This window comes from Elgaria multicarinata, chromosome 3 (assembly GCF_023053635.1).
Source record: "Elgaria multicarinata webbii isolate HBS135686 ecotype San Diego chromosome 3, rElgMul1.1.pri, whole genome shotgun sequence".
NCBI classification, from domain to species: domain Eukaryota; kingdom Metazoa; phylum Chordata; class Lepidosauria; order Squamata; family Anguidae; genus Elgaria; species Elgaria multicarinata.
In genome coordinates this window covers 159,777,879-160,345,523 of record NC_086173.1, presented here as the reverse complement: position 1 = coordinate 160,345,523, position 567,645 = coordinate 159,777,879, and the positions used below count along the sequence as shown (strand labels likewise).

General features: G+C 46.6%; 15 protein-coding genes and 1 pseudogene across 17 annotated transcripts; 7 read left to right on the top strand and 9 right to left on the bottom strand.

Annotated features, from left to right (window-relative positions):
* Nucleotides 1–5,170: 5,170 nt before the first annotated feature.
* Nucleotides 5,171–16,637, bottom strand: LOC134396126 (zinc finger protein 585A-like). 2 transcript variants are annotated; one of them, XM_063122491.1, is made up of 3 exons: nucleotides 15,796–16,637; nucleotides 11,166–11,295; nucleotides 5,171–8,074 (listed from the first exon to the last, which is right to left on the bottom strand). In XM_063122491.1, the coding sequence occupies exons 1-3, from the start codon at nucleotides 16,621–16,623 to the stop codon at nucleotides 5,637–5,639; spliced, it is 3,396 nt and encodes a 1,131-aa protein (XP_062978561.1). In that variant the 5' UTR covers nucleotides 16,624–16,637; the 3' UTR covers nucleotides 5,171–5,636. The 2 variants fall into 2 exon arrangements, with proteins under 2 accessions (XP_062978561.1, XP_062978562.1); XM_063122492.1 differs by having other exon boundaries at nucleotides 5,171–8,071.
* Nucleotides 16,638–42,976: 26,339 nt separating this feature from the next.
* Nucleotides 42,977–58,298, top strand: LOC134396176 (zinc finger and SCAN domain-containing protein 31-like). The gene is made up of 4 exons (XM_063122581.1): nucleotides 42,977–43,088; nucleotides 51,437–52,334; nucleotides 53,855–53,981; nucleotides 56,143–58,298. Exons 2-4 carry the CDS (start codon nucleotides 51,549–51,551, stop codon nucleotides 57,198–57,200), a joined length of 1,971 nt encoding a protein of 656 aa, XP_062978651.1. The 5' UTR covers nucleotides 42,977–43,088; nucleotides 51,437–51,548; the 3' UTR covers nucleotides 57,201–58,298.
* An 11,691-nt stretch (nucleotides 58,299–69,989) lies between these two features.
* On the top strand, nucleotides 69,990–111,229 carry LOC134395669 (zinc finger protein 271-like). Its single transcript, XM_063121831.1, has 6 exons — nucleotides 69,990–70,023; nucleotides 95,132–96,125; nucleotides 100,704–100,778; nucleotides 103,940–104,759; nucleotides 107,060–107,186; nucleotides 109,821–111,229. Exons 2-6 carry the CDS (start codon nucleotides 95,200–95,202, stop codon nucleotides 111,125–111,127), a joined length of 3,255 nt encoding a protein of 1,084 aa, XP_062977901.1. The 5' UTR covers nucleotides 69,990–70,023; nucleotides 95,132–95,199; the 3' UTR covers nucleotides 111,128–111,229.
* On the top strand, nucleotides 77,745–79,001 carry LOC134396238 (zinc finger protein OZF-like). Its single transcript, XM_063122659.1, has one exon. The coding sequence runs from the start codon at nucleotides 77,798–77,800 to the stop codon at nucleotides 78,971–78,973; it is 1,176 nt and encodes a 391-aa protein (XP_062978729.1). The 5' UTR covers nucleotides 77,745–77,797; the 3' UTR covers nucleotides 78,974–79,001.
* An 8,325-nt stretch (nucleotides 111,230–119,554) lies between the features above and the next one.
* On the bottom strand, nucleotides 119,555–126,620 carry LOC134395668 (zinc finger protein 845-like; annotated as a pseudogene).
* Nucleotides 126,621–136,961: 10,341 nt separating this feature from the next.
* On the bottom strand, nucleotides 136,962–313,127 carry LOC134396123 (uncharacterized). The gene is given in 19 exon segments (XM_063122484.1): nucleotides 136,962–138,748; nucleotides 146,509–147,768; nucleotides 166,859–168,677; nucleotides 183,714–183,889; nucleotides 183,892–185,621; nucleotides 204,025–204,563; nucleotides 204,717–205,788; nucleotides 225,101–226,536; nucleotides 230,497–231,791; nucleotides 247,850–247,924; nucleotides 247,927–249,360; nucleotides 259,294–259,545; nucleotides 260,173–262,270; nucleotides 270,388–271,556; nucleotides 273,597–274,127; nucleotides 292,575–292,826; nucleotides 293,439–295,661; nucleotides 308,059–309,249; nucleotides 312,909–313,127. Coding segments are annotated over 19 exon segments (20,352 nt in total). The 5' UTR covers nucleotides 312,922–313,127.
* A 4,132-nt stretch (nucleotides 313,128–317,259) lies between these two features.
* On the top strand, nucleotides 317,260–361,215 carry LOC134396263 (zinc finger and SCAN domain-containing protein 2-like). The gene is made up of 6 exons (XM_063122684.1): nucleotides 317,260–317,346; nucleotides 319,286–320,247; nucleotides 323,012–323,120; nucleotides 326,507–327,355; nucleotides 341,657–342,176; nucleotides 360,723–361,215. Exons 2-6 carry the CDS (start codon nucleotides 319,438–319,440, stop codon nucleotides 361,174–361,176), a joined length of 2,742 nt encoding a protein of 913 aa, XP_062978754.1. The 5' UTR covers nucleotides 317,260–317,346; nucleotides 319,286–319,437; the 3' UTR covers nucleotides 361,177–361,215.
* Nucleotides 361,216–370,546: 9,331 nt separating this feature from the next.
* On the bottom strand, nucleotides 370,547–404,511 carry LOC134395667 (uncharacterized). The gene is made up of 7 exons (XM_063121830.1): nucleotides 404,453–404,511; nucleotides 402,322–403,234; nucleotides 398,939–399,068; nucleotides 393,266–394,607; nucleotides 377,962–378,796; nucleotides 373,987–374,101; nucleotides 370,547–371,614 (listed from the first exon to the last, which is right to left on the bottom strand). The coding sequence occupies exons 2-7, from the start codon at nucleotides 403,096–403,098 to the stop codon at nucleotides 370,962–370,964; spliced, it is 3,852 nt and encodes a 1,283-aa protein (XP_062977900.1). The 5' UTR covers nucleotides 403,099–403,234; nucleotides 404,453–404,511; the 3' UTR covers nucleotides 370,547–370,961.
* A 5,618-nt stretch (nucleotides 404,512–410,129) lies between these two features.
* On the bottom strand, nucleotides 410,130–415,343 carry LOC134396253 (zinc finger protein 250-like). The gene is made up of 3 exons (XM_063122675.1): nucleotides 415,276–415,343; nucleotides 412,924–413,034; nucleotides 410,130–410,892 (listed from the first exon to the last, which is right to left on the bottom strand). Exons 1-3 carry the CDS (start codon nucleotides 415,340–415,342, stop codon nucleotides 410,282–410,284), a joined length of 789 nt encoding a protein of 262 aa, XP_062978745.1. The 5' UTR covers nucleotide 415,343; the 3' UTR covers nucleotides 410,130–410,281.
* A 7,940-nt stretch (nucleotides 415,344–423,283) lies between these two features.
* LOC134395666 (zinc finger protein ZFP2-like) lies at nucleotides 423,284–433,039 on the top strand. The gene is made up of 3 exons (XM_063121829.1): nucleotides 423,284–424,060; nucleotides 429,336–429,462; nucleotides 431,547–433,039. The coding sequence occupies exons 1-3, from the start codon at nucleotides 423,284–423,286 to the stop codon at nucleotides 433,037–433,039; spliced, it is 2,397 nt and encodes a 798-aa protein (XP_062977899.1).
* Nucleotides 433,040–440,670: 7,631 nt separating this feature from the next.
* LOC134396151 (zinc finger protein 436-like) lies at nucleotides 440,671–460,673 on the bottom strand. 2 transcript variants are annotated; one of them, XM_063122540.1, is made up of 7 exons: nucleotides 460,606–460,673; nucleotides 455,622–456,259; nucleotides 453,972–454,098; nucleotides 450,414–450,469; nucleotides 445,944–446,070; nucleotides 444,012–444,155; nucleotides 440,671–442,958 (listed from the first exon to the last, which is right to left on the bottom strand). In XM_063122540.1, exons 2-7 carry the CDS (start codon nucleotides 456,102–456,104, stop codon nucleotides 441,676–441,678), a joined length of 2,220 nt encoding a protein of 739 aa, XP_062978610.1. In that variant the 5' UTR covers nucleotides 456,105–456,259; nucleotides 460,606–460,673; the 3' UTR covers nucleotides 440,671–441,675. The 2 variants fall into 2 exon arrangements, with proteins under 2 accessions (XP_062978610.1, XP_062978611.1); XM_063122541.1 differs by having other exon boundaries at nucleotides 444,012–444,152.
* A 6,650-nt stretch (nucleotides 460,674–467,323) lies between these two features.
* LOC134395665 (uncharacterized) lies at nucleotides 467,324–504,922 on the bottom strand. The gene is made up of 8 exons (XM_063121827.1): nucleotides 504,158–504,922; nucleotides 498,217–498,343; nucleotides 494,020–494,852; nucleotides 482,833–482,892; nucleotides 482,197–482,445; nucleotides 474,274–475,101; nucleotides 470,095–470,197; nucleotides 467,324–468,576 (listed from the first exon to the last, which is right to left on the bottom strand). The coding sequence occupies exons 1-8, from the start codon at nucleotides 504,920–504,922 to the stop codon at nucleotides 467,726–467,728; spliced, it is 3,816 nt and encodes a 1,271-aa protein (XP_062977897.1). The 3' UTR covers nucleotides 467,324–467,725.
* Nucleotides 504,923–512,354: 7,432 nt separating this feature from the next.
* On the top strand, nucleotides 512,355–541,704 carry LOC134396266 (zinc finger protein 271-like). Its single transcript, XM_063122687.1, has 5 exons — nucleotides 512,355–512,432; nucleotides 513,733–514,780; nucleotides 516,343–516,472; nucleotides 519,335–520,601; nucleotides 539,812–541,704. Exons 2-5 carry the CDS (start codon nucleotides 513,869–513,871, stop codon nucleotides 540,446–540,448), a joined length of 2,946 nt encoding a protein of 981 aa, XP_062978757.1. The 5' UTR covers nucleotides 512,355–512,432; nucleotides 513,733–513,868; the 3' UTR covers nucleotides 540,449–541,704.
* Nucleotides 541,705–548,703: 6,999 nt separating this feature from the next.
* On the bottom strand, nucleotides 548,704–550,162 carry LOC134395664 (zinc finger protein 3-like). Its single transcript, XM_063121826.1, has 2 exons — nucleotides 549,485–550,162; nucleotides 548,704–548,730 (listed from the first exon to the last, which is right to left on the bottom strand). Exons 1-2 carry the CDS (start codon nucleotides 550,073–550,075, stop codon nucleotides 548,704–548,706), a joined length of 618 nt encoding a protein of 205 aa, XP_062977896.1. The 5' UTR covers nucleotides 550,076–550,162.
* A 265-nt stretch (nucleotides 550,163–550,427) lies between these two features.
* LOC134395663 (zinc finger protein 621-like) lies at nucleotides 550,428–557,876 on the bottom strand. Its single transcript, XM_063121825.1, has 4 exons — nucleotides 557,794–557,876; nucleotides 554,796–554,925; nucleotides 552,897–553,083; nucleotides 550,428–550,443 (listed from the first exon to the last, which is right to left on the bottom strand). The coding sequence occupies exons 1-4, from the start codon at nucleotides 557,863–557,865 to the stop codon at nucleotides 550,428–550,430; spliced, it is 405 nt and encodes a 134-aa protein (XP_062977895.1). The 5' UTR covers nucleotides 557,866–557,876.
* A 3,392-nt stretch (nucleotides 557,877–561,268) lies between these two features.
* Nucleotides 561,269–566,979, top strand: LOC134396242 (zinc finger protein 501-like). The gene is made up of 3 exons (XM_063122662.1): nucleotides 561,269–561,319; nucleotides 563,460–563,582; nucleotides 565,848–566,979. Exons 2-3 carry the CDS (start codon nucleotides 563,486–563,488, stop codon nucleotides 566,882–566,884), a joined length of 1,134 nt encoding a protein of 377 aa, XP_062978732.1. The 5' UTR covers nucleotides 561,269–561,319; nucleotides 563,460–563,485; the 3' UTR covers nucleotides 566,885–566,979.
* Nucleotides 566,980–567,645: the final 666 nt, after the last annotated feature.

The following is a 567,645-nucleotide window of genomic DNA, read 5'->3' as shown; positions in this document are numbered from 1 at the left end:
AATTTCACCAGGTTCCCCATATATACAAATGACACCTGCTGAAATTCCCTTTTCAATACAACTGTTAAAGATACAGGAGCCCTGTCCTCCTTTTCATGTGGTCACCCTACGTGACCCCCACCAGTATGTGTTTACAAATCTCGGTATACGTGCGATGCTATGGGATGGAGATCTAACACTGCGACCTTTACACAGGGGTGATCAACTTGTAGCCCTTCAATTCTTTTGGCCTGCAACTCTCCTGACCCCTCACCATTGGATATTCTTGCTAGGGGTGATGGGAGTTGTAGGTCAAAACATCGGGAAGACTACATTTACCCAACGTCACGCTTACCAGCCTGTGGTGCCCTTGCTCCAAGTTTGCACCTGCCTCTTACTTACCTGCCAGGGCCCGAACCAGCTTTGAAAGGGGAAATTCAAAACCAGACAAAACGGCAAATGTTTATGGTTCAAGAATTTCCCTTGATAAGATTATCAATTATTATAATATATTAGAAATTTTGGCAGTTATTCAAGAGGCAGCTGGACAACCATCTGTCAGGTATGTTTTAGGGTGGATTCCTGCATTGAGCAGGGGGTTGGACTCGATGGCCTTGTAGGCCCCTTCCAACTCTACTATTCTATGATTCTATGAATTCTTATTATCCAGGGCAAAATATATAAAGTATTTGGAATTTGACTCATTAAAAGCAACCTCCGGGGTCTGCTAATCTGTTTTTATTGACAATATGATGGGGATCAGGACCGCCATTAAAATCCTCCAATCCCTGAGCAGCAGCTGAAGCAAAACACCCAAGCAAAGCTATTGACACTGACACTTGTTTGAGCTTCCTTGCCATTGGACAGTATCCAATGCAGGCGCTGCACTAGTGTGAATGACCACTAGTGCAACGGGAAACTAGCACTGGCTACGGTAATTGGAAACTAGTGTGAAATGACTGCTTCTGAAGTGGTCATTTCTATTGGATAGCAGGAGCGTGTTCAGAGGAGGGCAACCAGGATGATCAGGGGTCTGGAAACAAAGCCCTATGAAGAGAGACTGAAAGAACTGGGCATGTTTAGCCTGGAGAAGAGAAGGCTGAGGGGAGACATGAGAGTACTCGTCAAATACTTAAAACGTTGTCACACAGAGGAGGGCCAGGATCTCTTCTTGATCATCCTGGAGTGCAGAATCATGGGCTGATGTCAAGCCAGATTCCAGCTGGACATCAGGAAAAACTTCCTGACTGTTAGAGCAGTACGACAATGGAACCAGCTACCTAGGGAGGTTGTGGTCTCTCCCTCACTAGAGGCCTTCAAGAGGCAGCTGGACAACCATCTGTCAGGGATGCTTTAGGGTGGATTCCTGCACTGAGCAGGGGGTTGGACTCAATGGCCTTATAGGCCCCTTCCAACTCTACTAGTCTATGATTTTTTGAACTCTGCAAGCTTCCAGACACTAGAGGGCAATAGAGAATGGCCTGTAGCTTGATCAGTTCCTATTTCCTGCTCCCTCCCCTTAACCCTTCCTTCTTCTCTCCTGCCTCTGCAACAAGGCCTAAGATATGGAAGCAAATAACCATATCTTTGGCCTTTACGCACCCAGCTTGAGGGTGTGTTTGTAATAAAATAGTATTACACAGCTTTCTCTGATAATATGTATAAAAGCTCTAAGAATGTGGAGAGCAATCCTGTTTTATTTATTCATTTATGTACCACGCAATAGCCAAAACTCTCTGGGTGTTTCACAATATATATATATATATATATATATATATATATATATATATATATATTTATTACATTTATATATCGCCTTTTTTTCTTCTAAAGAACCGAAGGCGGCATCCATGAGCCTCGTCCTCTCCGTTTTATCCTTACAACAACCCTGTGAGGTAAGTTGGACTGAGAGCCTGTGACTGGCCTAAAGTTACCCAGGGAGGTTCCATGGCCGAGTGGGGACTAGAACCTGGATCTTGCAACTCCCAGGCCAACACTCTAACCACTACATCACACTGGCTCCCAATTGGCCACTATACAGAGTCCAAGTTCCCCCTGCCTCGCAGTTGGCACGGAGAAAACCATGCTGGCAACCTAAGACGAAAGGGACATGGGGCACACCAGTGAGAGGTAGCCTCCTTTCCTCCCTGACGACTCAGCTAGATGGGCAAAAAACCCGTCTAGCAAAAACAGAGGAGCATGGAGGTGAAGATTGCCTCTTCCGCGCATCCCACTCTGCTTTGGATGGCCATAAGCCTCCAAGTTCGGTTGACTCGTTCTGACCTTGAAAGTTGCCCCCTCAATGCTGTTGCAGGCGCTGATGGTCAAGTAAATGAAGGTTTCCTGACACAGCGGTAGGTAAGCTATATTGTACGAAACACAGGACACTACTGGAAACTGCCCGGTCACAATAGAATCATTTTTGTTAAAGGAGATATATGGGTATAAATATTCATCTCCACGAAGGTAGTTATTCCAGTACTTCTCCCAAGCCTTAAAATAAAGAAAGGAAAGGAACCTCTCGTGCAAGCACTGAGTCATTACTGACTCTTGGAGGGACGCCAGCTTTCGCTGACGTTTCCTTGGCAGGCCTTATAGCGGGGTGGTTTGCCGTTGCCTTCCCCGGCCGTTATTACCTTTCCCCCAGCTAACTGGGTACTCATTTTACCGACCTTGGGAGGATGGAAGGCTGAGTCGACCCGAGCTGGCTGCCTGAAACCAGCTTCCGCTGGGATCGAACTCAGGCCATGGGGAGAGTTTCAGCTGCAGAAACTGCTGCTTTACCGCTCTGCGCCACACGGGGGTCCATTATTTCTGGCAATGTTAAAGGAAGCACCCAGACCGATGTCAAATGTAGCAGAAGCCACCTGCTGCATGACAGGAAAGCAGAGTTTGTCAAAAATTGACGGGGGTCTTGTGTGGGTGAGGGGAGAACTACACAGGAAGGTAAAATAAATAAAAGTGAATTGGAAAATTATGCATCACTGCTACCTATTAATTTTAAATGTATGGTGAGGGAGAGAGAGAATGCTTCAGACACCACCCACAAAAAGGCACGGTTTCTGTGGAGGCAAATCTGCACACCCAAATCTTCCTTCTGTACTTGATAAGGATGTTCAGTTTCACTGTTATGTTCTTTTGACCCGACTGTTTTAGTCTGAGCGGCCTACTGAGGCGAGCAGATCCTGAACGCCTTGGATTGAAAACAGGCTTGCAAGAGAAAATCTTGGGCTGTCTGGGACTCTAGGTAGTTCTATTATTATTATTATTATTATTTAGAATATTTATATACCGCTCCCCATTGAAAAATTTCGGAGCGGTGTACAAGGTAAAATGAAAATAAAACAGAATAAAACAGTTTAAAAAACTGAAAAAGAAGCAAAAAACAGAAATCCAAGGCTGCATGTTAAAGAAAGGCTTCTTGGAATAAAGATGTTTTCAGGAGGCGCCGAAAGGAGTACAAGGTCGGAGCCTGCCTGACCTCCAGAGGCAGGGAGTTCCACAGGAGGGGGGCCACCACGCTGAAGGCTCTTCCCCTGGTGGACTCCAATCGGAGGATGGATCTAGGTGGAACCACCAGGAGCAGGCCCTCGGAGGACCTCAGGGACCGGGCAGGTTGGTAAGGGAGAAGGCGCTCTCTCAGGTATCCTGGTCCCAAGTTGTTTAGGGCTTTGTACACAAGTACAAGAACCTTCAACATGGCCCGGTAGCGAATAGGCAGCCAGTTCAGTTCCCTCAGCAGAGGAGTTACATGCTGGAAAGGGGCAGCTCCAGACAACAGCCGAGCTGCAGCATTCTGCACTAGCTCCAGCTTCCGGAGCAGCTTCAAGGGCAGCCCCACATAGAGCGCGTTGCAGTAATCCAATCTTGAGGTTACCAATGCTTGTACCACCGTGGTCAAGCTATCCCTGTCCAGGAGAGGCCGTAGTTGGCGAACCAACCGAAGATGGTAAAAGTTCTAGTCATGTTCCTCCTTTTCTTATGGTCATCCTAATGTAACTCTACACTGTACTTGCATTGAATATGCAAGAATACTTGTGAGTCAAACTGTTTTCCTTTCCTTCACTGAAAAAGAACGTGGTCTCCTTTTGTTATTCTAAGATCAGTTGTGTGCCTGTGGGACTGGCAAACGCTCATTCTCTTTTGCTGTTTGTTTTGTTTTTCCCCCTCTGAGAAAATCCCATCAAGGCCAGGGCACCAAAGACAGAGGAACCGAGAACTACCCATCATCAACTGTTGCAACTAAAAGATCTACGCGCCTCCCATAAAACAACTATCAGAAACTTTCACTATCTAGTCATTAATCAGCAGCTCATTTGTGACTTGCTTCTGAAAACGATTTTCTAAAGATGTGGGATATTTGGTCAAGAGAAAGTCCACTTCATCAGCATATACTTAACATATTATCTTAAAAACAAACAAATGGGAAAAGCTCTCTATCAGTAAGCAATTTCTCAAGACACGGAAGCGTTCTCTTTCTGGGTAGATTCTATGACATCTACCAGATAATACTGGAATGCTTTCTGTTAGGTGTTTCAATCCCCTGGTGATGACTGACAGCTGAAACTTTAGCCAGAATCTATGACTTTTATATGGCTTCTCTCCTGTGTAGATTTTCTGATGTTTTTTTTTTTAAAAAAAAAACAATCTAAGAAAGTCTCTTTTTTCATATGGACTTTCTGCAGGTTACAGATTTTAATTGTCGCAGAAGATTTCCTCCGGAGTTCAGCAGGAGGTCCCAGACTCGATGCTTCGTAGTCAAATTATGGAACTCACTACCACAAGATATGGCCACCAATGGCTACTAGTCCTCGTGGCTCTTTGCTATAGTGTCAGAGGCAGTATGCCTAGGTACACCAGTTGCTGGGGAACATGGACGAGAGAGTGCTGTTGCACTCCCATCCTCCCCGTGGGTTTCCCGTGGGCAGCTGGTTTGTCACTATGTGAACTTCATAGGACTAAATGGACCCTCGGTTTGATCCAGCAGGGCTTTTATATCCAGTTTTAAAAGCATCAGATAGCAAATGATGTGAAACGCCCAAGCCCAGAAAGCTGTTGCTAGAATAGTCAATACTAGTCCAAATGGACAAATAGATAGAAGCCGGACTTCCTATGTTCCCACCTGTGCGGGAGTCAGACCCTGCTCCTGTCAAATTGTTAAAACACGTTGGCCAAAGCAGACCGTCACAAGGAGGAAAGTTAGCATGTGCGACCCGGAAGCTCTTACAAAGGTCAAGAAGTACCTCACGACCCACTCTGGCCTATTATTGTTAAGAGACATCCTTGGCGGCTTCCCTGCAGTTCTCTCTTTTGGGCAAAGCTAGGTGATGGCACTCAGAGTGAACCCCTTGACCCTCCTCAGGTCCTAGGTTCAGAAGCTGTTGCGGGTTCGAGTTCTGATTGTGGGTTTGGAACATACAGAAAGATCTGCACTGGTATGTCAAAGCGTTTTCCTTCAAGGTTTCCTCAACAGATTCTCTGATGAGCAGCAAATTCTTAAGTTATCATGACAGAAGCTCTCGGAGCAGCGGTGCGATGTTTTGTCATAGACGGTTCCCCCTACCCCACACCAGCTAACAAAATGCAATTCATTGCTGAAGTCTGTACACTTCAACAGCCTTCCAATAGTGTGCGAGCACATACAGGATCTTGTTTATTTATGTGTGGATTCTCTGGTGCTTAATAAGATTCTCATCTGAACAGAAGCTTTTCCCACAGTCTGAACATTTATAGGGGTTCTGCCCTGAGTGAATCCTCTGATGCCTAATAAGGTTTGAACTCTGGCTGAACCCTTTCCCACAGTCCAAGCATTTATAAGGCCTTTCCCCTGTGTGGCTTCTCTGATGTATCACAAGCTGAGACTTGGTGACAAATGATTTTCCGCAGTCCGAGCATTGGAAAGGGTTTCCGTTAATGTGGATTCTCTGATGCTTAAGAAGCTTCATGCGAGAACTAAAACTTTCCCTACAGTCTGAACATGGAAACGACTTCTCTCCCCTGTGAGTTCTTTGATGGACTGTCAGGTGGGAACTCTGACTGAAACATTTCCCACAGGCCACGCATTTGTAGGGTCTCTCTCCTGTATGGATTCTTTGATGGATGATAAAGTACGATTTGGAAATGAAAGATTTCCCACAATCCAAGCATTTATTGTTATTCTTATTACTATTACTATTGTTATTGTTATTCTTATTATGTGGTTTCTTTGCTGTGTGGATTCTCTTGTGGGAAAGAAGTTTAGAGCGCACTCGAAAGCTTTCCCCACATTCAGAGCACTGGAACGGCTTCTTTCCAACATGAGTTCTTTGATGGACATTAAGATGTGATCTCTGACTAAAGCTTTTCCCACAGGCCAAACATTTGTACGGCCTTTCTCCTGTGTGCATTCTTTCATGTATGATAAGATAAGACTTGAAATTGAAGGTTTTACTGCAGTAGGAACACTTATGGTTTTTTTTAACTTCATGAATTCGCTTGTGTGCAATAAGGCGAGACCTCACCCGGAAACTTTTCCCACAGTCTGAACACTGAAACGGCTTTTTCCCTGTGTGGGTTCTTTCATGAGCAGTAAGGTGTGAGCTCTGCGTGAAGCTTTTCCCACAGGCCAAGCATTTGTATGGTCTCTCTCCTGTGTGAATTCTCTGGTGGATGATAAGGTATGATTTGGCAAAGAAGGACTTCCCACAGTATGAACACTTATGTGGTTTCTTTGCTGCGTGGATTCTCTTGTGAGCAATAAGGTGAGAATGCACTTTGAAGCTTTTCCCACAATCAGAACATATATACAGGCTCTCCCCTGTGTGGATGCTTTGATGCTTCAGAAGTTTCCTGCTAGAATTAAAACTTTGCCCACAGTCAGAACACTGGAACAGCTTTACACTGGTATGTGTTCGTTTGTGGACATTAAGGTGTGAACTTTGGCTGAAACCTTTCCCACAGGTCAAGCATTTATATGGTCTTTCTCCAGTGTGAATTCTCTGATGGATGATAAGGTAGGATTTGGTGAAGAAGGATTTCCCACAGTATGAGCACTTATGTGGTTTTTTGGCTGTGTGGTTCCTCCTATGAGCAATAAGGTGCGAGTTCACCCTGAAGGTTTTCCCACACTCGGAGCATTTATAGCGGTTTTCTCCTGTGTGGATTCTTTGATGTTGGATAAGTTTGAACCTGGAACGAAAGCTTTCTCCACAGTCAGAACACTGGAATGATTTTACCCTTTTGTGGGTTCGCTGATGGACATTAAGGTGAGCATTCTGGCTGAAGGTTTTCCCACAATCCAAGCATTTGTAGGGTCTCTCTCCAGTGTGAATTCGTTGATGTATAATGAGGTGCGATGCAGCAAGGAAAGATTTCCCACAGTCCGAACATTTATGCGATTTCTTCCTGGCATGGATCCGCTTATGGGCAATAAAGTGAGAGTGCACCTTGAAGCTTTTCCCACAAGCTAAGCATTTATACGAGCTCTCTTTTACATGGATGCTCTGATGTTTGGTAAGGTTGGTGCTGGAACAAAAGCTTTTCCCACAGTCAGAGCACTGGAATGGCTTCACTCCTGTGTGGATTCTTTGATGGACGGTAAGGTTAGAACGCTGGGCAAAAGTTTTCCCGCAGGCCAAGCATTTAAACGGCTTCTCTCCAGTGTGTATTCTCTGATGAATAATAAGGTGTGCTTTGGCAATAAAGGATTTCCCACAGTCTGGGCATCTGTGTGGCTTCCTTTCTCCATGGTTTCCTTTATGGGAAATGAAGTGAGAGATCACCTTGAAGCTTTTCCTGCTGTCAGAGCATTTATATGTGTCACTTCTCTCTTGTTTAATAAGACTGGACCTGTTCCTGAAGCTCCACCCACCAACCTTGCATGTGTCTTTTGTCTTAGCTTTGTGGATTCTCTGTTGTCCTCCAGCTCTATCAAGGGGTTCATCACCCTCCCAAAGTACGGATGTTTCTGCTCTCTCTGGAAGGTTATTTCCTTTCTTTTCTCTGCCTTGCTTGTTTTCTTGTCTCCCTCCCTTTGGTGTCCTGTTTTGCTGTGCTCGATCAAAACCTTCCAACTCAGACATCACCTCCTCATCGGCTCTCATCCATCCTTCACCTGCTGGAACAAAGATGACACTTTAAGTGCTGTGACATACTTGTCCCAGAAGCTACCACTGAACAAATGAAGCAGTTAACAAGTAATCTAGTACAACAAAGAAGCATTCAGACAGAGTATAAAATACTATTACCCTGCAAACATTAGCTATGGAACAAAATGGACTAAAGGCTAGCACCTCTTAGCTTGTTTCAACTTCAACCAGTCAAAAACAACAAAGAAAAACACACCTACCTCATTGACATGGCAATACTTAATGACAAAAATGTTGCAGAAAACGAAGAGGAAAAAAGAGGAAAATATACACCACTGGCTATGTAAATTAAAGAACTATGGCAACAGGAAAAAGTTACAATTATTCTGTTAGTCACATCAGTCACCAGCATCACATCAAAAAAAAATTAATATTTTTTTCTTTTTTACAGAAAACCTTCAGAAATTAGGCCTACCAAAATACATGCACGCCAACATCCAGAAAGCAGTCATACTTAAAATATATTCAATAGTCAGGAAATTTCTGAATCAGTAGAAGACAGCATGACTTGGCAAAGCTCATCATGTTCATCTAGAAAAACTACCACAAGCAAGAAAAGAGAGATAGATGATGATGATATTGATATTAATAATAATAATAATAGCAAGCCTGTTAATTTTTAAAACTTTTTTTTAAGAAGGATGAACAATTATCAACAATTATTACAAAATATACATTGTGCCAATTATATCAAACAAATTGGAGAGGAACGTCTATGGGTCCCTCCCTGCCCCCACACTGCCAACATGCACACACATCCATTCAGTCAAACAACCAGGCATCCCATCCAGACGTTATCACGTCAATATACTCACCCACTGCCAACACACACACACACACTCAGGATCACCCACTCCAAAACACACGCACACACATCCATTCAATCAAACAACCAGGCACCCCATGTACCCATATACACTCACACACATACACACCTCTTATCTTACCTTATCTTCTTCTCTGGGAGGCGCAGGGAGGGGAGGCATGGGAAACGCGTCCTCCTAGGCCCTCCCCCGCGGATGCCAGCCAAGGAGAAGGCTAGATCGGCACTGGGAGGGGCTGGTGGACGCATTCCCAGAAGTCCGGGAACGCATCCTTCTAGGCCCACCCAGTGCCGACCTGGGCCTTCTCCTTGGCTTTCCCCGGTAAATTGGGCCCCAGCCCTGGTTGCCCCGGAGAAGCCTCATTTTTATGGAGGTCTCCAGGGTTTTCCGGGTCATCTGGTCACCCTACCCCACCTACTTAGCTGGGGGGGGTAAGTTAGTTAGGATTTTCCAGTCTGGGGTCTCTGTTCATTCTGGGGAAGGGCCCGTGCAGCTTGGGACCCTGAAGGCTGGCATGGATCGGACCTCTATACTGTCAGGTATTAGGTAGCCCCCAATGATTGGGTCTCCCCATCCCTTCTTGCAAAGATGGAATGCCATACCTGGGTTGGTTAACCATTCCCAAATACAGGAAGGCATTCACTCTAGCAAGATTTAACGTCCTCCCCTCCAAGTTGCTGGAGGGCAGATATAAGAAAATTCCATCCAAAAATAGATACTGCCCATGCAATAACATCGAGGTGGAATCCATTCTGCATGTGCTCTTCCATTGCAATTTTTACCAACAGGCAAGAAAATACCTATTATGTCCTATTATGCAAAGTTTCCCTGGACGCTCCCCTGAGTCACTCCTGATTAGTCTACTTCAGGGCCCCAGTAAATCTACCACTGAGCAGGTAGCCAAATTCCTGAATTTGGCCATCCGCACTAGATCTCTTATGGATGTCTGATTGTGCTTAAATCCACAGATTAGCAATTTTATTATCTATATATCCCTCCCTTTTTTCACTATGCTAGGCTCCAATAACCTAATTCTATTCTCCTTTTCAAAAACCAAAAAATAACAATCTAGTATCTTTAGTGGTTTTGTAACCCTCCCTCTTCTTTCTTTATCCCTACTTTGTATTGTTTTATATAATGGTGTATCTTCTTGTTTTATATTGGTCTGTTGACTGTAAATAAAGAAATACAATACAGGATTTGTTGTTTTTCTTCGTGTTGCTCTGGGTCAACGGCTTGCTGTGGTATTGCTTTTATTAGGGATGCGCTCCGCTTCTAATCGGACCGGCGAATTAGAAGCAAAGCGGGGTTAAAGCGGAGGCGAAGAGGATTGGGGGGTCGGCGGAGCGTGGCAAAGAGGATCGAGGTGAAGGCGGATCCTTCGCCTCGATCCAGAGCTCCACAAGAAAGGTAAGTGGGGTTTACCGGGACCTGCCGCTGTCGCTGTCGCCCATGCGGCGACAGCGGCAGGGCCCGGTAAACCCCCCTCCCTCCTCTCCCTTACCTGCGTCCGTCCGCGGTCCCTCGGCTTCTTCAATTGAGCCCGCGGCTCAACCAGGAAGTCTAGGCCATACTTGTGGCCTAGACTTCCTGGTTGAGCCACGGGCTCAATTGAAGAAGCCGAGGGACTGCGGACAGACGCAGGTAAGGCCCCCCTCCCCCTTTGTCCCTTACCGGGCTGTGCAGGTAAGGGAGAGGAGGGAGGGGGGCCTTACCTGGTGCCACTCCCCTCCACTGCGGAGCTCCGATTCAGTTCGTTGAAGAAAAGGGGGTACTTATTTCAAAAATGAGAAGAAATAGAAACAGAACAAGCCCTATGAAGAGAGACTGAAAGAACTGGGCATGTTTAGCCTGGAGAAGAGAAGGCTGAGGGGAGACATTATAGCACTCTTCAAATACTTAAAAGGTTGTCACACAGAGGAGGGCCAGGATCTCTTCTCGATCCTCCCAGAGTGCAGGACACGGAATAACGGGCTCAAGTTAAAGGAAGCCAGATTCCAGCTGGACGTCAGGAAAAACTTCCTGACTGTTAGAGCAGTACGACAATGGAATCAGTTCCCTAGGGAGGTTGTGGGCTCTCCCACACTAGAGGCCTTCAAGAGGCAGCTGGACAAGCATCTGTCGGGGATGCTTTAGGGTGGATTCTTGCATTGAGCAGGGGGTTGGACTCGATGGCCTTGTAGGCCCCTTCCAACTCTGCTATTCTAGGATTCTATGACTCTAAGGTTACGCTTACCCAGGGAGCTGGCGTCTCCACCATCAACCTCACTGTCGGCCTCTCTGGAACCCTGCCTCCGTTCACCACTCAGCGGAGACTCTTCTTCCTCGGAGAAATCCAGCGCTACCTCCTCGATGGGTCCAAGCTCCTGAAAGTAAAGGGTAGGGTTCAGAAGTGGAGTCGGCAGCTCTTCGGGAAAGAGAAGCGGGTTGTGCCGAACATCGGATGGCCTTGACAGCAACTTCAGACACAGAGGGTGAGTTCGCACGTGATGCTAAGCCATGGTTTATACCAGGGGTCCTAATAACATTATCAACTTTTGAACGAGTGTTATATAGACACAACTTGCAAGTGGATAAATATACGTATATTTGGTCTGCTTTTCTTGAAACCTTTGTATAATTCTCTCCCTTCCCCCCCCCCTTTTTTTCCTGGTTCATACAATGGAAGTGATGATAATTCTATATACACAATGTATGGGTGGGTTCCCCCCCCCCCCCCGGTTTCCCTGATGTATTTTCTGTTTTGTTGTTGACAGCCACAATAAAAAAAGTTTAATTTTTTAATATATATATGGGTCTTCAGTGTGGCACCGGTGGGAGCCATACCACCTGTGGGCACCTCCAATGTGGCACACCTTGGGGTTAATTGGCCTTTAAAATGCATCTATCAATTTTAATTTATTTAATTAATTCTCCACATTTGTGAAGCTCGCAATATCATTTTCAGTCACTAGGGGCAGACTTGCCTAACCAGCACAGAGTTTGAAAGGGGGGGAGGGATGAGTAGGCCGAAGGACGTTTTTCAGCTGCCCCCTCTACCCTGCTATGCGGCAGCCCCACCCCAAACAGGGGAATGGAGTAGACAGCCCCTTCTCTCAGGGGGCTACAGGGGTGCATCTGGCAGGGGCCATACTATTTTGGGCTGCATTAATAAAAGTATGAGCCTCGTGTGGCGCAGAGCGGTAAAGCAGCAGTTTCTGCAGCTGAAACTCTCCCCACGGCCTGAGTTCGATCCCAGCGGAAGCTGGTTTCAGGCAGCCAGCTCGGGTCGACTCAGCCTTCCATCCTCCCGAGGTCGGTAAAATGAGTACCCAGCTAGCTGGGTGAAAGGTAATAATGGCCGGGGAAGGCAACGGCAAACCACCCCGCTATAAGGCCTGCCAAGAAAACATCAGCGAAAGCTGGCGTCCCTCCAAGAGTCAGTAATGACTCAGTGCTTGCACGAGAGGTTCCTTTCCTTTCCTTTCCTTTCCTTTCCTAATAGAAGTATAGCTTCCAAATCGCGTGAGGTACTGGTTCCTCTCTGTTCGACCCCAGTTAGGCCTCTAGAGTATTGCGTCCAGTTCTGGGCTCCACAATTCAAGAAGGACGCAGACCTGGAGTGTGTTCAGAGGAGGGCAACCAGGATGATCAAGGGTCTGGAAACAAAGCCCTATGAGAGAACTGGGCATGTTTAGCCTGGAGAAGAGAAGATTGAGAGGAGACATGATAGCACTCTTCAAATACTTAAGAGGTTGTCCCACAGAGGAGGGCCAGGATCTCATTTCGATCCTCCCAGAGTGCAGGACATGAAATAACGGGCTCAAGTGACAGGAAGCCAGTTTCCGGCTGGACATCAGGAAAAACTTCCTGACTGTTAGAGCAGGATGGCAATGGAACCAGTTACCTAGGGAGGTCGTGGGCTCTCCCACACTAGAGGCCTTCAAGAGGCAGCTGGACAGCCATCTGTCAGGGATGCTTTAAGAGGGATTCCTGCATTGAGCAGGGGGGTGGACTCGATGGCCTTATAGGCCCCTTCCAACTCTACTATTCTATGATTCTGTGATTCATCCCCAGGGGTGCCAGTGGGTTTGGCTTCACTCAGATGGGGCAGGCACAACGTGTCCAATTCAGACAGCTAGAAAGTTTACTTGAAGGCTCCACTCTATAAAACTAACCAACCTGTATGAAACCGGGTCCGTTTCACTAATTATTAATAAAAAATAAAAGAAGAGTCAGTCACTTGCTTTCCATTATGCCTGAACACCAATACCTGACGGGGCGCCTCTCCTGACATGAACCTACCTGTATATTATACTCAGTATCTAAGGTCCTTCTCTAGGTGCCTCCTGTGAGAGAGGCTCAGAAAGCCACAACAAGAGAGAGGCGTCTTCTCGGTGGTGACCCCCCTCCAGTTATAAAATGATCTCTGTGAGGAGGCCCACCTGGTGCCAACGTTGTTATCTTTTTGGCACCAGTGAAGACTTTTCCCTTTGGGGGGGCTTTTGCCAATATATGATGTATTTTAATCAACTCCTAGATTTGTCTTATGGTTATGGCTGATTACACAAAGATGTTTTTAGATATATGTTGCCTCTGTGTATACTGTATGTGTGTTTTTATATTATTATTATTATTTGTAACATTTATATACCACTGAATATAATAGAATCTCTCAGTGATTCACAACACATAAATGGCTTTTGAACTTTGCATACTGTATTTTTAACGGTTTTGAATCTTTGTAAATTGCTCAGAGAGCTTCAGCTATACGGCGGTATGTTGTTCTTGACGATAATAATAATAATAATAATAATAATAATAATAATAATAGGATTGGTGGGCATTACTGTCAAGGGAGAAGATTTATTTATGTTATTAAAAAAAATTGTATCCCGCCTAGAGATGTGAAGGCCCAGAAAAAACTCAGAAAACCAGTTTTTTTCCGAAGCTTTTTTTGTCCCCCCCCCAAATTGAAAATCAATGAAGAAAAAATGGATTATAGATAAAATGTTTAAGACAAGATGTTCATATATTTACTTCTCCAAATGATTTCTAAAAACTATGTACAGTATCAGATTATTACAATTTCTGTGCACTGAGGACAAGCAAGTCCGAGGTTGCAAACTGAGGCTACAACTCTCAAGCGCAAGAGCAAGATGCATTTCTGCCTCTAGGGGGCAGCACTGCCATTGAAGCAGAGGCTGAAACTGATAGCGATAGGTATAGCTCAGAAAATGAGTCTGATTAAATTTCATGCATATCCATTGAATCTTGGTTCCCCTCTCCCTTTTTCTCAGTTCTTTCCATGGGAATGGGTGCTTTATGTCTGCTTGACACTGTGGAAGACTAGCAGAGACAAAAATAATTTTCTTTGTTACTAATGTTAATGTTTTCTTCTGTTTGTTTTTTAAATGTTTTTTTGCCTGCTCCTCATAAACGGGCAAAACCAAAGAGTTTCCTTACAGTTTAGGTGTTCCTTACAGTTCAGAAGCTTGTAGCTCAATTTGTTAACCCCCCCCCCAAAAAAGGTAAAAATTTAAAAAAGTAAATTCAATTTGCTTGAATACATTGTAGTTTTTATATACCAAATGTGATGATTTTATGCCACACCAACTTGTACATCATTACATTTTATGTTCCTCAAGTAACAAAATGACTTTCAATCTGTAAAAAGTGCTAATATTGCAAAAAAAAAATCTATTTTTCCCAAAAATCCAGTTTCCCCTTGGAAAAAAATGGGTTTTTTTCCCCATGGCTTCAAAATTTACGGAAATGTTACATCTCTAATCCTACCCTATATCATTCGGATCTCAGGGTGGCATACAGATAAAATCAAACAGTATAAAACAATAAAATAATGTACACAGCTAAAAGCGTATTAAATCATTAACAAGCTAAATTCGGTAGAAAATTTAAAAGCAATTAAACCAATTAAAGCTATGTGTAACTTCTGAGAGTGCCTTGGACTGCAAGAAGATCAAACCAGTCCATACTCCAGGAAATAAAGCCAGACTGCTCACTTGAGGGAATGGTAGTAAAGGCAAAACTGAAGTACTTTGGCCACATAATGAGAAGACAGGATACCCTGGAGAAGATGCTGATGCTAGGGAAAGTGGAAGGCAAAAGGAAGAGGGGCCGACCAAGGGCAAGATGGAGGGATGATATTCTGGAGGTGACGGACTTGACCTTGGGGGAGCTGGGGGTGGCGAAGGCCGACAGAAAGCTCTGGCGTGGGCTGGTCCATGAAGTCACGAAGAGTCGGAAGCGACTGAACGAATAAACAACAACAACAACTTTAGCCCTCAAAGTTTTTTGATAAAAAGCCATGTTTTAACTGAGCGCCGAAACATAGCCAGCAGCGGCGCCAGTTGGGCCTCCAACGGGAGGGCATTCCATAACTGAGGGGCCACCACAGAGAAAGCCCTCTCCGATGTCCCACCATAATGTACCTCTCGCGTTAGTCATGCAGTGGCTCTCAACCTTCCTAATGCCGCGACCCTTTAATACAGTTCCTCATGTTGTGGTGACCCCCAACCATAAAATTATTTTCGTTCTTCTCTACACGATCCATTGTCATGGGATGGTTTGCTAATGAAAATAATACATAACAATAGCTTTAATAATACAAAAGATGATACTTGACATAGTTCAGTCAATACAGTTCCCTAAGACCATCGGAAATATGTGTTTTCCGACGGTCTTAGGCGACCCCTGTGAAAGGGGCGTTAGTGGGATGCAGAAAAGGGCTCCTCCCACAGATCTCAAATCTCGGGCAGGCATATATAGGGAGAGGCGCTCCCTCAAGTATCGAGGTCCCAAGCCATAACGTGACTTACGGAGTCTTACCGTGACAAATGGTAACCTCTCTCTTGTTGCTTTCTCACCTGTTCTTCCCAGCTCTCGTCCGGTCGCTGCCTCTGCAGGAAATCCTCGGCCAGGGCCACCGCTTGGAAACAGGTTTCTGGGCCATGTTCCCTGACCCAGCTCTGCATTTCTGAGGGCAGGATGGCCAAGAACTGTTCCAGGATCAACAACTCCAGGATCTGCTCCTTGCTGTGCCGGTCCACTTTCAGCCATCGGTGGCAAAGCTTCTGTAGCCGGCTGAAGACGCCCCTCGGTCCCTCGGCCTCCTGGTAGCAGAACCGCCGGAAGTTCTGGCGCTGCCTCTCCCTGCTAATGGCATCCCCGCGCAAGATGGCCGCCTTCACTTTGTCGTAGTCCACCCTGTCTCTGGTATCGAGGTTGCTGAAAATCTGCTCGGCTTCCCCGTTGAGGGCCGGCAGGAGACGGGCCATCCAGTCCTCTCGCGGCCACCGGCAGGCCTCGGCCACTTGCTCGAAGGAGGCCAGGAAGGCCTTGGTGTCGTCCCACGGGGTGGATTCCTCTAGCAGCTGTGGGGTCTCCCATTCTGAGTGGGGGTACTCCAAAGTCTTCAAAAACTCCTGCCACTGGGTTTCCCAACGCTGAAGCAGCCCTTCGTCGGCTTCATGTTCCCCAGGAGGTCTTTGCAAGAAATCCCGGATCCTCCCGGCCTGCGTGCTATGAGGGGCTTCCTCCAATCCCTCCCCTGACGTGGAATCTGACGGGTCCTCTTCCTCCATTTTAATCCGCCCATGGACCCCTTGCTCCAGCTCGGCGTGAAACCGCAGGCCGAAGCCTGACTGCGCCCCGTCCTTGGCGGCCATTTTGTCCCAGGCCCAGAATGGCCTCATCCGAGGTAGCCCTGGCTCTGCGCTCGGAGACGTCTCACTTTCTTACCAAACGTTGGAACAAATGTCCAGTCTTTAGCTTGGGGCGTTACGTTTGCAAAACAATTTTCTCTGTGGGTTGATGGATCGTCAGTCAGTGGACGAATGAACAGTTAAGCGGAAACTCTAGCAAACGCAGGGCTTCTCCCTGTGAGGGAAAGAGACAAACATAACATAACTTCCAATCAGATGTTATTTCGTTCTTATTGAAGGATTTTTATGTGTGCGTGTTTTATTTAACTTTTTTTTTAAAAAAAATCAATATTCTTTTACTTCATGAGCTCTAATATTTCAGGGATAGCTGTTATTTTATCTGTATTTCACTGTTAGTCCCATTGAGCACTGTTTTTAATGGAAAGGCAAGATATAAACTTAAAAATAAACGAAATTCCAAGCATGAGCAAGAAAATCTCGTCTCCTGAGTTTCTCTGAAGAAATTAAAGATGTCCGTGTTTGCATTTTCCCCTAGCTAACTTTTAATCTCTATTTTTTGCCAGAAAAATCTACAGACACCCTCGCAAAAGGCAGCCAGGGCCGCCTTGGGTTCCTTGGATTTTTTTGTACGCTGTCTTGGGTTCCTTGGAGGGAAAAAGGCGGGATATAAATGCAATAATAATAATAAAAATTATGATGATGTTATGCAAGTGGCTGGAATAGGAAGAAATGTTCTCCTTAATGCAGTGTGTGTGTGTGGAGAAATGGTTTTCTGATGAGAGCCATATTCCCTCATGGTTAATTTGGCTATTGGGCAGTATAGAAATATAATAAATGAAAATATGTCAGTTGGGGGGCTGTGCATGTCAGCGATAGGAAGGCCAAAGCCAGCAGTGAGCATGGCCAGAGCCAAAAGTGGGTGAACCATCCTTTTTCTCTTTCCCTTTCTGCCACCTCCTTTTCTCTCTCTTTATGTCAGGAGTCTCCCAACCTTTTTGGACCTCTGGGGACATTTAGGAATTTGAGAAACAGCTGCAGGCACCACCACAAAATGGCTCCTATGGAGGATGTAGCTAAACATATAATGCAAACTGTGCAGACAGAAAACATTCAGAAATGGGGCCTACCAAAATACACCTATCCGGAAAGCAGACATAATACATCTTCAATAGAAAATTCATGAATCAGTAAAAGACAGCATGACTTGGCAAAACTGTAAGTGAGAAAAGAGAGATGATGATGATAAAACCCTGCAACCAACCAGACATAACAGTTATAGACAAAAAAGAAAAACACATCTACCTCATTGACATAGCAATACCTAATGACAAAAATGTTGCAGAAATGGAAGAGAAAAAGAGAGCAAAATATACACCACTGGCTACCAAAGTTAAACAATATGGCAACAGGAAGAGGTCACATTTTCTTTCCGTCAGTCACATCAGTCACCAGCATCACATCAAAAAACTCTACAGAAAACCTTCAGAAAACAGACCTACCAAAATACATCCACACCAACACCCAGAAAGCAGTCATACTTAAAACATGCTCAATAGCCAGGAAATCTCTGAATCTGTAAAAGACAGCATGACTTGGCAAAGCCTGTCATGTCCGTCTAGAAAAACTGCCACAAGGGAAAAAGCGAGATAATAATAATAATAATGACAGCCTACCTAGTCAAAAGCAAGCTAAAGTAGGGTGACCCTATGAAAAGGAGGACAGGGCTCCTGTACCTTTAACAGTTGTATTGAAAAGGGAATTTCAGCAGGTGTCATTTGTATATATGGGGATTCTGGGGAAATTTCCTCTTCATCACAACAGTTAAAGCTGCCCTCTTTTAAATCTGGTCACTCTAGTATAGCTCCTGCAGCTTTAACTGTTGTGATGAAGAGGGGATCTCACCAGGTTCTCCATATATACAAATGACACCTGCTGAAATTTCCTTTTCTGTGCAACTGTTAAAGATACAGGAGCCCTGTCCTCCTTTTCATAGGGTCATCCTAGCTAAAGAGGTGCAGGGGAGAGAAATAGGCCTGGTTCAGACAACACGCTACACCAGCCTTCCTCAACCTGGGGTGCTCCAGATGTGTTGGACTGCACCTCCCAGAATGCCCCAGCCAGCAGCTGGCTGGGGCATTCTGGGAGTTGTAGTCCAACACATCTGGAGCGCCCCAGGTTGAGGAAGGCTGCGCTAAACCATGCTGCTTAACCACAAAATGGTTAACGGAAATGCATTCCATTACCATTTTGTGGTTAAGCAGCATGGTTTAGCGTGTTGTCTGAACCAGGCCACTGCAAGGCTAGGAAGGAGGGCGAAATAGCAAGGCAATGGTGCAGAGGGGAAAGAAAGAGCAAGACTAAGAGCAGAGGGAAACAGTAAACTTTAAAGGGAAGAAGGTAGGGTGACCCTATGAAAAGGAGGACAGGGCTCCTGTATCTTTAACAGTTGCATAGAAAAGGGAATTTCAGCAGGTGTCATTTGTATATAGGGAGAACCTGGTGAAATTCCCTCTTCATCACCACAGTTAAAGCTGCAGGTGTTATACTAGAGTGGCCAAATTTAAAAGAGGGGGCAGGGCACCTGCAGCTTTAACTGTTCTGATGAAGGGGGAATTTCACCAGGTTCTCCATATATACAAATGACACCTGCTGAAATTCCCTTTTCAATACAACTGTTAAAGATACAGGAGCCCGGTCCTCCTTTTCATAGGGCCACCCTAAAGAAGGAAGAGCAAGGCTAGAGGGTGACAGGGAGGGGGGAACAGCAAAGCAAAATGCTTAACCAGCATGGTTTAGTGTGTTGTCTGAACTGGACCAATATAGCTTAGTGTGTCGTGTGAACCATCACTTAGCATGTCATGTGAACTATTCCTAACCATGGTGGCTACAGAACCACAGTTTAAGCATGCTTACTAACCATTTGCTGCAAAAGGGTTAGCGGACTAACCATGGCTTAGCATGGCCCTGTATCCTTTTCTTTATTTATTTTAATTTTTTTTTACAGTTTTTGTTCCCTAGGTAAGCTGTCTTGGAAGAGCTTTGCCTACATATATTTAAAATAAATGAGAATGTCAGGCCCAGGCTCCCCATCTGGCCCTCCCAGCAAGCCCCGCCCCTTTCTGCTAGCCCCGCCCCTTTCCCCAACTACCAATCGGTTGATGGTCTCCCAGCTTTTGTGCAATTTGCCTGCATCCATTCAAAAAGGCTGAAATGCCTTTCCTTAGTTACTGGTAGCAAGAGTTTTAAGTTTAAAATGTGCTGGAATTTTAAGTATTTTGGCTCCGCCCACTCCTGGAATGAGGCCCTTGAACACTTTCCCGAAAAGTAGGTGCTAAAGTAGGTGCTGTATCCTTGATTTAGTCTAGCATCCTCCTTTCTTGCAGTGACTAGGGTGACCATATGGAAAGGAGGACAAGGCTCCTGTATCTTTAACAGTTGCATAGAAATACTTTTGTAAGCCGCCGTGAGAGCCTTTTTTGGCTGAATGGCGGCATAAAAAATGCTTAAATAAATAAAATAAATAAATAAATAAATAAATAGAAAAAGGAATATTAGCAGGTGTCCTTTGTATGCATGCAGCACCTGGTGAAATTCCCTCTACATCACAACAGTTAAAGCTGCAGGAGCCCTATCCTCCTTTTCTCATATGGTCACCCTAGCAGTGACCAGACAGGTACCCACAAGAAGTCCATGGTCAGAACCTGAAGGCCCACTATGTCCCATAGCTACTGATATCAAGGTATATTATGCATAGGGTGACCATATGAAAACGAGGACAGGGCTCCTGTATCTTTAACAGTTGCATAGAAAAGGGAATTTCAGCAGGTGTCATTTGTATATATGGGGAACCTGGTGAATTTCCTCTTCATCACTACAGTTAAAGCTGCAGGAGCTATACTAGAGTGACCAGATTTAAAAGAGGGCAGGGCACCTGCAGCTTTAACGGTTGTGACGAAGAGGGAATTTCACCAGGTTCTCCATATATACAAATGACACTTGCTGAAATTCCATTTTCTATGTAACTGTTAAAGATACAGGAGCCCTGTCCTCCTTTTCATATGGTCACTCTAATTATGCATGAACAAGGAAGTGCCATAAAGTCATCAACTCAGCTAGCACCAGCCCTTTTCTCAGTGCTTTTTTTTAAAAAAAATCTGGCTTAGTGGTGACAATATGGAAAGCAGAACAGGGCTCCTGTATCTGTAACAGTTGTGCAGAAAAGGGAATTTCAGCAGGTGTTATTTGTATGAATGCAGCACCTAGTGAAATTCCCTCTTCATCCAACAGTTAAAGCTGCAGGAGCCCTGCCTTCTTTTGTATCTGGTTATGCTAGGCAGGGCTCCTGCAGCTTTAACTGTTGGGTGCTGCATGCATACAAATGACACTTGCTGAAATTCCCTTTTCTATAAAACTGTTAAAGATACAGGAGCCCTGTCCTCCTTTTCATAGGGTCACCCTAGCTTTAAAGCCATCTAAACCAGTGGCCGCCATCACCACTACATCCTTTACCCAAGACTTAATTAAGAATTCCTTAATTGGTCTAATACAATGGTTTTCTCCCTTGTATTATTTGTTGTTGTCAATTTGTTTTGGTTCCCTGGCCAGATTAAGAACATAAGAATTGCCATGCTGGATCAGACCAAGGATCCATCTAGTCCAGCACTCTGTTCACACAGGGGCCAAACAGCTGTCAGCCAGGGACCAACAAAGCAGGACACAATGCAACAGCACCCTCCCACCCATGTTCCCCAGCAACTGGTGTGTATAGGCTTAGTGCCTCTGATATTGGAGGTAGCACGTAGCTGTCATGACTGATAGCCTTCTCCTCCAGGAATTTATCCAACCCTGCTTTTCAAGCCTTCCAAAATGGTGGCCATCACCACATCATGTGGTACTGAGTTCCATAGTTTAACTATGCACTGTGTGAAGAAGTCCTTCCTTTGATCTGCCCTGAATCTCCCACCCATCAGCTTCATGGGATGACCCCTTTGAGTTCTAGTATTTTGAGAGAGGGAGAAAAATGTCTCCCTGTCCACATTCATAGAATCATAGAATAGCAGAGTTGGAAGGGGCCTACAAGGCCATCGAGTCCAACCCCCTGCTCAATGCAGGAATCTACCCTAAAGCATCCCTGACAGATGGTTGTCCAGCTGCCTCTTGAAGGCCTCCAGTGTGGGAGAGCCCACAACCTCCCTAGGTAACTGATTCCATTGTCGCACTGCTCTAACAGTCAGGAAGTTTTTCCTGATGTCCAGCTGGAATCTGGCTTCCTTTAACTTGAGCCCGTTATTCCGTGTCCTGCATTCTGGGAGGATCGAGAAGAGATCCTGGCCCTCCTCTGTGTGACAACCTTTTAAGTATTTGAAGAGTGCTATCATGTCTCCCCTCAATCTTCTCTTCTGCAGGCTAAACATGCCCAGTTCTTTCAGTCTCTCTTCATAGGGCTTTGTTTCCAGACCCCTGATCATCCTGGTTGTCCTCCTCTGAACACGCTCCAGCTTGTCTGCGTCCTTCTTGAATTGTGGAGCCCAGAACTGGACAAATACCAGGCATTGCATCCACACCAGGCATAATTTTGTACATCTCTATCAGCCTTCCCCCCCCCCCCCCAAGTTAAGCAATCCCAGCTATTGTGACCTTCCCTCATAGGGCAGATGCTCCAACCCCTTCATCGTTTTAGTTGCCCCTTTCTGCACTTTTCCCAGCCTTTCGCAGCAGAAATCCAGCACGGAATGCTCTCCCGCCATCACTGCCTCTATGGTGGGAAAAGCTTCTCCTGTTGGATTTCTGCCTGTCTTCCAGCTGTTAAAGGCACAGAATTCCCCAGGAAGGAGGAGACTGGCTCCTATCTGTGCTTTTCTCCATTGCAATACTCACCATCATTTCTGGCACACAAGTCTCACCTCTCAGTTTGGACCTTTCCTCCATTCATCTTCTTCTAAAGGGAATTCAAACAGGAAGGAACTTTGACTATTTTTTTTCCCCCTTAGCACACGCACGTTCTCCTTTCATCTTCCCGGGCCCCTCTAGGAAGTGGAGCTTTTTCGCTTTAACCCTTTGAGAACCAAGACGAAGAGTTGCTTCTGTCTGGGAGTTTGAATTCTCCTTCGACTCATCGCTGTTTCCACGGCGGATGGAAATTGCCCACAGATAAAGGGGAAACAAACCGGGCTGCAGAAGTGAAAATGGTGAATCTAGTTTTGTGCATCAGGATGGAAAAGAAAACGGACAATATTGAAATGGAAATATAAATCTGTGGTGTGACCATACTTAGAATGCTGTGTTGGGTGACCCTATGAAAAGGAGGACAGGGCTCCTGTATCTTTAACAGTTGCACAGAAAAGGGAATTTCAGAAAGTGTCATTTGTATATATGGGGAACCTGGTGAAATTTCCTCTTCATCACCACAGTTAAAGCTGCAGGAGTTATACTAGAGTGACCAGATTTAAAAGAGAGCAGGGCACCTGCACCTTTAACTGTTGTGATGAAGAGGGAATTTCACCAGGTTTCCCATATATACAAATGACACCTGCTGAAATTCCCTTTTCTATGCAACTGTTAAAGATACAGGAGCCCTGTCCTCCTTTTCATATGGTCACCCTAATACTGTGTACAGTTCTGGTCACTACATCTCAAAAAGGCTACTGTGGAGTTGGGAAAAGGGCAACCAACGTGAACCGCCCAGAGAGCTTCGGCTATTGGGCGGTATAAAAATGTAATAAATAAATAAATAAATGGAAGGACTTCTTCACACAGCACATAGTTAAACTATGGAACTCGCTACCACAAGATGTGGTCATGGCCACCAATTTGGATGCCTTTAAAAGGGGGATTAGACAAAATCACAGAAGCTAAGGCTTTCCATTGCTACAAGTCCTGATGGCTATGTGTTACCTCTTAGGGTGACCATATGAAAAGGAGACAGGGTTCCTGTATCTTTAACAGTTGCATAGAAAAGGGAATTTCAGCAGGTGTCATTTGTATATACGGAGAACCAGGTGAAATTCCCTCTTCATTACAACAGTTAAAGCTGCAAGAGCCCTGCTCTCTTTTGTATCTGGTCAAGAGGGCAGGGCTCCTGCAGCTTTGACTGCTGTGATGCAGAGGGAATTTCAGCAGGTGCTGCATGCATAACAATGACACCTGCTGAAATTCCTTTTTCAATACAACTGTTAAAAACACAAGAACCCTGTCCTCCATTTATTTATTTATTCATATATTACATTTTTATACCGCCCAATAGCCGAAGCTCTCTGGGCGGTTCACAAAAATTAAAACCACAATAAAACACCCAACAGGTTGAAAGCATAATTACGAAATACAGTATAAAAAGCGCAACCAGGATAAAACCACACAGCAAAATTGATATAAGATTAAAATACGGAGTTAAAACAATAAAATTTAAATTTAAGTTAAAATTAAGTGTTAAAATACTGAGTGAATAAAAAGGTCTTCAGCTGGCGACGAAAGCAGTACAGTGTAGGCGCCAGGCGGACCTCTCTGGGGAGCTTGTTCCACAACTGGGGTGCCACAGCGGAGAAAGCCCTGCTCCTAGTAGCCACCTGCCTCACTTCCTTTGGCAGGGGCTCATGGAGAAGGGCCCCTGTAGATGATCTTAAGGTCCGGGCAGGTACATATGGGAGGAGGCGTTCCTTCAAATAACCTGGCCCCAAACCGTTTAGGGCTTTAAATGTTAATACCAGCACTTTGAATTGGGCCCAGACCTGGACTGGCAGCCAATGAAGTTGTAAAAGGACTGGCGTAATGTGATCTCGCCGGCCAGTCCCTGTTAGTAAACGGGCTGCCCTATTTTGTACCAGCTGAAGCTTCCGTTCCGTTTTCAAAGGCAGCCCCACGTATAACGCATTGCAGTAATCCAAGCGAGAGGTTATCAGAGCATGGATATGTTGGGTTATTGTGCCAGAACTTTTCTCTCTCTGGAACTCTGTTTGTGCTCAGAAACAAACACACATCACGCAGGTCTTACACAGCAGAGCTGGTTTATTTCCTTCAGGCTTCTGTGCAGTTCAATTCAGATCAGTTCAGATCAGCACACTGAGGCATACACAGAGAGCAGTGATCAGAGAGCAGTGATCAGTAAGCAGTGATCAGTTCCATTTTACAAAGTGAGAAACTATATACACATCTTACACAATTCTTATCTACATTACATACAGCTGTGATGAGGCTAACTTAGAATCTTGGCAAGGTTCCCAGAACAGCCTCTATCTCAAGGTAATTGCCCACAGATACTTTCTCTGTTTAACCCTGAGATAGCCATACACACACAATTTTAATGACTAAGCAAGTATTTCTTTTCATATACTTAACAGTCCTCCTCTTGCGCATGTTGTTTAAATTGTGTTACAATCTGAGACCCAGCTTTAAAAGCATCTCTTTGTGTTTTACCATTGATACTGGTTTCCTCTGACATTGCTTCATGCCAGCCCTGAGCTTCTGTAGGTTCCATTTCCTGAATTTCCTCAAATGAAGTAGGTTCATAGGCTACTAGTAAAGCTCTATGAGAAACCTGTTTGCTTTGGTATTCATCTGAGTAACGAATTGGAGCTTTGCGTTCCCTTTCTGATCGTCTTGGCATAGTTACAGGCATAGTTTCCTCCTTTACAGTTTCTTCCCCCTCCCTCTCTTGCTGAGATTGTTCAGGAATTTCTTCTGTTTCTACAGCTTTCTGTTCTACAGGCAAACTTACATACTGTTTTGTTTCCTGCATTTGTTCATGAAAAACTACATCTCTGCTCACAATTACACTTTTGTGATATGGAGACCACAAACGATAGCCTTTTGTTTGTGTATCATATCCCAACAGTTTACATTCGAAACCTCTTTGAGCTAGCTTTCCTGGTCTGTTTTCTTTCTGAACATGAGCAAAACATTTACTTCCAAAAACCCTTATATGTGACACTCTAGGTTTTCTTTTGTAAAACATTTCATATGGGGTTTTTTCATGTACAGAGTGGTAAAGCCTGTTTAACAAATAATTTGAGGTGGACAAAGCTTCTGCCCAGAACAGGTTAGACAATCCTGACTCTTTCAATAGAGCTCTTAACATGTTCTGCAAGGTTCTGTTTTTCCTTTCTGCAACTCCATTTTGAAATGGTGAATATGGAGCAGTAAGGTCATGTTGTATACCTTCATCACTGAGGAATTTTTTAAATTGGTTGCTGAGAAATTCACCTCCCCGGTCCGTTCTTAGATTAGCTATAGGTTCTTTAAATCTATTTTTACTCCACTTAACAAAGGCTTTAAACTTTCCAAAAGTTTCACTCTTCTGTTTTAACACATATACAAATCCAAATCTACTGTAATCATCAACAATAGACAAGAAAAATCTGTTTCCTCCTTGACTTGTCTCAAAAGGACCTGCAAGATCTGCATGAATTAATTCAAAAATTCTTTTTGTTGTTCTCTCACTATGTTTTGGAATGTTTGACTTATGACACTTGGTTTCACTGCATACATTACATTCTACATAGTTAGAACATGGTTTGATTTTCACCCCTTCACACAATTCTGGAATCTTAGAAATTGTTTTATAGTTAGCATGACCAAACCTTTTATGAGTTAAATGGATACACTCTTGGTGTGGTTTGCAATTGGCTATTGTTTTTGTTGTGACTTTGCTGGCTACAACTTCATTTTCTGTACAAGTATTAATCACATACAAAGAATCTTTCATTATTCCCTGCACACACACCTTGTTTCCCTGTTTTATAGTACAATTTTCTTCAGTAAAACAAACCTCATACCCTATTTCTGTTAACTGAAACACATTTAGAAGGTTTGTTTCTAATTCTGGTACATATAAAACACTTTGTAGTTCAACTCCCAGACAATCAAAATATACATTACCCACACCACAAATCTGGATTTTTGTTCCATTTGCAAGGGTAACACACTTTTGCTCTGAAGTAGAAGTTTCCAAGGTTACAAATGAAAGTTTGTCTTTTGCCATACTTATTGAAGCCCCAGAGTCCAAAAACCAAGGATTCATTGTCTCTTTGACTCTTGCTAGAAGACACTTCTTTGTTGATTCAGCTTCATTCATGTTGTTTTCTTCTCTCCACTTTGCTGTCAACAGCTTTTTCTTCTTGTTGTTGCAATCCCGCCGTAAATGTTCTGTGGAACCACAATTAAAGCATTTCCTTGCCTTTAATGCAGCCACCACATCAGAAGATTTATGGCTTTGTTGAAATTCAGCCACAGGATGTTTAAGGCTCTGTTGTTTTGAAGCTTGTCTTCTTTCATAGGTTTCCAGTAGTTTTCCAGCTACATACTCGAGGGTTAAATTTTTCTCCTCTTGACTTTCCATCATGGTGACAACCACGTCGTACGATGAATCAAGACTTGACAAAATCACGTAGACTTGGTGTATAGTTGTAAACTCCATCCCTCGTGCCCTGAGTTGATTGAAGATTTCTCTCATGCTTTTCAAATGGTTTGACATAGACTCCCCTGGTTTTAGCTTCATTCCATACAGCTTCCGGGTTAGAATTATTTTACTGCCCGCTGTTTCTCTTTGATATACAGCTTGTAGCGCATTCCAGCACTCTTTTGATGTATTCAAAAACTGAATGAAGGAAATTTGAGAGTCTTCCACAGCTAATGCAATAACTGCCATTGCTTTTGCATCGTCCTTAAACCATTTAGCATTCTGTGGATCTGCTCTATCTGGTGGATCCTCTGTGACTACATACCACAGTTCAGCCTGAATCAGATACATTTGCATTTTGTAAGACCATAATGCATAGTTAGAGTCATTCAGCTTTTCTAACAATTGATGCAAACCAGACATATTAGCTCCTGCCATTCCCTCTGCTTTAGGAATTTGTATCTCACCGTCCTCCTGCTCAGAGTCCTCCTCAGAGTCAGCCAACTGAGATTTTTCCTCACTTTGCAGCACTGGCTTTAGCTTGATGTCTTCCTCCATCAACAGTCTTCTTTTTTTTAGCAGACTCCTGGTTCTAGTTCTGATACTGCACCGTTCCCACCAAGTTCTGGTTCTTCTGCCTGGGTTAGGCTGGCGTAGGCTTCCTGGACTGGACTGGGCTGGGCTGCCTGGACTGGGCCCATAACCTTTGTTGGGTTATTGTGCCAGAACTTTTCTCTCTCTGGAACTCTGTTTGTGCTCAGAAACAAACACACATCACGCAGGTCTTACACAGCAGAGCTGGTTTATTTCCTTCAGGCTTCTGTGCAGTTCAATTCAGATCAGTTCAGATCAGCACACTGAGGCATACACAGAGAGCAGTGATCAGAGAGCAGTGATCAGTAAGCAGTGATCAGTTCCATTTTACAAAGTGAGAAACTATATACACATCTTACACAATTCTTATCTACATTACATACAGCTGTGATGAGGCTAACTTAGAATCTTGGCAAGGTTCCCAGAACAGCCTCTATCTCAAGGTAATTGCCCACAGATACTTTCTCTGTTTAACCCTGAGATAGCCATACACACACAATTTTAATGACTAAGCAAGTATTTCTTTTCATATACTTAACAGGATAACTGTAGCTAGGCTATCTCTGTCCAGATAAGGGCGTAGTTGGTATATCAACCTAAGCTGATAAAAGTTGCTCTTTGCCACTGAGTTCACCTGTGCCTCAAGTGACAGTTCTGGATCCAAGAGCACCCCCAAACTACGGACCCGATCCTTTAGGGAGAGTGCAACCCTGTCCAGGACAGGGCAAACATCACCTTTTCATATGGTCAGGGATGCTTTAGGGTGGATTCCTGCATTGAGCAGGGGGTTGGACTCGATGGCCTTAGAAGCCCCTTCCAACTCTACTATTCTATGATTCTATGACCAGGGACACACAAGCAGGACATGGTGCAACAGCACCCTCCAACCCACATTCCCCAGCAACTGGTGTATATAGGCTTATTGCCTCAGATACTGGAGGTAGCACATGGACGTCAGGACTAGTAGCCATTGATAGCCTTCTCCTCCAAGAATTTATCCAACCCCCTTTTAAAGCCATCCTAACTGGTGGCCATCACCACATCTTGTGGTAGTGAGTTCCAAAGTTTAACTATGGAAGAAGTTCTTCCTTTTATCTGTCCAGAATCTCCCACCAATCAGCTTCATGGGACGACTCCTTGGGGTTCTAGCATTATGGGAGAGGGAGAAAAATGTCTCCCTACCCACATTCATGGTTTCCATCCATTTGGCCACTGTGTCAACAGAATGCTGGACTAGACATGTCCTTGGTGCATATGAACATTGACAGGTGTATGATCCAGCCAAAGTAAAGCCGTTTTAAAGCCTACTGGATTTCAGTTGACTACGTGGCAGCACCTGGGGAGATTCCCTCTTCATCACAATAGTGAAAGCTGCAGGAGCCCTGCCCTCTTTTGTAACTGGTCACACTAGGCAGGGCTCCTGCAGCTTTCACTGTTATGATGAAGAGGGAATCTCCCCAGCTGCTGCATGCCTACAAATGACGCCTGCTGAAATTACCTTTTCTATGCAACTGTTAAAGATACAGGAGCCCTGTCCTCCTTTTCATACGGTCCTATCATCTTATGAATCATAGGATCATAGAATAGTAGAGTTGGAAGGGATCTATGAGGCCATCAAGTCCAACCCCCTGCTCAATGTAAGAATCCACCTTAAAGCATCCCTGACAGGTGGTTGTCCAGCTGCCTCTTGAAGGCCTCTAGGGTGGGAGTCATATTGACATTAAGGCCAAAATAAAAAGATTTATTTATTTTTAAAAACATTTGTATCCTGCCCTATATCACGAGGATCTCAGGGTGGCGTACACATAAAATGGAGATGCCCCCGACTTCGAGGCCCCAGCGACATCACTACAACTAATCTGTACAGCACCATGTACATTGATGGTGCTATATTAATAATAATAACTTAGCCACCGGGTGAGACGAGGCTCGCTTTAGCGACATTTTGCAGCCAGGAGTGGCAGGTTTGATGAAGGAGCCTCTTTCCGCCCAAGGTCAAATTCCATTTCTGTAAACTGTCAGGGCTGGGAGGCGGGAGGCAGAGACACAATCGGGGGGGGCGGGGGGGGGGCAAAGCAAAACAGGCGAGGCCCAAGGCAACCTGGTCAGGGACAAAAATACAAAAATAAAATACCAGCATATTTTAGCTTCAGGCTCATAATGGCAGCAACTAAGCCTTAGGAGAGGCAGTGCAACCTCTGGGTCTATGACCTAGTTGGAATGAGGCTGCTCTCCCTGAACAATTCCAGGCAGGTCAGGTAGATCCCGTTTTTTATTCATTAGCTCAGCTGGATGTACATCAAAGTTGCCAGAACTGATTCATTGTTGTCTCCGCTTAGAGGGATGTTTGGAGTCCCAGAAAAGGGCTCGTCCCCACCTGGGCCGTTCTCTGGACTATGGTCTGAGAGACGAGTGCCAAGTGCCACCCGAGAAATTGGTGATGGGGCCTAAACCCCTGCAGCTTGGTGGGGCACAGGCTCATCTCTCAGCCCAGGAGAAGGACCACCAGCACCAGCCCCACTTGTGTTTGCATCGTGGGCAATTGGGACACCCTGTTGCAGTGCTGTTTCTTTAAAGAAGGTTTCTTTACTCTGGGTTTAGGATTGAGGCCTACAACAACCCAACGCCAAGCGAAGCCTGCTTCCTCTCTGCTGCCCTGCAAGACAAAAAGACGCTCTCCTCTTGTCCCAGGTTCAGACTTCTCTCGGATTCATTTCCTCCTGCCCCCTCAGGCCTTGTAGAACAAAAGGGTTGCCCATTTTGGAATTAATCTCAGTGTGTGCGTGCAGGATGGTGTGTGAAGGAATCCTCAATCTCTTTTACTCGGATACACTGACTTGTGAGGGTTCCTGCAGGTCATTTAGACTGACCCCGAACACATAACACTAGGAGTGTCTTCTCAGACCTCCTCACAGGATTCCCAGGAGTGGCAGGTCCAGGTCTGATGAGGGGGTCCAGTGTGGTGGTAGGGAGCCTCTTTCAGCCCAAGGCCAAATTCAATTTCGGTAAACTCTCAGGGGGAGGGGGAGACATAATCCGGGGGAGGGGGCAAAGCATAAAGGCCGAAGCCAAAAGGGGCAGGGACAAAAATACAAAAAATACCAGCATGTTTTACTTAAGACTCTTGCTGGCACTATCTAACCCTTCAGAGGGGCATTTCAGCCTTTTAGAATGGCGGAGAAATTGCACAAAAAGCAGGAAACCACCAAAAGATTATGAGTGGGGCGAGCGGGGGGTGGGGCTAAGAGAAGGGGGTGTGGCCATGTGGAGAGGACCAGGTTGGCACTCCTGAAAGGCCAGATTTGCCCCCAACGTCCTGAATTTCCCCACCCCTAAGCTAATGGGACCCTTCCTGTTTTGGTGCATTCTCCCTGATGTACCTGTGTGACATAGCATCACTCTGGGGCATTGTGGGTATTTTTAAATGGTGGTTCAATGCTACTTTATATGTGTGTGTGTGTGTGTGGTGAGCAGATATCAGGGCTGCAGTGGACCCCGGCAACTGGTCAGTGGCCGCCGGCATCAGGCCTCCTTCCAGCTTTGGCTTCTGACCTTTTGTGACTTCAATCAGTGGGTAAAGAGGCCTTGCTAACTGGTCCACTGCCAGCTTCTTGGGAGGGCAACCTCAGGACTTCTGAGGTGATGGCATCATAGAATCATAGAATAGCAGAGTTAGAAGGGGCCTTCAAGGCCATTGAGTCCAACCCCCTGCTCACTGCAGGAATCCACCCTAAAGCATCCCTGACAGATGGTTGTCCAGCTGCCTCTTGAAGGCCTCTAGTATGGGAGAGCCCACAACCTCCCTAGGTAACTGGTTCCATTGTCATACTGCTCTAACAGTCAGGAAGTTTTTCCTGATGTCCAGCTGGAATCTGGCTTCCTTTATCTTGAGCCCGTTATTCCGTGTCCTGCACTCTGGGAGGATCGAGAAGAGATCCTGGCCCTCCCCTGTGTGGGACAACCTTTTAAGTATTTGAAGAGTGCTCTCATGTCTCCCCTCAATCTTGTCTTCTCCAGGCTAAACATGCCCAGTTCTTTCAGTCTCTCTCATCAAGAGCCCGTTTGGCCTAGTGGTCAGAGTGTTGGGCTGGGACACAGGAGGCCTGGGTTCAAGACCCCACACAGCCATGAAGCTGACTGGGTGTCTTTGGGGCAGTCGGTGATTCTCAGCCTAATCTACTTCATAAGGTTGTTGTTGTGAGGATAAAACCGCCTTGTGTTTGTGGCAGGGAAAAAAGCCAGATAGAAATGTAATAAATAAGGCTTAGTCTGTGTTTGAGGTGGGCTCATTGCAGTCAACTTTTGCAGCCCTGGCAGGTTACCCTGTTTGTGACGTCACGGTAGTGGCTCAGCCCAGGGCTGGGGAGGATGTGCTCACTTGGTGGCAGCTTCAGAAGAAAACAGCCTCAGGGTCTCACAGGTCTCACGCAAGTAGCAATAGCCACAAGTCAGCTGGGTGCATCTGCCTCTGTCGCCATGAGCGAGACATTAGAAGAGTTGGAGAAAGGTGTGTGTGCAAGGGGAGAGAGAGAGAGAAAGAGGGAGACTTGAACAAACAAATCACCCAAGATGAGGTATGAGGGATAGGGTGTGTTGCATTTACTCCCAGAAAAAGTGGGTTTATTTATGGGGAAAGTTGGTTTATTTGCTTATGGAAAGCTGTTTATTTCAACGGCTTAGGATCAGTCTATCTTAAGGAGCAGCTTCTCCCATATGTTCCCGCCTGACTCTTAGGATCATCTTTGGGGGCTCTTTTCTGGGTGACGCCTCACTCCAGGGTGGGATGGATAACTCTGCCCCTCAGGCCAGTAGAGGCTGGTGGCTCCGATTTTAGGGGGGGGCTGTGAATCCATTCTGGGAGTCAGTCCGAACTTTGAAGGAGCTCTCCAAGGTGCTGGTCTAAATTGGGGATGGGGTTCAGCCCCTTGGGAGAGCTCGTTAACTATTCTGGTTGATTCGGACTGGAAACCAAAAATGGATTCACAGCCCCATCAAAATTGGAGCCACCAGCCTCCACTGCTTTCCTCCCCTGGCTTCAGACTCCTTGGACTGCAAAGCTCTGTGTTGGTTAGGAAAATCTGCCATCCAGTAGCTGAAGATACCCAACCAGTAGGACACAGTGAAATTAATGAAAATGGATTGATGCATTTTCACGAGCCTCGTGTGGCGCAGAGCGGTAAAGCAGCAGTTTCTGCAGCTGAAACTCTCCCCACGGCCTGAGTTCGATCCCAGCGGAAGCTGGTTTCAGGCAGCCGGCGCGGGTCGACTCAGCCTTCCATCCTCCTGAGGTCAGTAAAATGAGTCCCCAGTTAGCTGGGGGAAAGGTAATAACGGCCGGGGAAGGCAACGGCAAACCACCCCGCTATAAGGCCTGCCAAGAAAACGTCAGCGAAAGCTGGCGTCCCTCCAAGAGTCAGTAATGACTCAGTGCTTGCACAAGAGGTTCCTTTCCTTTCCTTCATTATTACAAGCAGGACTGGCATCTCTTTATCTCACTAAAAGAGAGACTGCTTTCCTTTCCCAGAGGGAATGTCTTTAAAATATTGCCATATATGGTCTTTGTGATCAGCACCCAGGAGAGTTTGAGGTGACTACACAATAGTCCCATTCAGGGAGAAATCTCGTAAGTGAGGATAGGACTGCAGCCTGAATAGGAGAATATAGGCAGAGGCACACAGGACAACGTTGTCATCTCTTTTTCCTTTCCAGTGTTTCTGGAAACCTGACTTCTGGAGACCCTTGACTGCTCCTTCCCCACATCCCAGGCTGATGCCCAAAACTCGCCCATGGGAACTCCATCTCGACTCTTTATGGAAGGAAAGCAACGCCAAGCGCCTCCCTCCCTCCCTCCAAGAAAGACCAGGGACGACGATTCTCAAACTCAACCCCAGGATCCTCAGATGCTTGTCTTCGGGTTCCTTGCTCTATGCACCTGTCAAGATTTTGCCTGTGATTTCAATATACCTCCTCTCACTGTAGATGGCGGGATGAAGAAGAAGGACCCTAGGATTTCTGCCCTTTTAAGGAGGATTCCTCAAAGCTGTTCCACTGTTCCGGGGATGCAGAAGCCAGGGCCATTGACAAGAGCCCTGCCACACATCATGGGAGCCCGGAAGGCAAAGGATGCCAGACGAGGAGACTGCCACCCCGCCCATCATCCCCGCTGCCTCCAGCGTCTGGCTCTCCCCATCCATGCAGACCACTTTGCCTGGGTCTCCTGCCGAGCCAGGACAGCTTGTTCCAGCCCAGACGGAAGGGGTGAGAGCTCTCACAGCTGAGCACCAGGTTTTATTGGCTCCAAAGCAGGCTTTGAGGCCTCAAATGGGCCAGCTTCAAACAGGAAAACTGAACATTCAAAACCAACGGTAGGCTAGCGGAGCTGCAAATGTTGCCCCTGACCCATCCTGGGGAAGACATCACGTTAGTTCCCCAGAGAAGGGGGGTGGATGTCTAGGCAACACCCTATTTCCGGAGCCAGAGCCCTCTCTTGAGTCGCTGTACGGCCTTCCTTGCTGAGACGATACAGGTGTTTGAGGGATCCTCGGAAGGCGGAAACAGACAATTCCTGCATCTGCTGTTTCACCGAGGGACGAGTTCCACCTTAGCGTATGCCAGGGATTTTCTGGCTCTAAGCTCTAGATTGGATTGAGGCTGCCCTCCTTGATCAATTCCAGGTGGGTCTGTTAGATCCTCTTTCAGATGAATTCGCTCAGCCGGACATACCTACAAGGTTGCCAGACCTGATTCATGGTTGTCTCCGCACAGAGGGATGTTTTGGAGTCCCAGAAAATGCTCGTCCCCCCTGGGGGGGGTGTTCTCTGGACGACGGGGCTGAAGCGCCAAGTGCCTGTGGCCCCCGAGAAATTGGTGACGGGGCCTAAACCTACATTATATGCTTTTAGACGCCAGGTGAAGACCTTTTTATTCTCCCAGTATTTTAACAGTCTATAAATAAATTTTAACTTGGTGTTTTAAATTTGTAAATTTGCATTGCTGCTGTTTTTATCTGGTTGAGCTTTTATATTGTATTTTGTACTATGGTTTTATACTGTTGTTTTATACTTTGAATGTTTTAATTTTTGTGAACCGCCCAGAGAGCTCCGGCTATTGGGCGGTATAGAAATGTAATAAATAAATAAATAAACCCATGCAGCGTCGTGGGACACAGGCTCGTCTTCCATCTGCCAGCTCCACTTGTGTTTGGACCGTGGCCAATTGGGACACTCTGCTGCAGTGCGTCCAGGGAAAACCTCAGGATGATGGGAAAATCCATGGGATCCACTGTGATGCGCCCCACAGCAGTTTGCCCTACATCACAGAGGCCCCAACCTGCCAACAAAAGCCCCACCTTTGCTAACCGGTCCGTTTGCCTCTCCAGCAAGGACGTATTTTGCTGTTCCCAAAGCCTCTCCTGTCCTTCTTGAAGCCATTGATGGACGCCCAGTGACATCCTACATGAAACCCAGAATTTAGGGACTGAGATCCTGAACTGTGGGCAATAGTTGTCCTTTAAGGAGGTCACTGCCACGACACAGGCTCTGAACACCAGACCCGGCCGCAGCTACTCCCTGCTCAAGCCAAGCACCACCGCTTGATACGCCTGAGGCAAGGGATAAAAACCACCTTCCTCCAAACTATGTGGAGAAAGGGGTTAAATGGAGAAGGATTTCAATAAATAAAATAATTCACTGTGAGTTATATCTGCTGAGGTGAATGATTGTCAGAGTGGGTGTTAAATGTGTAAACTTAAGATGATAAATGCCAAACAGACACGTGGGATTTTTGTGGTAGTTTTAAAACAAACAATCAAAATTTATTTTTAAAAGTTCACAAGCTTTGTTTCAACTAACAACATTTAAAAACCTTTTTGAAACCTTTCATACAATCCGGTCACTCATTCACATTCGCGCTTTCCTTTTTCTCACACAATCACTCTTGAACTTTCTTTATTATCAGTATTGATTGATATACATCCACTACGTGCACACCACACTCTAAAGACACCACGCACTACACTGACTCTCAAATTTCCCAGAACTTAAGTACCATAAACACAGAGAGCACTACAGACTCTAAGAGGACCTAACAAGTCTCCCACAATCCCCTCAATCCTTCCCTTATATATGACTCCTCCCCCTCCCAAGACATTCTAACTCCGCCCACTCAGGCCAACATTCTAAAAACCACAGACTTACAAACCGCAGACATACCTTTGGGAACTAACTTGTGGGGTGTAACGCCACAGTCACCTCGTGCCATTTCCCAGTTGTATTGGGGCAAGACTCCCTGTCTTGCTCAACACAATCCTTTCATCCATCAGAGTGTGATCAGTTTCTCCGGTTCAGATCAGCCTACTGTTGAAATACCTGCTGCCAGGGTCACGTGATCCAGCCAGCAGCCACGGTCTCCCCTGAGTCAGAACCGCAACTTCCCAACCAGTGTGCTCACCGTTAAGACATATTCAGGCCAATGGAAGAAGGAAGCCGGCCCCTCTTCACTCCTCTGCCTGCCCCGTTGAGCTTGTCCCAAGACTCTGCATCCCTGTCAGAGCAACACAAACTGGCAGCCCTCCGGGAAGTAGGGGACAAATCTAAATCACGGCTTCCTTTGACCTTCCGCCTCACCTGCAGGGGTACCTGTTTGATTCAACAAAAGACAAGTGGGGAATCACGATTGTGCAACAACTGAACGATGGGAAAGGTTATGGACGAGGAGGGAGACTCCATGCATGTCCAGGCACATCAACTCATCCAGAAATTTCCAGGTGACACAAAATTGGGTGGGACGGCCAATACCCTGTAAGACAGAAGCCAGCTTCAAAGTGATCTGGGTGGGCTGGAGCGCTGGGCTGGGAACAACAGGATGAAATTTAACAGGGATAAATGCCAAGTTCTACATTTAGGAAATAGAAACCAAACGCACAGTTGCAAGATGGGGGATACTTGGCTCAGCAATACTACAAGCGAGAAGGATCTTGGAATTGTTGTAGATCACAAGCTAAATGTGAGCCAATAGCGTGATGTGGCTGCAAGAAAGGCAAATGCTATTTTGGGATGCATTAATAGAAGTATAGCTTCCAAATTGTGCGAGGTACTGGCTCCCCTCTATTCGGCCCTGGTTAGGCCTCATCTCGAGTATTGCATCCACTTCTGGGCTCCACAATTCAAGAAGGATGCAGAGAAGCTGGAGTGTGTTCAGAGGAGGGCAAAAAGGATGATCAGGGGCCTGGAAACAAAGCCCTATGTGGAGAGACTGAAAGAACTGGGCATGTTTAGCCTGGAGAAGAGAAGATTGAGGGGAGACATGACAGCACTCATCAAGGACTTGAAAGGTTGTCCCACAGAGGAGGGCCAGGATCTCTTCTCGATCCTCCCAGAGTGCAGGACACGGAATAATGGGCTCAAGTGACAGGAAGCCAGTTTCCGGCTGGACATCAGGAAAAACGTCCTGACTGTTAGAGCAGTATGACAATGGAACCAATGACCTAGGGAGGTTGTGGGCTCTCCCACACTGGAGGCATTCAAGAGACAGCTGGACAACCATCTGTCAGGGATGCTTTAGGGTGGATTTCTGCATTGAGCAGGGGGTTGCTCTATGGCCTTATAGGCCCCTTCCAATTCTATTATGGTATGATTCTTTAAAATTTCACAAATGACATCAGTCAAAGTCTGGACCAAGTCAGGTGAAATGGGTCTGCCTAGAGATGAGGAAGCCATCTTGTCCCCTAGATTTGAGGCTCCAGAGGACCCTGCAAATGACTCGGATTAAGACAGACCACACATAACATCAACTCAGGGGGCGTCCTGAGCACCTCCTTTTCTCCCTCCATCTTCTCCTGTTCCTCAGCCACCAAGAGCACAGGACTACGGAACCTGACAGCGGCTTCCTTGAGGCCGATGTGGACTGCAGACCTTGGCCTGAACAGCAGCTCCTCCTGGGAGAAACATCCCATCAGATGGTCATGCACTGGGCTCTCCAAGGTCCTGCCCTGCCTCCAGCCTTCCCTGATGTGGATTTGATGTGCGCACCGCTTCGCCTGGGCCTGGCACCGAGTGAGGAAACCCATCCCTAGCGCCTCGGGGGGGGGGGAGCACTCACAGCCAACGCCCCTCCCTTGGCCCAGTTCAAGGGAACTTATCCATCCTCCCCCCTCGTCTCTGCCTCCATGTGGCCCAACGAAAAGGTGCCTGGACTTGGCATTGGGTGAGCCTGCAAGGGGAGGCAGGGAAAAGAGGCCAAGGGACCCCAGGAAAGGTTGCCTCACCTCAAACTGTAAACCCTCCCCCTTATTCAGAGGGGGTTTAGCCCCACACCTGGCAGAAGCCCGACCCCATCCCGGGACATCCCACAGCGAGGCATCGCCTGATGGGGGTCATGGGACTCCCCTATGAATTTGTCCATTTAGCCCCTGCCCTACATGTGGGGCTCTGGAAGCAATGAGATACAGGGGTTAGGGGTGTCCATCACCGGGAAAGCCGGCCCTTTTGGGCTTGCCGGATTTCCACGGCACGCCCGACTTGGCTTGCTTTTGCGACCCGAGCCGTGCAGTTTCCCCGACTTCCGGGGGCTTTTTACGCATTTGTTTGGTCTTTGCTGAAATTGTGCAAATAGGGATTTGCATACATTTCGCCTGTAAATTATGCAGATTTGCATAATTTACAGCCAAATTTGGGCAAAAAAGGATTTTAATGTAAAATTCCACCAGCCGGCCCGGCTCATTGCGCACTGAGTGGGGCCAGTTGGTGGAAGACGAAACGGAGTCCGTGGGGCTGAGCTGACAAAAGCTTGTGTAGCTCCACCCCCAACATGGATTCCCCAGACATCCCTAACAGGGGATCGGGCTTAGGCAGGAGGAGTCGACATAGCAGTCAGGGGACAAAACACAGTCAGGCACTCACATGCGTTACACTGTCTGGAAGCAGAGTGACAGGGGAGAGGGCTTCCATCACAGGGCAAGATTTGGGAGGTAAGGTAGCCTAGCTACAGTTATCCATGCTCTGATAACCTCTCGCTTGGATTACTGCAATGCGTTATACGTGGGGCTGCCTTTGAAAACGGTCCGGAAGCTTCAGCTGGTACAAAACAGGGCAGCCCGTTTACTAACAGGGACTGGCTGGCGAGATCACATTACGCCAGTCCTTTTACAACTTCATTGGCTGCCAGTCCAGGTCCGGGCCCGATTCAAAGTGCTGGTATTGACATTTAAAGCCCTAAACGGTTTGGGGCCAGGTTATTTGAAGGAACGCCTCCTCCCATATGTACGTACCCGGACCTTAAGATCATCTACAGGGGCCCTTCTCCGTGAGCCCCTGCCAAAGGAAGTGAGGCAGGTGGCTACTAGGAGCAGGGCCTTCTCCGCTGTGGCACCCCGGCTGTGGAACGAGCTCCCCAGAGAGGTCCGCCTGGTGCCTACACTGTACTGCTTTCGTCGCCAGCTGAAGACCTTTTTATTCACTCAGTATTTTAACACTTAATTTTAACTTAAATTTAAATTTTATTGTTTTAACTCTGTATTTTAATCTTATATCAATTTTGCTGTGTGGTTTTATCCTGGTTGCGCTTTTTATACTGTATTTCGTAATTATGCTTTCAACCTGTTGGGTGTTTTATTGTGGTTTTAATTTTTGTGAACCGCCCAGAGAGCTTCGGCTATTGGGCGGTATAAAAATGTAATAAATAAATAAATAAGGTAGCAAGGTGGGATCTTTTCCAACCCCATCCCAAGAAGGCCCGGTTTCACAAGTCCTGTCCTTGAATGGAGGGTTTACCTGATGGGATCACGTGACTCTTCGATGAACTCTTCATGCTATGGTGGCTGAAGAGGTAGAGGTGGCATGATGAGTTTGTAGACAGGTCACATGACCTCATCGGGTGATCCCTTTCTCCAGGGTAGGACCTCTGGGCATGGGCTTGGAAATGGCCCCTATGGGGTCGCTTCCATTCCCCCTCATGTGCAGCAGGGGTCTCCACCCCCATCCTGTTGGTCCATGGAGGTAGGATGCCTTCATCTAGGAGTCCCATGACCCCCATCCAGTGATCCCTCCTTCCGGGGCAGGGCTCCAGAAGCAGGACTTCCAGGGATGGGATTGGACTTCCGGCAGAGGCGAAGTTAACCACCTCACCCATTAAAATAAGGCGCAGGGCTTCCAGTTTGATGCGACGTAGCCTTTTCCACTCCTCTGGCGCATGTTGTGCCCAGGGCTGGTGTGGGGGATAAGACCTCTCTCTGCCACATTGCAGGCTCACTGAGCCACGGAGATGGTGACCTGATGAGGCACCTTATGGGTACTGTAGTCCTGCCCCAGTACCCGAGACCCAGTGGAGGGTGGAGCCTCTGGCATGCGGACTCCCATCTTGCCCTGAGCGGAGAAGAAACAGAAACAGCTTCTCCAAGTCAAGGAGTTGTTTGTCTTTTTTGGATTTATTCCATCATTTCATTGTTTTAATAATTTCAGGAAAACTGCTTTGTGAGGTCAATCTATAAAGCGACTAATAAAAACCTTTTCATAAATCAATATCCAGTTGTTCGTTGCGTGAATGATGTTACGGCTTTTTTGGCCCTCAGATTGAGAGTTTCTGGAAGGCCACCGTAGCTGCAATAAGGCCAATGACTGGTTTTTCTCCCCAAAGTAATCCCACATTTGCTAACTGCAACCCTGTGGGGTGGGGTTAATCGTGGGACCTCAGTTCATACAGTAGTGAGATGGCCGAGGGAGGAAATTGCTGACCCCAAACTCTGTTGAGAGGACCTTCAACAGAGGACTGTCCTCTGACAGTCCTTGAAACAGAGGACTGTCTTCGGCAAAATGGGACACCTGGTCAGCCTAGCCCTCGGCTCTGCAACATGGTGTGTGTTGCTGCCAATGTGGTCACAGATACCTCTCTTGGTTTCCACCAGGCCACCTGATTTTTTATTTTATTTCATTTCATTTCATAAGATTACAGTGTTTTTGTTTTTTAAAGTAAGAGGTTTTGTTTTAGCTCTGCCAGTTTGCGTTCTGGTTACTGAGTGTTTTGTGGCAAGCCATGCCTAGCAGCCATTTTATGATGGACGGCACCCTTGTTTGCAGCCATTTTGTGAGAGAGCACGTGACACTCTCTCAAAATCCAAAAGCTGCAGGAGCTGGTCACACTCAGCAGGGCTCCTGCAGCTTTCACTGTGGTGATGAAGAGGGAATTTCAGCAGGTGTCATTTGTATGCATGCAGCGCCTGGTGAAATCCATTTTTCAGCACAACAGTTAAACCTGCAGGAGCCTTGCCCTCTTCTGTATCTGGTCACGGTAGGCAGGGCTCCTGCAGCTTTAACGGTTGTGATGAAGAGGGAATTTCACTAGGTGCTGCATACATAGAAATGTCACCTGCTGAAATCCCCTTTTCTGTGCAACAGATACAGGAGCCGTGTCCTCCTTTTCATATGGTCACTCTACCCATATCTTAGAGGAAGAACAGAGGAACATAAGAACATAAGAAGAGCCATGCTGGATCAGACCAAGGGTCCATCTAGTCCAGCACTCTGTTCACACAGTGGCCAACCAGCCATCGGCCAGGGATGAACAAGCAAGACATGATGCAACAGCACCCTCCCACCCATGTTCCCCAGCAACTGGTGCACACAGGCTTACTGCCTCGAATACTGGAAGTGGCACACAACCATCAGGGCTACTAGGAAGAAGATCTCTGACACTCTATTTGATATGTGATCTGCCAATGTGACTGCCCAGTCCCTTTTCATCACCCCACAATGGCCCAGGACACAAGAGCCGCTGCTTAGGACCAATTGTCTGGGCAAACTTCCAGACTGTTAGAGCAATACAAAAATGGAACCAGTTACCTAGGGAGGTTGTGGGCTTTAGGGTGACCATATGAAAAGGAGGACAGGGCTCCTGTATCTTTAACAGTTGCACTGAAAAAGGAATTTCAGCAGGTGTCATTTGTATATATGGGGAACCTGGTGAAATTTCCTCTTCATCACAACAGTTAAAGTTGCAGGTGCCCTGCCCTCTTCTAAATCTGGTCACTCTATTATAGCTCCTGCACCTTTAACTGCTGTCATGAAGAGGAAATTTCACCAGCTTCTCCATATACACAAATGATACCTGCTGAAATTCCCCTTTCTATACAACTGTTAAAGATACAGGAGCCCTGTCCTCCTTTTCGTATGGTCACCCTACTTCTCCCACCCTAGAGGCCTTCAAGAGGCCGCTGGACAACCATCTGTCAGGGATGCTTTAGTGTAGATTCCTGCATTGAGCAGGGGGTTGGACTCGATGGCCTTGTAGGCCCCTTCCAACTCTGCCAGTCTATGATTCTATGATCTCTGCAGAGTCAGGGACACTCCAAGAAAGCAAGGTGACAGCGGTGCAAATTCGGACTCTGAACTTAATGAAAATAACGAGTGGACTATGGAAGGGAAGGTGGTTGTCTCTCCTCTCATTCGAAAGGTTGGTGCCTTCATTCTGCACTCCCTATTAGTCTGCCAAGGGAGTGAGTCTTGAGATCTTCCAGCAACTGCAAAACTAATGAATTCAGAGGGGAGAAGCAGGCTTGTGTTAAGGCAGATGATGGCAAGTGGGGCAGGTCTAAAAATCCGGGGGCAGCTCAGAAGATCCAGGGTCCCGCACACAGGTGGCCCTCCATTAGGGTGACCCTATGGAAAGGAGGACAGGGCTCCTGCATCTTTAACAGTTGCATAGAAAAGGGAATTTCAGCAGGTGTCATTTGTATGCATGCAGCACCTGGTGAAATTCCCTCTTCATCACAACTGTTAAAGCTGCAGGAGCCCTGCCTACCGTGACCAGATAAGAAGAGGGCAAGGCTCCTGCAGGTTTAACTGTTGTGCTGAAGAGGGGATTTCACCAGGCGCTGCATGCATACAAATGACACCTGCTGAAATTCCCTTTTCAATATAACTGTTAAAAGATACAGGAGCCTTGTCCTCCTTTCCATATGGTCACCCTACACACTAAGGCTGATGGGAACTGGAGTCCTACAACATGTGGAGAATGCTGCCTTGTAGCCTCCCCCATAACTCTTACCCTGATCTGGAGGAAGATTCCCTCCCCGGCGGCCATTAAACTTCTTCCTAAGCTTAAATAACAGCCCGAGCCTTCTTCAACAAGCTCTGGGGAAGGTAAGGGGTTAAACAAGCTTCCTCCCCGCCCTCAGGAGAAGCGAGGGGGGCGTCGCTCTAGCCCACAGTACTCATTGGAAAAGAGCCACAGATTCATGGCCGAGTGAACCACCGAGCAGCGCTGGCGGCTAGAGCGTCCCCCCTCCCAGTCGTTTCATCCTTTCAAAGGGAAATGGGATTCCTAGAGCGACCCTCCGGAAGGAAGGCAGGCGGGGACGCGAGAAGGAAAGGAAGTGACGCATATAAGGCCCTTCTCTTCCTCTTTTCCTCCCCCTCCTCCATGCCTCTGTGGATGCTTTGCTCTCTGCGCCGCAGGACTTGAACCCGGTGCTGCGGCAGAGGGCGAGGAAGGACCTTCGGGGCTCCAGGGAGGGCATCGGGTGAGTTAAGAAGCACCTGGGGCGGGAGCAGGGCGCAGGCCTCGCCCCCTCCCCCAAAAGGGGCCGGAGTGGGGAGCCATTTCAGGGCCGCGGGCCGCATCCCCACGTGGGGGAAGTGGGCCGTGGGTCGGTGGGGGGACCTTTATTCTCCCTCCCATTCATTTCGTTCCTCCCTCCCCCAGCTATTTATTCCGTCTTAAGGCAGCGCTGGGGACCGTGTGGCCCTTCAGAGGGTTGGACTCCAACTCCCATCATCCCCTGACATTAGCCCTGCCGGCCGGGGTTGATGGGATGTCGGACTCCGGCCACATCTCGAAGCTGGTTTCCCACCGCTGTTTTGAGGCTGCTTTCCCCAACTCTAGATTGCAGGCCCCTTCATCGCTTACCGTTGGCTGGGGCTGATGGGACTTGTAGTCCAGGACAGCTGTATTATAGCAGAGGGAGAAAAACGCCTCCCTAATCCCCATTATCCACCTAGTAAGGATGTCTTCGGAAGAGACCTGAGAAGCCACCCAGATAGGAAGAGGAAACTGTTGACTAAAGTGTAGCAAGAGCGCAGAATGAGACTACAGTGCTTTTTTGGGGGGGAGGGGACTTGTAAAATGGTTTTATCAAGCAGAAAACTTACTCAGAGAGGCCACGATGCCACAAATCTCACACAGCCACGTCCTCAAAGGCCACCTGAAAGAAGAAACGTGGTCTGTGAAGTCAGGGGGAGACATTCATTTAAAACCCTAAAAGGCAGCATAAAAATAATGTTAAATCTCTCTTCTGATGGGGAAGCATTCTTTAAATAAGATTTAAATAATGTTAAATCTCTCTTCTAAATTCCCCAAATATGTGGGCATTTACACAAACAGATGCAGCCTCTATATGCCCACCTACCTCTATGCCAGCCTTCCTCAACCTGGGGCGCTCCAGATGTGTTGGACTGCATCTCCCACCTGGCTGGGGCATTCTGGGAGTTCTAGTCCAACACATCTGGAGCGCCCCAGGTTGAGAAAGGCTGCGAATCCTGATGCACCCAAGAAGCAGAACAGAAGCACTGTAAATTGGATCTTGTGCATTTGAACGGGTTTAAAAACTTGTTAGGTGAACTAGTGTTACTTCATTTATGGATTTTTATGCTGCCTTTCCTTTCGAGACAAATGTTTTGACAAGGCAGCTTATAGTCAGTATAAAAACATTTTTTAAGATAAATCCAGTATTTAATTAAAAACAACAACACCTAAAACAGCAGCATAAAACGATTTCTAATCCAGAGCAACAATCCAAGTAAGCTAGTTGTAAAAACCTTTCCTTGAATAGGAACAAAGTTAAGCCCTTCTTTCTAGGCAGAATGAATATAATATATTGTAATACATCCTATTATATAATCTCTAAAACCAGTCCGGGCCTTTTTAAGGGTTAATATTTCTTTCACTGGCTTGAGGTACATGTATTGTATTCTAACCTTTCTTTGTAAGCTCTCTTTAGCCAAGCTAACTCCGTATCAAAATATTACAATTTCCTGCCCAGATCTAGGTGGTTTTAAAGGGGAAGTCGTGGTGGATACCCAGGAGGAAATAACAGAGCGTCATGCAGCCTGCCCTACCTCAACGAGAGGTCCATGAGCATGCTAAATTGTCTCATGTGGTGGACAAACTGAAAAGAGAGAATATTGATTTATTTATATAATTACATTTATAGCCTGCCTTTTTTCCTCCAAGAAACCCAAGGTGACGTACATAATCCTCTCTCTCTCTCTCTCCTTCCATTTTGTCCTCACAACAATAACCCTGTGAGGTAGGCTGGGTTGAGTGTCTGACTGGCCCAAAGTCACCTAGTGGGTTTTCATGGCCCAGTGAGGACTAGAACCCAGATCTCCCAACTCCCAGTCCAACACTCTCACCACTACACCACACTGGCTCTCAGTATGTGTAATTTGTGAGTGGGGGCAGAGGGAAGAGAGATAATCAAAGAGTAACCTAGGCATCGCTGAATAGAAAAGGACACGAAGATTAAAAAGTAATAATTTCGCACTTCCTTGAGTTGCTTCTGTCTGTTTTCTAAACCAGGTTTCCCCAGCCTGATGCACTCCAGATGTGTTGGAATACAACCTCCATCAGCCAGTCTAATATATCTGAAGGACATGGGGTTGTAGAAGGCTGTTTGAAACCATCTACAAAACATATGTATTCTTTAAGGCACTATCCTATGCATGTTTAGACAGAAAAAAAGTCCTACAACTTGTAGCAGTTCCCAGCCAACATGGTTGGCTCAGGAATGCTGGGAGTTCATAAAATCATAGAATAGTAGAGTTGAAAGAGGCCTATAAGGCTATTCAGTCCACCCACCTGCTCAATGCAGGCTGTCCAGCTGCCTCTTAAAGGCCTCCAGTGTGGGAGAAGAGCCCACTACCTCCCTAGGTCATTGGTTCCATTGTCCTACTGCTCTGTCAGGATGTTTTTCCTGATGTCTAGCCGGAATCTGGCTTCCTGTCCCTTGAGCCCATTAGTCTGTGTCCTGCACTGTGGGTTGATCAAGAAGAGATCCTGGCCCTCCTCTGTGTGACAACCTTTCCAGGACTTGAAGAGTGCTCTCATGTCTCCCCTCAGTCTCCTCTTCTCCAAGCGAAACATGCCCATTTCTTTCAGTCTCTCTTCATAGGGCTTTGTTTCCAGACTCCTGATCATCCTCCTTGCCTTCCTCTAAACATGCTCCAGCTTGTCTGCGTCCTTCTTGAATTGTGGAGCCCAGAACTGGACGCAATACTCTAGATGAGGCCTAACCAGTGTAAAATAGAGGGGATCATAGAATCATAGAATAGCAGTTGGAAGGGACCTACAAGGCCATCAAGTCCAACCCCCTGCTCAATGCAGGAATCCACCCTAAAGCATCCCTGACAGATGGTTGTCCAGCTGCCTCTTGAAGGTCTCCAGTGTGGGAGAGCCCACAACCTCCCTAGGTAACTACTTCCATTGTCATACTGCTCTAACATTCAGGAAGTTTTTCCTGACATCCAGCTAGAATCTGGCTTCCTGTCACTTGAGCCCATTATTCTGTGTCGAGAAGAGATCCTGGCCCTCCTCTGTGTGACAACCTTTCAAGTATTTGAAGGACCCCCTAATCTGTAAATGACCCCCTAATCTCCCAGAGCAATTTTTTTGGGGTGGGTGGGTGGGGGTATGCTGCATTCATTCTGCCACTGGCAGAGAGACGCACCAGAATACTGGGATCGCTATATGTGATGCCGCTACAAAACCTTCATGTTCAGGGCCAATGTACCACTTAAGACCAATTACAAGTGAGGGGAGACAAGCAATAGGAAAAAAATGTGTTTTTCATTACTTATTTATTGCCAGCCCTTCAATTCAGTGTTTAGAATCATAAAGTAGGAAGTGACCCAAGAGGTCCAATCCCCCATTTTTGCAGAAATCTACAGCTTCACGATCCCTGTTGGGTGTCCATCCAACCTGTGCTTTAAAATGTTCTAATACGCTATCTCTCATAATCCTAGAACCCAAAGGTCATCCCAGGAAGCTCATTGGTAGGAGATTCAGGACAGATGATGAATATAATAATAATAATTTATTACCCGCTTCTCCCTCTGGATCGAAGCAGGGAACAACACTAAATAAAATATAATACATAAAATTAGTTAGAAGAGCATATAAAACCAATGCAATATAAAAATCATCACAGCATCTTAAAATTCTTAAATTTAAAATTCATCTGGGTAGGCCTGCCAGAAGAGACTAGTCTTTACGGCTGTCTTAAACTCAGAGAGAGCATTAAGCTGGCGAATCTCTTCCAGCAGGCCGTTCCACAGTCTGGAGGCGGCAGAAGAAAAGGTCCTCCGGGTAACAGTTGCCAGCCTAGTTGTGGCTGACTGGAGTAAATTAGAATTAGTTAAAAGGAAGGACTTCTTCACACTGGGCAGAGTTAAATTATGGAAATTGCTTCCACAAGATGTAGTCATGGCCACCAATTTGGATGGCATTAGAATCATAGAATAGCAGAGTTGGAAGGGGCCTACAAGGCCATCGAGTCCAACCCCCTGCTCAATGCAGGAATCCACCCTAAAGCATCCCTGACAGATGGCAGTCCAGCTGCCTCTTGAAGGCCTCTAGTGTGGGAGAGCCCACAACCTCCCTAGGTAACTGATTCCACCGTCGCACTGCTCTAACAGTCAGGAAGTTTTTCCTGATGTCCAGCCGGAATCTGGCTTCCTTTAACTTGAGCCCGTTATTCCGTGTCCTGCACTCTGGGAGGATCGAGAAGAGATCCTGGCCCTTCTCTGTGTGACAACCTTTGAAGTATTTGAAGAGTGCTATCATGTCTCCCCTCAATCTTCTCTTCTCCAGGTTAAACATGCCCAGTTCTTTCAGTCTCTCTTCATAGGGCTTTGTTTCCAGACCCCTGATCATCCTGGTTGCCCTCCTCTGAACACGCTCCAGCTTGTCTGCATCCTTCTTGAATTGTGGAGCCCAGAACTGGACGCAATACTCTAGTTGAGGCCTAACCTGGTTGGATCAATTCCCAGGGAAGGAGGCAATCAATGGCTACTAGCCCTGATGGCTAAGTGTAACCTTCAGTAAGAGGCAGTAAGCCTGTATACACTAGTTGCTGGGGAACATGGGTGGGTGGGTAGTATTGCACTCATGTCCTGCTTGTAGCTTTCCCATTGGGGCAGCTGGTTGGCTCCTGTGTGGACAGAATGCTGAACTGGAATGAACTTCGGTCTGATCCAGCAGGGCTCTTATGTTCTTAACAGCTTGTACTGTCTGGAAACGCTTCCTAATGCTTAATCTACGGTAAATGATTTTTTTCCTTGTAGTTTGAACTTGCTGGTTTGGGTCGTCCCCTCTGGAGCAAGAGTAGACAACCCGGTGCCTGGCAGATATTTTTGGACTATGGGAAGAATCCAATGGGCTGCTCCCCTGCCCACTCATTCTTTTCCGCCCTGCCAATTCTGTTACGCGAGCGCCCCCGCTGCTTGCACAACGGCGATTTAGCGCTTCCAGGGTGGACCGAAACAAATGCAAACGCTCATTTCTGAAAGAAGTCTGGTTAGTGGAGTTCAAATCATAGAAGAGTAGAGTTGGAAGATGCCTCTAAGGCCATTGAGTCCAATCCCTGGCTCAATGCAGGAATCCACCTTAAAGCATCCCTGACAGATGGTTGTCCAGCAGCCTCTTGAAGGCCTCTAGGGTGGCAGAGCCCACAACCTCCCTAGGTCATTGGTTCCATTGTCGTACTTCTCTAACAGTCAGGAAGTTTTTCCTGATGTCCAGCTGGAATCTGGCTTCCTGTCACTTGAGCCCATTATTCCGAGTCCTGCACTCTGGGAGGATCGAGAAGAGATCCTGGCCCTCCTCTGTGTGACAACCTTTCAAGTACTTGAAGAGTGCTTTGTTTCCAGACCCCTGATCATCCTGGTTGCCCTACCCTGAACCCCCTCCAGCTTGTCTGCATCCTTCTTTGAAGTGTGGTGCCCAGATGAGGCCTAACCAGGGCCGAATAGAGAGGAACCAGGACCTCACGTGATTTGGAAGCTATACTTCTATTAATGCATCCCAAAATAGCATTTGCTCTTTTTTTGCAGCCACATCACCCTGTTGGCTCATATTCAGCTTGTGATCTACAACATTGCCAAGATCCTTCTCGTTTGTAGTATTGCTGAGCCGAGTCTCCCCCATCTTGCAACTGTGCCTTTGGTTTCTTTTTCCTAGGTGTAAAACTTGGCATTTATCCCTATTAAACTTCATTCTGTTGTTTTCAGCCCAGCACTCCAGCCTATCAAGATCACTTTGAAGTTTGCTTCTGTCTTCCAGGGTATTAGCCATCCCACCCAATTTTGTGTCATCTGCAGATTTGATAAGGGAGCTCCACCAACCGGCCTCCTACCAGAAATGATCATTTCCACTCATTTGGGGGCCTCCCCTAGGAAGCGCTAAATCTCGCTTGTGTAAGCTTACGCAAGGGAATTGGCGGGTTGGAAAGGCATCAGCAGGGGCCTAAGCACCCTGTTAGATTCCACCCTATAACTCCCAGTACCCCTGATTATTGGCTGTACCGGCCCAGAATGAATGAATGAATGAAATCTTTATTGCTGAAAGCAATTTGTTGTTTATTCGTTCAGTCGCTTCCAACTCTTTGTGACTTCATGGACCAGCCCACGCCAGAGCTTTCTGTCGGCCGTTGCCACTCCTAGCTCCCCCAAGGTCAAGTCTGTCACCTCCAGAATATCATCCCTCCATCTTGCCCTCGGTCGGCCCCTCTTCCTTTTGCCTTCCACTTTCCCTAGCATCAGCCTCTTCTCCAGGGTGTCCTGTCTTCTCATTATGTGGCCAAAGTACTTCAGTTTTGCCTTTAATACCATTCCCTCAAGTGAGCAGTCTGGCTTTATTTCCTAGCTCCCCCAAGGTCAAGTCCGTCACCTCCAGAATATCATCCCTCCATCTTGCCCTCGGTCGGCCCCTCTTCCTTTTGCCTTCCACTTTCCCTAGCATCAGAAAGCCATGACAATTTGACAGAATAAAAACAAGTAAAAAGATAAGCTGAAATAAATAAGTTGAATAGGTTAAAACGGATAATATAAAGCAAAATTAAAATAATGAACACAATTGGAATATAAAGATACAAATCACATTAACATACATTAAGAACTTGTGAGTGGAGAACTGGATCAGTACATATATCAGAACAAAATCTCCAGTTCTCCATTATGAAACTTGTTGGGAGACTTGGGTGGTTAAGTGTTGCAGTATAGAACATTTGGCAGGCACCCCATTCCCTACTTCAACATCTGGAACAACATTAAAGAAATGTTCTTCATTTTACATGACATCCCGCCAAAGGTGTTTTTTTCTTCAAGAGATATACGCACAGCTTTTCGAAGTGCAAAGCCACGCACCAAATATAACCTGAGCATTGAAGCACCAACGTGGAAACTCTCCAACAATAATAATAAACAAAGAGCAGGGGAAATGATGTCATTTCCAGCCAGCCATTTTGCCAGAAGATCCACACGCTGGCCCTGTTCAGATAACACCCTGAACCATGATGGTTAAGCATTTTGAGCGCAATGTTAACGGCTTAGCGTGCCGTGTGAACCATGACTTAACATGCAACCAGGATGATCAGGGGTCTGGAAACAAAGCCCTGTGAAGAGAGACTGAAAGAACTGGGCATGTTTAGCCTGGAGAAGAGAAGATTGAGGGGAGATATGAGAGCACTCTTCAAATACTTAAAAGGTTGTCACACAGAGGAGGGCCAGGATCTCTTCTCGATCCTCCCAGAGTGCAGGACACGGAATAACGGGCTCAAGTTAAAGGAAGCCAGATTCCAGCTGGACATCAGGAAAAACTTCCTGACTGTTAGAGCAGTACGACAATGGAATCAGTTACCTAGGGAGGTTGTGGGCTCTCCCACACTGGAGGCCTTCAAGAGGCAGCTGGACAACCATCTGTCAGGGATGCTTTAGGGTGGATTCCTGCATTGAGCAGGCGGTTGGACTCGATGGCCTTGTAGGCCCCTTCCAACTCTGCTATTCTATGATGGCTACATAACCATGGTTTAAACACACTTCCTAACCACCTGCTGAAAAGGGATTAGTGGCCTAACCATGACTTAGTGTGTTTGTTTATTTACTGCATTTCTATACCGCCCAATAGCCGAAGCTGTCTGGGCGGTTCACAAAAATTAAAACCGTTCAAAGTATAAAACAACAGTGTAAAACCGTGATGTACAATATAAAAGCACAACCAATGAACAATCCCATTGTAACCACTAAGCCGCCTCTCTTAATTAAAAGCAGCTTCAAATGAATTAAAATCTTTTAGCGCCTGCCTGAAAGAAAATTGAGAGGGATCTTATCCTATATTTCAGGGACGGAGTTTATATATGTTGGTCTGTATGCATTTGCATGCTGCTGGTTCGGATTGTGGTTATTAAACCTGGAATCATGGCTTAATGTGACATCTGAATGGTGCCATATATGTTGACTAGCTCTTTAGAAACTCATCTGTACATTGAACCATTTGGTGTGCTGAACGTGAGCACAGAACCTGAGCCATCTCTATATTTATTTATTACTATTGCATTTATTTTCCGCCTTTTTTCCTCCAAGGGACTCAAGGCGGCGTACATAATCCTCCTCCTTTCCATTCTATCCTCACAACAACCACCCTGTGAGGTAGGCTGGGCTGAGAGTCCATGACTGGCCCAAAGTCACCCAGTGGGTTTCCATGGCCGAGTGGGGACTAGAACCCGGATCTCCCGACTCCCAGTCCGACACTCTAGCCACTACGCTACATTGGCTCTCTTTGATTTCCCTTCATACCTTCACTTTGATTCCCTTTCAGGCCAAAGCATCCACATACGAGACATTCTCAGAACCCGCAGTCCGTGTCACCAAGAGAAGCACATTGTCTGTGTCCAGTAGCATCTCCCAGGACCTTGGCCTTCAGAGCAACGATGGAAACAGAGCCCAGGAACGAAGCCGTCAGGAGCCTCCCGTTGGATGCTGTGCCGGAGATTAGAGTGAAGGCAGAAGTGCAGGACCTGGAAGAATCCGAACCCAGGACGAGTCCCAGGGCAAGTCCTCTAGTTGTCCACTCTGAAACGATGACTGAAACATCGGGAGGAGCCACTCCGGAACCCATCAAACGGGAGCCGGAGGACCAGCCGCCGGAGTGCTTGGAGGACCGGGAGCCGCCGTTTCTGAAGGCCGAACGCTCTCCTCCCTCTGAGGAAAAGGACGCGCAGCGGGTGGAGGCCGGAGCGAGCGACGATTCCGAGGGCCATTTGTCTCCCGGCGAGGAAGCGTCGGACGTGGAATTGCCCACTGCGGAAGACCGGGTGAGCCAGCTGCTGTCCGCCATTGGTAGGGAAACCATCAAGAACGCATTGGCCAAGGACAAGGAGGACTTCATGGAGGTGGTGGAGGAGCCGGCGGACGAGGGCGTCCCCGCCGTGGAGATCGAGCGCCAGTGCTTCCGGCAGTTCTGCTACCAGGACGCCGAGGGGCCCCGGGAGGTCTGTGGCATGCTCTGGAAACTCTGCCATCGGTGGCTCCAGCCCGAGAAGAAGACCAAAGACCAGATCCTGGAGCTGGTGATCCTGGAGCAGTTCCTGGCCATCCTGCCCGAGGAGATGCAGGGCTGGGTCCGGGACGGGCGTCCGGAGACTTGCTTCCAGGCGGTCGGCTTGGCCGAGGAGTTCCTGGCGAGGCCGGACAGCAATGTGCCCCGGAAACGACCGGTGAGAGAGAACGCGGTCCTGCGAGGCGCCAAGACAATTATGGAAGGGAGCCTAACCGCCAGGGTTAAGGCGGGTAGGGTCATCTGGGCACCCCAGGCAGGCCAGATCGGGCTGGAGGATCAGTGCCCCTGGTGTAAACAACAGGGTGGATGAAAATCAATGATATTTTTTTTAAAAAAAAATCGGATTATTTTTTTTAATAAAAATGCTTTTTGAGGAAATATCTATCTAAAGATAATTTTCTATTTGATACTTTATAGTCCAAAGGTTATTCATCACGAAATAAGGATTAGTTTTTAATTATGTAGCATGAGGCTGTTTAAATTTTTTGGTAAATGAATTCCATTAATCCATTCACAACGTCGTGCTCTTCCAGAGGTTTCTGTGAGGTTATTTTCCTCCTTCCAATAAAGTACAGCAGAAAAGTTGTCCAAACATGAATGATTAACCTATTAAATTGGAGATAGTGCACCTCGCAATAATTTCATAATTATCTATCCCACACTATCTCTCCCACACTAGAGGCCTTCAAGAGGCAGCTGGACAAGCATCTGTCAGGGATGCTTTAGGGTGGATTCCTGCATTGAGCAGGGGGTTGGACTCGATGGCCTTAAGAGGCCCCTTCCAACTCTGCTATTCTAGGATTCTATAAGTGTGGTTGGGGATACCGTCAATAAAGTAAAATTCAACAGTCCTTTGATTGAGTTGTGTACATAGGAAGGAATTGGGTACCATACTGTACTTTGCCTGAGGCAGTAAAATGCCTTGGATTTGCCCAGAGGTACCACCATAGACCTATACCTAGGGAGGTTGTGGGCTCTCCCACACTAGAGGCCTTCAAGAGGCAGCTGGACAAGCATCTGTCAGGGATGCTTTAGGGTGAATTCCTGCATTGAGCAAGGGGTTGGACTCGATGGCCTTGTAGGCCCCTTCCAACTCTGCTATTCTATGATTCTATCTCTGATGTGTTTCTAATAGTATAACCAAGTCAGTGTTTTTTTCATATATAACTGTAAAACTAATCTGAAAAGTTGCTATTCTAAAAACGAAACCTTCATCTGGTTGGAAATATTAAGATTATACCAGCAAGAAGGAGTCTTTGGTAACTCTTGAGTTGTGTAAAATATAGCGAGGAAGAGTGCACTTTTTTGGGGGTGGGGTGGGGGGGGAGTCACATGATTAAATCGAGTCTCCCTGAGCAGTGATTCAAATCAAATCCACCCTGGTAAACAATATTGAACTAGATCAGCCTTCCTCAACCTGGGGCGCTCCAGAAGTGTTGGACTACAACTCCCAGAATGCCCCAGCCAGCTCTGCTGGCTGGGGCATTCTGGGAGATGCAGTCCAACACATCTGGAGCGCCCCAGGTTGAGGAAGGCTGAACTAGATGGACTTGGTCTTGTGCAGCATCCTATATGGAAGGGTTGAGCTATAAAGGCTTTGGTTGGCATCACAAAGGCGAAAGCCCAAGTCGTGTCTCACCCTCTTCTTTTGTCGCTCCATCCTGCCTGCCGCTTTAGGTCCTGTGGCCGTTCAAGGAGACGGCTGGCGTTTTCCCCGGGCCGCCGAGGGCTCCGTCGGCTTCCAACCCCTGGACGCTGTTCAGAGAGAACAAGGAAGACGCCGCCACCAACGTCCCCTTGCTGGGTAAGTATTTCTCGGTCGGACGCGTGGCCTGTGTCCCCTTATCCTCCTTATGGAGAGTTGTATTGGCAGATAGAAGCTAGTCTTTGCTGCCGTGGGGTTGATGGCTTGACCTGGGCAGTGGGGGAAACCCCACAGAGAAGGGAGGGGGAGGGGAGGTGCGGAAGGGGGAGAATGGGGGTGAATGTTCCAGGGCTGGTGCCAGACTGTTTTGCGCCCTAGGCAGGTGAGCTGCTTTCACCCACCACCCACCCCAACGTACCTAGGTGCAGGGCGCCATCTCGCCCGCCCAGCCGAAGGGAAGCCAGGACACTGGGGTGGGGTTGGGGTGGCTTCGGAACGGCGTGCCCAGCCGGAAGCCGCTCTGGGAGACTGACTTCCGGGCACGCCGTTCCAAAGCCAGCCGGCCTTCCCCCCCCCCCCCCCTCCAGCGTTCTGGCTTCGCTTCGGCTGGGCGCCCACCAAGCCAAAGCCAGGACGCTGGAGGGGGGCGCTGGCGTGGTTTCACTTCAGCTGGGTGGGCGCCCAGCCGAAGCGAAGCCAGGGTGCTGGGGCAGGTGGGCAGCTTCGGAACGGCGTGCCTGGAAGCCGCCCTCTCAGAGCCACTGTGGGAGAACAGCTTCTGGGTGCAGCGTTTGGCGCCTCCCCTTACCTTGGCGCTCTAGGCAGCCGCCTGAGTGGCCTCTATGGTAACACCGGCCCTTGGTGGTTCCTCCTGGACCGATGGTCCGATTGGAGTCCTGCCGGGAGTTGGTTAATGCCCAGGGTATTCTCAAACCTGGAGTTGTTGGCCCAGGCCTGCTCCATAGTGATACTGGTCCCTTGCTCTCTCCCAGTTACTGCAAGGTTGGGAAATACGGCCACTGCGTAACGTGTTTAATGTCAACAGCATGCACCAGGAATGGGACAGGAAATACACGCTGCTGGGTCTAGTTGCAGACAGGATGTGGTCGTGGCCAGAGGGTCAAGCGGCAATCCTGGGAAACGGAGGCTTTCGAAAGGGATGTATAACTTTGGATGAAGCCTCTGCTTTGCACGGAGGAGGTTCCGGGTTCATAGAATCATAGAATAGCAGAGTTGGAAGGGGCCCACAAGGCCATCGAGTCCAACCCCCTGCTCAATGCAGGAATCCACCCTAAAGCATCCCAGACAGATGGTTGTCCAGCTGCCTCTTGAAGGCCTCTAGCGTGGGAGAGCCCACAACCTCCCAGGTAACTGGTTTTGTTGTCGTACCGCTCTAACAGTCGGGAAGTTTTTCCTGATGTCCAGCTGGAATCTGGCTTCCTGTCACTTGAGCCCGTTATTCCGTGTCCCGCACTCTGGGAGGATCAAGAAGAGATCCTGGCCCTCTTCTGTGGGGCAACTTTTCAAGAACTTTAAGAGTGCTCTCATGTCTCCCCTCCATCTTCTCTTCTCCAGGCTAAACATGCCCAGTTCTTTCAGTCTCTCTTCATAGGGCTTTGTTTCCAGACCCCTGATCATCCTGGTTGTCCTCCTCTGAACACGCTCCAGCTTGTCTGCGTCCTTCTTGAATTGTGGAGCCCAGAACTGGATGCAATACTCTAGATGAGGGCTAACCAGGGCCCTGCCGTCCCCACATAAAAAAGCACTCGGGTGTCAGGGCTGGGGTAACACTCTGCCTAAAGCCTTAGAGCACCGTTGCTTGGAAGAGACCAAGCACCGGTCCAATTCTGTTCAAAGCTGATTCACCAGAGTTGCCAAATAAAGCATTGCAGCAAGGCCAAGGGTCCAAAATACGGCCTGCCCGGAGGCCCATCACACGTCTGGGATTCACCAGACGCGCGCCTCTGCTTCCCCCCTCCCTTTCCACCGTTGGTTGGGTGGCTTACCGGCTTTTCTGCCATTTTCCTCCCCATTCTAAATGCTCCCTCCAGAAGTCACTTCCGTGAGCTAAAAGCAGTGGGTATTGCTGGCCCCGCCCAGTTGACTTTGGTCCCGCCCACTGCTGGGAAAGCCGCCCCCGACAGCTTCTCCAGAATGGAGTTCGGCCCTTAAACTAGAAGAGGCTCAACACGCCCACCCTGGTTTGCGTCAATGTGGCGAAGACTCCGTTGTTGCGTTTTTGGTTATCAGTTCCAGGCCTTCCTTTCTCCCTGGTGAAGGCCGTTCCGCCGTTGTAAGGATTCTCTCCTTATTCCAGCAGGTGACGGGAGGCCGTTTTGGAAAGAGAAGGCTCTGCCAGTCAACTCCGGGGGAGTGGGAAACCCGTGGATGCTGCCCAGACGAGCGGAGCCGAACATTTCCCAGTATCGTGGTCTGGGAGAAGCTTCCGAGAACCAGCAGGAAACTTCCTCCGGGAACGAAGGAGGGGAATCCACCCAGCCGGAGAATCCGTACACGTGCTGGGATTGCGGGGAGAAGTTCACCGGTCTGGATGTCCTGATTGCACATCAGAGCACCCACACGGGAGAGAAGCCCTTCATCTGCGGGGAGTGTGGGCTGAGCTTCAACCAGCGGTCGCATCTGACCACGCACGAGAAGTCCCATACACAGGTGAAGCCTTTCTCTTGCCCCGAGTGCGGGCAGAGCTTCAGCAAGAAAAACGGGCTGGTGGCCCACCAGAAGATCCACACGGGGGAGAAGCCGCACCACTGCCAGGAATGCGGGCAGAGCTTCTTGCACAGGTTCGACCTCATTCGACACCAGAGAATCCACACGGGGGAGAAGCCGCACGAGTGCCCCGACTGCGGCAAGGGCTTCCGGAGCATGTCGGCTTTCCACGTCCACCGGAGGATCCACACGGACGAGAAGCCATACCCGTGCTCGGCCTGCGGGAAGAGCTTCCGCCATCGCACGAACCTCATCGTGCACGAGAGGATCCACACCGGCGAGAAGCCGTACAAATGCACCGAGTGCGAGAAGAGCTTCGGCGACGCGTCGTCCCTCCGGAAACACCGGAGGGCTCACACGGGAGAGAGGCCCTACGTGTGCCTGGAGTGCGGGAAAACGTTTTCGCAAAACGCCGGCCTGGTCCAGCACGAGCGGATCCATACAGGGGTGCGCCCGTACCAGTGCTCCCTCTGTCCCAAAAACTTCCGGGATAAATCAGCCTACTCCGCGCACCAGAGGACCCACACCAAGGAGACTCCGTTCCATTGCACGGTCTGCGGCAAAAGTTTCGGCCATCGCTCGAACCTTCTTAAACACGAGAGAATACACACCGGGCAGAAGCGGTACAATCCGGCGAAAGCTTTGTCATAACGTGGAAAGAAACCAAATCTCCCGACACACCAGAGAATGCCTTCGAAAGAGAAGGTGCAGCCTGCTTCTTATCCCACTCTTAACAAAAACCCTGTCATTTTTGTTTCCCTCCCCACCCACCCCCCGGGAAGGAAAATGATCAACTTTCCTGATTTCTGATTAGTTCCGCAATGGTTATGTCAAATTTATTAATTGCTGGAACAAAACTGTAATCCTTTCTGCTGGGTGGGGGTGTATTGATCTTACAAAGGTTAATATGACCGATCGGCTTTATTAGCTCCATTTCTTCCCCTTTTCTTTTTTCTTTTCATTTTATTGGGATTCTTTCGATTTTATTATATTTTCCGTGAACGGATGTAACGAGTGACGCCGTTCACATTTGAATGCACGTAGGCTATAAACAGTGGAATGTGTATGTTCTGTTCAGTGCCGCCATGACTTCCGGGAGCTGTCCCTGTGGTGACACTTAACATACAGGAGACTTTTTTTGTTGTTCTTCATCGCCCAATCAAAAAACACTCCGCGCCCCCTGAGCCATATGCAGTACATGACACGCTGCGTTTTTTTTTGGGGGGGGGAATCTAAGATGGCTGCCACCCGTCGCAGAATGGCGCCCAGCGGCTCAGGCCCACAGTAAGGTGCTTTGCCTGCTGGGTAAACGTACACATCCGGTGGGTGGAGGTGTCACTGCTGGTGGTGGCAATGGTGGGGTACAGGGTAGTCTCATTGGGCGCTGAGTGGAGGCCCCCAGAAGCACCCCTGAAAGTCTAAACTGAGCCTTGCCTCCTTCATCACCTGCCCATGTGAGAGGTACACCTCACACCCCAAGCCAGCTCCTGATTGGTGGGCTTCCTTTCACCCCTCCCACGGCACAAGGGAAAGGCGGATAGGTTCTCTCTAAGGTTTGGTCTTCAGCTCGATATTCCTGGAGACCCCCCATGCCTTAGGGGTCAAGTTATTATGGAATTAGCTTATAGTGGCTCAGTATCAGCTATGTAGAAGTTCCTTTTGTTTAGCTATTCTTTTATATTGTACCTTGCTTTTTATTTCTCTCTGAACCTCTTTCCTCCAAGTTTAATAAAGTCTTTCTAAATTGGACCATGGAGTCAGCTGCTTACTGGAAAGGGACGGAGAAGGAATTGCACCCACGCTGGCTCGAGGGGCTTGGATTCACGCTACTGGCATTTGAGCCGGGGTTGAAATTCTCTGCAGACGCCGTCTGGGTGGTCCACGGACAGGTTTCGGGGCAGCGGAGAACAGCCAAACTCAGCCCTGTGCTCCGTTTCGTTCAGTTCATTTCTGACGATGGAGATTCAGGGCATTTGGATCCCAGCCGGATTACCGAACAGACTAATATTTATTTATTTATTTATTTATTTATTTATTTATTACATTTCTATACCGCTCAATAGCCGAAGCTCTCTGGGCGGTTCACAAAAATTAAAAACATTCAAAGTATAAAACAACAGTATAAAACCATACTATAAAATACAATATAAAAGCTCAACCAGATAAAAACAGCAGCAATGCAAAATTGCAAATTTAAAACACCGAGTTAAAATTTATTTATAGACTGTTAAAATGCTGGGAGAATAAAAAGGTCTTCACCTGGCGTCTGAATGCATATAATGTAGGTGCCAAGCGAACGTCCTTAGAGAGCTCATTCCACAGCCGGGGTGCCACAGCAGAGAAGGCCCTGCTCCTGGTAGCCACCTGCCTCACTTCCTTTGTCAGGGGCTCGCGGAGAAGGACCCCTGAGGATGATCTTAGGGTCCGGGCAGGTACATATGGGTGGAGGCGTTCCTTCAGATAGCCTGGCCTCAAGCCGTTTAGGGCTCTGGCACCCAGTTTGTGATTTTAGTCATTTACAATATTTATATACCGCTCCCCATTCAGAATTTCGGAGTGGTGGACCAAATAAAATAGAATAAAAACACATTAAAGGTACAATTTTGAAAGTGCAAAGTGAACCGCGGCTGGTCATCAAGGGGAGGCTTCCTGGAACGATGACGTTTTCAGGAGGCACCGGAAGGAATTCAAGTTGGCGCCTGCCTGACGTCCAGAAGCAGGGAATTCCACAGGAGGGGGGCCACCACCCTGAAGGCTCTTCCCCTGGTGGACTCCCATTGGAGAGTGGGTCCATGTGGAACCGCCAGGAGCATTCCCTCGGATGACCTCAGTGACAGGCCAGGTTGATGGGGGGGTAGATAGACTATCCTATTTTCATAATACAGTGCTGGTGCGGTCTACGAATTATTCCCTTAAAATGGCTTAGTTAAAACGGTTGCTTTCTGTGGCCTGCAATTTTTCTAACGTGATGCCAGCGCAGAAGAAAAAATAGTTACAGTAATGAGGTATGTGTGTGCTTCTCGGGGGGGGGGGGGGTGTCTGCCAAGCCACTGGTTAATTTTCCAGTAGTCAGGAGGTGAGCAAGTGTGAGAACAGCTGATCTAAGGGGAAGTAAGGAGAAACATGCTCTGAATTGTTGTTTATTCGTTCAGTCGCTTCCGACTCTTCCTGACTTCATGGACCAGCCCACGCCAGAGCTTTCTGTCGGCTGTTGCCACCCCTAGCTCCCCCAAGGTCAAGTCCGTCACCTCCAGAATATCATCCATCCATCTTGCCCTTGGTCGGCCCCTCTTCCTTTTGCCTTCCACTTTCCCTAGCATCAGCCTCTTCTCCAGGGTATCCTGTCTTCTCTTTATGTGGCCAAAGTACTTCAGTTTTGCATTTATTTATTTATTTATTTATTTATTTATTTATTTATTTATTTATTTATTACACTTCTATACCGCTCCCATAGCCAGGGCTCTATGGGCGGTTTATAGAAATTCTAAAATTGAGGTAAAAACAAGTATACAAAATTTAAAACTCTAAAACACAGAACATACACACATAAAGCATTAAAAACCGATTAAAGTATCATTTCCTCAAGTTAGCAGTCTGGCTTTATTTCCTGGAGTATGGACTGGTTTGATCTTCTTGCAGTCCAAGTCACTCTCAGGATTTTCCTCCAACACCACAGTTCAAAAGCATCTATCTTCCTTCGCTCAGCCTTCCTTATGGTCCAGCTCTCGCAGCCATAGGTTACTACGGGGAATACCATTGCTTTAACTATGCAGACCTTTGTTGTCAGCGTGGTGTCTCTGCTCTTAACTATTTTATCAAGATTTGTCATTGCTCTCCTCCCAAGAAGTAAACGTCTTCTGATTGCCTGGCTGCAGTCAGCGTCTGCAGTAATCTTTGCGCCCAGAAATACAAAGTCTGTCACTGCCTCCACGTTTTCTCCCTCTATTGGCCAGTTAAAGATATTTAAATTGCTTTTTGTGACTTTTTTAAAAATGTATTTATTACATAAATATTTATTTATTTTATTACATTTCTATACCGCCCAATAGCCGAAGCTCTCTGGGCGGTTCACAAAAATATTAATATTACAAAAATATTAATATTACATAAATACATTATTAATAAATGTATTTATTACATTTCTATACTGCCCCATAGCTGAAGCTCTCTGGGCGGTTTACAAAATTCTGAAGTTTCATAGGCCCCATTCAGATGACATCGTTAATCATGCTGGTTAAGGGGTTTTGGTTAAGCACCAGGGTTAACGGTGTCATCTGATGTGCGTTTTCCTTAACCGGGTGCCTCCGCTAACCCCGTTGTTGGCCAGCTTCACGAACCCTGTTCTACAGCAGGCTAAGTAGCACTAACTTCGGTTTAAGGTGTCGTCTGACATGCTGAAATCATTGAACTAGCAGTATAGTGTAGCTGGCGGCTGCCTCTTCTCCCAGTTTAAAATGCGTCGTTTCTGGGTGGCAGATTTTCAGAAGGAAGGACCGTTCCATGTAGGCCTGCTTTGCAAGGGCGTTGTACGTCCTTCACACTTAAGAAGAAGGAATTGCACCCACACTTACGAACATAGAATCATAGAATAGCAGAGTTGGAAGGGGCCTACAAGGCCATCGAGTCCAACCCCCTGCTCAATGCAGGAATCCACCCTAAAGCATCCCTGACAGATGGTTGTCCAGCTGCCTCTTGAAGGCCTCTAGTGTGGGAGAGCCCACAACCTCACCAGGCAATTGATTCCATTGTCGTACTGCTCTAACAGTCAGGAAGTTTTTCCTGATGTCCAGCTGGAATCTGGCTTCCTTTAACTTGAGCCCGTTAGTCCGTGTCCTGCACTCTGGGAGGATCGAGAAGAGATCCTGGCCCTCCTCTGTGTGACAACCTTTTAAGTATTTCAAGAGTGCTCTCATGTCTCCCCTCAATTTTCTCTTCTCCAGGCTAAACATGCCCTGTTGTTTCAGTCTCTCTTCACAGGGCTTTGTTTCCAGACCCCTTCTGCGCCACCAGTCTGTACTCTTCTTTTGTAGCCATAAGAAGTCCCATGCTGGATCAGACCAAGGGTCCATCTAGTCCAGCACTCTGTCCACACAGTGGCCAACCAGCCATCGGCCAGGGATGAACAAGCAGGACATGGTGCAACAGCACCCTCCCACCCATGTTCCCCAACAACTGGTGCACACAGGCTTATTGCCTCGAATACTGGAGATGGCACACAACCATCAGGGCTAGTAGCCATGGATAGCCTTCGCCTCAAGGAACTTATCCAACCCCCTTTTGAAGCCATCCAGATTGGCGGCCGTCACTACATCTTGTGGCAGTGAGTTCCATAACTTAACTATGTGCTGTGTGAAGAAGTCCTTCCTTTGATTTGTCCTGGATCTCCCCCCCCCCCCCAATCAGCTTCATGGGATTGACCCTGGGTTCTAGTATTTTGAGAGAGGGAGAAAAATGTCTCCCTCTCCACATTCTCCACTCCATGCATCATTTTGTACACCTCTATCATGTCTCCCCTCAGCCTCCTTTAAATAATAATAATAATAATAATAATAATAATAATAATAATAATAATGATTATGATGATGATGATGATGTAACCTTCCCTCATAGGGGAGATGCTCCAGCCCCTTGATCATTTTAGTTGCCCTTGTCTGCACTTTTTCCAGCTCTATAATATCCCTTTTTTAGGTGTGGGGACCAGAACTGTTGTAGCCTGACTCTTCAATTGCGACGCCGCGTGGTGCAAAGGATTCCCTCCTTGCGAGTAAAATTAAATTAAATTAAAACTTCACAACGGCAAAGGCATTTCACAGCGATGGCTGTGAACCGGGTGGTGGTGCTGAAAAGGCGGCTCACCAGAGGGCCACATTTTGAACCGCCCAGAGAGCTCCGGCTATTGGGCGGTATAGAAATGTAATAAATAAATAAAGAAAGAACGGATTCCAAGAAATAGAAATACATTCCTCACTGCCGCCGCCGTTTCTCTTGACCTCTCACTGTAATCCCTGAACAATTCCGAACTAGAGCAGGGCATGAAGAACGTGGGGCCAACCTGCTGGTGTTGGACTGCAAGGCCCTTCATCCCTCCCCATTGGCAGTGCTGGTGGGAGTTGCAGTCCACCAACGTGGGGAGGAAAGCATGTTCGTCATCCCTGATCTCTTTCTCAAGTGACATGTTAATTTCGGAACAGTAATCTCCTGCACCTTTCCTGATGATCATCACCTTGGCATCACTGTATGTATGCCAAGGGGATGATTGAGCAGGGGGGGTTGGACTCTATGGCCTTGTGGGCCCCTTCCAACTCTGCTATTCTATGATTCTATGTATGTATGTAATTACATTTCCATATTGCCCAATAGCAGAAGCTTTCTGGGCGGTTCGCAACAATTAAAACCACAAAGCCTGCCGTAAACCGCAGTATAAAACGTAAAAGAGATATAGAAGAGCTATTGGGAGATATAGAAATGCAATGAATAAATAAAAGCTTAAAACTGCAGTATCAAAGTTACAAGCTGAAGTAAAAACATAGCCAGTGTCAATGTACAATACAATTAACAGTGGTAAAACAGCACAGCTGTATGCACAATTACATCCACAACACAGAGAACCCAGCCCTGCCCAACCAGGAAACCTGGGAATTGTAGTTGTGGAAGTGAAGATGGGTGGTTTTCTTTGCAACATGACAACTTTCCGCAGCCCAGGTGTGTTGGACTGCAATCCCCATAATCCCCAGCCAGTATGGCCATTCCAGCGCAGACAACCCTGTGTTCTAGCTGTCCCCGTCCCCGCTGGGCCTGGTGGTGGCTAGATGTGTTGGACTGCAATCCCCATAATCCCCAGCCAGTATGGCCATTCCAGCGCAGACAACCCTGTGTTCTAGCTGTCCCCGTCACCCCTGGGCCTGGTGGTGGCTAGATGCGTTGGACTGCAATCCCCATAATCCTCAGCCAGTATGGACATTCCAGTGCAGACATCCCTGTGTTCTAGCTGTACCCCCGCCCCCCGGGCCTGGTGCTGGCGAGATGCGTTGGACTGCAATCCCCATAATCCCCAGCCAGTATGGCCATTCCAGCGCAGGCATCCCTGTGTTCTAGCTGTGTCCCACCGCGGGCTGGTACTGGCTAGATGTGTTGGACTGCAAACCCCATCACCTCCATTGGCCATGGTGGCTGGGGATGATGGGAGTTGTAGTCCCAGCACATCTGGACGCCTCCAGGCTGGGGAGGGCGGGTCGAGCACACGGTGGGGGTGGGGGTGGGGGCTGTGCTGTTGCTGGAAGCGCACGTCCTCTTCTCCCCACGGCCTGCCTTTGTTCCTTGCATTTTGGGTGGGTGGGTGCGTGCGTGGGTTGCAAGCGGCCAGGGGGAAGCCCAGAGAGACGATTCCTAGACGGACCTGTCTGTGAATGTGGGGCGGGGGCCGTCGGTCACTTCCTGCTCCCGCCTCTCTTTTGGGGGTGGGCTGGAGGAGCCGGGGAAGCGGTCCTGGATGCCCCGCGGCGCGTCTTCGGAGCTTGGCAAGACCCAGGCGAGGGTGAGAGGATGGCGAGAGGGTCCTGCGGCCCCTTCAAACGGCTATTTGGGCAGAGGTTTCCTTGGAGCCGCCCAAACCTGGCATAAGATGAATGGCTAAGCTCAGACTGGCAGATTGATATATATATATATATATATATATATATATATAGGGTGACCCTATGAAAAGGAGGACAGGGCTCCTGTATCTTTAACAGTTGTATTGAAAAGGGAATTTCAGCAGGTGCCATTTGTATATATGGGGAACCTGGTGGAATTTCCTCTTCCTCACAACAGTTAAAGCTGCCCTCTTCTAAATCTGGTCACTCTAGTATAGCTCCTGCACCTTTAACTGTGGTGATGAAGAGGGAATTTCACCAGGTTCTCCATATATACAAATGTTACCTGCTAAAATTCCCTTTTCTATGCAACTGTTAAAGATACAGGAGCCCTATATACACATGCTGAAGGGGGTGGTTGGTTCATGTGGTGGGTAGAGCTGAAGGATGCTGTGTTGTCAGAAGGAACGCACATGCAAAAAATCCAGATGCTGGTGACAGCAGGGCCAGTGCCAAACTATATTGCTAGGGTGACCCTATGAAAAGGAGGACAGGGCTCCTGTATCTTTAACAGTTGCATAGAAAAGGGAATTTCAGCAGGTGTCATTTGTATGCATGCAGCACCTGGTGAAATTCCCCTCTTCACCACAGTGAAAGCTGCAGGAGCTATACTAGAGTGAACAGATTTAAAAGAGGGCAGGGCACCTGCAGTTTTCACTGTGGTGATGAAGAGGGAATTTCACCAGGTTCTCCATATATACAAATGATACCTCCTGAAATTCCCTTTTTAATACAACTGTTAAAGATACAGGAACCCTGTCCTCCTTTTATTATTATTTATTTAGAATATTTATATACTGCTCCCCATTGAAAAATTTCGGAGCGGTGTACAAGTTAAAATGAAAATGAAAACAGAATAAAAATAAAACTTAAAAGAAGCAAATACAGAGATTCAAGGTTGCATATTAAGGAAAGGCTTCCTGGAATAAAGATGTTTTCAGGAGGCGCCGAAAGGAGTACAAGGTTGGCACCTGCCTGACCTCCAGAGGCAGGGAGTTCCATAGGAGGGGGGCCACCACGCTGAAGGCTCTTCCCCTGGTGGATTCCAATCGGAGGATGGATCTAGGTGGAACCACCAGGAACATGACCTCGGATGACCTCAGGGACCGGGCAGGTTGGTAGGGGAGAAGGCGCTCTCTCCGGTATTCTGGTCCCAAGTTGTTTATTTTCATAGGGTCACCCTAATTTTGCGCCCTAGGCAAGGTGAGCTACTTGCGCACGCACACACACACACACCCCAAAAATTGCCAACTTCAATTCAGCTGTTCAAGAAGAGTTTCTGAACTATTATATTTTCCTTTTATTCTGTTTTCTTCTTAAAACAGCTAATTTGTATGAAGCTGTGACCCTCTGAGGTCTGCGCCCTGGGCAGCTGCCTAGTGGGCCTAACGGTAGCGCCGGCCCTGGCTGATGGGTGCCTTGACGGTTGCCGTTGTCAAAAGCTTCGGTGCTGATTGCAGACGCTGGGAGTTGATTCTCATATGTAGTACCAAAGAAACCCACCAGCCGCTGCAGAGGCCGGATGACAGCTTTCGGGAAGATACCTGTCTTAATCTGTTGCGGTTTGCGTCTTGATTCGTGCCTTTATGGGTTTCCCACAGGCAGGTGCTCGGCTACTGTGTGACCAGAGCGCTGGACTACACAGACCCTGCGTCTGATCCAGCTCATAAGAACGTAAGAAGAGCCCTGCTGGATCAGACCAAGACAGGATCTACACTACTGCTTTAAAACGGTTTATAACAGTAGTGACCACTGTGGAGGACCAGGACATGCTCCATATGTTATATACTGCTCCTGACTGTTAGAGCAGTACGACAATGGAATCAGTTGCCTGGTGAGGTTGTGGCCTTTCCCACACTAGAGGCCTTCAAGTGGCAGCTGGACAACCATCTGTCAGGGATGCTTTAGGGTGGATTCCTGCATTGAGCAGGGGGTTGGACTCCATGGCCTTGTAGGCCCCTTCCAACCCTGCTATTCTATGATTCTATATACAGTTTTCAAAGTGTCATATCCTGCTTGGTGTACATCAGGCCCAAAGGTCTGTCGAGTCCAGCACTCTGGTCACACAGTGGCCAACCAGCTGTTGACCGAGGAACCTACGAGCAGGGCATGGGTGCAACAGCCCCCTCATGCCCATGTTCCCCAGTAACTGGTATGTATAGATGCACTGCCTCTGATACTGGAGGTAGCACATAGCCATCAGGACTAACAGCCCTCCTCCTCCAGGAATTTATCCAACCCCCCTTCTAAAGCCATCCAAGTTGGTGGCCATCAACACATCTTGTGGTAGCAAATTCCATCGTTTAATTCTGCACTGTGTGAAGAAGTCCTTTCTTTTATCATAACATTAAAAAGAGCCCTGCTGGATCAGACCAAGGGTCCGTCTAGTCCAGCACTCTGTTCACACAGTGGCCAACCAGCCATCGGCCAGGGATGAACAAGCAGGACAGGGTGCAACAGCATCCTCCCTATTTATATATTATATATAAGAAAAGGAATTGAGAACAAAATGGGCAGTATCGTACTGCCCTTTTACAAATCGATGGTGCAACCACACTTAGAATACTGTGTACAGTTCTGGTCACCACACCTGAAAAAGGATATTATGGAGCTGGAAGAAGTGCAGAAAAGGGCAATTAAAATGATTAAGGGGTTGGAGCATTTCCCCTACGAGGGAAGGTTACATCAACTGGGATTGTTTAGTTCGGAAAAAAGGAGGCTGAGGGGAGACATGATAGAGGTGTACAAAATGATGCATGGAGTGGAGAATGTGGAGAGGGAGACCTTTTTCTCCCTCTCTCAAAATACTAGAACCTCAAGGGGTCATCCCATGAAACTGATTGGTAGGAGATACAGGACAAATCAAAGGAAGTTCTTCTTCACACAGCACATAGTTAAATTATGGAACTCACTGCCACAAGATGTAGTGATGGCCACCAATCTGGATGGTTTCAAAAGGGGGTTGGATAAATTCCTGGAGGTGAAGGCTATCCATGGCTACTAGCCCTGATGGTTGCGTGCTATCTCCAGTATTCGAGGCAGTAAGCCTGTGTGCACCAGTTGCTGGGGAACATGGGTGGGAGGTGCTGTTGCAGCATGTCCTGCTTGTTCATCCCTGGCCGATGGCTGGTTGGCCACTGTGTGGACAGAGTGCTGGACTAGACGGACCCTCGGTCTGATCCAGCAGGGCCCTTCTTAGGTTCTTATATCTTTCAAAGATGCATTAGCTGCATTACACCACCAGCAATTGGACGAATGAGACAATCCCTTATTAAAGAGGTGTTGTGGTCTCCCATAGACAGGAAACAAATGTTCTTGCTGAATAATGTCCACCTAAGATACATAAATGTGACAGGTAGATGCTGAAGTGGCAATCTGCTACTGTAGTTAGGTATTTTGTGGTCGTACTCAAAGCAGCTTCTCAAATTGAGAAATGTGTCTTTGGGTCCAAAAAGGTGGGCGACCCTTGGACTAGATTAACCTGAAGGGGGCACGGCTGGCTGGCTGGCAGAACAGCAGCACTCCAAACTAAGGTTTCGTTGCAAGGCCCACTTGTTCTTTCTGAATCTATAATATTATCCCTCTTTTCCTAAAACAGACACTCTACCCTTCTGCTACTATCGAAATTTGAACTCTGGATAGCATTTGCATCTCGATTCACTCTTTCGGTGGGATGCTCAGCTAGCCAATTCAGGTCCGTTTTGGACGGAGAACTAAAATGGCGGCAGAATGCAGAGAGGCACCCAAGTTCGGCCTCAGCTCGGAGACTGCGGCGGAGCTGGGAGTGAAGATAGAGGTGCTGGACCCGGGGGAATCCGAACCGGGGAAGGTCCCTCACGTCCCCCAGCCTGGGAGTCTGAGGGAATTCTGGGAAGGAACCGCTCCGGAGCATGTGAAACGGGAGCCTGAGGAATGCTGGGAGGCCCAGTGGCAGCAGTTCCTGAAGGCGGTGCACCCTCCGCCCTCTGAACGAGGAAACCCGGCTCTACGGAGGTTTGGACTGAGGGAGCTTTGTGAAGTGGATTCGTCTCCCCCTGAGGGAACGTCTGACACCAGCCCATGGCCTAGGGGACAGGGGACGGCCCCACTCCTGCCCGGCCTTAGCAGAGGAGTCCAGGAAGCCTGTAGAAGCCCGTTGACCAAAGAGGAGGCCAGTTCCAGGACAGTCAAGGAAGAAGGCCCAGAAGCGGAGTGTGTCCGCCAACGCTTCCGGCAGTTCCGCTACCAGGAGGCTGAGGGACCCCGAGAGGTTTGCAGCCGACTCCGGGCACTTTGTCGCCGGTGGCTGCAGCCGGAGAAACGCTCGAAAGAGCAGATGGTGGAGCTGCTGGTCCTGGAGCAGTTTCTGGCCGTCCTGCCGCCCCAAATGCAGAGCCGGGTTACGGAGGGGAGCCCGGAGTCTTGCGGTCAAGCGGTGGCCATGGCGGAGGAGTTCCTGCTGCAGCAACAGCGAGAGGAAGACGGGCGGGAAGAGCAGGTACGAATTTTCCAACCTTATTTTGTAATGTTTGATTATTCAATCTGAATTATGCTTTCCAAAATTATATTTTTATTAGGGTGACCGTATGAAAAGGAGGTCGGGGCTCCTGTATGGCCCTGGTAGGGTGACCCTATGGAAAGGAGGACAGGGCTCCTGTGTCTTTAACAGTTGTATTGAAAAGGGGATTTCAGCAGGTGTCATTTGTATATATGGAGAACCTGGGAAAGTCGCTCTTCATCACAGCAGTTAAAGCTGCAGGTGCCCTGCCCTCTTTTAAATCTGGTCACGATATAGCCGCAGTATAGCTCCTGCTGCTTTAACTGTTGTGATGAAGAGGGAATTTCGCCAGGTGCTGCATGCATACAAATGACACCTGCTGAAATTCCCCTTTTTCTATGCAACTGTTAAAGATACAGGAGCCCTGTCCCCCTTTTCATAGGGTCACCCTAATTTTTATAATATATATTTTATAACATAGTTTTTTTGGGCCGTCTTTAAGGGTAAAACCCTCTCAAGGCAGTTCACAACATAAAAACCATACCAATGTATACGAACAGGCAAATAAATGTACATTAAAATATTATGAATCTCTATCAAAACACATGTAAGGAATTTTAAAGATTTCCCCCTCATGCTGTTTATCTGAAGCAGCACGGTGATCTCAATTTGGTGGCCTGTCTTTCTCCTCTGATTCCCTTGAGCGAAAGGAGAAACCGTTCCTGATTGTCTAAATCCTACAGTCAGAAAGTGAATTCATTGAAGATAGTGCTGCCTTTAAAGGCACAGGAGCAGGGGGAGATAAAGAACTTGGCAACCTCGCCTCTAACCACATTCTCTTGCTGCTTGCATCCTGCCTTAATGTGATTTCCATGAAATTATCTCTTTCTGTTGGCCTCTTATGACATGGAGATAAGCATTTTTACCTGCTAATAGTTGCAGATTGTGCTGCCTTTAAAGGCACAGGAGCAGGGGGAAATAAAGAAGTTGGCAACCTCGCCTCTAATCACATTCTCTTGCTGCTTGCATCCTGCCTTAATGTGATTTCCATGAAATTATCTCTTTCTGTTGGCCTCTTATGACATGGAGATAAGCATTTTTACATGCTAATAGTTGCAGATTGTGCTACCTTTAAAGGCACAGGAGCAGGGGGAGACAAAGAAGTTGGCAACCTCGCCTCTAACCACATTGTCCTACTATTTGAATCTGCCCTGAATGTGATTCTCAGTGTTTTTCCAGGTGCCAGGGGCATTCAAGGATGGAAGTCTCTGTTCTTTAGAGGCAGGTAAGGCTCCACCTGACACCTGGCAGACGCTGCTCTTTCGGGAGGTCAAGCAGGAGCAGGACAGAGACGCCACCTATGAGGGTAAGGATTCTTTGCACCCCGATGCTGTCCAAAATTACCGAGACGGGGGTGGGGAACCCTCTCTTCTCTCCTTAAAGCCAGCATATAGTATGCAAAAAAGAAAGTGAAATGTGTTAATGGTCTTGATTTGCATCATTTCCGTTTTTTTAAATGATTTTTATCATTCCTGCTAATAGTGAGCACTGACGAAAGTGGAACCAAAATAAGGTCTCTTAAAAACCAACGGAGAGGTGTGAGTAAGCTCAAGAGAGGGAGGGATGTGGAAACAGAGGGGGAAAAGCACAGCGAAAAGTCTATGAGGAAAAGAAGAGCCTAGCTCTGGTGCTATAAGATATGAAAGGAGGTTTTCTTTATTTTCCTTATCCAAACCGGGGGAAAAAATCCCCAAAACTTTCAACTAAACTTGTACAAATGTTGAGTGTTTGTACAAGTTAAGTTGAAAGTTTTTGGAATTTCTTCATTTTGGATAAGGAAAATACAGAAAACCTCCTTTCATATCTTATAGCACCAGAGCTAGCCTCTTCTTTTCCTCAGAGTGGGAGGGAACCAGAGAGTTTGATTGTGTATATAATCAATTTCAATTTCAGCAGTTTCTGCAGCCGAAACTCTCCCCACGGCCTGAGTTCAATCCCAGCAGAAGCTGGTTTCAGGCAGGCGGCTCGGGTCGACTCAGCCTTCCATCCTCCCGAGGTCGGTAAAATCAGTACCCAGTTAGCTGGGGGAAAGGTAATCACGGCCAAGGAAGGCAACGGCAAACCACCCCGCTATAAGGCCTGCCAAGAAAACGTCAGCGAAAGCTGGCGTCCCTCCAAGAGTCAGTAATGACTCAGTGCTTCCACGAGAGGTTACTTTCCTTTCCTATTTCAGCCAAATCAAATTTTAACTTGGTGTTTTCAATTTGTAATTTTGCATTGCTGCTGTTTTTATCTGGCTGAGCTTTTATATTGTATTTTATATTATGGTTTTATACGGTTGTTTCATACTTTGAATGGTTTTAATTTTTGTGAACCGCCCAGAGAGCTCCGGCTATTGGGCGGTATAGAAATGTAATAAATAAAATAAATAAAAAAATAAACAAACAAACGCCAGAGAACAATTTGAGGAAGATTGAGCATGCTCAGTAGACACGGAATGTTCAATGTCAGCTGGAAAATGAAAACAGGAAACTGGGTGCGAGGGAAGAGACGGAATGGGCAACCAGAGGGGGAGCATGGCTGGCTTTGCTGGCGAGCACATCAAGTGGTGCAGCAAGGGAATTTTAGGTCCTGGACTGTATAATCCTCTTGGGCTTCCTTTAGACAACCGGGTGTAATTCCTTCAGTTGTGAAGCACCCAAGTAACATTGGTCTTCTCCCCATTTCCTGTTTCCCGCATTATTATTATTATTATTATTATTATTATTATTATTATTATTATTTATTTATTTATATAGCACCATCAATGTACATGGTGCTGTACAGAGTAAAACAGTAAATAGCAAGACCCTGCCGCATAGGCTTACAGTCTAATAAAATCATAGTAAAACAATAAGGAGGGGAAGAGAATGCAAACAGGCACAGGGTAGGGTAAGCAGGCACAGGGTAGGGTAAAACTAACAGTAGAAAGTAACAGTAGAAGTCTGCACAACATCAAGTTTTAAAAGCTTTAGGAAAAAGAAAAGTTTTTAGCTGAGCTTTAAAAGCTGCGAATGAACTTGTAGTTCTCAAATGTTCTGGAAGAGCGTTCCAGGCATAAGGGGCAGCAGAAGAAAATGGACGGAGCCGAGCAAAGGAAGTAGAGGCCCTTGGGCAGGCGAGAAACATGGCATCAGAGGAGCGAAGAGCACGAGCGGGGCAATAGTGTGAGATGAGAGAGGAGAGATAGGAAGGAGCTAGACCGTGAAAAGCTTTGAAGGTTAACAGGAGAAGTTTATTATTATTATTATTATTATTAATAATAATAATAATAATTTATATAGCACCATCAGTGTACACGGTGCTGTACAGTAGGGTGACCCTATGAAAAGGAGGATAGGGCTCCTGTATCTTTAACAGTTGCATAGAGAAGGGAATTTCAGCAGGTGACATTATTTATTTATTTATTTATTTAGCACCAACAATGTACTTGGTGCTGTACAAAATATACAAATAAAGCAGACATTCATTTCTATTATATGGAGAACCTGGTGAAATTCCCTCTTCATCACAACAGTTAAAGCTGCCCTCTTTTAAATCTGGTCACTCTAGCTTTAACTGCTGTGACGAAGAGGGAATTTCACCAGGTTCTCCATATATACAAATGACACCTGCTGAAATTCCCTTTTTTTATGCAAAGATACCGGAGCCCTGTCCTCCTTTTCATAGGGTCGCCCTATATAAGGGGAAGGAAATGCACCAGACAGGCACAGGAGAGAGTAAAACTAACAGTATAAAAGTAAGGTCAAAATCAAGTTCTAAACGCTTTAGAAAAAAAGGTTTTCAGCTGAGCTTGAACTCGTGGTCCGCAAATGCTCTGAAAGAGAATTCCAGGCGTAAGGGGCAGCGAGAGAAAATGGACAAAGCCAAGCAAGAGTAGTGGAGACCCTTGGGAGGGTAAGAAACGTGGCATTTGATGAGCGGAGAGCATGAACAGGGCAATAGTGTGAGATGAGAGAAGAAAAATAGGAAGGAGCTAGACCGTGACAGGCTTTGAAGGTCAACAGGAGAAGTTTATATTGGATTCTGAGGTGAACTGGAAGCCAACGAAGAGATTTACAAGTGCTTCTACATTCCTGATACGTTAGAGCAAAAAAAAAAAGAAAATGGTTTGAATATCGATTCTCTTCTTCAGGCCGAAGCATCTCCACACGAGACAGTCCCGGACTCTGCAGCCTGTGCCACCAAGGAATGCGGGTTAGCCAGGCAGGAGTGTCTCCGAGGACCAATTCAGAGCACGCCGTGGTGGTAGGCGCAGGGACGGCAGCAGAGCATGCGAGTGAAGTGGTCGTGGGTCTGCCGCTGGATGTTGTGCCGGAGGATGGAGTGAAGACGGAGGCGCCGGACGCAACAGAATCCGAACCCTGGAAGGGCTCCCTGGATATCCGCGTTGGGGGGGTGACGGTATCCCGTGAAAGAGCTGCGTTGGAGCACATTAAACAGGAACCAGAGCGCATGCTGCAGGAGTGCCCGGAAGCCCAGGGTCAGACGTTCCCAAAGCTCAAAAGGCCTCTTCCCTCTGGTCCGAGGGACGATTCTCAGGCTGATCTATCTCCCCGTAAGGAAATGTCAGACACCGGACTGCAGCCTGGACGAGACCCGTTGACCCAATTCTTGCCTAGCGTCAGCAGAGAAACCCATCAGTGTGTCAACGACGTTTTGGCCAAAGAGAAAGTAGACGGGTGGGAAATGAAGGAGGAGCCTCCGGAGGAGGGGTCCGCCGGCCCGGACGTAGAGTGCCAGGGCTTCCGGCGGTTCTGCTACCAGGACGCCGAGGGCCCCCGCAAGGTCTGCGGAGTCCTCTGGAAACTCTGCCATCGGTGGCTGCTCCCGGAGGAGAAGACCAAAGACCAGATCCTGGAGCTGGTGATCCTGGAGCAGTTCCTGGCCATCCTGCCCACGGAGATGCAGAGCTGGGTCAGGGCCGGGCGTCCGGAGACTTGCTTCCAGGCGGTCGGCCTCGCCGAGGAGTTCCTGGTGAAGCAGCAGGACAACAAGCCCCCAGAATGCCAGGTGAGACAGAACTCAGTCTGAATGCTCAAGACAATAATGTAGGGTGACCATATGGAAAGGAGGACCGGGCTCCTGTATCTTTCACAGTTGCCTAGAAAAGGGAATTTCAGCAGGTGTCGTTTGTATATATGGAGAACCTGGTGAAATTCCTTCTTTATCACAACAGTTAAAGCTGCAGGTGCCCTGCCCTCTTTTAAATCTGGTCACAGTATAACTCCTGCAGCTTTAACTGTGGTGATGAAGAGGGAATTTCACCAGGTGTGACATGCATACGAATGACATTTGCTGAAATTCCCTTTTCTATGCAACTGTTAAAGATACAAGCGCCCTGTCCTCCTTTTCATATCGTCATCCTAAATAATGGGAGCGGCCTAACCGCCAGTGGTGGATTTTCTTAATTTAGATTCTTGTACGTTTGTTAGAATGGTGGCTGTGCTTAGAAATGAGAGCCAGTGCGGTGCAGTGGCTAAAGTGTTGGACTGGGAGTCGGGAGATCCGGGTTTTAGTCACCACTCAGCCACCCTAGAGGCCTTCAAGAGGCAGCTGGACAGCCATCTGTCAGGGATGTTTTAAGGTGGATTCCTGCAATGAGCAGGGGGATGGACTTGATGGCCTTATAGGCCCCTTCCAACTCTAAATACATTTATTTTATTTTATTTATTTATTGCGTTCGTATACTGCCCCGTAGCCAAAGCTCTCAGGGCGGTTCACATAAGATAAGGTATGGGGCTGTTTCCACAACATTAAAGCTGCAGGAGCCCTGCCCTCTTTCGTTTCTGCTCACACTTGCAGCTTTAACTGTTGTGTTGAAGAGGGAATTTCACCAGGTGCTGCATGCCTACAAGTGACACCTGCTGAAATTCCCTTTTCAACACAACTGTTAAAGATAAAGGAGAACCTAAATGGTCACCCTAACCATCGGCCATGCTGGCTGGGGATGATGGGAGTTGATATCCCAGTCGTTTCTCACCAGCTCTTTTGTGGTTGCTGTTGGATCCTGACTGCTATTTCAGGCTCTGTTGTTGTTGGATCCTTACTGCCGCTTCAGGTTCTGTGGCTGTTCAAGGAAGAAGCTGATGATTCTCCGAAGGCCGAGGGGGGCATGTCGGATTCCAGCGAATGGCCACCCTTCGGAGAGACGAAGCGGGAGGGCGACGCCCCCGTCCCTTTTCAAGGTAAGGATTCCTTTGCCTGGATGCTCTGAATTCCTCGACAGGGTTCTGTAAGCACATGCAGATTGGTCTCCGCTCCCAAGGAGTTTATGGTCTGGAATAGGCAGTGTGGGGTTAAATAGGGAGGTGGAAATGTAGGCAAATGCTGTATGTGGGGAGTCCCCTAGACTAGGGTGACCCTATGGAAAAGAGGACTGGGCTCCTGTATCTCTAACAGTTGAATAGAAAAGGGAATTTCAGCAGGTGTCATTTGTAGGCATGCAAGCAGCTGGTGAAATTCCCTCTTCGTCACAACAGTCAAAGCTGCAGGAACCCTGCCCTCTTTTGTATCTGATCAAGAAGGCAGGGCTCCTGCAGCTTTACCTGTTGTGATGAAGAGGGAATTTCATCAGGTGCTGCATATAGAGAAAAGACACCTTCTGAAATTCCCTTTTCTGTAAAACTGTTAAAAGATACAGGAGCCCTGTCCTCCTTTGCATGTGGTCACCCTACCCTAGACTAGGCTTCCTCAACTTGGCGCCTTCCAGATGTATTGGACTGCAACTCCCATAATTCTTAGTCAGTGCGGTCGGTGGTGAGGTATTTTGGGAGTTGTAGGCCAAAGATCCGGAAGGCCGCAAGTTGGCATTCTCTTCCCCTCCTTATTGTTTTATTATGATTTTATTAGAATGTAAGCCTATGCGGCAGGGTCTTGCTATTTACTGTTTTACTCTGTACAGCACCATGTACCTTGATGGTGCTATATAAATAAATAATAATAATAATAATAAAAGTTGTCCCCTGGCCTTGGCACACAGTTCTGATCAATTGTAGATTAGGCAGCTTGATTGCCTGAATCTGTTTAACTGGTTCAGACTTCCAGATGTTTTGGACTACAATTCCCATGATCCTTGACCTTTGACCATGCTGCCTGGGGCTGATGGGAGCTGTAGTCAGGAACAGCTAGAGGGCGCCGGCTTGCGGAAGGTAGCATTGAACATTCAAGTTGCAGTCCTGTGTGACACTTACCTGGGAGTAAGGCCCATTGAAACGAGTGGGGGCTTACCTCTGTAGCCAGGTATAGGATGACAATGTTAAGTGAAGTGTTTAGGTACCGTATTTCTTCGATTCTAAGACGCCATCGATTCTAAGGCGCACCCCATTTTTAGAGATGTTAATTTGGGGGGAAAAGGCCATCTTAGAATCAAAGAAATACTTCCCTCACCGCCCAGCCAACCTCCTCCCCCCCCCCCGCGCTTTCTTCTAATGGTTGTGTCCTTTTCTTTTTTCCCTCTGCGCGGGAAGAAGGGGGGGCGTTGAAACAAAGAGTAAACTTAACTCTCCAGTCCCGCTCTTTACTTGTCTCTGCACCAGGGGACGACGACACGAGAGTAAGTCCCATGGAAATCGATGGGACTTACGAATAAATTTGCCTAACAAAAAACCAGGCGCTTACCCAACCAGCTCCTCGCTCGCTCGCATGGCTCGAGGCTGCTGCAGGAGCTTCCTCTTTTCCTCTTACCGTATTGCTTCGATTCTAAGACGCAGTCCATTTTTAGAGCTCTTTATTTAGGGAAAAAAGTGCGTCTTAGAATCGAAGAAATACGGTAAATACAGCTTTTCTTTTTCGCTCTTCCCTGGTATATACTCTGCTTCTTTTTTTAAATTTATTTGCCATATTGCTATGGTGCCTGGTAACATTCCCAGGGCAGTTTTACAGTATCCATAAGTTATTAAAATACAGCAATCAGCCATAAAACAGCAGATTTATTTATTTATTTATTTATTTATTTATTTATTACATTTCTATACCGCCCAATAGCCAGAGCTCTCTGGGCGGTTCACAAAAAATGAAAAACATTCAAAGTATAAAACAACAGTATAAAACCATACTACAAAATACAATATAAAAGCTCAACCAGATAAAAACAGCAGCAATGCGAAATTACAAATTTAAAACACCAAGATAAAATTTATTTATAGACTGTTAAAATGCTGGGAAAATAAAAAGGTCTTCACCTGGCGTCTAAAAGCATATAATGTAGGTGCCAAGCGAACCTCCTTAGGGAGCTCATTCCACAGCCGGGGTGCCACAGCAGAGAAGGCCCTCCTCCTGGTAGCCACCTGCCTCACTTCCTTTGGCAGGGCCTCGCGGAGAAGGACCCCTGAGGATGATTGACCTTATGGTCCGGGCAGGTACCTATGGGAGGAGGCGTTCCTTCAGATAGCCTGGCCCCAAGCCGTTTAGGGCTTTAAATGTTAATACCAGCACTTTGAATCAGGCCTGGACCTGGACTGGCAGCCAATGAAGCTGGAAAAGGACTGGCGTGATGTGGTCTCGTCAGCCAGTCCCTGTTAGTAAACAGGCTGCCCTGTTTTGTACCAGCTGAAGCTTCCGGACCATTTTCAAAGGCAGCCCCACGTATAACGCATTGCAGTAATCCAAATGAGAGGTTATCAGAGCATGGATAACTGTAGCTAGGCTATCTCTGTCCAGATAAGGGCGCAGTTGGTATATCAGCCTAAGCTGATAAAAGGTGCTCTTATCTAACATCTTTAGATGTTAACAGAATTTAAAAGACTTTAGGAAATAAAAGGCCTGGGAAAATAAATGTGTTTACCTGGTGCTCAAATGACCACGAAGTGAGGTGTCAGGTGAGCCTCTCTGGGGAGAACATTCCACAGCTGGGATGCCATCACCCAAAAGACCCTCCCCTTAGTAGCCAGCGGCTGTACCTCAATTGGTAGAAGCACCTGGAGAAGGACCTGGAGATGATCTTTATCTCCAGACGAATCTGATCCAAGCCCTCCTTTCTTCCTGGTGAAGGGAAATTTCTCATTGCCAAAATTCTTTCCTTTACTCCAGCAGCTGACAAGAGAGCATTCTGGAAGGAGAAGAATCTCCCAGTAGATTCCGAGGGAGTAGAATTACACTGGATGCCACCAGGAAGAGAACAGTCCATTTCCCAGTATCAAGATCTGGGATTAACTACTGAGAACCAGCAAGAAGCTTCCGGTAATGAAGGAGGCGAATCTGTTCATTTTCCACCAGGTTTTGAGCAGCTCCGTGCGGTGCCAGTCCCGCAAAGAATCCTCAAGGGTGAGACGTGCACACAGTGTGGGAAATCCTTCCGATGCAAGGCTGAGCTTGTTGAACATCAGAGAATGCATTCGGGAGAGAAACCGTACACGTGCTCGGACTGTGGGAAGAGCTTCTGCAGGAGGAACGTTCTGGTGGCGCATCAGAGGATCCACACCGGAGAGAAACCGTTTAATTGCCCAGATTGTGGTAAATGCTTCAACCAGCGGTCGCATCTTACTGCTCACGAGAGAACCCACACACAAGAGAAGCCCTTTGCTTGCCCAGATTGCGGGCAAAGCTTTAGCAGGAGAACAGGGCTTGTGGCTCATCAGAGGATACACACAGGGGAGAAGCCCTATCACTGCCCAGACTGTGGGAAAAGCTTCCGGCAGAGGTTCGACCTTATTCGACACCAGAGAATCCACACGGGGGAGAAGCCGCACGAGTGCCCAGACTGCAGAAAAAGCTTCAGGAACAAGTCGGCGTTCCTCGTGCACAGGAGGATCCACACAGAGGAGAAGCCGTACCCGTGCTCGGGCTGCGGGAAGAGCTTCCGCCATCGCACGAACCTTCTGGCACATGAAAGAATACACACGGGGGAGAAGCCGTACAAGTGTGGCGAATGCGGGAAGAGCTTTGGCGACGGGTCATCCCTGATGAAACACAAGCGAGCCCACACAGGGGAGAAGCCATACAAATGCTCGGAGTGTGGGAAAGGTTTTTCTCAAAACGCCGGCTTGGTCCAGCACGAGAAGATCCATACGGGCGAGAAGCCCTACCGATGCCCCGACTGCCCCAAAAGCTTCCGGGACAAATCAGCTTTTGTCGTCCACCAAAGAACCCACACGAGGGAGAAGCCGTACCGTTGCGCGGGCTGCGACAAAAGCTTCGGCCATCGCTCGAACCTCCTGAAGCACGAAAGGATCCACACCGGGGAGAAACCATACAAATGCTTGGAATGCGGGAAGAGCTTCACGCAGAAGCCAAATCTTCTCGTTCACGAGAGAACCCACTTGAAAGGGAAAGCATAGATTTGCTCCAAGGGTAGGTTGTGATATCAGGGATCTTCCAAGTCCTTGCTGTGCGTACAAGGCGGAGCACAGCGCTTCAAAACACTCTCGGGAGATGCAGCATCGCTTTGCATTTTCATGCCGTTCCCGAACGACGAAGAGAAAGCGTTTGGGGAGTTTTATTCGTGGCATCAAATATTAGTGTCTGAGAAGGGCTTCGGGCCGGGACAGAGTCTCCTTTCACACAAAGTGACCATCTCTGTGAATTTCCTTCGGTATCGTTCAGTCATAAGGCCCGCACAGATCAAATCCAACTTTTCCTCACCTGGTGCCCTCTGGAGGTCTTGTACTACACCTCCCACCATCCCCAGCCAGCATCCCCGTTGGCCATGAGATGCCTGGGAATGACGAGTGTTGTAGTCTGACACAACTGAGGGATTGTCTTGAAGAAGGGTTTGCCCCGGGGTGGATTCGCTAGTAGTGGCAGGTCATCTACATGACGCAGCCGCCATTTCGAAGCCATCCTGGGGCAAACCCGAGAAACTCCGCTGAAAAGAAGTCGGGCACTTACCCTGAATTTTTTGGCGTGTCACAGCCGATGGCGCCCCCTGATTGGTTAACGTTTGGTTGGCAGGGAAAAGAGGCACCACTGAACAGATGAAGAATAAGAGATTAGCTCTGGTGCTGTTTAGTTTAGTTAAAAACTTTAATACCGTATTTCTTCAATTCTAAGACGCACTTTTTTCCCCATATAAACATCTCTAAAAACGGGGTGCGTCTTAGAATCGCGGGTGCGATTATTATTCTTAGAATCAAAGCTTTTTTTACTGTTGGTGGTACTGAAATTAGTGCGCGTCTTACAATCGATGGCGTCTTACAGTCAAAGAAATACGGTACTACTTGTCCGTATGCAAAATGCTCGACGTTTCGGATTAGTTGTAATCCTTCCTCAGGAGCTACAGTGAATGAAATTAATTCAGATTAAAATGTTGTTGTTTATTCGTTCAGTCGCTTCCGACTCTTCGTGACTTCATGGACCAGCCCACGCCAGAGCTTTCTGTCGGCCGTCGCCACCTCCAGCTCCCCCAAGGTCAAGTCTGTCACCTCCAGAATATCATCCCTCCATCTTGCCCTCGGTCGGCCCCTCTTCCTTTTGCCTTCCACTTTCCCTAGCATCAGCCTCTTCTCCAGGGTATCCTGTCTTCTCATTATGTGGCCAAAGTACTTCAGTTTTGCCTTTCATACCATTCCCTCAAGTGAGCAGTCTGGCTTTATTTCCTGGAGTATGGACTGGTTTGATCTTCTTGCAGTCCGAGGCACTCTCAGCATTTTCCTCCAACACCACAGTTCAAAAGCATCTATCTTCCTTTGCTCAGCTTTCCTTATGGTCCAGCTCTCGCAGCCATAGGTTACTACGGGGAATACCGTTGCTTTAACTATGCGGACCTTTGTTGTCAGTGTGGTGTCTCTGCTCTTAACTATTTTATCAAGATTTGTCATTGCTCTCCTCCCAAGAAGTAAACGTCTTCTGATTTCCTGGCCACAGTCAGCGTCTGCAGTAATCTTTGCGCCCAGAAATACAAAGTTTGCGCAACACCCTTCAAATCTTGATTATATAAGCAACAAACCTCTGTTTAAAAGTTTGGATTGATAAAGGTGTTGCGCTCCACGTCTGTTTGTTTGTTTTTCAAATATATTTTCATTAATATTTTAATATGTATTAATTTCATTCATTGTAGCTCCTGAGGAAGGATTACAACTAATCCGAAACGTCGAGCATTTTGCATACGGACAAGAATGATTAAAGATTTTAACTAAACTCAACAGCGCCAGAACTAGTCTCTTATTCTTCAGCTGCTCCCTGATTGGTTGCCATCAGCTGGACAGGGAAGGGGGCGGACCTCCTGGAGCTCAGCAGAGCCCTGTGCATCCCTGTAAATAAAAAAAATTAAAAGGGTGGGGGAGGAGAGGAACGGGGCCTATTCCTCCCCGGTTTTTTTTTTAATTATCTGTATCTGCGAAGTTGCGCAGATACAGATTTTTTTAAAAAAAAAATTGGGGTGAGGAAGGAACGGGCAGCCAGAGGAAGGTCAGAGGGAGGAGAGGTGGTTCAGGCATAGTGCATCCTTCTCTTTGTTCCCTCTGGCTGCCTCGTTCCTGTCCCATCCCTCCTGGCGTTCAGCGTGGTGGCAACTCCGCGCTTGCGTTCCTTCCCGTGCAGATGCCAGGAAGGAGTGCAAATGCAGGAGCCAGAGGCCTCGCGCTGCCGTCAAGACGGGGGCCTGGTCTAAGAACAGAAGAAGAGCCCTGCTGGAGCAGAGCTAAAGTCTATCCAATTCAGGGGTGTTGAGCCTCAGATCCACGGGCCAAATCCCAGTCCGGCCCACATGGCCGTATCTCCTTCCCCTGGCCGCATCCCCCTTTTCCCTTTGGTGGATTCCTAGCTTTTGAAGTTTTTTCCCCTCCCATTTTCCTCTTCCTCTTCTTGGTTCTCCTCACGGCCAGTAGAAGCCACGTTTTGCTTTCCTTTGCACAACTTAACGTTGAGTCTTAGAATTTGGACTGCCTGTGGTAGAAAGTTGTTTTCATCTAAGGACGAAACCGAGCGGAAACGAGAACCCTGCACGTAAGCGCTTGTAATGTGGGGGAGATTGGACCTTGTTTAGCATCAGAGCATCCCCAGAGAAGCAACACTTACAACAGTATTTGTGACAACGGCCGGCGTATCATTTGTGGGAGGAGGGCGGAGGGAAGAGAAGCGATCAGATCAATGTGTGCATTGCAGAAGAGAAAAGGACGTGAAGTTATTAAAAACTACCAAACCAATTCATGGTTCTTTTGTTGCCTCCTTTGTCTGTTTTCTCATGCAGCCTTCCCCAATCTGATGTCCTCCAGATGTGTTGGAATACAACCCCCATCATTCCCAGCCAGTCTAACACAGGCAAATGCTATTTTGGGCTTCATTAATAGAAGTATAGCTTCCAAATCACGTGAGGTCCTGGTTCCTCTCTATTCAGCCCTGGTTAGGCCTCATCTAGAGTATTGCCTCAAGTTCTGGGCTCAACAATTCAAGAAGGACACAGACAAGCTGGAGCATGTTCAGAGGAGAGCAACCAGGATGATCAGGGGTCTGGAAACAAAGCCCTATGAAGAGAGACTGAAAGAACTGGGCATGTTTAGCCTGGAGAAGAGAAGATTGAGGGGAGACATGATAACACTCTTCAAATACTTGAAAGGTTGTCACACAGAGGAGGGCCAGGATCTTTTCTCGATCATCCCAGAGTGCAGGACACGGAACAATGGGCTCTAATTACAGGAAGCCAGATTCCGGCTGAACATCAGGAAAAACTTCCTGACTGTTAGAGCAGTACGACAATGGAACCAGTTACCTAGGGAGATTGTGGGCTCTCCCACACTAGAGGCCTTCAAGAGGCAGTTGGACAACCATCTGTCAGGGATGCTTTAGGGTGGATTCCTGCATTGAGCAGGGGGTTGGACTCGATGGCCTTGTAGGCCCCTTCCAACTGTGCTATTCTATGATTCTATGATCTGGAGGGCATCCAGTTGGGGAAGCCTATTGTAAACCATCCACAAAACTTTTGTGCTCTTTCCGGCACAATCCTATGCATGTTTAGGCGGGGGGGGGGGGGGGGGGAGTCCTACAACTCCCAGCATGCCCCAGCCAAAATGCTGGGAGTGGAAGGACTTTTTTTCCCTATCTAAACATGCATAGGATTGTTCCTTTAATTGTGTTGTTGACTTTGACATTTCCCAAGCTGTAAGCTGTCTTCGAACCATCCTGTAATATAATACGATTGTGAGCTTTTTTTGGTATCCCTTTGCAAATGGCTTTGGGATTTGTTCAGGGACAAGCAGTGTACGAATGAGGTGGTTCTGACTGAAACCCGGAGCAGATTCACGGCCCCACTGACATCGGAGCCACCACTGAGTACTATTGTGGGCGCTCCAGGACAAATCGAGCTAACTTTATGCTGAATCAGACCTCTCTTACTGCCAGTCACTAAGCCTAAGGAGAGGCATTTCAATCAGTGGGGGCCGGTGACTCCGATGGCAGTCAGGTGTTTGTTTATTTTATTTATTTATTTATTTATTTATTTATTTTATTACATTTATATACTGCCCCACAGCCGAAGCTCTCTGGGCGGTTTACAACAATCCAGTCTGAATCCAGTCTGGGTTTCAGTCAGAATAAAGGAGCTATTCAAGGTGCAGAAGGACCTTGGACAGCTCCTTTAGAGTTCTGACTGAAACCCGGACCGGATTCAACACCCCACTGACGTCGGTGCCCCCAGCCCCCATTGGTTCCACCACTGTAATTCTGTAATCTGCGACTATTAATGGCGTTCTGTCTAGTTTCACGCTAAGTGTGATTTTGAAACTCGGTATCATAGAATAGGAGAGTTGGAAGGGGCCCGTAAGTCCATCCCCCTGCTCAATGCAGGAATCCACCTTAACGCATCCCTGACAGGTGGTTGTCCAGCTGCCTCTTGAAGGCCTCTAGTGTAGGATAGCCCACCACCTCCCTAGGTCATTGGCTCCATTGTCGTGCTGCTCTAACAGGAAGTTTTTCCTGATATCCAGCTGGAATCTGGCTTTCTGTCACATGAGCCTGTTATTCCGTGTCCTGCACTCTGGGAGGATCAAGAAGAGATCCTGGTCCTATTTGAAGAGTGCTCTCATGTCTCCCCTCGGTCTTCTCTTCTCCAGACTAAACATGCCCACTTCTTTCACTCTCTCCTCATAGGGCTTTGTTTCCACACCCCTGATCCTCCTCGTCCTTAGCCCTGGCTTGACACTCTTAACCGCTACATCTCAAGTCAACAACCCCTCCCACACCTTCCTTGCCAATCATTCACTTTGCATCAGTAGAGGTGTGGTTGGGCATCCGCTGAGGAGCCACAACACAGCAGGGACCCACTGACTAGCACCTCTTGGAGCTAATTTATTTTTTATTTATTAATAATGGAATAATGGGCTCAAGTTAAAGGAAGCCAGATTCCAGCTGGACACCAGGAAAAACTTCCTGACTGTTAGAACAGTATGACAATGGAATCAGTGACCTAGGGAGGTTGTGGGCTCTCCCACACTAGAGGCCTTCAAGAGGCAGCTGGACAACCCTCTGTCAGGGATGCTTTAGGGTGGATTCCTGCATTCAGCAGGGGGTTGGACTCGATGGCCTTGTAGGCCCCTTCCAGCTCTGCTATTCTATGATTCTATGATCAAGGGTCTGGAAACAAAGCCCTATGAAGAGAGACTGAAAGAACTGGACATGTTTAGCCTGGAGAAGAAGAGATTGAGGGGAGACAGGAAAGCACTCTTCAAATACTTGAAAGGTTGTCCCACAGAGGAGGGCCAGGATCTCTTCTCGATCCTCCCAGAGTGCAGGACACGGAATCATGGGCTCAAGTGACAGGAAACCAGATTCCAGCTGGACATCAGGAAAAACTTCCTGACTGTTAGAGCAGTACAACAATGGAATCAGTTACCTAGGAAGTTTGTGGGCTCTCCCACCCTAGAGGCCTTCAAGAGGCAGCTGGACAACCACCTGTCAGGGATGCTTTAGGGTGGATTCCTGCATTGAGCAGGGGGTTGGACTCGATGGCTTTGTAGGCCCCTTCCAACTCTGCTATTCTATGATTCTATTACATTTATATACTGCCCCATAGCCCAAGCACTCTGGGCGGTTTACAAGGATTACAAAGGCTCCCCTTCACCAGGGCAACCTGCTTCTTCACCCGCCTCTCATTCTGGCCCAGACAACGGTGGTGGTGAGAAGGAGGAGCAGGAGATGTTGCAGCCTCCTTTCCCGTTGGCTCTCTGCCTGCCAAGCCAGCAAGTGAAAGCCGTGAGGAGGAGGAGGGTGACCATATGGAAAAGAGGACGGGGCTCCTGTATCTTTAACAGTTGCACAGAAAAGGGAATTTCAGCTGGTGTCATTTGTGTATATGGAGAACCTGGTGAGATTCCCTCTTCATCACAACAGTGAAAGCTAAAGGAGCCCTGCCCTCTTTTGTATCTGGTCACTCTAGAATAGCTTCTGCAGCTTTAACTGTGGTGATGGAAGAGGGGATTCCACCAGGTGCTGCATGCCTACAAATGACACCTGCCGAAATTCCCTTTTTTAATACAACTGTTAAAGTATGAGGAAAGTAAGAGGGCAACAAAGTGAAGATAAATTTGAGGGGGGGTATGTTGGAAATTTATTAAATATGTGAATAAAGAAGAAGGTGGGAGAAGACCCCCACTGGCATACTTAGAAATATGGAAAGCATAGGTGGAAGGATGCCCTAAGTTGAATTGTATTGAATGGAATTTAAATGAAATCAAATTAAGTAATCAATGTTAAATATTTTATACCCAGGCTTGAATATATATATATATATATATATATATATATATATATATATACGCTCTGAATGTTCATATGTGACACGTTAGTTGATCCTTGTTAGAAGAATCACACAATAATAAATACATTTTTTAATAATAATAATAATAATAATAATAATAATAATAATAATAATAATACTGTTAAAGATACAGGAGCCCTGTCCTCTTTTCCATATGGTCACCCTAAGCAAGAGCAGCTGGTGACAATGGTGGTGAGAAGGGAGACTCGCTGAAGGAGGGGCCCCATGAAGGGTGTCTTCCCCAAGGGCCCTCAGAAACCTGGAGCTCTAGTCCTGGGATGCAATCGAAATCCATAACACAGCGGTCTGAATTTGCTTTCCTTCCCCCCCTCCTCCTCCCTCCCAATCCCCTTTCCTTTTGTGTCGTGTCTTTTAGATTGTAAGCCTGTGGGCAGGGACTGTCAAGAAATACTTTTGTAAGTCACCGTGGCCAAAGCTAGACCTAAGGTTTATCCTGGGATCATCCAGGGTTCGCCCCTGCCTGAGCACTGGATCCACTGTGTGTCACTTAGAGGAACAGGTTTGACCCCTGGACGATCCAGGGATAAACCATAGGTCTAGCTATGGCCCTTGAGAGCCTTTTTTGGCTGAATGGCGGCATAAAAATGCTTAAACAAATAAAATAAATAAATAAATCCTGCATTGTTCTCCCAGGAACTCTGGGAATTGTAGTTCTGAGGTGGCGATAGAGCTTTGCCACTTGCGGGTCATAGAATCACAGAATAGCAGAGTTGGAAGGGGCCCACAAGGCCATCGAGTCCAACCCCCTGCTCAAAGCAGGAATCCACCCTAAAGCATCCCTGACAGATGGTCTTTTGTGACAACGCCCGAACCCCTCTCTGGTCCGCTTTCTCCCAGGAATCCTGGGAATTGTAGTTCCGGAGGCCAAAATGAGAGCTTTGCAATATAACAACTTTCCCCAGCCTGGTACCCTACAGATGTGTTGGACTGCAACTCCCATAATTCCCAGCCAACAGGGCCATTGGCCATAGAATCCTGGGAACTGTAGTTCGTGGGGGTGGGGGTGAAGATGGGAGGTTTGCAAGCACCCCACACCCCATTTCTTATTGTGGGCTGAAGAGCCCCGTTTTTCGCCTTCTCCCAGCCCCTGCCTCTGTCTCTCACAGGACCTGAGCAGGGTCCTAAGGATGCTCCTGGTTTGCGGGGTGGGGTTGGGTGGGGGTGAGTTTCTAGCTAAGGGGGAAGCTAACTGAGTGGATTCCTAGACAGACCTGCCTGGGGATGGGATTTTGGGGGCGAGAGGGGGGGGAGAGGTTAAGCCTGGAGTCATTTCCTGCTCCGCCCCTCCTGGGGAAAAATATAAGGGGAGGGAGGAGGTAGCGGGTTTTGAATTTCTCAGGTGCATCTTCGAGAGTGGCAGGAAAGATCCCCTTGTTTGGGGGCAGCAGCAGGAGCAGGTGAGTGACAAGGGAGCAGGGTGGCTGGAAAGGGCTGCACAGAGAGAAAGAAAGGAGCAAAAGCGGGTGTCCTGCTTGTGGATTTCCCGTGGGCAGCTGGTTGGCCCCTGTGTGAACAGAATGCTGAACTAGATGGAGCCTTGGACTGATCCAGCATCAGGGCTCTTCTTGTGTTTTATTTATTTATTATTGTATTTATATCCCGCTTTTTTTCCTCCAAGGAACCCAAGGCGGCGCACATAATCCTCCATCTCTCCATTTTCTCCTCACAACAACAACCCTGCGAGGTAGGCTGGGCTGAGAGTCTGTGACTGGCCCAAAGTCACCCGGTGGGTTTCCACGGCCGAGTGGGGACTAGAACCCAGATCTCCCGACTCCCAGTCCGACACTAGCCACTACACCACACTTTTTTTATTTAACATTCTGCCATATAGCTCTGATGACAACTTCCAGAGGGGTAGCTGCCCCAGTCCACGTTCAGCCACGAAGCTCACTGAGTGAGCTCAGCCTAACAGGGTTAAGAATGTCAGAAGAGCCCTGCTGGATCATAGAATCATAGAATAGTAGAGTTGGAAGGGGCCTCTAAGGCTATCCAGTCCAACCCCCCACTCAGTGCAGGAATCCACCCTAAAGCATCCCTGACAGATGCTTGTCCAGCTGCCTCTTGAAGGCCTCCAGTGTGGGAGAGCCCACAACCTCCCTAGGTAACGGGTTCCATTGTCGTACTGCTCTAACAGTCAGGAACTTTTTCCTGATGTCCAGCCGGAATCTGTCTTCCTGTAATTTGAGGACTGGTCCATCCAGTCCAGCATCTGGTCACACAGTGGCCAATCCGCTGTCAACCAGGCACCCACAAACAGGACCTGAGTGCAACAGCACCTTCCCACCCATGTTCCCCAGCAACTAGTATATATAGGCTTACTGCCTCTGATACTGGAGGTTGTGCTTAGCCATCAGCATCAATTCCTGGCTTCTCCTCCAGGAATTTATCCAACCCCCTTTTAAAGCCATCCAAACCAGTGGCCATCCCCACATCTTCGGGTGGTGAATTCCATAGTTTACTATGCCCCATGTGAAGAAGTCCTTCCTTTGATCTGGAGAAAAGGAGCACAACTCTTTGGAGGAAAGGTGGACGATAAATGGAAATGTGAATGAAGAAATAAACAGCCATACTAATCTGTAGCAGTTTGCATCTGATGAAGCGGACTCTAGGAATATACTGTCAGGTCGGGGTCTTCCGATTCAACAATTTTACTGTTTTCTACACTAAAAGACAAAACTTAAACAAAACAATACTACTTATAAAAACACATATACAAAACATACAAGGCCATAGTACATTTAAGGCAGTCTTCATGTCAGACATATATAAGCTATCTGTTCTTACTAGTTAGCGTGACCATATGGAAAGGAGGACAGGGCTCCTGAATCTTTAACAGTTGTATTGAAAAGGGAATTTCAGCAGGTGTCATTTGTATAGATGGGGAACCTGGGGAAATTTCCTCTTCATCATAACTGTTAAAGCTGCAGGTGCCCTGCCCTCTTTTAAATCTGGTCACTCTAGTATAGTTCCTGCAGCTTTAACAGTTGTGATGAAGAGGGAATTTCACCAGGTTCTCCATATATACAAATGACACCAGCTGAAATCGGGCCCAGACCTGGACTGGCAGCCAATGAAGCTGGAAAAGGACTGGCGTAATGTGGTCTCATCGGCCAGTCCCTGTTAGTAAACAGGCTGCCCTGTTTTGTACCAGCTGAAGTTTCCGGACCATTTTCAAAGGCAGCCCCACGTATAACGCATTGCAGTAATCCAAATGAGAGGTTATCAGAGCATGGATAACTGTAGCTAGGCTATCTCTGTCCAGATAAGGGCGTAGTTGGTATATCAGCCTAAGCTGATAAAAGGTGCTCTTTGCCACTGAGTTCACCTGTGCCTCAAGTAACAGTTCTGGATTCAAGAGCACCCTCAAACTACGAACCTGATCCTTTAGGGAGAGTGCAGCCCTGTCCAGGACAGGGTAAATATCACCTCATCTGCAGCCACAAAAATGTAAGCAACTATTTATTCATTTATTCAGTCATTCTATAATAAATTGTTCACAGGCTGACTTACACAAATACTGAAAAATAGAACACAACACTGCAATTAAATCCACATATGTAAGATCAGCATCAAAAGTAGGGTGACCCTATGAAAAAGAGGACAGGGCTTCTGCATCTTTAACAGTTGTATTGAAAAGGGAATTTCAGCAGGTGTCATTTGTAGGCATGCAGAACCTGGACAAATCCCCTCTTCACCACCACAGTTAAAGCTGCAGGAGCCCTGCCCTCTTTTGTATCTAGTCACGCTAGTATACCTAGTGCAGCTTTAACTGTAGTGATAAAGAGGGGATTTTTACCAGGTGCTGCATGCATGGAAATGACACCAGCAACCAGGGTGGATAAAAATCAATGATATTTTTAAAAAATATTTAAATTGGATTTTTAAAAATAAAATGCTTTTTGAGGAAAAATCTATCTCAAGATAATTTTCTATTTTAGATGCATTATAGTCCAAAGGATATTCATAATGAAATAAGGATTAATGTTTAATTATGTAGCAGGAGGCTGTATGCAATGTTTAAATTTTGGGTTAAATGAATTCCATTCATCCATTCACAGTTTCATGCTCTTCCAGAGGTTTCTGTAAGATTATTGGGCAATTTTTCTATCTAGAAGATCTGATCACAGTTGCTTGGTTTTACAGTTCTCAAAACTGTGAATTTGTGTCTGCAGAGATCACAATCCCATTGTTCCTTTGCAAATCTATGCACACAGAACAAAACCCTTACCTCTTCAGTGCTAAGTTTCAAAAAATTCAATGAATAGAGTGCACTTTTGAGGGGGGGGAAGTCACATGATTAAATCGAGTCTTTCTGAGTAGTGATTTAAATCAAGTACTGGAAAGGTTGTCACACAGAGGAGGGCCAGGATCTCTTCTCGATCATCCCAGAGTGCAGGACGCAGAATAATGGGCTCCAATTGCAGGAAGCCCGATTCCAGCTGGAAGTCAGGAAAAACTTCCTGGTGGTTAGAGCAGCACGACAATAGAACCAATGACCTGGGGAGGTCGTGGGTTCTCTCTCCCACACTAGAGGCCTTCAAGAGGCAGCTGGACAGCCATCTTTCAGGGATGCTTTAAGGCACTGAGCAGGGGGTTGGACTCGATGGCCTTATAGGCCGCTTCCAACTCTACGATTCTATGATTCGAATCCAGAACACCTGGAGGGCTCAAGTTTGGGCAGGCTGTTGTATGTTAATAGTAAACTCAGTTCCCTGAATGTCAGTCTTTTATGCAGCTAAAACAGCACCATCCAAATCCCTAGGCTCGGGGAAGTTTGGGAGGAAGAAACCCCAAAACTTTGGGAGCAGGGGAACTCAAAATATCTCCTTGAGGACTAAGCATGTTGAGTAGAACATTGTTGAGGTGGGAGGAAAGCAGAAGGCCGGCATGGAATAGAGTATCCTGGAAGAGGGCATGTCTTGCTGGAATGCTGAACAGGACATTGCCAAACTTGGTTGGTCTCTCTTGTTTTCAAATATTATCCTTCCTTTCCTCAGGCAGACACTCCACTCCTCTGCTACTATCACAATTTGAAATCTGGAGGGCCTGGCATTTGTCTCTTGACCCGCTGTTTCAGTGGGACACTCAGCCCGTCAACTGAGGGCCACCTTGGCCGGAGAACTAAAATGGCGGCAGAATGCGGCGAGGCACCCAAGTTTGGCCTCAACTCGGAGACTGCGGCGGAGCTGGGAGTGAAGATAGAGATGCTGGACCCGGGGGAATCCGAACCAGGGAAGGACACTGGGAAATTACCTCACGTCCCCCAGCCTGGGAGTCTGAGGGAATTCTGGGAAGGAACCGCTCCGGAGCATGTGAAACGGGAGCCTAAGGTGGGTCTGGAGGAATGCTGGGAGGCCCAGTGGCAGCAGTTCCTGAAAGCGGTGCAGCTTCCGCCCTCTGAACGAGAAAACCCGGCGCTACGGAGGTTTGGACTGAGGGAGCTTTGTGAAGTGGATTCGTCTCCCCCTGAGGGAACGTCTGACACCAGCCCATGGCCTAGGGGACAGGGGACGGCCCCACTCCTGTCCGGCCTTAGCAGAGGAGTCCAGGAAGCCTGTAGAAGCCCGTTGGCCAAAGAGGAGGCCAGTTCCAGGACAGTCAAGGAAGAAGGCCCAGAAGCGGAGTGTGTCCGCCAACGCTTCCGGCAGTTCCGCTACCAGGAGGCCGAGGGACCCCGAGAGGTTTGCAGCCGACTCCGGGCACTTTGTCGCCGGTGGCTGCAGCCGGAGAAACGCTCGAAAGAGCAGATGGTGGAGCTGCTGGTGCTGGAGCAGTTTCTGGCCGTCCTGCCGCCCCAAATGCAGAGCCGGGTCACGGAGGGGAGCCCGGAGTCTTGCGGTCAAGCGGTGGCCCTGGCGGAGGAGTTCCTGCTGCAGCAACAGCGAGAGGAAGACGGGCGGGAAGAGCAAGTGAGTGTATATATAGATCAATTCTCCAACAGTTAGCAATTTAATAATGAGGAAAAAAGGGGAAAAGTAACAACTAGAGCTCCCGTAGGGAAATTAATTGAGGGTACACTCATGGATAAATAATTATAGCATGTATTAAGTACAAGTCATAGAATCAACAGTAAGTGTAAAATATATATTGGCTCATTTAAAGGCATCTCTCCACAGGTTACCATGTGTTCCTGCTGGTTTTGTTATAGTTCTGGAGCTTTCAAAACATATACAGCTATATAGTCACCTGGTTCACACATAACGCTAACCCATGTGGTTAACCCATGGTTTGTTGCCCTACTTTGTCTGGCAGATGATTGAACAAAGGCGGTGTGTGTTTCTCAATCCCTGGGTTGTTTGTTTCTCTCCTCCTTTGCCCGCTGTCTCTCGCTCTCCGCATCCCAAATGCTTCTGTGGCGTTGTAGTAGGGTGACCCTATGGAAAGGAGGACCGGGCTCCTGTATCTTTAACAGCTGTATTGGAAAGGGAATTTCAGCAGGTGTCCTTTGTATATATGGGGAAGGAAAGGAAAGGAACCTCTCGTGCAAGCACTTGAGTCATTGCTGACTCCTAGAGGGACGCCTGCTTTCGCTGACGTTTTCTTGGCCGACTTTGTAGTGGGGTGGTTTGCCATTGCCTTCCCCAGTCGCAGTTACCTTTCCCCCAGCTAGCTGGGCACTCATTTTACGGACCTCGGAAGGATGGAAGGCTGAGTCGACCTGAGCCGGCTGCCTGAGAACCAGCTTCCGCTGGGATCGAACTCAGGCCGTGGGGAGAGTTTCAGCTGCAGTAACTGCCGCTTACCACTCATGAGGCTCTTATATATGGGGAACCTGGTGAAATTTATATATAAGGGGAACCTGGTGAAATTCCCCCTTCATCACAACAGTTAAAGCTGCAGGTGCCCTGCCCTCTTTTAAATCTGGTCACTCTAGTATAGCTCCTTGCAGCTTTCACTGTTGTGATGAACAGGAAATTTCCCCAGGTTCCCCATATATACAAATGACACATGCTGAAATTCCCTTTTCTATGCAACTGTTAAAGGAGACCTGTCCTCCTTTTCATATGGTCACCCTAGATAAATTAACATTGTTAAATGCTCTACAGATGGGTTTCTCACGTCTCCCCTGTTGGTGCTTGTATATTTTGACTTTTAATCTCTCAATTTTAACTCTCTTTTACAGTGGTGGTGGTTAACTGTATTTTATTGTTCATTTATTTAGGGTGACCCTATGAAAAGGAGGACAGGGCTCCTGTATCTTTAACAGTTGCATAGAAAAGGGAATGTCAGCAGGTGTCATTTGTATGCATGTCGCACCTGGTGAAATTTCCTCTTCATCTCAACAGGAGCTATACTGCAGCTATACTATGACCAGAGTTAAAAGAGGGCAGGGCACCTGCAGCTTTAACTGTTGTGATGAAGAGGAAATTTCCCCAGGTTCTCCATATATACAAACGACACCTGCTGAAATTCCCTTTTCTATGCAACTATTAAAGATACAGGAGCCCTGCCCTCCTCTTCATTTGATCACCCTAGTTGTAGTGTTGAGCTTGCAGAGTGGCTGTGGTGTTTGGACTTCTCTTTCCTGCTACCTCTGGTGTGGTGAAGCAACCCAGGAATAATCCACAGTTCTGGGTTCACAGCCCAACAACAAAGCATTTTGCCTTTTTGTACAGAAGATAAACTGTATTTTGCATTTTGTCTACTTGTAAGTGAATGTAACATACTGTCAATTTTCCTTGTTTGAATATAGATTTGTAACACTACACGGTGTACATTTACAGAGCCTTGTGTATATTTCCAATGAACCTTTTTGCAAGCACACTTGTAACCATATGTGTATAATTAACAAACCTGTGTATGCTTATGCCTGGGCAACTATTTTTTGTAACTCTTGTGTAGAACTTGATTTTGTTCTGACTTTTATACTGCCTGTTTGGTGCATTCTCTTCCCTTCCTTATTGTTTTATTATGATTTTATTAGAATGTAAGCCTATGCGGCAGGTTCTTGCTATTTATTGTGTTACTCTGTACAGCACCATGTACATTGATGGTGCTATATAAATAAATAAATAATAAAGCATGGGTTCTTTGTCTGGGTTGTTTGCGGTTAACAAACCATGGTTTGTTAGCATGGCTGGATTCAGACAACACAACAACCCATATCATGGCTTAGTGTGATGTGCGCATCCGGCCTACATTTATATGAAATTATCTATTTCTGCTGGTCTTTTATGGCATAGAGATAAGCATTTTTACTTATAGAGATAAGCATTACTTATAGAGATAAGCATAGAGATAAGCATTTTTACTTTTATGGCATAGAGATAAGCATTTTTATGGCATAGAGATAAGCATTGTGCTGCCTTTAAAGGCACAGGTGAGCTGGCAACTTTACCAGTAACCACATTCTTATGTTTGCATTCTGTCCTGTATGTGTTTCTGGATGTTTTTCCAGGTGATGGAGGCATTCACGGCAGGGGCTGCTAGTTCTGTAGAGGCAGGCAAGGCTCCGCCTGACACCTGGCAGACGATGCTTTTTCGAGAGGTCAAACAAGAGCAGAACAGAGACGCCACCTATGAGGGTAAGGATTCTTTGCACCCCAATACGATCCAAAATTATGAAGATGGAAGGGAGAAATCATCTCTGTGGCGTGGGCACGGAGTCAAGGCCTTCAAATACTTGAAAGGTTGTCACACAGAGGAGGGCCAGGATCTCTTCTCAATCCTCCCAGCATGCAGGACACGGAATAACAGGCTCAAGTTAAAGGAAGCCAGATTCCAGCTGGACATCAGGAAAAACTTCCTGACTGTTAGAGCAGTACGACAATGGAACCAGTGACCTAGGGAGGTTGTGGGCTCTCCCACCCTAGAGGCCTTCAAGAGGCAGCTGGACAACCATCTGTCAGGGATGCTTTAAGATGGATTCCTGCATTGAGCAGGGGGTTGGACTCGATGGCCTTATAGGCCCCTTCCAACACTACTATTCTATGATTCTATGATTCTATATGCCATGGCTTCGATTTGGCTTGTGTGATGCCCACGCCGGCTATTTGTTTATGAAGCATCAAGGGCCAGCTCTGTGACAAATGTCTCATCTGTTTGAGTCCTATTTATTTATCTATTTATTTATTGCATTTTCATACCGCCCAATAGCTGAAGCTCTCTGGGCGGTTTACAAAAGTTAAAACCATAGAAACCATTCAAAATATAAAACAAACCGTATAAAAGCATGATATAAAATACAATATAAAAACACAGCCAGGATAAACTCAAACAGCAATGCAGAAATTAATACTGGTTTAAAATACAAATTCAAAACAGCAAAGTTAATATTACTTTGATAGACTGTTAAAATGATAAGAAAATGAAAAGGTCTTCACCTGGCATCTAAAAGAGTATAATGTAGGTGCCAAGCGAACCTCCTTAGGGAGCTCATTCCACAGCCGGGGTGCCACAGCAGAGAAGGCCCTCCTCCTGGTAGCCACCTGCCTCACTTCCTTTGGCAGGGGCTTACGGAGAAGGACCCCTGAGGATGACCTTAGGGTCTGGGCAGGTACATATGGGTGGAGGAGTTCCTTCAGATAGCCTTGCCACAAGCCGTTCAGGGCTTTAAATGTTAATACCAGTCTGGTTGGCTGCTGTGGTAAACAGAATGCTGGACTAGATGGGCCTTTGGTCTGATCCAGCACAGCTCTTTGTAATGTTCTTAACCTGTTCCAGAGCTCCCATTTTTCCCTGGGTCATCAAAGCGCTTACCTTTTCGATTTTCCGTTTATCCAAATAGGCAGCGGGAGGTGCGGCGAGGAGAAGACAAGCCAGCCGGAAAATTCCGGAGAATTGCAGCCATATTGGATGGTGTCTGAAAGCACCGAGCCAAACGTTCCCCGCTGTTCCGAGCTGGGAGGTGTTTCTGGGGGCCGGAAGGGAAGCAGCTCTCCGGACCGGGCCGAGGATGCTCCCGTGCGTTGCCAGCAGGGCTACGTGCCGCTCGACGGACGACTCACCCAGCCAAGGATCGCCAAGAGCGGGAGGGAGAAGACGTGCGCCGAATGCGGGAAAACCTTTCGGTGGAGAGCTGAGCTGGTGGCCCACGAGCGGGCGCACACCGGGGAGAAGCCGTACGAATGCCTGGACTGCGGCCGGAGCTTCAGCTACAAATCCCGCTTGATCGCCCATAAGAAAATGCACACGGGCGAGAAGCCGTACAAGTGCGCGGACTGCGGGAAAAGCTTCAGTCGGCAGCCCCACCTGATCGCGCACGAGAGGGTCCACACGGGAGAGAAGCCCTACGCTTGCTCCGAGTGCGGGAGGAGCTTCAGCGACCGTTCGAATCTGAACACCCACAAGCGGACCCACACCGGGGAGAAACCCTACCGGTGCGCGCACTGCGGGAAAAGCTTCAGCCAGAGCTCGACCTGCATGAAACACGAGAGAATCCACACGGGCGAGAAGCCGTACAAGTGCGCCGTGTGCAGCAAGAGCTTCTGCCAGCGGTCGCAGCTGATCAACCACGAGAGGATCCACACGGGCGAGAAGCCGTACAAGTGCGCCGTCTGCGGGAAAGAGTTTAGCCGGAGGACGGACCTCGTCACTCACCAGAGAAGACACACGGGCGAGAAGCCGTATAAATGCGTGGAGTGCGGGCGGAGCTTCAGTGCGGGATCAAGCCTCAATGAACACAAGAGATCCCACACCGGGGAGAAAGCGCATCGGTGTTCGCGCTGCGGCAGACGTTTTGCTCACCTTTCGGACTGTGTGAAGCACGAAAGAAACCACGCGCAAGAATAAGTGTACTAGTGAACCGAGTGAGACAGACGCTTTCGTTGAAAGAAAAGCTCTGTTATCAGCATTCATCAGAATTCTGCAGCCCTGCATAACTGATGCGTACCGTTTCTCTCCCTTTGCATCATTCATTCTGCTTTTTCCCACTCACTCCTCTGACCCCACGGAGCCCTATTCAGCGTTTCCTCTGGCTTCTGAGATTTTGGCAAGCGTTGCTCACTTGCTTCCAAACCTGTCTTCGCATCCATAAGGACTAGAAACCTTATTATTCTAAAAAAAATGACATCCGAGATTCTCAGGAAGCAGGCTTCTGCAGCTGGTACCAAATCAGAAATGAGGGAGAATTTGGGCTGCGTGTAATATGTTGCATGTCTGTTCTGTCAGAGCGCAGAACAGCAACATAACATATACACAGATTCTCTCACGTTTCTTATCTATCATTTATAATAATAAAAGAGACTGTCTGTCTGTAGCTGTGAGCATAAAACCTAGTTACCTGAACCTAGATGTACATACTAAGGGGACCCTAGGGTTTGCACCTTGTAGTTGTTCTGTTTTTAAAATGCATTAATTAATTTTAATTAATTTAAATGTGTCTGTGTAGTTTAACCCTGCAGTAACATCTTCAGTCACTAGGTGGTAGGCTTCCTAACCAGCACATAGCCTTGCAGTTCATACAATTTGAAGCCAGGGAAGAAGATTATTATTATTACTATTATTACTATTATTATTATTATTATTATTATTATTATCATCATCATCATCATCATCATCATCATCATCATAATCATCTTACATTGTTATTAATACATATATATTCCGCCTTCCCCCCCCTCTTGTCAGGAACGCAAAGTGGCTAACATGGTCCTCTATCATATCCTCACAAGAACCCTGTGAGGTACGTTGGGCTGAGAGTCTGCGACTGGCCCAAAGTCACCCAGTGAGCTTCCATGGCTGAGTGGGGACTAGAACTGGATCTCCCAAGTCACAGCCCAACACTCTAACCGCTACACCACACTGGCTCTCTTAGTAGGCTGAGTACGAATTATAAGGTTTCTCTGTCCCCTGCCTACTGTAGGAAGCCTCCCCCAGAGGAGAAATAGAGTGGACAGACCCCTCCCTTGGGAGAGATAGTATTAGGGTGACCATATGAAAAGGAGGACAGGGCTCCTGTATCTTTAACAGTTGCATAGAAAAGGGAATTTCAGCAGGTGTCATTTATAGGCATGCAGCACCTGGTGAAATTTCCTCTTTATCACAACAGTTAAAGCTGCAAGAGTTATACTGTGACCAGATTTAAAAGAGGGCAGGGCACCTACAGCTTTAACTCTTGTGATGAAGAGGAAATTTCACCAGATTCTCCATATATACAAATGTCACCTGCTGAAATTCCCTTTTCAGTACCACTGTTAAAGATACAGGAGCCCTGTCCTCCTTTTCATATGGTCACCCTACCAAAATAGCAATTGCTATTTTGGGCTGCATTAATAGAAGTGTAGCTTCCAATAAGTGTGAGATACTGGTTCCCCTCTATTCGACCCTGGTTAGGCCTCATCTTGAGTATTGCATCCAGTTCTGGGCTCCACAATTCAAGAAGGACGCAGACAAGCTGGAGCGTCTTCAGAGGAGGGCAACCAGGATGATCAGGGGTCTGGAAACGAAGCCCTATGAAGAGAGACTGAAAGAACTGGGCATGTTGAGCTTGGAGAAGAGAAAATTAAGGGGAGACATGACAGCACTCTTCAAATACTTAAAAGGTTGTCACACAGAGGAGGGCCAGGATCTCTTCTCGATCCTCCCAGAGTGCAGGACACGGAATAATGGGCTCAAGTTCCAGGAAGCCAGATTACAGCTGGACATCAGGAAAAACTTCCTGGCTGTTCAAGCAGTACAACAATGGAACCAGTTACCTAGGGAGGTTGTGGGCTCTCCCACACTAGAGGCGTTCAAGAGGCAGCTGGACAACCATCTGTCAGGTGTGCATTCCTGCATTGAGTGGCGGGATGGATTTGATGGACTTATAGCCCCCTTCCAACTCTACTATTCTATGATTCTAAGTTGGTAGGAGATTTTTATTTTGGCAAGGAGCATAGGGAAGCCACTCTGTGTAGCTTCAAAGGCTGAACACTCAGTCCTTCAGAAATAGATTCTTATATTATTATACAAAGTTTTCTCACAATGGCCACCAAAGGCTGGGAAGTCTGGCCTCCTGCCCAAGGCATGCTGGGAGATCTGCCCAACACATGCTGAGAGTTGTAGGCATGAGCCTGTTTTTTTTATTAAATTCTTTAAAAATACTTAAAACCCCAAAATTCATGTTTTTAGATTTTTCTGTTACATTTTACCACCAGACCTATCAGCGTGCCAAATTTCAAATTTCTAACTGATCTGGGAGTGTGCAAACATTTCCGGACATACGAACTTTCACACAGACTTTCAGCTTTATAGGTAGAGATTTATTTGCCACACTTTTGTCCCGCCTTTCAAACAATTGTCTCTCAGAGTGGCTTACTTCAATAAGAGAGTGGAAGGCCTTGTCATCAGGCTTACAAACTAAAAAAAGACAAGTGACTCAAGGAAAGGGGGAGTGGAGGGAGAAGGAAGAGGAGGGCGATCAGTTTTTTTAAGGCCTTAAATGCACTTTGGGCCAGGTTGATCTTCCCTTGCTGGTTGTTCCTGCTGAAATTGGGCGCTTTTTTCTTTGGCTGATAGAGTGGGGCAGAGTATTCTTTCTCCTTCCTTCTGCAGTCCCAGATCAGTAGGCGAGTTATACCTGCTCCTTCTCCAGCCAATGGATGGGGCAGGTGAGTCTCCCCTTGGCTGGATGTTATTCCCAGGAAGCAGGAATAACTCAGCTTTATTCAGTTTTATCATTCCCAACGTTATCTCTCTCTTCCTCCAAACAGACGCCCCTCATGACAACCCTGCGAGGTTGGTTAGGTTGAGAGCTGGAGGCTTTCTGAAGGTCGCCTGATAAGGTCTGAACCAAAGCCGACATTCTAGTCCAGCCTTCCCCAGGCCAGTAAGCTTCAGATGTGGTGGACAACATGTCCCATCATCAGCCATTTAGAAGCACTGGGTACAGGTCATAGGAGGAATACTTCTGTGCTCTTCTGCATTTGGTGTATTGGGCCCAGTTCTGGGCACCACAATTTAAGAATGTAAGAAGTGCCATGCTGGATCAGACCAAGGGTCCATCTAGTCCAGCACTGTGTTATTTATTTATTTATTACATTTCTATACCACCCAATAGCCGAAGCTCTCTGGGCGGTTCACAAAAATTAAAACCATAATAAAACAACCAACAGGTTAAAAGCACAACATGTTCACACAGGGGCCAAACAGCTGTCGACCAGGGACGGACAAAGGACAACACAGTGCAACAGCACCCTCCCACCCATGTTCCCCAGCAAGTGGTGCACACAGGCTTACTGCCTCGGATACTGTAGGTAGCACATAACCATCAGGGCTAGCAGCCATTGATAGCCTTCTCCTCCAAGAATTTATCCAGCCTCCTTTTAAAGCCATCCAAATAGGTGGACATCACAGCATCTTGTGGTAGTGAATTCCATAATTTAACTATGCGCTGTGTGAAGAAATCCTTTTATCTGTCCTGAATCTCTCACCTAATGTAAGTAAAATTGCACCCTAAGATAGTAATAGATATTAAGAACGTAAGAAATGCCATGCTGGATCAGACTGAGGGTCCATCTAGTCCAGCACTCTGTTCACACAGTGGCCAAGCAGCCATCGGCCAAGACCAACAAGGCAGGACATGGTGCAACAGCACCCTCCCACCCATGTTCCCCAACTAATGGTGCACACAGGCTTACTGCCTTTACACAGCCACCAGGGCTAGTAGCCATTGATAGCCTTGTCCTCCAGGAATTTATCCAACCCCCCTTTCAAAGCCATCCAAACCGTTGGCCATCACTACATCTTGTGGTAGGGAGTTCCGTATTATAAAAACCTTATGTTTGAAACAGAATGATGATTAGCTAGAGGGAATTATATCACTAGGAAAAGCGCGCTCAAAGAATTGTCACTGGTAAATATACAGCCAGTGTATATGGCTTTATTTATTTATTTGGTGTACCCTGACTTCCTACCAAAAATGGCACTCAAGGCGGCTTACAATCAGTAATTAAAGTTGATCAAAACAATAATAAAGACAAAGACACATAATTAAAAATACACAGCAGTAACTGAGTTAAGTTAAAACAGCCTCCAACCCAACAGATGCGCTATTTATTTATATAGCACCATCAGTGTACATGGTGCTGCACAGAGTAAAACAATAACATAGCAAAACCCTGCTGCCCTACACCAGGTGTTTCGGACTTCAACTCCTATCAGCCCCAACCAGCACAGCCAATGACCAGAATTGTGAGGTTTGTAGCCAAAAACATCTGGACGAAAGCCACAAGTTGTGAGCTCAGCTAGGGCATCGCCTTTATGTTGAGCAGTCCAAGGGTTAAACTCATCGAGTCCTGGTTCCTAGAGGGTACTGGGCGTGAACGAGGAGGAACGGGAGCGTCGTTTCCGCTTCCGCTTCCGCTTGACTATTGTGGGAGGAAAAATGGCGTCTCGTTTTCCTTGGGAACCTCCTCAGAGCGAAGTTTTTTGGCAAGATTTCCAAGAAGAGCCCGGTGAGTTTAAATAAGTAATAAATAATAACAACAGCAATAATAATAATAAAATAATAATAATGATGATGATGATTAATGAGAGAGCGTGTGGAACTCACTACCACAAGATTTTATTTGTATATTTTGTACAGCACCAAGTACATTGTTGGTGCTATATAAATAATAATAATAATAATAATAATAATAATAATAATAATAATAATAATAATAATAGTGATGGCCACCAATCTGGATGGCTTTAAAAGGGGGGTTGGATAAATATGTGGAGGCAAAGGCTATCCATGGCTACTAGCCCTGATGGTTGTGCGCTATCTACAGTATTGGGAGGCAATAAGCCTGCGTGCACCAGTTGCTGGGGAACATGGGTGGGAGGGTGCTGTTGCACCATGTCCTGCTTCGGATAGAGCAGGGTCAAGCAAAAGACGGGAACTATCACAATGCCCAATGGAATAAAGACAGGAAGTCTCGGCATTTGCAAAACTGCGTAGTTTAATCCCAAGGAGTAGCCCTGTGTGTTCAGGCTTTCTTCAGGAGTCAGTATTCGTAAAAAAAAATAATGCCTGCAGAGATCTCTGAAAAGATAGCCTTCAAGATGAATGCTGCCACATCAGCATTGTGAGATGTTGTCTCTTTATTGTTTTGCTTTGGAGCATCCTTCCTGGTGACCCTGACTTGACCTCCTCCAGATGTGGGCTACCATGCCTATCATCCCCATCCATCCATCTGGATGGGTTTGGTGAGTGTTGTAGTCTAGAGTGCTCTAGGTTGGTGGAGACTGCTTTAGAGTCAGGGTGGTGTCAATGGTTACAATAGGGATAGGTAACATAGAATCATAGAACAGCAGAGTTGGAAGGGGCCTACAAGGCCATCGAGTCCAACCCCCTGCTCAATGCAGGAATCCACCCTAAAGCATCCCTGACAGAGGGTTGTCCAGCTGCCTCTTGAAGGCCTCCAGGGTGGGAGAGCCCACAACATCCCTAGGTAACTGATTCCATTGTCGTACTGCTCTAACAGTCAGGAAGTTTTTCCTGATGCCCAGCCGGAATCTGGCTTCCTTTAACTTGAGCCCATGATTCCTTGTCCTGCACTCTGGGATGTTCGAGAAGAGATCCTGGCCCTCCTCTGTGTGACAGCCTTTCCAGTATTTGAAGAGTGCTGTCATGTCTCCCCTCAATCTCCTCTTCTCCAGGCTAAACATGCCCAGTTATTTCAGTCTCTCTTCATAGGGCTTTGTTTCCAGACCCCTGATCATCCTGGCTGCCCTCCTCTGACCACGCTCCAGCTTGTCTGCGTCCTTGTAAGCCCTCCAGATGTTTTGGTCTACATCTCCCATCAATCCTCACCATTGGTTATGCTGGCTGGGGCTGCTGGGAGTTTGTAGATGCAAAGCTATTATTATTATTATTATTATTATTATTATTATTGTTATTATTATTATTATTATTATTATTATTATTATTATTCCCTTTTGTTGTTTAACCTATAGCTATATAGCTTTGATAATAATGATAATGTTAATGATGATGCAAATGAGTGGAAGTGATGACTGTATGAATGTATTGGTGAACAAGGTTTGTAAATAAATTGAAATTATAAATATTAGCAAGGATAGATGCTGCTGTTATTTATTATTAGTAGTATTATTATTATTATATAGCACTCTTCAAATACTTAAAAGGTTGTCACACAGAGAAGGGCCAGGACCTCTTCTCGATCCTCCCATAGTGCAGGACATGGAATAACGGGCTCAAGTTAAAGGAAGCCAGATTCCAGCTGGACATTAGGAAAAACTTCCTGACTGTTAGAGCAGTATGACAATAGAATCAGTTGCCTGGTGAGGTTGTGGGCTCTCCCACCCTAGAGGCCTTCAAGAGGCAGCTGGACAACCATCTGTCAGGGATGCTTTAGGGTGGATTCCTGCATTGAGCAGGGGGTTGGACTTGATGGCCTTGTAGGCCCCTTCCAGCTCTGCTATTCTATATTATTATTATTATTATTATTATTATTATTATTATTATTATTATTTCTTCTTCACATATGTGGTGTTTTACAGAATATAAGGAGCCAGAACCCTGCCCCAAAGAGTTTACGATCAACAATTTGAATAGAGGAAACAACAGAGGATGAGAAGGGAGAAGGAGTCAGAGGTAAACAGGACAAGGCAATGCAAATAATTTAGGTTATTATGGCTTAGTTACAGTGAGATATTGGGGGATGAACGTAGCGGTTAGGGCAAGATGATGCAATTGATTTTGGTTATTAGGCTTAGTTATAGTGGGATATTGGGAGAGGGACTTAGGCATTAGGGTGGCTTTTGAGGAGGGGTTTGAAGGAAGAGAGAGACAGAGATGCCCTGGGAGATAGTTCCAGGTTTAAAGGCTGGCAAAGGAAATGGGCTGAGCAGGGTAGATTTGATTTAAATCGATTTGATTTAAATCATGATTTAAATCACAATTTAAATCACTACTCAGAAAGACTCGATTTAATCATGTGACACACACACCCAAAGTGCACTCTATTCATTGAATTTTTTGAAACTTCACACTTAAGGGGTTGGTTCTGTGTACATAGATTTGCAAAAGCACAATGGGGTTGTGATCTCTGCAGACACAAATTCACCGTTTTGAGAACTGTAAAACCAAGCAGTTGTGATCCTATCTTCTAGATAGAAAAATTGCCCCATAATCTTACAGAAACCTCTGAAAGAGCATGACATCGTGAATGGATGAATGGAATTCATTTACCCAAAAATTTAAACATTGCATGAATATACAGCCTCATGCTACATAATTAAAACCTAATCCTTATTTCATGATGCATAACCTTTGGACTATAATGTATCTTAAATAGAAAACTATCTTTAGGTAGATTTTTCCTCAAAAAGCATTTTATTAAAAAAAAATCTGATTTAAATCAAAAATCTGATTTTTTGGATTTATTTTTTTTAAAAAAAATCATTGATTTTTATCCACCCTGGGGCTGAGTCATTTAAGGGAGCAGGAGACGTTTGAATGGCTGAGGGCAGTGAGATTGGGAAGGTGGCAGCCATGGGCAGGAATGTATCCTGGCACTGGTGGAGTGGAAGGAAGGGAGAATGAAAAAGCAACAGACCTGCAGCTTCCTTCTACTGACGGTGAATCTCTCCCCCCCCCCTCGTGCAGCAGGAACACTAGCATAGGTTGTGCTCTGCCCTGGGCGAGAATGAAAATGGAGAAAAGAGATGATTTTGCTCCAGGTGTCGAATTGAAGCCTGTACCCAAAGGAATGAAAACAGAAGAAGAGGATCCGGCCAGTTACGAACCAGGGAAAGGAGCAGGAAACGGTGCTGACCTCATCTGGGCTGAGAGCACCAGAGGATTCTGGGAAAGAGCGGTATTGCCCCAAGTTAAGCTGGAACCCAGCGAAGGGCTGCAGCAACGTTGGGAAACCCAGTGGCAGGGGTTCTTGAAGAAGCTGGAGCCCACCCACGCAGGACAGAGTGCGCCGCAAACAGTGCAGGCCGTGCCCTTTGAGAGTAGCAAGGATTTCCTGCCCTGCTCTGAGACAGTTGCAGACCCCAGCCAGCCGCCTCTGGAGAAGTTCCAATTACAAGCCTGCCCAGGAGTCAGCAATCTCTTGACCAAAGACGAGGCAGATGGTGGGGGAGTGAAGGAAGAGACCCTGGGGGAGGAGGAGGAAGAGAAGGCTGTTGCTACGGATGTGCAGTGCCAGCGCTTCAGGGAATACCGCTACCCGTTTGCCAAGGGGCCCCAAGAGGCTTGCAGCCGACTCCGGGAACTTTGCCTTCGGTGGCTGAAGCCGGAGAAGCGAACGAAGGAGCAGATCCTGGAGCTGGTGGTCCTGGAGCAGTTCCTGGCTGTCCTGCCCTCGGAGATGCAGAACTGGGTCAGGGAAGGCAGCCCGGAGACCTGTTCCCAGGCAGTGGCCCTGGCACAGGACTTCCTTCTGAGGCAGCGAGAGAGCGAGAGCCAGGAATTGCAGGTGAGAGACGTGGAATCTGCTAGGGAGACGGAGGTGGAGTGAGGGTAAGGAAAGTAAAGGTGCATGTGCACTTCTTAGCAGGAGTGCTCCTATTTAGAGTTTCAGCCAGCCGGGTCTTACGCCAGAATACTCCATTCTGTTCCTCACCACCAATCCCAGTTTTCCAGGTTTTTCTTTTCCAACTGCTGTTGAGGTTCTGTAGCTGCTGAGCGTGCTCAGTCCTTGTGAGACCTTTTTGGGGCAGGGGCTTTGAAACCAGGCGTTATTTGTACTTCTCCAAATCTCAAGGCTCCACCCACCCACTTCCCGAGCAGGCTGATGCCTCCCTCTTGTTTCTCAGCGGTCTCTTTTGGCCTCCATTTCTGTTGGCACTCGGCATCTACGTTTGCTATTGGAGGGAGTGTCGGAATGGAAGGCGGCTGTAGGCAAGGAGGACATCAGTGGCGATGCCCGTGTGTTGCACACAGGAGGCTCCCAATTCAGGTTCCTCACATCTCCAGAGAAGGGCTGTTGCCTTCTTGGCCTGCTTGTAGTCCTTTCAGGGGCATATGGCTGACCACAGTTGGCTAATGCCAAACAAAAAGTCAAGGAGATATATATATGTCGTGTGCTATAGCTGCTGAAGCATCCCCAAGGAGTCAAAACCAAGGAAAGTTCCTAGGCCAATCCACAAAGTTTTATTGCAAACAATTTACACTTCTGTAAAACAAACCAGGCACCTTTATGGGAAAATCTCCCCTAGGCAATCCAACCAAGGATTGTGACTGAGGCGCGGGACCTGGGTGTTATTCTTGACCAGTCCCTAACTATGTCATCACAGATGGGGGCCGTGGTTCGGAGTTGCTTTTATCAACTCCATGTGCTCCGCCAAGTTCGCCCCTTTCTGTCAGAGGCTGATCTTACCACCGCAGTCCAGGCCCTGGTTCTTTCCAGACTGGGCTATTGCAACTTGTTGTATACAGGGCTTCCCTTGAAACAAATCCAATGCCTACAGGCTGTACAAAATGCAGCAGCCAGGTTGGTCAAGGGGCTCCCGAAGTGGTCTTCTATCACTTTGGTGCTTCAAGAGCTCCAGTGGCTGCCGGTGGCTGCTAGGGTGCGCTACAAGGTTTTGTTGACCATGTGTAAAGCCCTGCATTGCTTGGGACCTGGATACCTGAGCACTCGCCTTTCTCCTGTGTCTCACCATTGGCAGACTCGCTCTCAGGAGCAGGGTGCCCTGATGGCCCCCCGCTACAAATTGGAATGTGCCGGGGCCAGGGCTTTTTCAGTGGCTGGTCCCCGGTTATGGGACAATGTGCCACTGGAGATTAGACAGGCTCCCACTTTCAATTGCTTCAAACGCCTTTGTAAGGCGTTTTTATTTTCACAAGAGCCTGGGGAGGGGGTGGTTTAAATTGGGGGTCGAGGGCTTTTAATGGTTTGAGGGTGAGGATTTTAATGGAATTGTTTTAACGTGGGTTGAGGGTTTTAATGGAATAGTTTTATATGTTATTGTAAAGCGCCTTGATGCCAGAAATGGTGAGGCGGCGCTATAAAAATGCTTTAAATAAATAAATAAAATAAGGCAACACTATGCAAACTAAGCAAAACAATTGACCTTTCAAAGGAAAGAAAAGGAGCTTCAAACGTCCAAAGCTTCAAGGTGGAAGAGGGACAGACCTCTCCAACTGTCTCTTTGTTGCTAATCTCGCTGAACGTTTTAACTTCCGGGCGATTCCTAGCATCAAGTAATGTTTTGGAATGTTCACCCCCACCCCCCGAAGTGGACTCCCTGTCTCCTGAGAGCATAGGATCTGGCCTTGAGGAGACAGACTCTGGGAGGGGCATATTCGCAGCTGGAGGCTCTCCTGTGTGAACTTCCTCCCCCACTCGCTCGGCATCGTTCTGAATCAGAATCTGTTTCTGATTGATTACCTGGGTCGCCTGCTCCCAACACCGGAGAAGTAGGGGCATACATGACAATATATACATACTGAGTCAAGCTGAGCGGTTCCATCACATAATCTGTCGGGGATGTTTTAGGGTGGATTCCTGCATTGAGCAGGGGGTTGGACTCGATGGCCTTGTAGGCCCCTTCCAACTCTGCTATTCTATGATTCTATGATTCTATGTATCTTAAATAGAAAACTATTTTTAGATAGATTTTTCCTGAAAAAGCATTTCATCAAAAAATCCGATTTAAATCAAAAAATTTGATTTTTTATTTTTTTTTTAAAAAAAAAATCATTGATTTTTATCCACCCTGCTTGTATCTCACCACCCTTGTCCACTAAATGATATCCCTGCTGAAATTTCAGGTTCCCAGGGCGTTGACGGAGGAAGCGCTTAGTTTAGCAGAGGCGAAGGGGTCTCCGCTAGACGGCTGGCAGAGGTTGATCATCCAGGAGGTCAAACAGGAGGCCGATGGAGATGCCACCTCGGTAGGTAAGGATTCTTTGTGAGGAAGCTCGATGAAGGTTCAGAGCATCCGACGGAGGCCTTGGGATCGCTTGCACACGCATGGCGTGCATTTGTATTCTGAACTCACTAATCGCAACTTTCGGAAACATCCCCCATTTGAATACGTGTGAAAGCAAAAAAAATAAATCCCCCCCTTTGCCCAGCCTTGCAAATTGCACCCCTTGGTCAATCACCTTTGGCGAGTCAGAATTGTCTCCAGGCGAGGGACCATTACAGCAATTGGCTCTTTCCTTCTTTAGGATCAGAAATCGCTATTGGAGCCATGTAAAGCTTTCTGGACGCTAGAAACGTTTTCTTGCTGCTGCTGCCTTCCTCTCTCCTTCCTTCCCAAACCGCAAACGGTGTCAAGGTTTCCTTTTCTGCTTGACCAGGGAATTATTCATATTAGGACTGGGGCTCTCTCCCGCTTGAAGAAATCTTAGCTGATTGGTCAACTAAAACTCACAGAATTTCATGTATCAATTTAAATTGGCATAAATCTGTCTCCTGATTTTCCCACCCCCTGCTGCCCAGGTCACAGCAGCTAGCCCAGTACTAAAGGGAGGGGCAGGGGGACACAGCAAAGCTAGAGATGATTTTCCTGACAGTGAACAGCTACTGCAAAAAAGAGAGAGAGAGAGAGAGAGAGAGAGACAGAGTCTGGCCTGCTTGCATTGGCTGCCTGTACATTTCCGAGCCGAATTCAAGGTGCTGGTTTTAACCTATAAAGCCTTACACGGCTCGGGACCACAATACCTGACGGAACGCCTCTCCCGACATGAACCTACCCGTACACTGCGCTCAACATCTACGGTCCTCCTCCAAATGCCTACTCCGAGGGAAGCTCGGAGGACGGCAACAAGGGAGAGGGCCTTTTCAGTGGTGGCCCCCCAATTGTGGAATGTTCTCCCCAACGAGACTCGCCTGGCGCCAACGTTATCTTTTCGGCGCCAGGTCAAGACTTTTCTCTTCTCCCAGGCATTTTAACAGCATTTAACAACATAGGCTAAGTTTTTTCGGGTTTTTTTAAAGGTCCCCAGAACTGTTGTTTTTTAAGTGGATACTGTTTTTTATACTGTCGTTTTTATATTTTTGATGGTTTTAAATTTTGTATACATTTTAATGTTCACTGTTTTTAACTTTTGTGAACTGCCCAGAGAGCTTCGGCGATGGGGCGGTATATAAATTTAATAAATAAATAAATAAATGAGGTGATTGGGAACCCCCAGTGACCTTGGGCCTTGCAGTGAAGGATGCTTTAGACGACAGCCCCAGTATCGTAGCAGCCTTCATTTCAGAAGAGGCATTCCTTCCCTTCCATATCGGGCGGGCGGGTTGTTTTCAGATTTGAGACTTGCCACCTACAGCTGTCCTATTTGTACTAACAATAAAAAATATCTGCTTCCCTATTGATCAGGGCACATTTTAAATCATTTTAAAAATATGGATTCTGTCTTTATACCAGCCTTGCCTTGCCTGGCGTCCTCCAGAAGTTTTGGACTACATGTCCTGTCAGCCCAAACCAGAATGACCAGTGGATGCTGGGAGTCGTAGTCCAAAGACATCTTAAGGGCACCCAGTGGGGGAAGGCTGATATATACCAATAGCGATCTCAGTTCAAGACTGTGGCCTGGAAAGGTGGCAAAGAAACGGATTAAAGTAAGAAATACGTTCTCTGGGCGCTGCTCCTTAGGTAGCTAAAGTGGCAGCATCCAGACACGTGAGGGACGGAGGCAGGCAGGCAGGAATCAGCAGGCTTGAGGGAGGTTTGCAGAAATACAACAAATATCTAGGGGGGAAATACCTTCCCCCAAATAAACCTTCCAGAAAAATACCTCCCGCCAAATAAACCTTCAAGAAAAATACCTTGCCCCAAATAAACCTTCCAGAAAATACCTTCCCCCAAATAAAACTCCCAGAAAAACACCTCCCGCCAAATAAACCTTCCAGAAAAATACCTCACCCCAAATAAACCTTCCAGAAAATACCTTCCCCCAAATAAACCTCCCAGAAAAATACCTCCCGCCAAATAAACCTTCCAGAAAAATACCTCGCCCCAAATAAACCTCCCTGAAAATACCTTCCCCAAATAAACCTCCCAGAAAAATACCTCCCGCCAAATAAACCTTCCAGAAAAATACCTCGCCCCAAATAAACGTTCCAGAAAATACCTTCCCCCAAATAAACCTCCCAGAAAAACACCTCCCGCCAAATAAACCTTCCAGAAAAATAAACCTCCCAGAAAAATACCTCCCGCCAAATAAACCTTCCAGAAAAATACCTCGCCCCAAATAAACCTCCTAGAAAAATGCCTCCCCCCCCCCAAATAAACCTCCCAGGAGAATACCTCCCCTCATTAAATCTCCTAGAAAAATACTTCCCCCCAAATAAATCACCCAGAAAAATACCTCGCCCCAAATAAATCTCCCAGAAACAACCCAGTGAGGACTGAGAATTCCTAGTGGCCATGGGGTGGCGGATGGAATACAGGAGAGATGGAACGGAGTTTCCTGGGAAGTGCACGGCTGGCTGGAAGCCTGAACGTGAGCATCCACACTGCAACTTTTCGTTGCAGGTCCCACATGTCTAATCTAATTAGTACTTTCCCCCTTGTTCCAGCAGGCAGCGATACGAAATCATGCAAAGTGGGTCAGAATCTAGAGTCTAGAGAACATGAACCGTTTGGAATGTCGCCCAGAAGAGCCAAACAGGATGTTTCCTGCTGCCCGAATCAAAGAGAAGCTTCTGCGAGCCAGCAGGGCAACATCACAGAGAATGAAAGCGGGAAATTCATTAACGGTCAGGGCCAATACGAGGAAGTCGAGAAGCCCAAAGTCCTCAACGGCTGGCAAGAAAACCAGGGCATCGAGTGCGGCAAAGTCTTCGTGAAAAGACCCAGCGTGAAAAAGAAACAGTGTAAGTGCCCGGATTGCGGGCAAAGCTTTAACAACCGCTCGGTCCTCATTAACCACCAGAAAATCCACACGGGCGAGAAGACCTACGCCTGCCCTGACTGTGGGAAGAGCTTCAGCGACCACTCGCACCTTATTAGACACCAGAGAATCCACACGGGCGAGAAGCCCTACGCCTGCCCCGACTGCGGGAAGAGCTTCTGCCAGCAGTCGCAACTCGTGAGACATGAGCGGATCCACACAGGGGAGAAGCCCTACGAGTGCCCGGATTGCGGGAAAAGCTTCAACCGGACCTCGCACCTAGTCCTGCACAGGAGGACGCACACAGGGGAGAAGCCGTACACCTGCGCGGACTGCGGGAAGAGCTTCTGCAGGAGCAACATCCTGGCCATCCACCAGAGGACCCACACGGGCGAGAAGCCCTACGCCTGCCCCGATTGCGGGAAGAGCTTCCGCCAGCAGTCACAGCTCGTGAGCCACGAGAAGACCCACACGGGGGAGAAGCCCTACACTTGCCCGGACTGCGGAAAAAGCTTCAACCGCACCTCGCACCTGGTCTTGCACAGAAGGACGCACACGGGGGAGAAGCCGTACACCTGCGCGGACTGCGGGAAGAGCTTCTGCAGGAACAACGTCCTGGCCATCCACCAGAGGACCCACACGGGCGAGAAGCCCTATGCCTGCCCCGACTGCGGGAAGAGCTTCAGCGACCGCTCGCACCTCATTAGACACCAGAGAATCCACACGGGCGAGAAGCCCTACGCCTGCCCCGACTGCGGGAAGAGCTTCAGCGACACGTCGAGTTTCATCGTGCACAAGAGGACCCATACGGGGGAGAAGCCCTTCGAGTGCCCCGACTGCGGGAAGAGCTTCAACGGCACCTCGGCGCTCGTCCGGCACAAGAGGATCCACGCGGTCAAGAGGCCCTACGCGTGCCCCGACTGCGGGAAGAGCTTTAACAACCTCTCCAATTACAATAAGCATCAGACGCTCCACGGTGAAGCCATTTGCTAGAAATTTTTTTTTAAAGGAATAGGAAAGGAAAGGAACCTCTCGTGAAAGCACTGAGTCATTACTGACTCTTGGAGGGACACCAGCTTTCGCTGACGTTTTCTTGGCAGGCCTTATAGCGGGGTGGTTTGCCGTTGCCTTCCCCGGCCGTTATTACCTTTCCCCCAGCTAACTGGGTACTCCTTTTACCGACCTCGGGAGGATGGAAGGCTGAGTCGACCTGAGCCGGCTGCCTGAAACCAGCTTCCGCTGGGATCGAACTCAGGCCGTGGGGAGAGTTTCGGCTACAGAAACTGCTGCTTTACTGCTCTGCGCCACACGAGACTTTTTTAAAAAAGGACTAGGAGTAATACTTTCGTCATGGCGCTTCCGCACGTACAAGCCCGTATTTTTCAATGGGGAGCGGTATATAAATATTCTTAATAAATAAATAAATAAATAATGCGCCCCGTGCATCCCTGATGTACTGCCATCCATGCGTTGCGCGGATTGTACGAAAAAGGAGCACGTGTGCAGTTGTGTGCACATACATGTGCTGTGTGAGCTGAAGCTCTGGTTGCTCCCGAGTCCTGGCCGTGTGGAAACCCTCCCGAACCTGACCTCTTTCAGTCCAAGGGCCTCATCCAGTTTCGGGATATGACGGGTCCTCCTCCGTCCGTGCTTTCCTCCTCCGAATCCTGTTGAGTTTGGTGTATCTCCCAAGCCTTTGCACGATGTGGGAAGACAACGCCCATTGACTATTATTATTATTATTATTATTATTTATTTATATAGCGCCATCAATGTACATGGTGCTGTACAGAGTAAAACAATAAAATAGCAAGACCCTGCCGCATAGGCTTACATTCTAATAAAATCATAATAAAACAATAAGGAGGGGAAGAGAATGCACCAAACAGGCACAGGGGTGAGTAAAACTAACAGTATAAAAGTCAGAACAAAATCAAGTTTTAAAAGCTTTAGACAAAAGAAAAGTTTTTAGCTGAGCTTTAAAAGCTGCGATTGAACTTGTAGTTCTCAAATGTTCTGGAAGAGCGTTCCAGGCATAAGGGGCAGCGGAAGAAAATGGACGAAGCCGAGCAAGGGAAGGAGAGACCCTTGGGCAGGTGAGAAACATGGCATCAGAGGAGCGAAGAGCACGAGCTGGGCAGTAGTGTGAGATGAGAGAGGTTGTGATTGCATTTATTTCCCCGCTGGAAACTGTTGCTTGATGCTAAAGGGCATCCTCTTTCCCTAGAAGCCTCGACCACCGCTGGCAACATTCCCGAATTATACCACTTTCGCCTCAGGTTTGGGGCTTATCTTGGAAGCCCTTTTGATCAGCAGTTTCCCACAAACTCAGCTAATCGTATTCATCTTGTTCACGTTTCCCAATCAGTTTCTCCAAATCCTTCGGCCTCTGCTGCACATTTTTTCTGGTAACCTTTCCTTCCTTCAGACCTTTGGGTAGGGTGACCATATTTTGGAAACCAAAAAAGGAGGACAACATGGTCGCCATGTTAAAATTATTTTTTAAAAAATAATTTTAAAACCTCAAACTTAAAAAAAAATAATCCTAAAACTCAATGGATGGACAGATCTTTTTCAAACTTAGCATAGCTAAAGTCCTTGTTAAGAGCAATCATGTGCCATTTCATCTCTTCATCTTTAAAAATAACATTTTTTTTAAAAAAAAAAAATCCTCAAATTTTAAAAAATTCCTAAAAATTAATGGATGAACAGATCTGTTTCAAATTTGGTATGGCTAAAGCTCTACCTAAAAGCTATCATGGTGCCAACTTCCAGCTCTTTATCTTTAAAAACGACGATTTTAAAAATAATAATTTTAAAACCTCAATTTTTAAAACATTCCTAAAACATCAATGGGTGAACGGATCTGTTTCAAATTTGGTATAACTAAAGCCCTTCCTAAGAGTTACCATCGTGCCAAGTTTCATGTCTTTATCTTAAAAAATGACGGAGTTATAAGCATTTTTGTTAATTCCCATTAGAGCTGCTCTTTGGAAAAAATCTGGACTTCCCCTCCCCCTCCCGGATTTGTTATCAAAAACCCGGACAAATCTGTGCAAATCCGGTCATATGGTCACCCTACCTTTGGGAGCCTTTTGCCCAATAAAGTGGGGGGGGCATTATATGATTTTTCATATAACTGCCATCTTCACCCTGTGGGGAAGAAGATGCGAGGGAGACTGGAGCAGGCAGGGACCATCAGAGCCTGCTTCAGTTGGACCCCCCCCCCCCCAGGGCTAACATCTTCACCTTGTGGGGAAGAAGGAGCTGTTGGTTTGCCCCCCGATTGGGAGATGAGAGGACGGAGCAGGGCCTTCCCACCAGCCTAAGCAGTCTCCTTAATTTCTTTTTATTTTCTTCCTCTTCCCTCCCCATCCACTTTTCCTTGTGTGTCATGTCTTTTTTAGAATGTAAGCCTGAGGGTAGGGACTGTCTTCTTTACTGATACATTGTAAGCCGCTCCGTGAGCCTTTTGGCTGAGGTGCGGGATAAAAATACTCTGAATAAATAAAATAAAATAAAAATAAATATACTCCCCTCAGTGATGCCAAAGATACGTTTAACGGTATCACAAAACCACTTTCGCCCCCCATTCAGCCTTCTGCAATCGCTGGTGTTCTTTCAGTTCAGGAAAGATTACATGGATGTCTATGTAGGTTTTTTGTATTTTGCAGTACAGCCGTAACACAATTATTCCCCCTCCCCCTTTTATTGTGAATTTAACAAAATAGAACAGAAAATAAATTGTGGAAAAGTGTAGGGGTTATTGTTGTTCCTCTCTGGCACACATTCAGTATTGGCAGACCATGCTGAGATGTGCTGAGGACAATGATAAAGATAGGCCTTGCTAAGGAACATCTTGGCACTGGCTCACCATGCCTTGGAATGTGCTGACGCAAGAGCCACAGAATACAATACAGTCTTGAAGGCACCATGATCACACATTTCCTTAACCCTTATATGGTATATTCATGCTCAACACGCACTAACAAGCACCTTCTGTGCACGAGGTAATCCTGCATTAACATGCTGTACTTAACAACCAATCATAGCTTGTATACAAGAAATGTAACCACTTAGTTCTTAATAAAAACCAAGACGGGGCTGCCTGTTTGGGATGCCTCATCTTCATGCAGTTGGACTCCTTGCCAGTTATTTACCACAGAAAAGAATAAAGAAAAAAAAAAGAATAAACATTACATACATAGGAATGTTTATTTTTATTATTTAAAGCATTTTTATAGCGCCGCCTCACCGTTTCTGGCATCGAGGCGCTTTACAATAACATATAAAACAATTCCATTAAAACCCTCAACCCACATTAAGACAATTCCATTAAAACCCTCACCCTCAAACCATTAAAATTTCATCATTTTTTGTCATCATTTCTTCCCCATCAGATACACCATTCATTAAAAAAGGGGCTGAGAGTTATGCATGGATTTCAAGAATAATAATAAATATTTTCTATTCCAATCCCATCCTAAACTGTGGGTATATTTATTTACTGATACAATTAATGTCACGCATAGCATGGTAACAATAAGCCATAGGGTAGGATGCATTAGTAAGATTACCTTGAGAACAGCGAGAATATCGTTCTAATGATGTTCTGGTCACATTTCTACCATTTGTGCTTGCAGCCCCTTTATTTATTTATTTATTTATTTATTTATTTATTTATTTATTTATTGCATTTATATCCCCCCCTTTCCCCCCTCAAGGAACCCTAGGCGCTGTACTTAATCTTCCTCCTCTCCATTTTATCCTCACAACAACAACCCTGTGAGGTAGGTTGGGCTGAGAGTCTGGGGATCGAAGTTCTAGAGTCCAACATTATTTCTTACCCGCCTCTCCCTCTGGATCGAGGTAGGGAACGACACTGAATAGAAAAATAGAAACTACGTAAAACTAATTAAAACATTTAAAGTAATACATTATGAAAAGCAGCAAATTATTAAAAAGGCATCTTAAAATTCAACTGGGTAGGCCTGCCGGAAGAGATCCTGGCCCTCCTCTGTGGGACAACTTTTAAAGTCTTTGAAGAGTGCTCTCATGTCTCCCCTCAGTCTCCTCTTCTCCAGGCTCGACATGCCCAGTTCTTTCAGTCTCTCCTCATAAGGCTTTTTTTCCAGACCCAACAACAGCCCTGTGAGGTAGATTATGCGGAGAATCACCGACTGCCCCAAAGCCCACCCAGTCAGCTTCATGGCTGAGTGGGGTCTTGAACCCAGGCCTCCTGTGTCCCAGCGCAACACTCTAACCACTAGGCCACACTGGCTTTTCTCGATGCCATCACCTCAGAAGTCCTGAGGTTGCCCTCCCAAGAAGCTGGCAGTGGACCAGTTAGCAAGGCCTCTTTACCCACTGACTGAGGTCACAATAGGACACAAGCCAAAGCTGGAAGGAGGCCTGGTCCTGGCGCCCACAGGCCAGTTGCCGGGGTCCACTGCAGCCCTGATATCTGCTCACCACACACACAAACATATAAAGTAGCATTGAGACACCATTTAAAAATACCCACAATGCCCCAGAGTGATGCTATGTCACACAGGTACATCAGGGAGAATGCACCGAAACAGGAAGGGTCCCATTAGCTTAGGGGTGGGGAAATTCAGGACGTTGGGGGCAAATCTGGCCTTTCAAGAGTGCCAACCTGGTCCTCTCCACATGGCCACGCCCCCTTCTCTTAGCCCCACCCCCCGCTCGCCCCACTCATAATCTTTTGGTGGTTTCCTGCTTTTTGTGCAATTTCTCCGCCATTCTAAAAGGCTGAAATGCCCCTCTGAAGGGTTAGATAGTGCCAGCAAGAGTCTTAAGTAAAACATGCTGGTATTTTTTGTATTTTTGTCCCTGCCCCTTTTGGCTTCGGCCTTTATGCTTTGCCCCCTCCCCTGGATTATGTCTCCCCCTCCCCCTGAGAGTTTACCGAAATTGAATTTGGCCTTGGGCTGAAAGAGGCTCCCTACCACCACACTGGACCCCCTCATCAGACCTGGACCTGCCACTCCTGGGAATCCTGTGAGGAGGTCTGAGAAGACACTCCTAGTGTTATGTGTTCGGGGTCAGTCTAAATGACCTGCAGGAACCCTCACAAGTCAGTGTATCCGAGTAAAAGAGATTGAGGATTCCTTCACACACCACCCTGCACGCACACACTGTGATTAATTCCAAAATGGGTAACCCTTTTGTTCTACAAGGCCTGAGGGGGCAGGAGGAAATGAATCCGAGAGAAGTCTGAACCTGGGACAAGAGGAGAGCGTCTTTTTGTCTTGCAGGGCAGTGGAGAGGAAGCAGGCTTCGCTTGGCGTTGGGTTGTTGTAGGCCTCAATCCTAAACCCAGAGTAAAGAAACCTTCTTTAAAGAAACAGCACTGCAACAGTGTGTCCCAATTGCCCACGATGCAAACACAAGTGGAGCTGGTGCTGGTGGTCCTTCTCCTGGGCTGAGAGATGAGCCTTTGTCCCGCCAAGCTGCAGGGGTTTAGGCCCCATCACCAATTTCTCAGGTGGCACTTGGCACTCGTCTCTCCGTACCATAGTCCAGAGAACAGCCCAGGTGGGGACGAGCCCTTTTCTGGGACTCCAAACATCCCTCTAAGCGGAGACAACAATGAATCAGTTCTGGCAACTTTGATGTTGAGCTAATTAATAAAAAACGGGATCTACCTGGCCTGCCTGGAATTGTTCAGGGAGAGCAGCCACATTCCAACCTAGGTCATAGACCCAGACCCAGAAAGCCCGGGCATGCTCTAAGACAGAACCCGTCCCTCGGTCAAGAGATCACACGCCGGAGTTGCCCATTTCCTTCTTCCCAGGATCCCTCAAATGCATCATCTCAGCAAGGAAGGCCATGCAGATACTCAGGAGAGGGCTCTGTCTCGGAGAAGAGGCTCAGAAAGAGAGACGCTCGGAGTCTGTCCATCGTAAAGTCTTTAGGGTGCAGCTCCATTAGGGTGGCCCTATGGAAAGGAGGACCAGGCTCCTGTGTCTTTAACAGTTGTATTGAAAAGGGAATTTCTGCAGGTGTCATTTGTATATATGGGGAACCTGGTGAAATTCCCTCTTAATCACACCAGTTAAAGCTGCAGGAGCCCTTTGCTGTTTATTTGTTCAGTCGCTTCCGACTCTTCGTGACTTCATGGACCAGCCCACGCCAGAGCTTTCTGTCGGCTGTCGCCACCCGTAGCTCCCCCAAGGTCAAGTCTGTCCCCTCCAGAATATCATCCCTCCATCTTGCCCTCGGTCGGCCCCTCTTCCTTTTGCCTTCCACTTTCCCCAGCATCAGCCTCTTCTCCAGGGTCTCCTGTCTTCTCATTACGTGGCCAAAGTACTTCAGTTTTGCCTTTACTACCATTCCCTCCAGTGAGCAGTCTGGCTTTATTTCCTGGAGCATGGACTGGTTTGATCTTCTTGCAGTCCAAGGCACTCTCAGCATTTTCCTCCAACACCACAGTTCAAAAGCATCTATCTTCCTTCGCTCAGCCTTCCTTATGGTCCAGCTCTCTAGTATCGCTCCTGCACCTTTAACGGTTGTGATGAAGAGGGAATTTCACCAGGTTCTCCATATATACAAATTTGTATTGCGCTTCCCCAATACAAATAAGACCGGTGAGAGCGGGCATTCTTGTCTTGTTCCTCAGGCAAGTTGTATTTTTTCTGTAACTCCATCGTTCACTACTACTGAAGCTAAATTTTGTGAATATAATTGTTCAATTAGACCTTTAAATCTTTCTCCAAATCCCATCTTTTCTATTATCATCTTTAGTGCTAGCCAACTCACACAATCGAACGCTTTAAATATGTCTAAAGCTATTATTCCTGCTTTTATCTTTCTCGTTTTTTATCTCCTGTGTTATGTTTAGATCTGTTTCTCGAAAGGTGACTACCTGGGAACCCCATGTACATTGATGCTGCGACCTTGATGAAACTAAGCGGGGTCTAGGCCTGGTCAGTTTCTCGAAAGGTGACTACCTGGGAACCCCGTGTTCATTGATTCCTGCATTGAGCAGGGGGTTGGACTCGATGGTCTTGTAGGCCCCTTCCAACTCTATGATTCTATGAGATGTTACCCAATAAAGGAATTCTGTTTTGCCTGGCTTTCTGCACAGAGAAGGTGATTCTTTGCATCTCTGGAATTCCCTCCTCTCAATTGCCAGCTAAAACCATCCCCATAGGGACTGGACGTGGCTGAGGGAGACCCAGGTGTTGTAAGAACATAGAACTTTTAAGCCGGCCCGAAAGATCTGATCCTGGGCTGTCAGACATGGATTATCACTGACTATTGAGTCAAATCACTATGAGTGGGGGATAAAAAGCAGGAAATAAGTTTTAAGAATCAAATGGGACTGACACAGCCCTGTGTGGTTTTCACAGCTTGCACGCAGCGGAGCGTTACAAGGAACTCATGCAGCAACTGAGGGAATGGAAGCAACCCAAAGCAAAGGGAAGCATATTTTAGGAAAACGATCCTAGTTATTCATACTCACATCCAGGCACCATGTGGGGTGGGGGGTGAGCAGCCCAAGCCCCAGAGCCGGTGGGGGACTACGGAGAGGGTCCCCTCTGCTGGCAGATGTGACGCCTCTCCGCTGCTCTTGTGAACTGGACCAGTTCTGATACTGGGAGTCTTCTGGGTCCCAACCCTGGCGGCTCCAGAGCGGATGCTGCCTGGCCTTGCGCTTCCCCTGCCTTTCTCCCAAGTCCGGTGCGAGACTATTTTGAGCCCTAGGCAAGGTGAGCTACTTTCACCACCACCCAAAATGTTTTTTGCAAACTTGCTTGCGACAACGAGCAAACTGAGACCCCCGCCTCTCGTGTCGCCCCCATGCTGACGAGCATGAGGGCGACACGAGGCAACGGCTGGTGCACCGCCTTCGCTCGCGGGCGCTCTGGGAGAGCGGCTTCCAGGCGCGCCGTTCCAAAGCCAACCCCTGCCCCCAGCATCTTGGCTTCAAAGCCAGCACCAGGCCGGAAGCCGCTCCTGGCTTCGAAGCCAGGACACTGGGGTTGGGGTGGGTGGGTAGGCAGCTTTGGAATGGCGAGCCCGGAAGCCACCCTTTCAGAGCCGCTGTGGGGGAGTGGCTTCTGGGCATGCCGTTTGACGCCCCCTTACTTTGGCGCTCTAGGCCACCGCCTGAGCTGCCTCTAAAGCAGCGCTGGCCCTGCTTGCTCCTGCCTGGGGTCCTGTGGAATTGTGGTAGGTGAATTGCATGCTGGGAGTTGTAGTAGAGGCAGGGAGGGGAGCTGGGAGGGAGAGGAAGAGGACGTTGGAGTTGGGAAGATTGGAGCCAATGTTGGTTGGAGTCTCAGTTTTAGTGCAGGCTAAGAATAAAGTAGCATTTCAGAAGCTGTCTCTGGCATCTCAAGATGCTTGCAATGCAACAGTTCCTCGCATCCCCCCTTCCCCAAGGGCCCTTCCTCATCCCAGGTTTCGGTCGCTCCCTCTGCTGAGTTTCCCCAACGTCGACTCCATCTTCCCTTTCAGCTCAAGCAGCTGCAGGGAGAGGAAGCAACTCACAGAAGAGCCTCTGATCACAACACCCCTGCAGAGGAGGTGGGCACGGTCCCTGGGGCGGAGTTCTCAGCCGGGGAAGAAAGACCAGACACCCCACCTCCTCCCCCAAAATAAAGACCCAGCTTGTTCTGCCAGGAAACTGAATGTCAGAGGACAGATGTGGCCTTACGGGCTCTTCTCCCTTTGCACAAGATTAACCGAATATTTCAGTATTTCTTCTTCTTCTTCTTCTTCTTCTTCTTCTTCTTCTTCTTCTTCTTCTTCTTCTTCTTCTTCTTCTTCTTCTTGGGCTACTACCTGGAATGACAGTGTTGAACTACAAATTGGACATGGCCCTGGGAATTAAAGGTAAGAAATCTACAAAAGAAGCTGCTGAAATATTCAGCATCTGGAGGAAAGGAAGGCACTTTTGGACTGGACCACTGAAAAGTTGCAAGCAAGAAATCTGTGTTTTCTTTGGACTTCAAAGGACTCATTGGTGCGTTCATTTGTATTGGATATCTGTGACACGTTTGCATAATGTAATGCTTATTAAAAGCATATTTGTTCAAGTTCTACCTTTGCAGGTTTTAGACTGATGAAGCCCCAGAGGACTCACACGAGGAGAACTCAGCATATACGGATGGCAACGAAAGGCAACAAAACCCATCTTTTTCATGTTGAGATTCCTAGGGAGCAGAGGCTGGTGGCTCTGGTTCTGGTGGGCCTCTGAATCCATTCCAGGCTTCAGTCCGATATAAAATGAAAAGCTGAAAACTACAACCAAAAAGAAAAAGAGAGGGAAAAAAGCCTAGCAGCAATTGAGGGATTTAAAATACAATAAGAGATTTAAGACAACAGAAGTTACATGCATTATCATAGGAATAGTCACAATATGAATCTTTATGTATTTATTTGCCATATTGGTCTAAAACAAATTCCAGAGTGGTGCACATAGGAATAAAACAGTAAAAAGAAAGACGATACAAAACAGTAAATTGAATTTTGTTGAATTTAAAACAAATGAACAATATCAACAGTGGCTGGTCAGTTGAGGAAGGCTTCCTGGAAAAGAGTCCTTTTCAGAGGAGGCAGAAGCAGCCTAGTGTTGCCACCTGCCTAACCACAAGGGGCAGGGAGTTCCAAAGGGAAGGGGCCACCACACTGAAGGCTCTTCTCCCGCTGGACTCCAATCGGGACAAAGGTCCACGTGGAGCCACCGGGAGCCGGCCCTCCAATGACCTCAGTCCCTGGGGCAGGGTGAGAGGAGAGAAGGCGCTTTCTCATGGATCCCGATCCCAAACTGTTTAGGGCTTTGTACGCTACCCTCTTAAACCAGGCCCTGTACCCGATACGGAGCCAGTACAGTCCCTTCAGCAAAGGAGTCACATGCCGAAAAGGAGCAGCCCCAGACAGCTGCTGCGTTCTGCACTGGCTCCAGCGTCCGGAGCAGCCTTAAGGGCAGCCCCAGATGGAGCGCATTGCAGTCATCCAGCCTTGAGGTTCGTAGCGCCTGCACCTCTGTGGCCATGCCATCCCTGTCCCGGACAGCGTGCTTTAGTCAGCTCTTTATCGTTCAATGTGGGCGGTGTGGACGAAACCGAGTCCACTTCTGCTCAAACCTGGAAACCAATTGATCATTTTCCTAATCAGGCAGGAGCATCAGAGAAGGCTTCTGGCTCAGCCCATTCACATATTTCTCGCAGTGATCAGCTGGGTGGGTTTGCCACCCTTCCAGGCATAATTCGCACAACGTTCTGAGGAACTTGCAAGATGGGGCCAAGAGACGAGGCCTTTGGGGCTACTGATTCCACCGCTTGTAACAAAAAAGAGCCGCTTCGCTTGCACAGACTGCACGCGCCTGTCCAGGAGAAAAGACACCTCTGCGGTGCAGCTCCACCACTTCCTCCTGATCGCCCTCCAAGGTCTTTGGGAATCTGGAAATGACCACAGCGCAGGACACCATACGACACACAGAAGGCCAAAATAACTCCTCTGCCCGGCATTAACAGCTCTCATTTCCCAACACACTGGTGGCTCAGTGAAGCTGAGAAGCCCTCGACAGATCTGTTAGGCTGAACGCGGCATGGATATTTGTTTTGAATTCAAGGTCTTTCCTCCTGGGCTTGCTTCTTTTAAAAGAAATGGATGTCCTCCATTTGAAGATCTTCCTTCTTTCTGGAAACTGCTGGGATTGAAAAAATACTTCCTGTGTCTGTTCCTTGATGTGATTTCAGGTACTTATAACGTTGCAAGTTCTTCCAGTATGCTAAGAAATGCATTTAAAGGATTTCTCCCTATAGTGGATTCTTTGATGCTGTTTAACGTTTCTACGGTGAATGAAGCTCCTCTTGCACTCTTAGCATTTATAAGGTTTCTCACCAGTGTGAATACTTCGATGTCTTCTAAAGGTTGTATGGTCATTGAAGCTCTTTCCGCATTCTAAACATTTATGGGCTTCTTGCCTGTGTGGATCCTGTGATGGGTGTTAAGGGTTGAGCTCTGATTGAAACTCTTCCCACACTCTAGGCATTTATAGGGCTTCTCACCAGTGTGGATCCTGTGATGGGTGTCAAAGTCTGAATTCCGACTGAAACTCTTCCTACACTCTAGGCATTTATAGGGCTTCTCACCAGTGTGGCTCCTGTGATGATATTTAAGGCTATTTCTATAAGTGTAACTCTTCCCACACTCTAAGCATTTATAAGGCTTCTCCCCTGTGTGGATCCTGTGATGGGTGTCAAAGTCTGAATTCCGACTGAAACTCTTCCTACACTCTAGGCATTTATAGGGCTTCTCACCAGTGTGGCTCCTGTGATGATATTTAAGGCCATTTCTATAAGTGTAACTCTTCCCACACTCTAAGCATTTATAAGGCTTCTCCCCTGTGTGGATCCTGTGATGGGTGTCAAAGTCTGAATTCCGACTGAAACTCTTCCTACACTCTAGGCATTTATAGGGCTTCTCACCAGTGTGGCTCCTGTGATGATATTTAAGGCCATTTCTATAAGTGTAACTCTTCCCACACTCTAAGCATTTATAAGGCTTCTCCCCTGTGTGGATCCTGTGATGGGTGTCAAAGTCTGAATTCCGACTGAAACTCTTCCTACACTCTAGGCATTTATAGGGCTTCTCACCAGTGTGGCTCCTGTGATGATATTTAAGGCTATTTCTATAAGTGTAACTCTTCCCACACTCTAAGCATTTATAAGGCTTCTCCCCTGTGTGGATCCTGTGATGGGTGTCAAAGTCTGAATTCCGACTGAAACTCTTCCCACACTCTGAGCATTTATAAGGCTTCTCGCCTGTGTGGATCCTGTGATGGGCGTTAAGGGTTGAGCTGTGACTGAAACTCTTCCCACACTCTAGGCATTTATAGGGCTTCTCACCAGTGTGGCTCCTGTGATGATATTTAAGGCTATTTCTATAACTGAAACTCTTCCCACACTCTAAGCATTTATAAGGCTTCTCCCCTGTGTGGATCCTGTGATGGGTGTCAAAGTCTGAATTCCGACTGAAACTCTTCCCACACTCTGAGCATTTATAAGGCTTCTCTCCTGTGTGGATCCTGTGATGGGTGTCAAGGGCTGAACTCTGACTGAAACTCTTCCCACACTCTGAGCATTTATAAGGCTTCTCTCCTGTGTGGATCCTGTGATGAGTGTTAAGGTCTGAACTCCGACTGAAACTCTTCCCACAATCTGAGCATTTATAAGGCTTCTCTCCTGTGTGGATCCTGTGATGAGTGTTAAGGTCTGAACTATGACTGAAACTCTTCCCACATTCTAAGCATTTATAGGGCTTCTCGCCTGTGTGGATCCTATGATGGGTGTCAAGGGCTGAACTCTGACGGAAACTCTTCCTACACTCTGAGCATTTATAAGGCTTCTCTCCTGTGTGGATCCTGTGATGGGTGTTAAGGGCTGAACTCTGACTGAAACTCTTCCCACACTCTGAGCATTTATAAGGCTTCTCTCCTGTGTGGATCATGTGATGGGTGTTAAGGGCTGAACTCTGACTGAAACTCTTCCCACACTCTGAGCATTTATAGGGCTTCTCTCCTGTGTGGATCCTGTGATGAGTGTTAAGGGCTGAACTCTGACGGAAACTCTTCCCACATTCTGAGCATTCATAGAGCTTCATGCCTTTGTGAATTCTTTCATGCAGCCTCCCATCAGCTGAAAGAAGAAACCCAAGAGATGGTTATTTCAATTATCAGAGGAGCCGATGATAATCAAGAGAACTGAAAACTAGTGTGGCCCACAAATTCATTTTTTTTAATGTTTACAGGTGGCCTTTTAGGACATAGTGGCCTGGTCTGCACATCATGCAGCAACTCTGGGTAACCCTGAGCATTCTGGTGTGTTCAAGCCTCATTGCGGAAGGAGCAAGAACAAAGCCCTGGTGATGAGTGTGGCTAGTGGGAGGAGGGGAGAGATCCAAGCTGGGAACAGGGAGACCTTTGGGAGAAGGCAGAAAGAGAGAGAGAGACATGTTCCTTCTGACCCTTCGCTTGAATAAACTCATCGTGAAGGCCAGACAGCAGTGCAACATTCATTTTATAATGGAGGTCTGGTTAAAGAAAAGAAATTCACAACCTAGCTGAGCAAGGCGGTCTACAAGGATACGGGGCGGAGAATGTGGAGAGGGAGACATTTTTCTCCCTCTCCCACAGTAATAGAACCCAAATGGGGTCCTGTCAAGGAGCTGATGGGTGGGATGGGTGTGAAATTCAGGACAGATCAAAGGAAGGACTTCGGCTCACAGCACAGAGTCAAACTCTGGAATTCACCAGCACAAGATGTGGTGTTGGCCACTGCCATGACACAGGCTCTGAACACCAGACCCGGCCGAGGCTACTCCCTGCTCAAGCCAAGCACCACTGCTTGATACGCCTGAGGCAAGGGATAAAGCCCACCTTCCTCTAAACTATGTGGAAAAAGGGGTTTAAAATGGAGAATGGATTTTAATATATATATAATAATGCTCTGTGAGTTATATCTGCTTAGGTGAATGATTGTCAGAGTGGGTGCTGAATGTGTAAACTTAAGATGATAAACGCCAAACAGATACGTGGGATTTTTGTGGTAGTTTTAAAACAAACAATCAAAATTTATTTTTAAAAGTTCATAAGCTTTGTTTCAAATAACAACATTTCAAAACCTTTTTGAAACCTTCCATACAATCCTGTCACTCTCACATTCGCGCTTTCCTTTTTCTCACACAATCACTCTTGAACTTTCTTTATTATCAGTATTGATTAATATACATCCACTACGTGCACACCACACTCTAAAGAAACCACTCACTACACTGACTCTCAAATTTCCCAGAACTTAAGTACCATAAACACAGAGAGCACTACAGACTCTAAGAGTCCCTAACAAGTCTCCCACAATCCCCTCAATCCTTCCCTTATATATGACTCCTCCCCCTCCCAAGACATTCTAACTCCGCCCACTCAGGCCAACATTCTACAAACCACAGACTTACAAACCGCAGACATACCTTTGGGAATTGACTTGTGGGGTGTAACGCCACAGCCACCGACTGGGATGGCCTGAAGAGGCTGTTGGAGCATTTCCTGGAGGGGAAGGCTATCGAGGGCTACCAGTTTTGAAGGCTAAGTCCAATCTCCAGGATCAGAGGCAGGAAGCCTTTTGAAACCGGTTGCTGGGGAACATGGGCGGGAGAGTGCTCTTGCACCATGTCCTGGTTGTGGGTCCCTGATCGACAGCTCTTTGGCCACTGTGTGAACAGAGTGCTGGACTAGATGGACCCTGGGTCCGATCCAGAATCAGGCCCCTTCTTACGTTCTTCTGATCTAATGGTTAACCGTTTCTACCGCTGCTGAGAAAACCAAGAGGTCTTTCTGGCGTAGGTTTTCTGACCAAGACTCATTTCATCACAAACCCAGGAAGGAATCTGGGATCTAAACTGACTGTTTCCTCCAAGACCCTTCCTGGCATTGAGGCCCCTGCCTTCTCCATGGCTCGGCCCAAAAGGAGTCCAGCGACTGGGAGGTTACTGAACCACCTCCCAAAGGGTCCCTCGGTCCCAGGCTCATATCTGCTGATGCCTCTGCTTCTTCGGCCACCCCAAGGAATGGACCTTCCCCCTTTCTTTCCTGCCAGGAGAGGAGATCCCAGCTGGGAACAGGGAGGTCTTTGGGAGAAGGCAGAAAGGGAGACGTTCATTCTGTTCATTTTCTTTTATTCTCACAGACATATTTCTAAACACTCTTTGTTTGCATATTCCTTCCCAGCTCTGTTGCCCTATTTGTTCCTTCAAGTCAGTTTCCCAAACCATCTTGCCAGTACTTCTGTCTCCCCCTTTTCAATTTCTTTTTGAGAAAAGGTGACTACCTGGGAACCACATGTACATTGATGCTGCAACTTTGATGAAACTAAGCGGGGTCTAGGCCTGGTCAGTTTCTCGAAGGGGGACTACCTGGGAACCCCATGTTCATTGATTCCTGCATTGAGCAGGGGGTTGGACTCGATAGTCTTGTAGGCCCCTTCCAACTCTATGATTCTATGAGATGTTACCCAATAAAGGAATTCTGTTTTGCCTGGCTTTCTGCACAGAGAAGGTGGTTCTTTGCATCTCTGGAATTCCCTCCTCTCAATTGCCAGCTAAAAGCATCCCCTTAAGGACTGGACGCGGCTGAGGGAGACCCAGGTGTTGTAAGAACATAGAACTTTAAAGCCGGCCGAAAGATCTGATCCTGGACTGTCAGACATGGATTATCGCTGACTCCCAATGGCCAGTCATTGAGTCAAATCACTATGAGTGGGGGATAAAAAGCAGGAAATAACTTTTAAGAATCAAATGGGACTGACACAGCCCTGTGTGGTTTTCACAGCTTGCACGCAGTGCAGCGTTACAAGGAACTCATCCAGCAACTGAGGGAATGGAAGCAACTCGAAGCAAAGAGAAGCATATTTTAGGAAAGCAATCCTAGTTATTCATACTCACATCCAGGCACCATGTGGGGTGGGGGGTGAGCAGCCCAAGCTCCAGAGCCGGTGGGGGACTATGGAGAGGGTCCCCTTTGCTGGCAGATGTGACGCCTCTCCGCCGCTCTTGTGAACTGGACCAGTTCTGATCCTGGGAGTCTTCTGGGTCCCAACCTTGGCGGCTCCATAGCGAAGCGCTTCCCTGCGGAGGATGCTGCCTGGCCTTGCGCTTCCCCTGCCTTTCTCCCAGGGACGGTGCCAGACTCTTTTGCGCCCTAGGCAAGGTGAGCTACTTTCACCACCACCCAATTTTTTTTTGCCAACTTGCTTGCGAAAGCGAGCAAACTGAGACCCCTGCCCCTCCCTCGTGTCACCCCCATCCTGACGAGCATGAGGGCGACACGAGGCAACGGGGTGGGCAGGCGGCTTTGGAATGGCGAGCCCGGAAGCCGCCCTCTCAGAGCCGCTGTGAGAGAGTGGCTTCCAAGCGAGCCGTTCGGCGCCCCATTACTTTGGTGCTCTAGGCCACCGCCTGAGCTGCCTCTATGGCAGCGCCGGCCCTGCTTGCTCCTGCCTGGGGTCCTGTGGAATTGTGGTAGGTAAATTGCATGCTGGGAGTTGTAGTAGAGGCAGGGAGGGGATCTGGGAGGGAGAGGAAGAGGACGGTGGAATCGGGAAGATTGGAGACAGTGTTGGTTGGAGTCTCAGTTTTAGTGTAGGCTAAGAATAAAGTAGCATTTCAGAAGCTGTCTCTGGCATCTCAAGATGCTTGCAATGCAACAGTTCCCTGCATCCCCCCTTCCCCAAGGGCCCTTCGTCATCCCAGGTTTCGGTCGCTCCCTCTACTGTGTTTCCACGACGTCGACTCCATCTTCCCTATCAGCTCAAGCAGCTGCAGGGAGAGGAAGCAACTCACAGAAGAGCCTCTGATCACAACACCCCTGCAGAGGAGGTGGGCACGGTCCCTGGGGCCAACTTCTCACCCGGGGAAGAAAGACCAGACACCCCACCTCCTCCCCCAAAATAAAGACCCAGCTTGTTCTGCCAGGAAGCTGAATGTCAGAGGACAGATGTGACCTTACGGGCTCTTCTCCCTTTGCACAAGATTAACCGAATATTTCAGTATTTCTTTTATTATTATTATTATTATTATTATTATTATTATTATTATTATTGGGCTACTACTGGAATGACAGTGTTGAGCTACGAAATGGAGATGGCCCTGGGAATTAAGGGTAAGAAATCTACAAAAGGAGCTGGTGAAATGTTCAGCATCTGGAGGAAAGGAAGGCACTTTGGGACTGGACCACTGAAAAGTTGCAAGCAAGAAATCCGCGTTTTGTTTGGACTTCGAAGGACTCATTGGTGCGTTCATTTGTATTGGATATCTGTGACGCGTTTGCATAATGTAATGCTTATTAAAAGCATATTTGTTCAAGTTCTCTCTTTGCAGGTTTTAGACTGATGAAGCCCCGGAGGACTCACACGAGGAGAACTCAGCATATACTGATGGCAACGAAAGGCAACAAAACCCATCTTTTTCATGTTGAGATTCCTGGGGAGCAGAGGCTGGTGGCTCTGGTTCCGGTGGGCCTCTGAATCCATTCCAGGCTTCAGTCCGATATAAAATGAACTAGCTTAAAATTGCAATATAAAAGCTGAAAACTACAACCAAAATGAAAAAGAGAGGAAAAACAGCCTAGCAGGGGACGTACTAAACCGAAGGACACCGAATGGCCATTGAAATGCATTGTGTCATTCTGAATGGCCATAGGAAATCATTGAAGGAGTTTAGGGTTCATCTACATATTAAAATACCTAAAGGAGTTAAACATTTAGTTTTCATAGAAAACCACACAGAATCAAAATACAAACCAACAAAGTGGTTTTGGGGAACAATTCCTATGACCCCCAACACAGTGGTTTCTAGGGATCATCTCCAAACGTAAAAAGAAGACAGAATACAATAAAGAGAAGGTGACTGCCGTTTCATACAATGCTTCATAGGCACCAGTTTTAAAAGACCAAAATAAGTGGAGGAGGGGTTGCCAAAAACTGTCACAGATTATTTCCATGTTTACAAATGCCCCCCCACACACACACACACCGGCACCCTCTCCTCACAACAGGCTTACATTTCATAGTGGGCATACATGGGAATGATACCACAAGCCCCTTAAGAATCAGATGAAGCTGAAAATGCTTACGGAGGTGGAAATTAGAAACCCAAGCATCCTAAGACTCTGTGCTTGATACATGTTGCATTGGACTTGCCCCCAACTTGCGCATAGCCATAATACGGGGTGTCATTCAGAATGGCCATAGGAAAGCATTAGGTTGTCACAAGCAGGCACACAGAAAAGAGGGGGAGCCCCAAAACGCTAATGGAGATTTGAACTAAACCCAAAAAATCCTAAGAGTTTCTACTGGAGACATGCTCCACCAGAAAGAACCCCACATTGTGCATGGGCACATAAGGTTCCATCAGAATGGCCATAGGAAAGCATTGGACAGTCACACAGCCCCAGAAATCAGGGGGAGCCCCAAAATTCTCATAGACATTTGTAATGAGACCCTAAGCATCCTAAGACTTTTTGCTGCAGGCGTGCTCCATTGCAATGGCCCCTACGCTGCTCACGGGCACATGAGGTTTCTTCAAAATGGCCATAGGAAAACAATGGGTCTATCTGGAAGCCCCAGAAAATCAGGGGGAGCCCCGAAATTCTCGTAGCGGCTTGTAATAACACACTAAGCCTGCTAAGAGTTTTTGCTACAGGTGTGCTCCATTGCAATGGCCCCTACACTGCACATGGGCACATGAGGTTTCTTCAGAATGGCCATAGGAAAACAATGGGTCTATCTGGAAGCCCCCAAAAATCAGGGGGAGCCCCAAAATTCTCATAGATGTTTGTAATGAGTCCCTAAGCATGCTAAGAGTTTTTCACAAATTTTTCACAAATTTTTCACCAAGAAGCAATCAGAAGGTAAAAGCATTGATTCCTATGTCACTGCCTTGCGCACACTAGCTGCAACTTGCAATTTTGGAAATTACCACATGACATTCTGATTAACAAACTAGCTAAAAGTGGGCTAGATGGAACAACTATTAGGTGGATCCACAGTTGGCTACAGAATCGGACTCAAAGAGTACTTATCAATGGAACCTTCTCAAACTGGGGAGAGGCAACGAGTGGGGTGCCGCAGGGCTCAGTCCTGGGCCCAGTGCTCTTCAACATTTTTATTAATGATTTGGACGAGGAGGTGCAGGGAACGCTGATCAAATTTGCAGGTGACACAAAATTGGGTGGGATAGCTAATAGCCTGGAAGACAGAAACAAACTTCAAAGTGATCTTGATAGGCTGGAGTGCTGGGCTGAAAACAACAGAATGAAATTTAATAGGGATAAATGCCAAGTTCTACATTTAGGGAATAGAAACCAAATGCACAGTTACAAGATGGGGGACACTTGGCTCAGCAATACTACAAACGAGAAGGATCTTGGAATTGTTGTAGATCACAAGCTGAATATGAGTCAACAGTGCGATATGGCTGCAAGAAAGGCAAATGCTATTTTGGGCTGCATTAATAGAAGTATAGCTTCCAAATCACGTGAGGTACCGGTTCGGCCCTGGTTAGGCCTCATCTAGAGTATTGCGTCCAGTTCTGGGCTCCACAATTCAAGAAGGACGCAGACAAGCTGGAGCGTGTTCAGAAGAGGGCAACCAGGATGATCAGGGGTCTAGAAACAAAGCCCTATGAAGAGAAGAAGAAATTTAACGGGTTCTTTGATTAGGGATAGGATAGTCTGTGGCACTTGGGACCACTCTCTGCGAGAGCGACTTCTCAGAGAAGCTGATCTCAAACTAGATCGATGCTTAGACATGGGGCGTGCAGCAGATGCCTCACGAGAAAGAGTGAAGGCCCTCGGAGGTCCTGCACATTCTGAAATACATGCACTGAGTCAAAAGTTGAAGAAGAAAGCAATTACCCTACACTCCAGTGTGAGATGCATTTACTGTGGGAGGCAGCATGAGAGAGTAAAGGAAAAGTGTCCGGCATTAGGACAGCGCTGCAGGGAATGTGGCAAACTGAATCACTTCAGCAGTATGTGCAAAAGCAAAAGGAAGCCCACTAGAGACACAGACTTGTCGAGGAAGGCGGTGGCAAATCAGACAGTAGTGATGACATAATGTCCCTCTCCCTAAGTCTACAAAAAAGTCAGGTGCGGGCTGTTGCATCACAAAGGAAAAGAACCCCATCACAAGCTGCAGTCTATGCAACAATGCTAGTGGGACAACAGCCAGTGCGTTTCCAGCTAGATAGTGGGGCCTCTTGCAATGTGATCCCACAAAGTGAATTGGAACCCAACACACCTATCAAACAGAGCAGATGCACATTAATTATGTACAATGACAGCACAATGCAGCCTATAGGAAAATGCAACATTATACTAACTAACCCCCAAAATGAGAAGAAGTACCAGCTGACTTTTGTGGTTGTGGAAGGAGACAAGCATAAACCCTTGTTGGGGTACACTGCTATAAAGGCCATGGATCTGATCAAGGTTCAGCACCAGAATTTTATAGCTCCAGTTGAGGAAGCAAGAAGGGCTCACCCAAGGACAATGGAGAGAATTTTAAAATCATATGGGGATGTTTTCAGGGGTGAAGGTTGTCTGGAAGGTGAGCTGCGACTTGAGGTAGACACAGCAGTGGAACCAGTATGCCTACCACGAAGAAAACTGCCTGCTGCCCTTTACCATCCAGTATGAGAGCAACTTGAAAAATTGCAAAGCAGAGGCATCATAGCACCAGTAGAAACTAATACTTCCTGGGTAAGCACCATGCTAGTGATAAAAAAGCCATCAGGCAAACTTCGCATTTGCATTGACCCAAAGCCACTGAACCGAGCACTGAAGAGATGTCACTACCCACTACCAACAATAGACGACGTGTTGCCTGAACTTTCAAAAGCTCGAATCTTTACAGTCTGTGATGTAAAGAATGGATTTTGGCATGTTAGATTGGATGAGGAATCCAGTATGCTTACTACTTTTGCAACACCCTTTGGTCGATTCAGATGGCTTCGAATGCCAATGGGAATCAGTCCAGCTCCCGAACTGTTTCAGAGGAGACTGTCCCAGGCACTGGAAGGACTTCCTGGGGTGAAAATAATAGCAGATGATATACTCATAGTAGGTGAAGGGTCTAATGACTCAGAAGCTGAGCAGGACCATGCTAAGAAATTAAAAGCCTTTCTACAGCGATGCAAAGAAAAAAAATTAAACTGAATGCTGAAAAGATGCGACTGAAACAGAAAGAGGTGACATATATTGGACATGTCCTAACAGCAGAGGGACTGAAAGCAGACCCCCGCAAGATTGAGGCAATCCGAGACATGCCAGCCCCAGTAGATGTAAAAGCAGTGCAACGCATCATTGGAATGATCAATTTTCTAGCCAAGTTTTGCCCTCATTTGGCTACAGTTGCAGAACCAATGCGACAACTTACTAGGCCGGATGTAGAATGGGAATGGGGAACTCCCCAACAGCAAGCATTTGATTTGGTGAAACAAATGATTACCAATGCTCCAGTATTGCAATATTATCAGCCAGGACAACCGCTAACACTACAGTGTGATGCATCTGAGAAAGGCCTCGGGGCAGTCCTCTTACAGGACCATCCAATTGCTTATGCAAGCAGAGCACTATCACAGACTGAGCAGGGTTATGCCCAGATAGAGAAAGAGCTCTTAGCAGTGGTTTTTGGAGTGGAGCGATTCCATCAATATACCTATGGACAAGCAGTCAGAGTGATATCAGACCACAAACCACTTGAGACAATAGTAACAAAACCTCTTCTGAGTGCTCCAAAAAGATTACAGCGCATGCTCATGCGCCTACAGCGCTATGATGTTGAGATCAAATACTGCCCAGGTCAATTACTGGTGTTAGCAGATACCCTTAGCAGAGCCTATATACCCAACAGCAGTGACTTTGGAGGAGACCCAGACATTGAATCCATCAACATGTTGCACTATCTCCCAATTTCAACAACTAAGTGCAATGAAATTAAAGAAGCCACTGAAAAAGATATCCAGCTACAGGCAGTCAAAGAAGCAATTATGAAAGGATGGCCTGAGGACAAGAGTCAGGTACTATCAGGAGCAGAACCATATTTCCTAATCAAAGATGAGCTCAGTGTACAGGATGGGATTGTCTTTCGAGGACAGAGAGCAGTTGTTCCAGCTTCCTTGCGCAAGGAAGTCATGCAAAAAATACATTCATCACACCTGGGTATTGACAGCTGTCTTAGGAGGGCCAGAGAGTGTGTTTATTGGCCAGGAATGAACTCACAACTTCGATCCTTGATAGAGGGATGTGAGACATGCCGATCATGCGATAACAGACAACAGAAAGAGACTCTTCTACCACATGAGTTACCCATCAGACCATGGAAAAAGATTGGAATTGACTTGTTTACTTACAGGGAGAAGCAGTATCTAGTTACAGTGGATTATTACTCTAATTTCTGGGAGGTTGATGCTCTTTCAGACACAAGAAGCAAGGCAGTCATTGCTAAACTGAAGGCGCATTTTGCAAGATATGGCATCCCTGACACAGTATTTTCAGACAATGGACCTCAGTTTGCATCGGAGGATTTTCATTCATTTGCAAAGAACTGGGAGTTTGATCACTACACATCCTCTCCAGCATACCCACAAAGTAATGGCAAGGTGGAATCTGCTGTTAAAACAGCTAAAAACTTGCTACATAAAGCAGTGTTATCAGGCTCTGATCTAAGAGTTTTTGCTGCAGGTGTGCTCCATTGGAATGGCTCCTATGCTGCGCATGGGCACCTGAGGTTTCTTCAGAATGGCCATAGGAAAACAATGCGCTTCTCTGGCAGCCCCAGAAACTCAGGGAGAGCCCCGAAATTCTCATAGACGTTTGTAATGAGACCCTAAGCATCCTAAGAGTTTTTGCTGCAGGCATGCTCCATTGCAATGGCCCCTTCGCTGTGCACGGGCACATGAGGTTTCTTCAGAATGGCCATAGGAAAACAATGGGCCTATCTGGAAGCCCCAGAAAATCAGGGGGAGCCCTGAAATTCTCATAGACGTTTGTAATGAGACCCTAAGCATCCTAAGAGATTTTGCTGAAGGCGTACTCCATTGGAATGGCCCCTACGTTGCGCACGGGCACATGAGGTTTCTTCAGAATGGCCATAGGAAAACAATGGGCCTATCTGGAAGCCCCAGAAAATCAGGGGGAGCCCCGAAATTCTCATAGACGTTTGTAATGAGACCCTAAGCATCCTAAGAGTTTTTGCTGCAGGTGTGCTCCATTGGAATGGCTCCTATGCTGCGCATGGGCACCTGAGGTTTCTTCGGAATGGCCATAGGAAAACAATGCGCTTCTCTGACAGCCCCAGAAACTCAGGGGGAGCCCCGAAATTCTCATAGACGTTTGTAATGAGACCCTAAGCATCCTAAGAGTTTTTGCTGCAGGCATGCTCCATTGCAATGGCCCCTTCGCTATGCACGGGCACCTGAGGTTTCTTCGGAATGGCCATAGGAAAACAATGCGCTTCTCTGACAGCCCCAGAAAATCAGGGGGAGCCCCGAAATTCTCATAGACGTTTGTAATGCGACCCTAAGCATCCTAAGAGATTTTGCTGCAGGCATGCTCCATTGGAATGGCTCCTACGCTGCGCACGGGCACGTGAGAATTTCGGGTCTCCCCCTGATTTTCTGGGGCTGCCAGATAGGCCCATTGTTTTCCTATGGCCATTCTGAAGAAACCTCATGTGCCCGTGCGCAGCGTTGGGGCCATTGCATTGGAGCACGCCTGCAGCAAAAAGTCTTAGGATGCTTAGGGTCTCATTACAAATGTCTATGAGAATTTTGGGGCTCCCCCTGATTTCTGGGGCTGTGTGACTGTCCAATGCTTTCCTATGGCCATTCTGAAGAAACCTTATGTGCCCATGCACAATGTGGGGTTCTTTCTGGTGGAGCATGTCTCCAGTAGAAACTCTTAGGATTTTGGGGGTTTAGTTCAAATCTCCCTGAGCATTTTGGGGCTCCCCCACTTTTCTGTGTGCCTGCTTGTGACAACCTAATGCTTTCCTATGGCCATTTTGAATGACACCCCGCATTATGGCTATGCGCAAGTTGGGGGCATGTCCAATGCAACATGTATCAAGCACAGAGTCTTAGGATGCTTGGGTTTCTAAATTCCACCTCCGTAAGCATTTTCAGCTTCATCTGATTCTTAAGGAGCTTGTGGTATCATTCCCATGTATTCCTATGCCCACTTTGAAATGTAAGCCTGTTGTGAGGAGAGGGTGCCGGTGTGTGTGTGTGGGGGGGCATTTGTAAACATGGAAATAATCTGTGACAGTTTTTGGCAACCCCTCCTCCACTTATTTTGGTCTTTTAAAACTGGTGCCTATGAAGCATTGTATGAAACGGCAGTCACCTTCTCTTTATTGTATTCTGTCTTCTTTTTACGTTTGGAGATGATCCCTAGAAACCACTGTTTTGGGGGTCATAGGAATTGTTCCCCAAAACCACTTTGTTGGTTTGTATTTTGATTCTGTGTGGTTTTCTATGAAAACTAAATGTTTAACTCCTTTAGGTATTTTAATATGTAGATGATCCCTAAACTCCTTCAATGATTTCCTATGGCCATTCAGAATGACACAATGCATTTCAATGGCCATTTGGTGTCCTTCGGTTTAGTACGTCCCGCCTAGCAGCAATAGAGGGATTTAAAATACAATAAGAGATTTAAGACAACAGAAGTCTTAGGAGTAGTCACAATATGAATTTTTATGTATTTATTTGCCATATTGGTCTAAAACAAATTCCAGAGTGGTGCACATAGGAATAAAACAGTAAAAAGAAAGAAGATACAAAACAGAAAATTGAATTGTGTTGAATTTAAAACAAATGAACAATATCAACAGTGGCTGGTCAGTTGAGGAAGGCTTCCTGGAAAAGAGTCCTTTTCAGAGGAGGCAGAAGCAGCCTAGTGTTGCCACCTGCCTAACCACAAGGGGCAGGGAGTTCCAAAGGGAAGGGGCCACCACACTGAAGGCTCTTCTCCCGCTGGACTCCAATCAGGACAAAGGTCCACGTGGAGCCACCAGGAGCCGGCCCTCCAATGACCTCAGTCCCTGGGGCAGGGTGAGAGGAGAGAAGGCGCTTTCTCATGGATCCCGATCCCAAACTGTTTAGGGCTTTGTACGCTACCCTCTTAAACCAGGCCCTGTACCCGATACGGAGACAATACAGTCCCTTCAGCACAGGAGTCACATGCCGAAAAGGAGCAGCCCCAGCCAGCTGCTGCGTTCTGCACTGGCTCCAGCGTCCGGAGCAGCCTTAAGGGCAGCCCCAGATGGAGCGCATTGCAGTCATCCAGCCTTGAGGTTCGTAGCGCCTGCACCTCTGTGGCCATGCCATCCCTGTCCCGGACAGGGTGCTTTAGTCAGCTCTTTATCGTTCAATGTGGGCGGTGTGGACGAAACCGAGTCCACTTCTGCTCAAACCTGGAAACCAATTGATCATTTTCCTAATCAGGCTGGAGCATCAGAGAAGGCTTCTGGCTCAGCACATTCACATATTTCTTGCGGTGATCAGCTGGGTGGGTTTGCCGCCCTTCCAGGCATATTTCGCACAACGTTCTCAGGAACTTGCAAGATGGGGCCAAGAGACAAGGCCTTTGGGGCTACTGATTCCACCGCTTGTAACAAAAAAGAGCCGCTTCGCTTGCACAGACTGCACGCGCCTGTCCAGGAGAAAAGACACCTCTGCGGTGTAGCTCCACCACTTCCTCCTGATCGCCCTCCAAGGTCTTTGGGAATCTGGAAATGACCACAGCGCAGAACACCATACGACACGCAGAAGGCCAAAATAACTCCTCTGCCCGGCCCTTAACAGCTCTCATTTCCCAACACACTGGTGGCTCAGTGAAGCTGAGAAGCCCTCGACAGATCTGTTAGGCTGAACGCAGCATGGATATTTGTTTTGAATTCAAGGTCTTTCCTCCTGGGCTTGCTTCTTTTAAAAGAAATGGCTGTCCTCCATTTGAAGATCTTCCTTATTTCCGGAAACTGCTGGGATTGAAAAAATACTTCCTGTGTCTGTTCCTTGATGTGATTTTAGGTACTTATAAAGTTGCAAGTTCTTCCAGTACGCTAAGAAATGCATTTAAATGATTTCTCCCTATAGTGGATTCTTTGATGCTGTTTAACGTTTCTACGGTGAATGAAGCTCTTCTTGCACTCTAAGCATTTATAAGGCTTCTCACCAGTGTGAATACTTCGATGTCTTCTAAAGGTTGTATGGTCATTGAAGCTCTTTCAGCATTCTAAACATTTATGGGCTTCTTGCCTGTGTGGATCTTGTGATGGGTGTAAAGGGTTGAGCTGTACCTGAAACTCTTCCTACACTCTAGGCATTTATAGGGCTTCTCGCCTGTGTGGATCCTGTGATGGGTGTCAAGGCCTGAACTCTGACTGAAACTCTTCCCACACTCTAAGCATTTATAAGGCTTCTCGCCTGTGTGGATACTGTGATGGGTGTCAAGGCCTGAACTATGACGGAAACTCTTCCCACACTCTAGGCATTTATAGGGCTTCTCACCAGTGTGGCTCCTGTGATGATATTTAAGGCTATTTCTATAACTGAAACTCTTCCCACACTCTAAGCATTTATAAGGCTTCTCTCCTGTGTGGATCCTGTGATGGGTGTCAAGACCTGAACTCTGAGGGAAACTCTTCCCACACTCTAGGCATTTATAGGGCTTCTCACCAGTGTGGCTTCTGTGATGATATTTAAGGCTATTTCTATAACTGAAACTCTTCCCACACTCTAAACATTTATAAGGCTTCTCCCCTGTGTGGATCCTGTGATGCCCTTTAAGGCTATTTCTATAACTGAAACTCTTCCCACACTCTAAGCATTGATAAGGCTTCTCTCCTGCGTGGATCCTGTGATGGGTGTTAAGTTCTGAACTGTGAATGAAACTCTTCCCACACTCTAAGCATTTATAGGGCTTCTCTCCTACGTGGATCCTGTGATGATTTTTAATGCTATTTTTATCATTGAAACTCTTCCCACACTCTAAGCATTTATAAGTCTTCTCTCCTGTGTGGATCCTGTGATGAGTGTTAAATTCTGAAATCTGACTGAAACTCTTCCCACACTCTAAGCATTTATAAGGCTTCTCTCCTGTGTGGATCCTGTGATGAGTGTTAAGGTCTGAACTCTGACTGAAACTCTTCCCGCACTCTAAGCATTTATAGGGCTTCTCTCCTGTGTGGATCCTGTTATGCCTTTTTAGGCTATTTCTATAACTGAAACTCTTCCCACACTCTGAGCATTTATAAGGCTTCTCCCCTGTGTGGATCCTGTGATGGGCCTCAAGGCCTGAACTCTGACTGAAACTCTTCCCACACTCTAAGCATTTATAGGGCTTCTCTCCTGTGTGGATCCTGTGATGGGTGTTAAGGTCTGAACTCTGACTGAAACTCTTCCCACACTCTGAGCATTTATAGGGCTTCTCACCAGTGTGGATCCTGTGATGTTTTTTAACACTATCTCTAGAACTGAAACTCTTCCCACATTCTAAGCATTTATAGGGCTTCTCTCCGGTGTGGATCCTGCGATGGGTGTTAAGGTCTGAACTCTTACTGAAACTCTTCCCACACTCTGAGCATTTATAGGGCTTCTCTCCTGTGTGGATCCTGCGATGGGTGTTAAGGTCTGAACTCTTACTGAAACTCTTTCCACACTCTGAGCATTTATAAGGCTTCTCCCCTGTGTGGATCCTGTGATGGGTGTTAAGGTCTGAACTCTGACTGAAACTCTTTCCACACTCTGAGCATTTATAAGGCTTCTCTCCTGTGTGGATCCTGTGATGATTTTTAAGGCTATTTCTATCTATGAAACTCTTCCCACACTCTAAGCATTTATAGGGTTTCTCTCCTGTGTGGATCCTGTGATGGGTGTTAAGGGCTGAACTCTGACTGAAACTCTTCCCACACTCTAAGCATTTATAGAGCTTCTCTCCTGTGTGGATCCTGTGATGGGCATCAAGGCTTGAGCTCCGACTAAAACTCTTCCCGCACTCTAAGCATTCATAGGGCTTCATGCCTTTGTGAATTCTTTCATGCAGCCTCCCATCAGCTGAAAGAAGAAACCCAAGAGATGGTTATTTCAATTATCAGAGGAGCCCATGATAATCAAGAGAACTGAAAACTAGTGTGGCCCACAAATTCATTTTTTTTAATGTTTACAGGTGGCCTTTTAGGACATAGTGGCCTGGTCTGCACATCATGCAGCAACTCTGGGTAACCCTGAGCATTCTGGTGTGTTCAAGCCTCATTGTGGAAGGAGCAAGAACAAAGCCCTGTTGATGAGTGTGGCTAGTGGGAGGAGGGGAGAGATCCAAGCTGGGAACAGGGAGGCCGTTGGGAGAAGGCAGAAAGAGAGAGAGAGAGAGAGATGTTCCTTCTGACCCTTCGCTTGAATAAACTCATCGTGAAGGCCAGACAGCAGTGCGACATTCATTTTATAATGGAGGTTTGGTTAAAGAAAAGTAATTCACAACCTAGCTGAGCAAGGCGGTCTACAAGGATACGGGGTGGAGAATGTGGAGAGGGAGACATTTTTCTCCCTCTCCCACAGTAATAGAACCCAAATGGGGTCCTGTCAAGGAGCTGATGGGTGGGATGGGTGTGAAATTCAGGACAGATCAAAGGAAGGACTTCGGCTCACATCACAGAGTCAAACTCTGGAATTCACCAGCACAAGATGTGGTGTTGGCCACTGCCATGACACAGGCTCTGAACACCAGACCCGGCCGAGGCTACTCCCTGCTCAAGCCAAGCACCACTGCTTGATACGTCTGAGGCAAGGGATAAAGCCCACCTTCCTCCAAACTATGTGGAGAAAGGGGTTTAAAATGGAGAAGGATTTAATATATATAATAATGCGCTGTGAGTTATATCTGCTTAGGTGAATGATCGTCAGAGTGGGTGCTGAATGTGTAAACTTAAGATGATAAACACCAAACAGACACATGGGATTTTTGTGGTAGTTTTAAAATAAACAATCAAAATTTATTTTTAAAAGTTCATAAGCTTTGTTTCAAATAACAACATTTAAAAACCTTTTTGAAACCTTCCATACAATCCGGTCACTCTCACATTCGCGCTTTCCTTTTTCTCACACAATCACTCTTGAACTTTCTTTATTATCAGTATTGATTAATATACATCCACTACGTGCACACCACACTCTAAAGAAACCACTCACTACACTGACTCTCAAATTTCCCAGAACTTAAGTACCATAAATACAGAGAGCACTAAAGACTCTAAGAGTCCCTAACAAGTCTCCCACAATCCCCTCAGTCCTTCCCTTATATATGACTCCTCCCCCTCCCAAGACATTCTAACTCCGCCCACTCAGGCCAACATTCTACAAACCACAGACTTACAAACCGCAGACATACCTTTGGGAATTGACTTGTGGGGTGTAACGCCACAGCCACCGACTGGGATGGCCTGAAGAGGCTGTTGGAGCATTTCCTGGAGGGGAAGGCTATCGAGGGCTACCAGTTTTGAAGGCTAAGTCCAATCTCCAGGATCAGAGGCAGGAAGCCTTTTGAAACCGGTTGCTGGGGAACATGGGCGGGAGAGTGCTCTTGCACCATGTCCTGGTTGTGGGTCCCTGATCGACAGCTCTTTGGCCACTGTGTGAACAGAGTGCTGGACTAGATGGACCCTGGGTCCGATCCAGAATCAGGCCCCTTCTTACGTTCTTCTGATCTAATGGTTAACCGTTTCTACCGCTGCTGAGAAAACCAAGAGGTCTTTCTGGCGTAGGTTTTCTGACCAAGACTCATTTCATCACAAACCCAGGAAGGAATCTGGGATCTAAACTGACCGTTTCCTCCAAGACCCTTCCTGGCGTTGAGGCCCCTGCCTTCTCCATGGCTCGGCCCAAAAGGAGTCCAGTGACTGGGAGGTTACTGAAACACCTCCCAAAGGGTCCCTCGGGCCCAGGCTCATATCTGCTGATGCCTCTGCTTCTTCGGCCACCCCAAGGAATGGACCTTCCCCCTTTCTTTCCTGCCAGGAGAGGAGATCCCAGCTGGGAACAGGGAGGTCTTTGGGAGAAGGCAGAAAGGGAGACGTTCATTCTGTCCCTTTGCTCTGTCCCAAACATCCAGAGCATCTGAAGCCCCTCCTGTCTACAGCAGCCCAAAACAGGGTCAGAAGAAGGAGGCCATCCTCACAATGCAGGTGAACACCACTGTTAATCTGGTGCTAAAAGGGTTAAATTATGCTGCAAGAAGAAGGCTACATCAAGTGAAATATCGATGATCTGATCTGGAATGGGGTAGCTTGAGTGAGGGTTTTGGGAAGATTTACAAGTCCCCCTGAAAGATCCCAGACTCATACCTGAAATACCCCCAGAGGTATATTCCAGACCCTTGAGTCATGGATCTGAAAACCTTGAAGTTAATTCCATGCTAATTAATGTTATACCATTAATTAAGACTCTAGCTAAGACTTGCAGGACTGTCTTTGAAGAAAGGGGGGGAAACTCACCCACAGTGGACTTTTACAAATGGCTTCGTAGAGCACGTTCAAGGCCACAGTGAGCTGAATGAGAGAGCTGAGCATGCTCAGATGTCCACTAGGAGGGGGGAAACCTGTTTCGAGATCTTGTGCACCTGCTGATAAGAGAAGGTCCTCACTCGAAGTTGGGCATGGAAAGTCATAATACTAAGCAAACGTGACACTTGGGAGGAGGTGTTTGGGCGGATATGACCAAATATGTCTGAAGAAGAACACGAGCTCAAAGAAGATGTCCTATACGCCAATCAAGATAGGACGCCCCAATGGCAGCCATGTTTCCTAGGTCCCCATGAGTATAACACGTGAGACGTTGGGGAGGGGGAGACACCTAACTTCCGATTGGTGAATGGGTGGTCTAAGCACGTGTTCGTGCCAATGGTGATTTGGAGATGGTGGTCTCCTCACTCGTGGACCCCCACCTTAGGGCCAGAACAAGTGTATAAAAGCACAGGTAGCAGAGCTGGAAGGCAGAGTTTTTAAAATTATTTTATTTTTTGGAATTTGGTTATTTGCTTTTCAACTTCACCTCGGACATTTGGAGTGATGCAGTTGAGTAATTAAGAATTTCTTTATGCCGATAGACTTTGGGACTTAGAATATTTCCCTGGAAGTTTAGATTCTGGGACTTGGACTTATTTTCTGCAGCTGGAACTTGAAATTATTTCCAAGTCTTAGAAGTTCTCTGACTTCTGCTTTTCCTCTTCACATGCCCAGAGGAATTTAGTAATGCTTCAGTATAGCTTTTAGATTCAAATAGTGTGCAAGAGGAAGAACAGGGAGGGTTAACTGCTATGTTTTAGTATAGTAGAAAGTGTTTTATTTTAGCTTTAAACCACAAGTAACAAACAGAAGCGGATAAGGAGGAGTCATCACAATGCTAGAAGCTTATTAGCTAAGTTTGTAATACCTGCTTTGGCAACAATCTTGTATTTGCATTTCATTCTCTTTTCTTGTAACCAGAGAGAGATTGTATAGTATATAACCACCATGCCAATGGTTTTGCAATTTTTACAATAGATTCTACTTTACAATCACGTCTGCGGTGACGCTTGTCGGCTGGGATTAAATGTTTGTCTGTTTGGATCAGCACTGGTTACCCACTGGGCTGTTTCGGACCCATTTGGTGTAGGTTCTGAGGTTAAAAAGGACCGAATATACAACTATGACACGGGGGTAACTGGAGATAGCAGGGGAGGGGGGAGCCCGGGGGTTCCTCCCAATCCTAAGGTGCTCAGACCCAAAGCTTCCTCTGGATCACAACCAGAGAAGGGCGAAGAGGACAGAGCTGTGACCCACAGCCTTGAGGTTTTTTGTTTTTTTAATATAGATTTGTTGGAGGAAGGGGCCCTTGCAAATTTTAGAATCAGTTTCTGGTGCTTCAGGGCCCTGCATATTTAAAACTCATTTTTAAAATTCAGTTTCTGCTGTTGGAGAGCTTGCATAGTTTTAGAAATCACCACCTGCATGCAGCGTTACAAGGACCTCATTCAGCAACCAAGGGAAGGGAAGCAACCCGAAGCAAAGGGAGGCATATTTTAGGAAAGCGATCCTAGTTATTCATACTCACATCCAGGCACCATGTGGGGTGGGGGGTGAGCAGCCCAAGCCGGTGGGGGACTATGGAGACGGTCCCCTTTGCTGGTGGATGTGACGCCTCTCCGCCGCTCTTGTGAACCGGACCAGTTCTGATCCTGGGAGTCTTCTGGGTCCCACCCTGGGGGGCTCCAGAGCCGAAGCACTACCCCTGCGGAGGAGGCTGCCTGGCCTTGCGCTTCCCCTGGCTTGCTCCTGCCTGGGTTCCTGTGGAATTGTGGTAGGTGTATTGCATGCTGGGAGTTGTAGTAGAGGCATGGAGGGGAGCTGGGAGGGAGAGGAAGTGGAGGGTGGAGTCTGGCCGATGGGAGCCAGTGTTTGCTGGAGTCTCAGTTTTAGTGTGGGCTGAGAAGAAAGTAGCATTTCACTTTTCAGAAGCTGTCTTTGGCATCTCAAGATGCTTGCAATGCAACAGTTCCTCGCATCCCCCCTTCCCCAAGGGCTCCTCTCACCCCTGGGCTTGGTCGGTCCCTCTGCTGAGTGTTCCCCAACGTCGTCTCAGTCTCCTGTATCAAATCAAGCAGCCGCAGGGAGAGGAAGCAACTCACAGAAGAGCCTCTGCTCACAACATCCCTGCAGAGGAGATGGGCAGGGTCCCTGGGGCAGAGTCCTCGCACAGGCGAGAAAGAACAGACCCCACCTCCTCCTCCTCCTCCTCCAAAATAAAGACCCAGCTTGTTCTGCCAGGATGCTGAAAGTCAGAGGACGGATGTGACATTACGGGCTCTTCTCTCTTTGTAGAAGATAATTTGAGCTGCTTTTTGTGTGCAGGAGAATTTCAAATGGGGAATCAGTTTTGCATCTTTCAGATTATATTATTATTATTATTATTATTATTATTATTATTATTATTATTATTATTATCATTATTATTATTGTGCTACTACCTGGAACGACAGTGTTGACCATATGAAGCCCCTCCTGTATAGCAGACCAAATCGGGGTCAGAAGAAGGAGGCCATCCTCACAACGCAGGTGAACACCACGACACAGGGGGAAACTGGAGACAGTGGTGGGAGGGGCTGTCAGGGGGTTCTTCCTACTCCTAAGAAGCTCAGACCCAAAGCTTCCTCTGGCTCACAACCAGAAACAGTCGAAAAGGGCAGAGCTGTGCCCCACAGCCTTGAGGTGTTTGGTTTTCTTAAAACATAGATTTATTGGAGGAGGGGGGTCCTTGAATCTTTTAAAATCTACTTCTGGTGCTTCAGGGCCTTCCATATTTAATAAAATCTTTTTTGAAATTCAGTTTCTGCTGTTGAAGAGCTAACATAGTTGTAACCATCAATTGATTGAGGAGTTGTTCCTTGCATAATTAAATAAAATACTTTCCCAGTAAGGTTGGGTCCTTGCCTGTTTTGAGAAATCAATTTGTGGTGCGGTGAAGAGTTCCTTTTCTCACAATTCAATCATTCATCATGCTATAATAATGCCTTGTGTAGGCCAAGCATAAGGTCAGGAAACACATGCAAGCATTGGAGACCCCCAGGTCTCTTTGTGACCCTTCGAGAAACTGACCAGGCCAAGACCCACTTAGCTTCATCAAGGTTGCAGCATCATCCTGCAACCTTGATGAAACTAAGCGGGGTCTAGGCCTGATCAGTTTCTCGAAAGGTGACTACCTGGGAACCCCGTGTTCATTGATTCCTGCATTGAGCAGGGGGTTGGACTCGATGGCCTTGTAGGCCCCTTCCAACTGTATGATTCTATGAGAAGATGTTAAACAATTCTTTTTTAAAAAATATATATATATTATTTAATACTTCAACGTACTTCAATACAATAAAAACAATACTACATAATACATAAATTATTAGATAACATTTAATAACATATATTCTAGCTTATTCTATTAACATAATCGTACTTAACATAAATTTCTTTCCTCTGAAGCTGGCATCCGACAAGTTAACAAGGCCTCTTAACCCACAGACTGCTGTCAAAATAGGCCAGCAGCCAAAGCTGGAAGGAGGCCTGGTGTTAACCGATGGCATCCTTGGCCAGTTGCCGGGGCCCACAGCTGTGATGATATCTGCCCCCCCCCCCACAATTATCATTGGGACGCCATTTAAAAATACCCACAATGCCCCAGAGTGATGCTATGTCACAGAGACATCTTAGGGAATGCCACCAAAACAGGAAGAGCCCCACTAGCTTAGGGGTGGGAAAATTCAGGCCAGGAAGAGAGAATCTGGCCAACCCAGAGAGCCAATCCCTGGCCCAGTCCACATGGCTGTGCCCCCTTCGAGGAGAACTCAGCATATACTGATGGCAACGAAAGGCAACAAAACCCATGTTTTTCATGTTGAGATTCCTGGGGAGCAGAGGCTGGTGGCTCTGGTTCCGGCGGGCCTCTGAATCCATTCCAGGCTTCAGTCCGATATAAAATGAACTAGCTTAAAATTGCAATATAAACGCTGAAAACTACAACCAAAAAAGAAAAAGAGAAAAAAAAAAGCCTAGCAGCAATTGAGGGATTTAAAATACAATAAGAGATTTAAGACAACAGAAGTTACATGCATTATCATAGGAATAGTCACAATATGAATCTTTATGTATTTATTTGCCATATTGGTCTAAAACAAATTCCAGAGTGGTGCACATAGGAATAAAACAGTAAAAAGAAAGAAGATACAAAACAGAAAATTGAATTTTGTTGAATTTAAAACAAACGAACAATATCAACAGTGGCTGGTCAGTTGAGGAAGGCTTCCTGGAAAAGAGTCCTTTTCAGAGGAGGCAGAAGCAGCCTCGTGTTGCCACCTGCCTAACCACAAGGGGCAGGGAGTTCCAAAGGGAAGGGGCCACCACACTGAAGGCTCTTCTCCCGCTGGACTCTAATCGGGACAAAGGTCCACGTAGAGCCACCGGGAGACGGCCCTCCAATGACCTCAGTCCCTGGGGCAGGGTGAGAGGAGAGAAGGCGCTTTCTCATGGATCCCGATCCCAAACTGTTTAGGGCTTTGTACGCTACCCTCTTAAACCAGGCCCTGTACCCGATACGGAGCCAGTACAGTCCCTTCAGCACAGGAGTCACATGCCGAAAAGGAGCAGCCCCAGACTGCACGCGCCTGTCCAGGAGAAAGGACACCTCTGCGGTGCAGCTCCACCAGTCTCCTGATCGCCCTCCAAGGTCTTTGGGAATCTGGAAATGACCACAGCGCAGGACACCATACGACACGCAGAAGGCCAAAATAACTCCTCTGTCCGGCCTTTAACAGCTCTCATTTCCAAACACACTGGTGGCTCAGTGAAGCTGAGAAGCCCTCGACAGATCTGTTAGGCTGAACGCGGCATGGATATTTGTTTTTAATTCAAGGTCTTTCCTCCTGGGCTTGCTTCTTTTAAATGAAATGGCTGTCCTCCATTTAAAGATCTTCCTTCTTTCCGGAAACTGCTGGGATTGAAAAAAATCCTTTCTGTGTTTGTTCCTTGATGTGATTTCAGGTACTTAGAATGTTGGAAGTTCTTCCAGTACGCTAAGAAATGCATTTAAAGGATTTCTCCCTATAGTGGATTCTTTGATGCTGTTTAACGTTTCTACAGTGAATGAAGGTCTTCTTGCACTCTAAGCATTTATAAGGCTTCTCACCAGTGTGAATACTTCGATGTCTTCTAAAGGTTGTATGGTCATTGAAGCTCTTTCTGCATTCTAAACATTTATGGGCTTCTCGCCTGTGTGGATCCTGTGATGATTTTTAAGGCTATTTCTATAACTGAAACTCTTCCCACACTCTAAGCATGTATAGGGCTTCTCTCCTGTGTGGATCCTGTGATGGGTGTCAAGGCCTGAACTCTGACTGAAACTCTTCCCACACTCTGAGCATTTATAAGGCTTCTCGCCTGTGTGGATCCTGTGATGGGTGTCAAGGGCTGAACTCCGACTGAAACTCTTCCCACACTCTGAGCATTTATAAGGCTTCTCTCCTGTGTGGATCCTGTGATGAGTGTTAAGGTCTGAACTCCGACTGAAACTCTTCCCACAATCTGAGCATTTATAAGGCTTCTCTCCTGTGTGGATCCTGTGATGAGTGTTAAGGTCTGAACTATGACTGAAACTCTTCCCACATTCTAAGCATTTATAGGGCTTTTCACCAGTGTGGATCCAGTGATGATTTTTAAGACTATTTCTATAACTGAAACTCTTCCCACACAATAAGCATTTATAGGGCTCCTCTCCTGTGTGGATCCTGTGATGGGTGTCAAGGCTTGAACTCTGACTGAAACTTTTCCCACATTCTAAGCATTTATAGGGCTTCTCGCCTGTGTGGATCCTGTGATGATTTTTAAGACTATTTCTGTCATTGAAACTCTTCCCACACTCAAAGCATTTATAGGGCTTCTCTCCTGTGTGGATCCTGTGATGATTTTTAAGGCTATTTCTATAATTGAAACTCTTCCCACACTCTAAGCATTTATAAGGCTTCTCTCCTGTGTGGATCCTGTGATGAGTGTTAAGGGCTGAACTCTGACTGAAACTCTTCCCACACTCTAAGCATTGATAAGGCTTCCCTCCTGTGTGGATCCTGTGATGAGTGTTACAGCATGATCTCTGACTGAAACTCTTCCCACACTCTGAGCATTTATAAGGCTTCTCTCCTGTGTGGATCCTGTGATGAGTGTTAAGGTCTGAACACTGACTGAAACTCTTCCCACACTCTAAACATTGATAAGGCTTCTCTCCTGTGTGGATCCTGTGATGGGTGTTAAGGGCTGAACTCTGACTGAAACTCTTCCCACACTCTAAACATTGATAAGGCTTCTCTCCTGTGTGGATCCTGTGATGAGTGTTAAGGGCTGAACTATGACTGAAACTCTTCCCACACTCTAAACATTGATAAGGCTTCTCTCCTGTGTGGATCCTCTGATGGGCATCAAGTCTTGAGCTCCGACTAAAACTCTTCCCGCACTCGAAGCATTCATAGGGCTTCATGCCTTTGTGAATTCTTTCATGCAGCCTCCCATCAGCTGAAAGAAGAAACCCAAGAGATGGTTATTTCAATTATCAGAGGAGCCAATGATAATCAAGAGAACTGAAAACTAGTGTGGCCCACAAATTCATTTTTTTAATGTTTACAGGTGGCCTTTTAGGACATAGTGGCCTGGTCTGCACATCATGCAGCAACTCTGGGTAACCCTGAACATTCTGGTGTGTTCAAGCCTCATTGCGGAAGGAGCAAGAACAAAGCCCTGGCAATGAGTGTGGCTAGTGGGAGGAGGGTAGAGATCCAAGCTGGGAACAGGGAGGCCGTTGGGAGAAGGCAGAAAGAGAGAGAGAGGGAGAGAGATTCCTTCTGACCCTTCGCTTGAATAAACTCATCGTGAAGGCCAGACAGCAGTGCAACATTCATTTTATAATGGAGGTTTGGTTAAAGAAAAGTAATTCACAACCTAGCTGAGCAAGGCGGTCTACAAGGATACGGGGTGGAGAATGTGGAGAGGGAGACATTTTTCTCCCTCTCCCACAGTAATAGAACCCAAATGGGATCCTGTCAAGGAGCTGATGGCTGGGATGAGTGTGAAATTCAGGACAGATCAAAGGAAGGACTTTGGCTCACAGCACAGAGTCAAACTCTGGAATTCACCAGCACAAGATGTGGTCTTGGCCACCGACTGGGATGGCCTGAAGAGGCTGTTGGAGCATTTCCTGGTGGGGAAGGCAATCGAGGGCTACCAGTTTTGAAGGCTAAGTCCAATCACCAGGATCAGAGGCAGGAAGCCTTTTGAAACCGGTTGCTGGGGAACATGGGTGGGAGGGTGCTGTTGCACCATGTCCTGGTTTTGGGTCCCTGATCGACAGCTCTTTGGCCACTGTGTGAACAGAGTGCTGGACTAGATGGACCCTGGGTCCGATCCAGAATCAGGCCCCTTCTTACGTTCTTCTGATCTAATGGTTAACCGTTTCTACTGCTGCTGAGAAAACCAAGAGATCTTTCTGGCGTAGGTTTTCTGACCAAGACTCATTTCATCACAAACTCAGGAAGGAATCTTGGATCTAAACTGACCGCTTCCTCCAAGACCCTTCCTGGCGTTGAGGCCCCTGCCTTCTCCATGGCTCGGCCCAAAAGGAGTTCAGCGACTGGGAACCATCTCCCAAAGGGTCCCAGGCTCATATCTGCTGATGCCTCTGCTTCTTCGGCCACCCCAAGGGATGGACCTTCCCCCTTTCTTTCCTGCCAGGAGAGGAGATCCCAGCTGGGAACAGGGAGGTCTTTGGGAGAAGGCAGAAAGGGAGACGTTCATTCTGTCCCTTTGCTCTGTCCCAAACATCCAGAGCATCTGAAGCCCCTCCTGTCTACAGCAGCCCAAAACAGGGTCAGAAGAAGGAGGCCATCCTCACAATGCAGGTGAACACCACTGTTAATCTGGTGCTAAAAGGGTTAAATTATGCTGCAAGAAGAAGGCTACATCAAGTGAAATATCAATGATCTGATCTGGAATGGGGTAACTTGAGTGAGGGTTTTGAGAAGATTTACAAGTTCCCTTGAAAGACCGCAGACTCATATCTGAAATACCCCCAGAGGTATATTCCAGACCCTTGAGCCACGGATCTGAAAACCTTGAAGTTAATTCCATGCTAATTAATGTTATACCATTAATTAAGACTCTAGCTAAGACTTGCAGGACTGTCTTTGAAGAAAGGGGGGGAAACCCACAGTGGACTTTTACAAACGGCTTCGTAGAGCACGTTCAAGGCCACAGTGAGCTTAATGAGAGAGCTGAGCATGCTCAGATGTCCACTAGGAGGGGGGAAAACCAGTTTCGAGATCTTGTGCACCTGCTGATAAGAGAAGGTCCTCACTCGAAGTTGGGCGTGGAAAGTCATAATACTAAGCAAACGTGACACTTGGGAGGAGGTGTTTGGGCGGATATGACCAAATATGTCTGAAGAAGAACACGAGCTCAAAGAAGATGTGCTATACGCCAATCAAGATACGACGCCCCAATGACAGCCATGTTTCCTAGGTCCCCATGAGTATAACACGTGAGACATTGGGGAGGGGGGACACCTAACTTCCGCTTGGTGAATGGGTGGTCTCAGCACGTGTTCGTGCCAATTGTGATTGGGAGATGGTGGTCTCCTCACTCGTGGACCCCCACCTTAGGGCCAGAACAAGTGTATAAAAGCACAGGTAGCAGAGCTGGAAGGCAGAGATTTTAAAATTATTTTATTTTTTGGAATTTGGTATTTGCTTTTCAACTTCACCTTGGACATTTGGAGTGATGCAGTTGAGTAATTATGAATTTCTTTATGGCGATAGACTTTGGGACTTAGAATATTTCCCTGAAAGTTTAGATTTTGGGACTTGGACTTATTTTAAGCAGCTGGAACTTGAAATTATTTCCAAGTCTTAGAAGTTCTCTGACTTCTGCTTTTCCTCTTCACATGCCCAGAGGAATTTAGCAATGCTTCAGTATAGCTTTTAGGTTCAAATAGTGTGCAAGAGGAAGAACAGGGATGGTTAACTGCTATGTTTTAGTATAGTAGAAAGTGTTTAATTTTAGCTTTAAACCACAAGTAACAAACAAAAGCGGATAAGGAGGAGTCATCACAATGCTAGAAGCTTATTAGCTAAGTTTGTAATACCTGCTTTGGCAACAATCTTGTATTTGCATTTCATTCTCTTTTCTTGTAACCAGAGAGAGATTGTATAGTATATAACCACCATGCCAATGGTTTTGCAATTTTTACAATAGATTCTAACTATGGTGTTGGAGGAAAATTCTGAGAGTGCCTTGGACTGCCAGAAGATCAAACCAGTCCATACTCCAGGAAATAAAGCCAGACTGCTCACTGGAGGGAATGGTATTAAAGGCAAAACTGAAGTACTTTGGCCACATAATGAGAAGACCGGATACCCTGGAGAAGAGGCTGATGCTAGGGAAAGTGGAAGGCAAAAGGAAGAGGGGCCGACCAAGGGCGAGATGGATGGATGATATTCTGGAGGTGATGGACTTGACCTTGGGGAGTTAGGGGTGGCAACAGCCAACAGAAAGCTCTGGCGTGGGCTGGTCCATGAAGTCACGAAGAGTTGGAAGTGACTGAACGAATAAACAACAACAACAACAACAACTACTTTACAATCACGTCTGCGGTGACGCTTGTCGGCTGGGATTAAATGTTTGTCTGTTTGGATCAGCACTGGTTACCCACTGGGGTGTTTCGGACCCATTTGGTGTAGGTTCTGAGCTTAAAAAGGACCGAATATACAACCAAGACACAGGGTAACTGGAGATAGCAGGGGAGGGGGGAGCCCGGGGGTTCCTCCCAATCCTAAGGTGCTCAGACCCAAAGCTTCCTCTGGATCACAACCAGAGAAGGGCGAAGAGGGCAGAGCTGTGACCCACAGCCTTGAGGTTTTTTTGTTTTTTTAATATAGATTTATTGGAGGAAGGGGCCCTTGCAAATTTGAGAATCAGTTTCTGGTGCTTCAGGGCCCTGCATATTTAAAACTCATTTTTAAAATTCAGTTCCTGATGTTGGAGAGCTTGCATAGTTTTAGAAAACACCACCTGCATGCAGCGTTACAAGGACCTCATTCAGCAACCAAGGGAATGGAAGCAACCCGAAGCAAAGGGAGGCATATTTTAGGAAAGCGATCCTAGTTATTCATACTCACATCCAGGCACCATGTGGGGTGGGGGGTGAGCAGCCCAAGCCGGTGGGGGCCGGTGGGGGACTATGGAGAGGGTCCCCTTTGCTGGCGGATGTGACGCCTCTCCGCCGCTCTTGTGAACTGGACCAGTTCTGATCCTGGGAGTCTTCTGGGTCCCACCCTGGGCAGCTCCAGAGCCGAAGCACTACCCCTGCGGAGGAGGCTGCCTGGCCTTGCGCTTCCCCTGGCTTGCTCCTGCCTGGGTTCCTGTGGAATTGTGGCAGGTGTATTGCATGCTGGGAGTTGTAGTAGAGGCATGGAGGGGAGCTGGGAGGGAGAGGAAGTGGAGGGTGGAGTCTCGCAGATGTGAGCCAGTGTTTGCTGGAGTCTCAGTTTTAGTGTGGGCTGAGAAGAAAGTAGCATTTCACTTTTCAGAAGCTGTCTGTGGCATCTCAAGATGCTTGCAATGCAACAGTTCCTCGCATCCCCCCTTCCCCAAGGGCTCCTCTCACCCCTGGGCTTGGTCGGTCCCTCTGCTGAGTGTTCCCCAATGTCGTCTCAGTCTCCCATATCAAATCAAGGAGCCACAGGGAGAGGAAGCAACTCACAGAAGAGCCTCTGCTCACAACATCCCTGCAGAGGAGATGGGCAGGGTCCCTGGGGCAGAGTCCTCGCACAGGCGAGAAAGAACAGACTCCACCTCCTCCTCCTCCAAAATAAAGACCCAGCTTGTTCTGCCAGGATGCTGAAAGTCAGAGGACGGATGTGACATTATGGGCTCTTCTCTCCTTGTAGAAGATAATTTGAGCTGATTTTTGTGTGCAGGAGAATTTCAAATGGGGAATCAGTTTTGCATCTTTCTTCTTCTTCTTCTTCTTCTTCTTCTTCTTCTTCTTCTTCTTCTTATTATTATTATTATTATTAGGCTGCTATCTGGAACGACAGTGTTGACCATATGAAGCCTTCCCCTCCTTATTGTTTTAATATGATTTTATCAGAATATAAGCCTATGCGGCAGGGTCTTGCTATTTACTGTTTTACTCTGTACAGCACCATGTGCATTGATGGTGCTATATAAATAAATAATAATAATAATAATATAGCAGACCAAATCAGGGTCAGAAGAAGGAGGCCGTCCTCACAACGCAGGTGAACACCACGACACAGGGGGAAACTGGAGACAGTGGTGGGAGGGGCTGTCAGGGGGTTCTTCCTACTCCTAAGAAGCTCAGACCCAAAGCTTCCTCTGGCTCACAACCAGAAACAGTCGAAAAGGGCAGAGCTGTGCCCCACAGCCTTGAGGTGTTTGGTTTTCTTAAAATATAGATTTATTGGAGGAGGGGGGTGCCACGACACAGGCTCTGAACACCAGACCTCACGTCTGCCACCACTTCTTATGGGGCGACACAGGCTCTGAACAACAGACCTGGCCACAGCTACTCCCTGCTCAAGCCAAGCACCAACACTTGATACGCCTGAGGCAAGGGATAAAGCCCACCTTCCTCCAAACTATGTGGAGAAAGGGGTTTAAAATGGAGAATGGATTTTAATATATATATAATAATGCGCTGTGAGTTATATCTGCTGAGGTGAATGATTGTCAGAGTGGGTGCCGAATGTGTAAACTTAAGATGATAAATGCCAAACAGACACGTGGGATTTTTGTGGTAGTTTTAAAACAAACAATCAAAATTTATTTTTAAAAGTTCATAAGCTTTGTTTCAAATAACAACATTTCAAAACCTTTTTGAAACCTCCCATACAATCCTGTCACTCTCACATTCGCGCTTTCCTTTTTCTCACACAATCACTCTTGAACTTTCTTTATTATCAGTATTGATTGATATACATCCACTACGTGCACACCACACCCTAAAGACACCACTCACTACACTGACTCTCAAATTTCCCAGAACTTAAGTACCATAAATACAGAGAGCACTAAAGACTCTAAGAGTCCCTAACAAGTCTCCCTGAAAAGCTTTCCTGAAAAGAACAAGAACTCTCAATCCCCTCAGTCCTTCCCTTATATATGACTCCTCCCCCTCCTCAGACATTCTAACTCCGCCCACTCAGGCCAACATTCTAAAAACCACAGACTTACACACTGCCGACATACATTTGGAATTGACTTGTGGGGTGTAACGTCACATATTCCCCCCCTTTTTAAAAAAAACCCGAGTATGGGGCTGGTTTAATACCTGGACCTGTACATAGGGGTTGGGGAAATAAAATGGTTAAACATTTATATATACAATTAATAGCAATAACAATATATATACATATACAAACATTTTGGAAAATCAAACTAGGTATAAGAACCACATTTTTATTAGTCCACTTTTTGGCTCCAATTTTTAAAGTCCAGGAGCATCACAATGTCCACAACAAAGTCTCACTTTACTGGTGAACTGGACGATTCTTGGCGAGACAGTCCGTCCGCAGTGATGTTCTCCCGACCTGCTACATGCTGGATCTCCGCGTTGAAGCTCCGGATCCGCCACGACCACTGCTGCAAAAGTTGGTTGTGGCTTTCCATGGGTTGCAGCCACAACAGCGCCCGATGACCCGCTTGCCAGATGAACCACCATCTCCACACGCACGGCTCGACCCTGTCCACAGCCCAAAGGATGACCAGACACTTCTCTTGGACAGCAGAACAGCTTCTCTCTCTCTCTCTCTCTCTCTCAACTTTCTGCTGGAGTAGGCCACGGGATGGATCACATCGGTCCCTGTCTGCCACAGTTCTGCTCTATTTCTGACCTCTAAAGCGTCTGAGGCCAGAATACACTTTTCTTTGACGGTTTCTAAAATTCTCCTATTCATTCCATCAGCAGACGACTTAATAGGGGAATGGGCTCCAGTCTTATTTTGAATAATGTAAGGTCCCTCCCAGCTTTCCCTCATAATACTTAAGAGACCATGTACATTCCTCCCTAGCATCAGCTCAAAGGGGGATAATTCAGTGGAGTCCTGGGGTACTTCATGACAATCAAAGAGAAAGTAGGGCAATTCTTTGTCCCAGTCAAAGGGATGGTCTGCCACATAGCTCTTAATCATCTGCCCATTTGTTTGGGGGTGGAAAGCAGTGGCTGTTATATGTTTGACACCACAACACCTCCACAAACATCTTGTTACATCCCAGAGAAAAGCTGAGTCTTGATCCCTCAAAATTTTATGGAGGAAACCCCAGCAACAAAAGATTTTTAATAGGGCTTTTGCTACTGACAAGGCATCAACATTTTGAAGGGCTTCAGCATTCGGGAACCTTGTGGCAAAGTCTATTATGGTCACTTGAAACATTTTTCTTGTCTGTGTAGGTCTAGGGAAGGGTCCTACCAGGTCCAGTCTTATTTTTAAAAAGGGTTGGTTGGTAAGTGGTAGGGGAATTAGGGGAACCTTGACCTTGTCCTTACTTTTCCCCACCCTCTGGTAACTCTCACAGGACTTGTAAAACTCTGTGCCTTCCCTAAAAATATTAGGCAAGTAATAATTAGTCATCAACCTTTTCCGGGTTTTTCCTATCCCCATGTGGCCTGCCAAAAAGGAGTCGTGAGCTAATTTCAGCAACTGGTCCCTATATGGTTTTGGTACCACAAGCTGCTTTTCAGCCCCCCAACTTCCTTGTTTTTTCTTGGGCAACCACGTTCGGTATAGGAGTCCCCGATCCCAGAAAACCTGCTCTTTCTGAGTGTCATTAAAAGAGGTTTCTTGTGCCTCAGCTTTGGATCTTAAAACTTTCAAGCTGGGATCATTTCCTGTGTGTAAAGCAAACGTGGTATCAGTTTTTGCAACATTGTTTCCTGGCACAGCAGTTCCTTCAGCTGGGTCGCTAGGCAACTGCAGAGGCATGTCCTCAGCCTCTCCAGATTCACTACAATTGTCTGACAAGCCCTCCACTGCTGCTTGTGAGCGTGTAATAATAAAAACTTTTCTACCTTCTAACCCCATGATATCCGTACCTAGGATTAGAGGTTCTTCCTGACAGGAATTAACACCTAAAATACATTTCCCTGTGACTCCCCTCCATGTAACTTCCATCTCAGCCACAGGAATTTCAATCATAGGCCCTGTCACAGGTTTGATGTTAATTTTTCTGTGAGGAATAATCTCCTCCCTCATCACCAGATCTGCTCTAATCAGAGATAAACAAGCTCCAGTATCTAGAACAGCTTTATGCTTTTTTCCATTTATTAAAACATTTTCCCACACCAATGTGTAACACTGGGAACTTTGGGGATGTTCAGCATCTTTATTTATATCCACTCTCCTTACTGAGGTACTTTTCTCTTCCCTCAGCCTGGGACATTGTGGTCTAATATGCCCTACCAACCCACAATGATGGCATGTGAGGTCTGTATTTCCAAACATAGGTTTGGTGGTGTTTCCCGCCTTTTCCGTTGGCAACTGATTTTTATTTACTTCAGCCTCCTTTTTACCCCCATTAGGTTTATACCCTGGTTTAATATTATTTGCTGTTCCAACTCAGCTCTCTTCAACTTTATTCTTTCCAATTCAAGTTTTTCCTGCTGTTTTATCTTTTCTAATTCAATTTGTCTATTAGCCTCCTGCTGTTTTATCTTTTCTAATTCAAGTTGTCTATCAGCTTCTCGTTGTTCTCTATTAGCTTCTTGTTGTTCTCTTTGTTGTTTTGTTTTCTCCATTTCTACCTGAATGTATTGAGGAGACATTTCTACAGGCACTTGCCTCAGAGGATTTACCTCAGTTTCACCTGCAGCATGAACTCTGTAATTTTCTATAAGAGCCCATTTCATTTCATCAACTGACTTTCCTTCAGTTGGCAAATTTAAACGCTTACATCTGTCTGAAAGGGCATCTTTCTTCAACACTAAGATATCCATTTTTATCAGACAGAGACTTAACCTTAATAAATAAAATGGTACTGGGAGTTTTCAATTGAGATCAGGAGTGGTAAACTTGATATTTTATAATACGTATCTCACCACAGACAAAAATATCCTGTCAGAGAATTGTATCAGCGCAACCTCTGACTTAGGTAATATGTAACTTTCACAGCTAAGGACCTCCGAGGTGCTTTACAGTAACCACCCTCTGTCCTGTACACAAATAAAATTCTTTTTGACTTCTGTCACCATAAATGAACAGAGTCTACTTCGGATCCCACCGCTGCCACCACCTATTATGCCACGACACAGGCTCTGAACACCAGACCCGGCCGAGGCTACTCCCTGCTCAACCCAAGCACCACCACTTGGTATGTCTGAGGCAAGGGATAAAGCCCACCTTCCTCCAAACTATGTGGAGAAAGGGGTTTAAAATGGAGAATGGATTTTAATATATATAATAATGTGCTGTGAGTTATATCTGCTTAGGTGAATGATTGTCAGAGTGGGTGCTGAATGTGTAAACTTAAGATGATAAACGCCAAACAGACACGTGGGATTTTTGTGGTAGTTTTAAAACAAACAATCAAAATTTATTTTTAAAAGTTCATAAGCTTTGTTTCAAATAACATTTAAAAACCTTTTTGAAACCTCCCATACAATCCTGTCACTCATTCACATTTGCACTTTCCTTTTTCTCACACAATCACTCTTGAACTTTATTATCAGTATTAATATACTTCCACTACATGCACACCACACCCTAAAGACACCACTCACTACACTGACTCTCAAATTTCCCAGAACTTAAGTACCATAAACACAGAGAGCACTAGACTCTAAGAGTACCTAACAAATCTCCCTGAAAAGCTTTCCTGAAAAGAACAAGAACAAGAACTCTCAATCCCCTCAGTCCTTCCCTTATATATCACTCCTCCCCCTCCCAAGACATTCTAACTCCGCCCACTCAGGCCAACATTCTACAAACCACAGACTTACACACTGCTGACATACATTTGGAATTGACTTGTGGGGTGTAACGCCACAGGGGGGTCCTTGAATCTTTTAGAATCAGCTTCTGGTGCTTCAGGGCCTTCCACATTTAATAAAATCTTTTTTAAAATTCAGTTTCTGCTGTTGAAGAGCTAACATAGTTGTAACCATCAATTGATTCAGGAGTTGTTCCTTGCATAACTAAATAAAATCCTTTCCTGGTAAGGTTGGGTCCTTGCCTGTTTTGAGAAATCAATTTGTGGTGCGGTGAAGAGTTCCTTTTCTCACAATTCAATAATTCATCATTCTATAATAATGCCTTGTGTAGGCCAAGCATAAGGTCAGGAAACACATGCAAGCATTGGAGACCCCCAGGTATCTTTGTGACCCTTCGAGAAACTGACCAGGTCTAGACCCACTTAGCTTCATCAAGGTTGCAGCATCATGCTGCAACCTTGATGAAACAAAGCGGGGTCTAGGCCTGGTCAGTTTCTCGAAAGGTGACTACCTGGGAACCCCATGTTCATTGATTCCTGCTTTGAGCAGAGGGTTGGACTCGATGGCCTTGTAGGCCCCTTCCAACTCTATGATTCTATGAGAAGATGTTACCCAATTCTTTTTTTAAAAAATTATTTAATACTTAACATACATCAATACAATAAAAACAATACTACATAATACATAATTTTTTAGATAACATTTGATAACGTATATTCTAGCTTATTCTATTAACATAGTCATACTTAACATAAGTTTCTTTCCTCTGAAGCTGACAAGTTAACAAGGCCTCTTAACCCACAGACTGCTGTCAAAATAGGCCAGGAGCCAAAGCTGGAAGGAGGCCTGGTGTTAACCGATGGCATCCTTGGCCAGTTGCCGGGGCCCACAGCTGTGATGATATCTGCCCCCCCCCCAATCATCATTGGGACGCCATTTAAAAATACCCACAATGCCCCAGAGTGATGCTATGTCACAGAGACATCTTAGGGAATGCCACCAAAACAGGAAGAGCCCCACTAGCTTAGGGGTGGGAAAATTCAGGCCAGGTAAAGAGAATCTGGCCAACCCAGAGAGCCGATCCCTGGCCCTGTCCACATGGTCGTACCCCCTTCTCCTGACACCACCACCCCCTTTTCACCACACACGATCATTTGGTGGTTTCCCGCCTTTTTGTGCAAATGTCATGCTTTCTAAAAGGTTTCAATGCCTCTCCTAAGGCTTAGTTGCTGCCATTATGTAGGGTGACCATATGAAAAGTAGGACAGGGCTCCTGTATCTTTAACAGTTACATAGAAAAGGGAATTTCAGCAGGTGTCATTTGTATATATGGAGAACCTGGTGAAATTTCCTCTTCATCACTACAGTTAAAGCTGCAGGAGCTAAACTAGAGTGACCAAATTTAAAAGAGGGCAGGGCACATGCAGCTTTAACTGTGGTGATGAAGAGGAAATTTCTCCAGGTTCTCCATATATACAAATGACACCTGCTGAAATTCCATTTTCTATGTAACTGTTAAAGATACAGGAGCCCTGTCCTCCTTTTCACATTTGGTCACCCTACATTATGAGCCCGAAGCTTAAATATGCTGGAATTTTATTTTTGTATTTTTGTTCCTGACCCGGTTGCCTTGGGCCTGGCCTGTTTTGCTTTGACCCTTCCCCCAGATTGTGTCTCCCCTCCCCATGGAACACAGTGGGGCTTCTTTCCATGTCAGCATGCATGGGGCTGCGTCTGAATTGTCACACGGATCGTGCACCTCTGCTCCATTCACATCCATGCAGATAAGTTGAGATTTTACCACTCTTAGGGCGGAATTCTAAGCATGTTTAGACAGGGGAAAGAAGTCCTACAACTCCCAGCATTCCCTATACAACATGGCTGGGGAATGCTGGGAATTGTAGTCTCCCTCCCCCCCCCAGATTAAACATGCGTGGGATTGCGCCTTTCCTAGTGCAAAATCAGCTGAGGTCCCAAATCAACCCGGAAACCGGACATGCGTGACTAAAACCGTTCTATCTCTATGGGCCAATAGTCGCTCTCAGTGTTAGACCGGAAGTTTCGGCTCTTGGCTGTCTATCATAGAGACAGAAAAAGTTAAGAGTGATATATGGGCTAAATTGATGGTTTCAATGTCCTTCTTTTTCCTCCTCTTCCTTTACTTCCTTAATTATTTATTTATTAGGTTTATTTATTTATTATGTTTCAGTAATAATAATAATAATAACAACAACAACAACAACACAATACTACACTTATTTCTTACCTGCCTCTCCCTCTGGATCGAGGCAGGGAACAAGATTAAATACAATATATTACATAAAACTAGTTAAAAGAGCATATAAAACTAATGCAATATTAAAATAGGGTGACCCTATGAAAAGGAGTTTTGCCTTTAATACCATTCCCTCAAGTGAGCAGTCTGGCTTTATTTCCTGGAGTATGGACTGGTTTGATCTTCTTGCAGTCCGCGGCACTCTCAGCATTTTCCTCCAACGCCACAGTTCAAAAGCATCTATCTTCCTTCACTCAGCCTTCCTTATGGTCCAGCTCTCGCAGCCATAGGTTACTACGGGGAACACCATTGCTTTAACTATGCGGACCTTTGTTGTCAGCGTGGTGTCTCTGCTCTTAACTATTTTATCAAGATTTGTCATTGCTCTCCTCCCAAGAAGTAAACGTCTTCTGATTGCCTGGCTGCAGTCAGCGTCTGCAGTAATCTTTGTGCCCAGAAACACAAAGTCTGTCACTGCCTTCACGTTTTCTCCCTCTATTTGCCAGTTATCAATCAAGCTGGTTGCCATAATCTTGGGGTTTTTGAGGTTTAGCTGCAACCCAGCTTTTGCACTTTCTTCTTTCACCTTTGTCATAAGGCTCCTCAGCTCCTCCTCGCTTTCAGCCATCAAAGTGGTGTCATCTGCATATCTGAGATTGTTAATGTTTCTTCCTGCGATTTTAACTCCAGCCTTGGATTCGTCAAGCCCAGGACGTCGCATGATGTGTTCTGCCTACAAGTTGAATAGGTAAGGTGGGAGTATACAACCCTGCCGCACTCCTTTCCCAATCTTAAACCAGTCTGTTGTTCCATGGTCTGTTCTTACCTTTGCTACTTGTTCGTTATACAGATTCCTCAGGAGGCAGACAAGATGACTTGGAATCCCCATACCACCAAGAACTTGCCACAGTTTGTTATGATCCACACAGTCAAATTCTTTAGAATAGTCAATAAAACAGAAATAGATGTTTTTCTGGAACTCCCTGGCTTTCTCCATTATCCAGCGGATATTGGCAATTTGGTCTCTAGTTCCTCTGCCTTTTCTAAACCCAGCTTGTACATCTGGCAATTCTCGCTCCGTGAATTGCTGGAGTCTACCTTGCAGGATCTTGAGCATTACCTTACTGGCATGTGAAATAAGTGCCACTGTACGATAGTTGGAACATTCTTTAGTGTTTCCCTTTTTTGGTATGGGGATATAAGTTTCCAGTCTGATGGCCATTCTTGTGTTTTCCAAATTTCCTGCTATATGGCATGCATCACCTTGACAGCATCATCTTGCAATATTTTAAACAGTTCAGCTGGGATACCGTCGTCTCCTGCTGCCTTGTTATTGGCAATGCTTCTTAAGGCCCATTCAACCTCACTCTTCAAGATGCCTGGCTCTAACTTACTGATCACACCGTCTGACCTATCCCCAATATTATTATCCTTCCTATACAGATCTTCCGTATATTCTTGCCACCTTTTCTTGATCTCTTCTGATTCTGTTAGGTCCTTGCCATCTTTGTTTTTGATCATACCCATTTTTGCCTGGAATTTACCTCCGACGTTTCTGGAAGAGGTCTCTTGTCCTTCCTATTCTATTGTCTTCTTCCACTTGTTTAAAAATAATTCCTTATCTCTTCTGGCTAACCTCTGGAATTTTGCATTTAATTGGGCCTATCTCGCCCTATCACTGTTGCCTTTTGCTTTCCTTCTTTCTTGGGCTACTTCCAGTGTCTCAGCAGACAGCCATCTTGCCTTCCTGGTTTTCTTTTTCTTTGGGACGTTTTTTGTTGCCAACTCTTGGACAATGTTGCAAACTTCTGTCCATAGTTCTTCCAGGACCCTATCTACTAAATCTAGTCCCTTAAATCTGTTCTTCACTTCCACTGCATATTCATTAGGAATATTAGTGAGCTCATATCTAACTGATCTGTGGGTCTTCCCTATTCTCTTTAGTTTGATTCTAAATTGTGCAATAAGAAGTTCGTGATCTGAACTACAGTCAGGTCCAGGTCTTGTTTTTACCGTCTGTATAGATGTCTGCCACCTTTGGCTGCAAAGGATGTAGTCAATCTGATTTCAGTGTCGGCCATCTGGTGAAGTCCATGTATAAAGCCGTCTTTTCAGTTGTTGGAAGATAGTGTTTGTTATGCACAGTGAGTTGTCCTTGCAAAATTCTATCAGCCTATGTCCCGCTTCATTTTGTTCTCCTAGACCATGCTTACCTGTAATTCCAGATGCCATTTGACTCCCCACCTTAGCGTTCCAGTCTCCTGTAACGAAAATAACATCTCTTTTTGGTGTATTATCCAGTAGGTGCAGATCCTCATAGAACTGATCTACTTCTGCTTCTTCAGCATCTGTGGTTGGGGCATATATTTGGATCACTGTGATGTTAAATGACTTACCCTGAATTCGAATTGAGATCATTCTATCATTTTTTGGATTGTATCCAAGCACTGCTTTAGCCATTATTAATTATGAAGGCTACTCCATTTCTTCTGTGATCCTCTTGTCCACAGTAGTAGATCTGGTGGTGATCTGATGTGAAGTGGCCCATTCCAGTCCATTTCAGTTCACTGACACTCAATATATCTATATTTAATCTTCACATCTCACCAATAACCACTTCCAATTTGCCCGGGCTCATAGATCTGACATTCCAGGTTCCTATGGTGTGTTGCTCTTTAGAACATCGGGTTAGTTTATCATTAATAGCAATATCCCAAATTTCTTTATACCAATCTTCTATATGATAACCCCCTTGAACCTTCCAATTCCTAGATATCATTAACCTTGCTGCTGTTAACAAATTCGTTATCAATTCTTTTGTCTCTTTACTACAATTTAATTCTCCATATAATGATAACGATGCCACTATAGGTGTCTCTTCAATCTCCATTCCTAAAATTTCTTTTATCTCATTAAACACCATTTTCCATAATTTTTGTACAAATTCACATTCCCACCACATATGTAAATATGCTCCTTTTTTTGACAACCCCTCCAGCAATTTGCTGAATTCAGCTTATTTATTTTATTTAATCTCACCGGGGTTAGATACCACCTCCATACAATCTTATAATAATTTTCTTTTATTCTCACAGACATATTTCTCAACACTCTTTGTTTGCATATTCCTTCCCAGCTCTGTTGCCCTATTTGTTCCTTCAAGTCAGTTTCCCAAACCATCTTGCCAGTACTTCTGTCTCCCCCTTTTCAATTTCTTTTTGAGAAAAGGTGACTACCTGGGAACCACATGTACATTGATGCTGCAACCTTGATGAAACTAAGCGGGGTCTAGGCCTGGTCAGTTTCTCGAACGGGGACTACCTGGGAACCCCGTGTTCATTGATTCCTGCATTGAGCAGGGGGTTGGACTCGATGGTCTTGTAGGCCCCTTCCAACTCTATGATTCTATGAGATGTTACCCAATAAAGGAATTCTGTTTTGCCTGGCTTTCTGCACAGAGAAGGTGGTTCTTTGCATCCCTGGAATTACCTCCTCTCAGTTGCCAGCTAAAAGCATCCCCTTAAGGACTGGACGCAGCTGAGGGAGGCCCAGGTGTTGTAAGAACATAGAACTTTTAAGCCGGCCAAAAGATCTGATCCTGGGCTGTCAGACATGGATTATCGCTGACTCCCAATGGCCAGTCATTGAGTCAAATCACTATGAGTGGGGGATAAAAAGCAGGAAATAACTTTTAAGAATCAAATGGGACTGACACAGCCCTGTGTGGTTTTCACAGCTTGCACGCAGTGCAGCATTACAAGGAACTCATCCACCAACTGAGGGAACGGAAGCAACCTGAAGCAAAGAGAAGCATATTTTAGGAAAGCAATCCTAGTTATTCATACTCACATCCAGGCACCATGTGGGGAGGGGGGTGAGCAGTCCAAGCCCCTGGGCTGGTGGGGGACTATGGAGAGGGTCCCCTTTGCTGGCGGATGTGACGCCTCTCCGCTGTTCTTGTGAACTGGACCAGTTCTGATCCTGGGAGTCTTCTGGGTCCCAACCTAGGCGGCTCCAGAGCGGAGCGCTTCCCTGCGGAGGAGGCTTCCTGGCCTTGCGCTTCCCCTGCCTTTCTCCCAGGTCCAGTGCCAGACTAATTTGCGCCCTAGGCAAGGTGAGCTACTTTCACCACCACCCAATTATTTTTTTTGGCAACTTGCTTGCGACAGCGAGCAAACGGAGACCCCTGCCCCTCCCTCGTGTCGCCCCCATGCTGACGAGCATGAGGGCAACACGAGGCAATGGCACGGGCACCGCCTTCGCTCGCGGGCGCTCTGGGAGAGCGGCTTCCGCGCGCACCGTTCCAAAGCCAACCCCTACCCCCAGCATCTTGGCTTCGAAGACAGCACCCGGCCGGAAGCCGCTCCTGGCTTCGAAGCCAGGACACTGGGGTTGGGAGGGTGGGCAGGCGGCTTTGGAATGGCGAGCCTGGAAGCCGCCCTCTCAGAGCCGCTGTGGGAGAGTGGCTTCCTGGCGTGCAGCGCCAGCCCTGCTTGCTCCTGCCTGGGGTCCTGTGGAATTGTGGTAGGTGAATTGCATGCTGGGAGTTGTAGTAGAGGCAGGGAGGGGAGCTGGGAGGGAGAGGAAGAGGATGGTCGGGAAGATTGGAGCCAGTGTTGGTTGGAGTCTCGGTTTTAGTGTAGGCTGAGAATAAAGTAGCATTTCAGAAGCTGTCTCTGGCATCTCAAGATGCTTGCAATGCAACAGTTCCTCGCATCCCCCCTTCCCCAAGGGCCCTTCCTCATCCCAGGTTTTGGTCGCTCCCTCTGCTGAGTTTCCCCGACGTCGACTCCATCTTCCCTTTCAGCTCAAGCAGCTGCAGGGAGAGGAAGCAACTCACAGAAGAGCCTCTGATCACAACACCCCTGCAGAGGAGGTGGGCATGGTCCCTGGGGTGGAGTTCTCACCCGGGGAAGAAAGACCAGACACCCCACCTCCTCCACCAAAATAAAGACCCAGCTTGTTCTGCCAGGAAGCTGAATGTCAGAGGACAGAGGCTCTTCTCCCTTTGCACAAGATTAACTGAATATTTCAGTATTTCTTATATTACTTCTTCTTCCTCTTCTTCTTCTTCTTCTTCTTCTTCTTCTTATTATTATTATTATTATTATTATTATTATTATTGGGCTACTACCTGGAATGACAGTGTTGAACTACAAATTGGAGATGGCCCTGGGAATTAAAGGTAAGAAATCTACAAAAGAAGCTGCTGAAATGTTCAGCATCTGGAGGAAAGGAAGGCACTTTGGGACTGGACCACTGAAAAGTTGCAAGCAAGAAATCCGTGTTTTGTTTTGACTTCAAAGGACTCATTGGTGCGTTCATTTGTATTGGATATCTGTGACGCGTTTGCATAATGTAATGCTTATTAAAAGCATATTTGTTCAAGTTCTCTCTTTGCAGGTTTTAGACTGATGAAGCCCCGGAGGACTCACATGAGGAAAACTCAGCATATACTGATGGCAACGAAAGGCAACAAAACCCATCTTTTTCATGTTGAGATTCCAGGGGAGCAGAGGCTGGTGGCTCTGGTTCCGGCGGGCCTCTGAATCCATTCTAGGCTTCAGTCCAATATAAAATGAACTAGCTTAAAATTGCAATATAAAAGCTGAAAAATACAACCAAAAAGAAAAAGAGAAAAAAAAAGCCTAGCAGCAATTGAGGGATTTAAAATACAATAAGAGATTTAAGACAACAGAAGTTACATGCATTATCATAGGAATAGTCACAATATGAATCTTTATGTATTTATTTGCCATGTTGGTCTAAAACAAATTCCAGAGTGGTGCAAATAGGAATAAAACAGTAAAAAGAAAGACGATACAAAACAGTAAATTGAATTTTGTTGAATTTAAAACAAACGAACAATATCAACAGTGGCTGGTCAGTTGAGGAAGGCTTCCTGGAAAAGAGTCCTTTTCAGAGGAGGCAGAAGCAGCCTAGTGTTGCCACCTGCCTAACCACAAGGGGCAGGGAGTTCCAAAGGGAAGGGGCCACCACACTGAAGGCTCTTCTCCCGCTGGACTCCAATCGGGACAAAGGTCCACGCAGAGCCACCGGGAGCCGGCCCTCCAATGACCTCAGTCCCAGGGCAGGGTGAGAGGAGAGAAGGCGCTTTCTCATGGATCCCGATCCCAAACTGTTTAGGGCTTTGTACGCTACCCTCTTAAACCAGGGCCTGTACCCGATACAGAGCCAGTACAGTCCCTTCAGCACAGGAGTCACATGCCGAAAAGGAGCAGCCCCAGACAGCTGCTGCGTTCTGCACTGGCTCCAGCGTCCGGAGCAGCCTTAAGGGCAGCCCCAGATGGAGCGCATTGCAGTCATCCAGCCTTGAGGTTCGTAGCGCCTGCACCTCTGTGGCCATGCCATCCCTGTCCCGGACAGGGTGCTTTAGTCAGCTCTTTATCGTTCAATGTGGGCGGTGTGGACGAAACCGAGTCCACTTCTGCTCAAACCTGGAAACCAATTGATCATTTTCCTAATCAGGCAGGAGCATCAGAGAAGGCTTCTGGCTCAGCCCATTCACATATTTCTTGCGGTGATCAGTAGGGTGGGTTTGCCACCCTTCCAGGCATAATTCGCACAACGTTCTCAGGAAGTTGCAAGATGGGGCCAAGAGACGAGGCCTTTGGGGCTACTGATTCCACCGCTTGTAACAAAAAAGAGCAGCTTCGCTTGCACAGACTGCACGCGCCTGTCCAGGAGAAAGGACACCTCTGCGGTGCAGCTCCACCAGTCTCCTGATCGCCCTCCAAGGTCTTTGGGAATCTGGAAATGACCACAGCGCAGGACACCATACGACACACAGAAGGCCAAAATAACTCCTCTGCCCGGCATTAACAGCTCTCATTTCCCAACACACTGGTGGCTCAGTGAAGCTGAGAAGCCCTCAACAGATCTGTTAGGCTGAACGCGGCATGGATATTTGTTTTGAATTCAAGGTCTTTCCTCCTGGGCTTGCTTCTTTTAAAAGAAATGGCTGTCCTCCATTTGAAGATCTTCCTTCTTTCTGGAAACTGCTGGGATTGAAAAAATACTTCCTGTGTCTGTTCCTTGATGTGATTTCAGGTACTTATAACGTTGCAAGTTCTTCCAGTACGCTAAGAAATGCATTTAAAGGATTTCTCCCTATAGTGGATTCTTTGATGCTGTTTAACGTTTCTACGGTGAATGAAGCTCCTCTTGCACTCTAAGCATTTATAAGGTTTCTCACCAGTGTGAATACTTCGATGTCTTCAAAGGTTGTATGGTCATTGAAACACTTTCAGCATTATAAACATTTATGGGCTTCTCGCCTGTGTGGATCTTGTGATGGGTGTTAAGGTTTGAGCTGTACCTGAAACTCTTCCCACACTCTAGGCATTTATAAGGCTTCTCGCCTGTGTGGATCCTGTGATGGGCATCAAGACTTGAGCTCTGACGAAAACTCTTCCCACACTCTAAGCATTTATAAGGCTTCTCACCAGTGTGAATACTTCGATGTCTTCTAAAGGTTGTAGGGTCATTGAAGCTCTTCCCGCACTCTAGGCATTTATAAGGCTTCTCTCCTGTGTGGATCCTGTGATGTTTTTTAACGCTATCTCTAGAACTGAAACTCTTCCCACACTCTAAGCATGTATAGGGCTTCTCTCCTGTGTGGATCCTGTGATGGGCGTCAAGGCTTGAACTCTGACTGAAACTCTTCCCACACTCTAAGCATTTATAAGGCTTCTCTCCTGTGTGGATCCTGTGATGGGTGTCAAGGTGTGAGCTCCGACTGAAACTCTTCCCACACTCTAAGCATTTATAAGGCTTCTCTCCTGTGTGGATCCTGTGATGGGTGTCAAGGCCTGAACTCTGACTGAAACTCTTCCCACACTCGAAGCATTTATAGGGCTTCTCACCAGTGTGGCTCCTGTGGTGATATTTAAGGCTATTTCTATTACTGAAACTCTTCCCACACTCTAGGCATTTATAAGGCTTCTCTCCTGTGTGGATCCTGTGATGATTTTTAAGGCTATTTCTATCATTGAAACTCTTCCCACACACTAAGCATTTATAAGTCTTCTCTCCTGTGTGGATCCTGTGATGGGTGTTAAGATCTGAACTCTGACTGAAACTCTTCCCACACTCTAAGCATTTATAGGGCTTCTCTCTTGTGTGGTTCCTGTGATGTTTTTTAACGCTATCTCTAGAACTGAAACTCTTCCCACACTCTAAGCATGTATAGGGCTTCTCTCCTGTGTGGATCCTGTGATGGGTGTTAAGGTCTGAACTCTGACTGAAACTCTTCCCACACTCTGAGCATTTATAAGGCTTCTCCCCTGTGTGGATCCTGTGATGGGTGTTAAGGTCAGAACTCTGACTGAAATTCTTCCCACACTCTAAGCATTTATAGGGCTTCTCTCCTGTGTGGATCCTGTGATGAGTGTTAAGGGCTGAACTCCGACTGAAACTCTTCCCACACTCTGAGCATTTATAAGGCTTCTCCCCTGTGTGGATCATGTGATGAGTGTTAAGGTTTGAACTCTGACTGAAACTCTTCCCACACTCTGAGCATTTATAAGGCTTTGCCCCTGTGTGGATCCTGTGATGGGTGTTAAGGCTATTTCTATAACTGAAACTCTTCCCACACTCTGAGCATTTATAGAGCTTCTTCCCTGTGTGGATCCTGTGATGTCTTTTAAGGCTATTTCTATAATTGAAACTCTTCCCACACTCTGAGCATTTATAAGGCTTCTCCCCTGTGTGGATCCTGTGATGTCTTTGAAGGCTCTTTCTATAATTGAAACTCTTCCCACATTCTAAGCATTTATAGGGCTTCTCTCCTGTGTGGATCCTGTGATGGGTGTTAAGGTCTGAACTCTGACTGAAACTCTTCCCACATTCTAAGCATTTATAGGGCTTCTCTCCTGTGTGGATCCTGTGATGGGTGTTAAGGTGTGAATTCTGACTGAAACTCTTCCCGCACTCTAAGCATTTATAGGGCTTCTCACCAGTGTGGATCCTGTGATGTCTTTTAAGGCTCTTTCTATAATTGAAACACTTCCCACACTCTAAACATTGATAAGGCTTCTCTCCTGTGTGGATCCTGTGATGGGCATCAAGACTTGAGCTCCGTCTAAAACTCTTCCCGTAGTCCAAGCGTTCATAGGGCTTCATGCCTTTGTGAATTCTTTCATGCAGCCTCCCATCAGCTGAAAGAAGACACCCAAGAGATGGTTATTTCATTTATCAGAGGAGCCAATGATAATCAAGAGAACTGAAAACTAGTGTGGCCCACAAATTCATTTTTTTTATAATGTTTACAGGTGGCCTTTTAGGACATAGTGGCCTGGTCTCCACATCATGCAGCAACTCTGGGTAACCCTGAGCATTCTGGTGTGTTCAAGCCTCATTGCGGATGGAGCAAGAACAAAGCCCTGGTGATGAGTGTGGCTAGTGGGAGGAGGGGAGAGATCCAAGCTGGGAACAGGGAGGCCTTTGGGAAAAGGCAGAAAGAGAGGGAGAGAGACGTTCCTTCTGTTAGCATAACCACCTCCATTTTCTAAAAGAAGCTGCATAGTATCCATTATACACTAGGCGAAATGTCACGTACCAGGGCGTCTTCAAGGGTGTCTTCAGGTCTCTTTCTTATCTAAACATAAACAAGAACCCTGGCTCCAGTTTTATTCCAAGTGCTGTTGTGTCAAAGTTAACTCTCTGTAATTCACTGTCAGGCCAAAGGTATTGTTTACAGAACTGTTTAGCATAATTAGCTATGCCCCAGTGTTATGTTCTGATTGGTTAATGCTGCTACTGGGCCCTGCCCCTTGAAAGCTCAAATACTGTACCATATTCCCTATGTCTTTTGTCTGATTGCTCCCTTTGAAGAGACCAGGCCTTGATTACTAATCAATAAAGCGCTTTTGAACCCTCTGTCACTGGAATGGTGGAGTCGTGCTTAAGGGCTGTTTGGATTTCGTCCTTGGGTGAGAAGAACATTGATCTAACAAATGGTGCCGTGACTCGGATCTACCCCATGTCGGATTCATGCCTGCCAGTGGAATGGAGAGCCTAGATTGAGGAAGCGATCGCCAAGAGAGATTTCTCTTGCCTCTAGTAGGTTGAATCATGCACTGTGCAGACATGGAGACCAAATTGACGGGACCATTCGAGCCAAGGTTACAAAACTGACTCCACCCCGACAGATGGAAGGGAACAGGCAACAACAATTTGCAATCAGATGTGATTAGAAAGGGCGAAGACGGGAGACGGCTATTTGGTGAGTGAAACCTTTAATCCCTAGGACCCTGACACGGGAAATGGAGGGAGTGGGTGTTCACAATTGACCTCAGAAATGGGAAGCTTATAGTCTGTATTGGAAAAGAGTCCCTGAGCCCATTGTTTGTTGTCTTTGGGAAAGCTTTCATTGAAATTGTGAGTTTGAAACTGTAACAGTGTAACAATGAGTTAAAAATGTTTGTGACTGTGAACGGATGTCTTTTTAATGTTAGATTGCCCCCTTGTGGATCTTTTGAACTTGATCCAAAGTTAATTTCAGCTGTGTCATTGGAATCAATTTGCAAACATAGAAATGTAATTAAGTAAATGTACCTCTCAAAGGATCGCCCTTTAGTGTTGGAATGTGAATTACAGAAAAGTTGGTGTTGTGTTAAAGTGAAAGAAAAAAGAATTGTCAGTTTGTGTTTTCCACCCGGCCCAAGTGAAAGAAATTTAATGTTTTTGTTTCCCTCCTACGGATCCCCCTTCGCCTCCTCCTCCCTAGTGTTTGTTGCTTCTCCTATGCTTAGCAGCTACAGATAAGCAGAAAGAATGTCCAGTGAAAGTAGTCCAAAGATTTTGAAGACTTTGTGTATTTTGTCTTTCACAAACCTCAGATAATTAGAAAATGTAGAACCCTTCACGGAAGAAATGTCTTCCATAGCTTTGAAGATTCACTGCCTGAGTTAAAAAGCTCAAGAAAATGTATAAAGTGGAGAGGAGAGAGAGAGAGAGAGAGAGAGAAGGCTGTGCAGAAGAGATAGTTTGAAAGACTTTTAAAAAGGTTGTTTTGGTTGTTTTGAAAAGATGTTGAAGTGAAGTTGAAAAAGGAAAGTGTTTGAAGGTTAGTGTACGTGGCATGGTTTTTGACCGGAAGGAAAAGGAGGGTGAAAGAGCCCTGCCTTGAAAAAGTTAGTGAATGGACAATCTTGCGCCCTTTGCTGACGAAAATTGGAAATACTGAATTGCTATATTTTTGTGTGTGTTTTGAATGTTGTGTTCTGAAAATTGCCCAGTGGCTCTTTTTTTTGGGCAGAGATATTCTAACTAAGTTGTAGGCCCAAATTTCCTTTGGCCTAATAGAACTTTCGAAATGCTTTGAGCCCTGAGCCTGAGCCCTAAATGCAACTACAACTGAAGCCTAAAAGCACCCCTGTGTTCTTGCATTAGTATCCTTTGAAATTAGAAGTCAGAAGAAGAATACAGCTATTGCTTTTTAAAAATGGACTTGTGAAATGATTAAAGCAATTAAAAACTCCAGCTTGCATTACTGTGTTTGCACTACCAGCCTCAAGTGTGCTGTGCCAAAAACGTGGCACAGACCAGTGGAGTACAGTAGAAGAAGCTGACACCTGAACCCTGCCTGCCAGTCCAGATATGAGATCAACCTCCTCGTGGACCCAAGGCTCGCCTCATTGAATCCTGCCACGTTGATACCTGAACTACAAAGAAGAAGTTCCAGAGCATGAATGCCTTGAAGTCTTGCAACTTGGCACCAAACCTCGCCCAGACCTATATGATGACCTCGAGTTGTTTACTGATGGATCCAGCTACAATTGTACAACAAGCAGCTGAACTCGTAGTATGCACAGAAGCCCTGATGCTTGTTTCAGGCAAAAGACTATATTTACAGATTCAAAATATCACATGGACAGATTTGGAAAGAAAGAAGATTTGTGACTGCCCATGGAGCAGTGACCCATGGAGAATTAACAGTTGATCTGTTAGAAGCCCTGATGTTGCCAAAAGAATTGGCTAATTTGTCTACAAACAAGCTGCCATGATTGGAGCTAGCCCATTTCTCAGTATTTGAATCCACCTTATGAAAAAGAAGACTTGGAATTAGCACAATAACTCAAGTTTTCAAGAACCCAGAAAGATGGGATTTGTTACCCCTGATGTGCCAAGAATCATCATGACCTCCCTGTTTAAAGATCAGGTGTTTAAAGACCTCACAAGATGGGCATTGATCAGCCTCTTCAATGACTGAAAGACTTTTTGAGAACCATGATCAATAAATGCTCAGTGAATTGTTTTTACTGGCCTCATTTGTAAATGCATCAAAAGAAAAGCCCCTGCAGACATGGACTTGTTATCCTTTTTTTAAAGAATCCAGATTGACTTTGTTGAAATGTAAAAGTTTTTTTGAACACCTACTTGTTTTTGTTCAGGTTTTCTTGCCTGAAACCATAGAATCAGATCTAAAAAGCTATTTTACTTCTTAGGTAGTGTAGAATATGGCACTTTTGTCCTAAAATTAGGCTGGCATCTCATGAAGATTCCAGTTGGGTAGGCAGATAGAGTTAATAGGGCCCTGAAACAAACCCTAGCAAAAATTAAATTAGAAATTTCCTTGAAATGGGTGGATGTATTTCCTATTGCATTGTTAAAGTCAGAAAAGGTCTTAAATTGTTTCATTTTGAACTAATGTTTGGCTTTTCCCCTCAGTTTTTAGTGGGAGAACAAGAAAAAAATTAAATAGGAATTGGGGAATGTTTTATTCCAAGAATATGTAATTGCCCTGTAGTTTTCTCTTTTTCAGCTCCATCGTTATGCTTCATCATCAGAGATTGTTCCAGCCTGCCTGTTTAAAAGTAGGACCCCAGAAGTGAAAAAGTCCTTACTGCATTGTACTTGTAAGTCATTCTGCTGTGAAATTATTAGAGACAGATAAATGGACACATTGTTCTAAAATAAAGCCTCCCCTGGCCCCGCGTGCCAGAAGGACACAGGCAAAGCAAAGGTCATCTGCCTTCTGGTGCACCGGAAGCCACCAGCAACACAGGCGAAGAAACCAGCACGGAGCAACCTAAGTACTCAGCCCAACATTTAAAGGACACTAAAGTTAAATTTGATAAGTAAAACTAATGAGCTTACATGTGTGTGAAGATTGTGTAGCTGTAATTTTGATAATTCTTACTTTAGTAGTTCCAAGTGTTTCTTTAATTGCCATAGCAAATGTTTTTAAGAAAGGATTTGTGCCTTTTACCACTCATAAGTGACTTGGCTTCGTTCCACAATTGCCAAATGTTCTTTGCAAACGCTTATCTTCCTGCCTTGCAAAAGCTTGTGATCACCACACAAGCCAAAATATAAGATAATTAAAGGTTCAGAATTGTGTACACATATTATGATTCTACCCAAGGACTTTTAGAGCATAGATTAGTTGTAAATGAAAGTTAACAAAGAATCATAGAATAGCAGAATTGGAAGGGGCCTACAAGGCCATCGAGTCCAACCCCCTGCTCATTGCAGGAATCCACCCTAAAGCATCCCTGACAGTTGGTTGTCCAGCTGCCTCTTGAAGGCCTCTGGTGTGGGAGACCCCACAACCTCCCTAGGTAACTGATTCCACTGTCGCACTGCTCTAACAGTTAGGAAGTATTTCCTGATGTCCAGCCGGAATCTGGCTTCTTTTAACTTGAGCCCGTTATTCCGTGTCTTGCATTCTGAGAAGAGATCCTGGCCCTCCTCTGTGTGACAACCTTTTAAGTATTCGAAGAGTGCTATCATGTCTTCCCCCAATCTTCTCTTCTCCAGGCTAAACATGCCCAGTTCTTTCAGTCTCTCTTCATAGGGCTTTGTTTCTAGACCTCTGATCATCCTCGTTGCCCTCTTCTGAACACACTCCAGCTTGTCTGCGTCCTTCTTGAATTGTGGAGTCCAGAACTGGACACAATACTTTAGGTGAGGCCTAACCAGGGCTGAATAGAGAGGAACCAGTACCTCACGTGATTTGGAAGCTATACTTCTATTAATGCAGCCCAAAATAGCATTTGCCTTTCTTGCAGCCATATTGCACTATTGGCTCATATTCAGCTTGTGATCTACAACAATTCCAAGGTCTTTCTCGTTTGTAGTATTGCTGAGCCAAGTGTCCCCCATCTTGTAACTGTGCATTTGGTTTCTATTCCCTAAATGTAGAACTTGGCATTTATCCCTATTAAATTTCATTCTGTTGTTTTCAGCCCAGCGCTCCAGCCTATCAAGATCACTTTGAAGTTTGTTTCTGTCTTCCAGAGTATTAGCTATCCTACCCAATTTTGTGTCATCTGCAAATTTGATCAGCGTTCCCTATACCTCCTCGTCCAAATCATTAATAAAAATGTTGAAGAGCACTAGGACTGAGCCCTGCGGCACCCCACTCGTTGCCTCTCCCCAGTTTGAGAAGGTTCCATTGATAAGTACTCATTATTATTATTATTATTATTATTATTATTTATTTATATAGCACCATCAATGTACATGGTGCTGTACAGATAACACAGTAAATAGCAAGACCCTGCCGCATAGGCTTACAATCTAATAAGTTGTAGTAAACAATAAAGAGGGAAGGAGAATGCAAACAGGCACAGGGAAGTGTAAACAGGCACCGGGTAGGGTGAAGCTAACAGTATAAAGTCAGAACAAATTCAATATTTGAAGGCTATAGGGAAAAGAAAAGTTTTTAGCTGAGTTTTAAAAGCAGTGATTTGAGTCCGATTCTGTAGCCAACTGTGGATCCACCTAATAGTTGTTCCATCTAGCCCATTTTTAGCTAGTTTGTTAATCAGAATGTCATGTGGTACTTTGTCAAAAGCTTTGCTGAAGTCAAATACTGAATACTGCTGAATGCTGAATACTGTGACGTCCACAGTATTCCCACAGTCCACAAGGGAGGTTATCCTATCAAAAAAAAAAAAATGAGATCAAATTAGTCTGACAGGATTTGTTCCTGACAAATCCATGTTGGCTTCTAGTAATCACTGCATTGATTTCAAGGTGTTTACAGATTGACTTCTTTATAATCTGCTCCAGAATTTTCCCAGGGATGGATGTCAGACTGACTGGTCTGTAGTTCCCAGGTTCCTCCTTTTTGCCCTTTCTGAAGTTAGGGACAACATTAGCCCTCCTCCAGTCGTCCGGCACCTCACCTGTCTTCCATGATTTTGCAAAGATAATAGACAAGGGTTCTGAGAGTTCTTCTGCTAGCTCCTTCATTACTCTTAGATACAGTTCATCGGGCCCTGGAGATTTAAACTCATTCAAGGAAATTAGGTGTTCTTTGACCATTTCTTTATCAATCTCAAACTGCAATCCTGCCCCCTCAACTTCTGCTTCACTTTTTCCAGGGGGGGGTCATAGACCCGCTTTTAGGAGAAGACCGAGGCAAAGTAGGAATTGAGCACTTCAGCCTTTTCTTTATCGTCTGTTATCAATTTGCCTTCCTCATTAAGCAGTTGAACCACCCACTGATGATCTATTTAGATGGCTCACTAGTTAGTTATCCAATATGGAGTAGTTAAAAGAGGGATTTCTTGCATTGTATTTTGTTCCATTGTAATGATTTTGTTTATCCTTGCTTTTTGCCTTCCCTGTATTTTGTCTTTTGTGAAAAATCTTGCAAAATCTGTAATCCACCAGCAAATGTATTTGCATTGTGAAGCCTTAGCCACAGATGATCTAAAAGAAGCTAGCAAGCTTAAGTTTTGTATTGCTTTAAGGGGGGAAACGTTAGCATAACCACCTCCATTTTCTAAAAGAAGCTGTATAGTATCCATTATACACCAGGCGAAATGTCACGTACCAGGGCGTCTTCAAGGGTGTCTTCATGTCTCTTTCTTATCTAAACATAAACAAGAACCCTGGCTCCAGTTTTATTCCAAGTGCTGTTGTGTCAAAGTTAACTCTCTGTAATTCACTGTCAGGCCAAAGGTATTGTTTACAGAACTGTTTAGCATAATTAGCTATGCCCCAGTGTTATGTTCTGATTGGTTAATCCTGCAACTGGGCCCTGCCCCTTGAAAGCTCAAATACTGTACCATATTCCCTATGTCTTTTGTCTGATTGCTCCCTTTGAAGAGACCAGGCCTTGATTACTAATCAATAAAGCGCTTTTGAACCCTCTGTCGCTGGAATGGTGGAGTCGTGCTTAAGGGCTGTTTGGATTTCGTCCTTGGGTGAAAAGAACATTGATCTAACAATTCTGTCCCTTCCCTTGAATAAACTCATCGTGAAGGCCAGACAGCAGTGCAACATTCATTTTATAATGGAGGTTTGGTTAAAGAAAAGTAATTCACAACCTAGCTGAGCAAGGCGGTCTACAAGGATACGGGGTGGAGAATGTGGAGAGGGAGACATTTTTCTCCCCCTCCCACAGTAATAGAACCCAAATGGGGTCCTGTCAAGGAGCTGATGGGTGTGAAATTCAGGACAGATCAAAGGAAGGACTTCGGCTCACAGCACAGAGTCAAACTCTGGAATTCACCAGCACAAGATGTGGTGTTGGCCACCGACTGGGATGGCCTGAAGAGGCTGTTGGAGCATTTCCTGGAGGGGAAGGCTATCGAGGGCTACCAGTTTTGAAGGCTAAGTCCAATCACCAGGATCAGAGGCAGGAAGCCTTTTGCTGGGGAACATGGGCGGGAGAGTGTGGTTGCACCATGTCCTGGTTGTGGGTCCCTGATCGACAGCTCTTTGGCCACTGTGTGAACAGAGTGCTGGACTAGATGGACCCTGGGTCCGATCCAGAATCAGGCCCCTTCTTACGTTCTTCTGATCTAATGGTTAACCGTTTCTACCGCTGCTGAGAAAACCAAGAGGTCTTTCTGGCGTAGGTTTTCCGACCAAGACTCATTTCATCACAAACCCAGGAAGGAATCTGGGATCTAAACTGACCGTTTCCTCCAAGACCCTTTCTGGCGTTGAGGCCCCTGCCTTCTCCATGGCTCGGCCCAAAAGGAGTCCAGCGATGGGGAGGTTACTGAACCACCTCCCAAAGGGTCCCTCGGTCCCAGGCTCATATCTGCTGATGCCTCTGCTTCTTCGGCCACCCCAAGGGATGGACCTTCCTCCTTTCTTTCCTGCCAGGAGAGGAGATCCCAGCTGGGAACAGGGAGGTCTTTGGGAGAAGGCAGAAAGGGAGAGGTTCATTCTGTCCCTTTGCTCTGTCCCAAACATCCAGAGCATCTGAAGCCCCTCCTGTCTATAGCAGCCCAAAACAGGGTCAGAAGAAGGAGGCCACCCTCACAATGCAGGTGAACACCACTGTTAATCTGGTGTTAAAAGGGTTAAATTATGCTGCAAGAAGAAGGCTACATCAAGTGAAATATTGATGATCTGATCTGGAATGGGGTAGCTTGAGTGAGGGTTTTGGGAAGATTTACAAGTCCCCCTGAAAGACCCCAGACTCATATCTGAAATACCCCCAGAGGTATATTCCAGACCCTTGAGCCACGGATCTGAAAACCTTGAAGTTAATTCCATGCTAATTAATGTTATACCATTAATTAAGACTCTAGCTAAGACTTGCAGGACTGTCTTTGAAGAAAGGGGGGGAAACCCACAGTGGACTTTTACAAACAGTTTCGTAGAGCACGTTCAAGGCCACAGTGAGCTGAATGAGAGAGCTGAGCATGCTCAGATGTCCACAAGGAGGGGGAAAAACCTGTTTCGAGATCTTGTGCACCTGCTGATAAGAGAAGGTCCTCACTCGAAGTTGGACGTGGAAAGTCATAATACTAAGCAAATGTGACACTTGGGAGGAGGTGTTTGGGCGGATATGACCAAATATGTCTGAAGAAGAACATGAGCTCAAAGAAGATGTGCTATACGCCAGTCAAGATACGACGCCCCAATGGCAGCCATGTTTCCGAGGTCCCCATGAGTATAACACGTGAGACATTGGGGAGGGGGAGACACCTAACTTCCGATTGGTGAATGGGTGGTCTCAGCACGTGTTCGTGCCAATTGTGATTGGGAGATGGTGGTCTCCTCACTCGTGGACCCCCACCTTAGGGCCAGAACAAGTGTATAAAAGCACAGGTAGCAGAGCTGGAAGGCAGAATTTTTAATTTTTTTTTTTTTTTTTGGAATTTGGTTTATTTATTTATTTATTTATTTATTTATTACATTTCTATACCGCCCAATAGCCGGAGCTCTCTGGGCGGTTATTTGCTTTTCAACTTCACCTTGGACATTTGGAGTGATGCAGTTGAGTAATTATGAATTTCTTTATGCCGATAGACTTTGGGACTTGGAATATTTCCCTGGAAGTTTAGATTCTGGGACTTGGACTTATTTTCTGCAGCTGGAACTTGAAATTATTTCCAAGTCTTAGAAGTTCTCTGACTTCTGCTTTTCCTCTTCACATGCCCAGAGGAATTTAGCAATGCTTCAGTATAGCTTTTAGATTCAAATAGTGTGCAAGAGGAAGAACAGGGAGGGTTAACTGCTATGTTTTAGTATAGTAGAAGGTGTTTTAGTTTAGCTTGAAACCACAAGTAACAAACAGAAGCGGATAAGGAGGAGTCATCACAATGCTAGAAGCTTATTAGCTAAGTTTGTAATACCTGCTTTGGCAACAATCTTGTATTTGCATTTCATTCTCTTTTCTTGTAACCAGAGAGAGATTGTATAGTATATAACCACCATGCCAATGGTTTTGCAAGTTTTACAATAGATTCTACTTTACAATCACGTCTGCGGTGACGCTTGTCGGCTGGGATGAAATGTTTGTCTGTTTGGATCAGCACTGGTTACCCACTGGGCTGTTTTGGACCCATTTGGTGTAGGTTCTGAGGTTAAAAAGGACCGAATATTCAACCAAGACACGGGGGGGGGGGGGTGTAACTGGAGATAGCGGGGGAGGGGAGAGCCCGGGGGTTCCTCCCAATCCTAAGGTGCTCAGACCCAAAGCTTCCTCTGGATCACAACCAGAGATGGGCGAAGAGGACAGAGCTGTGACCCACAGCCTTGAGGTTTTTTGGTTTTTTAATATAGATTTATTGGAGAAAGGGGCCCTTGCAAATTTAAGAATCAGTTTCTGGTGCTTCAGGGCCCTGCATATTTAAAACTCATTTTTAAAATTCAGTTTCTGATGTTGGAGAGCTTGCATAGTTTTAGAAAACACCACCTGCATGCAGTGTTATAAGGACCTCATTCAGCAACCAAGGGAATGGAAGCAACCCGAAGCAAAGGGAGGCATATTTTAGGAAAGCGATCCTAGTTATTCATACTCACATCCAGGCACCACGTGGGGTGGGGGGGTGAGCAGCCCAAGCCGGTGGGGGCCGGTTGGGGACTACGGAGAGGGTCCCCTTTGCTGGCAGATGTGACGCCTCTCCGCCGCTCTTGTGAACTGGACCAGTTCTGATCCTGGGAGTCTTCTGGGTCCCACCCTGGGCGGCTCCAGAGCCGAAGCACTAGCCCTGCGGAGGATGCTGCCTGGCCTTGCGCTTCCCCTGGCTTGCTCCTGCCTGAGTTCCTGTGGAATTGGGGGAGCTAGGGGTGGCGACAGCTGACAGAAAGCTCTGGCGTGGGCTGGTCCATGAAGTCACGAAGTCCGAAACGACTGAACGAATAAACAACAACAACGTTGCATGCTGGGAGTTGTAGTAGAGGCTCCAGAGCGGAAGCACTACCCCTGCGGAGGAGGCTGCCTAGCCTTGCGCTTCCCCTGGCTTCCCCTGGCTTGCCTGGGTTCCTGTGGAATTGTGGTAGGTGTATTGCATGCTGGGAGTTGTAGTAGAGGCATGGAGGGGAGCTGGGAGGGAGAGGAAGTGGAGGGTGGAGTCTGGCAGATGTGAGCCAGTGTTTGCTGGAGTCTCAGTTTTAGTGTGGGCTGAGAAGAAAGTAGCATTTCACTTTTCAGAAGCTGTCTGTGGCATCTCAAGATGCTTGCAATGCAACAGTTCCTCGCATCCCCCCTTCCCCAAGGGCTCCTCTCATCCCAGGGCTTGGTCGGTCCCTCTGCTGAGTGTTCCCCAACGTCATCTCGGTCTCCTGTATCAAATCAAGCAGCCGCAGGGAGAGGAAGCAACTCACAGAGGAGCCTCCGCTCACAACATCCCTGCAGAGGAGATGGGCAGTGTCCCTGGGGCAGAGTCCTCGCACAGGCGAGAAAGAACAGACCCCCCCCTCCTCCTCCAAAATAAAGACCCAGCTTGTTCTGCCAGAATGCTGAAAGTCAGAGGACGGATGTGACATTACGGTCTCTTCTCTCTTTGTAGAAGATAATTTGAGCTGATTTTTGTGTGCAGGAGAATTTCAAATGGGGAATCAGTTTTGCATCTTTCAGATTATTATTATTATTATTATTATTATTATTATTATTATTATTATTATTATTATTATTATTATTATTGGGCTACTATCTGGAACGACAGTGTTGACCATATGAAGCCCCTCCTGTATAGCAGCCCAAATCAGGGTCAGAAGAAGGAGGCCGTCCTCACAACGCAGGTGAACACCACGACACAGGGGGAAACTGGAGACAGTGGTGGGAGGGGCAGTCAGGGGGTTCTTCCTACTCCTAAGAAGCTCAGACCCAAAGCTTCCTCTGGATCACAAGCAGAAAAAGTCGAAAAGGGCAGAGCTGTGCCCCACAGCCTTGAGGTGTTTGCTTTTCTTAAAACATAGATTTATTGGAGGAGGGGGTGGGTCCTTGAATCTTTTAGAATCAACTTCTGGTGCTTCAGGGCCTTCCATATTTAATAAAATCTTTTTTAAAATTCAGTTTCTGCTGTTGAAGAGCTAACATAGTTGTAACCATCAATTGATTGAGGAGTTGTTCCTTGCATAATTAAATAAAATCCTTTCCTGGTAAGGTTGGGTCCTTGCCTGTTTTGAGAAATCAATTTCTGGTGCGGTGAAGAGTTCCTCTTTCTCACAATTCAATAATTCATCATGCTATAAAAATGCCTTGTGTAGGCCAAGCATAAGGTCAGGAAACACATGCAAGCATTGGAGACCCCCAGGTCTCTTCGTCACCCTTCGAGAAACTAACTTCATCAAGGTTGCAGCATGATGCTGCAACCTCGATGAAACTAAGCGGGGTCTAGGCCTGATCAGTTTCTCGAAAGGTGACTACCTGGGAACCCCATGTTCATTGATTCCTGTATTGAGCAGGGGGTTGGACTCGATGACCTTGTAGGCCCCTTCCAACTCTATGATTCAATGAGAAGATGTTAAACAATTCTTATATATATATATATTTAATACTTCAACATACATCAATACAATAAAAACAATACTACATAATACATAAATTATCAGATAACATTTGATAACATATATTCTAGCTTATTATAATAACATAATCATACTTAACATAAATTACTTTCCTCTGAAGCTGGCTTCCGACAAGTTAACAAGGCCTCTTGACCCACAGACTGCTGTCAAAATAGGCCAGGAGCCAAAGCTGGAAGGAGGCCTGGTGTTAACCGATGGCATCCTTGGCCAGTTGCCGGGGCCCACAGCTGTGATGATATCTGCCCCCTCCCACACACACACATCATTGGGACGCCATTTAGAAATACCCACAATGCCCCAGAGTGATGCTATGTCACAGAGACATCTTGGGGAATGTCAGCAAAACAGGAAGGGCCCCACTACCTTAAGAGGTGGGAAAATTCAGGCCAGGTAGAGAGAATCTGGCCAACCCAGAGAGCCAATCCCTGGCCCTGTCCACATGGCTGTGCCCCCTTCTCCTGGCACCACCACCCCTTTTCACCACACACGATCATTTGGTGGTTTTCCGCCTTTTTGTGCAAACGTCATGCTATTCTAAAAGGTTTCAATGCTTTAGACTGTTAGTTATACTGTTAGTTTTACCCGTCCTGTGCCTGTTTCCATTATCTTCCCCTCCTTATTCCTTTACTATGATTCTATTAGAATGTAAGCCTATGCGGCAGGGTCTTGCTATTTACTGTTTTACTCTGTACAGCACCATGTGCACTGATGGTGCTATATAAATAAATTATAAATTAATTATAATAGTTGCTGCCATTATGAGCCTGAAGCTAAAATATGCTGGAATTTTATTTTTGTATTTTTGTCCCTGACCAGGTTGCCTTGGGCCTGGCCTGTTTTGCTTTGACCCCTCTCCCAGGTTGTGTCTCCCCTCCCCACGGAACACAGTGGGGCTTCTTTCCATGTCAGCATGCATGGGGCTGCGTCTGAATCGTCACACTGACCGTGCACCTCTGCTCCATTCACTTCCATGCAGACAAGTTGAGATTTTACCACTTAGGGCGGAATTCTAAGCATGTTTAGACAGGGAAAGAAGTCCTACAACTCCCAGCATTCCCTATACAACATGTCTGGGGAATGCTGGGATTTGTAGTATTCTCCCCCCCCCCCCGGTTTAAACATGCGTGGGATTGCACCTTTCCTAGTGCAAAATCAGCTGAGGACCCAAATCAACCCAGAAACCGAAGGGACATGCGTGATTGTAACCGTTCTATCTCTAAGTTTCGGCTCTTGAGTGTCTAACATAGAGACAGAAAAAGTTAAGAGTGATATATGGGCTAAATTGATGGTTTCAATGTACTTCCTTTTCCTCCTCCTCCTTTACCTCCTTTATTATTTATTTATTAGATTTATTTACTTATTACTTTCAATAATAATAATAATAATAATAATAATAATACATTTATTTATTACCTGCCTCTCCCTCTCCTTTTTCTTCTATTTTTATCAGTCTAAGGGTTCATTTATTTTTATTTATTTATTATATTTTTATTGTTTCCTTTTTTAAAAAAAATATTATTTAATACTTCAATATACATCAATACAATAAAAACAATACTACATAATACATAAATCATTAGCTAACATTTGATAACATATATTCTAGCTTATTCTATTAACATAATCATACTTAACATGCACCCCCCACCACGGGATCTTATTCCTGTTTCCAAAATCTCATTGCTTCTTCTGGAGGTGCTTTCCCACTCCCCTTAGATAATACAAATTCTAGGAACTGTTTCCATATTCCCTCAAAATCATTCGTTTTTATCATTCCTCGTCTAACTTTTATATTACATCTTAGTTTATCATTAATAGCAACATCCCATATTTATACCAATCTTCTACGTGATATTCCCCTTGAACCTTCCAGTTCCTAGATATCATTAATCTTGCTGCTGTTCACAAATTCGTTATCAATTCTTTTGTCTCTTTACTACAATTTAATTCTCCATATAATGATAACAATGCCACTATAGGTGTCTCTTCAATCAATCTCCATTCCTAAAATTTATTTTATCTCATTAAACACCATTTTCCATAATTTTTGTACAAATTCACGTTCCCACCACATATGTAAATACGTTCCTTTTTTTTTTTTACAACCTCTCCAGCAATTTGCTGAATTCAACTTATTTATTTCATTTAATCTCACCGGGGTTAGATACCACCTCCATACAATCTTATAATAATTTTCTTTTATCCTCACAGACATATTTCTCAACACTCTTTGTTTGCATATTCCTTCCCAGCTCTGTTGCCCTATTTGTTCCTTCAAGTCAGTTTCCCAAACTATCTTGCCAGTACTTTCTGTCTCCCCTTTTTCAACTAATATTCTATATATTTCACTCGTTAACCCTTTTATTAATTTATTTTCCCTTTTCTCATTTTCTTTTTTTAAGATCAGCTCCTCAAATTTCACAGTCGCTCTACACTCTCCATTATCCTTTAACCATTTCTTCGTCCGTTGTTCTAATTGGAAATAATTTAACCATGTTAAATTTCTCTCTTTTAGACTGATGAAGCCCCGGAGGACTCACACGAGGAGAACTCAGCATATACTGATGGCAACGAAAGGCAACAAAACCCATCTTTTTCATGTTGAGATTCCTGGGGAGCAGAGGCTGGTGGCTCTGGTTCCGGTGGGCCTCTGAATCCATCCAGGCTTCAGTCCAATATAAAATGAACTAGCTTAAAATTGCAATATAAAAGCTGAAAACTACAACCAAAAAGAAAAAGAAAGAAAAAGCCTAGCAGCAATACAGGGATTTAAAATACAATAAGAGATTTAAGACAACAGAAGTTACATGCATTATCATATGAATAGTCACAATATGAATCTTTATGTATTTATTTGCCATATCCAATGTTGGAAGTTCTTCCAATACGCTAAGAAATGCATTTAAAGGATTTCTCCCTATAGTGGATTCTTTGATGCTGTTTAAAGTTTCTACGGTGAATAAAGCTCTTCTTGCACTCTAAGCATTTATAAGGCTTCTCACCAGTGTGAATACTTCGATGTCTTCTAAAGGTTGTATGGTCATTGAAGCTCTTTCTGCATTCTAAACATTTATGGGCTTCTCGCCTGTGTGGATCTTGTGATGGGTGTCAAGGTTTGTGCTGTACCTGAAACTCTTCCCACATTCTAAGCATTTATAAGGGTTCTCTCCTGTGTGGATCCTGTGATGTCTTTTAAGGTTATTTCTATAACTGAAACTCTTCCCACACTCTAAGCATTTATAAGGCTTCTCGCCTGTGTGGATCCTGTGATGGGTGTTAAGGTCTGAACTCTGACTGAAACTCTTCCCACACTCTGAGCATTTATAAGGCTTCTCCCCTGTGTGGATCCTGTGATGAGTGTTAAGGTCTGAACTCTGACTGAAACTCTTCCCACACTCTAAGCATTTATAGGGCTTCTCCCCTGTGTGGATCATGTGATGAGTGTTAAGGTCTGAACTCTGACTGAAACTCTTCCCACACTCTAAGCATTTATAGGGCTTCTCTCCTGTGTGGATCCTGTGATGGGCATCAAGACTTGAGCTCCGACGAAAACTCTTCCCACACTCTGAGCATTTATACGGCTTCTCCCCTGTGTGGATCCTGTGATGATTGTTAAGGTCTGAACTCTGACTGAAACTCTTCCCACAGTCTGAGCATTTATAAGGCTTCTCCCCGGTGTGGATTCTGTGATGCCTTTTAAGGCTATTTCTAGAATTGAAACTCTTCCCACATTCTAAGCATTTATAGGGCTTCTCCCCTGTGTGGATCCTGTGATGAGTGTTAAGGTCTGAACTCTGACTGAAACTCTTCCCACACTCTAAGCATTTATAGGGCTTCTCCCCTGTGTGGATCATGTGATGAGTGTTAAGGTATGAACTCTGACTGAAACTCTTCCCACACTCTAAGCATTTATAGGGCTTCTCTCCTGTGTGGATCCTGTGATGGGCATCAAGACTTGAGCTCCGACGAAAACTCTTCCCACACTCTGAGCATTTATAAGGCTTCTCCCCTGTGTGGATCCTGTGATGATTGTTAAGGTCTGAACTCTGACTGAAACTCTTCCCACAGTCTGAGCATTTATAAGGCTTCTCCCCGGTGTGGATTCTATGATGTCTTTTAAGGCTGTTTCTATAACTGAAACTCTTCCCACACTCTAAGCATTTATAAGGCTTCTCTCCTGTGTGGATCCTGTGATGGGTGTCAAGGTCTGAACTCTGACTGAAACTCTTCCCACACTCTGAGCATTTATAAGGCTTCTTCCCTGTGTGGATCCTGTGATGGGTGTCAAGGCTTGAGAAGTAAATAAAACTCTTCCCACACTCTAAGCATTTATAAGGCTTCTCACCAGTGTGGATCCTGTGATGTCTTTTAAGGCTATTTCTATAATTGAAACTCTTCCCACACTCTAAGCATTTATAAGGCTTCTCGCCTGTGTAGATCCTGTGATGGACGTTAAGGTCTGAACTCTGACTGAAACTCTTCCCACACTCTGAGCATTTATAGGGCTTCTCGCCTGTGTGGATCCTGTGATGGGTCTCAAAGCCTGAACTCTGACAGAAACTCTTCCCACACTCTGAGCATTTATAAGGCTTCTCCCCTGTGTGGATCTTTTGATGGCTGTCAAGGTTTGAGCTGTACCTGAAACTCTTCCCACACTCTAAGCATTTATAGGGCTTCTCACCAGTGTGGATCCTGTGATGTCTTTTAAGGATATTTCTAAAATTGAAACTCTTCCCACACTCTAAACATTGATAAGGCTTCTCTCCTGTGTGGATCCTGTGATGGGCATCAAGTCTTGAGCTCCGACTAAAATTCTTCCCGTACTCTAAGCGTTCATAGGGCTTCATGCCTTTGTGAATTCTTTCATGCAGCCTCCCATCAGCTGAAAGAAGAAACCAAAGAGATGGTTATTTCAATTATCAGATGAGCCGGTGATAATCAAGAGAACTGAAAACTAGTGTGGCCCACAAATTCATTTTTTTTTAATGTTTACAGGTGGCCTTTTAGGACATAGTGGCCTGGTCTGCACATCATGCAGCAACTCTGGGTAACCCTGAGCATTCTGGTGTGTTCTAGCCTCATTGCGGAAGGAGCAAGAACAAAGCCCTGGTGATGAGTGTGGCTAGTGGGAGGAGGGGAGAGATCCAAGCTGGGAACAGGGAGGCCGCTGGGAGAAGGCAGAAAGAGAGAGAGAGAGAGAGATACACGTTCCTTCTGACCCTTCGCTTGAATAAACTCATCGTGAAGGCCAGACAGCAGTGCAACATTCATTTTATATTGGAGGTCTGGTTAAAGAAAAGTAATTCACAACCTAGCTGAGCAAGGCGGTCTACAAGGATACGGGGTGGAGAATGTGGAGAGGGAGACATTTTTCTCCCTCTCCCACAGTAATAGAACCCAAATGGGGTCCTGTCAAGGAGCTGATGGGTGGGATGGGTGTGAAATTCAGGACAGATCAAAGGAAGGACTTCGGCTCACAGCACAGAGTCAAACTCTGGAATTCAACAGCACAAGATGTGGTGTTGGCCACCGACTGGATGGCCTGAAGAGGCTGTTGGAGCATTTCCTGGAGGGGAAGGCTATCGAGGGCTACCAGTTTTGAAGGCTAAGTCCAATCACCAGGGTCAGAGGCAGGAAGCCTTTTGAAACTGGTTGCTGGGGAACATGGGCGGGAGGGTGCTGTTGCACCATGTCCTGGTTGTGTGTCCCTGATCGACAGTTCTTTGGCCACTGTGTGAACAGAGTGCTGGACTAGATGGACCCTGGGAGAAGGCAGAAAGGGAGAGGTTCATTCTGTCCCTTTGCTCTGTCCCAAACATCCAGAGCATCTGAAGCCCCTCCTGTCTACAGCAGCCCAAAACAGGGTCAGAAGAAGGAGGCCATCCTCACAACGCAGGTGAACACCACTGTTAATCTGGTGCTAAAAGGGTTAAATTATGCTGCAAGAAGAAGGCTACATCAAGTGAAATATCGATGATCTGATCTGGAATGGGGTAGCTTGAGTGAGGGTTTTGGGAAGATTTACAAGTCCCCCTGAAAGACCCCAGACTCATATCTGAAATACCCCCAGAGGTATATTCCAGACCCTTGAGCCACATATCTGAAAACCTTGAAGTTAATTCCATGCTAATTAATGTTATACCATTAATTAAGACTCTAGCTAAGACTTGCAGGACTGTCTTTGAGGAAAGCGGGGGAAACCCACAGTGGACTTTTACAAAGGGCTTCGTAGAGCACGTTCAAGGCCACAGTGAGCTGAATGAGAGAGCTGAGCATGCTCAGATGTCCGCTAGGAGGGGGGGAAACCTGTTTCGAGATCTTGTGCACCTGCTGATAAGAGAAGGTCCTCACTCGAAGTTGGGCGTGGAAAGTCATAATACTAAGCAAACGTGACACTTGGGAGGAGGTGTTTGGGCGGATATAACCAAATATGTCTGAAGAAGAACACGAGCTCAAAGAAGATGTCCTATACGCCAATCAAGTTACGACGGCCCAATGGCAGCCATGTTTCCGAGGTCCCCATGAGTATAACACGTGAGACATTGGGGAGGGGGAGACACCTAACTTCTGATTGGTGAATGGGTGGTCTAAGCACGTGTTCGTGCCAATGGTGATTGGGAGATGGTGGTCTCCTCACTCGTGGACCCCCACCTTAGGGCCAGAACAAGTGTATAAAATCACAGGTAGCAGAGCTGGAAGGCAGAATTTTTAAAAATATTTTATTTTTTTTAATTTGGTTATTTGCTTTTCAACTTCACCTCGGACATTTGGAGTGATGCAGTTGAGTAATTATGAATTTCTTTATGCCGATAGACTTTGGGACTTAGAATATTTCCCAGAAAGTTTAGATTCTGGGACTTGGACTTATTTTCTGCAGCTGGAACTTGAAATTATTTCCAAGTCTTAGAAGTTCTCTGACTTCTGCTTTTCCTCTTCACATGCCCAGAGGAATTTAGTAATGCTTCAGTATAGCTTTTAGATTCAAATAGTGTGCAAGAGGAAGAACAGGGAGGGTTAACTGCTATGTTTAAGTATAGTAGAAAGTGTTTTAGTTTAGCTTTAAACCACAAGTAACAAACAGAAGCGGATAAGGAGGAGTCATCACAATGCTAGAAGCTTATTAGCTAAGTTTGTAATACCTGCTTTGGCAACAATCTTGTATTTGCATTTCATTCTCTTTTCTTGTAACCAGAGAGAGATTGTATAGTATATAACCACCATGCCAATGGTTTTGCAAGTTTTACAATAGATTCTACTTTACAATCACGTCTGCGGTGACGCTTGTCGGCTGGGATTAAATGTTTGTCTGTTTGGATCAGCACTGGTTACCCACTGGGGTGTTTCGGACCCATTTGGTGTAGGTTCTGAGGTTAAAAAGGACCGAATATACAACCAAGACACAGGGGGTAACTGGAGATAGCGGGGGAGGGGAGAGCCCCGGGGGTTCCTCCCAATCCTAAGGTGCTCAGACCCAAAGCTTCCTCTGGATCACAACCAGAGAAGGGCGAAGAGGACAGAGCTGTGACCCACAGCCTTGAGGTTTTTTAGTTTTTTAATATAGATTTGTTGGAGGAAGGGGCCCTTGCAAATTTTAGAATCAGTTTCTGGTGCTTCAGGGCCCTGCATATTTAAAACTCATTTTAAAATTCAGTTTCTGATGTTGGAGAGCTTGCATAGTTTTAGAAATCACCACCTGCATGCAGCGTTACAAGGACCTCATTCAGCAACCAAGGGAATGGAAGCAAAGGGGGGCATATTTTAGGAAAGCGATCCTAGTTATTCATACTCACATCCAGGCACCACGTGGGGAGGGGGGTGAGCAGCCCAAGCCGGTGGGGGCCGGTGGGGGACTATGGAGAGGGTCCCCTTTGCTGGCGGATGTGACGCCTCTCCGCCGCTCTTGTGAACTGGACCAGTTCTGATCCTGGGAGTCTTCTGGGTCCCACCCTGGGCGGCTCCAGAGCCGAAGCACTACCCCTGCGGAGGATGCTGCCTGGCCTTGCACTTCCCCTGGCTTGCTCCTGCCTGGGTTCCTGTGGAATTGTGGCAGGTGTATTGCATGCTGGGAGTTGTAGTAGAGGCATGGAGGGGAGCTGGGAGGGAGAGGAAGTGGAGGGTGGAGTCTCGCAGATGTGAGCCAGTGTTTGCTGGAGTCTCAGTTTTAGTGTGGGCTGAGAAGAAAGTAGCATTTCACTTTTCAGAAGCTGTCTGTGGCATCTCAGGATGCTTGCAATGCAACAGTTCCTCGCATCCCCCCTTCCCCAAGGGCTCCTCTCACCCCTGGGCTTGGTCGGTCCCTCTGCTGAGTGTTCCCCAACGTCGTCTCGGTCTCCTGTATCAAATCAACAGCCGCAGGGAGAGGAAGCAACTCACAGAAGAGCCTCTGCTCACAACATCCCTGCAGAGGAGATGGGCAGGGTCCCTGGGGCAGAGTCCTCGCACAGGCGAGAAAGAACAGACCCCACCTCCTCCTCCTCCTCCTCCAAAATAAAGACCCAGCTTGTTCTGCCAGGATGCTGAAAGTCAGAGGACGGATGTGACAGTATGGGCTCTTCTCTCTTTGTAGAAGATAATTTGAACTGATTTTTGTGTGCAGGAGAATTTCAAATGGGGAATCAGTTTTGCATCTTTCTTCTTCTTCTTCTTCTTCTTCTTCTTCTTCTTCTTCTTCTTCTTATTATTATTATTATTATTATTAGGCTACTATCTGGAATGACAGTGTTGACCATATGAAGCCTTCCCCTCCTTATTGTTTTAATATGATTTTATCAGAATATAAGCCTATGCGGCAGGGTCTTGCTATTTACTGTTTTACTCTGTACAGCACCATGTACACTGATGGTGCTATATAAATAAATAATAATAATAATAATATAGCAGCCCAAATCAGGGTCAGAAGAAGGAGGCCGTCCTCACAATGCAGGTGAACACCACGACACAGGGGGAAACTGGAGACAGTGGTGGAAGGGGCAGTCAGGGGGTTCTTCCTACTCCTAAGAAGCTCAGACCCAAGGCTTCCTCTGGATCATGACCAGAAACAGTCGAAAAGGGCAGAGCTGTGCCCCACAGCCTTGAGGTGTTTGGTTTTCTTAAAATATAGATTTATTGGAGGAGGGGGGGTGCCACGACACAGGCTCTGAACACCAGACCCGGCCGAGGCTACTCCCTGCTCAACCCAAGCACCACCACTTGGTATGTCTGAGGCAAGGGATAAAGCCCACCTTCCTCCAAACTATGTGGAGAAAGGGGTTTAAAATGGAGAATGGATTTTAATATAGATATAATAATGCGCTGTGAGTTATATCTGCTGAGGTGAATGATTGTCAGAGTGGGTGCTGAATGTGTAAACTTAAGATGATAAACGCCAAACAGACACGTGGGATTTTTGTGGTAGTTTTAAAAACAAAACAATCAAAATTTATTTTTAAAAGTTCATAAGCTTTGTTTCAAATAACTTTTCAAAACCTTTTTGAAACCTTCCATACAATCCTGTCACTCTCACATTCGCGCTTTCCTTTTTCTCACACAATCACTCTTGAACTTTCTTTATTATCAGTATTGATTGATATACATCCACTACGTGTACACCACACCCTAAAGACACCACTCACTACACTGACTCTCAAATTTCCCAGAACTTAAGTACCATAAATACAGAGAGCGCTAAAGACTCTTAAGAGTACCTAATAAGTCTCCCTGAAAAGCTTTCCTGAAAAGAACAAGAACTCTCAATCCCCTCAGTCCTTCCCTTATATATGACTCCTCCCCCTCCTCAGACATTCTAACTCCGCCCACTCAGGCCAACATTCTAAAAACCACAGACTTACACACTGCCGACATACATTTGGAATTGACTTGTGGGGTGTAACGTCACATATTCCCCCCCTTTTTTAAAAAAACCCGAGTATGGGGCTGGTTTAATACCTGGACCTGTACATAGGGGTTGGGGAAATAAAATGGTTAAACATTTATATATACAATTAATAGCAATAACAATATATATACATATACAAACATTTTGGAAAATCAAACTAGGTATAAGAACCACATTTTTATTAGTCCACTTTTTGGCTCCAATTTTTAAAGTCCAGGAGCATCACAATGTCCACAATAAAGTCTCACTTTACTGGTGAACTGGACGATTCTTGGCGAGACAGTCCGTCCGCAGTGATGTTCTCCCGACCTGCTACATGCTGGATCTCCGCGTTGAAGCTCCGGATCCGCCACGACCACTGCTGCAAAAGTTGGTTGTGGCTTTCCATGGGTTGCAGCCACAACAGCGCCCGATGACCCGCTTGCCAGATGAACCACCATCTCCACACGCACGGCTCGACCCTGTCCACAGCCCAAAGGATGGCCAGACACTTCTCTTGGACAGCAGAACAGCTTCTCTCTCTCTCTCTCTCTCAACTTTCTGCTGGAGTAGGCCACGGGATGGATCACATCGGTCCCTGTCTGCCACAGTTCTGCTCTATTTCTGACCTCTAAAGCGTCTGAGGCCAGAATACACTTTTCTTTGACGGTTTCTAAAATTCTCCTATTCATTCCATCAGCAGACGACTTAATAGGGGAATGGGCTCCAGTCTTATTTTGAATAATGTAAGGTCCCTCCCAGCTTTCCCTCATAATACTTAAGAGACCATGTACATTCCTCCCTAGCATCAGCTCAAAGGGGGATAATTCAGTGGAGTCCTGGGGTACTTCATGACAATCAAAGAGAAAGTAGGGCAATTCTTTGTCCCAGTCAAAGGGATGGTCTGCCACATAGCTCTTAATCATCTGCCCATTTGTTTGGGGGTGGAAAGCAGTGGCTGTTATATGTTTGACACCACAACACCTCCACAAACATCTTGTTACATCCCAGCGAAAAGCTGAGTCTTGATCCCTCAAAATTTTATGGAGGAAACCCCAGCAACAAAAGTTTTTAATAGGGCTTTTGCTACTGACAAGGCATCAACATTTTGAAGGGCTTCAGCATTCGGGAACCGTGTGGCAAAGTCTATTATGGTCACTTGAAACATTTTTCTTGTCTGTGTAGGTCTAGGGAAGGGTCCTACCAGGTCCAGTCTTATTTTTAAAAAGGGTTGGTTGGTAAGTGGTAGGGGTATTAGGGGAACCTTGACCTTGTCCTTACTTTTCCCCACCCTCTGGTAACTCTCACAGGACTTGTAAAACTCTGTGCCTTCCCTAAAAATATTAGGCAAGTAATAATTAGTCATCAACCTTTTCCGGGTTTTTCCTATCCCCATGTGGCCTTCCAAAAAGGAGTCATGAGCTAATTTCAGCAACTGGTCCCTATATGGTTTTGGTACCACAAGCTGCTTTTCAGCCCCCCAACTTCCTTGTTTTTTCTTGGGCAACCACGTTCGGTATAGGAAAACCACGTTCGGTATAGGAAAACCCGATCCCAGAAAACCTGCTCTTTCTGAGTGTCATTAAAAGAGGTTTCTTGTGCCTCAGCTTTGGATCTTAAAACTTCCAAGCTGGGATCATTTCCTGTGTGTAAAGCAAACGTGGTATCAGTTTTTGCAACATTGTTTCCTGGCACAGCAGTTCCTTCAGCTGGGTCGCTAGGCAACTGCAGAGGCATGTCCTCAGCCTCTCCAGATTCGCTACAATTGTCTGACAAGCCCTCCACTGCTGCTTGTGAGCGTGTAATAATAAAAACTTTTGTACCTTCTAACCCCATGATATCCGTACCTAGGATTAGAGGTTCTTCCTGACAGGAATTAACACCTAAAATACATTTCCCTGTGACTCCCCTCCATGTAACTTCCATCTCAGCCACAGGAATTTCAATCATAGGCCCTGTCACAGGTTTGATGTTAATTTTTCTGTGAGGAATAATCTCCTCCCTCATCACCAGATCTGCTCTAATCAGAGATAAACAAGCTCCAGTATCTAGAACAGCTTTATGCTTTTTTCCATTTATTAAAACATTTTCCCACACCAATGTGTAACACTGGGAACTTTGGGGATGTTCAGCATCTTTATTTATATCCACTCTCCTTACTGAGGTACTTTTCTCTTCCCTCAGCCTGGGACATTGTGGTCTAATATGCCCCACCAACCCACAATGATGGCATGTGAGGTCTGTATTTCCAAACATAGGTTTGGTGGTGTTTCCCGCCTTTTCCGTTGGCAACTGATTTTTATTTACTTCAGCCTCCTTTTTACCCCCATTAGGTTTATACCCTGGTTTAATATTATTTGCTGTTCCAACTCAGCTCTCTTCAACTTTATTCTTTCCAATTCAAGTTTTTCCTGCTGTTTTATCTTTTCTAATTCAATTTGTCTATTAGCCTCCTGCTGTTTTATCTTTTCTAATTCAAGTTGTCTATCAGCTTCTCGTTGTTCTCTATTAGCTTCTTGTTGTTCTCTTTGTTGTTTTATTTTCTCCATTTCTACCTGAATGTATTGAGGAGACAGTTCTACAGGCACTTGCCTCAGAGGAGTTACCTCAGTTTCACCTGCAGCATGAACTCTGTAATATTCTATAAGAGCCCATTTCATTTCATCAACTGACTTTCCTTCAGTTGGCAAATTTAAACGCTTACATCTGTCTGAAAGGGCATCTTTCTTCAACGCTAAGATATCCATTTTTATCAGACAGAGACTTAACCTTAATAAATAAAATGGTATTGGGAGTTTTCAATTGAGATCATGAGTGGTAAACTTGGTATTTTATAATACGTATCTCACCACAGACAAAAAAATCCTGTCAGAGAATTGTATCAGCGCAACCTCTGACTTAGGTAATATGTAACTTTCACAGCTAAGGACCTCCAAGGTGCTTTACAGTAACCACCCTCTGTCCTGTACACAAATAAAATCCTTTTTGACTTCTGTCACTATAAATGAACAGAGTCTACTTCGGATCCCACCGCTGCCACCACTTCTTATGGGGCAACACAGGCTCTGAACACCAGACCCGGCCGAGGCTGCTCCCTGCTCAACCCAAGCACCACCACTTGGTATGTCTGAGGCAAGGGATAAAGCCCACCTTCCTCCAAACTATGTGGAGAAAGGGGTTTAAAATGGAGAATGGATTTTAATATATATAATAATGTGCTGTGAGTTATATCTGCTTAGGTGAATGATTGTCAGAGTGGGTGCTGAATGTGTAAACTTAAGATGATAAACGCCAAACAGACACGTGGGATTTTTGTGGTAGTTTTAAAACAAACAATCAAAATTTATTTTTAAAAGTTCATAAGCTTTGTTTCAAATAACAACATTTAAAAACCTTTTTGAAACCTCCCATACAATCCTGTCACACATTCACATTTGCACTTTCCTTTTTCTCACACAATCACTCTTGAACTTTCTTTATTATCAGTATTGATTAATATACTTCCACTACATGCACACCACACCCTAAAGACACCACTCACTACACTGACTCTCAAATTTCCCAGAACTTAAGTACCATAAACACAGAGAGCACTACAGACTCTAAGAGTACCTAACAAGTCTCCCTGAAAAGTTCTCCTGAAAAGATCTCTCAATCCCCTCAGTCCTTCCCTTATATATCACTCCTCCCCCTCCCAAGACATTCTAACTCCGCCCACTCAGGCCAACATTCTACAAACCACAGACTTACACACTGCCGACATACATTTGGAATTGACTTGTGGGGTGTAACGCCACAGGGGGGGTCCTTGAATCTTTTAGAATCAGCTTCTGGTGCTTCAGGGCCTTCCACATTTAATAAAATCTTTTTTAAAATTCAGTTTCTGCTGTTGAAGAGCTAACATAGTTGTAACCATCAATTGATTCAGGAGTTGTTCCTTGCATAACTAAATAAAATCCTTTCCTGGTAAGGTTGGGTCCTTGCCTGTTTTGAGAAATCAATTTGTGGTGCGGTGAAGAGTTCCTTTTCTCACAATTCAATAATTCATCATTCTATAATAATGCCTTGGGTAGGCCAAGCATAAGGTCAGGAAACACATGCAAGCATTGGAGACCCCCAGGTATCTTTGTGACCCTTCGAGAAACTGACCAGGTCTAGACCCACTTAGCTTCATCAAGGTTGCAGCATCATGCTGCAACCTTGATGAAACAAAGCGGGGTCTAGGCCTGGTCAGTTTCTCGAAAGGTGACTACCTGGGAACCTCGTGTTCATTGATTCCTGCATTGAGCAGGGGATTGGACTCGATGGCCTAGTGGGCCCCTTTCAACTCTATGATTCTATGAGAAGATGTTACCCAATTCTTTTTTTAAAAAATTATTTAATACTTAACATACATCAATACAATAAAAACAATACTACATAATACATAATTTTTTAGATAACATTTGATAACGTATATTCTAGCTTATTCTATTAACATAGTCATACTTAACATAAGTTTCTTTCCTCTGAAGCTGACAAGTTAACAAGGCCTCTTGACCCACAGACTGCTGTCAAAAATAGGCCAGGAGCCAAAGCTGGAAGGAGGCCTGGTGTTAACCGATGGCATCCTTGGCCAGTTGCCGGGGCCCACAGCTGTGATGATATCTGCCCCCCCCCACACACACATCATTGGGACGCCATTTAAAAATACCCACAATGCCCCAGAGTGATGCTATGTCACAGAGACATCTTGGGGAATGCCACCAAAACAGGAAGAGCTCCACTACCTTAAGAGGTGGGAAAATTCAGGCCAGGTAGAGAGAATCTGGCCAACCCAGAGAGCCAATCCCTGGCCCAGTCCACATGGCTGTGCCCCCTTCTCCTGACACCCCCCTCCCCTTTTCACCACACACGATCATTTGGTGGTTTCCCGCCTTTTTGTGCAAATGTCATGCTTTCTAAAAGGTTTCAATGCCTCTCCTAAGGCTTAGTTGCTGCCATTATGTAGGGTGACCATATGAAAAGTAGGACAGGGCTCCTGTATCTTTAACAGTTACATAGAAAAGGGAATTTCAGCAGGTGTCATTTGTATATATGGAGAACCTGGTGAAATTTCCTCTTCATCACTACAGTTAAAGCTGCAGGAGCTATACTAGAGTGACCAAATTTAAAAGAGGGCAGGGCACCTGCAGCTTTAACCGTGGTGATGAAGTGGAAATTTCACCAGGTTCTCCAGATATACAAACAACACCTGCTGAAATTCCATTTTCTATGTAACTGTTAAAGATACAGGAGCCCTGTCCTCCTTTTCACATTTGGTCACCCTATATTATGAGCCCGAAGCTTAAATATGCTGGAATTTTATTTTTGTATTTTTGTTCCTGACCCGGTTGCCTTGGGCCTGGCCTGTTTTGCTTTGACCCTTCCCCCAGATTGTGTCTCCCCTCCCCACGGAACACAGTGGGGCTTCTTTCCATGTCAGCATGCATGGGGCTGCATCTGAATCGTCACACGGATTGTGCACCTCTGCTCCATTCACTTCCATGCAGACAGGTTGAGATTTTACCACTCTTAGGGCGGAATTCTAAGCATGTTTAGACAGGGAAAGAAGTCCTACAACTCCCAGCATTCCCTATACAACATGGCTGGGGAATGCTGGGAATTGTAGTCTCCCTCCCCCCCCCCCGTTTTAAACATGCGTGGGATTGCGCCTTTCCTAGTGCAAAATCAGCTGAGGTCCCAAATCAACCCGGAAACCGAAGGGACATGCGTGACTAAAACCATTGTATCTCTATGGGCCAATAGTCGCTCTCAGTGTTAGACCAGAAGTTTCGGCTCTTGGCTGTCTATCATAGAGACAGAAAAAGTTAAGAGTGATATATGGGCTAAATTGATGGTTTCAATGTCCTTCTTTTTCCTCCTCTTCCTTTACTTCCTTAATTATTTATTTATTAGGTTTATTTATTTATTATGTTTCAGTAATAACAACAACAACAACAACAACAACAACAACAACAACACAATACTACACTTATTTCTTACCTGCCTCTCCCTCTGGATCGAGGCAGGGAACAAGATTAAATACAATATATTACATAAAACTAGTTAAAAGAGCATATAAAACTAATGCAATGTTAAAATAGGGTGACCCTATGAAAAGGAGTTTTGCCTTTAATACCATTCCCTCCAGTGAGCAGTCTGGCTTTATTTCCTGGAGTATGGACTGGTTTGATCTTCTGGCAGTCCAAGGCACTCTCAGCATTTTCCTCCAACACCACAGTTCAAAAGCATCTATCTTCCTTCGCTCAGCTTTCCTTATGGTCCAGCTCTCGCAGCCATAGGTTACTACGGGGAATACCATTGCTTTAACTATGCGGACCTTTGTTGTCAGCGTGGTGTCTCTGCTCTTAACTATTTTATCAAGATTTGTCATTGCTCTCCTCCCAAGAAGTAAACGTCTTCTGATTTCCTGGCTGCAGTCAGCGTCTGCAGTAATCTTTGTGCCCAGAAACACAAAGTCTGTCACTGCCTCCACGTTTTCTCCCTCTATTTGCCAGTTATCAATCAAGCTGGTTGCCATAATCTTGGGGTTTTTGAGGTTTAACTGCAACCCAGCTTTTGCACTTTCTTCTTTCACCTTCGTCATAAGGCTCCTCAGCTCCTCCTCGCTTTCAGCCATCAAAGTGGTGTCATCTGCATATCTGAGGTTGTTAATGTTTCTTCCTGCAATTTTAACTCCAGCCTTGGATTCGTCAAGCCCAGGACGTCGCATGATGTGTTCTGCCTACAAGTTGAATAGGTAAGGTGGGAGTATACAACCCTGCCGCACTCCTTTCCCAATCTTAAACCAGTCTGTTGTTCCATGGTCTGTTCTTACCGTTGCTACTTGTTCGTTATACAGATTCCTCAGGAGGCAGACAAGATGACTTGGTATCCCCATACCACCAAGAACTTGCCACAGTTTGTTATGATCCACACAGTCAAATTTTTTAGAATAGTCAATAAAACAGAAATAGATGTTTTTCTGGAACTCCCTGGCTTTCTCCATTATCCAGCGGATAGTGGCAATTTGGTCTCTAGTTCCTCTGCCTTTTCTAAACCCAGCTTGTACATCTGGCAATTCTCGCTCCATGAATTGCTGGAGTCTACCTTGCAGGATCTTGAGCATTACCTTGCTGGCATGTGAAATAAGTGCCACTGTCCGATAGTTTGAACATTCTTTAGTGTTTCCCTTTTTTGGTATGGGGATATAAGTTGATTTTTTCCAGTCTGATGGCCATTCTTGTGTTTTCCAAATTTCCTGCTATATGGCATGCATCACCTTGACAGCATCATCTTGCAATATTTTAAACAGTTCAGCTGGGATACCGTCGTCTCCTGCTGCCTTGTTATTAGCAATGCTTCTAAAGGCCCATTCAACCTCACTCTTCAGGATGCCTGGCTCTAATTCACTGACCACACCGTCTGACCTATCCCCAATATTATTATCCTTCCTATACAGATCTTCCGTATATTCTTGCCACCTTTTCTTGATCTCTTCTGATTCTGTTAGGTCCTTGCCATCTTTGTTTTTGATCATACCCATTTTTGCCTGGAATTTACCTCTGACGTTTCTGGAAGAGGTCTCTTGTCCTTCCTATTCTATTGTCTTCTTCCACTTGTTTAAAAATAATTCCTTATCTCTTCTGGCTAACCTCTGGAATTTTGCATTTCATTGGGCATATCTCCCCCTATCACTGTTGCCTTTTGCTTTCCTTCTTTTTTGGGCTACTTCCAGTGTCTCAGCAGACAGCCATCTTGCCTTCCTGGTTTTCTTTTTCTTTGGGACGTTTTTTGTTGCCACCTCTTGGACAATGTTGCAAACTTCTGTCCATAGTTCTTCCAGGACCCTATCTACTAAATCTAGTCCCTTAAATCTGTTCTTCACTTCCACTGCATATTCATTAGGAATATTAGTGAGCTCATATCTAACTGATCTGTGGGTCTTCCCTATTCTCTTTAGTTTGATTCTAAATTGTGCAATAAGAAGTTCGTGATCTGAACTACAGTCAGGTCCAGGTCTTGTTTTTACCGTCTGTATAGATGTCTGCCACCTTTGGCTGCAAAGGATGTAGTCAATCTGATTTCAGTGTCGGCCATCTGGTGAAGTCCATGTATAAAGCCGTCTTTTCAGTTGTTGGAAGATAGTGTTTGTTATGCACAGTGAGTTGTCCTGGCAAAATTCTATCAGCCTATGTCCCGCTTCATTTTGTTCTCCTAGACCATGCTTACCTGTAATTCCAGATGCCATTTGACTCCCCACCTTAGCGTTCCAGTCTCCTGTAACGAAAATAACATCTCTTTTTGGTGTATTATCCAGTAGGTGCTGCAGATCCTCATAGAACTGATCTACTTCTGCTTCTTCAGCATCTGTGGTTGGGGCATATATTTGGATCACTGTGATGTTAAATGACTTACCCTGAATTCGAATTGAGATCATTCTATCATTTTTTGGATTGTATCCAAGCACTGCTTTAGCCATTATTAATTATGAAGGCTACTCCATTTCTTCTGTGATCCTCTTGTCCACAGTAGTAGATCTGGTGGTGATCTGATGTGAAGTGGCCCATTCCAGTCCATTTCAGTTCACTGACACCCAATATATCTATATTTAATCTTGACATCTCACCAATAACCACTTCCAATTTGCCCGGGCTTATAGATCTTACATTCCAGGTTCCTATGGTGTGTTGATCTTTAGAACATCGGGTTAGTTTATCATTAATAGCAATATCCCAAATTTCTTTATACCAATCTTCTATATGATAATCCCCTTGAACCTTCCAATTCCTAGATATCATTAACCTTGCTGCTGTTAACAAATTCGTTATCAATTCTTTTGTCTCTTTACTACAATTTAATTCTCCATATAATGATAACGATGCCACTATAGGTGTCTCTTCAATCTCCATTCCTAAAATTTCTTTTATCTCATTAAACACCATTTTCCATAATTTTTGTACAAATTCACATTCCCACCACATATGTAAATATGCTCCTTTTTTTTTGACAACCCCTCCAGCAATTTGCTGAATTCAACTTATTTATTTTATTTAATCTCACCGGGGTTAGATACCACCTCCATACAATCTTATAATAATTTTCTTTTATTCTCACAGACATATTTCTCAACACTCTTTGTTTCCATATTCCTTCCCAGCTCTGTTGCCATATTTGTTCCTTCAAGTCAGTTTCCCAAACCATCTTGCCAGTACTTCTGTCTCCCCCTTTTCAATTTCTTTTTGAGAAAAGGTGACTACCTGGGAACCACATGTACATTGATGCTGCAACCTTGATGAAACTAAGCGGGGTCTAGGCCTGGTCAGTTTCTCGAACGGGGACTACCTGGGAACCCCGTGTTCATTGATTCCTGCATTGAGCAGGGGGTTGGACTCGATAGTCTTGTAGGCCCCTTCCAACTCTATGATTCTATGAGATGTTACCCAATAAAGGAATTCTGTTTTGCCTGGCTTTCTGCACAGAGAAGGTGCTTCTTTGCATCTCTGGAATTCCCTCCTCTCAGTTGCCAGCTAAAAGCATCCCCTTAAGGACTGGACGCGGCTGAGGGAGGCCCAGGTGTTGTAAGAACATAGAACTTTTAAGCCGGCCAAAAGATCTGATCCTGGGCTGTCAGACATGGATTATCGCTGACTCCCAATGGCCAGTCATTGAGTCAAATCACTATGAGTGGGGGATAAAAAGCAGGAAATAACTTTTAAGAATCAAATGGGACTGACACAGCCCTGTGTGGTTTTCACAGCTTGCACGCAGTGCAGCATTACAAGGAACTCATCCACCAACTGAGGGAACGGAAGCAACCTGAAGCAAAGAGAAGCATATTTTAGGAAAGCAATCCTAGTTATTCATACTCACATCCAGGCACCATGTGGGGAGGGGGGTGAGCAGTCCAAGCCCCTGGGCTGGTGGGGGACTATGGAGAGGGTCCCCTTTGCTGGCGGATGTGACGCCTCTCCGCTGTTCTTGTGAACTGGACCAGTTCTGATCCTGGGAGTCTTCTGGGTCCCAACCTAGGTGGCTCCAGAGCGGAGCGCTTCCCTGCGGAGGAGGCTTCCTGGCCTTGCGCTTCCCCTGCCTTTCTCCCAGGTCCAGTGCCAGACTAATTTGCGCCCTAGGCAAGGTGAGCTACTTTCACCACCACCCAATTTTTTTTTTTGGCAACTTGCTTGCGACAGCGAGCAAACGGAGACCCCTGCCCCTCCCTCGTGTCGCCCCCATGCTGACGAGCATGAGGGCAACACGAGGCAATGGCACGGGCACCGCCTTCGCTCGCGGGCGCTCTGGGAGAGCGGCTTCCGCGCGCACCGTTCCAAAGCCAACCCCTACCCCCAGCATCTTGGCTTCGAAGACAGCACCCGGCCGGAAGCCGCTCCTGGCTTCGAAGCCAGGACACTGGGGTTGGGGGGGTGGGCAGGCGGCTTTGGAATGGCGAGCCTGGAAGCCGCCCTCTCAGAGCCGCTGTGGGAGAGTGGCTTCCTGGCGTGCAGCGCCAGCCCTGCTTGCTCCGACCTGGGGTCCTGTAGAATTGTGGTAGGTGAATTGCATGCTGGGAGTTGTAGTAGAGGCAGGGAGGGGAGCTGGGAGGGAGAGGAAGAGGATGGTCGGGAAGATTGGAGCCAGTGTTGGTTGGAGTCTCGGTTTTAGTGTAGGCTGAGAATAAAGTAGCATTTCAGAAGCTGTCTCTGGCATTTCAAGATGCTTGCAATGCAACAGTTCCTCGCATCCCCCCTTCCCCAAGGGCCCTTCCTCATCCCAGGTTTTGGTCGCTCCCTCTGCTGAGTTTCCCCGACGTCGACTCCATCTTCCCTTTCAGCTCAAGCAGCTGCAGGGAGAGGAAGCAACTCGCAGAAGAGCCTCTGATCACAACACCCCTGCAGAGGAGGTGGGCACGGTCCCTGGGGCGGAGTTCTCACCCGGGGAAGAAAGACCAGACACCCCACCTCCTCCACCAAAATAAAGACCCAGCTTGTTCTGCCAGGAAGCTGAATGTCAGAGGACAGAGGCTCTTCTCCCTTTGCACAAGATTAACTGAATATTTCAGTACTTCTTATATTACTTATTATTATTATTATTATTATTATTATTATTATTATTATTGGGCTACTACCTGGAATGACAGTGTTGAACTACAAATTGGAGATGGCCCTGGGAATTAAAGGTAAGAAATCTACAAAAGAAGCTGCTGAAATGTTCAGCATCTGGAGGAAAGGAAGGCACTTTGGGACTGGACCACTGAAAAGTTGCAAGCAAGAAATCCGTGTTTTGTTTTGACTTCAAAGGACTCATTGGTGCGTTCATTTGTATTGGATATCTGTGACGCGTTTGCATAATGTAATGCTTATTAAAAGCATATTTGTTCAAGTTCTCTCTTTGCAGGTTTTAGACTGATGAAGCCCCGGAGGACTCACATGAGGAAAACTCAGCATATACTGATGGCAACGAAAGGCAACAAAACCCATCTTTTTCATGTTGAGATTCCTGGGGAGCAGAGGCTGGTGGCTCTGGTTCCGGTGGGCCTCTGAATCCATTCCAGGCTTCAGTCCGATATAAAATGAACTAGCTTAAAATTGCAATATAAAAGCTGAAAGCTACAACCAAAAAGAAAAAGAGAAAAAAAAAGCCTAGCAGCAATTGAGGGATTTAAAATACAATAAGAGATTTAAGACAACAGAAGTTACATGCATTATCATAGGAATAGTCACAATATTAATCTTTATGTATTTATTTGCCATGTTGGTCTAAAACAAATTCCAGAGTGGTGCACATAGGAATAAAACAGTAAAAAGAAAGAAGATACAAAACAGTAAATTGAATTTTGTTGAATTTAAAACAAACGAACAATATCAACAGTGGCTGGTCAGTTGAGGAAGGCTTCCTGGAAAAGAGTCCTTTTCAGAGGAGGCAGAAGCAGCCTAGTGTTGCCACCTGCCTAACCACAAGGGGCAGGGAGTTCCAAAGGGAAGGGGCCACCACACTGAAGGCTCTTCTCCCGCTGGACTCCAATCGGGACAAAGGTCCACGCAGAGCCACCGGGAGCCGGCCCTCCAATGACCTCAGTCCCAGGGCAGGGTGAAAGTAGAGAAGGCGCTTTCTCATGGATCCCGATCCCAAACTGTTTAGGGCTTTGTACGCTACCCTCTTAAACCAGGCCCTGTACCCGATACGGAGCCAGTACAGTCCCTTCAGCACAGGAGTCACATGCCGAAAAGGAGCAGCCCCAGACAGCTGCTGCGTTCTGCACTGTCTCCAGCGTCCGGAGCACCCTTAAGGGCAGACCCAGATGGAGCGCATTGCAGTCATCCAGCCTTGAGGTTCGTAGCGCCTGCACCTCTGTGGCCATGCCATCCCTGTCCCGGACAGGGTGCTTTAGTCAGCTCTTTATCGTTCAATGTGGGCGGTGTGGACGAAACCGAGTCCACTTCTGCTCAAACCTGGAAACCAATTGATCATTTTCCTAATCAGGCAGGAGCATCAGAGAAGGCTTCTGGCTCAGCACATTCACATATTTCTTGCGGTAATCAGCAGGGTGGGTTTGCTACCCTTCCAGGCATATTTCGCACAACGTTCTCAGGAACTTGCAAGATGGGGCCAAGAGACGAGGCCTTTGGGGCTACTGATTCCACCGCTTGTAACAAAAAAGAGCCGCTTCGCTTGCACAGACTGCACGCGCCTGTCCAGGAGAAAAGACACCTCTGCGGTGCAGCTCCACCACTCTCCTCCTGATCGCCCTCCAAGGTCTTTGGGAATCTGGAAATGACCACAGCGCAGGACACCATACGACACACAGAAGGCCAAAATAACTCCTCTGCCCGGCCCTTAACAGCTCTCATTTCCCAACACACTGGTGGCTCAGTGAAGCTGAGAAGCCCTCGACAGATCTGTTAGGCTGAACGCGGCATGGATATTTGTTTTTAATTCAAGGTCTTTCCTGCTGGGCTTGCTTCTTTTAAATGAAATGGCTGTCCTCCATTTGAAGATCTTCCTTCTTTCCGGAAACTGCTGGGATTGAAAAAAATACTTCCTGTGTCTCTTCCTTGATGTGATTTCAGGTACTTATAATGTTGGAAGTTCTTCCAGTATGCTAAGAAATGCATTTAAAGGATTTCTCCCTATAGTGGATTCTTTGATGCTGTTTAAAGTTTCTACGGTGAATGAAGCTCTTCTTGCACTCTAAGCATTTATAAGGCTTCTCACCAGTGTGAATACTTCGATGTCTTCAAAGGTTGTATGGTCATTGAAACACTTTCAGCATTATAAACATTTATGGGCTTCTCGCCTGTGTGGATCTTGTGATGGGTGTTAAGGTTTGAGCTGTACCTGAAACTCTTCCCACACTCTAAGCATTTATAAGGCTTCTCTCCTGTGTGGATCCTGTGATGGGCATCAAGACTTGAGCTCTGACGAAAACTCTTCCCACACTCTAAGCATTTATAAGGCTTCTCACCAGTGTGAATACTTCGATGTCTTCTAAAGGTTGTAGGGTCATTGAAGCTCTTCCCGCACTCTAGGCATTTATAAGGCTTCTCTCCTGTGTGGATCCTGTGATGTTTTTTAACGCTATCTCTAGAACTGAAACTCTTCCCACACTCTAAGCATGTATAGGGCTTCTCTCCTGTGTGGATCCTGTGATGGGCGTCAAGGCTTGAACTCTGACTGAAACTCTTCCCACACTCTAAGCATTTATAAGGCTTCTCTCCTGTGTGGATCCTGTGATGGGTGTCAAGGTGTGAGCTCCGACTGAAACTCTTCCCACACTCTAAGCATTTATAAGGCTTCTCTCCTGTGTGGATCCTGTGATGGGTGTCAAGGCCTGAACTCTGACTGAAACTCTTCCCACACTCGAAGCATTTATAGGGCTTCTCACCAGTGTGGCTCCTGTGGTGATATTTAAGGCTATTTCTATTACTGAAACTCTTCCCACACTCTAGGCATTTATAAGGCTTCTCTCCTGTGTGGATCCTGTGATGATTTTTAAGGCTATTTCTATCATTGAAACTCTTCCCACACACTAAGCATTTATAAGTCTTCTCTCCTGTGTGGATCCTGTGATGGGTGTTAAGATCTGAACTCTGACTGAAACTCTTCCCACACTCTAAGCATTTATAGGGCTTCTCTCCTGTGTGGTTCCTGTGATGTTTTTTAACGCTATCTCTAGAACTGAAACTCTTCCCACACTCCAAGCATGTATAGGGCTTCTCTCCTGTGTGGATCCTGTGATGGGTGTTAAGGTCTGAACTCTGACTGAAACTCTTCCCACACTCTGAGCATTTATAAGGCTTCTCCCCTGTGTGGATCCTGTGATGGATGTTAAGGTCAGAACTCTGACTGAAATTCTTCCCACACTCTAAGCATTTATAGGGCTTCTCTCCTGTGTGGATCCTGTGATGAGTGTTAAGGGCTGAACTCCGACTGAAACTCTTCCCACACTCTGAGCATTTATAAGGCTTCTCCCCTGTGTGGATCATGTGATGAGTGTTAAGGTTTGAACTCTGACTGAAACTCTTCCCACACTCTGAGCATTTATAAGGCTTTGCCCCTGTGTGGATCCTGTGATGGGTGTTAAGGCTATTTCTATAATTGAAACTCTTCCCACACTCTGAGCATTTATAGAGCTTCTTCCCTGTGTGGATCCTGTGATGTCTTTTAAGGCTGTTTCTATAATTGAAACTCTTCCCACACTCTGAGCATTTATAAGGCTTCTCCCCTGTGTGGATCCTGTGATGTCTTTGAAGGCTCTTTCTATAATTGAAACTCTTCCCACATTCTAAGCATTTATAGGGCTTCTCTCCTGTGTGGATCCTGTGATGGGTGTTAAGGTCTGAACTCTGACTGAAACTCTTCCCACATTCTAAGCATTTATAGGGCTTCTCTCCTGTGTGAATCCTGTGATGGGTGTTAAGGTGTGAATTCTGACTGAAACTCTTCCCGCACTCTAAGCATTTATAGGGCTTCTCACCAGTGTGGATCCTGTGATGTCTTTTAAGGCTCTTTCTATAATTGAAACACTTCCCACACTCTAAACATTGATAAGGCTTCTCTCCTGTGTGGATCCTGTGATGGGCATCAAGACTTGAGCTCCGTCTAAAACTCTTCCCGTAGTCCAAGCGTTCATAGGGCTTCATGCCTTTGTGAATTCTTTCATGCAGCCTCCCATCAGCTGAAAGAAGACACCCAAGAGATGGTTATTTCATTTATCAGAGGAGCCAATGATAATCAAGAGAACTGAAAACTAGTGTGGCCCACAAATTCATTTTTTTTTAATGTTTACAGGTGGCCTTTTAGGACATAGTGGCCTGGTCTCCACATCATGCAGCAACTCTGGGTAACCCTGAGCATTCTGGTGTGTTCAAGCCTCATTGCGGATGGAGCAAGAACAAAGCCCTGGTGATGAGTGTGGCTAGTGGGAGGAGGGGAGAGATCCAAGCTGGGAACAGGGAGGCCTTTGGGAAAAGGCAGAAAGAGAGGGAGAGAGACGTTCCTTCTGTTAGCATAACCACCTCCATTTTCTAAAAGAAGCTGTATAGTATCCATTATACACTAGGCGAAATGTCACGTACCAGGGCGTCTTCAAGGGTGTCTTCAGGTCTCTTTTTTATCTAAACATAAACAAGAACCCTGGCTCCAGTTTTATTCCAAGTGCTGTTGTGTCAAAGTTAACTCTCTGTAATTCACTGTCAGGCCAAAGGTATTGTTTACAGAACTGTTTAGCATAATTAGCTATGCCCCAGTGTTATGTTCTGATTGGTTAATGCTGCTACTGGGCCCTGCCCCTTGAAAGCTCAAATACTGTACCATATTCCCTATGTCTTTTGTCTGATTGCTCCCTTTGAAGAGACCAGGCCTTGATTACTAATCAATAAAGCGCTTTTGAACCCTCTGTCACTGGAATGGTGGAGTCGTGCTTAAGGGCTGTTTGGATTTCGTCCTTGGGTGAGAAGAACATTGATCTAACAAATGGTGCCGTGACTCGGATCTACCCCATGTCGGATTCATGCCTGCCAGTGGAAGGGAGAGCCTAGATTGAGGAAGCGATCGCCAAGAGAGATTTCTCTTGCCTCTAGTAGGTTGAATCATGCACTGTGCAGACATGGAGACCAAATTGACGGGACCATTCGAGCCAAGGTTACAAAACCGACTCCACCCCGACAGATGGAAGGGAACAGGCAACAACAATTTGCAATCAGACGTGATTAGAAAGGGCGAAGACGGGAGACGGCTATTTGGTGAGTGAAACCTTTAATCCCTAGGACCCTGACACGGGAAATGGAGGGAGTGGGTGTTCACAATTGACCTCAGAAATGGGAAGCTTATAGTCTGTATTGGAAAAGAGTCCCTGAGCCCATTGTTTGTTGTCTTTGGGAAAGCTTTCATTGAAATTGTGAGTTTGAAACTGTAACAGTGTAACAATGAGTTAAAAATGTTTGTGACTGTGAACGGATGTCTTTTTAATGTTAGATTGCCCCCTTGTGGATCTTTTGAACTTGATCCAAAGTTAATTTCAGCTGTGTCATTGGAATCAATTTGCAAACATAGAAATGTAATTAAGTAAATGTACCTCTCAAAGGATCGCCCTTTAGTGTTGGAATGTGAATTACAGAAAAGTTGGTGTTGTGTTAAAGTGAAAGAAAAAAGAATTGTCAGTTTGTGTTTTCCACCCGGCCCAAGTGAAAGAAATTTAATGTTTTTGTTTCCCTCCTACGGATCCCCCTTCGCCTCCTCCTCCCTAGTGTTTGTTGCTTCTCCTATGCTTAGCAGCTACAGATAAGCAGAAAGAATGTCCAGTGAAAGTAGTCCAAAGATTTTGAAGACTTTGTGTATTTTGTCTTTCACAAACCTCAGATAATTAGAAAATGTAGAACCCCACTTTCACGGAAGAAATGTCTTCCATAGCTTTGAAGATTCACTGCCTGAGTTAAAAAGCTCAAGAAAATGTATAAAGTGGAGAGGAGAGAGAGAGAGAGAGAGAGAGAAGGCTGTGCAGAAGAGATAGTTTGAAAGACTTTTAAAAAGGTTGTTTTGGTTGTTTTGAAAAGATGTTGAAGTGAAGTTGAAAAAGGAAAGTGTTTGAAGGTTAGTGTACGTGGCATGGTTTTTGACCGGAAGGAAAAGGAGGGTGAAAGAGCCCTGCCTTGAAAAAGTTAGTGAATGGACAATCTTGCGCCCTTTGCTGACGAAAATTGGAAATACTGAATTGCTATATTTTTGTGTGTGTTTTGAATGTTGTGTTCTGAAAATTGCCCAGTGGCTCTTTTTTTTGGGCAGAGATATTCTAACTAAGTTGTAGGCCCAAATTTCCTTTGGCCTAATAGAACTTTCGAAATGCTTTGAGCCCTGAGCCTGAGCCCTAAATGCAACTACAATTGAAGCCTAAAAGCACCCCTGTGTTCTTGCATTAGTATCCTTTGAAATTAGAAGTCAGAAGAAGAATACAGCTATTGCTTTTTAAAAATGGACTTGTGAAATGATTAAAGCAATTAAAAACTCCAGCTTGCATTACTGTGTTTGCACTACCAGCCTCAAGTGTGCTGTGCCAAAAACGTGGCACAGACCAGTGGAGTACAGTAGAAGAAGCTGACACCTGAACCCTGCCTGCCAGTCCAGATATGAGATCAACCTCCTCGTGGACCCAAGGCTCGCCTCATTGAATCCTGCCACGTTGATACCTGAACTACAAAGAAGAAGTTCCAGAGCATGAATGCCTTGAAGTCTTGCAACTTGGCACCAAACCTCGCCCAGACCTATATGATGACCTCGAGTTGTTTACTGATGGATCCAGCTACAATTGTACAACAAGCAGCTGAACTCGTAGTATGCACAGAAGCCCTGATGCTTGTTTCAGGCAAAAGACTATATTTACAGATTCAAAATATCACATGGACAGATTTGGAAAGAAAGAAGATTTGTGACTGCCCATGGAGCAGTGACCCATGGAGAATTAACAGTTGATCTGTTAGAAGCCCTGATGTTGCCAAAAGAATTGGCTAATTTGTCTACAAACAAGCTGCCATGATTGGAGCTAGCCCATTTCTCAGTATTTGAGGAGGAGCTAGAAAAGTAAGCCAGATTCCCAGGGAGCGAGCGAACAGGAAGAGCAAACAGGAGTTTGGCAGGGGAGGCCAAGGGGGAGGCCTCTAAATAATAATAATAATAAAAATAAATAAATAAATAAAATAAAAATAAAAAAGAGGTGGGGGAAAAAAGAAAAGCATAAAGAGAAAAAAAAAACCCCACAAAACCACCACCAAACAAAAGCAAAAAAACCCCAAAAGATTACTTTCCCTTAAGACATCCTCATATAGTTGTGTACCTTCAGAGAGGACACAACAAAGCAAAGGCAATTCTACTATAATCAAAAAGGAAAAAAACAAAAGCAGAAATCGACATTATGGATGGAAAGGAGTCCCTAGAGGTAGTGACCTGCAAAGGGTGTGCAATGTTCGTGTTTCTGCCTGAGCTCAACATGGCGTACACCTGCAACAAGTGCAAGCTGGTGGCACTTTTGGAAGAAAAAGTGAGAGGACTTGAGCAGCGAGTGTCCACCCTCCAAGGAATAAGAGAAGTCGAGGAGTTCTTAGACCGAACGGTGGAACTGCAACAGCAACAAGAAGCACATGAGATTGAAGAACAACAGCCAGCTGAAGCAGAAGTGGAGTATGCTGAGGGGAGGAAAGCCAATGAAGAGGAAACTCCCTGGAAAAGAGTGACAGTTAGAAGAGGAATTAGAGGGCGTTCTGCACCGGTGGAGCCATTGCAGTTAAGCAACCGCTTTCAGCTTCTGGAGAATGAGACTGAAGGACAGTTTGCAGAGGAAGAAGTACAGGAGGCACCATGCAACAGTGACCAAGAGACAGAAGGTAGGTCAACCAAGAAGAAGCGAAGAGTAGTCGTTGTGGGAGACTCCCTGCTGCGTGGGATTGAAACCCAAGTATGTCGTGAAGACCCATGGACTCGCCAGGTGTGCTGTCTCCCTGGAGCACAGATTAGAGATGTGACTGAAGGGTTACCGAAGCTCATAAAGCCCACGGACACATACCCCTTTCTTCTCATCCATGTGGGAACAAATGATGTCGCCAAGCAGAGCTACAAAGAAATCATTTCAGACTTTGAAGTTCTGGGAAGGAAACTGAAGAACTTTGGGGCCCAGGTAGTTTTCTCATCCATCCTCCCGGTTCTTGGAAGAGGATTAGAAAGGGAAAGAAAAATACTCCGGATGAACGACTGGCTTCAAAAGTGGTGCCGTTGTGAGAGTTTTGGATTCTGGGACCACGGGCTACGCTACTTGGAACATGGACTGCTGGCAAGGGATGGGTTGCACCTCACAAGGGCTGGAAAGAATGAGTTCGGCCACAGCATGAAGAACTTCATCAGGAGGGCTTTAAACTGAATCTTGCGGGGGTGGGAGACGTAAATTTTGAGGCAACAATGGATGAAGGCCAATGCACCACAGTACAGAGAACAGCTCCAACAGAGTCCCAAAATAGTGTCTGCAACAAGGTAGGAACAAAGCCAGACTATAAAACACATGGTCTTCGATGTCTATATACTAACGCCCAGAGCATGGGAAACAAACAGAATGAACTTGAACTCTTATTACATGAAGGCAAATACGACTTGATAGGTATAACTGAAACTTGGTGGGATGACTCCCATGACTGGAATATAGCAATTGAAGGATATAACTTGTTCAAAAAGAACAGAAGAAATAGAAAGGGAGGTGGAGTTGTACTATATGTTAAAAATACCTATCCCTGCACAGAAATACAGGCGGATGAGATTGGGAGCCCCGTCGAGAGCGTCTGGATTAAAATAAATGGGGCTAGGAATAAAAAGAATATGATAATCGGAGTCTACTACCGACCACCCAATCAAGGAGAAGACGAGGACGAAACTTTTGAGAAACAAATTGCCAGTGTTTCAAGGAAGTGTGATGTAGTAGTGATGGGGGACTTCAATTACCCTGATATCTGTTGGGAGACCATTACTGCCAAAAGCGGCCCTTCCAAGAAATTCCTGACATGTATGGGTGATAACTTTCTCCTACAGAAAGTGGTGGAAGGAACTAGAGGGTCAGCAATCCTTGACTTGTTATTGACCAATAGGGATGACTTAGTGGATAAAGTGGCAGTTACGGGAACTCTGGGGGAAAGTGACCACGTCATACTTGAATTCTTGATTATGAAGGAGACAAAAGTCGAGCGTAGCCATACACGTACTCTGGATTTTAGGAAAGCTGATTTTAATAAACTCAGAACTATAATAACTAAGGTCCCGTGGCAAGGGAGCCTAAAAAGAAAAGGAGTGCAGGATGGGTGGGAGTATCTAAAAAATGAAATTTTAAAGGCACAGTTACAAACAATTCCAACAAGGAGAAAAGATAGAAGACAACAGAGGAAACCAATGTGGCTCCACAAAAAGCTTATTGATGAACTGAAAACAAAAAGGGATACATATAGGAAGTGGAAGGAAGGCCAGGCTACAAAAGAAGAGTACAGACAAGTGGCGCAGAAGTGCCGAAATGGCGTCAGGAAGGCTAAAGCTGTGAATGAGCTGAGATTAGCGAGGGATGCTAAAAGCAATAAAAAGGCTTTCTTCATATACGTGAGTAGTAAAAGACAGAGGAAAGAAATGGTGGTTCAACTGCTTAATGAGGATGGCAAATTGATAACAGACGACAAACAAAAGGCTGAAGTGCTCAATTCCTACTTTGCCTCGGTCTTCTCCCAAAAGCGGATCTATGACCCCCCTGGAAAAAGTGAAGCAGAAGTTGAGGGGGCAGGATTGCAGTTTGAGATTGATAAACAAATGGTCAAAGAACACCTCATTTCCTTGAATGAGTTCAAATCCCCAGGGCCCGATGAACTGCATCCAAGAGTAATGAAGGAGCTAGCGGAAGAACTCTCAGAACCTTTGTCTATTATCTTTGCAAAATCATGGAAGACGGGTGAGGTGCCGGACGACTGGAGGAGGGCTAACGTTGTCCCTATCTTCAAAAAGGGCAAAAAGGAGGAACCTGGGAACTACAGACCAGTCAGCCTGACATCCATCCCTGGGAAAATTCTGGAGCAGATTATAAAGAAGTCAATCTGTAAACACCTTGAAATCAATGCAGTGATTACTAGAAGCCAACATGGATTTGTCAGGAACAAATCCTGTCAGACTAATTTGATCTCATTTTTTGATAGGATAACCTCCCTTGTGGACTGTGGGAATGCTGTGGATGTCATATATCTTGACTTCAGCAAAGCTTTTGACAAAGTACCACATGACATTCTGATTAACAAACTAGCTAAAAGTGGGCTAGATGGAACAACTATTAGGTGGATCCACAGTTGGCTACAGAATCGGACTCAAAGAGTACTTATCAATGGAACCTTCTCAAACTGGGGAGAGGCAACGAGTGGGGTGCCGCAGGGCTCAGTCCTGGGCCCAGTGCTCTTCAACATTTTTATTAATGATTTGGACGAGGAGGTGCAGGGAACGCTGATCAAATTTGCAGATGACACAAAATTGGGTGGGATAGCTAATACTCTGGAAGACAGAAACAAACTTCAAAGTGATCTTGATAGGCTGGAGTGCTGGGCTGAAAACAACAGAATGAAATTTAATAGGGATAAATGCCAAGTTCTACATTTAGGGAATAGAAACCAAATGCACAGTTACAAGATGGGGGACACTTGGCTCAGCAATACTACAAATGAGAAAGATCTTGGAATTGTTGTAGATCACAAGCTGAATATGAGCCAACAGTGCGATATGGCTGCAAGAAAGGCAAATGCTATTTTGGGCTGCATTAATAGAAGTATAGCTTCCAAATCACGTGAGGTACTGGTTCCTCTCTATTCGGCCCTGGTTAGGCCTCATCTAGAGTATTGCGTCCAGTTCTGGGCTCCACAATTCAAGAAGGACGCAGACAAGCTGGAGCGTGTTCAGAAGAGGGCAACCAGGATGATCAGAGGTCTAGAAACAAAGCCCTATGAAGAGAGACTGAAAGAACTGGGCATGTTTAGCCTGGAGAAGAGAAGATTGAGGGGAGACATGATAGCACTCTTCAAATACTTAAAAGGTTGTCACACAGAGGAGGGCCAGGATCTCTTCTCGATTCTCCCAGAGTGCAGGACACGGAATAACGGGCTCAAGTTAAAGGAAGCCAGATTCCGGCTGGACATCAGGAAAAACTTCCTGACTGTTAGAGCAGTGCGACAGTGGAATCAGCTACCTAGGGAGGTTGTGGGCTCTCCCACACTAGAGGCATTCAAGAGGCAGCTGGACAACCATCTGTCAGGGATGCTTTAGGGTGGATTCCTGCATTGAGCAGGGGGTTGGACTCGATGGCCTTGTAGGCCCCTTCCAACTCTGCTATTCTATGATTCTATGATTCTATGAATCCACCTTATGAAAAAGAAGACTTGGAATTAGCACAATAACTCAAGTTTTCAAGAACCCAGAAAGATGGGATTTGTTACCCCTGATGTGCCAAGAATCATCATGACCTCCCTGTTTAAAGATCAGGTGTTTAAAGACCTCACAAGATGGGCATTGATCAGCCTCTTCAATGACTGAAAGACTTTTTGAGAACCATGCTCAATAAATGCTCAGTGAATTGTTTTTACTGGCTTCATTTGTAAATGTATCAAAAGAAAAGCCCCTGCAGACATGGACTTGTTATCCTTTTTTTAAAGAATTCAGATTGACTTTGTTGAAATGTAAAAGTTTTTTTGAACACCTACTTGTTTTTGTTCAGGTTTTCTTGCCTGAAACCATAGAAACAGATCTAAAAAGCTATTTTACTTCTTAGGTAGTGTAGAATATGGCACTTTTGTCCTAAAATTAGGCTGGCATCTCATGAAGATTCCAGTCTGGTAGGCAGATAGAGTTAATAGGACCCTGAAACAAACCCTAGCAAAAATTAAATTAGAAATTTCCTTGAAATGGGTGGATGTATTTCCTATTGCATTGTTAAAGTCAGAAAAGGTCTTAAATTGTTTCATTTTGAACTAATGTTTGGCTTTTCCCCTCAGTTTTTAGTGGGGGAACAAGAAAAAAAATAAATAGGAATTGGGGAATGTTTTATTCCAAGAATATGTAATTGCCCTGTAGTTTTCTCTTTTTCAGCTCCATCGTTATGCTTCATCGTCAGAGATTGTTCCAGCCTGCCTGTTTAAAAGTAGGACCCCAGAAGTGAAAAAGTCCTTACTGCATTGTACTTGTAAGTAATTCTGCTGTGAAATTATTAGAGACAGATAAATGGACACATTGTTCTAAAATAAAGCCTCCCCTGGCCCCGCGTGCCAGAAGGACACAGGCAAAGCAAAGGTCATCTGACTTCTGGTGCACCGGAAGCCACCAGCAACACAGGCGAAGAAACCAGCACGGAGCAACCTAAGTACTCAGCCCAACATTTAAAGGACACTAAAGTTAAATTTGATAAGTAAAACTAATGAGCTTACATGTGTGTGAAGATTGTGTAGCTGTAATTTTGATAATTCTTACTTTAGTAGTTCCAAGTGTTTCTTTAATTGCCATAGCAAATGTTTTTAAGAAAGGATTTGTGCCTTTTACCACTCATAAGTGACTTGGCTTCGTTCCACAATTGCCAAATGTTCTTTGCAAACGCTTATCTTCCTGCCTTGCAAAAGCTTGTGATCACCACACAAGCCAAAATATAAGATAGTTAAAGGTTCAGAATTGTGTACACATATTATGATTCTACCCAAGGACTTTTAGAGCATACGTTAGTTGTAAATGAAAGTTAACAAAGGATCATAGAATAGCAGAGTTGGAAGGGGCCTACAAGGCCATTGAGTCCAACCCCCTGCTCATTGCAGGAATCCACCCTAAAGCATCCCTGACGGTTGGTTGTCCAGCTGCCTCTTGAATGCCTCTGGTGTGGGAGACCCCACAACCTCCCTAGGTAACTGATTCCACTGTCGCACTGCTCTAACAGTTAGGAAGTTTTTCCTGATGTCCAGCTGGAATCTGGCTTCTTTTAACTTGAGCCCGTTATTCCGTGTCTTGCATTCTGAGAAGAGATCCTGGCCCTCCTCTGTGTGACAACCTTTTAAGTATTTGAAGAGTGCTATCATGTCTTCCCCCAATCTTCTCTTCTCCAGGCTAAACATGCCCAGTTCTTTCAGTCTCTCTTCATAGGGCTTTGTTTCTAGACCTCTGATCATCCTGGTTGCCCTCTTCTGAACACGCTCCAGCTTGTCTGCGTCCTTCTTGAATTGTGGAGTCCAGAACTGGACACAATACTCTAGGTGAGGCCTAACCAGGGCTGAATAGAGAGGAACCAGTACCTCACGTGATTTGGAAGCTATACTTCTATTAATGCAGCCCAAAATAGCATTTGCCTTTCTTGCAGCCATATTGCACTATTGGCTCATATTCAGCTTGTGATCTACAACAATTCCAAGGTCTTTCTCGTTTGTAGTATTGCTGAGCCAAGTGTCCCCCATCTTGTAACTGTGCCTTTGGTTTCTATTCCCTAAATGTAGAACTTGGCATTTATCCCTATTAAATTTCATTCTGTTGTTTTCAGCCCAGCGCTCCAGCCTATCAAGATCACTTTGAAGTTTGTTTCTGTCTTCCAGAGTATTAGCTATCCTACCCAATTTTGTGTCATCTGCAAATTTGATCAGCGTTCCCTATACCTCCTCGTCCAAATCATTAATAAAAATGTTGAAGAGCACTAGGGCTGAGCCCTGCGGCACCCCACTCGTTGCCTCTCCCCAGTTTGAGAAGGTTCCATTGATAAGTACTCTTTGAGTCCGATTCTGTAGCCAACTGTGGATCCACCTAATAGTTGTTCCATCTAGCCCATTTTTAGCTAGTTTGTTAATCAGAATGTCATGTGGTACTTTGTCAAAAGCTTTGCTGAAGTCAAATACTGAATACTGCTGAATGCTGAATACTGTGATGTCCACAGTATTCCCACAGTCCACAAGGGAGGTTATCCTATAAAAAAAAAAAAATGAGATCAAATTAGTCTGACAGGATTTGTTCCTGACAAATCCATGTTGGCTTCTAGTAATCACTGCATTGATTTCAAGGTGTTTACAGATTGACTTCTTTATAGTCTGCTCCAGAATTTTCCCAGGGATGGATGTCAGACTGACTGGTCTGTAGTTCCCAGGTTCCTCCTTTTTGCCCTTTTTGAAGTTAGGGACAACGTTAGCCCTCCTCCAGTCGTCCGGCACCTCACCTGTCTTCCATGATTTTGCAAAGATAATAGACAAGGGTTCTGAGAGTTCTTCTGCTAGCTCCTTCATTACTCTTAGATACAGTTCATCGGGCCCTGGAGATTTAAACTCATTCAAGGAAATTAGGTGTTCCTTGACCATTTCTTTATCAACCTCAAACTGCAGTCCTGCCCCCTCAACTTCTGCTTCACTTTTTCCAGGGGGGGGGGTCATAGACCCGCTTTTAGGAGAAGACCGAGGCAAAGTAGGAATTGAGCACTTCAGCCTTTTCTTTATCGTCTGTTATCAATTTGCCTTCCTCATTAAGCAGTTGAACCACCCACTGATGATCTATTTAGATGGCTCACTAGTTAATTATCCAATATGGAGTAGTTAAAAGAGGGATTTCTTGCATTGTATTTTGTTCCATTGTAATGATTTTGTTTATCCTTGCTTTTTGCCTTCCCTGTATTTTGTCTTTTGTGAAAAATCTTGCAAAATCTGTAATCCACCAGCAAATGTATTTGCATTGTGAAGCCTTAGCCACAGATGATCTAAAAGAAGCTAGCAAGCTTAAGTTTTGTATTGCTTTAAGGGGGGAAACGTTAGCATAACCACCTCCATTTTCTAAAAGAAGCTGTATAGTATCCATTATACACCAGGCGAAATGTCACGTACCAGGGCGTCTTCAAGGGTGTCTTCATGTCTCTTTCTTATCTAAACATAAACAAGAACCCTAGCTCCAGTTTTATTCCAAGTGCTGTTGTGTCAAAGTTAACTCTCTGTAATTCACTGTCAGGCCAAAGGTATTGTTTACAGAACTGTTTAACATAATTAGCTATGCCCCAGTGTTATGTTCTGATTGGTTAATGCTGCTACTGGGCCCTGCCCCTTGAAAGCTCAAATACTGTACCATGTTCCCTATGTCTTTTGTCTGATTGCTCCCTTTGAAGAGACCAGGCCTTGATTACTAATCAATAAAGCGCTTTTGAACCCTCTGTCGCTGGAATGGTGGAGTCGTGCTTAAGGGCTGTTTGGATTTCGTCCTTGGGTGAAAAGAACATTGATCTAACACTTCTGACCCTTCGCTTGAATAAACTCATCGTGAAGGCCAGACAGCAGTGCAACATTCATTTTATAATGGAGGTCTGGTTAAAGAAAAGTAATTCACAACCTAGCTGAGCAAGGCGGTCTACAAGGATACGGGGTGGAGAATGTGGAGAGGGAGACATTTTTCTCCCTCTCCCACCGTAATAGAACCCAAATGGGGTCCTGTCAAGGAGCTGATGGGTGGGATGGGTGTGAAATTCAGGACAGTTCAAAGGAAGGACTTCGGCTCACAGCACAGAGTCAAACTCTGGAATTCACCAGCACAAGATGTGGTGTTGGCCACCGACTGGGATGGCCTGAAGAGGCTGTTGGAGCATTTCCTGGAGGGGAAGGCTATCGAGGGCTACCAGTTTTGAAGGCTAAGTCCAATCACCAGGGTCAGAGGCAGGAAGCCTTTTGAAACCAGTTGCTGGGGAACATGGGCGGGAGGGTGCTGTTGCACCATGTCCTGGTTGTGTGTCCCTGATCGACAGCTCTTTGGCCACTGTGTGAACAGAGTGCTGGACTAGATGGACCCTGGGTCCGATCCAGAATCAGGCCCCTTCTTACGTTCTTCTAACCATTTCTACCGCTGCTGAGAAAACCAAGAGGTCTTTCTGGCGTAGGTTTTCCGACCAAGACTCATTTCATCACAAACCCAGGAAGGAATCTGGGATGTAAACTGACCGTTTCCTCCAAGACCCTTCCTGGCGTTGAGGCCCCTGCCTTCTCCATGGCTCGGCCCAAAAGGAGTCCAGCGACTGGGAGGTTACTGAACCACGTCCCAAAGGGTCCCTCGGTCCCAGGCTCATATCTGCTGATGCCTCTGCTTCTTCGGCCAAACAAGGAATGGACCTTCCCCCTTTCTTTCCTGCCAGGAGAGGAGATCCCAGCTGGGAACAGGGAGGTCTTTGGGAGAAGGCAGAAAGGGAGACGTTCATTCTGTCCCTTTGCTCTGTCCCAAACATCCAGAGCATCTGAAGCCCCTCCTGTCTACAGCAGCCCAAAACAGGGTCAGAAGAAGGAGGCCACCCTCACAATGCAGGTGAACACCACTGTTAATCTGGTGTTAAAAGGGTTAAATTATGCTGCAAGAAGAAGGCTACATCAAGTGAAATATTGATGATCTGATCTGGAATGGGGTAGCTTGAGTGAGGGTTTTGGGAAGATTTACAAGTCCCCCTGAAAGACCCCAGACTCATATCTGAAATACCCCCAGAGGTATATTCCAGACCCTTGAGCCACGGATCTGAAAACCTTGAAGTTAATTCCATGCTAATTAATGTTATACCATTAATTAAGACTCTAGCTAAGACTTGCAGGACTGTCTTTGAAGAAAGGGGGGGAAACCCACAGTGGACTTTTACAAACAGTTTCGTAGAGCACGTTCAAGGCCACAGTGAGCTGAATGAGAGAGCTGAGCATGCTCAGATGTCCACAAGGAGGGGGAAAAACCTGTTTCGAGATCTTGTGCACCTGCTGATAAGAGAAGGTCCTCACTCGAAGTTGGACGTGGAAAGTCATAATACTAAGCAAATGTGACACTTGGGAGGAGGTGTTTGGGCGGATATGACCAAATATGTCTGAAGAAGAACATGAGCTCAAAGAAGATGTGCTATACGCCAGTCAAGATACGACGCCCCAATGGCAGCCATGTTTCCGAGGTCCCCATGAGTATAACACGTGAGACATTGGGGAGGGGGAGACACCTAACTTCCGATTGGTGAATGGGTGGTCTCAGCACGTGTTCGTGCCAATTGTGATTGGGAGATGGTGGTCTCCTCACTCGTGGACCCCCACCTTAGGGCCAGAACAAGTGTATAAAAGCACAGGTAGCAGAGCTGGAAGGCAGAGTTTTTTATTTTATTTTATTTTTATTTTTTTTTGGAATTTGGTTTATTTATTTATTACATTTCTATACCGCCCAATAGCCGGAGCTCTCTGGGCGGTTATTTGCTTTTCAACTTCACCTTGGACATTTGGAGTGATGCAGTTGAGTAATTATGAATTTCTTTATGCCAATAGACTTTGGGACTTGGAATATTTCCCTGGAAGTTTAGATTCTGGGACTTGGACTTATTTTCTGCAGCTGGAACTTGAAATTATTTCCAAGTCTTAGAAGTTCTCTGACTTCTGCTTTTCCTTTTCACATGCCCAGAGGAATTTAGTAATGCTTCAGTATAGCTTTTAGATTCAAATAGTGTGCAAGAGGAAGAACAGGGAGGGTTAACGGCTATGCTTTAGTATAGTAGAAGGTGTTTTAGTTTAGCTTGAAACCACAAGTAACAAACAGAAGCGGATAAGGAGGAGTCATCACAATGCTAGAAGCTTATTAGCTAAGTTTGTAATACCTGCTTTGGCAACAATCTTGTATTTGCATTTCATTCTCTTTTCTTGTAACCAGAGAGAGAGATTGTATAGTATATAACCACCATGCCAATGGTTTTGCAAGTTTTACAATAGATTCTACTTTACAATCACGTCTGCGGTGACGCTTGTCGGCTGGGATTAAATGTTTGTCTGTTTGGATCAGCACTGGTTACCCACTGGGGTGTTTCGGACCCATTTGGTGTAGGTTCTGAGGTTAAAAAGGACCGAATATACAACCATGACACGGGGGGTAACTGGAGATAGCAGGGGAGGGGGGAGCCCGGGGGTTCCTCCCAATCCTAAGGTGCTCAGACCCAAAGCTTCCTCTGGATCACAACCAGAGAAGGGCGAAGAGGACAGAGCTGTGACCCACAGCCTTGAGGTTTTTTGGTTTTTTAATATAGATTTTTTGGAGGAAGGGGCCCTTGCAAATTTTAGAATCAGTTTCTGGTGCTTCAGGGCCCTGCATATTTAAAACTCATTTTTAAAATTCAGTTTCTGATGTTGGAGAGCTGCATAGTTTTAGAAAACACCGCCTGCATGCAGCGTTACAAGGACCTCATTCAGCAACCAAGGGAATGGAAGCAAAGGGAGGCATATTTTAGGAAAACGATCCTAGTTATTCATACTCACATGCAGGCACCACGTGGGGAGGGGGGTGAGCAGCCCAAGCCGGTGGGGGCCGGTGGGGGACTATGGAGACGGTCCCCTTTGCTCACGGATATGACGCCTCTCCGCCGCTCTTGTGAACCGGTCCAGTTCTGATCCTGGGAGTCTTCTGGGTCCCACCCTGGGCGGCTCCAGAGCCGAAGCACTAACCCTGCGGAGGAGGCTGCCTGGCCTTGCGCTTCCCCTGGCTTGCTCCTGCCTGAGTTCCTGTGGAATTGGGGGAGCTAGGGGTGGCGACAGCTGACAGAAAGCTCTGGCGTGGGCTGGTCCATGAAGTCACGAAGTCAGAAACGACTGAACGAATAAACAACAACAACGTTGCATGCTGGGAGTTGTAGTAGAGGCTCCAGAGCGGAAGCACTACCCCTGCGGAGGAGGCTGCCTAGCCTTGCGCTTCCCCTGGCTTGCTCCTGCCTGGGTTCCTGTGGAATTGTGGTAGGTGTATTGCATGCTGGGAGTTGTAGTAGAGGCATGGAGGGGAGCTGGGAGGGAGAGGAAGTGGAGGGTGGAGTCTGGCAGATGGGAGCCAGTGTTTGCTGGTGTCTCAGTTTTAGTGTGGGCTGAGAAGAAAGAAACATTTCAGAAGCTGTCTGTGGCATCTCAAGATGCTTGCAATGCAACAGTTCCTCGCATCCCCCCTTCCCCAAGGGCTCCTCTCATCCCAGGGCTTGGTCGGTCCCTCTGCTGAGTGTTCCCCAACGTCGTCTCGGTCTCCTGTATCAAATCAAGCAGCCGCAGGGAGAGGAAGCAACTCACAGAAGAGCCTCTGCTCACAACATCCCTGCAGAGGAGATGGGCAGGGTCCCTGGGGCAGAGTCCTCGCACAGGCGAGAAAGAACAGACCCCTCCTCCTCCTCCAAAATAAAGACCCAGCTTGTTCTGCCAGGATGCTGAAAGTCAGAGGACGGATGTGACATTACGGGCTCTTCTCTCTTTGTAGAAGATAATTTGAGCTGATTTTTGTGTGCAGGAGAATTTCAAATGGGGAATCAGTTTTGCATCTTTCAGATTATTATTATTATTATTATTATTATTATTATTATTATTATTATTACTGGGCTACTATCTGGAACGACAGTGTTGACCATATGAAGCCCCTCCTGTGTAGCAGCCCAAATCAGGGTCAGAAGAAGGAGGCCGTCCTCACAACGCAGGTGAACACCACGACACAGGGGGAAACTGGAGACAGTGGTGGGAGGGGCAGTCAGGGGGTTCTTCCTACTCCTAAGAAGCTCAGACCCAAAGCTTCCTCTGGATCACAAGCAGAAAAAGTCGAAAAGGGCAGAGCTGTGCCCCACAGCCTTGAGGTGTTTGCTTTTCTTAAAACATAGATTTATTGGAGGAGGGGGTGGGTCCTTGAATCTTTTAGAATCAACTTCTGGTGCTTCAGGGCCTTCCATATTTAATAAAATCTTTTTTAAAATTCAGTTTCTGCTGTTGAAGAGCTAACATAATTGTAACCATCAATTGATTGAGGAGTTGTTCCTTGCATAATTAAATAAAATCCTTTCCTGGTAAGGTTGGGTCCTTGCCTGTTTTGAGAAATCAATTTCTGGTGCGGTGAAGAGTTCCTCTTTCTCACAATTCAATAATTCATCATGCTATAATAATGCCTTGTGTAGGCCAAGCATAAGGTCAGGAAACACATGCAAGCATTGGAGACCCCCAGGTCTCTTCGTCACCCTTCGAGAAACTAACTTCATCAAGGTTGCAGCATGATGCTGCAACCTCGATGAAACTAAGCGGGGTCTAGGCCTGATCAGTTTCTCGAAAGGTGACTACCTGGGAACCCCATGTTCATTGATTCCTGTATTGAGCAGGGGGTTGGACTCGATGACCTTGTAGGCCCCTTCCAACTCTATGATTCAATGAGAAGATGTTACCCAATTCTTATATATATATATATTTAATACTTCAACATACATCAATACAATAAAAACAATACTACATAATACATAAATTATCAGATAACATTTGATAACATATATTCTAGCTTATTATAATAACATAATCATACTTAACATAAATTACTTTCCTCTGAAGCTGGCTTCCGACAAGTTAACAAGGCCTCTTGACCCACAGACTGCTGTCAAAATAGGCCAGGAGCCGAAGCTGGAAGGAGGCCTGGTGTTAACCGATGGCATCCTTGGCCAGTTGCCAGGGCCCACAGCTGTGATGATATCTGCCCCCTCCCACACACACACATCATTGGGACGCCATTTAGAAATACCCACAATGCCCCAGAGTGATGCTATGTCACAGAGACATCTTGGGGAATGTCAGCAAAACAGGAAGGGCCCCACTACCTTAAGAGGTGGGAAAATTCAGGCCAGGTAGAGAGAATCTGGCCAACCCAGAGAGCCAATCCCTGGCCTTGTCCACATGGCTGTGCCCCCTTCTCCTGGCACCACCACCCCTTTTCACCACACACGATCATTTGGTGGTTTTCCGCCTTTTTGTGCAAACGTCATGCTATTCTAAAAGGTTTCAATGCTTTAGACTGTTAGTTATACTGTTAGTTTTACCCTACCCTGTGCCTGTTTACCCTACCCAGTGCCTGTTTCCATTATCTTCCCCTCCTTATTCCTTTACTATGATTCTATTAGAATGTAAGCCTATGCGGCAGGGTCTTGCTATTTACTGTTTTACTCTGTACAGCACCATGTGCATTGATGGTGCTATATAAATAAATTATAAATTATAATAGTTGCTGCCATTATGAGCCTGAAGCTAAAGTATGCTGGAATTTTATTTTTGTATTTTTGTCCCTGACCAGGTTGCCTTGGGCCTGGCCTGTTTTGCTTTGACCCCTCTCCCAGGTTGTGTCTCCCCTCCCCACGGAACACAGTGGGGCTTCTTTCCATGTCAGCATGCATGGGGCTGCGTCTGAATCGTCACACTGACCGTGCACCTCTGCTCCATTCACTTCCATGCAGACAAGTTGAGATTTTACCACTTAGGGCGGAATTCTAAGCATGTTTAGACAGGGAAAGAAGTCCTACAACTCCCAGCATTCCCTATACAACATGTCTGGGGAATGCTGGGATTTGTAGGATTCTCCCCCCCCCCCCCCCCGGTTTAAACATGCGTGGGATTGCACCTTTCCTAGTGCAAAATCAGCTGAGGACCCAAATCAACCCAGAAACTGAAGGGACATGCGTGACTAAAACCGTTCTATCTCTAAGTTTCGGCTCTTGAGTGTCTAACATAGAGACAGAAAAAGTTAAGAGTGATATATGGGCTAAATTGATGGTTTCAATGTACTTCCTTTTCCTCCTCCTCCTTTACCTCCTTTATTATTTATTTATTAGATTTATTTACTTATTACTTTCAATAATAATAATAATAATAATAATAATACATTTATTTATTACCTGCCTCTCCCTCTCCTTTTTCTTCTATTTTTATCAGTCTAAGGGTTCATTTATTTTTATTTATTTATTATATTTTTATTGTTTCCTTTTTTTAAAAAAAATATTATTTAATACTTCAATATACATCAATACAATAAAAACAATACTACATAATACATAAATCATTAGCTAACATTTGATAACATATTTTCTAGCTTATTCTATTAACATAATCATACTTAACATGCACCCCCCACCACGGGATCTTATTCCTGTTTCCAAAATCTCATTGCTTCTTCTGGAGGTGCTTTCCCACTCCCCTTAGATAATACAAATTCTAGGAACTGTTTCCATATTCCCTCAAAATCATTCGTTTTTATCATTCCTCGTCTAACTTTTATATTACATCTTAGTTTATCATTAATAGCAACATCCCATATTTATACCAATCTTCTACGTGATATTCCCCTTGAACCTTCCAGTTCCTAGATATCATTAATCTTGCTGCTGTTCACAAATTCGTTATCAATTCTTTTGTCTCTTTACTACAATTTAATTCTCCATATAATGATAACAATGCCACTATAGGTGTCTCTTCAATCAATCTCCATTCCTAAAATTTATTTTATCTCATTAAACACCATTTTCCATAATTTTTGTACAAATTCACGTTCCCACCACATATGTAAATACGTTCCTTTTTTTTTTTACAACCTCTCCAGCAATTTGCTGAATTCAACTTATTTATTTCATTTAATCTCACCGGGGTTAGATACCACCTCCATACAATCTTATAATAATTTTCTTTTATCCTCACAGACATATTTCTCAACACTCTTTGTTTGCATATTCCTTCCCAGCTCTGTTGCCCTATTTGTTCCTTCAAGTCAGTTTCCCAAACTATCTTGCCAGTACTTTCTGTCTCCCCTTTTTCAACTAATATTCTATATATTTCACTCGTTAACCCTTTTATTAATTTATTTTCCCTTTTCTCATTTTCTTTTTTTAAGATCAGCTCCACAAATTTCACAGTCGCTCTACACTCTCCATTATCCTTTAACCATTTCTTCGTCCGTTGTTCTAATTGGAAATAATTTAACCATGTTAAATTTCTCTCTTTTAGACTGATGAAGCCCCGGAGGACTCACACGAGGAGAACTCAGCATATACGGATGGCAACGAAAGGCAACAAAACCCATCTTTTTCATGTTGAGATTCCTGGGGAGCAGAGGCTGGTGGCTCTGGTTCCGGTGGGCCTCTGAATCCATCCAGGCTTCAGTCCAATATAAAATGAACTAGCTTAAAATTGCAATATAAAAGCTGAAAACTACAACCAAAAAGAAAAAGAAAGAAAAAGCCTAGCAGCAATACAGGGATTTAAAATACAATAAGAGATTTAAGACAACAGAAGTTACATGCATTATCATAGGAATAGTCACAATATGAATCTTTATGTATTTATTTGCCATATCCAATGTTGGAAGTTCTTCCAATACGCTAAGAAATGCATTTAAAGGATTTCTCCCTATAGTGGATTCTTTGATGCTGTTTAAAGTTTCTACGGTGAATAAAGCTCTTCTTGCACTCTAAACATTTATAAGGCTTCTCACCAGTTTGAATACTTCGATGTCTTCTAAAGGTTGTATGGTCATTGAAGCTCTTTCTGCATTCTAAACATTTATGGGCTTCTCCCCTGTGTGGATCTTGTGATGGGTGTCAAGGTTTGTGCTGTACCTGAAACTCTTCCCACATTCTAAGCATTTATAAGGGTTCTCTCCTGTGTGGATCCTGTGATGTCTTTTAAGGTTATTTCTATAACTGAAACTCTTCCCACACTCTAAGCATTTATAAGGCTTCTCGCCTGTGTGGATCCTGTGATGGGTGTTAAGGTCTGAACTCTGACTGAAACTCTTCCCACACTCTGAGCATTTATAAGGCTTCTCCCCTGTGTGGATCCTGTGATGAGTGTTAAGGTCTGAACTCTGACTGAAACTCTTCCCACACTCTAAGCATTTATGGGGCTTCTCCCCTGTGTGGATGCTGTGATGAGTGTTAAGGTCTGAACTCTGACTGAAACTCTTCCCACACTCTAAGCATTTATAGGGCTTCTCTCCTGTGTGGATCCTGTGATGGGCATCAAGACTTGAGCTCCAACGAAAACTCTTCCCACACTCTGAGCATTTATACGGCTTCTCCCCTGTGTGGATCCTGTGATGATTGTTAAGGTCTGAACTCTGACTGAAACTCTTCCCACAGTCTGAGCATTTATAAGGCTTCTCCCCGGTGTGGATTCTGTGATGCCTTTTAAGGCTATTTCTAGAATTGAAACTCTTCCCACATTCTAAGCATTTATAGGGCTTCTCCCCTGTGTGGATCCTGTGATGAGTGTTAAGGTCTGAACTCTGACTGAAACTCTTCCCACACTCTAAGCATTTATAGGGCTTCTCCCCTGTGTGGATCATGTGATGAGTGTTAAGGTATGAACTCTGACTGAAACACTTCCCACACTCTAAGCATTTATAGGGCTTCTCTCCTGTGTGGATCCTGTGATGGGCATCAAGACTTGAGCTCCGACGAAAACTCTTCCCACACTCTGAGCATTTATAAGGCTTCTCCCCTGTGTGGATCCTGTGATGATTGTTAAGGTCTGAACTCTGACTGAAACTCTTCCCACAGTCTGAGCATTTATAAGGCTTCTCCCCGGTGTGGATTCTATGATGTCTTTTAAGGCTATTTCTATAATTGAAACTCTTCCCACACTCTAAGCATTTATAAGGCTTCTCGCCTGTGTAGATCCTGTGATGGATGTTAAGGTCTGAACTCTGACTGAAACTCTTCCCACACTCTGAGCATTTATAGGCCTTCTCGCCTGTGTGGATCCTGTGATGGGTCTCAAAGCCTGAACTCTGACAGAAACTCTTCCCACACTCTGAGCATTTATAAGGCTTCTCCCCTGTGTGGATCTTTTGATGGCTGTCAAGGTTTAAGCTGTAACTGAAACTCTTCCCACACTCTAAGCATTTATAGGGCTTCTCACCAGTGTGGATCCTGTGATGTCTTTTAAGGCTATTTCCAAAATTGAAACTCTTCCCACACTCTAAACATTGATAAGGCTTCTCTCCTGTGTGGATCCTGTGATGGGCATCAAGACTTGAGCTCCGACTAAAACTCTTCCCGTACTCTAAGCGTTCATAGGGCTTCATGCCTTTGTGAATTCTTTCATGCAGCCTCCCATCAGCTGAAAGAAGAAACCAAAGAGATGGTTATTTCAATTATCAGATGAGCCGGTGATAATCAAGAGAACTGAAAACTAGTGTGGCCCACAAATTCATTTTTTTTTAATGTTTACAGGTGGCCTTTTAGGACATAGTGGCCTGGTCTGCACATCATGCAGCAACTCTGGGTAACCCTGAGCATTCTGGTGTGTTCTAGCCTCATTGCGGAAGGAGCAAGAACAAAGCCCTGGCAATGAGTGTGGCTAGTGGGAGGAGGGGAGAGATCCAAGCTGGGAACAGGGAGGCCGTTGGGAGAAGGCAGAAAGAGAGAGAGAGAGAGAGATACACGTTCCTTCTGACCCTTCGCTTGAATAAACTCATCGTGAAGGCCAGACAGCAGTGCAACATTCATTTTATAATGGAGGTCTGGTTAAAGAAAAGTAATTCACAACCTAGCTGAGCAAGGCGGTCTACAAGGATACGGGGCGGAGAATGTGGAGAGGGAGACATTTTTCTCCCTCTCCCACAGTAATAGAACCCAAATGGGGTCCTGTCAAGGAGCTGATGGGTGGGATGGGTGTGAAATTCAGGACAGATCAAAGGAAGGACTTTGGCTCACAGCACAGAGTCAAACTCTGGAATTCAACAGCACAAGATGTGGTGTTGGCCACCGACTGGATGGCCTGAAGAGGCTGTTGGAGCATTTCCTGGAGGGGAAGGCTATCGAGGGCTACCAGTTTTGAAGGCTAAGTCCAATCTCCAGGATCAGAGGCAGGAAGCCTTTTGCTGGGGAACATGGGCGGGAGAGTGTGGTTGCACCATGTCCTGGTTGTGGGTCCCTGATAGACAGCTCTTTGGCCACTGTGTGAACAGAGTGCTGGAGTAGATGGACCCTGGGTCCGATCCAGAATCAGGCCCCTTCTTACGTTCTTCTGATCTAATGGTTAACCGTTTCTACTGCTGCTGAGAAAACCAAGAGATCTTTCTGGCGTAGGTTTTCTGACCAAGACTCATTTCATCACAAACCCAGGAAGGAATCTAGGATCTAAACTGACCGTTTCCTCCAAGACCCTTCCTGGCATTGAGGCCCCTTCCAAAGCCAACCCCTACCCCCAGCATCTTGGCTTCGAAGCCAGCACCCGGCCGGAAGCCGCTCCTGGCTTCGAAGCCAGGACACTGGGGTTGGGGGGGTGGGCAGGCGGCTTTGGAATGGCGAGCCCTGAAGCCGCCCTCTCAGAGCCACTGTGGGGGAGTGGCTTCTGGGCGTGCCGTTCAGCACCCCCTTTACTTTGGCGCTCTAGGCCACCGCCTGAGCTGCCTCTAAAGCAGCGCTGGCCCTGCTTGCTCCTGCCTGGGGTCCTGTGGAATTGTGGTAGGTGAATTGCATGCTGGGGGTTGCAGTAGAGGCAGGGAGGGGAGCTGGGAGGGAGAGGAAGAGGACAGTGGAGTCGGGAAGATTGGAGCCAGTGTTGGTTGGAGTCTCAGTTTTAGTGCAGGCTGAGAATAAAGTAGCATTTCAGAAGCTGTCTCTGGCATCTCAAGATGCTTGCAATGCAACAGTTCCTCGCATCCCCCCTTCCCCAAGGGCCCTTCCTCATCCCAGGTTTCGGTCGCTCCCTCTGCTGAGTTTCCCAGACGTCGACTCCATCTTCCCTTTCAGCTCAAGCAGCTGCAGGGAGAGGAAGCAACTCACAGAAGAGCCTCTGATCACAACACCCCTGCAGAGGAGGTGGGCACGGTCCCTGGGGCAGAGTTCTCAGCCGGGGAAGAAAGACCAGACACCCCACCTCCTCCCCCAAAATAAAGACCCAGCTTGTTCTGCCAGGAAGCTGAATGTCAGAGGACAGATGTGGCCTTACGGGCTCTTCTCCCTTTGCACACGATTAACCAAATATTTCAGTATTTCTTATAATAATAATAATAATAATAATAATAATAATAATAATAATAATAATTGGGCTACTACTGGAACGACAGTGTTGAGCTACGAAATGGAGATGGCCCTGGGAATTAAAGGTAAGAAATCTACAAAAGAAGATGCTGAAATGTTCAGCATCTGGAGGAAAGGAAGGCACTTTGGGACTGGACCACTGAAAAGTTGCAAGGAAGAAATCCGTGTTTTGTTTGGACTTCGAAGGACTCATTGGTGCGTTCATTTGTATTGGATATCTGTGACACGTTTGCATAATGTAATGCTTATTAAAAGCATATTTGTTCAAGTTCTCTCTTTGCAGGTTTTAGACTGATGAAGCCCCAGAGGACTCACACGAGGAAAACTCAGCATATACTGATGGCAACGAAAGGCAACAAAACCCATCTTTTTCATGTTGAGATTCCAGGGGAGCAGAGGCTGGTGGCTCTGGTTCCGGTGGGCCTCTGAATCCATTCCAGGCTTCAGTCCGATATAAAATGAACTAGCTTAAAATTGCAATATAAAAGCTGAAAACTACAACCAAAAAGAAAAAGAGTGAAAAAAGCCTAGCAGCAATAGAGGGATTTAAAATACAATAAGAGATTTAAGACAACAGAAGTTATATGCATTATCATAGGAATAGTCACAATATGAATCTTTATGTATTTATTTGCCATATTGATCTAAAACAAATTCCAGAGTGGTGCACATAGGAATAAAACAGTAAAAAGAAAGAAGATACAAAACAGAAAATTGAATTTTGTTGAATTTAAAACAAACAAACAATATCAACAGTGGCTGGTCAGTTGAGGAAGGCTTCCTGGAAAAGAGTCCTTTTCAGAGGAGGCAGAAGCAGCCTAGTGTTGCCACCTGCCTAACCACAAGGGGCAGGGAGTTCCAAAGGGAAGGGGCCACCACACTGAAGGCTCTTCTCCCGCTGGACTCCAATCGGGACAAAGGTCCACGTGGAGCCACCAGGAGACGACCCTCCAATGACCTCAGTCCCTGGGGCAGGGTGAGAGGAGAGAAGGCGCTTTCTCATGGATCCTGATCCCAAACTGTTTAGGGCTTTGTACGCTACCCTCTTAAACCAGGCCCTGTACCCGATACGGAGCCAATACAGTCCCTTCAGCAAAGGAGTCACATGCCGAAAAGGAGCAGCCCCAGACAGCTGCTGCGTTCTGCACTGGCTCCAGCGTCCGGAGCAGCCTTAAGGGCAGCCCCAGATGGAGCGCATTGCAGTCATCCAGCCTTGAGGTTCGTAGCGCCTGCACCTCTGTGGCCATGCCATCCCTGTCCCAGGCAGGGTGCTTTAGTCAGCTCTTTATCGTTCAATGTGGGCGGTGTGGACGAAACCGAGTCCACTTCTGCTCAAACCTGGAAACCAATTGATCATTTTCCTAATCAGGCAGGAGCATCAGAGAAGGCTTCTGGCTCAGCCCATTCACATATTTCTTGCGGTAATCAGCAGGGTGGGTTTGCTACCCTTCCAGGCATATTTCGTACAACGTTCTGAGGAACTTGCAAGATGGGGCCAAGAGACGAGGCCTTTGGGGCTACTGATTCCACCGCTTGTAACAAAACAGAGCAGCTTCGCTTGCACAGACTGCACGCGCCTGTCCAGGAGAAAAGACACCTCTGCGGTGCAGCTCCACCAGTCTCCTCCTGATCGCCCTCCAAGGTCTTTCCTCCTGGGCTTGCTTCTTTTAAAAGAAATGGCTGTCCTCCATTTGAAGATCTTCCTTCTTTCTGGAAACTGCTGGGATTGAAAAAAAATCCTTCCTGTGTCTGTTCCTTGATGTGATTTCAGGTACTTATAATGTTGCAAGTTCTTCCAGTACGCTAAAAAATTCATTTAAAGGATTTCTCCCTATAGTGGATTCTTTGATGCTGTTTAAAGTTTCTACGCTGAATGAAGCTCTTCTTGCACTCTAAGCATTTATAAGGCTTCTCACCAGTGTGATTACTTCGATGTCTTCTAAAGGTTGTATGGTCATTGAAGCTCTTTCAGCATTCTAAACATTTATGGGCTTCTCGCCTGTGTGGATCCTGTGATGGGTGTTAAGGTTTGAGCTGTACCTGAAACTCTTCCCACACTCTAAGCATTTGTAAGGCTTCTCCCCTGCATGGATCATGTGATGTCTTTTAAGGCTGTTTCTATAACTGAAACTCTTCCCACACTCTAAGCATTTATAAGGCTTCTTGCCAGCATGGATCATGTGATGTCTTTTAAGGCTATTTCTATAACTGAAACTCTTCCCACACTCTAAGCATTTATAGGGCTTCTCCCCTGTGTGGATCCTGTGATGGGCATCAAGACTTGAGCTCCGACTAAAACTCTTCCCACACTCTGAGCATTTATAGGGCTTCTCTCCTGTGTGGATCCTGTGATGGGCATCAAGACTTGAGCTCCGACTAAAACTCTTCCCACACTCTGAGCAATTATAAGTCTTCTCCCCTGTGTGGATCCTGTGATGGGTGTTAAGGTCTGAACTCTGACTGAAACTCTTCCCACACTCTGAGCATTTATAAGGCTTCTCCCCTGTGTGGATCCTGTGATGAGTGTTAAGGTCTGAACTCTGACTGAAACTCTTCCCACACTCTAAGCATTTATAGGACTTCTCTCCTGTGTGGATCGTGTGATGCCTTTTAAGGCTATTTCTAGAATTGAAACTCTTCCCACACTCTAAGCATTTATAGGGCTTCTCCCCTGTGTGGATCCTGTGATGAGTGTTAAGGTATGAACTCTGACTGAAACTCTTCCCACACTCTGAGCATTTATAAGGCTTCTCCCCTGTGTGGATCCTGTGATGGGTGTTAAGGTCTGAACTCTGACTGAAACTCTTCCCACACTCTGAACATTTATAAGGCTTCTCCCCTGTGTGGATCCTGTGATGAGTGTTAAGGTCTGAACTCTGACTGAAACTCTTCCCACACTCTAAGCATTTATAGGACTTCTCTCCTGTGTGGATCGTGTGATGCCTTTTAAGGCTATTTCTAGAACTGAAACTCTTCCCACATTCTAAGCATTTATGGGGCTTCTCCCCTGTGTGGGTCATGTGATGAGTGTTAAGGTCTGAACTCTGACTGAAACTCTTCCCACACTCTGAGCATTTATAAGGCTTCTCCCCTGTGTGGATCCTGTGATGATTGTTAAGGCTATTTCTAAAATTGAAACTCTTCCCACACTCTAAACATTGATAAGGCTTCTCTCCTGTGTGGATCCTGTGATGGGCATCAAGTCTTGAGCTCCGACTAAAACTCTTCCCGCACTCGAAGCATTCATAGGGCTTCATGCCTTTGTGAATTCTTTCATGCAGCCTCCCATCAGCTGAAAGAAGAAACCCAAGAGATGGTTATTTCAATTATCAGAGGAGCCGATGATAATCAAGAGAACTGAAAACTAGTGTGGCCCACAAATTCATTTTTTTTAATGTTTACAGGTGGCCTTTTAGGACATAGTGGCCTGGTCTGCACATCATGCAGCAACTCTGGGTAACCCTGAGCATTCTGGTGTGTTGTAGCCTCATTGCGGAAGGAGCAAGAACAAAGCCCTGGTGATGAGTGTGGCTAGTGGGAGGAGAGGAGAGATCCAAGCTGGGAACAGGGAGGCCTTTGGGAGAAGGCAGAAAGAGAGAGAGAGTTGGGATGGGTGTGAAATTCGGGACAGATCAAAGGAAGGACTTCGGCTCACAGCACAGAGTCAAACTCTGGAATTCACCAGCACAAGATGTGGTGTTGGCCACCGACTGGGATGGCCTGAAGAAGCTGTTGGAGCATTTCCTGGAGGGGAAGGCTTTCGAGGGCTACCAGTTTTGAAGGCTAAGTCCAATCACCAGGATCAGAGGCAGGAAGCCTTTTGCTGGGGAACATGGGCGGGAGAGTGTGGTTGCACCATGTCCTGGTTGTGGACTAGATGGACCCTGGGTCCGATCCAGAATCAGGCCCCTTCTTACGTTCTTACGTTCTTCTAACCATTTCTACCGCTGCTGAGAAAACCAAGAGGTCTTTCTGGCGTAGGTTTTCTGATCAAGACTCATTTCATCACAAACCCAGGAAGGAATCTGGGATCTAAACTGACCGTTTCCTCCAAGACCCTTCCTGCCATTGAGGCCCCTGCCTTCTCCATGGCTCGGCCCAAAAGGAGTCCAGCGACTGGGAGGTTACTGAACCATCTCCCAAAGGGTCCCTCGGGCCCAGGCTCATATCTGCTGATGCCTCTGCTTCTTCGGCCACCCCAAGGAATGGACCTTCCCCCTTTCTTTCCTGCCAGGAGAGGAGATCCCAGCTGGGAACAGGGAGGTCTTTGGGAGAAGGCAGAAAGGGAGACATTCATTCTGTCCCTTTGCTCTGTCCCAAACATCCAGAGCATCTGAAGCCCCTCCTGTCTACAGCAGCCCAAAACAGGGTCAGAAGAAGGAGGCCATCCTCACAATGCAGGTGAACCCCACTGTTAATCTGGTGCTAAAAGGGTTAAATTATGCTGCAAGAAGAAGGCTACATCAAGTGAAATATCAATGATCTGATCTGGAATGGGGTAGCTTGAGTGAGGGTTTTGGGAAGATTTACAAGTCCCCCTGAAAGACCCCAGACTCATATCTGAAATACCCCCAGAGGTATATTCCAGACCCTTGAGCCATGGATCTGAAAACCTTGAAGTTAATTCCATGCTAATTAATGTTATACCATTAATTAAGACTCTAGCTAAGACTTGCAGGACTGTCTTTGAAGAAAGGGGGGGAAACCCACAGTGGACTTTTACAAACGGCTTCGTAGAGCACGTTCAAGGCCACAGTGAGCTGAATGAGAGAGCTGAGCATGCTCAGATGTCCACTAGGAGGGGGGAAAACCTGTTTTGAGATCTTGTACACCTGCTGATAAGAGAATGTCCTCACTCGAAGTTGGGCGTGGAAAGTCATAATACTAAGCAAACGTGACACTTGGGAGGAGGTGTTTGGGCGGATATGACCAAATATGTCTGAAGAAGAACACGAGCTCAAAGAAGATGTCCTATACGCCAATCAAGATAGGACGCCCCAATGGCAGCCATGTTTCCTAGGTCCCCATGAGTATAACACGTGAGACGTTGGGGAGGGGGAGACACCTAACTTCCGATTGGTGAATGGGTGGTCTCAGCACGTGTTCGTGCCAATGGTGATTGGGAGATGGTGGTCTCCTCACTCGTGGACCCCCACCTTAGGGCCAGAACAAGTGTATAAAAGCACAGGTAGCAGAGCTGGAAGGCAGAATTTTTAAAATTATTTTATTTTTGGGAATTTGGTTATTTGCTTTTCAACTTCACCTCGGACATTTGGAGTGATGCCGTTGAGTAATTATGAATTTCTTTATGCCGATAGACTTTGGGACTTAGAATATTTCCCTAAAAGTTTAGATTCTTCTTCGTGGTCTCTGTGCATCACACATATGGGCTCGGCGCCTGCGCGAAGCCCCGCTTCGGGAATTTTCTATAGCTAAAAGGCATTTTGGGCGGGAAACCCTCCCCCTTCCACTGCGCATGTGCAGGAGGGTTCCCGCCCAGAATCCCCAGTTCTTCTTCGACCGTCTTGCAGACAGCCTCGTCGAGAACAACGCTCCTCAAATAACAACTATAGCTAAGACTTACCTTAATTTTTCTACTTACTTTTCCTCATAGATTCTCTTCCTCTTCTGTATTCTACCTTTTTATCCTAAAATTTTTTTTAAAAAATCTTTATTCCTCAACTATCTTATTCTCGCTTTCTCCTTCCTCAATCAAATTCTGGACCGCATGGTCCCCAAGGCCCATTTAAAAAGTTTACCCATTGTGGTACGAAACTACCTCCAGCGGATGGCCACAACCATTGTGTTATCTGCCTGGGGGAAGGCCACAAAGTGGATCCTGTACCCATTGCCAAGCCTTTTCAAAGCTTACAAGGCGGCATAGAGCAGATAAATTGCGGGCAGAGCTGTGGGAAAGGGCGCTTGCATCGGTTGATAAACCGGCAATGGCTTCGGACCAACAGCCAATAGCGCATCCAGCTCCTGTCGAGCCACCGAGGATTCAGGCTGACAGACCCCGCCAGGAAACCCCTGCAACGCCAGGGCGATCCCTGACTGCCTCATTAGCAAAAAAGCTAACGAAAAAGGCACATACATCGATGTCCACGGACGTGGTGAAACAAAAAAGAACTAAGTTGGCCAAAACTCACAACCGTCACAAAACCCGACCATCGACGGCCGCAACATCAAAGCAAACATTGACCGCTTCGATAATCGAGACAGGCTCGACTCCCGTCCCTGCCTTGATATCAACGATCGCTCCAATGCCGCCTCCATCACTATCGGAGGGCGAAATCAGAGAGAGCGAATCCCACCAAAGTAGAGAACCAACACGCTCTACAAGGGGATCAATTAGGGGCTCTCCTCAAGGAAGCCCACCTGACCATATTCAGCAGTACGATGATCGAAGACCGATCACACCGCTCGATCGTCGAACACAATATCGACGCTCACCGGACTCCGTTCGCTCGATCGATGATCAATATCGAGACAACCAACGCTATGTTGATACAAGGCGATACCGATCTAGATCTCCTGTAAGAGAATACGACGATCGATCAATATACTCTCTCCCACCAAGACCAAGCTCTTATTATAGAGATTGGTATGATGACCGCGACCGATATCAACGAAGAAGCAGGTCATCACCTCCTCGATATCGACAACCACCTTCTGCAACAATATCGGCACCGGAGCAGGTTACTGAGATGGCACCAGTACCAATACCGATTACGACAGTCGTACCAACGAGCCAAGATCCACAAACGACACTCTCCATTGCAGAGCAAGTTACGGATATGCAAACTGTACGAATACCGTCATCCCCTGAGGAACCAAACGACTATGGTTCAGACTCAGCTTCTGTTGTCTCACCAAATCCGTCGATCCCATCGCCGGATTCGATGGTGGAGGCACAAGGATTAGTTTCGCCGTCTGAAGGACTGGCTCATTTTTCAGACCTGATTCAGAGAATGGCACAAGCACTGGGCATAGAGACCAGGCAGACCTTAGAAAGGCTAGTCGATCCGGTTTTTGAAGCAGTTTACCTTTCTACCTACTCTAACCCGAGCAGTAAAAGAATCATGGAAAGACCCAGTGACGTTGCAGCCGTCGTCAAAACGGCTGGATAACATGTATAGGGTACTCAATAAGGATGCGGAATTCCTTTTTACACATCCTCAGCCGAATTCCATTATTGTAGAGTCGGCGCAAGGTCGATCTCAAAGGTTGCATTCAGTGCCAGTAGACAGGGAAGGTCGACGCCTCGATTTAATGGGCAGAAAATTTTATTCTACTGCAGCGCTAAGCCTTAAAATAGCAAATTACCAGGCTACGATGTCCCGGTATCAGTTATTTTTGTGGGAGAAAGTGATGTCCTTATGTAACAACTTAGGGGATGACCAAAGAGAACTAGCAAGAGTTTTCCATGATGAAGCCACCAGAATGGCAAGACAACAAATAGCCACAGCTAAGCATCAAGCCGATTGTGGCACAAGGACGATGATTGGAGCAGTCACACTAAGAAGACATGCGTGGCTCAGATCTACCGGTCTATCACAAGAGGCTAGGTCACGAATCGAAAGCCTACCTTTCGATGGTACTGGCCTCTTTAACTCCACAACCGACGAAACCATGGACAATGTTCAAAAGGCTAGAGTAACAGCACGTAAAATGGGACTAGGCCCATCTCAACACCAGCAGCAACAGTTAAGACCAAGGAGATGGTTTAAGCAACCTGGATACTCTTCCGCAAGATACCAGCCGGAAAGACAACCCTATAGACAACAATTCCAACCTCGACAGGGGAAGAAGCAATTTCCATCCGCGAAACCCAATTTTCAGCATCGTAAGCCCGAGTACCCCCAAACCCGGCGTTTTTGACTGTAATTTCCGCACTACAACCACACTCCTCGGCGACCGTCTCTCGACCTCAAGGGCAACATGGAATCGGATAACTTCAGACAAATGGGTGCTATCCACCATAGATCATGGCTACAACAAGATAGAAGTCGATTCCCTCCCACCCTTGGGAGTCCTGAGATCAACTACACCATCGTCACCGCTCCTGCAAAAGGGTCCGCTCACTCATAAAAAAGGGAGCAATAATATCAGTACCAAAACATCTAGTAATGGAAGGATTTTATTCCAGATACCTCATTCTCCTGGAAGCCGATGGAGGCATCAGACCCACTTTGGATCTATGCAACGTAAATACCTTTATAACACCAAAGAAGTTTCGTATGGTCTCGCTCCCAACGATCCTACCACTTCTCACAAGGAAATCATGGTTTGCCCCCATCGACCTCAAGGACGCATACTTAAAACAAGCCCTCCAGCAACACATAACCTATGTTCGGAACTCGATGATAGAGCTAGACCTATTAATAAATATCGAAAAGTCTATCCTCACACCAACCAAGACCATAAAGCTCATAGGTGCAATCTGGGATTCTCGGACCACCAGAGCGTTTCTACCAATACAAAGGGCAATTGTTATCCAAATGCTAGCGATCAATCTCTCCAAACAGAAGACCGTTACCGCATATACAGTCCAAAGACCTTTAGGGTTGATGGCTCCAACCACCACGGTTGTTTAGTTCGCAAAACTCAAGATGCGACACTTGTAACTCTGGTTCACCAGGGTATTCAACCCATTACAAAATGCCAAACGCACTGTTCTTCCCTTACCATCAACAATAATAAAATCCCTACAATGGTGGACAAGCCAATACAATCTGCTGAAAGGCGTTCCTTTCCAACCTTCAATACCAACCAAGTCAATAACAACAAATGTTTTGACGACAGGATGGGGAGCTCATCTCGACTCCCTAGGAGTACAAGGCACTTGGTCGGTGAAGGAGAGAAAACACCACATCAATTATCTCGAGTCCAAAAAGCCCTAAAGGCATTCGAATTCATGATATGCAACCACTATATTCAAGTGACGTCAGACAGCACAACAGTTGTTCTTGACATCAACAAACAGGGGGGTACAAAGCCTTTATCTCTAGCAAAACTCACCATACACATATGGGAATGGTGTGTTCGACGACGGCTGTTCCTGACTGCAGTTCACATAGCCGGTCTATCCAACACGCTGGCAGACAATCTCAGCAGGCACTCGTCGATAACCCACAAATGGTGCATTCATCCTCAAGTGGTCAAGGAACTGTTTCACCATTGGGGACAGCCAAACATAGATCTATTTGCAACAGAGAACAACACAGTGTGTCACCAAATTTGCAGCAGAGCAGGAATAGGAAGGAAATTGTTGGGAGATGTATTTCTCCAACAATGGAACACTCACCTCTTGTACATGTTTCCTCCACTCCCCCTGATAACGAGAATCCTTGCCAAGATTATTCACGACAATGCGAACTGCATAATTCTAACCCCCTGGTGGCCCGGACAGAATTGGTTTACAACCCTTCTCAACAGGTCACAGGGTCGCTTCCGACGTCTACCAATGAGGCGAGACCTCCTGTGCCAGGATCAAGGCCGGATATGTCATCCGGACCTCGACACCCTTCACATGACAGCGTGGAGGCTGATTCCCCAGTAGAGGATAAAGACCTGGCTGCTAAGATCCAAAAGGTTTTAGATGCAGCACTAAAACTGTCAACAAGGCGGAACTATAACAGAAAGTGGTCCGAACATGAGTTTTCACCTACAAGTTGTTCTATTAATCGCATCCTGTCCTTTTTATTAATGTTGGTTGACAGGGGTTTAAAAGTTTCCTCTTTATTTATTTATTTTATTTATTTATCATACTTATACCCCGCTCCTCAGCCAAAAAAGGCTCTCAGAGCGGCTTACACTTCGCAAAAAAGACAGTCCCTGCCCTCAGGCTTACAATCTAATAAAGACATGACACACAAGGAACAGGAGTTCAGGAGGGAGGGAGGGAGGAGAGAGAAAGAGAGAGTCCAACAGGAGCAGGCCATGATGTTTCTTCTGCCTGCTCCAGTCCCCTTGCTCTTTAAAGGTGTACTTGGCATCTATATCCATGTTTCATGACCGTGTGGACGGTCTTACTGTTTTTTCCCATCCTATGGTTAAGCGGTTTTTGAAAGGGTTACTAAATTTTCATCCACCAGTAAGAACATTCTCACCTTCCTGGAGCCTATCAGTGGTCCTACATGCACTCTCAAATAAACCATTTGAACCTTTGGCAACTACTGACCTGCGCCTCTTGACTTTGAAGGTGGTTTTCTTGGTAGCTATCACGTCAGCAAGACGTGCTAGTGAACTATGTGCGTTAAGGATAGATGAACCCATATGTGTGACTGCACAGATGACCACTCGAAGAACCACAGTTACAGGTAAGCAACCTGTCCTTCTGGAACTTGGACTTATTTTCTGCAGCTGGAACCTGAAATTATTTCCAAGTCTTAGAAGTTCTCTGACTTCTGCTTTTCCTCTTCACATGCCCAGAGGAATTTAGTAATGCTTCAGTATAGCTTTTAGATTCAAACAGTGTGCAAGAGGAAGAACAGGGAGGGTTAACGGCTATGTTTTAGTATAGTAGAAAGTGTTTTAGTTTAGCTTTAAACCACAAGTAACAAACAGAAGCGGATAAGGAGGAGTCATCACAATGCTAGAAGCTTATTAGCTAAGTTTGTAATACCTGCTTTGGCAACAATCTTGTATTTGCATTTCATTCTCTTTTCTTGTAACCAGAGAGAGATTGTATAGTATATAACCACCATGCCAATGGTTTTGCAATTTTTACAATAGATTCTACTTTACAATCACGTCTGCGGTGACGCTTGTCGGCTGGGATTAAATGTTTGTCTGTTTGGATCAGCACTGGTTACCCACTGGGGTGTTTCGGACCCATTTGGTGTAGGTTCTGAGGTTAAAAAGGACCGAATATACAACCATGACATGGGGGTAACTGGAGATAGCGGGGGAGGGGGGAGCCCGGGGGTTCCTCCCAATCCTAAGGTGCTCAGACCCAAAGCTTCCTCTGGATCACAACCAGAGATGGGCGAAGAGGTCAGAGCTGTGACCCACAGCCTTGAGGTTTTTTGGTTTTTTAATATAGATTTATTGGAGGAAGGGGCCCTTGCAAATTTGAGAATCAGTTGCTGGTGCTTCAGGGCCCTGCATATTTAAAACTCATTTTTAAAATTCAGTTTCTGATGTTGGAGAGCTTGCATAGTTTTAGAAAACACCACCTGCATGCAGCGTTACAAGGACCTCATTCAGCAACCAAGGGAATGGAAGCAACCCGAAGCAAAGGGAGGCATATTTTAGGAAAACGATCCTAGTTATTCATACTCACATCCAGGCACCATGTGGGGTGGGGGGTGAGCAGCCCAAGCCGGTGGGGGCCAGTGGGGGACTATGGAGAGGGTCCCCTTTGCTGGCGGATGTGACGCCTCTCCGCCGCTCTTGTGAACTGGACCAGTTCTGATCCTGGGAGTCTTCTGGGTCCCACCCTGGGCGGCTCCAGAGCCGAAGCACTAACCCTGCGGAGGAGGCTGCCTAGCCTTGCGCTTCCCCTGGCTTGCTCCTGCCTGGGTTCCTGTGGAATTGTGGTAGGTGTATTGCATGCTGGGAGTTGTAGTAGAGGCATGGAGGGGAGCTGGGAGGGAGAGGAAGTGGAGGGTGGAGTCTGGCCGATGGGAGCCAATGTTTGCTGGAGTCTCAGTTTTAGTGTGGGCTGAGAAGAAAGTAGCATTTCAGTAGGGTGACCGTATGAAAAGGAGGACAGGGCTCCTGTATCTTTAACTGTAATGTAGAAAAGGGAATTTCAGCAAGTGTCAATTGAAGAGGGTGGAATTCTCTCTTCATCAACACAGTGAAAGCTGCAGAAGCCCTGCCCTCTTTTGTATCTGGCCATTCTACTATAGCTAGTGTAGCTTTAACTGTTGTGATGAAGAGGGCATTTCACCCACTTCAATTGACACCTGTTGCAATTCCCTTTTCTACATTACTAAATCAAGCAGCCGCAGGGAGAGGAAGCAACTCACAGAAGAGCCTCTGCTCACAACACCCCTGCAGAGGAGATGGGCAGGGTCCCTGGGGCAGAGTCCTCGCACAGGCGAGAAAGAACAGACCCCACCTTCTCCTCCTCCTCCAAAATAAAGACCCAGCTTGTTCTGCCAGGATGCTGAAAGTCAGAGGACGGATGTGACATTACCGGCTCTTCTCTCCTTGTAGAAGATAATTTGAGCTGATTTTTGTGTGCAGGAGAATTTCAAAGGGGGAATCAGTTTTGCATCTTTCAGATTATATTATTATTATAATCATTATTATTATTATTGTGCTACTATCTGGAACGACAGTGTTGACCATATGAAGCCCCTCCTGTGTAGCAGCCCAGATCAGGGTCAGAAGAAGGAGGCCGTCCTCACAACGCAGGTGAACACCACGACACAGGGGGAAACTGGAGACAGTGGTGGGAGGGGCAGTCAGGGGGTTCTTCCTACTCCTAAGAAGCTCAGACCCAAAGCTTCCTCTGGATCACAACCAGAAACAGTCGAAAAGGGCAGAGCTGTGCCCCACAGCCTTGAGGTGTTTGCTTTTCTTAAAACATAGATTTATTGGAGGAGGGGGGGTCCTTGAATCTTTTAGAATCAACTTCTGGTGCTTCAGGGCCTTCCATATTTAATAAAATCTTTTTTAAAATTCAGTTTCTGCTGTTGAAGAGCTAACATAGTTGTAACCATCAATTGATTCAGGAGTTGTTCCTTGCATAACTAAATAAAATCCTTTCCTGGTAAGGTTGGGTCCTTGCCTGTTTTGAGAAATCAATTTGTGGTGCGGTGAAGAGTTCCTTTTCTCACAATTCAATAATTCATCATGCTATAATAATGCCTTGTGTAGGCCAAGCATAAGGCCAGGAAACACATGCAAGCATTGGAGACCCCCAGGTCTCTTTGTGACCCTTCGAGAAACTGACCAGGCCTAGACCCACTTAGCTTCATCAAGGTTGCAGCATCATGCTGCAACCTTGATGAAACTAAGCAGGGTCTAGGCCTGATCAGTTTCTCGAAGGGTGACTACCTGGGAACCCCATGTTCATTGATTCCTGCATTGAGCAGAGGGTTGGACTCGATGGCCTTGTAGGCCCCTTCCAACTCTATGATTCTATGAGAAGATGTTAAACAATTCTTTTTTAAAATATATATATATATATTATTTAATACTTCAACATACTTCAATGCAATAAAAACAATAATAGGGCTCGTAGCCTTGGCTTTATATTTGACACCTCGCTCTCCTTTATAATTTATTAATTATTTATTAATTAAATATAATTAATAAATTAATTATATTTATTAATACATAAATTATCAGATAACATTTGATAACATATATTCTAGCTTATTCTATTAACATAATCATACTTAACATAAATTTCTTTCCTCTGACGCTGGCATCCGACAAGTTAACAAGGCCTCTTGACCCACAGACTGCTGTCAAAATAGGCCAGGAGCCAAAGCTGGAAGGAGGCCTGGTGTTAACCGATGGCATCCTTGGCCTGTTGCCAGGGCCCACAGCTGTGATGATATCTGCCCCCCCCCACACACACACACATCATTGGGACGCCATTTAAAAATACCCACAATGCCCCAGAGTGATGCTATGTCACAGCGACATCTTGGGGAATGCCACCAAAACAGGAAGGGCCCCACTAGCTTAGGGGTGGGAAAATTCAGGCCAGGTAGAGAGAATCTGGCCAACCCAGAGAGCCCATCCCTGGCCCTGTCCACATAGCCGTGCCCCCTTCGCCTAGCACCACCACCCCCTTTTCACCATACGCGATAATTTGGTGGTTTCCTGCCTTTTGTGCAAATGTCATGCTATTCTAAAAGGTTTCAATGCCTCTCCTAAGGCTTAGTTGCTGCCATTATGAGCCTGAAGCTAAAATATGCTGGAATTTTATTTTTGTATTTTTGTCCCTGACCCGGTTGCCTTGGGCCTGGCCTGTTTTGCTTTGACCCTTCCCCCAGATTGTGTCTCCGCCTCCCCACGGAATGCAGTGGGGCTTCTTTCCGTGTCAGCATGCATGGGGATGCGTCTGAATCATCACACGGACTGTGCACCTCTGCTCCATTCACTTCCATGCAGACAGGTTGAGATTTTACCACTCTTAGGGCGGAATTCTAAGCATGTTTAGACAGGGGAAAGAAGTCCTACAACTCCCAGCATTCCCTATACAACATGGCTGGGGAATGCTGGGATTTGTAGGATTTCACCACCACCACCACCCGTTTTAAACATGTGTGGGATTGCGCCTTTCCTAGTGCAAAATCAGCTGAGGTCCCAAATCAACCCGGAAACCGAAGGGACATGCGTGACTAAAACCGTTCTATCTCTATGGGCCAATAGTCGCTCGCAGTGTTGGACCGGAAGTTTCGGCTCTTGGCTGTCTATCATAGAGACAAAAAAAGTTAAGAGTGATATATTTTTTTATTAAGTTTCCTTTTTAAAAATATATATATTATTTAATACTTCAACATACATCAATACAATAAAAACAATACTACATAATACATAAATCATTAGATAACATTTGATAACATATGTTCTAGTTTATTCTATTAACATAATCATACTTAACATAAAAGTGCACCCCCCACCACGGGATCTTATTCCTGTTTCCAAAATCTCATTGCTTCTTCTGGAGGTGCTTTCCCACTCCCCTTAGATAATACAAATTCTAGGAACTGTTTTCATATTCCCTCAAAATCATTTGTTTTATCATTCCTCGTCTAACTTTTATATTACATCTTAGTTTATCATTAATAGTAGTATCCCATATTTCTTTATACCAATCTTCTACATGATAATCCCCTGGAACCTTCCAGTTCCAGTTCATTAACCTTGCTGCTGTTAACAAATTCGTTATAAATTCTTTTGTCTCTTTACTACAATTTAATTCTCCATATAATGATAGCAATGCCACTATAGGTGTCTCTTCAATCTCCATTCCTAAAATTTCTTTTATCTCATTAAACACCATTTTCCATAATTTTTGTACAAATTCACATTCCCACCACATATGTAAATACGTTCCCTTTTTTTTTTTGACAACCTCTCCAGCAATTTGCTGAATTCAACTTATTTATTTTATTTAATCTCACCGGGGTTAGATACCACCTCCATACAATCTTATAATAATTTTCTTTTATCCTCACAGACATATTTCTCAACACTCTTTGTTTCCATATTCCTTCCCAGCTCTGTTGCCCTATTTGTTCCTTCAAGTCAGTTTCCCAAACCATCTTGCCAGTACTTTCTTTTTCTAACAGTTTCCCCCCTTTTTAAAAGCATTTTAAAACTCAAGCTGATTTCACATAAGTTCTTTCAAAATCTTCTATGGCTAAAGCTTCATAATGCATATACATCTGGATTACAGACTTTACAAGATTCTTCATAAGGGACAACAAACAGGGGAGACAAAAGGCTAAAATGAGCAAAATCATGACAATAAGACATATTGCAATAAATCTTTCTTTTAACCATCCAAGATTTGGTAACCAACTAGTAAGCCATCTAAACAGGTCATAAGTAGGAGGTTTTCTTGTTTCATGAAAGACTTGTACTGCTTGCTTTATTTTCTTTACATCAGTTTCAATTCTGCTTTCTTCATTTACATAAAAACAACAAGATTCATTAATTATGGCGCGCACACTTCTTTGTTGGGCTAATAATAAGTTCAAAGCTATACAATTCTGCAGAACTACATTGCTGAGGGAAGAAACTTCAGTTTGCAAATTCTCTATAGCATCCAGTGTACTATTAAAGGCCTTTTCTAATTCTGCTATTCTTAGCCAAGGAAACATCCATCCGGAGGTAGAATGAAATCCAGTGTTGCGTCTAGCTAAAGGGTTAGCAGATCTTTGGACAACTCTATGTGCAAAGCTACTAAGATTGGTCAGAAGTAAGGTTTTTAACAATGTGTAGATTTGGCACAGCGAATGCTACAGTACATCTTATTTTCTCTAATTTTTCACAGACCTAACAATCTTTGGCTTGTGCTGCCGTTACAAGCTTCTGAAGGGCAGGGAGGTGAGGGTGGTTAAGGGGATTTGCATAGAGTGCTTGGCCATTGTAGGGCCAAGTAAGGCTAAAAAGCAGCTTGGCTGCTTCATCGTCGTTTGAAACTTAACATGGCAAAGACTGAATTGCTTGTTTTTCCTCCTAAACCTTCTCCTCATCTCTCATTCTCTCTTACTGTCAATGATGTTACGCTTACTCCGGTCAAGGAAGCTCGTAGCCTTGGCTTTATCTTCGACTCCTCGCTCTCCTTTATTCCTCATATTGAAGCAGTAGCTAAATCTTGTCGATTTTTCCTGTATAATATTGCCAGGATTCGATCATTTTTGTCTGTCTCTTCTGCCAAGACGCTTGTTCATGCGCTGGTTATTTCATGGTTGGACTACTGCAACCTTCTTCTCTCTGGCCTTCCTTCTTCTCACATCAGTCCGTTGGTTTCTGTTCACCACTCTGCCGCAAAGATCATCTTCTTGGCTCGCTGCTCTGACCATGTTACTCCGCTTCTGAAATCTCTTCATTGGCTTCCAATTCACTTCAGAATCCAATATAAACTTCTCCTGTTAACCTTCAAAGCTTTTCACGGTCTTGCTCCTTCCTCTCTCCTCTCTCATCTCACACTATTGCCCCGCTCGTGCTCTTCGCTCCTCTGATGCCATGTTTCTCGCCTGCCCGAGGGCCTCTACTTCCTTTGCTCGGCTTCGTCCATTTTCTTCTGCTGCCCCTTACACTTGGAACGCTCTTCCAGAACATTTGAGAACTACAAGTTCAATCGCAGCTTTTAAAGCTCAACTAAAAACTTTTCTTTTTCCTAAAGCTTTTAAAACTTGATGTTGTGCAGACTTCTACTGTTACTTTCTACTGTTAGTTTTACCCTACCCTGTGCCTGCTTACCCTACCCTGTACCTGTTTGCATTCTCTTCCCCTCCTTATTGTTTTACTATGATTTTATTAGATTGTAAGCCTATGCAGCAGGGTCTTGCTATTTACTGTTTTACTCTGTACAGCACCATGTACATTGATGGCGCTATATAAATAAATATTAATAATAATAATAATAATAATAATACATAATTTATTAGATAACATTCGATAACATATATTCTAGCTTATTCTATTAACATAATCGTACTTAACATAAATTTCTTTCCTCTGAAGCTGACAAGTGAACAAGGCCTCTTGACCCACAGACTGCTGTCAAAATAGGCCAGGAGCCGAAGCTGGAAGGAGGCCTGGTGTTAACCGATGGCATCCTTGGCCAGTTGCCGGGGCCCACAGCTGTGATGATATCTGCCCCCCCCCCAATCATCATTGGGACGCCATTTAAAAATACCCACAATGCCCCAGAGTTATGCTATGTCACAGAGACATCTTGGGGAATGCCAGCAAAACAGGAAGGGCCCCACTACCTTAAGAGGTGGGAAAATTCAGGCCAGGTAGAGAGAATCTGGCCAACCCAGAGAGCCAATCCCTGGCCCAGTCCACATGGCTGTGCCCCCTTCGAGGAGAACTCAGCATATAAACGAGGAGAACACAGCATATACTGATGGCAACGAAAGGCAACAAAACCCATCTTTTTCATGTTGAGATTCCTGGGGAGCAGAGGCTGGTGGCTCTGGTTCTGGCGGGCCTCTGAATCCATCCAGGCTTCAGTCCGATATAAAATGAACTAGCTTAAAATTGCAATATAAAAGCTGAAAACTACAACCAAAAAGAAAAAGATAAAAAAAGCCTAGCAGCAATAGAGGGATTTAAAATACAATAAGAGATTTAAGACAACAGAAGTTACATGCATTATCATAGGAATAGTCACAATATGAATCTTTATGTATTTATTTGCCATATTGGTCTAAAACAAATTCCAGAGTGGTGCACATAGGAATAAAACAGTAAAAAGAAAGAAGATACAAAACAGTAAATTGAATTTTGTTGAATTTAAAACAAACAAACAATATCAACAGTGGCTGGTCAGTTGAGGAAGGCTTCCTGGAAAAGAGTCCTTTTCAGAGGAGGCAGAAGCAGCCTAGTGTTGCTACCTGCCTAACCACAAGGGGCAGGGAGTTCCAAAGGGAAGGGGCCACCACACTGAAGGCTCTTCTCCCGCTGGACTCCAATCGGGACAAAGGTCCACGTGGAGCCACCGGGAGCCGGCCCTCCAATGACTTCAGTCCCTGGGGCAGGGTGAGAGGAGAGAAGGCGCTTTCTCATGGATCCTGATCCCAAACTGTTTAGGGCTTTGTACGCTACCCTCTTAAACCAGGCCCTGTACCCGATACGGAGCCAGTACAGTCCCTTCAGCACAGGAGTCACATGCCGAAAAGGAGCAGCCCCAGACAGCTGCTGCGTTCTGCACTGGCTCCAGCGTCCGGAGCACCCTTAAGGGCAGACCCAGATGGAGCGCATTGCAGTCATCCAGCCTTGAGGTTCGTAGCGCCTGCACCTCTGTGGCCATGCCATCCCTGTCCCGGACAGGGTGCTTTAGTCAGCTCTTTATCGTTCAATGTGGGCGGTGTGGACGAAACCGAGTCCACTTCTGCTCAAACCTGGAAACCAATTGATCATTTTCCTAATCAGGCAGGAGCATCAGAGAAGGCTTCTGGCTCAGCACATTCACATATTTCTTGCGGTGATCAGCAGGGTGGGTTTGCTGCCCTTCCAGGCATATTTCGCACAACGTTCTCAGGAACTTGCAAGATGGGGCCAAGAGACGAGGCCTTTGGGGCTACTGATTCCACCGCTTGTAACAAAAAAGAGCAGCTTCGCTTGCACAGACTGCACGCGCCTGTCCAGGAGAAAAGACACCTCTGCGGTGTAGCTCCACCACTCTCCTCCTGATCGCCCTCCAAGGTCTTTGGGAATCTGGAAATGACCACAGCGCAGGACACCATACGACACACAGAAGGCCAAAATAACTCCTCTGCCCGGCCCTTAACAGCTCTCATTTCCAAACACACTAGTGGCTCAGTGAAGCTGAGAAGCCCTCGACAGATCTGTTAGGCTGAACGCGGCATGGATATTTGTTTTGAATTCAAGGTCTTTCCTCCTGGGCTTGCTTCTTTTAAAAGAAATGGCTGTCCTCCATTTGAAGATCTTCCTTCTTTCCGGAAACTGCTGGGATTGAAAAAAATCCTTCCTGTGCCTGTTCCTTGATGTGATTTCAGGTACTTATAATGTTGCAAGTTCTTCCAGTACACTAAGGAATGCATTTAAAGGATTTCTCCCTATAGTGGATTCTTTGATGCTGTTTAACGTTTCTACGGTGAATGAAGCTCTTCTTGCACTCTAAGCATTTATAAGGCTTCTCACCAGTGTGAATACTTCGATGTCTTCTAAAGGTTGTATGGTCATTGAAGCTCTTTCAGCATTCTAAACATTTATGGGCTTCTCGCCTGTGTGGATCCTGTGATGATTTTTAAGGCTACTTCTATAACTGAAACTCTTCCCACACTCTAAGCATGTATAGGGCTTCTCTCCTGTGTGGATCCTGTGATGGGTGTCAAGGCTTGAACTCTGACTGAAACTCTTCCCACACTCTAAGCATTTATAGGGCTTCTCGCCTGTGTGGATCCTGTGATGAGTGTTAAGGACTGAACTGTGACTGAAACTTTTCCCACATTCTAAGCATTTATAGGGCTTCTCACCAGTGTGGATCCAGTGATGATTTTTAAGACTATTTCTATAACTGAAACTCTTCCCACACTCTAAGCATTTATAAGGCTTCTCTCCTGTGTGGATCCTGTGATGGGTGTCAAGGCTTGAACTCCGACTGAAACTCTTCCCACACTCTGAGCATTTATAGGGCTTCTCGCCTGTGTGGATCCTGTGATGATTTTTAAGACTATTTCTATCATTGAAACTCTTCCCACACTCTAAGCATTTATAGGGCTTCTCTCCTGTGTGGATCCTGTGATGAGTGTTAAGGATATTTCTATAACTGAAACTCTTCCCACACTCTAAGCATTTATAAGGCTTCTCTCCTGTGTGGATCCTGTGATGAGTGTTAAGGGCTGAACTCTGACAGAAACTCTTCCCACACTCTAAGCATTTATAAGGCTTCCCTCCTGCGTGGATCCGGTGATGAGTGTTACAGTATGATCTCTGACTGAAACTCTTCCCACACTCTGAGCATTTATAAGGCTTCTCTCCTGTGTGGATCCTGTGATGAGTGTTAAGGTCTGAACTCTGACTGAAACTCTTCCCACACTCTAGGCATTTATAGGGCTTCTCTCCTGTGTGGATCCTGTGATGAGTGTTACAGTATGATCTCTGACTGAAACTCTTCCCCCACTCTAAACATTGATAAGGCTTCTCTCCTGTGTGGATCCTGTGATGGGTGTTAAGGGCTGAACTATGACTGAAACTCTTCCCACACTCTAGACATTTATAGGGCTTCTCTCCTGTGTGGATCCTGTGATGAGTGTTACAGTATGATCTCTGACTGAAACTCTTCCCACACTCTAAACATTGATAAGGCTTCTCTCCTGTGTGGATCCTGTGATGGGTGTTAAGGGCTGAACTATGACTGAAACTCTTCCCACACTCTAAACATTGATAAGGCTTCTCTCCTTTGTGGATCCTGTGATGGGTGTTAAGAGCTGAACTATGACGGAAACTCTTCCCACACTCTAGGCATTTATAGGGCTTCTCTCCTGTGTGGATCCTGTGATGGGTGTTAAGAGCTGAACTATGACGGAAACTCTTCCCACACTCTAAACATTGATAAGGCTTCTCTCCTGTGTGGATCCTGTGATGGGCATCAAGTCTTGAGCTCCGACTAAAACTCTTCCCGCATTCGAAGCATTCATAGGGCTTCATGCCTTTGTGAATTCTTTCATGCAGCCTCCCATCAGCTGAAAGAAGAAACCCAAGAGATGGTTATTTCAATTATCAGAGGAGCCAATGATAATCAAGAGAACTGAAAACTAGTGTGGCCCACAAATTCATTTTTTTAATGTTTACAGGTGGCCTTTTAGGACATAGTGGCCTGGTCTGCACATCATGCAGCAACTCTGGGTAACCCTGAACATTCTGGTGTGTTCAAGCCTCATTGCGGAAGGAGCAAGAACAAAGCCCTGGCAATGAGTGTGGCTAGTGGGAGGAGGGGAGAGATCCAAGCTGGGAACAGGGAGGCCGTTGTGAGAAGGCAGAAAGAGAGAGAGAGGGAGAGAGATTCCTTCTGACCCTTCGCTTGAATAAACTCATCGTGAAGGCCAGACAGCAGTGCAACATTCATTTTATAATGGAGGTTTGGTTAAAGAAAAGTAATTCACAACCTAGCTGAGCAAGGCGGTCTACAAGGATACGGGGTGGAGAATGTGGAGAGGGAGACATTTTTCTCCCTCTCCCACAGTAATAGAACCCAAATGGGATCCTGTCAAGGAGCTGATGGCTGGGATGGGTGTGAAATTCAGGACAGATCAAAGTAAGGACTTCGGCTCACAGCACAGAGTGAAACTCTGGAATTCACCAGCACAAGATGTGGTCTTGGCCACCGACTGGGATGGCCTGAAGAGGGTGTTGGAGCATTTCCTGGAGGGGAAGGCTATCGAGGGCTACCAGTTTTGAAGGCTAAGTCCAATCACCAGGATCAGAGGCAGGAAGCCTTTTGAAACCGGTTGCTGGGGAACATGGGCGGGAGGGTGCTGTTGCACCATGTCCTGGTTGTGGGTCCCTGATCGACAGCTCTTTGGCCACTGTGTGAACAGAGTGCTGGACTAGATGGACCCTGGGTCCGATCCAGAATCAGGCCCCTTCTTACGTTCTTCTAACCATTTCTACCGCTGTTGAGAAAACCAAGAGGTCTTTCTGGTGTAGGTTTTCTGACCAAGACTCATTTCATCACAAACTCAGGAAGGAATCTTGGATCTAAACTGACCGCTTCCTCCAAGACCCTTCCTGGCGTTGAGGCCCCTGCCTTCTCCATGGCTCGGCCCAAAAGGAGTTCAGCGACTGGGAACCATCTCCCAAAGGGTCCCAGGCTCATATCTGCTGATGCCTCTGCTTCTTCGGCCACCCCAAGGGATGGACCTTCCCCCTTTCTTTCCTGCCAGGAGAGGAGATCCCAGCTGGGAACAGGGAGGTCTTTGGGAGAAGGCAGAAAGGGAGACGTTCATTCTGTTCTTTTGCTCTGTCCCAAACATCCAGAGCATCTGAAGCCCCTCCTGTCTACAGCAGCCCAAAACAGGGTCAGAAGAAGGAGGCCATCCTCACAATGCAGGTGAACACCACTGTTAATCTGGTGCTAAAAGGGTTAAATTATGCTGCAAGAAGAAGGCTACATCAAGTGAAATATCAATGATCTGATCTGGAATGGGGTAGCTTGAGTGAGGGTTTTGGGAAGATTTACAAGTCCCCCTGAAAGACCCCAGACTCATATCTGAAATACCCCCAGAGGTATATTCCAGACCCTTGAGCCACGGATCTGAAAACCTTGAAGTTAATTCCATGCTAATTAATGTTATACCATTAATTAAGACTCTAGCTAAGACTTGCAGGACTGTCTTTGAAGAAAGGGGGGGAAACCCACAGTGGACTTTTACAAACGGCTTCGTAGAGCACGTTCAAGGCCACAGTGAGCTGAATGAGAGAGCTGAGCATGCTCAGATGTCCACTAGGAGGGGGAAAAACCTTTTTCGAGATCTTGTGCACCTGCTGATAAGAGAAGGTCCTCACTCGAAGTTGGGCGTGGAAAGTCATAATACTAAGCAAATGTGACACTTGGGAGGAGGTGTTTGGGCGGATATGACCAAATATGCCTGAAGAAGAACACGTGCTCAAAGAAGATGTCCTATACGCCAATCAAGATAGGACGCCCCAATGGCAGCCATGTTTCCTAGGTCCCCATGAGTATAACACGTGAGACATTGGGGAGGGGGAGACACCTAACTTCTGATTGGTGAATGGGTGGTCTAAGTACGTGTTCGCGCCAATTGTGATTGGGAGATGGTGGTCTCCTCACTCGTGGACCCCCACCTTAGGACCAGAACAAGTGTATAAAAGCACAGGTAGCAGAGCTGGAAGGCAGAATTTTTAAAATTATTTTATTTTTTGGAATTTGGTTATTTGCTTTTCAACTTCACCTCGGACATTTGGAGTGATGCAGTTGAGTAATTATGAATTTCTTTATGCCGATAGACTTTGGGACTTGGAATATTTCCCTGGAAGTTTAGATTCTGGGACTTGGACTTATTTTCTGCAGCTGGAACTTGAAATTATTTCCAAGTCTTAGAAGTTCTCTGACTTCTGCTTTTGCTCTTCACATGCCCAGAGGAATTTAGCAATGCTTCAGTATAGCTTTTAGATTCAAATAGTGTGCAAGAGGAAGAACAGGGAGGGTTAACGGCTATGTTTTAGTATAGTAGAAGGTGTTTTAGTTTAGCTTGAAACCACAAGTAACAAACAGAAGCGGATAAGGAGGAGTCATCACAATGCTAGAAGCTTATTAGCTAAGTTTGTAATACCTGCTTTGGCAACAATCTTGTATTTGCATTTTATTCTCTTTTCTTGTAACCAGAGAGAGATTGTATAGTATATAACCACCATGCCAATGGTTTTGCAATTTTTACAATAGATTCTACTTTACAATCACGTCTGCGGTGACGCTTGTCGGCTGGGATGAAATGTTTGTCTGTTTGGATCAGCACTGGTTACCCACTGGGGTGTTTCGGACCCATTTGGTGTCGGTTCTGAGGTTAAAAAGGACCGAAAATACAAGCATGACACAGGGGGTAACTGGAGATAGCAGGGGAGTGGGGAGCCCAGGGGTTCCTCCCAATCCTAAGGTGCTCAGACCCAAAGCTTCCTCTGGATCACAACCAGACATGGGCGAAGAGAACAGAGCTGTGACCCACAGCCTTGAGGTTTTTTGTTTTTTTAATATAGATTTATTGGAGGAAGGGGCCCTTGCAAATTTGAGAATCAGTTTCTGGTGCTTCAGGGCCCTGCATATTTAAAACTCATTTTTAAAATTCAGTTTCTGATGTTGGAGAGCTTGCATAGTTTTAGAAATCACCACCTGCATGCAGCGTTACAAGGACCTCATTCAGCAACCAAGGGAATGGAAGCAACCCGAAGCAAAGGGAGGCATATTTTAGGAAAGCGATCCTAGTTATTCATACTCACATCCAGGCACCATGTGGGGTGGGGGGTGAGCAGCCCAAGCCGGTGGGGGACTATGGAGAGGGTCCCCTTTGCTGGCGGATGTGACGCCTCTCCGCCGCTCTTGTGAACTGGACCAGTTCTGATCCTGGGAGTCTTCTGGGTCCCACCCTGGGCGGCTCCAGAGCCGAAGCACTACCCCTGCGGAGGAGGCTGCCTGGCCTTGCGCTTCCCCTGGCTTGCTCCTGCCTGGGTTCCTGTGGAATTGTGGTAGGTGTATTGCATGCTGGGAGTTGTAGTAGAGGCATGGAGGGGAGCTGGGAGGGAGAGGAAGTGGAGGGTGGAGTCTGGCAGATGGGAGCCAGTGTTTGCTGGAGTCTCAGTTTTAGTGTGGGCTGAGAAGAAAGTAGCATTTCAGCAGCTGTCTCTGGCATCTCAAGATGCTTGCAATGCAACAGTTCCTCGCATCCCCCCTTCCCCAAGGGCTCCTCTCACCCCTGGGCTTGGTCGGTCCCTCTGCTGAGTGTTCCCCAAACTCGTCTCGGTCTCCTGTATCAAATCAAGGAGCCGCAGGGAGAGGAAGCAACTCACAGAAGAGCCTCTGCTCACAACATCCCTGCAGAGGAGATGGGCAGGCTCCCTGGGGCAGAGTCCTCGCACAGGCGAGAAAGAACAGACCCCACCTCCTCCTCCTCCTCCTCCTCCAAAATAAAGACCCAGCTTGTTCTGCCAGGATGCTGAAAGTCAGAGGACGGATGTGACATTACGGGCTCTTCTCTCTTTGTAGAAGATAATTTGAGCTGTTTTTTTTCTGCAGGAGAATTTCAAATGGGGAATCAGTTTTGCATCTTTCAGATTATTATTATTATTATTATTATTATTATTATTATTATTATTATTATTATTATTATTATTATTATTATTGTGCTACTATCTGGAACGACAGTGTTGACCATATGAAGCCCCTCCTGTATAGCAGCCCAAATCAGGGTCGGAAGAAGGAGGCCGTCCTCACAACGCAGGTGAACACCACGACACAGGGGGAAACTGGAGACAGTGGTGGGAGGGGCAGTCAGGGGGTTCTTCCTACTCCTAAGAAGCTCAGACCCAAAGCTTCCTCTGGATCACATGCTGCAACCTTGATGAAACTAATCGGGGTCTAGGCCTGGTCAGTTTCTCGAAAGGTGACTACCTAGATGTTAGACAAAGGTTCTTTTGCCTAGGGGCGAGATCTAATAAGCCCCAAAGCACGAATCTACTTTCACAACGACAGAGGGTTCAAAAAGCGCTTTATTGATTTAAATCAAGATCTGAGCTCTAAAAGGCGAGTGGTCAGACCAAGAAAACGAAAGTTAAGTACCTTTATATAGTTAGTGTCTGGGCTTTGCCCAGTGACAGTGTTAGCCAATCAGAACATAAAGTTTAGCATAACAGTTATCTTGCTCTGTATTCTTTTCGTCTTATAACAATCAACACTGTTCCTTTGTTCCACATCAACAACGACCTTCCAGGCCGGAGCTAGGAGTAACAGTTTTTGTTAGATAAAGGGGGGAACAAGCTGACACCTATGGATAGACGTGACTTCTCGCTTGCTGTGAAATGGCTGCAATTCTACTTCCTTTCTGAAATGGCTTCACTTTGGCTGACATGGCTTTCTTTTTCTAACACCCCCATTTCTTTGTATAATCTCTAAAAATATATATTTTCTGATTTCCAATCTGTATCTTCTCTCTTTCTATCCTCCAACCAACTTAAATCTCCTAATCCTATCATACTTTCGACCACATGTCTCAACCTATTAGCTACGTAATATAATTTTAAGTTTGGGAGCCCTAGCCCTCCTTTTTTTGCATTACATACCAACTTTTTAAATTTAATCTCGCTTTCCTATCAACATTACAAAAATTATTTAATATACTTTGCCAACTTTTTAATTTTCTCTGATATTCTTATTGGTAACATTCTAAATAAAACATTTACCTTTGGTAAAATCCTCATTTTTATTAGGGCTATTCTTCCAAACCAAGATAAATTTATCCGTTTATATTTTTCTAGTTTGCTCATAACTTCTTTTTTCAAATTATCAAAATTTTCTTTTTCTAAATCTTCTAAATTCTCTGTAAGTTTGATTCCCAAATATTTTATTATTTCTTTAACTTTCATATTCTTCTCTTTACTCTCCCAATCTCTTCCCTCCCTTTTACTATAATTAAATAACATCATCTCTGATTTTGTCCACTTTATTTTTAATCCCGTCACTTCCTCAAACTCCCTCAGATGATGTTTTATTCTATCTATTTTCTCCAATGGATTCTTAATTGTCAATACTGTATCATCTGCAAACATATTTATTTTTATTTTTTCAGTACATCCTACTCCCTCAATATCATCATCATCTCTTATCACGTTCGCCAATAGTTCTATAACCGATACAAATAAGACCGGTGAGAGCGGGCATCCTTGTCTTGTTCCTCGGGCAAGTTGTAACTCCATCGTTTACTACTACTGAAGCTAAATTTTGTGAATATAATTGTTCAATTAGACCTTTAAATCTTTCTCCAAATCCCATCTTTTCTATTATCATCTTTAGTGCTAGCCAACTCACACAATCGAACGCTTTAAATATGTCTAAAGCTATTATTCCTGCTTTTATCTTTCTCTTTTTTTATCTCCTGTGTTATGTTTAGATGAGTTTCTCGAAAGGTGACTACTTGGGAACCCCGTGTTCATTGATTCCTGCATTGAGCAGGGCGTTGGAGTAGATGGTCTTGTAGGCCCCTTCCAACTCTATGATTCTATGAGGAGATGTTACCCAATTCTGCAGTCAGGAATCGGTTCCAATAAAGGAATTATGTTTTGCCTGGCTTTTTGCACAGAGAAGGTGGTTCTTTGCATCTCTGGAATTCCCTCCTCTCAATTGCCAGCTAAAAGCATCCCCTTAAGGACCGGATGTGGCTGAGGGAGGCCCAGGTGTTGTAAGAACACAGAACTTTTAAGACGGCCGAAAGATCTGATCCTGGGCTGTCAGACATGGATTATCGCTGACTCCCAATGGCCAGTCATTGAGTCAAATCACTATGAGTGGGGGATAAAAAGCAGGAAATAACTTTTAAGAATCAAATGGGACTGACACAGCCCTGTGTGGTTTTCACAGCTTGCACACAGCGCAACATTACAAGGAACTCATCCAGCAACTGAGGGAATGGAAGCAACCCGAAGCAAAGGGAGGCATATTTTAGGAAAGCAATCCTAGATATTCATACTCACATCCAGGCACCACGTGGGGTGGGGGATGAGCAGCCCAAGCCGGTGGGGGCCGGTGGGGGACTACGGAGATTGTCCCCTTTGCTGGCAGATGTGAAGCCTCTCCACCGCTCTTGTGAACTGGACCAGTTCTGATCCTTGGAGTCTTCTGGGTCCCAACCCTGGTGGCTCCAGAGCGAAGCGCTTCCCTGCAGAGGATGCTGCCTGGCCTTGCGCTTCCCCTGCCTTTCTCCCAGGGACGGTGCCAGACTATTTTGCATCCTAGGCAAGGTGAGCTACTTTCACCACCACCCAATTTTTTTTTTTACGAACTTGCTTGCGACAGCGAGCAAACTGAGACCCCTGCCCCTCCCTCGTGTCACCCCCATGCTGACGAGCATGAGGGCGACACGAGGCAACGGCCGGGCCACCGCCTTCGCTCACTGGCGCTCTGGGAGAGCGGCTTCCGGGCGTGCCGTTCCAAAGCCAACCAGCCGAAAGCCACTCCTGGCTTCGAAGCCAGGACACTGGGGTTCGGTGGGCGGCTTTGGAATGGCGGCCCCGGAAGTTGCCCTCTCAGAGCCGCTGTGGGGGAGTGGCTTCTGGGCGTGCCGTTCAGCGCCCCCCTTACTTTGGCACTCTAGGCCACCACCTGAGCTGCCTCTATGGAAGCGCCGGCCCTGCTTGCTCCTGCCTGGGGTCCTGTGGAATTGTGGTAGGTGAATTGCATGCTGGGAGTTGTAGTAGAGGCAGAGAGGGGAGCTGGGAGGGAGAGGAAGAGGACGGTGGAGTCGGGAAGATTGGAGCCAGTGTTGGTTGGAGTCTCAGTTTTAGTGTAGGCTGAGAATAAAGTAGCATTTCAGAAGCTGTCTCTGGCATCTCAAGATGCTTGCAATGCAACAGTTCCTCGCATCCCCCCTTCCCCAAGGGCCCTTCCTCATCCCAGGTTTCGGTCGCTCCCTCTGCTGAGTTTCCCAGACGTCGACTCCATCTTCCCTTTCAGCTCAAGCAGCTGCAGGGAGAGGAAGCAACTCACAGAAGAGCCTCTGATCACAACACCCCTGCAGAGGAGGTGGGCACGGTCCCTGGGGCGGAGTTCTCCCCCTTGGAAGAAAGACCAGACACCCCACCTCCTCCCTCAAAATAAAGACCCAGCTTGTTCTGCCAGGAAGCTGAATGTCAGAGGACAGATGTGGCCTTACGGGCTCTTCTCCCTTTGCACAAGATTAACCGAATATTTCAGAATTTCTTATAATTATTATTATTATTATTATTATTATTATTATTATTGGGCTACTCCCTGGAATGACAGTGTTGAACTACAAATTGGAGATGGCCCTGGGAATTAAAGGTAAGAAATCTACAAAAGGAGCTGCTGAAATGTTCAGCATCTGGAGGAAAGGAAGGCACTTTGGGACTGGACCACTGAAAAGTTAAAAGGAAGAAATCCGTGTTTTGTTTGGACTTTGAAGGACTCATTGGTGCGTTCATTTATATTGGATATCTGTGACACGTTTGCATAATGTAATGCTTATTAAAACCATATTTGTTCAAGTTCTATCTTTGCAGGTTTTAGACTGATGAAGCCCCGGAGGACTCACACGAGGAGAACTCAGCATATACTGATGGCAACAAAAGGCAACAAAACCCATCTTTTTCATGTTGAGATTCCTGGGGAGCAGAGGCTGGTGGCTCTGGTTCCGGTGGGCCTCTGAATCCATCCAGGCTTCAGTCCGATATAAAATGAACTAGCGTAAAATTGCACTATAAAAGCTGAAAACTACAACCAAAATGAAAAAGAGAGGAAAAAAAGCCTAGCAGCAATAGAGGGATTTAAAATACAGTAAGAGATTTAAGACAACAGAAGTTACATGCATTATCATAGGAATAGTCACAATATGAATCTTTATGTATTTATTTGCCATATTGGTCTAAAACAAATTCCAGAGTGGTGCACATAGGAATAAATCAGTAAAAAGAAAGAAGATACAAAACAGAAAATTGAATTTTGTTGAATTTAAAACAAACGAACAATATCAACAGTGGCTGGTCAGTTGAGGAAGGCTTCCTGGAAAAGAGTCCTTTTCAGAGGAGGCAGAAGCAGCCTAGTGTTGCCACCACCCTAACCACAAGAGGCAGGGAGCTCCAAAGGGAAGGGGCCACCACACTGAAGGCTCTTCTCCCGCTGGACTCCAATCGGGACAAAGGTCCACGTGGAGCCACCGGGAGCCGGCCCTCCAATGACCTCAGTCCCTGGGGCAGGGTGAGAGGAGAGAAGGCGCTTTCTCATGGATCCCAATCCCAAACTGTTTAGGGCTTTGTACGCTACCCTCTTAAACCAGGCCCTGTACCCGATACGGAGCCAGTACAGTCCCTTCAGCACAGGAGTCACATGCCGAAAAGGAGCAGCCCCAGATGGAGCGCATTGCAGTCATCCAGCCTTGAGGTTCGTAACACCTGCACCTCTGTGGCCATGCCATCCGTGTCCCGGGCAGGGTGCTTTAGTCAGCTCTTTATCGTTCAATGTGGGCGGTGTGGACGAAACCGAGTCCACTTCTGCTCAAACCTGGAAACCAATTGATCATTTTCCTAATCAGGCAGGAGCATCAGAGAAGGCTTCTGGCTCAGCACATTCACATATTTCTTGCGGTGATCAGCAGGGTGGGTTTGTTACCCTTCCAGGCATAATTCGCACAACGTTCTCAGGAACTTGCAAGATGGGGCAAGAGACGAGGCCTTTGGGGCTACTGATTCCACCGCTTGTAACAAAAAAGAGCAGCTTCGCTTGCACAGACTGCACGCGCCTGTCCAGGAGAAAAGACACCTCTGCGGTGCAGCTCCACCACTCTCCTCCTGATCGCCCTCCAAGGTCTTTGGGAATCTGGAAATGACCACAGCGCAGGACACCATACGACACACAGAAGGCCAAAATAACTCCTCTGCCCGGCCCTTAACAGCTCTCATTTCCCAACACACTGGTGGCTCAGTGAAGCTGAGAAGCCCTCGACAGATCTGTTACGCTGAACGCGGCATGGATATTTGTTTTTAATTCAAGGTCTTTCCTCCTGGGCTTGCTTCTTTTAAAAGAAATGGCTGTCCTCCATTTGAAGATCTTCCTTCTTTCCGGAAACTGCTGGGATTGAAAAAATACTTCCTGTGTCTGTTCCTTGATGTGATTTTAGGTACTTATAATGTTGGAAGTTCTTCCAGTACGCTAAGAAATGCATTTAAAGGATTTCTCCCTATAGTGGATTCTTTGATGCTGTTTAAAGTTTCTACGGTGAATGAAGCTCTTCTTGCACTCTAAGCATTTATAAAGCTTCTCACCAGTGTGAATACTTCGATGTCTTCTAAAGGTTGTACGGTCATTGAAGCTCTTTCAGCATTCTAAACATTTATGGGCTTCTCGCCTGTGTGGATCCTGTGATGGGTGTTAAGGGTTGAGCTGTACCCGAAACTCTTCCCACACTCTAAGCATTTATAAGGCTTCTCCCCTGCATGGATCATGTGATGTCTTTTAAGGCTGTTTCTATAACTGAAACTCTTCCCACACTCTAGGCATTTATAAGGCTTCTCTCCAGTGTGGATCCTGCGATGAGTGTTAAGGGCTGAACTCTGACTGAAACTCTTCCCACACTCTAGGCATTTATGGGGCTTCTCCCCTGTGTTAGGGTAGGTTGACCGTATGAAAAGGAGGACAGGGCTCCTGTATCTTTAACAGTAATATAGAAAAGGGAATTTCAGCAGGTATCAGTTGAAGAGGGTGAAATTCCCTCTTCATCACAACAGTTAAAGCTACACTAGCTATAGCAGAATGGCCAGATACAAAAGAGGGCAGGGCTTCTGCAGCTTTAACTGTTGTGATGAAGAGGGAATTTCACCTCCTTCAATGGACATCTGCTGAAATTCCCTTTTCGACATTACTGTTAAAGATACAGGAGCCCTGTCCTCCTTTTCATAGGGTCACCCTAGTTAGGGTGACCCTATGAAAAGGAGGACAGGGCTCCTGTATATTTAACAGTTGCATTGAAAAGGGAATTTCAGCAGGTGTCATTTGTATGCATGAAGCACCTGCTGACATTCCCTCTTCATCACAACTGTTAAAGCTGCAGGAGATATACTAGAATGACCAGATTTAAAAGAGGGCAGGGCACCTGCAACTTCAACTGGTGTGATAAAGAGGAAACTCCCCCAGGTTCTCCATATATTCAAATGACACCTGCAGAAATTCCCATTTCTATACAACTGTTAAAGATACAGGAGCGCTGTCCTACTTTTTATATGGTCACCCTACCCTGTGTGGATCCTGTGATGAGTGTTAAGGTCTGAACTCTGACTGAAACTCTTCCCACACTATAAGCATTTATAGGGCTTCTCTCATGTGTGGATCGTGTGATGACTTTTAAGGCTATTTCTAGAATTAAAACTCTTCCCACATTATAAGCATTTATAGGGCTTCTCTCCTGTGTGGATCCTGTGATGGGCATCAAGATTTGAGCTCCGACGAAAACTCTTCTCACACTCTGAGCATTTATAAGGCTTCTCCCCTGTGTGGATCCTGTGATGGGTGTTAAGGTCTGAACTCTGACTGAAACTCTTCCCACACTCTGAGCATTTATAAGGCTTCTCCCCGGTGTGGATTCTGTGATGTCTTTTAAGGCTGTTTCTATAACTGAAACTCTTCCCACACTCTAAGCACTTATAAGGCTTCTCTCCTGTGTGGATCATGTGATGGGTGTCAAGGCCTGAACTCTGACTGAAACTCTTCCCACACTCTGAGCATTTATAAGGCTTCTCTCCTGTGTGGATCCTGTGATGGGTGTAAAGGCTTGAACTCTTACTGAAACTCTTCCCACACTCTGAGCATTTATAAGGCTTCTCCCCTGTGTGGATCCTGTGATGGGTGTCAAGGCTTGAGAAGTAAATGAAACTCTTCCCACACTCTGAGCATTTATAAGGCTTCTCGCCTGTGTGGATCCTGTGATGGGCGTTAAGGTTTGAACTCTCACTGAAACTCTTCCCACACTCTGAGCATTTATAGGGCTTCTCCCCTGTGTGGATCCTGTAATGAGTGTTAAGTTCTGAACTCTGACTGAAACTCTTCCCACACTCTAAGCATTTATAGGGCTTCTCACCAGTGTGGATCCTGTGATGGGTCTCAAGGCCTGAACTCTGACTGAAACTCTTCCCACACTCTGAGCATTTATAAGGCTTCTCCCCTGTGTGGATCTTTTGATGGTTGTCAAGGTTTGAGCTGTACCTGAAACTCTTCCCACACTCTAAGCATTTATAGGGCTTCTCACCAGTGTGGATCCTGTGATGGGTCTCAAGGCCTGAACTCTGACTGAAACTCTTCCCACACTCTGAGCATTTATAAGGCTTCTCGCCTGTGTGGATCCTGTGATGGGTCTCAAGGCCTGAACTCTGACTGAAACTCTTCCCACACTCTAAGCATTTATAGGGCTTCTCACCAGTGTGGATCCTGTGATGTCTTTTAAGGCTATTTCTATAACTGAAACTCTTCCCACACTCTAAGCATTTATAAGGCTTCTCGCCTGTGTGGATCCTGTGATGGGCGTTAAGGTTCGAACTCTGACAGAAACTCTTCCCACACTCTGAGCATTTATAAGGCTTCTCCCCCGTGTGGATCTTTTGATGCTTGTCAAGGTTTAAGCTGTACCTGAAATTCTTCCCACACTCTAAGCATTTATAGGGCTTCTCACCAGTGTGGATCCTGTGATGGGCCTCAAGGCCTGAACTCTGACTGAAACTCTTCCCACACTCTGAGCATTTATAAGGCTTCTCCCCTGTGTGGATCTTTTGATGGTTGTCAAGGTTTGAGCTGTACCTGAAACTCTTCCCACACTCTAAGCATTTATAGGGCTTCTCACCAGTGTGGATCCTGTGATGGGTCTCAAGGCCTGAACTCTGACTGAAACTCTTCCCACACTCTAAGCATTTATAGGGCTTCTCACCAGTGTGGATCCTGTGATGTCTTTTAAGGTTATTTCTATAATTGAAACTCTTCCCACACTCTAAGCATTTATAAGGCTTCTCGCCTGTGTGGATCCTGTGATGGGCGTTAAGGTCCGAACTCCGACAGAAACTCTTCCCACACTCTGAGCATTTATAAGGCTTCTCCCCTGTGTGGATCTTTTGATGGTTGTCAAGGTTTAAGCTGTACATGAAACTCTTCCCACACTCTAAGCATTTATAGGGCTTCTCACCAGTGTGGATCCTGTGATGGGTCTCAAGGCCTGAACTCTGACTGAAACTCTTCCCACACTCTGAGCATTTATAAGGCTTCTCACCAGTGTGGATCCTGTGATGTCTTTTAAGGCAATTTCTAAAATTGAAACTCTTCCCACACTCTAAACATTGATAAGGCTTCTCTTCTGTGTGGATCCTGTGATGGGCATCAAGTCTTGAGCTCCGACTAAAACTCTTCCCGTACTCTAAGCATTCATAGGGCTTCATGCCTTTGTGAATTCTTTCATGCAGCCTCCCATCAGCTGAAAGAAGAAACCCAAGAGATGGTTATTTCAATTATCAGAGGAGCCGGTGATAATCAAGAGAACTGAAAACTAGTGTGGCCCACAAATTCATTTTTTTTAATTTTTACAGGTGGCCTTTTAGGACATAGTGGCCATGTCTGCACATCATGCAGCAATTCTGGGTAACCCTGAGCATTCTGGTGTGTTGTAGCCTCATTGCGGAAGGAGCAAGAACAAAGCCCTGGTGATGAGTGTGGCTAGTGGGAGGAGGGGAGAGATCCAAGCTGGGAACAGGGAGGCCGTTGGGAGAAGGCAGAAAGAGAGAGAGAGAGAGAGACGTTCCTTCTGACCCTTCGCTTGAATAAACTCATCGTGAAGGCCAGACAGCAGTGCAACATTCATGTTATAATGGAGGTCTGGTTAAAGAAAAGTAATTCACAACCTAGCTGAGCAAGGCGGTCTACAAGGATACGGGGTGGAGAATGTGGAGAGGGAGACATTTTTCTCCCCCTCCCACAGTAATAGAACCCAAATGGGGTCCTGTCAAGGAGCTGATGGGTGTGAAATTCGGGACAGTTCAAAGGAAGGACTTCGGCTCACAGCACAGAGTCAAACTCTGGAATTCACCAGCACAAGATGTGGTGTTGGCCACTGACTGAGATGGCCTGAAGAGGCTGTTGGAGCATTTCCTGGAGGGGAAGGCTATCGAGGGCTACCAGTTTTGAAGGCTAAGTCCAATCACCAGGATCAGAGGCAGGAAGCCTTTTGAAACCGGTTGCTGGGGAACATGGGCGGGAGGGTGCTGTTGCACCATGTCCTGGTTGTGGGTCCCTGATCGACAGCTCTTTGGCCACTGTGTGAACAGAGTGCTGGACTAGATGGACCCTGGGTCCGATCCAGAATCAGGCCCCTTCTTACGTTCTTCTAACCATTTCTACCGCTGCTGAGAAAACCAAGAGGTCTTTCTGGTGTAGGTTTTCTGACCAAGACTCATTTCATCACAAACTCAGGAAGGAATCTGGGATCTAAACTGACCGCTTCCTCCAAGACCCTTCCTGGCGTTGAGGCCCCTGCCTTCTCCATGGCTCGGCCCAAAAGGAGTTCAGCGACTGGGGGGTTACTGAACCACCTCCCAAAGGGTCCCTCGGTCCCAGGCTCATATCTGCTGATGCCTCTGCTTCTTCGGCCACCCCAAGGAATGGACCTTCCCCCTTTCTTTCCTGCCAGGAGAGGAGATACCAGCTGGGAACAGGGAGGTCTTTGGGAGAAGGCAGAAAGGGAGACGTTCATTCTGTCCCTTTGCTCTGTCCCAAACATCCAGAGCATCTGAAGCCCCTCCTGTCTACAGCAGCCCAAAACAGGGTCAGAAGATGGAGGCCATCCTCACAATGCAGGTGAACACCACTGTTAATCTGGTGCTAAAAGGGTTAAATTATGCTGCAAGAAGAAGGCTGAATGAGAGAGCTGAGCATGCTCAGATATCCACTAGGAGGGGGAAAAACCTTTTTTGAGATCTTGTGCACCTGCTGATAAGAGAAGGTCCTCACTAGAAGTTGGGCTTGGAAAGTCATAATACTAAGCAAACGTGACACTTGGAAGGAGGTGTTTGGGCGGATATGACCAAATATGTCTGAAGAACACGAGGTCAAAGAAGATGTCCTATACACCAATCAAGATAGGACACCCCAATGGCAGCCATGTTTCCTAGGTCCCCATGAGTATAACACGTGAGACGTTGGGGAGGGGGAGACACCTAACTTCCGATTGGTGAATGGGTGGTCTAAGCACGTGTTCGTGCCAATGGTGATTGGGAGATGGTGGTCTCCTCACTCTTGGACCCCCACCTTAGGGCCAGAACAAGTGTATAAAAGCACAGGGAGCAGAGCTGGAAGGCAGAATTTTTAAAATTATTTTATTTTTGGGAATTTGGTTATTTGCTTTTCAACTTCACCTTGGACATTTGGAGTGATGCAGTTGAGTAATTATGAATTTCTTTATGCCGATAGACTTTGGGACTTAGAATATTTCCCTGAAAGTTTCGATTCTGGGACTTGGACTTATTTTCTGCAGCTGGAACTTGAAATTATTTCCAAGTCTTAGAAGTTCTCTGACTTCTGCTTTTCCTCTTCACATGCCCAGAGGAATTTAGTAATGCTTCAGTATAGCTTTTAGATTCAAATAGTGTGCAAGAGGAAGAACAGGGAGGGTTAACTGCTATGTTTTAGTATTATTATTATTATTATTATTATTATTATTATTATTGTTGTAGGAAGTATTTTAGTTTAGCTTTAAACCACAAGTAACAAACAGAAGCGGATAAGGAGGAGTCATCACAATGCTAGAAGCTTATTAGCTAAGTTTGTAATACCTGCTTTGGCAACAATCTTGTATTTGCATTTCATTCTCTTTTCTTGTAACCAGAGAGAGAGATTGTATAGTATATAACCACCATGCCAATTGTTTTGCAAGTTTTACAATAGATTCTACTTTACAATCACGTCTGCGGTGACGCTTGTCGGCTGGGATTAAATGTTTGTCTGTTTGGATCAGCACTGGTTACCCACTGGGGTGTTTCGGACCCATTTGGTGTAGGTTCTGAGCTTAAAAAGGACCGAATATACAACCATGACACAGGGTAACTGGAGATAGCGGGGGAGGGGGGAGCCCGGGGGTTCCTCCCAATCCTAAGGTGCTCAGACCCAAAGCTTCCTCTGGATCACAACCAGAGAAGGGTGAAGAGGGCAGAGCTGTGACCCACAGCCTTGAGGTTTTTTAGTTTTTTAATATAGATTTATTGGAGGAAGGGGCCCTTGCACATTTTAGAATCAGTTTCTGGTGCGTCAGGGCCCTGCATATTTAAAACTCATTTTTAAAATTCAGTTTCTGATGTTGGAGAGCTTGCATAGTTTTAGAAAACACCACCTGCATGCAGCGTTACAAGGACCTCATTCAGCAACCAAGGGAAGGGAAGCAACCCGAAGCAAAGGGAGGCATATTTTAGGAAAGCGATCCTAGTTATTCATACTCACATCCAGGCACCATGTGGGGAGGGGGGTGAGCAGCCCAAGCCGGTGGGGGCCGGTGGGGGACTATGGAGAGGGTCCCCTTTGCTGGCGGATGTGACGCCTCTTCGCCGCTCTTGTGAACCGGCCCAGTTCTGATCCTGGGAGTCTTCTGGGTCCCACCCTGGGCGGCTCCAGAGCCGAAGCACTACCCCTGCGGAGGAGGCTGCCTGGCCTTGCGCTTCCCCTGGCTTGCTCCTGCCTGGGTTCCTGTGGAATTGTGGTAGGTGTATTGCATGCTGGGAGTTGTAGTAGAGGCATGGAGGGGAGCTGGGAGGGAGAGGAAGTGGAGGGTGGAGTCTGGCCGATGGGAGCCAGTGTTTGCTGGAGTCTCAGTTTTAGTGTGGGCTGAGAAGAAAGTAGCATTTCAGTAGGGTGACCGTATGAAAAGGAGGACAGGACTCCTGTATCTTTAACTGTAATGTAGAAAAGGGAATTTTAGCAAGTGTCAATTGAAGAGGGTGGAATTCCCTCTTCATCACAACAGTTAAAGCTGCAGAAGCCCTGCCCTCTTTTGTATCTGGCCACTCTACTATAGCTAGTGTAGCTTTAACTGTTGTGATGAAGAGGGCATTTCACCCACTTCAATTGACACCTGCTGCAATTCCCTTTTCTACATTACCATTAAAGATCAGGAGCCCTGTCCTCCTTTTCATGTGGTCAGCCTAGAAAATTTCAGAAGCTGTCTCTGGCATCTGAAGATGCTTGCAATGCAACAGTTCCTCGCATCCCCCCTTCCCCAAGGGCTCCTCTCACCCCTGGGCTTGGTCGGTCCCTCTGCTGAGTGTTCCCCAACGTCGTCTCGGTCTCCTGTATCAAATCAAGCAGCCGCAGGGAGAGGAAGCAACTCACAGAAGAGCCTCTGCTCACTACATCCCTGCAGAGGAGATGGGCAGGGTCCCTGGGGCAGAGTCCTCGCACAGGCGAGAAAGAACAGACCCCCCCTCCTCCTCCTCCTCCAAAATAAAGACCCAGCTTGTTCTGCCAGGATGCTGAAAGTCAGAGGACGGATGTGACATACCGGCTCTTCTCTCTTTGTAGAAGATAATTTGAGCTGATTTTTGTGCGCAGGAGAATTTCAAATGGGGAATCAGTTTTGCATCTTTCACATTATTTTATTATTATTATTATTATTATTGGGCTACTATCTGGAACGACAGTGTTGACCATATGAAGCCCCTCCTGTATAGCAGCCCAAATCAGGGTCAGAAGAAGGAGGCCGTCCTCACAACGCAGGTGAACACCACGACACAGGGGGAAACTGGAGACAGCGGTGGGAGGGGCAGTCAGGGGGTTCTTCCTACTCCTAAGAAGCTCAGACCCAAAGCTTCCTCTGGATCACAACCAGAAACAGTCAAGAAGGGCAGAGCTGTGCCTCACAACCTTGAGGTGTTTGGTTTTCTTAAAACAGATTTATTGGAGGAGGGGGGGTCCCTGAATCTTTTAAAATCTACTTCTGGTGCTTCAGGGCCTTCCATATTTAATAAAATCTTTTTTGAAATTCAGTTTCTGCTGTTGAAGAGCTAACATAGTTGTAACCATCAATTGATACAGGAGTAGTTCCTTGCATAATTAAATAAAATCCTTTCCTGGTAAGGTTGGGTCCTTGCCTGTTTTGAGAAATCAATTTGTGGTGCGGTGAAGAGTTCCTCTTTCTCACAATTCAATAATTCATCATGCTATAATAATGCCTTGTGTAGGCCAAGCATAAGGTCAGGAAACACATGCAAGCATTGGAGACCCCCAGGTCTCTTCGTCACCCTTCGAGAAACTGACCAGGCCAAGACCCCCCTTAGTTTCATCAAGGTTGCATCAGATGCTGCAACCTTGATGAAACTAAGCAGGGTCTAGGCCTGATCAGTTTCTCGAAGGGTGACTGTATCAATAGGTAGAACTAAGTGAGACACACAGGAAGTTAGATGGAAGAAGAAGTCAGGGACAGACTTTGATTGAAGGAATACTCGCCCAATCAGGAGGTGACACGGCAGTCAGTGACTCAGCACTCAGGAGTCAGTCAGGGCTGGAGAGAAGTTAGTTAGAAGCTATGTTTGTTTGAGGCAATAAAATTTTTATTTTTATATAATACTGCATTCCTCATTTGCAACAAACCTATCTTTGAAACAGTGACTACCTGCAAACCCCGTGTTCATTGATTCCTGCATTGAGCAGGGGGTTGGACTCGATGGCCTTGTAGGCCCCTTCCAACTCTATGATTCTATGAGAAGATGTTAAACAATTCTTTTTTTAAAAAAAATTATTTAATACTTCAACATACATCCATACAATAAAAACAATACTACATAATACATAATTTATTAGATAACATTTAATGACATATATTCTAGCTTATTCTATTAACATAATCATACTTAACATGCACCCCCCACCACGGGATCTTATTCCTGTTTCCAAAATCTCATTGCTTCTTCTGGAGGTGCTTTCCCACTCCCCTTAGATAATACAAATTCTAGGAACTGTTTCCATATTCCCCCAAAATCATTCGTTTTTATCATTCCTCGTCTAACTTTTATATTACATCTTAGTTTATCATTAATAGCAACATCCCATATTTCTTTATACCAATCTTCTATATGATAATCCCCTTGAACCTTCCAGTTCCTAGATATCATTAATCTCGCTGCTGTTAACAAATTCGTTATCAATTCTTTTGTCCCTTGATTACAATTTAATTCTCCATATAATGATAACAATGCCACTATAGGTGTCTCTTCAATCTCCATTCCTAAAATTTCTTTTATCTCATTAAACACCATTTTCCATAATTTTTGTACAAATTCACATTCCCACCACATATGTAAACACGTTCCTTTTTTTTTTACAACCTCCCCAGCAATTTGCTGAATTCAACTTATTTATTTCATTTAATCTCACCGGGGTTAGATACCACCTCCATACAATCTTATAATAATTTTCTTTTATCCTCACAGACATATTTCTCAACACTCTTTGTTTGCATATTCCTTCCCAGCTCTGTAGCCCTATTTGTTCCTTCAAGTCAGTTTCCCAAACTATCTTGCCAGTACTTTCTGTCTCCCCCTTTTCAACTAATATTTTATATATTTCACTCGTTAACCCTTTTATTAATTTATTTTCCCTTTTCTCATTTTCTTTTTTTAAGATCAGCTCCTAAAATTTCATAGTCGCTCTACACTCTCCATTATCCTTTAACCATTTCTTCGTCCGTTGTTCTAATTGGAAATAATTTAACCATGTTAAATTTCTCTCTTTTAGACTGATGAAGCCCCAGAGGACTCACACGAGGAGAACTCAGCATATACGGATGGCAACGAAAGGCAACAAAACCCATCTTTTTCATGTTGAGATTCCTGGGGAGCAGAGGCTGGTGGCTCTGGTTCCGGCGGGCCTCTGAATCCATTCTAGGCTTCAGTCCAATATAAAATGAACTAGCTTAAAATTGCAATATAAAAGCTGAAAACTACAACCAAAAAGAAAAAGAGGAAAAAAAGCCTAGCAGCAATAGAGGGATTTAAAATACAATAAGAGATTTAAGACAACAGAAGTTACATGCATTATCATAGGAATAGTCACAATATGAATCTTTATGTATTTATTTGCCATATTGGTCTAAAACAAATTCCAGAGTGGTGCACATAGGAATAAAACAGTAAAAAGAAAGAAGATACAAAACAGTAAATTGAATTTTGTTGAATTTAAAACAAACGAACAATATCAACAGTGGCTGGTCAGTTGAGGAAGGCTTCCTGGAAAAGAGTCCTTTTCAGAGGAGGCAGAAGCAGCCTAGTGTTGCCACCTGCCTAACCACAAGGGGCAGGGAGTTCCAAAGGGAAGGGAAGGGCCACCACACTGAAGGCTCTTCTCCCGCTGGACTCCAACCGGGACAAAGGTCCACGTGGAGCCACCAGGAGCCGGCCCTCCAATGACCTCAGTCCCTGGGGCAAGGTGAGAGCAGAGAAGGCGCTTTCTCATGGATCCCGATCCCAAACTGTTTAGGGCTTTGTACGCTACCCTCTTAAACCAGGCCCTGTACCCGATACGGAGCCAGTACAGTCCCTTCAGCACAGGAGTCACATGCCGAAAAGGAGCAGCCCCAGACAGCTGCTGCGTTCTGCACTGGCTCCACTGGCAGCCTTAAGGGCAGCCCCAGATGGAGCGCATTGCAGTCATCCAGCCTTGAGGTTCGTAGCGCCTGCACCTCTGTGGCCATGCCATCCCTGTCCCGGACAGGGTGCTTTAGTCAGCTCTTTATCGTTCAATGTGGGCGGTGTGGACGAAACGGAGTCCACTTCTGCTCAAACCTGGAAACCAATTGATCATTTTCCTAATCAGGCAGGAGCATCAGAGAAGGCTTCTGGCTCAGCACATTCACATATTTCTCGCAGTGATCAGCTGGGTGGGTTTGCCACCCTTCCAGGCATAATTCGCACAACGTTCTGAGGAACTTGCAAGATGGGGCCAAGAGACGAGGCCTTTGGGGCTACTGATTCCACCGCTTGTAACAAAAAAGAGCAGCTTCGCTTGCACAGACTGCACGCGCCTGTCCAGGAGAAAAGACACCTCTGCGGTGCAGCTCCACCACTTCCTCCTGATCGCCCTCCAAGGTCTTTGGGAATCTGGAAATGACCACAGCGCAGGATACCATACGACACACAAAAGGCCATTTGAAGATCTTCCTTCTTTCCGGAAACTGCTGGGATTGAAAAAAATCCCTGTGTCTGTTCCTTGATGTGATTTCAGGTACTTATAATGTTGGAAGTTCTTCCAGTCTACAAAGAAATGCATTTAAAGGATTTCTCCCTATAGTGGATTCTTTGATGCTGTTTAAAGTTTCTATGGTGAATGAAGCTCTTCTTGCACTCTAAGCATTTATAAGGCTTCTCACCAGTGCGAATACTTTGATGTCTTCTAAAGGTTGTATGGTCACTGAAGCTCTTTCCGCATTCTAAACATTTATGGGCTTCTCTCCTGTGTGGATCCTGTGATGGGTGTTAAGGTTTGAGCTCCGATTGAAACTCTTCCCGCACACTAAGCATTTATAAGGCTTCTCGCCTGTGTGGATCCTGTGATGGGTGTTAAGGGTTGAGCTGTACCTGAAACTCTTCCCGCACTCTAAGCATTTAAAAGTCTTCTCGCCTGTGTGGATCCTTTGATGGTTGTCAAGGTTTGAGCTGTACCTGAAACTCTTCCCACACTCTAAGCATTTATAAGGCTTCTCCTCTGTGTGGATCCTGTGATGGGTGTCAAGGCCTGAACTCTGAGAGAAACTCTTCCCACACTCTAGGCATTTATAGGGCTTCTCACCAGTGTGGCTTCTGTGATGATTTTTAAGGCTATTTCTAGAATTGAAACTCTTCCCACACTCTAAGCATTTATAAGGCTTCTCCCCTGTGTGAATCCCGAGATGGTTGTTAAGGGTTGAACTGTGTCTGAAACTCTTCCCGCAATCTAAGCATTTATAAGGCTTCTCGCCTGTGTGGATCCTGTGATGAGTGTCAAGGCCTGAACTCCGACAGAAACTCTTCCCACACTCTAAGCATTTATAAGGCTTCTCCCCTGTGTGGGTCCTCTGATGGGTGTCAAGGCCTGAACCCTGACTGAAACTCTTCCCACACTCTAAGCATTTATAAGGCTTCTCGCCTGTGTGGATCCGGTGATGGGCGTTAAGGTATGAGCTGTGACTGAAACTCTTCTCGCACTCTAAGCATTTATAGGGCTTCTCGCCTGTGTGGATCCCGAGATGGGTGTTAAGGGTTGAACTGTGTCTGAAACTCTTCCCACACTCTGAGCATTTATAAGGCTTCTCTCCTGTGTGGATCCTTTGATGAGTGTTAAGGTCTGAACTCTGACTGAAACTCTTCCCACACTCTAAGCATTTATAGGGCTTCTCTCCTGTGTGGATCCAGTGATGGGTGTTAAGGGCTGAACTCTGACTGAAACTCTTCCCACACTCTGAGCATTTATAAGGCTTCTCTCCTGTGTGGATCCTTTGATGAGTGTTAAGGTCTGACCTCTGACTGAAACTCTTCCCACACTCTAAACATTGATAAGGCTTCTCTCCTGTGTGGATCCTGTAATGGGTATCAAGTTTTGAGCTCCAATTAAAACTCTTCCCGCACTCTAAGCATTCATAGGGCTTCATGCCTTTGTGAATTCTTTCATGCAGCCTCCCATCAGCTGAAAGAAGAAACCCAAGAGATGGTTATTTCAATTATCAGAGGAGCCGATGATAATCAAGAGAACTGAAAACTAGTGTGGCCCACAAATTCATTTTTTTTTAATGTTTACAGGTGGCCTTTTAGGACATAGTGGCCTGGTCTGCACATCATGCAGCAACTCTGGGTAACCCTGAGCATTCTGGTGTGTTCAAGCCTCATTGCGGAAGGAGCAAGAACAAAGCCCTGGTGATGAGTGTGGCTAGTGGGAGGAGGGGAGAGATCCAAGCTGGGAACAGGGAGGCCGTTGGGAGAAGGCAGAAAGAGAGAGAGTGAGAGATACACGTTCCTTCTGACCCTTCACTTGACTAAACTCATCGTGAAGGCCAGACAGCAGTGCAACATTCATTTTATAATGGAGGTCTGGTTAAAGAAAAGTAATTCACAACCTAGCTAAGCAAGGCGGTCTACAAGGATACGGGGTGGAGAATGTGGAGAGGGAGACATTTTTCTCCCTCTCCCACAGTAGTAGAACCCAGGAGAGGAGATCTCAGCTGGGAACAGGGAGGTCTTTGGGAGAAGGCAGAAAGGGAGACGTTCATTCTGTCCCTTTGCTCTGTCCCAAACATCCAGAGCATCTGAAGCCCCTCCTGTCTACAGCAGCCCAAAACAGGGTCAGAAGAAGGAGGCCATCCTCACAATGCAGGTGAACACCACTGTTAATCTGGTGCTAAAAGGGTTAAATTATGCTGCAAGAAGAAGACTACATCAAGTGAAATATCAATGATCTGATCTGGAATGGGGTAGCTTGAGTGAGGGTTTTGGGAAGATTTACAAGTCCCCCTGAAAGACCCCAGACTCATATCTGAAATACCCCCAGAGGTATATTCCAGACCCTTGAGCCATGGCGCTGAAAACCTTGAAGTTAACTCTATGCTAATTAATGTTATACCATTAATTAAGATTCTAGCTAAGACTTGCAGGACTGTCTTTGAAGAAAGGGGGGGAAATCCACAGTGGACTTTTACAAACAGCTTCGTAGAGCATGTTCAAGGCCACAGTGAGCTGAATGAGAGAGCTGAGCATGCTCAGATGTCCACTAGGAGGGGGAAAAACCTGTTTTGAGATCTTGTGCACCTGCTGATAAGAGAAGGTCCTCACTCGAAGTTGGGCGTGGAAAGTACTAAGCAAACGTGACACTTGGGAGGAGGTGTTTGGGCAGATATGACCAAATATGTCTGAAGCAGAACACGAACTCAAAGAAGATGTCCTATACACCAATCAAGATAGTACGCCCCAATGGCAGCCATGTTTCCTAGGTCCCCATGAGTATAACATGTGAGACATTGGGGAGGGGGAGACACCTAACTTCTGATTGGTGAATGGGTGGTCTAAGCACGTGTTCGTGCCAATTGTGATTGGGAGATGGTGGTCTCCTCACTCTTGGACCCCCACCTTAGGGCCAGAACAAGTGTATAAAAGCACAGGGAGCAGAGCTGGAAGGCAGAATTTTTAAAAATATATATTTTTTTTAATTTGGTTATTTTCTTTTCAACTTCACCTCGGACATTTGGAGTGATGCAGTTGAGTAATTATGAATTTCTTTATGCCGATAGACTTTGGGACTTAGAATATTTCCCTGAAAGTTTAGATTCTGGGACTTGGACTTATTTTCTGCAGCTGGAACTTGAAATTATTTCCAAGTCTTAGAAGTTCTCTGACTTCTGCTTTTCCTCTTCACATGCCCAGAGGAATTCAGTAATGCTTCAGTATAGCTTTTAGATTCAAATAGTGTGCAAGAGGAAGAACAGGGAGGGTTAACTGCTATGTTTTAGTATAATTATTATTATTATTATTATTATTGTAGGAAGTGTTTTAGTTTAGCTTTAAACCACAAGTAACAAACAAAAGCGGATAAGGAGGAGTCATCACAATGCTAGAAGCTTATTAGCTAAGTAATACCTGCTTTGGCAACAATCTTGTATTTGCATTTCATTCTTCCCACACTCTAAGCATTTATAAGGCTTCTCGCCTGTGTGGATCTTGTGATGAGTGTTAAGGTCTGAACTATGACTGAAACTCTTCCCACACTCTAGGCATTTATAGGGCTTCTCTCCTGTGTGGATCCTGTGATGAGTGTTACAGTATGATCTCTGACTGAAACTCTTCCCACACTCTAAACATTGATAAGGCTTCTCTCCTGTGTGGATCCTGTGATGGGTGTTAAGGGCTGAACTATGACTGAAACTCTTCCCACACTCTAAACATTGATAAGGCTTCTCTCCTTTGTGGATCCTGTGATGGGTGTTAAGAGCTGAACTATGACGGAAACTCTTCCCACACTCTAGGCATTTATAGGGCTTCTCTCCTGGGTGGATCCTGTGATGGGTGTTAAGAGCTGAACTATGACGGAAACTCTTCCCACACTCTAAACATTGATAAGGCTTCTCTCCTGTGTGGATCCTGTGATGGGCATCAAGTTTTGAGCTCCGACTAAAACTCTTCCTGCACTCGAAGCATTCATAGGGCTTCATGCCTTTGTGAATTCTTTCATGCAGCCTCCCATCAGCTGAAAGAAGAAACCCAAGAGATGGTTATTTCAATTATCAGAGGAGCCAATGATAATCAAGAGAACTGAAAACTAGTGTGGCCCACAAATTCATTTTTTTAATGTTTACAGGTGGCCTTTTAGGACATAGTGGCCTGGTCTGCACATCATGCAGCAACTCTGGGTAACCCTGAGCATTCTGGTGTGTTCAAGCCTCATTGCGGAAGGAGCAAGAACAAAGCCCTGGTGATGAGTGTGGCTAGTGGGAGGAGGGGAGAGATCCAAGCTGGGAACAGGGAGGCCGTTGGGAGAAGGCAGAAAGAGAGAGAGAGAGAGAGAGAGAGAGAGAGACGTTCCTTCTGACCCTTCGCTTGAATAAACTCATCGTGAAGGCCAGACAGCAGTGCAACATTCATTTTATAATGGAGGTTTGGTTAAAGAAAAGTAATTCACAACCTAGCTGAGCAAGGCGGTCTACAAGGATACGGGGTGGAGAATGTGGAGAGGGAGACATTTTTCTCCCTCTCCCACAGTAATAGAACCCAAATGGGATCCTGTCAAGGAGCTGATGGGTGGGATGGGTGTGAAATTCAGGACAGATCAAAGGAAGGACTTCGGCTCACAGCACAGAGTCAAACTCTGGAATTCACCAGCACAAGATGTGGTGTTGGCCACCGACTGGGATGGCCTGAAGAGGCTGTTGGAGCATTTCCTGGAGGGGAAGGCTATCGAGGGCTACCAGTTTTGAAGGCTAAGTCCAATCACCAGGATCAGAGGCAGGAAGCCTTTTGAAACCGGTTGCTGGGGAACATGGGCGGGAGGGTGCTGTTGCACCATGTCCTGGTTGTGGGTCCCTGATCGACAGCTCTTTGGCCACTGTGTGAACAGAGTGCTGGACTAGATGGACCCTGGGTCCGATCCAGAATCAGGCCCCTTCTTACGTTCTTCTAACCATTTCTACCGCTGCTGAGAAAACCAAGAGGTCTTTCTGGCGTAGGTTTTCTGACCAAGACTCATTTCATCACAAACTCAGGAAGGAATCTGGGATCTAAACTGACCGCTTCCTCCAAGACCCTTCCTGGCGTTGAGGCCCCTGCCTTCTCCATGGCTCGGCCCAAAAGGAGTTCAGCGACTGGGAACCATCTCCCAAAGGGTCCCAGGCTCATATCTGCTGATGCCTCTGCTTCTTCGGCCACCCCAAGGAATGGACCTTCCCCCTTTCTTTCCTGCCAGGAGAGGAGATCCCAGCTGGGAACAGGGAGGTCTTTGGGAGAACGCAGAAAGGGAGACGTTCATTCTGTTCTTTTGCTCTGTCCCAAACATCCAGAGCATCTGAAGCCCCTCCTGTCTACAGCAGCCCAAAACAGGGTCAGAAGAAGGAGGCCATCCTCACAATGCAGGTGAACCCCACTGTTAATCTGGTGCTAAAAGGGTTAAATTATGCTGCAAGAAGAAGGCTACATCAAGTGAAATATCAATGATCTGATCTGGAATGGGGTAACTTGAGTGAGGGTTTTGAGAAGATTTACAAGTTCCCTTGAAAGACCGCAGACTCATATCTGAAATACCCCCAAAGGTATATTCCAGACCCTTGAGCCACAGATCTGAAAACCTTGAAGTTAATTCCATGCTAATTAATGTTATACCATTAATTAAGACTCTAGCTAAGACTTGCAGGACTGTCTTTGAAGAAAGGGGGGGAAACCCACAGTGGACTTTTACAAACGGCTTCATAGAGCACGTTCAAGGCCACAGTGAGCTGAATGAGAGAGCTGAGCATGCTCAGATGTCCACTAGGAGGGGGGAAAACCTGTTTTGAGATCTTGTGCACCTGCTGATAAGAGAAGGTCCTCACTCGAAGTTGGACGTGGAAAGTCATAATACTAAGCAAACGTGACACTTGGGAGGAGGTGTTTGGGCGGATATGACCAAATATGTCTGAAGAAGAACATGAGCTCAAAGAAGATGTCCTATACGCCAATCAAGATAGGATGCCCCAATGACAGCCATGTTTCCTAGGTCCCCATGAGTATAACATGTGAGACATTGGGGAGGGGGAGACACCTAACTTCCGATTGGTGAATGGGTGGTCTCAGCACGTGTTCGTGCCAATTGTGATTTGGAGATGGTGGTCTCCTCACTCGTGGACCCCCACCTTAGGGCCAGAACAAGTGTATAAAAGCACAGGTAGCAGAGCTGGAAGGCAGAATTTTTAAAATTATTTTATTTTTTGGAATTTGGTTATTTGCTTTTCAACTTCACCTCGGACATTTGGAGTGATGCAGTTGAGTAATTATGAATTTCTTTATGCCGATAGACTTTGGGACTTAGAATATTTCCCTGGAAGTTATTCTGGGACTTGGACTTATTTTCTGCAGCTGGAACTTGAAATTATTTCCAAGTCTTAGAAGTTCTCTGACTTCTGCTTTTCCTCTTCACATGCCCAGAGGAATTTAGCAATGCTTCAGTATAGCTTTTAGATTCAAATAGTGTGCAAGAGGAAGAACAGGGAGGGTTAACTGCTATGTTTTAGTATAGTAGAAGGTGTTTTAGTTTAGCTTGAAACCACAAGTAACAAACAGAAGCAGATAAGGAGGAGTCATCACAATGCTAGAAGCTTATTAGCTAAGTTTGTAATACCTGCTTTGGCAACAATCTTGTATTTGCATTTCATTCTCTTTTCTTGTAACCAGAGAGAGATTGTATAGTATATAACCACCATGCCAATGGTTTTGCAATTTTTACAATAGATTCTACTTTACAATCACGTCTGCGGTGACGCTTGTCGGCTGGGATTAAATGTTTGTCTGTTTGGATCAGCACTGGTTACCCATTGGGGTGTTTCGGACCCGTTTGGTGTAGGTTCCGAGGTTAAAAAGGACCGAATATACAACCATGACACAGGGTAACTGGAGATAGCGGGGGAGGGGGGAGCCCGGGGGTTCCTCCCAATCCTAAGGTGCTCAGACCCAAAGCTTCCTCTGGATCACAACCAGAGAAGGGCGAAGAGGACAGAGCTGTGACCCACAGCCTTGAGGTTTTTTGGTTTTTTAATATAGATTTTTTGGAGGAAGGGGCCCTTGCAAATTTTATAATCAGTTTCTGGTGCGTCAGGGCCCTGCATATTTAAAACTCATTTTTAAAATTCAGTTTCTGATGTTGGAGAGCTTGCATAGTTTTAGAAATCACCACCTGCATGCAGCGTTACAAGGACCTCATTCAGCAACCAAGGGAATGGAAGCAAAGGGAGGCATATTTTAGGAAAACGATCCTAGTTATTCATACTCACATCCAGGCACCACGTGGGGTGGGGGGTGAGCAGCCCAAGCCGGTGGGGGCCGGTGGGGGACTATGGAGAGGGTCCCCTTTGCTGGCGGATGTGACGCCTCTCCGCCGCTCTTGTGAACTGGACCAGTTCTGATCCTGGGAGTCTTCTGGGTCCCACCCTGGGCGGCTGCAGAGCCGAAGCACTACCCCTGCGGAGGAGGCTGCCTGGCCTTGCGCTTCCCCTGGCTTGCTCCTGCCTGGGTTCCTGTGGAATTGTGGTAGGTGTATTGCATGCTGGGAGTTGTAGTAGAGGCATGGAGGGGAGCTGGGAGGGGGAGGAAGTGGAGGGTGGAGTCTGGCAGATGGGAGCCAGTGTTTGCTGGTGTCTCAGTTTTAGTGTGGGCTGAGAAGAAAGTAGCATTTTCAGAAGCTGTCTTTGGCATCTCAAGATGCTTGCAATGCAACAGTTCCTCGTATCCCCCCTTCCCCAAGGGCTCCTCTCACCCCTGGGCTTGGTCAGTCCCTCTGCTGAGTGTTCCCCAACGTCGTCTCGGTCTCCTGTATCAAATCAACAGCCGCAGGGAGAGGAAGCAACTCACAGAAGAGCCTCCGCTCACAACATCCCTGCAGAGGAGATGGGCAGGGTCCCTGGGGCAGAGTCCTCGCACAGGCGAGAAAGAACAGACCCCCCCCCCTCCTCCTCCAAAATAAAGACCCAGCTTGTTCTGCCAGGATGCTGAAAGTCAGAGGATGGATGTGACATTACGGGCTCTTCTCTCTTTGTAGAAGATAATTTGAGCTGATTTTTGTGTGCTGGAGAATTTCAAAGGGGGAATCAGTTTTGCATCTTTCAGATTATTATTATTATTATTATTATTATTATTTATTATTATTATTATTATTATTATTATTATTATTATTATTATTATTATTGTGCTACTATCTGGAACGACAGTGTTGACCATATGAAGCCCCTCCTGTGTAGCAGCCCAAATCAGGGTCGGAAGAAGGAGGCCGTCCTCACAACGCAGGTGAACACCACGACACAGGGGGAAACTGGAGACAGCGGTGGAAGGGGCAGTCAGGGGGTTCTTCCTACTCCTAAGAAGCTCAGACCCAAAGCTTCCTCTGGATCACAACCAGAAACAGTCGAAAAGGGCAGAGCTGTGCCCCACAGCCTTGAGGTGTTTGGTTTTCTTAAAACATAGATTTATTGGAGGAGGGGGGGTCCTTGTATCTTTTAGAATCAACTTCCGGTGCTTCAGGGCCTTCCATATTTAGTAAAATCTTTTTTAAAATTCAGTTTCTGCTGTTGAAGAGCTAACATAGTTGTAACCATCAATTGATTCAGGAGTTGTTCCTTGCATAACTAAATAAAATCCTTTCCTGGTAAGGTTGGGTCCTTGCCTGTTTTGAGAAATCAATTTGTGGTGCGGTGAAGAGTTCCTTTTCTCACAATTCAATAATTCATCATGCTATAATAATGCCTTGGGTAGGCCAAGCATAAGGTCAGGAAACACATGCAAGCATTGGAGACCCCCAGGTCTCTTTGTGACCCTTCGAGAAACTGACCAGGCCAAGACCCCGCTTAGCTTCATCAAGGTTGCAGCATGATGGAACCCTGGGAACCCCGTGTTCATTGATTCCTGCATTGAGCAGGGGGTTGGACTCGATGGCCTTGTCGGCCCCTTCCAACTCTATGATTCTATGAGAAGATGTTAAACAATTCTTATATATATATATATATATATATATATATATATATATAATACTTCAACATACATCAATACAATAAAAACAATACTACATAATACATAAATTATCAGATAACATTTAATAACATATATTCTAGCTTATTATAATAACATAATCATACTTAACATAAATTACTTTCCTCTGACGCTGGCATCCGACAAGTTAACAAGGCCTCTTGACCCACAGACGGCTGTCAAAATAGGCCAGGAGCCGAAGCTGGAAGGAGGCCTGGTGTTAACCGATGGCATCCTTGGCCAGCTGCCGGGGCCCACAGCTGTGATGATATCTGCCCCACACACACACACACACATCATTGGGACGCCATTTAAAAATACCCACAATGCCCCAGAGTGATGCTATGTCACAGAGACATCTTGGGGAATGCCACCAAAACAGGAAGAGCCCCACTAGCTTAGGGGTGGGAAAATTCAGGCCAGGTAGAGAGAATCTGGCCAACCCAGAGAGCCCATCCCTGGCCCTGTCCACATGGCCGTGCCCCCTTCGCCTAGCACCACCACCCCCTTTTCACCATACGCGATAATTTGGTGGTTTCCTGCCTTTTGTGCAAATGTCATGCTATTCTAAAAAGGTTTCAATGCCTCTCCTAAGGCTTAGTTGCTGCCATTATGAGCCTGAAGCTAAAATATGCTGGAATTTTATTTTTGTATTTTTGTCCCTGACCCGGTTGCCTTGGGCCTGGCCTGTTTTGCTTTGACCCTTCCCCCAGATTGTGTCTCCGCCTCCCCACGGAACACAGTGGGGCTTCTTTCCATGTCAGCATGCATGGGGCTGCGTCTGAATCGTCACACGGATCGTGCACCTCTGCTCCATTCACTTCCATGCAGACAAGTTGAGATTTTACCACTCTTAGGGCGGAATTCTAAGCATGTTTAGACAGGGGAAAGAAGTCCTACAACTCCCAGCATTCCCTATACAACATGGCTGGGGAATGCTGGGATTTGTAGGATTTCCCCACCACCACCACCCGTTTTAAACATGCGTGGGATTGCGCCTTTCCTAGTGCAAAATCAGCTGAGGTCCCAAATCAACCCGGAAACCGAAGGGACATGCGTGACTAAAACCGTTCTATCTCTATGGGCCAATAGTCGCTCGCAGTGTTGGACCGGAAGTTTCGGCTCTTGGCTGTCTATCATAGAGACAAAAAAAGTTAAGAGTGATATATTTTTTTATTAAGTTTCCTTTTTAAAAATATATATATTATTTAATACTTCAACATACATCAATACAATAAAAACAATACTACATAATACATAAATCATTAGCTAACATTTGATAACATATATTCTAGTTTATTCTATTAACATAATCATACTTAACATAAAAGTGCACCCCCCACCACGGGATCTTATTCCTGTTTCCAAAATCTCATTGCTTCTTCTGGAGGTGCTTTCCCACTCCCCTTAGATAATACAAATTCTAGGAACTGTTTTCATATTCCCTCAAAATCATTCGTTTTTATCATTCCTCGTCTAACTTTTATATTACATCTTAGTTTATCATTAATAGTAGTATCCCATATTTCTTTATACCAATCTTCTACATGATAATCCCCTGGAACCTTCCAGTTCCAGTTCATTAACCTTGCTGCTGTTAACAAATTCGTTATCAATTCTTTTGTCTCTTTACTACAATTTAATTCTCCATATAATGATAGCAATGCCACTATAGGTGTCTCTTCAATCTCCATTCCTAAAATTTCTTTTATCTCATTAAACACCATTTTCCATAATTTTTGTACAAATTCACATTCCCACCACATATGTAAATACGTTCCCTTTTTTTTTGACAACTTCTCCAGCAATTTGCTGAATTCAACTTATTTATTTTATTTAATCTCACCGGGGTTAGATACCACCTCCATACAATCTTATAATAATTTTCTTTTATCCTCACAGACATATTTCTCAACACTCTTTGTTTCCATATTCCTTCCCAGCTCTGTTGCCCTATTTGTTCCTTCAAGTCAGTTTCCCAAACCATCTTGCCAGTACTTTCTTTTTCTAACAGTTTCCCCCCTTTTTAAAAGCATTTTAAAACTCAAGCTGATTTCACATAAGTTCTTTCAAAATCTTCTATGGCTAAAGCTTCATAATGCATATACATGCATGGATTACAGACTTTACAAGATTCTTCATAAGGGACAACAAACAGGGGAGACAAAAGGCTAAAATGAGCAAAATCATGACAATAAGACATATTGCAATAAATCTTTCTTTTAACCATCCAAGATTTGGTAACCAACTAGTAAGCCATCTAAACAGGTCATAAGTAGGAGGTTTTCTTGTTTCATGAAAGACTTGTACTGCTTGCTTTATTTTCTTATTTTCATCTTATTTTAAATACATCTTATTTTCTCTAATTTTTCACAGACCTAATAATCTTTGGCTTGTGCTGCTGTTACAAGCTTCTGAAGGGCAGGGAGGTGAGGGTGGTTAAGGGGATTTGCATAGAGTGCTGGGCCATTGTAGGGCCAAGTAAGGCTAAAAAGGCACAAATACAAACAAAACTTCATCTTAAAGGCTTTTGCTTTGGACACTCTCTTTTTCTATAAGATGAGTGCTGATTTCTGTTGTGTTTTCAAAGAGGAACTTCGAACTTCTAAAGCAGGAAACCTGTAAACAGGACCAAAATCATTAAAACTACAGTTACAATATCGTCATGTGATTGTGGGCTTATTGCTTCGGTTTATGAAATTTAACTCTTGTGCCCCGCAAGTGTTGAGCTGTGTACTTCGGCTGCTCCGTGCTGGTTTCTTCTCTGGTGGCTTCCGGTGCGCCAGGAGGCAGATGGCTGTTGTTCTCAGTGTTGCTTGTGTCTCTGGCGGCTTCCGGTGCGCCAGGAGGTAAAGGCCGATGAAATGGTTTTATTCTAGAGCAATGTGTCCATTTATGTGTCCCCAACCGTTTTACTGCAGAATAACTCACAAGTACAATGCGGTAAGGCCCTTCCTACTTTTCCCTCAACTTTTCAGGATTCTACTTCCTGAGCAGGACCTCCTCACCAGGCTGGAATGAATGAAAAGGTCCTTCTAGTGGCAATCTCTGGAAGGGCACGGCGTAGCGATGTAGCTGAAAAAGAAAACTGCAGGGCAATTACATATTCTTGGAATAAATCATTCTCTAATTCCTATTTAATTTTTTTTCTTGCCCCCCCCCCCACTAGAACTTGAGGGGGAAAACCAAACATTAGTTCAAAAGAAAACAATCTAAGACTTTTGACAATGCAATAGGAAGTGCATCCACCCATTTCAAGGAAATTTCTAATTTAATTTTCGCTTTCAGGGTTCTATTTATTCTCTACTTATCTACTAGACTGGGGTATGGAGGTGCCAGTCTTTTTAGGGCTTTTGCCATGTTCTATACTACTTAAGAAGTAAAATAGCTTTCTGGATCTGATTCTATGGTTTTAGGCAGGGAAAAGCTTCTATTTACTATTCTACTGTTACTTTCTACTGTTAGTTTTACCCTACCCTGTGCCTGCTTACCCTACCCTGTACCTGTTTGCATTCTCTTCCCCTCCTTATTGTTTTATTATGATTTTATTAGAATGTAAGCCTATGCGGCAGGGCCTTGCTATTTACTGTTTTACTCTGTACAGCACCATGTACATTGATGGTGCTATATAAATAAATAAATAAATAAATAATAATAATAATAATAATAATAATAATAATAATAATAATAATAATAATTTAACCAGTCAGTCAACAAAAACAAGTAGGTATTCAAAAAAACTTTTATATTTCAGCAAAGTCAATCTGGATTCTTTAAAAAGGATAACAAGTCCATGGTCTTCTTCTCATTGCTGCAGGGGGTTTTCTTGAGGCATTCACTTTTTGGCAAGTAAGACAAGTAGAAACAATTCTCTGGGCTTCTATCTATATTCCTGGACTAGTCATGGTTCTCAATAGTCCTTCAGCCATTGAAGAAGCTGCTGGGTGTCCATCTTGGGTGTGCAGGTCTTTAAGCAAGGTGTTCATGATGATTCTTGGCACTACAAATCGTCCGTCTGGTGTGACAAACCATCTTTCTGGGGTTTTGGAAGCTTTGAGTTCTTGTGCCAACTTCAAGTCTTCTTTCTCATAGTGTGGCTTCAAATGCTGAGAAATTCGGCTAGCTCCAGTCATGGCAGCTTGTTTGTAGACAAATTAGCCAATTCTTTTGGCAACATCAGGGCTTTTAACAAATCAACTGTTAATTCTCTATGGGCTACTGGCTGCCCACTGGCAGTCACAAATCTTCTTTCTTTTCAAAGTGGTCCATGTGATATTTTGAATCTGTAAATATAGTCTTTTGCCTGAAGCAAGTCTCAGGGCTTCTGTGCATGCTACGAGTTCAGCAGCTTGTTGTACAATTGTAGCTGGATCCATCGGTAAACAACTCGAGGTCATCATACAGGTCTGGGTGAGGTTTGGTGCCAAATCGCAAGGCTTCAAGGCAGTCACGTTCTGGTGCGTCCTCCTTCTCTTCAGGCTCAGGCAGTAGTGTAGCTGGATTCAGTGAAGCGATGGCCTTGAAGGTGAGTCTTGAGTCGGTGAGGAGACTGATTTCATATCTGGATTGGCGTGCTGGATTCAGGTGTCGGCTTCTTCTTCTACTTCTTAGGATCTGTGGAACTCCATGAGGTACAAGTACTTCTATTTTGGCTCCCATCACCAGTTTGTCTGCATCAGCCACTAGGAGTGCTGTTGCTGCCACGGCACGTAAGCAGGCTGGCCAACCTTTGGCCACAGAATCTAGAACTTTGGAATAGTAACCCACTGGTCTCCAGGTGGGGCCTGATTTTGGCAAAGCACACCTGAGGCTATTCTTTTTCTCTCATGGACATACAGTCGATAAGGTTTTCTTCTATCAGGTAAGGCCAATGCTGGGGGGGGGGACGACTGTAGAGCGAGCTTGAGTTTTTCAAATGCTTTATCCATTTCTTGAGTCCGTTTCCAGTCTTGGAGCCCACTGCTGGTCAAAGAGTCATATAGGGGCTGAGCTTTTCTACCATAGTCTGGAATCCAAAGTCTGCAAAAGCCAGTCAGGCCAAGGAGAGCTCGCAGAGCCCGTGGGCTAGTAGGGGTAGGAAAGGTTTGGATGGCAGCCACCCTTTCACTACCCAGGCATCTCTTCTCTTGTGATAGGTGGCACCCAAGGAAAGTTACATTCTGTTTGACAATCTGGGCGTTCTTTCTTGACACGTTGTATCCACATGCCCCAAGGTGGTGCAGGAGGGAAAGAGTTGCTTCACGACAGGCTCTCCCAGAGGGTGCTGTCAAAAGAAGGTCATCACAATATTGATGAACTTTGACTCCAGGGTTGTTTTCTTTCCAGGGTAGCAAATCTTGTTGCAGTTGCGCTTGGAAGACACAGGGGGCGCTCGTCAGGCCCTGTGGCATTACACACCAGGTGAATTGGCAGACCTCTTCTGTGAAGGGGTTAGTCCAGGTAAAAGCAAACAACGGCTGTGTGTCTTCGTGCAGAGGCATAGAGAAGAAAGCATCTTTCAGATCTAATACAGAGAACCACCCATGTGACCCTTCTAGATGTGCAAGGAGGGTGTGAGGATTAGGGACCACTGGGTGTGGAGGGATTATTTGGCTGTTGACAATTCTTAAGTCTTGCACCATCTTCCACGGGGGGGGGGGGGGGGGGGCGCTGCCTGGTATGGTAGGCTTGGCCACTGCGATTATGGGTGTGTTGTAGGAGGAGACTGCTTTCTTTAGCTACCCATTCTCTAAGAAACGATCTATAAGCTGCTGCAGTCCCTTTCTGGCTTCTAACTTCAAAGGGTCCTGGCGAACGGAAACAGGGGAACTTCCAGGCTTTAACTGCAGCTGCAGGGGTTTGGCATTCAGGGCTCGGGCTGGCCCTGCGTCATCCCACACACCAGGGTCAACCTCAGAGTTCAGCGCATCTGCATCGCCTTCCCTCACTGGGGACTCACCCTGCAACAAGGCAAGAAGCGCCGTCTGATAATTGCTCCCCTGTTGTTTTGGCAACCTCACCTCAAGTGTTCCATCAGGACCAAAGAAAATCTGGGCTTGTAATTTAGGGAGAATGTCCCTGCCCAGTAAAGCAGCAGGACAGCTTTCAGAGCATGCAAAGGAATGTTGCAATTCAATATTTCCAATTTTCGTCAGCAGAGGGCGCGAGACGTCAAGTTTTTGAATTTTTCCATCCACGCCCACAATAGTTTTAACACCAATTCTTCCACCAGGCAATTTTGACGTAGGGAGGAGGGATAAAGAGGCGCCTGTATTGATCAGGCCTTGAAACACGTGCTCCCCTACTTTTATCTTTACCATGGGGTCAGGTTGGGCATTTGCTGTCCTCAAGAGGGGATATCCCTGCCATCTTCAATCCTCCTCTGCGTAAAAGACGTGCTGAGCTGGGGGGGGGGGGGGTTGCCTGCTGGCTGGGAGCCCTTGCTTGCTGGCTGGGAGCAGGCCCCCTCTTGCTCAGTTTCTATCATCTTATTCATACTGGGAGGTTTCTGTCTTGCCTCTTGCATGCCTCTTAATATGAAGCCATAATAAGCAGCAGCTCTAGCTCTGCTTTCATCTAGAAGATGGTTCCAATCAGGTGCAATAACAGGCAACGCATTCAGAATCTGGGCTTCGGTAGCCCCATCATTCTGCTCTAAAAACGCTTCCCTTGCCCCAGCAAGAATTTGGGCCTTCACTTCCGGTGACAAAGTATTCAAAAGCAGGTAGGCTGATGGGTGTGCGCCAGAGAACACATCAAGCTGGTTAGCCTTAGAGGATCCTCCATGAACGGCGTCTAGTTATATAGATCAGACGTCGTGAAAGGCACATACACGAAAGACGTTCCGTCTCCCTGAACCACCTCTCGCAAAGGCATTTGAAAGGGCTGCTTCTCTGGCTCGAGCCGCAGCGGTGCGCGTTAGAGCGGGGGAAGCTGTGGGCGCAGGAGGGAGGGGGTCAGGAAACTGCATAAGGTTTCCCTCTTCAGGCCTTCTGTAAGGTGGGAGGGGAGACTGGGTTTGCTGAGGAGACAAGACAGGCGGCTGAGAGTGAGGAGAAGGGGAGGGGTTGGGTGAAGGACTTGGGGAGAGAGAGCCCGCAGTTGAGACGGAGGAGAGGGAGAGGAAGGGAGAGGGGGAGGTGAGGTATCTACAAGCTGAGGCAGAAGGGGGGGTCTAGCAGCGGGGGAAGAAAATAAAATCTCTTCTTGCTCACTTGAGCCAGGTGGAAAAACATAATGCACATTTTTCTCTGTTCGCTTTTGCATCAACTTTTCTTAAACAACTTCATTTTGTTCTGCTTTGCACATGTCTGCAAAGCACCAAGCCAAAATAAATAAATAAATAGAGGTGCATTACATAAAAGTGCTTCCAATGACACAGCTGAAATTAACTTTGGATCAAAAGATCCACAAGGGGGCGATCTAATACAAAAATTTGTCCACTCTCGCACATAGATGTATTAATTCTTTCTTATCCAGTTTAGTACCACAGTCACTAGCAATGAAGGCCTTCTAATTTCTTTAAACAGCAGTTCAATGGAGTTTGATATTGCACAGAGTGTGTACTCCCCCCATCGCTGGGGCCAATGAATCACCCTCTCCTCTCTTTTCCCCTGGGAGCCCCTGGGAAGAGTTGCCCCTCCCCTCTTTTCCTCCCGAACTGAGGTCTTTGAGAAAGGATGATTCTGTACTCACCAAGCAGTTGTGCTTCCCCTTTAACTCCTTTAGTCACGTCTGACCTCTTTTTCTGCTGCCTAGGTTTCCGTCTGCCGCGTAGAGTCGATTTATTACTCCTGGCTCGAATTAGTCCCGTCAATCCAGTCGCGGTCCGCTCGGTGAGCGTTTCAACCAGGCAAGAGGCAGGGGGAAAAAATCTCCTGGCGCGCTCTCTCTTAGCAGGCGTCGCCGCTCACCGGCAGGTCCACTTACTGGCGCTGGGCTAAAGATCTGAGTCGCAGGCACCAATTTGTTAGATAAAGGTTCTTTCGCCCAGGGGCGAGATCTAATTAGACTCTACTTTCATAACGACAGAGGGTTCAAAAAGCGCTTTATTGATTTAAATCAAGATCTGAGCTCTAAAAGGCGAGTGGTCAGACCAAGAAAACGAAAGTTAAGTATCTTTATATAGTTAGTGTCTGGGCTTTGCCCAGTGACAGTGTTAGCCAATCAGAACATAAAGTTTAGCATAACAGTTATCTTGCTCTGTATTCTTTTCGTCTTATAACAATCAACACTGTTCCTTTGTTCCACATCAACAACGACCTTCCAGGCCAGAGCTAGGAGTAACAGTTTTTGTTAGATAAAGGGGGGAACAAGCTGACACACCTATGGATAGACGTGACTTCTCGCTTGCTGTGAAATGGCTGCAATTCTACTTCCTTTCTAAAATGGCTTCACTTTGGCTAACATAACTTTCTTTTTCTAACACCCCCATTTCTTTGTATAATCTCTAAAAAATATATTTTCTAATTTCCAATCTGTATCTTCTCTCTTTCTATCCTCCAACCAACTTAAATCTCCTAATCCTATCATACTTTCGACCACATGTCTCAACCTATTAGCTACGTAATATAATTTTAAGTTTGGGAGCCCTAGCCCTCCTTTTTTTGCATTACATACCAACTTTTTAAATTTAATCTCACTTTCCTATCACCATTACAAAAATTCTTTAATATTCTTTGCCAACTTTTTAATTTTCTCTGATATTCTTATTGGTAACATTCTAAATAAAACATTTACCTTTGGTAAAATCCTCATTTTTATTAGGGCTATTCTTCCAAACCAAGATAAATTTATCCGTTTATATTTTTCTAGTTTACTCATAACTTCTTTTTTCAAATTATCAAAATTTTCCTTTTATAAATCTTCTAAATTCTTTGTAAGTTTGATTCCCAAATATTTTATTATTTCTTTAACTTTCATATTCTTCTCTTTACTCTCCCAATCTCTTTCCTCCTTTTTACTATAATTAAATAACATCATCTCTGATTTTGTCCAATTTATTTTTAATCCCGTCACTTCCTCAAACTCCCTCAGATGATGTTTTATTCTATCCATTTTCTCCAATGGATTCTTAATTGTCCATACTGTATCATCTGCAAACATATTTATTTTTATTTTTTCAGTACATCCTACTCCCTCAATATCATCATCATCTCTTATCACGTTCGCCAATAGTTCTATAACCGATACAAATAAGAGCGGTGAGAGCGGGCATCCTTGTCTTGTTCCTCGGGCAAGTTGTAACTCCATCGTTTACTACTACTGAAGCTAAATTTTGTGAATATAATTGTTCAATTAAATCTTTCTCCAAATCCCAGCTTTTCTATTATCATCTTTAGTGCTAGCCAACTCACACAATTGAACGCTTTAAATATGTCTAAAGCTATTATTCCTGCTTTTATCTTTCTCTTTTTTTATCTCCTGTGTTATATTTAGATCAGTTTCTCGAAAGGTGACTACCTGGGAACCCCATGTACATTGATTCCTGCATTGAGCAGGGGATTGGACTCGATTGTCTTGTAGGCCCCTTCCAACTCTATGATTTTATGAGATGTTACCCAATAAAGGAATTCTGTTTTGCCTGGCTTTCTGCACAGAGAAGGTGGTTCTTTGCATCTCTGGAATTCCCTCTTCTCAGTTGCCAGCTAAAAGCATCCCCTTAAGGACTGGACACGACTGAGGGAGGCCCAGGTGTTGTAAGAACACAGAACTTTTAAGACGGCCGAAAGATCTGATCCTGGGCTGTCAGACATGGATTATCGCTGACTCCCAATGGCCAGTCATTGAGTCAAATCACTATGAGTGGGGGATAAAAAGCAGGAAATAACTTTTAAGAATCAAATGGGACTGACACAGCCCTGTGTGGTTTTCACAGCTTGCACTCAGCACAGCGTTACAAGGACCTCATTCAGCAACCAAGGGAATGGAAGCAAACCGAGGCATATTTTAGGAAAGCAATCCTAGATATTCATACTCACATCCAGGCACCACGTGGGGTGGGGGATGAGCAGCCCAAGCCAGTGGGGGCCGGTGGGGGACTACGGAGATTGTCCCCTTTGCTGGCAGATGTGAAGCCTCTCCGCCGCTCTTGTGAACTGGACCAGTTCTGATCCTGGGAGTCTTCTGGGTCCCAACCCTGGTGGCTCCAGAGCGAAGCGCTTCCCTGCAGAGGATGCTGCCTGGCCTTGCGCTTCCCCTGCCTTTCTCCCAGGGACGGTGCTAGACTATTTTGCGTCCTAGGCAAGGTGAGCTACTTTCACCACCACCCAATTTTTTTTTTTTTACGAACTTGCTTGCGACAGCGAGCAAACTGAGACCCCTGCCCCTCCCTCGTGTCACCCCCATGCTGACGAGCATGAGGGCGACACGAGGCAACGGCCGGGCCACCGCCTTCGCTCACTGGCGCTCTGGGAGAGCGGCTTCCGGGCGTGCCGTTCCAAAGCCAACCAGCCGAAAGCCACTCCTGGCTTCGAAGCCAGGACACTGGGGTTCGGTGGGCGGCTTTGGAATGGCGGCCCCGGAAGTTGCCCTCTCAGAGCCGCTGTGGGGGAGTGGCTTCTGGGCGTGCCATTCAGCGCCCCCCTTACTTTGGCACTCTAGGCCACCGCCTGAGCTGCCTCTATGGCAGCGCCGGCCCTGCTTGCTCCTGCCTAAGGTCCTGTGGAATTGTGGTAGGTGAATTGCAGGCTGGGAGTTGTAGTAGAGGCAGAGAGGGGAGCTGGGAGGGAGAGGAAGAGGACGGTGGAGTCGGGAAGATTGGAGCCAGTGTTGGTTGGAGTCTCAGTTTTAGTGTAGGCTGAGAATAAAGTAGCATTTCAGAAGCTGTCTCTGGCATCTCAAGATGCTTGCAATGCAACAGTTCCTCGCATCCCCCCTTCCCCAAGGGCCCTTCCTCATCCCAGGTTTCGGTCGCTCCCTCTGCTGAGTTTCCCCGACGTCGACTCCATCTTCCCTATCAGCTCAAGCAGCTGCAGGGAGAGGAAGCAACTCACAGAAGAGCCTCTGATCACAACACCCCTGCAGAGGAGGTGGGCACGGTCCCTAGGGCGGAGTTCTCCCCCTTGGAAGAAAGACCAGACACCCCACCTCCTCCCTCAAAATAAAGACCCAGCTTGTTCTGCCAGGAAGCTGAATGTCAGAGGACAGATGTGGCCTTACGGGCTCTTCTCCCTTTGCACAAGATTAACCGAATATTTCAGTATTTCTTCTTCTTCTTCTTCTTATTATTATTATTGGGCTACTACTGGAACGACAGTGTTGAGCTACGAAATGGAGATGGCCCTGGGAATTAAAGGTAAGAAATCTACAAAAGAAGATGCTGAAATGTTCAGCATCTGGAGGAAAGGAAGGCACTTTGGGACTGGACCACTGAAAAGTTGCAAGGAAGAAATCCGTGTTTTGTTTGGACTTCGAAGGACTCATTGGTGCGTTCATTTGTATTGGATATCTGTGACGCGTTTGCATAATGTAATGCCTATTAAAAGCATATTTGTTCAAGTTCTCTCTTTGCAGGTTTTAGACTGATGAAGCCCAAGAGGACTCACACGAGGAGAACTCAGCATATACGGATGGCAACGAAAGGCAACAAAACCCATCTTTTTCATGTTGAGATTCCTGGGGAGTAGAGGCTGGTGGCTCTGGTTCCGGTGGGCCTCTGAATCCATTCCAGGCTTCAGTCCGATATAAAATGAACTAGCGTAAAATTGCAATATAAAAGCTGAAAACTACAACCAAAAAGAAAAAGAGAGGAAAAAAAGCCTAGCAGCAATAGAGGGATTTAAAATACAGTAAGAGATTTAAGACAACAGAAGTTACATGCATTATCATAGGAATAGTCACAATATGAATCTTTATGTATTTATTTGCCATATTGGTCTAAAACAAATTCCAGAGTGGTGCACATAGGAATAAAACAGTAAAAAGAAAGAAGATACAAAACAGTAAATTGAATTTTGTTGAATTTAAAACAAACGAACAATATCAACAGTGGCTGGTCAGTTGATGAAGGCTTCCTGTAAAAGAGTCCTTTTCAGAGGAGGCAGAAGCAGCCTAGTGTTGCCACCTGCCTAACCACAAGGGGCAGGGAGTTCCAAAGGGAAGGGAAGGGCCACCACACTGAAGGCTCTTCTCCCGCTGGACTCCAATCGGGACAAAGGTCCACGTGGAGCCACCGGGAGCCGGCCCTCCAATGACCTCAGTCCCTGGGGCAGGGTGAGAGGAGAGAAGGCGCTTTCTCATGGATCCCGATCCCAAACTGTTTAGGGCTTTGTACGCTACCCTCTTAAACCAGGCCCTGTACCCGATACGGAGCCAGTACAGTCCCTTCAGCACAGGAGTCACATGCCGAAAAGGAGCAGCCCCAGACAGCTGCTGCGTTCTGCACTGGCTCCAGCGTCCGGAGCACCCTTAAGGGCAGCCCCAGATGGAGTGCATTGCAGTCATCCAGCCTTGAGGTTCGTAGCGCCTGCACCTCTGTGGCCATGCCATCCCTGTCCCGGACAGGATGCTTTAGTCAGCTCTTTATCGTTCAATGTGGGCGGTGTGGACGAAACCGAGTCCACTTCTGCTCAAACCTGGAAACCAATTGATCATTTTCCTAATCATGCAGGAGCATCAGAGAAGGCTTCTGGCTCAGCACATTCACATATTTCTTGCGGTGATCAGCAGGGTGGGTTTGTTACCCTTCCAGGCATAATTCGCACAACGTTCTCAGGAACTTGCAAGATGGGGCCAAGAGACGAGGCCTTTGGGGCTACTGATTCCACCACTTGTAACAAAACAGAGCAGCTTCGCTTGCACAGACTGCACGCGCCTGTCCAGGAGAAAAGACACCTCTGCGGTGTAGCTCCACCACTCTCCTCCTGATCGCCCTCCAAGGTCTTTGGGAATCTGCAAATGACCACAGCGCAGGACACTATACGACACACAGAAGGCCATAATAACTCCTCTGCCCGGCCCTTAACAGCTCTCATTTCCCAACACACTGGTGGCTCAGTGAAGCTGAGAAGCCCTCGACAGATCTGTTACGCTGAACGCGGCATGGATATTTGTTTTTAATTCAAGGTCTTTCCTCCTGGGCTTGCTTCTTTTAAAAGAAATGGCTGTCCTCCATTTGAAGATCTTCCTTCTTTCCGGAAACTGCTGGGATTGAAAAAATACTTCCTGTGTCTGTTCCTTGATGTGATTTTAGGTACTTATAATGTTGGAAGTTCTTCCAGTACGCTAAGAAATGCATTTAAAGGATTTCTCCCTATAGTGGATTCTTTGATGCTGTTTAAAGTTTCTACGGTGAATGAAGCTCTTCTTGCACTCTAAGCATTTATAAAGCTTCTCACCAGTGTGAATACTTCGATGTCTTCTAAAGGTTGTACGGTCATTGAAGCTCTTTCAGCATTCTAAACATTTATGGGCTTCTCGCCTGTGTGGATCCTGTGATGGGTGTTAAGGGTTGAGCTGTACCCGAAACTCTTCCCACACTCTAAGCATTTATAAGGCTTCTCCCCGTCATGGATCATGTGATGTCTTTTAAGGCTGTTTCTATAACTGAAACTCTTCCCACACTCTAGGCATTTATAAGGCTTCTCTCCAGTGTGGATCCTGCGATGAGTGTTAAGGGCTGAACTCTGACTGAAACTCTTCCCACACTCTAGGCATTTATGGGGCTTCTCCCCTGTGTTAGGGTAGGTTGACCGTATGAAAAGGAGGACAGGGCTCCTGTATCTTTAACAGTAATATAGAAAAGGGAATTTCAGCAGGTATCAATTGAAGAGGGTGAAATTCCCTCTTCATCACAACAGTTAAAGCTACACTAGCTATAGCAGAATGGCCAGATACAAAAGAGGGCAGGGCTTCTGCAGCTTTAACTGTTGTGATGAAGAGGGAATTTCACCTCCTTCAATGGACACCTGCTGAAATTCCCTTTTCGACATTACTGTTAAAGATACAGGAGCCCTGTCCTCCTTTTCATAGGGTCACCCTAGTTAGGGTGACCCTATGAAAAGGAGGACAGGGCTCCTGTATATTTAACAGTTGCATTGAAAAGGGAATTTCAGCAGGTGTCATTTGTATGCATGAAGCACCTGCTGACATTCCCTCTTCATCACAACTGTTAAAGCTGCAGGAGCTATACTAGAATGACCAGATTTAAAAGAGGGCAGGGCACCTGCAACTTCAACTGGTGTGATAAAGAGGAAACTCCCCCAGGTTCTCCATATATTCAAATGACACCTGCAGAAATTCCCATTTCTATACAACTGTTAAAGATACAGGAGCCCTGTCCTACTTTTTATATGGTCACCCTACCCTGTGTGGATCCTGTGATGAGTGTTAAGGTCTGAACTCTGACTGAAACTCTTCCCACACTATAAGCATTTATAGGGCTTCTCTCATGTGTGGATCGTGTGATGACTTTTAAGGCTATTTCTAGAATTAAAACTCTTCCCACATTCTAAGCATTTATAGGGCTTCTCTCCTGTGTGGATCCTGTGATGGGCATCAAGATTTGAGCTCCGACGAAAACTCTTCCCACACTCTGAGCATTTATAAGGCTTCTCCCCTGTGTGGATCCTGTGATGGGTGTTAAGGTCTGAACTCTGACTGAAACTCTTCCCACACTCTGAGCATTTATAAGGCTTCTCCCCGGTGTGGATTCTGTGATGTCTTTTAAGGCTGTTTCTATAACTGAAACTCTTCCCACACTCTAAGCACTTATAAGGCTTCTCTCCTGTGTGGATCCTGTGATGGGTGTCAAGGCCTGAACTCTGACTGAAACTCTTCCCACACTCTGAGCATTTATAAGGCTTCTCTCCTGTGTGGATCCTGTGATGGGTGTCAAGGCTTGAACTCTTACTGAAACTCTTCCCACACTCTGAGCATTTATAAGGCTTCTCCCCTGTGTGGATCCTGTGATGGGTGTCAAGGCTTGAGAAGTAAATGAAACTCTTCCCACACTCTGAGCATTTATAAGGCTTCTCGCCTGTGTGGATCCTGTGATGGGCGTTAAGGTTTGAACTCTCACTGAAACTCTTTCCACACTCTGAGCATTTATAGGGCTTCTCCCCTGTGTGGATCCTGTAATGAGTGTTAAGTTCTGAACTCTGACTGAAACTCTTCCCACACTCTAAGCATTTATAGGGCTTCTCACCGGTGTGGATCCTGTGATGGGCCTCAAGGCCTGAACTCTGACTGAAACTCTTCCCACACTCTGAGCATTTATAAGGCTTCTCCCCTGTGTGGATCTTTTGATGGTTGTCAAGGTTTGAGCTGTACCTGAAACTCTTCCCACACTCTAAGCATTTATAGGGCTTCTCACCAGTGTGGATCCTGTGATGGGTCTCAAGGCCTGAACTCTGACTGAAACTCTTCCCACACTCTGAGCATTTATAAGGCTTCTCGCCTGTGTGAATCCTGTGATGGGTCTCAAGGCCTGAACTCTGACTGAAACTCTTCCCACACTCTAAGCATTTATAGGGCTTCTCACCAGTGTGGATCCTGTGATGTCTTTTAAGGCTATTTCTATAACTGAAACTCTTCCCACACTCTAAGCATTTATAAGGCTTCTCGCCTGTGTGGATCCTGTGATGGGCGTTAAGGTCCGAACTCTGACAGAAACTCTTCCCACACTCTGAGCATTTATAAGGCTTCTCCCCTGTGTGGATCTTTTGATGGTTGTCAAGGTTTAAGCTGTACCTGAAACTCTTCCCACACTCTAAGCATTTATAGGGCTTCTCACCAGTGTGGATCCTGTGATGGGCCTCAAGGCCTGAACTCTGACTGAAACTCTTCCCACACTCTGAGCATTTATAAGGCTTCTCCCCTGTGTGGATCTTTTGATGGTTGTCAAGGTTTGAGCTGTACCTGAAACTCTTCCCACACTCTAAGCATTTATAGGGCTTCTCACCAGTGTGGATCCTGTGATGGGTCTCAAGGCCTGAACTCTGACTGAAACTCTTCCCACACTCTGAGCATTTATAAGGCTTCTCGCCTGTGTGGATCCTGTGATGGGTCTCAAGGCCTGAACTCTGACTGAAACTCTTCCCACACTCTAAGCATTTATAGGGCTTCTCACCAGTGTGGATCCTGTGATGTCTTTTAAGGTTATTTCTATAATTGAAACTCTTCCCACACTCTAAGCATTTATAAGGCTTCTCGCCTGTGTGGATCCTGTGATGGGCGTTAAGGTCCGAACTCCGACAGAAACTCTTCCCACACTCTGAGCATTTATAAGGCTTCTCCCCTGTGTGGATCTTTTGATGGTTGTCAAGGTTTAAGCTGTACATGAAACTCTTCCCACACTCTAAGCATTTATAGGGCTTCTCACCAGTGTGGATCCTGTGATGGGTCTCAAGGCCTGAACTCTGACTGAAACTCTTCCCACACTCTGAGCATTTATAAGGCTTCTCGCCTGTGTGGATCCTGTGATGGGTCTCAAGGCCTGAATTCTGACTGAAACTCTTCCCACACTCTAAGCATTTATAGGGCTTCTCACCAGTGTGGATCCTGTGATGTCTTTTAAGGCAATTTCTAAAATTGAAACTCTTCCCACACTCTAAACATTGATAAGGCTTCTCTTCTGTGTGGATCCTGTGATGGGCATCAAGTCTTGAGCTCCGACTAAAACTCTTCCCGTACTCTAAGCATTCATAGGGCTTCATGCCTTTGTGAATTCTTTCATGCAGCCTCCCATCAGCTGAAAGAAGAAACCCAAGAGATGGTTATTTCAATTATCAGAGGAGCCGGTGATAATCAAGAGAACTGAAAACTAGTGTGGCCCACAAATTCATTTTTTTTAATTTTTACAGGTGGCCTTTTAGGACATAGTGGCCATGTCTGCACATCATGCAGCAACTCTGGGTAACCCTGAGCATTCTGGTGTGTTGTAGCCTCATTGCGGAAGGAGCAAGAACAAAGCCCTGGTGATGAGTGTGGCTAGTGGGAGGAGGGGAGAGATCCAAGCTGGGAACAGGGAGGCCGTTGGGAGAAGGCAGAAAGAGAGAGAGAGAGACGTTCCTTCTGACCCTTCGCTTGAATAAACTCATCGTGAAGGCCAGACAGCAGTGCAACATTCATTTTATAATGGAGGTCTGGTTAAAGAAAAGTAATTCACAACCTAGCTGAGCAAGGCGGTCTACAAGGATACGGGGCGGAGAATGTGGAGAGGGAGACATTTTTCTCCCCCTCCCACAGTAATAGAACCCAAATGGGGTCCTGTCAAGGAGCTGATGGGTGGGATGGGTGTGAAATTCGGGACAGTTCAAAGGAAGGACTTCGGCTCACAGCACAGAGTCAAACTCTGGAATTCACCAGCACAAGATGTGGTGTTGGCCACCGACTGAGATGGCCTGAAGAGGCTGTTGGAGCATTTCCTGGAGGGGAAGGCTATCGAGGGCTACCAGTTTTGAAGGCTAAGTCCAATCACCAGGATCAGAGGCAGGAAGCCTTTTGAAACCGGTTGCTGGGGAACATGGGCGGGAGGGTGCTGTTGCACCATGTCCTGGTTGTGGGTCCCTGATCGACAGTTCTTTGGCCACTGTGTGAACAGAGTGCTGGACTAGATGGACCCTGGGTCCGATCCAGAATCAGGCCCCTTCTTACGTTCTTCTAACCATTTCTACCGCTGCTGAGAAAACCAAGAGGTCTTTCTGGTGTAGGTTTTCTGACCAAGACTCATTTCATCACAAACTCAGGAAGGAATCTGGGATCTAAACTGACCGCTTCCTCCAAGACCCTTCCTGGCGTTGAGGCCCCTGCCTTCTCCATGGCTCGGCCCAAAAGGAGTTCAGCGACTGGGAGGTTACTGAACCACCTCCCAAAGGGTCCCTCGGTCCAAGGCTCATATCTGCTGATGCCTCTGCTTCTTCGGCCACCCCAAGGAATGGACCTTCCCCCTTTCTTTCCTGCCAGGAGAGGAGATACCAGCTGGGAACAGGGAGGTCTTTGGGAGAAGGCAGAAAGGGAGACGTTCATTCTGTCCCTTTGCTCTGTCCCAAACATCCAGAGCATCTGAAGCCCCTCCTGTCTACAGCAGCCCAAAACAGGGTCAGAAGATGGAGGCCATCCTCACAATGCAGGTGAACACCACTGTTAATCTGATGCTAAAAGGGTTAAATTATGCTGCAAGAAGAAGGCTGAATGAGAGAGCTGAGCATGCTCAGATATCCACTAGGAGGGGGAAAAACCTGTTTTGAGATCTTGTGCACCTGCTGATAAGAGAAGGTCCTCACTAGAAGTTGGGCTTGGAAAGTCATAATACTAAGCAAACGTGACACTTGGGAGGAGGTGTTTGGGCGGATATGACCAAATATGTCTGAAGAACACGAGGTCAAAGAAGATGTCCTATACGCCAATCAAGATAGTACGCCCCAATGGCAGCCATGTTTCCTAGGTCCCCATGAGTATAACACGTGAGACGTTGGGGAGGGGGAGACACCTAACTTCCGATTGGTGAATGGGTGGTCTAAGCACGTGTTCGTGCCAATGGTGATTGGGAGATGGTGGTCTCCTCACTCTTGGACCCCCACCTTAGGGCCAGAACAAGTGTATAAAAGCACAGGGAGCAGAGCTGGAAGGCAGAATTTTTAAAATTATTTTATTTTTTGGAATTTGGTTATTTGCTTTTCAACTTCACCTTGGACATTTGGAGTGATGCAGTTGAGTAATTATGAATTTCTTTATGCCGATAGACTTTGGGACTTAGAATATTTCCCTGAAAGTTTAGATTCTGGGACTTGGACGTATTTTCTGCAGCTGGAACTTGAAATTATTTCCAATTCTTAGAAGTTCTCTGACTTCTGCTTTTCCTCTTCACATGCCCAGAGGAATTTAGTAATGCTTCAGTATAGCTTTTAGATTCAAATAGTGTGCAAGAGGAAGAAGAGGGAGGGTTAACTGCTATGTTTTAGTATAATTATTATTATTATTATTATTATTATTATTATTATTGTAGGAAGTGTTTTAGTTTAGCTTTAAACCACAAGTAACAAACAGAAGCGGATAAGGAGGAGTCATCACAATGCTAGAAGCTTATTAGCTAAGTTTGTAATACCTGCTTTGGCAACAATCTTGTATTTGCATTTCATTCTCTTTTCTTGTAACCAGAGAGAGATTGTATAGTATATAACCACCATGCCAATGGTTTTGCAAGTTTTACAATAGATTCTACTTTACAATCACGTCTGCGGTGACGCTTGTCGGCTGGGATTAAATGTTTGTCTGTTTGGATCAGCACTGGTTACCCACTGGGGTGTTTCGGACCCATTTGGTGTAGGTTCTGAGGTTAAAAAGGACCGAAAATACAAGCATGACACAGGGGGTAACTGGAGATAGCAGGGGAGGGGGGAGCCCGGGGGTTCCTCCCAATCCTAAGGTGCTCAGACCCAAAGCTTCCTCTGGATCACAACCAGAGATGGGCGAAGAGGTCAGAGCTGTGACCCACAGCCTTGAGGTTTTTTGGTTTTTTTAATATAGATTTATTGGAGGAAGGGGCCCTTGCAAATTTGAGAATCAGTTTCTGGTGCTTCAGGGCCCTGCATATTTAAAACTCATTTTTAAAATTCAGTTTCTGATGTTGGAGAGCTTGCATAGTTTTAGAAATCACCACCTGCATGCAGCGTTACAAGGACCTCATTCAGCAACCAAGGGAATGGAAGCAACCCGAAGCAAAGGGGGGCATATTTTAGGAAAGCGATCCTTGTTATTCATACTCACATCCAGGCACCATGTGGGGTGGGGGGTGAGCAGCCCAAGCCGGTGGGGGCCGGTGGGGGACTATGGAGAGGGTCCCCTTTGCTGGCGGATGTGACGCCTCTCCGCCGCTCTTGTGAACCGGCCCAGTTCTGATCCTGGGAGTCTTCTGGGTCCCACCCTGGGCGGCTCCAGAGCCGAAGCACTACCCCTGCGGAGGAGGCTGCCTGGCCTTGCGCTTCCCCTGGCTTGCTCCTGCCTGGGTTCCGGTGGAATTGTGGTAGGTGTATTGCATGCTGGGAGTTGTAGTAGAGGCATGGAGGGGAGCTGGGAGGGAGAGGAAGTGGAGGGTGGAGTCTGGCCGATGGGAGCCAGTGTTTGCTGGAGTCTCAGTTTTAGTGTGGGCTGAGAAGAAAGTAGCATTTCAGTAGGGTGACCGTATGAAAAGGAGGACAGGACTCCTGTATCTTTAACTGTAATGTAGAAAAGGGAATTTTAGCAAGTGTCAATTGAAGAGGGTGGAATTCCCTCTTCATCACAACAGTTAAAGCTGCAGAAGCCCTGCCCTCTTTTGTATCTGGCCACTCTACTATAGCTAGTGTAGCTTTAACTGTTGTGATGAAGAGGGCATTTCACCCACTTCAATTGACACCTGCTGCAATTCCCTTTTCTACATTACCATTAAAGATCAGGAGCCCTGTCCTCCTTTTCATGTGGTCAGCCTAGAAAATTTCAGAAGCTGTCTCTGGCATCTGAAGATGCTTGCAATGCAACAGTTCCTCGCATCCCCCCTTCCCCAAGGGCTCCTCTCACCCCTGGGCTTGGTCGGTCCCTCTGCTGAGTGTTCCCCAACGTCGTCTCGGTCTCCTGTATCAAATCAAGCAGCCGCAGGGAGAGGAAGCAACTCACAGAAGAGCCTCTGCTCACTACATCCCTGCAGAGGAGATGGGCAGGGTCCCTGGGGCAGAGTCCTCGCACAGGCGAGAAAGAACAGACCCCCCCTCCTCCTCCTCCAAAATAAAGACCCAGCTTGTTCTGCCAGGATGCTGAAAGTCAGAGGACGGATGTGACATACCGGCTCTTCTCTCTTTGTAGAAGATAATTTGAGCTGATTTTTGTGTGCAGGAGAATTTCAAATGGGGAATCAGTTTTGCATCTTTCACATTATTTTATTATTATTATTATTATTGGGCTACTATCTGGAACGACAGTGTTGACCATATGAAGCCCCTCCTGTATAGCAGCCCAAATCAGGGTCAGAAGAAGGAGGCCGTCCTCACAACGCAGGTGAACACCACGACACAGGGGGAAACTGGAGACAGTGGTGGGAGGGGCAGTCAGGGGGTTCTTCCTACTCCTAAGAAGCTCAGACCCAAAGCTTCCTCTGGATCACAACCAGAAACAGTCAAGAAGGGCAGAGCTGTGCCTCACAACCTTGAGGTGTTTGGTTTTCTTAAAACAGATTTATTGGAGGAGGGGGGGTCCCTGAATCTTTTAAAATCTACTTCTGGTGCTTCAGGGCCTTCCATATTTAATAAAATCTTTTTTGAAATTCAGTTTCTGCTGTTGAAGAGCTAACATAGTTGTAACCATCAATTGATACAGGAGTAGTTCCTTGCATAATTAAATAAAATACTTTCCCAGTAAGGTTGGGTCCTTGCCTGTTTTGAGAAATCAATTTGTGGTGCGGTGAAGAGTTCCTCTTTCTCACAATTCAATAATTCATCATGCTATAATAATGCCTTGTGTAGGCCAAGCATAAGGTCAGGAAACACATGCAAGCATTGGAGACCCCCAGGTCTCTTTGTGACCCTTCGAGAAACTGACCAGGCCAAGACCCCCCTTAGTTTCATCAAGGTTGCATCAGATGCTGCAACCTTGATGAAACTAAGCAGGGTCTAGGCCTGATCAGTTTCTCGAAGGGTGACTGTATCAATAGGTAGAACTAAGTGAGACACACAGGAAGTTAGATGGAAGAAGAAGTCAGGGACAGACTTTGATTGAAGGAATACTCGCCCAATCAGGAGGTGACACGGCAGTCAGTGACTCAGCACTCAGGAGTCAGTCAGGGCTGGAGAGAAGTTAGTTAGAAGCTATGTTTGTTTGAGGCAATAAAATTTTTATTTTTATATAATACTGCATTCCTCATTTGCAACAAACCTATCTTTGAAACAGTGACTACCTGCAAACCCCGTGTTCATTGATTCCTGCACTGAGCAGGGGGTTGGACTCGATGGCCTTGTAGGCCCCTTCCAACACTATGATTCAATGAGAAGATGTTATCCAATTCTTTTTTTAAAAAAATTATTTAATACTTCAACATACATCCATACAATAAAAACAATACTACATAATACATAATTTATTAGATAACATTTATTTATTTATTTATTTATTTATTTATTTATTACATTTTTATACCGCCCAATAGCCGAAGCTCTCTGGGCGGTTCACAAAAATTAAAATCATCATAAAACAACCAACAAGTTAAAAATACAAATACAAAATACAATATAAAAAGCACAACCAGGATAAAACCATGCAGCAAAATTGATATAAGGTTAAAATACAGAGTTAAAACAGTATAATTTAAATTTAAGTTAAAATTAAGTGTTAAAATACTGAGTGAATAAAAAGGTCTTCAGCTGGCGACGAAAGGAGTACAGTGTAGGCGCCAGGCGGACCTCTCTGGGGAGCTCCTTCCACAACCGGGGTGCCACAGCGGAGAAAGCCCTCCTCCTAGTAGCCACCTGCCTCACTTCCTTTGGCAGGGGCTCACGGAGAAGGGCCCCTGTAGATGATCTTAAGGTCCGGGTAGGTACATATGGGAGGAGGCGTTCCTTCAAATAACCTGGCCCCAAACCGTTTAGGGCTTTAAATGTCAATACCAGCACTTTGAATCGGGCCCGGACCTGGACTGGCAGCCAATGAAGTTGTAAAAGGACTGGCGTAATGTGATCTCGCCAGCCAGTCCCTGTTAGTAAACGGGCTGCCCTGTTTTGTACCAGCTGAAGCTTCCGGACCGTTTTCAAAGGCAGCCCCACGTATAACGCATTGCAGTAATCCAAACGAGAGGTTATCAGAGCATGGATAACTGTAGCTAGGCTATCACTGTCCAGATAAGGGCGCAGTTGGTATATCAGCCTAAGCTGATAAAAGGTGCTCTTTGCCACTGAGTTCACCTGTGCCTCAAGTGACAGTTCTGGATCGAAGAGCACCCCCAAACTACGGACCCGATCCTTTAGGGAGAGTGCAACCCCGTCCAGGACAGGGCAAACATCACCTCGCCGGACAAATGAACCACCCGCTAACAGTACCTCCGTCTTGTCTGGATTGAGTCTCAGTTTGTTAGCCCTCATCCAGTCCATTACCGTGCCCAGGCACTGGTTCAGAACAGTCACTGCCTCACCTGGGTTTGATGAAAAGGAAAGGTAGAGCTGGGTGTCATCCGCATATTGATGACACCTCAGTCCACATCTCCGGATAACCTCCCCCAGCGGCTTCATGTATATGTTAAACAGCATAGGGGATAAAATAGAGCCCTGCGGAACCCCATGGCTTAGGAGCCACGGCACAGAGCAATAATCCCCCAGCACCACCTTCTGGAATCGGCCATCCAAGTAGGAGCGGAACCACTGCAACGCAGTACCTCCAACTCCCAGTTCAGACAACCTATCCAGAAGGATACCATGGTCGATGGTATCGAAGGCCGCTGAGAGGTCCAGGAGAACCAACAGGGTCGCACTCCCCCTGTCTCTCTCCCGACAGAGGTCATCCCACAGGGCGACCAAGGCAGTTTCTGTTCCAAAACCAGGCCTGAAACCCGATTGAAATGGATCTAGATAATCCGTTTCATTCAAGAGTGCCTGGAGTTGTCCTGCAACCACCCGCTCAAGCACCTTGCCCAGGAAAGGGATATTAGCCACCGGCCTGTAGTTGTTTACATCTTCCGGGTCCAGATTAGGCTTCTTCAGGAGTGGTCTAATTACCGCCTCTTTTAAAGAGGCCGGCACCACTCCCTCTCTCAAGGAGGCATTTACAACCTCCTGGACCCAGCCGGCGATCCCCTCCTTATTTGATGTAATGAGCCACGAGGGGCAAGGGTCAAGCACACAGGTGGTCGACCGGACTTGGCCAAGCACCTTGTCCACATCCTCGGGCCTCAATAACTGAAACTCATCCAATAAAACTGAGCCGGACGGCGCTCTGAACGCCTCTACTAGTGGTGCTGCATTAAGTGTGGTGTCCAATTCATGACGAATCTGAGCGACTTTATCTTCAAAGTGCCGTGCAAACTCGTCACAGCGTGCTACCGAGGGTTCAACTATCTCACGCCCTGGCCCAGAGTGTAACAGGCCACGAACCACTCGGAAAAGCTCCGCCGGACGACACCGAGAAGACGCAATGCTGGTGGAAAAGAACTGCCTCTTTGCCACCCTCACCGCCACAGAGTAGGCTCGATAGTGAGCTCTAGCCCGTGTTCGATCAGACCCAGCACGAGTTTTCCTCCACCTGCGTTCTAGCCGTCTCCCCTCTTGCTTCATCGCCCTCAGCTCAGATGTATACCAAGGAGCTGACCGGGCTCTGCTCAGAGGGAGAGGACGCTTGGGCGCGATCGTGTCAACCGCCCGAGTCATCTCTGCATTCCACAGAGCGACCTGGGCTTCGACAGGAGCACCGGCCATATCAGCAGGAAAATCCCCCAGAGCCCTCTGGAATCCATCGGAGTCCATTAGCCTCCGGGGGCGGACCATTTTAATAGGCCCCCCACCCTTGCAGAGGGGAAAGGCCGCCGAGAGTCTAAACCTCAGTAGGAAGTGATCCGACCATGACAAGGGGGTAGATGTTAGTTCCCCCACTTCCAGATCACCATCCTCCTGTCCAGTCGAGAAAACCAGATCAAGTGTGTGTCCCTTTGCATGTGTTGGGCCGATGACATGTTGAGACAGCCCCATGGTTGTCATGGCAGCCATGCAGTCCTGAGCCGCTCCGGATACAGCAGCCTCGGCATGGAAGTTGAGATCCCCCAGAACCACCATCCTGGGGGTCCTCAACACCAGGTCCGAGACAACCTCCGTCAGCTCAGGCAGGGAGACTGTTGGGCAGCGGGGTGGACGGTACACCAGCAGAATCCCTAATCTGTCTCGAGTACCCAACACACAGTACAAACACTCCAGACCAGCACTCGACTGAACAGGAAGCGTAGAGAGGGAGATTGTATTCCTATAGACCACGGCAACCCCCCCTCCCCGGCCCTCGTGTCTGTGCTGGTGCTGCACCGAGTACCCAGGAGGGCAGAGCTGGGTGAGAGCAACCCCACCCAGTTCACCCACCCAGGTCTCAGTGATGCATACCAGGTCAGCCCCCTCATCCACAATCAAATCATGGATGAGGGAGATTTTATTCTGGACTGACCTGGCGTTCAGCAGCAGCACCACCAGACCCGAGAGCAAGCTGATATGGCCACCAGGAACTATCCGGTTGGGGTAGGAACCAGAAGAGGGAATAGCTGTAAGGAATCTATCCCCTCTTCTCCTCATCTGGCCTGTTCCTCCCCTAGCACCATACCTCCCCCTACCCGTGACCACAGTTATGTGGGCATCCCCGTATCCCCCAGAGCTCCCCAGGCACATATTAAAAAGTAATTAAAATGTATTTTACAATTTGCTGCTGGTTGGCTGGTTGGAGATCTTGCAGGTACAGTAGTATGGTATCTCCTATGTGCGCCGCAAAGTGCGGCGCCAAGTGCGCACTCTGCGCCGCACTCTGCGCGTCGCCGAGGCGCGCGCCGAGGCGCAGCCTCTGGCAGGCTGCAGATGTACCTGTTAGGGAGAGGTGGAGCACTCAGTCAGCTGACGCCCAGCAGGTGAGGGGAGAGACTGCAGAGGGAAGCCCCAGCAGTCCCTGTTCTTCTTTCCCCCCCACCAGCCAAACACACCCCACCTTCCCAGCCTCTGGCAGGCTGCAGATGTACCTGTTAGGGAGAGGTGGAGCACTCAGTCAGCTGACGCCCAGCAGGTGAGGGGAGAGACTGCAGAGGGAAGCCCCAGCAGTCCCTGTTCTTCTTTCCCCCCCACCAGCCAAACACACCCCACCTTCCCAGCCTCTGGCAGGCTGCAGATGTACCTGTTAGGGAGAGGTGGAGCACTCAGTCAGCTGACGCCCAGCAGGTGAGGGGAGAGACTGCAGAGGGAAGCCCCAGCAGTCCCTGTTCTTCTTTCCCCCCCACCAGCCAAACACACCCCACCTTCCCAGCCTCTGGCAGGCTGCAGATGTACCTGTTAGGGAGAGGTGGAGCACTCAGTCAGCTGACGCCCAGCAGGTGAGGGGAGAGACTGCAGAGGGAAGCCCCAGCAGTCCCTGTTCTTCTTTCCCCCCCACCAGCCAAACACACCCCACCTTCCCAGCCTCTGGCAGGCTGCAGATGTACCTGTTAGGGAGAGGTGGAGCACTCAGTCAGCTGACGCCCAGCAGGTGAGGGGAGAGACTGCAGAGGGAAGCCCCAGCAGTCCCTGTTCTTCTTTCCCCCCCACCAGCCAAACACACCCCATAGAATATATGACATATATTCTAGCTTATTCTATTAACATAATCATACTTAACATAAAAGTGCACCCCCCACCACGGGATCTCATTCCTGTTTCCAAAATCTCATTGCTTCTTCTGGAGGTGCTTTCCCACTCCCCTTAGATAATACAAATTCTAGGAACTGTTTCCATATTCCCCCAAAATCATTCGTTTTTATCATTCCTCGTCTAACTTTTATATTACATCTTAGTTTATCATTAATAGCAACATCCCATATTTCTTTATACCAATCTTCTATATGATAATCCCCTTGAACCTTCCAGTTCCTAGATATCATTAATCTTGCTGCTGTTAACAAATTCGTTATCAATTCTTTTGTCCCTTGATTACAATTTAATTCTCCATATAATGATAACAATGCCACTATAGGTGTCTCTTCAATCTCCATTCCTAAAATTTCTTTTATCTCATTAAACACCATTTTCCATAATTTTTGTACAAATTCACATTCCCACCACATATGTAAACACGTTCCTTTTTTTTTTTACAACCTCCCCAGCAATTTGCTGAATTCAACTTATTTATTTCATTTAATGTCACTGGGGTTAGATACCACCTCCATACAATCTTATAATAATTTTCTTTTATCCTCACAGACATATTTCTCAACACTCTTTGTTTGCATATTCCTTCCCAGCTCTGTAGCTCTATTTGTTCCTTCAAGTCAGTTTCCCAAACTATCTTGCCAGTACTTTCTGTCTCCCCCTTTTCAACTAATATTCTATATATTTCACTCGTTAACCCTTTTATTAATTTATTTTCCCTTTTCTCGTTTTCTTTTTTTAAGATCAGCTCCTCAAATTTCATAGTCGCTCTACACTCTCCATTATCCTTTAACCATTTCTTCGTCCATTGTTCTAATTGGAAATAATTTAACCATGTTAAATTTCTCTCTTTTAGACTGATGAAGCCCCGGAGGACTCACACGAGGAGAACTCAGCATATACTGATGGCAACGAAAGGCAACAAAACCCATCTTTTTCATGTTGAGATTCCTGGGGAGCAGAGGCTGGTGGCTCTGGTTCCGGTGGGCCTCTGAATCCATCCAGGCTTCAGTCCGATATAAAATGAACTAGCGTAAAATTGCAATATAAAAGCTGAAAACTACAACCAAAAAGAAAAAGAGAAAAAAAAAGCCTAGCAGCAATAGAGGGATTTAAAATACAATAAGAGATTTAAGACAACAGAAGTTACATGCATTATCATAGGAACAGTCACAATATGAATCTTTATGTATTTATTTGCCATATTGGTCTAAAACAAATTCCAGAGTGGTGCACATAGGAATAAAACAGTAAAAAGAAAGAAGATACAAAACAGAAAATTGGATTTTGTTGAATTTAAAACAAACGAACAATATCAACAGTGGCTGGTCAGTTGAGGAAGGCTTCCTGGAAAAGAGTCCTTTTCAGAGGAGGCAGAAGCAGCCTAGTGTTGCCACCTGCCTAACCACAAGGGGCAGGGAGTTCCAAAGGGAAGGGGCCACCACACTGAAGGCTCTTCTCCCGCTGGACTCCAATCGGGACAAAGGTCCACGTGGAGCCACCGGGAGCCGGTCCTCCAATGACCTCAGTCCCTGGGGCAGGGTGAGAGGAGAGAAGGCGCTTTCTCATGGATCCCGATCCCAAACTGTTTAGGGCTTTGTACGCTACCCTCTTAAACCAGGCCCTGTACCCGATACGGAGCCAGTACAGTCCCTTCAGCACAGGAGTCACATGCCGAAAAGGAGCAGCCCCAGACAGCTGCTGCGTTCTGCACTGGCTCCAGCGTCCGGAGCACCCTTAAGGGCAGCCCCAGATGGAGCGCATTGCAGTCATCCAGCCTTGAGGTTCGTAGCGCCTGCACCTCTGTGGCCATGCCATCCCTGTCCCGGACAGGGTGCTTTAGTCAGCTCTTTATCGTTCAATGTGGGCGGTGTGGATGAAACCGAGTCCACTTCTGCTCAAACCTGGAAACCAACTGATCATTTTCCTAATCAGGCAGGAGCATCAGAGAAGGCTTCTGGCTCAGCACATTCACATATTTCTCGCGGTGATCAGCTGGGTGGGTTTGCCACCCTTCCAGGCATATTTCGTACAACGTTCTCAGGAACTTGCAAGATGGGGCAAGAGACGAGGCCTTTGGGGCTACTGATTCCACCGCTTGTAACAAAAAAGAGCAGCTTCGCTTGAACAGACTGCACGCGCCTGTCCAGGAGAAAAGACACCTCTGCGGTGCAGCTCCACCAGTCTCCTGATCGCCCCCCAAGGTCTTTGGGAATCTGGAAATGACCACAGCGCAGGATACCATACGACACACAGAAGGCCATTTGAAGATCTTCCTTCTTTCCGGAAACTGCTGGGATTGAAAAAAATCCTTCCTGTGTCTGTTCCTTGATGTGATTTCAGGTACTTATAATGTTGGAAGTTCTTCCAGTCTACAAAGAAATGCATTTAAAGGATTTCTCCCTATAGTGGATTCTTTGATGCTGTTTAAAGTTTCTATGGTGAATGAAGCTCTTCTTGCACTCTAAGCATTTATAAGGCTTCTCACCAGTGCGAATACTTTGATGTCTTCTAAAGGTTGTATGGTCACTGAAGCTCTTTCCGCATTCTAAACATTTATGGGCTTCTCTCCTGTGTGGATCCTGTGATGGGTGTTAAGGTTTGAGCTCCGATTGAAACTCTTCCCGCACACTAAGCATTTATAAGGCTTCTCGCCTGTGTGGATCCTGTGATGGGTGTTAAGGGTTGAGCTGTACCTGAAACTCTTCCCGCACTCTAAGCATTTAAAAGTCTTCTCGCCTGTGTGGATCCTTTGATGGTTGTCAAGGTTTGAGCTGTACCTGAAACTCTTCCCACACTCTAAGCATTTATAAGGCTTCTCCTCTGTGTGGATCCTGTGATGGGTGTCAAGGCCTGAACTCTGAGAGAAACTCTTCCCACACTCTAGGCATTTATAGGGCTTCTCACCAGTGTGGCTTCTGTGATGATTTTTAAGGCTATTTCTAGAATTGAAACTCTTCCCACACTCTAAGCATTTATAAGGCTTCTCCCCTGTGTGAATCCCGAGATGGTTGTTAAGGGTTGAACTGTGTCTGAAACTCTTCCCGCACTCTAAGCATTTATAAGGCTTCTCGCCTGTGTGGATCCTGTGATGAGTGTCAAGGCCTGAACTCCGACAGAAACTCTTCCCACACTCTAAGCATTTATAAGGCTTCTCCCCTGTGTGGGTCCTTTGATGGGTGTCAAGGCCTGAACCCTGACTGAAACTCTTCCCACACTCTAAGCATTTATAAGGCTTCTCGCCTGTGTGGATCCGGTGATGGGCGTTAAGGTATGAGCTGTGACTGAAACTCTTCTCGCACTCTAAGCATTTATAAGGCTTCTCGCCTGTGTGGATCCCGAGATGGGTGTTAAGGGTTGAACTGTGTCTGAAACTCTTCCCACACTCTGAGCATTTATAAGGCTTCTCTCCTGTGTGGATCCTTTGATGAGTGTTAAGGTCTGAACTCTGACTGAAACTCTTCCCACAATCTAAGCATTTATAGGGCTTCTCTCCTGTGTGGATCCAGTGATGGGTGTTAAGGGCTGAACTCTGACTGAAACTCTTCCCACACTCTGAGCATTTATAAGGCTTCTCTCCTGTGTGGATCCTTTGATGAGTGTTAAGGTCTGACCTCTGACTGAAACTCTTCCCACACTCTAAACATTGATAAGGCTTCTCTCCTGTGTGGATCCTGTAATGGGTATCAAGTTTTGAGCTCCAATTAAAACTCTTCCCGCACTCTAAGCATTCATAGGGCTTCATGCCTTTGTGAATTCTTTCATGCAGCCTCCCATCAGCTGAAAGAAGAAACCAAAGAGATGGTTATTTCAATTATCAGAGGAGCCGATGATAATCAAGAGAACTGAAAACTAGTGTGGCCCACAAATTCATTTTTTTTAATGTTTACAGGTGGCCTTTTAGGACATAGTGGCCTGGTCTGCACATCATGCAGCAACTCTGGGTAACCCTGAGCATTCTGGTGTGTTCAAGCCTCATTGCGGAAGGAGCAAGAACAAAGCCCTGGTGATGAGTGTGGCTAGTGGGAGGAGGGGAGAGATCCAAGCTGGGAACAGGGAGGCCGTTGGGAGAAGGCAGAAAGAGAGAGAGAGAGAGAGAGATACACGTTCCTTCTGACCCTTCACTTGAATAAACTCATCGTGAAGGCCAGACAGCAGTGCAACATTCATTTTATAATGGAGGTCTGGTTAAAGAAAAGTAATTCACAACCTAGCTGAGCAAGGCGGTCTACAAGGATACGGGGTGGAGAATGTGGAGAGGGAGACATTTTTCTCCCTCTCCCACAGTAGTAGAACCCAAATGGGGTCCTGTCAAGGAGCTGATGGGTGGGATGGGTGTGAAATTCAGGACAGATCAAAGGAAGGACTTCGGCTCACAGCACAGAGTCAAACTCTGGAATTCACCAGCACAAGATGTGGTCTTGGCCACCGACTGGGATGGCCTGAAGAGGCTGTTGGAGCATTTCCTGGAGGGGAAGGCTATCGAGGGCTACCAGTTTTGAAGGCTAAGTCCAATCTCCAGGATCAGAGGCAGGAAGCCTTTTGAAACCGGTTGCTGGGGAACATGGGCGGGAGGGTGCTGTTGCACCATGTCCTGGTTGTGGGTCCCTGATCGACAGCTCTTTGGCCACTGTGTGAACAGAATGCTGGACTAGATGGACCCTGGGTCCGATCCAGAATCAGGCCCCTTCTTACGTTCTAATGGTTAACCGTTTCTACCGCTGCTGAGAAAACCAAGAGGACTTTCTGGTGTAGGTTTTCCGACCAAGACTCATTTCATCACAAACCCAGGAAGGAATCTGGGATCTAAACTGACCGTTTCCTCCAAGACCCTTCCTGGCGTTGAGGCCCCTGCCTTCTCCATGGCTCGGCCCAAAAGGAGTCCAGCGACTGGGAGGTTACTGAACCACCTCCCAAAGGGTCCCTCGGTCCCAGGCTCATATCTGCTGATGCCTCTGCTTCTTCGGCCAAACAAGGAATGGACCTTCCCCCTTTCTTTCCTGCCACGAGAGGAGATCTCAGCTGGGAACAGGGAGGTCTTTGGGAGAAGGCAGAAAGGGAGACGTTCATTCTGTCCCTTTGCTCTGTCCCAAACATCCAGAGCATCTGAAGCCCCTCCTGTCTACAGCAGCCCAAAACAGGGTCAGAAGAAGGAGGCCATCCTCACAATGCAGGTGAACACCACTGTTAATCTGGTGCTAAAAGGGTTAAATTATGCTGCAAGAAGAAGGCTACATCAAGTGAAATATCAATGATCTGATCTGGAATGGGGTAGCTTGAGTGAGGGTTTTGGGAAGATATACAAGTCCCCCTGAAAGACCCCAGACTCATATCTGAAATACCCCCAGAGGTATATTCCAGACCCTTGAGCCATGGCGCTGAAAACCTTGAAGTTAACTCCATGCTAATTAATGTTATACCATTAATTAAGATTCTAGCTAAGACTTGCAGGACTGTCTTTGAAGAAAGGGGGGGAAATCCACAGTGGACTTTTACAAACAGCTTTGTAGAGCATGTTCAAGGCCACAGTGAGCTGAATGAGAGAGCTGAGCATGCTCAGATGTCCACAAGGAGGGGGAAAAACCTTTTTCGAGATCTTGTGCACCTGCTGATAAGAGAATGTCCTCACTCGAAGTTGGGCGTGGAAAGTCATAATACTAAGCAAACGTGACACTTGGGAGGAGGTGTTTGGGCGGATATGACCAAATATGTCTGAAGAAGAACACGAGCTCAAAGAAGATGTCCTATACGCCAATCAAGATAGTACGCCCCAATGGCAGCCATGTTTCCTAGGTCCCCATGAGTATAACATGTGAGACATTGGGGAGGGGGAGACACCTAACTTCTGATTGGTGAATGGGTGGTCTAAGCACGTGTTCGTGCCAATTGTGATTGGGAGATGGTGGTCTCCTCACTCGTGGACCCCCACCTTAGGGCCAGAACAAGTGTATAAAAGCACAGGTAGCAGAGCTGGAAGGCAGAATTTTTAAAAATTTTTTTTTTTTAATTTGGTTATTTTCTTTTCAACTTCACCTCGGACATTTGGAGTGATGCAGTTGAGTAATTATGAATTTCTTTATGCCGATAGACTTTGGGACTTAGAATATTTCCCTGAAAGATTAAATTCTGGGACTTGGACTTATTTTCTGCAGCTGGAACTTGAAATTATTTCCAAGTCTTAGAAGTTCTCTGACTTCTGCTTTTCCTCTTCACATGCCCAGAGGAATTTAGTAATGCTTCAGTATAGCTTTTAGATTCAAATAGTGTGCAAGAGGAAGAACAGGGAGGGTTAACTGCTATGTTTTAGTATAGTAGAAAGTGTTTTAGTTTAGCTTGAAACCACAAGTAACAAACAGAAGCGGATAAGGAGGAGTCATCACAATGCTAGAAGCTTATTAGCTAAGTTTGTAATACCTGCTTTGGCAACAATCTTGTATTTGCATTTCATTCTCTTTTCTTGTAACCAGAGAGAGATTGTATAGTATATAACCACCATGCCAATGGTTTTGCAATTTTTACAATAGATTCTAACTATGGTGTTGGAGGAAAATTCTGAGAGTGCCTTGGACTGCAAGAAGATCAAACCAGTCCATACTCCAGGAAATAAAGCCAGACTGCTCACTTGAGGGAATGATACTAAAGGCAAAACTGAAGTACTTTGGCCACATAATGAGAAGACTGGATACCCTGGAGAAGAGGCTGATGCTAGGGAAAGTGGAGGGCAAAAGAAAGAGGGTCCGACCAAGGGCAAGATGGATGGATGATATTCTGGAGGTGACAGACTTGGCCTTGGGGGAGCTAGGGGTGGCGACGGCTGACAGAAAGCTCTGGCGTGGGCTGGTCCATGAAGTCATGAGGAGTCGGAAGCGACTGAACGAATAAACAACAACAACAACAACAACAACTTTACAATCACGTCTACGGTGACGCTTGTCGGCTGGGATTAAATGTTTGTCTGTTTGGATCAGCACTGGTTACCCACTGGGGTGTTTCGGACCCATTTGGTGTAGGTTCTGAGCTTAAAAAGGACCGAATATACAACCAAGACACAGGGGGTAACTGGAGATAGCGGGGGAGGGGGGAGCCCGGGGGTTCCTCCCAATCCTAAGGTGCTCAGACCCAAAGCTTCCTCTGGATCACAACCAGAGAAGGGCGAAGAGGACAGAGCTGTGACCCACAGCCTTGAGGTTTTTTGGTTTTTTTAAATACATTTATTGGAGGAAGGGGCCCTTGCACATTTTAGAATCAGTTTCTGGTGCTTCAGGGCCCTGCATATTTAAAACTCATTTTTAAAATTCAGTTTCTGATGTTGGAGAGCTTGCATAGTTTTAGAAAACACCACCTGCATGCAGCGTTACAAGGACCTCATTCAGCAACCAAAGGAAGGGAAGCAAAGGGAGGCATATTTTAGGAAAGCGATCCTAGTTATTCATACTCACATCCAGGCACCATGTGGGGTGGGGGGTGAGCAGCCCAAGCCGGTGGGGGCCGGTGGGGGACTATGGAGAGGGTCCCCTTTGCTGGCGGATGTGACGCCTCTCCGCCGCTCTTGTGAACCGGCCCAGTTCTGATCCTGGGAGTCTTCTGGGTCCCACCCTGGGCGGCTCCAGAGCCGAAGCACTACCCCTGCGGAGGAGGCTGCCTGGCCTTGCGCTTCCCCTGGCTTGCTCCTGCCTGGGTTACGATGGAATTGTGGTAGGTGTATTGCATGCTGGGAGTTGTAGTAGAAGCATGAAGGGGAGCTGGGAGGGGGAGGAAGTGGAGGGTGGAGTCTGGCAGATGGGAGCCAGTGTTTGCTGGAATCTCAGTTTTAGTGTGGGCTGAGAAGAAAGTAGCATTTTCAAAAGCTGTCTGTGGCATCTCAAGATGCTTGCAATGCAACCGTTCCTCGCATCCCCCCTTCTCCAAGGGCTCCTCTCACCCCTGGGCTTGGTCGGTCCCTCTGCTGAGTGTTCCCCAACGTCATCTCGGTCTCCTGTATCAAATCAAGCAGCCGCAGGGAGAGGAAGCAACTCACAGAAGAGCCTCTGCTCACAACATCCCTTCAGAGGAGATGGGCAGGGTCCCTGGGGCAGAGTCCTCGCACAGGCGAGAAAGAACAGACCCCACCTTCTCCTCCTCCTCCAAAATAAAGACCCAGCTTGTTCTGCCAGGATGCTGAAAGTCAGAGGACGGATGTGACATTACGGGCTCTTCTCTCTTTGTAGAAGATAATTTGACCTGATTTTTGTGTGCAGGAGAATTTCAAATGGGGAATCAGTTTTGCATCTTTCAGATTATTATTATTATTATTATTATTATTATTATTATTATTATTATTATTATTATTATTATTATTATTATTGGGCTACTATCTGGAACAGCAGCGTTGACCAAATGAAGCCCCTCCTGTATAGCAGCCCAAATCAGGGTCAGAAGAAGGAGGCCGTCCTCACAACGCAGGTGAGCACCACGACACAGGGGGAAACTGGAGACAGTGGTGGGAGGGGCAGTCAGGGGGTTCTTCCTACTCCTAAGAAGCTCAGACCCAAAGCTTCCTCTGGATCACAACCAGAAACAGTCGAAAAGGACAGAGCTGTGCCCCACAGCCTTGAGGTGTTTGGTTTTCTTAAAACCTAGATTTATTGGGGGAGTGGGGGTCCTTGAATCTTTTAGAATCAACTTCTGGGCTTCAGGGCCTTCCATATTTAATAAAATCTTTTTTCAAATTCAGTTTCTGCTGTTGAAGAGCTAACATAGTTGTAACCATCAATTGATTCAGGAGTTGTTCCTTGCATAATTAAATAAAATACTTTCCCAGTAAGGTTGGGTCCTTGCCTGTTTTGAGAAATCAATTTGTGGTGCGGTGAAGAGTTCCTCTTTCTCACAATTCAATAATTCATCATTCTATAATAATGCCTTGTGTAGGCCAAGCATAAGGTCAGGAAACACATGCAAGCATTGGAGACCCCCAGGTCTCTTTGTCACCCTTCGAGAAACTGACCAGGCCTAGACCCACTTAGCTTCATCAAGGTTGCAGCATGATGGAACCCTGGGAACCCCGTGTTCATTGATTCCTGCATTGAGCAGGGGGTTGGACTCGATGGCCTTGTAGGCCCCTTCCAACTCTATGATTCTATGAGTAGATGTTACCCAATTTTTATAAAAAAATTATTTAATACTTCAACAAACATTAATACAATAAAAACAATACTACATAATACATAAATTATCAAATAACATTTAATAACATATATTCTAGCTTATTCTATTAACATAATCATACTTAACATAAATTACTTTGCTCTGAAGCTGACAAGTTAACAAGGCCTCTTGACCCACAGACTGCTGTCAAAATAGGCCAGAAGCCGAAGCTGGAAGGAGGCCTGGTGTTAACCGATGGCATCCTTGGCCAGTTGCCGGGGCCCACAGCTGTGATGATATCTGCCCACCCCCCCACACACACATCATTGGGACGCCATTTAAAAATACCCACAATGCCCCAGAGTGATGCTATGTCACAGCGACATCATGGGGAATGCCAGCAAAACAGGAAGGGCCCCACTACCTTAAGAGGTGGGAAAATTCAGGCCAGGTAGAGAGAATCTGGCCAACCCAGAGTGCCCATCCCTGGCCCAGTCCACATGGCTGTGCCCCCTTCTCCTAGCACCCCCCCCTTTTCACCACACACGATCATTTGGTGGTTTCCTGCCTTTTTGTGCAAACGTCATGCTATTCTAAGAGGTTTCAATGCCTCTCCTAAGGCTTAGTTGCTGCTATTATGAGCCTGAAGCTAAAATATGCTGGAATTTTATTTTTGTAATTTTGTCCCTGACCCAGTTGCCTTTGGCCTGGCCTGTTTTGCTTTGACCCTTCCCCCAGATTGTGTCTCCGCCTCCCCACGGAACACAGTGGGGCTTCTTTCCATGTCAGCATGCATGGGGTTGCATCTGAATCGTCACACAGATCGTGCACCTCTGCTCCATTCACTTCCATGCAGACAGGTGGAGATTTTACCACTCTTAGGGCGGAATTCTAAGCATGTTTAGACAGGGGAAAGAAGTCCTACAACTCCCAGCATTCCCTATACAACATGGCTGGGGAATGCTGTGATTTGTAGTCCCCCCCGTTTTAAACATGCGTGGGATTGCGCCTTTCCTAGTGCAAAATCAGCTGAGGTCCCAAATCAACCCGGAAACCGAAGGGACATGCGTGACTAAAACCGTTCTATCTCTATGGGCCAATAGTCGCTCTCAGTGTTAGACCGGCTCTTGGGTGTCTATCATAGAGACAGAAAAAGTTAAGAGTGATATATGGGCTAAATTGATGGTTTCAATGTACTTCTTTTTAATAATACAATACTACATTTATTTTTTACCTGCCTCTCCCTCTGGATTGAGTCCGGGAACAAGATTAAATACAATATATTACATAAAACTAGTTAAAAGTGCATATAAAACTAATGAAATGTTAAAAAAGGGTGACACTATGAGAAGGAGGACAGGGCTCCTGAATCTTTAACAGTTGTATTGAAAAGGGAATTTCATCAGGTGTCATTTGTATACATGGGAACCTGGTGAAATTCCCTCTTCATCACAACAGTTAAAGCTGCAGGAGCCCTGCCCTCTTTTAAATCTGGTCACTCTAGTATAGCTCCTGCAGCTTTAACTGCTGTGATGAAGAGAGACTGTCACCAGGTTCTCCATATATACAAATGGCACCTGCTGAAATTCACTTTTCTATGCAACTGTTAAAGATATAGGAGCCCTGTCCTTCTTTTCATATGGTCACCCTATTTTAATATTGTATTGGTTTAAATGCTCTTTTAACTAGTTTTATGTAATATATTGTATTTAATCTTGTTCCCTGCCTCGATCCCTGCTTCGAAGCCCAGTGAGATAGAGTGGCCATATGGAACGGAGGACAGGGTGCTTGTATCTTTAACAATTGCATAGAAAAGGGAATTTCAGCGGGTGTCATTTGGATGCGTGCAGCACCTGGTGAAATTCCTTCTTTATCACCACAGTGAAAGCTGCAGGAGCCCTGTCCTCTTGACCAGATACAGAAGAGGACAGGGCTCCTGCAGCTTTCACTGTGGTGATGAAGAGGGAATTTCACCAGGTGCTGCATGCATCCAAATGACACCTGCTGAAATCCCCTTTTCAATACAACTGTAGGACATTCCAAATATCGCACGAGTTGTTTTAAAATGTATATTGTCTATTTTTGATTGTATTTTATGCTTTTTATGCTTTTAAATTTTGTATATTTCTTTTTAATGTTCACTGTTTTTAACTTTTGTAAACCACCCAGAGAGCTTTGGTTGTGTGGCGGTATATAAATGTAATTTTATTATTATTATTATTATTATTATTATTATTATTATTATTATTATCTGTTAAAGATACAGAAACCCTGTCCTTTTTTTCATAGGGTCATCCAAGCAGAGATATTTTTTAAATGTGAAAATGCTAAGGAAAATAATTGGATTTCACACACACACACACACACACACACACACACACACACACACAATTAGAAAGAGAATAAACTCCCCTCTTTGCTGCTACCTTTGTTTCTGCGTGGAAACTGTGTGGCCACCCAGCTGAGGATAAAATTCTGAATTTCTCCGTTGATCTCTATGGACGTCTCTCACTAAAAATGGCTTTTGCAACGTGAACCCGGAATTGACTATCCGGACAAATGAGATGCATCATTTCAATTTGCTCTCGCTCTCTCTGTACTCTATGAGTGTGGGTTTTTTTAAAAAAAAAATCTCTATGGTCATTTCCTTTTTCTTCTAATGTGGGAAATCCAAGCGGAGTTTGAATTTCTCCAGCGCGGTCAAGGCTAAATTGAAGAAAAGGGACAGGGGAAAAACCTTGTTGGAGAGATCAGGTGAGTTGATAGAAATTCTTGGAACTCTTGTCCTGAGATCTGGTATGTTTTCTCCTGCAGTGTCTTGAGAACTAGTTCATTCCTTAGAGCAGCCTCCATGTAAATATACACCTATTAGAGGAAGCAGCAGCGATAACCTTGCCTTCCTTAACCGGGTGTTCTCCAGATGTATTAGACTACAACACCCATCATCCTCACCCAGCAGGGCCAATGATTCTTACATTTTATTTTTTTCTTACCAACGACTTCCATCTGCACATGATTAGGGTGACCCTATGAAAAGGAGGACAGGGCTCCTGTATCTTTAACAGTTGCATAGAAAAGGGGATTTCAGCAGGTGTCATTTGTATATATGGAGAACCTGGTGAAATTCCCTCTTCATCACAGCAGTTAAAGTACACTAGCTATATTAGAGTGACCAGATTTAAAAGAGGGCAGGGCACCTGCAGCTTTAACTGTTGTGATGAAGAGGGAATTTCACCAGGTTCTCCATATATACAAATGACACCTGCTGAAATTCCCCTTTCAACAAAAGTGTTAAAGATACAGGAGCCCTGTCCTCCTTTTCATAGGGTCACTCTACACATGATATGCCTCTGTGGAATACTTATATACCATATACTGCAAAGTAATTATATTCTTTTAATTCTATACCCGTATTTCTTTGATTGTAAGACGCCATCGATTGTAAGATGCACACTAATTTCAGTACCGCCAACAGAAAAAAACCAACCACCTAAGACACACCCGTGATTCTAAGACGCACCCCGTTTTTAGAGACGTTTATATGGGGGGGAAAGTGTGTCTTAGAATCGAAGAAATAGGGTAACTACTCTACACCTAAAAAGATTCCCCAGTAGTGGACAATAAAGGGCGAAGAGGAATCGAAATCCAAATGAATAAAAATATTTAAAATCAAGTTACACCAATAAAACCATGGCCGGTCATTCAGGAAAAGATTGATTATTATTATTATTGTTGTTATTATTATTGTGTTTACACACCGGATCTTTTTTTTTCTTTTTGAAAGGTCGTTTAAACTAAAACAAAGTCTTTCGCATATAATTATATTTAATTTATTTATTTCTTGATTTGACATTATTTTGGAGCGCCTTTAACCCCCTACAAGATGAAAACAAAAAAGAGCTAGGCGATCAACACTATGGTGCTTTTTTTTTTTAAAAAAAAAATGTTTTCTAGTTCTTGTATTTACTCATGAAATCTTAGTATCTTTTTTAAAAATGTGTATTTTGTCCACTTATTTATTGATTTTAAAATTATAAATGGAAAAAGGTTATTAAGGGAGCGGCCATAGATAGGTGGAACCAGGCTTGTTGCTAAGTCGGGTCTCATAGGGCCCTGGACTTGGATCTATTTCCCAGGGCCCCGGATCTGTTCCAAAAGTCCTGGGTGTCCATTGACGCCAACGGAAAGGTTTTTCTCTCTGCTTAATTGCCAGATAATTCTCCAATCCCCACATCCTGCAATACCCTTCGTAAAACTCTTTCTTTGCATGGCCGTTAAGCTTAGGAAAAGAACTTTTTTTCTGCTAGTTTGGGATGATCTTGAACACGATGCAAAGAGGCAGCTGGACAGCCACCTGTCAGGGATGCTTTAGGGTGGATTCCTGCACTGAGTAGGGGGTTGGACTTGATGGCCTTAGAGGCCTCTTCCAACTCTACAATTCTAGGATTCTAGTCCAGTTTGTCTAAATTCGTTTGAGTTTTACCCTTAAAGGCAATCTAAAAACCATTTCATAGAAAAATAACATAAATTCTTCTTCAAGTATGGCGTCCAGAACCGTTCACAGCACTCCAGATGTGGTGTGACAGGCGCAAGATGAGTGTGTTATTATTATTATTATAAGTAATAATAAATTTGTAAAAATTGTTCGTGAGGTTTACTCTTTTCTTTCCCCACCCCTTCCAAAACCCCTCAGGAAGAAGCACCTCTCTCTTGTTGAGAATTTCACATTTTGACCACAAAAACCTGGAAACGTTTTTCGCATTTTGCAACGAGGCAGAGAAAGATTTTTTTACTCAGCTGGCTGCAAGGGCTCCTATTTAGCCCGCTGTCAGCTTGGAAGGGAAAATGGCCACCGGCCAAGGCGATACATCGGCCTTGAACCTGTCACTGGAGGCTGTGTTGAAACAGAGAATGAAAGTGGAGGAACCTGATCCGGCTGAAGCGGAGGAAGAGGCCAGAAAAGGCCGAATTGCTGTCCGGGCTGAGAGCGTTAAGGGATTTTGGGAAAGAAACGTGTTGGATCGTTTGAAACGGGAGCCTCAAAAGGGGTTACCACAGCCATGGGAAGCCCAACTGCAGGACTTCCTGAAAGCAATGGAGTCTTCCCATTCAGAAGAGAGAAACCCACGTCAAATAACTTTGGCGTTAAGGGACGAGGCCCAGACCGCCCTGCCCTCTTCTGAGGGAGGAATGGATACCAGGAGGAGAGAGAAACTGTCCCAGCTCCTGTCAGGCTCCAGCAAAGAAGCCTCACAGGTGGCAAACAGCCGCTTGACCAAAGACAAGGAGGATTCTGGGAAAGTGAAGGAAGAGGTCCTGGAGGAGGAGGAGGAAGAGGAGGAGGAGGAAGAGGAAGAGGCTGTCAGCCATGACACCCGGCGTCAGCGCTTCAGGCAATTTGGCTACCAGGAGGCTGAGGGTCCCCGAGAGGTTTGCAGCCAGCTCCGGGAACTTTGTCATCGGTGGCTGAAGCCGGAGAAGCACAGCAAGGAGCAGATGTTGGAGCTCGTGATCCTGGAGCAGTTCCTGGCTGTCCTGCCCTCGGAGATGCAGAGCTGGGTCAGGGAATGTCGCCCGGAGACCTGCGCCCAAGCGGTGGCCCTGGCAGAAGATTTCCTGCTGAGGCAGAGAGAGGGCAAGAGAAGCAAAGGAAAGGTGAGAGGATTGGATAGGGCCAATACTCCAGGAGAGTTTTGAAGATGTAATAATAGAATAATGTATGAGAAGCCTTCTAAGTACTTGACTAGTTCATTCTCAAGAGCCAGCGTGGTGCAGCGGTTAGAATGTTAGGCTGGGATTTGGGAGATCCGGGTTCAAATCCCAACTCGGCCACGAAGCTCACTGGGCGACTTTGGGCCTGTCGTTGACTCTCATCCTATTCTACCTCACAGGGTTGTTGTGAGGATAAAATGGAGAGGAGGAAGACCCTATAAGCCAGCCTTCCTCAACCTGGGGCGCTCCAGACGTGTTGGACTGCATCTCCCAGAATGCCCCAGCCAGCTGGCTGGGGCATTCTGGGAGTTGTAGTCCAACACATCTGGAGCGCCCCGGGTTGAGGAAGGCTGCTATAAGCCATCTTGGGTTCCTTGGAGGAAAAAGGGCGGGATATAAATGTAATAATAAATAGGGAAGGAAAGGAAAGGAACCTCTCATGCAAGCACTGAGTCATTACTGACTCTTGGAGGGACGCCAGCTTTCGCTGACGTTTTCTTGGCAGGCCTTATAGCGGGGTGGTTTGCCGTTGCCTTCCCCGGCCGTGATTGCCTTTCCCCCAGCTAACTGGGGACTCATTTTACCGACCTCGGGAGGATGGAAGGCTGAGTCAACCCGCGCCGGCTGCCTGAGAACCAGCTTCCGCTGGGATCGAACTCAGGCCGTGGGGAGAGTTTCGGCTGCAGAAACTGCTGCTTTACCGCTCTGCGCCACACGAGGCTCGTATAATAATAAATAAGTAAGTATTAAATAAATAAATCCTGATTGGGGTTCTGCACCTGCTTTTTCTCTCAGATAAAAGTGGCGTGGTTAAGCCTGCTTGTTTAATCATGTGACTGATGCCCTGTATTAGTTTCCTTTGAGATAAAACGAAGGGTGGTCACACTGGATCATATTACTCAATAATACTTACCATTTGCGTGGCATTTTTCAAGTGTACAAAGCTCCACCCCCTTCTGAAGAACCGCCAATCCCTTGTTGGGTTTCCCAGGTTCTGTGCACTTTCTTTCCCATTTTTAAATCTTAAAATTATTATTATTATTATTATCATTATTATTATTATTATTATTACATTTATATCCCCCCTTTTTTCCTCCAAGGAACCCAAGGCAGCATTCATAATCCTCCTCTCCATTTCTATCCTCAAAACAACAACCCTGTGAGGCAGGTTGGGCTGAGAGTCTGTGACTGGCCCAAAGTCACCCGGTGGGTTTCCATGGCCGAGTGGGGACTAGAACCCAGGTCTCCCGACTCCCAGTCCAACACTCTAACCACTACACCACACTGCCTCTCTTAAAGCTTGGTCACTGGTAGTAAGAGCTTTCCGCGAAAAGACATTGGGATTTTTGGTGCCTTGGCTCCTCCCCTTTCATGTTCAAGCCCCTCCCACCGCTGGAATGCGGTCCCCGGAAGTGTCTTCTGAAATGGAGTTCCGACTTCGGCTAAAAGAGGTTCCATAGACTCTATGGCCTCACTCTTTCCTCCCTGGGATCATGGGATTGCTTTGTAAATCCACTAAGATTTCTTTAATTGGAGGGCTTCTTGTGAGTGCCCTGCCATCGGAGGTGAAGCAGGTGGCTCCCAAAAAGGGCCTTCTCAGTGCTGGCACCCCTGTTTAGAACATAATAAGAGCCCTGCTGGATCAGTCCAAGGGTCCATCTAGTCCAGCATTCTGTTCGCACAGTGGCCAACCAACTGCCCACAGGAAATGCACAAGCAGAACAAGAGTGCAACAGCACCCTCCTACCCATGTTCCCCAGCAACTGGTTGTGGAACGCTCTCTCCCCAGAGGTCCATCTGGCTCCTACCTTATTGTCCTTTATACACCAGACAAAAGTCCTTATTTTCTGAGCTTTTTAGATGCAGTTTTAATCCTTCTGGCTTTTATGTGTGCTGTTTTCCTCCTCTTGTGGCTTTTCACTTGTTTTGAGATGCTTGTTATTTTGTATAGACATTTTAATTCTCTTCTTCTTCTTCTTCTTCTTCTTCTTCTTCTTTTTCTTCTTATTTATTTATTTATTTATTTATTACATTTTTAGCCGAAATTCTCTAGGCAGTTTACAGAGATTAAAACACGGAACATTAAAAACAAACGTACAAAATTTAAAACCAGAAAAAGCATAAAAACAGACAATATCCATTTTAAAAAATATATTGTATTTATATTGTATTTTGTATTTGCGTTTTTAAATTGTTGGTTGTTTTATTCTGCTCTTCATGGTTTTAATTTTTGTGAACCGCCCAGAGAGCTTCGGCTATTGGGCGGCATAGAAATGAAATGAAATGAAATGAAATAAATAAATAAATAAATAACAACTATTCTGGGGTCAGTGGGGAAAAAAACCTCAATATATGTTGTTAAATGCCTGGGACAAGAGAAAAGTCCTGACCTGGCACCAGAAAGATAACAATGTTGGCATCAGGTGAGCCTCGTCGGGGAGATCGTTCCATAATTGGGGGGCCACCACTGAAAAGGCCCTCTCCCCTGTGCCCATCCTCCAAGCTTTCCTCGGAGTAGGCCCCTGGAGGAGGACCTCAGATGTTGAGCGTAGTGTACAGGTTGGTTCATGTCAGGAGAGGCGTTCCGTCAAGTATTGTGATCTTTTTGTAAACCACACCTGAGAATACTTCTAAAAAATAAATACTCTTCCTGCTCCTTGCATTTGAACTGAGAGCATCCCCACTGATGTTTCATGTGCTGTTCCAGGTGGCAGTGCAGGCTTTCCCTGACACAGAGCAGGCCCTACCAGAAGCCTTGCAGAGGCCCTGCTTCAAGGAAATCAAACAAGAGGCTGACAGAGATGTCACCTCGCTGGGTAAGTCATTCATCGTTTTGTTCTGATCTCTCCCCCGTTTTTATTTTAAAAATGGATGCTCTGAAATCCCAAATCAAGTGTTACTACTGGTAACTCTTCATGTATTTCTTAACCAACAGTGCAAATCTGATCACTGTACCGCCTTCTACAACGTCGAGGGTAAACTGTCTGCCACGTTTTAGGTGACTTGATTTGTATTAGTTAAGAAATAGTATGTCACCTGTGTGCAGCTGCAGGGACAGTGGCAGTCCGTTAGGAATGGTAAAAACTCAATCACACACGCAAACGTAAGAGCACTTTTTTCCTTTCTAGTCCACTCCATGGTTTCTTTCTACTCCGCCTTCGATCAAGCTTTCCTATAGCGGAGGGCCAGGATCTCTTCTCAATCCTCCCAGAGTGCAGGACATGGAATAACAGGCACAAGTTACAGGAAGCCAGATTCCAGCTGGACATCAGGAAAGACGTCCTGACTGTTAGAGCGGTACGACAATGGAACCAATGCCCTAGGGAAGTCGAGGGCTCTCCCACCCTAGAGGCCTTCGAGAGGCAGCTGGACAGCCATCTGTCAGGGATGCTTTAGGGTGGATTCCTGCATTGAGCAGGGGGGTTGGACTCGACGGCCTTATAGGCCCAACTCTACTACTATTTTATGATTCTATAAAAAGTCTATATTCCCAATGAAAATTTCCAAAACCCACATCACAGCAGTACCTCTAGGAGCTGGGGGCAACATAAGAACACAACAACATATGAAGAACTGTGCTGAATCAGACCATCTAGTCCAGCATTCTGTTCACACAGTGGCCGACCAGCTGCCCACGGAAAACCCACAAGCAGGACATGGGTGCAACAGCACCCTCCCACCCATGATCCCCAGCATACTGCCTCTGCTACAGGCGCATAGATGACAGGATTAGTATCAGGACTATTTATTTATTTATTTATTTATTTATTTTATTACATTTATATACCGCCCCACAGCCGAAGCTCTCTGGGCGGTTTACAACAATTAAAAATAGTCAACATTAAAAGTATACAAAAATTAAAAAAACATAAAAACAGTATAAAAACAACAGTATCCATTTAAAAACAACAATTTTGGGGTCCATGAAAAACAAACTTAACGTTGTTAAATGCTGTTAAAACGCCTGGGAGAAGAGAAAAGTCTTGACCTGGCGCCGAAAAGATAACAATGTTGGCGCCAGGCGAGCCTCATTGGGAAGATCATTCCACAGTCGGGGGGCAACCACTGAGAAGGCCCTCTCCCTTGTTGCCATCCTCTGAGCTTCCCTAGTAGCCATTGATAGCCTTCTCCTCCAGGAACTTATGCAACCCCCTTTTAAAGCCATCCAAATTGGTGGCCATCGCCACACCTTGTAGCAGTGAGTTCCATAGTTTGACTATACGCTAGTCCTTTTATTTCTCCTGAATGCCCCACCAATCAGTTTCATGGGATGAGCCTGGATTCCAGGATTACGAGAAGCGGAGGACACCACAGGGGCAGGGCCGGCCCTAACATTAGGCAAAGTGAGGCAGTTGCCTCAGGTGGCAAATGCTGAAAGGTGGCAGCAAGGTGTTGGAGGAGAGAAGGGCCTTTACCTACAGACCCTGAGAAAGCCTGCTGCCTTCAGTTGAGGCGCCTCAACGTCAGTGTTGGTAGAATCCTAGAATCGTAGAGTTGGAAGAGGCCTATAAAGCCATCGAGTCCAACCCCCTGCTCAGTGCAGGAATCCACCCTAAAGCATCCCTGACAGATGGTTGTCCAGCTGCCTCTTGAAGGCCTCCGGTGTGGGAGAAGAGCCCACCACCTCCCTAGGTCACTGGTTCCGTTGTCGTACTGCTCTAACAGTCAAGAAGAGAATTTGTTGAACAGAATTTCACATGCCATTAGCGCAGCATTGTAAGTTAGCCCGCAAAGTTCTGTGGATAGCATGGAAACACAGGATGCTACCCTCTTAGCAGTGTGGCAGGTGAGGTGTAGTTAGAGCGGTGAACGGGAACTGGGAGACCCGAGTTCAAGTTCCCACTCAGTCATGAAACTCACTGGGAGACTTTTAGCCTAACCTACTTCACAGGGTTGTTGTGAGGATAAAAAAAGGAGAGGAGGAGGATCATGTACACTGCCTTGGGTTCTTTGGAAGAAATTTAGGATAAAAATGTAATGAACTGAAGATAAATCACTCAGCCGGCTAGTTGTCTTCTGCCAAACAGACTGGCAGAGGAGGAATTTCCCTTCCCAAGCAGCGATCACAGAAGCCAAGCGTACTGTCAGAGGAGGAATGGAGGGATCTGTCCCTCCTCCGCCCGCCCACTCACTCGCCTATATAGAATTTCTGATCGCCTACGGTGATCAAGTGAGTTCATAGAATCATAGAATAGCAGAGTTGGAAGGGGCCTACAAGGCCATCAAGTCCAACCCCCTGCTCAATGCAGGAATCCACCCTAAAGCATCCCTGACAGATGCTTGTCCAGCTGCCTCTTGAAGGCCTCCAGTGTGGGAGAAGAGCCCACCACCTCCCTAGATAACTGGTTCCATTGTCGCACTGCTCTAACAGTCAGGAAGTTTTTCCTGATGTCCAGCTGGAATCTGGCTTCCTTTAACTTGAGCCCGTTATTCCATGTCCTGCACTCTGGGAGGATCGAGAAGAGATCCTGGCCCTCCTCTGTGTGACAACCTTTGAAGTATTTGAAGAGTGCTCTCATGTCTCCCCTCAATCTTCTCTTCTCCAGGCTAAACATGCCCAGTTCTTTCAGTCTCTCTTCATAGGGCTTTGTTTCCAGACCCCTGATCATCCTGGTTGCCCTCCTCTGAACACGCTCCAGCTTGTCTGCGTCCTTCTTGAATTGTGGAGCCCAGAACTGGACACAATACTCTAGATGAGGCCTAACCAGGGCCAAACTAACAGTAGAAAGTAACAGTAGAAGTCTGATGTTGTGCAGACTTCTACTGTTACTTTCTACTGTTAGTTTTACCCTACCCTGTGCCTGCTTACCCTACCCTGTACCTGTTTGCATTCTCTTCCCCTCCTTATTGCTTTACTATGATTTTATTAGAATGTAAGCCTATGCGGCAGGGTCTTGCTATTTACTGTTTTACTCTGTACAGCACCATGTACATTGATGGTGCTATATAAATAAATAATAATAATAATAATAATAATAATAATAATAATAATAATAACAACAAATAGAGAGGAACCAGGACCTCACGCGATTTGGAAGCTATACTTCTATTAATGCAGTTGTGATATGTGAGGCTGTAGTGGCAGCAGGCTGTAAATGTGGGGTTTGTGTGTGTTGACAAGTCGGTCTTTCTTCACCTGATTTGAAGCATGCTTTCATCTTGGCAGAGGATAACGTATATGTGAATCCTTTCCCTCCTCTAGCCTGTCTAGAGAGAGCACGCCGGAAGGAGTCAACCCAGCCAGGCTATCCCGAGGATCCGGAGTTGTTTGCGGTGTTGCCACGGGAGGTGGAGCGGAATGTCGCCAGTCGCCGCGGCCAGGTGGAGGAACCGGAGAGCCTGCGGAGAAACAACCCAGAAGTACAAGGGGGGAAATTCATAAATTCTCAGGGCGGGTACGAGGAGCTCGAGGACGACAGAATACAGCAGCCGATAACCCCCAAAGCTGGAAGGGAAAACGCAGTGATCCCCTTGGGACAAGTTCTCCGGCTGAGGCCTGATCTCCTTGTGCATGAAAGGACTCTGACAGGAGAGTCCCAGTACAAATGCTCCGTTTGCTGGAAGACCTTTTGCAGGAGAAACGTCCTCATCACACATCAGAGAATCCACACCGGGGAGAAGCCCTACCAGTGCTCGGACTGTGGGAAAAGCTTCAGCCAGCGCTCCCACCTGATCCTCCACGAGCGGACGCACACCGGCGAGAAGCCGTACAAGTGCGCGGACTGCGGGAAGAGCTTCAGCCAGCGGCCGCACCTGGTCAAGCACGAGCGGATCCACACCGGGGAGAAGCCGTACAAGTGCCCCTACTGCGGGAAGAGGTTCAGCGACCGCTCGACGCTGACGACGCACCAGCGGACGCACACGGGCGAGAAGCCCTACAAGTGCGCGGACTGCGGCAAGAGCTTCAGCGACCGCTCGTCGCTGATCGCCCACAACCGGACCCACACGGGCGAGAAGCCCTACAAGTGCTCCGAGTGCGGGAAAAGCTTCAGCCACCAGTCGACCCTCATTCGCCACGAACGGATCCACAGCGGCGAGAAGCCGTCGAAAGGTCCGGAAGCCGGGAGGGGCACAGGCTTGGCTGTGGCGGCGGAGGAGGGCCCCGGCTTCGGAGACCGGCCGCCGGGGCCGTGGACAAATTCCGTGATGTGGGGGGAGTCTCTTTCCGTCAGCCTGAGCTCCCCCCCTTCTGAGAAATGGGAGTGACAGCCGACAAACGAAAATAAAGACCAGGACACTTTTTGGAAAGGAAAGGCTGGTGCTAAGAACTTACATGGGAACCGAGTGTGAAGACCGGAACTGCATGCGATTAATGCTATAACTGTAACAATGAGTGAAATGCTATCCATTATGGGTTGGATCCAAACTGAAGTCATATGTATAAAATCACATTTATATCCTGCTTTTTTCCCCTCTTGCAAGGAGCCCTATGTAAGGTGGCATACAGAGTCTTTCTCCTTTCCATTTTTATCCTCATAACCACCCTGTGAGGTAGGTTAGGCCGAGAGTCTTGTGTCTGGCCCAAAGTCACCCAGTGAGCTTCCATGGCAGAGTGGGGACTAGAACCCGGATCTCCTGACTCCCAGTTCTATTTATTTATTTATTTATTACATTTCTATACCGCCCAATAGCCGGAGCTTTCTGGGCGGTTCACAAAAATTAAAAACATTCAAAGTATAAAACAACAATATAAAACCATAATATAAAACCAGATAAAAACAGCAGCAATGCAAAATTACGAATTTAAAACACCAAGTGAAAATTTATTTATAGACTGTTAAAATGCTGGGAGAATAAAAAGGTCTTCACCTGGCGTCTAAAAGCATATAATGTAGGTGCCAGGCGAACCTCCTTCGGGGGCTCATTCCACAGCCGGGGTGCCACAGCAGAGAAGGCCCTCCTCCTGGTAGCCACCTGCCTCACTTCCTTTGGCAGGGGCTCGCGGAGAAGGACCCCTGAGGATGACCTTAGGGTCCGGGCAGGTACATATTCTACACTCTAACCACTATGCCACCTGCATTTAGTCTGTCATGACCACTGGTGTACACCTAGGAAGCTGCTAGTCAGACCATGGGTCCATCTAAACCCAGTATTTTTAACACAGTTACTGCGTTCGGACAACACAATAACCACCGTTGGTTTTAGTCGTCAACCGTCAGTTGAGTGGTCAACGGGTGGTATTTGTGTCATCTGTCAGGCAAAAACCACCCCCACGGTTGACTTTTTCGTCAACAACAACAACAACAACAACAACCCACTGGAAAAACACAACCGGCTGCAGAGTTTTTGCGTTGTCCGAACTGAGCCGGTTGACTTTTTCTTTTCGCCAGGCTATAGAGTTCTCCGGCAAGAGCAGCCAGCTACAGCCGGCACGAGTCGTAGAAGCTGCTGGGATAGCACTGGGAGGAGGGAGGGCGGGGACTGTGTCAGTCCAATGCCAGGGTGGCTATTAATCCATTCAACGCCAGCCCCAACCACCCACAGTTGTGTAGGCCCGTGTGGTGTGGGCAGTACCTGCAAAAAAAAACCAACTGTGTTGACTGCTCCACCCACCATTGACTGAAGTGTGGTGCGAACACAGCCACTGACCGGCAGCCGCTCTCCAGAGTTTCAGGCAGGAGTTCATAGAATCATAGAATAGCAGAGCTGGAAGGGGCCTACAAGGCCATCGAGTCCAACCCCCTGCTCAGTGCAGGAATTCACCCTAAAGCATCCCTGACAGGTGGTTGTCCAGCTGCCTATTGAAGGCCTCTAGTGTGGGAGAGCCCACAACCTCCCTAGGTAACTGGTTCCATTGTTGTACTGCTCTAACAGTCAGGAAGTTTTTCCTGATGTCCAGCCGGAATCTGGCTTCCTTTAACTTGAGCCCGTTATTCCGTGTCCTGCACTCTGGGAGGATCGAGAAGAGATCCTGGCCGTCCTCTGTGTGACAACCTTTTAAGTATTTGAAGAGTGCTCTCATGTCTCCCCTCAATCTTCTCTTCTCCAGGCTAAACAGGCCCAGTTCTTTCAGTCTCTCTTCATAGGGCTTTGTTTCCAGACCCCTGATCATCTTCATTGCCCTCCTCTGAACACGCTCCAGCTTGTCTGCGTCCTTCTTGAATTGTGGAGCCCAGAACGGGACGCAATGCTCTAGATGAGGCCTAACCAGGGCCTCCCTTCAGCCTTCCTTGGAGACGCCAGGGATTGAACCCAGGACCTTCTGCATGCCCTGGAAGGGCTCTACCGCTGAGCCACGGCCTCTCCCTAGGGAGGAGCTGGGGCTGAAGTAATGATTGCTTAGCAGGGATGCTGATGTCATCCGCCACTCCCCCTTGGCTTTCCTATTGCCACTGAGCAATCCTTGCAGTAGGTGGGCCGGGGTTGGGCGGATGAATTCTCCCCATGAAAACATAGTATTGAGAGCTTTCCTCGTAGTGCAGAGTTTTGTTCGGGTGGCCTGGTATTAACTGGGCACTTAAGACCCAGTCGCTTTACCAATGACCTTCTTGTGGTGGAGATAGGAACATCAGAAGGGCCCTGCTGGATCAGACCAAGGGTCCATCTAGTGAAGCACTCTGTTCACACAGTGGCCAACCAGCCATCGGCCAGGGACCAACAAGCAGGACATAGAATCATAGAATAGCAACGTTGGAAGGGGCCTACAAGGTCATCGAGTCCAACCCCCTGCTCAGTGCAGGAATCCACAACAGCACCCTCCCACCCATGTTCCCCATCAACTGGTGCACACAGGCTTATTGCCTCAAATACTGGAGATAGCACCCAACCATCAGGGCTAGTAGCCATTGATAGCCTTCGCCTCCAGGAATTTATCCAACCCAGTTTTGAAGCCATCCAGATTGGTGGCCATCACTACATCCTGTGGCAGTGAGTTCCATAATTTAACTCTGCGTTGTGTGAAGAAGTCCTTCCTTTTATCTGTCCCGAATCTCCCACCCATCAGCTTCATGGGATGACCCCTTTGGGTTCTAGTATTTTGAGAGAGGGAGAGAAATGTCTCCTAATCCACATTCTCCACTCCATGCATAATTTTGTACACCTCTACCATGGCTGCCCTTAGCCTCCATTTTTCCAAGCGAAACAATCCCAGCTGTTGTAACCTTCCATCACAGGGGAGATGCTCCAGACCCTTGATCATTTTAGTTGCCCTTTTCTGCACTTTTACTAGCTCTATAATGTCCTTTTTTAGGTGTGGAGATTAAAAGTCTTAGGCTCAGTTCAGACAACACGTTTCTCAACAGTGGTTTTAGAACTCCACAGTGGAGTTTTTATACTACTGTTGAGAACTGCGTTGTCTGGCGAGAAAATACCCCACGGTGGAGGGTTTTTGGGGGGAAACACTTCACGTAAAATAGCCACAGAGGAGAGTTCCATGCTGTTGTGTAGAGGGCTCTGGGGAGTTGACTTTTCCCGCTGGCTACAGAGTTCTCTGGCAAGAGAGGCGAAAGGAGCAAGTGCCGCTCTAGAGAGCTGCCGTTCTTTTGTTTTGCAGCAATGGCTGATGGGATACCATCGGGAGGACTGGGGGAGGAGAGAGGGCAGAGGAACTGTCAATCAAACGTTGCCATGGATTTTACTCAACTCCACGGTAGCCCAGTCACACAACGGTGGAGTTAGGACATATTGTGCGGGGAGCACCCCCTAAAAAGTCAACCGTTGAGTGGAGTTTTCCCACTGCGTTAACTAAGGTGTGAGCCTCGTGTGGCGCAGAGCGGTAAAGCAGCAGTTTCTGCAGCTGAAACTCTCCCCACAGCCTGAGTTCGATCCCAGCGGAAGCTGGTTTCAGGCAGCTGGCTCGGGTCAACTCAGCCTTCCATCCTCCCGAGGTCGGTAAAATGAGTACCCAGTTAGCTGGGGGAAAGGGAATAACGGCCGAGGAAGGCAACGGCAAACCACCCCGCTATAAGGCCTGCCAAGAAAACGTCAGCGAAAGCTGGCGTCCCTCCAAGAGTCAGTTAATGACTCAGTGCTTGCATGAGAGGTTCCTTTCCTTTCCTTTTCCTGACTAAGGTGTTGTCTGAACTGAGCCCTAGAGTTACATGCATTTTGGACTTTCTTTGTATGGGTGGGTGTGGCTATGGGGACTGCCACGATGAGTGCCTGCACTTCAAAATTTGACACCGTGCCACCAGTCATGACTAATTGAAGTCTCGTTGATTTCAATGGGCCTAAGTACAACTAACTCTGAATCCAAGCCAGGGACAGGAACGTTCAAAAGATCTGAAGACCGAAGAGGAAAACATAGAAAAATAGGGTGAACGAACAGAGAATTCTGTTGCACTGCCAGCCACGGAGTCGTCCTTTCCCATTTTTCCAGGTAAAACATCTGGGGGGGGGGAATGGACCCTTGGAGTGGTTGGGTAGGAAACCAACATATGAACTCCTTTGGCATTAGAATGAAATCTTTTTTTTTAAGGCAAGTCTTCAAAATATTGTTTTTGCGGAACACACTCTGATAAATATGTAAGACGGATGGGTAACTTGTGGCTCTTCAGATGTTTTGGCCTACAGTTCCCATCTGCCCCAGCTAGCATAACCAATGGTGAGGAATCATGGGAGTTGCAGGCCAAAACATCTGGAGTAGGGTGAACCCTATGAAAAGGAGGATGGGGCTCCGGTATCTTTAACTATTGTATAGAAAAAGGCATTTCAGCAGGTGTCAGTTGTATGCATGCAGCACCTCTTCATCCTTCATTCAGTCCAAAATATCTGGAGGGGAAAACTAAAAGGTTGCCCCCAAACTACCGGAGTGCTGGAGGCTGTGGTCTGAAAGTGCTGGTATGATGGGAGTTGTAGTCCAAAACGGCCGCAGGGCACCAGTTTAGGTAAGGCTGTCTTAAGTTGGCACCCTCCAGATGGGTTGGGGTATAATTGCCACAATCCCAGATGCTGTGGCTGATGGGAGTTGAAGTCCAACGTATCTGGAGTTTGCCAGCTTGGGGAAAACCTGCCCCAAAACTACCGGAGTGCTGGAGGTTGTGGTTTGAAAGTGCAGGTATGATGGGAGTTGTAGTCCAAAACGGCCGCAGGGCACCAGTTTAGGTAAGGCTGTCTTAAGATGGCACCCTCCAGATGGGTTGGGGTATAACTGCCTTAATCCCAGATGCTGTGGCTGATGGGAGTTGAAGTCAAACGTATCTGGAGTTTGCCAGCTTGGGGAAAACCTGCCCCAAAACTACCGGAGTGCTGGAGGTTGTGGTTTGAAAGTGCTGGTATGATGGGAGTTGTAGTCCAAAACGGCCGCAGGGCACCAGTTTAGGTAAGGCTGTCTTAAGATGGCACCCTCCAGATGGGTTGGGGTATAACTGCCTTAATCCCAGATGCTGTGGCTGATGGGAGTTGAAGTCCAACGTATCTGGAGTTTGCCAGTTTGGGGAAAACCTGCCCCAAAACTACCGGAGTGCTGGAGGTTGTGGTCTGAAAGTGCTGGTATGATGGGAGTTGTAGTCCAAAACGGCAGCAGGGCACCAGTTTAGGGAAGGGTGTCTTAAGTTGGCACCCTCCAGATGGGTTGGGGTATAACTGCCACAATCCCAGATGCTGTGGCTGATGGGAGTTGAAGTCCAACATATCTGGAGGGGAAACCCTGCCCTACTTTCTTGCGGGCTCTTCCCGCGAGCATCTGGACCTGCGGACGGGAAGCGTCTTGACTCTCAGTCTTCCAAAGGGATCAGGTGAGAGAGTTCTCATTCCTAGAAGGACCGGAAGGGCTCCTGCGGGAGGGAGGGAGGGAGGGAGCTCTTTCCGGTTCCGGTTCCCGTGGGAAAGTGGCCTTTGAATTTTCCCACGCGCGGGCAGGAGCCTTCCTGTGTCTGGGGAGGAAGCAGGCAAGTGGGGAGGGCGGTGGGTGGCCGGGGGAGGAGGCTGGGCCTTGGAGGGCAGGCAGAAGTTCAACTGGGGAAGCGCTTCCCTCCCAGCACGGGGCTGCCAAAGCGTCGCTGGCATTTTCCTGTCGTGCTGGAGCAGCCTTCCTCAACCTGGGGCGCTCCAGATGTGGACTACAACTCCCAGATGGCTGGGGCATTCTGGGAGATGCAGTCCAACACATCTGGAGCGCCCCAGGTTAAGGAAGGCTGTGCTGGAGGGAAGAGAGGTAGAGAAATGCGGGTCTTTCTGTGTATAGATCACCCTTCCCCCCCCGTCCTCCAGATGTGTTGGACTACAACTCCCATTAGCCCCAGCCAAACAAGCGTCAGGAATAAGGGGAACTGTAGCCTGAAACATCTATAGCTTGGGAAAGGAGGCTCCTACAGTGAATGTGACGCTTAGCTGTGAGGGTTGCTGGCTGGGGATGCTGGGCGTTGTAGTCCAACAGATCTGGAGGGCATCAGGCTGGGGGAAGGCCAGTGCAGTTTATCCAAGCTCCAGCGTGTGTGGCGGGGTAAAGGGTAGCAGGTTATTGAACTTCTGTGCAGAATGAATTGGTTGAATTAGTGGTATCCTGGATAGTGTGTGTGTGTTGTCCCTGAATACTGAAAAATAAACAAACCCAATCTTGCCAGTAAGTGTAGTAAAACTGTACCTTTGGGGGGAACTAATCTCTCCAAAATATTGCAAAGTAGCATGCAAGTATTAATTAATTAAGAACATTTATGTAGTCCCTTTCACCCTTAATTATTGGGGGGGGTGTTTTTTACAGAAAAACATGCAATCAGTCATCATCATCGTCTACATTGAGCTGAAAGAGTTTGCGGGACTCTAACCTGACAGCACCTTCAGTGCTGCACCTCCGCATTTAAAAGAGGGGAGGGGGAGGGGGAGGCCCACCCCTCCTGCACCAAGGGATAGCAAATCAATGCCTGTTGTAGGATCAATCCTGCTTCCCCTCCCCAATCGCAAAGTATTTAGAATGGGCCTGTTCAAAACACACCTTAAACCCTGCCGGTTAAGGCTTTTGACTAAGTGACAGGGGTTAAGGTGTCTTGTGCGATGCGTTTTGCTAAACCCTGCTCACTCACTAACCCCAGTCGGACCGTCTGCAGCAGGGTTAGCGGCTCTAACCGTGGGTTAAAAGTGTTGTGGGCGACAGCACCGCTTGTGGCTCGTGCTAACCCCACAGAACCACAGCTTTGCTAACCACAGAGTCTGAAGTGTCGGAACAGACCCATTATAAGCTTGCATTCAGTGGCTGTCCTATTTTAATGATCCTATATATGTTCTAGGGCCCTTTTTTGGCTGAGGAGTAGAATCCAATATTCCAAATAAACCAAGAAAGTTTGGCCTCTACCGCCGCCACCTTTGGCTTGTGGCATGTGGGTCGGAAAGATGATAATTTCTATTCCTTTCTTTGCTTTAAGAGCGCAGCCGTCCCCCCCTGCTCGGCACCTGAGGGGTGAGAGGATGGCCCGTCTCCTGCCGGACCTTTGTAAAGAAACCCCGCAGGCCGAGAGCACCCTGTGGGCCGACGACAACGTGAGCTGCTTGAAAGTGAAGGAAGAAATCCTGGACGAGGAGGAGGAGGCCGCCGGCTCGGAGATGCAGCGCCAGCACTTCCGGCGATTCGGCTACCAGGAGGCCGAGGGGCCGCGCGAGGTTTGCAACCATCTCTGGGAACTCTGCAATCTGTGGCTGAAGCCCGAGAGGCACAGCAAGGAGCAGATCTTGGAGCTGGTGGTGCTGGAGCAGTTCCTGGCTGTCCTGCCCCCGGAGATCCAGAACTGGGTCAGGGACGTGGAGCCCGAGAACTGCTCCCAAGCGGTGGCCATGGTGGAGGATTTCCTGCTCCGGCACCAAGAGGGCGAGAGGCAGGATGAGCTGGTGAGAATACTTGAGGCTCCTAGCTATGGCGAGGTGCAGTGATGACAACGGCCATCTTTCCCCAACCCGTGTCGGATGGCAGCTCCCACAATCCTCAGCCAGCATGGCCCATGGGCAACCTGTTTTGAGAGGAGGGCTGTGTGGGTGGCTGGGGAATCCGACCGCAGAGAATCGGGAAATGCTAGAACAGCGGTCTTCAACTGGTCCAGTCCTGAGACCCAAAAACAAAAAAAATGGGCTACAGTTGGAAAAATACCATTAAGAACAAAGCCCAGAGAGCACCCAACTGCATACACTGAATACAGTTAAATGTTTAATAAAAGAACATGAGGTGTCTCTGTACGCTCCTACGCATATAAATTATGGTACCAAATACGAATTAAAGTTGCAAAAGTATTTAAAGCAGAAAGTATTTAAAGCAAAGTAGCCAGTTGTATTAACACTCAAAGTAATATATCATAAACATAACAAATTGCATTTACACGTAACAGAATTCCTATACATTAAATGGAATCGTTTAACTTCCAGGTGGAGCAATTTAAATACGAATTAAAGTTGCAAAAGTATTTAAAGCAGAAAGTATTTAAAGCAAAGTAGCCAGTTGTATTAACACTCAAAGTAATATATCATAAACATAACAAATTGCATTTACACGTAACAGAATTCCTATACATTAAATGGAATCGTAAACATAACAAATTGCATTTACACATTAACAGAATTCCTATACATTAAATCAGTGGTTCCCAAACTTTTTCAGGGCACCGCCCCCTTGGTTCCACAAACTCATGCCCTTCCCTACACTATAAAAATCAATATTCAGAATAGCGGTTTTCAATGACCCACTAAGGAAGATAATAACAATAAAATTCAAAAGAGTAACAATTAATGGAGTATTTATTCAAAATCCGATTACATCTTTTCCCTCCCTCCTTCGGCAAGCTTGCGGCGGGTGCCTCCCATTCAAAGGGACTCGTGCTGGTCTGGGCGCCCAGGCTGAGCAGTGGCGGTGGTGGCCGGGCGGAGGAGCTGAGAATGAAGAAGGGGCCATACTGCACATGGCCCCTTCAAACGGGAAGCACCCGCCACAGGCCTGCTGAGGGAGGGAGGGAACAGAGAGCAAATGCCTCTGTTTTACAGCCAGCGTGGCGGGGCACACCAGGCTGTCTCTTCATTAGCGTTTTGATGCTTTTGAAACATTTCAATTCACCGTTAAAAGGGCTCTTCTTAAACGGTATTAATACATGTGTGGATTCTTCCCCTATATGGCTTGGGACCAAATTACCTTCTCCCATAAAAATGTCCCTGGGTTTTAAGACCTTCTGGAGAGGCGCTTCTCGGAAAAGACCACCTCAAGTGCCCCCCTGCCACCCCTTTGCCTCTTAACGCCCCCCTATGCATCCCACCGCCCCCAAGGGGGTGGTACCGCCCCCTTTGGGAACCACTGCATTAAATGGAATCGTAAACATAACAAATTGCATTTACACGTAACAGAATTCCTATACGTTAAATGCAATAAACTCCTTGTTCGGTTCATGTGTTTTTGATATACAAAAGAAGTAACATTCTTGTTATGACAGGAGTCCGGTAAATTAATCCTGTTTCATCTTGTACGATTTCTTCAGATGAAACAGGATTAGTTTCCCCCAAAAGGTACTGTTTTACTACACTTACTGGCAAGGTTGTTTCCCCCCCCCCCTGCATTTGTTATGTTTATGATTCCGTTTAGTGTGTAGGAATTCTGTAAGGTGTAAATGCAATTTGTTGTGTTTATGATATATTACTTTGAGTGTTAATACAACTGGCTACTTTGCTTTAAATACTTTCTGCTTTAAATACTTTCTGCTTCAAATACTTTTGCGACTTGAATTCGTATTTGGTATGATAATTTATATCAATCCTGAGACCCACCTCCATCCAACTCCCAACCTGCAACATGGGACCCACATTCACAATCTCACAATTATTATTTTATTTATTTATTTATTTATTTATTTATATAGCACCATCCATGTACATGGTGCTGTACAGAGTAAAACAGTAAAAAGCAAGACCCTGCCGCATAGGCTTACATTCTATTAAAATCATAGTAAAGCAATAGGGAGGGGAAGAGAATGCAAACAGGCACTGGGTAGGGTAAACAGGCTCAGGGTAGGGTAAAACTAACAGTATAAAGTCCAAACAACATTATTATTATTATTATTTATTTATTTATATAGCACCATCAATGTACATGGTGCTATACAGAGTAAAACAATAAAATAGTAAAACCCTGCCGCATAGGCTTACATTCTAATAGAATCATAATAAAACAATAAGGAGGGGAAGAGAATGCACCAAACAGGCACAGGGTAGGGTAAAACTAACAGTATCAAAGTCAGATCAAAATCAAGTTTTAAAGGCTTTAGAAAAAAGAAACGTTTTTAGCTGAGCTTTAAAAGCTGCGATTGAACTTGTCGTTCGCAAATGTTCTGGAAGAGCGTTCCAGGCGAAAGGGGCGGCGGAAGAAAATAGACGAAGCCGAGCAAGGGAAGTGGAGGTCCTAGGGCAGGCGAGAAACATGGCATCAGAGGAGCGAAGAGCACGAGCGGGGCAATAGTGTGAGATGAGAGAGGAAAGACAGGAAGGAGCTAGGCTGGGAAAAGCTTTGTAGGTCAACAGGAGCGGCGACCCGTCTGGACTGACTTTTGGGTCGCTACCCCATCAGTTGAAGACGGCTGTGCTAGAGGGCCTTGTTCAGCCTGATTACTAAGCATCCTAGAGATCAATCTGATGGTCCCTGGACAGTGTCTGGTGGGGTGGGGGTGGGGATCGAATAGTTTGGATCCCTGCATCCAAGGTTGGAGGCGGCCCTCAGACCCAGGAGTCCAGCATCCCTGCTCTGCCCCCCTTCACAGCTGGCGTGGGGAGAACTGCACCGGTTGCCTCTCTGAGCTTGCATTTATTAATTTATTGCATTTTTATACCGCCCAATAGCTGAAGCTCGCTGGATGGTTCAAAAACGTTGTAAAGGCGACCCTGGAGAAGAAGGGAAGGGGGGAAGTTCTGTGGGCAAAGGAGGCCAGCTTACATAGAATCCTCTGGCCTCCCAAGCCTCCTTCCCTCCCAATCTGCAGAGCCCCAGCTAGACAGGCAAAAAGCACTGGTTAGGCCTCATCTAGAGTATTGCAGTATAGCTTCCAAATCACGTGAGGTACTGGTTCCTCTCTATTCGGTCGGCCCTGGTTAGGCCTCATCTAGAGTATTGCGTCCAGTTCTGGGCTCCACAATTCAAGAGAGACGCAGACAAGCTGGAGCGTGTTCAGAGGAGGGCAACCAGGATGATCAGGGGTCTGGAAACAAAGCCCTATGAAGAGAGACTGAAGGAACTGGGCCTGTTTAGCCTGGAGAAGAGGAGATTGAGGGGAGACATGACAGCACTCTTCAAATACTTAAAAGATTGTCACACAGAGGAGGGCCAGGATCTCTTCTCGATCCTCCCACAGTGCAGGACACGGAATAACGGGCTCAAGTTAAAGGAAGCCAGATTCCGGCTGGACATCAGGAAAAACTTCCTGACTGTTAGAGCAGTACGGCAATGGAACCAGTTACCTAGGGAGGTTGTGGGCTCTCCCACACTAGAGGCCTTCAAGAGGCAGCTGGACAAGCATCTGTCAGGGATGCTTTAGGGTGAATTCCTGCATTGAGCAGGGGGTTGGACTCGATGGCCTTGTAGGCCCCTTCCAACTGTACGATTCTATGATTCTATGAACTCCACTCAGCGGTTGAGTTCCTAGGGGTAATCCCCACACAACATGTTCTAACTGCACTGTTGTGTGACTGTGGACTACCGTGGAGTTAAAATCTATTGCGATGTGTGATTGACAGTTCCTCCACCCTCTCTCCTCCCCCGGTCCTCCTGATGGTATCCCATCAGCTATTGCTGGAAAAAAAAAACCAATTCCAACAGCTCTCCTGGAACAGCACTCACTCCTTTCGCTGATCTTGCCAGGGAAATCTGTAGCCAGTGGGAAAAGTCAACTCAGCACAACGGAAAACTCCACGGAGCCCTCCACATAAGATGCAACACAACGCTTGTGCAGAAACTCTCCCCTGCACAGCGTGGATATTCTGCATGGAGTGTTTTCCAAAAAAAACCTCCGCCGCGGGGTTTTCCCACTAGACGACCCATTTCTCAACGGTGGTGTAAAAACTCCACTGTGGAGTTCTAAAACCACCGTTGAGAAAAGCATCGTCTGAACTGAGCCTTTGATTCTGGAACTCAGTTGCAAAAAAAGCTGCAATTTGGCCCTTTTCTTGATCTGATGTGTTTTCACTTTAACCTCGTGATGGGTTTTGCTGATCTCTTCTGTTTTGGCTTTGAGGGCTCTTTTTCATGGTATTGATACGTGGTCGGCGGAAGCTCTTCTTACAGGTGGAAGGTGGCCTAGAACTGTTCCATAACGAGAAATAAATGAATTACTTAACATGTTTTTAATTTCACGGTAGGTTTATTTCTATTTTAACGTTTGTAATTTAGATGTTTGAATTGTACATTTTTTAATCTTGAAAACCAGTACTGGGGAAAAGGTGTGATAGTATTATTATTATTATTATTATTATTAATAATAATAATAATAATAATAATAATAATAATAATAATAATACCACCTGCCCGTCGCCTGCCTGCTTCTCACTCTCCTCCCGGCCCCCTTTGTGGGACCCGGACTGCCGTTTCAGGCGCTGAGGCCTTTCAAAGAGGAGACGGTTCATTTCCCCGAGGCCGAAGAAGAGTCATCAGATTCCTGGCAGAGGGTCATCTTAGGGGAGGTCAAGCAGGAAGAGGAGGACGAGGAGGACCGAGATGCCGCCCTTCTGGGTAAGGCCCCCCCCCTTCCTTGAGTTCTGGAGCAAGCAGACATCCCCTCAGCAAGCTTAGTATATAGTAGCGCTCCAGGGTAACACCTGAGAGTTGTGGGCTTTTTAGTTTGTTAATCATAGAACAGTAGAGTTGGAAGGGGCCTATAAGGCCGTCAAATCGATTTCATTTCATTTCTATACCGTCCAGTAGCCGAAGCTCTGTTGATATACCCAGGCCTTGTGCGGGATGCTTTCCTCTGGCTTCCCGTAGCAGGAGCTTAACATATTTTTTAAGAAATTCTGTTGCTTATAGACTGCCTGTCAGATGCAGCAGCAATGGAGACGTTTTGTGGGTGTGCATGCAGGTGGGGCGGGGAATGAGGTGTGTGAGAAAGAGAATGGATTGTGTGTGTGTGTGTGTGTGAGAGAGAGAGAGAGAGAGGATATAAGACAGACAAAATGTGTGTGTGAGAGAGACAGAGCATTTGTGTGTGAGAAAGAGAGAAAGAATGAGGGAATGAGGTGTGTGAGATAGAGAATGGAGTGTGTGTGTGAGAGAGAGAGAAAGAGAGAGAGGATATAAGACAAACAAAATGTGTGTGAGAGAGACAGCATTTGTGTGTGAGAAAGAGAGAGAGAGAAAGGATGAGAGAATGAGGTGTGTAAGATAGAGAATGGAGAGTGTGTGTGTGTGTGAGAGAGAGAATATAAGACAAACAAAATGTATGTGAGAGAGAGAAAGAATGAGGGAATGAGGTGTGTAAGATAGAGAATGGGGTGTGTGTGTGTGTGTGAGAGAGAGAGAGAGAGAGAGAGAATATAAGAGACAAAATGTGCGTGTGAGAGACACAGAACATTTGTGTGTGTGTGAGAGAGAGAGAGAGAAAGAATGAGGGAATGAGGTGTGTGAGATAGAGAAAAATTATGTATGATGTCTGTGTGTGTGTGTGTGAGAGAGAGAGAGAGAGAGAGAGAGTGAGTGAGTGTGAGTGAGAGAGACTGGCTCAACAGGCTGCCTCCTCCATCCCTGCCCAACGTCGCCATGTGCCCTTGACGGCTTACTCCCAAGGCCCTGAGCGGAAGAGCCCCTGCCCCGGTTAGATCTAACCCACTGCTCAATGCAGGATGCAGCTCCAGGAAAAACTCCGTCAGAGCAGTACAACAATGGAACCTATGACCTAGGGAGGTCATGGGTTCTCTCTCCCACACTAGAGGCCTTCAAGAGGCAGCTGGACAACCATCTACCAGGGATGACTTAAGGTGGATTCCTGCATTGAGCAGGGGGTTGGACTCGATGGCCTTATAGGCCCCTTCCAACTCTGCTATTCTATGATTAAGACCATAAGAAGTGCCCTGCTGGACCAGACCAAGGGTCCATCTAGTCCAGCACTCTGTTCACACAGGGGCCAAGCAGCCATCGGCCAGGGATGAACAAGCAGGACATGGTGCAACAGCACCTTCTCACCCATGTTCCCCAGCAACTGGTGATTCTATGAGTTAGTCTTGCTTTGAACATTCTCCTTCCCGGTAGGTGATGAGAGAGCGTGCCGAGAGGAGCCCGGGACCGCTGGGGAACCAGGACCACTCGGGATGTTGTCGGGAAGAGCCGAGTGGAGCGTCTCCCCCGCTGCCGAGCTGGGCGAAGCCTCCGAGAGCCAGCCAGGAAGCCGCCTGGAGAAAGGCAGGGCGCCGCTCCTTCGTGGCCCGCAGCCTCGCCCGCAAGCCAAGGGAGTCGCGGTCCAGCAGCGGATCCAAGACGAGCGGTTGAAAAAATGCCCCGAGTGCGGGAAGGGCTTCGTGTGGCGCTCCGAACTGATCGAGCACCAGCGGTCCCACACGGGGGAGCGGCCCTACGCCTGCTCGTACTGCGGCAAAAGCTTCAGCCGCAAGTCGTACATCATCAAGCACGAGCGCATCCACACGGGGGAGAAGCCCTACATCTGCTCGCACTGCGGCAAGGGCTTCATCTCCAAGTCGGACCTCATCAAGCACGAGCGGACCCACACGGGCGAGAAGCCCTACATCTGCCCTGACTGCGGCCGCAGCTTCAGCCGGAAGCAGTTCCTCGTCACCCACCGCCGGACCCACACCGGCGAGAAGCCCTACAAGTGCTCGGAGTGCGGCAAGAGCTTCAGCCAGCGCACCTGCCTGGTCATTCACGAGCGGGCCCACACCGGTGAGAAGCCCTTCCAGTGCCTGGTGTGCGGAAAGAGCTTCGGCCGGAGGGACATTCTCATGACCCACCAGAAGCTGCACACCCGGGAGAAGGCCTTCCAGTGCGCCGACTGGTTGTGAAGCGGTTGCATAGCTGGCGTGTCCGCCTTTGTGCTCACATTTGCCTGTATTTCGGAAGCATTTAAGAAAAGAAGTGTGTGTGTGTGACAGAGAGAGAGAGAGAGAGAGAAAGGGAAGAGAACTTGATTTTCAAGAAGGAAGGAGAAGGAAGAGGGCTTCTTCACACATTTTTAGCCTTAGGTGTTTTGGAGTGTTCACCCCAGAAATGTAATGTGTGCATTAAACGAGTGTATCATCCAGGTCATACTTTCCGGAGGCCTAGGATTTGGTTAGAGCGCCTTCTTGAAGGTGTGTTCAGCATGGCCGGCTTGGGTTTGTGGCCGGGTTTATGCAGCCGGCTGGGATGCGGTGCCAAATCATGGTTCGGCCACCCTCCGGTTGGAGCGCTGCTTCCTTCCCTTGCCTGCTCGGAATCCCGCTGTCTTCCTGGTTCGGGCAAACCAGTTTCAGAACGCAAACGGCTACCTGCCGGTTAGCACTTAACGGCCAAACTCTGGTTTGCCCGAAGTTAGGGCAGGGGAGTCGGAGAGCGAGAACTCCATTCCCAAACCACACTTGAAAGAGCCTCGTATTGAATGCTGTGTGTCTAAGGGCACTTTGCACGTGAGCAGGAGCCCTTCTGTGGCACGTGACAGAATGCTTTTGAAGCGGGAGGTTGTTTCGCAAGCTGACTGTGGCATGGTGTGGGTGAGGAGTGGGGGTTCTCCTCTTCAAAGGAAGAAGACGGAAGCCTCACTGGGAAACCTTGGTTTGCGCAAGCCATAGTTTAGAATCCAAACAACCATGGTTTGAATATCCACACTAGTTCAGAGCTGCTGGTTTGCTGTCTTTTTTTCCGTCCACTCAATGCTCGCGTCTGTGCACAGGCCGCCTGCAGAGGCAGAGCAATGAAAACCCCAAAGGAGGAGAGCATTATTATTATTATTATTATTATTATTATTATTATTATTATTATTAATTTATTTATATAGCACCATCAATGTACATGGTGCTGTACAGAGTAAAACAGTAAATAGCAAGACCCTGCCGCATAGGCTTACATTCTAATAAAATCATAATAAAACAATAAGGAGGGGAAGAGAATGCAAACAGGCACAGGGTAGGGTAAACAGGCACTGGGTAGGGTAAACAGGCACTGGGTAGGGTAAAACTAACAGTATAAAGTCAGAACAAAATCAACAGAACAAAATCAACAGCATCTAAGTCAGGTCAAAAAAAAAAAAAGAGAGAGAGAGACAAATTATCAGGATGCAAAAGATGTGTTGTGCCATAAATGTAATTTAATAAAAAATAATAAAAAAAAATTTAATCATGTTGCAGCCGCCTGAGGAAGGCCTTTGAAAGAATTCAGGCCGAAACGCGCCCTAAATTTAATTAAATTTAATTAATGTTAAACAATCTTAAACCCAGGTGGGAATAAGTATATATATATATATTTGTACTGACTCTGAATGTACATATGGGATGCATTATTTGACCTATGTATCCAGAAATTTAAAAATAAATAAATAAATAGACATTAAAAGGGGGGGGGGGAAACATCTTTTGCATCCTGAGAATTCGTCTCTCCTTTTTAACTTTTGACCTGAGGCAGAGCAATGGCCATAACTTTGGTTGACCTGTTCGCACAGCGCACCAAACCACAGCCCAAACCATGGTTTGAACCACATCCTCCGATTCTGGTTTGCTAACAGATTTGTTACCCGTGATTTGCTGATTCAGACATTAAAACCAGGGGTTGGACAACTTGCGGCCCTCCAGTGGTTTTGCGCTACAACTCCCACCATTCCTAACCATTGGCTATGCTGGCTGGGGCCGATGGGAGTTGTAGGCCAAACATTGCCCACTCCTGCAACAAAACAAACTATGGTTAACCTTTAACCATGGTTTTGCGTGATGTCTGAACGGAAGCAATGTCAGGGTAAGCAGTGGAAGTTTTCCTCACGTGATTCTTTGACTCTCGGCGCTTATTATATATATTTTAGAACCTTTTTATTTATAATGTTCATAGATATTTCCCCCCCCAGTCTATGCATATTTCATTCAACCCCCCCCCCAAACTCCCTGAAATGTAAAAAACAGCAAAGCGAACATACAAATATGACAAAAGCAGAAAGTCACTTTACACGAACACCCTTCTGTAACCATGTTAACAAGCAGGCTGTCTTTCAAGAGGTTTTCCCATTTCAATTATAAAAAAAATGTATTTTTAGATTGTAAGCCTGCGGGCAGCAATTTGCCCTGTTTTAATATTGATAATGGCACAGCACCTAGTGTTCGTTTCAAGTTCTTGATTAAATAAATAGCTCGCCCTTGTGTATTTCTTTGGCCCCTGAGGGACAGACAAAGAGCAGGGAGGGGCGGATTTTATTTCCAAGCACTTGTGGAAATGGGAAGCAAACTTCGACCGGGTCTGACACTTTGACCAGAGTTTTGCTTACTCTGTGTAGCAGCAACAGCTGGGTCTTTCCGATCACTTACAAGCTGGATTTTTTTTTTAAAAAAATGGAATCATAGCCTTAGAAAGGGCTTTTCAGATCATAGAATCATAGAATAGCAGAGTTGGAAGGGGCCTACAAGGCCATCGAGTCCAACCCCCTGCTCAATGCAGGAATCCACCCTAAAGCATCCATGACAGATGGTTGTCCAGATGCCTCTTGAAGGCCTCTAGTGTGGGAGAGCCCACAACCTCCCTAGGTAACTGGTTCCATTGTCATACTGCTCTAACAGTCAGGAAGTTTTTCCTGATGTCCAGCTGGAATCTGTCTTCCTGTCACTTGAGCCCGTTATTCCGTGTCCTGCACTCTGGGATGATCGAGAAGAGATGCTAGCCCTCCTCTGCGTGACAACCTTTTAAGTATTTGAAGAATGCTATCATGTCTCCCCTCAATCTTCTCTTCTCCAGGCTAAACATGCCCGGTTCTTTCAGTCTCTCTTCATAGGGCTTTGTTTCCAGACCCCTGATCATCCTGGTTGCCCTCCTCTGAACACGCTCCAGCTTGTCTGCGTCCTTCTTGAATTGTGGAGCCCAGAACTGGATGCAATACTCTAGATGAGGCCTAACCAGGGCTGAATAGAGAAGAACCAGTACCTCACGTGATTTGGAAGCTATACTTCTATTAATACAGCCCTAAATAGCATTTGCCTTTCTTGCAGCCATATTGCACTGTTGGCTGCTATTCAGCTTGCGATCTACAACAATTCCAAGATCTTTCTCATTTGTAGTAGTGCTGAGCCAAGTGTCCCCCATCTTGTAACTGTGCCTTTGGTTTCTATTTCCTAAATATAGAACTTGGCATTTATCCCTATTAAATTTCATTCTGTTGTTTTCAGGCAGCACTCCAGCCTATCAAGATCACTTTGAAGTTTGTTTCTGTCTTCCAGGGTATTAGCTGTCCCACCCAGTTTTGTGTCATACAAGATACACAAAAGCTACAGATGGCTTTCAAGCTGATGCTCGAAGGATCCCTAGTCGGGAGGGGGCAAGCCCACCTCTCTCCCTAGAACTCAATGTTTTGGGGTTAGCAGGCACATTTTGAAAGGGGCGTTGTGGGCACTCTCGCAAAATGGCTGCCATGGTGGGTGTGGCCTATCCCCACTTATTTCCTGGAAGGCAAACTGAAGAGGCTAGACGAAAATAATTGGCCCAAGAAGCTGAAGCACAAGGCAAAGGGGTGTTTGTGGGTGGGTGAGATCCAAAACACCGAACTACTCTTTTGTACTCAAATCAGGAAGGTCCTGGAGGGCAGCTCTTTGTTCTGCAGTGAGCTGCCCTCCCAATTTTTTAAAAAATTTAAATTTGCTTTTTAAAAAAATCTTAAGAAAGAAAATAAAAATCAGGAGGGGAGCAAGCATTAAAAGAACCCAGTGAGAGGCAGCTGTGGGCAACGCATTGAAGACGCCAGCCTTAGAGACTCAGGCTGCTCTTACTCATAATGTTTAACCAAAATCTCCCCTCCAATAAGTGGGCTTAAAGATCCCACCCCCAAGGGGCATCAGAGAGCAAGGCTTTGCCACCTTCTGTGTGACCACGGTTCAAATTTTTGAAGTCTGCTGTTGTGATCCCCCTTCATTTGTGGAGGAACCCGAAAGGGCAGGTTCCCTTGGTTCGCTGAGTGGCGGTCAAAGACTCTCAAGACACCATTTCTCTCATCTTGGAAACGTTTTATTATGTGCAGCCTGCGGTGCTGCAAGGTGGTAAACCCTAGGATCTGAAGGACTGCCCACTAGTTGCAGGCAAAGCTAACATACTTATAGGGTAACATCCTCAGAAGCAACAACAGAGCTTCTTCATATAATAAACCAATCATAATACAGTTTTGCAATACAGTAACCAATGATAGACAAGGCATTTATGCATGTGCAGAGTGCAGATAATTCTAAGACTAGAAAAACAATACACAGATGGGTACTGCAATCCTGGAACATCTGTTCCTTTGTGGTTGCTACTCTTCCTGTCCTCGCTGGGAGGTTCACACTCTTGACTAATGTGTCAACACTTCTTGTTGGTTGAGCAAGTGTTGCTCAATATATTTTCAGTTACAGTTTGGGTCAAATTGCTATAGAACTTAATTTCTAATAATAGAAATAGGTTACAACAACCCTGCAAAGTAGGCCAGTGCTATTGTCCTCCTATTTCAAGGGTGGGGATTAAGGCTGGTAGCAGGCAGTTTAGGGAATTTGAGGCTGAGATGAGATTAGAATCATTATCACCTCTGTGCCACAGAAGAGAAAATGTGCGGTTTTCCAGCTGTTGGGATTGCACTTTTTGTCGTTGGCTATCCTGGCTGGGGTTGATGGGAGTTGCAGTCCAGCAACATTTTGAGAGCTACACATTTCCTGCCTGTGTCCTACCCTGCAGTTGCAATCCTTAATATTTCAGGGCAGCCTGCCTGGGGGATGATGGAACTTGCAGTCTCAACACATACACAGACTCACCTAGAGATAAGTTGCTTAGAAATGTCTTTAATATGAGCAGTTCATAAATACTGTTAAATGGTGTGGGCTCTCCCACACTAGAGGCACTCAAAAGGCAGCTGGACAGCCATCTGTCAGGTATGCTTTAAGGTAATTCCTGCCATGAGCAGGGGGCTGGACTAGATGGCCTTACAGGCCCCTTCCAACTCTACTATTCTATGATTCTATCTGAAGGGCACGAGGTTGAGGAAGGCTTTACTAGGGAGTTAACCCTATTGGATGCGCTTGGGAGAGAAAGAGCAGCACTCTTGTTTTCGTGCTGCCACCTTTTACTGGCGGGCGGGCTCCTTACAATCCTTTAAAAATGTTTCAATCCCGCCATTCTCTGTTGATTTGTATGGGCAACTTTCACTGCTGCCCTGGAAGAGAAGGGGGGATGTCTAAAGAACCCGGAAGTGGATTCCTGTGTATCAATCTAAGCTTTAAGTCTATGGTTGCCTATGCTCTGATGTCACCTCCTGCTGGAAAGTCGCTTTTGAAGGTCCCATCAGGACAAAGAGCTGCAGTTTCAGTAGTTCGCTAGTAAGACTTCCGGCTCCTGGTTGCAGAGGGTATCAAATTGTAAGATATCTGCAGCTTCATCCTATGTGTGTTTGCATAGAGATAAATCTCACTGTGTTTTATGGACCTTACTCCCAGGTAAGTATGCATAGGATTGCAGCTTTAGTGGGCACTAAGTTATTATTATTATTTATTACATTTGTATACCGTCCCATAGACGAGGCGCTCTGGGCGGTTTTACATAGGATAAAAACACTTTAAAACAATACACAAAAATTTTAAAACACAAAAACAAATCCAGGCTCATTACATATTGCTAAATGCCTCGGAGAAGAGGAAAGTTTTGACCTGGCGCCGAAAAGATAACAAGGTTGGCGCCAGGCAGGCCTCGTCGGGGAGATTGTTCCACAATTGGGGGGCCACCACAGAAAAGGCCCTCTCATTGCCGTCCTCCGAGTGTCCCTCGGAATAGGCACCCAGAGGAGGACCTTGGATGTTGAGCGCAGTGTATGGGTAGGTTAATGTCGGGAGAGGTGTTCCATCAGGTATTGTGGTCCCAAACCATATAAGGCTTTATTGGTTAAAACCATTTATTTACTTTAATGCCAGACATTTATAAAGTGCTCAGCTCCCTGACTCTTTCCTTCCTTTAAACCCTAATTTCACAGAATAGCAGAGTTGGAAGGGGCCTACAAGGCCATCGAGTCCAACCCCCTGCTCAATGCAGGAATCCACCCTAAAGCATCCCTGTGCCAGCAGCCAAAGACAACCTGGTCCAGTTAAGAAAAGTAGGGTGACCATATGAAAAGGAGGACAGAGCTCCTGTACCTTTAACAATTGCATAGAAAACGGAATTTCAGCAGGTGTCATTTGTATGCATGTTGCACCTGGAGAAATTTCCTCTTCATCACAACAGTAAAAGCTGCAGGTGCCCTGCCCTCTTTTAAATCTGGTCACAGTATAGCTGCAGTATAGCTCCTGCAGCTTTAACCGTTGAGAGGAAGAGGAAATTTCACCAGGTGCGACATGCATACAAATGACACATTAACTTTTCTATGCAACTGTTAAAGATACAGGAGCCCTGTCCTCCTTTTCATATGGTCACCCTAAGAAAAGAGCTATTTTTGTGGGTGGTTATAGCTAGGGTGACCATTTGAAAAGGAGGACAGGGCTCCTGTATCTTTAACAGTTGTATTGAAAAGGGAATTTCAGCAGGTGTCCTTTGTATATATGGAGAACCTGGTGAAACTTCCTATTCGTCACACCAGTTAAAGCTGCAGGAGCCCTGCCCTCTTTTAAATCTGGTCACTCTAGTATAGCTCCTGCAGCTTTAACTGTTGTGATGAAGAGGGGATTTCACGAGGTTCTCCATATATACAAATGACACCTGCTGAAATTCCCTTTTCTATGCAACTGTTAAAGATACAGGAGCCCTGCCCTCCTTTTCATAGGGTCAGCCTATTGTAGCGCGATATACTGTACCTCTCTACTCAGAAATAAGTCTCATTGAGTTCAATGAGGTTTACTCTCAGGAAAGCGAATGTAGGATTACCCGCTTTCCAATCACTAGCAACCCAAGAGTCTCTCGACCCCCTGCCCTATTTTTACTTATTTAAATGCATTGATTCCTATGGCGTCCCATCGCTAGTCTTGCCCCGCACAGGGAGGTTGCTATTCGGAACCGGAAGTGTAGATCTTTCAGAATAAAAATCTTTGTCTCAGAGAGGCTGGAAGACTCTTCTTTGCTTCTGGGAAGGAACCTGGCGAGCGGAAAGTGAGTTTTGAAGTGCAAGAGCAGAAAAAGCAAGAGATGCAGGAATTTGGGAAGAGCAGGAAGTAGCCATCCCATAAAGCAAGGCTGGGAAGGCGTCGCCCGCCAGGTGGTGTTGGACTGCAAGCCCCATCATCCCTCCCTTTGGCTGATGGGAGTTGCAGTCCAGCAACATTTGTGGGGAGCCATGAAATAAGGGCGGGATTGCAAGTGCTCCTCCCTCCCCAGCCAAATCCGCTGAGGCTGCCAACTGACCATCAAAAACAGCCTGATTTGGTGCGCTCCTGCGCCTTTCAGCATGGATTGATCTGCAGAAATCAGCGAGTGAAGTTTCCTCCTGCCACTCCTATCACTGGGGAGGGGAATTAAACCTGATCCTCTCATGCTGCTGTGGGGGGAAAAAATGCACAGGAGCAGTGGCGGCTTGAAAAGTTGGCAACCCATCTCATTCTCCCCCCTCTCTCGCACACACCTGCCATGGCTTTTCTTTTTTTCTTTCTTTCTTTCTTTTCCCTGCAGCTGCTCTTTAGCTTCACCCTGATGAAAGAAAGAAAGAAAGAAAGAAAAATTATTATTATTATTATTATTATTATTTATTTATTTATTTATATAGCACCATCAATGCACATGGTGCTGTACAGATTACACAGAAAATAGCAAGAACTGTATTGGTCCACGGACAAAAATGCCAACATCCTCTGTTGGGCAATACCTTTCTTAGGATCAACCCAAACATCACAAAATAACGTGCAAGCTTTTGAGTCCTCCAGAACTCTTCATCGGGCTAGGTGGTGCAAAAAGCAGGGGATGGAAGGAAATACCACCAAAAAAGTACTAAAATGAGGCTAAAGGTTCTGGCGTCTGGTCATATTTCTTCAGTAATGACTGGCTGTAGAATGCTGAGAGTTGTAAGAGGTTTTTTTTCTGTCCAAACATGCATGGGATTGAGACCTTAAAAAAAGAAAAGAAAAAAGCCATGTAGTTGTTGCTACTGTGAAACCATAATAGGGTGACCATATGAAAAGGAGGACCGGGCTCCTGTATCTTTAACAGTTATAGTGAAAAGGGAATTTCAACGGGTGTCATTTGTATATATGGAGAACCTGGTGAAATTTCCTCTTCATCACACCAGTTAAAGCTGCAGGTGCCCTGCCCTCTTTTAAATCTGGTCACTCTAGTATAGCTCCTGCAGCTTTAACTGTTGTGATGAAGAGGAAATTTCACCAGGTTCTCCATATGTACAAATAACACCTGCTAAAATTCCCTTTTCTATGCAACTGTTAAAGATACAGGAGCCCTGTCCTCCTTTTCATATGGTCACCCTAAACCATAAGGGAGTCAGAGATCATAGAATCATAGAATAGTAGAGTTGGAAGGGGTCTATAAGGTCATCGAGTCCAACCACCCTTGCCGATCTACTACAAATCACCCGGAGTACTACCAGTTCCCGGGTATCTCCCTTCTGCCCACCCCTGGGTTACTTCTCCTTGCTTCATGCTGTGGATGATTTATTACATTTTTATCCCACTCTTCTTCCAAGGTGTGGCTCTCCCAACCCTCATTTTTATGCTCACAACAACCCTGTGAGGTAGTTTAGGCTGAGAGAGTGAAAGACTGCATGCGTGACTGGCCCATAATTACTCAGGGAGGAATTCTGTGGCCCCTAACATTGTTTTGAGGGGCGATAGCATGGTAGGGATTCCCCCCCCCCAAGGTCGGAAGACAGCGCTCTGATCTCGGAAGGGGGTCAGAGATCTGCCACCCCTTATCTAACTCCAGTAAGATTGAATATGATAAATAAGCAGTATTCAGCGGATTGTTGGAGAGGTTGTAGGGGGAAAGGAACGTATTTACATATGTGGTGGGAATGCAAATTTGTCCAAAAATTATGGAAGATGGTGTTTATCGAGATTAAAGATATTGTAGGAATAAAGATAGATGAGACACCAAGAGTGGCATTACTATCTCTATATGAAGATGTAATAAATAAATAAATAAATAAATAAAAATAAATGAAGATGTAAAGTGTACTAAAGAAACTAGGGTGACCATATGAAAAGGAGGACAAGGCTCCTGTATCTTTAACAGTTGCACAGAAAAGGGAATTTCAGCAGGTGTCGTTTGTATATATGGAGAACCTGGTGAAATTCCCTCTTCATCACAACAGTTAAAGCTGCAGGTGCCCTGCCCTCTTTTAAATCTGGTCACTCTAGTATAGCTCCTGCACATTTAACTGTTGTGATGAAGACGGAATTTCATCAGGTTCTCCGTATATACAAATGACACCTGCTGAAATTCCCTTTTCTAAACAACTGTTAAAGACACAGGAGCCCTGTCCTCCTTTTCATATGGTCACCCTAAAAGAAACTAAAGAATTGATAACCAATTTGCTGACTGCTGCAAGATTAATTGTATCAAGGAACTGGAAGATTCAAGGAGACTATTGTATTGAAGAATGGTATAAAGAAGTGTGGGATATTGCTATTAATGATAAACTGACATGTAATATTAAAGTGAGAAGAGATATAGCAAAAACGAATGAATTTGAGGGGATTTGGAGATGGTTCCTGATCTATGTGTTATCTAAGGGAAGTGGGAAACCGCCTCCAGAAGAGGTCTTAAGGTTTTGCAATCAGGAATGATCCCGAAGGGAAGGGGGAGCACTCTGTTTTCTTTTATTGATTATGTTTATGGATAAAATTTATAGGTTAACAGTTAAATAATCAAGTAATTTGTTATGTATTAAAAAAAAAACATGCATAGCATTGCGCCATGGTGTTAAGCTTTTGTAGCCATAATAAATTCGTTAATCTTTAAAAAAAAGAGAGAGAGAGAGAGATCTGCCACTCCTGCCCCGTTCCTTTGCAGCTGGCCGACGACATAGGAAAATCCACCTCGGAGAGAGGGCAAAGGGGCTGTTTCAGTGAGTGTGAAGGGACCATTGGGGCCAGGATATGAGCTCTCCTCTCCAGCCTCCTTTCACCCCCCTCTGAAGTGCTGTCCGTTGACAGGCAAAAAGCTCTGATTGTAACTCTGCTAGTCCAACCCTAAGCCAGAGGCGTCGAACCTCAGGCCCACAGGCCAAATTTGGCCTACGTGGGCTCCCAATGAGGCCCTCCAGAGTTTGCCAGATGGCCATTATTGAATTCCCAACATTTACAGAGGGGGCAAGATGGTGCAAATCTAAAAGATTTGCCTGATACGAAGTCCTAGATGAGAGGTGTGGAGGAACCCGAAAGGGCAGGTTCCCTTGTTCGCTGAGTGGCGGTCAAAGACTCTCAAGACACCATTTCTCTCATCTTGGAAACGTTTTATTACGAGCAGCCTGCAGTGCTGCAAGGTGGCAAACCCTAGTGGCTCTGAAGGACTGCCCACTAGTTGCAGGCAACGCTAAGATACTTATAGGGTAACATCCTCAGAAGCAACAACAGAACTTCCTCATATAATAAACCAATCATAATACAGTTTTGCAATACAGTAACCTATGATAGACAAGGCATTTATGCATGTGCAGAGTGCAGATAATTCTAAGACTAGAAAAACAATGCGTAGATGGGTATTGCAATCCTGGAACATCTGTTCCTTTGTGGTTGCTACTCTTCCTGTCCTCGCTGAGAGGCTCACACTCTGACTAGTGTGTCAACACTTCTTGATGGTTGAGCAAGTGTTGCTCAATATATTTTCGGCTACAGTTTGGATCAAATTGCTATAGAACTTAATTCCTAATAGAAAGGGGCTCACATCAAAACAGGGTGGGCACAGACAAAACACCCCATCCACACATTTCCTCGACAACTCCCTCCTTTTGGGCATTTTATCTTGACCACTACTCTAAATTTATTCTCATAAGGGCTCTAACCTCACTTCTTTTGTTCTGCAGTTTAGCTATCTGAGGAACAAAGCCTGCTTGGAGCGCAATAAAAGCAAATAGAATATAGCAATCAAAAGAACTTCTATGTTAGAAAACTTCTTTTTTCTCTGTGTACTAAGAAACTTCTTAGGTTAGTTATCAAAGAGCTGTAGAAGTTGTGTATGTATGCACTTGGAGTAGCAAATGGACGAAAAACATACCTTCTGGATTTGGATAGTCAAATAAGGACTTTTTGTGTACACATGATTGGACAACTTGCAACGCTAGGTTTTCTTTATGCTTTTAAAAATTCTATAGATGTTACACAATTCTTAACTAAGTCTCAGGGTGCAATTGACTTAGCGTCATAGGATGTCCATACTTGAACTTCCCCATCTTTTCTTTGACATCTATACCTTTGAAATTAAGATTCCTTCAAGCAATCTCGCAATGAGAGGGCCATTGGCCCCTGGGCCTCCCACAGCTGTCATGAAATTCTTAGGTTCACAGATTTGTCCAGCTACGTAGCAAATTGAAAAGGAACATTGAACACTAGTGTGGATATCTATGGATAAGCCCTTTGCTGGTCAAAACAATCCATTCTATGCTTCATACCTGGGACAGGACAAAACTTTTCCCATTACAAGTATTTACTTCTTCTTTTCTGTCAGCTTGGCATGAAACCACAATACTTCCTGTTACAATTTTTTCTCTGGGTATGTCTTTTGCAATCTGGTATTGCCAAGGCAACGTCAGTCTTGCCTGGGAGTGGCTAACTCCTAAATTTCAACTTCTCAATCATGTGGATCTCAGATATGTTGTCTTCAACAAAGAAAACAAGATACCTGGATTCAAGGTAGTAAATTTATCTGGACTCTCTATGCAATATCTGTTCGTATCAAGTCAATCTCTGATTTGATAAAAACTTTTTCTACATGCAAAGCAGATGCAGCATTCGCTCTTAGACAAGGCGGAAATATGCCAACTGGCTGCTGTTGAGTAATCACACTACAGTCAGCTATGACAATACAAAAGAAATATTTTTTGTAAGTTGGCAAGCTTAATGTCGGGGTTTGAGTTCACTTTAACCACGTTAAATGCTAACACTCCAAACCGGAGGGTGTAATCTTCGGGGTTCAGGATTGCTTATCTCTTGGCTCTGGAGCTTGTGTCTCAGGACAATATTTACCTTGACCTCCCTTTTTCCTCTTCAGTCTGCACTGGTTTTGGAAGCCTTTCTTTCTACAGTAATAACATTTAGGTCCATCCCTTAGGCTTCTTTGGGGCTTTCCTCAAGAGGTTTGAAGCTGTTGCAATTGCTTAGTTAACAGCTTTGCTTCTAACTGTTCTTTCTCTTCTCGCATGTCATCCCAGTACTTCATGATTATACTCCTAATTTTCTCTGAGATTGCACTGAGAAGCTCATTCAGGAGCAAATCAGTTATTTGCCAGGCGTTCTGTGGATCACATTCTGGGAGATGCAGTCCAACACATCTGGAGCGCCCCAGGTTGAGGAAGGCTGTTCTAGGATAACTGACTTCAAATTTTTCTCATCTGCCTCGCCTCACGAGGTCTTATGAACCACGTTCCCAAGATTATTTGACTTGCTTTTCATGCAAGTCTCACTTCCCAGCTGCTGTTCTCTGGATCCCCAACAATTCCCTTTTTTTCTTCTTCTTTTTTTTCTTCCAAGGGGAGAGAATGCCCCAAAACAGGCGTCACTGACTTTAAATGACACTTACCACTAGAAATCTCCAGGCCCAGAGAGAGTTGACTACAGGAATGCCCTCCTCTAGTAGCCCTTCGAACCCTAGAGGATCTGAAGGACTGCCCACTAGTTGCAGGCAAAGCTAAGATACTTAGAATCATAGAATCATAGAATAGCAGAGTTGGAAGGGGCCTACACGGCCATCGAGTCCAACCCCCTGCTCACTGCAGGAATCCACCCTAAAGCATCCCTGACAGATGCTTGTCTAGCTGCCTCTTGAAGGCCTCTAGTGTGGGAGAGCCCACAACCTCCCTAGGTAACTGATTCCATTGTCATACTGCTCTAATAGTCAGGAAGTTTTTCCTGATGTCCAGCTGGAATCTGGCTTCCTTACTTATAGGGTAACATCCTCAGAAGCAACAACAGAACTTCCTCATATAATAAGCCAATCAGAATACAGTTTTGCAATACAGTAATCAATGATAAACAAGGCATTTATGCATGTGCAGAGTGCAGATAATTCTAAGACTAGAAAAACAATACGTAGATGGGTATTGCAATCCTGGAACATCTGTTCCTTTGTGGTTACTACTCTTCCTGTCCTCGCTGGGAGGCTCACACTCCGACTAATGTGTCAACACTTCTTGTTGGTTGAGCAAGTGTTGCTCAATATATTTTCAGTTACAGTTTGGATCAAATTGCTATAGAACTTAATTTCTAATAGAAAGGGCTCACATCAAAACAGGGTGGGCACAGACAAAACAGTCCATTCACACATTTCCTCGACAACTGCGGCCTAAAAATGTATTGAAATCTGCACCCAACCCTGTAGATATTCTCTTTCTTTTGTTTTTTAATATAATGGACTCCTTTTTCCCTCAGGGATAAGTGTCTCTCGTTCGCCAGGAGAATTCTAAATTGACGGTCAACTTGCTCTGGAGCCCTGTTGATTTCGAGGGACTTCTATAGGCCGTCCTTTGTCCTGAGAGGGAAAATGGCGGCCGAGCGGAGAGCCGTGCCGGGTTTGCGGTCGAAGGCCATGCCGGAGAATGGAACGAACACGGAGGCGATGGAGATAACAGGCCCCGGACTTGAGAGACGGGTGGGAGAAGGCCTTGGTGCCTCCTTGGTTGGAAATACTAAGGAATTCTGGGGGGAAATGACACTCCAACGGAGACCGCGGCCAGAGGCGCAATGGTGCCAGGCCGCGGAAGTTCGAGGGGTGGTGAAACCACTAGCGTCCCCTCAGCAGCTGCAGTCCAGGCCGAGAAACGGTCCAGAGGGTTTTCCGTCCCCACGTGGAGAAACAGCGGACGCCTGCCCACGGCCTAACGTGGGGGGGACGCGAGTCCCTCCGGGTCTCTGTATGGAATCCCAAAGGACTGACTGTGGCGCATCAGCCCAAGTTGGGCCCAGACATGGGAAAGTGAAGGAAGAGATCATGGAAGAGGAGGAGGAGGAGGCTGGCTCAGAGATATCCCGCCAACGCTTCAGGCGGTCGTGCTACCATGAAGCCGGCGGGGCCCGGGACGTTTGCCGGAGCCTACAGCAGCTTTGCCACCAATGGCTGGAGCCAGAGCGAAACAGCAAAGACCGGATTGTGGAGTTGGTGGTTCTGGAGCAGTTCCTGGCCATCCTCCCCACGGAGATGGAGAGCTGGGTGAAGGAACGTGGCCCAGAGACCTGCATCCAGGCGGTGGCCCTGGCCGAGGATTTCCTGCTGAGGCAGCGAGAGGATGAGAAGTGGAGCGAACAGGTGAGGAATGCTGGTTCACGTGTGGGATGGGTGGGTAGCTTAACAACTCCGTCCATCTTAGCCCTTATTATTATTATTAATAATAATAATAATTAATAATAATAATAATAATGTTATATTATTTATTTATTACATTTCTAATTCACCCAATACTAATGTTCTCAAGGAGGATTACAAACTATTAAAAAAACTAGAATGCTATAGAACAGTTAAAAAACTATAAAATACAATAAAAATATTTAAAAGAGTAAAATGCAATATATTTATTTATTTATTTATTTATTATCTGCCTCTCCCTCTGGATCAAGGCGGGAACAACATAGAATACAAAAATATTATAAAAGACATAAAACCGATTAAAACATATAAAACGAATACATTATTAATCTATAATGAAAAACAATCATCATCGTCGTTGTCATCTGCCTTTCTCTAAAAAAAAAAAAACCTCTCAAGGTCTCTTATAGCCTGGGTTAAAACATACAAAAAGTTTAAACAGCTAAAAACAATTTAGGGCACAATCCTTTATACAGGAAAAAAATCCTACAATTCCACCATGCCCCAGCTAGTACGGCTGGCTGGGGCATCCTGGGAGTTGTAGGCCTTTTTTTCTGTCTAAACATGCCTAGGATTGTGCCCATGAAATGCCAAGACCCAGTAAACAACTCCGTTAAGTAGTCCCAACGTATGCTATCAAATGCCGGGGAGTAAAGTATTAACCATGGCCGGATCTACACTATTGCTTTAAAGCGCTTTATAACAGTAGTGTAGATCCGGCCCTGGTGCTGAAAACAAGACAGTGTTCGTGCCAGGCAGACCTCACTGTAGGAAGCATTCCACGCTAGGGGGGCCACCACGGAGAAGGCCCTTACCTTTGCCATCCTCCAAACCTCCCATGAAGGAAGCACTCAGATGTTAGCTAAGCTCTAGATTAGCTAGGTCCTATGATACTGAGCCTTCCCCAACCTTGTACCCTCCACGTTTTTTGGACTACAACTCCCATCAGCTCCAGCCAACATGGCCAATGGTCAGGAATTCTGGTGGCGGTAGTAAGAGTTTTATGCTGAAATAGGCTGGTGTTTTGAGTTTTGAAGATGCACAACGGCCCCTGAGAGTATTAATCTGGTATTAAAAGGGTTCAATAATTTTGCTCTGAAGAGGCTACGTCGAACTGAAGATGGATAAATGATCTATGGTGATGTTTGCCCATTTGGACTTAGCTTAGTTAACCACATGGGTGTTTAGAAACCATCTGGTGTAGGTTCTTAAGTTAAACAGGACTGAATTAACAGAGAGATTTTCCTCCAAAATAGAATGCAGACTTTGGGATGAAAGAGGTTTATTTATTTATTACATTTATATCCCGCCTTTTTTCCTCCAAGGAACCCTAGGCGGCATACATACCCTATCTCTTCGATTCTAAGACGCACTTTTTCCCCCCATATAAACAGCTCTAAAAATGGAGAATCGCGGGTGTGTCTTAGGGGTTTTTTTTTCTGTTGGTGGTACTGAAATTAGTGTGTGTCTTACACTCGATGGCGTCTTACAATCAAAGAAATACGGTAATCCTCCTCTCCATGTTTTCCTCACAACAACAACCCTGTGAGGTAGGCTGGGCTGAGAGAGTCTGTGACTGGCCCAAAGTCGCCCAGTGGGTTTCCATGGCCGAGTGGGGACTAGAACCCAGATCTCCTGACTCCCAGTCCAACACTCTAACCACTACACCAGACTGGCTCAACACCTGTCTCTGAATAACCATTGATGGGGAACATGAACCCTGTCGCACTCACGTCCTCTTAGGAAACGGGTACCAGGCTGGATAGATTTGGCCTGATCCAGCACAGCTGTTCTTACGTTCTTAGGTGTCGGAGCCATTTAAGGCGGTGATTGTTAATTTTCCCGAAGTTGAGCCAGCCCCGACGGATACCTTGACGGAGATCAAACAGGAGAGCGTCTGGGATACTGCTGCGCCAGGTAAGGATTTCTCGGGACTTGATCTGCCAGATGCTCTAAAATGCTGGATACGAATGTCCAGTTGGGCTGCCTGTGGATACTCCCAGAATTCTAGAACCCCGGCTCATCCAATGGGATTGATGGGCGGTACTTTCAGGACAGGTCCAAGGAAGTAACTTCTTCACGCAATGAATGACTTCAGTGCACGGAATGCCGCACCTCTAGCGAGGGATGTACGGATTTGGTGAAATCCGTTCCATCTGCATTTCATCGATTGTCAGGCGTCTTTCGTTCCACTCATTGGCAGAATTGGATTTTCCCCCCCCAATTGGCACAAATTGGCACTTGCAAAAATTCGTAAATCCCGGCAAGGTGTGCAAATCCCTCCGCCCTCCCCAAAATGCAGATATTCAAGCTTTAGCTTAAGGGGGGAATGTGTGGATTTTGGCCGGCATTTTTTTATTGAATGTATTTTTCGACAATTAGAATTCATGTAGAATTTATGTAAAATTCTGGAGAGTTAAAAAAAAAAAAAGTCTGCGGAATCCATGCAGCTCAGGAAGATCCCATCTGCAGCGGGATCCGTGGGTTGGATTCATAAAAAGCCGAATTCAGTTAATTCTGTTGCAGAGTTCTCCCTCGTCCCTCCCCCCAGCTGGGATGATGGCCGCTGATTTAGCTGCCTTTTTAAAGAGAGGATAAATGACACACGAGGCAAAAGTGATGAGGAGGGGAGAGGCCAAGGGATAACGTGTAAACCGGCCTCCCTAGTCCCCTCCCCTTCTAAGCCACCAGAAAGCCCCCTTCACCCCCTCTCCGTGGTTGCCAGCATGGTTCTTTCCACGACGGCTGCAAAGAGGAGGCGAAGGGGGTGGGGAGAGTGGGTTCTTGGCTCCAAGGTCAGAACTGTATCTCCGACCTCGGATCCAAGAATCTAAAATAGCCTATGCACACACATACACACACACCTGAGACACAGCATAGGGTTGCCCTCTAAGTCCATTTAATATTTTTCCGCAAATATTTCAGGTCAAATCTTAAGAAGCCTTGGGATGAGAAATTAAGACAGGATACTCTTTTAGCTATGAAAAAAAATACAAGTAAATATGCTAAATGTGATCTCTCTAGGGTAAGAGCGGGCAACATTTGGAGGTCTGGTGGCCATTTTTGACCCCGTATCCCACCATGGGCCACTGTCTGCATGTTGCTGCACAGTTTGCAGGGCGCGCACCCGCCCACTCACCCACCCACCCCAAAAAGGGCCAAAATTCAGTGGCAAACTGCTCCATAGCACACCAAAACACTCTAATGTCAGTTTCCAAGAAAAAAAAATTCCTTTTGATGCTCTATAGCAGCTAAATTTGTCCCTTGGGACACTCTGTATGAAAAATGGGGGGTGTACAGGGGAGCACAGGTCACATGCGGCCCTACGGCCCTGGTGTAGGACATCAGAAAATGTTCTGATGTGAACTGGGAATTTTCCTACGCAAATGTCTCTGTGCAAGTGCAGCAAATTTGCATTGGAAACATTTCCAGTGCAAATTAGAAATGTTTCTGTGCGGTAGACCATATGCAAACCCCCACCCCCACCCAGACTCACATTGCTGCAGCAGTCTATCTGAAATCCGACCTTCCGGTATAAATAAATTCACAAACAAAATCCAAGGGGAAGAAGAGGCTAGAAGGGTTTCAAATGCTGTATACGAAGATTCTCTCTCGCCAGTAAAGGAATGACTCGTGTTTGGGATTCTATCCTTGTTGCAGCAGGTGAGACGGCAACATCCCGGGAAGGTCATACTCAGCCGGAACGTTCCGGGAAACAGGAGCGTCCGGAGCCATTGCTAGGAGGAGCTGAGCGGGACACTCTCCCCCGACCCAATCAGGGGGAATCTTCCGAGATCCAACCCAGAAGCCATCCAGAAGGGCTAAGGGGAAATTTCATCAACAGCCAAGGCAGGTACGAGGAACTCACAGTGTTACCGGCCCCGCCAAGAGTCCTCCAAGACGAGAGGCTCAAAACCTGCCCCGATTGCGGGAAGGGCTTTGTGTGGAGGTGCCAGGTCATCGAACACCAGAGGACCCACACGGGCGAGAGGCCCTACGCCTGCTCTCTCTGCGGGAAGCGCTTCAGCAGCAAATCGTACGTCATAAAGCACGAGCGGATCCACACGGGCGAGAAGCCGTACACCTGCCCGGACTGCGGGCGGGGCTTCAGCCGGAGAGACGTCCTGGTGGCCCACCAAAGGACGCACACGGGCGAGAAGCCGTACCAGTGCGCCTGCTGCGGGCAGAGCTTCAACGCCCGCGAGCGCCTCCTCGTCCACGAGAGGGTGCACACGGGCGAGAAGCCGTTTAAGTGCTCCGAGTGCGAGAGATGCTTCCGGGACCGCTCGAGTTTTTGCGTGCACAAGAGAAGCCACCGGGAGAAGCCGGAGAAACATCATGGATTGCGGGAAAATATTTAGCGGTTGTGCACGCCCATTAAACTTCGAGGAGACTGAAAGAACTGGGCATGTTTAGCCTGGAGAAGAGGAGATTGAGGGGAGACATGATAGCACTCTTCAAATACTTAAAAGGTTGTCACACAGAGGAGGGCCAGGATCTCTCCTCGATCCTCCCAGAGTGCAGGACACAGAATAACGGGCTCAAGTTAAAGGAAGCCAGATTCCAGCTGGACATCAGGAAAAACTTCCTGACTGTTAGAGCAGTATGACAATGGAATCAGTTACCTAGGGAGGTGGTGGGCTCTCCCACACTAGAGGCCTTCAAGAGGCAGCTGGACAACCATCTGTCAGGGATGCTTTAGGGTGGATTCCTGCATTGAGCAGGGGGTTGGACTCGATGGCCTTGTAGGCCCCTTCCAACTCTGCTATTCTATGATTTTATGAGAAGCCGTATAAATCCAGGGACTGGAGTGAAGGCCCAGGAATGTATCACATGTCCAAGGATTTGCACAGTGAAGGAATGATAGAAGGGCTCCGAGGTCTGTCCCGATGAGACATAAGAATTACCCACTCCACTCCAGAAAGAAACCTTATGGGTGTTCACACTGTTGGGAAGAACTTTGGACAGCAGCCTACTTCTCACTATGTCTGTGTTGTACCACTTCAGACTATGCTTTGGGCCTCACGTGACTGAACATCCTTCCATACAGAAACAAAGAAATCCCTGCACATCGAAAACTAGCCTCTCAGGCAGGCGGCCAAGTGAGAACCCTTTCCCCCTGATGTGCTACTTTTCTACATGCAGGAATTTATGCATTAATTTTGTATATTGGAGTAGTCCATCATGTGACAGCCGGTGTGGTGTAGTGATTAGAGAGCTGGGCTTGGGCTGGTGAGAGGCAGATTCAAATCCCCACTCAGCCACGAAGCTGACTAGATCACTATTGGGCCAGTCACTCTTCCTTAGCTTAAGCTACCTCAAAAGGTTGTTGTGTGGATAAAATGGGGCAGGAGGAGAGAATCCCACACTGGAGGCCTTCAAGAGGCAGCTGGACGACCACCTGTCAGGGCTGCTTTAGGGTGGATTCCTGCATTGGGCAGGGGGTTGGACTCGATGGCCTTGTAGGCCCCTTCCAACTCGGCTATTCTATGATTCTATGTGACAAGCGAAGTACAAAGTGTTGGTTATCACTTTTAAAGCCCTACATGGTTTGGGTCCGGGCTACCTGCGGGATCGCCTTCTCCCATACAATCCGCCCCGCACACTCAGGTCCTGTGGGAAGAACCTACTTCAGTTAGTCAAAGTTAGGCTGACAGGTATTACCCAGAGGACCTTCTCTTCTGCTGCTCCCAGACTGTGGAATGGCCTGCCAGAGGAGACTCATCAGCTTGACAGTCTTTTAGCATTTAAGAAAGCCATAAAGACTGATCTCTTCCGGCAGGCCTATCCAGTGGAATTTTAGGATGCTTTTAGGATGTTTTAATCATGTATGCTACGTTTTTAATTCAGTTTTATGTATTTTATACTTGTTGTTCCCCGCCTCAATCCAAACGGAGAGGTGGGTAAGAAATAAAATTTATTATTATTATTATTATTATTATTATTATTATTATTATTATTATTATTATTGTCGCACACTGCTCTGAGTGCTGTGGAGGAGATGCAAGACAGAAATATAATTAAATAAATAAATGGGAGCCCTTACCTGTTATCTGAAGTGGTACAGCCCGGACACAGGCTTCCTACTTCCGTGAAGTCCAATATGGATGTAATTTAGGAGATTCGTGATATGAAATCTCTTGCAATTTTTCTCATCCAAACCAGCTGCTGTTGGGTGGGGGGGGGGCATGTGGGAGGAGTTTCCCTCTCCTGCATAATTTTTCTGATCAAAACCCAACCCCCACCCGCTCCCCAAATTTGTGTGAATGTGGGGAGGAGACAGGCCAAGATTGCTGTTGCTGGACAAGCATCTGTCAGGGATGCTTTAGGGTGGATTCCTGCATTGAGCAGGGGGTTGGACTCAATGGCCTTGTAGGCCCCTTTCGACTCAACTATTCTATGATTCTATCACATAATTTCCCAACATTCTTACATTTTCAGATGGTACAGTCCAAAGAGGGCTGTACCATGCAATTCTTCTAAATGTGTAAATTGGCTGTGGGGTCAGTTCCTCATGTATTACAGAGCACGGCCTATCTCAGTTTGCCCCAGAGAGTATATCCCGACAGGGAGGCGTAGCGAATCACAAAATTGTAAACTGAGCCCCAGATCTGCACTCTCCCTCCCGGGGTCCCCAGATGGCCAAACCTCTTTCTCCTGAGCCCTAAACATTTGGTGTATTCTCCAGGGTGACCCTATGGAAAGGAGGACAGGGCTCCTGTATCTTTAACAGTTGTATAGGAAAGGGAATTTCAGCAGGTGTCCTTTGTATATATTGGAAACCTGGTGAAATTCCCTCTTCATCGCAACAGTTAAAGCTGCAGGAGCCCTGCCTAGAGTAACCAGTTACAAAAGAGGGCAGGGCTTCTGCAGCTTTAATTGTTGTGATGAAGAGGGAATTTCACCAGGTGCTGCATGCGTACAATGACACCTGCGGAAATTCCCTTTTCTATACAACTGTCAAAGATACAGGAGCCCTGTCCTCCTTTACATACGGTCACCCTACCCCCCTCCCCAATTCTGAAAGGTTGAAATGCCCTCTCTTAAGGTTTAGCGACTGGCAGAAGAGCGTTAAGTTGAAACCTGTTGGCATTTCTGTTATTTCAGCTCCGCCCACCACAGCAATGCGGCCCCTGAAACTGAATTCAGTAAATTGCTGTTTTCCGTTGCTTGCTTTCTGTTGCTTGTATGTACCTGTGTTTATTGTTAATTTCCATTTCTGAGAGAAAGCAATTACATAATCCATATTGACAAACCCCCTTTACTGGAGGGCAGAGCTGTGTATGTCTGGGCCTCGCTCAACTGGCTCACTGCCTTCCAGTATGAGGGAGGATGCAGCCCAAACTACAGCAACTGTTTGTAGTTAATTTCTATTTATTTGCTTATTACTGAGCAGAGGGTTGGACTTGATGGCCTCATGGGACCCTTCTAACTCTACTGTTCTGGGATTCTATGATCTCTCAAAAAACGACACACCATTCCATGACACTGACTTATTAGTGGCCTGTTTGGAGATGTATTTATTTTGCCCCTTTACTTTTTTAAAATCTTTTTTTAAAAGATTTTTGTGGGTATGGGGGGGACCTGCAAAGAAGAGGTTTTAAAAAGCTGCCACTGTGCCTATAGAAAGGTGTGTGTGTCCCCCTCCCTCCCACCTCAAAGCCTCCGACAAGGGAACGAGAGGAATGCATGGAAGTGTGTTCACATACACACATCCGTGAAGCCATGTGGGGTACCTCTGGCCCTGCCCACCACTTGCACAGCCAAGATCTAGGGTAGGCATCTGCCCAGGGCCCACGCCACTTATCAAGCGACAGGAAGCCAGATTCCAGCTGGACATCAGGAAAAACTTCCTGTTAGAGCAGTATGACAATGGAACCAGTGACCTAGGGAGGTTGTGGGCTCTCCCACACTAGAGGCCTTCAAGAGGCGGCTGGACAACCATCTGTCAGGGATGCTTTAAGGTGGATTCCTGCATTGAGCAGTGGGTTGGACTCGATGGCCTTGTAGGCCCCTTCCAACTCTATTCTAGGATTCCATGATGGGCCCACTGTCAACATCTCACCCCCTGGAGTTCCTCCTCTTCTTCACCATTGCCACCTGCTTCCTGCTCTGGCCCAGACCATGGTGGTAGGGGGAAGGATGGCGTGACCCTATGGAAAGGAGGGCCGGGCTCCTGTATGTGTAGTTGTGTAGAAAAGGGGATTTCAGCAGGTGTCATTTGTAGGCATGCAGCACCTGGTGGAATTCCCTCTTCATCACAACAGTTAAAGCTGCAGGAGCCCTGCCCTCTTTTAAATCTGGTCACTCTAGTATAGCTCCTGCAGCTTTAACTGCTGTGATGAAGAGCGAATTTCACCAGGTGCTGAATGCCTACAAATGACACTTGCTGAAATTCCCTTTTCTGTACAGCTGTCGGAAGATACAGGAGCCCCGTCCGCCTTTTCAGATGGTCACCGTAAGGCTGGGGGAACGCAAGCTGTAGAAGAAGCCATATCTAATGCCCAGGGGAAGAGTGTTTGGCCAGAAAATTAAAATGACAGAATCCACCACACATTTTTTTAAAAACACAACCCGAGACACCAATCTGGGGCAAAACATTTTCTTTTTAATTTATAACCACTCAAACTATGTTGTGCACCCAGAAACGCCAATCCTGTTTTTTCCTGCGAATCCCGGGTGAGGAAAAATGCAGCACCTTGAAGTCACGCGTCACACAAGGGTGGAGAATGTTGCTGGACTGCCATTCCCATCAGCCCCGGCCAGCATGGCCGATGGTCAGGGATGTGAGTTGGGCTGCAGGTTTCTCCAACTCTTAATGTTACGCTTCTGTCAAAAAGATTCCCTCCCAGAAAGCACAAAGGGAGGCCGTGACGGAGTTGGGCCAATTCCCCATAGGTTGACCCCCGTCACATCGTATTTGGGGTGGAGTGCTTCTGAATAATGAGGTTCTATTCTTAATTAGCACCAACCAATAACTTTTTGTAGAGCTCTCAATTAATTTGTCTAATCTAGGGACACAGAAGTATATTTTGGGGTGGGTGCGGGAGGGCGGGTTGTCTCCACGGGCTGGATAGTTATTATTTATTAAGAATATTTATATACCGCTCCCCATTGAAACATTTCAGAGCGGTGTACAAGGTAAAATGAAAATAAAAACAGAATAAAAACAGTTAAAACAAAATTTAAAAGAAGCAATAACCGTAATCCAAGGCTGCATGTTAAAGAAAGGCTTCTTGGAATAAAGATGTTTTCAGGAGGCGCCGAAAGGAGTACAAGGTTGGCGCCTGCCTGATGACATCAGTGGGCAGAACCCAACAGGAGGGAGACCCAAGAATGGAAGAGAAACATCCCAAGATGCTGGAACCAATATTTTATTTGTAAAAAAAAAAAAAAAGAGAGACGACAAAGGCCCAAGGCATTTCAGCCTATTTTTATTTTAAGGCCTTCTTTATGGGGTTATTAAAATGCCTGCAGAAATTCCTGTAAGAACGTCTCCTACTCAAATTCACGGGTGACACCAATAGCAGACGTTGGGGCTGTTTAAACAACACATTAACCTACACTCAGTGGCGGAGTGTGGGTTGTTGTTGAACCGTGGGTTAACGTGTTTTCTGAACCCAGACTGTGGCTTGTTAACCACCCCGGACAACCCAACAATCATGGGTTCTCAGAGTAGCTTGTTCGAGAAAAGTAAGCCACACTTGCCTGGGTTGATAACATCCTGACCTACAGTTCAACAATCCTACATTCAACCTCTGAGCGTGGATTAGCGTGTTGTCTGAACAGGTCCATTATTACAGGAAGTTCTGCCCAGGTTTTTATAACCTGAAAATAAAAATAGGCATGAACACCTGGGGCTTTTTAACAAATAAAATCTTAGTTCCAGCATCTTTTCTCTTCCCGTCGAGGGTCTATTTTCAATGCTCTCCTACTTTTGTAATTTGTTTTCTCCCCAATGGGAGAAAAGGCGCACAGGGGGAATCTCTGCTGTTATCTCTGAATGGAGATTGTGAGAAAACAGCAAGGCTTCCTCCAGGGGGGCGGGGCTTAAGAGGCCAAACCCCGCCTCCTGTCCTGTTTTAACGCCCAACACGCCAGGCGGTCATAAATTCGGTGCATCCTTTTCCCCTGACGTGAATTCGTAGCCTCCCAATTTCATTCAGAAGTCTCAGAGAGAGAGAGAGAGAGAGGAATGGGGGGGGGAAACCTTTCTAGTTACTGCCTACATAATATACTGTTTATGCACTGACGTTTTTATCCTCCTTCAGCCATTTTTATGTTATTTATTATATTCGTTCCTCCAGGCAGCTCAGAGTGAGATAGGATGGATAAATTTTTTTGGTGAGATAGGGTGAGCAAGGTGGATAAAAATAAATGATTTTTTTAAAAAATCAATTTAAAAAAAATCAATTTTTAAAAATGTAAATCTGCTTTTTTTAAAATTTGAATCGGATTTTTTTTAAAAAAATAAAATGCTTTTTGAGGAATAATCTACCTAAAGATAGTTTTCTATTTAAGATACATTATAGCCCAAAGGTTATTCATCATGAAATAAGGATTCGTTTTTAATTATGTGGCATGAGGCTGTGTATTCATGCAATGTTTAAATTTTGGGGTCAATGAGTTCCATTCATCCGTTCACAATGTCATGCTCTTCCAGAGGTGTCTGTAAGATTATCGGCCATTTTTTCTACCTAGAAGATATGATCACAGCTGCTTGGTTTTACAGTTCTCAAAACTGAGAATTTGTGTCTGCAGAAATCACGATCCCATTGTTCCTTTTTCATATAACTGTAAAACTAATCTGAAAAGTTGCTATTCTAAAAATGAAACCTTCATCTGGTTGTAAATATTAAGATTATACCAGCAAGAATGAGTCTTTGGTAACTCTGAGTTGTGTAAAATATGTATTAAGCTTATAGCGAGGAAGAGTGCACTTTTTGGGGGGGGGGGTGTCACATGATTAAATCAAGTCTTTCTGAGTAGTGATTTAAATCAAATTGATTTAAATCAAATCCACCCTGCCTGTGAGGTAGACTAGGCCAAGAGACAGCAATCAGGCAAAAGACATTGAGACTGCAATCCTGCAGACACACGCCTGTGAGATAGCACAACCGAACAGAGGGGTGTGTGTCTTATTTTTGTAGAAACATACCACAGGATTACACTGGCAGTAAACTTTATGGCTGGGGGCGTGGGATTTGAACACAACTCTCTCCTAAGGCCTAGTCCAGCTGTTTTGGACTACACCTTCCAGCACTCCTGGCCATTGGCTGATGGGAGGTAAAGTCCAAAGCACCTGGAGGACACCAGGATGGAGGCTGCTTTAACCATTGCACTACACTCTTATTTTTCCTGTACACTTATTAGACAATCAAATCTCATTGCCTTTTTCTCTTCTCTAGCTCGGCAATACCCTTTTTTGATAAAAGAGGACCAAACTTAACCGATTCGGTTCCGACGCTGCACCGGGGAGGGAACCTAGTATACAGTTGCCAACTTTTCTGCCTCCCCTAACTCCTGCACTTTTAGCAGCAATGTGAACAACCTTAGCAGAGGATAACGCTCATCTCTATGCCAGGAAAAGCTTCACTTAGCACTTCCTCTGCATCAAGCCCCTATTCAGGGCACAGGAGTAGGCCCAGCCATTGTTTTCCCGATCAGTTGGCAACCCTATTGTGCCGGGCAGAAGAAAACAAGGGAAACTTCTACGAATGAAACCAATTTGCTGAACGTATTGTGTAGGCTGAACACCTGTTAGTCTGTTGTAGTAACGGAAAAATTAAATTCAAAGTGGTTGGTTGGCTGGTGTCCCTCCCAGAATTCTTTGCTTCTATCATCTTAAGAGGACATGGGGGGGGGGGGAAACGTCACCCGTTTCAGTTTCTTTATTGCTGCCTGCAGATGGCTCAAATTTCACAGACATTGAAGCTTACAAACCGAAGAAGTATTGCCTATGAATGAACAACCTCAGTCGATCAATAAAAAAGTTTCGTTTCAACTCGGTCTCAACGGCGTTGGGAAAACCCACGTCAAAACCAAAGTGCCCACAGAGAAGGACTTCACGTCGAGTCATCTGGGGGGGAGAAATTCCTGGGTGCTTAAACTATTTTTTTTTTTAAAAAAAAAACTTCCTATATTATTTCAGCTATTGGGTTTATTAAATAAAACAAAATAAAAATCCACCCAGTTTAACACATTTGCAAATCATTCAAGCTGGGTGGAAAGCTGTGTCTTGGGACTCCTCCAAAGAGCTAGAAAAGTCCAGTTCCACACCATCATAGCACCTTTTTGACAGTCCTGTAATAGATCCGCTGCTGACCCACAGACCAAACTGGGCCAGGTTAGTTGAGATAGGTGGGTTTAAACACCCCCCCCCAAAAAAAAAGAATCAAAAAAAGCCTAAAATAACCATCTTCAACTTGGTTCCTCCGAATGTGTTGGAATACAACTCCCATCATTCAGTGTAGTCCAACACGTCACCCTAGTAATTCCTGAACCGCGTGAGCCTCAAAAAACCCCGAAATGATTCTCATGGGTGGAGAAAAGTGCGCGGCTCTCCTGGCGTTTCTTCGACTACAACTCCCAGCATCCCCAACCACTGGGCATGCTGGCTGGGCCTGATGAGACTTGGGAGTCCAGCAACGTTTGGAGGCTCACAGGTTGGCTGTTCTGAATTCCCAGCCAGAGCACTCGAGCTTGGAGAGGGTGCCTGCTGCATCCCTGCCTGTTTCACAACCCTGGCCTCACCTCTTCCTAGTCCGCCTCCGCGGGATGTGGAGCAGTTCGGTTCTGTCTCTACATCTGGGGGCTAGTGGACGCTCCCTGCACAGATGACAGGATTGGCCAAACTCAGAGGAGGATGCCCGTTGCCCCTCTGTGTGAATCACTCCTCTGAGTTCACTGCCTTCCACATGGGAGACTTGCCCCGGGTTGGTCATTCACAGGGAAGGGCAGGCGGGCTTCCTCCCGGACCGACGAAAGGTGCTCTTACACACCTTTTGAGGAGGAAGCAGTCACCGCTTTTCATTTGGGAAAGAATCGTCGGCTGACTTGCAATAGCTACCGAAACAGTGGTTCGGTAGCGACCCTGTTTGCTGCTCTCCGTATTTTTGGTATTTGGGCCTCTTTGGCTGCCCACCCATGTTGGAATATGCCCCCCCCCCCCACTGAAATGGAATTCGTCCCTGGGCTGAAAGAGATTAAAGACGCCTCATTTAAAACACGTTGCGCCAAACCACTGCTGTCTCCCCTGTCTCATTAGAGGGGTTTGGGACAACTGTCCTCAGAGAGCGGAACAGGCCTGCTCCGCCTTCTGGTGACTGAAGGCCCTTCTGCTCTCTGAGGACAACTGTGCCACCCGCTTCTAACAGGTGGAAAGGGCAAGGAAGAGAATTTCAGCTAAACGGCACGAGAGGCTTCCGAACGCCAAAAGCGGCAGTCCGACGAATAGCCTCGGGGGGGGGCGCCTTCTCTGGAGGTATTTCAGGGGGAGGCCGGACAGATGTCCGTCAGGGGCGCTGTAGCTGCGTCCTGCATTGTTGATCATCTATGTCAGCCTTCCTCAACCTGGGGCGCTCCAGATGTGCTGGACTGCATCTCCCAGAATGCCCCAGCCAGCTGGCTGGGGCATTCTGGGAGATGCAGTCCAACACATCTGGAGCGCCCCAGGTTGAGGAAGGCTGATCTACGTCATCTAGTACTGAGCACAGACTAGATGACCTCTGAGGCGCCCTCCGGCGCTAGGATTCGTTTTGACTCGGTTTTGTGATGCTTGTGCGAAGGATTCAGGGAATGGCTGACTTGGCAGGCCGTGAAAGAGACATCGGTGTGAATTTGGGGGAGGGGGTGTGAAGCTAGCTACTTGAATAGATGTGGGGGGGGGCAACTTGGGTCTGCCACCTCCCGTTGCCTCTTCAAAACACCTCCCCAGTCAAACAAATTGCTTAGAAGGGCAACATAGGCTGCACGGTATCTGTAGTTTCGCCACGGCCCTCGCACACAAACACTCGTCGTGGCGAAGGAGACGTTTCCTGGGCGCCTCGCTAGGTTACGTTGATCTGCTGCTCTGAACCAGGATTTTTGTTTCCTTAAAAAAAAAAAAAAGGAGAAAGAAAGGGAGGCGCGACCCGCCTCTCGGCCCTCAGTGGTGGTGCTTGATAAAGTTCGAGTTGTCGCTGAAACGCTTGCCGCAGACGGAGCACTCGTAGGGCTTCTCGCCCGTGTGGATCCGCTTGTGGACGATGAAGTTGGAGTAGTCGTTGAAGCGCTTGCCGCAGACGGGGCACTTGTAGGGCTTCTCGCCCGTGTGGATCCGCTTGTGGCGCGTGAGGCTGGAGCCCGTGTTGAAGCCTTTGCCGCAGTCGGGGCACTTGTAGGGCTTCTCGCCCGTGTGCACCCGCTGGTGGATGAGGAAGGCGGCCCGGCTGACGAAGCTCTTTCCGCACTCCGAGCAGTTGTACCACCGCTCCCCTGAGTGGGTTCTCTCGTGCGTGATCAGGTTGGACCGCCGGCGGAACAGCTTCCCGCAGACGTGGCAAGCGTTGTCTCTCTCGCTGGGGAGGATCCCTTGCTGCAGGTGGCTTTCGTCCAGGTCCTCGTAGGTGCCCTGGGAATTGATGAATTTGCCCGCTTCCCTTTCCAGGCAGTTCCCGTACAGGACCTCGGACACATCCCCCCGTTCGGGGCAGTGGGGAACGTTCGGCCCGGCTCGGCCCGACAACATCCAATGGGGCTCCGGCTCCCCAGAATTGCCCGGGTCATTTTTCTCCGTCCTGCACAACTTCGCCTCGCCCGCTGGAATGAATAAACAGACACAACTGAACCGACGCTCCCTTGAGGACCTAAGGAGAGCCCTGCGGGAACAGACCTCAAGTCTGTGCAATCCACTGTCCCAGGAGCGGGACAGGAGGACAATCAACCTGTCCGGCGGATGGTGGCAAAACTAGGCATTCGGAAATAGACTTGCCACAGTCAACGGAAACTTCATCGGTAGCTCCCATGGCTAATAGTTGCCGTGGAGAGACACACATGCCCTAATTCTTTCTAACCCACCCTTTCCCAAGCTTAAAGAGTTCCCGGAGGTTACAATCCCCCATCATCCCCAGCCAGCACAACTAATGGCTGGGGATGATGGGTGCTGCGGGCCAGCATGGGGGACCCAACGTTGGGAAAGGCTGAATTCTAAGCCTCTAGAGCAGGGGTAAGGAACCTGCGGCCCTCCAGATGCAGTTGCACTACAACTCCCATCCTAACTGACTGCTGGCCCTGCTGGGGATAATGGGAGTTGGAGTTCTTTTTTTTCTTCTTTTTTTTTTTTAAAGGATTGATTACATTTTTATGCTGCCTGATCGCCGAAGCTCTCGGGGCAGTTCGCAAAAAACAACAAACACCTGAAACCCAAGAATACAACCTTGTAAAAAATGTAATAAAAAAGCCTCGTTCAAAAACAGAATGAAACCGAAGTCTAATAACGGTAAATCTGGAAGGTGATGAGTTGCTCGCCCCTGACTCAGAGGCAGCATTTCTGCCTCCCCCGTACTCCCGTCAAATTAAAATGGGAGGTTCGCCTCGCTCTTACATGCAAAAAATGGTTTACTTCTAGAGCGTGCGAAAGTTACGGTGCCTTGTCCTCGGAACAGGCCACCTGCTACGTGTCTGAACGAGGCGCCGTTCTGCCCGGACCTCTTGTGAAGGCTGTGATCTCTGCACTAGGAGCAACTGGATCTTTCCAATCGCAGCTGACGCATTTACTCGGCAAAACCACCCTGCTCCCCGTAGAGGCTGAGCAGAAGGAAACCACTGCAGACTATGGCTCCCGTTCAGAAGACACCTTAAACCATGGCTTTAATCATGGTGGTTAAGCCAGAAAGCCGGGCTCTGTTCAGAAAACACCTTAAACCACGGCTTTAACCATGGTGAATACGGGTTTTTGCTTTCCTCACTTGTTGTTAAAGCCATGGCTTAAGGTGTCTTCTGAACACAGCCCGGCTTTCTGGCTTAACCACCGTGGTTAAAGCCATGGTTTAAGGTGTCTTCTGAACATGGTCTGGCTTTCTGGCTTAACCACTGTGGTTAAAGCCACGGTTTAAGGTGTCTTCTGAACACAGCCCAGCTTTCTGGCTTAACCACTGTGGTTAAAGCCACGGTTTAAAGTGTCTTCTGAACACAGCCCAGCTTTCTGGCATAACCACTGTGGTTAAAGCCACGGTTTAAGGTGTCTTCTGAACACAGCCCAGCTTTCTGGCTTAACCACTGTGGTTAAAGCCACGGTTTAAGGTGTCTTCTGAACACGGCCCGGCTTTCTGGCTTAACCACCGTGGTTAAAGCCATGGCTTAAGGTGTCTTCTGAACACAGCCCAGCTTCCTGGCTTAACCACTGTGGTTAAAGCCATGGTTTAAAGTGTCTTCTGAACACAGCCCAGCTTTCTGGCATAACCACTGTGGTTAAAGCCATGGCTTAAGGTGTCTTCTGAACGCAGCCCAGCTTTCTGGCTTAACCATCGTAGTTAAAGCCATGGGTTAAGGTGTCTTCTGAACACAGCCTGGCTTTCTGGCTTAACCACTATGGTTAAAGCCATGGCTTAAGGTGTCTTCTGAACACAGCCCAGCTTTCTGGCTTAACCACTGTGGTTAAAGCCATGGTTTAAAGTGTCTTCTGAACACAGCCCAGCTTTCTGGCTTAACCACTGTGGTTAAAGCCATGGTTTAAGGTGTCTTCTGAACACAGCCCGGCTTTCTGGCTTAACCACTGTGGTTAAAGCCATGGCTTAAGGTGTCTTCTGAACGGGGCCAGCGTCTCTCCTAAGTCTCTGTTAACCAGCAGTATGAGCTTTAGGCTAAAATACGCTGGTATCTTTTGTTGTTCTGGCTCCACCCCTTTTTGCCTTTGTTCCCGCCTACCCCTGGAATAGCCACAATTGAAGCCACTGTCCCATGGTTTAGGCCACCATCCCTAGCATGCTCGCTTGGGAGTAAGCCCCACTGAACACAGGAGGATAAACCTGCGTCAGATTGCATAGCCAGGCTCCGCGGGACGCCGGGCGTGTCTTTCCCCAGTGTCCAGCGAGGCTGGCAGCAGCCCAGACCTTTCAAGGAGCGGTACGGAGGCTCCGTTCCCCTCAGCGATGCCAAAGCATCGAGCGAGCGCGACACCCAGAGAGCCTCACCCAACATGGCAGCGCCTCCGACCCCCTCCTGCTTCATCCCGCCGAAGAGCGGCCTGCGCCAGGCCTCCGACGGAGCCTTCACCGCCGAGTCTTCCTCCTCAAATGGGTCGAGCGCCTGAAACAACAGAGGGGATCCGGTTCAGGAGATGCAGCCGGCGCTCGGAGCAAGGATTCTTCCCCCCCTCCCCTCTCCATGTAGCCTTTCCTGGCAGATCATAGAATCACAGAATAGTAGAGCTGGAAGGGGCCTACAAGGCCATCAAGCCCAAGCCCCTGCTCAGTGCAGGAATCCACCCTAAAGCATCCCTGACAGATGGTTATCCAGCTGCCTCTTGAAGGCCTCTAGTGTGGGAGAGCCCACAACCTCCCTAGGTAACTGGTTCCATTGTCGTACTGCTCTAACAGTCAGGAAGTTTTTCCTGATGTTTAGCTGGAATCTGGCTTCCTTTAACTTCAGCCCGTTATTCCGTGTCCTGCACTCTGGGAGGATCGAGAAGAGATCCTGGCCCTCCTCTGTGCGACAATCTTTTAAGTATTTGAAGAGTGTGCTCTCATGTCTCCTCTCAATCTCCACGCTAAACATGCCCCGTTCTTTCAGTCTCTCTTCATAGGGCTTTGTTTCCAGACCCCTGATCATCCTGGTTGCCCTCCTCTGAACACGCTCCAGCTTGTCTGCGTCCTTCTTGAATTGTGGAGCCCAAAACTGGACACAATTCTCTAGATGAAGCCTAGCTAAGGCTGGACTAAGACCGGGGTGGATTTGGGCTTTGCACTGCTGACCTACTCCTATGAAAATATCGCTGAGGATTGTCAGTGTCCAGTTGTGACTTAGACTCATAGAATAGCAGAGTTGGAAGGGGCCTATAAGGCCATCGAGTCCAACCCCCTGCTCAATGCAGGAATCCACCCTAAAGCATGCCTGACAGATGGCTGTCCAGCTGCCTCTTGAAGGCCTCTAGTGTGGGAGAGCCCACAACCTCCCTAGGTAACTGATTCCATTGTCGTACTGCTCTAACAGTCAGGATGTTTTTCCTGATGTCCAGCTGGAATTTGGCTTCCTTTAACTTGAGCCCGTTATTCCGTGTCCTGCACTCTGGGAGGATCAAGAAGAGATCCTGGCCCTCCTCTGTGTGACAACCTTTTAAGTATTGGAAGAGTGCTCTCATGTCTCCCCTCAGGGAAGGGGTGAAGAGCGCATGGCAAAAGCGCCCAACTGCCCTGCAGGGCAGGCCATATGGCAAATCTAGCTCCGTTTCCCTCATGCCTTGATTCAACCCTGGATTTGGGCGAAGGGAACCCCAAAACCAGCAGACTGAATAGGGCCGAGGACCCACGGGTAGATCTCTGAGAAATCTGAAGTAGGTCAGCAAGGATTTCTGATGCTCAACAGTTTTAAGAACAGCAACAAGAAAATGACTCCCCATAACCGTAAAGCGATGCAAGGAAGGAAGCTTTCAGTATCTAGGAACGGTGTTTTGAAGTGGAAAGCTTGTGAGCTCCAGGGGCGTTGTGAGGCGGGGCTCATGTGGGACCCGTGCCCAGAATCTATTTCCCAGAGCCCTGAGTATCCATTGATGTCAATGGAAGGGTGTTTTTTCTTTAAACTTAATTGCCAGGCAAGGGGCGATTTCCCGCAAATTAATTGCAAATTCACTGTTATGGAGGTGAAATGGCTGATCTGGAGAGATCTGCAATGAGGACAAGGAGGGGAAGGAAAGGAACCTCTCGTGCAAGCACTCAAGTCATTGCTGACTCCTAGAGGGACGCCTGCTTTCGCTGACGTTTTCTTGGCAGACTTTGTAGTGGGGTGGTTTGCCATTGCCTTCCCCAGTCGCGGTTACCTTTCCCCCAGCTAGCTGGGTACTCATTTTACCGACCTCGGAAGGATGGAAGGCTGAGTCGACCTGAGCCGGCTGCCTGAAACCAGCTTCCGCTGGGATCGAACTCAGGCCGTGGGGAGAGTTTCGGCTGCAGAAACTGCCGCTTACCGCTCTGCGCCACACGAGGCTCTATGAGGACAAATGAACACTAAAATTGCTTTTGATATTGTATTGTGTATTTGTGCTTCTAACCTGTTGATTGTTTTACTATGATTTTAATTTTTGTGAACCGCCCAGAGAGCTTCGGCTATTGGGCGGTATAGAAATGTAATAAATAAAATAATAAAATAAATAAAATCCAACTGAGATGTTTCGGATAAGAAATCCCTCAGCTGGCTTTGCCTACTGTGAAATTTAAATAAATCCCAGTAATTATTTTGAAGTTTGCATAAACAGATACATAATTAGCCCGTGCAGGTTTTAACCAGGCTTTGACCAGAGACTTGCATATTATTATTATTATTATTATTATTATTATTTATTTATATAGCACCATCAATGTACACATGCAAATACACATTATACACATGCAAATCAAATATATACATGAGGGATCTTTTGGCATTGAAGGCTGGACCCCAAAAAGCTGAGAGTCGGAGACCACAATGAGGTCCTTGAAAGCAATTCAAATGAATGAAAACCACCTATCAGGGGAATTAAAACCAGACGTACATTATGGGAATTAGAATCGTACAATGAGAATTCACAGAATCATAGAATCACAGAATAGCAGAGTTGGAAGGGGCCTACAAGGCCATCGAGTCCAACCCCCTGCTCAATGCAGGAATCCACCCTAAAGCATCCCTGACGGATGGTTGTCCAGCTGCCTCTTGAAGGCCTCTAGTGTGGGAGAGCCCACGACCTCACCAGGCAACTGATTCCATTGTCGTACTGCACTAACAGTCAGGAGGTTTTTCCTGATGTCCAGCTGGAATCGGGCTTCCTTTAACTTGAGCCTGTTATTCCGAAAGATCCGAAGCATTTAAAAATAAGTAGTAAAGCTAGTTGCACTGGGTTGTGTAGGAAATTGGGTATAAGGGGCCATGCAGCACCTGGTGAAATTCCCTCTTCATCACCACAGTTAAAGCTGCAGGAGCTATACTAGAGTGACCAGATTTAAAAGAGGGCAGGGCTCCTGCAGCTTTAACTGTGGTGATGAAGAAGGAATTTCACCAGGTGCTGCATGCATACAAATGACACCCGCTGAAATTCCCTTTTCAATACAACTGTTAAAGATACTGGAGCCCTGTCCTCCTTTCCATATGGTCACCCTAACGCAGTGGGAAAACACCACTCAACGGTTGAGTTTCTAGGGGGTGCCCCCCCACACAACATGTCCTAACTCCACTGTTGTGTGACTGTGGGCTCCCGTGGAGTTGAATAAAAGACAACGTGACATTTAATTGATAGTTCCTTCGCCTTCTCTCCTCCCCTGGTCCTCCTGATGGTATCCCATCAGCCATTGCCGCAAAAAAAAAAAAAAAAAATCCCAGCAACTCTCCTAGAACGGCACTCGCTCCTTTCGCCGCTCTTGCCAGGGAACTCTGTAGCCAGTGGGAAAAGTCAACTCAATACAACTGACAAGTCCATGGCGCCCTCCACACCCACCCCACACAATGGTCGTGCAGGAACTCTCCTCTGCACAGCGTCGCTATTCAGCGTGGAGTGTTTTCCCAGAAAAACTTCCACCGCGGGATGGAGTTTTCCTGCCAGACAACATTGGAAACCTTTGACTCCTCTGGCAGATGAGGCTCCAATGCTCCCTGCTTGCAGGCTTACACGCCACAAAAGGAAAAGCATAAGGGGAGGGAAGAGGGGAGGGGAAATTGGACATAGAGAGGGACACCTGTTCAACTAGGAAGGCTGTTATGTTGGGTTTGTGGAGGATAAGGGCGGCAGAGGAGCCAAGGTGGGGCATGAGAGGCTACACTGAGAGAGGCCAACAAAGTGATCGAACCCTGGTGGGTTTTTTTCCCTCTTCCCTCCTCATCGTTTTTTCCTTTCATGTCATGTCAGGCCGGGAACATCGCAGCAGGATAAAAATGAATGAACGGATGGATCCCGCCCTGCACATCCCAACCCATCCAGGGCTCACCTGCTCTTCCTGTGCCTCGTTCTCTTGCTGCCTCTGGAGGAAGTCTTCGGCTAGGATCACAGCCTGGGTGCAGGTCTGGGGGCTGCATTCCCGGACCCAGCCCTGCATCTCTGGGGGCAGGACAGCCAGGAACTGCTCCAGGATCACCAGTTCCAACATCTGCTCCTTGGTGTGCCTCTCCGGCTTCAGCCACTGGTGGCAAAGCCTCCGGAGGTGCCGGCAGGCCTCGCGGGGCCCTTCGGCTTCCTGGTAACCAAACTGCCGGAAGAGACGGCATTCGTCGTGCGAGCTGACGGCTTTGTGGCCCGGGATCCCCCCCTTGGCCGTCCAGCCGTCCATCTTGTCTTTGGCCAGGCTGCTTCTCTCAGCCGGGTGGGCTTCTCCGCTCAGGCCAGGCAGGAGCTGGGAGACTCTCTCGCCTCTAGGCCGCTGGCTGGGATCGCCCGCCCCTGCAAAGGGGGTCAGGGAAGCCCGAATGTTGTTCCACGGAAGGGGGCCCAGGGACTGTGGGCTGCCCCCTTCCGAGTGGGGCGATTCCAGGGCCTTCAGGAACTCTTGCAGCTGGGATTCCCAACGCTGCTGCAGGCCCTTACGGGGCTCCCGGCTCACTTCCTCCGGGACCGTTCTTTCCCAGAATTCCCGGATGTTCTCCATGTGGAGGATGCGAGGGCCTCGCCCTCCTCCCTTCCCCACCTCAGGCCCTGCCGGCCTCGCCTCTTCCGTCCCCGTCCCCTTCTCCGGCACGGCCTGCGAAAGGCCGGGCGCCAACGTATCTCTGGGCTGGGTGGCCATTTTCTCCCCCGGGGCAAAAGCGGCCTGGATCGACGCTGGCGGTCAGCCTCGACAGCGCTGCCAACTCCGACGCGCCCAAAGCGAGAGATTCGGCGCCAGAGGGTGAACGGAGGACGTCTCAGTAGCAAGAGTGACGTCGCCCTGAAACAGAGAAGGACCGTCAGAGAGAACCCTGTAGGGCAGGGATGGGGAAGGAAGTGTGGTGTAGTGGCTAAAGTGTTGGATTGGGAGATCCGGGTTCTAGTCCCCACTCGGCCATGGAAACCCACTGGGTGACTTTGGGCCAGTCACAGACTCTCAGCCCAACCTACCTCGCAGGGTGGTTGTTGTGAGGATAACATGGAAAGGAGGAGGATTATGTACACTGCCTTGGGTTCCTTGGAGGAAAAAGGTGGGATATAAATACAATAAATAAAAAAGGAACCTTCGAGGTGCCAGATTCCAACTCCCATGTGCCCCAGCCAGCATAGCCATGGTGAGGGATGATGGGAGCCAAGAGTCCAACCAACATCTGGAAGGCTCTCCACACTTCATCTATAAATGGGGGAATTGAGTGCCTAGTTTAGGGTGACCATATAGAAAAGAGGACAAGGGCTCCTGTATCTTTAACAGTTGTGTTGAAAAGGGGGTTTCAGCAGGTGTCCTTTGTACGCATGCAGCACCTGGTGAAATTCCCCTCTTCATCTCAACAGTTAAAGCTGCAGGAGCCCTGTCCTCTTTTGTAACTGCTAGGCAGGGCTCCTGCAGCTTTAACTGTGGGGATGAAGAGGGAATTTCACCGGGTGCTGCATGTATAACAATGACACCTGCTGAAATTCCTTTTTCTATGCCACTGTTAAAGATACAGGAGCCCCAGTTCTCTTTTCCATAGGGTCACCCTTGAACCTGCCACCTTCTCCCAAGGCCTCCATTAAAGTTGGCTTCCTGGCCTTACTTTCTGAGATGCTTTTTGTTCTTTTCCGATACACCCAAACAGTAAACCCTACCCCCTTTTCTTCCCCTTTACTTTTTCTTCTCCTTTCTTCATATCATCCTGTATTTAAAGAATTAAGATTTCATGTATATAAGTAAAACCATCAGTTGTTCTGCAGGCAGGTAGAGAAAGAAAGAATTGCTTCCTGGCCCGATCCAATCTTCCGTCCACATAGGTGTCATTTCTATGGATGCAGCATCAGGTTAAATCCCCTCTTCATCCCAACAGTTAAAGCTGCAGGAGCCTTGCCCTCTGTTGTATCTGGTCACTCTAGTATAGCTCCTGCAGCTTTAACTGTTGTGACGAAGAGGGGATTTAACCTGGTGCTGCATGCATACAAATGACACCTGCTGAAATTCCCTTTTCTGCGCAACCGTTAAAGTCACAGGAGCTCGATCCACCTTTCCATGTGGTTTCTGAAATACAGGCACAACAATAGCGGCTGTCTGAATTTCAAGCCCCTTGCCTAGTCATCTCTAGCACAAGATTTGCCTTTTCCCCACTACCACCGTACACATGCAGAGTGCAATCTAGAATCCCATTTTAAATTCCAGAATTCTCTTGGGGAGATTTCATTGATTACAGGGGCACAGATGTCTCAATTTGGGCGGGGGCTAAACTTGGAAAAAGAGGGCTAGGCTTATTTGTTTACATTTATATATCATAGAATAGTAGAGTTGGAAGGAGCCTAGAAGGCCATCAAGTCCAACCCCCTGCTCAATGCAGGAATATATTTCTATTTCTGGAACCCATCCTTCATCAACATTGGATCCCAGAGTATTTAAAGCCACATATTAAAATAACAAGTACTCAACAAAAATATTACATTTTAATTATAATATTGTGATATTATAAAATATTATAAAACCCATAAAAATAACATTTTTATACCACCCAATTGCCAAAGTTCTCTAGGCGGTTCACAAAAATTAAAACCATGAAGAGCATAGTTAATTTAAGGAGGTCCTTTATAGTTAAGTAAGTCCCAGTGGGCTCTCTGGAAATTACTTCTAAGTAAACTTGCATGACTTTAGGTAGCTAAAAGTGTTTAATAGCAGCTGGATCGTGTCATTATGTGCATATTATATTATATTTATTTATTTATATAGCACCAACAATGTTCATGGTGCTGTGCAGAGTAAAACAATAAATTATATATTTTGTACGAGAGCTGAACCATAAGGAAAGCTGAGCGAAGGAAGAGAGATGCTTTTGAACTGTGGTGTTGGAGGAAAATCCTGAGAGTGCCTTGGACTGCAAAGAAGATCAAACCAATCCATACTCCAGGAAATAAAGCCAGACTGCTCACTTGAGGGAATGGTATTAAAGGCAAAACTGAAGTACTTTGGCCACATAATGAGAAGACAGGACACCCTGGAGAAGAGGCTGATGCTAGGGAAAGTGGAAGGCAAAAGGAAGAGGGGCCGACCAAGGGCAAGATGGATGGATGATATTCTGGAGGTGACAGACTTGACCTTGGGGGAGCTGGGGGTGGCGACAGCCGACAGAAAGCTCTGGCGTGGGCTGGTCCATGAAGTCACGAAGAGTCGGAAACGACTGAACGAATAAACAACAAAAATGCATACATATTTTTTGTTCAGACATATTTAAAAGGAAACCCACCCCACCCCACACACTGTAATTCCTAAATGGGCAACCTTGGGGTCTGAGGAAATGAATCTGGGGAAGGCTGAACCTGACACAAAAGCAGAGTGGCTTTTGTCTTGCAAAGAGATCTCCTGAACCTGACACAAAAGCAGAGCAGCTTTTGTCTTGCAAAGAGATCTCCGGGGCATTTGAGGAGGAAGCAAGGTTTGCTTGGAGGTGATTTGGACTGACTCCCAAACACATAACAAATAATACAGACTGACTGAAGAACCAGCTAACTGATGTTACCTGGTTGGGCATTCCACCCCACCCCCCACCCCAGGGGGGGCTTGAGCCTGCCTGCCCCCCCCCCCCGTAGTTTTCACCCGATTGATTACAGGGATTAGATGATGCAAATATGAAGGGTTTGCCTGCCCTGTCCCACAATGCATGTCAACTCAAAGGTAAAGTACTACTCCCAAGTAAGCGCGCTGTGTGGGTTGATGTTTGCATTTTGCTCTCCCCGGCCGGATCTACACTACTGCTTTAAAGCGCTTTATAACAGTTATAAAGCGCTTTAACTGCTTTAAAGCGCTATAAAACTGTTCTAAAGCGCTTTAAAGCAATAGTGTAGATCCAGCCCACCACAACTTTGAGATCTCTTTCCTAGTTATTCACTGGGAGTTCGTTCAGACCCCAAGGATCCTAGCAACTCTGTCCCTGTTCAGAAGACACCTTTAACCAGGGTGGTTTAAAGCGTCTTCTGAACAGGGCCTCTGACTCGTCCAGCCCTCCCCCATCCCACTTACGATAGGCTTAGTAGCAAGAGTAAGGATCTAGGGATTTTTCCTCCTATTCTTCACTAGGGCTTCCAAGCACAGCTTCAAATTCCTGCAGGCGTAGGCAAGAGGTAGATCAGGATCTATTGGTAGATTTCCAGTAGATCAACCGGAGGGTTCTGACTTCCAACTGATTAACAATAGCAAAGGGTGTTTTCTCTAGCTCCTAAAACAAAGATGACTTGTAGTCCAAGTGGGGGGAGAACCAGATGTGGGGTTTTGTTTGAAAAGAATGATACGGAAAGCAAGCACTGAGCTCAGAGGTGCCCTTTACCTTTCTTTCATTCTAACAGCGCAATCCTAAAAGTATCTACTCGGAAGTAAGCCCCACTGAGTTCAATGGGACGTACACAAGTGGGTGAAATTGCACTAGCATTTTCCTTGCTGCCCTCCAAGTGTTTTGGACTACAACTCCCAGCACTACTGACCATGGCCACGTTGGCTGGTGCAGATGGGAGTTGGAGTCCAGCAACCTCTAGAGGGCACCAAATTGAGGAAGGCAGATGTTGGATCTCGGGGATCTAGTAAAAGCACACACAAAGGAGATCCCACCGGCCTGAAGCCCACCCACCCCTGAATTTACTGGACTAACTTCACCGTGAAATATCAAGATATGTGACCAGCAGATATGTGAAGTTAGTTCCAGAGGGTTAGCTGTGTTAAGTCTGTCGCAGCAAAAATGAAAAGTCTGGCGGCATTAAAGCCAATCCTCCCCAACCTGATGGCTTCCAGATGTATCAGAGTACAACTCCAGCATTACTAACCACTGGCCACACTAGCTGAGGCTGATGGAAGGTGAAGTCCAATACCTCTGGAGGGCACCAAGTTGGGGAAGATGGGCAAAAGCTCTCGTGGACACTGTCCAATTCCCATGATAACACGGGCCCTAATAAAATGGTTAGTCTTTAAGGTGCCACAAGACTCTTTGTCAATTTATATCCCATTTCCCATTCATAGTTTCCCTTATACTTCTTTAAAAAAAAAAAAAAAAAACGATGCAGACCCAACCTCCGAATCATATTAATTTATAACTAATCAGTACAGGTTCCCCCAACCTGGCACCCTCCAGATGCGTTGAACAAAAACGCTCAGCATTCCTGCCCGTTACCCATCGCTTCCTAGAGGATTCTGGGAGTTGTAGTCCAGCACATCAGGAGGGTTCCAGGTTAGGAGCAGCGGAAAGAGAGTACCTTTATTGGCCTCTGCCTGTAGCGTTGGGACTACGGTGGCTATCATCCCCGACCACGGACTATGCGGTCTGGGGAGCATGGGAGTTGTAGTCCAGCACATCAGGAGGATTCCAGGTTAGGAGCAGCGGAAAGAGAGTACATTTATTGGCCTCTGCCTGTAGCGTTGGGGCTATGGTGCCTATCATCCCCGACCACAGACTATGCAGTCTGGGGAGCATGGGAGTTGTAGTCCAGCACATCAGGAGGGTTCCAGGTTAGGAGCAGCGGAAAGAGAGTACATTTATTGGCCTCTGCCTGTAGCATTGGGACTACGGTGCCTATCATCCCCAACCACGGACCAAGCGGTCTGGGGAGCATGGGAGTTGTAGTCCAGCACTTCTGGAGAACGCCAGGTTAGGAGCAGCGGAAAGAGAGTACCTTTATTGGCCTCTGCCTGTAACGTTGGGACTACGGTGGCTATCATCCCCGACCACAGACTATGCGGTCTGGGGAGCATGGGAGTTGTAGTCCAGCACTTCTGGAGAGCGCCAGGTTAGGAGCAGCGGAAAGAGAGTACATTTATTGGCCTCTGCCTGTAGCGTTGGGACTATGGTGCCTATCATCCCCGACCACGGACTACGCGGCCTGGGGAGCATGGGAGTTGTAGTCCAGCTCTTCTGGAGAGCGCCAGGTTGGGGGGGGGAGGCTGAAAGGGAGCAAATGCTTGACAAACGGCACGCAGGAGCCCCTGCAGACCTGGAAGCTGTTCAAAGCACAGGAGCAGGGGCTGGTTAAAAAGTTGGCCACCTTCGGCGGGACCCTTCCCTGCCCGGTGTCCCCCCCACCCGTGTTGCACCCCCGTCTCTGGGTGTGTTTCCCCTTCCACGCGGATCCTGTCCCTCCTCCGCTCCCCCACTCACCTGATTCCCCTCCCACAGGCTAGGAAGGCTCGTCCAAACCCGAGTCTGGGAAATTCAAAGGCCACTTTCCCACGGTGGGCGGGGCAGGAAGTGGCGTCCACTGTTTACATCCCGCCCCCTCCCCCGCCGCCGCCACAACATCCGGTCTCTCTAGGAGGAAGGGGAGGGAGAGAGAGAAAAAGCACTTCCCCCCACCCCCCCCAATTTAACCCCATCAGAAAGCAAAGTTTTTGTTATGGCGTTTGGAATTTAAACAACGACAACGTATAGGGTTGGATCCTAGGGTGACCCTATGGAAAGGAGGACAGGGCTTCTGTACCTTTAACGGCAGGGCTCCTGCAGCTTTAATTGTTTGTTTGTTTGTTTATTTATTTATTTATTACATTTTTATATCGCCCAATAGCCGAAGCTCTCTGGGCGGTTCACAAAAATTAAAACCATAATAAAACAACCAACAGGTTAAAAACACGAATACAAAATACAGTATAAAAAGCAATTGTTGGGATGAATTTCAGGTGGTGAAGGGAATTTCAGCAGGTGTCATTTGTAGAGCTTTGGTTATTGGGCGGTATAAAAATGTAATAAATAAATAAATATGCGTGCAGCACCTGGTGAAAGTCCCTCTTCATCTAGGCTGACCCTATGAAAAGGAGGGCAGGGCTCCTGTATCTTTTAACAGTTGCACAGAAAAGGGAATTTCAGCAGGTGTCATTTGTATATATGGAGCACCTGGTGAAATGACCTCTTCATCACAACAGTTAAAGTTACAGGAGCCCTGCCCTCTTTGTATCTGGTCAAGAGGGCAGGGCTCTTGCAGCTTTGTTCTCATGAAGGGGGAATGTCACCAGGTGCTGCATGCCTACAAATGACACCTGCTGTAATCCCCTTTTCTCTACAGCTGTTAAAGATACAGTAGCGCTGTCCTCCTTTCCATATGGTCACCCTAATTCAAAGTCCAAAACACATTTGCAAGGCACCAGATTAGGAAAGGTTGCCCTAAACCATATGGAAAGGAGGATAGGGCTTCTCTGTAACAGTTGTGTAGAAAAGGGGATTTCAGCAAGTGCCATTTGCAGGCATGCAGCACCTGGGGAAATTATACTAGAGTGACCAGATACAAAAGAGGGCAGGGCTCCTGCAGCTTTAGCTATTGCGGTGAAGAGGGAATTTCACCAGGTGCTGCCTGCATACAAACAACACCTGCTGAAATTTTGTTTCTATACAACTGTTAAAAGATACAGGAGCCCTGTCCTCGTTTCCATATGGTCACCCAACCAAGTAGGTCTCTCGCATGAGGTCATTGGTACCAATCCAGTACAGCACCCCATATCCACAACTTTATAGCTACTTGGACTTCTGCCATGTTATCTAGGGTGACCATATGAAAAGGAGGACAGGGCTCCTGTATCTTTAACAGTTATATTGAAAAGGGAATTTCAGCAGGTGTCATTTGTATATATGGTGAACCTGGTGAAATTCCCTCTTCATCACCACAGTTAAAGCTGCAGGAGCTATACTAGAGTGACCAGATTTAAAAGAGGGCAGGGCACTTGCAGCTTTAACTGTGGTGATGAAGAGGGAATTTCACCAAGTTCTCCATATATACAAATGACACCTGCTGAAATTCCCTTTTCAATCCAACTTTTAAAGTTACAGGAACCCCGTCCTCCTTTTCATGTGGTCACCCTAATGTTATCTCACCCCTCTAAGAACTCTCGGAAGAGCTGAGAAACTCTCGCTCCCATGCTGGAACGTTGGGGCCCTGTTTTCCCAGGAAAAGGTGATTCATTTCCCAACCTGTGATCCTTCGGGCACCTTCTGGAACATGGGAGGTAGCTATATCAGCTGTGTTAAGAGTGGACCACTCTGGTCTCGTTCCAGGGGGGAACTCATGCTGCCAGCCTGGAGGAATTTCTTGGCCCATGGAGCACATCAGTCCGTTGGTTTCTGTTCACCACTCTGCTGCTAAGATCATCTTCTTGGCTCGCCGCTCTGACCATGTTACTCCACTTCTGAAATCTCTTCATTGGCTTCCAATTCACTTCAGAATCCAATATAAACTTCTCCTGTTGACCTACAAAGCTTTTCACGGTCTAGCTCCTGCCTATCTCTCCTCTCTCATCTCACACTATTGCCCCGCTCGTGCTCTTCGCTCCTCTGATGCCATGTTTCTCGCCTGCCCAAGGGTCTCCACTTCCCTTGCTCGGCTTCGTCCATTTTCTTCCGCCACCTCTTACGCCTGGAACGCTCTTCCAGAACATGTGAGAACTACAAGTTCAATCGCAGCTTTTAAAGCTCAGCTAAAAACCTTTCTTTTTCCTAAAGCTTTTAAAACTTGATTTTGCTCTGACTTCATACTGCTAGTTTTACCCTACCCTGTGCCTGTTTGGTGCATTCTCTTCCCCTCCTTATTGTTTTATTATGATTTTATTAGAATGTAAGCCTATGCGGCAGGGTCTTGCTATTTACTGTTTTACTCTGTACAGCACCATGTTCATTGATGGTGCTATATAAATAATAATAATAATAATAATAATAATAATAATAATAATAATAATAAGTGTGCTGTGGAGACAGGAGTGCAAAGTCAACTGTGTTGGAGGTCTCCTTTGATCGAATGAAGAGACATGTGGGCTATCGCTGCATTTCTTTCTGCAGGCATTTATCACCTGTGTGTAATCATAATAAATCATCATTTATTGAATGCTCATTCATGAAGCCAGTGTGGTGGAGTGGCTAGAGTGTTGGACTGGGAGCCGGGAGATCCGGGTTCTAGTCCCCACTCGGCCATGGAAACTAAGGTGACCCTATGAAAAGGAGGACAGGGCTCCTGTATCTTTAACAGTTGAATTGAAAAGGACATTTCAGCAGGGAACCTGGTGAAATTTCCTCATCACAACAGTTAAAGCTGCAGGTGCCCTGCCCTCTTTTAAATCTGGTCACTCTAGTATATAGCTCCTTGCAGCTTTAACTGTGGTGATGAAGAGGAAATTTCACCAGGTTCTCCATATATACAAATGACCCCTGCTGAAATGCCCTTTTATATGCAACTGTTAAAGATACAGGAGCCCTGTCCTCCTTTTCATAGGGTCACCCTAATGGAAACCCACTGGGTGACTTTGGGCCAGTCACAGACTCTCAGCCCAACCTCCCTCACAGGGTTGTTGTCGTGAGGATAAAATGGAGAGGAGGATTATGTACGCCGCTTTGGTTTCATTGGAGGGGAAAAAGGCTGGAAATAAATGCAATAATAAATACATTATTTTTATTCATTTATTTATCCAACGCTGTACACACTGATGTCCTACTCTGTGTTTGGCTTGCCTGTCTGGGGGGGGGGGGGGTAGGATGAGAAGGTGTTCCTCAAGCCCAAAGCATTGGTGGGGCTTTGTGGTGACACTGGTTGGAGGAGGGGTTTAGGAGGTGCAAGAAGATCAGACCAGTCCATACTCCAGGAAATAAAGCCTGACTGATCACTTGAAGGAATGATACTAAAGGCAAAACTGAAGTACTTTGGCCACATAATGAGAAGACAGGAAACCCTGGAGAAGAGGCTGATGCTAGGGAAAGTGGAAGGCAAAAGGAAGAGGGGCCGACCGAGGGCAAGATGGAGGGATGATATTCTGGAGGTGACAGACTTGACCTTGGGGGAGCTAGGGGTGGCAAGGGCAGACAGAAAGCTCTGGCGTGGGCTGGTCCATGAAGTCACGAAGAGTCGGAAGCGACTGAACGAATAAACAACAACAACCATTAGCCTTCTGGGTCTCTTCTCCTGGCCTCTTTGAAGTGTGGCTCCCAGCAGAGAGGCTCCCGGCAAAGCAATTCCTTTTCGCTCCTGCTGCCAGGAGCACGGGCGTGTTGTCAGGGGTGGCAGCAGCAGAACAGCTAGAGGACTGTTCGCACTACATCAGGATCCCCCTCTGGATAGGGTGACCGTATGAAAAGGAGGACAGGGCTCCTGTATCTTTAACAGTTGTATTGAAAAGGGAATTTCAGCAGGTGTCATTGGTATATATGGGGAACCTGGTGCAATTTCCTCTTCATCACAACAGTTAAAGCTGCAGGAGCCCTGCCCTCTTTTAAATCTGGTCACCCTAGTATAGCTCCTGCAGCTTTAACTGTAGTGATGAAGAGGGAATTTCACCAGGTTCCTCATATATACAAAGGACACCTGCTGAAATGCCCTTTTCTATGCAACTGTTAAAGATACAGGAGCCCGGTCCTCCTTTTCATATGGTCACCCTAATATAACACTACTTGCTGGGGAACAGGGTGTGCTGTTGCTGTCATGTCTGCTCGTGGGCTCCCTAGGTTGGCCACTTATGGGTTAAAAGAAACTTACAGGATGGATACAGACTTATTCACTCCAAGTAGACCCATAGAAATCAATGGGGATGTATGCAAACTCTCCTCCTTCATATCATTTTAAGACGGTGACAATTCAGACATCCTGACTACAACATCTAGACAGCGCCCCGCCCACCCCTCCACTTTCCACCTCCTAACAGCTTGTCTGATGAAGAGATCTGGAGATCTCGAAAGCTTGCACATTTCTTGTGGTCTTTTGCGTTGCCCTAATAAACATCAACACTCTGGAGTTTGGAATTCAGTCTCATTGATTCCAACGGACCTTCTCCTAGTATAACTAAGTCTGGATCCAATAGGATGATCGATCTCTTCTCGATCCTCCTAGAGTGCAGGACACGGAATAATGGGCTCAAGTTAAAGGAAGCCAGATTCCAGCTGGACATCAGGAAAAACTTCCTGACTGTTAGAGCAGTACGACAATGGAATCAGTTACCTAGGGAGGTTGTGGGCTCTTCTCCCACACTAGAGGCCTTCAAGAGGCAGCTGGACAGCCATCTGTTGGGGATGCTTTAGGGTGGATTCCTGCATTGAGCAGGGGGTTGGACTCGATGGCCTTGTAGGCCCCTTCCAACTCTGCTATTCTATGATTCTATGATGACCATGTGGAAAGGAGGACTGGGCTCCTGTATCTTTAATAGTTGCATAGAAACGGGGATTTCAGCACGTGTCATTTGTAGAGCTTCGGCTATTGGGCGGTATAAAAATGTAATAAATAAATAAATAAATAGGCATGCAGCACCTGGTGAAAGTCCCTCTCTGGACCCCCACCCAAAGTCCTTTTCAATGCAGCACTTATTGCTTGAGACATTAGGGTGTGCGTGGGCATACTTGGCACACCCCTTTCGCATGCAGATGTGTCACATCAATAAACTGTTAATCTGATGCCTCTGTGACTGATTCACTCTGGCAATCCTCAAATCTGGTTTGATTGAGACAAACCTGGGTAGACCAGGATCCCGGAATGAATACACTGCTCCATGAAGACTCTGCAATGCAGAAAGCAGCTAACGGCATCCCTGACCGATGGACGCCCGGCCTCTGCTTAGACACCTCCAACGGGGGAGAACTCGCCACCTCTAGAGCTCTCCTTCGCATTCGAACGTCTCGTACTGTGACAAAGCTTCTTCGAATAATTAGCCAAAATCTGCTCCCCTGTCATGTCCAACCATTGGCTCTAGTTTAGGGTGACCATATGAAAAGGAGAACAGGGCTCCTGTATCTTTAACAGTTGCATAGAAAAGAGAATTTCAGCAGGAGTCCTTTGTATGCATATCTCACTTGGTGAAATTTCCCCTTCATCACCACCGTTAAAGCTGCAGGAGCTATACTGTGATCAGATTTACAAGAGGACAGGGCACCTGCAGCTTTAACTGTTGTGATGAAGAGGGAATTTCACCAGGTTCTCCATATATGCAAATGACACCTGCTGAAATTCCCTTTTCAATACAACTGTTAAAGCTACAGGAGCCCTGTCCTCCTTTTCATAGGGTCACCCTACTCTAGTTCCTGCCCCCTGGAGCAACAGGGAGGAAGCCTGCTCCACTTTCTTCAAGTCAACTCTTCAGCTATTCGAAGTCAGCCATCGTGCCTCCAGGGATCTTACCTTCTCCTGCTTAACCTACCCAGCTTTTCCAGCCATCTTTAAAACCAGCTTTAAAGTCACTCCAATTAGTTTCCAGGAGAAGTATAAAGTGTTGGTTATCGCCTTTGAAACCCTACATGGTTTGGGTCCAGGCTACCTGAGGGATCGCCTTCTCCTGTACAATCCGCCCCAAACACTCAGGTCCTCTGGGAAGAACTTCCTTCAGTCAGCCACAAGTAGGCTGACAACTATTACCCAGAGGACCTTCTCTTCTGCTGCTCCCAGACTGTGGAATTGGCCTGCCGGAGGAGATTCGTCAACTTAACAGTCTTTTGGCATTTAAGAAAGCTATAAAGACTGCTCTCTTCTCCTACCCAGTCGAATTTTAAGATGTCTGGCTGTTATTTTAATAATGTAGTAAATGCTTTCATTGAATTGAGATTTCAAGTGATGCCAATCGCAGTTCTGGAAGGACACTACCGCAAGGTACCATTTGAATCGAGATTATGTATCTGTGGTCAACAACAAGTGGAAGACATAGCACACTATATGTTAACTTGCCCTCTGTATAGGGACCCAAGAGAGAGACTCTTGAAACCGCTGCTGACATATGGAGGCAGGAATGCCCAAGCAGAAGCAGTTCTCTTCCTCCTTAGCAATACCAACAGTTACGTCACTCACAAAGTGGCCCTGTTTGCACTGGCAGCGAAAAAGATTAGCAAGAGAGAACTAGATAAAATTGCTATAAACTTGCCACGGAGACTCAGAGCGCTGAGCGAAATGAGAGCTTTAGTCACAGTAAATTTAAGCTTGTCTGTAGGGTTCTCTTGGTTATTTTAAACTGTTGTGTACTTTTATAGTTGTAAGCTTTTTTATGGATGTATTTGTCATGGCTTTCGGCTAGCACAATAAATTGATGATGATGATGATGATAATGTAGTAGTTTTACATGCTTTTAATCAGTTTTATATATTTCATAGTATTTTTTATATTTGATGTTGTTCTCCGCCTCGATCCAGAGGGAGAGGCAGGTAAGAAATATATATCCTTCCAGCCACAGCCAACGATACACACTGGGGAATCCTGGCTGGAGAAAAACAGCTGAGGGACTACAGAGGAGAAAGAAATTGGGGTGGGGTGAGTGGGGTGGGGATGAAGCTTAAGTACCCTCCCCCCTTTCTTCTCTGTGAACTCCCCTGTGTGGAGGAACCCAAAAGGGCAGGTTCCCTTGGTTCGCTGAGTGGCGGTCAAAGACTCTCAAGACACCATTTCTCTCATCTTGGAAACGTTTTATTACAAGCAGCCTGCAATGCTACAAGGTGGCAAACCCTAGTGGCTCTGAAGGACTGCCCACTAGCTGCAGGCAAAGCTAAGATACTTATAGGGCAGCCTTCCTCAACCTGGGTCGCTCCAGATGTGTTGAACTGCATCTCCCAGAATGCCCCAGCCAGCAACAACAGAACTTCCTCATATAATAAACCAAGCATAATACAGTTTTGCAACACAGTAACCTATGATAGACAAGGCATTTATGCATGTGCAGATAATTCTAAGACTAGAAAAACAATGCGTAGATGGGTACTGCAATCCTGGAACATCTGTTCCTTTGTGGTTGCTACTCTTCCTGTCCTCGCTGGGAGGCTCACACTCTGACTAGTGTGTCAACACTTCTTGATGGTTGAGCAAGTGTTGCTCAATATATTTTCGGCTACAGTTTGGATCAAATTGCTATAGAACTTAATTCCTAATAGAAAGGGGCTCACATCAAAACAGGGTGGGCACAGACAAAACACCCCATCCACACATTTCCTCGACACCTGCCCCGTTTCAAGCTGAGACTCCCAGAGATCATAGAATCGTAGAGTTGGAAGGGGCCTCTAAGGCCATCAAGTCCAACCCCCTGCTGAATGCAGGAATCCTCCTTAAAGCATCCCTGTCAGATGGTTGCACAGCTGCCTCTTGAAGGCCTCTAGGGTGGGAGAGCCCACAGACTCCCTAGAGAATTGGTTCCATCATCGTACTGCTCTAACAGTCGGGAAGATCCCGGAATGTCTAGTTTGTCCTCAATCAATATGATTCGGCTGTGGCTGGAAGGATATGTATATATATATATATATATATATATATATATATATATATATATATTTCTTGTACCGATAAGGACTATCGATCCACATGGCTCTTTCTTTTCTAAACTTAAAAGCCCGCCAGATATTTTAACCTTTCCCTGCAAGGAAGACAATCAATGAGCTCACACGCACACACGCACACACACGGCCCCTGATCATTTCGATGGCACTTTTTCATAGAATCATAGAATAGCAGAGTTGGAAGGGGCCTACAAGGCCATCTAGTCCAACCCCCTGCTCATCAGATCAAGAGTCCATCTAGTCCAGCAATATGTTCACACAGTGGCCAACCAGCTGTCGGCCAGGGACCCACAAGCAGGACAGGATTGCAAGGGCACTCTCCTGCCCATAATAACTTATGCCACAATAACAACAGTGCAATTCTATGTAGACTGTCCTGGAATCATAGAATCACAGAATAGCAGAGTTGGAAGGGGCCTACAAGGCCATCGAGTCCAACCCCCTGCTCAATGCAGGAATCCACCCTAAAGCATCCCTGACAGATGGTTGTCCAGCTGCCTCTTGAAGGCCTCTAGTGTGGGAGAGCCCACAACCTCCCTAGGTAACTGATTCCATTGTCGTACCGCTCTAACAGTCAGGAAGTTTTTCCTGATGTCCAGCTGGAATCTGGCTGCCTTTAACTTGAGCCCATTATTCTGTGTCCTGCACTCTGGGAGGATCGAGAAGAGCTCTACGCTACTCCTTCCTCTTTTGCAGTGCTCCAGGCGTGTGGCTGCAGCGTCAATTTATGTAAACGTACAACAAGAGCACACATCTTGTTTTCGAGTCTCGGGCAGGGAAAGCTTGTCCCCATGACCTTGACCTGTTTATTTCGAGATGCTAAGGACCCGTGACCTTGGCATCGCCAGTGACTTTCTGCCTGCAAAAAGGCGCTCTCCCACTTGAGCTACGGCCTGTCCCTCCTCCTCCCAGAACGGAAATCACTTAAATGGTTTCTCGCCCGTGTGAGTCCTCTCGTGCTTCATGCAGCTGTAGCTCTGGCTGAAGCGCTTTTCGCACTCGGAACACTGGTAGGGCTTCTCGCCCGTGTGGGTCCGCTCATGCTTCATGCAGCTGGAGCTCTGGCTGAACCCTTTCCCACAGAAGGAGCACTTGTAGGGCTTTTCGCCCGTGTGGGTCCTCTCGTGCTTCATGCAGCTGGAGCTCTGGCTGAAGCCTTTCCCGCAGAAGGAGCACTTGTAGGGCTTCTCGCCCGTGTGGGTCCTCTCGTGCTTCATGCAGCTGGAGCTCTGGCTGAAGCCTTTCCCGCAGAAGGAGCACTTGTAGGGCTTCTCGCCCGTGTGGGTCCGCTTGTGCTTGATGAGGATGGACAGGCTGCTGAAGCGCTTTTCGCACTCGGAACACTGGTAGGGCTTCTCGCCCGTGTGGGTCCGCTCGTGGTCGACCAGGTGGGCCTGACGGCCGAAGCTTTTCCCGCAGTCCAGGCAGCAGTAGCGCTTCTCGCCCGTGTGGGTCCGCGCGTGCGTGTTGAATCCTGACCTGTCCCCGAAGCGCCTCCCGCACTCCAGACACTGGTACGGCCTCTCCCCCGTGTGGGTCCTCTTGTGCCGGATGAGGGCGGAGGCCATGCTGAAACGTTTCCCGCATTCGGGGCACGTGTACGGCTTCTCTCCCGTGTGCGTCCTCTTGTGGCTGACAAGGCTAGCCCTCGTTCTGAAACGTTTCTCGCACTCGCTGCATTGGTACGGCCTCTCCCCTGCGTGCACCCTCTTGTCCTGAGCGAGCGCCGAGTGACGGGGGACATTGGGGTGCAAGTCTGCCGGGTTCTCCGGGCTCTCCGCGCCGTGGGTTCTTTCGTGCACGGTCAGAACGGCCTGGTCGCTGAAGCTCCTCCCGCAGGCCGAGCAGATGTACGGCTTCTCCCGTCCGCGTGTTCCCGGATGAGCGCTAAGGGCGTCACCACCGAGAAAGCTCTCTGCGCAAACTACGAATTTGAATGGTTTCTCTCCCAAGTGGATTCTCTGATGATTAAGAAGCTCGGCCTGGGAGCGAAAAGCTTCCCTGCAGTGACTACACGTCTTTTCCGTGTCTCCTGCCAGGATACTTTGTGGCGCGGTTCCTTCTGTGGGTCTCCCATTGCCTTCCTGAGGATAAATAAAGTCATCCTTTCCCTTTTTGAGGTGATCCTTCCACAGGCTCAGGGATGCATCTCTTTGATCACAGGAAACGTCGCGTTCAGCTTCTCCTGACAACATCCAGCAAGGCTCTGCTTCCCTGGCGTTTCCCTTTCGGTTGTCCTCCTTCTTCTCCATCCTCTCCTCACCTGCTGGAATAAGGAGAGAAACGTGGCATGAGCTATTCCCTGCACCAAGGGGGTGGAGGATGGGTGGGAGCATCAAACCAGGCCACGTCACAGAGGAGATAGAAGGATACAAGAGCAGCCCTGCTGGATGAGACCAAGGGTCCATCTAGTTTAGCATCCTGTTTCCAACAGGGGACAGCCAGATGCTTCTGGAAAAGCCACACTTGTCGTGTTTCTCAGAACACTCCTGCTTTCGATGGGAGACAAATGACGAGGCTTGCTAAGTAATCCACAAAGCTTTTATTAAGCAACAAACGAATGTCTCTTCTACCTGAATAGAGTCTAACCTCTTGCAAATGTCCCCCCCCCAGGGCAAAACTATGCAAACTAAGCAAGACAATTGTCCATTCCAGAAGAATAGGAAGCTACTTCTCAAATGCCCGTAACTTTAGAGCGCCTGGTGCGGAGGCAGGTTCTGGCATAATCTAACCGACTTTCTCACACCTTCCTTCCGCCCTGTGCGTTTGAGGTTCCAGCAGGCCCTAGCATCAGCTAGCTTGTCGGGACGCTCACCTCCAGAAGAAACCTCACTTCCCTCTGAGTGTGTAGGATTTGGCCTTGAGGAGATAAGCTCTGGAGAGGGCTGACTCCCAGCTGGGGAATCTATTATTATTATTATTATTATTATTTATTTATTTATTTATATAGCACCATCAATGTACATCGCCCGTGAGAGCTTCCTCCCCCACTGGTACAGGCTGGCTGGTGTCTGGCGCTGCGTCTTCTAGTTCCGAATCTGATTCTGATTGATTACCTGAAACGCCTTCTCCCAAAACAGGGGCAGTAGGGTTAGACATGACAACACTCAGAGCAGGAAGGCAACAACCTTTCCCTGTTCTGTCCTGGTGTCTGATATGCTGTGGACGTCATATAACTTGACTTCAGCAAAGCTTTTGACAAAGTGTCCCATGACATTCTGATTAACAAACTAGCTAAAAGTGGGCTAGATGGAACAACTATTAGGTGGATTCACAGTTGGCTACAGAATCGGACTCAAAGAGTACTTATCAATGGAACCTTCTCAAACTGGGGAGAGGCAACGAGTGGGGTACCGCAGGGCTCAGTCCTGGGCCCAGTGCTCTTCAACATTTTTATTAATGATTTGGACGAGGAGGGGCAGGGAACACTGATCAAATTTGCAGATGACACCAAATTGGGTGGGATAGCTAATACCCTGGAAGACAGAAACAAACTTCAAAGTGATCTTGATAGGCTGGAGTGCTGGGCTGAAAACAACAGGATGAAATTTAACAGCGATAAATGCCAAGTTCTACATTTAGGAAATAGAAACCAAACGCACAGTTACAAGATGGGGGACACTTGGCTCAGCAATACTACAAACGAGAAGGATCTTGGAATCATTGTAGATCACAAGCTGAATATGAGCCAACAGTGCGATATGGCTGCAAGAAAGCCAAATGCTATTTTGGGCTGCATGAATAGAAGTATAGCTTCCAAATCAGGTGAGGTACTGGTTCCTCTCTATTCGGCCCTGGTTAGGCCTCATCTAGACTATTGCGCCTAGTTCTGGGCTCCACAATTCAAGAAGGACGCAGACAAGCTGGAGCGTGTTCAGAGGAGGGTAACCAGGATGATCAGGGGTCTGGAAACAAAGCCCTATGAAGAGAGACTGAAAGAACTGGGCATGTTTAGCCTGGAGAAGAGAAGACTGAGGGGAGACATGAGAGCACTCTTCAAATACTTGAAAGGTTGTCACACAGAGGAGGGCCAGGATCTCTTCTCGATCCTCCCAGAGTGCAGGACACAGAATAACGGGCTCAAGTTAAAGGAAGCCAGATTCCGGCTGGACATCAGGAAAAACTTCCTGTTAGAGCAGTGCGACGGTGGAATCAGTGACCTAGGGAGGTTGTGGGCTCTCCCACACTAGAGGCCTTCAAGAGGCAGCTGGACAACCATCTGTCAGGGATGCTTTAGAGTGGATTCCTGCATTGAGCAGGGGGTTGGACTAGATGGCCTTGTAGGCCCCTTCCAACTCTGCTATTCTATGATTCTATGATTCACTGACGGGGAGATTCCATCTAGCAATCCTGCTTAACAGCTACTGGCAGACCTATCCTCCTCCAGGAATTTGCCAAATCATCATTTCCTCTATCCCCGAACTTCAGACTGTGAAGATAACACATTTTTCAGCGAAGCAGGTCGGGGTGGAAAACTTGACCCTGAAACACATTCTCCCAGACCACAATACCTGACGCCTCTCCCGACGTGAATATACCCGGTCACTACGTTCAACATCTAAGGTCCTCCTCCGGGTGCCTACTCTGAGAGAGGCTCAGAGTGTCACAACAAGGGACAGGGCCTTTTCGGTGGTGGCCCCCAGACTGTGGAACGATCTCCCTGACGAGGCTTACCTGGCGCCAACGCTGCTATCTTTCCGGCGCCAGGTTAAGACTTTCCTCTTTGCCCAGGCATATGGCGGCACATCTTAATCACCCACATGTTTAGTTTTTTTTAACGGTTTTTAATGCTTTATGTGTGTATGTTCTGTGTTTTAGAATTTTAAATTTTATATGCTCATTTTTATCTTAATTTTAGAATTTCTGTAAACCGCCCAGAGAGCCCCGGCTATGGGAGCAGTATATAAGTGCAATAAATAAATAAATAAAACACATTCTCCCAGTGACCTAAGCAGCAGCAAGTGAATGCCAGGCCTCAGCTCCTGGAGATCTCACCCAGCTCCCCCTCTCCCTCCCTTCTGACATTTCGGCAGCACACATTTTCATGAGGACTAGCAACATTTCCTTTAATTAAAAAAAAAAGGATGGCAAAGGGCCTCTCATTGATGATTGGTATCAAAGGGTTTGGCAGAGATGCCCTTCTAGAAAAACTGACAGATAAAACGAGGAAAGTGCAAGGACAATTATGCGAAAATAAATTGGTGGGGGACCTGGAAGAAATTTATTGACTTTGTGAATAAAGAAGAAGACGGGAGGACACCCCTGTTACTTTACACAGACATTTGGAGTGGATAAGAAGATGACAATACTAGTGGGAGAGGAGTCCACCCAAGGCGGAAACTTGTAATTTGTATCTGAATTTATACGGAATGTATAGATAGATATATGTGTATATATAAATGATGAAACATTTGCCCTCTGTAACTAAAACTACTAAAAATAAAAATGAGGAAAAAAACAGGCTAGCAACATTTTCTTTAATTAAAACACACACACACACCAATACCCTCTTCCCCAAAGGATTTGACTTTCAGGTATTCTGAACAGAATTCTGCCATACTATTATTCCACATTCCACTAACTGTGTTATACCAGATCAAGGCATATTCCTTCTGTCCTTCCTTCCTTCCTTCCTTCTCTCATTCATTCATTCAAAAAATCAAGGCCGCCTTTAGTGGTAGAAACCTGTCAAAGCAATTCAAAAAATGTATAACAACATACTGGTTCCTCTCTATTAGACTCTGGTTAGGCCTCATCTAGAGTACTGCGTCCAGTTCTGGGCTCCACAATTCAAGAAGGACGCAGACAAGCTGGAGCGTGTTCAGAGGAGGGCAACCAGGATGATCAGGGGTCTGGAAACAAAGCCCTATGAAGAGAGACTGAAAGAACTGGGCCTGTTTAGCCTGGGGAAGAGAAGATTGAGGGGAGACATGATAGCACTCCTCAAATACTTAAAAGGTTGTCACAAAGGAGGGTCAGGATCTCTTCTCGATCCTCCCAGAGTGCAGGACACGGAATAACGGACTCAAGTTAAAGGAAGCCAGATTCCAGCTGGACATCAGGAAAAACTTCCTGACTGTTAGAGCAGTACAACAATGGAACCAGTTACCTAGGGAGGTGGTGGGCTCTTCTCCCACACTAGAGGCCTTCAAGAGGCAGCTGGACAACCATCCGTGAGGGATGCTTTAGGGTGGATTCCTGCATTGAGCAGGGCGTTGGACTCAATGGCCTGATAGGCCCCTCCCAACTCTACTATTCTATGATTCTATACAATAAAATACCATAAAAACTCCAATAAAAAACCAGATATACAGAGGCCAGTGGGAACAGGTGGGTCTTTAAAGGCTTCTTGAAGCCCTGTATTATTATTACTATTATTTATTTATTTTATTTATTTATATAGCACCATCAGTGTACATGGTGCTGTACAGAGTACTTCCTGCAAAGAAGGGGCCTTTTGAGTCCCTGATGGAATCTGACTCCAGAGGTGTGGAGCCACCACTGAAAAAGGCCCTGCCCCTCTGGCCAAGTGAGAAGGGCCTCGGTTGATGACCTTGGAGTATGGCCATGCTGGTGACCCATAAGCCTCATCCTTACCTGGCAAGATTGCGGCATCACCACCTTCCTCTTGCTTGATTTCTCTGATGTGCGTCCATTCGCCGGCGTCCATTGGAGCCTGCTCAGCCCCGGGGAAGCCATTCTCCTCTTCCTTGAACAGCCCCAGCACCTGAAACAGCAGCAAGGATCCCAATCAGACTTGGAGAGGAAGGGGAGAGGAGCACTTTATGGGGGACTCCGCAGCTCAGCGGCAGGTCGCCTGCTTCACAGGCAGAAGCTCTCAGGCTCAACCCCCGGCATCTCTGGTTCAAAGGATCAGGGGGCAAGCGATGGGAAGACCCCACTTATTGCAAACTTGGTGGTTCCAATGACTTCAACCTACATCACTCTCAGAGCAGCCCAGCGGGATCAGCTCAAAGGCCCAGGAAGCCAAAATCCTGTTTCCCACTGTAGCCACCAAGAGGCGTCAGAGCAGGACATGTTTAGCAGGGGTTTGTAATGTGAGTGGGGAGAGATGTGACAGAGGTGTACAAAATTAACATTTAAAGCCCTAAACGGCTTGGGGCCAGGCTATCTGAAGGAACGCCTCCTCCCATATGTACCTGCCCGGACCCTAAGGTCATCCTCAGGGGTCCTTTTCCGTGAGCCCCTGCCAAAGGAAGCGAGGCAGGTGGCTACCAGGAGCAGGGCCTTCTCTGCTGTGGCACCCCGGCTGTGGAATGAGCTCCCTAAGGAGGTTCGCCTGGCACCTACACTAAGGTCATCCTCAGGGGTCCTTCTCCATGAGCCCCTGCCAAAGGAAGTAAGGCAGGTGGCTACCAGGAGCAGGGCCTTCTCTGCTGTGGCACCCCAGCTGTGGAATGAGCTCCCTAAAGAGGTTCGCCTGGCACCTACACTAAGGTCATCCTCAGGGGTCCTTCTCCATGAGCCCCTGCCAAAGGAAGTGAGGCAGGTGGCTACCAGGAGCAGGGCCTTCTCTGCTGTGGCACCCCGGCTGTGGAATGAGCTCCCTAAGGAGGTTCGCTTGGCACCTACATTATATGCCTTTAGACACCAGGTGAAGACCTTTTTATTCTACCAGCATTTTAACAGTCTATAAATAATTTTAACTCGGTGTTTTAAATTCGTAATTTTGCATTGCTGCTGTTTTTATCTGGTTGAGCTTTTATATTGTATTTTACATTATGGTTTTATACTGTTGTTTTATACTTTGAATGTTTTAAATTTTTGTGAACCGCCCAGAGAGCTCCGGCTATTGGGCGGTATAGAAATGTAATTAATAAATAAAGAAATAAAATTATGCGTGGTGTTTAAAATGCGAATAGGGAGACACTTTTCTCCCTCTCTCATAATCCCATGGGGTGATGCCATGAAGCTGATGGGTGTGAGATTCAGGGCAGATCAAAGTCTGTGTGTTGTAGTGGCTAAAGTGTTGGACTGTGAGTCAGGAGATCCGGGTTCTATTCCCCCACTCGGCCACGGAAACCCACTGGGTGACTTTGGGCCAGTCACAAGACTCTCAGCCCAGCCTACCTCACAGGGTTGTTGTTGTGAGGATAAAATGAGGAGGAGGATTATGTATGCCGCCTTGGGTTCCTTGGAGGAAAAAGGGCAGGGTATAAATGCAATAAATAAATAAATAAATAAATAAATAATAAAGGAAGAACTTCTTCACACAGCGCGTAGTTAAATTATGGAATTCACTATCACAAGATGTAATGATGGCCACTAAATTGGAGGGCTTTAAAAGGGGGTTGGACGAATTCCTGGAGGAGAAGGCTATCAAGGGCTACTAGCCCTGATGGCTATGTGCTACATCCTCCAGGAATTTATCCAACCTCTTTTTAAAGCCATCCAAATTGGCTTTAAAATTGCTGAAATTCCTTTTTCTATGCAACTGTTAAGAATACAGGAGCCCTGTCCTCCTTTTCATATCGTCACCCTAGGATTGTGAAAGGCAGCCTTCATGATGGCTTTTCCTAAGGGACAGGTAGATTTTTTTTAAAAAAAAACCCAACAACCAACAACTCTTAATTTGTCACATTTTTTTTATTTCAGTCAGTCTGACAGAGAGCATCCGAAATGGACAGTTGCTCCCATTCCTCGTACCAATTCTTGCCGGATTGCTAAGATCATCCACAGAGGCTTTTCTCTCGGTGCCATTGCCCATAATGGTGTGATAGGTGGCTACAAATAAAAGGGCCTCCTCCGTACTGGCCCCCTGTCTATGAAATGCTCTTCCCAGGGAGATTCTCCTGGCTTCTTCACTGTAGAGGCGATAGGTTCAGGCCTTCTTTTTCCAGCAAGCATTTAATCTTTAATTCTGTTGTCCTGATTATTATAGAATCATAGAATAGCAGAGATGGAAGGGGCCTATAAGGCCATCGAGTCCAACCCCCTGCTCAATGCAGGAACCCACCCTAAAGCATCCCTGACAGATGGTTGTCCAGCTGCCTCTTGAAGGCCTCTAGTGTGGGAGAGCCCACCACCTCCCTAGGTAACTGGCTCCATTGTCGTACTGCTCTAACAGTCAGGAAGTTTTTCCTGATGTCCAGCTGGAATCTGGCTTCCTTTAACTTGAGCCCGTTATTCCGTGTCCTGCACTCTGGGAGGATTGAGAAGAGATCCTGGCCCTCCTCTGTGTGACAACCTTTCAAGTATTTGAGGAGTGCTCTCATGTCTCTCCTCGATCTTGTCTTCTCCAGGCTAAACATGCCCAGTTGTTTCAGTCTCTCTTCATAGGGCTTTGTTTCCAGACCCTTGATCATAGAATCATAGAATAGCAGAGTTGGAAGGGGCCTACAAGGCCATCGAGTCCAACCCCCTGCTCAATGCAGGAATCCACCCTAAAGCATCCCTGACAGATGCTTGTCCAGCTGCCTCTTGAATGCTTTTAGTGTGGGAGAGACCACAACCTCCCTAGGTAACTGGTTCCATTATCGTGTTGCTCTAACAGTCAGGAAATTTTTCCTGATGTCCAGCCAGAATCTGGCTTCCTTTAACTTGAGCCCGTTATTCTGTGTCCTGCACTCTGGGATGATCGAGAAGAGATCCTGGCCCTCCTCTGTGTGACTTTAACTGGACTTTAATATTTTTAGGGCGGAATCCTACACATGTTTTGACACACACAAAGAGTCCTACAACTCCCAGCATGTTGGGAGTTGTAGGACTTTTTTTTCTGTGGAAACATGATAGGCTTCCGCCCTTAATGTTTCAACATTCTGCTATTTTCATTGTGCCATTTATTGTGTTGGTTGTTGTTTTATTTATTGTTTTGGTTATTTTATTGTTTCCTGTGTGTGTTTTTCTTCAATAATTGTAAACTGCCGGTAGGGGCGGTACATAAATCTAATAAATAAATACATACAGATGGACACACCGCAGCAGGAGCGGCTCACCATCGACGGGCGCAAAGTACTCACCCCCCGTTCCTGTCTCAGCAGGAAACCCTCCGCCAGGGACACCGCCTGGGCGCATTTCTCAGGGCCGCGTTCCTTCACCCAGCTCTGCATCTCCGTGGGCAGGATGGCCAGGAACTGCTCCAGGATCACCAACTCCAGGATCTGGTCTTTGGTCTTCCTCTCTGGCCGCAGCCACCGCCAGCACAGCTTCCGGAGCATTCCACAGGCCTCACGGGGGCCCTCGGCGTCCTGGTAGCAGAAACGCCGGAAGCACTGGCGCTCCGCGTCTGAGGCGGAGGGGTCTGCACCGAGGATAACTTCCTCGTACCCTTCCTCGTCTGGGACTTCCTCCTTCACTTTTCCGCTGTCTTCAGCCAATGTGGTGTCCTCGGGCTCTTGGGCTTCCTTGGCGAAGCTACGCTGGAGTCTGGAAACGTTCTCTTTTCTTTTCTGTTGATGGGCCTCAGAGAAGACAGTCCACGTATCCCCACTCAGTGGGGTTGGTTCCAGGTTTCCACCTTTCCGGCGTGGGGACTCCACCGTCTTCAGGAAATGCTGCCACTGAGTTTCCCATCGCTGTTGCAGAACTCCGTCTGTTTCCTCTTTAACATGTCCTGGAGTGATCCCTTCCCAGAATTCCTTAATACACCCAGCGGGGAAAACAGGACAGCCTCCTCCTGCTACACCTTTCCTTCGTTCCGGGCCTGTTGGGTCTGGATCCGGCCCCTTCATACCCTGCTCTTGCACAGCCCCCAAGCAGAGGCCTAGTGGTGACGCAGCAGTGCGCCCTGCCGCCATTTTCCTTCTCAGGACAGACCAAAGGCAGATGTTACACAGTCTCTCAAAGCCACGGACTGTTTCATCACACCACTACCGAGGGCTGGTGCTTCCGGATGTTTCTTTGGCCAACATTTCAAGCAACAGAGGTGTCTCCCTGCATCGTCAAGAAACAGAGAGAATGTAAGAGATCAGAGGGAGGCTAAAAAGGCCACGATGAAAACACAGGTAGACACATTTATTCATTCATTCATTCATTCATTCTATTTATATCCCGCCTTTCTTCCTTCTTAACGAACCCAGAGAGACTTACATAATCTTCCTCCTCACAAAAACAACTCTGTGAGGTAGACTGGGCTGAGCATCTGTGATCAGCCCAAAGTCACCCAGTGGGTTTCCATGACCGAGTGGGGACTAGAACTGGGATCTCCCGACTCCCAGTCCAACACTCTAGCCACTCCACCACGCCACTTGTGGAATGCCCTCCCCTTGGAGGCCTGACTGGCGCCGGCGTTGGCCTATGTAGAGTAAACCATGGAAATTAATGGCCTGGTTCAGACCACACGCTAAACCATGCTGCTTAAACCACATGCATTCCCTGAACCATTTTGTGTTTTAAGCGGCATGGTTTAGCGTATTGCATGAACCACGCCAATGAGGCTTAAATTAGTCCAGATTTACTTGTCCCATTGTCTTCACTAGGTCTACTCTACCTAGGGCTAAGATCGGGTGTTACATAGAATCATAGAATAGCAGAGCTGGAAGGGGCCGACAAGGCCGTCGAGTCCACCCCCCTGCTCAGTGCAGGAATCCACCCTAAAGCATCCCTGACAGATGCTTGTCCAGCTGCCTCTTGAATGCTTTTAGTGTGGGAGAGGCCACAACCTCCCTAGGTAACTGGTTCCATTGTCGTACTGCTCTAACAGTCAGGAAGTTTTTCCTGATGTCCAGCTTACCTTAGAGTTCTGACTGAACACCCACCCACACCCCACACACCCCCAAAGCGGACTCCCAGCCCCACTGAAATCGAGGCCACCCATCTCCACTGCTAAGAGGTTCCCCTGTTGTAACTGGGACCGAATTAGGAAGGCTTTGTGCATTGCAAAGCAGGGACCTTCCTCACCCGCTCGCCCCTGGCCTGCTAGCAGGCGGCTTTCTCCTCGGCGTGCGGATGGAAGTGGCGGGGGGGGAGCCCAGCTCTGCTGACACGTAACGTGTGGATGCAGCCCCTACGGGCTCCCTGTTGGATCTGGGGCAGCCGCCACCTAGCCCGCCCTCCTTGCCAGAACCCCGCCCCCTTGCAGCCAGGCAGGCCTGGTCGCCCCCCGGGGCCCGGCCCGGCCCTGCCCTCACCTGGCTCCCGCCCTGCACTCACCTGGCTGGGCACTAAGCTGGCGCGTGTGAAATTCAAAGGCAACTTTCCCACGAGAGGCGGGGCAGGAAGTGACGTTGGAGCCAGCTCCTACCTCCCACCACCACGCCCCCCCCACTCCAAAAGGCCTCTCTAGTCATCTGGACTCGGACTCGTTCAGTTTAACTCCTTGGAGGGAGGACAGGCCACACACACATACACACACCCATGCAGAGGAGGGTGTATTGTTTTGACCGCTAGTGGCCAGATAGGAAGTCAAAACAAGGTTCTTTTTAGATCCCGGAGACAATAACCAGACCAGGGAGTAAGGTCATGAGTGATTTATTATTTCTCTAACAACTAGCAAACAACTCTAACAAATAGAAACCAAATGAACAGTTACAAGATGGGGGATACTTGGCTCAGCAATACTACAAACGAGAAGGATCTTGGAGTTGTTGTAGATCGCAAGCTGAATATGAGCCAACAGTGCGATATGGCTGCAAGAAAGGCCAATGCTATATTGGGCTGCATTAATAGAAGTAGAGCTTCCAAATCACGTGAGGCACTGGTTCCTCTCTATTCGGCCCTGGTTAGGCCTCATCTAGAGTATTGCGTCCAGTTCTGGGCTCCACAATTCAAGAAGGACGCAGACAAGCTGGAGCGTGTTCAGAGGAGGGCAACCAGGATGATCAGGGGTCTGGAAACAAAGCCCTATGAAGAGAGACTGAAAGAACTTGGCATGTTTAGCCTGGAGAAGAGAAGATTGAGGGGAGACATGATAGCACTCTTCAAAGACTTAAAAGGTTGTCACACAGAGGAGGGCCAGGATCTCTTCTCGATCCTCCCACAGTGCAGGACACGGAATAACGGGCTCAAGTTAAAGGAAGCCAGATTCCAGTTGGATATCAGGAAAAAACTTCCTGACTGTTAGAGCAGTATGACGATGGAGCCAGTCACCTAGGGAGGTTGTGGTCTCTCCCACACTAGAGGCCTTCAAGAGGCAGCTGGACAACCATCTGTCAGGGATGCTTTAGGGTGGATTCCTGCAGTGAGCAGGGGGTTGGACTCGATGGCCTTATAGGCCCCTTCCAACTCTACTATTGTATGATTTTATGAAAAGGGGGTTGAATAAATTTCTGGAGAAGGCTGTCGATGACTACTAGTCCTGATGGCTGTGTGCTACCTCCAGTATCAGAGGAGTGCATCTATATATACCTGTTACTGGGGAACATGGGCATGAGGGTGCTGTTGCACCCATGTCCTGCTTGAGGGTCCCTGGCCAATGGCTGGTTGGCCCCTGTGTGAACAGAGTGCAGGACTAGACAGACCCTTCGTCTGATCCAGCAGGGCTCTTCTGATGTTCTTATGAGTGTGGCACACACAGTTAGAGAATTATTGTAGGAGGTTGTATTATTATTATTATTTATTTATATAGCGCCATCAATGTACATGGTGCTGTACAGAGTACAGAGTAAAACAGTAAAACATGACATGGAACAGGGAGATTTGGGGTTCAAGTTCCCACACACACACACACACACACACACACACACACACACACCCCTTGGCAACAAAGCTCTCTTAGAGTAACAGACAGGGAAGTAAATGAATGTGATGGTTTTCATTTTTTTAAAAGAAAAACAAGGTTTTAAATGTTGGATGTTCTTTCACAGTGGTCTCTCGGGGATTCTCACAAAAAGCCCTATGAGGCAGGTCAGTGGTTCCTTGCTTTCCCCCCCAAACCTCCTTCATAATGTCAGAAACAGAGGGTTCCCCCAATGAAAGAGGTGGGTCATAGTTTCAAGAGAAACTCAATCTGTCATTTCTTGATGCAGTGGTAAATGTTAAAGTACTCTTCACGTAACCACATCCCCCAGTGTGGTCCTGTGCTGTTCACTGTTTTGCACGATATTGTACTTACGTTTTAAAATGTTTGTATTGTATTTTATATTTTTAACTATTCTACGGCATTTCAGTTTTTTTAAACTATTTGCAATCCACCCAGAGAATATTAGTTATCGAGTGGATTAGAAATGTAATAAATAAATAAATGTACACACACACACACCCTTCTTTTCTATTATGATAGAACTAGTTCATTCCCCACAGTTCACAGAGAAAAAAAACAAACGGAAAGTTTAACTGAACTAAAGGTGTACGGAGACTTTTAAATGTTGTTTTGTTAAATTTAACAGCTTAGAGACATCTTTTCGGAGCAATGACTAAACTTTGACCGGGTTACTTTTAACTGTAGGTGTCTCTTAATCCCTTCATGATTTGTTTACAGAAAAGTACAATGGTATGCCGTTTGTTACTGGCATATTATTGCATTTTGGCCTGCCCCTGTGTTTATAAAGACGTGCAGAGACTTTTGTGTGTGTTCACATTTCATTTTGCTCCAATTTGCAATTAGTTATGTTTGTTTAATTATACTATGATATAAAAATAAAACTTTATGGTACATTGTAATACAAGATAGCTTAATTTCTTTATTTTAAAGCTTTATGGACATAAATAAAGTCCTGACTTTGAATTCTACTGAAAACCCTTGTTATTCGTGGAATCTGCTTGTCAAGAGCTTTCCGGTGAAGTACATTTCATGGCGAATCAGTCAACAGGAAGGCAGACAGAAAGGGATGACCCACTAACTCCCGACTGAATTAAATATATAAGATTTTCTATTTCTGCTATCTATCTATAAGTTTATTTTATATAAAAGTAAATAAATAAGATATGTATATATATATATATATATATATATATATATATATATATATATATTATAATACCATTTCAAAACACATCCAAAATAAAACAAACCAACAGTAAAAATAAGGGACATGATTGCATTGAGAGTGAATACCATTGAACTCAGTGGCTCAGTTCAGACAAAACGTTTCTCAACTATGGTTTTAGAACTCCATGGTGGAGTTTTTACACCCCTGTTGAGAAATGTGTTGTCTGGCAGGAAAATTCCACTCCATAATGGAGGTTTTTTTTTAGAAAACAGTCCATGTTTTTGTGAACCGTCCAGAGAGCTCCGGCTATTGGGCGGTATAGAAATTAAATAAATAAATAAATAAGTAAAATGCTGAATATCCACGCTGTGCAGAGGAGAGTTCCTGCACAACCATTGTGTGGAGGGCGCTGTGGAGTTGTCCATTGTATTGAGTTGACTTTTCCCATTGGCTACAGAGTTCCCTGGCTAGAATGGCAAAAGGAGCAAGTGCCACTCTAAGGAGAACCACCGGGGTTGGTTTTTTTGCAGCAATGGCTGATGGGATACCATTGGGAGGACTGAGAGGATGGAGGAACTGTCAAACATCACTTTGGGTTTTACTCAACTCCACGGTAGCCCCCAGTCACGCAACAGTGGAATTAGAACACGTTGTGTGGGGAGCACCCTGTAAAAACTCAACCGTTGAGTGGCGTTTTCACACTGCGTTGACTAACGTGTTGTCTGAACTGAACCAGAGGCCTTCAAGAGGCAGCTGGACAAGCATCTGTCAGGGACGCTTTAGGGTGGATTCCTGCATTGAGCAGGGAGTTGGACTCGATGGCTTTGTAGGCCCCTTCCAACTCTGCTATTCTATGATTCTATGATTTGGTTCAACTTCAAAAACACATTGAGCTGCTGTAAAAAAGAAAAGAAAAAAAAGAACAGATCTCCAGCCAGCTGAAATGCCACCTTTACCTTTTAATGTGAAATGCGAACAATCTTACATGGACATTGTTTACCATTTGAACTGCTGGGGTGGGGGGAGGAGAAAACCCACCAAAGGGGGGAAATTATCCAGTTCCAGCTTGCTTGTTTCCCTCATTTTCTGAGACTTCTCCTTTTGCTGAATCCCTCCCAGGCGGTCCTAAAACTTGAAAGCGTTGTTATCACTTCATTGACTTGCTGGAGCAAGTCAATTGCTCCTTGTCTGGGGAGGCACCCTGGAGACGGGCTGGTGGGCATTTCCAGCCTGTTTCAAAATGGGGCAAAACAAATAAAATCATGGAGGCTGGATCTATTGATGGCTCTTCAGCCTCCATGGTTCGGGTGCAGAGGACTGTCTTCAGGGCGGTGGGTTGGTGAAGGCTGACCTTACACGGGGAGGCACCTTGAGCTTTCTATGGTACAATAAGAGTGATAACACTCAACCACAAAGGTACTAAGAAAGTTTTATAGACGAATAGTTCAAAAGATATCACTAATGTACAAAAGGCAGGCATATAGATAACATTTACAAGGTGTTCATCAAACATTCACAATGAAGCCTACAATAAGTTGGCATCCATTAAACATTCGTGACAAGAATCAATAATCTCATAATATATGCATCTAATAAATAATTTCATAAAGCGTCTAATAAACAGTGAGCCTCGTGTGGCGCAGAGTGGTAAAGCAGCAGTTTCTGCAGCTGAAACTCTCCCCACGGCCTGAGTTCGATCCCAGCGGAAGCTGGTTTCAGGCAGCCGGCTCAGGTCGACTCAGCCTTCCATCCTCCCGAGGTCGGTAAAATGAGTACCCAGCTAGCTGGCGGAAAGCTAATAACGGCCGGGGAAGGCAACGGCAAACCACCCCGCTATAAGGCCTGCCAAGAAAACATCAGCGAAAGCTGGTGTCCCTCCAAGAGTCAGTAATGACTCAGTGCTTGCACGAGAGGTTCCTTTCCTTTCCTTTCCTTTCCTAATAAACAGTAGTCCGGTACAAGTCATGTTTCGAGAATTCTTCATCAGTAGAACGCAACTGGTTCACAAAAGGAGCCGCGGCTATACATTTAGAGTGGAACCCTCCAAGGTTTATCACCATATCATTTTCACGTATTCAAGCCGTCAGGTAATGCTCTCAATTCCTACTGACGAAGAATTCTCGTAACAGGACTTGTACCGGACTACTGTTTATTAGACACTTTATGAAATTATTTATTAGACACATATATTATGAGATTATTGATTCTTGTCACGAATGTTTAATGGATGCCAACTTATTGTAGGCTTCATTATGAATGTTTGATGAACACCTTGTAAATGTTATCTATATGCCTGTCTTTTGTACATTAGTGATATCTTTTGAACTATTCGTCTATAAATATTTCTTAGTACCTTTGTGGTTGAGTGTTATCACTCTTATTGTACCATTGTTATTTTCAACCACAGCCTTCTATTTTATTTTACCTTGAGCTTTCTGGCAGCCAGGCTTGCTGGGCCCGCCCCCTCCCTCTCCCCCAAATTCTGGCAACCAATAAGAGGCTGCTCTCTGCACGGGAACACCTCCGGAGTGGCTCTGAGCAAGGACAGAGCCGGGCTGACCTCGCTCTGGCTGAAAAAGTCAGGGTAAATCCCAGACTTTTCAGGCGCGCATCTCTGCCTTTTTGCCCCGGGGTGGCTTCAAATCTATGGCTGCATCTTATAAATGCTGCAGCATGGATTCGGAGCACCTCGGGGCAAAGACAATGTCAAGGCAGCCCCCAGGAGTCTTGGGATCATCAACATGTCCATGGGCACAAATTCGCTCATGGAAAGGCTCCCTGCCCCGCCTCCCCACCTTTTATTTTATTTTTCAATTAAAAAAAAACCATTGGCAGACAGCAACGCAAAATGTCAGCCTCTAACGCCTTCTTTATTTCTAAAAACGCCTCCGGCTTCACGTCTCGGCCTCAACCATCGGCGGCCTTCTGCAAAATTAGCGTCGGAGCAGGCAAAGGCTGGGTGCAAAAAGAGTGGCCTTAGAAGCTCAGATCCCGCTTCTGCCGTTTGGCGAATGGGCGAAACGCGTGGCAGCCATTTTGCAAGAGCGCCCACGACATTCTCAGTTTCCGTGCCGCAAGCCGACGGTTGATTCACAGCGACCTTCCGCAAGGGTCACCTGCTGAGCTTGGGACAGAGGCAGTCGTTCCGGGGACCGTGGATCCTGTGGTGCTTCGTGAGGCTCGCTCGCTCGTCGAAGGTCTTCCCGCACACGCAGCAAGGCAGCGGCCCGTCTGTCGCGTGGCTCCTCTCGTGGGCTGCCAGGCTGGAGCGGTGGCCGAAGGTCCGCCCGCACTTGGCGCACCCGTACGGCCTCTCGCCCGTGTGGACCCTCTCGTGGTTCTCGGCATGGACCCGCTGGGTGAAGGTCCTCCCGCAGTAGGAGCACCGGAAGGGCTTCTCGCCCGTGTGGATCCGCCCGTGCGTCGCCAGGATGGACCGCGTGCTGTAGCTTTTCCGGCAGACCGAACACTGGTAGAGTTTCGCCACCGGGGCGGGCCTTTCGCGCGGGATGAGGTAGGATTTCCACCGGAAGGTCTTCCCGAAACCGAACCAGACCTCTTCTCTTTCCCCCATCAAGCGGCTCCCCCGGGACCCCCCGTTCTGCTCCGCTCTTCCCAGGGACCGTCCACGGGCAGGGTATCCCGGCTGACCTTCTGCCTTCACAAAAACCTTTTGATTGTTGGCAGAAGAGAAGGAAAGACAGCCAAGGCTCAACACTTCTCCTGTAGGAGGGAGGGAAGGAGGGAGGGAGGACGGACGGACAGGCACACATTACTTATAATCCTAGGAAAGTTACTTATCAGCTTGCATCATCATCGTCATCATCATCATAGCGAACACACTTAGAATACTGTGTACAGTTCTGGTCACCACATCTAAAAAGGACATTATAGAGCTGGAAAAAGTGCAGAAAAGGGCAACTAAAATGATGAAGGGGCTGGAGCATCTCCCCTACGAGGGAAGGTTACATCAACTGGGATTGTTTAGCTTGGAGAAGAGAAGGAGACATGATAGAGATGTACATAATTATGCATAGTATGGAGAATATGGATAGGGAGACATTTTTCTGCCTCTCAAAAAATACTAGAACCTGGGATCATCCCATGAAACTGATGGGTGGGAGATCCAGGATAGATAAAAAGAAGGACTTCTTCTCCAAGCGCAGAGTTAAATTATGGAACTCACTACCACAAGATGCAGTGATGGCCACCAATCTGGATGGCTTTAAAAGGGGGTTGGATAAATTCCTGGAGGCGAAGGCTCTCCATGGCTACTAGCCCTGATGGTTGGGTGCTAACTCCAGTATTCGAGGCAGTAAGCCTGTGTGTACCAGTTGCTGGGGAACATGGGTGGGAGGGTGCTGTCCTGCTTGTTCATCCCTGGCCGATGGCTGGTTGGGCACTGTGCGGACAGAGCGCTGGACTAGACGGACCCTTGGTCTGATCCAGCAGGGCTCTTCTGATGTTCTTATGTATTATTATTATTATTATTATTATTATTAATAATAATAATAATAATAATAATTCTTACTCGCTTCTCCGTCTGGATCGAGGCAGGGAACAGCAAGTATAAAATACATAAAACTGAATTAAAAACATAGTATACATTATTAAAACATCCTAAAAACATCCTAAAATTCCACTGGATAGGCCTGCTGCAAGAGATCAGTCTGTATCGCTTTCTTAAATGCTAAAAGACTGTTAAGTTGACAGGCCATTTCTTTATGCAAGAATTTTGAGGCTCTAACAAATCCCCACCACAGGAGGAGGATCATCAATTCCGCGTAGGACAATGTGGGATATAAATGCAACAAATAATGGAATCAAAATTTTAATTTGTTTTCAGTGTATTTACAATTACGTTCACATCTCGATGTCTTTCCTCATAGGGGCCCAAGGCGGTGTACACAATCCTCCGCTTCTCTCTTTTATCCTCACAACCCTACGAGGTAGGTTAGACTGAAGGACAGTGACTGGCCCAAAGTCACTCAGAGGAGATTTATAGCCCAGTGGGGACTATCATAGAATCATAGAATCATAGAATAGCAGAGTTGGAAGGGGCCTACAAGGCCATTGAGTCCAACCCCCTGCTCAATGCAGGAATCCACCCTAAAGCATGTGGAATGGCCTGCCGGAGGAGATTCGTCAACTTAACAGCCATTCAGCATTTAAGAAAGCTATAAAGACTGATTTCTTCCGGCAGGCCTATCCAGTGGAATTTTAGGATGCTTTTAGGATGTTTTTTAGGATGTTTTAACAATGTATACTACCGTATTTCTTCGATTGTAAGACGCACACTAATTTCGGTACCACCAACAGAAAAAAAAAAAAACTAAGACAGACCCGCGATTCCAAGACGCACCCCATTTTTAGAGATGTTTATATGGGGGGAAAAGTGCATCTTAGAATTGAAGAAATACAGTGTGTTTTTAATCAGTATTTTATGTATTTTATACTTACTGTTGTGCCCTGCCTCAATCAAAATGGAGAGGCGGGTAAGAAATAAATTAATTATTATCATCATCATCATCATCATGGGTGTCCTGAGTCCCCAACCCAATCCCTAACCGCTTACACCAGGCTGAATGGCGCCACAAAAATACAAGAGGCTCGGGGGCCGCGTGGAGGGAGGCTGAGAATTGTATGCGGCCTGTGGATTTCAGGTTGCCCATCCCTGCTCTAAACCAGATGCCTCTCGCTACGTCTGGATTCGCCCCAGCCGTGTCCTTTCAAATAACTGCAACGGGGACGCACGTGAAGAAGACACGGTCTCCTGAGGTCGTCTCGCTAAAGTCTCGGTCGCTTCCGAGGAAGGCTCTTGCGGCTGAATCGGCTCCTCCTTGATCTTGGTCTTCATTGCGTCACCTTGAGGGACACGTAGGGAGAAAATAAAATAAATAAATAACCAGGAAGCAGAATTAATGACGTTTCCCCAGGTCCCCAGAAGGGAAGGAAACCACTTGCAGAAACCACTTGCAGAAAGTGAAACGTTTCCTTTTCACATGAAGCCATTTGTTTAAGAGATTTTTAACCTGTCTTTCAGGGTGCACTACTAGAGTGACCCTATGGAAAGGAGGGCAGGGCTCCCTTGTCTTTAACCGTTGAATAGAAAAGGGGATTTCAGCAGGTGTCATTTGTATGCCTACAGCACCTGGTGAAATTCCCTCTTCATCACAACCATTAACGCTGCAGGAGCCCTGCCCTCTTCTCAGAGTTTACCCAAAAGGCAGTGGAGGAGGAGGAGGAACAAATTCTGAGCTGATGTTTTGGACACAAGCAACCTGCAGTTTTGTTTGCCGGAATCAGCAAACTACCAGGAGGAGGGTCTTCTCTGCTGTGGCACCCCGGCTGTGGAATGACCTCCCGAAGGAGGTTCGCCTGGCAATTACACTAAGGTTGTCCTCAGGGGGCCTTCTCCGGAGCCCCTGCCAAAGGAAGTAAGGCAGGTGTGGCTACCAGGAGCAGGACCTTCTCTGCTGTGGCACCCCAGCTGTGGAATGAGCTCCCTAAGGAGGTTCACTTGGCACCTACATTATATGCTTTTAGACGCCAGGTGAAGACCTTTTTATTCTCCCAACATTTTAACAATCTATAAATTTTAAATAACATGGTTTTAAATTTGTAATTTTGCATTACTGCTGTTTTTATCTGGTTGAGCTTTTATATTGTATTTTATAGTATGGTTTTATACTGTTGTTTTATACTTCGAATGTTTTAATTTTTGTGAACCGCCCAGAGAGCTCCGGCTATTGGGCGGTATAGAAATGTAATATAAATAAATAAATAAATCACGTTTGACCTTCCGGCTCCCTACTTCTCCTTCCATTAAGATTAGACACACAACCCAACCGTATAAAAGGAAATGGAGAAATAAACAGTATGGGAATGCAAGCCACTAGCCAGTGTGGCGTAGCGGCTAAAGTGTTGGACTGGGAGTTGGGAGATCCAGGTTCTAGTCCCCCAACTCAGCCACAGAAACCCACTGGGTGACTTTCGACATGTCACCGACTCTCAGCCCAACCTACCTCACAGGGTTGTTGTTGTGAGGATAAAATGGAGAGGAGGAGGAGGAGGTACGTTGCCTTGGGTTCGTTGGAGGGGGAAAAGGCGGGATATAAATGCAATAATAATAATAATAATAATAATGATGATGCTATAAAATTTGCCTTCTGTCAAGCAGACGTTCAATGGAGCAATCTGCCCGCTGCCCTCCAGCTCGGGTTCTGTGCTAGTCACGGAGGAAGGAGAGCTCCCATGAAAACGCAGTGGCCTGGCAAAGGAGGAATTTATTTTATTCATTTATTTATTATGTATTATTTCCGAGGGACACAGCAATCCACCCCTTTTCAGCTGGCATGAAACTCCTGCTCGCCTCTGGCGACTAGGTGAGTTGCAAAATGCAAGTCTGCTTTTATATCCTCCTCGCCAAGCAAGTGTCCACACATACACACACACACACACACACACACACACACACACACACACACAAAAACTGCATGATCCCCCCCACTCCCCCCAAAATAATCGTGGAACGTTGGCTTGGATCTAGTCTAAGTTAGTCTTAAAGTGGATTGCACAACTTCGTCATCACTAAGCTAGGGTGACCCTATGAAAAGGAGGACCGGGCTCCTGTATCTTTAACAGTTGTATTGAAAAGGGAATTTCAGCAGGTGTCATTTGTATATATGGAGAACCTGGTGAAAATTCCTCTTCATCACCACAGTTAAAGCTGCAGGTGCCCTGTCCTCTTTTAAATCTGGTCACTCTAGTATAGCTCCTGCAGCTTTAACTGTTGTGATGAAGAGGGAATTTCACCAGGCTCTCCATATATACAAATGACACCTGCTGAAAATCCCTTTTCTATGCAACTGTTACAGATACAGGAGCCCTGTCCTCCTTTTCATAGGGTCACCCTAACTAAGCTGAAGTCCTAACACTTTCAGTGGGATTAAAGGATGATGAATACAGGCGGCAATCCTGTACCCACTTATGTGAGAGTAAGACTCATTGAACGTAATGGAACATACTTCCGAGGAGATACTTCTAGGAGTGCGCTGTTAGTCTGGAGCCTATCTCATTATCCACACGACGCAACTACGCTATTACCTGCAAATTGCTCCGTTTTCTTGGTCTCCTGAAAATCTGGATCAACAATGACAACGTTCAAGCCCATGCTAAGGCCAACCTGGGGGGTTGCAGCCTCTTCTTTGGATGGGAAGGGGAAGACAAACTCCTGGACTGGAAGAAGGAAGAAGCAAACTTCTGATATTTCTGAGTACAAACTTCAGCGTTCATAGAAACATAGAATAGTAGAGCTGGAAGGGGCCTACAAGGCCATCGAGTCCAACCCCCTGCTCAATGCAGGAATCCACCCGAAAGCATCCCTGACAGATGGCTGTCCAGCTGCCTCTTGAAAGCCTCTAGTGTGGGAGAAAGAGCCCACAACCTCCCTAAGTAACTGGTTCCATTGTCGTACTGCTCTAACAGTCAGGAGGTTTTTCCTGGTGTCCAGCCGGAAACTGGCTTCCTGTAACGAGCCCATTATTCCGTGTCCTGCACTCTGGGAGGATCGAGAAGAGATCCTGGCCCTCTTCTGTGTGACAACCTTTTAAGTATTTGAAGCGTGCTCTCATGTCTCCCCTCAGCCTTCTCTTCTCCAGGCTAAACATGCCCAGTTCTTTCAGTCTCTCTTCATAGGGCTTTGTTTCCAGACCCCTGATCATCCTGTTTGCCCTCCTCTGAACACGCTCCAGCTTGTCTACGTCCTTCTTGAATTGTGGAGCCCAGAACTGGACGCAATACTCTAGATGAGGCCTAACCAGGGCTGAATAGAGAGGAACCAGGACCTCACGTGATTTGGAAGCTCTACTTCTATTAATGCAGCCCAAAATAGCATTGGCCTTTCTTGCAGCCATATCGCACTGTTGGCTCATATTCAGCTTGTGATCTACAACAACTCCAAGATCCTTCTCGTTTGTAGTATTGCTGAGCCAAGTATCCCACCCTGCTCTTGTGGAGTGTCTGAGACTTGTGCTTCTTGAGAGTGTTTGGTGAGTGAGGAGTGAGAAGAGATAGGATTTTAAGGCACTTAGGATTCTTGTTTTAAATATAAAAATAAGCAGGTTTGATGTAAATTTAAATACCAAAGACCCATTCAATTTCAATACACTTTACTTTGTGTTCTGTTACCACAATCCACGTGTCAGCTCGGATTTATTACTTGCTATTTTACACAGTGTAAAAACATCTACCGATACACCTGCAGTTCAGTACCTCAGCAACAGAACCTATTTTTCAAAACCCTTTACCTTGTTCCCTCACCTATAGGGGAAAGGCTGTGTTGTTTTTACCCTTTCCTCAGGCTTTTCAAGCGGTGGCGCTTAGCTTGAGAAGGGTGTGCTAGGCATGGCCTTCTGTGTGAGATCGGTGTCGTCGCAGGGTCCTTACCTAGAGAGGCCACGTTGACGTAATTCTCCACCATGACTTCTTTGTAGAGAGCCTTCTGGGCAGGATCCAGCATGGACCATTCCTCCTTGCTGAAATGAACAGCCACCTCCTCGAAGGTCATCAAAACCTGAAAGACAACGTTACAGGTTGGTGGGTTCCTCCCCACCCCACCCCCGGGGCTGTTAAAATATATGCACATAACCAAAACTCTGAATTCTGCATAGAATTCTCCCCAAAGACTGGGTTTAATTCTCTTCTTTAATTGTACTATATATTAGTCAAGAGTTGGAGCTGGACTGTTGCCTGCATTTCATGTAATCTAACCCCAGCATTTTAGCTTCTTAGTTTTTCACCATTCTAAGTCTGTTACCACGTTTTAAATCTTTGCCCGACTGCTAGGCTGTAGTTTGGTTTTTTACTTCTAGTTTATGCTGGGCCTGTTCAGAAGACCCCTTAAACCCTGCTGGTTAAGGCTTTTGGCTAATGAGCTGTGTTCAGAAAACACCTTAAAACACGGCTTTAACAACAGTGAACAAAACAAAAAGCCTTATGCACTATGGTTAAAGCCGTGGTTTAAGGTGTCTCTGAACGTGGCCTGGCTTTCTGGCTTAACCACCATGGTTCAAGCCATGGTTTAAGGTGTCTTCTGAACACGGCCTGGCTTTCTGGCTTAACCACCATGGTTAAAGCCATGGTTTAAGGTGTCTTCTGAACATGGCTTGGCTTTCTGGCTTAACCACCATGGTTCAAGCCATGGTTTAAGGGGTCTTCTGAACATGGCTTGGCTTTCTGGCTTAACCACAATGGTTCAAGCCATGGTTTAAGGTGTCTTCTGAACACGGCCTGGCTTTCTGGCTTAACCACCATGGTTAAAGCCATGGTTTAAGGTGTCTTCTGAACTTGGCTTGGCTTTCTGGCTTAACCACAATGGTTCAAGCCATGGTTTAAGGTGTCTTCTGAACACGGCCTGGCTTTCTGGCTTAACCACCATGGTTCAAGCCATGGTTTAAGGTGTCTTCTGAACTTGGCTTGGCTTTCTGGCTTAACCACAATGGTTCAAGCCATGGTTTAAGGTGTCTTCTGAACACGGCCTGGCTTTCTGGCTTAACCACCATGGTTCAAGCCATGGTTTAAGGTGTCTTCTGAACACGGCCTGGCTTTCTGGCTTAACCACCATGGTTCAAGCCATGGTTTAAGGTGTCTTCTGAACTTGGCTTGGCTTTCTGGCTTAACCACAATGGTTCAAGCCATGGTTTAAGGTGTCTTCTGAACACGGCCTGGCTTTCTGGCTTAACCACCATGGTTAAAGCCATGGTTTAAGGTGTTTTCTGAACATGGCTTGGCTTTCTGGCTTAACCACCATGGTTCAAGCCATGGTTTAAGGTGTCTTCTGAACATGGCTTGGCTTTCTGGCTTAACCACAATGGTTCAAGCCATGGTTTAAGGTGTCTTCTGAACACGGCCTGGCTTTCTGGCTTAACCACCATGTTTCAAGCCATGGTTTAAGGTGTCTTCTAAACACGGCCTGGCTTTCTGGCTTAACCACCATGGTTAAAGCCATGGTTTAAGGTGTCTTCTGAACATGGCTTGGCTTTCTGGCTTAACCACCATGGTTAAAGCCATGGTTTAAGGTGTCTTCTGAACATGGCTTGGCTTTCTGGCTTAACCACAATGGTTCAAGCCATGGTTTAAGGTGTCTTCTGAACGAGCCCACCTTAAACCCTGCTGGTTAAGGCTTTTGGCTAAGCAGCAGGGTTTAAGGTGTCTTGTGCGATGCATTTTCCTAAGCCCTGCTCACTCACTAACCCCAGTCGGACCATCTGCAGCAGGGTTAGCGGCTCTAACCATGGCTTAAAGTGTTGCGTGCAACAGCACGGCTTGCGGTTTGTGCTAACCCCAGAGCACCGCAGTTTCACTAACCACAGAGCCTGAAGTGTCATCTGAATAGGCCCACTGAATAGGGTGACCATATGAAAAGGAGGATAGGGCTCCTGTATCTTTAACAGTTGCATAGAAAAGGGAATTTCAGCAGGTGTCCTTTGTACATATGGAGAACCTGGTGAGATTCCCTCTTCATCACAACAGTTAAAGCTGCAGGAGCTATACTAGAGTGACCAGATTTAAAAGAGGGCAGGGCACCTGCAGCTTTAACTGTTGTGATGAAGAGGGAATTTCCCCAGCTTCCCCACATATACAAATGACACCTGCTGAAATTCCCTTTTCTATGCAACTGTTAAAGATAGAATCATAGAATCATAGAATAGCAGAGTTGGAAGGAGCGTACAAGGCCATTGAGTCCAACCCCCTGCTCAATACAGGAGCCCTGTCCTCCTTTTCATATTGTCACCCTACCACTGAAGTTTTAACCTGTTAAGTTGTACCACATTATATTTTAGGGTGTTAATTGCTGAGAATCACCTGGTGAAATTTCCTCTTCATCACAACAGTTAAAGCTGCAGGAGCCCTGCCCTCTTTTAAATCTGGTCACTCTAGTATAGCTCCTGCAGCTTTCACTGTAGTGATGAAGACGGGATTTCACCAGGTTCTCCATATATACAAATGACACCTGCTGAAATGCCCTTTTCTATGCAACTGTTAAAGATACAGGAGCCCTGTCCTCCTTTTCATAGGGTCGCCCTAATTAAGGCCCACCCAAAACAAAGGAAAACTGGCTGGTTGCCGCCTTGCCCAAACTCAGATGACCCCCCCTGACCTACCTGAGCTGGATCTACAGCCGCTGTTGCAGCACCTGCGTGAAGAGCAGGTGATCCAGCCGGCGCCAGGGACGCCATCCCTTTGAAGGCGAAGGTAGGAAAGGGCTGCTCTTCCCTGGGCTACTAAAGAGAAGGGAGAGGCAGGAGAAGAAAGAGGTCAGTCTTTAGCTACAAAACCCAATAGGGGTGGCAAAAGAGGTCAGCCTAAAAAGAGGGCTGCAAAAAGTGCAGGATCCCAGGAGGAGCCCCCCCACCCCCCAACAAGCCTTGTTTGGCGACCCCCAGAATCTGCCACCGATGAAAAGGGGGGATCTATGGGGTGGGGGGAACACTCTAGGAACAGGCTCTATAATTCCTGTCATAGAAATCTCACTCCTAGAGTGTCCTAGGAAGCCTGGCTTGAAGATTACGGCCAGCAACTAGAAAGCTCTGGAGTTGCTCTAGGAAGGAGGGGGGCTATGGCAGAAACCACAGAGCCTCTTCCTAGAGCGTTTTTTCCTCCCCATAGATTGGTCTTAGGGTGACCATATGGAAAGAAGGACAGGGCTCCTGTATCTTTAACAGTTGCATAGAAAAGGGAATTTCAGCAGGTGTCATTTATATACATGGAGAGCCTGGTGAAATTCCCTCTTCTCAATCCTCCCAGAGTGCAGGACACGGAATAACGGGCTCAAGTTAAAGGAAACCAGATTCCAGCTGGACATCAGGAAAAACTTCCTGACTGTTAGAGCAGGACGACAATGGAATCAGTTACCTAGGGAGGTTGTGGGCTCTCCCACACTAGAGGCCTTCAAGAGGGACTACCATCTGTCAGGGATGCTTTAGGGTGGATTCCTGCATTGAGCAGGGGGTTGGACTCGATGGCCTTGTAGGCCCCTTCCAACTCTGCTATTCTATGATTCTATGAACCTACCTCACAGGGTTATGAGGATAAAATGATGAGGATGATTATGTAAGATGGTCCATCTTTCTCTGTCCAGCTGGGTTCAGACGTAACGCTAACCCACAGTGGGTCATATTCAGGAGCATCCCACAATGGGTTAGCATGTCATGGGGGGAAGTTACACACACACGATTGGTAAAGTATCCACCCCAGGTACCCGCTCTCTGCTTACCACGTCAACTGTCAGGAGCGGCATGAATAAATCTGGATGGTTCGTTGAAAAAACCGGTGACCATGGAGACAGCTACCTAGAGCGTCTGGAACTTTGGACAATGCTCAAGTGCGCATGACCAAACTCTATGGTCACATAGCGGCTAAATTCCTCCGGCGGCAGCTGCCAGAGTCCATGTCACCGCAGCAGGAGGACAACGGGGAACCATGCTGCCCTATGTAAAGCATTGTATAAATTGTTTTGCATTTTGTATGTTAAAAAAGTTATATATGTTTGATTATTTTATTTATTTATTTATTATTGCATTTATATCCTGCCTTTTTTCCTGCAAGGAACCCAAGGCGGCGTACATAACCCTCCTCCTCTCCATTTTATCCTCACAACAACAACACTGTGAGGTGGGTTGGGCCGAGAGCCTGTGACTGGCCCAAAGTCACCCAGTGGGTTTCCATGGCTGAGTGGGGACTAGAACCCGGCTCCCAGTCCAACACTTTAGCCACTACACCACAATGTCGTATCTGTGCTTTGTCATTTTTATGAATTCTTATGAACTGCTCAAAGAGGTTTGGCTATTGAGCAGAATAGAAATGTAATAAATTATTATTATCGTTGTTTAGGGTGACCATATGAAAAGGAGGACAGGGCTCCTGTATCTTTAACAGTTGTATTGAAAAGGAAATTTCAGCAGGTGTCATTTGTATATATGGGGAACCTGGTGAAATTCCCTCTTCATCACAACAGTTAAAGCTGCAGGTGCCCTGCCCTCTTTTAAATCTGGTCACTCTAGCATAGCTCCTGCAGCTTTAACCATTGTGATGAAGAGGGAATTTGACCAGGTTCTCCATATATACAAATGACACCTGCTGAAATGCCCTTTTCTATGCAACTGTTAAAGATACAGGAGCCCTGTCCTCCTTTTCATATGGTCACCCTATCGTTGTTGTCATTGTCTCTCTTTTCTCATACATGGCGGTTTTTCTAGACGGACATAACAGGCATTCAGCAATTTCTGGATTCAGGAATTTCCTTACAATTGAGCATGTTTTAAGTACGACTGCTTTCTGGATGTTGGTGTGGATGTATTTTGGTAGGCCCAGCTTTTGAAGGTTTTCTGTATAGTTTTTGATGTGATGCCAGTGATTGATGTGACTAACAGAATAATAGTAACTCTTTCCTGAAGCCATAGTTTGTTATTTATTATTAATTTTGTTGTTGTTGTTATTTCTGCACTGGGCAGAGCTGCACCTTTTGAATACCTGCCAGCTGTTAAAGGCACAGGCACAAAAGAAAAGAAGCAAGAAACAGAAGGGGCAATCATGTCTAATAATCACATTTTATCCTAAACATACTTATTTATTTATTATCCCCCCCTCATAGGGTTAAACATAAGAAGTCTTTGTTCCTAGACAGGCCTCCAGAAGGGAGTGGGAAGGATGTGAGAGTGGCTTCCGGCATTGAATTGTAGCCATTGGTCGGAGTGAGAGAAGCCAAGTGCTGATGACTGACTGTTTCCAGGAGGAGATTTGGTGAGTGTAGAAGTGCATGTAGATGCTTGGGTGGGATCAGGAAGGGACTGAGAAGGGGTTAATGGGTAGGGTGACCCTCTGGAAAGGAGGACAGGGCTCCTGTATCCTTAACAGTAGGGTGACCCTATGGAAAGGAGGACAGGGCTCCTGTATCTTTAATACTGGTAGGGTGACCCTCTGGAAAGGAGGACAGGGCTCCTGTATCTTTAACAGATGCATAGAAAAGGGAATCTCAGTAGGTGTCATTTGTATGCATGCAGCACCTGGGGAGAATCCCTCTTCATCCCAACAGTTAAAGCTACAGGAGCCCTGACTTCTTAATCAGATATAAAAGAGGGCGAGGCTCCTGCAGCTTTAACTGGACACCTGCTGAGATTTCCTTTTCTATGCAACTGTTAACAATACAGGAGCCCTGTCCTCCTTTCCATAATGTCACCCTACTGTTAAAGATACAGGAGCTCCTTTCCATACGGTCACCCTATGGTTGGGCAACTGCATGGGTGTAGTGACAAGGTCCTACTGGGTTTCCTCCTCCTCCTCCTCCTCCTCCTCCTCTTCCTCACCATGGCAGCCTGCTTGTGTACCTGCCTCTCGCTCCAACCCAGACAACAGTGGTGGTGAGAAGGAGGACCAGGAGAGGCCAAGCAAACAAGTGGGAGAAAAGGAGGAGGAGTGAGAGCAGGTGGTGACCACGGCAGTGAGAAGATCGCATCACTGAGAGAAGGGGGCCATGGAGTGTGCATGGCCCAAGGGCCCTCAAAACTTGGAGCTGACACTGTGTCAAATGCCCCTCAGCCATGAAGCTCACTGGGTGACTTTGGGACCAGTCACTGACTGCCAGCTTAACCTACGTCACACGGTTATTGTGAGGATCAAATGGAGAGGAGGAGGAGGAGAATTATATAAGCCACCTTGAGTTCTTGGCAAAAAGGGGGGGAAAGGCAAGTAATAATAATAACAACAATAACAGGGACAGAACAGTCCATTCGGACAAAACATTATCCTGCAACCGACCTGACATAACAGTTATAGACAAAAAAGAAAAATGTCGATATAGCAATACCCAACAACAAAAATGATGCAGAAAAGAAAGAAGAAAAGAGAGGGCCGGGGCATTTCCTGGGAGCCTTGACAATTCTCTTTGTTCCCCTTAGGCCAACAATGTCCCCATGAGGAATATCGATTTTTGCATATGCACCACTTTCCTGCAAAGGGTGTCCGATACTTAAAGAGAGAGAGAGAGCGCGTTGATTTTTGAAGGACGACGTCCTGATGGTGGTTCTGGTGTTTCACCTTTGGACTAAGGAGGAAAATGGCCGCTGAGGCCGGACGTTTGTCGTCCGTGGCCCTCCCGATGCAGGCTGCAATAGGGCAGGGACTGAAGCAGGAGGGGCTGGATTTGGTAGGCCTCGAACCAGAGAAAGGAAGGGGAAAAGACCCTCAGGTCATCCCGGCCAGAGTGACCGGGGAATTCTGGGAAAGAAGCCCCCCAGAAGAAGGAAAATGGGATCTGAGGGAAGGGTTGCAACAGAGCTGGGAAAGCCTATGGCAGGAATTCCTGAAGAAAATGGAGTCCGTCCATTCAGACCGGAGAGCCCCACAAACACCAGGGCCTGTGCCAGTTGGCATTAGCAAGAATTTTCTGCCCCACTTGGAGGGAGCGGCTGGAGCCAGAACGACCAAAGTCCATTTAGGCCTCAGCTCAGAGATCCAACCCACTGAGAGCCACCTGTCAGGGAAGGATCTCGCAGGTTGTGTAAAAGTGAAGGAAGAAGCGCCGGACGAAGTGGTCTCTGACTCTGAGGCCCAACGCCTCTGTTTCCGGCGGTTCGGCTACCGAGAGGCTGAGGAGCCCCGAGCAGCGTGTGTCCGACTCCGGGAACTTTGTCATCAGTGGCTGAAGCCGGAAAAACACAACAAGGGGCAAATTGTGGAGCTGGTGGTCCTGGAGCAGTTCCTGGCTGTCCTGCCCTCGGAGATGCAGAGCTGGGTACAGGGAGGCGGACCGGAGAGCTGCTCCCATGCAGTGGCCCTGGCTGAAGAGTTCCTGCTGAGGCGGCGAGAGGCCATGGGGCAGGGAGAGCAGCAGGTGAGAAGGGGCTATATTTCTCTTGTAAGAGAAGAGAATAGCTGGAAGCTTTTTAGTGTGCGAAGAGACAATGAGATGACCAGAGACTACAGACACTTGCGTTTCTTCAATAACATTTACTGAGGCTTAATTTATCTTGATAAATATATTTACAGCATACGTGGCACATAAAATAACATAATACTCACAGCATGACAGCATATCACGTGAGGTACTGGTTCCTCTCTATTCGGCCCTGGTTAGGCCTCATCTAGAGTATTGCGTCCAGTTCTGAGCTCCACAATTCAAGAAGGACGCAGACAAGCTGGAGCATGTTCAGAGGAGGGCAACCAGGATGATCAGGGGTCTGGAAACAAAGCCCTATGAAGAGAGACTGAAAGAACTGGGCATGTTTAGCCTGGAGAAGAGAAGATTGAGGGGAGACATGATAGCACTCTTCAAATCCTTAAAAGGTTGTCACACAGAGGAGGGGCAGGATCTCTCTCGATCCTCCCAGAGTGCAGGACATGGAATAACGGGCTCAAGTTACAGGAAGCCAGTTTCCAGCTGGACATCAGGAAAAACTTCCTGACTGTTAGAGCAGTACAGCAATGGAACCAGTTACCTAGGGAGGTGGTGGGCTCTCCCACACTAGAGGCCTTCAAGAGGCAGCTGGACAAGCATCTGTCGGGGATGCTTTAGGGTGGATTCCTGCACTGAGCAGGGGGTTGGACTCTATGGCCTTGTAGGCCCCTTCCAACTCTGCTATTCTATGATTCTATGATTCTCTATACAGGAGAGAAGTAAGGAAACACTCATGCACTAGGCATATATATACAACACGTTATCTGTGCAGACAATTAAGCCACTTATTGGCAATCAAGTCACCCCACTAGGAAAAATGCCCTGCCCAAGTCCAGGTGGCTGGCCTTGACATTTAATAGTCTCTTGAAGAATCTTCTTCTGTGGGCAATCCTAAAACTGCGGATAATGGAAATCCTATACTGGACAAAGAGAGCCGTCATGTAGGTTGAGAGTCTGGACCGAGAGATGGAGGGAGGATTCTGCTCATCTCGGAGCAGTGTGGCAAATAGGGCTCTCCCCACAACCGCAGTGATGGGGCAAAATTATAAGCTTGGCAGCCTGTAGGAAGCAGCTTATGGCTGGGAAAAAGCTTTAGGGTTTTCTAAAAAAAAATACTTGGGACGTAGCAGTTTGATTAATAGCTTAAAGTAGACATTGGGAGTCCCCTCTTTGAATCTTGCATTATTTTATAAGAATCATAGAATAGCAGAGTTGGAAGGGGCCTGCAAGGCCATCGAGTCCAACCCCCTGCTCAATGCAGGAATCCACCCTAAAGCATCCCTGACAGATGGTTGTCCAGCTGCCTCTTGAAAGCCTCCAGGGTGGGAGAAGAGCCCACGACCTCCCTAGGCAACTGGTTCCATTGTCGTACCGCTCTAACGGTCAGGACATTTTTCCTGATGTCCAGCCGGAATCTATCTTCCTGTCACTAGAGCCCGTTATTCCGTGTCTTGCACTCTGGGAGGATCGAGAAGAGATCCTGGCCCTCCTCTGTGCGACAACCCCGCTCGTGCTCTCCGCTCCTCTGATGCCATGCTTCTCGCCTGCCCTAGGACCTCCACTTCCCTTACTCGGCTTCGTCCTTTTTCTTCTGCTGCCCCTTACGCCTGGAACGCTCTTCCAGAACACTTGAGAACTACAAACTCAATCACTGCTTTTAAAACTCAGCTAAAAACTTTTCTTTTCCCTATAGCCTTCAAATATTGAGTTTGTTCTGACTCTATACTGTTAGCTTCTCCCTACCCGGTGCCTGTTTACACTTCCCTGTGCCTGTTTGCATTCTCCTTCCCTCTTTATTGTTTACTACAACTTTATTAGATTGTAAGCCTATGCGGCAGGGTCTTGCTATTTACTGTGTTATCTGTACAGCACCATGTACATTGATGGTGCTATATAAATAAATAATAATAATAATATTTGAAGAGTGCTCTCATGTCTCCCCTCAATCTTTTCTCCAGGCTAAACATGCCCAGTTCTTTCAGTCTCTTATTTTTATTTAGTTCTATTCTTAGCCTCTCCTTTGTCCACAGACCTCAACAACCCCGTAAAGCAGGTTAGGCCCAGGTACTGAGCAGGGGGTTGGACTTGATGGCCTTATAGGCCCCTTCCAACTCTACTATTCTATGATTCTACTGTGAGGGTCGCAGCTGCGTTCAGAGGGAGCAGGGGTGGCAAGGCCCCTGCTAACTAAAAAGGGATTGCCTTCCTGCGGGCCCGGCCTCTACTACACCACTAGTGTTCTCATCCTTCAGCCCGAGCTGCAGAATGCCTTGAGTGACTCTGCACATACACGCATTCACACATGCACTTGCACGCAGGGAGCTGGGGTCCGGAAAGTCAACTCTGTCTTCCCCCTTCCTTTCCTGAACAAAACCCATTGTACTGTGCCATTATTATTATTATTATTATTATTATTATTATTATTATTATTTTATTATTATTATTTTATTTTATTTATTACATTTATATACCGCCCCATAGCCGAAGCTCTCTGGGCAGTTTACAAAAGTTAAAAACAGTGAACGTTAAAAATGAATATATATATACAAAATTTAAAACGATAAAAAGCATAAAATATTAACAAAAGCAGACAATATCCATTTAAAAGCAACTATTTTGGGGTCAGTTAAAAAACTGGCTTTTTAAGCCAGTTTTAATTTAACTGGCTTTTTAATTTGGCTCAGCAATGAAAAGGATCTTGGAATTGTTGTAGATCACAAGCTGAATATGAGCTAACAGTGCGATATGGCTGCAAGAAAGGCAAATGCTATTTTGGGCTGCATTCATAGAAGTATAGCTTCCAAATCACGTGAGGTCCTGGTTCCTCTCTATTCGGCCCTGGTTAGGCCACATCTAGAGTATTGTGTCCAGTTCTGGGTTCCACAATTCAAGAAGGACGCAGAAAAGCTGGAGCGTGTTCAGAGGAGGGCAACCAGGATGATCAGGGGTCTGGAAACAAAGCCCTATGAAGAGAGACTGAAAGAACTGGGCATGTTTAGCCTGGAAAAGTGAAGATTGAGGGGAGACATGAGAGCACTCTTCAAATACTTGAAAGATTGTCACGCAGAGGAGGGCCAGGATCTCTTCTCGATCCTCCCAGAGTGCAGGACACGGAATAACGGGCTCAAGTTAAAGGAAGCCAGATTCCGTCTGGACATCAGGAAAAACTCCCTGACTGTTAGAGCAGTACGACAATGGAACCAGTTACCTAGGGAGGTTGTGGGCTCTCCCACACTAGAGGCCTTCAAGAGGCAGCTGGACAACCATCTGTCAGGGATGCTTTAGGGTGGATTCCTGCATTGAGCAGGGGATTGGACTCGATGGCCTTGTAGGCCCCTTCCAACTCTGCTATTCTATGATTCTATGATTCTGTGAAATCAGCGAATGTTGTTAACTGCCTGGGAGAAGAGAAAAGTCTTGACCTGGCGCCGAAAAGATAACAATGTTGGCGCCAGGCAAGCCTCATTGGGGAGATCAATCAATCAGTCTTTATTTACAGTCAACAGACCACCATTACAACATATGAGTACATGGATATAATAAAATACATGATGGTAAAGAAGAAGGGATACAAAATCTGTAAAAATGCTTATCGCTAAGTTTAAAATGATGATCAGACATCCAGGAGTGCTCTGATGAGAATAGCCAGATTAAAAAAATTGGCCACTTGCTCAGTAATAAGCTTATTGGTGCCTTGAAGTAAAATAATCATAAGAGACTCGGGAGAGCGACTGGGGAAACACTGTGTAAAAGGGGCATATTAGGTCTTTCCTGGCCTCTTGATAGTAACCGCAGTAAAATAGTACATGCAAGATGGACTCCACCTCCACGTCATTACAGGGGCAGCATCTAACATTCTTTGGAATTTTCTTGAATCTGCCCTCTAATCTCTTGGAGGGGAGAACATTGAACCTTGCTAAGGAGAATGGCTTCTTAGTAAACGCAGCCCGCCTACTAACAGGGACTGCCCGGCAAGATCACATTACGCCAGTCCTTTTGCAACTCCATTGGCTGCCAGTCCAGGTCTGGGCCCGATTCAAAGTGCTGGTATTGACATTTAAAGCCCTAAACGGCTTGGGGCCAGGTTATTTGAAGGAACGCCTCCTCCCATATGTACCTGCCCGGACCTTAAGAGCATCTACAGGGGCCCTTCTCCGTGAGCCCCTGCCAAAGGAAGTGAGGCTGGTGGCTACTAGGAGGAGGGCTTTCTCCACTGTGGCACCCCGGTTGTGGAATGAGCTCCCCAGAGAGGTCCGCCTGGCGCCTACACTGTACTGCTTTCGTCGCCAGCTGAAGACCTTTTTATTCTCTCAGTTTTGCTGCGTGGTTTTTATCCTGGTTGTGCTTTTTATACTGTATTTTGTATTTGTGCTTTTAACCTGTTGGTTGTTTTATTATGGTTTTAATTTTTGTGAACCGCCCAGAGAGCTTCGGCTATTGGGTGGTATAAAAATGTAACAAATAAATAAATAAATAAATAAATTCCTATATTTAGGGAAAGTTAGCCATCCCAGGAGCTTTATCACACGTACCTGCTTCCTTCGGATTATGCCCATAGCACTAAGCTTTCGCCGTTGTTGTTTTTGCTACCGGGCGGCAGCGATGCTTTGCATACCAGGAAGTGAGTTGAAGGGGGGGAAATGTAAAAAAAAATATCATAAAAAATCAATGGATGACCCAATTCAATTCAAATTTGGTATGCTTAAAGCTCTCCCTAATATCTATTAATGTGCCAATTTGGGGGTCTTTATCTTTAAAGCTTACGCAGATGTAAGCATTTTTTTAAAATCCTGCTCCTGCTCCCCAGCGGCGGCTCGGAAGATACGCTCAGAAAGCAGGGTCTAAATAGAGCGAGTCTTTTGGCTTTGAAGCACAATTAAAGCAGGCTGCATGGGAGCATTTCACAATCAAAGCAGATTATAAGGTGGAAAACTTCTGAGTCCTTTGCATGCAATTCGCAGTGATTGCACAGTATAACGCTGGTGTGATAAAGCTCCAGGTATGGCATTCCATCTTTGCAGGGATGGCCTAGTAGACCCAGTGACTGAGGGGAACATGGTCCCCAAGCAGCTCCCTGGAGCTCCTGGTAGTCTATGTCCAGTCATCTCTGTTGGACAGTCGATTTGGCATTTTCAATGTCCATAGATAGCAAGTGTCCATAATTGAGGGGCCACCACTGAAAAGGCCCTCTCCTTTGTTGCCGGATCTTTAGGTGCTGGATCGCCCGAAGGAAGAGGTGGTGTATCTCCCCGAGACTCACGGCGCTCTGCGAGAGGCCTGGAAGAAGCCGATTTTCCAGGAAGTGAAACGAGAAGGCGATGGAGCCACTAGCCTCTTGGGTAAGGAGGTTGTGGGCTCTCCCACACTAGAGGCCTTCAAGAGGCAGCTGGACAACCATCTGTCAGGAATGCTTTAGGGTGGATTCCTGCATTGAGCAGGGGGTTGGACTCGATGGCCTTGTAGGCCCCTTCCAACTCTGCTATTCTATGATTCTATGAAGGAGGCTGATCTCTCCCTCCAGGCCTCCTGGAGGATTTTAGGGGGCCACTATTCCAAAGACAGCATAATATGCTCCGCGTGATTGGTCCCACCTAACCCACAGACATCCAAGGTGGCCCCATATAGAGCGCAATGCAATAGCTGTTCTACTCGTCCAGGGTTCCAGGAGGATTTTAAGAGGTGTTTTTTTAAAAAGCCGCACAGCTTCCTAGGCGGATGTGTGCTGTCTGATGGATTTTAGTTAGGTACAATTGTTATATTGCATTTCTCAGGATTCCCTCATGTAAGGTGGCTACGACGTCGTTAGGCAGAGAGGCCAAATGTGCACTTCTAAAAGAAATGTAGCGATGTCCAACTTTTTCGGTTTTGGGGACCTGAACAAACTTCGCAGTCATGGAATAAGAGGAGAGGTCCTCTTATGGATCAGTAACTGGTTAGAGAACAGAAAGCAGAGAGTAGGAATAAATGGTCAATTCTCCCGATGGAGGGAAGTAAATAGTGGGTCCCACAGGGATCGGTATTGGGACCAATTATTTTCAACTTGTTCATGATCTGGAATTAGGAGTGAGCAGTGAAGTGGCCCAGTTTGCCGACGACACCAAATGATTTATGGTGGTTAAAACAGAAAGGGATTGTGAAGAGCTCCAAAGGGATCTCTCCAAGCTGGGAGAGTGGGCGTCCAAATGGCAGATGCGGTTCAATGTAAGCAAGTGTGAGGTGATGCACGTTGGGGCAAAAAAAACCCAACTCCAAGTATAACCTGATGGGATCTGAGCTGGCGGTGACTGAACAAGAAAGAGATCTTGGGGTTGTGGTGGACAGCTTGATGAAAATGTCCACCCAGTGTGCGGCCGCTGTAAAGAAGGCAAACTCCATGTTAGGCATTATAAGAAAAGGAATTGAGAATAAAACGGCCAGTATCGTACTGCCCTTATACAAATCTATGGTGCGACCACGCTTAGAATACTGTGTACAGTTCTGGTCACTACACCTAAAAAACGGTATTATAGAGCTAGGAAAAGTGCAGAAAAGGGCAACTAAAATGATGAAGGGGCTGGAGCATCTCCCCTACGAGGGAAGGTTACATCAGGTGGGATTGTTTCGCTTGGGAAAAAAAGGAGACTAAGGGGAGACATGATAGAAGTGTACAAAATGATGCCTGGTGTGGAGAAGGTGGACAGGGAGACATTTTTCTCCCTCTCTCAAAATACTAGAACCCAAAGGGGTCTTCCCATGAAACTGATGTGTGGGAGATCCAGGACAGATAAAAGGAAGGACTTCTTCACACAGTGCATAGATAAAGTATGGAACTCACTACCACAAGATGTAGTGATGGCCACCAATCTGGATGGCTTCAAAAAGAGGTTGGATCAATTCCTGGAGGCGAAGGCTATCCAGGGCTACTAGCCCTGATGGTTGTGTGCCATCTCCAGTATCCGAGGCAATAAGCCTGTGTGCACCAGTTGCTGGGGAACATGGGCGGGAGGGTGCTGTTGCACCATGTCTTGCTTGTTCATCCCTGGCCGATGGCTGCTTGGCCACTGTGTGAACAGAGTGCTGGACTAGATGGATCCTTGGTCTGATCCAGCATCAGGGCTCTTCTTATGTTCTTATGTGGTGATAGCCTGTTCTGCCCCACAAAACGATCCCATCCACAGGTCAGCTACAAAAGTTAAGACATTTGCCCCTGGTATGCAGAGGTATATTACTTCTCTGCACACAGAGACTCTATTTTTAGCCACCGTGACTACTAGCCACCATTGCTACCAGCCATCGATAGACCTAATCCTCTTTGGTGTTTTTAAAAGGCCGGAATAGGCAGTATCTCTGCCCATGTTCCCAAATTGCATCTAGACTCAACGTTTCCTCTCTCTACGTGCATCCCCAAAAGTCTCACGTTCGAATTCTTTTCTTATCCCAGCAGGTGACGAGTGGGTGCGTGGAAAAGAGCAAAGAGAGGCTGGAAATGACGTGGAAGCGGAACCCCCTGAGGCATTACCAAGAAGAGCAGAACAGGATACATCTCAGCGTCCAAAGTGGGGCGATGAGGCCCCTGAGATACAGGAGAGAAACTTCCCAGCAAAAGAAGGGGACACATTTATTAATTGTGAGGACAGGTCGGAGGACTCGGAGATTAGAGTCTTCCAGCAAGGTAGCCCCAAGGATGAGGATGAGAATGGTCACTTCGGATGCTTGAGAGAAGGATCCGACCTTCTGGAGCCTGGAATAACCCAAATAAACAGAGCTCCGTTTCAGTGCCCCAATTGTGGGAAAATGTTTAGCCGGAGGTCGGTCCTCGTGAACCATCAGAGGATCCATACGGGGGAGAAGCCGTTCAAATGCTCCGTTTGCGGAAAAGGGTTCCGCCTGCGCTCCCAACTCATCAACCACAAGAGAATCCACACGGGAGAGAAGCCGTATAGTTGCCTGGAGTGCGGGAAAAGCTTCGGCGACCCCTCGCACCTGATCAGGCATAAGAGGACCCATACGGGGGAGAAACCCTATAAGTGCTCAACCTGCGGGAAGAGCTTCTGCACAGGGACCGAGCTCCTCATGCACGAGAGAACCCACACGAGCGAGAAACCGTGTCGGTGCCCCGACTGCGGGCAAAGCTTCAGCAGGAAGTCTGTCCTTATTAACCACCAGAGAATCCACACGGGAGAGAAGCCGTATAAATGCCCGGAGTGCGGGAAATGCTTCCGGCAGCACTCGCAGCTCATGAACCACCAGCGAATCCACACGGGGGAGAGGCCCTATGTGTGTTTGGATTGTGGGAGGAGCTTCAGCGACCCGTCGCACCTCATCAGGCACAAGAGAACCCACACGGGAGAGAAACCCTGCAAGTGCTTGGTGTGCGGGAAGAGCTTCAGCACCAGCGCCTACCTTATCACTCATTTAAGAATCCACACGGGAGAGAAACCGTACCAGTGCTCGGAGTGCGGGAAAAGCTTCAACCACAATTCGGCCCTCGTGGCGCACGAGAGGCTCCACCGGGGGGAGAGGCCGTACAAATGCGCAGACTGTGGGAAGAACTTCAACAGCAGCTCGCAACTTATCACTCATCAAAGAATCCACACTGGAGAAAAACCCTACAAGTGCACCGACTGTGGCAAAGATTTCACCAGGCGGACTGAGTTGGTGACTCACCAGAGAGTCCACACGGGGGAAAAGCCATACAGATGTGCAGAGTGTGGGAAAAGCTTCAGCCAACGATCACACCTGATCACGCACGAGAGGATTCACACGGGCGAGCGGCCGTACATGTGCATGGAGTGCGGAAAGAGCTTCAATAACAATTCGAGCTTCATTGTGCATAAGAGGACCCACACGGGGGAGAAACTTTACACATGTTCTGTCTGCGGGAGAAGCTTTAGTGACCATTCAAACTTCAATAAACATCAGCTTATGCACGGATAATCCGTTTAGCAAAAACAGCCATAAGTATAACACCGAGGAAGGCAGTATACACATGGTCACATTCTGCTGGCTGCTAAAATCTCAACTGGGGCAAAGTGCAGGGACCCCTTTATCACAGGGGTGGATCTATTAGATCTGGATCTATTAGCAGATCAGGAAGGGTGTCCGACTCTCAGTTTTTTAAAACAACACTCCCTCCCGCACAAAATTATACTGTTGAAATGAAGAATGTGTACAGCATGCAGGAATGGGTTTTTTTTTAATGAAAGGGCTGTGAATGCTGTTTAATTCCAGTATTCATAGCAAACTTCTAGTTCAGAATTCATTAATTTTAAGTATATGTCTTCTGCATCATGCTCTTGTTAGTGCATCTCAATGTTATATTGCATCCAGTTCTGGGCTCCACACTTCAAGAAGGATGCAGGCAGGCTGGAGCATGTTCAGAGGAGGGCAATGAGGATGATCAGGGGTCTGGAAACAAAGCCCTATGAAGAGAGACTGAAAGAACTGGGCATGTTTAGCCTGGAGAAGAGACGTTTGAGGGGAGACATGATATTACTCTTCAAATACTGGAAAGGTTGTCACACAGAGGTGGGCCAGGATCTCTTCTCGATCCTCCCAGAGTGCAGGACACGGAATAATGGGCTCAAGTTACAGGCAGCCAGATTCCGGATGGACAGCAGGAAAAACTTCCTGACTGTTAGAGCAATACAGCAATGGAACCAATGACTTAGGGAAGTTGTGGCCTCTCTCACACTAGAGGCCTTCAAGAGGCAGCTGGACAACCATCTGTCAGGGATGCTTTAGGGTGGATTCCTGCATTGAGCAGGGGGTTGGACTCGATGGCCTTGTAGGCCCCTTCCAACTCTGCTATTCTACGATTCTATGAATACTGGAAGATGAGCCTGGTAGCCCCATCGAGAGCATCTGGATTGAAATAAATGGGGCAAGGAATAAAAGGAGCATGATAGTCGGAGTCTACTACCGACCACCCAATCAATGAGAAGACAAGGATGAAACTTTTGGGAAGCAAATTGCCAGCGTTTCAAGGAAATCTGATGTAGTAGTGATGGGGGGACTTCAATTACCCCGATATCTGTTGGGAGACAAATACTGCCAAAAGCGGCCCTTCCAAGAAATTCCTGACATGTGTGGGTGATAACTTTCTCCTACAGAAAGTGGAGGAAGGAACTAGAGGATCGGCAATCCTTGAATTGATTCTGACCAATAGGGATGACTTAGTGGATAAAACGGCAGTTACGGGAACTCTGGGGGAAAGTGACCACGTCATACTTGAATTCTTGCTTTTAAAGGAAGCAAAAGCTGAGTGTAGCCATACGCGTACTCTGGATTTTAGGAAAGCTGATTTTAATAAACACAGAACTATGATAAGTATAAGGTCCCATGGCAAGTGGCTCTAATGAGAAAAGGAGTCCAAGATGGATGGGAGTTTTTTTAAAAGGAAATTTTAAAGGCACAATTACAAACAAGGAAAAAAGATAGAAGACAACCGAAGAAACCAATGTGGCTCCACAAAAAGCTTAGAGATGACCTGAAAACAAAAGGGAATAGATTTGGGAAGTGGAAGGAAGGCCAGGCTACAAAAGTGCAGACAGGTAGCACAGAAGTACAGGAATGGCATCAGGAAGGCCAAAGCTGAGAATGTGCTAAGGCTCGCAAGGAATGCTAAAAGCAATAAAAAGGCTTTCTTCAGATACGTGAGTAGTAAAAGACAGAGGAAAGAAATGGTGGTTCAACTGCTTAATGAGGATGGCAAATTGATAACAGATGACAAAGAAAAGGCCGAAGTGTTCAATTCCTACTTTGCTTCAGTCTTCTCCCAAAAGTGGGTCTGTGAAAAAATTAAGTACAAGCTGAAGGGGCAGGATTGCAGTTTGAGATTGATAAACAAATGTTCAAGGAACACCTAATTTCTTTGAACCAGTTCAAATCTCCAGGGCCCGATGAACTGCATCCTAGAGTAATGAAGGAGCTAGTGGAAGAACTCTCAGAACTGCTGTCTATTATCTTGGCGAAATCATGGAAGACGGGTGAGGTGCCGGACGACTGGAGGAGGGCTAACGTTGTCCCTATCTTCAAAAAGGGCAAAAAGGAGGAACCTGGGAACTACAGACCAGTCAGTCTGACATCCATCCCTGGGAAAATTCTGGAGCAGATTATAAAGAAGTCAATCTGTAAACACCTTGAAATCAATGCAGTGATTACTAGAAGCCAACATGGATTTGTCAGGAACAAATCCTGTCAGACTAATTTGATCTCATTTTTTGATAGGATAACCTCCCTTGTGGACTGTGGGAATGCTGTGGACATAGTATATCTTGACTTCAGCAACACTTTTGACAAAGTGCCCCATGATATTCTGATCAGCAAACTAGCTAAAAGTGGGCTAGATGGAACAACTATTAGGTGGATTCGCAGTTGGCTACAGAATCGGACTCAAAGAGTACTTATCAACGGAACCGTCTCAAACTGGGGAGAGGCAACGAGTGGGGTACCGCAGGGCTCAGTCCTGGGCCCAGTGCTCTTCAACATTTTTATTAATGATTTGGACGAGGAGGGGCAGGGAACGCTGATCAAATTTGCAGATGACACCAAATTGGGTGGGATAGCTAATACCCTGGAAGACAGAAACAAACTTCAAAGTGATCTTGATAGGCTGGAGTGCTGGACTGAAAACAACAGGATGAAATTTAATAGGGATAAATGCCAGGGCTAACTGACATCATGACCCTGTGGGGAAGAAGGAGGAGCTGTTGGTCTGCCCCTCCTTTGGGAAATGACAGGGGGGAGCAGGGCCTTCCCACCAGCCCTGCTGAACAGTCTCCTTAATTTATTTTTCTCCCTCTTCCCTCCCCATGGCCTTTACCTTGTGTGTCATGTCTTTTTTAGAGTGTAAACCTGAGGGCAGGGACTGTCTTCTTTATACTGATTGATTGTAAAACCCACCCACCCCAGGCCGGGAGCCTTTTTGACTGAGGTGTGGGATAAAAATACTATAAGTAAAATAAATAAATAAATAAATAAATAAATAAATAAATAAATAAATAAATATAAAACAACAGGATGAAATTTAATAGAGATAAATGCCAAGTTCTACACCTAGGGAAAAGAAACCAGATGGGGGACACTTGGCTCAGCAATACTACAAGTGAGAAGGATCCTGGAATCATTGTAGATCATAAGCTGAATATGAGCCAACAGTGTGATGTGGCTGCAAAAAGAGCAAATGCTATTTTGGGCTGCATTAATAGAAGTATAGATTCCAAATAGTGTGAGGTACTGGTTCCTCTGTATTCGGCCCTGGTTAGGCCTCATCTAGAGTATTGCGTCCAGTTCTGGGCTCCACAAGTCAAGAAGGACGCAGACAAGCTAGAGCGTGTTCAGAGGAGGGCAACCAGGATGATCAGGGGTCTGGAAACAAAGCCCTATGAAGAGAGACTGAAAGAACTGGGCATGTTTAGCCTGGAGAAGAGAAGATGGAGGGGAGACATGAGAGCACTCTTCAAATACTTAAAAGGTTGTCACACAGAGGAGGGCCAGGATCTCTTCTCGATCCTCCCAGAGTGCAGGACACGGAATAATGGGCTCAAGTTAAAGGAAGCCAGATTCCGGCTGGACTACAGGAAAAACTTCCTGACTGTTAGAGCAGTACGACGATGGAACCAATGACCTAGGGAGGTGGTGGGCTTTTCTCCCACACTTGAGGCCTTCAAGAGGCAGCTGGACAACCATCTGTCAGGGATGCTTTAAGGTGGGTTCCTGCACTGAGCAGGGGGTTGGACTCGATGGCCTTATAGGATCCTTCCTGCGCTACGATTCTAGGATTCATGTGGGGCTGCCTTTAAAGACAGTCTGGGAAACTTCAGTTGCCTGTATCTTGGGCGGCAAGACAGTCAGATCGTGAGACGGCAATGTTGCATCAGTTGCACTGGTTGCTGGGGCATTTCGGGGGTAATTTTAAGTGCTGGTATTGACCTTTTAAGCAGGTTGGGGAAGGCTGAACTATGGAGTTATGCAGGAACAAAACACATAGAAGTCCTTCTTAACACCTATTTATTTTACTGATGTGAAATATTTCTTGGCCGACTTTCAGGACAACGTTCCTCCTCCTTTAATTGTTGCCACCAGAAGTCATTCTAGTAGGTTGTACAAAGGGACAGGAGAGATAAAGCAAGGCCGTTCCACCAGCCCTGCTGAAAGACTATTAAATTTTTTCCTCCTCCTTTCACAACTGCTTTTCCTTTTGTGACATGACTTTTTAGATTATAAGCTTGTGGGCAGAGCCTGGCTTGGTTAAGTGGTTGCATGTAAGCCGTTCTGGCAGCCTTTTTGGCTGAGGAGTGGGATAAAAAACACTTTAAGGGCCCAATCCTATGTATGTCTAGTAGGGTGAACATATTAAAGGGAGGACAGGGCTTCTGTACCTTTAACAGGGCAGGACACCTGCAGCTTTAACTGTTGGGATGAAGAGGGAATTTCACCAGGTTCTCCGTATATACAAATGACACCTGCAGAAATTCCCTTTTCTATGCAACTGTTAAAGATACTGGAGCCCTGTTCTCCTTTTCATAGGGTCACTCTAGGTATCCAGTTAGCACAAGGGTGTGTCATGGGAGGAGGTGAAAGTCAGCTTGGATTGCGTAGAAATGCAGGTTTTGGCCTAGAGTTGCCTGGCCATTTTGTAGAGGGACATTTCCAGAAAGGAATTGGGGGTGGGGACAGGTGGAATAGTCACAGGTAGTAAACTTCTCTCTGGACTGTACCACTTCAGACTGGAAGTAGGGGCTGCAGAATCCTCCTCCACAATAAGGGGGGAAATTTAAAATCCACGCACTTAGAAAAGTAGCGTGGCAGGAGGAGGATCCCAGCTTTTTACCTGAGATGCTACTTTTCTGTACAAAGGGATTTAAAAATATATTTTTAATGCTAGTGGAGGAACATTCAGTTACATAAGCTCTACATGCAGTTCGAAGTGTTACTGCTCAGGGACATTTCCACACCCTCAATGTCATGCTGGTCCATGTCCATCCAGTGAGCCTCTCAGGCAGGTAGGCATCTGAACCTGGGTACATTTCCCCGCCACTCCCGCTCTCTAACCATTGCACCACATGGCCAGGAGAGTGCTGGGTGCCTTTCTGAAGCCCGTTTCTTATCCCACCCCTGCAGTAATGTGCACTTTTTCACTCACCAAATCACTTCTCAGGAGCCAGATCAAAAGTGGCTGTACGAATAAAAGTAGTCACAGCTGACAAGTCCCCAATGATTTCTTATCCCCCACACTGCACACACTTTGTGTCTTCTTCATTTTGTTACTCGTGAACTGCATGATGGGATTGGAATGAATGATCAAGACCTTTTTATATAGTATAAGACAAATAAGCTAGCTTGATAACGAAGTATGATGACCATCCAGGCCAGTCTAACATTGCTAGAAGTGTTATGGGCCGTCTGTTGATAAGGTCTAATGAAGAAGTTTTCTTTGATCTGTTTTTGTTTTCCTTCAGAATTTTGCCAACTGCTAATTGGTTAAGATGCTACTGTGTATAAATATACCTGCATTTCACTGCCAGTTCTTTGTCAGTAGGACTCTCTCCATACAGCTGCATAGGCTCAATAAAACAGAGTTGCCTTACAACCAAAGTGGGGTTTTTTCAGTCCCTTTTCTCAGTCCCACCAACATCACAGGCATGCCTGGTGGGAACATGGGAGAGGGCCTTCTTGGTGGCTGCTCCAGTATTCTAGAACTCTCTTCCCAGGGAAGCTAGACTGGCTCCCTCTCTGATGTGCTTTAGCAGGCCGGCAAAGACTTTTTTCTTCCAACAGATGTCATAGCAGAACAGTACAATTATATATAATTGTACTTCTACAAATCTTGGGGGTCTGCTCAGCCGGCCGGTACCTCTCTCTTCTGCGTGGGTCGTGCCATTTTCACAACTTAAGCAGCGGCACTCACCGCCTGGACGTCAGAAATAGAGGGAAACAGGACGTTTGGAAATTTCAAACGGGACAGGGAGGCAGACTTAACTAACGAAAAACAAAACCAATACAGAGTGGTAAAAGGCCGTTACGTTTCCCCCTGCAAATGGGAATTTTTAGCCTAGTCATGAATCTATGTATAATTATGAAGACTGAATGAAAAACTATTAATCTGGATTCACTCAGGGTTGGTCCATGGCAGGAGTGGAACAAAGGGGCAAAATGGGCTGTACCATTCCAGATTGTTGGTGGGGGATGCCACATTTCTAAGTCCACCTCTCCATGAAAGCGCACACCCCTGCAAATTGAAAACAAAAGACATTAGGGATAGGCTGGAATGCTTTTTCCCAATGGGCTAGCTGTTTGTTTAATATGGGGAAATCAATTTTAAAAAGCACTCCTTCCCCACCTCCTGCCTAAAGTGACACAATCCATTTGACAACCTTATTATCTTTCTTTTTTGCTCATGGCAGTTTTCCTAGACTTTTGCCTTAGTTCTTTAACTTCCGTGGCCAGTGGTGCATAGTTTCCTCTCTTTTCCTCTTCCTTTTCTACATTTTTTGTCATTGGATATTGCTATGTCAATAAGGTAAGTGTTTTTTTTCTTCTTTGGGGTCTATAACTGTTATGTCTGGTTGGTTGCAAGGAATTGTTGTGTCAATATGAATTGTTCTGTCCAGGTATATTTTATGATCTGCGTTTTCCAAGATTGTTTCGGGTGAGTAGGTATAGTATGGTGTAGGTTGTTTGATGAGGTTGAATTTGATGGCCAGTTGTTGGTGAATTATAATTGCAGCTGTATTGTGTCTGTCTGTGGAGTCTATTTCTGCCAGAATTTTACATCGTCCTGTTCCATGGTCTATTGTTTCTTGGAGTTGATATTTTCTACATTAATCATCATCATTATTATTATTATTATTATTATTATTATTATTATTATTATCTCTATACTGCCCAATAGCCAAAACACTCTGGGTGTTTTAAACTTCTACCGCCTCGCTTGGCTGTGTGGGCAGACCAACCTAATTGAGGGTATAGCTTCCAAATCACGTGAGGTACTGGTTCCTCTGTATTCGGCCCTGGTTAGGCCTCATTTAGAGTATTGCGTCCAGTTCTGGGCTCCACAATTCAAGAAGAACGCAGACAAGCTGGAGCGTGTTCAGAGGAGGGCAACCAGGATGATCAGGGGTCTGGAAACAAAGCCCTATGAAGAGAGACTGAGAGAACTGGGCCTGTTTAGCCTGGAGAAGAGAAGATGGAGGGGAGACATGATAGCACTCTTCAAATACTTGAAAGGTCATCACACAGAGGAGGGCCAGGATCTCTTCTCGATCCTCCCAGAGTGCAGGACACGGAATAACGGACTCAAGTTAAAGGAAGCCAGATTCCGGCTGGTCATCAGGAAAAACTTCCTGACTGTTAGAGTAGTACGACAATGGAACCAGTGACCTAGGGAGGATGTGGGCTCTCCCACACTAGAGGCCTTCAAGAGGCAGCTGGACAAGCATCTGTCGGGGATGCTTTAGGGTGGATTCCTGCATTGAGCAGGGGGTTGGACTCCATGGCCTTGTAGGCCCCTTTCAATTCTGCTATTCTATGATTCTATGAGGGCAAAACAAGATTCTACGATGCACTCTGTTTCAAAACAAGATCTTTTTATTATTTACTTTTCAGATTTTCTTAGAACTTGATCTTTGCCCTTATGTAGCAGCCCATGTCCAAAGTTAGGGAATCCCACATGATGCTACATTGTAAGATATTACAGGAGAGGAAAGGGTAACCACAAATACCTTGAGGAGGGGGGCGGTGAAGACACTGGAGCAACAACCCTACCATGAAAGACTGAAACTCTTCGGGAAACTAAGTGTCTAGACAAGATAGGAATTTATTATGCATGGTGTGGAGAAAGTAGGCAAAGCTTTTCTCTCCCTCCCTCCCTCCCTCCCGCTCTTCCCGTTAATACTCAAACTCTGGATCATGCGACAAAACCAATGTAGATTGAGCCAGGCGAGAAAAAGAAACGTCTTCACAGCATAACTTGTGGAACTCACCGCCACAAGCTTTTGTGGTGGTGTCAGCAGTGGCTGACGGCTTTGAAAGAGGGTGGGGCGTGGGGTTAGACAAATCGTTGGGAGGATTGGTCTTTCAATAGCAGGGGTGATGAACCTCTTTCATCCCGAGGGCCAAATTCCCATTTCGGAAAAGCCCTCAGGGACGGCCTTCCAGTGGTGGGCGGGGCTGAGGGGGGAAAGGGGCGGAGCGAACGTATCACAAACACCAGCATTATTTCAGCTTAAAGGCTCTCACTGACAGCATGTAGGCCTCAGGGGAGGCAGTACCACCTTGCAGAGGGAGGAGAAAACCACACAAATACTGGGAAACCGCCCAAAGACTGGCAGTCAGGGAAAGGGGAAACCCCCAAAGGGACCCCTATAGAGCGAGATTCGCCCCATGGGTGAAAGGCTCCACCCACCCTGTTCTATAGCTGCTGCAGCCACTACAAAATGCGGAGCTTTTCCTACTGCGTCAGGCCTGTACACGGTTTCCTTCCCAGTTTTCCTTTCCCCAAAAAGTAACAGGAATGTCTGTGGAGTGGAGATCCTTCCCCCATCACCACCACTGCTACACTTGGAACATTTCTACAGATCCTTCCCGGCATGGGTTCTTTCGTGCTTGATGAGCTGGACGTGATACATGAAGCTTTTCCCGCAGCCTTTGCACTTGTGCGGCTTCTCCCCCGTGTGGGTGGTCTTGTGCCGCTTGAAGGATGTGCCGTCGTTGAAGCGCTTGCCGCAGTCCCCGCACTGGTAAGGCTTCTCTCCCGTGTGGATCCTCTTGTGCCTCCGTAACGAGGTGCGGTCGCCAAAGCTCTTTCCGCACTCCCCGCACTGGTAGGGCTTCTCTCCCGTATGGGTTCTCCAGTGGACCACCAGGTTCGCTTGCTGAGTGAACGTCTTCCCGCATTCCGAGCACCCGAACGCCTTCCCCCCTTCTGACCGGGCCGAGGCGCACCTCGCCACGGGCCCCCGGACGCCCTCCGGCCCGTGGACCGCCTCGGGCGCCCCATACGGGAGTCCCGCTTTGAGCTGCCGGTGCTCGCGGCGTTCCCGCACGTGGGCGATCCCGTGGCTGAAAAGGTACTGGGGTTTGCTGAAGCTCTGTGAGCAGACCGAGCACCGGTAGGGCTTTTCCCTCGGGTGCCGGGGCTCGTGTTTCAGGAGCTCCGAGCGGTGCAGGAAGCACTTCCCGCAGTCCTCACACTTGTGGGGCTTCTTGCCCATGTGGGCGATGACGTGCCTCTTGATGGCCGTCCGGTCCCGGAAGCACCGGCCGCAGTCGGCGCACTCGTAGGGCTTCTCTCCGGTGTGGATCCTCTGGTGCCTCTTGAAGGAGGTGCCGTCGCTGAAGCTCTTTCCGCACTCCAGGCACTGGAAGGGCTTCTCCCCCGTGTGGGTCCTCCGGTGGCCGTTGAGGTGGGCCTGCTGGCTGAAACGCTTCCCGCAGGCCGAGCAGGCGAACGGCTTCTCCCCCGTGTGGGTCCTCTCGTGGATCACGAGTTTCGCTTTGGTGGAGACGCATTTCCCGCACACCAAGCACAGGTGCAGCTTCTCCCCCGGCGGCTTCGTCGGGCTCACCACCGGATCGGGCCCCCATCCGAAGGCTTTCACGCTGCCGAACTCCCCCTCTTCGCCTTCTGCCTTGAAGACGTCCTGCTGGGCCAAGTCATCCTCAGCCTCGCCGTATCCACCCGAGGAATTAATGAACTGGACTGGGTTTTCGTCCGAGTGATCCTCCGGCAGCCCCTCAGAGCTTTCTCCCAAATCACCACTCGGTGCGGCCATTGGTTCGGAGCTTCCCAACGTCTCGCCTCTAGAGCTTTCTGGCTGACCTTGGCCTTTCCTACAGCCGCTCTCTTCACCTGCTGGAAGAAGAAGAGAATCCTGGCATGAGTTTCCCGTAAGTGCCATTGATTTCACTGGGGCTGCTCCCAGTAACGACAAAATCGCTTTTTTACGAGCCATCCTGGGCCCACGTTAAAAAGAAAGGAGTAAAAATCAAATCAAACCCAAACAATAAGGAATAATTAAAGGAACTGCACTGGCTGCCTATACGCTTCCGGTCGGAATTCAAGGTGTTGGCAATAACGTTTAAAGCCCTAAATGGCTTGGGACCTCGATACTTGAGGGAGCGCCTCGCCCTATATCTGCCTGCCCGAGACTTGAGATCTGTTGGAGGAGCCCTTCTCCGCATCCCACCAGCGCAACATATACACTATGATGAGACATGGGAGAGGGCTTTCTCTGTGGTGGCACCCCAACTGTGGAATGCCCTCCCCTTGGAGGCCCAACTGCTGCCAACACTACTTTCCAAAACTAGGCTGACAGGTATTACCCAGAGGACCTTCTCTTTTGCTGCTCCCAGACTGTGGAATGGCCTGCCGGAGGAGATTCGTCAACTTGACAGTCTTTTAGCCCTTAAAAAAGCAATAGAGACTGATCTATTCCAGCAGGCCTATCCAGTGAAATTTTAGAATGTTTTTAGGATGTTTTAAGGATGTGTTAATCATGTATGCTATGTTTTTAATCAGTTTTTATGTGTTTTATATTCACTGTTGTTCCCCACCTCGATCCAAGTGGAGAGGCGGGTAAGAAATATATTATTATTGTTGTTGTTGTTATTATTATTTCATTTCGACGCCAAGTAAAAACATGGCTTTTTAACAAAGCCTTTAAAGGTTAAATTCACCTGGCTCGCACATGGTTTTAACTGCTTTAATCGTTTTTACTGCTTTTGAATTATATACGGGTTTTAACTTGGCTAATGGTTTAATTTGTTTTCAGCTGTATATATTTATGGTTTCATATTGTATAATTTTATCTGTACGCCGCCCTGAGATCCCGGTGACATAGGGTGGGATACAAATATTTTAAATGAATAAATAAATAAATAATAAAGACAATACTCAAACAGTCACCTGCTGTGTTCTCCTCTTTTTCTGAGTCCCAGGCATATAGGTCTTCTCCTTCTACTGCTACGGCTACGTTTTCTTCTGCTGCTGTTTCTTCTTCTTCTTCTTCCAGCCAGGAAACGAGGTTGGGTTTGAGAATCAAAAGCCCTGCTTTGGAGGGAACAAAACAAACCATTTTACTACTCAAAAATTGGGGAAATGCCCAGCCCCCCTCCCCCTTCACGCCGCAGGCTACCCAATTATTATTTATTTATTTATTTACTACATTTTTATACTGCTGATCAACCGACACTCTCTGGGCAGTGCACAATTGAAAAACATAAAATGCAAGTATAAATTTCAAACATTAAAAAGTTTAAAAGGCAATATAAAACCAGCTACATTAAAAACCAGGGGAAGTCTGTGTAAAAAGGTATGTCTTCAGGAGGCGTTTAAAAGATGTTGTGTTTCCCGCCTCCCGAAATGCACAAGGGAGGGTCCTCCAGAGGGTGGAGGCCACCACAAAGAAGGCCCGCCACCGAGGTTCTTCATGGCGGCATTCCATTCATCTCGGAATGACTTATTATTATTATTATTATTCAAGAGGCAGCTGGACAGCCATCTGTCAGGGATGCTTTAAGGTGGATTCCTGCATTGAGCAGGGGGTTGGACTGGATGGCCTTGTAGGCCCCTTCCATCTCTAAACTTTGTATACTTTTTTAATGTTTACTGTTTTTAACTTTTGTAAACCGCCCAGAGAGCTTCGGCGGTATCAATGTAACATTGATGGTGCTATATAAATAAATAAATAAATAATAATAATAATAATAATAATAATAATAATAAATAAATAAATACTATTCTATGATTCGATGATGATGATGAAATGTCTCACTTCCCACTTCAAAAAGCAGTCTCGAAGCAACTTATACACACAACTATCAAAATCTATAATTAATATCAAGAAAAATAAGCATAGAATCATAGAATAGCAGAGTTGGAAGGGGCCTACAAGGCCATCGAGTCCAACCCCCTGCTCAATGCAGGAATCCACCTTAAAGCATCCCTGACAGATGGTTGTCCAGCTGCCTCTTGAAGGCCTCTAGTGTGGCAGAGCCCACAACCTCCCTTGGTAACTAGTTCCATTGTCGTACTGCTCTAACAGTCAGGAAATTTTTCCTGATGTCCAGCTATAACCAGCACAATAATACAACTAAAAATAAAGACACCATCTAGAAACAATGCAATACGAAAAGTGTTTATCCACAATAGACAAAATCTGCCTAGAATGAACACCGCAATAAATGGGCCACAACTGAAGTCCAAATACCTGGGGGGGCGGGGGAAGTACCAGCCAAGCTTCCTTGGGGAGAATGTTCCAAACATTCTCAATTACCCACTTCCTCATCTATGCCACCATCAATCACTCCTCTCCTGCTGTCAGTGCAAGGCTGACATTCCAGGGAGTCCGGTTTCAGGAGGTAGCCATTAGCCCAAATGAGCCAGAGACAAATACGGGGCCAAAGCCAGACAGAGTTTTCAACTGGGGAGCAGCAATCCAGGAATGGAATTCTGAGCGCTGCAGTTCAGGCTTTATAGAAGCGTAGAAGCGTAGAGCTGGAAGAGGCCTCTAAGGCCATGGAGTCCAACCCCCTGCTCAATGCAGGGATCCACCTTCAAGCATCCCTGACAGACTCGCAAATAATACATGTGGGGGTCATTGCAGGAAATGTAAATGGCAGGTCCCAGGTGAGGGCTTCCTCGAACCTGGAACTGGCCCCGAGAAGTTGGGATTGGTGACAAACCTCCTTCCCCCAATAGGAAAGAACACCTGAGGACTCCATCTCAGGTGCAAAAAACCCTCACAAAACATTTTGAGCTGCAGACAGAAGTATGCTAATAAACATAAACCGCAGGCACCCACCGAAGCTTTGTGGCGATACAAACAGCATCCCTTACCCAGGGAGATCACATGTCCGTAATTCTCCAACATCACTTCCCTGTACAAGGCTCTTTGACTGGCATCCAGTAGGCCCCACTCCGCTCTGGAGAAATACACAGCCACCTCTTCGAAGTTCACCAGCGCCTGGGAAGAGAGAAGGCCGTCATCTCGCTATTGATCTCAATCAGGGCATGGAAGTTCTTTTTGCTTACACCTTGGCTGGGTTCGCACGACACACATTCAGTGGTCGAGTGTGGGTTGTTGCTGAATTGCGAGTTAGCGTGTTGTCAGAACCCAGGGCATTTTCTGCAGCGTGGCTTATTTTCCCCCAGACACACCACTTTGAGAACCCATCGTTTTATTCTTGGGTTGTTCAGGGTGGTTACCAACCCACCCTGCAGAAAATGGCCTGGGTTCAGACGACACACATAACCCATGGTTCAACAGCAACCCACACTCAACCACTGAGTGTGGGTTAGTGTGTTGTTGAACACACTAACACACTTGAACACACTTCTCGATCCTCCCAGAGTGCAGGACACGGAATAATGGGCTCAAGTTAAAGGAAGCCAGATTCCAGCTGGACATCAGGAAAAACTTCCTGACTGTTAGAGCAGTGCGACAATGGAACCAGTTACCTAGGGACGTTGTGGGCTCTCCCACACTAGAGGCCTTCAAGAGGCAGCTGGACATCCATCTGTCAGGGATGCTTTAGGGTAGGGTGACCATATGAAAAGGAGGACAGGGCTCCTGTATCTTTAACCATTGTAGTGAAAAGGGAATTTCAGCAGGTGTCATTTGTATATATGGAGAACCTGGGGGAATTTCCTCTTCATCACAACAGTTAAAGCTGCAGGTGCCCTGCCCTCTTTTAAATCTGGTCACTCTAGTATAGCTCCTGTACCTTTAATTGTTGTGATGAAGAGGGAATTTCACCAGGTTCTCCATATATACAAATGACAGCTGCTGAAATTCCCTTTTCTATGCAACTGCTGAAGATACAGGAGCCCTGTCCTCCTTTTCATATGGTCACCCTACTTTAGGGTGGATTCCTCCCACACCAGAGGCCTTCAAGAGGCAGCTGGACAACCATCTGTCAGGGCTGCTTTAGGGTCGATTCCTGCATTGAGCAGGGGGTTGGACTCGATGGCCTTGTAGGCCCCTTCCAACTCTGCTATTCTATGATTCTATGAACAGCCCCGGTGTAGTGGAAATGCGGAAGACCATTGTTATGGAGGAGTTAGTGATGCACCATTTCACTTGACCATGTCTAGAGTGCTGTTTGGTCCTGTTTACTGAGTTAGGTAGCTATGCTAGTTCCCAGGGCTAAGCTTTTGGCATAACTTCAAGGGCAGCTTTTTGCTATTAGCAGGGTAGATGAGATAGGAGTTAACTTCTGCCAATTGTTGAGGCTGATTTTCTTCTGGAATGAGAGGGATCAATGCCCCTAGGGATAAAAACCTAGCGAGATTTCTGGCTTCAATTACTCTTTATACAGATCTGGATAAAATTGGCTACCTATTTACAAACCCTGCGAAATCCATCTTGTTAAACCTGGCTTGCTTTGCAGTGAAAGCGGCAAAAATTAGGAAAGACTTAGTGTCCCGATGAGAACTAAGATTGCTGGTAAAAATCCCAGCACTATATATGATGTTTTATATGTAAAAGTTCAACATTTGAAGTTTAATACAATGCTGTAATGTAATATAATGTTTTTATATCATGACTCTTGTATCTGGCTAAAACCCATGCTGGGTTGCCTTAATAAAATTTGATTTGATTTGATTTGAGAGGGATCAATGAGATCCCCCAGGACCCTTCCAAGGGGCAGATCCTCTGCTCACGCCAAGCTAGACAGGTGCTGCATAACGCTGTTATGGGGTCACGTCATTGATTTTTATCTTGATAAGATAATGTTTCTGATGGTTTTTTAAATTTTGTATACTTTTTAATGTTTACCATTTTTAACTGTTGTAAACCGCCCAGAGAGCTTCGGCCATGGGGCGGTATATAAATGTAATAAATAAATAAATGAATAAATAAAATGCCAGAATTCCCACTAGCAAAGTATTCTTATGACTTTGTTTTTAATGTAGTGTCTGGCTTCCTTAGACTGCCAAATAAATTTCTTTTTTGCATTCGCCCACTGCTGCGCTTATTGCCTCCGAACACCCAAAAAAGAACCGTTGCCTTTGGCAAAACAAAATCGGGGTGCTGAACTAGAATGGGGTGGGAGGCTGAATTACCCCCTGCCCCCCACTTCGGCCCTGTGGGTCAGGTGGGATGTCACGCTCTGCCCCTTTTGCCTTCCTCTGCGCTGAGAGAGGGTCAAAATTCCTTGCCTTTCTCATAGTCGAGTTGGAAGGGGCCTATAAGGCCATCGAGTCCAACCCCCTGCTCAGTGCAGGAATCCACCTTAAAGCATCCCTGACAGATGGCTGTCCGGCTGCCTCTTGACGGCCTCTAGTGAGGGAGAGCCCACAACCTCCCTAGGTCACTGGTTCCATTGTCGTACTGCTCTAACCGTCAGGAAGTTATTCCTGATGTCCAGCTGGAATCTGGCTTCCTGTAACTTGAGCCTGTTATTCCGTGTCCTGCACTCTGGGAGGATCGAGAAGAGATCCTGTTCCTCGTCTGTGTGACAACCTTTCAAGTATTTGAAGAGTGCTATCATGTCTCCCCTCAGTCTCCTCTTCTCCAGGCTAAACATGCCCAGTTCTTTCAGTCTCTCCTCATAGGGCTTTGTTTCCAGACCCCTGATCATCTTCGTTGCCTTTCTCTGAACCTCCATTAGTTCCATTGCCGTACTGCTCTAACAGTCAGGACGTTTTTTCCTGATGTCCAGCCGGAATCAGCACAGAGAAAGGGACTTGGTCAGCCTTGGGGTGTGGGAGTGTGGCCACCCTTCCCAAATCCCTGGCTTATTGTGGCCTGCATGAGGGCATAGGGCATTGCATGAAGTGACTCCCCCAGCACCTGCTGAGTGTTCTCCCTCCTCTCCCACCACACTAACATCCCACTGACAATGGAGATTAACAGTATAGACTCCTCCAGGGGAAAGGATTCAGAGAAACTCAAGGAGGCTTCATGGTCCAGGTGTGGAATCTCCGCAGGCCGGGTTAGGCCTACGGGCCGTACGTTCCGTACCCCTGGTGTTAACAGGAGTAATTAAAGTGAGGGCAGCGTCTTGAGGGCAACAGAGAACACCTTGTTGTAGGCCCCTTTCAAGCAACAGTCCTAAGAATTTTAAGATCCCCTGATGGTTATTTTAATATTGTATCGGTTTTATATGCTCTTTTAATCAGTTTTATGCATTTAATTTATATTGTATTGTTTTACTTAATGTCGCTCCCTGCCTCGATCCAAAGGGAGAGGTGGGTAAGAAATAAATAAATAAATTTATTATTATTATTTGAAGATGTCTGCTATCATGTTTCCCCTCACACTCCTCGTCTCCAGGCTAAACCTACCCAATTCCTTAACTTTTCCTCATAGGGCTTGTTTCTCACGACCGCTGACCATGTGTGTTGCCCACATGTGAAAGTCTGGGAAAGAAAAACTGGAAATCTGAAGAATTCCCCCTCCCCCCACCCTAAGGCATTTTTTAAAAAATGTGCGTGGTAGTAGTGTTGAGATTTTTTTGTCCTGATGTTTTTTTTCTGGTGGGGTTGTTGATTGGTTTGGTTACACTTCTTCCCCACAAGCCTTCACACGTCAAATTGCCCCCCTCAGAAGCCATTTGAATTTATGTTTTTCGGTCTTAAAATGTGGCATAGTACTCCGGATGAGGTCCGACTACTGCAGAATAAAGTGGAATGATAACTTTTTGTAATTTGGAAACTTAAGGTTCTATTCACCTCCAGGTGCCTACGCCGAGGGAAGCTCGGAGGATGGCAAACAAGGGAGAGGGCCTTTTCAGTGATGGCCCCCCAATTATGGAACGATCTCCCCGACGAGGCTCGCCTGGTGCCGACATTGCTATCTTTTCGGTGCCAGGTCAAGACTTTTCTATCAGGCAGTTAACAACATATGCTGAGTTTTTTCTTAACTGACACCAGAATTGTTATTTTAAATGGATATTGTTTGTTTTTATGGTTTTTCATTTTGTAAATTTGCTTTTAATGTTCACTGTTTTTAATCTTTGTAAACCGCTCAAAGAGCTTCAGCTATGGCAGCCTTCCTCAACCTGGGGTGCTCCAGATGTGTTGGACTACAACTCCCAGAATGCCCCAGCCAGCTGGCTGGGGCATTCTGGGAGATGCAGTCCAACACATCTGGTGCGCCCCAGGTTGAGGAAGGCTGAGCTATGGGGAGGTATATAAATGTAAATCAACATCAACATCATCACGCAGCCCAGAGTTCACTGTTTGGCTTAGCTCAAACAATAGTGTGGTATGATATGAACCTGAGAGAGAGAGAGAGAGAGAGAGAGAGAGAGAGAGAGAGAGAATCACCACCCAAATTAATCCTTCTTTGTCCCCTCCTACCTGACAAGGACCTGTATTCATTCCTGTAGCCTGTGCCCACGATCCCATCCCAGTGCCTGCGAGGAAGACAAAAGCGGAGGGAAAATGTCCTGAAAATGGTGAACGCTTACACAAACTTCCTGTTTAACCCACAAAGAGTCTGGTGGTACCTTTAAGGCTAACACATTTATTTTGGCAGAACAGATTCCTCTAAGTTCCCGTTTCACACTTGCAAATGCCATCCGCCAATTCAGCATGCCAGTTTGAACGTCGATCAAACAAGGCATCTACTGCACTGGTTCTGGTGTGTTTCCGAGCCCAATTCAAAGTGCTGGTTTTGGCCTTTAAAGCCTTAAACAGTTTGGGAGCAAATTACGTGAAGGACCGCCGTCACCCCTATCAGCCTGCCCGCACTTCCGGTTCAGCAAGAGAGGCCTTTCTTATTTCCCTCAAAACCAACAGTTTCCACAAAGACGCTGGCATCTTTCCATAGTCCCCCATGTCCTCTCACAGCCTGATGCCCCTGGAGATGGGATAGGCAACAACTCCCATCATCCCCAGCCATGCTGGCTGAGAGTGATGGAGGGTGTAGTCCAACAGGCCGGGAGGGCATCAGGTTGGAGAAAACGACTCTCCTGTACTGAAGCCACGACAGAGGTATAACTGAAGCAATCGCGTCTTCTTCCTGTTTATCTTTTGCCTTCACTTCTCTCCCGTGCTTTTAGACTGTAAGCTCCTTGGGGCACAGACTAGGGTGACCCTATGAAAAGGGGGACAGGGCTCCTGTATCTTTAACAGTTGCATAAAAAGGAAGTTCAGCAGGTGCCATTTGTATGCATGTCGCACCTGGTGAAATTCCCTCTTCATCACAACTGTTAAAGCTGCAGGAGCTATAATAGACTGACCAGATTTAAAAGAGGGCAGGGCTCCTGCAGCTTTCACTGTTGTGATGAAGAGGAATTTTCACCAGGTTCTCCATATATACAAATGACACCTGCTGAAATTCCCTTTTCTATGCAACTGTTAAAGATACAGGAGCCTTGTCCTCCTTTCCAAAGGGTCACCCTACCACAGACCTCTCATTTAATTCTTTTTAAACTGCCGTGGACATGGATGGCACATATTGATGAAGAAATAAATGGTACCAACCCCTCCAGGTTGGGGTCAAGGTCCGGGACGGTTGGGCCCTTGCCAAGGGCTCACACACCCACTGACCAGAGGCCCACTGACCAGAGCCGCCTGAACCTGCTCCTCCTCTTCACCATGGCAACCTGCTTGTTCCCCTGCCTCTCATCCAGGCCCAGACAATGGCGGTGGTGATGCTGCGGCCATTTTTCTCCCTGGCTCCCTGCCTGTGGTGCGACCACACTTAGAATACTGTGTACAGTTCTGGTCACCACACCTAAAAAAAGGATATTATAGAGCTGGAAAAAGTGCAGAAAGGGCAACTAAAATGATCAAGGGGCTGGAGTGTCTCCCCTATGAGGGAAGGTTACATCAAGTGGGATTGTTTAGCTTGGGAAAAAGGAGGCTGAGGGGAGACATGATAGAGGTGTACAAAATTATGCCTGGTGTGGAGAATGTGGATAGGGAGACATTTTTCTCCCTCTCTCAAAATACTAGAACCCGGGGTCAATCCCATGAAGCTGATGGGTGAGAGATCCAGGACAAATAAAAGGAAGGACAATCAAATGCACAGTTACAAGATGGGGGATACTTGGCTCAGCAATACTACAAATGAGAAGGTTTTTGTAATTGTTGTAGATTGCAAGCTGAATATGAGCCAACAGTGCGATATGGCTGCAAGAAAGGCCAATGCTATTTTGGGCTGCATTAATAGAAGTATAGCTTCCAAATCACGTGAGGTCCTGGTTCCTCTCTATTCAGCCCTGGTTAGGCTTCATCTAGAGTATTGCGTCCAGTTCTGGGCTCCACAATTCAAGAAGGACGCAGACAAGCTGGAGCGTGTTCAGCAACCAGGATGATCAGGGGCCTGGAAACAAAGCCCTATGGAGAGAGACTGAAAGAACTGGGCATGTTTAGCCTGGAGAAGAGAAGACTGAGGGGAGACATGAGAGCACTCTTCAAATACTTGAAAGGTTGTCACACAGAGGAGGGCCAGGATCTTTTCTCAATCTTCCCAGAGTGCAGGACACGGAATAACGGGCTATGCAAAGCAGTAAGCCTGTGTGCACCAGTTGCTGGGGAACATGGGTGGGAGGGTGCTGTTGCACCAAGTTCTGCTTTGTTGGTCCCTGGCCGATGGCTGGTTGGCCCCAGAGTGCTGGACTAGATGGACCCTTGGTCTGATCCAGCAGGGCCCTTCTTAGGTTCTTATGTCAAGCAAGCAAGTGGGAGCCATGTTGAGGAAGAGCAGGAGCTGGTGACAAGGGCAGTGAGGAAGTAAACTCAAACTCAATGTAAAATGTAATTAAAAATAATAAAAACAAACTCATAAAACCTAGTTGGAAAATTAATCAATTAATTAATAATAAAAACAGCAGCACAGCAAAGCATTTCAGCTAAAGACAGATAAAAGCCAATGAAGACGGAGCCAAATATACCCTATTTCTTCAATTCTAAGACGCACTTTTCCTCCCATATAAACATCTCTAAGAATGGGGTGCGTCTTAGAATCGCGGGTGGGTTTTTTTTTTTTCTGTTGGTGGTACTGAAATTAGTGTGCATCTTACAATCGATGGCGTCTTACAATCGAAGAAATACGGTATATATATCCCTTCCACAAATGCGGGGCCACCACCGAAAAGGACATCTCTAGCTCCTGCCAATCTAACAGACCTGGATGCTGGGCCTGCGGGCAGCGCCTCTGAGGCCTTGCTGAAGGCCTGGGGCAGTTCATACAGCCCTTCATTTAAAGGTCCAACCCAAGTGTTTAAACTAGAGCCAGAAAAGTACCGGCAGCCAGTGGAACCGATAGCATAAGGCCCAACCTAAAATATCGCTACGGTGCTTTTGTAACCGTTACAATTTGGGTTGGAGACAGGCAGACTTCCTCAGAGAGGCCCTGTGACTGAATAATAGCAACTCACAAAACCGGGGCGTCATTGAGTGAATGCCAAGTGAGCCAGCATTAGGCATTTTCAGGAAAAACAGGTTTGAAATGTTTCTCCTGAGGCCTAGTTCCTGGCATTAAGAGCTTTAAGCTACTATATGTGGGTAGTTTTGGGTCTGCCCACTTTGCCTCTGGCCCCACTCATTTTTTGCTTTTGGCCCCGCCCACCATGGGAAAGCAGCCCTTGAAAGCTTCTCTGAAATGGAATTTGGTCCTCGGGCTGAAAGCGATTCAACACTCCTGCTGCAAATCAATGCTTAAGGAATCAGGGCCGGCCCTGCCCTTAGGCAGAGTGAGGCAGCTGTCTCAGGCAGCAGATTTTGAGTGACATGAAAAGGCAGCAAATGGTCAATGATTTAATGTATTACTGTTGCATTTTTACTCACAGGGAGAGGCACTTACGTGGTTTTCTGCCTCAGTCAAAATAACTTGGAGAGAGGGGCACCATTTGCTATTCTGCCTCAGGCGGCAAAATGTCTTGGGCTGGCCCTGCAAGGAATCCTTACCCAGCAAGGGGGCATCTCTGTCGTCCTCTTGTTTAATATCCCTTGAAAACGGCCTCTGCCAAGTCTCTGATAGAGCCCGCTCCATCTCGGGGAAGTCAACAGTTTCCTCTTTCAGTCCCACTGGAACCTGGGTTGCATTCAAAGAAAAAGGCAAAATGTTCAATGTGGAGAAGGTTCCAGATTCAAGATCCTCCAAATAGGATGGGATGACCCCTGTCTGAGACCCCGGAAGGACTGCTGCCCATGAGAGAACTAGACAATATTGAGTTCAGAATAATATCGTCTCAATCTAAGGCACAGGTAATAAGAATATTATTTTAATAGGCTCCGCTCTTCCTTTCTGCAAAGAACATAAACGAACCAAACGTTGAATGTTTAGAATACGGAGGCCGAGGGATCTACTGCTATGATGATATTAAGGAAAAAGGCAAATGAGACCTGTAACAAAATGTTGCAGTGAGTTCCTATCTTTTTTTCCCAGTTAGCCAGCCATGCCCTCCTCCACGATACTCCATTCCATTCCTACTCCTGCCTGGATTTTCACTCCCCCGTAACAGTCAATCAGAAATCGATGCCCACTGAGCATGCTCAATACTCACTAGGTTCTGTTTTGGGTTCTCCCCACCCATCTCAGGTTTTTTTTCCCCTAAAGATTTGTTTTAAAAACTTCTGCAAACCTTGGGGCTCCCCTAAGCCTGCTGATACATTGTTCATGTGTATGGGTGGTGCCATTCTGGCTACAAAAGGATCGGCACATAGGAGCTGGAACATAGGAAATAGAGGGGACAACGCACTATATTATTATTATCTTTCTCGCTCATGGCGGGTTTTTTAGACGGACATGACGGGCGTTGCCAAGTCATGCTGTCTTTTACAGACTCAGGAATTTCCTGACAATTGAGCATGTTTTAAGTATGAATGCTTTCTGGATGTTGGTGCGGATGTATTTTGGTAGTTTCTGAAGGTTTTCTATAAAGTTTTTTGATGTGATGGATGTGACTAACGGAATAATTGTGACCTTTTCCTATTGCCATACTTCCTTGACTTCCATGGCCAGTGGTGTATATTTTTCTCTCTTTTCCTCTTCCTTTTCAACAACATTTTTTGTCATTCGGTATTGCTATGTTGATGAGGTATGTGTGTTCTTCTTTTTTGTCTATGACCGTTATGTCTGGTCAGTTGCAAGGAATTGTTTTGTCAGTACGTATTCTTCTGTCCCAGTATAGTTTATGATCTGCATTATTAATTATTATTTATTACATTTATATCCTGCCTTTTTTCCTCCAAGGAACCCAAGGCAGTGTACATAATCCTCCTCCTCTCCATGTTATCCTCTCATAACAACAACCCTGTGAGGTAGGTTGGGCTGAGAGTCTGTGACTGTCCCAAAGTCTCCCAGTGGGTTTCCATGGCCGAGTGGGGACTAGAACCCGGATCTCCCGACTCCCAGTCCAACACCTTAGCCACTACACCAACAGTCAACATCCATATTCCTAACCCAACAGGGGTGGGGAACCCTGGTGCTGTTGGACGCCAGCTCGGATTACCTCAGCCAACATGGCCCATGATCAGGGATGATGGGAATTGCAGCCCCGACAAGCTCCATTCCCCACCCTTGCCTCAGAACTCCATGTCATGAACCGTTCATACCTTCTCTTCTTGCCCTTCATCCCGCCACTGCCTCAGCAGGAAATCCTCCGCCAGAGCCACCGCTTGGGAGCACGTCCCCGGCCCAAGTGCTCTGACCCAGTTCTGCATCTCCGGGGGGAGGGCAGTCAAGAACTCCTCCAGGGTCACCAGCTCCAACATCTGCTCCTTGGTGTGTGTCTCCGGCTTCAGCCACCAAGAGCAACGGGCCCAGAGTCGGCGGCACACCTCTTGGGGCCACTTGGCTCGGCGGGGACAAACCGGCCAGAAACGTCGGTCCCACGCCTGTGAGCTACTCAGGAGATTCGCTTCAGTTTCCCCGTCAAAGCCCCTCACGTGCTCAGTTTGGAGAATGCAAGGGTTTTTCTCCGCAGCCCTCCTCGTCCGACAGTCCACCGGCTCCTCTTCCTCCATTTTAATTCCGGCCTCCAGCTCAGCCGGCAAGCAGAGACGTGGAGTTGGTGCATCTCCTGGCTTGGTGGCCATTTTGTCTGTCAGGCTAAGCAGGGCAGCTCAAATCGATGGTACCATTTCGTCCTCCATCATCCTTTAAAGGGGCCACCTCCGAACGCCACAGCTTCCAGAACATAGGCAATTTTCACCAGGTCAAGGTTGTCCTGACTTTCCAGGTTAGCTTCTCCCTGAGGGAAGGAATGAACACCACAAAAAAATCAGAGAGATTCCAGAAACCAGGAAGCGGAGAGAAACCAGGAAGAGGGGACACCAATACCAAAAACCCACAAGTGAAAATGTGAATATGGTTACTTATTAATTTAATATTATTTATTATTTTATTCTATTTTGTTTATTTATTTATTACATTTATATACAAAGATTAAATCACTGAACGTTAAGAACCGATATACAAAATTTAAAACCATAAAAAGCATCAAAACAGATTAGACACAATATCCATTTCAAACAAGTATTCTGGGTCAGTTAAAAACTCAGCACATTTATTTATTTATTAATTAATTACATTTTTATACCGCCCAATAGCTGAAGCTCTCTGGGCGGTTCACAAAAATCAAAACCACGAAGAGCATAAAAACAACCAACAAATTTGAAACACAAATACAAAATACGATATAAAAAAGCACAACCAGAATAAAACCACACAGCAAAAATTAATATAAGTTAAAATGTGAGATTAAAACAGCAAAGTTTAAATTTAAGTTAAATTAGGTGTTAAAATACTGAGAAAATAAAAAGGTCTTCAGCTGGCGACAGAAAGAAAACAATGTAGGTGTCTGCTTTTAAATGCCTGGGAGAAGAGAAAAGTCTTGACCTGGCACTGTAAAGATAACAATGTTGATGCCAGGCAAGCCTCGTCAGGGAGAATGTTCCATAATTGGGGGGCCACCACTGAAAAGGCCCTCTCCTTTGTTGCCCTCCGCCGAGCTTCCCTCAAAGTAAGCACCCAGAGGACCACCTTAAATGTTGAGCGTGGTGGACAGGTAGGTTCATGTCGGGAGAGGCGTTCCGTCAGGATTTGTGGTCCCAAGCCGTGTAAGGCTTTATAGATTAAAACCAGCTCCTTGAATCGGGCTCTGAAAAGTACAGGCAGCCAATGCAAGCGGGCCAGAGTCAGTCTTATATACCTTCTGGTTCCGGTTATCAATTTGGCCGCTGCATTTTACACAAGCTGCAGCTTCCGAACCGTCTTGAAAGGCAGCCCCACGTAGAGCGCCTTGCAGTTATTATTTCTTATTAATAATCACAGGGTTGAGAACCCCGTGAGACAATCCTTAAGTCCTTCTCCACACTGCTCCTGTCTATTAAACCAGACTTTCCCAACCTGGTGCCCCTGAGATACGTTGGGCTCCCAACCGACATGGCCAATGGCGAAGAATTAGTGTTGGAGCACAACCGGGGTCCCCACTTGGTCATGAAGATCACTGGGTGACTTTGGGCCCATTCCTGACTCTCAACCTAACCTACCTCACAGGGTTGTTGTTGTGAGGATAAAATGGAAAAGAAGGGGATCATGTCCGCCGCTTGGGGCTCCTTGGAAGAAAAAAGGCAGGATATAAATCTAACAAATAGTAAAAGTAACAACAAGAACAATGAGGAGAATAAACCACTCAACATATTTTTTTCTTTTCAGATAAGGAAAAAAAAAGTATTTTTTACTTTTCATCTCATAGACTACAGAAATTACAGACCACTGAGAGAGGGGCAATGCTAAGTTCCCAGTTGAGCAAAGAAGGCCCCCACTGTACAATAGAAGCAAACTTCCCATTTGCAAGAATAGACAGGCATTTTATTTCCCTGTAATAGATGTATTAATGAGCTGCTAAAATATTAGGTTTTGTGAGAACATCAGACACAGCCTTCTCCTTTCTGTACCTGCCTTACCTAAAATGGTACCCTCCAGATGCGTTGGACTACAACTCCCAGAATCTCCCAGCCAACCTGGAGGGTACCAGGTTGGGAGTCTTCAGTGACTGCTCCTACTAGGAGATGCTGAGAACTGAACTTGGGATCTCCTGCATACAAAATATGTGGTCTGTTTAGCATGGAGAAGAGGAGACTGCTGGGAGACATGAGAGCACTCTTCAAATACTTGAAAGGTTGTCACACAGAGGAGGGCCAGGATCCCTTCCCCATCATCCCAGAGTGCAGGACACGGAATAATGGGCTCAAGTGACAGGAAGCCAGATTCCGGCTGGACATCAGGAAAAATATCCTGATTGTTACAGCAGTACGACAATGGAACCAATGACCATGGGAGGTTGTGGGCTCACCCACCCTGAGGCCTTCAAGGGGCAGCTGGACAACCATCTGTCAGGGATGGTTTAAGGTGGGTTCCTGCACTGAGCAGGGGGTTGGACTTGATGGCCTTAGAGGCACCTTCCAGCTCTACGATTCAATATCATTGAGTTCTTCCTTTACTTAAATAAATAAAGATTCCAGTCCTCATGGCTCTAAATAAAGAGCTTGATTAAACAGGAGCATTGGAAGCTGTTTTATCATAGGGTGACCATATGAAAAGGAGGACAGGGCTCCTGTAACTTTAACAGTTGAATTGAAAAGGGAATTTCAGGAAGTGTCATTTGTATGCATACGCAGCACTTGGTGAAACGCCCTCTTCATCACAACAGTTAACACTGCAGGAGCCCTGCCCTCTTTTGTAACTGGTCACTTTAGTATAGCTCCTGCTGAAATTCCCTTTTCTGTTCAACTGTTAAAGATACAGAAGCCCTGTCCTCCTTTTCATAGGGTCACCCTACTTTATCCAGAATCAGACTATTGGTGCATCCTGCGTAATATTGCCTACACGAACTGACAGCAGCTCCAGAGTCAGACTATAGATGCACCTACCTCAATATTGCCTACACAGACCGGCAGCAGCTCTACGGGGTCTCTCGTAGGATTCTTTCTCCAACCTGGAGATGGTGGGCCTCGAACCTACAACCCTCTGTACACAAAGCACCTGTCTCTACCACTGTGCTGTGTCCTTCCTGGACTATTCACATAAACTCCCCGACCCTTAGCTGGGTGGGGAGGGTGGAAACGTGCCTCACCATCCAGGTTCTCGTGGCCTCTCCCATTCAAACGACTCAAGCCCAGTGAGATAGAGTGGCCATATGGAAAGGAGGACAGGGCTCCTGTATCTTTAACAGTCGAATGGAAAAGGGAATTTCAGCAGGTGTCCTTTGTATGCATATGCAGCAACTGGTGAAATTTCCTCTTCATCACAACAGTTAACTCTGCAGGAGCCCTGCCAGCATGACCAGATACAAAAGAGGGCAGGGCTCCTGCAGCTTTAACTAGATGCTGCATGCATACAAATGACACCTGCTGAAATTCCTTTTTCTGTGCCACTGTTAAAGATACAGGAGCCCTGTCCTCCTTTTCATAGGGTCACCCTAATTGAGGCAATATCTGCCGGGTCATTCTGGGTCATAAAGAAGCCCCTTTACCTGACCAAAAGGGAGGGCCAAGCCAGAGGAAGCCATAACAATACATTTGGGGGCGCAGGTGGGAGGAAACCCCACTGGGCAAAGCAGAACTTCCTCCCCAATCAAGTTGGGAATAGAATCGTACTGTTGAATTTCCAAATGGCCCTTTGGAATGCACTGGAGCAATGAGTTCCTTATTATTCAGAAATTCAGATGGTAAGAATAGAATCATAGAATAGCAGAGTTGGAAGGGTCCTACAAGGCCATCGAGTCTGTACTCGATGGCCTTGTCGATTTACTCTGTACAGCACCATGTACATTGATGGTGCTATATAAATAAATAAATAAATAAATAATAATAATAATAATAGAGTCCAAACCCCTGCTCAATGCAGGAATCCACCCTAAAGCATCCCTGACAGGTGGCTGTCCAGCTGCCTCTTTAAGGCCTCTTGTGTGGGTGAGCCCACAACCTCCCTAGGGAACTGATTCCATTGTCGTACTGCTCTAACAGTCATGAAGTTTTTCCTGATGTCCAGCTGGAATCTGGCTTCCTTTAACTTGAGCCCGTTATTCCGTATCCTGCACTCTGGGAGGATCGAGAAGAGATCCTGGCCCTCCTCTGTGTGACAACCTTTGAAGTATTTGAAGATGGCATCTAGCCATCCGGACTAACAGCCCTTGATAGCCTTCTCCTCCAGGAATTTGCCCAATCCCCTTTTAAAGCAGTCCAAGTTGGGGGGCTCTCCCTCCATCTTGTGCTAGCAAATTCCAGGCGTGTTGGACCGCAGCTGTGTCGGATTACAACTCCCAGCATGGTGTGTGTGTGTGTGTGTGTGCTGGGAATTGCAGTCCAACTCATCCGGAGAGCCTCAGCCTGGGGAATGCAGCAAGAGGGTGTAGGTGCCTGTTCCCATTTTTAATTCTCTTTTTCCTCTCTTGCCCGGATTTTGATTTTGATTTTAATTTAAAGCCCAATTCAGCATCACTACGACCACAGCAGTGTGATCACTACGAGAACCTCCTTCCCCTCCCCACCGATCCCACCTTTTCTTTTGCACAAAGCTCCTCTTTGAACTCACCGGAGGTTCCTGCACAAAGGCACCGAGGCAAGGAACCCGAAACGACCTCCCAGCCTCCGGCTGCAGCCTCAGCTGGACGGGGGCGGGGGGGAATTAACAACCCGCCTCCACATGGTGGGCAGGATAGGAAGTGATGCTCTCCGGTAGTCATTTCCTCCCAGCCATCTCAAGCTGTTCTAGGGAATCAGGACTCTGTCGCTTTAACCCTGCCTGCGAAAGGCCAGATCAAAATCTGCTTATTCCTGCCCTAGAATCTTAGAATCGTAGAGTTGGAAGGGGTCTCGGAGGCCATCGAGTCCAACCCCCTGCTCAGTGCAGGAACCCACCATAAAGCATCCCTGACAGATGGCTGTCCAGCTGCCTCTTGAAGGCCTCAAGGCGGCAATTCCTGGGTTGTTTAACCCAGGATGTGTGGGTAACAGCAGAAGCACGCTGGTTGCTTCCACTGTTAATTTATTTATTTATTTATTTATTTATTTATTTATTTATTACATTTTTATACCGCCCAATAGCCAGAGCTCTCTGGGCGGTTCAGAATACAACTGTTAAAAAGATAGTCTGTTGTGCCCCCCCCCCCCCCCGGGTCACATCTTTATTGCCCACTTCAGACCTCTGTACATTTGGATCTGACTGTTTTAGGGCAGGCATGCGTAACCTTAGGCCCTGGGGCCAAATCTGGCCCACCTATTTATTTATTTATTTATTTATTACATTTTTATACCGCCCAATAGCCGAAGCTCTCTGGGCGGTTCACAAAAATTAAAACCATAATAAAACAACCAACAGGTTAAAAGCACAATTAAAAAAAAAACAGTATAAAACGCACAACCAGGATAAAAACCACGCAGCAAAATTGATATGAGATTAAAATACAGAGTTAGAACAGTAAAATTTAAATTTAAGTTAAAATTAAGTGTTAAAATACTGAGAGAATAAAAAGGTCTTCAGCTGGCGACGAAAGGAGTACAGTGTAGGCGCCAGGCGGACCTCTCTGGGGAGCTCATTCCACAACCGGGGTGCCACAGCGGAGAAAGCCCTCCTCCTAGTAGCCACCTGCCTCACTTCCTTTGGCAGGGGCTCACGGAGAAGGGCCCCTGTAGATGATCTTAAGGTCCAGGCAGGTGCATATGGGAGGAGGCGTTCCTTCAAATAACCTGGCTCCAAACTGTTTAGGGCTTTAATGCCTCAAGAAACTCCTGTTTCTGGGTTGTTTCATGATGTGCAAACCTGGAAACGCTGGCTTGTTTATGGGTTAAATCCAGAGTTACCCCATGGTTTGTTGTTGGGTTAATTGTGGGTTGTTTAACATAAACAACTCAGGAATAGCCATGTTAATTAAAAGCGGGAATGGCTCTCGCACTGCTTGCACATGCCACTCATCCCCAGGTTAAGCAACCCAGGAGTTGCCACTGTGATGTGCGAACCAGCTTATCATATTAAGCCACCATGGGTTAATTAACCCACAGGGAGCTGTGGTGCACACTGGAGGCCAGTTTGAATATGCAATCTGCAGCAGTGTGCGAACCCAGGATGTGTGGGTTATGTGAAGGTTGTTTAACTGGCCCAAAGACTCTTAACCAAACCCCTGGAAGACCCTATCTCAAATGTCTGTCTGCAGCTCTTTATATTCGGTCTGTCCAGAACCCACTAATGTCACTAATAGTAAGGTGACCCTATGGAAAAGAGGACAGGGCTCCTAACAGTTTCATAGAAAATGGAATTTCAGCAGGTGTAATTTTTACGCATGTAGCACCTGATAAATTTCCCTCTTCATCACCACAGTGAAAGCTGTAGGAGCCCTGCCCTCTTCTATATCTGGTAATGCTATGCACAGCTCCTGCAGCTTTCACTGTTGGGTTGAAGAGGGAATTCCACCAGGTGCTGCATGCATACAACTGACACCTGCTGAAATTCACCTTTCAATAGAACTTTTAAAGATACAGGAGCCCTGTCCTCCTTTCCATACGGTCACCCTAACTAGTGGCTATTGCCCGACTTTCTCATCATAGCTCCCACTTGCTTCCTTGGCAGGCAGAGAACAAGTAGGCCGTGGCCTTTACGGCTCTCCTTCTTGCCACCTTTGAAGTTGGTGCCACAGTGAAAGGTGGGGGGAACAAGCAGGTCGCCATGGTGTAGGGTGACCATATTTGGAAACCAAAAAGGAGGACAACATGGTCGCCATGTTAAAATTATTTAAAACCTCAAACTTTAAACAAAAATCCTGAAACTCAGTGGATGGACAGATCTGCCTAAAAGCTATCATGGTGCCAACTTTCATCTCTTTATCTTTAAAAATGACGATTTTAAAAATAATAATTTTAAAACCTCAATTTTTAAAAAATTCCTAAAAAATCAATGGATGAACGGATGTTTCAAATTTGGTATGACTAAAGCCCTTCCTAAGTGCTACCATCGTGCCAGGCTTCATGTCTTTATCTTAAAAAACGACGGAGTTATAAGCATTTTTGTTAATTCCCATTAGAGCTGCTCTTTGGGGGGAAATCCGGATTTCCCCTCCCAGATTTGTCATCAAAAACCCGGACAAATCCGGTCATATGGTCACCCTACCATGGTGAAGAGGAGCCACTCTCCTCCAGGGTGCTCTCCTTAATGGGCCCCTGCTGAGCTGTTGGCCCTTAGTAAGTGCCCAACCAGGCCTACCCTGGAAGCTGGCCCTCATTAAATCTTTGTTTTAAAGGACATGAACTTTTGGTTTGGTTTTGCCTCAGCCCCTGGGTTCAAGCACCTTAGGCATAAACAGGTTTCAACCACTTTTCCCGAGTATGGCTTATTTTTCTCAAACAAGGCACCTGAAAGCCCATGATTTGTTGTTGCTGTTACTATTAATAATAATATTCTGCCTTTCTTCTTAGTACATGTTGGGTTGTTCAGGGTGGTTAAGAAGTCACACTACATGGTTAAAACAAGCCATCCTGAGGAAAATGTCTTGGGTTCAGACAACTCACTAAAAGGGTGACCCTATGAAAAGGAGGACTGGGCTCCTGTATCTTTAACAGTTGCAGAGAAAAGGGAATTTCAGCAGGTGTCGTTTGTATATAGGGAGAACCTGGTGAAATTCCCTCTTCATCACAACAGTTAAAGCTGCAGGAGGTATACTAGAGTGACCAGATTTATTTGTTTATTTATTTATTACACTTATATACCGCTCCCATAGCCAGGGCTCTCTGGGGGGTTTACAGAAATTTTAAAATTAAGATAAAAACGAGTATACAAGCTTTAAAATTCTAAAACACAGAACATACACACATAAAGCATTAAAAACCGTAAAAGAACTAAACATGTGGGTGATTAAGAAGTGCCACCATATGCCTGGGCAAAGAGGAAAGTCTTAACCTGGTGCCGGAAAGATAGCAGTGTTTAAAAAAAGGGCAGGGCACCTGCAGCTTTAACTGTTGTGATGAAGAGGGAATTTCACCAGGTTCCCCATATATACAAATGACTCCTGCTGAAATTCTCTTTTCTATGCAACTGTTAAAAATACAGGAGCCTTGTCCTCCTTTTCATAGGGTCACCCTACTCACTAACCCCAGGTTCGACGATAACCCAATAACTCAACCACTGAGTGTGGGGTTAGTGTGTGTGGTGTGAACAGCCGGAGTGTCTCAGGGTTACCTACCTCATAGGGTTGTTGCGAGAATGAAAGTGAGGGGTGACAGAAGAATCATATACAATGCTCTGACCCTCCTTGGAAGAAGAGCAGGAAAAAAAAATCAAACTAATAAATAAAACCTCGCTCTTTCATTTACTCATTAAGCTCTCCAGGAGGCAGTGAGAGTCAGAAGCCATTACCTCATAGAATCATAGAATAGCAGAGTTGGAAGGGGCCTACAAGGCCATCCAGTCCAACCCCCTGCTCAATGCAGGAATCCACCCTAAAGCATCCCTGACAGATGCTTGTCCAGTGGCCTCTTGAAGGCCTCTAGTGTGGGAGAGCCCACAACCTCCCTAGGTAACTGGTTCCATTGTCGTACTGCTCTAACAGTCAGGAAGTTTTTCCTGATGTCCAGCCGGAATTTGGCTTCCTTTAACTTGAGCCCGTTATTCCGTGTCCTGCACTCTGGGAGGATCAAGAAGAGATCCTGGCCCTCCTCTGTGTGACAACCTTTTAAGTATTTGAAGAGTGCTCTCATGTCTCCCCTCAATCTTCTCTTCCCCAGGCTAAACATGCCCAGTTCTTTCAGTCTCTCTTCATGGGGCTTTGTTTCCAGACCCCTGATCATCCTGGTTGCCCTCCTCTGAACCCCCTCCAGCTTGTCTGCGTCCTTCTTGAATTGTGGAGCCCAGAATTGGACGCAATACTCTAGATGAGGACTAACCAGGGCCGAATAGAGAGGAACCAGTACCTCACAAACCAGGCCGTTTTGCATTGTTTTAATATCAGCTGCGCTAATCCCTCTGGGCCATTTTGGATTTTAGAGACGTTTGTGGATTTCCAGTGCTGCAAAATTAAACACTTTAATTTCATTTCAGGCTGGTATAAGAACCCACCACCCTTTGTACCTGTATGTTTAGTCACTGCATATAAAAATGGAGGCAGCTGCTAGATTAGGTGGGTTTTTGGAAGGATCACAGGCCTATCCTTAAAAGTGGCCTAAAAATAATTTTAAATAAATAAAATAAATACATAAAATAATCCATCGAACAGACATCTGCGGCCGGCTATGTGGTACAACACCATTTCGTATTTTGTCTAACATTTATTCCACACTTTTCTTTATAAAATAAATTCGCTCCTCTTCAAGCCTTCCACAAAATATGATTTTTAAAAGTTCAAGGAGCTGGCAGCTTCTGCAGGCAAAGCAGTGGGCTCTACCATTGAGGTACAGTCCCTCCCCTAAAGGTACAGTCCTCTCCTGCCTGCTTGCATGGGCTCCTCTGGAATTCAGATCTTGGCCTTCTCGCAGCGGAAAGAAGAACCATGGCCGAAAATGGTTTTTCTATCTTCCGCTAATTTTTCCTTCAAAACTAGAGATGCTGTGGTTTAACTAGAGCCTTCTGCATACATTTTATTGTGATGTTTTGTGATGATGTTTGCTTGATCGTTACTTTTGTTTTTAATTTTGTTGTGAGTTATATGTGATCCTGTTCAGACGACATACTAAGCCATGGAGGTTAAGCATTTTGAGTTAAACATTGGGCCTGTTCAGACAACACACTAAGCCTTGGTTAGGCCGCTAACCCTTTTGTAGGAAATGGTTAGTGAGTGTGTTCAAACCATGGTTATGTAGCCACCATAGCTAGGAATGGTTCACATGACACACTGGCCCCATTCAGAAGACAACTTAAACCACAACTTTAACCATGGTGAATAAAGCAAAAAGCCATATTCACCAAGGTTAAAGCCATGGTTTAAGGTGACTTCTGAACACAGCTTGGCTTTCTGACTTAACCAGCATGGTTAAAGCCATGGTTTAAGGTGACTTCTGAACAGGGCCTGGCTTTCTGGCTTAACCAGCATGGTTAAAGCCATGGTTTAAGGTGACTTCTGAACACGGCCTGGCTTTCTGGCTTAACCAGCATGGTTAAAGCCATGGTTTAAGGTGACTTCTGAACGGGCTCACTAAGTTATGGCTCACACAACACACTAAGCCATAATGTTGAGCTCAAAACACTTAACCACCGTGTCTTAGAGTGTCATCTGAACAGGGTCAATATGGCGTAGCATGTCATGTGAACCATGTGCTTAGCGTGTCGTGTGAACCGTTCCTAACCATCATGGCTGTATAACCGCAGTTTAATCACACTCACAATCCATTTGCTGCAAAAGAACAGGCCCTGCTACATATTGTAGGCCACCTTGAGCTGGATTTTTTTTTATTATGGAAAGAATAGAAACTAGAATACATCCAATACATCCAACAATAGAACCTTCAGCCACCTGGAACAAAATTTGTATAAATGATACAAATTAAATTATTCCTATAACAATTTCACTTGCAGGCAAAGTTAATCCAAGAACTTGGAGCTACAGCTGGAAGAGATGGTGCAACACCGGTGGGGGCGGGGGGAGAATAAATTCCTAGCTTAAAACTCTCTACCTATACACAATTCAGTATTTATTACTACAGGACACATCCTCACCACGCCAATAGCGGAAAGGAATGTGTATCTGCTACAGGTTTACATCCTACAAGTTTACAACCTACTAGTAACTTTAGCTTGCATTCTTGGCTGGTACTACACTACTTAGGAGCAATCTCTCTACCTCCACCTCCTTGCTGTCCCAAGTGAGTGAGGCAGCAATGGAATCGTGGCAGCTCAGTACTTTGTCGCAGCCGGCAACTGCTTGACCTCTGGTATAGTCATCTTCACATCCTGAATTTTGAACAGCAGACCTTCTAAATTGCTTTATTTCCGGCACACCTAGGGTGTTTTGAGTAAGGCGACTATATGAAATGTCCTGCCACAACTCTTAGTGAGCTGGTACACATACCACTCAAAACTAGGGCGACCCTATGGAAAGGAGGACAGGGCTCCTGTATCTTCAACACTTGTATTAAAAAAGGGAATTTCAGCAGGTGTCATTTATATATATGGGGAACCTGGTGAAATTCCCTCTTCATCACAACAGTTAAAGCTGCAGGAGCCCTGCCCTCTTTTGCATCTGGTCAAGAAGGCAAAGCTCCTGCAGCTTTAACCATTGTGATGAAGAGGGAATTTCACCAGGTTCTCCATATATACAAATGACACCTGCTGAAATTCCCTTTTCTATACAACTGTTAAAGATACAGGAGCCCTGTCCTCCTTTCCATATGGTCACCCTAGTTTTGAGCGATATGCGTACCAGCTTACTAAGTGTTGCGGCAGGACATTAGCCATTTGGGCATGGAGTTCACATTCCCCATTTTGCAGGAAAGAGACTTTTTCTTTCTTTTTCTTTTTTTAAAGTAAGTTTTTCGGACATTCGTAGTAATCAGGCTGGGTTTCTTGTCTGAGGCTGCAATCTTAGGCATATTTACCTGGGAGTAAGCCCCCACTGAATTCAATGAGGCCTACTTCTGAGTAGACATGCATAGGATTTCACCGATCAGGTGTGTTATCAAAATGTCAGGTTTCGTTCACAGTTTTTACTAAGACAATATATTCATTTGTTGTTGTTTTAACAGTTCCCCTCCTGGTGGGTGCTCTGATGCCTAATGAGAAGCGACCTGTCGCTGAAAATTTTCCCGCAGTCTGAGCATCTGTAAGGTTTCTCCCCCGTGTGGATTCTCATGTGGACCCTCAGGTTCGAATTGCCGCCAAAGCTTTTCCCGCAGTCCGTGCAGGTGTACGGCTTCTCCCGTGTGTGGGTCCGCTCGTGCACCAGCAGGCCCGAGCTCTGGCTGAAGCTTTTCCCGCAGTCCCTGCATTTGTACGGCTTCTCCCCTGTGTGGATTCTCTGATGTCGGATGAGGACCGGCCGCTCCCGGAAGCTCTTGCCACAGTCGGTGCACTTGTAGGGCCTCTCCCCCGTGTGGGTCCTCTTATGCACGATCAAATTAGAGTTGTCGCAGAAGCTCTTCCCGCAGTCCGAGCACTGGTAGGGCTTCTCGCCCGTGTGGATCCTCTCGTGGGTGATCAAGTAGGCTCGGGTGCTGAAACCCTTCCCGCAGACGGAGCACTTATACGGCTTCTCGCCCGTGTGGGTTCTCTCGTGAGCTTGAAGGTTGCACTTCAGCTGGAAGTCTTTCCCACAATGGACGCACGACTTCTCTCTCTCGTTTCCCGGCTTTTGACTCTCGCCCAGGGGGAGAGCCAGCTGCACAACACTTCCGGCAAGCTCCACGTACCTGCCCTGGGAATTAATAAATTTGTCCCCTTCCTTCTCAGAGTAAGCTTCCTCCTGGCTTGCAGAGGCTTCTCCTCGCTTCGGCCAGATGGAAACGCTCTGCCCAGCTCTGTCTGACAATACCCAATGTGGTTCCAGTTTCCGGAAGTTTTCCGCTTTGTTCTGCTGCTTCCCATCTGCTGCTGAAATAAGGAAAGAATTCTGACATGTGAATCCAGGCTTATCAATAGCTCCTCCAGTCTTTGTGGGCTCGCTAACCTCGGTGGACAACTGAGATTCCCTGTACCTTGTAATGCCGCCTACTCCTATTTGGTGCCCTCCAGAACTTTTGGATCACAACCCCTATCATCCCTACCCATTGGACCTGCTGGCTGAGGCTGATGGGAGTTGAAGTCCACAGCCTATGAAACCTCTGTGTTCAGAGACAGTCATAGAATCATAGAATAGCAGAGTTGGAAGGGCCTACAAGGGCATGGAGTCCAACCCCCTGCTCAATGCAGGAATCCACCCTACAGCATCCCTGACAGATGGTTGTCCAGCTGCCTCTTGAAGGCCTCTAGTGTGGGAGAGCCCACAACCTCACCAGGCAACTGATTCCATTGTCGTACTGCTCTAACAGTCAGGAAGATTTTCCTGATGTCTAGTCAGCCTGTGGATGCCAGTTGCTGGGGGTGGAGGGCAAACTGCAAGGAACAGGCAGTTGCCTACATCACGGGCTGCATGTGAGCCACCCAGAAGCATCTTATATAAACCACCCAGAGAGCTTTGGCTATGGGGCAGTATACAAATGCAATAAATCATCATAATCATCTCGATTTGCAGGCATCTTCTAAATATTATAATAATAGTAAAATAAATTAATAAATCTGTCTGCCCCCTATTGGATAGACCTTTGGGCCGATCTGGCTGAGCTCTTCCTAGTTTCATATAATAGTAGGGTGACCCTATGAAAAGGAGGACGGGGCTCCTGTATCTTTAACAGTTGCATAGAAAAGGGAATTTTAGCAGGTGTCCTTTAAAGGTGTCCTGTTAAAGCTGCAGGAGCCCTGTCTAGCGTGACCAGATACAAAAGAGGGCAGGGTTCCTGCAGCTTTAACTGTTGTGATGAAGAGGGGATTTCACCAGGTGCTGCCTGCATACAAAGGACACCTGCTGAAATTCCCTTTTCTATGCAACCGTTAAAGATACAGGAGCCCTGTCCTCCTTTCCATATGGTCACCCTATGTAACAAGGATCCACAATAGAGGTAGTGTTGTGTAGCGGTTAGAGTGTTGGACTGGGAGTCAGGAGGTCTGGGTTCTAGTTCCCACTCAGCCATGGAAGCTCGTTGGGTGACTTTGGGCCAGTCACAGACTCACAGGGTTGTTGTGAGAGTAAAACAGAGCGGAGGAGGATCATGTATGCCACCTTGGGTTGCTTGAAGAAAACAAGGTGAGATATAAATGCAATAAATAAATAATAACAAACATTAGAAAACCCACTCATTTTATGTTTCTCCTCCAGATGAGGGCTGACCAGTGCTGAATTGGGTGAAACTGTTACTTCTCATGATCCGGACACTATGCTTACTATGTTAATGCAGCTCCTAAAATTGCATCCATTTTTTTTTAAGCACTGCTGGCTCAGGATCAGCTTGTGATCAATCCAGACACTGAAACAGGAGGCTTAAGACTCCACAACGAAGCAGTCATTCGTCTTACCCAGCATGTCTCCATCCGTCTCCTCTTTGATCAACCAAGCCCCTGAGGAAGCCCCTGGCGCTTCAGGGAAATTAACAGCTCCTTCCTTGAATACCCCTGGTACCTAAATTGGAAAGATGGAGAAGGAGAAGAGGAAGAGGAGGAGAAGGAAGAGGAGGAGGAGGGAGAAGGAGAAGAGGAAGAGGAGGAGAAGGAAGAAGAAGAAGAGGAGAGAAGGAGGAAGTGGAGGAGGAGGAGAAGAAGAAGAGGAGGAGGAGGAGGAGGAGGAGAGAAGGAGGAAGAGGAGGAAGGAGAAGAAGAAGAGGAGGGGAGGAGGAGGAGGAGAAAGAGAAGAAGAAGAAGAAGAAGAAGAAGAAGAAGAAGAAGAAGAAGAAGAAGAAGAAGAGGAGGAGGAAGAGGAGGAGGAGGAGGAGGAAGAGGAGGAGGAGGAGAAGAAAGAGGAGGAGGAGGAGGAGGAGGAGGAGGAGAAGAAGAAGAAGAAGAAAAGGAAGAGGAGGAGGAGGAGGAGGAGAAGAAGAGGAGGAGGAGGAGGAAGAAGAAGAAGGAGAGGAGGAGGAGGAGGAGGAGGAGGGAGAAGAAAAAGAAGAGGAGGAGGAGGAGGAGGAGGAGGAGGAGAAGAAGAAGAGGAGGAGGAGGAGGAGGAGGAGGAGGAGGAGGGAGAAGAAAAAGAAGAAGAGGAAGAGGAGGAAGAAGAAGAAGAAGAAGAGGAAGAGGAGGAGGAGGAGAAGAGGAGGAGGAGGAGGAGGAGGAAGGAGAAGAAGAAGAGGAGGGGAGGAGGAGGAGAAAGAGAAGAAGAAGAAGAAGAAGAAGAAGAAGAAGAAGAAGAAGAAGAAGAGGAGGAGGAGGAGGAGGAGGAGGAGGAGGAGGAGGAGGAGGAGGAGGAGGAGAGAAGAAGAAGAAGAAGAAGAAGAAGAAGAAGAAGAAGAAGAAGAAGAAGAAGAAGAAGAAGAAGAAGAAGAAGAGAAGGAGGAGGAGGAAGAAGAAAAAGAAGAAGAGGAAGAGGAGGAGAGAAGAAGAAGAAGAAGAGAAGGAAGAAGGGGAAGAGGAGGAGGAGGAGGAAAAAAAGAAGATTGAGAAAGCTTGACTAATGTGTGCTTGGCACTCTGCAGTATGAAAAAGCACATGTCCCTGTCCCAAGGATCTTACAATCTTTAAAAAACATTAATACAAGAGAAACAACAAGGACCCTGTTCAGACGACAAGCTAAGCCACAGGGGTTAAGTATTATTTCCATTATACCTGCTTAGGAGTTTCAGTACAGTAGAGGAGCCTTCCTAACCAGGTGCCTTCCAGATGTTTTGGACTACAACTCCCATTAACCACGACCACTGGTTGTGTTGGCTGGGCTTGATGGCAGCTCTAGTCCAAAACATTTGGAAAGCGCTCAGTTCGGGAAGCTTGCAGAAAGGCATTATTTAAATATCTTGATTGAATTGTGTATTTATATACCGCTGAATATATTAAAATCCCTCAGCGGCTCACAGTATTAAAATACATTAAGACACGATATTATTAAAAACACGACGTTAAAGCAACTGGTGGGAAAGGTGTTTAAGGAGCAGCAGAGATTAGAGAGGCCGTGCCCAAAAGCTTCATGGAAAAGGTGGATTTGGAGGAGGGAAGGAAGAGAGGCGACATCAGACAGGTGTTCTGAAAGATGATTCCAGGTACAACGGGCAGCCAGGTACAATGGGCAGGGTGTTTTGAGAGAGCAGGAGATGGCTGAAGGTGGTAGACCAGGCAGGTCACACGGTACCCTCCAGTTCCTTTGGACTACAATTCCTATGAACCTCAGGCGGTGTGGCCAATGGTCCAAAATCGTGGGAACTGCAATCCAAAACAGACGGAGGGCACCAGGTTGCCTGCCTCTGCGAGACAGAGCCATAGATTTAAAAGTCTAGAGCGACACCTGCAGCCTGCCGGTTGAGAGCCGCCACCGGCCACGGATCCCTTGGGACCTGCATGGCAAAGGCCCAATATACTTTGCGTGGGTCGCCAGAGAGGAAACCCAGCTCGGTTTTAAACCAGGGACCAAGCCTTCAAGACAAGGGTGAGTTTGAAGGGGAGGTGGAGGCAGCTCCAGGCACGAGGGATGACGAGAGTGGTGTACCTTGAATAGGGTGACCCTATGGAAAGGAGGACTGGGCTCCTGTATCTAACAGTTGCATATTAGAAAAGGAAATTTCAGCAGATGTCATTTGTATGCAGGCAGCACTTGGGGAAATTCCCTCATCATCCCAACAGTTAAAGCCGCAGGAGCCCTGCCCTCTTTTGAATCTGGTCACTCTAGTATAGCTCCTGCAGCTTTAACAGTTGTGATGAAGAGGGAATTTCACCAGGTGCTGCATGTCTACAAACGACACCTGCTGAAATTCCCTTTTCTATGCAACTGTTAAAGACAAAGGAGCCCGGTCCTCCTTTCCATACAGTCAGCCTAACCTTGAGTGAACAGAAGTTCTCCTTCGAAGCAGTAGGAAGAGACCTGCAACACCCCAAGCTGAATTTTCACCCTGCCAGCTGGGGGTTGTATTCGTACTAGACACTGGGCGCATGTAAGAATGCATTGGCCGGTTATGCCGGCCTTTTAAATTGAGCATAGTTCGGTTGAGCCCTTGGGTAGGCCCTGACCACTGTTTCCTGGTGAGCTCAGCTGGGAGCAGGGAGTTTGTTTGTTTGTTTCATATTTATACTGCCCAACAGCCTAAGCTCTCTGGGCAGTTTACAACTAAAACCATAAAGCCCCGATTAAAACTTTAAAATCACATAAAACCAGAATGAATTACAGTCCAGGGAAGGCTTGCTTTAAAAGATGTGTTTTTAGGACGCGTTTAAAAGTTATTACATTTTCCGCCTCCTGAACTGCACGAGGGAGGGTTTCCCAGAGGGTGGGGGCCGTTACAGAGAAGGCCCCGCCGTCGAGGTTCTTCATGCCGACATTCTTTTCATGTTGGGATGACAAGCAGGGCCTGCTCTGAAGATTGTAAATGTCGCCTGGGTGTATATAAGGGAAGGCGGGGGCTGGTCTGCTGGGTATCCTGGTCCCAAGTTGTTTAGGGCTTTGTAAGCAGAACCTTGTACATTTTTATTTATTGATTGATTTTGTGTTCAGAGGAGGGCAACCAGGATGATCAGGGGTCTGGAAACAAAGCCCTATGAAGAGAGACTGAAAGAACCGGGCATGTTTAGCCTGGAGAAGAGAAGATTGAGGGGAGACATGAGAACACTCTTTAAGTACTTTAAGTACTTTAAGGCTGTCGCACAGAGGAGGGCCAGGATCTCTTCTCGATCCTCCCAGAGTGCAGGACAAGGAATAACGGGCTCAAGTTAAAGGAAGCCAGATTCCAGCTAGACATCAGGAAAAACTTCCTGACTGTTAGAGCAGTATGACATCATGGAACCAGTTACCTAGGGAGGTTGTGGGCTCTCCCACACTAGAAGCCTTCAAGAGGCAGCTGGACAACCATCAGTCAGGGATGCTTTAGGGTGGATTCCTGCACTGAGCAGGGGTTGGACTCGATGGCCTTGTAGGCCCCTTCCAACTCTGCTATTCTATGATTTTATTTATTTATTACATTTTTATACCTCCCAATAGCCGAAGCTTGAACATGGCTCGGTAGCTAACAGGCAGCCAGTGCAATTCTTTTAAAACTGGTTTTATGTGGGCAGAGCTGGGTGTCCCAATGAGCACCCTAGTTGCGGGCCCCCGTTAAAATTTCCCATGATGCTTCAGAGCCACCCCTTGTAGGGAGCATTGTGGGAAATTAAAATGGCGGCTCCCTGACACCTAGCATTTTTGCCCCACTGCCAGATTTATTCATTTTATTTAAGTAAAGACGCAGGAATAAAATATATGGAACCACTTCAGGTTTCAGGCCAGAGCAATCTGCTTTTTTAAAAAATGCTGCCAGGCGTACGGCAACAACATGCTCCTTAAGCAGAAAGGTAGCACCATAAGGAGCAGACTGGGCTGCAACCCTTCTCCCTCATTCCCTCGTTCTTTCACTTGCAGGGATTTTTGTCTTTTTATACTATGTGGAAGTATTCAAAAATGGTATCACACACTTGACGTGGTACAGCCCACCCTTACTATCTCAGGACTCTGCCATCTCCATTCCGCTGCAAGGGTAGATCCGGTCAAACTCCGAAACCCTCAAGATAGACCAGAGGAAGCAGACTCACCCGCTCGCCCCGTTTCTCCTCAGGTTGCTGCCTCAGCAAGAAGCCTTCAGCCAGGGCCACCGCCTCCGAGCAGGTCTCCGGCGTGCCTTTCCTGACCCAGTTCTGCATCTCCGGGGGCAGGACGGCCAGGAACTGCTCCAGGATGAGCAGCTCCAGGATCTGCTCCTTGGTGTGCCTCTCCGGCTTCAGCCACTGGTGGCAAAGGTCCCAGAGGCGGTTGCAAACCTCTCGGGGGCTCTCGGCCTCCTGGTAGAGGAAGTGCCGGAAACGTTGGCGTGGCACGTCAGTGCTGGCACCTTCTTTGTCCTCCTCCAGGACCTCTTCCTTCACTTTCCCACACTCCTTCTTGTCTTTAGCCAACAGGTTGTTTGCAATCTGTTGGGCTTCTCTGCTGGGCCCTGGCAGAAGCTGCGTCTCTCTTCTCAGATGCGGCCTGGTGTCCACTGCTCCCTCAGAACGGGCCAGCGGGGTTTCAGCCTCATCCCTTAACGCCAACGTTACCTGAGGTGGGTTTCTCCCTCCGGAGTGAGAAGACTCCATCGCTTTCAGGAAGTCCTGCAGCTGGGCTTCCCAGGGCTGCGGGAGTCCCTTCTGGGGCTCCCGTTTAACCGGGTCTGACACTTTTCTTTCCCAGAATTCCCCGATACCCCCGGCCTGTGTGACGTGAGAGCCTTTTCCTGCCCCTGGTTCAAAGGCTGTAAGGTCCGGATGTTCAATTTTCACCCCCTGTTGAACCCCAGCTTCCCTCTGGAGACCCAGAAGCAACGCATCGCTTGGCTTGTCAGCCATTTTCTTTTTCAGGAAAAGATGATCCCGGTTCTGTTGGCGTTATCAGTTATCCCCACAAGTCCAATGGGCTTTTTTTGACCGCATATGCAGGGGTGGGCAGGAGGGGAAGTTTAATATTCCTGTTGACTGGCAGACAGGGCCGTCTTCTCCCTGAGGAGAAAGAGAAAGAATGGCTGGCAGACAGCCAAACAATAAAAATCAATAATGTCTTCAAACTTTAGGGAGGCTCCACAGGCCTGACAGAGTCTCCAACTAGCAATCCTGATGCCGAACAGACTTTTGTCAACTGCTGTTCTACCCAAAGGTATTTCCAGGACACACTGCCTTGGAGAGGAACCATATTCTGCACACACAGAGAACATCAGAGGAGCCCTACCGGATCAGACCAAGGGTCCGTCTAATCCAGCACTCTGTTCACACAGTGGTCAAGACGGTTGTTCACCCTTAGACCAGACAGACCTTCAAATCTAGGCCACCTTCAAAGGGAGGACTGTCCCCTACCAAAGCTGGACATGTGGCCACCCTGGTTGAGGGACAAGCCCACATACATTTGGGATTAGCTGAAAGCTTTGCAGGTTAAAAGGGGGGAGGATTTCTAAGGAGGCAAGAGCACCAATTTAAACATTAAACAAGATCCCTTAAGGACTAACAAATCAACAGTGCACTCCTAGACATATCTACTCAGAAGTAAGCCCCATTGATTTCAATGGGCCTTATTCCCAGATAAAGGATTGCAGCCTTATCATGCAGAAAGTTGCAAGGACTCAAATGCACTTCATCAGAGGCTTGGTTATCGATATTTAGCAGAGATCAGAGACATGGTTATCGATATTTAGCAGTAACTACACACACAGAGAAAAAAAAATTATAAACAACATGTCCTAAAGGCCATGAACTACAAGAGGCCCTTGTCAATGTAGACCTCAAATGTGATCAAGATAGCCAAATATGAATCACCAACAAGAGGAAATGCATCACCACAAGAACCGACAAAAAAGGACATCAATTTGCATAAAAGATGCATATGCCAATATAGATGGAAAGATGATGTGACTTCAAAAAAAGGAAGTGCTATTTTAGGCCACATTAATAGAAGTATAGCTTCCAAATCGCATGAGGTCCTGGTTCCCCTCTATTCAACACTGGTTAGGCCTCATCTTGAGTATTGTGTCCAGTTCTGGGCTCCACAATTCAGGAAGGGTGCAGACAAGCTGGAGTGTATTCAGAGGAGGGCAACAAGATGATCAGGGATCTGGAAACAAAGCCCTATGAAGAGAGACTGAAAGAACTGGGCATGTTTAGCCTGGAGAAGAGAAGATTGAGGGGAGACATGATAGCACTCTTTAAGTACTTGAAAGGTTGTCACAGAGGAGGGCCAGGACCTCTTAGAATCAGAATCATAGAATAGCAGAGTTGGAAGGGGCCTACAAGGCCATCGAGTCCAACCCCCTGCTCAATGCAGGAATCCACCCTAAAGCATCCCTGACAGATGGTTGTCCAGCTGCCTCTTGAAGGCCTCTAGTGTGGGAGAGCCCACAACCTCCCTAGGTAACTGATTCCATGGTCGTACTTCTTGATCATCGCAGGACACGGAATAAAGGGCTCCAGTTACAGGAAGCCAGATTGCGTATGGACATCAGGAAAAACTTCCTGACTGTTAGAGCAGTACTACAATGGAGCCAATGACCTACAGAGGAAGTGGGCTCTCCCACCCTAGAGGCCTTCAAGAGGCAGCTGGACAACCATCTGTCACGGCTGCTTTGAGGTGGATTCCTGCACTGAGCAGGGGGTTGGGCTAGAAGGTTTTTTGGGCCCTTCCAAATCTACGATTCTATGCAGATTTAGAAATGATCATTATCATTTAAAAAGGGACTACAGTAAATCTCATAGTGACCTGTGCCTGTCTGTTCAGACTGCTGAACAGGTGCTAACTCCTGAGAGACAACCGTTCTTTAAGATATCAGAAAGGTCCATCTTGTGGATCAGAACAAGGGTCCATCTTGTCCAAAATTCATTTCACACAGTGGTCAATTCGATGCCCCAAGAGGAAGCCCACAAGCAGGACATGAGTCCAACAGCACCCTCCAGCCCATGTTCCCCAGCAAACGATGTATATAGACATACTGCCTCTGTTACTGGAGGTAGCACATAGCCATCAAGGCTAGTAGCCATTGTCAGCCTTCTCCTCCAGGATTTATCCAACCCCCTTTTAAAGGCACCCAAATTGGTGGCCATCATGACATCTTGTGGCAGAGCAAAACAAATGCTCTGTCCCCAAGCTATGACCTTTTCATGGAGCTGAGTCTTTTTCTCGTTCCCTTACCAGTGCTGTTCCAGGCTAGTGTTATTCGGAGGATGGCAACAAGGGAGAGGGCCTTTTCGGTGGTGGCCCCCTGACTGTGGAATGATCTCCCCGATGAGGCTCGCCTGGCGCCAACGTTGTTATCTTTTCGGCACCAAGTCAAGACTTTTCTCTTCTCCCAGGCATTTTAACAGCATTTAACAACATTAAGTTTGTTTTTAATGGACCCCAGAATTGTGTTTTTTTTAAATGGATACTGTTGTTTTTATTCTGTTGTTTTTATGTTTTTGATGGTTTTCAAATTTTGTATACATTTTTAATGTTTACCAATTTTAACTGTTGTAAACCGCCCAGAGAGCTTCGGCTGTGGGGCAGTATATAAATGTAATAAATAAATAAATAAATAAATATTTTTATACAGAACCATCAGCATCCACGGCTCTTTACAGAGTGACAGAACAAAAGAAGATAGTCCTTAGTCCGAGCGATACAACAGGGAAAGGACACGGGGCGGGGGCAGCACCATGAGACCCCTATATAACATGCAGAAATTCAGCAGGTACAGCTTTCTCCAACACAGAAATCTTCTGGTGGAGGGGAAAGCTTCACCAGTTCACCTTCTGCCTGTGTCACACAACTAGTAAGGTCCTTGGTCCAAGCGTTGACACATGGAAAGGACACAAGGAGGAAAGAGGCGCCATCAGACCCTGCACGACATGCAGAAACTCAGCAGGTACAGCTTTCCCCAACACAGAAATCCTCTGGTGGAGGGGAAGCTTCACCAGTTCAACTTCTGCCTGTGTCACACAGTTATTAAAGGCACACAATCCTGACCAGAGAAAAAAGCAACATGAGAAACCTTCTTACCAAGGATTCTCCACCTCTTCCTGCTGCAAACGCACTTTCTCACTCACCTGGACGCACAGAAAGCTCTCTCCAGCTCCTGATGCAGCGCCTGGGAAATTTAAACCCTACTTTCCCACGATAGGCGGGGCAGGAAGTGAGCTACATTATTCCTATCCCTCCCTTCCCAAAGCACTTCAGCTTCTCTAGGAATTGAAGACTCTATGAGCTTAACCCCTTGATCCACATGAACAGCAAAGAGGCCAAGGATGCCCACGACCGTTTCTATGGTGGTGACCCGGGCGCAGTTGGGTAATTCTAGGCTTTGGGCTTAGGGTGCAACCCTATGCATGTCTAGGCAGAAAAAAGTCCTACAACTCCCAGCATTCCCCAGGCAGAAAAAAGTCCTACAACTCCCAGCATTCCCTAGCCATTAGGGTGGCCATATGAAAAGGAGAACCAGGCTCCTGTATCTTCAACAGTTGTCTACAAAAGGGAATTTCAGCAGCTGTCATTTGTAGGCATGCAGCACCTGGTGAAATCTCCTCTTGATCACAAGAGTTAAAGCTGCAGGAGCCTTGCCCTCTTTTGTAGTGTGACCAGATGCAAAAGAGGGCAGGGCTCCTGCAGCTTTAATTGTTGTGATGAAGAGGATATTCCATCTGGTGCTGCATGCATACAAATGACACCTGCTGAAATTCCTTTTTGAATATACCTGTTAAATATACAGAAGCCCTGTCCTCCTTTCCATATGGTCACCCTACCAGCCATAAGACCATTAACTGCATAATCCAATGCATGTTTAGACAGAAAAAAGTCCTACAACTCCCAGCTTGACTGGCTGGGGAATGCTGGGAGGAGTTGTAAGACTTTTCCTAGGGTGACCATATGGAAAGGAGGACAAGGCTTCTGTATCTTTAACAGTTGTATAGAAAAGGGAATTTCAGCAGGTGTCATTTGTAGGCATACAGCATCTGGTGAAATTCCCCCACATCACAACAGTTAAAGCTGCAGGAGTGCCTCCCACTTTTGTATCTGGACACTCTAGTATAGGTCCTGCAGCTTTAACTGTTATGATGAAAAGGGAATTTCACCTGGTGCTGCATGCATAACAATGACACCTGCTGAAACTCCCTTTTCAATACAACTGTTAAAGAAACAGCACAGCAGCCCTGTCGTCCTTTTAATATGGTCACCCTATCTTTACATTGCTGGTTTTTTGCTTTGTATGATTCTGTTTTGAATCATACAAAGCAAAAAACCCAAAAACCACAAAGTTTTGAACTTGAAAAAGAAAGAACGGAAGTTTTATCATGTTGTATTTTATGGTTTCAATTGTTGTGAACCACCTAGAAAGCTTCGGCTTCTGGGTGACATAAAAATGGAATTAATTAATCAATAAATAAGACTTCTCTTATTGCAGTGCATTTCAGTACCATGTCTCTTCACGAAGGCAGAAAAGGCTGGTGGCTCCGATGAACCCATTCCGGGTTTCAGTCAGAACTCTAAAGGAGCGATTGGGTTCTTGGGTTCAGACTTCCCACCTTATGACACACTTTGTTTATTTAAAAATGCATTTATTTCAATATCATTATTATTTATTGTATTTATATCCCGCCTTTTTCCTCCAAGGAACCCAAGGCAGTGTACATAATCCTCCTCCTCTCCATTTTATCCTCACAACAACAACCCTGTGAGGTAGGTTGGGCTGAGAGGCCGTGACTGGCCCAAAGTCACCCAGTGGGTTTCCATGGCCGAGTGGGGACTAGAATCCGGATCTCCTGACTCCCAGACCAATACCTTAACTACTAAACAACACTGGCTCTCCAGTCAATTTTATGACTTCAGCCTTGGTGGATGATTGTGTGTGTGTGTGTATGTATGTTTAAAGCACTTTAAGTATGACTGAGGACTAGCCAGAATAGCTAGGGGGGAATTCTAATCAGATGAAGAAGAAAAAGACCTCAACCAGAAACAAAGGCCTTCTCTATTAATGGTTAAGTCAATAGAGTCCAAGTGCCTAGAAGGAGACCGGAAAATTAACTATGCCACTTGTCAACAGTGATGCCCTTTCCGGCATCTGTCTTGCCCTGTGCTGGAACTGCTGCCCGCCTTCTTGGGGCACCTGGAGACCAGCTGCATCCTGGCCAGTTCTTCGCAGGGGCTGCAATAGAAAAGGTTGCAAGTAGCGGGTGAGCATGAGAAGGGCCACTGCTGGTTGCAGGAGACAGAGCAGGCGGAAGGTAGAAGAGACGGTGGCAGGAAAGAGAGCAAGATGAGGATGAGGATGATGACGACGACCCTTCAGCCTTCATAATCACAATGCCACACTTAGAGTGACCCCATGGAAAGGAGGACAGGGCTCCTGTATCTTTAACAGTTGAATGGAAAAGGGCATTTCAGCAGGTGTCATTTTTATGCACGCAGCACCTGGTGAAATTTCTTCATCACAACAGTTAACTCCGCAGGAGACCTGCCCTCTTGACCAGTACAAAAGAGGGCAGGGCTCCTGCAGCTTTCACTGTTGGGATGAAGAGGGAATTTCACCAGGTGCTGCATGCCTACAAATGACACATGCAGAAATTCCCTTTTCAATACAACTGTTAAAGATACAGGAGCCTTGTCCTCCTTTCCGTAGGGTCACCCTAGGAAAAGTCCTACAACTCCTCCCAGCATTCCCCAGCCAGCCAAGCTGGGAGTTGTAGGACTTTTTTCTGTCCTCCTTTTCATATGGTCACCCTAGCCAAGAAGAGCACAATGTAGGGGCCAGTAGGGTGACCATATGAAAAGGAGGACAGGGCTCCTGTATCTAACAGTTGCATAGAAAAGGGAATTTCAGCAGGTGTCATTTGTACATATGGAGAACCTGGTGAAATTCCCTCTTCATCACCACAGTTAAAGCTATACTAGAGTGACCAGATTTAAAAGAGATCAGGGCACCTGCAGCTTTAACTGTTGAGATGAAGAGGAAATTTCACCAGGTTCTCCATATATACAAATGACACCTGCTGAACATCCCTTTTCAATATAACTGTTAAAGATACAGGAGCCCTGTCCTCCTTTTCATATGGTCACCCTAGTGGTGAGGAAATATGGGAGTTGTAGTCCAAAACAAGGCAACAGGTTGAGGAAGGCTGATTTATCAGTTCTGTAACAAGCATGGCAACTAATTTATTTATTTTTTTAAAAAAGTGATTCTTATCTGCTTCTCACTTTGATTTTTTTTCAATTTGTTTTTCTCTCAGTGGGAATTTATTATTATTTACAGTGACCATATGAAAAGGAGGACAGGGCTCCTGTGTCTAACAGTTGTATAACAAGGGAATTTCAGCAGGTGTCATTTGTATATATGGAGAACCTGGTGAAATTCCCTCTTCATCACAGCAGTTAAAGCTGCAGGAGCTATACTAGAGTGACCAGATTTAAAAGAGGGCAGGGCACCTGCAGCTTTAACTGTTGTGATGAAGAGGGAATTTCACCAGGTTCCCCATATATACAAATGACACCTGCTGAAATTCTCTTTTCTATGCATCTGTTAAAGATATAGGAGCACTGTCCTCCTTTTCATATGGTCACCCTAGATTATTATTTAAAAATTCTTTTTAAAATTGTTTAAGAAAATGTAGTATTCTTATGTTGAAAAGCCCTTTAAAACTTTGCAAAAAAAAAAGAGAAAAGAATGTAGGTGTTGTCCACAAGATACTACTCTTATGATTAATTTGTTTGTTTTACAGCTCCTGAAGAAGGAGGTATTCCCTCCGAAACGCGTAGAGCTTAATAAATTTCCTTTCGGCCCTGAGCACTGGAGTTTGTCTACTCCTTCACCATTGGTTTACGGTGCATTTTAATTTTATTTATTTATTTATTTATTACATTTTTATACCGCCCAATAGCCGAAGCTCTCTGGGTGGTTCACAAAAAACTCCTCCACATTTCCGTCTGTTCTCTATCGGCCCAATTTCGTCTAAAGGTCTCAATGGGAGGCTGACGTTGTTCCTCGCTTTTGTGTGGGCCTGTGGGGTATCCTCGGAGGAGACAACATGGCTGCCGAACAGCTGCACAAAATGGCTGCCGCAGAGAGGGCAGGGGCAGGCCTGGCTTATCATTCCCAGGCTGCCCTCGACCCGAGTGTGCAGCGGAGGACGAAGACCGAAGAGCCAGCCCTGTTTGTCCCCGAAATAGGGGCACTGTCCCGGAGTACTCCTCTTGTTGCTGAGACAGGGAGCGTGAGGCAGGTCCTGAAATGGGCGGCACCGCAGGAAGTTAAAAAGGAACCAGGCGAGGGCCTGAGTCAGTGCTGGGAAACGCAATGGCAGGAGTTCCTCAAGGTCATACAGTCTCCTCACTTGGGGTGGGGGTTTCCTCCACTGCCGTTCCCTGCTCCGATAGACGATCCAAAGACTTTTCCAGAAGTGGCTGACTCCAACCAGTGGTCTAAAGGAGCCTGGGACAACCAAGTGCAATCAGGCCGTGGCGGAGATGTGTCACAAGCCTGTTCCAGCCTGGATGTTAGAGACCAGGAGGATTCTGGGGAAGTGAAGGAAGAAATCCTCGAGGAGGAGGAGGAGGTGATGGCGGCCACCAGCTCTGATCCGGCATGCCAGCGCTTCAGGCAGCTCATTTACCAGGCAGCTGAAGGACCCCGAGAAGTTTGCCGGCAGCTCCGGGAACTTTGCCACCGGTGGCTGAAGCCCGAGAGATGCACCAAGGAGCAGATCCTGGATCTGGTGATCCTAGAGCAGTTCCTAGCTGTCCTGCCCCCGGAGATGCAGAACTGGGTCACGGAAAGTGGCCCGGAGACCTGCATCCAGGCAGTGTCCCTGGCGGAGCAATTTCTGCAGGGGCAGCAAGATGTGGAAAGTCAGCAAGAACAGGTGAGAGGGATCTCCAGGGCATGGCAAGAAAGGAATCCTCATAGCTCAGAGGCAGAAACACCTGAGCGGCATCACGGCTTCCGGATGTTTTGGATGATAACTTCCATCAGCTCTGACCACTGACCATGTTGGTTGGGGCTGATGGGAATTGCAGTCCAAAATATCTGAAGGGTACCAAGTTGGCGAAGGCTGGGTTACAGACTTGGTCTAGGACCAAGGAGATCTAGGTTCAAATCCTCATTCAGCCATGAAGCTGGTTGGGTAATCTCATGAGGACTGGTCTCTTGTTTTACTCTGTACAGCACCATGTACATTGATGGTGCTATATAAATAAATAAATAAATAAATAAATAAATAAATAATAATAATAATAATAGGTGATTATTGTGGACACTAGAAATGCCAGTTTCTTCAACTGCCTGTCTTCATCACTTTTTTCGATCATTATTGATGCATCGCATATCCTTTTCCCCCATGTTTCGATAGTTGTTCTGCATCTGATTTTGTGTTCCATGTTTGATCCGCCTTGAGCATCATTTTTTGGAAAGGTGAGGCACAAATTTAACGAACAAACTGAACAAAACTTTGGCCAGTCGTTGGCTCAGTTCACACAACCCTTTTCTCAACGGTGGTGTAACAACTCCACCACCGTTGAGAAAAGTGTTCACTGTGGAGTTGTTACACCACCGTTGAGAAAAGTGTTCACTGTGGAGTTGTTACACCACTGTTGAGAAAAGGGTTGTCTGGAGGGAAAACTCCACCCCACGGTGGAGGGTTTTTTTGGGGGGGAAAACACTCCACCCTGAATCTCCACGCTGTGCAGAGGAGAGTTCCTGCACAACCGTTGTGTTGCGTGTTGTCTGGAGGGCTCCATGGAGTTTCGAATGGAGTGAAGTTTCCCAGTGGCCATAGTTTATTTATTTATTATTTATTTAGAATATTTATATACCGCTCCCCATTGAAAAATTTCAGAGCGGTGTACAAGGTAAAATGAAAATAAAAACAGAATAAAACAGTTAAAACAAAATTTAAAAAGAAGCAAAAATCAGAAATCCAAGGCTGCGTGTTAAAGAAAGGCTTCTTGGAATAAAGATGTTTTCAGGAGGCGCCGAAAGGAGTACAAGGTCGGAGCCTGCCTGACCTCCAGAGGCAGGAGATTCCACAGGAGGGGGGCCACCACGCTGAAGGCTCTTCCCCTGGTGGACTCCAATCGGAGGATGGGTCTATGTGGAACCACCAGGAGCAGGCCCTCGGAGGACCTCAGGGACCGGGCAGGTTGGTAAGGGAGAAGGCGATCTCTCAGGTATCCTGATCCCAAGTTGTTTAGGGCTTTGTACACAAGTACAAGAACCTTCAACCTGGCCCGGTAGCGAATAGGCAGCCAGTGCAGTTCCCTCAGCAGAGGAGTTACATGCTGGAAAGGGGCAGCTCCGGACAACAGCCGAGCTGCAGCATTCTGCACTAGCTCCAGCTTCCGGAGCAGCTTCAAGGGAGAACCCATAGAGTTCTTCAAGGGAGAACTTATAGAGTTCCCTGGCAGGAGCAGTGAAAGGAGGGAGTGCTGCTCTAGGAGAGCCGCTGGGATTGGTTTTTTTGCAGCAATGGCTGATGGGAAACCATCAGGAGGACTGAGGGAGGAGAGAGGGAGGAGGAGGAGGAGGAGGCCACACCCACGCAATGGTGGAGTTGGAACGTGTTGTGTGGAGAGTACCCCCTACCAATGCCACCATTTTGTGGAGTTTTCCCACTGAGTAGAGAAAAGTGTTGTGTGAACCGAGCCATGAACTTTCAACCCAACTTACAGGACAGCAGAAATGGATGAGTTGTGCCCTATGGGTTGCCACACTTATAGTTGTATATGCTATATCCCTTATCCAATCTTTCAAGAGACAGGGAGCTTTTCCTTCAGCCGTTTTACTCTAGCTATCTCACAAGCCTGGGCCGGCCCTATAATGAGGCAGGTTGATGTGGCCGCATCAGGCGGCGCAAAACAGGAAGAGTGGCAGAGTGTGCCACCCTCCCACCCAAAAGCCCCCCACCGCCTCTCCCTTCCTGCTTGGCCACCCGCCTAGCCAGCCAGCAGAAGCAGGGCGGCAGCGGTGCCAGGAGCCGGGCTGCCATGATATACTATAAGGGTGCAATCCTATGCATGTTTAGACAGGAAAAAAGTCCTACAACTCCCAGGACAAGCAAAGAGGAACAAGCAGAGGAAGGGGGCCGTAGCTTAGAGCCCCTACTTCGCGGGAAGAGGGTCGCAGGCATTTCAACCTTTTCGATGGGCGGAAAACGCTGCACAAAAGCCGGAAACTACCGGACCATTGGTGGCCGAGGGAAAGGCCAGGGCCAAGGTAAGAGGGCATGGCTATTTGAGATTTGGCCTCCAGGCGAACTGGATTTGATCTCCAGGTTTTGAGGTTTTCCACCCCCAGACCCAAAGGAGACCTTTGGTGTTCCAGCAAAGCTGTACTAAAGATCTTAGCCTGGTCATTCTTTGCCTGCGTTTTTCAGATCCTGCGACCTTTAGAAAACACGTCTGTGAATCCCTCCGAGGCCGAGCGGCTTCCGTCGAACGCTGGGCTGGGGCGCTTTCGTGGTGGGGCCAAGCGGGAGAGCAGCTCGCAGGGTAAGATTGTGAAGATTCAGAACAGATCAAAGGAAAGACTTCTTGCCAAAGCGCAGAGTTAAACTATGGAACTCACTACCACAAGATGTGATGATGGCCACCGTTTTGGATGTCTTTTCAAGGGGGTTGGTTAAATTCCTGGGGGAGAAGGCTATCGATGGCTACTAGTCCCGACCACTCTATGGTACCTCCAGAGGAGGGCAACCAGGATGATCAGGGGTCTGGAAACAAAGCCCTATGAAGAGAGACTGAAAGAACTGGGCATGTTTAGCCTGGAGAAAAGAAGTTCTTGAAAGGTTGTCACCCAGAGGAGGGCCAGGATCTCTTCTCGGTTCTTCCCAGAGTGCAGGACACGGAATAGCGGGCTCAAGTTAAAGGAAGCCAGATTCCTTTAAAGGAAGACATCAAGAAAAACTTCCTGACTGTTAGAGCAGTACGACAATGGAATCAGTTACCTAGGGAGGTTGTGGGCTCTCCCACACTAGAGGCCTTCGAGGGGCAGCCGGACAACCATCTGTCAGGGATGCTTTAGGGTGGATTCCTGCATTGAGCAGGGGGTTGGACTCGATGGCCTTGTAGGCCCCTTCCAACTCTGCTATTCTATGATTCTATTAGAGGCAGTAAGCCTAGATGCAGCAGTTGCTGGGGAACATGGGTGAGAGGGTACTGTTGCACCCGTGTCCTGCTTGTGGGTCCCTGGTCGACAGCTGGTTGGCCCCTGTGTGAACAGAGTGCTGGACTAGATGGACCCTTGGTCTGATCCAGCAGGGCTCTTCTTAAAGTTCCCAGCATCCCCTAGCTAACATGGCTGGCTAGGGAATGCTGGGAATCGTAGGACTTTTTTCTGTCTAAACATGCTTCGGATTGCGCTCTTGATCGTGTGAACCCCCACCACCACCTGCCGTCTCAAGTGGTCCAGTACATTTTCCATGCAAACTCCTACTCTATGGTTTCTGTTTTTTTGTTCCCATTAGGTGATGACGGGTGGCAGCTCGAGAACGAGGAGAGAATGCATCAGCTCCGAGGCTTTTCAGAAATCGAACCAGATGGAGCTTCTCTGGGAAAGAGACAAAAGAGAATTTCCCAGAGTCCCAAGCAGGGAGAAGCCTCTGAGAATGAGTGGAGATTGGCCAAGGAGCACGGGAGTCCTGCAGATGAACGAACGGATGAATCGGAGGAAACTCTAGGTGCCTGCCAACAGAGAATCCACGAAGGGGATAGACAAAAGACACAGCCTGAGCAAGAGAAAAGTTTAAGTCCGGTCTCTGACAACAGAGCCGCAGAGGAAAGAATGAGCACGGGAGAGAAACCCTATAAATGCCCAGACTGTGGGAAGTGTTTCAGTCAGAGTTCCTCTGTTGTTAATCATCAGAGAATCCACACGGGAGAGAAACCGTATCTATGCTTGGAGTGTGGGAAAAGTTTCCGGGTTAGCTCAGACCTTATCAGACACCAGAAAATCCACACTGGGGAGCGACCTTACAAGTGCTCCGACTGCGGGAAAAGCTTTTGCCGGAGTTCGCACCTGGTAAGGCACCAGAGAATCCACACGGGAGAAAAACCCTACAAATGCCCACGCTGCGGGAAAGGCTTCAGCGACAGCTCGTATCTCATTACCCATGAGAGAATCCACACAGGAGAGAAGCCCTATAAATGCTCAGAATGCGGGAAGAGGTTCAGCAACAACTCAAACCTTACCGTTCATGAGAGAATGCACCTCACGGAGAAACCGTACAAATGCCCAGATTGTGGGAAGAGATTTAATAACAACACTGAGCTCATGGTGCATGAGAGGACGCATCTGACCGAGAAACCATACAAATGTTCTGAATGTGGGAAAAGCTTCAACTGGAGCTCAGACCTTACAGTTCATCAGAGAATCCACATGACTGTTGGAGAAATGGTAGTCAGTTGATTTGACAAGAAATATTAAACAACAGGATCACCTTTTTCTTTGCAATCAATCATTTTCAGTCATCCCATAATTTGTCCAGGTTATAGATTTGATTTTTAAAACCATTATAATTTAAGATTTTTTAAAGTCTTATTTATAATTGTATAATAAAAAATTGACAGGTGCTTGTTATAACTGGCTCATATTTTAGGCCAAGAGTTAAGGCCTAGTTTAAAAAGCTAAAATTTAAGGAAATTATATGTCCATCTTTCTGTACTACAAAAAGCTTGTCAAAGAAATATATTAGTAGAATCATAGAAACATGGAATAGTAGAGTTGGAAGGGGCCTAAAAGGCCATTGAGTCCAACCCCCTGCTCAATGAAGGAATCCACCCTACAGCATACTTGACAGATGGTTGTCCAGCTGCCTCTTGAAGGCTTCTAGTGTGGGAGAGCCCACAACCTCCATAGGTAACTGGTTCCATTATCATACTGCTCTAACAGTCAGAAAGTTTTTCGTGATGTCCAGTCTACTGTCTGTGCTCCCCCTGGGAGGGGCAGGTTGAAGCACTCACCTTCCAGCATCTCCATAAAGGCACTATGCTTAGGTAAAGATTGGATGCAATAAGCTTCATTTATTGAGCATTGCTAGTTTTCAGGGCAAGGATGTATATCTCTCAATCCTGGCTTAGGGAATCAGGTAAGTAACTGTAAGAACGTAAGAAGTGTCATGCTGGATCAGACCAAGGGTCCATCTAGTCCAGCACTCCGTTCACACAGTGGCCAACCAGCCATCGGCCAGGGATGAACAAGCAGGACATAGTGCAACAGCACCCTCCCACCCATGTTCCCCAGCAACTGGTGCACACAGGCTTACTGCCTCGGATACTGGAGATAGCACACAACCATCAGGGCTAGTAGCCATTGATTGCCTTCTCCTCCAGGGATTTATCCACCCCCCTTTTAAAGCCATCCAAATTTGTGGCCATCATTACATCTTGTGGTAGTGAGTTCCATAATTTAACTATGCGCATAAGAAATTGGATCGTCTCACTCCAGTACTGAAAGACATGTACTGGACTGGTTGCCAATTGTTTTCTAGCCTCGGTGCAAGGTGTTAGTTTTAACCTTTGAGGGTGCAACCCTATGGCCACTAGCCACTGCCTAGACAGACATAGGATCTTTCAGTTTCTGGGAACCGAGGTCAGAAACAGGGCTCTGACCTCGCTTCCCAGAAACCGTGCTCCCTGCCACTTTGCAGCCAGTGCGGTTCTCGCTGTGCCAGCTATGTCTTCACGCTCTGAAACGGAGCACGGAGAAGGCAGAGGGTCCTTGGGGCAGAGAAGCGAACACAGAGGCTGCTTTATACAGCTTCCTATGCACCGCATGAAATCGCCCATCGAGCTGAAAATGCAGGGCTCCCAGAGGACAGAGGTGACAACCGCCTCTGTGCTCCACTCACCCTGCATTGGATAGCCCCTGATCCTGGAGGCTATCGACTATCTCCATAGGAGCAAGGGGAGGGTGTTGGAAAGAATGGAGCGTCCTGGCTGGCTGAAACCCTGAACAAGATCACTCCACTCTGCAACATGTCAGCACAAATCCCACTTGGCAAAACGTAACCCCGCACTGCCTCCAAGGAACTCCGAGAAGGGTCTATGGTTCCCATTTAATCCTCACAACAACCCTTTGAGGTAGGTTAGGCGGAGAGAGAGAGGGATGAGTCCCCTCTTCAGAGGACGAACCAGAGCCCCCAGAAACGTAAGAAGAGCCCTTCTGGATCGGACCGAGGCTCCGTCTAGTCCAGCACTCTGTTCACACAGTGGCCAACCAGCTGTCGACCAGGGACAAACAAAGCAGGACATGGTGCAACAGCACCCTCCCACCCATGTTCCCCAGCAACTGGTGCACACAGGCTTACTCCCTCTGATACTGGAGTTAGCACACAACCATCAGGGCTAGTAGCCATTGATAACCTTCTATTCCAGGAATGTATCCACCCCTCTTTTAAAGCCATCCAAATTGGTGGCCGTCACTACACCCTGTGGTAGTGAGTTCCATAGTTTAACTTTGCGCTGTGTGAAGAAGTCCTTCCTTTGATCTGTCCTGAATCTCCCACCCGCCGGCTTCATGGGATGACCCTGGGCACACTAGATCCATCGCTGGCACCAGGCCAGGAGGAGCCTGGGCCTTCGGGGGAGACAGCTGCTGGTCCTTCCGTGTCATAAGAAGGGTGCTCTGAGGAAGCCTCGACCCTCAGGAGCGTCATTGCCTCAAGCCACAAGCCAGTCGGCCTCTTGTAAGGAGTGCTTGCGTGCAAAGAAGGTCTCCTCAGGAGAAAGTGTCTCCTCTTGAGTAGAGCTCTGGCCAGAGACCTCGAATGGACAGCCCAGGTGGGGCCTAGCAGACTTTGTGGTTAAGCAGCCTACAGTCCGACCTTGCTAGTTGCTGGAAACGACGTCTCATAGAATCAAAGAATAGCAGAGTTGGAAGGGGCCTACAAGGCCATCGAGTCCACCCCCCTGCTCAATGCAGGAATCCACCCTAAAGCATCCCTGACAGGTGGTTGTCAGCTGCCTCTTGAAGGCCTCTAGTGTGGGAGAGCCCACAACCTCCTTAGGTAACTGATTCCATTGTCGTACTGCTCTAACAGTCAGGAAGTTTTTCCTGATGTCCAGCTGGAATCTGGCTTCTTTTAACTTGAGCCCGTTATTCCGTGTCCTGCACTCTGGGAGGATCGAGAAGAGATCCTGGCCCTCCTCTGTGTGACAACCTTTTAAATATTTGAACAGTGCTCTCATGTCTCCCCTCAGTCTTCTCTTCTCCAGGCTAAATATGCCCAGCTCATGTCTCACCAGCTTCTTCTGCCTTGTCCCCTGGTTTCCTGACCCTGCCTTGTACTAGAAGCCCTACAAAGAGACCATTGAGCACCACTGGGGATGAGGGGTGGGAGGGGAGAGAAGAGAGAGGTATAGCTGTACAGCTTTATGCAAATATTCAAAACATACATGTTTTAAAAGAAAGGGAAGGGAGGAAAATGACCAATAGATTCCAGCATTATACACAGTTAAGGACAGAAGAAGAGCCCTGATGGATCAGATCAAGGGTCCAGCATTCTGTTCACACCCAGTGGCCAACCCGCTGCCTATGGGGAAACCCACAAGCAGAACAGGAGTGAACCCTCCCACCCATGTTCCCCAGCAACTGGTGTACATAGGCCTCCTGCCTCTGACACTGGAGATAGCACACAATTATCAGGGCTAGCAGCCATGGATAGCCTTCGCCTCCAGGAATTTATCCAACCCCCTTTTAAAGCCATCCAAATTGGTGGCCATCACTGCATCTTGTAGCAAATTCCATCGGTTAACTCTGCGCTGTGTGAAGAAGTCCTTCCTTTGATCTGTCCTGAATCTCCCACCAATCAGCTTCATGGGATGAACCCCTTGGGGTTCTAGCATTATGGGAGATAGAGAAAAATGCCTCCATATCCACTTTTTCCACACCATGCATAATTTTGTACACCTCTATCAGGTCTCTCCTCAGCCTCCTTTTTTCCAAGCTAAACAGCCCCAGTTGATGTAACCTTTCCTCATAAGAGAGATGCTCCAGCCCCCTTCATCATTTTAGTTGTCCTTTTCTGCGCTTTTGTGACTTGGAATATCAAATGTTGCCATTGCTAGCAGTGGGACCCTTCATTTAGGGTGACCCTATGGAAAGGAGGACAGGGCTCCTGTATCTTTAACAGTTGTATTGAAAAGGGAATTTCAGCAGGTGTCATTTGTATATATGGAGAACCTGGTGAAATTCTCTCTTTATCACAACAGTTACTGCTGCAGGAGCCCTGCCCTCTTTTAAATCTGGTCACTCTAGTATAGCTCCTGTTGTGATGAAGAGGGAATTTCACCAGGCTCTCCATGTATATAAATGACATCTGCTGAAATTCCCTTTTCAATGCAACTGTTTAAGATATAGGGCCCCTGTCCTCCTTTCCATAGGGTCACCCTATCATAGTGCAATATCCTGCTTGGTGTAGGCTATTGACCAGATACAAAAGAGGGCAGGGCTCCTGCATCTTTAACTGTGGTGATGAAGAGGGAATTTCACCAGGTGCTGCATGCCTACAAATGACACCTGCTGAAATCCCCTTTTCTATGCAACTGTTAAAGATACAGGAGCCCTGTCCTCCTTTCCATATGGTCACCCTAAGACCAATCTATTGACCAGATACAAAAGAGGGCAGGGCTCCTGCATCTTTAACTGTGGTGATGAAGAGGGAATTTCACCAGGTGCTGCATGCACACAAAAGACACCTGCTGAAATTCCCCTTTCAATACAATTGTTAAAGATACAGGAGCCCTCTCCTCTTTTCCGTATGGTCGCCGTACTTCACTGGAGGAAGAGGATTTTGTAACACCAGGATCTGGGGCTTTATTCTCCAAGGTTTCATTCCTTCTAACGTCTAGCTAAAACTGCCCAGTTTGGCATCACTTGACTATTTTAAACGTGGTACAACATCTAAAATTATCTCCAGCATAGGGCTGGAGATTTCGATCTGACTTTTAAACTGTTAGTTTTACTCTACCCTGTGCCTGTTTGGTGCATTCTCTTCCCCTTCTTATTGTTTTATTATGATTTTATTAGAATGTAAGCCTATGCGGCAGGGTCTTGCTATTTATTGTTTTACTCTGTACAGCACCATGTACACTGATGGTGCTATATAAATAAATAATAATAATAACAATAGTAATATGCATGGTTCAACAGAGAAAAAAAAAGTCCAATTCCCAGCATTCCCTAGCCAACATGGCTGGCTGGGGAATGCTGGGAGTTGTAGGACTTTGTTCTCACTGGGGAATGCTGGGAGTTTTAGGACATTTTCCTGCCTAAACATGCATGGGATTGAGCCCTTGGATAATATTAGGGTGACCATATGAAAAGGAAGGCAGGGCTCCTGTATCTTTTTTGTGAACCACCCAGAGAGCTTCGGCTATTGGGCGGCATAGAAATGTAATAAATAAATAAATAAATAAATAAATAGTTGTATTAAAAAGGGAATTTCAGCAGGTGTCATTTGTATATATGGGGAACCTGGTGAAATTCCCTCTTCATCACAACAGTTAAAGCTGCAGGTGCCCTGCCCTCTTTAAAATTTGGGGGGAGTCTACACACCGTTCCGAAGGTGCCCCGAAACCACTTGAGGGCGCCCCGAAAACGCTCGTGTACTATGTACCTTAATCGTCCCCAGAAGAGGCGGAGGAGGAGGCGTGCTTCGGCGTTCCGAAGGGCGAGGAAAGGGGGGGCGGCGGTGGCCCCTGCGCGGTCCCAGGGGCGTGGGAGGCGCCCTCCCCTTTCCTCGCCCGTCCGCTCTCTTCCCTCCCACGACCCAGCCCCGCTGCTGGGAGCTCTCGCAAGGCCTGCTGGCTAAAGGGAAACAGAGCCTGGAGCAGCCCGCCCACAGTCTGCGCTGCCGAAGCACGCCTCCTCCTCCTCCTCTTCTGGGGACGATTAAGGTACATACTACATGAGCGTTTTTGGGGCACCCTCAAGTGGCTTCGGGGCGCCTTCGGAACAGTGTGTAGACTCCCCCAGGGTGACTCTAGTATAGCTCCTGCACCTTTAACTGCTGTGATGAAGAGGGAATTTCACCAGGTTCCCATATATACAAATGACACCTGCTGAAATTCCCTTTTCTATGCAACTATTAAAGATACAGGAGCCCGGTCCTCCTTTCCATAGGGTCACCCTAACGAAGTTGATCTCTGATCCACTGAGAAAGGAGGTGTCCGTGTGCTTCACTCAGGATGGAAGCACATCTGGAGTAACAGCTAGATTTTATACTTTCAGAAATGGGGAATCCAAGCTTTCCTCCCCTCTTGTTCCCTAGGAGCAGCTCCAAGTCCAACCTTGGAAGCATCACATGACCTGCTAGAGCCTCATTTGAATGACCGCCGACTCCTGCAACCCCACAATCTTGGGGCTCAGAACACACAGACACTGTGGCTTCACCATCAGTTCGGGGAGAGGGGTTTCTTCCCATTCCCCCCGCCAAATCTGCTTTTTGTAACAATCCTGCCTGATGAAGAGACCTGCAGGACTTGAAAGCTTGCACATTTTAAAAGGGATTACATTAATACGGATTTGGGTATTTGTCCGGATCCTTTATTCCTCTAGCCCAGCAGCGGCTCTCGAGCATCTAAGAGGAAGCAGTCCGATCACCTGCACAGCAGACACTGTTTTTAGTTGGAGATGCGGGTGCTTGAACCTGGGTCCTTCTGCCCGTAAAGCATGCGCCCGAACACTGAGCTACGGTTCCTTCCCCCAAAATCCAGCACGAGGCTGGCCAGATATAGCACGCGCCGCCGCCAAGGAAGTATCGAAACGTCTCGCAAAAAAAGCCACCGTCCAAATTGCGCCTTCTCTAGAGGATGCCGTCGCTCCTGTGGATTCTCTGGTGTTTGGTGAAGTTTGAGATGTAGTGGAAGATCCTCCCGCAGTCCTGGCACTCGTAGGATCGCTCGCCGGCGTGGACGCGCTGGTGCTTGGTCAGGCTCTGCTTGCTGCAGAACCGCCTCCGGCACTCCGGGCATTCGTAGGGCTTCTCCCCGGTATGGATCCGCTGGTGGGAGACCAGGTGGGCTTTGGTGATGAAGGTTTTGCCGCACTGGAGGCAGGCGTAAGGCCGCTCGCCCGTGTGGATCCTCAGGTGCTTCACGAACTCCTCTTTCCACCGGTAGGCCTTCTCGCACGCGGGGCAAGTGTAGGGCTTCTCGCCCGTATGGATCCGCTGGTGGTTGATCAGCTTGCCTCTCTCGCGGAAGCTCTTCCCGCACTCGGGGCACGCGTGGGGCTTCTGCCCCGTGTGGATCCGCTGGTGCCGGATCAGCTTGTCCCTCCGGCGGAAAGTCTTGCCGCATTCCAGGCACGCGTGGGGCTTCTCGCCCGTGTGCATCTTCTGGTGCCGGATCAAAGTCGATTTGTGCTGGAAGTTGCGCCCGCATTCCGGGCACAGGTGTTTGATCGCCCTCCCGTGGAGCGCCGCTTGCGTAACGGGCCCGGAGGCTTCCGTGGGTCTGGCCCACGGCGTCCCCGGTGGCTGTTCCTGCGGCCTTTTCGATCTACAGCCTTCCTCAAAGCTTTCGCATCTGGGCAGGAGGCACCCTTGGGGTTCCCCCGCGAACGGCCTGCAGGAATCCACCGGCTCCAAAGTTTCCCGCTGCCCACCCTCTTCCTCGTTCTCAGACGCAGTAGCACTGCCTGAAAAGAAAAGACGAGAAACAGGTGAAGCAGGAATAGAGGAGAGAAGATGGAAGGCAAGTGGGAAACCCCAACCTAGAGCAGGGGCGTCGAACTTAATTCAGCCTCAGAGCCGAACTCCATTTCGGAGGAGGTCTTCCGGGATGCATTCCAGGGGTGGACAAGGCCAAAGGCAAAAATGGGGGGGGGGGGCTACAGCATGGGTGGGGGACCTCAGGCCCCGGGGGCCAGATCCAGCCCCCCTGAGCTCTCAATCATACCCCCTTTCCCCCAACCACCAAGTGTAAGAATATGTTTGTGTAGGGTGACCATATTTTGGAAACCAAAAAGGAGGACAACATGGTCGGCCCCCAAGGGGGCGTGTCCAGCACCAAGGGGGCGTGCCCACCTGAACATAGCCTTGGTCACATGTCTGATTTTACAGCACACATTTAAGACAAATCTGTTCTACATAACATCTTAATGTTAAAATCACTGAAATAAAGAACAAGTGAGAGATTCAATGTATCTGAAATTAACTTCACTCACTCCTACTTTTGTAGGTTTTGCTGTACTTTGAAGCTTTTGCTATGCTTTGTGTGATACAGTCTCCCCTTCCCTCAAATATCTTTTCTGACTGTGTCTTCACTCATTGCAAGCTGCTTTGGTTGTTAACAAGGGTTTGCTACTGGCCGTCCGGATGGCTGGCTTTTTTTAATTTCAATTTTTTTTAAAGCTTGTGTATAAATGCCACAAGTTTCTTGTCAAAGAGTTTCAGCTCTTTGTCTTTAAAAATGATGGTTTAAAAAATAATAATTTAAAAACCTCAATTTTAAAAAAAATTCCTAAAAAATCAATGGATGAACAGCTCTGTTTCAAATTTGGTGTGGCTAAAGCTCTACCTAAATCCTATCATGGTGCGAAGTTTCATCTCTTTATCTTTAAAAATGACGATTTTAAAAATAATAATTTTAAAACCTCAATTTTTAAAAAATTCCTAAAAAATAAATGGATGAACGGATCTGTTTCAAATTTGGTATGACTAAAGCCCTTCCTAAGAGCTACCATCGTGCCAAGTTTCATGTCTTTATCTTAAAAAATGACAGAGTTATAAGCATTTTTGTTAATTCCCATTAGAGCTGCTCTTTGAGCAAATCCGGTCATATGGTCACTCTATGTTTGTGTCAAGGTTCTTTCCATGTCCTGGACCCCCTGAGCAAGTCTTTAAGGATCTCTTGCCTCTTTAAGAGTTCTATCTTCCTTCTTTTCATAGAATTATAGAATAGTAGAGTTGGAAAGGGTCTCTAAGGCCATCAAGTCCAACCCCCTGCTTAATGCAGGAATCCACCTTAAAGCATCCTGGACAGATGCTTGTCCAGCTGCCTCTTGAAGGCCTCTAGTGTGGGAGAGCCCACAACCTCCCTAGGTAACTGGTTCCATTGTCGTACTGCTCTAACAGTCAGGATGTTTTTCCTGATGTCCAGCCGGAATCTGGCTTCCTGTAACTTACGCCTTATCCTTCCCAATAACATGGGGTTTAGGCTGTGGACGTGGGGTGATTGGCACACAAGACTCTTTAGGTATAGCACAACAGTTTACTAACATATTAAAATGAGCAAATTACAATTAAAGGTATTTAGTCAATAGAGGTGAGTGACACAAAAGCATTAAAAGAAAATAAAAGTTGCGAAAGAGAAAATTCTTTTAGCCTAAGCTGCACCTAGACTTCTTCAGGCTGCTTCTTTCCTCTCCTTCCTCATGCGCTGATCTTTTCTGGCTCTCTGCCTGGCTAGCTTTCTCCTTTTATCCCTTCTTCCCCCCAAAACTGAAAGTAACATTTCAAACCTGAAGAAACGAAATTTAACTCAGGAATTGAAACTACTCCTCTCAGGGATACCCCCTCCCAACAGAACAAACCCAGGATTCTAAGACCTGACCTTTTTACTTTGCCACAGTGACCCTCAAACCGTCAAAGTTTATAAAGATTTAAACATGGTTTTTTCATACTACTGCAAACCTTGGGATTTCTCAGAGATTCTCCAAGGCCCTGTGCGTGAGTGGTAACATTTTGGCTACAGAAGTAGCAACACTCACACCCTGAACATTAGAAATAAAGGGAAAGATAAAACAATTGGAGCTCTACCATTAATTTTTCTGCCTCCAGTCATAGCCTCAGCAGCCAAATTTTACACTAATAGTAGGGTGACCATATGAAAAGGAGGACAAGGCTCCTGTATCTTTAACAGTTGCATAGAAAAAGAAATTTCAGTAGATGTCATTTGTATATATGGGAAACCTGGTGAAATTCCATCTTCATCACAACCGTTAAAGCTGCAGGAGCTATACTAGTGTAACCAGATTTAAAAGAGGGCAGGGCACCTGCAGCTTTAACTGTTGGGATGAAGAAGGAATTTCTCCAGGTGCTGCATGCATACAAATGACACCTGCTGAAATTTCCTTTTCAATGCAACTGTTAAAGATACAGGAGCCCTGTCCTCCTTTTCATAGGGTCACCCTAACTAATAGGAGCTTCTGAACTGTCTTCAAGGCCAGCCCCATGGAGAGCACATTACAGTAATCTAAACCTGGAGGTGACAAAGGTATGAATGACTGAAGCCCGGTCTGGTCTGTATGTGCAGGAAGGTTTTTTATTACACTGAGAGCATTCAAATATATAATCCTTCCTTCTTCCCCAACTTATCTGCATCCTAAAGTGGTACATCCCATCAATAGCATAACCATAGAATCATAGAATAGCAGAGTTGGAAGGGGCCTACAAGGCCATCGAGTCCAACCCCCTGCTCAATGCAGGAATCCACCCTAAAGCATCCCTGACAGATGGTTGTCCAGCTGCCTCTTGAAGGCCTCTAGGGTGGAAGAGCCCACAACCTCACCAGGCAACTGATTCCATTGCCGTACAGCTCTAACAGTCAGGAAGTTTTTCCTGATGCCCAGCTGGAATCTGGCTTCCTTTAACTTGAGCCCATTATTCTGTGTCCTGCTCTCTGGGAGGATCGAGAAGAGATCCTGGCCCTCCTCTGTGTGACAACCTTTTAAGTATTTGAAGAGTGCTCTCATGTCTTCTCTTCTCTTCTCCATCTTCTCTTCTCCAGGCTCAACATGCCCAGTTCTCTCAGTCTCTCTTCATAGGGCTTTGTTTCCAGACCCCTGATCATCCTGGTTGCTCTCCTTTGAACACGCTCCAGCTTGTCTGTGTCCTTCTTGAATTGTGGAGCCCAGAACTGGATGCAAGACTCTAGAATGGACTTGATGGCTTTGTAGGCCCTTCCAACTCTGCTATTCTATGATTCCATCATTCTATAAAGGGACTCACTTCTGAATAAACAGGCATAGGATCAAACCATCAACAACTATGGCTGCATACCCAATGATCCAGCGTCTCTGCTCCACTCCTGCGTGATCTCCTTGAGGATTGGCCTCTGCCAGGCGTCCGACTGAACCTGCTCTCCCTCGGGGGAATCCACCGTCACCTCCACAAAGGGCCCCGGGTCCTGCAACAAGACGAGAAAGGTTCCGTTCAGAGCTGAGACAAAGATACAGGGCGAGTGACACTGCAGCGAAGGCTGGGCTTACATGCCAGCGATGTGGGCTGAAAAGTTTTCCATTTGTGATGTAAGTCGCTTCAGAAAAATTACCGGGCAACATAACGAACGAAGTAAAAACCAATTGGGCAACCGTAGAGCGACCATATTTTGGAGACCAAAAAAGAGGACAACATGGTCGCCCCCCCAGGGGGCGTGTCCAGTACCAAGGGGGCGTGCCCACCCGAACATAGCCTTGGTCGCATGTCTGATTTTACAGCACACATTTAAGACAAATCTGTTCTACATAACATCTTAATGATAAAATCACTGAAAAAAAGAACAAGTGAGAGATGCAATGTATCTGACATTAACTTCACTCACTCCTACTTTTGTAGGTTTTGCTGTACTTTGGAGCTTTTGCTATACTCTGTGTGTTACATTCTCCCCTTCCCTCAAATATCTTTTCTGACTGTATCTTCACTCATTGCAAGCTGCTGTTTTTGTTAACAGGGTTTGCTACTGACCCCAGATCTGTTTCAAATTTGGTATGGCTAAAGCTCTACCTAAAAGCTATCATGGTGCCAACTTTCAGCTCTTCATCTTTAAAAATGACAGTTTAAAAATTAATAATTTTAAAACCTCATTTTAAAAAAAATCCTAAAAAATCAATGGATGAACGGATTTGTTTCAAATTTGGTGTGGCTAAAGCTCTACATAAATCCTATCATGGTGCAAAGTTTCATCTCTTTATCTTTAAAAATGACGATTTAAAAATAATAATTTTAAAACCTCGATTTTTAAAAAATTCCTAAAAAACCAATAAATGAACGGATCTGTTTCAAATTTGGTATGACTAAAGCCCTTCCTAAGAACTACCATTGTGCCAAGTTTCATGTCTTTATCTTAAAAAATGACAGAGTTATAAGCATTTTTGTTAATTCCCATTAGAGCTGCTCTTTGGAAAAAAATCCGGATTTCTCCTCCCCCTCCCGGATTTGCCATCAAAAACCCAGACAAATCCGGGTGAAACCGGTCATATGGTCACCCTAGGCAACCGGAATGGATGAAACAGTTGTATTTAGGATCACCCACTCCCTTGTCCAGGTCTGGGCCCGATTCAAAGTGCTGGTATTGACATTTAAAGCCCTAAACGGTTTGGGGGCCAGATTATTTGAAGGAACGCCTCCTCCCATATGTACCTGCCCGGACTTTAAGATCATCTACAGGGGCCCTTCTCCGTGAGCCCCTGCCAAAGGAAGTGAGGCAGGTGGCTACTAGGAGGAGGGCCTTCTCCACTGTGGCACCCCAGTTGTGGAATGAGCTCCCCAGAGAGGTCCGCCTGGCGCCTACACTGTACTCCTTTCGTTGCCAGCTGAAGACCTTTTTATTCTCTCAGTATTTTAACACTTAATTTTAACTAAAATTTAAATTTTACTGTTCTAACTCTGTATTTTAATCTTATATTAATTTTGCTGCATGGTTTTATCCTGGTTGTGCTTTTTATACTGTATTTTGTATTTGTGCTTTTAACCTGTTGGTTGTTTTATTATGGTTTTAATTTTTGTGAACCACCCAGAGAGCTTCGGCTATTGGGCGGTATAAAAATGTAATAAATAAATATATAAATAAATGTCCCTGAGGTCATCTTCTGAGGACATCTTCTGAGGTGCCCCACCAAAGAAGTTGCAGGAGGTAGCTACTGAGGAGAGGGCTTTTTCAGTGATGGCACCCTGCAACTGCAGCCCCTCACACACAAGGCTTTGACGCACACACCTCCCTCAGGCTAAGCACCACCACTTAAATACCTGAGGAAGAAGAGGTAAAAAGAAAAGTATAACCTTTCCTTTATAGCAGAGGGAAAAGGTAAGGAGATTTGGAAAAGGCTTTTCTGAGAATATAGCAGGCTGAAGGTTTTATGTAATGTGTTTATTTATGAACCAATAGAACAGGAGACACAGCCAAACTGATGCGTGGTTTTATGGTAGCAAAATAAAGAAAATGTTTATTGTTGTTTACAGTTCTTAGTTCCTTCAAATTCTGTTCTTAATTCTTAAGAATACTGGTAATAACCAATCTAATAATAACAATCCATAGTCCCTATGCTAGGGTGACGATATGACCAGACTTGCCCGGATTTGACCGGGTTTTTGATGACAAATCCGGGAGGGGGAGGGGAAATCTGGGATTTTTCCTCCAAAGAGCAGTTCTAATGGGAATTAACAAAAATGCTTATAACTCCGTCATTTTTAAAGATAAAGACATGAAACTTGGTATGATGGTAACTCTTAGGAAGGGCTTAAGTCATACCAGATTTGAAACAGTTCCGTTTATCCGTTGATTTTTTATGGATTTTTTTAAAATTAAGGTTTTAAAATTATTATTTTTAAAATCGTAATTTTTAAAGATAAAGAGATGAAAGTTGGCACCATGATAGCTTTTAGGTAGAGCTTTCGCCATACCAAATTTGAAACAGATCCGTTCACCCATTGAATTTTAGGAATTTTTTAAAATGTGAGGATTTTTTAAAAAATTAAATGTTATTTTTAAAGGTAAAGAGATGAAACTTGGCACCATGATTGCTCTTAACAAGGACTTTAGCTATGCCAAGCTTGAAACAGATCTGTCCATCCATTGAGTTTTAGTTTTTTTTTCAAGTTTGAGGTTTTAAAATTATTTTTAAAAAATAATTTTAACATGGCGACCATGTTGTCCTCCTTTTAAGTTTCCAAAATATGGTCACCCTACCCTATGCTCGTATTTTCACTCACTCCTCACACAACTCCTGACAGGAAATCACACAGCTAAACACAACTACCCTCCAAACCCAATCACCAACCAAACCCCTCAGACCACTCAGCTCCCCATATATATATAGACTCCTCCCCCCTTTCCACAGCATCACCGGCCACACCCACTCAGTCCAACATTCCGCACTCTCTAGACATACTCACGCAGACATACCTAAGGGAATAGAAATGTGGGAATAGAAATGCACAACCCAATTACAGAGAGGAGAAAAATGCCTCTGCCGCTCCTTCCGCCCTGCCAGCAGCAGCTCAGCAAGGCATTGGATGCTCATAAGCTCCTTTCTAAGGGAAGAGCAATCCATAGGGATGTGCTCGTAAGGTCCTGGCAGTAGCTCAGAATGCTGGGGTGGGGGGAGGCACCAATGCTGGGAAAACACTCAAGGTTTAGGGGGAGGGGGTGGGGCCAAAGGAAGGGGAAGGGCCTGTTGGGGAACCCTGGAGGGAGGGATTGGTACTGTAGGTGTCATCAATATGTAGGTGTTATCAATATGCGGATGATACCCAGCTCTACGTTTCCTTTTCATCAAACCCAGGTGAGGCAGTGGCTGTTCTGAACCAGTGCCTGGGCACGGTAATGGACTGGATGAGGGCTAACAAACTGAGACTCAATCCAGACAAGACGGAGGTACTGTTAGCGGGTGGTTCATCTGTCCGGCGAGGTGATGTTTGCCCTGTCCTGGACGGGGTCGCACTCTCCCTAAAGGATCGGGTCTGTAGTTTGGGGGTGCTCTTGGATCCAGAACTGTCACATGAGACAAAGTGGCAAAGAGCACCTTTTATCAGCTTAGGCTGATATACCAACTGCGCCCTTATCTGGACAGAGATAGCCTAGCTACAGTTATCCATGCTCTGATAACCTCTCGTTTGGATTACTGCAATGCGTTATACGTGGGGCTGCCTTTGAAAACGGTCCGGAAGCTTCAGCTGGTACAAAACAGGGCAGCCCGTTTACTAACAGGGACTGGCCGGCGAGATCACATTACACCAGTCCTTTTACAACTTCGTTGGCTGCCAGTCCAGGTCCCGGCCCGATTCAAAGTGCTGGTATTGACATTTAAAGCCCTAAATGGTTTGGGGCCAGGTTATTTGAAGGAACGCCTCCTCCCATATGTACCTGCCCGGACCTTAAGATCATCTACAGGGGCCCTTTTCCGTGAGCCCCTGCCAAAGGAAGTGAGGCAGGTGGCTACTAGGAGGAGGGCCTTCTTCGCTATGGCACCCTGGTTGTGGAATGAGCTCCCCAGAGAGGTCTGCCTGGCACCTACACTGTACTCCTTTCATCGCCAGCTGAAGACCTTTTTATTCTCTCAGTATTTTAACACTTAATTTTAACTTAAATTTAAATTTTACTGTTCTAACTCTGCATTTTAATCATATCAATTTTGCTGCGTGGTTTTATCCTGGTTGTGCTTTTTATACTGTATTTTGTATTTGTGCTTTTAACCTGTTGGTTGTTTTATTATGGTTTTAATTTTTGTGAACTGCCCAGAGAGCTTCGGCTATTGGGCGGTATAAAAATGTAATAAATAAATAAATAAATAAATAGGTGGGCCAAATTTGGCCCCAGGGCCTAAGGTTACGCACGCCTGCCCTAAAACAGTCAGCTCCAAATGTACAGAGGTCTGAAGGGGGCAATGAAGATGTGACCCGGGGGGGGGGGGGCACAACAGACAGCTTTGTCTCCACACTTCCCCTCACACGATCCTAATTGTGCAGGAGGTGAACTTCTGAACAAACCTGCCATTCTATTTTATTTTATTCATTTAAAATACTTTGACCCCAAAATTTCATGTTTTTCGATTTTTCTGGTACATTGTACAGCTAGATCTATCAGTGCGCCAAATTTCAAGTTTCTAACTCATCTGGAAGTGGGTAAACATTTATTATTTATTTATTTATTTATTTCACTTATATACCGCTCCCATAGCCAGGGCTCTCTGGGCGGTTTACAGAAATTCTAAAATTGAGGTAAAAACAAGTAGTCAAAATTTAAAATTCTAAAACACAGAACATACACACATAAAGCATTAAAAACCGTTAAAAAAAAACTATACATGTGGGTGATTAAGATGTGCCGCCATATGCCTGGGCAAAGAGGAAAGTCTTAACCTGGCGCCGGAAAGATAGCAGCGTTGGTGCCAGGCGAGCCTCGTCAGAGGGATCATTCCATTGTCTGGGGGCCACCACTGAAAAAGCCCTGTCCCTCGTTGCCACACTCCGAGCCTCTCTTGGAGTAGGCACCTGGAGGAGGACCTTAGATGTTCTGGACATACATCCCCCACACATACTTTCAGCTTTATAGGTAGAGATTTACAACATCTATATACCGTCCACATCTAGACAGATTCCAGAACAGATAATGAATAACAAGATAAAAAGAATAAAATAGCCTATTAAGTCAATCTGATGTTTTCATAGAATCATAGAATCATAGAATAGCAGAGTTGGAAGGGGCCTACAAGGCCATCGAGTCCAACCCCCTGCTCAATGCAGGAATCCACCCTAAAGCATCCTTGACAGATGGTTGTCCAGCTGCCTCTTGAATGCCTCTAGTGTGGGAGAGCCCACAACCTCCCTAGGTAACTGATTCCACCGTCGCACTGCTCTAACAGTCAGGAAGTTTTTCCTGATGTCCAGCCGGAATCTGGCTTCCTTTAACTTGAGCCCGTTATTCCGTGTCCTGCACTCTGGGAGGATCGAGAAGAGATCCTGGCCCTCCTCTGTGTGACAACCTTTTAAGTATTTGAAGAGTGCTATCATGTCTCCCCTCAATCTTCTCTACCACTTCCAGCAATTGTAACAACTAACCGTGCTGGGGCGGATGAGAGTTGAAGTCCAAAACACCTGGATACTAGGCAGGAAGGCTGCATTACCCAGCTCAAACTCAATGGTTTATCAGCAGACCTGAGCACTTCTCCTTCATCAATTCCCCTTTGAACCCCAAGACGTTCAGGTGGAAACCCAGTCAAGTTACCTCCTGCTCCCACTGCTCGTCCTCCTGCTGCCTCGTCAAGAAATCCTCCACCAGCGCGATGACATGGCCGCAGGTCTCCGGGTCCCGTTCCCGGACCCAGCTCTGCGTCTCCGGGGGTAGCAGGGTCAGGAACTGTTCCAGGATGACCAGCTCCAGGATCTGCTCCTTGCTGTGCCTCTCTGGCTTCAGCCACCGTTGGCAGAGTTCTCGGAGGTGGCCGTAGACTTCACGCAAGCCCCCGGCCTCCGGGTAGCAGAAACAGCGGAACCGCCGGCGCTGGGACTCTGTCCTGACCGCTTTCCTCAGAACAGCAGCCTCCTTCCCTTCTCTGCAGTCCCTCCTCGCCCTGGCAATGCCCGACTCATCGGAGGCCCGTTGGCTTTCCCCTGCGACGACAGGTGTCTGCCGTGTCTCCCACCCTGCCGTTAGCCATTTGCAGGCATTGGCCACTCCCTCAAAGGAGGCTGGGAAAGCCTTGCTCTCGTCCCAAGGTGTGGGCCCCGTCAGCGGAAGTTTCCGCCATCTTGAATGAGGCGACTGGGCAGCTTTTAATGGCTCCTGCTTCTCTTGGGCATCGCAACCCACCTCCTCTGGTTCCTGCTTGACGTGTGTCGGGCCTGCCCATCCCAGCGGTTCACCAACACACACCACCTGGATTTCACGAGCATCGGCCGGGTCCAGTGCCTCCATTTTTATTCCCCGCTGCTCTTCGAGGGCAACCCGGAACTGGAGGCTCGGTGGGGCTACGCCTCGCTGGGCCGCCATTTTGTCTTGGCCTTGCCCAACTCGCATCCCTCAGCACAAACCGGAGGAAAACATCCCACTCTTTTTGATGTGTGTGGGGAGCTCAGGTTCTCTCAGCCACAAAATGGGAGAATCTGAGCTTTCCCCCCCACCTTCTTCTTTTTTGATGTGTTACCTAAAAAAAAGTTGGGAAACTATGGGTTCTTTCTCCCTGAAGGAAAGAGAGTAGAAAGAGAGAGAGAGAGAGAGAGAGAGAGAGAGAGGTTATAGGCTTGGTTGGCTGCTAGATTCTCCAAATTCAATGTATGTGCCATCAGGGAATGATGGATGTGGTAGTCCAACATACCTTAAGGGCACCAGATTGAGGAAGGTTGGTATATACTAATAGCATTACACACAACTACGGCCTGGTTCAGAGGACACTCTGGGCTTTGTAGTTAGCTTAACCATGTTAAGCTGTGATTAACGCTAACCACATGCAGAATACTTGCAGACAACACTTTTAACCCTTTTGTGGTTAAGTTTTCCTTAGTGAGCCTAACCACAATGGCCTGGTTCAGACTAGGGTGACCATATGAAAAGGAGGACAGGGCTCCTGTAATTTTAACAGTTGCATAGAAAAGGGAATTTCAGCAGCTGTCATTTGTATATACGGAGAACCTGGTGAAATTTCCTCTTCATCACACCAGTTAAAACTGCAGGTGCCCTGCCCTCTTTTAAATCCAGTCACTCTAGTATAGCTCCTGCAGCTTTAACTGTTGTGAGGAAGAGGGAATTTCACCAGGTTCTCCATATATACAAATGACACCTGCTGAAATTCCCTTTTCTATGCAACTGTTAAAGATACAGGAACCCTGTCCTCCTTTTCATAGGGTCACCCTAGGTTAAGCAGCATGGTTTAGCATGTCGTCTGAACGGGGTCACTATATACTGTGACATTTTGTTGCAGGTCCCACTTTTAAATAACAAACATATACATGTATAGTGATGAGCGCTATATAAATTACAACACCACTCATAAAAGATCTTTCTGATTTCCAGCTTTCCCTTTTTAAAAGAGAAAGATCCAAAGCCCTGCAAAATGAATCTCACTGTGCCTTCCTTGTCTTTATGAGTAGACAAAACTACTCATAAAGGGGAGAAATGTTTATCTGAAGGAAGAGGATGGGAGTGAAACCTACACATTTCTTTCATTCCCCTAGCACAGAGTTTTTGCACACCTGTGGCACAGTCCCTCTCTCTCTCTCTCTCTCTCTCTCTCTCACACACACACACACACACACACACACACAGAGGCAGCTATGATCAATAATCAAAGCATAAATTCCCACACAATCAAAGCATAACGCTAAGATCGCTATTCAAAAGCATAAATTCCACTACAGAATAACAAAACAACCTTGCAAGGAGCATCAGCAGCAATAGAGAAATAACTGTAACTCCTTCTTTGGAGCGAGGGCACAAGTTTAATTTGAGATTTGGCGCCCTCCAGATTCCTTACTTTACAACTCCCCTCATCCCCAAACCTAGGGTGACCCTATGAAAAGGAGGACAGGGCTCCTGCATCTTTAACAGTTGCATAGAAAAGGGAATTTCAGCAGGTGTCATTTGCATATATGGGGAACCTGGTGAAACTCCCTCTTCATCACAACAGTTAAAGCTGCAGGAGCTATACTAGAGTGACCAGATTTAAAAGAGGGCAGGGCACCTGCAGCTTTAACTGTTCTGATGAAGGGGGAATTTCACCAGGTTCCCCATATACACAAATGACACCTGCTGAAATCCCCTTTTCAATACAACTGTTAAAGATACAGGAGCCCTGTCCTCCTTTTCATAGGGTCACCCTAGGTTTGCATCCGTTTCAGGTTGGGAGGTTGCCTGTAGGCCAGGACTTCTCTGCCTCCCAAGGCTTGTGAGAGAGAAGTGTCTGTGCTGATGATGGGTTGGAGGTCACTGATGAGCCATTGCAGCGGTCACAATTTTCTGTCCAACTGCGCACTAAAAAAGAGACCTGCTCCACCCCCTGCAGCCCCCTTCACCCCTCCTCCCCGCCCCGGCCACAAATGTCCCCACTTCCCCCTCACCCGCTCTTTGCAGCTCTCCAGACCCCTGGAATCGTTCTGCCTCCCCTCTTTGCGTTTTCCTCTCAAGCCTGGCAAAATGCAGGCACCAAATGCACGGCAGGGCAGGGCAGGGAGGTCTTCCTCTTTGCAGCACTCTACATTTCCTGGCCTCTCTAGGAAGCAGAGAGTGCTGGTCCGTGTGGTTCTCTTTAACCCTTATAGCCGGTGGAGGCTGATGGCTTCCTAGTTCGGTGCGGGGGCAGTGAATCCACTTTGGCTTCCAGACAGAACCAGCCTGAGCACAAAAGGAGCTATCCAAGGATAGGGTTCGGCACGTCGGACAGCTCCTTTAGAGCTCCGACTGGTTCTAACTGAAATCCAGAGTGGATTCACTGCCCCACTGAAGTAGGAAGCCACCAGCCTCCAGTGCTTATTGCTAAGGGCGTGACGTCAACAACAGAAAACAACAGAATGAAATTTAATAGGGATAAATGCCAAGTTCTACATTTAGGAAATAGAAACCAAAGGCACAGTTGCACAGTTACAAGATGGGGGATACTTGGCTCAGCAATACTACAAACGAGAAGGATCTTGGAGTTGTTGTAGATCGCAAGCTGAATATGAGCCAACAGTGCGATATGGCTGCAAGAAAGGCAAATGCTATTTTGGGCTGCATTAATTAATTAATTAATTAATTACATTTTTATACCGCCCAATAGCCGAAGCTCTCTGGGCGGTTCACAAAAATTAAAACCATCATAAAACAACCAACAAGTTAAAAATACAAATACAAAATACAATATAAAAAGCACAACCAGGATAAAACCATGCAGCACAATTGATATAAGGTTAAAATACAGAGTTAAAACAGTATAATTTAAATTTGAGTTAAAATTAAGTGTTAAAATACTGAGTGAATAAAAAGGTCTTCTGCTGGCGACGAAAGGAGTACAGTGTAGGCGCCAGGAGTACAGTGTAGGCGCCAGGCGGACTTCTATTCTATATTAATAGAAGTATAGCTTCCAAATCACGTGAGGTACTGGTTCCTCTCTATTCGGCCCTGATTAGGCCTCATCTAGAGTCTTGCGTCCAGTTCTGGGCTCCACAATTCAAGAAGGACGCAGACAAGCTGGAGCATGTTCAGAGGAGTGCAACCAGGATGATCAGAGGTCTAGAAACAAAGCCCTATGAAGAGAGACTGAAAGAACTGGGCATGTTTAGCCTGGAGAAGAGAAGATGGAGGGGAGACATGAGAGCACTCTTCCAATACTTAAAAGGTTGTCGAGGAGGGCCAGGATCTCTTCTCGATCATCCCAGAGTGCAGAGGGTTCGAGTGACAGGAAGCCAGATTCCAGCTGGACATCAGGAAAAACTTCCTGACTGTTAGAGCAGTACGACAATGGAATCAGTTACCTAGGGAGGTTGTGGGCTCTCCCACACTAGAGGCCTTCAAGAGGCAGCTGGACAACCATCTGTCAGGGATGCTTTAGGATGGATTCCTGCATTGAGCAGGGGGTTGGACTCGATGGCCTTGTAGGCCCCTTCCAACTCTGCTATTCTATGATTCTATGATCAGTGTGTGTTTGTGGCCGTGTTCAGAAGACACCTTAAACCACAGCTTTAACCACGGTGGAAAAAGGCAAAAAGCCTTATTCACCGTGGTTAAAGCCGTGGTTTAGGGTGTCTTCTGAACGCGGCCTGGCTTTCTGGCTTAACCACTGTGGTTAAAGCCATGGTTTAAGGTGTCTTCTGAACGGGGCCTGGCTTTCTGGCTTAACCACCATGGTTAAAGCCATGGTTTATGGTGTCTTCTGAATGGGGCCACTAACCATTTGCTGCAAAAGGGTTAGCCTAACCATGGTTTAATGTGTGTTGTCTGAACAGGCCCTCTGTGTGTGTGTGTGTGCAAATCCATCATATATATTCTTGGTTGCAATCCACACTTTTTTAAAAAAACAAACTATTTCATAGGCCAGCCTTCTGCAACGAGGCATCCGCCAGACATTTCCCACTACAACTCCCATCATCCCCCACCACTGAAGCTGATGGGAGTCAATGTCCAAAAGGTCTGGAAGAACCATGTTCACCAGTGTTTAAGTAAGACAGAGTCTGGTCCCAAGCTGTACAAGTACTTCCAAATGCTTCACAAGTTTTCTGCCAGTATGTTGCTCGTGAACTATACCCTGAGAACCGTGACGGGCGGTGGTAGCAGGTCTTTTTGCTTGCCTTTCCAGTTACGGGGAGAAGACAGACCGGTGGACTGAAGTCAGATGCTATGTTGCAGCTTCCTCAATACTGCGCCCTCAGATGTTTAGGACTACAGCTCCCATCAGCACCAGCCAGCATGACCAATGGTCAAGGAAGATGGAGGTTGTAGTCCAAATCGTGTGAAGGGCATCTGGTTGACTAAAGCTGCTCTATTGCCCAGGACAGGGCAATTTCCCACCTCGTTCCGATGGAGCTCAGCACGCCGGATCAAAACTGGATATGAACCGAGAGAGACGCCAACTACCTGATCTTGTGCCCTTTTAGAGTTGCCACCTTTCCTTCTGCTGCTGCTCTGGTGCTTTACGTACGTAGATTTTTCCCTCATACAGAGTCAGATCAACTGTCCATTTAGCCCAGAATTGTCAACACTGACTGGCAGCCGCTCTCTGCAGTTTGGGGCCACGTTTTTTTCCTGCCCTGTCTGGAAAAGCCGGACATCGAAACTGGGACCTTCTGCATACAAAGGAAGGTCTCTGCCACTGAGTTATGCCCCTTCCCTATAATGCCAGGGTGCAGAACCTCTTTCAGCCCGAGGAAGTTCTCGGGGGCCCGCATTCCAGTGGTGGGCGTGGCCAATGGCAAAGGGGAGTGGCCAAAATAACAAAAATCCCAGTGTCAAAACTGGGAAACAAGCAACCATTTGGGGTGGGAGGGAGGGGTGAAGACATCTCAGGAATCCCGGAGTGCTGGACTGAGATGCTAGGCAGGCCAGATTTAGCTTGTAGCTTTGAGGTATTATTATTATTATGTGTTGTACCCCACCTAGATCCAGAGGGAGAGGCGGGTAACCAATAATAATCATAATCATAATCATAATCATAATCATAATAATAATAATAATAATAATTTTGTATTCCAAGGCGGGACTCAAGGCGGCTTTACAAAATTAAAACACATACAATTAAAATATTTAAACAGAAATATACAAAAGTTAGAAATGTAATTAAACCATCTATCATGTTAAAACATTTTAAAAATTAAAAAGCAAATGACAAATTAAAAAACCCAGCGCATTAACGAAGACTGTTCCCAAAGGCCTGCCGGAACAAGAATGTTTTTGTCTGCCTCTGGAAGTATAGCAAGGAGGGAGCCAGTCTAGCCTCCCTGGGAAGGGAGTTCCAGAGTCCTGGGAGCAGCCACCGAGAAGTCCCTACCCCGCATCCCTACCCCGCATGCCTGTGATGGTGGCGGGACGGAGAGAAAGGCCTCCCCTGAAGATCTCAGGGCATGGGCAGGTTTGTGAGGGAGGATACAGTCTTTCAGATAACCTGGACCCAAGCCGTTTTGCACTCCTACTATAATGTATATAGTATTATTTACTACTCTGTTTGACAATTCCCCCCTAGGAATCTTGGGGAGAGTGTTTTCCCCATCACCTGGTCCTTTTAATTGGGGGTGTCAATGACTGAATCAGGGAACATCTGCATACAAAGCATGTGCACTACAGACCCCTTATCACAACCCCCCACAGAAGAAACAAACATAACCATGGGTATATGAAGCTGTCTTCTGCTGGGCAAGACTAGCCCGATATTGTACATTTAGCCCAGGATGGTCTAATCTAGGGGTGGTAGGGTGACCATATAGAAAGGCGGACAGGGCTCCTGTATCTTTAACAGTTGTACAGAAAAGGTGCCGTTTGTATGCATGCAGCACATGGGGAAATCCCCTCTTCTTCACAACATCTAATGCTGCAGGAGCCCTGCCTAGCGTGACCCTATGGAAAGGAGGACAGGGCTCTTGTTATCTTGTATAGAAACGAGAATTTCAGCAGGTGTCATTTGTATGCGTGCAGCACCTGGTGAAATTCCCTCTTCATCATCACAGTTAAAGCTGCAGGAGCCCAGCCCTCTTTTGTATCTGGTCAAGAGGGCAGGGCTCCTGCAGCTTTAACGGTTGTGATGTAGAGGGAATTTCCCCAGGTGCTGCATGCGTACAAATGACACCTGCTGAAATTCCCTTTTACATACAACCATTAAAGCTACGGGAGGCCTGTCCTCCTTTCCACACGGTCACCCTAAGCAGTGGGGAAACTGTGGCTCGCTCTGGAGGTCGGCAGACTTCAGCTCCCATCACCCCAAACCATCAGGGTGAGTGGCCTGGATGATGGGCGTGGTTGTCTAACTCTGGAGTGCCATCGCTCCCCTGGTCATTTCTGTTCTGGATGGCCAGCAAACAGGTTGACCATATGGAAAGGAGGACAGGGCTTCTGTATCTTTAACAGTTATATTGAAAAGAGAATTTCAGCAGGTGTCATTTGTATGCATGCAGCACCTGGTGAAATTCCCCCTTCATCACCACCGTTAATGATGCAGGAGCCCTGCCCTCTTTGGTATCTGGGCACTCTAGTATAGGTCCTGCAGCTTTAACTGTTGTGTTGAAGAGGGAATTTCACCAGGTGCTGCACGCATACAAATAACACCTGCTAAAATGCTTTTAGACGCCAGGTGAAGACCTTTTTATTCTCCCAGCATTTTAACAGTCTATAAAAACATGTTAACTTGGTGTTTTAAATTTGTAATTTTGCATTGCTGCTGTTTTTATCTGGTCGAGCTTTTATATTGTATTTTATATTATGGTTTTATATTGTTGTTTTATACTTTGGATGTTTTTAATTTTTGTGAACCGCCCAGAGAGCTCCGGCTATTGGGCGGTATAGAAATGTAATTAATAAATAAAAATAAATAAATAAAATTCCCTTTTCTATGCAACTGTTAAAAGATACAGGAGCCTGGTCCTCCTTTTCATAGGGTCACCCTATGCAACAAATCTCCCTCTGAGAAGTGTCTTCCCCACACTGGCGCCCTTCCAGGTGCGTGACACAGCAAACCTCATCATCCCCAGCCAACAAACCACTGGCTGGCTTGCCAGGGCTGATGGGAGTTGTAGTCCAAGAACACATCTGAAAAGCGGGTCGCTCCCATGTCCTGCTTAGCTGCCCTATCCCTTGAACTCCGCTTTTGGCTGCTCCAAAGAGTTAAGTCAATAGAGATCTTCGTTGCAGAGTAGGCCGGAAATGTGGGTGTTTTTTTTAAAGTCTATGGGGTGGGGAAGGGGAAATCATGCGATCCTCTTCCTGTTCCATCTTTACCTGGAGGGAATCTGCCTTTTGAATAACTCCCCCCAAGCATTGAACACTGCAAAGGTTGCTTAGCCTGCAAATATATATATATATTTTCTCTTGTCCTTCTTAGGCGGAGGTGAGTAGAAAAAAAGAGTATTTGGGATGGGATATCAAGGGACAGAAGGGAAAAAAAAGACATCAGAGATTTCACGCCCCACCCCCCACCCCCCAAAAAACCCCCATACTATCTGGAGAAGGGGCGCGTTACTCCTACTATCAGCTTTTCTTTGATTCTTCCTCTTCTTTCCATTTTCGACGTCTTTTTTATTTCTTTAGTTCAGCCTTTTCTCCGGCTTGGTGCCCTCAAGGTAGGTTAGATCACAGCTCCCATTATCCCCAGCCAACATGGCCATGCTGAAGGCGATGGGAGTTGGAGTGCCACACCTCTGGCAAACACCAGGTTGGGGGGAGAGGTTGTAGGTTGCTTATAAAGTGGGCAGCTCCTAGCCCCGTTTTAGGCACTGATAGGAAGGAGGTCTGCTCAGAGGGAAATCCCATTGGGGTCAGTGGGGGTTACTCCCAGGAAAAGTGGGTGTTGGGCTACAGCTGGAGAGACAGCAAGAATTAGTAGTAGCAGGTCAAGATGCGAGGTTTGGAAAGTCTGTTTTCCAAACCTCACAAACTTTGGGATGTTTGGAAAGTTTAACCTTTGTAAGCTGCCCAGAGAGCTTCGGCTATGGCGCGGTATATAAATGTAAATCAATCGATCAATAATACAATGTATAGGGCACAATCCACTCTGTGTAAAAGTACAGCTCTGAGTATGTTTACTCTTCAGAAAAACATCCTACAAAAAAGTCCCTACAATTCCCATGCTGGCCAGAGAATGCTGGGAATTGTAGTACTTTTTTTTGTAGGGCTTTTCCCCCCTGTCTAAACATGCATAGGCTTGCACCTTTTAACTGATAACACTATATACGAAAAAGTACTTCTTTCTTATTCTTATCATGTTGTTTTTTCTGTGCTTGTATTTCTGCTTTTTCTTTTTTGTATTGCCTCTTGGAGTGTTTTCTTCTTAGCTGTAAACTTTTATCTTTTGGGGAGGGGGAGAAATGAATTTATTTTTTAAATTTTATTTAGTTTTTTATAATAAAAATAAATTACATGTTCCCTGGGTGGCTTCCAAAACAAGAAAATAAATAAGATATTAAATACAAGATGATAAATTAAAAAAAACCTAAAATGCAGCATATAAAGCTATATTTACAAAGTAAAAAACCCTCAATTTACAAAATAAAGCTCACATCTTATTTCTTTTAAATGGTGGTTGTTTCAGTGGCCGCTTTGTGGTTGATTTGGAGGGATTGGGCTGACTTAGACTCCTTCCAATTTCACCGTTTGGTGGTTTTATTCAGTTTCTGTGTCTCTTTATCCAGAAAGCCTTGAAGTATAGCGGAAGAGAGAAAACCTCTGGACAGAGAGCATTTCTCCAGTGTTTGTAGTTTAGAAGGAGAGGAAGAGTGAAGGCAGGCTTGAGGTAAGACAAGGCCGTCCCTTAGCCTGGCAAAGAAAATGGCTGACACGCAAAGGATTGTGGGAAGCCAGGCTGCTCTCCGTGAAGAGGAACAGCCTGGGGAGAGAATGGAGGAAGATGACCTAGCAGACTCTGGGAAAATGGAGGTATCCGAAAGAGAGGGAAAAGAATCTCATGGACCCATTCATTCTGGGGGTCTTAGGAGACTTACGAAAAGTACGATGACCCCACAGGTTAAAGAAGAGCCAGAGGAAGACCTGCTCCAGAGCCAGGTATCCGAAAGAGAGGGAAAAGAATCTCATGGACCCATCCATTCTGGGGGTCTTAGGAGACTTACGAAAAGTACGATGACCCCACACGTTAAAGAAGAGCCAGAGGAAGACCTGCTCCAGAGCCAGGAATCTCAATGGCAGGTGTCTCCAAAGGACGAGCCATTGCCTTCCTCGAACTGGGTCAACCCACAACACACAGAGGTCGCCATGCCGTGGGGAAATATCAAGGCCTTTCTGGGCCATTTTGAAGGAACCAATGAGGCCGGCCAGTGGGTCACCCACCTGGTCCCTGGCCTAGGAGAAGCCGAAGAGGCCTTAAGCAGCCTCGAGGCCCGAGATAGTTTCGGGAAGATGAAAGCGGCCATCTTGCGAGGGGAGGCCGTCTGCCGGGAGTGGCAGCGACAGCGTTTCCGGCATTTCTGCTACGAGGAGGCCGATGGCCCCCGAGAGGTTTACAGCCAGCTCCGGGACTTCTGCCACCAGTGGCTGAAGCCGGAGAAACGCAGCAAGGAGCAGATCTTGGAGCTGGTGATCCTGGAGCAGTTCATGGAGGTCCTGCCCCCGGAGATGCAGAGCTGGGTCAAGGAGAGCGGCCCGGACACCTGCGGACAGGCAGTGGCCCTGGCGGAGGAGTTCCTGATGAGGCAGGGAGAGGACGACTCTCAGGAAGAGAAGGAGGTGAGGGGGTTGACGGATGTGGGGACAGCAGAAGCTGCCTTCCTATTGGTCCATCTGGCCCAGTATTGTCAACACGGATAGGTCGGGCCTCTCCAGGCAGGAAGATGCCAGGGGTGGAATTTGGGAACATCTGCATGCAAATTATCACGTGTTCTACTGCTGAGAGTACCGGACACGGAATCATGGGCTCAAGTTACAGGAAGCCAGATTCCGGCTGGACATCAGGAAAAACTTCCTGACTGTTAGAGCAGTGCGACAACAGAACCAGTTACCTGGGGAGGTTGTGGTCTCTTCTCCCACACTAGAGGCCTTCAAGAGGCAGCTGGACAGCCATCTGTCAGGGATGCTTTAGGGTGGATTCCTGCATTGAGCAGGGGGTTGGACTCCATGGCCTTGTAGGCCCCTTCCAACTCTGCTATTCTGTGATTCTATGATCTGTGGCCCTTTGAATGCATTTAAACTGGAAGGAAACCTGGCACATATAAGAACTCCAGGGGAAACTGAATACAGTAACCTTGTAGCTCAGTGCTGGCTCCAGGTTGCGGAGGGTGTTGGGTCGGGGCACCTGCGGTCATCCCATGAAGCAGATGGGTGGGAGATCCAGGACAAATAAAAGAAAGGACTTCTTCACACAGCGCGGAGTTAAACTATGGAATTCACTGCCACAGGATGTAGTGACGGCCACCCATTTGGATGGCTTTAAAAGGGGGTTGGATAAATTCCTGGAGGCGAAGGCTATCAATGGCTATTAGCCCTGATGGTTGTGTGCTACCTCCAGTATTCAAGGCAGTAAGCCTATGTGCACCAGTTGCTGGGGAACATGGGTGGGAGGGTGATGTTGCACTATGTACATCCCTGGCCGATGGCTGGTTGGCCACTGTGTGAACAGAGTGCTGGACTAGATGGACCCTTGGTCTGATCCAACAGGGCTCTTCTTAGGTTCTTAATGGAGTTCCTTTCTCATCACGATTGTCACCATTTCCTCCTCCTCCTCCTCTGTGTGGGCCTATCATGATTTGGGAGGGGAGTCATAGGTCAATGGTAGATCTAGAAGAGGGGCTTTATCTCAGTGGTCACAAGTTCAATTCCCAGTGACTCCAGGTAGGGTGAGGAATCAATCCTGCTTGAACCCCTGCAGAGCGGCTTCCAGTCAGTGTTGACAATATTGGGCTGGATGGACGAAAGGCCCGACTCAATAGAAAGCAGCTTCCGATGTTTCTACGAGTGCGCATGCAGGGAGAGCGTGGTACGTAGGGGGTAACCTTCTGAGAGGAGGCGGAGCCAGAGCCAAAAGAGGGCGGGGCCAGAACAAAAATAGACGCTTCCCCAACCCTGGCATAAATGGTAATAATTCTTAGATAAATAAAAAAAACCCCTTCTTTTGAACTCTGCAGCACAGATTTGCTGTGCAGTGAGGAGGTAGAATGAGTGTGAATTGTGTGGGGGGCGGGGAAGGGGTGCCTGGTCTTGAATTTGCTGCCTTGCCTATATCTTCCACATTTTCCGTCCTGGTTTTTTTTTTTTTTTTTGCCCTGACCATGGGATCCTTATTGGTATTTCAGAAACTGGGGGCGCTCTTGGAGGAAGGAGACTCCAGTTTTCACGAATGTGATCCGAATCTGCCGGACTCCCAGGCTCGGTTGAACAGCTTGGCCGAGCAAGACGGCTGTGCAGAAGAAACACGCTACCATGGTAAGGGGTGTGCGTAAGGCTCCGGGTTTGATCCTCCATTTCTCTCACTTTGAAGCCTGTCTTTGCAACGATGAGGGCTAGGAACCTGTTTTCTTAGGTCCGGGCCTGATTCAAAGTGCTGGTATTAATATTTAAAGCCCTAAACGGCTTGGGGCCAGGTTATCTGAAGGAACGTCTCCTCCCATATGTACCTGCCCGGACCCTAAGGTCATCCTCAGGGGTCCTTCTCCGTGAGCCCCTGCCAAAGGAAGTGAGGCAGGTGGCTACCAGGAGCAGGGCCTTCTCTGCTGTGGCACCCCGGCTGTGGAATGAGCTCCCGAAGGAGGTTCGCTTGGCACCTACATTATATGCTTTTAGACGCCAGGTGAAGACCTTTTTATTCTCCCAGCATTTTAACAATCTATAAATACATTTTAACTTGGTGTTTAAATTTGTAATTTTGCATTGCTGCTGTTTTTATCTGGTTGAGCTTTTATATTGTATTTTATATTATGGTTTTATACTGTTGTTTTATACTTTGAATGGTTTTAATTTTTGTGAACCGCCCAGAGAGCTCCAGCTATTGGGCGGTATAGAAATGTAATAAATAAATAAAAATAAATAAATAATTCTTTCTTCTGACGAATTGGTCACTTGGGGAAGATATGTGTGAACCACTGTGATGGTTTGAGGCCTACACAGGCCTGTTTTTAATTTGAGCCTGAAGGCCTGGGACTCTTCTGAAGGGAGGGGGTATTCCTAAATTTCATTCTCCCCCCCCCCCCCCAAATTAGTTAAGTTTCATTTCCACAGGTTTTGGGTCACCTGATTGTATGTTTCAGTTTCTGTGAGTGTAGAGTGACCATACGGAAAGGAGGACAGGGCTCCTGTACCTTTAACAGTTGCGTAGAAAAGGGAATTTCAGTTGCATAGAAAAGTCTTCACCCAGTACCAAAAATAGTATAAGGAAGGTGTAAGATGAGCCCTTCCGGGGAAGGCATTCTACACCCAGGGTGCCCCCACTAAAAAGGGCCCTTTTCCCTGTAGCCAGCTGCCTCACGTGGGTTGCCCAGGGCATCCAGAGATGGGCATTTGCAGATGACCTCAGGGTCCAGAAAGGTACATTTGAGAGAAGCAATCCCTCAGGAAGACTGGTCCCAAGCCATTAAGAGCTTCACAGTGCAATATCCTGAGATGTCCCATTGAATTCAATCACACTTACTCCCAGGTAAGTGTGTATTATGTTGACAGTCTTAGAACAAAACCAGTATTTTGAATTCATTTTTATTTGTTTACAGTATTTATATACTGCTCTCCATTCAAAATTTCAGTACAAGCTAAAACCAGAATAAAAACACATTAAAATTGTTTTTTAAAAAAAAGCGGGGGGGAAAGAAAAATGCAAAGTGAACCATGGCTGGTCATTAAGGGAAGGCTTCCTGGAAGAACTATGTTTTCAGGAGGCGTTGAAAGGAATATAAAGTTGGCACCTGCCTGACCTCCATAGGCAGGAAATTCCATAGGAGGGGGGCCACCACACTGAAGGCTCTTCCCCTGGTGGATTCCAATCGAAGGATGGGTCTATGTGGAACCACCAGGAGCATGTCCTCGGATGACCTCAGTAACCAGGCAGGTTGATAGGGGAGAAGGCGCTCTCTTAGGTATCCTGGTCCTACGTTGTTTAGGGCTTTGTACACTAGCACGAGAACCTTAAATCTAGGCTGACCATATGAAAAGGAGGACAGGGCTCCTGTGTCTTTAACAGTTCAATAGAAAAGGGAATTTCAGCAGGTGTCATTTGCATATATGGGGAACCTGGTGAAATTCCCTCTTCACCACAACAGTTAAAGCTGCAGGAGCTATACTAGAGTGACCAGATACAAAGGAGGGCAAGGCTCCTGCAGCTTTAACTGTTGTGATGAAGAGGGCATTTCACCAGGTGCTGCAGGCATACAAAAGACATCTGGTGAAATTTCCTTTTCTACTCAGTTGTTAAAGATACAGGGGCCCTGTCCTCCTTTTCATATGGCCACCCTACTTAAACTTGGCTCAGTAGTGAATAGGCAGCCACTGCAGTTCCCTCAGCAAAGGAATTACATGCTGGAAAGGGGCAGCTTTGGACAACAATTGGGCCTTGAAGCATACAAGGAGCCAGTGTAAATGATAAGGGACACTTTTAATGCTAATTAGTTTTTTGTTTTATCACTGTGTGGTTTTTATTGTTCAATTTTTGATGGTACGATACTGGATGTTCACCACTTGGAAACTTTGTGGAAAGTTGAATATCCTTCTGATTAAAGCTCTCTGGGGTTCCTCAGATGGCCCCACCCCCTTTCTCTGGCCCCACCCTCTTTGCCCCGACAACCAATTGGGGTAAAGTATAAAATTGTTTTATACTTTGATTTGCGTCGGATGGTTTTAACTTTTGTGAACCGTCTAGAGCGCTTCGGCTATTGGGTGGTATGGAAATACAGTACATAAATGAATTTTAGGATGCTTTTAGGTTGTTTTTTAGGATGTTTTAACAATGTATACTATGTTTTTAATCTGTATTTTATGTATTTTATACTTACTGCTGTTCCCCGCCTCGATCAAAATGGAGAGGCGGGTAAGAAATAAATTTATTATTATTAATTGTAGTAGTTTTACTAATTAAATTTAATAAATTTAGTAGTTTCCCAGTTTTAGTAATTTTGGCCCCTCCCCTTTATCTTTAGGCCACACCCAGCAATGGAATACAGCCCCCAAGAGTTTCCCCCAAATGGAATTCAACCGTGGGCTGCAGGAGGTTGAACACCCCTAGGCTAAGCTTTGCACTGTTGGGTAGAAACGGACCCCGTCCATCAGAATTCATACAGATCTCCGTCTTGTTCTTGTCTTTAGCAGGTGTCAGCGAGGGATGTATTGAAAATGAGGAGGAAGGAAACCCGAAGCAAGCCGAGATCCACGGAGGGGCGCTTGGAAGAGCTAAAAGGCATCCAAAGATGGGACGAATGTCCAAGAAGCAGCTCAGGGCAAAGATAAAGCGGGAAAGCAGTCCGGTCCAAATAGCAGGCACCTCCGTTGTAAGAGGAGGCGGGGGAGACCCCGACGACACGCCAGTGAGGCCAAAGTTTGAGAGCCCAGACCCCTGCGAGGAGGATGGGGATGATTTCAGCGACAGCTTGGAGTTCTTAATTGACGCTGAGGGCAAACCCCACAAACGGTCAGACTCCAGGGGAATGTCTGGCCAGAGCGCCGGCCTTATAAAACATCAGAGAGCCCCTGAGAGGACCTATCAGTGCTTGAGGTGTGGGGAAAGCTTCTGCCCTAGTTTAAGCTTGGGTGAACATGATCCAATCTGTGAGGAGGAGGAGCCTTATGAATGCTCCGACTGCAGGAGAAATGACGCCTCAGGCTCCGGTCTTATCAAACACGAGAGAATCCACCCGGGAGAGAAACTTTATTCGTGCTTCACCTGCGGAGAAAGCTTCAGCCTGTATTCGAGCCTGATGCAACACGAGCGAACCCACACGGGGGAAGAGTCCCACGTGCCTTTCGACTGCGATAAGCGGTTCCGTCAGAGCCCTCCGCCCTCGGATCAGGGAGACCCAGCGGGGGAGAAGTCTTACAAGTGCCCAACATGTGGGAAGACTTTCAGCAAGAGCTCCGGCCTTCGTTTTCACAAGAGAATCCACACTGGGGAGCGGCCGTACGCCTGCGCCGATTGCGGGAAAAGCTTCAGCCAGAGGTCCAACCTCATCCTGCACGAGAGGACCCACACCGGGGTGAAGCCTTTCCGGTGCCCCGTCTGCGGGAAGAGCTTCCTCCGCAGCTCGGACCTCGTGAGGCACGAAATCACCCACACGGGGGAGAAGCCGTTCACGTGCTCTGAATGTGGGAAGTCCTTCAGGCACAACTCGACCCTCATCGCGCACGAGCGGACCCACACGGGCGAGAAGCCGTACAAGTGCTCTGTCTGCGCGAGGAGCTTCCGCCACCACTCGGGCCTCATCAAACACAAGAGGACCCACACCGGAGAGAGGCCGTACGCCTGCCCGGTCTGCGGGAAAGACTTCACCCAGAGGTCGGGCCTGACGCTGCATATTAGGACTCACACCGGCGAGAAGCCTTATCAATGCTCGGCTTGTGGGAAAAGCTATAGCCAGAGGTCCAAGCTTAAGAAGCACGAGAGAATCCACATGACAGAAAAACTTTCAAACGTGGAGGGCGGCGGGGGGTGGGGGTGGGGTGAAATTCAGGAACCGGTCGGACCATAGTCTGTGTTTCGGAGGTTGTTTCGTATAAGTGGAAGAACGTCATACGCAGGAAAGATTAGATGTGGAGGCTTTGAAGTGCCAGGCCGGACTCCGGTAACACCGAATTGTGTTTCTCAGGGTTTGAACAGGGATGGTGGGTGGGCCTCGCGCCACAAGGAAAAAAGAAGTGTCTCCCGTTAGAATGTTTTTGCTTAAAATATATGTTGCTTTGTGATCTTTTTGGCCCAGCAATTGCGATGCTGGCTTTGTTTACTTATAAACTTGAGTTCTCACTATCTTAACGTGGTTTGATCTCTCACTATACCTCAGCCCCTATTATTTATTTATATAGCACCATCAATGTACATGGTGCTGTACACAGTAAAACAATACCATGGAAGGCCAGGATCTCTTCTCGATCCTCCCAGAGTGCAGGGCACGGAATAACGGGCTCAAGTGACAGGAAGATTCCGGCTGGACATCAGGAAAAACTTCCTGACTGTTAGAGCAGTGCGACGGTGGAATCAGCTACCTAGGGAGGTTGTGGGCTCTCCCACACTAGAGGCCTTCAAGAGGCAGCTGGACAAGCATCTGTCAGGGTTGCTTTAGGGTGGATTCCTGCATTGAGCAGGGGGTTGGACTCGATGGCCTTGTAGGCCCCTTCCAACTCTGCTATTCTGTGATTCTATAAGATGATCTTAGCAGCCGAAGTGATGAATAGAGACCAACGAACTAATGTGAGAGGAATTATTATTACATTTATTTATATCCCGCCTATTCCCCAGTACTGAGACTCAAGGCGGTTTACAACATTAAAACATGTACAGTTAAAACGTATAAATATAATTTACAAAAGTTAAAATAGAATTAAACCTACAGTAAAATTAAAAACAGGTTAAAAAATTTAAAAACTGTAATAGGTTAAATGGCGGGGTGGGGTGAGGTCCAGAGTAGCTCCAAAAGCCTGCTGAAACAAAAAAGTTTTTGCCTGCCTCCGAAAGTGTAGCACAGAGGGACACAGTCTAGCCTCCCTGGGAAGGGAGTCCCAGAGCCTTGAGGCAAGACCAAGAAGGCCCTCTCCCGCGTACCCATCAAGCACGCCTGGGATGTTGGTGGGACTGAGAAAAAGGCCAGTCAGGAGAAGGTTACAATAGTCCAGCTGAGAGTCTTGGCAGAAGAGAGTCTTGGCAGAAGTTTATCTGTCTGACCATGTCAGCATCTCCCGTGTGTGTGTGTGTGTGTGTGTGTGTGTCTATTTAGGGCAGCCTTCCTCAACCTGGGGCGCTCCAGATGTGTTGGACTACAACTCCCAGAATTCCCCAGCCAGCTGGCTGGGGAATTCTGGGAGTTGTAGTCCAACACATCTGGAGCGCCCCAGGTTGAGGAAGGCTGATTTAGGGTGACCCTATGAAAAGGAGGACAGGGCTCCTGTATCTTTAACAGCTGCATAGAAAAGGGAATTTCAGCCGGTGTCCTTTGTATATATGGAGAACCTGGTGAAATTTCCTCTTCATCACCACAGTTAAAGCTGCAGGTGCCCTGCCCTCCTTTAAATCTGGTCGCTCTAGTATAGCTCCTGCAGCTTTAACTGTGGTGATGAAGAGGGAATTTCACCAGGTTCTCCATATATGCAAAGGACACCTGCTGAAATTCCCTTTTCTATGCAGCTGTTAAAGATACAGGAGCCCTGTCCTCCTTTTCATAGGGTCACCCTAGGGCATGGGTTCTCAACAAGGGGGGAATTTTAGGGTTCCAGGGGGGGAACTGGGACCACTATTCAGCAAAATATAATGTCCTGGAGATCATGCCTTCCTACACGTTATTAAAAACGTCCCAGAAAAGTGTCATGTCGTCTGCAAAAGCCAGGCCTTTGCTCTCTTTTCCCTCCCTCCTTCGCAATCCTAGAAGAAAGGCAAATGCTATTTGGGGCTGCATTACTAGAAGTATAGCTTCCAAATCACGTGAGGTACTGGTTCCTCTCTATTCGGCCCTGGTTAGGCCTCATCTAGAGTATTGCGTCCAGTTCTGGGCTCCACAATTCTAGAAGGACGCAGACAAGCTGGAGCGTGTTCAGAGGAGGGCAACCAGGATGTTCAGGGGTCTGGAAACAAAGCCCTATGAAGAGAGACTGAAAGAACTGGGCATGTTTAGCCAGGAAAAGAGAAGATTGAGGGGAGACATGAGAGCACTCTTCAAATACTTAAAAGGTTGTCACCCAGAGGAGGGCCAGGATCTCTTCTTGATCCTCCCAGAGTGCAGGACACGGAATAACGGACTCAAGTTAAAGGAAGCCAGATTCCAGCTGGACGTCAGGAAAAACTTCCTGACTGTTAGAGCGGTACGACAACAGAACCAGTTACCTGGGAGGTTGTGGGCTCTCCCACACTAGAGGCCTTCAAGAGGCAGCTGGACAAGCATCTGTCAGGGATGCTTTAGGGTAGATTCCTGCATTGAGCAGGGGGTTGGACTCGATGGCCTTGCAGGCCCGTTCCAACTTTGCTGTTCTATGATTCTATAAGTTTCAAGCCTCCCATTTAAAGGGGCAACGCAAAGCATGGGAGCTGAGAATGTAAAAGGGGCTACGTGCTTTGCGTTACCCCTTTAAATGGGATTAATATAGGAAAAAAAATAAAAGATTTTCAATATTATATGCATATTATTTGGAATGCAGCTTTTGAGTTAGACTATCTTGGGAAGGGGGGAATTATATTCTGAACAATGGTGAAAGAGGGGAATGGAGCAAAAAAGGTTGAGAACCACTGCCCCTAGAGTATCTCAAGTCCCTGTGTGCGCCTATGTATCTATAACAGGGATGGGGGCAGGCAGACGAGGCATAGCCGTCCCCCATTCACAGCGCTCCCCAAAACTTGCAGCGGCCGGCAGCAAACAAACAGCCATTTTAGCTTGGATGCAAGTTAAATTTGTCCTTTTTTGTTAGCCAAAATTTGGTGGCAACCGCCTGGTTTTTGTTGCTGCTGCTGCCACATTAAGTAGCAACAGGAATACGAGACATGGTTAGGGATGTAGGAGGTGCAAAGAGGTCCCAACTGCCCCCCCCCCCAGTTGCCCGCCCCTGAGAGAAAGGGAGAGATGTGTGTATAGATTAGGGAGGCAGAATCTCTTTCAACCCGAGCGCCCAATTCCACTTTCAAGGACGGGGCTCCTGTATCTTTTAACAGTTGCGTAGAAAAGGGAATTTCAGCAGGTGTCGTTTGTACGCATGCAGCACCTGGTGAAATTCCCTCTTCATCACAGCAGTTAAAGGCTGCGGGAGCCCTGCCCAGAGGAACCAGATACAAAAGAAGATGGATGTATTTTGTATGCTGAAAAGAGTGCCCAAAGGTGCAATCGTATGCATGTTTAGACGGAAAAGAAGTCTTACACCTCCCAGCACACCTGGCTGGGCCATGCTGAGAATTGTACGACTTCTTCCTGTCTGAACATGCCTCGGATTGTGCCCTAGTTCTTCACAAAGACAAGCAGGATCCTGTGCCTGGGAATACGTCATGCAAATGAGTATATTTGCATGATTCCCTTGATTTGGATAACTCCTGGCTGTGCTAGTCGGAGGTGTAGCTCAATTCTTTACTCAACCACGTTTCTGGCTTCTAAAAGACCATCCAGCCCAGCCTTCCTCAACCTGGGGCGCTCCAGATGTGTTGGACTACAACTCCCAGAATGCCCCAGCCAGCTGGGGCATTCTGGGAGTTGTAGTCCAACACATCTGGAGCCCCCCAGGTTGAGGAAGGCTGATCCAGCCTTTGCCAAAGCCTTTCAAGTTGATCTCTGCTGCCATAAGGGCTAGGAACTTGCTTTTAAGGGGAGGAAAACAAATTGCAAAACCTGAGATTGTCAAGAAGCTGACCTCTGTGCCTGCCTACAGTTTCATTATGCACTCCACTCTGTATATACTGGGGGATGTCACCCCAGTTCAAAGAACCTTTGTAAGCTGCCCAGAGAGCTTCGGCTATGGGGCAGTATATAAATGTAAATAACAATAATAACAACAACAACCCTAGCCATGCCTGCTCAGGATTAAGCACCCTTGAACTCAAAGAAGCTTACTTCTATGTAAGAACATAAGAAGAGCCCTGCTGGATCAGACCAAGGGGCCATCTAGCCCAGCACTCTGTTCACACAGTGGCCAACCAGCCATCGGCCAGGGACCAACAAGGCAGGACATGGTGCAACAGCACCCTCCCACCCATGTTCCCCAACTACTGGTGCACACAGGCTTATTGCCTCGAATGCTGGAGATAGCACACAACCATCAGGGCTAGTAGCCATTGACAGCCTTCGCCTCCAGGAATTTATCCAACCCCCCTTTGAAGCCATCCAGATTGGTGGCCATCACCGCATCCTGTGGCAGTGAGTTCCATAACTTAACTATGCGCTGTGTGAAGAAGTCCTTCCTTTTATTTGTCCTGAATCTCCCACCCATCAGCTTCATGGCATGACCCCAGGTTCTAGTATTTTGAAAGCCGGAGAAAAATGTCTCCCTCTCCACATTCTCCAGACGGTGCATAATTTTGTACACCTCTTATCAGGTCTCCCCTCAGCCTCCTTTTTTCCAAACTAAACAATCCCAGCTGTTGTAACCTTCCCTCATAGGGGAGATGCTCCAGCCCCTTCATCATTTTAGCTGCCCTTTTCATAGAATCATAGAATAGCAGAGTTGGAAGGGGCCTACAAGGCCATCGAGTCCAACCCCCTGCTCAATGCAGGAATCCACCCTAAAGCATCCCTGACAGATGGTTGTCCAGCTGCCTCTTAAAGGCCTCTAGTGTGGGACTGGAATGCCTCCAGTGTGGGCACTTTTTCCAGCTCTACAGTATCTTTTTAGCGGTGGTGACCAGAACTGTACACCGTATTCTTATTGTTGGTTTATATGGGAATTGACCTTTGTCAACTAATCAAACGAATTTGAATCCATTCAAACCATGTACTAAAATAGTTCTGAAGGAGAGAAAATTTGATCAGTCATTGTTTTTTTGATGGCCCATTAATACCTCTTCTCTCCCGTTGTCATAAGCACCTGTATTAAAAATAATAATTAAGATTTGTTTTTCTAACTGTTGCCCGATTAATTGGGATACCATTTTAGTCCTTCTGGCGGTTTATTTATTTATTTATTTGTTTTATTTATTTATTACATTTTTATACCGCCCAATAGCTGAAGCTCTCTGGGCGGTTCACAAAAACCGTGTTCTTTATCTTTAACCCAGATTCAGACCAGATAGCCCTTCAAACAGAGGACACCTTCAAAAGAGGGTTGTCCACCGATAGCTCTCCCAAATAGAGGAGTGTCCTTTCTAAACCCTAAGGGGCAGGGCCAAAATACCAAAAGTGCCAGCATATTTTAGTTGCCTCCTGCCAGTCGGTGCCTCAGGAGAGGCGTTTCAACCTATCGGAACGGAGAAAGTACTGCTGGGAAACCAAATGATTGGCGGTTCAGGGGAAAGGGGGCGTGGCTATGGAATGGGGGCAGGGCCAGCTGAGGAAGGCCAGAGGGCTGGGTTTGGTCCCCCCGGGCCTGAGGTTCCACACCCCTGCTTCAGGGGAAGGATTCTCTCCCCGGTCGCCACCTGCCCCACCTTGGACAGCAAAGGCGCTCAGAGCAGACGCCCCCCTCCAGATGTTGGTGCGTACTTGGGCTGATCTGTTGGCCCTGGTTCAGTGCCTCTTGTGATTTTTATTCCATGCTGGTTTTGAGGGTACAGTGGTGGTTCCTTAGAAAACCCCACCAGGGTTCCTGAATGAGGGTGTTGGGAATTGGCAGGGAGGCTTCAGAAGTTACCTTGCTTGTGGACTGTGACCACTAGGCAGCACCACAGCAGACAATGGTGGGGGTTTGCCCTTATGGTCACCCAGGGTCATGGCCAGCGGGGTCTGGGAAGTGTCTTGTGTGAATGCGTATGCCCTAAAACAGCCTTACCCAACATGGTGCCCTTCAGGCATGTTGGACTACAACTCCCATCCTTCAACCAGCATGCCCAATAGCACCAGGGCAGCCTACCCCAACATGGTGCCCTCTACAGATGTTGGGCTACAATTCCCATCATCCTGCAGCCAGTGGGGCCAAGGGCACCAGCGCAGCAGTCCCCAACGTGGTGTCCTTCAAGTGTGTTGGACTACAACTCCCATCATCCTGCAGCCAGTGTGGCCAAGGGCACCAGGGCAGTGGTCCCCAACATGGTGCCCTTTGAGTGTGTTGGACTACAACTCCCATCACCCTGCAGCCAGTGTGGCCAAGGGCACCAGGGCAGCCTTCCCCAACATGGCACCCTCCATGGCTGTTGGACTACAACTCCCATCATCCCCAGCCAGCTGGTGCAGCCACTTGGTACCTCCAGCCAGAGGGAGGGAAAAAACCATATAAAATCTAAAGTCCTCTTACAGCTGCTGATTCACCAAATTCTACCTGAGACATGGTATCTCCAGAGCCAATGTCTCTACTTAACTGAAAGAAAGCTGAACTATGGAACTCCCTGCTACAAGGAAATTATTGTGCCAAAGAACTGAGCATTTGCTTGATGCAGCTGCAATTTCACTGTATCTGTATTGCATTTTAATTTTGGGTTTTGTTCTTACACTGCAAGCCCAGGCATACCTACTCAGAAGCAAGCCTCCTTCAGTTCAAGGGGACTTATTCCCACATAACTGTGTATATGACTGCAGCCTTACTGCGCAATCCTAAACATGTCTGCTCATGAGCAAGCCCCGTTGAATTCCATGGGGTTTGCTCCCAGGGAAATGGGAAGTTTAGGCTACGATCCTATGCCCACTTCCCAGAGAGATCAGCAGGACTTATTTCTGAGTAGATATGTACAGGATTGCACCCTTCGTTTCGTATTGGTTCTTAATTTTGGGATTTGTTTGATGGAAAGATGGGGCAAACATCTTTTTAAATAAATAAAATAAAAGATGGGTTGGTTGGTTTATTTGAAAAAGGCTCTGGAACCCTGGTTGTATCCAATGTCAGTCTAACAAATCCCATCCCTTTCAATGGATCTACTCTAAGTAGGACTAACACTGAATACAACCACTGGCTAGGAAATTTTAAAACCTAAAGAAATTCAGATTCAGTTCATATGTTCCAGTGGGGTGGCCAAGTTAATCTATTGCAGCAAAACCAACTTCTTCTGGGACCTTAAATATGAACAGAAGCACATGTGGACTACATCCCCCTTAAGAACAGTGGCCAAACAGCCATCGATAAACAAGGAGGACATGGTGCAATACCACCCTCCCGCCCATGTTCCCCAGCAACTGGTGCACAGAGGCTTATTGCCTCGAATACTGGAGATGGCACATAACCATCAGGGCTAGTAGCAATTGATGGCCTTCGCCTCCAGGAACTTATCCACCCCCCTTTTAAAGCCATCCAGATTGGTGGCCATCTTGTGGTAGTGAGTTCCATAATTTAACTATGTGCTTCACCAGATGCATGGAGTAGTGTGGAGAATTTCAGTTATATATGCCGTAAATTAGGGTGACCATATGAAAAGGAGGACAGGGCTCCTGCATCTTTAACAATTGCATAGAAAAGGGAATTTCAGCAGGTATTATTTGTATATATGGAGAACCTGGTGAAATTCTGTCTTCATCACAACAGTTAAAGCTGCAGGAGCTATACTAGAGTGACCAGATTTAAAAGAGGGCAGGGTGCCTGCAGCTTTAACTGTTGTGATGAAGAGGAAATTTCACCAGGTTCTCCACATATACAGATGACGCCTGCTGAAATTTCCTTTTCAATACAACTGTTAAAGATACAGGAGCCCTGTCCTCCTTTTCATATGGTCACCATACGTAAATATATTGCGGGACAGAGAGGGGGAAATTGTAAACTGAGGTCAGGAAATTCAGAAAATGCTGACAGTGACCATCACATTTTTAAAAACGGCTGTTCATAAAACACTTGGTGCTGCTAAGACAAAATCCCGCCAATAGGAAAGCCAACTCACACGTGTAGCGTGAGAAAAGAGAGCCAGTGCGGTGCAGTGGTTAGAGCATTAGACTGGGACTTGAGAGATCTGGATTCTAATCCCTACTCCGTCACAAAGCTGACTGGGTGACTTTGGGCCAGTCACCGACTCCGAGGCTGAGTTCGGACGACACGCTATTCAACGGTTGTTTCCCATTCTGTTCCTATTACCACCTCCGCCTCCCTTACCTCACAGGGTTGTTGTTGTGACGATAAAAATGGAGGGGAGGATCATGTGAGCCACCTTTGAGATCCTTGCAAAAGGAAGAAAGGCAAGATGAATTTTAAACCTAAGAATTTAGGTTAAATTTTAAACCTAAGAATTTAGGTTAAAATTCATCTGGCCTACCAAAATGAATTTTAAATTTAAGAATTTAAAGATGCTGTGACTGTTATTTTAATATTGTATTGTTTTTATATGCTCTTTTATCTAATTTTATGTATTATATTTTATTTAGTGTTGTTCCCTGCCTCGATACAAAGGAAGAGGCGGGTAATAAATAAATATATTATTATTAATATTAATAATAATAATTTTGTAAACTGCCCAGAGAGCTTCAGATATTAGGCAGAATAAAAATGCAATAAATAAAGATGATGATGATGATGATGATAATAATAATAATAATGCCCTCTTCCACTCTTACTCCCCAGCGATTGGTGTCGTAGAAGGGAAGAGTTCGGGTTCCTTGCAAGAGGAAAAAAAGTTGGGATATAAATATAATAACAATTATAATCATAATAGTCATGGAGCGGGGGTGGGAGAATCCTTTCTCCTGATTCAAGACTCAGGCGATAGATGTAAACCTGTTTGGCATTACAGCTCAGTTCACACGTGGTCGGCTTCCAGGCCTTGAAAGAGTTAAGGAGAGCGAGCGAGCATGGGTGTATGTGAGCGTGTGAGTGCCCATATGGGCGCGCACGCGTGTGTATGTGAAAGGTCCCTTCCTGCCCCGCCTCTCGCCTTCGCATGGTGGCAAAGGGGGCACCTGGAGTGGAGATCCTGTGCCGATTTCCCGGCGAGATCACCCCCAAAGGAGGTAAGGGTAGCAGGAGGAAACCCCCCCCCCCTTTCATATGGGTCAGGGGGGAAACTGCCTGTGCGTTTGCAGGCCTGGGAAAATGGGGGTTGCGGGTTCCCACGCTGCGAAGCCCCCAAATAAACTGCAAATTTGGGTATTTGCTTTGTTTGATTATGGCCAGGGAGGGAGATGTCTGTCTGTCTGTCTTTATTTCTTTCTCAATCCGGAGTGGTTGTAAACTAGAGTACAGATTGGCGCGTTTGTGGTTTAGGTTTTTCCTCTCTCCTTTGTGCCTCTATCGCCTCCGGCTTGGATCCAGATTCTGCTAGAGGAAGAATTTGGGGGATCCCCCCCACCCAGCTCGTCCCATTCGGCAGGGTCTCCGGCCTCTCCAGCCCCACTTCCTTGGGGCTGGAGGGGACTGTCGTAGCAAGGAGCCTGCAGGGAAGTCCACTTCCGCCGCCGGTTTGAATCCAGATTTAATCTGGATCCAAACCAGATTAAATGTGCGGAGAGAAATAGGAAGCTGCCTCAGGCCAGGCCAGACTATTGCTAGCCCCGCGTTGTCCACCGAGACTGGCAGCCAGGACGATGCGACTTGATCCATTATTTCTTTTTAAAACTGTCGGGAATCGAACCCAGGACTTCTGAATGCAATGCAGAGCGACGGCCCCTTCCCCGGAGAAAATCTGCTTTTGCTTTTGTCTTTTTTAATTTTTAAAAATACAGCTGGGTTTTAAGCCTGTCTATTCAGACCAGCTTTCCCCATCTTCTTAGCCTCCAGACATGTTGGACTACAATTCCCATAATTCCTAGCCAGCATGGAGGCCACGAGTAAATGGACAGGCATCCATCATTCTATCAATTAGTTATGTATTACTTTTTATATGTTTTAATCCGTTTTATGTATTTTATAATATTGTGTGGGGATGATAGGAGTTGGAGAATAAACCAGCGTAGCTGGAAGTTTAGGAAAAGCTGCTATAAATAAAAAGAACAAAAGTAGTTGTGTCAGCCATTTAAAAAGTGCCCAAATCCATATCAGTGTAATACCTTTATTAGGGCCAACTCAAAGATCAGAAAAATGTACAAGCTTTCGAGACCTCCAGATCTCTTCATCAGGCAAGAAGCTTTAAAAAAGTAGGTGGAGAAAACAGGATTTGTGAGGCATTTGTGAAAGGCTGATGGGATGTTATAATCGGGGTAAAATCCAACATAAGACCCATTTGGAATACACCCATTAAAATTAATGGGGCTTTGGTTAGTCACAACTAACTTAAATCCCATTCCTTTCAATGGGTCTGCTGTAAGTAGGATTTACGTTGAATTTAACCTAGGGCATTTCCATAGGAGTCTGAAGATGATATGGAAGAGGATGAGGAAGGAGACACACCAACCCCCAGCCAACCTGATTTTTTAACGCCTTGCTCGATGAAGAGACCTGGAGATCTCGAAAACTTGCCCATTGTTTGTGATCTTTGAGTTAGTTTGTTTATCCATTTATTACATTTCTAATCCGCCCGATAACCAATGTTCTTGTTATTAAGATGGTTTCATAATGGTATTACACTGTATAGATTTTGAAATAAATCGAAAGGTGTTTTTTTTTAAAAAAAGGACTTGGCTAACATTTGCATTTCTCAGTCACAGGGAGAGCTGTTCTTGTGTGAGTTGAGGGCCCTCTGATATTTGTTTCTGAAGCCCAGCCATGGGGACCGTCTCCTCAACGGCACAGAATTTGGCCTGTTGAACTAATTTAGATGATGAATCTGTGGGGCCGTGAAGTCCGATGGCTTGCCCTACGAGGAGGCATTTTGAGAGGACCTGTGAGCCCGAGCTGAGGTGTGGACATTGTAAATAAAACAAGAAAAATATGAATACCAGAGGTCACGTCTGGTGGGGAAAAAGAGAGTAGCCGAACGGGGATCCGTAAATGATTCGATTTTTGGCTGTATTTGAGGAGAAGTCAAAGCCAGGAATGAAAGTTGAGGGGCTGGACCCAAAGGATCCTGGGCCAAGAGATGGATCGAAGGAGGAAGAAGCAGGAGAAGAGGAGGAGAAAACTTCACAGGTCATTCAATGCGGAACCGCAGAGGACGGACTAAGATGGCCGACGTTGCCACAGGTGAAGCGGGAACCGGACGATGAGCTGTCAGAGCACTGGGAAGCTCAGTGGCAAGAATTCCTGAAGGCCACGCCGTCCCTTCGCTCGAGACTCGAGGACCCGCCGATGCCGGAGCGCTCGCTGTGGAGCGACACGGAGGCCTTCCTCGCTTCGTTCGAGGGCGCGGCTGACGTCCGGTGCTGGTGGGCACGAGGCGAGTGGGTGTCCCGTCTTGCGCCTGCTCTCGGAAGAGAAGCGGAGCGGACCTCCGGATGCGTGGACACCGGCGAGGTGGGGTCCCCCAGGAAGGTTGGAGGCGACTCCGTGGGGGCAGAAATGCAGGACCCGCAACTGTGCTCCCAGAAGGCCGAGGGGCTCCAAGAGGTTTGCTGCAGGCTGAGGGAACTTTGCCAACAGTGGCTTAAGCCCAAGTCGCCCATGGAGGAGCAGGTGCTGGAGCTGGTGATTCTGGAGCAATTCCTCTCCATCCTGCCGCTGGACATGCAGAGCTGGGTCAGGGAACGCCGGCCAGAGGCGTGCACCCGGGCGGTGGCCCTGGCAGAGGCCTTCCTGCGGAGGCGCCGAGAAGCCGAGAGACGGGAATTGGAGGTGAGAGCGTTTGGCCCTGACGAGGGAGGACCAGAAGAGGGTATGATCTCATCGGCACCCTGGTGCCCTCCAGATGTTTTGGGCTTCAACTCCCATCAGCCCCAGACAGCGGCCCCGTTCAGAAGACACCTTCAACCATGACTTTAACCACGGTGGTTAAGCCGGAGAGAAAAGCTGTGTTCAGAAGACATCTTAAACCACGTCTTTAACCATGGTGAATAACGCAAAAAGACTTATTCACCATGGTTAAAGTCATGGTTTAAGATGTCTTCTGAACACAGCCTGGCTTTCTGGTTTAAGCACCATGGCTAGATTCATGGTTTAAGCAGCCTTCCTCAACCTGGGGCGCTCCAGATGTGTTGGACTGCATCTCCCAGAATGCATTCTGGGAGATGCAGTCCAACACATCTGGAGCGCCCCAGGTTGAGGAAGGCTGGTTTAAGGTGTATTCTGAATGGGGCCAGTATGGCCAATGGTCAGGAATGCTGGGAGTTGTGGTCCCAAAATAATTTGAAAACGCAAGGTTGAGAAAAACTGGGCTACAGAGACGATGAACGTCTTGGATGGTGGAGTGCCGAACAGAATGGGTATTGTCAGTTTGCGGCGCTGAGGGCCCTTGGCCAAGATACTAGGGTGACCATATGGAAAAGAGGACCGGGCTCCTGACTCTTTAACAGTTGTATTGAAAAGGGAATTTCAGCAGGTGTCCTTTGTATGCATGCAGCACCTGGTGAAATCCCCTCTTCATCATAATAAAGCTGCAGGAGCCCTGCCCTCTTTTGTATCTGGTCAGGGCTCCTGCAGCTTTAACTGTTGTGATGAAGAGGGGATTTCACCAGGTGCTGCATGCATACAAAGGACACCTGCTGAAATAAATTCCCTTTTCTATACAACTGAATAAAGAGTCAGGAGCCCGGTCCTCTTTTCCATATGGTCACCCTACAAGTTACGCTCTACGGGGCCTCTTCCTCAGTGAGCCTCCCTTGTCACCACCATTGCCATTAGCTGCTCTTTCCCCACTTCCTCTTTCCCATCATGGTTTCCGCTTGCTTGGCAGGCAGAGAGTTGAGGGAGCAAAATGGCCGTGGCGTTTCCTGCTCTTCTTTCTCACAACCACCTTTGTCTGGACCATGTACATTGATGGTGCTATATAAATTAATAATAGTAATAATAATAATAATAATAATAACAATAATAATAATAATAATAATAATAATACAGAGCAAGAGGCGGGTGAACAAGCAGGTTGCCAGGGGGAAGAGGAGGAGTAACTCCAGGGGGCGCTAGTCAGTGGGTCCCTGCTGGAATGTCGGCCCTCAGCAGAGGCCCCGTCATGTCTACCTGTGACGCCGGCCCTGATGACCTGACCATGTACCCCCTTCCCCCATAGAGGTGAATGGCCCCCTGTCCCACCTGACCCTACTTTCTCTGTGGAGAGCAAAATCAGGTTTAATTTGTTGTATCGAATCTCATCGGAGCCGTGGAGAAGTGAGCTTTCCTTCTCTCTGCCGAGCTGCTCCGCCTGCCACGTTCTCTTTCCCGGTCACTCTGGCGTGTGACCAAGAGACGAAAGCGAGGAGCTGGCTTTGACGCGTGGGCAAGCGAAAGCCTGCCAGCGTGGCGTAGTGGCTAGAGCGTGGGACTGGGAGTTGGGAGATCTGGGTTCTAGTCCCCACTCAGTCATGGAAACCCACTGGGTGACTTTGGGCCAGTCACAGACTCTCAGTCCAACCCACCTCACAGGGTTGTGTTTTGCGAGGATAGAAATGAATCATAGAATAGCAGAGTTGGAAGGGGCCTACAAGGCCATCATGTCCAACCCCCTGCTCAGTGCAGGAATCCACCCTAAAGCATCCCTGACAGATGGTTGTTCAGCTGCCTCTTGAAGGCCTCTAGTGTGGGAGAAGAGCCCACCACCTCCCTAGGTAACTGGTTCCATTGTCATACTGCTCTAACAGTTAGGAAGTTTTTCCTGATGTCCAGATACCGTATTTCTTCGATTCTAAGACGCCATCGATTCTAAGGCGCACCCCATTTTAGAGATGTTTATATGGGGGAAAAATATTCTGCCATGCATGGGGAGCGAATTGCAGGCAGGTAAGGGAAGAGATGTGGGTGGGGGCCAACCGAGGAGCACGTGCAAGGGCCCGGAGGCTTTACCAGCTGCCACCACTTCTTGCAGGGAGCAAGAAGGGAGCGGGAGGGGGTGGTTCGCGAGGCGCAGCTGCAAGTCCCAGAGCGCGTCCTGCCCGCACCCCAGCCCAGAAACTCACCTCCCTGGCGTCGCCTCCATCTTCCTGGCCGGCGCTGCTGCTCCTCCTCTGCTGCACAGAACCAGCAGCCACAAGAAGCCAGCGGCGCCCGCCCGCCTCGGACAACCCTCCGCGAGCCCTGCAGCACCCGCCCGTCTGCCCCGGCCCCTTGCGCAAGGCGAGGCATGCGCCAGGCCTGACCCGAACGGAGCCGCATAGCCATGCCCACTAGGCCCAACCGGGCCGGCTGTGCTCGTGGTGCGGCGGGCAGGGCCCGCTTAGGGCTCGGAGCTCCATTGGTGTGTGTGTGAGCCCGGTTAGCTCTGGGGAGCACAAATAGGCCCAGGGCAGCCGCGGATCGTCGCTGAGGCCCCCAATCGGGCCAAGCACATTCCCCAGCCTACATGGTGAGTGCAGAGCTGCTTAGGTGCTCAACAAGCCCTTGAGCCACCTGGGCATCGAGAGCAGGGTGGAGGGATAACAGCGCACTTTGCAGGCAATTCTAAAACGCCATTGATTCTAAGACGTAGCCCGTTTTTAGAGATGTTTATATTGGGGAAAAAGTGCGTCTTAGAATCGAAGAAATACGGTAGAATCTGGCTTCCTTTAACTTCAGCCTGTTATTCCGTGTCCCGCACTCTGGGAGGATCGAGAAGAGATCCTGGCCCTCCTCTGTGGGACAACCGTTTAAGTTCTTTCAGTCTCTCCTCATAGGGCTTTGTTTTGAAGAGGAGGAGGATTATGTACGCCGCCTTGGGTTCCTTGGAGGGAAAAAGGTGGGATATAAATGCAATAAATAAATAAATAATAATTAAAATCCCAAGGCTGAATCGGAAGAATTGGAAGTACCCTCCCGGGGCATCTCTCTGGTCCAGCCCTCTGCCAAGGCAGGAAGTCCGTTGCCGCAGACCAGCTCCAGCTGTTCTCCCCACCCGCCACGCTGCTCCTTCGTTTCTTATGGCACTGTCCTCTTCCCCGTCCCAGGAAAGCAAAGCAGCAGCCGTGGGGGGCTTGCCACTTAGTTGGGCCGCTTTGTTTACTTCAAGGTGGGGGCCGTTGTCATTTTTCAAGATGGCGGCACCTGGCGGCAAACAACGCTGCCACTCTAGCCCCTTGGCCGTATCTTATTATTATTATTATTATTATTATTATTATTATTATTTATTTATTTATATAGCACCATCAATGTACATGGTGCTGTACAGATAACACAGTACATAGCAAGACCCTGCCGCAAAGGCTTTGTGAAGTCCTAGCAGGGATAGCAAGGTGATGGAGAATGGGGGGCAAGGAAAGATAGGAGGGATCCCTCAACCCCCCTCTTCCCCCTGCACCAGTCTAGCTAAAGCAGGGGTGAACACCTCAGGCCCAGGGGCCAAATCTGTCATTCAGGGTTCCGCTGCCGGCCATGCCCCTTTCCCCCTAGCCAATTGTTTGGTGATTTCCCCAACATTTGTGAAGTTTTCTTCTCAGGGCCGGCCCTACCAAGAGGCAGAGTGAGGTAGTTGCCTCAGGCAGCAAATTTGAGGTGTCATAAAATGGCAGCAAATTGTTAGTGGTCGACCTTGTTGATATTGTATTTCTACCGATATGGATGAGGGGAGAGGCGCTTATGGTGTTTTTTGCCACACGTACCAAAACAATACAGCTGCCTTTGGATTTGGGGGGAGGGCACCATTTGCCGCTCTGCCTCAGGCAGCAACATGTCTTGGGCCGGCCCTGTTTCTTCCCCGTTCTAAAAGGTTCAAATGCCTCTCCTGAGGTTTGGTTACTGGCAGCAAGAGCTTTAAGCTAAAAACATACGGGTAGGGTGACCCTATGGAAAGGAGGACAGGGCTCCTGTATCTTTAACAGTTGCGTAGAAAAGGGAATTTTAGCAGGTGTGATTTGTAGGCATGCAGCACCTGGTGAAATTCCCTCTACATCACAACAGTTAGAGCTGCAGGAGCCCTGCCCTCTGCCATATCTGTTGTGATGAAGCAGGAATTTCACCAGGTGCTGCATGCCTACAAGTCACACCTGCTGAAATTCCCTTTTCTTTACAACTGTTAAAGCCCTGTCTCATTTTCCATATGGTCACCCTAAGAGGGCAGGGCTTCTGCGGCTATAACTGTTGGGATGAAGAGGAAATTTCTGCAGGTGCTGCATGCCTACAAAGGACACCTGCTGAAATTCCCTTTTCAATATAACTGCTAAAGATTCATGAGCCTTGCCCTCCTTTCCATATGGTCACCCTAAGGGGTGGGGAACCTGCGGCTCGCTCTGGAGGTTGTCAGAGTTCAGCTCCCATCATCCCCAAACCAGGAGGTTGAGTGGCCTGGATGATGGGAGTGGTTGTCTAACTGGAGGGCCACAGCTCCCCCGCTCCTGGTTCAATTCTGTTCTGGATGGCCAGCGAATCTCCTGCTGAGAAGCGTCTTCCCTACACTGGCACCTTTCCAGAGATGTGATACAACCCACCCTCATCTCCAGCCAACAAAACATTGGCTCGCTTGCCGAGGCTGATGGGAGTTGTAGTCCAAGAACACAACTGGAAAGCTCCCATGTTCTCCAAGCTGCCATAGCCTGTAGCTTTTACTGTTTCAGCCTTGCTCCCCTGCTTTGAACGAGAGCTTCACTCCTGCTGCTGCTGTTGCAGGTCTCGGGACCCTTTGGAACGGCGGCCATGAACTTCCCCGCAGCAGAGTGGATGCTTCCTAACATCTGGCACAGGCATCTCAGCAAGGGGGGCAAGCCAGAGGGCAACGGGGACTCCAACTTGCCGGGTAAGGATCCGAGCATGAAATCTGGCACTAGGGACAGAATTCAGCATCTTGAGAATTCCGTGTGCAGCTTTTCGTTTTGTTTTTTGACGAGCAAGTTTCTAGCCCTTAAGGCTGTGAAGACCATCCCAAATGGTGATCCCTCAGGTATACACAAGTGGACGTTCCAATGATATGAAAGAGTTAAATGAAACCAAATTTTATTGTTTAGCGCTTCCTTTCTTTTTTTTAAATGCCAGAACGAAGAACTGGATTTTCACAGGCATTAAAATCTGGTCGAGGCTGATCTTCTTCTAAAAATAATAATTTAAGTTGGATCTGCAATGAAATGTTGCAGCATACAGTACAACTGTTCAGGATTCCAGGCCTTTTTCAGGATACTCCATCCCATTTCCTCTCCCCCCCCCCTCAGTTTTCCTTTCTGTCTCCTTGAACAGCCAGTCATCATTATTATTATTATTATTATTATTATTATTATTATTATTTATTGCATTTATATACCACCCCATAGCTGAAGCTCTCTGGGCGGTTTACAAAGATTAAAACACGGAACATTAAAAACAAATATACAAAATTTAAAAGCATAAAAGCAGATTACATACAATATCCATCTATTCTGGGTCAGTTAAATTATGTGGCTAACTCCAGGGATTTGATAACCTTTTGCCCGGTTATCTTTTCAATTTCTTTAAATATTAAATGCCAAAAAACTTTTATTTTAGCACAGTGCTACCACATAGAATCATAGAATAGCAGAGTTGGAAGGGGCCTACAAGGCCATCGAGTCCAACCCCCTGCTCAATGCAGGAATCCACCCTAAAGCATCCCTGACAGATGCTTGTCCAGCTGCCTCTTGAAGGCCTCTAGTGTGGGAGAGCCCACAACCTCACCAGGCAACTGATTCCATTGTCGTACTGCTCTAACAGTCAGGAAGTTTTTCCTGATGTCCAGCCGGAATCTGGCTTCCTTTAACTTGAGTCTGTTATTCCGTGTCCTGCACTCTGGGAGGATCGAGAAGAGATCCTGGCCCTCCTCTGTGTGACAACCTTTCAAGTATTTGAAGAGTGCTCTCATGTCTTCCCTCAATCTTCTCTTCTCCAGGCTCAACATGCCCAGTTCTTTCAGTCTCTCTTCATAGGGCTTTGTTTCCAGACCCCTGACCATCCTGGTTGCCCTCCTCTGAACACGCTCCAGCTTGTCTGTGTTGTCATGTGTTGTGTGTTCCCCCCAGGCTTGCTGATACCATCATCATCACATTTACATGCCATCCCACAGCCAAAGCTCTCTGGGCGGTTTACAAAGATTAAAACCCTAATGTTAAAAACCGATATACAAAATTTAAAAGCATAAAAAGCGTAAGGTCATGGTCTTGTGTGGCGCAGAGCAGTAAAGCAGCAGTTTCTGCAGCTGAAACTCTCCCCACGGCTTGAGTTCGATCCCACCGGAAGCTGGTTTCAGGCAGCTGGCTCGGGTCGACTCAGCCTTCCATCCTCCTGAGGTCGGTAAAATGAGTACCCAGTTAGCTGGGGGAAAGGTAATAACGACTGGGGAAGGCAACGGCAAACCACCCCGCTATAAGGCCTGCCAAGAAAACGTCAGCGAAAGCTGGCGTCTCTCCAAGAGTCAGTAATGACTCAGTGCTTGCACGAGAGGTTCCTTTCCTTTTTCATGGTCTTGACCTGGTGCCGAAACGATAACAATGTTAGCACCAGGCAAGCTAACAGGGAGGTTGTTCCATCATTGGGGGGCCACCACTGAAAAGGCCCTCTCCCTTGTTGCCATCCTCTGAGCTTCCCTCGGAGTAGGCACCCGGAGGAGGCCCTCTTGTGCGTGGATGGTGCCATTTGGGCTATCTAAGCAACAGCAGAGCTTCAGTTATTGGCCGGTGTAGAAATGTAATAAATAAATAAGCGGCACTCACAGCCTGAACATTGGAGATAGAGGGAGTTGAGTCAGTTCGCCCTTTGAGAGACATCCCAGCTGTCCTTGCTACAGGTCAATAAGTCACGTCATGACTCTGTTATATTCCAGACGGGCGGAGAAGCGAGAATGAGAAGAATTCCCCGCTCAAAAGGGGCGAGCAGGTGACGTCGCCACGACAGGCCAAGGAGAACGTGGCCCAGCGTTGCCATCAGGGGGAGCCCTCTAAGAACCCAGAGAGATCAGAGAGGAGACAAGAACCCCTCAAAGGGACGGGCGCAAACCGATGGGCCGTTTACAGCGGAGGGAACAACTTGGACGGCGACCTCGGCGCGGCGAGGAAACAGCGGCGATTTTGCAAGGACGAGCGGGAGGAGCTCTCGGATCCGTGGCCGGATCAGACCGCGGAAACGAATCCCGGCGTGAAACTCTACAATTGTGCCGAGTGTGGGAAGAGTTTCTCCCGCAGCTCGAACCTCGTCAGCCACCAGAGGACCCACGCGGGCGAGAAGCCCTACAAGTGCTCCGACTGTGGCAAGGGTTTCACCCGCAGCTCCAACCTCATGAACCACCAGAGGACCCACACGGGCGAGAAGCCCTACAAGTGCCTGGACTGTGGGGAGAGTTTCTCCCGCAGCTCGCAGCTCATCAGCCACCGGAGGATCCACACGGGCGAGAAGCCCTACCAGTGCGCCGAGTGCGGGAAGTGCTTCAGCTTGCGCTCGCTCCTCATCCGGCACCAGAAGATCCACACGGGCGAGAAGCCCTACCAGTGCGCCGAGTGCGGGAAGAGGTTCATCGAGAGCTCCGAGCTCATCACGCACGAGAGGACCCACACGGGCGAGAAGCCCTACAAATGTGCTGTGTGCGGCATCAGCTTCTGCCAGAGCTCGAACCTGCTGGCGCACGCCCGGACCCACACCGGGGAGAAGCCCTACCGGTGCGCCAGCTGCGGCAAGAGCTTCAGCCGGAGCTCGAACCTCATCGTGCACGAGAGGACGCACACGGGCGAGAAGCCGTACGAGTGCTCCTTCTGCGGGAAAGGCTTCAGCCAGAACTCCCGCCTGATCAGTCACAAGAGAATCCACGCCAGAGAAGCCGCGTGAGGAGACGCTCGCGTTGCGAGGAGCCTGCCTGCAAACGGTCCCGAGGACGAAGCGGAGAAGTGACTTTCGGAGCTCCAAATCTGTTACCCATAAGAGTATTTATGCAGAGCAGGAGTGGGCAACGTGCAGACACGTGGGGCCTGCAGCACCCCCAATGCGGCCTCCCTGCTCCTCCAGCCGAATTTGGTCCGACCAGCGCTTGATAAAAAAATATTATTTGGGTGTCCATTGATGCTACAGAGTGCAAAAGGGTCAAACCTAGCTTGCAAGTAAGCTAAATTTGACCATTTTGGCACTCGGTAGCAGCTACGGATGCCATTTCCCCCTAAAAGATTATGGGGACGACAACCCTGCATCCCACTGGTTCTCAGCTGTGAAAATGCGCTCCGGAATTGTCCCCCCCGATGTAGAAAAGTATTGTAAAACAGGGGTGGGGGGGAACCTGTCGCCCCCAGGTGTTTTTGGACTGCAAACCCCATCATCCAGTGTGGTGTAGTGGCTAAAGTGTTGGGCTGGGAGTCGGGAGATCCGGGTTCTAGTCCCCACTCAGCCATGGAAGCTCAGTGAGTGACTTTGGGCCAGTCACAGATCCTCAGCCCAGCCTACCTCACAGGGTTGTTGTTGTGAGGATAAAATGGAGAGGAGAAGGATTATGGGTTCCTTGGAGAAAAAAAGGCGGGAAATAAATAATAATAGATAATCATCCCTGACTATTGGTCATGCTGGCTGAGGAAGATGGAGCTCCAACATCTGAGTGGCCACCAGTCCTAGGGTGACCATATGGAAAGGAGGACTGGGCTCCAGTGCCCATCAGCTCCAGCCAGCACGGCCGATGGTCAGGGATGTTGGGGGCAAGGTTGACCATGTGGAAAGGAGGATAGGCTTCTGCATCTTTAACAGTTGTATACAAAAGGGAATTTCAGCAGGTGTCATTTGTAGGCATGCAGAACCTGGTGAAATTCCCTCTTCATCACAAGAGTTAAAGCTGCAGGAGCTCTGCCCTCTTTTGTATCTGGTCATGCTGGGCAGGGCTCCTGCAGCTTTACATGTTGCAACAAATTACACCTGCCGAAATTCCCTTTTCTACAGAACTGTTAATGTTACAGGAGCCCGGTCCTCCTTTCCATATGTTCACCCTACTTTTGAGATTAGTTCCAAAGCCGCACATTTCTCACCTTACTTCAATGATTCTTGTGAATGCTGTGTGTGGATCACGGCCTCCACTGAGCTGCTTGTGAAATTCATGTGATTATTTTTTTTAAAAAAAAGACAATGTCAACATTCACTTGTTGTTGTGTTTTTATTTGCTCTGGTGGGGCTCCTTAAAAACCAGTTACAAGTTTGATTGATTCGATTTGGCTTCTTTCAGGGGTTTGCTGAAATGCCTCATGGACGTTCAAAAGAGATTCTTAGTATAATTGAATAAAAGGCCAATGGGAAAAAAAGCCCCCATAGCAACAGAGTTTTTCTCCCTTAATCACTAATTCCCCCATCAGCAGCACTTCTGCAAAAAATGACAGGAGGTGGTTTTTGCACCATGGAACAGGGGCTGTAGAATAGCATAAAAGGTGTCAGAAGGGGGCCAGAATCCCCTCTTAGAATCGTAGACTAGCAGAGTTGGAAGGGGCCTAAAGGCCATCAAGTCCAACCCCCTGCTCAATGCAGGAATCCACCCTAAAGCATCCCTGACAGATGGTTGTCCAGCTGCCTCTTGAAGGCCTCTAGTGTGAGAGAGTCCACAACCTCCCTAGGTAACTGGTTCCATTGTCGTACTGCTCTAACAGTCAGGTAGTTTTTCCTGATGTCCAGCCGGAATCCAGCTGCCTGTAACTTGAGCCCGTTATTCCGTGTCCTGCACTCTGGGAGGATCGAGAAGAGATCCTGGCCCTCCTCTGTGTGACAACCTTTCAAGTTTTAAGAGTGCTATCGCACATCTGTTTTGGAAGCGGAGCTGATTCCAGGATTTATCACCTGCCTTTCTATAACAAACCCACTCAGGGCAACTTACAAAAGTATCTTATGACTCGAGTGAAAAATGTCGCAAAATATATCTCCGCAAGCCACAGATAAGCCATGATATGCCTGGATGTCAAAGACCAGCCAGTTTCACACGTAACAACCCATGGTTGCCGGGGCTGCGTGGGAATGAGCAAATGCGTTGCCTCCTGCCTGCTTCCACTTCACTTCTTGTTCAGCAAGCAACCCAGGAATGCTCAGTTCCTGGGTTGTTTGATTCAATGTCTAAACCCGGAATTCTGTGTTGTCAAGGAACAAACAACCTAGAGTTTGAACGCATGGTTCCTTGTTGGGTTAAAACTCTGGATTGTTTGTCCCTTGACAACCCAGAGTTCTGGGCTTGGAAATTGCTCGCTCTCACCCGGCCCCAACAACCCATGGGTCAAAAAAACCCTGTGCGAACCACGTCAACTTTTCCTCCCGCAGGTACCTGCCCCGACTCTTCTAGATGACCTCACTGAATGACGTTTGGCAGGTGGCTTCAAGAGACAGGGCCTTCTCGGTTGGGGCACCCTATTTATGGAAGGCCCTCCCCCACAGGTGGAGGGCGGCTAGTTGAGGAAGGGTGCTGTACCCTTTTGAGATCTCGGGTGAAAAATCTATCTCAACCAGGGTTGGAGCAGCCTGTTTTGGACTACAGCTCCCATAACCCCCTGCTCATAGGTCATGCCAGATGGGCTTGATGGGAATTGCTGTCCAGAAAATCTGAACGGCATCAAGCTGCCTATACTTGCCCTAGATATTTGTACTAGAGATGCCAGGACTGCGCCCAGAGCATTAAACATGTGAAGGCCCACATGTTACACTACACTGTTCCTGCCAATCAAGGAGGTGACTCAATATTTTAAGTGGGGTGTGCCTCCCTACTGTGATTCCAGTAAGCCCTGCCCACCTGGAAGCTGGCTCCACCCTCTCACAGGCATTGGTTCTCCTATGAAAGGGGCGGAGTCAATTAAGATATAAAACCCCTGGCTTTGTCAGTCGGTGGGGAGAACATAATGAGGAACGCATGTTAAGGATACCTGATGAGAGACCTTTTTGAGTCAGCACTTGTGTCCATGGGTACCCTTTAGAAGCCGCAACTGCAGGAGCACTCACATTTTGGGACCTGCTAGAGCAGCCTTCCCAAACCCAGGGCCCTCCAGATGTTTTGGACTACAAGTCCCATAAGAGTACAAGAAAAGCCCTGCTGGATCAGACCAAAGGTCCATCTTGTCCAACACTCTGTTCACACAGCTGCCAACCAGCTGTTGACCAGGGGCCCACAAGCCAGACACGGGTGCAGATGACACAAAATTGGGTGGGATAGCTAATACCCTGGAAGACAGAAACAAACTTCAAAGTGATCTTGATAAGCTGGAGTGCTGGGCTGGAAAGGACAGAATTAAATTTAAGAGGGATAAATACCAAGTTCTACATTTAGGGAATAGAAACCAAAGGCACAGTTACAAGATGGGGGATACTTGGCTCAGCAATACTACAAATGAGAAGGATCTTGGAATTGTTGTAGATCGCAAGGTGAATATGACCCAACAGTGCGATATGGCTGCAAGAAAGGCAAATGCTATTGTGGGCTGCATTAATAGAAGTATAGCTTCCAAATCACGTGAGGTACCGGTTCTTCTCTATTCGGCCCTGGTTAGGCCTCATCTAGAGTATTGCGTCCAGTTCTGGGCTTCACAATTCTAGAAGGACGCAGACAAGCTGGAGCGTGTTCAGAGGAGGGCAACCAGGATGATCAGGGGTCTGGAAACAAAACCCTATGAAGAGAGACTGAAAGAACTGGGCATGTTTAGCCTGGAGAAGAGTAGATTGAGGGGAGACATGATAGCACTCTTCAAATATTTAAAAGGTTGTCACACAGAGGAGGGCCAGGATCTCTTCTCGATCCTCCCAGAGTGCAGGACATGGAATAACGGGCTCAAGTTAAAGGAAGCCCGATTCCAGCTGGACATCAGGAAAAACTTCCTGACTGTTAGAGCAGTACGACAATGGAACCAGTTACCTAGGGAGGTTGTGGCCTCTCCCACACTAGAGGCCTTCAAGAGGCAGCTGGACAACCATCTATCAGGGATGCTTTAGGGTGGATTCCTGCATTGAGCAGGGGGTTGGACTCGATGGCCTTGTAGGCCCCTTCCAACTCTGCTATTCTATGATTCTATGCTACAGATGCAGGAGACCTGTCCTCCTTTCCATATGGTCACCCTATTAAAGACACAGGATCAGTGTGAGAAGAGGGAGAACGTTCGCTCCACCAAGGGCTGCCACCTCCCTCCCCCACCCGCTGCGTCGCGTAGGATTTGTTTTAAATTGTTTAAAAATAGTTAAACTTCAAAAAGTCAGGTGTGTGTTTTGGTACATTCTACAGGAAGACCTTTCAGCATCTCAAATTTCAAGTTTGTAGCTCATCTAGAAGTGGATACGCATACAAGCCCACACCCATATGCTCAGCTTTAGAGAGAGAGAGAGAGATACGTGTATGTGTGTGTCTACTCAAATGTGCATCACTTGACACTTACGTTGAACCATTTGTCACTGTAATGCCCAGTTTGGAGAGATCCTTTTGGAGATGTTTGCATTTCCTTTTTGTTTGAATAATCCGCAAACCTGGCCACCTCACTGCTCTGCCCTAACTCCAGGTTGTCTGAGGTAGGGTGGCCATATGGAAAGGAGGACAGGGCGCCTGTATCTTTAACAGTTGTATAGAAAAGGGAATCATAGAATCATAGAATAGCAGAGTTGGAAGGGGCCTATAAGGCCATCGAGTCCAACCCCCTCTTCAATGCAGGAATCCACCCTAAAGCATCCCTGACAGATGGTTGTCCAGCTGCCTCTTGAAGGCCTCTAGTGTGGGAGAGCCCACGACCTCAGCAGGTGTCATTGTTATGCATATCCCCTCTTCATCCCAACAGTGAAAGCCCTGCCCAGAGGGACTAGATACAAAAGAGGTCAGGGCTCCTGCAGCCTTAACTGTTGGGATACTACTACTACTACTAATAATAATTTATTTCTTACCCACCTCTCTGATTGGATCGAGGCAGGGAACAACAGCAATCATAAAATACATAAAATACTGATTAAAAACATAGCATACACTGTAAAAAAAAATCCTAAAAGTATCCTAACAGTTGGGATGAGCAGCTGGTGGTGGGCTCTTCTCCCACACTAGAGGCCTTCAAGAGGCAGCTGGACAACCATCTGTCAGGGATGCTTTAAGGTGGATTCCTGCATTGAGTAGGGGGTTGGACTCCATGGCCTTACAGACCCCTTCCAACTCTACTATTCTATGGTAAGATAATTTCAGCAGGTGCCCTTTTATATACAACCGTTAAAGATACAGGAGCCCTGTCCTCGTTTCCATATGGTGTGTTCAGAAGCGTGTTCAGAGGAGGGCAACCAGGATGATCAGGGGTCTGGAAACAAAGCCCTATGAAGAGAGACTGAAAGAACTGGGCATGTTTAGCCTGGAGAAGATTGAGGGGAGACATGTGAGCACTCTTCAAATACTTAAAAGGTTGTCACACAGAGGAGGGTCAGGATCTCTTCTCGATCCCTTCAGAGTGCAGGTCACAGAATAACGGGCTCAAGTTAAAGGAATCCAGATTCCAGCTGGACATCAGGAAAAACTTCCTGACTGTTAGAGCAGTATGACAATAGAGCCAGTTACCTAGGGAGGTTGTGGGCTCTCCCACCCTAGAGGTCTTCAACCATCTGTCTTTAGGGTGGATTCCTGCATTGAGCAGGGGGTTGGACTTGATGGCCTTGTAGGCCCCTTCCAACTCTGCTATTCTATGATTCTATGATGATTCTATGGTCACCCTACTTTTGGCCCCACCCACTATGCAGCCCTGAAGAACTTCCCCTAAAATTGAATTCAACCCACGGGCTGGAAACAGGTTCAACATTACTGTTCTACAGAGAAATATCAGGAGAGTGTGAGGGGGGGAGGAGGGAAGGCACCCTTTCCTCTCTCCCCCTCTTCAGAAGCCTGCTCCTGTCATATAGCACTTTTCATCCGCCCAATTCCTCAAACCTCCTCCTCTGGGTGAGCCACAAGCCCCCCTGTTGAAGTCCTGCCCACGAGTGTCCTGTTAGTAGCAGGGGATTCTGGGCAACATTTCGTCGCGGGTCCTTTTTTCAGACAGCTGACAGGGCCGCTGTATAAACCGAGAGACGGCTACTTCTTCCGCTCCTCCCATGAGTCTCTCCTGCTAAAAGGTTTCCTGGCTGAGGTTCTCTATCTTCCTTCTTTGATTTTCGACGGCATTTTCGACTGTCAACATAAAAGAGGGCCACATAAGAATTTCATTATATTACACTGTATAATTTATATCCCACCCTTCTGCCAGAAAATAGTGCTCAAGACGACTTAACAGTAAAATCCAGATGAAAAATGAAGACTTTATTAAAACGTGGCATAAAAATAAATAAATTAGGGCCCAATCCTATGCCTTTTTGGCAAGCGGGGGAGGGGGGGAAGGACTGGCTGGGGAATGCTGGGAGTTGTAGTCCTTGGGGGTGTCTTCACAGCACCACTTTCCTGATCCTTCCTCATTAGGGAGACGGACCATATGGAAAGCTCCGTCTGGACAACCATCTGTCAGGGATGCTTTAGGGTGGATTCCTGCATTGAGCAGGGGGTTGGACTCGATGGCCTTGTAGGCCCCTTCCAACTCTGCTATTCTATGATTCTATGATTCCTGTGTTTGATAAAACGGTGGATGTTTTGACACGGGGAGGAGAGGAAACATGTTTATGGGACACAGGAAGACATAGGGTGGCCATATGGGAAGGAGGACTGGGCTCCTGTATCTTTAACAGCTGTAATGAAAAGGTATTTCAGCAGGTGTCATTGTTATGCAGGCCAGCACCTGGTGAATTTCCCTCTTCATCACCACAGTTAAAACTGCAGGAGCCCTGCCCTCTTTTGTATCTGGTGAAGAAGGCAGGGCTCCTGCAGCTTTCACTGTTGTGATGAAGAGGGAATTTCATCGGGTGCTGCATGCATAAAAATAGTACCTCCTGAAATTTCCTTTTCTATACAACTGTTAAAGATACAAGAGCCCAGTTCTCCTTTTCATTGGGTCACCCTAGGAAGACATGACAGCAGCCTTGTACTTGACAATTAGCCGGGTCGCCACAGGTGACCAGAGATTCCACGGCTTCTCATTCGCTTTCCCACCCTAGAGGCTTTCAAGAGGCAGCTGGACAACCATCTGTCGGGGATGCTTTAGGGTGGATTCCTGCATTGAGCAGGGGGTTGGACTCGATGGCCTTGTAGGCCCCTTCCAACTCTACTATTCTAGGATTCTAGGATATGATCTACTCCTGAACAGTGATGCAGTAGTAGATTCCGAAGTCCAGGCATTCATCACAACAGTCCCCATAGCCAGGCGCCCAAGGAGAGTCCAAAAATTCAAACAGTGGCATTGATTCATATCAACCAACCAGTTTTCATCTCCACCAGCAGCAGGCCTTTTGTGAAGCTAACGGGTCTTAGGCCCATTCAGGATCAGGCCACCATGCTATACTTTGCGTTACAAGGGACGCAACGTATTATTGCAGGGAAAATTTATTTCCCTGCAGTTACAGTGAGAACTGCAGCTACGTTCAGTGGGAACGGGGAATTCTGAAGGTAGGGGTGGCAGATGATGTCAGCATCCCTGCTAATAAAAAAGTGCTGGTGGTGCATCCCTGTGGTCCTTGACTCCACTACACCACTATCCCAGAGCTATGGTTTCCTCCCCCTTAGAGAGGTACCTGTGGTGTTACCCCACAATTGATTCTATTGTATATGTCTGGTAAGTATGGAATGTTAGAACTGAGTGGGTGTGGTTTATGATGTCATACGTGTGGGGGGGGGGAAAGAGGAGTATATAAGGAGAGGGTTGGAAGTTTGTGAGGTAGTTTGAATGCGTGTGAGGGGAGTTGTTAATTTGGAGAGTAAGAAGAGTTTGGATTCTAGGGATTTAGGACTGGTGTGAAGAGAGTGTTGGTGTGTGGATAGTTTAGATCAGGCAGGATTGAAAGTATTATATTTTGATTTAAAACTTTTAAATAGCAATAAACTTATTATTATTTTGTGAGCTACCAAATACCATGTGTCAGCTTGGCATTATTTACCTGCCTTACAGTCATTAAACACCCACACCAGAGTATTCCCCCAGGATATTTAGAACAGATCCTGAATTAAACCTGTTTCCCTCAGAGCTAAGAGAAAGTTTTTAATTAACCCTTCCTCAGGTTTTCAAGTGGTTGCACTTGGCCTGAGGAGGGTTTAGGCGACGCGCCTAGAGTAAGGGTCTGTTACGTCGCAGTACCCTTATCACAGAATCATAGAATCATAGAATAGCAGAGTTGGAAGGGGCCTACAAGGCCATTGAGTCCAACCCCCTGCTCAATGCAGGAATCCACCCTAAAGCATCCCTGACAGATGCTTGTCCAGCTGCCTCTTGAAGGCCTCTAGTGTGGGAGAAGAGCCCATAACCTCCCTAGGTAACTGGTTCCATTGTCGTACTGCTCTAACAGTCAGGAAGTTTTTCCTGATGTCCAGCTGGAATCTGGCTTCCTTTAACTTGAGCCTGTTATTCCGTGTCCTGCACTCTGGGAGGATCAAGAAGAGATCCTGGCCCTCCTCTGTGTGACAACCTTTTAAGTATTTGAAGAGTGCTCTCATGTCTCCCCTCAATCTTCTCTTCTCCAGGCTAAACATGCCCAGTTCTTTCAGTCTCTCTTCATAGGGCTTTGTTTCCAGACCCCTGATCATCCTGGTTACCCTCCTCTGAACACGCTCCAGCTTGTCTGCGTCCTTCTTGAATTGTGGAGCCCAGAACTGGACGCAATACTCTAGATGAGGCCTAACCAGGGCCGAATAGAGAGGAACCGGTACCTCATGTGATTTGGAAGCTATACTTCTATTAATTAACCCTCCCTCAGGTTTTCAAGTGGTGGCGCTTGGCCTGAGGAGGGTTTATGCAATGGGCCTAGAGTGTCTGTTACATCGGAGTACCCTTCACTTACTTTGAGAAAGAAAGAGCACGTCTCATAGTGAATGGGATTCTGTACTCTGTGGCGCCGTGAAAGGGGCGGCTTGGGAGCGAAACAGGCCCCGCACTCCAGACATTTGAAGCGGTCCTCTCCTGTGTGGGTCCCCTGATGGTAAACAAGGGACGACCTGTCCGAGTAGCATTTCCCGCACTCCAAGCATTTGTACGGTTTCTCTCCCGTGTGGGACCTCTGATGGTAAATGAGGGAGGACCTGATGGAGTAAGATTTCCCGCACTCCTGGCAGGCGTACGGTTTCTCTCCCGTGTGGACCCTCTCGTGACAGACGAGTCCCGATCGGTCGGCAAAACTGATCAAACACTCCACGCACTGGTAAGGTTTCTCGCCCGTGTGGGTCCTCCGGTGGCAAACGAGGGACGACTTGCTGGCAAAACCCTTCCCGCAATCTGGGCAGCTGTAAGGTTTCTCTCCGGTGTGGCCTCTCGTGTGGTAGAGGAGGGACGACTGGTCGGCAAAACCTTTCCCACATTCCCTACAGGTAAACGGCTTCTCCCCAGTGTGGCCCCTCATGTGGTAAACGAGGGATGATCGGCCCGCGAAGCACATGCCGCACACAGAGCACCGGTAAGGCTTCTCTCCCGTGTGGACTCTCTGATGCACCTCAAGGTTGCTTTTCCGAGAGAAACGTTTCCCACAGTCCGAGCACTGGAAGGGTTTCACGCCCGTATGGATTCTCTGATGTTCAGTAAGGAGTCCTTTTTGAGCAAAGCACCTCCCACAGCCCGGGCACTTAAAAGGTACTTCTTCAGTGTGGGCCCTTTGGTGCCTCACAAGTTGTGAATGCTGAGGGTAACGGATGCCGCACACCACATATTGATGGGGTTTGGCTCTCGTGTGGATTCTCTGGTGTCTGACAAGATTCCCTTTCTGAGCGAAAGACTTCCCACATTCTGAGCACTTATACGGTTTCCCCCCTGTGTGGATAAGACAAAGGCGTCACGAGGGTTTATCTGAGAGCAAAAGAACTGCCACATTCCGAGCACTGAAAAGGTTTCTCTCCCGAGTGGCTTTTAGCGTGGCCAACCAGAGATGAGGCATTGCCAAAACATTCACCACACTCCCAAGTAACATCGGGGCCTGCTCCTGCTGGACTCTTCCCCCACCCCCACAGGGCAAACTGCCATCTTGGCCCTGTGGGGAAGAAGAAGGACCGAGGGGACAGGAGCAGGCAGAAGTAACATCGGGGCCTGCTCCTGCTGGACTCTTCCCCCACCCCCACAGGGCAAACTGCCATCTTGGCCCTGTGGGGAAGAAGAAGGACCGAGGGGACAGGAGCAGGCAGAAGTAACATCGGGGCCTGCTCCTGCTGGACTCTTCCCCCACCCCCACAGGGCAAACTGTCATCTTGGCCCTGTGGGGAAGAAGAAGGACCGAGGGGACAGGAGCAGGCAGAAGTAACATCGGGGCCTGCTCCTGCTGGACTCTTCCCCCACCCCCACAGGGCAAACTGCCATCTTGGCCCTGTGGGGAAGAAGAAGGACCGAGGGGACAGGAGCAGGCAGAAGTAACATCGGGGCCTGCTCCTGCTGGACTCTTCCCCCACCCCCACAGGGCAAACTGCCATCTTGGCCCTGTGGGGAAGAAGAAGGACCGAGGGGACAGGAGCAGGCAGAAGTAACATCGGGGCCTGCTCCTGCTGGACTCTCTCTCTCTCTTTCTTTCTCTCTCCTCCCTCCCTCCCTCCTTGACTCCTTTTCCTTGTGTGTCATGTCTTTATTAGATTGTAAGCCTGAGGGCAGGGACTGTCTTTTTTGCTAAGTGTAAGCCGCTCCGAGAGCCTTTTTTCGCTGAGGAGCGGGGTATAAGTATGATAAATAAATAAATATAATAAATAAATAAGTATTTTTTGAAGTGGCTTTCCCGTGTGGATTTCCTGGTGCCTCAAACGCTCTGAAAATTCTGGAAAACACCTCTCGCAATCCAAGCGTTAATACCTCTTTTGTATCTAGTCATGCTAGGCAGCGCTCTTGCAGCTTTCACTATTTATTTATTTATTTATTTATTTATTTAATTACATTTATATACCGCCCCACAGCCGAAGCTCTCTGGGCGGTTTACAACAATTAAGAATAGTAAACATTAAAAGTATACAAAAATTAAAAAAAACATAAAAACAGTATAAAAACAACAGCATCCATTTAAAAACAACAATTCTGGGGTCCATTAAAAACAAACTTAACGTTGTTAAATGCTGTTAAACTGCCTGGGAGAAGAGAAAAGTCTTGACCTGGCGCCTGAAACATAACAATGTTGACGCCAGGCGAGCCTCATCGGGGGGGGGATCATTCCACAAATGGGGGGCCACCACCGAGAAGGCCCTCTCCCTTGTTGCCATCCTCCGAGCTTCCCTCGGAGTAGGCACTCGGAGGAGGACCTTAGATGTTGAGCGCAGTGTACGGGTAGGTTCAGGTTGGGAGAGGCGTTCCATCAAGTATTGTGGTCCCAAGCCATGTAGGGCTTTATAGGTTAAGACCAGCACCTTGAATTGGACTCGGAAACATATAGGCAGCCAATGCAAGTGGGCCAGAATCGGTGTTATATGCTCAAACCTCCCTGTTCCAGCTATCAATCTGGCCGCCGCATTTTGCACAAGCTGCAGCTTCCGGACCGTCTTCAAAGGCTGCCCCATGGAGAGGGCATTGCAGTAATCTAATTTGGAAGTTACCAAAGTATGGACAACTGAAGCTAGGTTATCCCTGTCCAGATAGGGGCATAGCTGGGCCACCAACCGAAGTTGGTAGAAAGCACTCCGTGCCACCGAGGCCACCTGAGCCTCAAGTGACAAAGATGGTTCTAGGAGAACCCCCAAGTTCTAGGAGAACCCCCAAGGGATGAAGAGGGAATTCCACCAGGTGCTGCATGCCTACAAATGACACCTGCAGAAATTCCCTTTTCTATGCAACTGTTAAAAGATACAGGAGCCCCGTCCTCCTTTTCATATGGTCACCCTAGCCAAGAAGAGCACAATGTAGGGGCCAGTAGGGTGATCACATGAAAAGGAGGACAGGGCTCCTGTATCTAACAGTGGCATAGAAAAGGGTATTTCTGCAGGTGTCATTTGTATATATGGAGAACCTGGTGGAATTCCCTCTTCATCACCACAGTTAAAGCTATACTAGAGTGACCAGATTTAAAAGAGAGCAGGGCACCTGCAGCTTTAATTGTTGTGATGAAGAGGGAATTTCACCAGGTTCTCCATATATACAAATGACACCTGCTGAAATTCCCTTTTCAATACAACTGTTAAAGATACAGGAGCCCGGTCCTCCTTTTCATAGGGTCACCCTAGGGGCCAGTTGAACCTCTTTGGGAAACTCATCCCACAATTGTGGTGCCACAACAGAAAAGGCCCTCTTCTTAGTAGCCACCCTTTTCACTTCCTTTGGTGGGGGCTTGCAGAGAAGGACCCCTTCCTGGCCAATCCTGTTGGGTTACCCTAGACCCTTTACCTGAGCAGGAGGAGAGCTCTTCATCCATATCCTGAGGATCACGAGCCCACGGGTCTTTCCCTTGTTTCAGTTGAGAGATGAGGTCAGGCGTGGGGACTGCAGATCCTTCTCCGGAACGCAGAGATAACAAGGAAATGTCAGGAGAGATTTGGTTGAAGTCCCAAAGTTATCCCTGACCAACACTTCATCCAAGGCCCTCTCCATTTATTTTTAATTTTAATTTACTATATTGACACAGGCCATCCAATAACATGTCCCCTGGGCGGCTCACAAGAAACCAGAGAATAAAATACAAGAATTAAATAAATAAAGGGTAGCACAAAAATGTTATAAAACCCACAGAGAGAGTTTAAAAAAGCAGTTGAAGCACACAAATGAAAAATAAGAGACACATCACACATTAAAGAACGCAGATGTGAAAATCACGAATACATGAGGTGGATAAAATTATCTCCATCTGGCAGCAAAAGGATAAATAAGCTGCCCTGTGAACCTCTCTAGGGAGGCCACAACTGAAAAGGCGTGAGGGTGATAACAAAAGAGGGCCTTTTCGGCTGTGGCCTCCCCAGGGAATGCTTATCAAATTTGCAGATGACACAAAATTGGGTGGGATGGCTAATACTCTGGAAGACAGAAACAAACTTCAAAGTGATCTTGATAGGCTGGAGTGCTGGGCTGAAAACAACAGAATGAAATTTAATAGAGATAAATGCCAAGTTCTACATTTAGGAAATAGAAACCAAATGCACAGTTACAAGATGGGGGATACTTGGCTCAGCAATATTACAAACGAGAAGGCTCTTGGAATTGTTGTAGATCGCAAGCTGAATATGAGCCAACAGTGCGATATGGCTGCAAGAAAGGCCAATGCTATATTGGGCTGCATTAATAGAAGTATAGCTTCCAAATCACGTGAGGCCCTGGTTAGGCCTCATCTAGAGTATTGCGTCCAGTTCTGGGCTTCACAATTCTAGAAGGACGCAGACAAGCTGGAGCGTGTTCAGAGGAGGGCAACCAGGATGATCAGGGGTCTGGAAACAAAAGAAAGGCCAATGCTATTTTGGGCTGCATTAATAGAAGTCTAGCTTCCAAATCACGTGAGGTTCTGGTTCCTCTCTATTCGGCCCTGATTAGGCCTCATCTAGAGTATTGAGTCCTGTTCTGGGCTCCACTCCTCAAGAAGGATGCAGACAAGCTGGAGCATGTTAAGAGGAGTATCAGGGGTCTGGAAACACAGCCGTGAGAGGAGAGACTGAAACAACTGGGCACTTTTAGTCTGGAGAAGAGAAGATTGAAGGGAGACATGAGAGCACTCTTCAAATACTTGAAAGGAGTTCACACAGAGGAGGGCCAGGATCTCCTCCATCATCCCAGACTGCAGGACACGGAATAATGGGCTTAAGTGACAGGGAGCCAGAATCCGGCTGGATGTCAGGAAACACTTCCTGACTGTTAAAGCGGCACAACAGTGCAAGCAATGCCCTATGGAGGTTGTGGCCTCACCCTAGAGGCCTTCAAGAGGCAGCTGGACCACCATCTGTCAGGGATGCTTTAAGGTGGATTCCTGCATTGAGCAGGGGGTTGCACTCCATGGCCTTATAGGCCCCTTCCAACTCTACTATTCTAGCATTTTTCTATGATTGTATGCAATATGACCAAATACAGCCTCCCTGAATCTGGTGCCCTCCAGATGTTTTGGACTAAAGGCTGAATCAACCAAACTCCTCCTAATTAAAGGGGCTGGCTGGAGGCCCTCAGCAACATGAGAAACATCAAAGTCTTCTCCTTCCACACAAACAAGGAAGGAGTCTCCTTACCCAACAATGAGGCCACCATCCCATAATTCTCCAGCATGACCTCCCTGTACAAGGCTCTTTGGTCCGGATCCAACAAGGCTGCCTGCCCCTCCGTGAAAGTAATGGCCACATCTTCGAAGGTCACCAGCCCCTGCAAGGACGAAGAGACCTCAACCAATCAGCAATGCCTAGGGTGACCATATCGAAAGGAGGACGGGGCTCCTGTATCTTTAATAGTTGTACTGAAAAGGGAATCTCTTCAAGTGTCATTTGTATGCATGCAGGACCTGGTGAAATCCCCTCTTCATCACAACAGTTAAAGCTGCAGGAGCCCTGCCAAGTGTGAGGGCAGGGCTCCTGCAGCTTTAACTGTAGTGATGAAGAGGAGATTTCACCAGGTGCTGCATGTGTACAAATGGCACCTGCTGAAATTCCCTTTTCTGTACAACTGTTAAAAATCCAGGAGCCCTGTCCTCCTTTTCATATGGTCACCCTAGCAATGCTGCAGAATCATAACTAAGTTAGATCCCAGCAACAAAAAAAGTCACAGGTATAATAATATTACTACCTTTTGAAAATCATTCATGTAATTAACTACATATATCGAGCACAAGTTTTATTAAAATTGAGGGTGTGAGATTCCCAAATGTTTAAAAGATAGTAAGTATAATAAAAACAATATGGAGGAATTGTATTCTGTACCAATAATGTTAGACAAATTCTCAGAGCCCAGCACTGGCTACACAGGAATGAAAAAAAATCAATATATAGTCCATACGATGAAAATGATGGAATCATGGTTCAAATCACTCCTTGCTGGTTGCTCATAGAAATGAGAGAGGAAAATTTTGGGGGCCTGGTGATCTCTAAACTAAGCCAAATGGGTTTCAGCCTGTATAGCCTTCCTGAGTGGCAGATTAGATCCTGTTACTGCTTGTACAATTCTTAACACGCAGCCCAGATATCTGATTTTGACTGTTGTGACAAATGACAACAGTGTTCACTGCATGTTCAACATTCAATAAATCAAAGGCTGTGACTAGGTCACTGAGGAATCCTTGAATCCTAGAATAGTAGAGTTGGAAGGGCCCTCTACGGCCATCTAGTCCAACCCCCTGCTCAATGCAGGAATCCACCCTAAAGCATCCCTGACAGATGGTTGTCCAGCTGCCTCTTGAATGCCTCTAGTGTGGGAGAACCAACCACATCCCTAAGTAACTGGTTTCCATTGTCGTACTGCTCTAACAGTCAGGAAGTTTTTCCTGAAGGCTATTTGAATAAAATACGTGCTCTATATTGATAGTTTATTACATTAGTGATTTTTACATTAGTCTACTCTAAGTAGGGCTTAGATTTTGCCCATACCTGCCCTATACTGCATCCCTACAGCTCCTGGAGGAAGGAGGTCTTTCCACTCCATTCCTTTGAGAGAAGGGGGCGGGCATATAATTCTGTCCATCATATAGCCACCATCCCTGCCAGTTGTAAATGGTGACTAGGGTGACCATATGAAAAGGAGGACAGGGCTCCTGTCTCTTTAATAGTTGCATAGAAAAGGGAATTTCAGCAGGCGTCATTTGTAGGCATGCAGCACCTGGTGAAATTCCCTCTTCATCACCGCAGTTAAAGCTGCAGGAGCTATACTAGAGTGACCAGATACAAAGGAGGGCAGAGCACCTGCAGCTTTATCTCTTGTGATGATGAGGACGTTTCACCAGGTTCCCCATATATACAAATGACACCTGCTGAAATTTCCTTTTCAATGCAACTGTTAAAGACACAGGAGCCCTGTCCTCCTTTTCATATGGTCACCCTAATGGGTGACTGGAAAGCTATGCACTGGTTAGGGAGGTTTGCCACCTAGTGACTGAAGTTGTTATTGCAGGCTTCAAACGCACAGGCGCATTTGAATTAAAGTGTTGTAAAAACCAAATAACCTAGAGTCTAAGTTTCATGGTGCTGACATACAGATCCTCCCTTCCTGGGCTCTTCTTCTTCACCATATTCCCAGGACTTTATTACCAAAGGGGAAAGAACTTTTATTTAATCACAATACGGCCTGCTCTTTAGCAAGCATGGACTTACGTAGTGGGTAACAACTGACAATGCACACATTACATTCCTAATACTCAATGGCCTGTGCATGTTTACTCGGAAATAAGTCCCACTGAAATCAATGGGACTTACTTCCAGGTAAGCGAGTATAGGATTGCAGCCTTAGGTTTGTACCCAATTAAGCCCTCCCTCTAATGGAACGGCTTTCTGCCATTGTTTTCATTTTATTTCATTTTAATTATTTTTATAAAATGGTTCACCTTTACTGGCTACGTTCACCAACATTGCACATTGCTTTAATTGGTTTCACTGTTTTTAAATTCTATACTGGTTTAAGCTTGTTAAATGGTTTAATTTTTTATTGCTCTGTACATGTATTGTTTTCTATTGTTGTATAATTTTATCTGTATGCCCCCCCCCCCCGAGATCCTAGCAATCTAGGACGGGATACAAATGTTTTAATAAATAAATAAAATCAATACTGCTTTATAAGATGTTTACATCTGGAGTAGTACTTTGAAATGTTTGTAGATGCTGTTATTCAAATGAGCATGCGCTGCCCTTTCTCTCCCCAGCGTGACGCAAGAGCTATGGATCCATCCTCCTATTGGAGTCCACCAGGGGAAGAGCCTTCAGCGTGGTGGCCCCCCTCCTATAGAACTCCCTGCCTCTGGAGGTCAGGCAGGCGCCAAATTCGTATTCCTTTCGACGCCTCCTGAAAACATCATTATTCCAGGAGGCCTTTCCTGAATGACCAGCCACGGTTCACTGTACATTTTGCCTCTTTTAAAAAATCTATTTTAAAGTGCTTTATTCTGTTTTTTATTTTATTTTATCTTGCGCACCGCTCTGACATTTTGAATGGGGAGCGGTAATATAAATCTTGAAAATAAATAAATAATATATAAATGTAAATGATAATAATGAATGATAATTAATAATAATAGTTTGGAGCATCTCGTACCTGCGTCAGATCCGTTGCATGTATTTGCCTTCCTGTACATGGAGGGGACAATCCGCCTTGAATCAGGGCCATTATTCTGCACTTAGAGACAGACACTATATTCCGTCTAAAATCAAATTGCAGAGCTGACCCAGATCTTTTTTTTGGGGGGGGGGGGGGGACAAACGGAGCAATGCGAGCGCTAACGTTCAAAACTATATTTTTCCCTCCCTGGTAAAAAAAGAGAAGATGGAAGAAGAAGTAGGAAAACAGCAGAAGACTACAAATGGAAGATGAAATTCCACGGTGAAATTCCATGAATGGGGCAGTAGTACAAGCTCCAGCCTAATGAATGCTGGAGCTTCCAAGTCCTTTCCTCTTCCCCTTTTCCAGACTCGCCAGGGAATTTTGGGAACTGTAGTCTTTCCTCTCCTCTCACCCCCTCCTGCTTTTTGGGAAGGGCAGCAGGCAAGGACATCCGCTCATAGGGGCAATGGGGGGTGCAATGGCCCCCAGCGCCTCAGATCCCAGGGATGACATCCTTCTGAAAAGGGCAACAGTGTCTACCTGCGCTTAGGGTGACCCTATGAAAAGGAGGACCGCGCTCCTGTATCTTTAACAGTTGTATCGAAAAGGGGATTTCGGCAGGTGCCATTGTTATGGGAAAATCCCTCTCCATCACAACAGTTAAAGCTGCAGGAGCCCTGCCAAGCGTAACCAGATGCAAAAGAGGGCAGGGCTCCATCAGCAGATGCATACAAATGACACCTGCTGAAATTCCCTTTTCTATAAAGCTGCTAAAGGTACAGGTGCCCGCTCCTCTTTTCCAGGAACAGAGTTCTGGAGCAGGGACACATGAGGGGCAAAGTACCTTTTGAAGTGGCTGAACTATGTCCCATATTTTAAAAGCTCTGAAAGAAAAATAATGGTATTAGGGTGACCCTATGAAAAGGACAGGGCTCCTGTATCTTTAACAGTTGCATAGAAAAGGGAATTTCAGCAGGTGTCATTTGTATATATCAGGAACATGGGGAAATTCCCTCTTTATCACCACAGTTAAAGCTGCAGGTGCCCTGCCCTCTTTTAAATCTGCTCACTCTAGTATAGCTCCTGCAGCTTTAACTGTTGTCATGAAGAGGGGCTTTCACCAAGTGCTAAATGCATACAAATGACACCTGCTGAAATTCCCTTTTTTATGCAACTGTTAAAGATACAGGAGCCCTGTCCTCCTTTTCATAGGGTCACCCTAATGGTAGATTTCACACTAAAACCACCATCCTAAGCATATTTCTTTTGAAATAAATGGAGGAAAAGTTACTCTGGGCCTATACCACAGAAGGAGAAATTCATTTTAAGAACATAGGAAGAGCCCTGCTGGATCAGACTGAGGGTCCATCTGTGAACCGCCCAGAGAGCTCCGGCTATTGGCTATTGGGCGGTATAGAAATGTAATAAATAAATAAAATCTAGTCCAGCACTCTGTTCACACAGTGGCCAACCAGCTGTCGACCAGGGACCAACAAAGCAGGACATGGTGCAACAGCACCCTTCCACCCATGTTCCCCAACAACTGGTACACAGAGGCTTAGTGCCTCGGATGCTGGAGGTAGAACTTTGCCATCAGGGCTAGTAGCCATTGATAGCCTTCTCCCCCAGGAATTTATTCACCCCCTTTTAAAGTCATCCGAATGGGTGGCCATCACTACATCTTGTGGCAGTGAGTTCCATAATTTAACTCTGCGCTGTGTGAAGAAGTACTTCCTTTGATCTGTCCTGAATCTCCCACCCATCAGCTTCATGGGATGACCCCTTGGGGTTGTAGTATTTTGAGAGAGGGAGAAAAATGTCTCCCTATCTACCGGTACATTCTCCACACCATGCATCATTTTGTACACCTCTCTCAGGTCTCCCCTTACTTTCCTTTTTTCCCAAGCTAAACAATCCCAGTTAATGTAACCTTCCCTCATAGGAAAGATGCTCCAGCCTGCTGATCATTTTAGTGCCCTTTTCTGCACTTTTTGTTTTCTTTTTTACAATGAGACACCCCACATAATAAATTAAGTTCAGGCAGGCAGGAAATAAGCAACGTAAGCAAGCAGCAACTGGATTACTTTTTGGTGACATGATTTTCTTAAACATATACAGGGTGCTGAACTTTAACTATTCACCCACATTCTTTTCCACGCAAAATTCAGTTGCAAATGCGCAAGGTTGCTACTATCAGAGTGGAGCTACTTTGGCATGGAGGATCCTTGCCATGCTGCTGCCTGCCACGACCTCTTTGCCTTATGTCATGTCCCAAGTCTTGACATAAGACTTGGGACATGGCTCGAAACTGAAAGGAGAGATTGATGGCGTAGGCAGGGCCAGTGACAGACTATTTTGCGCCCTGGGCAGGTGAGCTGCTTTCACCCACTAGCGTACCTGGGCACGGGGTGCCATCTCGCCCGCCCAGCCGAAGCAAAGCCAGGACGCTGGAGTGGGGGGGGGGGCGGCTTCGGAAGGCGCGCCCAGCTGGAAGCCGCTCTGGGAGAGCAACTTCCGGGTGCGCCGTTCCAAAGCAGCCACCCCACCCCCCTACCCGTTCTGGCTTCGCTTCGGCGCCCACCCAGCTGAAGCGAAGCCAGGACACTGGAGTGGGGGGGCAGGCGTGGCTTCGTTTCGGCTGGGTGGGCTCCAGCTGAAGCAAAGCCAGGACGCTAGGGCAGGCAGGCGACTTCGGAACGGCGCGCCCAGAAGCCGCCCTCTCAGAGCCATTGTGGGAGTGCGGCTTCCGGATATGGCGTTCGGCGCCCCCCTTACCTTGGCGCTCTAGGCGGCCGCCTGAGTGGCCTCTATGGTAGCACCGGCCCTGGGCGCAGGCAGGGTGACCATATGGAAATCCCCTCTTCATCACAACAGTGAAAGCTGCAGGAGCCCTGCCCTCTTGACCAGATACAAAAGAGAGCAGGGCTCCTGCAGCTTTCACTGTGGTGACGAAGAAGGAATTTCAGTTGTATTGAAATGAGAATTTCAGCAGGTGTCATTTGTATGCGTGCAGCACATGGTGAAATTCCTTCTTCATCCCAACAGTTAGAACTGCAGGAGCCCTGCCCTCTTTTGTATCTGGTCAAAAAGGCAAGACTGACACGCACACAACTGACACCTACTGAAATCCCCCTTTCAACGCAACTGTTAAAGATACAGGAGCCCTGTCCTCCTTTCCACAGGGTCACTCTACTATTTTATATACAGAATACCCTGTGTCACGCACTCTTTAGGGCACAATCCTATGCTCCTATGCATTTTTAGTCAGAAAAAAAGTTCTACAACTCCCAGCATGCTCCGGATACCCATGCAGGCTCAGGCATGCTGGGAGTTGTAGGTTTTATCTGTCTGAATAGCAATAGAGTTGCACCTTAAGTGGGTTAAACTGACCGAGTCTGCTTTCCTAGAAGGGCCACAAGGCAAAAAGGAGGAAGCTGTCAAGATCACTTCCGGTCTTCATCCCCTCCACTGTGGGAAAGTAATCTTTGTATTTTCCACAGGTGCGGCTGTACCGGGGCTGGTGAGTTTAGCATCATGAGTTTGTATTAAGGAGGGACAGAGGTGATTCAATTTGTGCCTGAGCAAACAGTAAATGGGGACTCACAGGACTGCATGCTTCCCCATAGAAAATAATATAAAATGTTTAAAACCCTGCATGTAGAAAGCTAGCATGTCAGAGAAAAAGGCAAATCGGTGTAGGATCTTTGCCACTGACACGCTCGGGTGTTTGGGCTGCAGCATTTCAAACTGCAAAGTGGGGCAAGTCTGACAGCTCCCTTTTTTCAACAAAAACAAAATCGAAGAAGCACAGATCCTCGCACATAGCAGTCTAGGGTATGGAAAACAGGACCTCCAGTATCGTGCCTACAGTGACCCTATGAAAAGTAGGACAAGGCACCTGTATCTTTAACAGTTCTGTAGAAGAAGGAATTTCAGCAGGTGTCATTTGAATGCATGCAGCACCTAGTGAAATCCCCTCTTCATCACAACCGTTAAAGCTGCAGGAGCCCTGCCTAGCATCACCAGATACAAAAGAGGGCAGGGCTCCTGCAGCTTTAACGGTTGTACACAGGCTTACTGTCTCGGATGCTGGATGTAGCACATAGCCGTCAGGGCTAGTAGCCATTAACGTTGAGGACTCGTGCTGGTATCTTGGGTATTTTGATCCCTCCCTTTACCTTAAGCTCCGCCCACTGCTGCAGTGCAGCCCCCGAGAGCTTCTTTGCAATGCTGGTGAAAGTGGTTCGACACCCCTGTTTGAAGACGATTGAATTTCCAAAGCCAGTGCTCCCTTGCTCCCTGAGGGCTGTCTATACACAGGGAAAGCTCCATGGTGGCTGCAGATTTGCGCTGCGTCAGTTATAGGACGTAGCCGCAGCTGTGCAGCCACCGCGGGGCTTTTTCATGAAGCTGTGCATTGAAAATGGCGGGGACCTACCCTGACTTTTTCAATGGGAGTGACGTCGGTACGGCTCTTCCCCCGTCAGACATCGCTCTGGGGGTGGTCCCTTGTGGAATCATAGAATAATAGAGTTGGAAGGGGCCTACAAGGCCATCAAGTCCAACCCCCTGCTCAATGCAGGAACCCACCCTAAAGCATCCCTGACAGATGGTTGTCCAGCTGCCTCTTGAAGGCCTCTAGTGTAGGAGAGCCCACAACCTCCCTAGGTAACTGGTTTCATTGTTGTACTGCTCTAACAGTCAAGAAGTTTTTCCGTACATTGATGGTGCTATATAAATAAATAATAATAATATCCAGCCAGAATCTGTCTTTCTGTAACTTCAGCCCATTATTCCGTGTCCTGCACACTGGGAGGATCGAGAAGAGATCCTGGTCCTCCTCTGTGTGACAACCTTTTAAGTATTTGAAGAGTGCTATCATGTCTCCCCTCAATCTTCTCTTCTCCAGGCTAAACAGGCCCAGTTCCTTCAGTCTCTCTTCATAGGGCTTTGTTTCCAGACCCCTGATCATCCTGGTTGCCCTCCTCTGAACACACTCCAGCTTGTCTGCGTCTCTCTTGAATTGTGGAGCCCAGAACTTGACGCAATACTCTAGATGAGGCCTAACCAGGGCTGAATAGAGGGGAACCAGTACCTCACGCGATTTGGAAGCTATACTTCTATTAATGCAGCCCAAAATAGCATTTGCCTTTTTTGCAGCCACATCGCACTGTTGGCTCATATTCAGCTTGTGATCTACAACAGCGATTGGTCGCCTTCCACCAGGAAGAGGGAGGGTGTGACTCTGGTACCCAGATGGCCACCAGAAACTCCGTGTTTCCTCCTCAGCGTCAGGATTACTTGATGCCACCCCAGGGCAGGAAAACTGCGGGGTTTTGGAGGAAGCAGGCACCAACCTGGCGCTGTGAAGGCAGCTAGGGATACTCAGGGATTGTATCCATGCTACTGACTTGTGCAAGATTTCTTTCTGCGATGTCTCTATTTGAGATGCTGGTCTTCTCCTCTGGGGCACTTTTAAATTTGGACCTCTTTTAACGGGGTGCAACTTGATTTACTTTTCTGCTGCCTTCAAGCGGCAGCTGAAGAACATGATAGGCTTATGGGAGAGGCATTGGGGGAAGGAACCAGAGTGAATCAAAAGCCCCTCTAGGGTTGGAGGCGCACAAGGAAGTTTTACGCAGGTCCTTTCTATCCCAAAGGCAGCAAGACCGTGGGAGAGAACGGGATGGGAGACCTTTGGCAAAAAGGCCCTGAGTCAGAAGAAGACGTCGAGGCTTTACCAGCAAGATCCCTGGAGAATGTTTCATTCCTGGCTGAGGCTGGTGAGTTATAATTCCTAAGCATTTATATTCTGTGTTGTAAAATATTTTACAAATATTAGAGTGGCCACTTTTTCCCCTTTTTTTCCCTGGCTCTGTTCCTGTGCTCTGTTCTTGCGAATACAGCACGGAGGTCCAGGGAGGGAAAGCAAACTCCATGTGAGGCATTATAAGAAAAGGAATTGAGAATAAAATGGCCAGTATCGTACTGCCCTTATACAAATCGATGGTGCGACCACGCTTAGAATACTGTGTACAGTTCTGGTCACTACACCTAAAAAAGGATATTATAGAGCTGGAAAAGTGCAGAAAAGGGCAGGGCTGGAGCATCTCCCCTATGAGGGAAGGTTACATCAACTGGGGTTGTTTAGCTTGGGGAAAAGGTGAGTAAAGGGAGACCTGATAGAGGTGGACAAAATTAAGCATGGTGTGGAGAATGTGGACAGGGAGACATTTTTCTCCCTCTCCCAAAATACTAGAACCCGGGGCCATCCCACTCTGTACAGCACCATGTACACTGATGGTGCTATATAAATAAATAATAATAATAATAATAATGAAACTGATTTCATAGAATCATAGAATCATAGAATAGCAGAGTTGGAAGGGGCCTACAAGGCCATCGAGTCCAACCCCCTGCTCAGTGCAGGAATCCACCCTAAAGCATCCCTGACAGAGGGTTGTCCAGCTGCCTCTTGAATGCCTCTAGTGTGGGAGAGCCCACGACCTCCCTAGGTCACTGATTCCATTGTCGTACTGCTCTAACAGTCAGGAAGTTTTTCCTGATGTCCAGCTGGAATCTGGCTTCCTTTAACTTGAGCCTGTTATTCCGTGTCCTGCACTCTGGGAGGTCCAGGACAAATAAAAGGATGTACTTCACACAGCGCATAGTTAAATTATGGAACTCACTACCACAAGATGAGGCCATCGAGTCCAACCCAAACCTGTTACTTAAGGTGTCACAAGACTCTTACTTGTTTCTCCCACTGCACACATTGGCTCAGTTCAGACAACACGTTTCTCTATACAGTGGGAAAACTCCACTCAACGGTTGAGTTTGTAGGGGGTACTCCCCCACACAACATGTACTACCATTACCATTGTGTGATGTTTGATTGACAGTTCCTCCGCCCCCCTGGTTCTCCTGATGGTATCCCATCAGCCATTGCTGCAAAAAAACCCAATCCTGGTTGCGCTCCTAGAGTGGCACTCCTTCCTTTCGCCGCTCTTGCCAGGGAACTCTGTAGCCAGTGGGAAAAGTGAACTCAACGCAATGGAAAAATCCAGTGCCCTCCACACAACACAATGGTTGTGCAGGAACTCTCCTCTGCACAGCATGGATATTCAGCACGGAGTGTTTTCTAAAATAAACTCCACCGTTGTGTGGAATTTTCCTGCCAGACAACACATTTTTCAGCGGTGGTATAAAAACTCCACGGTGGAGTTCAAAAACCACCATTGAGAAACGGGTGGTTTGAACTGAGTCGTTGAATTTGAATGGCATGGTTTGAAAGATTGCACAGTGGCTGATGGTTACTGTTGTGAACAGGCCACTATATCCTTTTCTTTCATACGTAAAAGGGCCACAGACCCGACTTCTTACTTTTCCTGGCCTTTTGGAATCACTATTCATTCATTTATTTGGCTGTTATTATTATTATTTATTTATATAGCACCATCAATGTACTTCCAAACTTCAGGTCACTCTGATGTGTGTTAAAGTTCTGTGTCTTGCATATTGAACTATTATCAGTTACTGTTTTCACATCTGCTAATTTTCCTGTTATTTTATTTATTTGTTTTATTGCATTTGTATACCTCCCTATAGCCGAAGCTCTCTGGGCGGTTCGCGTAAGATAAAAACACTTAAAAACAATATACAAGAATTAAAAACCACAAAAACATGCAAAATACACATATATTTAAAACCACTATAACAACTTTACAAACGATGAACCAAAAATCCCCAGACCCAGGCTCATTACGTATTGCTAAATGCCTGGGAGAAGAGAAAAGTCTTGACCTGGCGCCGAAAAGATGACAATGTCGGCGCCATTCGGGCCTCGTCAGGGAGATTGTTCCAAAGTTGGGGGGCCACCACAGAGAAGGCCCTCTCTCTCTTTAATATAATATTATGATATTATATTAAAGAGAGAGAGAGAGAGAATGAAAACAACTGAATGGGAGAAAAGGAAAGGGGAATATAAAAAGAACTGAAGGAAGGTGATTTCCCTTGCTGCCTTAAAACGTTACCTTCTATTTCGGCAGATGACAGTTGGGAGAACGAGAATGAGGGAAGAAAATCTGGGATACTGCCAGAAAGGGCTCAGGATGTGGAAATGAATCCCGAAAACCCAGATCGACCACATAGCCAGGATGGAAACCTAATCGAGAATTTGCGGAAAGATTCCTTTACTTTTGAAGACGGAGATTTCCTGGAAGTAAACAGCGGAGAGGACAGAAACAAATGCAGCGTGTGTGGGAAGGTGTTCAAGGATGACTCAAACCTTAAGAGACACCAAAGAACCCACACAGGGGAAAAACCATATCACTGTTTGTACTGTGGGAAGAGGTTCAGTCGGAACACAAACCTCGCTTCCCATCACAGAACCCACACAGGGGAGAAACCATATGTCTGTTCAGTATGTGGCAAGACTTTTTGTGATAAATCAAGCCTTAATAGACATCAGAGAACCCATACCGGGGAGCGGCCATATGAGTGTGATGAGTGCGGGAAAAGCTTTGACCTGAGCCAGGCGCTTATTAGTCACCAGAGAACTCACACAGGAGAGAGACCGTATCGGTGCTCGGAATGTGGGAAAACATTCAACCGGAGTCAAAACCTCCGGAGTCACCAGAGAATTCACACAGGAGAGAAACTGCATAAGTGTTTAGAATGTGGGAAAAGTTTCAGCCGCAGCCAGAACCTTACTAGGCATCAGAGCAGCCACACAGACGATAAGTTGTATAAGTGCTACGAGTGTGGGAAAAGCTTCCGCCTGAGCCAGGCCCTTATTAGCCATCAGAGAATCCACACCGGAGAGAAACCATATACATGCTCTCAGTGTGGAAAAAGCTTCAACCTTAGTCAGAACCTGATCAGCCATCAGAGAATCCACACTGGAGAAAAACGGTATAAGTGCTCAGAATGTGGGAAAAGCTTCAGCTGGAGCCAAGATTTGCTCCGCCACCAGAGAATCCACACAGGAGAGCAACCGTATCATTGCTCCGAATGTGGGGAACGCTTCAATCGGCGAGAGAACCTTATTAGACACATGAGAATACACCTGGGAGAAACTGCTTAAGTTGGAATGAGTGTGCAGGGACCAGTCCGTTATCATCTATCAGAGAATCCTCACCCAAGAAGTGTATTAAAAAAAAAAATCTAGCTAGGATACTATTTCCCCCCAACTTATTTATTTATTTATTTATTTTAAATGATATTTCAAAAAAACACGCAGGGATCATCACCAGAACGTTGCTATTTTAAGCATTTGGCTGTCTCTGCAGTACAGTAAAATTAAAATTATAGCAGTAGATTATAACATTAAAATTATAATTTTAATTATGAAGTTAAAATCATAGCCTATGTTGAAAAGACCACAGGACAAGTTCTGCCAGATCTTGGGGACTTTGGGTGTGTCTTCTGAGAGGGCTTTCATAAGAAGCTTGTGGTATGACGAAGCTGTACAGATGTGTGTGTTTTGGCTGTTTTAAAGTAAAAGTAAAACAAATGATGTGCTGTTAGGAGCTCTTTGGATCGCAGCCGATATGTGTTACAGGTGCAAAACTTTGAACATCTGTCTTAGCACCTTTTTATATTTCATAGAATATTAACAATAACTTTCTGCAGGAATTCCTGCCACAGAGTAAACAAACCCGTGTGTTCTTGATTCATCTTACTGTGTACCACCATTCTCCCTGATTTAAAATAATCTTCCTCGTTCAGACACATTGTTGTGTGGTTAAAGGGCTGGAGGAATGAAATAAATTCACTTTTCAGAAGGTGTTCGTCTGCTAGCCCTGTGAATCATAGAATCATAGTATAGCAGAGTTGGAAGGGGCC

What these genes read in the sequence shown, in the direction of transcription:
- LOC134396126 (XM_063122491.1), bottom strand. Translation starts at nt 16,623, where the DNA reads ATGAGGCCATTCTGGGCCTGGGACAAAATGGCCGCCAAGGACGGGGCG. An exon ending in ACGAGAGCTGGGAAGAACAG is followed by an intron (nt 11,296 to 15,795) that starts GTGAGAAAGCAA and finishes CTTTACTTTCAG; the next exon opens with GAGCTTGGACCCATCGAGGA. An exon ending in TGGAGACGCCAGCTCCCTGG is followed by an intron (nt 8,075 to 11,165) that starts GTAAGCGTAACC and finishes TCTTTGTTCCAG; the next exon opens with CAGGTGAAGGATGGATGAGA.
- LOC134396176 (XM_063122581.1), top strand. Translation starts at nt 51,549, where the DNA reads ATGGAAACAGAGCCCAGGAACGAAGCCGTCAGGAGCCTCCCGTTGGAT. An exon ending in ATGTGCCCCGGAAACGACCG is followed by an intron (nt 52,335 to 53,854) that starts GTGAGAGAGAAC and finishes CTGCCGCTTTAG; the next exon opens with GTCCTGTGGCCGTTCAAGGA. An exon ending in CACCAACGTCCCCTTGCTGG is followed by an intron (nt 53,982 to 56,142) that starts GTAAGTATTTCT and finishes TTATTCCAGCAG; the next exon opens with GTGACGGGAGGCCGTTTTGG.
- LOC134396238 (XM_063122659.1), top strand. Translation starts at nt 77,798, where the DNA reads ATGCCACCAGGAAGAGAACAGTCCATTTCCCAGTATCAAGATCTGGGA.
- LOC134395669 (XM_063121831.1), top strand. Translation starts at nt 95,200, where the DNA reads ATGGTGTCTGAAAGCACCGAGCCAAACGTTCCCCGCTGTTCCGAGCTG. An exon ending in AAGCACGAAAGAAACCACGC is followed by an intron (nt 96,126 to 100,703) that starts GCAAGAATAAGT and finishes CTATTGTGGGAG; the next exon opens with GAAAAATGGCGTCTCGTTTT. An exon ending in GCGAGAGCCAGGAATTGCAG is followed by an intron (nt 104,760 to 107,059) that starts GTGAGAGACGTG and finishes CTGAAATTTCAG; the next exon opens with GTTCCCAGGGCGTTGACGGA.
- LOC134396263 (XM_063122684.1), top strand. Translation starts at nt 319,438, where the DNA reads ATGGCCACCGGCCAAGGCGATACATCGGCCTTGAACCTGTCACTGGAG. An exon ending in GCAAGAGAAGCAAAGGAAAG is followed by an intron (nt 320,248 to 323,011) that starts GTGAGAGGATTG and finishes GTGCTGTTCCAG; the next exon opens with GTGGCAGTGCAGGCTTTCCC. An exon ending in ACCCGGGAGAAGGCCTTCCA is followed by an intron (nt 342,177 to 360,722) that starts GTGCGCCGACTG and finishes CCAAGACGAGAG; the next exon opens with GCTCAAAACCTGCCCCGATT.
- LOC134395667 (XM_063121830.1), bottom strand. Translation starts at nt 403,098, where the DNA reads ATGGCGGCAGGGCGCACTGCTGCGTCACCACTAGGCCTCTGCTTGGGG. An exon ending in TGATGCCGCAATCTTGCCAG is followed by an intron (nt 394,608 to 398,938) that starts GTAAGGATGAGG and finishes TCCTTATTCCAG; the next exon opens with CAGGTGAGGAGAGGATGGAG. An exon ending in ACGGGCGAGAAACCATTTAA is followed by an intron (nt 378,797 to 393,265) that starts GTGATTTCCGTT and finishes CTGTCGAGGCTG; the next exon opens with ACCGCCAGCGTCGATCCAGG.
- LOC134396253 (XM_063122675.1), bottom strand. Translation starts at nt 415,342, where the DNA reads ATGGGCTTGAACGTTGTCATTGTTGATCCAGATTTTCAGGAGACCAAG. An exon ending in GAAAACGGAGCAATTTGCAG is followed by an intron (nt 413,035 to 415,275) that starts GTAATAGCGTAG and finishes GTGTCCCTCAAG; the next exon opens with GTGACGCAATGAAGACCAAG. An exon ending in GGAGACCGTGTCTTCTTCAC is followed by an intron (nt 410,893 to 412,923) that starts GTGCGTCCCCGT and finishes TCCCTCCTACAG; the next exon opens with GAGAAGTGTTGAGCCTTGGC.
- LOC134395666 (XM_063121829.1), top strand. Translation starts at nt 423,284, where the DNA reads ATGGCCGCTGAGGCCGGACGTTTGTCGTCCGTGGCCCTCCCGATGCAG. An exon ending in TGGGGCAGGGAGAGCAGCAG is followed by an intron (nt 424,061 to 429,335) that starts GTGAGAAGGGGC and finishes CCGGATCTTTAG; the next exon opens with GTGCTGGATCGCCCGAAGGA. An exon ending in TGGAGCCACTAGCCTCTTGG is followed by an intron (nt 429,463 to 431,546) that starts GTAAGGAGGTTG and finishes TTATCCCAGCAG; the next exon opens with GTGACGAGTGGGTGCGTGGA.
- LOC134396151 (XM_063122540.1), bottom strand. Translation starts at nt 456,104, where the DNA reads ATGGCCACCAAGCCAGGAGATGCACCAACTCCACGTCTCTGCTTGCCG. An exon ending in ATGAAGGGCAAGAAGAGAAG is followed by an intron (nt 454,099 to 455,621) that starts GTATGAACGGTT and finishes AATGCAACCCAG; the next exon opens with GTTCCAGTGGGACTGAAAGA. An exon ending in CAGAGATGCCCCCTTGCTGG is followed by an intron (nt 450,470 to 453,971) that starts GTAAGGATTCCT and finishes TCTTCCTCGCAG; the next exon opens with GCACTGGGATGGGATCGTGG.
- LOC134395665 (XM_063121827.1), bottom strand. Translation starts at nt 504,922, where the DNA reads ATGGCGGCCCAGCGAGGCGTAGCCCCACCGAGCCTCCAGTTCCGGGTT. An exon ending in ACACAAAAGCGAGGAACAAC is followed by an intron (nt 475,102 to 482,196) that starts GTCAGCCTCCCA and finishes GATAACTGATAA; the next exon opens with CGCCAACAGAACCGGGATCA. An exon ending in AGGAGAAACGGGGCGAGCGG is followed by an intron (nt 470,198 to 474,273) that starts GTGAGTCTGCTT and finishes TTTCCAATTTAG; the next exon opens with GTACCAGGGGTATTCAAGGA.
- LOC134396266 (XM_063122687.1), top strand. Translation starts at nt 513,869, where the DNA reads ATGGCTGACACGCAAAGGATTGTGGGAAGCCAGGCTGCTCTCCGTGAA. An exon ending in AGAAGAAACACGCTACCATG is followed by an intron (nt 516,473 to 519,334) that starts GTAAGGGGTGTG and finishes TCTTGTCTTTAG; the next exon opens with CAGGTGTCAGCGAGGGATGT. An exon ending in GGGAAAAGCTATAGCCAGAG is followed by an intron (nt 520,602 to 539,811) that starts GTCCAAGCTTAA and finishes TTTCTCCCGCAG; the next exon opens with CTCGAACCTCGTCAGCCACC.
- LOC134395664 (XM_063121826.1), bottom strand. Translation starts at nt 550,075, where the DNA reads ATGTGCTTCGCGGGCCGATCATCCCTCGTTTACCACATGAGGGGCCAC. An exon ending in CGTGCTCTTTCTTTCTCAAA is followed by an intron (nt 548,731 to 549,484) that starts GTAAGTGAAGGG and finishes AACCCTCCTCAG; the next exon opens with GCCAAGTGCAACCACTTGAA.
- LOC134395663 (XM_063121825.1), bottom strand. Translation starts at nt 557,865, where the DNA reads ATGGCCCTGATTCAAGGCGGATTGTCCCCTCCATGTACAGGAAGGCAA. An exon ending in ATGCAACGGATCTGACGCAG is followed by an intron (nt 554,926 to 557,793) that starts GTACGAGATGCT and finishes TCGTCCTTGCAG; the next exon opens with GGGCTGGTGACCTTCGAAGA. An exon ending in GATGGTGGCCTCATTGTTGG is followed by an intron (nt 553,084 to 554,795) that starts GTAAGGAGACTC and finishes GTTCCGGAGAAG; the next exon opens with GATCTGCAGTCCCCACGCCT.
- LOC134396242 (XM_063122662.1), top strand. Translation starts at nt 563,486, where the DNA reads ATGGGAGACCTTTGGCAAAAAGGCCCTGAGTCAGAAGAAGACGTCGAG. An exon ending in TTCATTCCTGGCTGAGGCTG is followed by an intron (nt 563,583 to 565,847) that starts GTGAGTTATAAT and finishes CTATTTCGGCAG; the next exon opens with ATGACAGTTGGGAGAACGAG.